This window comes from Numenius arquata, chromosome 21 (assembly GCF_964106895.1).
Source record: "Numenius arquata chromosome 21, bNumArq3.hap1.1, whole genome shotgun sequence".
Taxonomy (NCBI): Eukaryota; Metazoa; Chordata; class Aves; order Charadriiformes; family Scolopacidae; genus Numenius; species Numenius arquata.
Genome location: NC_133596.1, coordinates 6345118 through 6916736, shown reverse-complemented (window position 1 = coordinate 6916736; position 571619 = coordinate 6345118). Strand labels below are relative to the sequence as shown.

Genomic DNA, 571619 nt, shown 5'->3' with positions numbered 1-571619 from the left:
CTTCTCCTTTCCCTTTTCCACTTTCCCTTTTTCCTTTCCCTTTCCCCCTTCACGTTTCTCTTTCCCTTTTCCTTTCCCTTTTCCCTTCCCTTCCCCTTCCCAGCTCTTACCTACCCTGGTGACAAACTTCTCCCTAACAACACTCTTCCCCGCCTGACACAGCTAATGAACCATCGGTGAGCTGCTTTCAGCTAATTCAACTTTTAAGAAAATAATGACTCGGCGCAGAATTATGTACTAAATTAGGTGATCTCTTACTAAGCCCCTCTTTATTTATTTATTTTTTTTGCAGGCTGAGTAAATTTTACTAATACAGCCTAATAAAATAACAGAGCAATTAGTAATAAAATAAAATGTTTGCTTTCCACAATCCTTCTCGCTTACAACGAGTTGGGAAAAAGCAAATAGATTAAAAGCGTGGTGGAAACGACCTGGCGGTATTCCATATTTGTTTTCTTCCGATGACCGTAGATCAAATTTGCTCAGCTCCTAAGTGGGAAGACCACTTTATTTTATTATTTTTTTTTCCCCAGGCTCCAGCTTGTGTGCGGTGCCGGGCGCTCACGCTGCGTGTTTGTTCTCTCCTGCTTTCATCCCCAGCCATAAAGATCCCCAGCAGGACCCGCGCTGGCAAAACCTCGTGCTAATTTGCAAAGCAGAACGGGCCGAGCTCGTGCCTCTGCCGGGCTGGCGGCTGGGAAAAAAAATCCCTTTGCTCACGCCGGAAAGCTGGGGTGGCGGGAGGAGGCTTTGTGGAGCATATGGCCGGATCCAGAGCAAATCAAAGTCAATGGCAAGGTGGCCGCTGGGCCGGCTCCGGCGCCCGCTGGCAGGGAATTGCATAAGAGGATGGGGCCGGGGACGGTTTTGGGGCTAAGCTGGGCAAAACACGTGTCTGCAGCCGTGCGGAGCCGTCCCCATCACTACCGGTGCAGGCAGCGCTGCCTACGGGTTGGCCTCAGGGGAGGAGGGAAGGCTGAGCTGCTAAAAAAATACACAGGGAGTGGGGTCAGGCTGTTTTCGGGGTGGAACACCCTTGCTCTGCCTCCCTGGCCTTCATCCCCCTCATGTCGCTCCCCCAGAGCCTGCTGCCCCCAGGAGACCCAGCGTGGAGGAGCCGCCGCCGGCCGGGGCCATGAGGACAGCATCCCCCTGAGCGCCGGGCGGTAAGTGCCATCCATGGGCTTTGCCAGAACCCCGGCACACACTGCCCGCCGTGGGGGCTGCTTGGGAAGGGTGAGGGGCTGGGACCCCCTGGGTGTAGGGTCATCGACCCCAGCTCTTGGGGTTTGACCTGGAAATCTTGGAAGGCCCAGCTTTGCCCTGTGCCAGGGCAGTTTGCCGGGAAGCAGAACCACCTCTGCCAAGTGCCCCTATGGGAAATTAAGCAAAGGGGGCTGAATTTTTGCATAGGGGGGCTGCGGGCTCCTCTCCTCTCTGTGCTGACCCTCATGGGAGGGAGAGACGTGGCAGGAACAGGCATCAGAGGGAAGGTGGCAGAGGGGGGAATTGCTGGTGGGAGTTTCTCCAGGCTTTGGATGCAATAAAGGCAAGAAGTGAGTTATTTGTAATGGTAATTACGCTCTTCCAGTTTATCCTAGCACATAATTGTGTGGGCGGTAGGTTCCCACTGGTGGTAATTACCCTGGTGTTAAATGGCACAAAATTCAGCTGGGCTGGGTTTTTCCCCCCGTTTTGAGTCTGCGGTTCGGTGTCGCACGTCCCCTCCTTCCCAAGGGCCGCGCAGCATGAGCTGTTGTGAGTTCGAAGCAGCTCCAGCTCTCAGCTGCTCTGTCTGCCCGTGAGCCACTCTCCATCCGGCTCCCCCTGCCCCACACCGAGCCCCCCACCTGCGCTGCCCACCCTGGATGGAGGAGAGGAGTGGGCTTGGCGCCTTCTCCTGCCCTCTACATGTGGCTGATGGGACATGGGGACGCGGACCTTTGACCTATGCTGAGACCCTGTGGGATTGCTCTGATTGCTCTGGAACCCTTCCCCATCCCCAGGATGCCCGTGGGGGCCCAGTGGTCCCTGGACAGGCACCTGCGTGGCTTTGGTGAGCTGGTGCTGGCTGGGATGTAGCATCCTTCACCACGGTGTGTCTCCATCCCTCACCACGGCGTGTCCCCATCCTCTGTCCCATCCCGCACCCCGTGGCTGCGGGAGAGCGGTGGTGGTGCCTCACTGGTGTGGTGGCGGGGCCCAGCTTTGTGTAATTCCTCCACCAGCCGAGCACAAAAGCCCACCGGGCTGGTGGTGACGGGCTGCTCAGCTGTTTTGACTCCTTCTTCCCGCCGCAGCAGCAATATTTGGATCAGCTGAAAGCTTCCCTCCCCGAGCAGGAGATGATAGCTCAGCCTGTGGAGGCAGAGCTGGGGCTGGGAGCCCGTCTGTCTGTCTGTCTGTCTGTCCATCCGGCTCGATGCCGGGGCAGTGGAGGCAGCCCCCTCCCACACTGCGGTGCCCGCTCCTCGTAGCAGCTCTCCCGGGAGGGGAGAGGCATTTCTTTTTGCAAGCGGCTGCAGCATCCTTCGGTTAAGATGCAGCAATTAGGGAGCCTCGTTAGAGCAGGAGCGCGATTGTGAGGGCGGGGGGGAAGAGGCACAGGACCGAGCCATCCAGCCTTGAAGCCGGGAAGGAAGAAGGCAGCAGCGGAGGCTTATTAGGGCAGACGTGTTCCCCGGGCGCTGCCGCGGCCCCCTCTGCCGCTCGCCGCCAACGCTCGCCTCGCCACCCACCCCCGTGCCCCCCGGGACCCCCAGCCCCGCTCTGCTCCTGGCGCTCCTCGGGCACACAGCCCCTCCACCCCCCCACATCCTCAGCCCTCCCGGCATCCCTCCTTTCCAACCCCTGCGTGTCCCATGGACCCCGTGTAGTGCAGGGGACCATCCCACGGTCACCTTCCCCTCCAGCCGGTCTCGGAGACGGGCTGCCCACAGCACCCTGCCCAACTGTGATAACAGGAGCGTTAATGATGCCTGTTAATTAGCTGAGCTACACTGGAGAATAAGTAATTTCCTCATTTACAGTCATACCGAAGGCAGAGCCTTTGAGGGACCGTAAGGAAGACAAACCTCTGCGGGTGTGCACAGCCCCACTGCTCCGGTGTCCTGGCAGCCGGCGTGGGGCTCAGCCCGTCTCGACGCCGTCCATCCTCCCACTTCCATGTGGGGATGCCCCACACGCTGCGCAGCCGCCTCCGCTGCCTGGCTCTCCATCCGTGGGGCCAGCGGGGCTGAGGGGGCCGGTGGGATGGCTGGTGGTGGGTCTCCATCCGCGGCTGGGCACAGCAGCCGGGGCTGCGTGAGGGGGATGGGCTGGATGGAGACATCAGAGCGCGGCCCCCCCGCACCCCGCGGCAGCTCATTAGCGGCTCTGTGAATCGCAACGGCAGAAAAACTCAGCCAGAACCGCTTTCCTAATTCAGAAACACTTCATAATATTTGGTGTCGGAGAAGAAAACAAGTTTCTGATGATGGCAGCGTGTCCTCCCTCGCCGTCTGCAGGCCCCGCGCTGCCTGCATCGCTGCCAGCGGTGCCTTCTCCTTCCTGTTCCACCCTTGTGCTGCCCTTTCCCAGCAGCCGAGCCAGGGGTGACCCTGGGTGCCCGGTCCCAGTGCCATGCCCCCCTTGTCCCATGGGGAACCAGTCTTTTGGCACCCCAGCCTGGCTTCGCAGGGGCTCAGCTGGGGCCAAATCCTGCCCTGGGAACTTCCCAGCACCCTCAGTCGGTTCCCGTGAGGTGGTCCCAATGTTTTGCCAGCGGGGGGACACGGAGGTGTGATGCCATGCCTGTCCCTGTCCCCACAGGTGAGCCCGCAGGGACAACCCTGCAGGATGCCGAGGCTACGGGGAGGGTGCTGACACCATGAAGGGCTACCATGGGGAGCGTAGCCAGGCACAGCCCTCCTCCGGCCACCGCTGCCGCTGCATCCCAGAGGACTGCGAGCATCCCGCCAACTACGTCCAGCACGGCCCCGAGGGCCGGCCGCCGTACCTCCACAGCCCCAGCGAGCCCTGTTCCCTGGAGCATCCCTACTGCCCGGTGCGGAGCCCCGGTGCGGCCAGTGAGTGCCCGGGCGGGCCCCTGAGCGAGCCGCCCTCTGCCAGCGCCAGCAGCACCTTCCCGAGGATGCACCACGCGCAGCAGCCCTACGACTCCTGCGACGAATGCATGGCGACCGCCCACCCCGCCAGCAAGATCAACCGCCTGCCCCCCACGCTGCTGGACCAGTTCGAGAAGCAGCTGCCGCTGCACCACGACGGCTTCCACACGCTGCAGTACCCACGGGCCGGCGGCGCCGAGCCCCGCAGCGAGAGCCCCAGCCGCATCCGCCACCTCGTCCACTCCGTCCAGAAGCTCTTCGCCAAGTCCCACTCCCTGGAGGCGCCAGCCAAGCGGGACTACAACGGCACCAAGATGGACGGCCGCGGGGACGGCTACCACCACCACCACCACCACCACCACCATCACCACCACCAGTCCCGCCATGGCAAGCGCAGCAAGAGCAAGGACCGCAAGGTGGACTCCCGGCACCGGTCCAAGATGATGGGCTGGTGGAGCTCCGACGACAACCTGGACAGCGACAGCAGCTACATGGTGTCCGGCCGGCACGCCGCCGACCAGGCCACCCAGTACTGCGTGGACGCTCCCGAAAGTGCCTTCAGAGACTTGACCTTGAAGAGTCTAAAGGGCGGCGGGGAAGGAAAATGCCTGGCCTGTGCCGGCATGTCCATGTCTCTGGATGGCCAGACGCTCAAGAGGAGCGCCTGGCACACCATGACTGTCAGCCAGGCTCGTGAAGCCTACCCCAGCGCCGGCGGCACCGAGAAGACCTTGATGCTTCAGGAGGCAAAGGCCAAAGACCGAGCGTACCAGTACCTGCAGGTGAGGGACCGGGCAGCGCCGGGGGCTGTCACCTCGGGGACTGCAGCCAATGATGCCGTGGGGCGAGCCAGGGCTGGGACCCTCCATCCTGGCAGCCTGGGGTGGTGCAGGGATGCTCCAGCTCCTCTCCATGTCCCTAGCACCTGTGACCCATCCCCCAGGGTCCCACGGTGGTTCCACTGTCCCCTCACCAGTGCGAAGCCCTGACTGCCACCTCCTGCCCCCGTGGCCGCTGGATTTGGGGTCAGACCGGCTCTGTTGGCTCAGGGCTGCCGGTGGCCCTGTGCCCGCTCCCTCCTCATGGCTTTTATCCCGCTTGTGCCTGGCTGGGTGCCACAGCCTGCCTCGTCACTGGGCTCCCTTCTAGGTCACCCCCCCTTCCAATTAAAAACTAATTAACTCTTCTCTCCCTTTCCCCGGGGAAGGAGACAGGGAGCTGCAATGCCGTGCTGGCTGGGGGCGAAGGGTGGCCGGGGCCCCGCTCTGCCAGCAGTGGGGGCACTGGGACAGGGTGGCAGCCCCGCCACCCTCCCCATGGGGTGTGGGGGACGCCGTCCCACTGCCACAGCCCGGTAAGGACCCCGTGGTGCCGGCGTCAGCGGCGTGTGGTGGGACCGGCGGCTGCCACGTCAGCCGGGTGGCCGCACTGGCATGGGTGGGATTTGGCCTAGCCGCGCCTGCCGGGGGGGCTGCGAGGTGGGAGCGGCTGCGCTGACCTTTGTTTTGGGGCTGGGGAGCCACACTGGCACATGCCCACCAGGCTTGGGACTTGTGTGCACGCTGGGTTTGGGCCATGCACGCACACCAGGCTCGGGCTGGCATGTGCCACATGGCAAGCACAGGGCTTGGCTCTGCGTCCCAGCCGCGGGACCCTGGCCACTGCCTCTTCCCACGCTTGCCTCCTGCCCTAGGTGCCGCAGGACGAGTGGAGCGGGTACCCAGTGGTGGGCAAGGACGGGGAGATCCCTTGCCGGCGGATGCGCAGCGGCAGCTACATCAAGGCCATGGGCGACGAGGACAGCGCCGACTCGGACGCCAGCGCCAAAGTGTTGCCCAGGGCGGCCACGCGGCGAGACAGCTACCGCCGCTCCTCCAGCGCCGACCAGGCCAGGACCAAGTAAGGGCTGTCGCCTCCCAGCCCTGTCTCAGCACCGCGGGTGGCAGTGGGGCCGTGGGCTGGGGGTCCCCGGGAGCCGTAGCTGCCCTTGGTGGGCACCGGGGGGGCATGCGGCTGCGCTGGGCTTCAGGGTGGGACCCGCTGCTGCAGCTGTGAGCAAAGGCTGGGGAGGAGAGGCATGTCCAAATGGAGAAAACTGGGATGTGACCCAGCCCTGGTTTGTGACAGGCTGGCTCCTCATCCCTAGCCCTACTGTGGTGGTCACAGACCCCCTCTGGTGGCCCTGCACCACTGGGGGACAGGTCCGTACCTCCAGGACAGTGTTTTGGGGCAGTTAGGAGCAGTGGTGGCCGGCGGGAGCATCGCTGCGGCTGCGTTTCCGAATGCTCTGCTTGAATGTGTTGCTTTTGGTGCCATCCCTTCTATTCCCACTGTCTCTCATTAGGTTTGCAAGTAGGCACTATTCTGATTCATATATCTGTAACTGTCCCAGCTGCTGCACGCCACCGCGAATGCTCCCGCGGGGACAGGGCTACGGGCGTTCCTTCACCACCGGCCAGGTAGGGTCCCATGCCACGGGTACCGTGGGGCAGGTTGGGGGGGGGGGGAGGGCGGCAGGTGCCCCTCTGAGCATCTCCTGCCCCGCTCCGCCCCATCTCTCGGCCCCCAGCCTCACCTGCCGCTCTCCCCAGATCAACGATGAGCTCAACCACCAGTTTGAGGCCGTCTGCGAGTCGGTTTTCGGCGAGGTGGAGTCGCAGGCGGTGGAGGCGCTGGACCTGCCCGGCTGCTTCCGCATGCGGAGCCACAGCTACCTGCGGGCCATCCAGGCGGGCTGCTCCCAGGACGACGACTGCCTCTCGCTCTTCTCCATGTCGGCCCCCGCCGGGCCACCCATCACCAGCAGCATCCTGAAGCCCAGCACCTGTGAGTCCCCGGGGGTGGTGGGGGCTCAGCCGCGCGAGGGACCCCCATATCTCCCTGCCTGCTTGCCCAGGCACCCACCAAGGTGCTTGGCACAGGACAAGAGCATCCTGCTCATGGCTCAGCCCTGGCCAGAGGTTGCTCTGTGCCCCCAGCAGCCGTCTGCCATTCCCTCCTTCCCTCCACTTCTTTCCCTCTACTTTATTTGCCCACCACTGCATGCAGCGTGGCCAGCATGGATCTGGGGTGGTTCCCAATCCCATTCTGGGCATGAACTGGCCAAATAGCCCCTCTAGGCTCCAGCCCAGATCTCAGTGCAAGCCCTCATCCCCCTGGGGCCCCCATTCGTGGCGGGAAATGAGCAAGTGTCTGTGTTTTCACGTGCCTTTTCATCCTGCGCCTCTCCCACAACAGCCTTCAGTTACAGAAAAGCTCCACCTCCCATCCCTCCAGGAACCAAAGCCAAACCCCTCATCTCCGTCACGGCGCAGAGCAGCACCGAGTCCACCCATGAGGGCTACTTGCCCAGTGAGGTCGCCCGCAGCCCCGCCTGGTCCAAAGACACCGCGGCCCGTTGCAACTCGGCCGAGAGCTTGGAGAGCTCCAAGGTGACGGCCGTGGCCCTCGACCTGCCTCCAGTCCAGCCCCGCGCTGCTCCCAAGCCCTCCACACTCATCATCAAGGCCATCCCCGGCCGGGAGGAGCTGAGGAGCTTGGCTCGGCAGCGCAAGTGGCGTCCCTCCATTGGCGTCCAGGTGGGCTTCGCTCTTCCCCGTGGGCTCTGAGCCAGCTCCAAGCGTGCCCGAGCGACGTGGGCGATGCTGAGCTGCCGTGCCACATCTCAGGGCCGCCCTCCAGCGCTCTCCCTCTGCCCTTCGGCAGGTTGAGGCCATCTCCGACTCGGATACGGAGAGCCGGAGCCAGAGGGAGTTCCATTCCATCGGGGTGCAGGTGGAGGAGGACAAAAGGTACCGCACGGTCAGGCTGGGCTGAGACCTGCCACGCTCACTGCATTGGGGGATTGGGTCCCCCTGGCGCCCCCTGAGCTGCCCTGCAGCATCTTTTCCCTCTCTCTTCTGGGTGAGGCCCCCAGAGCTCAGCACCATCCCCATTCCAGGCTGGATGCCCCCACCTGGGGCAGGACCTGGCCTTCCCTTTGCCCTCTGCAAACAGACTGCCCCGGGGAAGGGGGTCCCCTGCTCCCACCCTGTGCTGGGATCTCCCCCACTGAGCCTCAGCCCTGGGCTTTGAGCCTGTCCCAGGTGCAGATGAAACCTTTTCTGCAGCTAAACATGACATTTTGGCCGGGGTGGGAGCGCCGTGTGCCGGGACCTGCATGGCCTGTGGGAGAGGGCTCCGGCAATGTGCCCACGCAGCCCCGGTGCACGCTCCTCTCCATCCTCGGTCCAGCGCCGGTAGCCATGGAAACGGGCTAAGAGCAGAGGGAATAAGGGACCGGCAGGTTGCGGCTGCTCAGGGCTGTCCCCGCGTCCCCGAATGCTCCGAGATCCAGACTGGCATCCCCAGCCCCATCCTGCTTGCGGGCATCCCTCCCCCTGCCCACCATGGTACCTGGGGGGGACACGGGACAGTGGGGCTGTCCTCGCTGGCTGCGAGGGTCCCCACGCGCTCTCGCTCTCCCCAGGCGAGCACGCTTCAAGCGCTCCAACAGCGTGACAGCGGGCGTGCAGGCGGACCTGGAGCTGGAGGGCTTCACTGGCCTGGCCGTGGCCACCGAGGACAAAGCCCTGCAGTTCGGGCGCCCCTTCCAGCGGCACTCCTCGGAGCCCGAGTCCGGCCGGCAGTACGCCGTGTACAAGACAGTGCACACGCAGGGGCAGTGGGCCTACCGGGAGGACTACCAGCTGCAGTACGACACGGTGGAGGTGCCCCGGCGGGATGCCTGGATGGAACGGGGCTCCCGCAGCCTCCCCGACTCCGGCCGTGCCTCCCCCTGCCACCGTGACGGGGAATGGTTCATCAAACTGCTGCAGGCAGAGGTGGAGAAGATGGAGGGCTGGTGCCAGCAGATGGAGAGAGAGGCTGAGGACTACGATCTGCCAGAGGAGAGTGAGTTTGGGGGTGGGAAGGGGTTGTGGGGTCTGGAGGGACTGGGGCTCCTGTACAACTTGGGGGGCACAGCCATGGTCCTGCAGTGCTCCCACCTTGGAGCATCTCCACTGCCAAGGCTGAAGAGGGTGGGTGGGGGCAAGAAACACTGGGAAATCCCCTGGGACTAGTGGGGTCTGGAGGAGGGAAGAGATGCCGCATGGGTTGGGGGAGTCTGAGATGCCCGAGCTGTCCCGCTGCCCCCGAGGGGGTGCAGGTCCCTGTGGAAGAGGCTCTGTGCCCCACGGGAGCACTGACTGTTTGCTCTCCCCCTGCCAGTCCTGGAGAAGATCCGGAGTGCCGTGGGCAGTGCCCAGCTCCTCATGTCCCAGAAGGTGCAGCAGTTTTACCGCCTCTGCCAGCAGAACATGGTGAGTGCTGGGCAGAGGGGCCATGGGGTTGGCCATGGTGGCCAGGGGTGGGCTCATACCAGTGGAAAAGGGACTTTTTAACACCATGGGGGAGAGCTGGACAGCAGAGCTGATGTCCCACAGGGATGACACTCCGTGCCTCTGTGCCCACAGGATCCCAACGCATTCCCTGTGCCCACCTTCCAAGACCTGGCCGGCTTCTGGGACCTCCTGCAGCTCTCCATTGAGGACGTCAGCATGAAGTTCGCAGAGCTCCAGCAGCTCAAGGCCAACGGGTGGAAGATCGTGGAGCCCAAGGTAAGGGCAGGGCTCTGCTGCTGGCGCTTGTCCCCTGTCACCTCCCTCCTCCTCCCCAAGCACATCTGTGCCCAAATCGTCGCTGCTGGGCTGTTGCTGGTGACTGCTTTTAGCAAACACTTGACAACCAGAGCTGGAAAAAAATGAGGCTAAAGAAGAGGCCGTTCATTCGCCATGGGCTCATGGCTGGCTCGTGGGGCATTTTTGGGCAGCACTGCCTGCAAAGGGCCGGGCAGGGTCTCAGCATGGCACGGGCAGCATGCCATGGGCATCTTCATGCCCATGCAGACAGACAGAGGGATGCACAGCCCTGCCTTGTGACTTGGTGTGGTGCAGGAGGGGCACAGGGGGCTTTGGCACCGATGGAAGCGCCTTGGCTATGCCAAGCCCACTGGGATGCCCGTTCCCCGGAGGTTCCTTCCCTGAATCCCCCATTGTCTGTGCAGGAGGAGAAGAAGGTGCCTCCCCCGATACCAAAGAAGCCGCCGCGCTCCAAGGTGCACCCGGTGAAGGAGCGCTCCCTGGACTCGGTGGACCGGCAGCGGCAGGAGGCCCGCAAGCGGCTCCTGGCAGCCAAGCGAGCTGCCTCCTTCCGCCAGAGCTCGGCCACTGAGAGCGCGGACAGCATCGAGATCTACATCCCCGAGGCGCAGACCCGGCTGTGACCGCAGCCTCCGCTTTTCTACCCGGACTGGACGGCGCGGCCGTAGCTCACTGTGATGGGGGGCCGCGGGGACACCCTGGGGCAGCTCTTGGCCCCACTCACAGCTTCTCTCTTTTCTATCTTAGACCTTTCTCGAATCCGACGGCGGGTGAACGCAAGCCCGGTTCTGCCCCGTCCCTGTGCCCCCCGCCCGCATGCCCCTGCCAGCGTCTCCCGGGGTCCGGGGCTCTCCCTCCCTCTGCCCTCCCTGGGGCCGTGTCCCAGCTCTCTGACCCCTTCCCACCCCCCCAAGCCCTTCTGCACCCCCCACTAGCCTGCATCCCAACTGAAGGAGAGGTGACCCTCGGCCCCCGGCCCTGCTGGGCTGGAGGGGAGGGGGCTGCAGGCAGGCCCCCCTGCCTCTCTGTACTCAGTGCAATCCCCCAGCGCTCAGTGGGGACGGGGCCCCCCAGCCCCTGCCTGGCCAGAGCCCCCCCAGCCCCGCTCCCCAGCCCTGCCGGCACGAGGCTTTGGGACACAGCAGGGACAAGGGGCTCCCGCGCGATGCCCCCACCTGCCTCCGGCTTGGGTGCCATGGGGGACCCGGGGCTCCTTCCCCTATATACATATATAAATATAACCTGAGGAATAAACCAGAAACTACACGTGGCCAGCGCTGTGTTCCAGCTGGTGGGACGGACCAGAGCAGCAGAAAGCCCCGGTCACGGCGAGCCGTCCCCGCTTCCCTCGCACGGAGCATCGCGACGCGCTTCTCCCCTTCCCGCTCAGCCCTCCTTCCCCGTCAGTCTGTCCCTCCATCCCTCCGGCCGTCCCTCCTGCCAGCCTGGAGTCTGGGAGCACCTCCGCAGCGTGGCACTAGCCGGGGAGGGGGGAATACGGTCTGTTTGCACCCCCAGTGCTGGGGACCATGGTGACCCTGCCCCGAGCCAGCGGGTGGGACAGGAGCGTGGACATGGCCAGCATCTGCCCCTTGAGTGTGAGGCTGCTAGAGATCACCCTGGGGGGGGTCACTGTGTCTCCTCGAGCTCCTGGTGCCCCGTGGGGATGGGAGACCCCAGGACAGGGCTGTTGTGCCCAAAGGTCCAACCCAGGAGCAGTGTGGTGGGGCAGGAGGCTGCACCTACCCTGTCCCTGTCCCCATCCCTGGTTCCTCTCCAAGCATCCTGTCCCCCCCAGTGTCCCTTTCAGTGGCAGAAGTGGGGAGGACCCCATCCCTGTCCCCCACCCCACCATGCCAGCAGCCCCATGCAGCATCACCAGCCCTGGCAGTGCCGGCGGGTGCCGGGTGGCTCCCGAAATCCGGGGCCAAACTGCCCAGGGTCCTCGGGCAGGACGGTGGGATCGGAGGCAGCTGGGGAGGTGCCCAGCTCATGCCCCCCATGTAGCAGGGGGGACCGGGGCCGAGCAGGGGGACGCCTTGCCAGGGGTCCCTCGCTCCAGGGGGTCTGTCGGTGCTAAACACCTCCGGGACGGCAGCGCCCGCTGCCCAAAGCCCTTTCCCACCCCGCTCCCCCCCTGCACCCCGGATTTAGGGACGTGTCTGGGAAGGGCCCCCCAGCCCCCGCCCCGGCCAGCACCGTGCAGTGACCGTGACACGTGGCTCCCTTTTTATTGTAACGAACCGCCGCAATTAATAAAGATGACTTTGGTTACTCCGGGCCAGCGGCCGGCGCTGGGCTCGCCTTTCCCCCGTCTGCCGCCCCTTCATGTCCGTGGGGCGGGAGAGGGGTGTCTGGGGCGGGAGAGGGGGTCTCGCTGGGGTGGGAGCAGATCTCCCTGGGGGGCATCTGGGGGGCGTCTGCGGGACCCTGTGGGTCTCCCCATGGGGGGTCTCCCTGTGGCTCTCGCCCCTAGATCTCCCCGGGGGCGTCCCCGGGGGTGTCCCCCCGTGGGTATCTCTCCGGGAGTCTCCCCCTGGCTGTCCCCGTGGGTGCCCCCCTGTGCGTATCTTCCCGGGGGGGGTCTCCTCTTGAGTCGCCCCATGGGTGTCCCCGCCATGGGTGGCTCTCCCCGTGGGTGTCCCCCCCATGGCTGGCTCTCCCCGTGGGTGTCCCCCCCGTGGCTCTCCCCGCGGGGCGGCCCCACCCCCGGGCCGCTCCTCCCGCGCGGCGGCTCCCGCTGCGTCCGCCAGGGGGCAGCACCGCCCCGCCGGCTCGCGGGGACGCCGCTCTCGGCCGCGCTCCCGCCGCTGACCGGAAGGGGCGGGGTCACGGCGGCGGCGGCGGCGGCCGGGCCCAGGTGAGCGGGGCCGCCCGGGGCTCGCTCCGGCTCCGGCTCCGGCTCCGGCTGTAGGGAAGCTCCGCGGGGGCCGGGCGGGAGTCCCGGCGCGGCCCGGGAGGGTCCTGATTCCCTGTGGGTGAGTGGCGAGGCCCCGGTGCGGCCCGCCCGGTGAGGCCTTGCCCGGGTGCTGCCAGGCCCGCAGGCCTCGGGCGCCGCGGGGGCCCAGGCCCGGCTTGTGACCGCCGCGTTTCGTGCCCTCCCGTGGCAGGCGCAGCCCCCGGCGCCATGTGGTCCGTGCTGTGGGCGGCCGTGCGCTCCAAGGCCCCGTACGTCACCTTTCCGGTGGCTTTCGTGGTGGGGCTAGTGGGCTACCACCTGGAGTGGTTCCTCCGCGGCGACCCCTCGCCCACGGCCGAGGAGGAGAAGAGCATCTCGGAGCAGCGGGAGGAGCGCAAGCTGCAGGAGATCGCGGGCAAGGACCTGACCAAGGTGGTGAGCCTGAAGGACAAGCTGGAGTTCGCCCCTCGGGCCGTGCTGAACAGGAACCGCCCGGAAAAGAGTTAATTAAGTTGTTTGGGCAAATTCGGTACCCTGGAGTGACTGTCCCCGGGGCTGGGGCTGGCCGCCGGAGGGCTGTGTCCCAAAGCACCGTGCTGGGGACTCCCCTGTCACCTGCGTATCTGCCACCAGCCCTCTGCACTGGCCTGTACCTGGGCAATACGCTGCACCCACTGCTGCTTGTCACCCTCTCGTGGCCCTCCGGAGGGTCAGGGTTTGCCCACCCCGTTGTTGTGCTCGAGACCCAGCACCCTTGAGACCCAGACCTCCTCCTTTGTGGCAGAGCGGGCAGGGAACCATGCTTTGAAGGTGGAGTGTGTCTCAAACTCAGCAGCTCTCGGCCTGTCCTGGCGCCTGATCCACAAAACCCTTTTGGTCCGGTTCCACCCACGTCTCTTTAGGTTTGGTGTGAAGATAGAAGAAACTTGGACCCGAGTGACATGGGGTTGGGGTCAGGCTAACCGCCTGTGGCAGGACGACCTGCCGTCCTGCTTAAAGCTCTCCAGTGGCTCCTCGTGAACCCCGACCACAGCACCAGGGTACCACATCACCCCCACGGGAGCCTGGGCAGCGGTGGAGATCTCTGGGGAGCCCCTCTCTGCATCATCCCCAGGCTTCGCAGCGAGGAAGGGGGACAGGGAGGAGGTGGAAGTCCTGGCCCTGCTTCCATCGTGGAGCTCTGAGTGTGGTGGTGTAGAGAATGGGGATATCTCTGCCCTGTACGGGAACAGCCAAAATAAACTTGCGTTAGTCCTTGGGCCTCTGTGTCTTCTGCGTCAGCATCTGGCCCTAACCCTGGTTCACAGCCTGCTTCTGCTCCCCGCGTTTTAAAGAAGCAGCCCCTTCTACAGTGGGGAAAATGCCATCGTTGTCCCTGCCTGGCACTCCCCTCGAGGCCTGGCAAGAGGGTGGTGGGCAGGAAGGAGGGGGAGGCACCAAAATCCCAGCCCCTGCTGCGGTTGTGCCTCCCTCCCGGCTCCCCCGGCCACGTCATCTGCTTCCCTTCGACCTCCTTATCTAGACAAGAAGGGCTGTGGCAGCGCCGGGTGGGGGCCCAGGGGACGGGGGGGTCCCGCTGGGCTGCTGAGCAGGGCAGCGCGTGGCAGGAGAGGCTGGCAACGAGCATGGGGGACTGGTGGCCAGTGTCCCCTCCAGCCATAGGAGTCACCGACATGGCAGGACCAAACCCTGGCGAGAGCTGCCCCAGCAGGGCCAGCCGGTAACCGCTGCCGCTGTGCCGGGGCCGAGCGGCTGGAGCCGGGGTTATCGCTGCCTCCCCGCTTGTTTTTTCCCGTGGTGCCGGAGCGAGGCCTCACGGCTGCCCCGGCCCGGCCTTCTCCTCCCGGGGACGATAAATCTGTCTCGTCTGGTGCGAAGCCCTGAGGTCAGCAGCCAGTTCAGCGTTTCGCATCACTCCGTCCCGCTTCCTCCGGGCCGGCTCCTGCCCCGCTGACAGCTTTACTGCCGCCGCTGCCCGGCTGTGTTTACCGCCCGACCTGCTGGCCTCGGGCTGGATCCTGGCCCGGCACCGCCGGGAAATCGCAGGCCTTTGCCGTTGCCATGTGTGGGAGCAGCCGAGGCTGGGTTAGAAGGTGCAGGAGGAGTCTCAGGTGATGCAAAGGCTGTCCCACCCGTGCCCCACCGCCGCCTCCTGCTCTGGGGGCTTATGGCACCTCTCATGCCACCACCTCGGTCCCCCGGCAGGCTGGCACTGTCCCCTGAGCTCACCCCTGACCTTGGCCTCTTGCTTTCCCAGCCTGGCTGTGGGGTGACCCTGGGCGATGGCTGTTCCCTATTGTGTGCCGGGGTGGGAATGGTCCCGTCGCTCCCCCCCCAGCCGGGACCAGCCGGACCCAGCTCGGAAATGTCTTCCGAGATGCCTTTGTTCGCCCCGCGACGGAGCGGCTCCCCCGGCTGTTTATAGCCCATTGATCTGCCTGTTCCCAGGGCCGGCCGGGCACAATCGGGCTTTGTCGGGGCCTCGCTGCCCTGTTTCCTCCCCTGGGCCTGTGCGGTGTCGGTCGGGGGGGCTGGAACAATGGGGGGACTTGGGAACCTTGGGAAGGACTGAGGCCCCACAGCGATGGCACGGGCACCGATGGCACCTTCCTCCCACCACTGCTGCCTTGCTGGTCCTGCCACGTTTCCAGCTGTTTTCCGTGTGTCTGGGGACTCCTGTCCATCCCTATGGCAGACACTGGCGATGCTGCAGATTCCCGGCAGGCGCTGGGGCAGGGGTGAAGCTGCTTCCCAGAGCCCGCTTGCCTGTCTCCTAAGCCCTCGGTGCCGTACACCCACCCTTCCTCCCATTGAATCCCAACAATGTGCTGCCTGGGAAGCACCGGCTGGACAAGAATAGGAGCCCGGCAAGCACTCAAGGCTGGGGCGAGCAGCCACGATGGCTCACCAAGAGTGAGAGGAAGCGGTTTTGAATAAACCATTATGGCAAAAAACTGGCTTCCCAAGCCTGCACACAATTGTAAGCCTGGTCCAGCACGTTTGTAATCCAGCTGTTGCCAGCACGGCACTGCTGGGTGCTGCAGCGGGAGTGTGGCGAGGAGCCGTGCCAGCAGCGTGGCCAGGGCTGTGAGGGGGGGAGCTCGTCCCCAGGCAGGGAGACCCACACCAGGCTCCGAGGGAGAGCATCCGCCTTTTGCAGAGAGCATCCTCCCAGGGGTTGGCCGACTTCGGGGCAGTCCCTGTGTCTGGGGCCGGCTGCACTGTGCCGCAGGGCAGGGACTGAATCCAGCTGCCTCTCCCTTGCCCAGCCCGTGGTGGCCATGCCCCAGGATCAGAGGGATCAAGCCAGCTGCTGTGCTCTTGGCACAGCCCTGCTGCTTCCTCCCCACCAGCTCCGAGGGCGGCTGCAGCTCCCGGGCTGACCCTCTGCCCTGCCTGGGGCCGGGTTTGCTCCCGGGGGGGTCCATCAGGACCAGCTGGTGAGAGGAGCAGGTTGTTGTTCCGGAGGCAGGATGCAGGGAGTGAACTGGAGCCGTGGCGGGGGAATAAGCTGTGCCCCAGCTCGCTGGGGGTCGGCCCGGGGGACTGGGAAAGCTGCTGTGCTTGCTTGAGAGCCCCCCCCCCTCCCCCGGCTGCTTGGCACGGCTCAGCACACCTGAACGGCCGCAGCGGACGTCCGGTGAGATCAGAGCAGGGATGCACCAGCTGCGCAGGGCTGGGGATGCTGTGACCCTGCGCTGGCACAAGGGCTGCTCAGAGCCATCGGTCCCCTTCCCGCACGGCCCAGAGAGACAGCGCTTTGGGGAGGAGAGGAGCGACATGGGGAGCTGGGGCCTTCAGGGACTCATGCCCCTGGGTCCCCTCCTGCAGCAGCGCTGTCACCCCAGGACCTGTGGTGTCCCTGCAGCCCCGGGACATGGAGGGTGCTCACCCCAGTTGTGCTGGAAACCAAATGGTGCATTCTCCTACCCCCGGCAGCACGTCCCCTGCAGCCCCTGGGGACATCCTCTCCCTGCCTGACAGCCGAGGCTGTTTTCCCAGGCTCCAGTTTTGCCCTTTTCCCGAGAGCAGCCAAGTCCTTTCCCAACCTCCTCATCTTGCCTCTTCCTGCCATGGCCCCACGGTGCAGATCTGCTGTGCCATGCCCAACAGCTCCTTTCTGTGGCCGGCAAAAATCCCCGAAGCGCCGTGAGAGTGGAGCAGCTCTGATGTACATGGAGATGCTGCCCCTCAGCCCCAGCTGGGGACAGCCACAGTGGGACTTGTTCCCTTCCTGCTCAGCATCGCCTCTTGTTGCGGCCACAGCCCAGGGCTGAATGCCCATCCCCAGCACGCCAGGGCTACCACGGCTCCTTGCTTTTAAACCAGATCCACCACCCTGCACCACAAAAAAACCCTGAGCATGTGGGCAGCAGCTTCTTCCCTCGTGGTGCTGCACTGGGACGGTGCCCTGAGCCGCTGGTGGGGGCAGGACCCATCCCAGGGTGGGCATGGGATGGTCATGGGGTGCTGGATGCCGCGGTCCTGTTGCCTCCGTGCAAGGAAGCGGCCAGAGGGGAGCGACAATGTCAGGATGCGGGAAGTCGTCGGGGCTATTGAGCGCGTTTCCTCCCGCCCGCGGTTCTCACACGGGGCCGCATTGTCTGCCATGCCCGCGCGTGGAGGGCTAAATATAACCCCACAGCGGGGGCGGGCCCGCGGGGGGAAGGGAGCTGTTTGGAGTTTGCTTTTCCTTCGTTGGGCACTGTTGGCAGCGGTGCTGATAAAGGCAGGATTGTACCTGCTTTGGTGTTGCCTCCGTGGTGGGTACAGGGGCTCGGGGAGTCCCTGCCTGGCCCAGGAGGATGCTCCTGCCTGTACCCACTCCCCCTGAAGGGCAGTGGGAAAAGGGTGCTGGGGGCTGTGGGCAGAGCCCTGGGCATGGATGGGGCTCCTGCGGAACAGGGGAACCATGGTGTGGCCCCGGCTGGCATCCCCCTGCCCAGTCCTCTGCCCTTCTTCCCGTTAGCTGCGATTTTGCTCCCGCTGCAGCTCTTCCTGTGAGCGGGTCGATTTAGACACTTGCTATTTTCTGTACGCTAGAAAGGCTTAAAAATAAACTCCTTGGTGCTCGGCCAGCGCCTTGAGCAGAGTCTTGCAGGTGGGACAAGCTGTGACAGCCCTCAGGGCTCCTCTCCTGCAGCTCAGGACAGGATAGTGCAGGGGAAGCCCAGCATGGACTGGTCCTAACTGGGAGGAGGGCAGGAACCTCTTTACAAATGTGTGGCCATGGGGCATAGTCCCTGGGGCAGGCTCCTGGGGGCTGTGACTGGTGTTAGACCAATATCCCCAGCAGGAGTTGGGGTCCCAGGCCTGGCAGAGATGCCCCAAAGCCTTTCCTGACTCAGGGGGGTGCTCCAAGTGGCCACCCCTCAAGCATCCTCCCAAATGAGCGACAGAGGGGTGCACAGGGTGCTGGCCATGCACCCAAGGGACACCCCACGCCTGTGCCTCAGGCTGTTGGTGGTCAGGTCAGGTGCGCATCCATCTGTCTGTCCACCTCTGTCCCTCTTCCTTTCGCTCCTTTGGCCGCGTCACCTCCCTCTCTGGGCACTCGCTTTCGTCTGGGGGGGGGGGGGCTGAGAATACGGGACCAGCCCCACGGTGCTGCCTGTACCCTGCCGAGGAAGGCAGCCTGGCTCCTGCCCCACGGCACAGCGCAGGCAGGTGGCTCTCGCTCGGCTGCCCATGCCTCTGCAGGGCTCAGCATCATGGTACGGGACCAGGCTTTGGGGCAGCAAGTGCCGTTCCCAGAAAGGGACCGGAGGGGCCTGTTTACTCAGGAGGGAGTGCGGAGGTGTGAGAAAGGCTGTGCCTGTCCGGCCGGCCACTATCTGTCCCCGGGCTCTGCCAAAGGGCTTCACTGGGCCAGCCCGAGCCCTTATCAGCTGCGAACTTTTATTTGCCTAAAGGCCACCCACCCACCTTCTGGGGGGCTGCTGCCAACACCGGCCCCCACTGACACCCCCTCTCTGGCCCCACCAGGCAGGTGAGCCCCTTGCTGTTGTTGTTGGCGTGCAGGTCCCGGTGGCGTGGGGTCACACCGGCCGCCCCGAGCCGCCTTGTCACAACACGGGAACAATAGCGGGAGGTAGAGCTGTGTTTGCGCAGCGCCGGCGGCCGGGCACCGTGTCCAGGCAAGGGGGCTCTGGGCCGTCTTGTTTTCCACCTTGTAGGGCCGTTCGGAAAAGCGTGATGCTCCCCCGGCGCCAACAAAAATATCAGCCCAGGAGAGGGGAGGCGAGCGGGGAGCGCAGCCGGCGGGTAAACACATGCCTTGGCTGCACCGTTACCTTTCACACGGGCATTTCCTCCTGGCTGGGCTGCTGTCCCCAGAAAGCCAGAGCACTGCAGGGCTTTGCAGCTCTGCTGGTACCTGGTGAGGTCTGGGCTGTGGTCCCCCATTGCAGTAGGGTGCCCTGGTGGGGTCCCCACCGGGCAACACTGGGAGCAGGGCAGGGTCCCTCCAGAGATGGTGGGAGTAGGGCAGGGTCTCTCTGGGGAGGATCTGCCCCAGTATCCTCATGGAGGGTGCAAGGGAGGGCTGAGAGCCAGCAGTGTGCTCCCCAGACCCCCACCCCGGGGGATTTTACCCCCCCCAAGCCCAGCAGGGTGGGGAGCTAAGGGCGGGCTCGGCCACCAGCCCAGGCTCTGCACCGAGGGCAGAGCAGCCGGGTGCCTCCCTCTCCGCTTCCTCCAGTGGCCGATGGCAGCGATATCACCCCGTATCACCCATATTTCATTTTCTCCAGGGTATTTTTAGTCCGTCCCACCCTCGCTGAAGAGGCCCTCGGCAGCGAGCAGCCTCTGTCCTGGGCTGGCTTGGCCAGAGGAACTAAACAACAGCCCCAACCACATTGTGTGCCTTTATCTGCCGCTCATTTCCACCTATTATGCAGCTGTGAGCAGCTCCACGGCCTCTGCCGGGTTTATCGGCAGCAGAACCGGGGCACAGAGGCTGGCTATGGGGACAAGCTCTGCTTTGGGCCACCCGGAGTCTGTGCCACGATGGCCCCATGAGAGCCCCTGGGCTGAAGCTGGGCTCAAGGAGACAAAACACTATAGCAGGGAGGGCTGTGCTTTCAGTGAGTAGGTGGCTCCAGCAGCACAACTGGAGCTCAGAGGGTGCCCAACGCTCATCCCACCACCCATGGGACAGCAGGTTCCCTCTCCCTTGGCCCCAAGACCTTGCCCACCCTCCCCGAGGCAGCTGCACAAAGCACAGTCACACCACACTTCACTTTTTTCATTCATACAACTTTATTCAACAAGATGCAACACTGAGTCTGCCGGGGGGAAAGGAAACAGCATTGAGGAGCAACATCTGCGTCCCACGCTCGTGCCTGGGTCACGCAGGACCCACAGCCCCTCAGTCACAACAAGACCTTCCCCTTTCACAGCGTTGGTGGGCTGGGGATGTCGGGGCAACCGCTCTCACGGCGGCAGTTGGTTCTTTGGTGTCCCCCCAGCCCACAGCAGGAGTTGACTAGTGCAAAGTAATAAAACCAATAACCCCCCCAAACAGCAGTTTCAAGGCTAATTCTTTCCCCAAAATCATAGGGCTCAAGGGCACGTGGCCGGGCTGGACACGACTCCCCAGATCCCCCACATAACGGCACCTTTAAGGCAGAAAGCTCTGTGCTCAGGCCAGCAGGTTAAAAATAACTTAAGAGACACACATCACATGGGAAAGGGCCCAGGGCCAGGAGGAGCCCACACTCCCGGGGCACCCAAGCGGTGACCCTGCAGCCATCGGGATCAGCAGGTCACCGCAGAGCCCCGACTGAGAGCTGCCGGTGGCTCAACTGCCCCGTGCTCCGTGGGGAAGGGGCAGCTCCTGCAGCAAACGCCGGGGCAGGAGCCGCTGGCCCTGCTGGCTCGCTGCCGGGGTCACAGGAACAGGACAGGGCTGGTGGCCAGGACCCGTCAGGCAGCGCTGCCCCAGCCCAGCTCCCCCCAGCCCTCCCGGGCTCAGCCCGCTCTGTGCGGAGGCTGGAGGCGAGCGGCTTCCCACGGCCACACGCCCGGCTCTCACGCCGGCGGGGGCTCCGACAAACCCTGGGGTCCGGCCGAGCCACGGCTCCCGAGGGGCAGCAGCCTCCCGCCATGGCCCTGGGGACAGCCTGTTCCCAGCCGCGTGGCTCCAGGGATTTCTCCCTTTCCCACGGCGAGGCACGCGGGACACGCCGTCCCGGGGAACTTTCTGCAGTTTCCTTCCTTGCAGGGTCTGTGGGGAAAACAGGAGAGAGCGGAGGCTCCGCTCCCGGGCGGCGCTTGGCCCCGCTCCCGAGCATCACATCCCGGGGGGCAGGCAGGTCTCCGCGGGGCTTCTCCGTAAGACACAGCACCAGGCGGGAGGAGGCAGCTGCCTGCCCATGACCAGCACCTTTGCAGGCACGAGGGACCGAGGAAGGTCACCCCGGCCGGCCGGGGCCAGCCCGGCACTAGACATACTGCTTTTTGGAGGCTGAGCTCCCAGGCCGGCTGCACAGCTTCTCCTCCAGGGCAGGGGCTTCGGCAGCCCTGGGGGCGTAGGGGTCCGAGAGGGGTCTGCTGCCGCTGCCCAGTGCCAGGTTCTCCTCGTTGTGGAAGTTGGCCCAGTTCTCACTGGAGAGCTTGTTGTAGGTCTGGTAGGGCGGCGTGTGGCTCTCGGCCATGGGCAGGAAGGGGTAGTGCTTGGGTGCGTAGGGACCTGAGACCATGTCATCGGCAAAGGCGTCCCGGCTCGGGCCAGTCGGCACCGGCACCGACACCTTCTTGATGTTGCTAAGCAGGTTCTTGCAGCAGAGGTGGAAGAGCTCCAGGAGGTTCAGGACTAAGGAGATCAGGCCCATCACCAGCATGAAGATGATGAAGATGCTCTTCTCAGTGGGGCGGGAGATGAAGCAGTCCACCTGATGGGGGCAGGGGTCCCTCTTGCACACGTAGCGGGGCACCATGGAGAAGCCGTAGAGGTACCACTGCCCAACGAGGAAGCCAGCCTCAAAGATGCTCTTGCAGATCACACTCATGATGTACGTCCACATCAGCGCCCCACGGATCTTGAGCCGCCCATCCTCTGTCACGTAGATCTTGGACATCTTCTTCTCCACAGCTGCCAGGGCCTGTTCGATCTTCGGGTCCTTGCTGTGGATAGCCCGAAGCTCACTCTCCCGTTGCTTCAGCTTCTCCTCCTTCCGAGAGAGATAGACAACGTGGCCGAGGTAAATCAGAGTTGGGGTGCTGACAAAGAGGAATTGGAGCACCCAGTAGCGGATGTGGGAGATGGGGAAGGCTTTATCGTAGCAAACGTTGGTGCAGCCCGGCTGCTTGGTGTTACACACGAAATCCGACTGCTCGTCCCCCCAGACGGACTCCCCGGCCAAGCCCAGGATGAGGATGCGGAAGATGAAGAGCACGGTGAGCCAGATCTTCCCGATCACAGTCGAGTGCTCCTGGACTTGGTCCAGCAGCTTCTCCAGGAAACCCCAGTCGCCCATCTTCTAGGGAACCTTGAGTCTCTGGCAGCAGAGAGGGGAGAAGAGGGGAGCCAAGTCAATTCTCTGTTTCCACACTAGAGAGCCCAGGGCAGACGGGGCTACCTAAACCCCAGGCTTTCTCGGGACACGGCTGCTCTGCAGAAGTTCCCAGCAAACCCACTGAGGAACATCCCACACCTGTGGGAAGGAGCCAGGCGGCATTTCTGAGCCCAGGAGTGCTCCTCCTACACCCCACTGCTCAGTGTAGAAACCTGGGGCTGGGGGAGAAGAGACAGTACAGGGATTCGCCTCCCACAAGCAACACCCAGCCCACAGCATCCATGGCTTGTGGCTGTCCCGGCCTCCCAGGACACAGCCCACGGCAAAGGGCTCGCTGGCCGGCTGGTTTGGGGCTGTCCTGGGAGGTCAGGGCCACAGGAGGCAGAGGAGGGGCAGAGCGGAGGCTCACAGGAGCAGCCCAGATTTGCCTCTCCTACAGCCCACTGCCCCAGCTTTACCAAAGGGCAGAGAGCAGCAGGGTTGCGGGAGGGGAGTACAGACCCCCGGGGTACAGCGGCCACCCTGACACCCACTCAGGGCTCACCCCAAACTGATGGGACTGTCCCACAGCCAGCTCCCTTGCTGTGGGACAACAGCACCCCAGCCCCAGCGTGCTCTCCCCCTTGCCCAGGGCTTTCCCGAGTCCAGAGACCCCCGAGACCACTCACCACACACAGACCCGATGCTGCTCCGGGGACCCCGGGGTGTCTCAGCCTCACGCCCGGCTGCCGGGGACCCCAGCCCGCATCCCCCCCGCGGGAGCTCAGCCCTGCGGCCCGGCTGGGAAAGAGGAAGCAGCCACAGCCCCGGCTCCTAATTAACCTCTGCCAATTAAGCAGGCAGAGGTGCCAGCTGGGCAGTTAAAGGGACACCCAGCTGCAGCGGGGCGCGGGGGGGTGCCCCGAAGCAGACAGCGAGTGCCAGCGGTAGGGGTGTCCCCAAGCACGGTGTTGCCGAGCGATGCCCGGTGTCCTGGGGGTGCCGGGGGTCCCGGGGACCGGTCACTCACCTCCGCCGCTCCGGGCACGTCCCGCCTGGTTCGGGCCGCGCTGGGTGTGAGCGGCCGGGCCGGGCCGGGCGGCTCTGGCCGTGCGGGGCCCGGGGGAGCCGGGGGAGGAGCGCGGGCAGGAAACCGGGGGCCGGGGCTTAGCGCCGTGCCGCAGGTGTGCGGGGCCGCCCCGGCCCGGCCCGCTCCCCCCAGGCCGAGGGGGCGGCCCCGGCGGGGCGGGGCGGGGGCGGTGGGTCCGCGGAGCACCGCCCGGCCGGGACCCCCGGGGACAGCCGGGACCCCCGGGGCTGAAGCCGGTGGGGAGCCGGCGGGGGCTGCGGGAAGCCGGCGGTGTCCCTGCCCGCTGCTCCCCGGCGGGCTGCGGGGACGGCCCGGTGGCCGGCACCCTCCGTGCCCGGCAGCCCCGCGGTGGCTGCGGCTCCGCCACCGGGACAAACCCGCCGAGAGGCGGAGGGACCCACCAGGGGGACCCTGCCCACGGGTGAGACCCTGAGCAAGTCACCCCAAAGCGGCCGCGCATGGCGGGCGGGGGGGGCACCAGGGGAGATGCCCCGGGGGCGTGCGGTGGGTCGTCCCCGGGATGCTCCGTCCCCTGCCCGCTCCGGCCGGGCCGGTGCCGCGGCGTTCGGCGGGTCCCCCCGCGGGTCGTGAGGCGCGACGGGCGCTGGGTGGTGCTGGAGCCACACCGGAGCCCGGCGCTGCCCCGGCCCCGCGGCCCCCGCCGGCTCCCGGGCCGAGCTGCGCCGGGGATCCCGGGGCTGGGACCCGGCAGCAGGTTCTAAGCGGAGCTTTGCTGTCGGGGGGCTCAGGCGGGGCGTTGCGGGGGGTGCGGAGGCACCGCAACAAGGAGGGGGAGACAGCGGGTGGGCAGAGGTTCGTATTTTATGCACAGGCTTAATTTCTGCTGACTTCGGGGTGCAAAACCCTTGTGCGTGCCCCCCCTCACTGTCCTGCAGTGGCCGCAAAGGGCTGGCACACGTGGCAGGGGCTGCGTGGGGCCACCCGAGGGCTGCGGGCTTGGGCTTGGGCTCTCGAAGCCAGAAATTAGGGCGGTCTGCACACACAACTGGGAGCTGCCGCCTCTCCCACACCGAGACGTGGCATTTCCTCCTCACAGACAGTTCTGGGGCTGAGCGGAGGGCAGAGCCAGAACAACATCGTTATATTTAATACAAAATAATTGCTGTGCTTCAGATAACGCCCATGTGCCACTCCATGCTGTGGCACCAGGGTGCTGCAGAGCCCAGTGTCCATCTCCCAGCTGGCCCACTGTGACTACTGCTTCCCCTTCCCACCACCCCTGGGTTGTGGCTGCCCAAGCGGCATGGTCCCCTCTTGGTGCCTGTCCCCAGCCATGCTCTGTGCCCCCCAGCCCTCAACGGGTGGAAACGATCCCCTCCGGGAACTGCTCCAAAACCACAAAGGAACCAAAGCTGCCCTCACCCACGGATGTCCTGGCTCCCACGTTGCTTTACCCACCAGGAGGACCGTGCCCAGCATGGGCTTTAACCACACCAGCCACAGGCCCCCGGTGAGCCATGCAGGAGTCCCAAAGCAGACCCACACTGGTGCCCAAGCCACCTCCCAGTGGGACACGCTGTGCTGTTAAACCTTCTGGAGCATCTTTCCTGTGGCACAGGTTTCCCCGTGTCCAGGGCTGGCACCACAGGTGACACGGTGCTGGGGTGCCCATGGGAGCAGCCCACGCTGGAAGCGCTTTTTCCATGTCCTGGCACAGAGACACGTCACCCTCCTGGCAGCACGGGCATCACTGTCACTGCCACTCGCAGTGGCACGAGCCCTGGCTGTGTCAGCGCACACCGTGACATGCTCATGGCTGTGGGGGAGCGTGGGTGGGCCCAGCAGAGCTGGAAACGTGGCTAGCTGGAGCGCCAGCAGACCCTCCGCATGGCGCTGCTTAAGGAGAGATTAAATGGAAATCATTTCTATTTATTGTAATATTTATCAAGGTTTAGTAAATAATTGATGCTGATCCCTCCTTGATTTCCTCGGGGGCCAGCGTGCGGTTCTGCTGAATTAAAGTTTAACGACGCGTGACAAGCCGGGAGGTGGCAGAGCGGGCAGACGCTGGGCACTCCGGCCCCGGGGCTCGACCCGTGCTGCCCTGGCTGGGTGAGGAGTGAGGAGCACCCGGCCGTGGGCTCCTGGGGAACCTCTGCAAATCCATTTCTTCTGGTCTCACCAGTTCCCCTCGATTTACAGTGTGCAGAGCAGATCCCAGCGGTCACAAACAGCACAGCGTTTATTTGGCCTTTGGATCCGTAGCTGATGCTGTGTCTGACGCATCCGTCTGGAGTGAGGGGGGACACAAAGGCACCGAAGGGAAGCACCAGAGCCATTTGGGCAGGACGTCGGCATGGTGTTTGCATGAGCAAAGGGGGAAAAGCTGCTCCTACCCCAGTTTGCCAACTGGGGACTGTCACCGCACTGGGTGACACCAGCCTTCACCAGGCACCGACTGATGCATTTGTACTGGGAGCAGCAGAGCTGGAGGACCCAAGAGAAGCTGTTGGACCATGAGAATGCCCATTCTCCCTCCTGCCAGCCCTAGTCCCCGTGTGCCCTTCAAGCTCAACAGCTCCATCCCTGCAGCTTTGGGCTGGGCTGGGTCAGACAGCGATGGCTGCCACGGTGGGGCTGGCCTCTCGGCAGGGTCGTGCATGTTGTCTGTGTGTCGGTGTGATGTCCAAGCCCTGTGGCACCACTGTGGCAGAGCTCTGAGGCTGCCCTCACCTTACCTGCGTCTGCTCGGGCACCCAGGGGCCTCTCAGGGGACTTTAATTTGTTGGCTTTAGTCATTTTTCACATGGGTCGACTCTCAAGGGTTCGGGGGCTTGGCAGGCTTGGAAAGCTGCTGGGCCAAGGGAAGGCCAACCGGCTGGGACGGGCGAGCTCATAGCTCCTCTCCTCTGTGGAAAGAAGAGAAAACCTCAGGTGTGCCCATGGGCAGCCAGCATCCGCCTGCCACCAAGCGTGTCCGTGCTGCTGGGACACCCATGGGTGGGGACATGCCCATGACCTCAAACAGGAGAGTTCCCATGGATGTGTCCCCTTCCCCTTTAGAGCCATCAAGGTTCTGGCTGAAGAGTCTGGTGGTGGCATCCCCAGTGGCCAACTCTGAGGCCAACCATCCCTGGACACATCTCCCTCCCTCTTCCCCTCCCAGCACCCCATCAGACAGCAGTCAGGTTGGGAGCAGAGGCCCACAGGGCTGCCACACACCTAGTCTGGGACTTGTTGTCCTTCTCCTCTGTCTTGAGGTGGCACCGGCAGGTGGAGGCCTTGCTGTAGCTGACAGAGCGCTTGGTGGACTTCTTCCACTTCTGCGCACGCCGCACAACCCGCTTGAAGATGAGGTAGAAGATCTCACAGACGGTGAGGACGATGCAGATGGAGGAGGCTCCAACCATGAAATAGGTGAAGACTCTCTTCTCAGTTGGCCGAGCGATGTAGCAGTCTACTGTGTTGGGGCAGGGGTCCACTTTGGTGCATTTGACCAGCCGTGGCAAATCAAAGCTGTCCCACATCTTGTGGAGGAGATAGAGGAATAGGATCTCTATGATAAGTTTGAAGAAGAGGCTGAGCAGGTAGGTCCACCACAGCCCACCATGCTTCTTGCCTGTGTTGCTGTAGAGCTTGGGGCAATTCTCCCCATTCTTCTCCCGGTTCTTCTTCTCCCGGTCCTCCCGGTAGGCCACGTGCATGATGACCAGGAGGGAAGGGCAAGTGACAAAGATGAGCTGCAGGGCCCAGAGGCGGATGTGGGAGATGGGGAAGAAATGGTCATAGCAGACGTTGGTGCAGCCCGGCTGCCGCGTGTTGCAGTCAAAGTCCTTCTGCTCGTCTCCCCACACACGCTCGGCCGCCACCACGTAGACCAGCACACGGAAGACGAAGACCACGGAGAGCCAGATGCGGCCGAAGGCTGTGGAGTACTTGTTGACCCCGCTGAGCAGCGCCTGCAGCGTTTTCCAATCCATGGCAGCCGGTGGAGGCCAGAGTCACCTGACCTGGAGAAACAGCAGCAGAAGTGGTGGGTGAAGAACGGTGGGAGATTGCAACAGGGCAGCTCATCTCTCACCGCACTTAATTTCATGGACCTGCCAGAATCTCTCCCTCACCACGTTACGCTCATTTGGGGTGGAGGGACCATCCCACTCGTGGACAGTAAAGCCCAGCCCTGTGCTCTCCTGGTGACAGTCAGAGGTGACTCAACCTCTCTCCACTTCCTTCTGATGGAGGCTTTGCCGTAGGGGATGAGCCACCCGGCCAAGTCCCCAGCCTGACTGCGCATGTTGGTGTACATTGGCAGCGCAATCCCCCGGCGCGGGCCAGGATCAACAAGGGGAGGCCGTGCCGGGGGGGTTGGCAGGTGGGGTCGGCTGTGCAGGGCACTTGGCATCTCAGCAAAGGAAAGGCTTGTGGGGACACCAACCCTGTGAGCTGGCAGGTCCCTTGGGATGAGGGCAGGAGGGGGCCCCCACAGCACATTTCCATCTACGACCCTGTCTTCCTTCTCCCCTGCTGCTCGCAGGGGCATGTGCTGATGCCCACCAGGATGGACCCCCCAGTGCCTTACCCCCCCTTTCTGCCAGCCAGGCACAGGCTCACTGGTTGCTTCAAGTGCCCCTGATGCATCAGAGCTGCGGTGGGAAGGATGGGGGGTGGTGAGAGCCCCACCTGTACAGTGGGACCCTGTGGGAAAATGCCCGGGCAGGGGCAGGGCTGAGCTGGCTCCCCGTGGGTGCAGCACTGGACCAGCAGAGCTCCCGGTCTGTGGTCCCCAGTCCTCTTTCCTCCCCAGGGTTTTGTGCGGCTCAGCCACGCTCCCCTGCATGCCCTCCACCAGCGTGTTTTGGGGATGGATGGGGGCCTTTGCCATTAGGGAGATTCCAGGGGATCTCAGCCTTGGTCCCAGCCTTCCCTGAGCCTCAGTTCGGTGGGTAAAATGGGCTAAACTGGCCACCACGCTTTCCTAACGCTGAGAGCCAAAGGGGAAGCGGCAGCTGCAGAGCAGCGATGCCAGGACACACCAGGGACAGGTTCTCTCTCTCGCAGGTGACGCCCGAGGCAGCCCGAGCACGGGCAAGAGCGGGGCTGCTGAAAGTGAGAGTCCGTGAGTGTTACCGGCATGTCGCCCTGGCTGGCATCCCGCTCCCACCCCGCTCCCACCCCGCTCCCGGCAGTGCTGCCGGCAGCCCCGAGGCTCCGTGCCGGCCAAACCGGCTCCACGGCTCAGCCTGGGGCTGCCCCGGTGAGAGGAGGACAGCGTTCCAAGCCTGATCCGGAGCTTTACTTTACTGCTGCCTGGATTTACAAACCCCGGGTGATTTTCACCCAGAGGTGAGTCGGCGGCTGTTGACTCCTTGCTGTAAAGGTGCCTCCCGTGACAGAGCGCCACGGGACAGCGGGCTGGGTCCGTCCCGCACCGCTGGCTTTTAAGGAGCTGCTTTGAGTAACGCACACCCGCTGGTGGGAGCACGGGGGGGTGTGTGGGGGGGTGAAGACCAGAGAGAAGCACCCCACGATCCCAGAGTAAGCTAAGCCCTCAAAGAACACAGCAAACGGGCTGCTCCAATTTCAGTTCGTTCAGCCCCAAATGCCAATTCCTTCAACCCCAGCTCCTCAGGTCAATCAGTGCCACGCAGTCGCCTTCCCACTGCCCGGTGCCCACCCGGCGCCTCCGAGACGTACCTGGAAGAGGCTCAGGCTCCTTCCCCGCTCACCGGGGGCTGCGGGGTGGGAAGTGCCCAGTGTGGGGCATGGCCAGGGGCACGATGGCACACGGGCGATCACGGTCCCCTTGTCCAGGGAGGGCTGTGAGGCGCAGCGAGGTGTCCTGGGGCTGCAGGGAAGGAACAGAGCCTGGAGCCCTGCCTGGAGCCCGTCACTGGCCGGGGCCACCCCTCAGTGAGCCCCAAACCCGCTGCCGCACTCCCACGCTGCTGGACTGGGATGCACCGAGAAGCGCGGCTGGAGCCAGGAGTGGCCACGCTGGGGTCCTGTGCCAGTGTGTGCCGAGTGCCAGCACCTCTGCCCAGCCCTGCACACCTCTACTCACCACCTCATCCGAAACCGGGAGATCCTCCTCCCCAGCAAACCCGCAGCAGTGTGCCGGGGTGGGGAGAAATCCCACAGCTCCCGCCCAGCCCTTTCCCCTCCTCAGCCAGAAGCCGGTGCCCGTGGTGGAGCCCATAGCCCCTGCGTGCACCCAGGGCCAGTGCCCCCTCGCCAGCCTGCCAATTCACCCATGTCCCCATCTCCAGGTCCCCACGGTTGATGCCACCCAGTGCCCACTTGCCCGGCACCCACCTGCCCAGCTAAGCCCAGCGCTGGCTCTGGCCATGGACCCACGGCGGGGTGGGAAGGGGACGTGGGCTCCGTGATCAGCCCCGTGCCGGGATGTGGAGGGTGGTGCCGTGGGAGCCCCGCGGCCCGGCTGGCGCTGGCTGGCAGGCAGGCAGAGCAGGGGCAACGCTCCCGGTGTGCTCGGCTCTGCCTGCAGCGCCGGTTTGCCTGCCGTGAAGCCCGGCAACCCTCACCAGCCCCCAGCATGCCAGCCCGCTGCGTCACCGCCAGGTCCTGCCCCGCGTGGGTGCAGGGCGTTGGGCCCGAAAAGCGCCCAGCTCCTACCTGGGGTGCAAACCCAACAGAGTGGGGCTGTGCACCTTCTCCTCGGGGGGCTCGGCCTTTTTGGGTCACCAGGGAGGGCGGTGGGATGGAGGAGTGGTGCCTGGGGTGGCCATTGCTGCTCCTCAGGGTGCCATGCTGTGCCATCCCCCTGCATTGCCCCCCGGGTGCGCTGCCCCATGGGCCAGCGATGCTGGCACTGCCCCTGGGGTCCCAGCACGGCACTGCGAGCTGTCGGGGTCCCCACCTTTGGCCACCTAACACAGCTGCACCCCGTTAGCACTGCAGGGTCTGTCGTGTCCCCCCCCCATAACCTGCAGGTCCCCAGCAGCCCTGCGAGCACCCCCTGTCCCTACCCCCCTGTCCTGGAGGTACCTGCCCAGCCGGTAAAGGGACACAGGGAGGTGGCAGGATCCAGGTACTTTTTGGAAGCTCTTTCCCGTCCTCAGCCCTCCCGGGTGCCCAGGCTTTGTGTGCGCAGCGCTGAGTGTGAGTGGGGAGGGGAAGGGTAGTTTGTTCTGTTCCCAGTAACTGGGTGAGTCCGGCAAACAGCTCCCGTGGAGGTTCTTGTCTGTGCACATGCACACACACGCTCGGGTTGAACAATCAAGGCAGGTCAAATCCTGCAGCGAGATCAATGGAGCCAGATTCCTCCACAAGCGACGCCAGCGGTTCCTGCCGGGTGATGCTCCGTCCCCCGCAGGGGCGGCTCTGGGCACTGCAAACCCCGGGCAAGACCAGGGTGGCTGGGGACCAGCACTGGGCTCGCACCATCCCCCCAGCCGCCTGTCAGCCAGCAACCATTGCTAAGAATCACAAATTACGCAATTATAACCCACTTTTTAATGATTTTGCCTTAGTAATAGTTTTGCAACAGCTCATTGGTATCTCCAACCTACAGCAACCTGCAGCCACCGCCCTGCCAGCGCCGGGGCGTCCCAGATGGGACCTTTCCCAAAGAGTGGCACAGACCGAGCACGGCAGCAGGGACCCCTGCAGCAGGACCCTGCCCTGCCAGCTGCCTCCAGTCCTGTCCTCGTGGAACCCGGGATGTATCCCTAAAGGGACGGTCCCTGCCCCAGAGCAGTGGTGGCTCCCGGGGGCTGTGTCAGCCGGGTGCCCGACTCAGCCTCTCCCCTGGAGCAGCCCCATTTCGTGCCTCTGCAGACGTGGCCCGGCCAGGAATGTGTTTCCGCTCGCCCGTGGCTGCCCCGAGGCTTTCCTGGCATCACTCTGGCACACCCCAGGGCCGAGCGCTCCAAGGCATTTTTCCCAGGGGCTCCCTGGCCTGTGGAGCCCCTTGGGGCACCTGGCAGGGGCCACCCCTCCCATGGGGACACGTTTGAAGAGCCCTGCCGGGTGCTTGATGCTGTGAGAGGTTTGCTCCCCACACTTGTGGCAGACAAGGAGCCACTCACCCAGCAGCTCTCTGACTCCAGGAGGTGAAATAAAGCATGGGGGGGTTTCGCTGAGGTGGGGACATGGCAGGGAGAGGCCACGGGAGTGGGACCCAAAGCAAACCCTCCTGGGAGCCTGGGGGTGCAGAGGGGGGTGAGCCTGGAGCAGGGGGCAGGCACCAGCACCCTCAAAGGGAGGCCTCCGGAGCAGCCCCTCACCCAGGAGCTGCCTTTGCACAGCGCTATCGGCAGGATCAGGAATTTGAGCTATGTTGTTGTGGAGAGCCTCTCCATGAGGAATCTGGGGGCTGTGGCCTTCAAGATGAAAAACCCAGGAAGATGAGAACCACCGGCAGGTTTGATGTCTTGCGAAGGCAGCCGCTCCCTGCCCCACGGCAAACCCTGTAAGGGCCAGGTGAAGAGCAGGGCAGGACCCCCCCCCAGTAGCCTTTTACCTGCAATTTTGGCATTTCAGGAGAGGCCACATGGCAACGGCGAGAAAGTTCAGGTGCCTTTTGGAACAGGCAGAAGATTTCCCCTACGGCAGTTGGGTGGGGAAGGGAAACACCCCGTGTTTTGGAGTGTTTTGCGGAGCTGAGATGGGTAGTTGGGCATCCCAGCAAAGGGCAAAGTCCCTGCACCCCCTCTGCCATCTCTCTGCTGACTGATCTGGTGTGGGGACGGGGACAAGGTGCCAATACGGGTTGGCAGCTCCCAGCACCGGGGAGCCCTTGGAGAAGCCTTGGGTGCATGCACGGGCATGTCACCCTGCTGTCACCCCGCTCCTGCTCGGTGGGGCGATGGGTGACTGGCTTCAGTGCCAGAAGTGAACACTAAAAACACCCAGTGACTTCCAGCAGCCCCACCTTGGCTTCTCCATGAAGGAAAAAACCAAGCAGCAGAGCAGGCGGCCGCCAAACCAGAGGAAAACCTCAAAGTCTCTTTAAATGGCAGAAGGCAGCACTCGGCCGCCCGCCGGGGGCTGGGAGCCAGCCCTTCCTCTGATCTCCAGCTCCCTGCCTGCCGACAGCATCCTGACAACCCGCCTGTCCCGCTCCGGGCCGTGTCCCTGGGGAGGAGACCTCTCTGGCCGGCGCTGGGGCACGGGGAGTCACGGGAGCCTGGGAGCCGGGGCAGCCGCTCGCTCCAACACGCTGGATGTAAATCAAAGAGTTTCCCTTCAATTCCCAGCAAACAAGCAGTTTTGGGGCAGGGAATAAACAAACCCCCACTGGGAAGGAGAGGCTGTCCCTGAGCTGTGCCACCACGCACTGAGCCCCTCCACATCCCTGGCTGGGCTGGAGTTAGTGATGGGTTTGTTTTAAATCCTACAAGCAAATTTAATCCCTTGTATGATGATGCAAAGTCATACTCAGATTTTATTGTGACAACCCCCAAATAATTTGCTTTATCACCGACACCAGTCCTGCCTCTTAACTTCTGCATCCCAGGAGGTGGCGCAGCCCTGAGCCCCCCGTTTCTGCAGCACCAGCAGGGGCAACCTCAGCTCCCCTTGGTGCGGAGCCCAGAAACACGTCAGAAAGAAGGAGCCAAGTGTCCCCGTTTGTCCCGCCAGCCGCCGCTGATCCCAAGCCTGGATGGCGCAAGGCAGCCGGCGCTTTGCGGAGCGGCTGCAATTCTTGCTCGGAGCGAGATAGAGCAGCACAAAAACACACGGCAACTGGATGGCCCGGTCTCTCGCAACGGGCAGCAGCTCCGGCTGCGCAGAATCGGGGCAGGCGGGCAGGGTGGTTGCTCCGGGTCCCATCTCCGCAGCGATTAAGCGCTTGCAGCTGGGGAACACCTCGGGATTCTTGCTAATCGAGGGCAGCCTTGATCAACAGCAGCCAACCTCGCCGGAAAACAAACAGCTCAGCCCTCGCTCTTTAAATCAGAGGCAACGGCTTGCACACAAAGGACAGCTTGTATCCTCTGACATTAAAGGCCCCAGTAAAGAAAATAATTTTCAGGTGGGTAATCCAACAAGCACAGCAACGGGAGCAGACAGAAGGAAGGTAGAGTTCAGCACAGCCTCACATAAAGAGGGAAGAAATCCACCCGTATTTCACCATCTGCCTCTCTTACCCCAAAGGTCTCCAAACTCACTGGTGTCTTCACAAGGAGCCACCATGTGCCCAGAGGGTCCTGGGCTGGTGGCAGAGATCCCCCCCAGGGCTCCTCCACCATCCCCACCCTTGTGGGGTGGCCGGGCAGTCCCTGCAGCCCTGCCTGCCCTTGGCATCCCTCCTCTGCATCCCCATCAGCACACCCCGGCTGGTCCCGATCCCTAGGGTGGGCTGTGGGACAGAGCTCAGCTGTGCCCAGGGAGGGTCTCAGGTGGGTCGGGATTGCTGCAAAGGGGCAGCAGCTGTAGTGACCGATCTGAAAGGAGGGGCTGACGGCATCTCCCACACCCCAGGTCCGCTTCCTCTGCGGCAGAGCCAGCGAGCACTGGGGCTGCCGGTATTCATGGAAAAAATAATAATCGCACCCTCTAAATAAAGCGAAACCAGTAACAGATCGAGCTGCATGTTCAATGTTAATGTTACTTACGAGTGCATTTGCCATGAAATTATTGTTAATTATTCATCCCGGCTAATGCTCAGTTACTGTTGATGGCCTTAGAAATTGCAGTACCGCCTGAGTCATCGCAGAACGCGACATATTACAGCAATAAACAAGATCATATTCTGCCATTTAATGTTATTGTTTAATCAATGGTTGGGGTGTTTTTCCTCTCCTTTATTCAGCTGTTTTGCTCAGGTGTTTTTCTCTGGCCGGGCAGGAAGAGCCGGCAGCCCACGGCGGGCTCTGCCTGCCCAGCCGGATCCTCACCCCTGCACTTTGCTGCCACAGCAAGGACCCGCTCTTGTCCCCACTCAGCTAATGAGTGTTATTAATGACTATAGCATCAGCCTGAAATGGCCTTGACACCTGCGGTGCTGCTTATGTAGGGTGAGGGGTAGGGAGAGGGGTTCCCTGGGGGGCTCAAGGGTGCCTGTCCTGGCTGGCCCCTGTTCCACAACACCTCCAAGCTGGTTTGAAAACTTGTGACATGTTTAAATCTCCCACGCGTGGGTCCCCAGGGATGTTCACACCTCTGGGTGTGTCTGCCTGTGCCCAGTAGCCCATCTTAAATCAAGAATTTATTTATTTTTTTTTAAAGCCAGGGATTACAGGGAGGTAATTAAGCTGTCCTCCTTGCTCGCCTACATCCAGTGCCTGCTGAATGCAGCAAGAGTTCTCTTGTTGACTTTCTGGGTGTAAGGACAAGCCCTTTCCCAGGCAGCACAGACCTCATAACACCCCGCACATCCCAAAAACCACCCGCCCAGCCTTGGCGCTCCCCCTCTCTGGCCAAAGCCATCGCTCATGCCCAGCTCCAGGGGCTGCTCCAATTTTCAGTGGCTTTTTTCCAGCAGAATTGAACCTGCAGCCAGTGGTTTGCCCAAATTCAGCTGGTCCAAACCCAGCCCAGAGCTGGCCGTGGGAGCGATGCCTTTCCAGGGGCGATGGAGCCCTTACTCCCCTCTTGGCAGTGCTGTGCCCAAGGAGCAGGAGAACAACCGCTCTGGCCATCACTTTGTAGGGACAGACATTTTTATTCATTGCAATAACACCCTCGGGACCAGCTAAAGCCATCACAGCTGGGATGGTCTCAACCTCCCGGCACTGCTGTTGGTTCGCAGCCGCCGCAGAGCTGCTCGTCCCTGCTGGCTCTCGGGGACTGCATGTGTCCTACAGCACTGGGGTTACCCCAAGTTCAGCAGAACAAAGCAATGTGCCTTCCCCAGGATGGGAGAGGCAGAGAGCCCTTGGGCACAGCCCGACTCCAGGGTGCTGCCACCCCCCAGCACCAGGAGATGGAGATGGAAGAGAAGGATGGTGCAGGGTGGGCGAGCGGCTCCTGCCTTCCCCTGGGCAGCTCTAGAGAAGATTCTCCTCCTCGGGCAGTGTGCTGGGGCTGGAGTCCGTGGGGGGGATGGAGGCCGTGGGGGGTTTGTAGTCCACCCCATGGAAAACTTGCCCTCCCGTGCCCACGGGCTCGGGGTGGGAGAGGGCGCAGTCCTGGCTGTGCCGGCGGCTGTCCCCACTGCTGGCCAGGAGGCACTCGCGGCACCGCTTGCCGATCAGGTAGGCGGCCTCGATGAGGCTCAGCATGACACAGACGCAGGTGGTGACGACCATGAAGAGGGTGAAGATGGTCTTCTCGGTGGGCCGGGAGATGAAGCAGTCCACCACGTTGGGGCAGGGGGGCAGCTCGCACTTCACCACCCGGGGCAGGGTGTAGTTCCTGTAGAAGCGGTAGAAGATATAGAGGAAGACCACATCCACGCCAGCCTTGAAGATGAGGCTGAGCAGGTAGGTCCACCAGAGCCCCCCCCGCTTCTTGCCAGGGTTGGGGTAGATGCAGCGGCAGTTGTCCCCGCCGGCAGCACGGTGCCTTTGCTCCTTGGCTTCCCGGTAGGCCACGTGCATGATGACCAGGAGGGATGGACATGTCACCAGGATGAGCTGCAGGGCCCAAAGGCGGATGTGGGAGACGGGGAAGAAGTGGTCAAAGCAGACGTTGGTGCAGCCCGGCTGCCGCGTGTTGCAGTCAAAGTCCTTGTGGTCATCGCTCCAGACCCGCTCGGCTGCCACCACGTAGACCAGCAGGCGGAAGATGAAGACGAGGGAGAGCCAGATGCGGCCGAAGGCTGTGGAGTACTTGTTGACCCCGCTGAGAAGCCCTTCAAACACCCCCCAGTTCATGGTCCCCTGATACTGTTAGCTACCCTGGGAGGAGAGAGAACATACAGTGACACCGAAGAAGCAGCAAGAGGTCCCCATCGCATCACCTGCGTGTCCCAAAGCTCCTGCCCAGGTGGCCTCGGGGAACCATCTGTGGCCTTTGCTTGCACGCGGGAACATGCACCGACATGTGTCTCAGCACAGACCTGGTCCGGGTGATGCGTGTCCGCAGAGCAGTCCCCCCCCTCCGCGGGGTCATGGGGACCTGGCAAAGCTTCCTGATTCTGCCACAGCAAAAGCATCCTTCACCCACTGCCCGCCATGGTCCATGCCCTGCTCAGCCTCAGCCCAATGCCATCCTGCACTGCCCACCCCATCTCTCGCCTCGTTGCCCAGGTATTTGTTATTAATTTCCCTTACGTTGCCAGGCCCGGCCCAGGCAGAGGACAAATAGGAGCAGCCGGGACATGACTCACCCGGCAGCTCTGCGGCTCCACCGCCGCGTCCTCTCCCATCGCTGGAATCTGCCGTCGCCTCCGCTCTCCCGCCCAGGCAGCGCGGGACGAGCCCTGCGCCCACCCGCTCCGTGCCCACGCGCCGGGGTGGCCACGCCGGGCACAGCGAGCCGGCACCACGGAGCAGGGCCAGCGGGTCAGCTGGGGGGGCTGCAGAGCCCCAGGCAACACCGAGGGGCTGAGCCAGGGCTGGGCAGCCACGATAACCAATTTTCATCGGTTCAGACCAATCTCACCCCGTACCAGCGCTAGGAACCCCGGCAGCTGGTTTAACCCTGGATTGCATCGTGCCGGATAAACGCACCCCATGTGGTGTGGGGCTGCGTTTGGCACTGACCCTCCTTAAACATCTTACCTATAAGTAAAATAACAAGATTCCCCCTCGCTGGCAGCACTCTTAGGAGTGAACACATCCCGCTGCTCCGCACAGCCCGGGGTCTGCAATGTGCCTGCTCGCAGGGCTTGGGGGGGCCCACAGAAGCTCCCCAGGCACATACCCCCCCATGGGAGCCGGCAGCTCCTGTCTCACCGGGGCGATCCCCAGGGACTCACACAGCAACCCCAGATTTCTCCTTCCCCGCACACACGTCTGGCAGCAGCCCAGGATGCGCCCATCACCCCGGTGTCGGGTCGGGCTCTGCAGCAGACGCCTCTTCCCCAGCCCCAGCCGCACCTCACCAGGGTGGGGGGCTGCAGCAGGGGGGTGTTTCCATGCTGCTTACCTGCGGGGTGTCCCTCTGCCGAGGCCGGCGCTGCTGCCGGTCGGTGCTTGCCCACCGGGCAGGAGCTCATCGCCCGGTGCGAGAGACACCGGCGCCGCGTGAGTCATCCCTGGGCTCCTGGGAGTGAGGAGGAGATTCCCAGGGGGAAGGGATGGGGTTCAGGGCATGTGCTCCGTAAACTGCCAGATTTCCTGGGGCGAAGCGTGCGGGGGCCCGATCCTGCCCCCGTGCGGGGAAGGGCTGCATCGGTGGCTCCACAGCAGGGCACAGGGTGGGTGCTCGGGGCCAGTTGCCCCCAGATGCCACAGGGTGCCCAGCATGACCTGGGGTCCCTTCACCCCCTCCCTGTGGCCGCCTTTGCTTACTCAGACTTGATGTGGCCAAAGCTCTGGGAGCCCCGAGGCACCGGGACACCTCCCTCTATAATCCCTTTTTACCTAAACTTTGCACCGTGGCAATAACTTAGAGGAGCCTTTATCCCTCCCCACCTTCTGGCGAGTGGGCGGCAGTTGATTATTTCACTGGGAATTAATTAACCGCTTTTCCTGTGCTCCCCTCACCTGCAAGCTGGCACAAGTCTCTTCCCATCACCCTCTCCCTATTCCCAAAGCCCAGGAGCCCTCCCAAGATGAGCCCCCAGCTCAGAGAACCCCCTTTTTGATGCCTGACCCCCAGGCGCAGCGGGGAGCACAGAGCAGGGGTGGGGGTCAGATGGGTTGGGGGGGGTGTCCGAGGACCGGGTGCTGCGGCAAGGGGTGCCAGAGCCCAGGTACAGCTGGAGTCATTTGAGGAGCAAACACACATTTCATTTGCAATTCTGCTGGGTTTTTAAAAAAAAAGTAGAGAAACAAATCTAAACAGCTGTAAAGTAAATTACCACTGTTTGCGGATGGCTCCAGGGAAGAGTTCTGCAGTTTGAAATCAAACAAGCCCGTTTTTTTATTTTTTTTTAACGTGTCTGTGTGGTGGCTGTGCCAGGAAGGGGGTTCCCGGGGGCTGTGTCCCCCCGCGGGCAGGCAAGGAGGGCATCGAGCAACAGCCATCCCAGGGGCGTGAGGGGGATGTTCTGCCCCAGGCTTGCGGGTGTCCGAAGGGGCGCTTGTGGCTTTCTGGGTTAAAATCCCCTCTTTTGGGGATCTGCCAGACGTGATGGGCAGGTTCTGGGCCAAACGCTGGTGTTGGGCTCCAGGCAGAGCCCACCAGTGCCTCTGGTCCCCAGCCAGTGGCTCCTGGTGTGTCCTCTGCCCATGGGCTGGCGGGCACCGAGCTCCCGCAGCCAGAGCTCCTGTCCCACCGCTTCAGTTTTCTGGAGAATTCCATTTCCCACGGGCAGAAGGGGGGGTGCCGAAGGCTGCACCCTCCACCGGCTGAAACCAGCCAGCCCGCGCGAGCCCACGGTGCTGGGGACGCGGAGGTGTATTAATGGCAACACTTTATCTTCCAGGAACAAGCCCCATTAGTACATTTTCACTACAACATGAAATATTAATAACACTTTGCATTTATATAGCGTCATTCATCCAGGAGTCACCAGCCAAGCTCCTGACATGAATCAAACACCACAGCCAGCTCTGGAGGAGGCAGGTAAATAGGATTATACCCTTTTTCCTGCTGCACACACTGAGGCATGAGGTTTCTTCCAAGGCACCGGTGGTGCTTTGTGCCGATGCTTGTCTCAGGTGAGACCACCAGCGCAGTTCTGCCCACCGTCGGAGGATGCCACCCATCTAAAGCTCCTGGGGCCACCTGCTCTGCGTGGGGCATCTCCGTCCAGCCCACCCGCTTCGTGGGGGGATCGTCAGACAGGAGCTGCCGAAAAAACAAAGAAAAGAAAAAAGAAAAGCAAAACGCTTCCTTGGGCCACTGACACGTTGATTTTTCCTTGAAGGTTTTGGAACAGCAGGAAGTTTTTCCACTTTGATTTTACAAACAACAACAAAAACAACAATAATAATATTCAGAGCTTTTCTTGGTCCTTTGACCAAAAAAAAAGTCCAACTGAAGAAGTTTTGGGGGCGAAATAGCCCATGGCACCTCCTCCAGCTGGTGCCACGTTTCTGCCGTCGCGCTGACGGTGCAGGGACGGGAATTGTTCGGTGTCTCAGGAAACCCGTCAGCCCAGATACAGCCGGGCCCTGCCACAACCCGAGGGTTCCTGCGGCATGCGAGAGCAAGCAGACACCCAGTGGGGAAAGGGCTATTTTCATCTTATTAAAGAGCCTTGTATTTAAACCCTCCTTCAGGTCTGTAGCACAAGATGATTGCGGAGGCTTTTACACACTAACTCAGCAGGAATCGCTGCTGCTTTCGGTGCTGGAGCATGCAGATGCTGCTCAGCAGGGCGGAATCCCATTATCGATGCTGGATAAATACAGGAAAATAGGTGCTGGGTGAAGGTGGAGGGCGGGTGGAGAGCGGCAGGGAAGCTCTGTTTGCACAGACCAGCCGCCCGCTGCTCCCTTTCCCCGACCCCCTGTTATTCCAAGGCAGCAGCACCTTGTTTGCAGATAATTAAAGAACCCAAACAGATTAGTGAAAACTAAACACACAGGGCAGGCTGGATGGTGGCTAAAGCCCTGGGAGAGTCGTGTGAGGGTCCGTGGCTGCTGCAGCCAAAGTGACTGCTCTGTGCCTGGGTTATCCCCCCCTTCCCCGTCCCCATCCATCCCCGCTGTGCTGCATCCTGCACTCCCCCATCCTGACCAATATCTTCATCAATGACATGGACAGCCTCTGCTGGAGCCCCCCTGCTGGGAGGACAGGCTGAGAGAGTTGGGGGGGTTCAGCCTGGAGAAGAGAAGGCTCCGGGGAGACCTTCGAGCCCCTTCCAGTCCCTCAAGGGGCTCCAGGAGAGACGGGGGGACACTCTTGATCAGGGAGAAGAGCCATAGGACGAGGGGGAACAGTTTTAAACTGAAAGAGGAGAGATTTAGATTAGATATTAAGAAGAAATAATTTACTCTCAGGGTGGTGAGACACTGGCTCAGGTTGCCCCATCCCTGGAAACATTCAAGGCCAGGCTGGATGGGACCCTGATCTAGTTGAAGATGTCCCTGCTCATTGCAGGGGGTTGGACTAGATGACCTTTAAAGGTCCCTTCCCACCCAAACCATTCTATGATTCTACTGTCCTGAGGCAGCACTGCTAACGAGGCCACAGCAATTAAAGCACCCTGCCGGCACAGCAGGGGCTGAGGGCAGCGTGCTAATGAGGAGGGGGAGAGCAGTGCTGCCTGGCCAAGGTGTCTGGATCCAGCATCACGGAACAGACGCTGCAGCGGCTGGAGCTGCAGGTACCACGAGGCAAGGGGAGCTGTACTCACGTGCTGTACCCCACTGCACCCCCAGCACCGAGACATTGAAAGGACCTTCCACTGCCTCATTTCTGCCCCAAGAGCCGCTGATAATAATGCTTTCCCTGGTGCAGGTTTCCTTCACGTGGCCAGGACGGTGGTTTGCAGAGATGCTGGGTCTGTTCAGGAGCTCTCCTTTTGCAAACCTCTGTTCTGGATGAGAGCAGGCAAACCCTCCACGGCCAGCCTGGTAGCGGCCACCTAACATGGCCAGGACCCATTAATCTGCTAATATTTATAAGCGAGACTGCAGGGAGTAAGCTCATTTCTAGGAAGAGCTTAATTAATCACGGAATCAACCTGACTCGATGAGATGGTTTGCTACCGAGGAGATAAATCCGCATGGTCAGTGGTGGCTGAGGACGGGGACGAAGTTAGCAGGGACCTAAATCATGGCAGGTGATGGTGGTGAGCAGAGAAGGGGATGGAGCGAGCACAGGGACATCTCTCTGCACTGGGAAGAACGTGGTGGGGACACAGAGGGGAGATGCTGCTGTGAGGGGGATCACAGAGGGGAGGTGCTGCTCTGGCACTTTGCCCATAAGAGGACAGAAATAAGAGCATTTCCAGTCTGTGCAGACCATGACCCTGTGATGATGGCAAGGGAAGAACACAGAGGGCAAACCCATAACCTGGAAGGGATCATAGGCAGCCATTGGGTCTTACACCCAGGTGGGAAGGGGTCGGGGTCCCGGGATGCTCTCAAAGGGGAAGCAGGATCCAACCCAGCCCTCAGCCCTTGCTGACTGCTGCAAAGGGGTCCAGTCACGTCCATGTTGCGTCGTTTGGCCAAATAATCATCGTGCAAATGACATCTTTGCCCTTGCCGCTGACCTTGGTGTCATTCAAATGGACGACCCACCGGTCAAAGTCTTTATATCCTATTACCAGCCTCCTGAGTCATGCCTGTCCCCTGGCAAGTCATATTATTTTGAAATGGCAGCTAAATGGGAAAGAGGTCGTGCTCCCAATACGGTGACAATAGGACATGACAGCACTTTTCTGAGTGATTAAGCCTCAGGTGATGTCGGGGCTACAAGACAAGTGGCTGAAGGCTGAAAGACTTTAATCACCCCAGACATGTCGTCGCATCCTCGTGCTCCATCCTGCCGGGGTGGGCTTTCAGTGCGAAACGGGAGTGATAGTAAAAATAATCAAGCTCAACCTGTGCACCCACCAGTTAGTTATCCGTGCCGCAAGTACCGCTGTTAATAACCAGCCCGAGCAGCCTGTTGGCCCTCAAAGATCGTTCTGCAATAAATAAGCTTCGATGCCTTAAAACAACTGTCTGGGGCTGCTGGAGCAGACGCTAGATGGCATTGGGAGAACGCGCCGTGTGGTGCCTTCCCTGGAACAGTCTGGCAAAGCAGAGCAGAAAACTCAGGATGACGGAGCAGAAAATGTCTCTGCCGGCGAGAGGCTCCCAGCTCACCTTCAGCCTCGCACCAACCTTGCGGCGGGGCGGCACAGCAGAGCTCACGGCGCTGAGCCCCTTTGCTGAGCTAATAAAATAGTTCCTCCCTATATATATATATATATTTTAATAAGCAGGAGGGGGCTGGACTCCACTGGGCCGTTCGCTGCTCCCTGGCACCGGCACAGCTGTGGGTGCCTGCTCGGTGGGGGTTGCATGCCCCGGCTACCCCAAACCAGGGATGGCTACAAGGATTGGGGCTTTAGAGTTCAAAGCTGAATGTTGCTGCTGACCCGTCCCTCCCCTGCTGGCACCAGAAACCTGCCAGCTCCTTTCACATTGAAAAGGAAGATTTTTCTCCTGCAGACTGGGCATATGCTTTCCTGACCACCAGCAGAGGGGTCCGTGGGGAAGCAGGGAAACATCTGAGGTGGGGACTTGGGGGCTGCAGCCCCACAGCCAGGGAGAGGTGGATGAGGATTAACCCTGGAGAGGGCAGGGGCTGGGCAGGTTTGCTCAGGCAGGAGAAGGCAGAGCAGCAGTGGGGGCTAAGATGCCCCCCAACTCGGTGCCCTGGGAACCCCAAAAGGCAGACCCTGCCTGCCACCCGCCACCCCTCTGGCCCAAAATGCCGGGCCATGGGATGGTTGGGCTCAAGAGGCTTCTGCCAGGGACAGGCTCTGCGTCCCAGTGCCGGCATTTCACCCCAGGGCAGCGACTGCAGCTGTAGCCTCCAGCCAGCTCGGGGCTGTGACAGCAATAAGACAATGACAGCAAAGGGGCTCTGCACCCAGACGGATGAGCCTTTCAGCCCCCTGAGCCAGGGGAACTCCCCGGGCCAGCTCCCCCCCAGCACTGCAGATCTCACCCGTGGGATCAATCCCCACATGTGTCCTTTGCAGCCTGGCAGGACCCACCAGACCTTCTGCTGTCCCTGGGGCTGGGTGTCCCTCTGCCTCCCCTAGCACAGCCTGCTGGTGGGTGAGGACAAACTGGTGTCACTGGACATATTCTGGGGGAGAAATCGTCCCCCAGCAGTGCCCTCACAAGCTTCTTCATGTCCAGAGAGAGAAGGAGCACTGTCAGCCTTGCAGCAACCCTCGGACCATGCTGTTCAGCAGGGTGCTTCCCCCTATTCCAACAGCTATTTCTCCTGTGTCCTGATCAACCCCTCCCTCCAGATCAGCCTGCCAAGATCTGTTTATCTGTCTGTCCATCCACCCCTCTGCATCTTGCTCACCCCCTCCCCTGGCTGCATCAGTATTTATAGTCTCACCCCAGCCAGAAATGTTTGCAGCAGCCGGGATGAGTCAGGCTCTTTCCCCTTTTACTTGCTCCCCATCACCTCTAGCCTCCACCCCTGGTCTCCTTCCCCCCCCCAAAATCACCTCCTGCATCCCCATTGAGCTGAGCCGACTTTTGCGCTTTGTCTCCCAAGCGCTGCATGGTGCCGGCAGCCCAACAGCCACAATACATCTCCTGATTGCAGCTCACTGCCTTCCAGCCAGCCCCAGCCTCACGGCCCGCGTCTCCCTTCTGCGCTGCCGGTGGCAGAGGGCACGGCACAACATTACCGCAGCCCTCCCGCTCCTCCCGCCCTGGGGACAATCCAAAAGCCCCCAGCCCTCTGGAAAATGGCATGGCCAGGCTTGAGGTTGCTCTGCTCGTGTAGGTGGGAGCTGCTGGGGTGATGCTACGGTGTCGGAGGCATGGGATGCTCTCCTGCCCCAGCCTCCCATCCCGTGGGGCTGGGACTCCCCCTTCCCTCTTCTCTCTGCCTGCGCAAGGTAAGACGTAGCAGAGCCAAAACTCAAACACCCTCACAGGCACCTCTGCTACAGAGCTCAGCTTTTTTTGGAGATCTCTGCCCAGGCAGCCTGACGTTACAGCTTTCTTCCAAAGGCTAAAAACTTGCTCACACCCGAAGAAAAACACTAAATTAAAAACAACCCATCGCCTCCCCTTAATTTGCTTGTGCCGCTCCTGGGGACTCCGGGCAGCAAATGTGTGAAGCGAACTCTGAAAAGGGCCCAGACTTGGCTCAAAGCAAGAGATTTCACATCAGCGTGTCTTAAAATGTCAGCACTTTAATTAGCTGCCATCTGAAGCTGGAGTGGGTCTGTCTGGAAAACAGCTAGCAAACTGTTTTGCCCCTCTCTTTTTTTTCAGTTCAGGTTGAGAAATTTGTTCAAGCTGACCTTTTCCCTCCCAGACCCAAAAAAAGTTCCCAATCCATGTTGGCATTTCCTAAAAATAGGACAAAATAGCCTCCCCCCAAAATACCAACCAGCTGTAGGGATGTTGTCGCACTCAGCTGAACTGCATCGTGCCAATGCAGGGAGGAGCCAGGCATCAGAGGGCTTCAGCGGTGAGATTCCTGCCCCAGGGGAGACAAGGTGATGCTCCCGGGCTCCTGCAGTCACCCATGGCTGTGATGTGCCCCGGCACATCCTCCCGGCATCTCCCCAGGGCTCCCACCATGTCTCATCACCTCTTCATTAACCTGGAGGGCCCTGCGACATTCATTAGGTGCCGGTCTGGGATGTGCAGCAAACACAGTGGGACACTTAATGAGCTGGAGTTCAGCCACTCCATCAGCCTGGCTGAGCGGGGACGGCTGCACGGCGGCCCCCACACACGCTGCCACCATCCCCAGGGAGGCAGGGACAGGCTGGCACAGCAAACCAAGCCAGCAGGGTGAGGTTTGGGGGATGCAGGGTGCTTTTGAGGGGAAAATGGTCCCAGCTGTCACCCCCTGGACCTGTTTTCCTCTGGCATCTCCCCTGAACGGCACCTCGATGACCTGGACCTGAGCACAGGGGTGACACGGAGCTGATCAGCACCATCCCCCAGTCCCCGGCAGCCCCCAACCTTCTGCCGAAGGGGATGGAGCTGCAGGACCCCCTGAAAGCAACCTCCTGAGGCAACGCAGGCTTCCCTGCTGTTCTTCTACCTCCAACCCCATTTGGTGTCACCATCAGTGCTAGGGTTTTCCCTTCTATCTCCTTCCGACATTGCTGCCACATCCCCTTCATCCAAACGGAAAACCCTCAGCTAAAGTTATCTCAGATCGAGGTGTCACCTGCTCAGAGTTTTCTAGTGCATCATTTAAATTTCCAGTCTCACCCACCCTTTTCATTTTATTTTTTGTACCTGTAAGGCTGCCGGAGTCATAACTTACACTCCAGCATAATTTCTTGCTCTAAAGGATATGGTGAATTTCTTCACAATTTGCTGACCAGCTGAGAATGCTTCTCTAGGTGGGTTACGCTGGATAATTATTGGATTTCAGCTGCTGGAGACGGAGGTTTGAGACTCCTTATGCTCTGTGTGCATGTGTTAAATTAATCAAAGCCAAGCCAGAAGATGCACCTGAAAAACATGGGAAAGTAGGAGGCCACGATACCCCACCACGGCTGCTGGTCTTGGAAAATCTTGGTGCCCCACCACCTCAACGGGCCCTGGTGGCCCAGACAAGGCTGTCTCCAGCACAACATCTAAGAGCAGAAGCCACCAAAAGCCAGGGACCGCTGTCAGGAAGGGCCATGCAAGCGTCCACCATGGTGACGGCTGGGCACTGCCAAGGGCTCGGGGATGTTGGCTTTGGCTCTGAACTTGGCCTGGAGCTCAGTGGGCATCTTCTGTGAGATGGGCTGGTGCTGCATAGGCCACCGGAACCGCGGGGCCCTCTGCCCTCTGGAAATGGCAGAGCAGCAGTTGGTCCCTTTTGCAGAGCAAGGGAAAGCTCAAGGCAGAGAAATACCTTCCTCGGAGCCTAATGATTCCTCAGCACGTCAGAGGAAGAAGAGCGGGATCAAAAGCATCCTCCCTGCCTCCCCGCTCATTGACGGAGAGCCTGGAGTCCTGGCCTCGCGGTGCTCCGGCTTTGGTGGAGTGTGACACTCATCTGCGGCGTGGCATGCAATTATGGCTCGGAAAAAAGAAGGGGCAGATCGCCCCGGGCGTGGGAAGAATGAGAGCCAGACGCCTTTCATCCGCACCCCACCGTCCGCCGCCTGCCGCTCGCTATTCTTATCCCTCCTGATCAAGGCGAAGCGTTTCCTCCTCCTGCCATTGAAGCCCGGAGTCCCGGCATTGCGCGGGGAACCGGCCGGCTGCGCCGAGTGAGGGAAGGACCTGCTCCCGGCCCCATGCTGCGGGGCACGACCCTGCGAAGGTGGCTTTCAAGCTCAGAGACCGCCTCGTGGAGACAGAGATGTATGTACAGACGTACACGTACAGCTCTGCCGCCTCTCGCATGCGGAGGAAGGTCAGCCTTGGTTCACGCTTGATGTGGGAAATGCCGTAGCTCAGATGATGGCGGGCAGCGGAGGGACCGTTCATGCACCTGCCTTGGTGCCAAAGAGAGGTTGTTCCCTATGGAAGAGGAGAAAAGGTATTCTGGGAGGAAGCTTTGGCCACTGGATTTAAAAATCTCCTCGTGTTCTCATGAGAAAGACTATGACTCTTGCTTTCTGCTTGGGCAACTTTGCACAAAACTCTAGCCCTCGTGAGAAAAACGAGATCCCATGAGTTACGATGGCAAGCGGTCACTCGGGGCTGCTGGGAGAGCTGCCAGCTTGTGCCTTGCTGCCCTGGAAGATGATGGAAGTTGCTACTAGCACCATCCATGAGTAGAAAACGGAGCTACCTTGGTGGCAAGAGAAAAAAATGAGTCCCCAGGAGTCTGGGTCCATTCAGCCCCCACAGCAAAGGCTGATGCCCAGAGCAGGCAGCATAACGCAAGTTCAGCAAGTGCTTGAAGAAGGTGATCAGGTCCATTGGCGCTGACGTGAAGCCAAGTCAGCAGAGCTATCCCAGGGACCAAAAACATTAGAGGAGCAACCCAGGAGACGTCAAACTCACCTGGTGATGCTCACAGTTCCCATCTGCTACCAGAAGACTTTCCTTGTGCAACTGATGCTTCCAGGCTGCCTTTGCCCCTCGTGTATGACTTGGCTGTCTCTGGTTCTTACAAACTGCTCCAGGAATTAACCAAACACAAGGTTTCTGGAGATGCTGGAAGGGGGCATCAGAGAGCACCGGCCAGGTCTCCAAGAGGAGCTTCTAAACACACCCAGCTCCCCGTGCCCTCAGGAGCAGAGCCAAGCCAGGACTGCAGCCCCCAAACAGGGGCTGGGCTGGAGGGACCCCACTGAAGTTGACCTGCTCCATCACCATGTCAGACCCTCACGTCTCCTCCAGCCCAGCTGGAAACAGTGGTCTGGGCAGCTTGCCCTCCCTCTCCCACAGCTCTCTCTGAACTCCTGGCCCTGCAAGGATCTCATCATTGAAACCACCAGCACCAGGGAGAAGGACAAACCGCCTGTTCTCTGCCAACCTCCCACCACTTCAGGTGGAGCAGGAGCCCACCTCTGGTCTCCTGCACCGCAGGCAGCCCAGCCCACCGCAGCTGCAGCCAGGGTCACAGGCAGCAGGACACGTGTTATTAATTGGCTGGGAGAGGCATCATTATTCCCAGGCTCCTTCCTAGGGCAATCTTCATGCTGGTTCAATAAAGCTGCAGGGAATCACCTTCATTATCCTGAAGGATCCAGGAGCTCTTCCCAGACGTCAAACGCAGCAGCAGCCCTGAGGGCTCTTGCAGAGAAATAAAAGTCCAGTGAAAGTTCAATTCTTCCTTTACTCCTGGGGAACTTCTTGACACCAACCCCAAGCTCACACACTGACGAATGAATCCTTGTGCTTCAGGAACCAGGGCTGGTCCCTCCCAGGCGCTGGGGATCACACGTGGTCGGTCCCTCGCAGTTAAGGGTTTATGGAGCATCACAGTGGGGATGCCCCAGCGTCCTGGGGAGATGCTGAAGCCGAACGGCCCCGTGGAGAGGAGCAGCTCCATCCGCACAGCCCGGGGTGGGGAGCTGCACAGGGCTCCTGGCTGCAGGTTCATGCCTGACTGCAATCAATATAACCTTTCAAAATTAATCTACTTTCTCCTCTCTTTTGCACACAAATACAGTTGCCTAAATTCTTCCCTTTCCATGACATTTGGGAAAAAAATTCTCCCTCAGTGGAATGCTTTTTTTACACTATAGACTTTATTACTTTAGGGGGAAATTAAAATAAAGGCTATTTTTTTTTTTTTTTGTGTGTCTGCGATACTGGGAAATAAAGGTTATTTCTCCCACCTCCTCACCACATCCAAACAACTGCCAAGCAGAAAGAGCAGAGCAGTCAGGACAGCCGGGGTCTGCTCCCAGTGCTCCCAGTCATCCTGCTTTGAAATCGGGGGAAAACCACTGCCAAAAGTTCACGGTCAAAGAGCTGTGCCCCAGGCCGGTCGCCGGGGGCCCGGGGTGGCTGTTCAGCACGGCTGGGGCAGCCCCAGCACGAGCGCAGGGAGCTTCTGCCTTTCGCTCTTGCTCCCGATTTCTAAATATCTGAGCAAAACTGGCAGCGACGGCCGTCGGGCTCTCCATCACCCGCAGCCTGGGCAGGGAGAGCGGCTGAACCCGAGCTGAGGAATTGGGAAGAGGGAAAGGATGACCGGCCCAATTTATACATCACTCTGCTTTTCTACTTAGAATAAAAAAAAAAAGCAAGGTTTTTTCCCTGTTTCCCCAAAGCAAAGCCCTTCCTCGCTCTGTCCCGCGCTGGGCTGTGCCCCGGGGGTGGCAGGAGGGGAACGAGGAGATGTCCCTGCGCCCTGCCTGTCCCAGGGGACGGCTCTGCGCTGTGACACAAAGGGACACCTCATCAACTAGCCTGTTCCCATGTGCGCATCTGTGAAATAAATAACTGAATCGAGCGAGGGAGAAGGGTCTTCACCCATGCTGACGTGGTGGGAGATGCCTCCTCTATAAGTGAGCTTGCAGAGATGAAGATGAACCCCCAGGTACAGTGGACCCGCCGTGCTTCAGATCAGCAGCCAGAGCCGCAGCTCCCTCGGGAAGAGGAGGAAAATGCCTTAAACAGCTAATTCTGGCTTTGCATTTGCCTCAGGCTCCCTGGGTGCAGAAGGGGCGCTTGACACTGCTCATCATCTGTCCAAAATCTCCCACAATTGCTGGTCTGTAACCTGCTGTCCTGGGGGCTTGTGCTCTGCATCCCTGTGTCCCTGCATCCCAAACCACCCCTGTTCCCATGGAGCCACTCCTGCCAGACCTACCAGGCACACCGCGGTCCCAGGTAAGGTGTTTCTGGGCCCAGATATCCTATTTCTGTGCATCTAATGATGCAGGTGTTTGGGCAGAGGACACGGGCAGCTGGACCCCCCTGGACCACACGACTCCCTGGCAGCACCGCTCCCCTGGGAGGCTGATGGCAGAGCTGGAAAGGGCAGGGAGGAGAGCGGTGCCTGGTCGGGCAAGGGGCTGCCAGTGTCACACATGCTCCCTTGGTCCCGCAGGACAGTGCCACTGCCCACAACATCCCTCTGGCCACCCCTGGCTCCTGCCATCCCCGGCTGCGGATGACGGGGCTGGATCGCCTGGAACAAGCCCAGCAGCCTGCTCCTTCGCTTTCCCAAGGCTATTTTTATCCTCCTCCCAATGACAGATTGAGGGCTTCAAAAACAGCCCCGTGAACTCTCTCTTGCTTCCCCGCCATGGAAATTACTGCACAGCGGTTCAAAATGGGAGACCAATTTGCAAAACAAATAAGTCTCCGATTAGTTAACAAGCGGCAGGCTGACCTTACAGGGACCCGTTCATTAGGAGACACTTATTTCCCGATACTTCTCTATAGAGCACCGATTAAGTGCATTGGGATGGAGGGAGCTACTTCATACTGTTTTAATGAATTAAATATATGCTCCTATTTGGCTCTTAATGCTAAAAAAAATATTAAGTACAGTAATTGTCACATTCCCTAAGCCAGTCATCTCCCCACCTAGCAGTTCCCCTTCCCACCACAAAGTTTAATCTGTTAATGTGCTTCTCACGTCACGGTATTTTCCTCCATTAACGCCAGCCCATCAAAGCATCCCCCACCCTCCGGCTGGGCGAGTGAGGACCACGGCCACAGAGCGAGGGAGGAGAATAAACGATCACAAGTGGTACAGGGAGCTCCAGAGCTCTGTCCTCCTGCTCTCTGAGGGTACTCCAGCATATGGAGGAGACCTAGACCTGTCCCAGCCATTAGCTCCTGCTGGGGCTTTGTCTTCTCCTCCTCCTTGCATTTGCAAACACAGAGAGCAGGAGATGTGCCTCCAGCGCTCAGCCAGCTCCTGCCCGGGGTGATGCTGTTGGACCAACATGGCTCCCAAGGGACACAGGGAGGTTTTGGGGACAGGTTAGAGAGGCGCAAGAGGAAGCGTCTTCTCCTAGGATATTCCTCAGCCTGCTCTGCTGAGGTAATACCCACCTTTGACTTTCTAGAAGCGCGTTTCCTATCTCCAAAAGGTTGGGAAAAAGAGAACGGGAAAAAACAACGACAAGGAAATGGTGGAGGAAGCAAGCGACCGAACGTCCCGGCCACGGGGCTGGCCGTCCTGAAGCTCTCTCCGCTGCCCACGGGGCTGCAAACCTCACACGTTACGTTGATGTGCCTCTGACTGGCGTGTAATTTAATTACTGCATGCTTAAAAGATTAAAACCACGATTAAAAGAATTTATATGGATTAGCACAGGATGATTTTAAATCACTGCCAGCTCACGGCGAAGCAAAGCAGCAATCTGCAACCCGCAGCAAAAGCAGCGGCGACGTGAAGGGCCGGGTTGGCAGCTAGTCCCGCTGATCCTCGGGGAGCGGGAGAGCTGGGCACCGGGATCTGCCGAGGGCACCAAGCCCCTTCCAGCACAGCTCAGGCACAGCCACGGAGACGGGAGTGATTTCACCTCCCCAGCATGCTTCTCTCCACATCCATCACTCCATCACACACACCACTGCTTGAGAGCGTTCCTCTCCCCGTACCCAGTCATGAATTTTAGGCTGTTGTTAAGCCCATCTGTTATTTTTCTTAAGTCACTGATTAGACGTACCTTTATTGGGGAAAGAAAGAAGGTGGATGGGAGGAAAAATTAAGCACGCAAACTGGGAAGATTTACAAAATAAACTGGTTTAAATCAAATTCGCAGGTCTCCAGCTAAAGCCGGGATCCAGAAAGCGTTATTGTTTCCCTCTCAGGGGTGAGAAGGAGAACGTGAAATTAGTTTTCCTGTGCTGGGAGGGGAAGGGAGGATCGAGGGCAGCATTTTCACCAAACCGTTTCTTCCAACACAGCCATTTGCAAATCTTCATCCCTTTACCCGAGCAGCATCAGAATACCATGTCCAGCTTTGGAGTCCTCAACACAGGAAGGACATGGACCTGTTGGAACGGGTCCAGCGGAGGGCCACGAAGATGCTCAGAGGGATGGAGCACCTCCCCTATGAAGACAGGCTGAGAGAGCTGGGGTTGTGCAGCCTGGAGAAGAGAAGGCTCCGGGGAGACCTCATAGCAGCCTTCCAATATCCGAAGGGAGCCTCCAGGAGAGCCGGAGAGGGACTCTTTGTCAGGAGATGTAATGACAGGACAAGGGGTAACGGTTATAAATTGGAAGAGGGGAAAATTTAGATTAGATGTTAGGAGGAAATTCTTTCCTGTGAGGGTGGTGAGGCACTGGAACAGGTTGCCCAGGGAAGTTGTGGCTGCCCCATCCCTGGAAGTGTTTAAGGCCAGGCTGGATGGGGCTTTGAGCAACCTGCTCTAGTGGAGGTGTCCCTGCCCATGGCAGGGGGCTTGGAACTCGATGATCTTTAAGGTCCCTTCCAACTCTAACCATTCCATGATCCCTGCCATGGGCAGGTCCCTGGTGCTGGGGTTTGCCCTTGCCCAGCTTGCCCGCTGGCCGGCAAGGGCCATCTCCTGCAAACCCCCCCACGGCTGGATGTGGTTTGAGACACCGGCCAAGGACACTCATCCGGCCATCTGCTAACGGCAGGGGTGGGCGAGGAGGCTGAGAGCAGCCTCCCGACCCCCAGAGCTCTGTGTCGCTGCCGCAGGAGGATGTCCCCGCTATTTCTGTGCGCAGTATTGCAGCGCGACGCCCGGCCCTGTGCAATCTGTTTGATTTGAAATATTAGTGAAGAGATTAGAAACAGTGCTCATGATTTTGTGATGCATATGGTAATTAAAGTGTTACATTGCAATTATGATGTAATTAAACTGTGGGATGCTCTTCAAGATGCAATTGCCACTCATTTGCATAACTGACGGATTTGCTTATTATCACCCTTTTAATACATGTATTAAAAAGAGCATCAAGAGCGGCGGCTACAGAAGCTTGCAGCAGCTTTTCCCCACGCTCAGCCTTCCCCCCACCCCGACTGCTGCTGATTCACCTCCCCTGGCCGGGCTCCCCCAGCCAGGACTCAAAAGGGGCTCTGCTGACCAGCAGCCCCCCCCTCAGCCCCAGCAGCCCCCCCTCACCCCCAGCCCTTGGCGAGGACTCGGTTGGAGCAGACAAACCTCCACGCATGTACATACCCCCTTGGGCAGTCGGCAGGGGCTGGGTGCAGCATCGCACTGGGTTCCCCCCGGCAGCCACCAAGCAACCTCTGGGGTCACCTCCCTCCCTAGAAAACACTGCCAACTCCCCCCTGCTCCATAGCCACCAGGCTTTTATTTCAGAGAAAGAGGTTTTCCCCTATTCCAGCCTCCCCAAGCCAGATCTTGCTTATTCACCCTTTCACGGATGCTGCTTGGGGGTCCCTGGAAAGCCCCAGGAACCCACCAAACCTGACCCTTCTGAGCAATTACTGCAAATCCCTGCCCACCAGTTGTGCACATCTGGCACGGTGTGGCACCAAGGGCGAGCAACAATTATCCTCAGTCATGCCACCCTTCTGGATCTGTAGACTTCTGTAGGTAGCCCTACCACCTTGTAAAATAAGACTGATTTTCTCCTTTTTTAAAAACTCATCAGAACTTCCTCTGAGGAGCTAAAATAAAACCAGCCTCAGAAGGGGGCTGTCCATAACCTTGTCCCCATCAGACGGCTGAGAGGGGGTGTAACACACAGCAGGGACGTGGGAACACGCTGGGGCAGCCGGGGAGTAACGGCTCAGGAAAAGAAATCTTCACTGAAAGCCAAATCCTGTGTCTGGACTTTGCTTTTATCCAGAGAAGGCCATGCCTTAAAACATCCCTGACAGCCGGTAATGCCTCAATCTGACTCACTGAAGAGCGCACAAGAAAAGGAGAAAGGACTTTTCAAATGGTTCCTTTTATCTGCTGTTTTAACCTGCACTGAGAAACACGAGATTCCTGAAAACCGTGCTGTCTGGTACTCTGCAGAAAGAGATCTATCAGGAAAATAACGGTTCTGCTTTGAGAGGACCACGGGTCGGGCTCGGCGAGGTGGGGAGGGTTTCATCCCCTGCCCAACGGGACCCCAGAGAACATGCCCAGGTTTAACACCCAGTGGGGCACTGGGCAGGGTGTTTTGGGGGCACGTGGGCAGGACACGGAGCCACTCGCACCATCAGACCTTAGAGGGACACCGGGCTGTAAACCAGGGATCTGCCAGGCTTGCTGCTCAAAAACATTCTGCATTTTCTTAAAAATACATTTCTCTTTGCATAATTGCCTTCTCAATATCTTCCCTTTAATTACAGATGCTGTTAGCCTGCCCAGGAAAAAAAAAAAAAAGAAAAAAAGAATATTGATTTAGGTGAATAAGAGTATCCCTGTTTAGACTCTGGCACATCCCTGCGGTCCAGGATCAGGCCCCTGGCTGCAGCAGGACCGGGTGCTGCCGAGCTAAGGGGGCTCTTCTGCTGCTCCTGCGGGGGGGCTGGTTGGGTTCTTCCTCACCTGAAAACGCATTTTGTGGAAAAACAGCAAGCATGTTGCTATCTGCATTGCTGAAATCCCAGCTGGGCTGCTGGGAGGCATGTCAGCGCTCAGCCAGTCTTACAACACAGGTACAAAACGAGCACGGCTGCTCCGCTGTCGAGGCGTTTTTTGGCAATCGTGCTGCGGAAGAAATTTCAGCTTTGTTTTTCACTCCCTTCTGAGTGGAGCCGACCTGAAAAATCGCAGCCTGACTCGCAGCCCGGCCGGGCTGGCAGCCACGGCTCTGCGGTGGCCACCCCAGCTGGGAAGCGGGGGGACCCTGGAGTGCTGGTGCTTTGGGGTGCCCGTGGGGGCCCATTCATCCCCAAGGGAATACAATCACTGCAGGCCTAACTCGCTGAAGATTTAATACAGCTGGAGCTTAATTCCAGTTATATAAGGACTTGTCAAAGTTAGGAATGTAAGTCATCGGTGAAAGGATTTAGATGTATGGCTCTCTGCTTCTCTCTTTCATTTTTTTTTTTCTCCCCCCTCCCTTAAAAAGCTGCTGTCACGAGGCAGCAGCACTGCCTGCGGAGTCGGGACGGCCCTTCTCCAGCTCGGCAGCGAGGGACGGTGCTGGGAGGATGCACCTTGGGTGGCTGGTACCCAGGGACCTCCCGTGCAGGATCCAGAGGTGGTCTCTGGACTCTGCCGATGGCCGTAGCCAAACCGCGCTGCCTGGTGCAGCGGGATCGGGAAGTGGCAGATGGAGGTCTCCATCAATCAGGTCAAACACCAGCTCATCAATTGCCAACCCCCCGTGAGCCGTGATCCCCGAGAAAAAAAAAAAACCATTTATAGTCATTTAGAGGCAGGTGGAGGAAAAGCTTTTTGCCTTCCCTCTAAGCTACAACAGATCTATGATAGGGCTGTTCAAACTTCAGCATCCCCATGGTAGCCAGTGTGTTAGGCCTGGAGGTGTAAATAAATGACTCCTCGCCACATTAAAAGATATATATGACAGTGGAGAAGTGCCGTAGCTGAGGCACATCTGAGGGAGTGCTGAGCACGAGCTGGGCCATAGAACTCTGGTGCTGGGAGGGGACTGGGGGGCCGGCTGGCCCCAGCAGAGCTGCCTGGGACCCCCATGCCCGGGTGAGGGGCTGAGGAGCTGGGCTCCCAAAACAAGCCCCAAGCAGCCTGCAGCCATGCCCCTTCCCCGGTGGCACCCTCCTTTCCCCATTTATTTTGGTTTAGTTGGGAAACTGTAGATGCTTGCTAATTAAAATTGATGCCATGTTCACCAGAGTCCAGTTCCGCATCAAACTCCTGTTGCTTCCTTCTCCCCGAGAGCAGGGCTGCCATATTTAGCTAACTTTTAAACTCATTAGCAAAAGCAGATGCTTAGATCCGCAGTCCCTAATGACTGTAAATGAGAGTATTAGGTTATTGATTGATGGCCTAATTGTTGCCACTGTGACCACAAGCGATCGCTTTAAGCCCAAGTGCTCTGTGCGGAAGGATGCCCAGCCCTCTGGGGAAAACACCGTGGTGGCCAGGCGAGAGGGACGGGACATCCAGCAGCACCCGGGATGCGACCTGCATGCAGATTTCCAAATGACTCCAGCATTTGGACAGTCAAGCAAAAGTTAATTAAATTACACTTTACCCAACAGAGGTCGAAGACTTTGAGCTCATGTCAGGGCGTAACCTTTTGTGGGGGGCATCGACTTGCCTGTGCTCTTCGCATAGTAATTAAGAGATTTTGAGCCTGGGACCTGAAAATGGGGTGACAGCCCGGTCCCTGCGCTCCCTGCCACTGCTGGGAGCTATGGGTCACCTTCAGCCCCGTGACGGACAGTCCACAGAGCTCACCGCCGTGATTAACTGTGCCTTGGCTTTAATAAAAGCATTTACAACCTGGTCCTTGACCCAGATGGGCACAAAGCCCTCTGAAAAAAAAAAATAATGAAGAGCTTCTGAACATGTGCCCAAATGGGTTGTGGAGCCACGGGAGGACATCGCTGCCTCGAGATGCTGCCGGGAGACAAGATGCATTGCTCTCGGGAGCTGGCTTTGGCTGGTGTCTTACCAGAACCAAGACCGAGAGCTGCCGCACAGACCTGCCGGGGCTGTGAACGCTGCTGGTGCCCTGCCAGGTTCGGCAGCATCCACGGGAGATGCTGCACCACGTACCCGGACCCCCCAAAGCGCTGACGCGGCATCGCATCTACCCAGCGCACTTTGGGGAAGAGAAACAGCCATGAAGAAAGCAGTCTCTGCCTTAGGAGTTTGGCTGATGTTTCTCTAACACCTAAAAAGCAACAGGAAAAAACCCACCAGATTTGCAAGAGGATTTAAGAGGCATCAAGTTGCCTGGATACCAGATCCTGTAAGTACCCAAAAAGTAATTATAACGCAAGAAATCCGTCTCGGCTAAGCAGGTGGACGGGAAATTGGAAATCCATTTGTGAGAGACTTTCTGCTTTCTAACAAGACAGGTTACAGCTCACCCCTGCGCACACAGCCGCACGCTGCTGCTCCCGAGGAGAGCACCGCAGCTTCTCCCCGGCTCTGCATCCCTCAGTGCCCGCCCGCACCAGCCTCCGCTCACACTCTGGACCACTAAGCCATGGCACCGGCAGCTCGTTCCCATCCCAGCTCGCCCCCCCGCAAGGCGAAGGCTCACACCACCCGACTGACCAACACAATATTTGCTCCCTAGCTTCACGCACTGCTAATGACCCCTCCAGATGGCTGGCACCCGCGCGTCCCCCAAGTCCTCAATTAGCTGTGCCGGCTCTGCTCTGCCCTGGCAGCCACACGGCTCCTGCTCAGGTCAGCACCGTGGCCACAGATACCCAAGGAATCTCTCCTGCACGGTGGAGAGGAGATGGCAGCATAGATGAGGAGCCACGTCCCTCAGCATCCTCCCCTGCCACACTGTCCAGCTGATGGAGCCAGCTGGCCACCTCCACGCCAATTAAAATAAAAACCTGATGGCCCTGCAAAACCCGCTTTGAAACCTGCAGGCTTGGTGTGTTCCTCTTGGGAAAGAAAAATTAATTTAAAAAATACCCCCTTTACAATCCCAAGATCCAAATTCCTTTGCAAAGACTCCAAGCTCAGCAGAGCAGGCTCTCCCCAGCCAGTGACGAGTTCATAGTCCAAGAGAAAGGACTCCTCGGGGATGTTTTTGGACCAGAGTGGTCAACTTTGTGAAGCATCCAACAGAAGTCTCCCATGGCCTCCCCAGTTTTCCTGCTCTACATCCCAGTTTCAAAGCAAATATTGCTGCCAGCATTAATTGAGAATAAGAAAGTAATTTGTTTCTTATCAACAGTGCTTCAGGTGCTTTTGTGGGATAAGCCCCAAACATTTACTTATGAAAGAGTGAATACGTTCCTGCACCCACACACATAAACCCCAGTGCCAGAGATCAGTACCTCATGGACACTGAGGTTTGAGGCAGCCGTGGGTGCCTGGACAGATGAGGTGGCCACAGCAGCTCCCCGGGGCTGAGCCTCGCTGGGGATTTCTCAATGCCACCCAAACCCATCTGCCTTCCCAGAGCACAGCCTGCCGGGGCATTGCAAGGAAGGATAATTATGACTGTAGAAGTCTTTCGCTGCTGTAATTGTTTCTGTGTGGCCTGGGAGGAGATGGGTTGTGCTGGAAGCCAGAGAGATTTTTGCTGAAGCATGAAAAGAAAAGGCATTTAGTTTAGGTAACAGCTCCAGAGCTCTAGGGGTCAACAAACTGAGAACTCCAGGAAAATGCATTTCAGGGTAGGACAGTCTGAAGACAGAAGAGGAAAAAGAAATTGAGACAATGCATTTATTAAGTGGCCAATTTATCCCCTTCCCAGTCTCTGTCTGCTCCTTTGCAGCAACAAAATAGGAACCACGGGAAGAACTAGTGGTGGCACCACCAGCAGTCACCGAGGAGGGAAGGTACAGGGGCAGCGTGGTGGGAGGACAAGTAAAGAGAGGATAATGCAATAGCAACAGTTTGAATGGCAAGAAGTTGCAAAAAGAAGGGATAGGAGCAGAAACTGGGAGGAAAAGCCTGGTGGCAGCGAGGTCCCAGCTTGGGAAGCGTGCTCTGCTCCAAGCCACACACTGACACATACACACGGGCTCCTTCTCATTCACTCAGGAAAATCCCATTCGGGGATCTCTCCTTTTTATGCATTATTTCTTTCTACAGTAAGTCTCATAATCCTGCACTTCTGAAGTCAGTGTTTTTGACAAGATGAAGGGCAGGTTAGGACCCCTCCTCGTGTAAGTCAGCTCATTGATGCTGTGATAGGAAGGGCTTCACTGCCTTCCCCCAGCCGGGGAACGCAGAGAAATGCCTGTGAGATATCCGCCACCGTGGGATGAAAGGCAGCATCGTCCCATGTGATGGACCCAGCTGAGGCACCGAGGAGGACATCAGGGCTGTGGCAGCTGGAGGATCACTCCTTCAGCAAGAGGTGACCTTGACCCAGAAGTTTTTCTTCTTTTTGGTTTTTTTTTTTTTTTTTCTTTTCACCTCCCCGCAGCAGCATGGGCCACACTTCTGTTTTTCAAAGGCAAATTCCAGCTCCAAAGAAATGAATTGCTAAACATTGATCACAACTCGCCCGGAGGTATGTAAAATACAAGAGGAAAGCTCTGCCCCTCGCCTCCCACTGCACCCTACCCTGAACGCGAGAGGAAAAGTCGTTTGAGTGATCTTAGCAGAATCAGAACAAGCATTTAGTGGTCTTTAAGGACCCATAAAACACTTCAGTAGTTTGCTGGTTTATATCTGACTATCTTCTACATTAGCCATTTAAATTAAAACATTTATAATTAATTGAACAAATCATTTCCTCTTGCCCCCTTTGGGGCCTGGAGCGCCTAAGTCTTCAGTAAATTTTAGTCTCTTAAGCAACGGGGGTATCCATTTCTTTTATAGGGCTTATTTTCCTGCAGGGTGGGAATCAAGGGCAGGCAGAAAGCAGTTTTAACTGGAAAATCAATTGATAGGAAAGACAAATTAACACATATTTTTTCAAAAGGGGAAATGAGAAAGAGAGCCCAGCACTCGGAGCCTGCCCTCCCCTTTGCCTGCGGGAAGCGGCTGCGGTGCCAGAGCTGCTCCGGGGCAGCCTCGAGGGCAATGATGGGGAAAAGGGAGAAGAAGGGCCATGGGTGGAGGTTTGTCAGGAGAAAGGGGGTCAGGAGCTGAGTCTGGACGTGGTGGCACGGTCCTGCCCAGCCTCATGCAAGGAGAAGGGCACCTGGATGCAAGACAGTGAAGAAGACGTGATGTGCAGGGTTATCCCAGCTGGGAACTCTGCCTGCAGCGCACAGAAGATGCGGGTCGAGCGCTAACTCTGCCTATCATTTCCAGAGAGACACTTTCAGATAAGGAGCTTAAACAGAAGGATTATCTGGGCAGCATGATCTTCCCCATCCTACAATCACTGCCAAAGACAACATCGGCAAGACCCAGCAATGCTGGGAATGAAAGCATTCCCTGGAACCAAAGCATTCCCTAGAAAAAGATGGTTTAGACAACCCTACCTGAGACAGCCCAGCAAAGCCCCTGCCTCAGAAATTCCATAACAAAGAGGACAAAGAGCAGATGGGCTCTGGCAAGGCAGGTCAGATGCTCTTGTGCTGGCTGGCAGAGTGTGGTGTCCAGGGGATGAGCAGAGGGACAAAACTGACCCAAGATATACCATGCATGAGACTTGTCGGTGTGGGTGACAGATGGGAGAACCCCCAACTGGGCTCAGGAGCCAGGCCCAAGTGTCCCCAAGATGACTGGCCTGGGTGGCTGCTCTCGGCTAGGCTCCCTGCAGAGGTGAAGGAGCTCTGGAAGAGCCCTGGTCTTCACAGAAAATACAGTTTATTTTGATGCCCTGGAAATGCCTCTGTCAGCAGATCTATTCTTTCATTGTGAAAAAGCCTATTAGCTTCTGCTTTCTACTTCCACGGGAATTTATTCCTCCATCAGATCTTCAATATAAAAGTGCTTCCCTTACGGAGATTGATACCGCATATATGAAAAGCTCCGTGTGCCTCCGGGCGAGGCAGAACCTTCCCCGAGGAAGGATGAAGGATGGCTTTGAGAGCAGCTTGAGAAGATGAAATCTCAATTCCAAGGTCTGCTATGACATCCTGGTGACCATGGGCTGTCACCGGGGTCCCCACGCAGCCAGGACGTGGGCATTGCTGAAGCCTCACCGCCCCCCCACCCACCCCACAGAGGGGAACAGCCCCCAGCGAGGGGCGAGTGTGTTGGTAAAGCTTTACAACCCCATCCCCTGCAGCTCGGCCAGCCAAAGAGTGGGGAAAAATCTGGGGGTGATACAGGGTCTGCTGTTGCCCATACGGCATGGGGGGGAACACGACCGGTGGCTCTGCCAGCCCCGGGCTGAGCCCAGCAGCGAAGCTGAGCTCCAAGGGGGCTCTGCACTGAGCTGACGTGACACTGAGACTTCAGCCCCAGCCAAGAAAAATCAAGTTCCTCTCTCTCCGTTCACCAGGAGGTAACACCACTCACGGCATTTGACAGATTTCATCCCATTGCTTGCAACTCAAGTGGCACCAACGTGTGCAACACCCACTGAAGTACCCTCGAGTGCCTCTGCCTGTACCACTGGACACACCAGGCTGCCTGTGACTGCTCCGGTGTCAACAAACGAACAACAACAGGAGGATGAGAAACGTGCTGGACCAGCTGCCTGTATCTCCAGAGCGATCCACAGGCGGGAGACAGCATGCTCGTACCCTGCATGGAGACAAACTTCTTTAATAGCCTGAAACCAGGCGGGGGGAAGTCTCACCTGCCTTCAGACAGCTCCAGCATCCCCCCCCCCCCTCGGGCAGCACCAGCAAAGCACACGGGGTGAGGGTCCTCATCGGGGCTGCGGAACCCCTCGAGCATCCCAAGGACAGCCTGGTCCCATCCCAGACCTCTCCCACCACTGGTCCTCACTGACCACAAGACAGTGCTGGCATGGACATGACCCCCCCTCCCTCCCGAGCAGATCCCCCCCACTCCTCCTGCACCCAGACCCACTCCTCTCCCCACTCCGTGCCCAGCAGCAGCCCCCAGCTCACAGGGACCAGTGGCCTCACAGCACCCCGGTTCCCGCAACGGGGACCAGGGTGAGATTAAAATAATAAATAACAATAATCATCTGCTCGGGCCGTTACTGAACAGCATCGCCATGGCAACCGCCTGCTGGCCGCGATGCTGCCTTGCTGATGGGAAGTATTTTCTTGGGACGGATGCGAATTCCACCAATGTGACCCCAGTGCAGCGTGCGGCTGCTCGGGACATCAGAACAGGGTGACAGGGACAGGAGGGAGCCCTGCCTGCCCATGACTACATACTGCAAGAGGGGGCAACCACGACCAGCCACACCGGAGCACTCCGGCAGCTCTGCACAGCCCTGACACCAACGTGCAACACAGCCAGGCAAGGATGGTTCTGTAAGTCTAAGTGACAGAATAAATTCTCACTAGCAAACAGCCATCATGTTGCTTTTAATTATCAGGAAAGGTCCCGAAGCATCGCAGTCTGTTTAACTTGGGTTGACGGAAACATATTTGTCACAGCTCCGTTATTTTTTTTTTTTTCCTGCTGGATATTTTTTCCCAGAGCAAACCAGCTGCAGAGACAAACCCACGCGGGGTCGGGGGGGGGCAGACAGGGTTTGCTGGCCCTGGAGAACCACCCTGTGCTGGGGCTCTGCCCGCCGTGTCCCACTGCGGAGCTGGGACTCAGGCAGGGGCTGGGGAACATGACAAAAACACCAAGTGAGAACCTCTCCTGGCTCTGCCTGTGCCTGCATGAAACATGGGATTCACATTAAAAAAGAAAAAGAATTATTTAAACTCAAAGATGCCCAGGCTGAGAGTGCTCCTCTGAAACACGGTGCCCCGGAGAAGACAGTCACATCGCTGCTGCCTCCCTTTTTATCTGCCCAGAGTCAAATTTAACATGCTACAGCTTTATACCAGGCACTCTCAATTTAATCATCAAAATACCTCGTAGGGGATTAACTGCCAGTTTCCTCTCTTAATCACTATTGATATAATGAGATGACAGTCAGCTTTGCGAGGAGGGGGGACATATTTGTCAGGAGGGCTTTTGCCACTGCTGTGGCTTGTTCTCCATTTGGCAGAGGCTTAGGAGCTCATCGGAGGCAGAGATGATTCAGATGCCAAGGGGATGGGAGCAGGTTCTCAGGGGCAGGTTTCCAACCATTCCGCAGCTCCGGCCAGCACAGGGAGGACGACTCCAGCCTCAGTTCCTTGGACTACATCAACTACAGGACCCAGGAGCAATGCCAGGGACCGGGTACCAGCGGGCCAGCCTCGGTCACAGGACACACGTGTGACATGTCCATAGGGAAGCCAAGCCCTGTCTGCAGGAAAAGTTTGCACCAAACCCTGCCTGGGAGCTCCTGCTCTTTGTGCCTGAGCCCGAAGGAAAGCAAGGACAGAGCATCCCCCCTGGGCAGGGCACACAGAGAGCACGGCCAGCTCTGTTGTCCCCCCCCAGCTGCCATCCCCCTGCCTGGCACACGGAGAGCCCTGCACTAACGAAAGCACTGGAAGACTCCAAGAGCCTGCCAGGAGGGTGGCTCTCCCCTCCCCTCCCCAACACCTTCAGCTTCCAAAATAAAAAATAGGAAATTAAAAATTTATTTCACCGAGCCTTAAATCCCTCTATAAAAGAAACTCTCAGGAGGCAGGAGAGCACCAGACTTAATCCTCAGATAGTTTCACTCCTTTTGTTCCGGCAGGACTATGGCTTTCCGGGAGGCCGGTTTCCCATGGGAAGGCTCCCGCCCCAGCTCCCTGCTCTGTCCTGACACCTCAGGCCATGGACATCACCCCAAATCCCAACCCCAGGATGGCTTTTGCCATCCATAAGGAGCCAGCAAAGGCTGTAAACTCCAGTCAACATCTACCCCCTTCCTGCTGGCGGAAGCTGGGTGGCTGACACTGCGACGACAGTCCTGCCTATAAATCATATTTTGCCCAGATTTAGAGGAGAAAGGAGCTATTAGGAGAAATAGATCAGAAGTGACACAGCTCATTATTATGAGGTGAGTCCAAGTTGGAGACAAGGGCAAAGTTAATAGAAAACGTATCCAATCCACAATGGTAACTTTAATTGTTACCACTAATGAAGCCTATTTAGGATGGATTATGTATCTGGCACTTCAGATGCAGCCCTCAATTCATCTTCTGCCTCAGATGTCTCATTGCATCAGATCCAGCAGCAGAGGGAAAGTTCTTCCCCTTCCGCTGAACAACTGGGGTTGAAAAACAAATTCTGCATAATCCATCAACTGTGAGGACCAGGCGCCCAGCCCCGGGCAGGGGCTTTGTGGAGACCATCACAGGGGCCATCTCTCCTCCCCAGCATGGCCCAGAGCTGCTGAAGGACCAGCGGCTGCAGCATCAGCACCACAGTCCTCACTCGAGGGCAGCCACCTCCTCACCTTTCTGACACCCACCCTACACTATTTCCAGTGACAACAGCCACCGAGGGGGCTGCTGAGGACCCTGGGAGGTGGCCGAGGCTGTGGCTCTGCCCTGGACCAGCCCCCTCCTCCCCAGCCTCCTCCCAGCCAGTTTTCTAGGCACACTTCTGGAATTAAGGACAAATTGTAATTACTTTCCTCGGTAACAAAACCTTTGGAGGAAAGGGCTGGTGATAGATTTCAGATTTTATCGGAGCTGACAAGGAGCATTACTGGTGCTGCACGAGAACTGGCACCTCGTCAGACACAGAGGTCCATGGTGACCATTCCCTGGGGCACCCGCAGACACCGGGATTTCTTTTTCTTAATATGGGAATTAAGCACGTTGTCTTGTTCAGTTCCCTCAGCCCCGCTGAGCAGCAAGCCCAGCCCTGGCACATCACCCCTGCTGGGCACATGGGGCTGTGGGGCACGGTGACACGAGGAGCCACCTCCTCCTGTCCCAGAGGAAACACCACAGGGTTTGCAGGTGCCATTTTTCCCCCCCCTTACCCCATGGGGAAACACCCGGCTCCACTCCAGCAGGGAGTTAAAGCCACAGAAAGGAGAGACAAGTGACCTTCACAAGGAGCAGACAAAGTTTTCCAAGACTGAGTGTAACGACACCCCAGACTACAGCGCCCAGGGAGGAGACAGAGCCTGTCACCGCTGCCTCATCCCATTTTGGGGCAAGGGCAGTGAATTTCAGGGCCCCTTCTCCCCCTATTTTCTATGGCCACATCAACAAGGCTCCCCCAAAAAGCAGTTGAGGCTGCACCCACCTGCCAATGCCAGTGATGCCCCATCCCCACGTACAAGCCCAGCAGAAGGATGTTGTGCTCCTGGGCACCCCCTGCCCAGACCCAGCGTGTTCCCACCCCAGGGCACGTCCCACACCCTCTGCTCACCACTCTTGTTGATAAAAGTTATAATCAATCAATGAACTAATTGAGATTGTTCCCTTTGATCTTTTAAGCCTAGCTTTAAAGACCATCACCTGCACACATTAACCTCTGCTTCTCCTGGACAGACTATATTTGTGGACCATCCGATTTCTTTCCCCCCCTCATTTAGCTGTTACTTGAAGCCATTCATTGAAACTGTTGATTGCTTACAAGGAGGGGAGCTCTCGGGTGCATTACAGCCCTCTGTAGTGACAGTCTCTCCAAACTATTGCTTGAAAGGTCACTGCAACCCAAAAACTGAGAGAAGAAACCGCAAAGCGAGAAGAGCAAGCCAGGCTTTTAGTGTTAAACCCCCCGTGGAAGTGGGGCACTGCTGGGTACCAAACCAAACCCAGCCGAAGGAGCTGCCTGCTCCCCGGGCCCAGGGTTTGCCTCTCCCTTTGAAGTGGCATGGCATCACGCTGTCACATCCCCAGTGACAACCTGGGAACCGGCAGCGAGATGCTCCGAGACACGGGCAGTGTCACCATAACCTGCTCCGAAAGGCGAGCGCGACCCTTCCAGCACCGAGCTCCTGTTTGCTCCTGGGCTCACATCAGGCCCTGCCTCAAGCGCCAGTAACTCACTCCTATTCAGTCTCCATTTAGCTGGATGTAGTCATTCATTATCATGACTTCGTCATGAATTATAATGCCTGCCGCATCCTCCCCCGGAGCAGGGAGCTGTTACTCACCCGGCCTCAAATGGGATCATTCTCCCTTTTGTCCCCATTTTCCCTTCTCAGCAGCGCTGTACAAATGGGCAGCAAATCTCTTTTCAGTGCACTCAGGATTTTCTGCCCAGCAAATCAGGGCAGAGGAATTAATTGCGGAGATGATGACTCAGCATCCAGGTGGGTGCCGCAACCATGCCCCGAGGAATAACTCCTTCGCCCTTTAGCAGGACACAACGGTGCCAGCTGGCACAGGAAAAGGGGGTCTGGCAGCCCCAGGGACACCCACACACCCCCCCTTCCCAACACAAGCACAAAGAAGGGGTGGCTGAACCTTCCCATGCTCTATGGGAACCTGAGCATCCCACTGTCCTCCAACTTCGCTCATCCTGAAAACAGGAGACTGAAGTCAAGTGAGTAATGGGAGCCATTGAAAGCCTGAGATGGATGGATCCATCTCGTCTTCCATCCGTTGTATCCATCATACAACTGTATTTTATCTCTGTGTCCCTTGAAATAATGCTCCTTGCTTTCCACTGGGGAGGGAATAGAAAAAAATCGATTAAAAAGAAAAGGAGGTGAGGGGGGAAAAGGATAATTATGTTCCACAAAAATTAGGGAAAAGAAAAATGATGTAAAGAAATTACTTCTCATATAAAAGGGTATTTTATAATGGACCTTTAAAGCATTCCATCAAGTAAAACCAACACATTTATTTGAAGTGTTAAAGAGGAACCTTCAATCAATCAGAGAACTTCACTTTTTACACTGTAATGAATTCAATTGACCTTTGTGTTGCAAAGATGCGGGGGTTGAGGCAAGGGGGGAGCCCGCTCCGAGACACAGCGTTACCGCTGTGGGTGTCTGTCTCCCAATTCCAGGCTACAAACCCCCATGGGCCATGGGAGATGCAGCTTTACTTGGGATTTAGTGAGTCTTTAAGGAGACTTCAGATGGAGCACTCGGGGAAAGGGCTGGCCCCCACGGTGAGAATGGACATCACTGGAAACTCACTCGGAGAGGGATGCTTCTGTATGAAATCCTGAGATTAAACCTCTGCTCTCAAAGCAATTATTACCAGTTAATGGGAGCTGGGAAATCGTCTCTCCCTTCCCACTGATTGAAATCTCCTTTTGTCCCCCCACATTGCAAATGGAAGGGCATTCACTTCGTAACCCATGAAAACCAGAGATGAAGTCTGTGGCTCAAGCTTCCCCATCCCTGAGCATTTTGGACGTGCCGTAAACCCACACAGAAGAGGGGCCAGGGGGACTTTGGCTATCGCGTCGCTTAGGGATGATAGAACCCCAGACCTGCAAGCTTTTGGGGAGCACGGGTCCATCTCTCCAGCACTGGAACAGCAGAACACCAGCACGAGAACAGGCAGCTCTGGCAGAGCAGGCCCTGCCCCGGGGGGGGGGGGGTGCCCCATTTTCCACACCGGGTCCCTAAATCACCCGGTGACATTAAAGAGTCCCACAACACCCTCGGCCCCTGCCCGGGCTGGTCCCAGTCTCAGGCTGGATCTCTCGGAGATGCACCAGCCCAGCACCTTCCCCAAAACACCCAAAACTCTGCTGCTTTTGGGGGGCAAACCACAGCCCCCACCAGCCTTCCCTCCCGAGTCACCTCTTGGATAAACAGCGGAGCAAGTACTAATAAAAATGGTGGCTAAAAATATGGAAAAAGCATTTATTATTGAGGGAATAATCCCTTGAATTGCACCCGGGCTAATTAACATTTATACGAAGTGCACTCATCACAAACATACATTAACCTTTGAAGCATATATAAGAGCAATTGGAAAGTATATAACGAGAGCAGAGAGACGCCAGAGCACTAGACTTCCCTGCTGAAAATGCCAACCTTGCCTCCTCTTGGTTGAATTTTGAAGCAGTTTCCCCACAATTACCAGTTTTTCAGTGCTCCCTGAAGGTCCTTGACACCCCCCAGCTCCCTGATTGGAACTGGGGGGGGGGGGGGGGGGAATCGCCCCCCCACTGCTCGGAGGTGATGCTGCCCAGGGCTCCGCATCCCTCCTGCTCCCCTGCGCAACGACCCCAAGAAACAGCCATCGCTTTTCACAGCGAGCCACGCCGGAGAACTCAGGAGAAAAATGAAGGATTTAGTCCAAGATTTAAATTAAAATAGCAATCAATATTGCTCCTGAAAGCAGAGAAAAGAGCAGCCATGATGGTGAGATGTCCTAATGATTCCAGTCAAAGTCATTAGCAAAGTTAGATCCCTGGCTTTTTTTTTTTTCCTTTTAATTAGGAACAGTGTGAGAGACCCCCCAGCATCCTCAAGGAAAACAAGAGAAACATGAAAGACATCGGGGCAGCACCAGCTGGGAAGAGAAGGTGTGGTGCCGATCTCTATGTGCCAGTTGGGCTGGGAGGGGGCGAAAGGGAGGAGGAAGAAAAGAAAACTTCAGAAAGAAAAATGCTGTATTTCTTCATCCCACTTACCCATTTCCTTACCACGCAGGTAAGTGGTTAACATCACATCTCATTTAACAAGAAACTAAATGATCAATACCTGCTCCTTCGCCTCCCCTGCCCCAATTCATTACTGGAACTGGCACATTCCCACAGCAGGTCATTAACACACGAACATGGCAAAGCCAAGCGGATGAATGGCCACTTGTGTTGGAAGATGCAACTTCAGACCATGGAAATAACGCCGTCCTGTGGGGCAAGGCACAGAACCGGGCCCTCCAAACAGCCCGCATTTTTAAATTTTTATCTACAGTATTTTATTTTTATATATAGTACAGTAAATATATATTTATATATATATTTAGACATATAAATATATATATATTTAGACACACACACCCCCCTCCCCTGCCCTTGGGGAGGTTCAGGGCTCTTTGAGAGGATACTGCTCCCCCACGGGCTGGGGCTCCCCACCGCCCCCCCAGCGGCTCAACCCAGCCGGGGGTCAGGGAAGCAGGAGAAGGGGCAGGATTCATTTCAAGCACCATCACGGAACCCAGGGCTTTTGTTTGCTCAGCAATCAAGAGGCACTTCTGATTTGGGTTGTGTGCAACTCCTCGTAAATCCTCCCAGAGTCAACAAAAGCCAAAGCCATTTAACTCCGCGCTCACACAAAAGCGAGCGGGAAGGAGCTCACGCGTGGCAGCGAGCACAAGACTTTCCAGAGGAACAATGAGGAGCAATTATGCTTATCGGGAACCGGGGTGGGATCCGGCACGTCTGCAGGCTGGTGCCAGTAATCACAGTTAATTTTACAAAGTCTGGATGACATATAGGGAAGATTTAGATGTTCTAATTACTCTGCTGAATACCAGGGGTGCTGCTGATGAGGGAGGCAGGCACACACACATCCACACATACGCACTCAAAGCCAATTAAGAAAGAAAAACAGCAACAAGGAGCCTGCAGGCTCACAAGCGCTTCACAAAACAACAGGTCTAAGCTGACCTACCCCTCGCTGGAAAACCCAGCCACCGCAAACAAGCTAGAAGACTTCTGATGGCCAATTCCCAGCACTGCAGATCCGAAAGCTTTGCACAGGGCAGGAGAGAATTCAAACCATCAGCCAAGTGACAAAGCTTAATTTTTAGCTAACAGCATCATGATACCCAACAGTCTCATACACTGGGTTTTTCCACCAGGAAAAGGACCAGGAGCCATGACTTGGGACAGCAGCGAGATGCTGCTGATGAGTAAAATCCTGCTTCTCCAACCCATAGTTTTCTCAGCTCTCATCGTGTGCCTGCAACACGCTCCATCTCTGGTGCAAACAGCCCCCAAAAGACACCATGGCTCATCCCTTATGAGTCTGCATCTCCACACTGAACTCCAGCATTCTGCAACCAGCACCAGATTGCCACAGCAGAGCCCCAACAGAGCCCCCTCCTCTCACCAGCCACCGGCTTTACCTGGGGCTGGTCCCTCGTGGGTTTCCACACGCTTCTTCCTAACTTCATACCACAACAGTTCCATTAAATCCTGTATTTAGAGTCCTGTGTGCTTCTGGGTCAGTCAGACTTTCTCTCCAGGAGCACCTCCAGGCTGCTCCCCAGCAGCTCCTTCATGGCCACCACCCCTGGCAGCAGTCTCATTAAATACCAGGTGGAAGGACTCATTTGCTTGTTATTAGAGCCTTGAACCAGATGGAGTTGCTGATTTAATCACAGCCTTTTCTCCTGACTGGTCTGAAACCCACCATAGGCTTGGCAGAAGACCAGAGATAACAGGACACAGGTGCCTCTCTCCATCCTCTCCTCCAAGGTTTTGGTAGCAAGTCCCCTGCGGAGGAATACGGAATAAAGAACTCAAGCCTATAAAAAAATGAAGTGGATGTTTGGTCCTGGGGGGTTTTCTGGGGAAAATTACCCAGAGAATTTCTGGGGAATTACCCAGAAAATCCAGCAGCAGAAACGGGGAGGTGCCGTAGCCCTGCGAGCGCTGTCACCCTGCACCGAGCGTGCCCTGCCAGGGGAGACTCCACGGGGACAGGGACACGGGCTGGACAAAAAGTGTAAGAAGCAGAAGCTTTAAACAACCCCTGAGAAGCAATGCTATTGCGGAAAGCGGCATTAATATTACTACGCTTATTAATACATAAAGCTGTAGTATTATTACTAAACCAGCTGCAAAACACTGCGTTACTATTAATGCTGACATTAATGCATTAATAATACATTATTACTGGCTTGGTTTGTGCCTTACGCTTCCCTGACACGATTTTTTTCCGCTCAAAGTTTTGTTCATGTTTGTTCAATATTTCGGCAAGTCGTTAGGTCTAATCAGTAATCGGGGCCCAATTTTCTTAGAGAGCAGACAAAGAGCTTTTTGTCTGAAAAAGCTGGAAGTTTTCAACGTGTCCCAGGTTCAGTGCTGGGAGAGGAACTGCCTGATGGGCCAAATCCTGGGGCTCAGGGATGGGTTCTTCAACACAGCCATCAAGAAGGGGCACGTGTAAGAGGGGTACCCCAAAGCAGAGGCTGCGAGCGCTGCCCCGGGGGGGGCTGCCACCATCTCGCCCCCTCTTTTGCAAGCCCCAGCTCGGAGCGGGGTCGGGGTCTGCCCTGGGCACGGGGACCGAGCCACCGAGCCATGGCAGCCTGGCACAGGGGCTCCACGAGAGGAGCACCACAAATCCCGGCAGTGGGTAGGGGACGTTCTGCTGGGCTCTCTCCCAGATCGCCCTCATTCCTCACGCTGAAATCCCACCCCGGTTTGGCAGCAAATCCACAAAAAGGAGTCGGCACGGTTCCGCCTGCTTGTGCAGGAGGAAAGTCAACGGAACAGAGAGTCAATGAGGCAGCACCGGGCTTTTGAGGCATTTTAAGATTTCTTTGCAAGCAAAGTCAGGCGTGATTGAGTTTAAAGTTACCTAAGGAGGAGCTGGACCCTTTGAACAGCACGAGCCATTCCTCTTCCCACCCTGGCCCAGCAGCAGAGCCGCTGAAGCGGCAGAACAGTCACAAAAAAGCCACCCAACCTCCAGCCAGTGAGTGATGTGTGCCGTGCTCCTCACGAGATGGTCCCCAAACCCCACCTCTGCACCAGCTGCAGGCCACGGGGCTGCCAAGTCTTCACCCACGGAGTCGGAAATCAGCCGCACCGTCTCGGTCTCACTGGGTTTAAGAACTCAGAGCGGGATTGGCACAGCCATGCTTGATGCTTCCTCCTTCGGCACCAGCTCCCGGAGTCAGGTGATGGGGCAGAAACTGGTTTTCCAGGGATGCTTATGTGTGTGGATGAGCGCTAGAAAGCACAGTTGGGAAGACCTCACAGCAGAAGGCCAAACAAAACCATCAGTATTTCCTTTTTCAGTCTTGTCAGTTATATCCCTAACTGGTGATTGATTTGGGGGCAGGGAGGGCTTGTAATTAGCAAGGGCTGCTGGTCCTGTAATCCCTCACTGGAGGTTGCAGAGCAGAAAAGGAGATAACAGCGAAGGAAAAGGACTTTGTCGTGCAGGAAATGGCATGTTTGAAATGCTGATTTCGCTCATGTCTCAGAGTAATACAGGTAACCTCTTGTCCCCCACTCCTTGTCTTCTAGTATTTAAAAACCATCTTTTTAAAACAGATAAATATATAATGGAGAAACTTTTCATTTCCTGTGTCGTCAGGGACAAATATTTACGTTCACAGAGATAAGAATTTGATGTTCCAGATAAGTGTAGACTTCTGCTGTCCAGAAAGGAGACATTAATGCAAATTCCTGTCCACTTCCACATTTAATAAAAGTATCACTGCCTTTATCTTGTTTCAGAAAGTCCTCCCCATCAAACACCAATGCAGTGAGCTGGAGCTGCCCCTCCGCCTCCCACGTTGCTGGGATGGATGGCTCACAGCTCCTGAATCACTCCAGAGCCATTTGCAAATGTTTCTTCTTGCAGAATTGGGTGGGTATGAAAAATGCAGGCTTTGGAACTGCTGAGAGGGACAGACAGACTCCACCGAGCCCGAGTGCCAGGGCAGCGGCACCGGCTCCTTGGTGCAACGTGCTTCTCCCCGTGCCTGCTCCCCTTTCCCGTGCAAAGAAAACAGCAGCTATTTAGAAAGCGCTTTAAAGCTCCAAGGCAGCAAACTCAAGCCAGTAAGAAAGATCATCCTCAGATCTTAAATATAAATGATCAAAAACCTCCTAAAAAAAAACACCTCTGAAAAATTAAAGAAAAATCTAAAAGTACAGCGCTGAATTTTAACCTTGACGCTGTGCGGCCTGTGAAGAAATCTCTGTTGCTATTGATTTACGTGGAAGATGCTCCGAGACGCCGCGGACGGACAGCGGGATGAAACACGAAGACGGGGGCAGAGATCACGACCCCACGGCCCTCCCCGTTTCATGAACGCCCAGCGAAAGCAAGCAGAGTGGGAGTCGCTTTGAAATTCATTTCGGTCTCAAACAAGCCAGGACCCAGGGATGCTCCTTCCCACGGGCTCTTTGAGTCCCAGGATTGGGAGGTGGAGGGGGGAGACAGGCGGAGGAGAAGCTGGGGGGCTGTGGGGCGGGCAGAGCTTCCCCCTCCTCGCAGCTGCCCAAGTGTAGATATGGCAAGTTTCACATAAAAACCTTACTTATCTTGCTGGGGAGAGAGCACTGGCTTTTAAATGCTACATGTTCAAACAGAAAATATTCGCCTCAGCCTCCAAAGAGCTTTACACAGAACACAGCCTCATTTTTTCTTAGGATGCTTTTCCTCCCTCGCAATAAAAATCATCCACTATCAATATTCTTTTAGGATTTTCTTTCCCTAATGTGCACACACATTTTCCTCTTTCTCTCCTTCCTGTAGCTGTGCCATGGCCAAGGCTTTGACCTCTCGGAGCCAGCTGGGGCTGGGGAAACCCTGCGGTGGAGATGGCCGGGCAGCGATGAGGCAGGGGCTGTGATCCCCAAGATCACCCAAGATCTGTGATCCCTCAGACCTGGGGAGACAAAAGGAAGCACAGCTTTATTTGTACAACTCACGGCAGTATTGTTGGCCACTCACAACTGCTCCACGTCCCCACCGCTGGTCCCTGGGAGTGCCAAGGATCTGTAGTGTCTGAACTAACTGGGCACTGGTGGGTGGTGTGACCTTGGGCTGGTGGTAGGACAAGACCTAGTTTGCCTTCCTGGATCCTGAGAACAAGGAAAACAATTCTACCCCACCTTTGTCTCCCACCTGGATGTGAAAACCTTCCTTAGCATGAGGGGTAATTAAGGCTGCACAGGTCCAAAAGGCATCTGCTGGAGGAGCGAGCTCACCTGGGCAGGGCTGTGTGCTGGCCAACAGCCTCTACAGAGCATCAAACCCCATGAGATCCATCCTCAGCTCCACTTCTTCGAGCTGCTTTGTCGAGATTTCAAAGCACTTGATGGAGCCAAGCAGCTGGAGCAGCTCGGTATTTCCTCCCAAATCTGCGGTGGGGTGTTTTGCAGACACCACATGTTTAAAGTAACTCAACTCGGGGCTCACACAGGATGTGACCGGCAATTCCAGCGGTCAGTCCCACCCACATTTCTTGAAATAAGTGTATTCATAGGACAGCTTCACTGTTTCTCCGGGAAAGGCACTGAGGGGTACCGTGGATTCCACCCCCAGCCCCGAGCGAGCTCTGCCTTGGGCCAGGGAACTCCCCAGCTGTGAACAGAAGGTGCTTAATTTCCTTTGCATGTCTCTATTTACGGGGATGTTTTATTTATTTCAGTATCCACTTGGTAATTGCCTGGTAGGTAGGAAGAGAAGGTGGTTAAACTAGTTTTATCCCAGATATGTTTTAACGCATTTTTAGTATTCCTACAGGCCCTGGACCAGCAAAGCATGAATTTAACTTTGAAGACATGAAGATGACATTTTCTAAGGCATGGAGAGACTGAGGCCCTTGATTCTCCATGGACCAGTGAGAGTCCAACCAGCAAAGCCCCACCTCTGGTTCCACGAGCATGTCACAAATGTCCCTGCAGATGCCACCAGCGCAGCAGTGGACCCGCACACGGGACTGGGGGCGAACTGCCCATCCCGGAGCGCTGCCGTCCCCGTCCCCGCTGGGAACAGGGCTCAGTCCCCGGGCTGGGACCCCCGGCAGCACAGGCTCCTCCAGGCTGTGCCCTGGGGTGTGGGACACAGCAGGGACACGCACCGCTCTTCTCCCGGGGCAGGAGTCACCCTGCTGTGAGCGATCTGCGCTTTCTCTCCTGAAGAAGAAGAACTGAAAAGCCTCGGCGGTATTTTCACAAAGGGGTCAGGGGAGAAGGAAATTACACTGCTGTAAAACCATCGGGGTTAAGGAACCAATTTCCTCTCCAGCTCTGTCACTGAATACGAGCAGAATCCAGTCATTAATGACTTACAAAAGTCTAGGGTGAGAACGTGGTGGAGCTGCGAGGGGAAGGGAGCCCGGACCTCCTGCGCCCCGGTCCCCACTGCCCCGGGCTCATCTGCAGCCACTCTCCTCCCCGAAGAACCCTTGGTGCTTTCTATTTTTATCACCTTTTCAGTGCACATCCCCACCTGCACCAGAAAGGAAGAAAGAGGAAAAGAAAGCTCCTCTCGCCTTGAGAGTCAAAGGGAAGGTAAGTAAAAGCCCCGTTTGCTCGGAGGCAGCCCCTCAGGATCTCAAAGCTGTTTTTCCTCCGGCAGCTTTGTCAGCCCTCGCCTGGCCCGAAGGCAGCAATACATCCCCACCTTCATGGGCATCAACCGCCTCTTTCAAAGGTCAGGAGACAGGATTTTGTCCAGCATGTATGTTGTGATCCTTGCCTTTTGCTTGCTCCTACTTTCACTCCCTTCCTTTGGCCCCGGGCACTGGGAACCGGCTGCTCTGGGGGTTAGTGCCACGAATCGGCACCAACCCAGGGCCTGGGGAGGAGGAGAAGGAGTGGAGGAAGAGGAAAAGATGTGCACATGAGAACAGTCCTATCCAGGAACAAGTGTGCCTGTTTGGAACGGGGCACTGCTGATTCGAATCCTTATACAGCCAGCACCCTGCCCGCGCTCACACACCCAGGGAGCTGGGGTTAAGCCCTCCTGTGCTGGGCTAAATTAAAGATAATATCTGAAAATGCCAAAACTTGCATCGAAATGAATGGGACTTAGATGCCAAAATGCCTTTGTGTATGTGGCCCTCTAGGTCTTTATCTTGATTCAATATTCTTTGGAAGTCAGGGGAGAGTGAAGGATAGGTTTTCATCTATGATTTTGCTGACTTGGAGTCACGGGCTGTAGGTAAATCTCACCTGGTAATGTGTTACCCGTCAGAGCCCTTTCAAAACTCTGGGTAGCACAGGCATCCATCAGGGCTGACACATTAATTCAAACAGTGTTATTCTCACATCATTTAAGGCCTCCATTCCCACTTTTGTTTTGCAATTGAAAATATTTTTGAGGCATAACACAACCGCCACCCTCACCCTGCTGTCTGGAGCCAGCGCCGCCGTCCGCAGGGACCATCTGCATTCCAGTCAGAATTAAGCGTTTGAAGGGGCTTAGATTTAATCCCATTCAAACGTGCATTTTGCTTAGGATAAAAGTAAAAAATAGCGCTCTCTTGCTGGAGCAAATCAAGCCCAGGTGATGCTGACGGTGGCAGGGGTTGCTTTACACCTCATCGCATACACAGGGAAAAAAAGATAAATCACGGGAGCTGGGAGCAGACTCAGGCTCTGGTCAGAAGTAACGCAGCCTCGGCCGAAGCTGCCATAGCAGGATGAATGCATCCATTCAAAAGAGATCACGGCGTGTGTGTTCAGACAACACCGTGTCATCAGGCAGGCGTGGGGACTGGGAAGAGGCAGGATCTGCTCCTCACTGGGAAGAGATTTCCTCGGGAGGCACGTTAGACCCAGAAGAAAATCGGTGGATAACGTGGACTGGACGAGCATCAAGTGCTCACGCTGGGTCCCAGCGAGGTTTGTGGCCCGTGAAGGGGAGAGGGGACTATCTGCATGTCTTGTCTCTCCAGCGGTGGCATAAACGACGCCGAGAGTCGGGGCACGGGGTGAGCAGAGCTCCCCGCTGCTCCCCTGCCTGGATTTGTGCCCTTCAGCCCCCGGAGAGATGATTCCTGGCTGTGGCTGCAGGGCTGTGCCCGAGGCGGTGCTCCTCACCAAACCGCTGCTGCCAGGACACCAAACTGCTCCCCAAAAAACCGCGATCTCAAAGAAGAGGCGCGCAGAGACCCGGCTGCGGTGCAGGGGGTGGGGGTGACTTTGAAGTGACTCCCTCATCCATCCAAGCACCAGCAGCTCACCCTCTGCAAGAAACTCAACGCCACTGACTTTTCAAAGCAAACCGGCTGCATCCTCGCTGGCTAAAATCCTGCTCCCCCCATGGACACCGACCGGAGGCAGCTGCCTCCCCTCCAAGCCCCGCGCGCTGAGGACCCAGCGGTGGCTGCAGGACGTGCTGGGAACCCATTAACCTTCAAAGGCCACAGGGAGACCTCGGGGCCAGCGCTGTTAAAAATGCAAATTGGCCTCTGCCTCTGCGCCTTCCCCTGTAATTACTTTGGAGAGGGTTCCATGGGATCAGCTGGACTTCAAGGGGGCTGCTGAGCCGTCCCCCTTCTAGTCCTCGGGCTTATTAAAAGGCTTATTCCAAACCTTCCCTCACTTTCTGTGTTCGTTTGATCCATAACCGTCTTCTCCCGTGATTCAGTTTTCCACAGTTTCAGCCAGATTTGGAATAACCTAAAATTCAACATGTCTTTGAGGATCTCAAAGATTGTGGCTGCCCCATCCCTGGAGGGGTTCAAGGCCAGGTTGGAGGGGGCTTGGAGCAACCTGCTCTGGTGGGAGGTGTCCCTGCCCAGGGCAGGGGGTGGGACTGGATGATCTTTAAGGTCCCTTCCAACCCAAACCATTCTATGATTCTGTGTTCTCCTTCCCTTTCCCACCTTCAGACAGAGACACAAAATGTGTCCCAGGTGGAAATTCAGGGGTGGTACATATAAAAAGCTGCTTCCCTTACGGGGAGAAGACACAAGGCTCCAACAGTCGTGGACTGAGGTTTTCTCATTCTCTGTCTCCTGGCAGAGCTTGGCTATACCCTGCTCTGGAGCTGCTACAACCCTCCCAAGCACAGAGAGAGACAGATACCAACACGGGCTTCCCAGCCAGAGAGACAGCCTGATAGAGTTTGTTTATGACAGACAGAAAAGTCAAATTATTGAAAATGTAATCTGGAAGTTAAAAAATGAGGACATGTTAAATGAAAAATTAAGCATTTATTTTTGTAACATTGATTTTTTCATCAGTTTAAAAAATGTTCATTTCGAACATTTTTTTTTTTCCAGCAGATGGAAAAAAAAAAAGCACAGTATATAATAAACATTTCCCTGTTAAAAAAGTTGATTTTGATGCAGCTCCATATTTCATTCGTTCAGCGGTAACTGCTGCACCATATATCTGGATGAACACTTAAGGAAAAAATAGTTCGCTGAGTTTTTTTTCTCCTCCCGTGAAGGACTCGGGTCACATCCACTCAGTATTTGGGGAAGAAGCGGGACCGATCTGCCTCTCTGCAAATTTACCAGTTGGCACGGAGCATTCTCCCTCGAACAGACCCGACCAGCTCGACACGGGCTCTGCTGCATCTGCTCAGCACTCGGGCACCAGCCACCATCTACAGCCGCCCCCATTGGACCCAGCCATGAATGACCACCCAGCCAAAACGCCTCTTTTCTCCGCTAATTATAAAATTAACTTAAACAAGCATAAAAATAAAGGCTATCGAGCGGAACTGTTGGACAAACAGGAGGAGAGATGAAATTAAGGCACAGACAATGCTTTGAGGCGAGCAGCTCTGGCCTGGAATAATGGGTTATGCTGTGCTCACAGGCTTCTGGCGCGGGAAAATTCACAGAATCACAGAATCTTCATGGTTGGAAAGGACCTCTGAGATCACAGAGTCCAAACATACACACACACACACACAAAAACCCAACAATCTCGGGCACTAGAGCATGCCCTGAAGTGCCACGTCTACACGTTTCTTAAATCCCTCCAGGGATGGCGACTCCACCACCTCCCTGGGCAGGCTGTTCCAGGGCCTGACCACTCTCTCAGTAAAGTCATTCTTCCTAATATCTAATCTAAACCTCCCCTGCCCCAACTTTAGATCATTTCCCCTGGTCCTGTCATTATTCCCTTGGGAGAAGAGGCCAACACCCACCTCTCTACACCCTCCTTTCAGGGAGTTGTAGAGGGCAATGAGGTCTCCCCTCAGCCTCCTCTTCTCCAAACTAAACATGCCCAGTTCCCTCAGCCTCTCCTCATACGACTTGTTCTCCAGACCCCTCACAATTGCCCGATCGTGCCTCAGTTTCCCCTTGGCCCGACGACTGCCAAACCCAGCCCTTTCCCAAAGGCTGAAGACAGCGCTGTGGCCCTTTGTGGGAGCGACCCCCAGCAGCATCGGGCTCAGGGGAGAGTAACAAGGGATGAGAGATGCAGAAATGTCCTTCCACGCCGAGGAAGGGGGCTCCTCTCCTGCACCACGGCTGTTGCTTTCACAGTTCCCTGTTCCTGGAAGGGCACAGGCATCGCTGCTCAACAAAAACACGCCTGCAAATAGACACTTTATTAAGGTTTTTTGCTTATACACTGTAATTTAATACAAAGCATTTTTTTGTCCTAAGAACCCCAAAGGAGCTCTCGGATCCACTCGCTTTCTCATCCCTTTGTGTGATAAATCATGGCAGCATTATTCTGTCCTCAAACGCTTCCAATGAGAGGGGATATCAAAGTGGGTTTGGTTTCCTCTGTGAGCTTTTAAACGCCTTGTGGTTTCTCAGCACATTTTCTTCTCTTTGTGTGGCGCATCTACCTCCCTCCCCTTCTTTTCTTCTCTCCAGGAAGGCTGAGATTTCTTTTCGAGCAAAGAGAAAAGATGGCTTTTTTCTTCTTTGTTCTGCTCCTACTTCCTAAATGATTCCTCCTTCCTCTCCTGGGCCCCTGCTGCCCTCTCCCCAAGGCAGCACGAAGGGTGAAAACTCCCGAGGCCTCCGGGGAGCCCTTCCCACGGGCTGCGGGCTGGAGGCAGGGCTGGCACGGATGGAGGTGAGGAACTCCATCCAGCACAGGGGCATCCATGGGCAGAAACCGGGAAAACCAGCTGGGATGCGATGGCAGGACTTCCCTGGCTCCGCGCTCACGGGAAAAGAGCTGAGGATCCCAAGTTACCTCCCCACCAACTCGTCTCTCCTGGCCTGGCTGGGTGCTGGGTGTCTCTGGCTGTGCCGTGCCTCTACCGGCTCCGCCGTGCCGTGTCGCCCAGCACAGCGAGGCTACGATCTCCGCCAGCTACTACAAAGCAATTAAGAAATAATTTCCAAGAGCGGAGTGTCATTAGCATCTTGCACTCGCTAACCCCAGCAGCAAATTGAGGTTCAGTGCATTGTCTCAAGTCAGGCTGATTTAGTCTGACAGTGATCAAATGATCCTAATGATTTGTCAGGCAGCTGTCATATCCAAATCTGTTTATGATGAGGACCAGGAAGCAAAAGCAATTCATTTAGTTTGTTTACCATCAGGATGGGCCCGGACACCCCAGAGTCATTAAAAGCAGAAGAGGCGTCTCAGAAAAGCTAGAGCTATTTGATTACAACAGGCACCGTGAGCGGGCTTTCTCCAGCGTAGCAAAAGACTTTCAAAGTGCATAAATCAAAAACTACAGCAGCGTGAAATTTGACCAAAGCAAGCCAAATTAGGTGTCCAAAGCCCTGGGCACGAGGGTTTTTCTTTAATAGCTTTGGTGACCTTTAGGGGTGGGTAACCTCTCGGCATGAAATGAGAATTTCTCCGATTCGCGTGGCGTATCTGCAGATCAGCTGCGTGTGTAAGAGGGCTGGGAAAAAGTGAATAAGGGGGTGCTAGAAATGGGAATCACACTTGGAATCAAAGCACCCAGGAGAAACGGACACAGCCACGGACACACGCTGAAAAATGTGATGGAGGTGATGGCCTTCAACTCGCCCTTCAGGTCCTGTGGGACCTTGGGAAGTCCAGAGGGAAGGCCGTGGTTAAGGAGGAAGAGGATGGCAGCAGAGTGGGGTCCTTGAAGCCCCGTGCCAAGGTCCAAGGTCCAGCTCTGCTCCTGGTCTGGAGCGCCCTGGAAACTGGTGCAATGCCACTTGCCAGACCCTGGGAGCTGTGTTTTTTTCCAGACTGGTGCTGTCACACAGACACATCCGACACTACATCCAGCCTTGGCAACCATCCCCAAAAGAAGTTCTGGTGCCACGTTCCCGTGAACAACGCCCTTCCTCACAAACTGGCGCGTCCCAAGGAAGCTCAGCTTTGCTGGAGCGCTCCCAGCCAGCTCTCCACGAGAGCTAAAGCAGTTTGCAAATCCGAACCTCATCTTCTATTCCATTTAAATGATCTACCATCTTTAGCAGGGCTGAGCCTCTCCAGAGCCTGTATCCAAGGCAACAAGAGCTACCAGGGAAAAAATGGATCCAAGAAGTTATTAAAATCACAATATCCTTTCTGAGCGAGGCAGAGATAATGAGCACGCGTTACGCTGGTTCCCTGCACCATGGGCTGGCTACAAGCCACCTGCTGGGTGAAGCTCCCTGGCTGGCTACCAAACACCAGCTTTGCGGAGGCATTTAAGGTCCTAAAGATACTGAGCGGCGCCTCCGTGCCGCTAAACCTCAGCCCAAAACCCATAAAACCCCAGAATTTATTCACTACCTGTGGAATCAGCCTGCAGCGCAAGACAGCAGCTTTTTTAAGTGTTAGGAAGGGGCCGGTATTTCAAATTTACAGACGTTTTGGGAATTTCAAGATGTTGAGGCATCAGGAGTTTTGCAAAGAGGAAAACGGGAAACGCTGCCCTGGCTTCCAGGCGGCGCTGGGGACCCGGGTGCCAGGGATGAGGCTGGGACCCCAGGGTTTCTCCTTGGCATCTTCTTCCCTTTTCCATAGTGCAGGAGATGCGACGGAGGCACCGATGGCCCTGGAGCTTCTGCCATCGGGCAATACCCAGAGCAGCCCCCAGAACAACCACGGAAAGAGGTGGTTTTGCCCGAGCGTCAGCGCTGGGGGGTTGGGGGTGAGGGGCTGTGACCGGCCCCTCTCCCCGCTCTGCAGACGAGGCCACACGTAACGTGGTGCTGCAGTAATGAATCACTTCTGTGTGTGTCGCTAAGCGCTTTATAAATCCCAGGATTAGGAGAACATGTCAAAACGCTCACACTCTGCGTGCGCCCGGCACGAGGCGAAACCTCCCGGCGTCGGGCTGAGGAAAAGATCGCGGTGTAATTTGTTTTGATGTCTCTGGACTCTAGATCCTCCGGCTCCGCATCAGGACAAACTCCCACTGATTTTACAACGAAGGACAGCTTTGCCTTGCGAGCTCAGAGGCAAAATCTGGGATTATCTTTCCTTTCCGCCTCTCCACAGCAACGCACGGCGTTAAAGATTTGATTTGCAAAGAGATTGTGCAAACATTTCTCTTTATCCGTCCCTCCGTTTGAGCTGCTCAAAGATTTTAAAGCAAAATGCTGATCTCTCCTGGGATTTAGACTGAAACCAAAGGCTGAGCACGGGTTCCATGAACTGCATCCGTATTTGCTCAAAAAAGGGAGTGGATTCTCTTCAAAAGACGCCCAGGAGCAGCAGGCAGGCAGCGACCTGAGGCGATGGTTGGAAGGGCTGCCAGCGACTTGGGCAAACCCACAGCCACTCCGGGTGAACCAGGTCGGAATTTCCAAGAACCGAGAGATTTTCGTGGGTGTTGAATTTTCTCACAATATTTAGAGAGGAGTCGCGGTGAGCGGGTCCCAAACAGATCCAGGTAATTAATGCCTGGCATTAATGTGCAAACGCTTGCTGGCATCTAAACCACCTCCCCTGGTCAAAACGGCGACAGCTCCACCAAAACCCCATCAGCCGTGGGGGGGGGGGGGTGGCACCCAGGGGCCAGCGCTGGCCCGGCTGGGCAACCAGAGCCATTCGTACCAGCCTGGCGGCGCCCGTGTACCAGAACAACTGCATCTGTACCCTCCCTGTCTTGCATAATTACGACAGCAAAACAACTGAAACATTTTATGATATTCCTCAGCTCGCGAAATTCCATCAGCGTAGCTTTTAAAACGATTAACCAAAATTCACAGCCTCAATCACTGAATCATTAATTCAGTGGTTTTTAGTGTATTTTTCAAATGAAATGTTCAGCAAAGAGTATTTATTCATTCTTCATTGCTTTCTAGCTGTAAAAATAATCAAATTAAATTTCACTCTCAAATTCAAACAAGACTTTAGAGGTGGTGGCAGTCAAAACAAGCACAGGAGGATGGCAAAAATGTTCATGACATTGGCCCACCCTTTCCGGATCAAAACTCAAGGCTTTGATCCCTGGTTTAGTTTGGCAAATCCTGGTTGAATAATGGGGGAACAAACCCTCATTAGAAACGTTTGACCTTTTTTCTTGGTTTTCCCTCTCTCCAAAATCAATTTGGATGGAAATACTTGGCAGAAAATGAATGAAATGGGTTTGGAGTGTGGCTTTTTCGGGTGTGTCTCTGCTATAAATCACCTCTTATTAACAGCTGCCTCGTCACAGCTTCTTCCAGCCCTGCCTGCAGCTGGGGGGGATGCTCAGGCCCCACGTCGCCCCAGGACCCTGGGTTCTGCCTGAATCAGCCACGTCCCCCCACGCTGCAGCTACGTCCCCCCCACGCCGCGGAGCCAAGTACCAGCGACGCGACTGTTTCACTAAAGAGATGATCACAGCGACGCCCCAAAGGCCCAAACCTATATTTGTTTGTTTTCCTTTCATCCTCCCAGAGTTAAAATATGTATGAGGTTTCTCTAAACCGCAGGCCTGGAGCGCTCACATACGCTGGGTTAGACACCCCCACACCCGCTCCCAGGCGCTGGGCTTCGCTTTCGCCTCCAGCCTCACTGTCCGCACTGGACTGTCCCTGTGCTTTCCCATTCCCACGGTCCCTTCCCAGTGACCAGCTCCTCGGACACACGGAGCATCGCCCCAGCACCACCCCGGGGTGTCCCCGGCCGTGTCCCGGGCGGGTCGGTGCAGGGACTGGGGGCAAACCTGGCGAAGAGGGAGGAAAATGCAAACCTGCTGCGTGCTGTCACCCATCTGTGATGCACCTTCCAAGAAGCCCCTTGTGCTGAGCTGTTCTGACACGGCCGGCACAGACATCCAGGCGGCAGACCCACGGGACACCCGCTCCCCTGCCCCACCTCCCCTCCGGACAGACTCAGAGATGATTCAGCCAGAAGAAAGTTGGCCCAGCGCACGTCCCCGGGTCTCTGCTGTGATTTCCCCGGGGTGTCTGTGTTTGCAGCTCTGTCCTTGGAAAAGAAACAACTTCCCTGATTCCCAGGTGAAGCGAAGGAGAACCCACCGGTGCGGTGTCACCGGGCTGTCCCCGCTCCTGCTCTCCGAGCCGGCAGCAGCCTCTGCCTGCAACCTCATCAGGGCCAGGCTGGCGACAGGGTCCCACGGACACAGCCTTTCCAGAGCCTCTGGGTCTCTTGTCTCAAAGCCTGACTCGATGCTAAATTTACTAGAAAGCGAATGAAGAGGAAGGAAGCGAGGTGACGCTGAGCTGCCCACAGTTTGCCACCGCCCGGGGGAGCAACTTTTGTAGCCCCAGCTTTGCAGAGGGCATACGCGGTTTTGGGGTGCTCAGCGATGTGTCTGCGGTTGAAGCGATTTTCTCTGCCCTCAGACACCCACAAGGCTCGCAAGGAATCAGGAGAGATCTCCTCTGCAAGGGGCAGGAGGGAGATTTTCATTTTCCTTTTCCTTTTCTTACAGGGATGTAAATAAGGAAAGCAGCAGCAATCAGGCTGCCGTCCCCAGGACAGCATCTCTGGAGCTTATTCTCTTCACCATGGGGGTTTGATGAAGGCAAACTTTCCCGACTCACTGCAGCACATGCAGAAAGAACCTGTTTCCAAGGAAACCGGGATCTTTTGCATGTCCAGCATGTGGTCAGAGATGGGGAAAGGTTGTGAAGACAGAGCCTGCCTCCCTACATGGCTGCTGCTGCCCTCCCTCCATCCCTCCCTCCCCGGCAGGGAGCATCCCCAGCGCACACCATCGCATCCCAGTCTGTCTGGAGAGGAGGGCTTGGTGCAGCCACAGCTTCTAACTGCCAACAGCAAGCTTCCGAGCAGTATTGGGGTGCTTGTTTTAATTTGGAGAAGTAGTTTTTAATCTCTGCGTCGCCTGCAAATTTAAAGGACCACAGCATCCCCCAAAAGAGCAACACCTATGACCACAAGGAGACTAATAATCCCGGCGGGACTCAGTTACTCCTTCTCTGACTTGCCCAGCCACAGCAAACGGCCCCAAACCAGGAGCTAACCCCCAAAGCTCATCACCTCTACCCAGGAATAGGAAGCAGGTCCAGACCTTTTACTGGTCCAGGACTGAGATGCAGGAAGATACCGTAGAATCATAGCACCTGGTACACGGCAGCAGGACCTTCCACCAGCTTCCTTTTAACCGGGGAGACGTCAATAAAGTGGTGTGAAGAAAGCCTGTACCCCAGCTCCCGGCGGGGCACTCGCCCGAGCTGCGGTCCCGCTGTGCCGGTGGTTCCTTTACAAGACAGACACGGGTTGTCTCTTTAACCACCTTTTGGGGTCACCTCCTTGTAGCGGCCACCACCAGAGGGTACCACCAGCCCGGAGCCCGCAGAGGGGCTGCAGCAGATGTCATTTGTGCTTTCGCATGCTGCGAGAATCCTGGCTAAAAGCTGTGCGTGGCTCTGAAGCCGGGTGCATCTGCCGCTATACATTCGCAGACACTGTCTGTGTCTATAATTAATTAATGTTTGTACAGTGCTTTTAAGATAAAGTGGCATATAAGTACCAACTATCATTATTATTAGGCCCGTCCCGATTTAAACCCATCAAAAGCCAGGAAATTGAGGTTTAAGAGCCTGGCAGCCTGGTCACACAGCGCTGCTAAAACTCCTGTCTTTATGCTCGGCGTTTTACTCCGCAGAGTAAGTTAAGTCACAAACGTCAGCGGTGGATTTGCAGACTTAGCCCAGAATTTACTGGCCTTTGTGTCTCGAAGGGAGAAATCTCTCACGAAGGGACCTTCGTCAGGGAGTCGTGAAAAAAAAATTAAAATCCCCTTAATGAATCAATTCAAGGGACCTTCACGGCCCCTTCCCAGGCGCTGCCGTCAGGGCTGGGTGGCCACAGGGCTTGTCCTGCCACAGCCAGCGCTGCCCACACGCGGGGGGACTGAGGACAACCGGCTTCTCCATCCACCCCATCACTGTGGCTTCTCCATCCCATCGCCCCGGCTGCCCTCCACACCAGGGTTTTTTTCACCTCTGTGTTCCTATTACCAGCACTGAAACCCCTGGTTACAAAAATACTCATTTTAGCTGAGTTCATCTTAAATGTCAGTCTCTAAGAGTCGGGGAGGGCTAATTAGTAAGGGGGGAAGGGGAATGGGGATGTCGGGAACTTTAATTTCACTCAGTGCAGCCAACCCTGAAGAGAATTCAGAGCTCGCCATTAGCTACACGCCTTTAATTTGATTCCAAATGTTAGTCAATAACACTAACGAATGGGAAGAAGTCACAGCACAGGCAGGTCCCGGCGTCTCGGTGCAAGGTGCTAATTGGGGGCTTAACTGGGTGAAGGGGGGGGTGAAGAACCCTCCCTCCAAACCGCCCTGGCAGCCGATTCCCTGGGCTCAGAGGGGCTGGTGGAGCTCAGCACCCACCCGAGTGGGGCACGATTCATGGGACAGAGAAAAGAGGTGTCAGAAATGTCACGTAACTGCTCTTGCAGTCAATTGATTCGAGTTCTGTGCCAAGGAAGAAAGAAGGGAAGAGAGAGAAGGGAGGACAGAGAAAGCAGAGGCCGCTGTGTCCTTCCCCCGAGCCAAGGCTGGCAAAGAGGAGCCGTGAGCCCTGCCAGGTCCCCACCTTGGGGCTCACCGGCTGCTCTCCACCTGGTCAGCAGCAAAAAGGAATTTATTCCTTTTGCTTCCACAATCACTTTTTTCCTTATTCGATTTTTTTTTTAGTTTTTCTCATGTTAACTCTGCAGGACACTGAATCCACGCACACACCAGACCGTCTCCCCTCCCTGCCTACAAACTCCAGATCCAGAGCAACATCTCCTCAAACTGACGCAACAAAGTCCTGCTGATAACCCCTGGAGCCCCCTTCTCCATCTCCCCCATAACATAAGCTGTTTCCAGTCTCTGCTCTGTAAAACCCGTTTTCTCTCTCTAGCACCAGTACTGGTGTGGTTCTGCAAATGCGCCCACGGTCTGGACAAGGAGAGGACCTTCCCGTGCAACCCAGGAGAGGCACCATCTTGTAGGATCCTGGACACCACAGCTGGGAACGCATCGTTCTCATAACCCAGTTCAGCGTCACTCCTGACACTGGGCAGACACCAAGCTGGCGGTGGGACAGAGAAGGCAAAGCAAAGTGGTGGTGGTGGTGAGTCCTGGGGCTCCCTCCCTGCCTCAGCTCTAGGTCTTTTCAGCAAATGCTTTCTAGAAAGAGATCCAAAAAGCTGTTGGATTTCTTGGATTTCTGGATGTTGTGGGGCTCTGTCACACCTAGCTCTTAAGGGAGCACTTTTTGAGCCCTGAAACCTCAAAGGCAGCCAGAGCCCCTCACCCCAACTGTACACCAGCCACCCCAGTGCTGCTGAAGAGCTTTGCTGGGTTCTGCTGGTGGGTTTAACCACACTGGTTGTGGGATGGGCAGAGCCACAAAGGACCCTCTGACACCTCTGGCTGGGCTTGTCCCCCCTTTGAATCGAGGTCCATCCTGCCCCGCGCTCGGCAGCCTGGATGTTCACTACAACACCTTCCCCAAAAGCCCGTGCTCATCTTCAGAACCTCCCCGGGGCGGGAGGGATCAATCGCAGCGCTTTCTGAAGTGTCCAACAGTTAATTGCCTCCTCCGCTTAAAAAGTCGGCGTGATGACTTGGGTTAGATCGTTTGAATTTCCCTATTCATTATTTTAACCCCTCTGTGATACAGACATTTTCGTACCCAGCTGGAGCGTCTCTGCCGGGCCCTGGGAAAGGCTTCAAAGGCGCCTGTGATCTCCGCACGCGCGGAGCCCAGCCGGGATCGGGGCTGCAGCGGGATCCTCTCCCCTCTCCCCTCTCCCACGCTGCGGAGAAGGCCGGATCCCGCTGACACATCTCCCCATCTAACCTTTTATCTGCCGGGGGAGGACGTGGTTTCAGATGCTGCCTGTGAAAACTGTTATGAAATATCAATGATATAATTTTATCTACCTGCAGAACTGACAGGCATATTTCAACAGTGGTATATTATCAATTATAAGCCTAACAGAGCATGTTCTCCCATCTGATTGTTGGAAAAATCACTTGTCAAGGGCTGGTAAAGACCACAGCTGTCTTCTTTGTATAGACAGCCCTGCAAGAGATGTGAAGCTTCTGTGGTAAAATGCCTTTTCTTTTTCTTTTCCTTTTTTTTTTTTTTTTTTAATCTCTGGTATAATAGAAGAGAACTGAATAAGGTGATTTCTATAGTGTCTTTACACCGACAATGTTTTACAAAGCAATGAGTTAGATACCGGCAGTGCCGTGACAATGTTAATCAAACACGGCAGTCGCCGTGGGCGCGGGTACGGCTCAGGCTCATCCCACGGGAATAGCCGAGCCATCCCCACCGGGCAGGACCCTCCTCTGCCCCCCAGCAAGTGCTTTGGGCCTGGGGATAGGAGGCTTTGCTATTTCCACACCGGCCAAGAAAAACCCTGTTTTTTGAGCTACGTAAGAGGCCGTTCCCAGTTCCCTGCATCGCGGGGCTGAGCTGGAGCCCAATCCCCGTTTCACGCTGCGGCCATCACCCTCGGCAGCGCCCCCGGGCTCACCTCTTGGACGTCGTCTCACTCTCCCACTGCCTTCTCCAAACCCCAGGGTGATCCCTCCATGCCATGAACGGGGGTCTCCCTCGGAGATAACGAGTGATAATGCTCCTCATAACGGGCCTGTGCTTGGTAAGATTTCTGCTGTGGTGTGTAACCATCTATGTGGACACAATGCCAATCAGAACTACTTACAGACAGGGCGATGCCAATTAGAACTACTTAGAAACAGGACGGGGGGATTTCTAATTATTAAAAAGCTTTAGCGCTTTAAAAAGCTACAAGAGAGTGAAAAAGAAAAGACTTAATCAGTTTTGCTTTGGAGTTGCCTCAAATTTGTAATTCAGTCAAACCTCCCATAGCAGTAAGGATGTCTTTCTGATATTCACAGGAGCTTTCCAGGGGCTATAATCTCTGAGAGATTTATTCATACTTTCTGCATTAGCTTAAGACTATTTTGGAAGAAACATCTCTCCCTCCCTCCCATCAGCAGAGCTCCAGAGAAGATATTAATATTAAAACAATTCAATTACTATGACTTGGGGAGAACACGGGTCCTGGGGAAAGGGCTGTTCGTTACGCCGTGCCGTGACAGCCCTCTCCTCCTGTTCCCGATATCCCCAAGTTGTTGTTCTGAAGGAGTTTACTGAAAAATTGAAGAGAGCTATTGGAGGCCCCTGGAGGAGGAAGCCCAGCTCACTCTCCTTACAAACCCCAGCTCTGGGTATTGCACGGGTGGTTGTGAGTCCTGAGGTCCCGGTGAGACCCCAGGTAACACCGGGGTGTCCCAGCACCGCGTGCACGGTGTCCTGCTGCCGTCCCCGCTCGCTGTCCCGCACCTTCCCACAGCCCCTGCCCAAACCCTTCCTCCTGCATCAGTCACCCCGAACCCTTAACACTAAATCTGGGCAGCACCCCAATATTTCAGGACTGTCTCAACAGGCTCACGGCTTTGAGGGTGCTCGGAAAAGCCAGTCCTAAAATCCTGTTTCTCAGCCCCACCCCTGTGGGGACGGCTCCAGCACCTCTGCCATCAGCAGCGCTTTGCAGAAAGCAGCTGGACCAAAGCTGGGAGAAGGAGGAGAAGGAGGAGGAGGAGCGAGACCACTTCGGGGAGAAGGATAGGGAGTAGTTTGCACTTCAAAGGACACATCATCTCCTTGCTTCACAAGATCACAAGAAAGAAGGAATAGCAAGGCTAGAGGATAGATTAACCTTCCTTCTCCCTCTTGCTTCCTTGTTCTATCCAATCCATCCTTCCCACGCCAGCTAATTAAACATGAAACAAGACGAGGGGGTGCTGAGCCTCATCAGCTCCAGCTGTATGTGCCGTAATTCTGCTTCTTCAGCCTTGCAGCAGGAAATGCTCTGGAAGCGATGATGGTGCTGCAGGGAGAGCCACAGCACGGTCCAGAGGGGCCAGACCACCCCTGTCGTCAGCCACGGATCCAGCCCGTGGACCCGCTCTGCCGTGCCCGCCCTGCCTCGTGCCACGCTGAGAACCCCTCCTGATGAGTTCGGTGCTGTTATTTCTGATTGCACCAAGCACGAAAATACAGTCACGGCAATCGAATTAAACCCCATCGCTCCTGACTCACACTAGTGCAAGAGCTGGGTGTTGAGCTGCTTTCTGGGTAAGAGGATTGTTCAGGAGCCGGGCTGGATCCCAGTGGGGTCTCTCCCCGCTGCACGACAGGGTGCAATTCCCAGTGCCGTGCGGTGTCAGCAGCGGGGTCCAAATCAGCCTGATAAACCCATCATAGGGCCCCGCATGGCCGAGGAGAAGAGCCTTTGCAGAGAGAAGGGCAGCTCAGTCCCCAAGACACACTGCGTGCTGACATCTTCTGTAATCAAGGGATGCTCAGCAGTGTTGATTTTTGCTAATGAGTTCACTGCTGCGGGCTGAGACCTGACAAGCTCATTGGAAATGGAGCCTCAAATTCCACACAGCTCCCAGCCCCACTGAAAAAGGAGCCAGAAGGGGCATGAAATCACACTGATGGCAGAGAAGAGGGATCAGATTTTGAAATGGAAAAGAGTCAGACGCCCAGCTGTCACACTCAGCTGTACGTCTCTATCCATATATCCAGATCTGTGACATCTATAGCTCTCGATATCAACAACCATATATGAAAGCGCGAGAGGACTTTGAAAGAAAAATAACATCGCTGTGAGGAGAATGTTTTATCTCTCTCTCTGGCTCTCAGGGGCAGCAGGCTGAAAGCTGTGATATGTGCAGAGAAACTGCCAGCAGAGGGAAGGAAGGTACCAACAAGGGAGTATATATTTTCCCCGAGGACACTGTTATTTTTCCAGCTTGCCAGTTCCAGCGAATGCCTGCTGCATGCGTGCGCATACGCCAGCAGCTGCACGGGATAAAGTGTACCTTTACAGCAGTCTCCCAGCAGAGGGGAAAAACCACCTCAAAGGCACAGCCAGGCTCGAGGTGCTGCAGACACAGCTCGGGATGGGCACAGCCTGGCAAAAACCAAGCTGGGAGCCTGCTCCGAGCTGCTGCTCTGCCCTCAGCCTGCCGTGGGAACCGGTGCCTTCCTCCCGCCGCGACACCCATCACGCTCTCCCGGGTGAGACGTGAAGTTTTGCTGGGCCAGCGGAGATGCAAAAAGGGGCTGCTCCTTCCAGCCTCGCAGGCAGCAACAGAAGGTGCTAGGGAAGGGCCAGGACCCAATTTACTCCCAGGTAACACAGACTTTGTGACTGAGAATAGCTATTTTTAACCTAATGACGGGTCCGGTCCGTTCACTTCACTGATGGGACATCATCAGGGGATTTATTACAGCAAATTCAAACACAAACGCACACCACTGGGTAAGGCTGGCCAGGGATGCTCTCCGGATTCTCTGCAGCACGAGTCCGGATGGCCTGACCTCCCCTCTCGCTCTGTGACTCAGAAAAAACAGGAATAAAGAGGCTTTGCAAAGTGGGACAAGATCTTCAGAAGAATAATGGTTTTCTTTTGAACACGTACGAAGCACGACGTATTGTTACTTCTCAGAGAGATTCAAGAACACAAACTGCTGCTCCCCACACTGACACTTCAACGTGTTTATCGTCAGCGAGGCAGCTCTGCAGAGATGAGCCACCTCTGTCACTCCAGATTTTGCTTGCTTATAAAAAAGGCAGGAAGTTTTTTCTATTACTGCCATCCAGCCCCTTTTTCTCCAATTCCAAGCTTTGCTCTCCCTCTCTCTAAGATCAGTGCTTGCACCTCTATGAAACAGCGGCTCCTGAATAAGGAGAGACCTTATATATATATATATATATATGTAAGGGAGACCCTATAGCAGCCTTCCGGTATCTGAAGGGGGCCTACAAGAAAGCAGGAGAGGGACTTTATACAAGCGCATGTCGTGACAGGATGAGGGGTGATGGCTTCAAACTGAAAGAAGGGAGATTGAGATGAGATCTCAGGAAGAAATTCTTTGCCGTGAGGGTGGTGAGAGCCTGGCCCAGGTTGCCCAGAGAAGCTGTGGCTGCCCCATCCCTGGAGGGGTTCAAGGCCAGGTTGGACGGGGGCTTGGAGCAACCTGGTCTGGTGGGAGGTGTCCCTGCCCAGGGCAGGGGGTGGCACTGGATGGGCTTTAAGGTCTTTTCCAACCCAAACCATTCTGTGATTCCATGATGCTATGAATGAGGCAGCCGTTCCTCACCTCTTCCGTTCCTCCCCCTTGCCTAAATAGGCAGGAGAGAGGCAGTGCCCACGCCGGGCCACCCCAGCCCCACAGCTCTCCTCTCTTTGAGAAGGACCGGCCACTGTATTTATCGAATGCAACTCCTGCTGATTTTTCTGCGTAGCTTTGCTCAGAAACATGAAGCAGAGCACAGGAAAGAGCAGCTGGAGCTCACCGCCAGCATTTGGAAACCAGTGCCCCATCTGGGAAGAGCCCAAGATGATGAGCGACTCCTGGGACACAGCTCGGCATCCAGAGCATGCACCCTAACAGCACCGTCACCCAAAAAAAGGGTGACATTTGTGCTGGAACAAACTTAAACAGAAGATGCAAAGTGATTTGTTTGCCTATTTTGCTCCTCTAGCTGCTGGCTCAGTACTATCTGCTTTTTAATTCATCCAAGGAAGCATCCCTTGGAGCTTTTCTTGTTGTTTTTTGTTTGCTTTTAATATAACATTTACATATTAACATTTTAATACAACATTATAATATATTACAATATAGGACCTCAGTCCTAGCTTTTTATTATAGTTCCTACGTTGCTACCACGAAGAAATATTTCCATACCTACATCTATCAGTGCGGCATCGGGGTGGCAGATGGACAATCTGCTCTGCTCATCCAGGTTACAGGAAGCTGCCGACGGGGTACCCAGGTAAGGAAAAGGATGCCAGGAAGAATTCAGGGGGTAGAAGCATCCCTCAGGTCTGGAAGAGAGGGGGCTAAAGCCGAAACTCAACACCAGAAACGCCAGAGAAATTCACCTCTTGGCACTGCCTAAGCCTTATGCTGGGCTGAGGGGAGCCAGGTCACATCCCCCCAGAGCTCTGGCGTGTCTGATGACAGCCTAAGGAACATCACACCACACAATGGCTACAAATGAAAAATTAAGAAAAACATTTCCGACTGATATGGCATTTATACTGACAGAGGCTTTTACAACCAATGTCAATTTTTCTAGGAAATACACACGTAAGAAGTTGTGACACACAAAAATCTCAGAAACATGCTTGCTATTGCTAAGTTTCCAGCTTTTGTCTACTTCACAAGAATAAACAAGTTTCTTTCTTTTTTTTTTTTTTTTTGCGTGCTGCAAACTTATTTATCTTGTTGTAAGCCTGAGTGGGGCTTTCTAAGGATTATCTAGATATGAAGAGTACATAAAGTCAGCCTACACATCTGTATGTGTCTGAAGCCAGGCATGTTTGTGCTGGGAGCAGCAGCACTGGCAGCTCATCAAGGGATGGAAATGCCCCTTCAGGTCCATGCTCACTTGGCCGTGGCAACTTGGCTCGGCAGCTCCTGCGAGAGAGCTCTTTATTCACAAGCTTTGCGAACACAGGGTTAGGGGGTATTTTAAGGCAGCACGACGACCTCGGAGAAGACAACTGGGATGATTTGACTGGAACAGAAACGAGGGGCTGAGCTGCATTAACAATGGGAAATTGCACAGCGACGGAGCTCGCAGTAACGGGCGATGCTCACGTCCCACTGCAACTGGGGATTAAGTGTGCACGTAGATAGGGTATAAATATGCAGACCTGATCTGAAAACCAAGAATTTACCTAAAAACGGTTTTACTGTCTTCAGTCCTCCTGTACCTGCACTGCTTCTCACAGCCACCTTGAAGGTATCCGCTTTTACCTCCAAGGTACTTGTTGGTTCCCACCAAGGATCCATGAAGAATCCCCTAAGGAGGATCACCATCAGCAAGTTAGACCCCTCTCTCTGACACAAAGCTGTGGGGCATTTCCAGAAAACACCCCAAACCATGTGAAAACATACTCCACTGATTGCACCCAACCTTCCCCTGGAGAAGAGAAGCACTTGAGGAGCTGCAGGTCCAGCTGTACCCCTGAAAGATGCCCTGACGTTACGGTGATGAAGGCGCATCCCCTACACCGAACAGACCTTCCTGTTTTGCAGAAAATAGCTCTTGTCAGCCTGGAACATCCGCAAGGCTGATGTTTTGAGTTCACAAAGCCCTCCCAGTGTTTACACTACAAACTTTGCCTCGAAGAGAAAAGTCTGGTGGTGTTCTGTGGTTGGTTTGATCTCGTCCTTCATACGCCTTGAAGGTAAATTCACCCTGCTTGATTCTGTCTTTACAACGCAATTATCAGCCCATTCTAATGAAATTCACCCCAAGCAGAGCGCCAGCGTGAAGCTTCTTGTCCACAGCCAGGTTGCTCAGTTTTGTGCAGGGGCCGTGAATGAATTCAGCCTTTTCTTTACTTCACAGGTCAATTCGAGCTCTTTCAGATATGGATGTGAAATCCTTTTGCGAACATCAGTAAACATTTGTCTGCTCAATTAGACAACTCTGTGGTCATCCCCTTGCTCACAGTGGGGCAAAGATTCCTGCAGTGACTAACAAATAGCTCACCTTGTTTTTTCCATGCCTCCTGGCTGTCAACGGCCCGAAGCCTCCCCAGCCAAGCTACAACCCAGAATTACGGGGAGAGGGCTGGTTTTTCTGAAAGTCCTGGCTCTTCTGCCCACGTCTTACCGTGACCAATTGCTTTAGTCTCTGGCGAGGTTTCCTCTCCTTTTCAGGGGTACCAAGTAAACAAAGCTGTGATCAGCTAATAGTTTGAAAACTTATACCTCAAATAGTTAACTTCTCTTGAGATGGGGACTTTCAGAAAACTGGCTCCGGTCTGTGTTTGGAGATATACCTGAACTTGCCCCTTGCTGTCCTGCGACGCCTGGAAAATGCCAAGCGTTGGTTCTGAGCCGCAGGGAAATTAATTACTAACTAATTTACACTGCGTGGCCTCCCTGCCGCAGCACGGGCTGTTTGGGAGGTGCTCCCAGCAGCAGACTGGGTGTCCCTGCAGTGGACAACCCTTCCCTGCACCCTTGGCCCATCTCTACCTGGGGCCCCGCTGGAAGCAGCGAGGTTGGAAGAGACGACAGCGGCGAGACAAAGCCGGCACCGCTGAGAAACAATAGCTCCAAAATATCCCTGCAGCCCTTGTGTTGAGGAACAATGTAGGCTTCAATCAGCGTGGCAGGCAGCCACAGCTCTATTTTGCTCTGTGCATCTCCATACAGCCCATTTCACTTGGACAGCATGGAGAGATAAGCAATTAGAGCCCTAATCAATAACATCCACAGCCCTCCCTGCTTCAAGCTACTTAATTGGCATCCCAGAGTCAAGGGGAAGGTGAAACTAGGTCTTTGAAAGCAAACGGAGGAAGGATCCCCGGGTGCTGGGTTTAACAAAGTACAAACAAATCCCAGAGCAGGATGTTCTGCTTCAAACCCAAGTTTTGTTCAATACCGGCAGGCGGGGAGCGACAGGAGGGAGCTACAGGCTCAGTGCTTCTGGTGAGGATAAACACTTCCGATCCAAAGCTGGCCAAGTGTGCTACATCTAAAGTACCTCCCTCCATGGATCACCACACAGACAATTTTGTAGCGTTCTCTGGGGATGCTCCAAGTTCCACTGCCTAAACAGCATCTCCTGTCAACGGGCAGCAACCTTGGCCTTGTAAAAGCAGGGAGCATGGCTGTCGGCAGGGATGCAGCTGGCTGCCGCCACCGGACGCATCTGCCAGGCCGGTCTGAGCTCCATCATCAGCCTCCTCCAGGTGCTGCTCATCCTCTGACATCTGAGCACCTACATACCCCGTCCATCATTACAGAAGGACTGTGTCATACCCACTGCAGCGTGAGCCTGGAGCTCCTTCCCTCACCTGCCATCAGCAATAGCTGAAATTGGGAAGGAGTCCAGGCAGGACCGAGCCCACACCCGCTTACTCACCATCCCCAGAGGCTCTTTCCTTTCCCCAGTCGCTGTCACCAGAGGAGACAACCAGGGGATTCCCATTGCAAGACGCCTCTCCCCCACCCAAACGCCCCTCAGGCCCTCCCAGCCCCAGATAGTCATGCAGACTCTTGACCTAAATTTTCTAAAATACTCTGTATATGAAACAGAAAACGAGTGTGGATGGTTTTGTCTTTGAGGTCATTTACTATATCTTAATAGTCCATAAATGACTAATTTAACAGGAGCTATCCTGCCTTGAAAGCACTACCTGTAGAGTTCATGCTCCTTCTAGTAGCAGCAGCGGGATGGAGATGTCGCATTCATCGGTGATCACTCGCTTTGCCATTTCCCTTCACTTTTAGCCGTCCCACCATGGAGTGCCGACATTAAGCAACATTCCATTTTCCCTCCCCTCCTTCCTGAGGATGCTGGAACCTCAGCTCAGACAGCACCGAGCGGGAACGTGTCAGGGTGGCAGCACTGTGAGCGCCTACAGACGCATTGCTCTGCTTAGCTTGTCACTGTAGACTCCACCTGGGAGATAAATAGGCAGAAATTAGAGGCAGATAGGAAAAAATATCTTAATATATCAAGTTGCTAGAGGGAGGCAGCTTCGGAGGGCCTGTGAGACAGAATGTCAGCGGCAGCCCCTGGGTAAACACTCAGCTCTTGCATGGCACAGAGCCCGCGTGGGCTCGGCTCAGCTGGAGGAGGCACCTCGGCAGCTGGGTCTGACGTAGCTCCACAGACTCCTCCAGGATGAGGTGGAGCAGAGCCCATTAAGCTGACCGAGGGTAACGAGGGTCATTCTCACTAGAGCTGCTGGAGCTGACGGCAGCAAGAGGGTGAGAAACCCCTGGGAAGCGAGAAGCACGGCGTGGGAACCGGGAGCCATGCGATGGGTGCTGCTGGAGGAGGAGTTTCCTCCAGCGAGGCTGCAAGCAGTGCCTGACGCAATTAATGGGTTATTTAAACAGAATATGGGAGGCAAGACAAGATAAATCCATGCTCTGTTACAGTCACATGGCGAGGCATTGGCAGACTGGGAAGAGAACAAAGTTTTCCAAACCCTTCCCGCTCTCCTAAGATACAAACCACGATCCCAGCTAAACAGGTACCACACCACCCGCCTGCCTCCATCCCTCCTCCCTCCTGCAACACTAGACATTTCAAGAGAAGAAATTATTTATCGTTGAGCTTATTGGACAAGCTGGCATGATTTATTGAAACATTTGCCAATAAACACCAGAGCGGGAGGCTGTTTTTCCAGCACTCCCACAGTGGAGTACTAGAGGAAACAATAACGGGGCCGCGATAGTTACTGTGGGACTGCTCCTGCCAATTACACCGAGTTACAACTTTCAGTTATGGGATATAAAATAATTAATTTCATAAGGTCCAAGAAGAATTGCTTGCTCTGCATGAAGAACCTTCTTCCTCTGTCTCTTTATGCCAACACGATGTATGATGACTGGAGTTTAAAAAAATGCTATGCAGACTCCACATAACAGTATTTCATCGCTTTCCCTGTTTGCCACGATCTTAATAACAAAGAGAGGTCAGCAGGGTCGTAAAAACCAGGTGGCTGTTCCCTTCCTGCCCACATCCCAGTGGCAGGAATAGGACACTGTTCAGAAGAGCACTGCCTGAAAACAAGGGGCATTTAGCAAAAGCTTTTGGAAACTTGTCATAGAAGCTTTAGCTTAATGAAAATGAAAATCAAATTAAAGATCTGCAAGCTCTTCCTTGGGATTTTTCAACTGATGAGATTTAATTAAAAGCAAGCAAGCAAAAAAAACCACGTAGCATCATATGGACTAGAAGAATAAGCCAGAAACCGAATAGCAGTCAGGTCAGTGTGCAGAGACTGGAAGGAAAAGGGAAAATAAAAGAAAATAATAAAAAAAAAAGAGGTATAGACAGCATCATCTGGGCCTCTTCCAGACTGGTGGAAAAGCATCTTTTGTGTGTTCCACCCAACACAGGTCACTGATATCTGGCACATCTAAGGAAGAAAAGCCCCAAGGCAGACAGGAGAGGTGTGACTCTCCCCCCACCACTGGAAGCATGTTATCTGTGTGTATATATGTATGTGCTGTAAAAGCAACTCCTACAGAAACACATAAAACAACCCCCAGAACCCTATTTGAGTACTTTCAGCCCTCAATAAAGACCTGAAATGCGTAGATGAAGGATCAGATTACATTTTGGATCCAAACTAGGTTGCATTTGCTTCTAAAGCCAAAAATAAGCTCTTATTCCAAACCCACAGGATAAACAGGAGCCTTTCCATCATCATGGAGCATTCTTCAGTTTGATGTTCCTTTCAGAGCACAGACCCTCTCATGCATAAATGCCATGGCAGGATAAGGATTCAGGAGTGGCGGGTTAATGTAATAATGTTTTGCAAAATGAGAAAAATAATCAAATAAACCCTCAAATGGAAATGCTGGCATTCATTCCCAACAGTGCAGTGTCAAAAAAGGAGATTATAATTACCTCTAAGCCTCACAACAGCGAATGCACTTTCCCAGGGGAGTTTTACCTCCATAAATTAAAAATATCCTAATTTACAAGTATTGGCTCTATTAATCCCTGTAGAACTACTGCCACAATCCTGCCAATTGTAAAGCCCTATAATCCCACGCCCAGACCTCGCAGCACTCGTGTGTGGTCTTTCCAGCTGATTAGAAGCAAGAGCTCTGTATTCAAGTGCAATTCTCCCACTTGAAGCCCAGGCAGGGGAATGATAAGCAGGAATGACAGACGACTGTAGATACTACGTGAGCCTCAACTGGAGGATCTCAAAACCTATTTCAGCTATTACGGAAAACAAGATAATAAGCCCCTTGCAGCAGAGACCCAAAAAACCTGCCTGAACATGAAAGGAGGGACCTGATTTCCCATGGAGGGGTCCTAGGTCTCAGCTCAGGCGCTAGTTTTGCTCCTCAGTGAGACACAATGAAAGAGTGATAATATATATCAGTGCTATTTTGGGTTGCTTCGTTTACTCTGCGATGGAAGCAGCCGGACCTGATGGCATCCCTCCTCTTGTTGCTGGGCCAGGGAACGTCGTGGCTGCCTTGGTCCATTGCACGACCAGCGAGCAGGAGAAGAGGAAGGCTGAAAGAGGAGAGCAGGGAAGAACCACAAGTTTTTGGGCTAAAAATTGCTCTGAGGCAGCTACAGGAAGATGCTCCAGGTGGAAGGAGCCACGGAGGAGAAGGGTCTCCCGCAACTGGGAACAAGTGGAAACCAGTGTTAGAGAGACAGCGTAGAGATGAGAGCACAGCACAGCCTTCACTATTGGCACTGATTTTACATGGAAAGTATTTAGCTGTGATTGCAGCAGGTGTCGGAACAAACCCCTTCAATTAGATCAGGGCCTTGAGAGACTCTACAGAGAGGATGATAAAATCAAGAGAGCCGACTCATGCCAGACCCGTTTGAGTCTGGCTCTGCTGGGCCTCAAGCTCTGACACATCTCAGCTCATCCAACTCGTGTTGTGTTTTATTCAAGGACAATGTGCTTGTTTCCATCGTTTTTCTCCTCTGCCGCAGAATTTCTAACATTTAGAAAATCACCAGCTGTAGCAAAACTTCTGTTTCCTCAGCTTTCCTCGTTATTACTGCTTCTTTGTTTTTTAAGTCTTCAGGCATTTGAGAAGTAAAAATACTGCCTTTTCCACACAGCTCTGTGTCCTACACCCACCAACAAGCTAAAATAACCATTTTCTTATATTAAAACAAAACTTTAATCAAATAGTGTTTTTCTAGATGCCTGCTCACGCTCTACAGTATGAAATTAATTCCAGAGAGAGTCTTGCTGAACTCCAAGACCCGACAAACTTCTCATTCTGTAATCATTTTTCAGAGGAAGGGAAAAACAAAATACATAAAATAGACAAATGGAAATATCACTAATCCCATCATGGCCGCAGAGGAAAGGGTAATAAAGAGAAATATGACAGAGTGGAATTTTTCTGCAATGACTCTGCTCCAGTTCTTTATCTCCCGAGCGTTCCAGACCGGTGCCTCACCTGGGGGAAGGCAGTGACAGCTCTGCTCTGGCAGGCACAGCTCTGCCGCTGACTCCCAGAAGCTTTTACCACCCGTTCCGTCTTGCACTTGGGAAGAAGAACAAGGCAAAGTGGGGAGAAATGGTAGGAGCTGCCAACGCCACTCTGAATACACGAAGATTTGCGGATTTCTTTGATTACAGGAAAGTTTTTGTTAATATAGGATGATAATTGTCAACTTTAATGGCAATGAAAAACTTGACTAGCAGTGAAAGCCACCACAGTATTAGTGTTTGCTTGGCAGCACAGATCTGGTGTGGGACACTTTCATGCCATTTAAAGAGCGCACAGTAGAACTGGACTGAAACACATCCTTAACTTAAGCAAAATGCTGAAATGCTTTGATGAATTGAGGTTCTGCAGAAAGAATATAATCTATTCTTTCTTAACACAGACTCATTAAAACATTATCGATTCAGCTACAACCATGAACCACCAATAAATCAGTCCTGCAACTGTGCTGTCTCCATCTCTCCGGCGAGGAGACTGGATTCCCCCGCTGAGGTTGAGGCTGGCAGATGAACTGAGCTGCAAAGAAACGACACACCCCACCACCACCCCAAAAAAAACCCCGCAAGGTAGTTTTATAAGAGTTCCAACCCTGTCAGCAACCTTTCCATATCCACCAGTTATAGTTAGGGGAAAAAAATATGAAAAAGGTTCTTCTCTATGCAGCCCCCTCCTTCCCCTCTGTCACCCAAGCATCGCCTACACGATCAACCAGAGCTTTATCTAAGCGTCTGGTATCTTTCTTTGGGGGAGGATTAAAGGGATCTCACAAAGAAAAGCCATTTTTAGTTTTATTTATTTGCTTTAAGTTTTGCTTATTTAAGAATATTTGTCTCAGTGGTTAAAAAACAAATGTTTCACCTGTTGCAAAGGAGAAAGGAGTAGTAACACTTGCTCCGGAAAGTAGCTAAAAATCTCCCTCGAGTCCAAATGATTTATTCTCTCTGTGGTCCCTCAGACTCCTCTTCTATTAAAAAATGGGTGAAGTTTAGCCCTCTGAAAATTAATTGCTGACAACTTTCTCCTATGATGTATATCTCCAGAGGTTTTGTTGGCAACTGATAGTTCCTGCTCTGCACATCTGTACTAAATACTGTCTGCTGGCCATAAATCCTGCCTGCTCCCTTGAGCCACGCACGCCTCCCGTCCCGTATATATTCCGCTCGGGGCTGGGAGCCAGCTGGAGAGGCAGGGGAGAGGGGAATTAACCAGGCAGGCAGCCATCTCCCTGCCAGCCACGGGAACCCAGCGCCTCGTTGTGCCTTCAGCTAACGAGGAAGGCAAAGCAGAGAGACAGCAAGGGCTTATTGATGATTTGGGATGACCGCCAGCGAGCCCAAACAATAAAATCACTTCAATTACCGCTTCATGCATGCAGGTTAAACCTCCTCCAGCTCTCCCCGTCACTTCAGTTCTTCCCCCCTCCCCTTCATGTCCACAGGTAAAAGGAAAAGCTATTTTTGATGCAAAGGGAGGGGGAGGAAAAAATCAGCAACGCCACCACCAAGCAAAACCTCTTAAATTCCAAGCTCGGAAAGCTCAAAACTCCTTTTGTTCTTTTGAATGGGACAGGAAAAGAAGTAATGCATGAAAAATGGGACAAGGAATCAGTATTTATATCCACAAAGCCAAGGCAAAGGAACAGCCACCTGATAATAGCTTTCCTGCCACCGGCCTAGGAGATCTCAAAGGGAAGGATAAAAGCAGGGCACGATCTAACCCGCTCAGCTCATGCAGAGTAAGAATCTTGCACCTCTCCTCTGAGATGCGGTATTTGGCACGCATAATCCTTGTTGGCTTGATGAGAATCTCATGAGCTTGAAAGAAACCTGGGGTCTAAAGATCTTTGGCATCTGGGAGTGGGAACAGCATCCATCACACATATAGATTTTTTAGCTAGCCCACAACCATCGCTTCAATTTTCTTTCTTGTTAACAGTCGATACTTCAGCAAGTAAGGAGCAACCAGCAAGGTGCACATCAGCACGCCGGGCGCTGCTTCAGCCTGTCATTTTTGACACGGCAAGTCCGAGTTATTAGTTTTCATCTTCTTGTCCCACCTCTGGGAGAGCTGGCAGTTCCAGTCACCCATTTCAGAGGGGAAGCACCGCTCCCACTTAACTGCTGAAAACTCAGCACTGACTTACTCACCCAGTGTTATAATTCCTCCTCAATGGCTTGGAACCCCAAGTGCGATGCAGCTGGGAGCTAAGGCTCAGGGAAGCATCACCCCGTTCTGCAGATGCAAACCAGGACTAAGAAGTTTTCATCGCCGAGTTTATTTTAAGGATAATATTTTTCTCTCAAGTAGAGTCTTTCTTCCAGAAAGCAGACGCAATGAGGACATGAAACAGCAGGGAAGAAGAGTTGTTGAGCGTATAAACAGGAATAATAATATTAAAATGAGTAATGGAAAATTTAAGCAGAATATTAGGGGAAATATCGACCATGGAGCATCGCGGAGCTCTGCCAGTCTCTCATCTGGAAAACACTCCTCGATGGGGCAAAAGCATCAGTCCTGTCCTGCTCTGAAGAGTCAGGATTGACCAAAAGCCAGCATTTTTGGTCAATCCAATAGCCATGAACATGCAGCCACGGCTGACTCACTGCAGCTCCACGCTCGGTTCAGCCCGTAACGTCCCTGTTTGCAGGGCCGAGGGGACAAAGGGGCTCCGAGTCTCATTTTCCTCTTCCCTCTCCATGGAGAATTAGTGTCCCTGTTTCATAAGCTCTTTTGCTTTCTTACCTGCAAACTCTGCAGTGTTTTCCAGCAATAGTTGCCCCAGGAATATAAACCAGACACGTTTGTGCAGAAAGAATGACAAGGATTAAGTTTTGTTTTATGTTTCCTTCCTCTCAGGTAATCTTTATGCCAAGAAAAGATGCAGATACATAAGGAGCGGAATATGACTCCACTATAAAACAACAATAGGTAGAATCGAGCCATTTTAGAAGCAATAGCAATTTTACAAAGAAAAAAAACAACTTAAAATATAAATAGTTATAGCAGGAGCACATACCAAGGAAGCATATGGTACAGTCTATTTTACTAATTAGTTTTCAGAACCAGTTGTGGAAATTAGAGGTGATAAACAGCGTTTCTCTTTTAGGATCTAAAAATGTTTGAAAAACTATAACGGAGTTGAGTAATTGCAGGAGAATATTCATGAAGAGATCCAGAAGACCCACTATTTCAGTACAGTATACTTTTTAGTTCCTTCAGAAGTGAGTAGCAATAGCCTGCTTTCCTTCACGTACGAAGGATTATAATTCATCTCATCCTGATTTGAAACGAGCTGTTTTAGTGGTTTTTTTAAAAAATATTTAGTATCTTCTCCTGTCCCCGCACGTTGCCCAGCGAGGTTCTCTGCTGCACGCTCTCACACCCATGTCGCCCCCAGACAGACATCCCATTCCTAACTGTCTCTCTCTGGCCGCACACAGCACATTCCATCAGCTCTCTGATCAGCCCACAAGCATTAATCAATCTTCAGCTCCCGTTTTGTAAAGCAGATAAAACAAAACGTTGCTATTCCCATTTATATCTAGAATCACAGATGGTACGTGACTCCGCAGCGGAGCTAACAACTGAACCAGGGCTCCCAACCATCCGTTATTTGGAGGGGGTAAGAGGCAGGCGGTGTCGGAGCTCTCGCCCCCAAATTCACCGCTGTGCCCGGGGTATCAACTTTGCGAAGGCAAGAGGAAGCAGAATGGTTCAGAACTATTCCTTTCCAGCCCAAATGCACACAGATCTTTGTGGTTTTAGCGCCCACCAATAGAAATGTCTGCGGCCTTTCAAAAAATTATCAAAACAGCACTTTCAGGGCAAAAATCTGCAGTTTTGCATAGAAAGAATTTATTTCCTTTTGTATTGGAATAGGCAGCATAAAAAGAGCTGTTTTGGCATTAACAAAGGCAGGTGTTTAGAGTAACTCAGAAACAAAGAATGGGTTTCCTTCCTGGTGGATTGTGAAATACTGCAGGGAAAATAGGACTGCCATGAGGAGAAAAGCTGAATCTAAAGACTTTTGTGAAAATGCGCCCCCCGTCCGCCCTGCAGCCCCAGCTTTAAGCCATCTCCAGCCCCTTCTGGCTCCAACCCCCCCCAGCTCCTCAGCTCACAGCCCAGCAGCCTCCCTGCTCCGGGCACCAGAGGGGAATGGCCTTGGATCCCCAGGAAACCAGGTGCTTCAGGCAATTTATTGCATTTCAAAGAGAAGAAACGGTACAGAAAAAAAAAATAAAAAAAATCAATGATTCTAACTTGAAAAATGGTCACAAGTCATAAATCCCATCTTGCAGCACAGGAGCTGGGCTCAGTCTGCACTCCCTCTCCCTTCCTCCGGGTACAGGGGTGTTGAGCTCCCTTGATTTCAAACATATTTTGAAGAGAACAGGAAAAAGCAGGCTGGCGTCAGCGTGCAGCACCCTGCTTTCGCTAGGCCTAAGGCAAAGCAGGGGGGCCAGGACCACCATTACCCCCTCGGGCAGGGGGTCTGCCCTGGGGCCAGCGGGGCGGCAGCACGGGATGCTCTGCCCAGCTGAGCCACAGAACGGGCTTCCCCTCCGCTACCCACAGCGGCTGCGGCTCTCAGCCCCTGTTATTCCACTCTACCCTATTCAGAGACACTCGTTCCCTGCAGCAATATCTTTTGCAGAGGAACATCTGCCAAAATATTTCAACAGCCCTTCCAACAAGCATTCATGAGCCACCCTGGCACAAACGCACACCTGGACCCATTTCTGGGAAACCGTTTCTTTTAAAACCCAGCAGGACAGAACAGCTGCATTTTATAGGATTTAACCTTTATTGGTAGCAGTGGATTTATTTAATTGCAGTGTGGCAATAGCACCGTTATGTTTCTCAACCCACTCTAATAAAAGGCCAGAAAACTGCCTGAGTGTCACTGGGCAAACTCCCCAGTTGTAGCAGAGCTGGTGACTTTATACACGTCCCCTCCTTTATTAACTACCTAGAATAAGTACAAGTTTAAACCCAGCAGCTTCTCTCCCTGCGCACCCCGTGTGATGCTGTGGTGCAGGTTAAGGAGAAAGGCACAGCTCGTTTATGGCCACGCAGCACCGAGGCACCCGAGAGGACCCCAGGAGGATGCCACCTCTCCGGTTAAAAAGAGAAGAAAAAAGTTAAAACATTTCAACTATGGAGCAAGAGTGATAAAATGCCAGATGGAAGCAAGGGATCAAAGGGGCTGCACTGCAGACAGCTGTTTCCAGCAAGCCCAACGGCAGAAGTTACTCAGCACCTTCAGCCTGGGTAAGGAGGGACCTGTAGCTTCACTGAAAGCCCAGTGGCCCTCCTGATGCAGATACCCAGGAAACACCACCGTGGGGTCAGAGCAGCTCGGCTTCATTCTTTCAGATGCCCCTCGGAAACCCCCCCGTCTCTCAGACAACAGCACATCCCCAGCACTGAACTCCACGGCTTTCAGCTGCGAGATCACAGAATCACAGAATAGAATCATAGAATGGTTAGAGTCGGAAGGGACCTTAAAGATCATCGAGTTCCAAGCCCCCTGCCCTGGGCAGGGACACCTCCCACCAGACCAGGTTGCTCCAAGCCCCGTCCAACCTGGCCTTGAACACCTCCAGGGATGGGGCATCCACAACTTCCCTGGGCAACCTGTTCCAGTGCCTCACCACCCTCACAGGAAAGAATCTCCTCCTAACATCTAATCTAAATCTCCCCTCTTCCAATTTAAAACCGTTACCCCTTGTCCTGTCACTACACCTCCTGACAAGAGTCCCTCTCCGGCTCTCCTGGAGGCTCCCTTCAGATATTGGAAGGCTGCTATGAGGTCTCCCCGGAGCCTTCTCTTCTCCAGGCTGCACAACCCCAGCTCTCTCAGCCTGTCTTCATAGGGGAGATGCTCCAGCCCTCTGAGCATCTTCGTGGCCCTCCGCTGGACCCGTTCCAACAGGTCCATGTCCTTCCTGTGTTTGAAAGCAAAGCATCCTGTCCTTGCAGAAGTGTGGCAGCCCTCAGGACAGCCCTAGCCAGGAGACAGGAGACTCCAGGTGGGTGGCAATGGCTGGGGAAGGATTTGAGGTGGTGGCAGGCAATTGTCCCCGTGGACTCCAGCCTGGGCACCTGCCGGTGTTCCCGTTGCTTTCAGACCTACAGCAAACCCTGGTCCACCATGAGGCAGCTCTTCCAGCCTCTCTCACCCCTCCATCACCTGGTGGCAAGAGCCCAAACCAGCCTCTTGCCCCATCCATGGAGAGGACAGCAGGTCTATTTATAGAATAACCGATTGCATCTGTCTTCGTAGCCGCCCTTCCCCATTACATCATGTCTAGGGCTTGATTTCAATCACACACCTATTTTCACATACAGCCCTAGCTATTTTTAGGGCTAAGTAAGTAAATGGCTCATAAATAGCTTCTTGATTCATACCAGTTTATATTGCTATTACATGCCCTACTTCTCTCCTCTGAAACTTTTGTACCTCCCTGGTGTCAACATGTCACATCCCAGTTTGCCCTTAAGTGTTTTATAACAAGGGAAGTCGAGTTCAAGCGAAAGGGATGGAGGAGAACCAGGTTTCTGCAAATTGCCTCAGCAAACAGCCTAACGTGCACTTAGACATGCATATTAGGGGTGCTGTGTGACAACTTAATTTCACACTGGTCATGATTAGACCTGGTAGGAAAATTGATTTCTCTCACTCCGTTGCCCACGTTCCAGTGCAGAAGAGAACACCAAAACTTTTCTCAAAAGTGAATTTTTAGAGAGAGATTATTTTCAATTGACACAGCTTTTTTTTTTTTTTTTTTCCTTTTCTTTCTTTCTCTTTAGCTGATCAAAAGCACCCTCCTAATTAAAACAGTTTGTAAACAGGGGAGTGAAAATATAACTGCTGTCCTCTCTTCACGCTTCCCACCTGGATAGATTTACGACACTGCTCAGCCCAGGAGAGGATGTTCTGCTCAATAAAGGGGTGTGCAATCGTCTCCTGCGGGTTATGAACCGGGAGCAGCACGAAACAGGGGTGGGGGAAGGAAGGAGGTGTGTAATTACCGCTGGGCAGCCCTCGCTAATATTAATCAAAATCACAAACAAATACAAAGCCGGTAGAAGGGCTGGGGGGGAGCCAGCGCGCCGGGGACAGGCTCGCACTGCGCAGCTTCGATTCGTAGTTACCCTGAATTTCAGACACTTAATTTCACCCATTGGGCTCGTTTCCCACCCAGGGAACCAGGACAACCGCCCTTCCCTACCGATGTCCCAGACACACGGCACCCAGGGACGGCTCTGCCGCCCCAGCCTGGACCATGTTTCACCCCCTCGAATCACTCACCGAAGCTGAGCATCTCCCATAACGTCTACCCCAAACACCCACCCGCCACACCAAGTTTCCAACCCCAGCAGCCAGAGTTCAGGATCACATTGCTGATTTAAAGAAATCCAGCCTGACCCCCAAAAGAGGGTGAGATGAGATCAGCCCCCTCCAACCCTGAGGCCTTCAGGGCACTTTAAAAGCTTTAAACACTGAAAAATACAATAAAAAGCAGCCAAGCCAGGCAAAGAAACTTATTAATAATGATGACAGTAATAAACCTGCAGCACGGTTTTGCTGTGCTCTGAGCCACACGTTTGTTTTGAGTTAATCTTATTTGCTTTCTGAGGGTTTTTCAGGTATTCAATAAACAGAACATGAAAGCAGTGACAGGTTCATCAGGTGCCTCTTACCGGCGGGGAAATCCTGGTCTGTCAGCACAATGCTCAAACAGTTCCACTGCAGGAATAAGAATATTCTGCGCAAACTCTCCAGCCCAGGCTGTTTCCACCTCTCGGGGTGCTCTTCACCCCATGGCTACCAGAGGGGGTCCCCTGGGGGCCACCCCAGCTCGGGGGGCTTTGGGACGGCCTGAGCTTTGCCCACCCGCAAGGCTCTGCTGGAGCTGGATCCGAGGGCGGTGCTGGTCCCCAATGCTCTGACAAGCCCCGGGACCCCCCCTCTGCTGCCCCACAGCCTCACCGCACCAGTGTCACCATTGCACAAGTCGTGTTTAACGTGTGACATTGCACAACGGAGGAAAAAAACCAAACAGGGCCACGAAGTCCCCAGCAACATTTTTGGGACTGCACGAAGTACAGAGACAACTGCTATTGTGTCTAATCCGAGCTCCCTGTCCCAGAAAAAGGTTATCAACAACTTCCCAGGTGACAACTTTATTTGTGTATTTATTCATAGAGAGAGCTCTCCTAGAGAGGTGGCAAGTGACATTTTATTTGGCATCCTTCTTAAACTGAGAAGGATTGCTCTATAGTTTGCAACTTACTGTAGATGTTTGCTTGTCAGTGAAGGCTACAAACCTATTTTAATTAAAAGTGGAGCTAGGGACTGACAGCTGAACTGAGCTGCTTTAAAAAGAAGTGCTGAGAAGAGCCTGGAATGGGTTTTAAGTTTCTATAATAGCCCCATGTTTTATATCAAAGGGAAATAGGAACATCCTTCAATTGCATTTTACACAGTTACCAAAGGACAATGGGCTGAAAGGCAGAAGGTTTAGAATAACTCCACTTTGTATTAACTCTCCTTCAGGATGTTTGGTTTATCGGCGAGATGCCTAAGGCTCCTTACACTCATGTCATGTCTTCCAGGAGCACAAATCCCCTTCCTCCCCCCCAGCTTTCAGAACCACAGTGCAGGGAGGGGGAGAAGAAAATTGTTTTGATTTAATATACTTGAACTCAATTTGGCATTTGGAGGAACAGCTGCTCTTTTCAGCAGATGAGGAGCTGAAAATGAAGCCCTGGGCTTCCCTGCACAGCATCCTAAGAGGAGAAGGAGGGATGTCATCCAGTGTCCTCTCTGCTGCAGGACCCACTGACCACCAGCAGGGCCAGCATCCCAGCAGCAGAACCCGGGCTCTGGACCACAGCGCCGGTTTGGCCACAGCTGCTTCTACAAAAGCATCCTGCAACAGCTCCCCAAGTATAATCTAATTGAAACATAAAAACACACTTCAGATTTTTTTTATAGCATATACAAATATTGCCTCTCCTACTGGAACATTTGAATGTTCAGAAGGAGAGTGTGGATCAATAATTCTTCTATTAGATAATTGAAACATGCCTCTTGATTTACACTAATGCACTTGTTAAGCAATAAGCAATCAGGCTGTGGGCAGGTCTGCGTGGCTGGAGCCAGGATGAGATTAATGGTCTGGGAGAACGTGCGGGACAGAGGAGTCCTGTCCCTGCAGGCGGCTTCACCTCCCTGGAGCCGGAGCCTCCATCAGGGCTCCTCAGGGACATGAGCCATCGAGCAAGCACTGGGAGAGCTCTTGGTTTTAAAGGGTTCTCTCCACTTAAATGCATCTCTTTAGACGTGTTCCAGTGACAAAAGCAACCCCATCGGCAGCTGTTGTGCCGATGTCCACTCCTGCTGCCATGCTGAGGGGCAGGTCCCGCGTCCAGCACGGACACCTTGGCTCTACGGTCCCACAACCCCAGCCCAACAGCTCCAGATCCTCTCCCAAAGCCCAGAGCAGGAAGACAAGCCCTGTGTGGCGGGGATACGGGAAGGACAGCCTCGGGAAGACATGTTACTGACACAAACTGCCTCTGCTGCCAAGCCCCAGCGCTAAGCCAAACAATTTGGTCATCAAAGATAAATACTTTGACATTGATTGGAGGTAAATTAGGCCGCGAATGCCAGGTTCACTAAGTCTCTGTGCTACTGCATGTGTCTCAACGTGGGATCGAAGGGGCACTGCAGCACCAACACTGCTCCAGGAGGAGCAGCTTTGCCCCAGCTCAGCTTTTGTTCAAGGGAGAGATCTTGGTGCAGTTCCCATTGACCAATAAACGCATCATTCCCGGCTCCAACTCTATCGAAAAGTTCAGTTCGATTGTACTTTCTTGAAACTTAAACCCTAATCAATTCATGCAAAGTCAGCCAGCCTTCAGCCCGGTCTGTTCCAGCACCATTAATTCCCATCAGATGGGAAGCAGCAGGATCTGTCTTGCTCTCATTAGTGCGTTGCTCAGCTCCTCAAGGAGGAAACACCCCACGTGCCGTTTGGGTTGGAATTGCCTGATAAGTCATACCGAGTTCTTCAAGGGAAGTCACAAACGTAGGACTGTTTTGCTCCCTAGAAGAGGTGGTTGGACTCCTGACTACCGCCCTGACCGCCTGAATTGCCCACAACAGGAAACACAAACCTGCCAGAAAGGTTCACCGCGGCAGAGCTGGCTGGATGAGTCCCTTGCAGCGAGTGAGGGACCTTGAAAGGCTGAGCCCGAGAGGTGCTGGCAAGCGCAGATGCATAAACAAGGTTGCTAAGACCAGCTCCAAAGAGCCACTTGAACTGTGTGGTTTCACCCAGGCCTTCCCTTTCCCTCATTTACGCGGCAGCTCACGTGTAATCAAATTGGATAATGGAGTAAATCCCTTCAATTACACTTGTTAGAGCAGAGGAGCGGTGACCCGCAGAGCAGAGCTCACCCCTCCGCCCGAGAGCACAGCCTCGTCTCCTCGGAGGAACCCATCACACCTAACGAAGCTGCACGAGGAGGTAATGAGCAGCTGGGGGAGAACGGGAGGACAATGACATTATTTTCCTGCCCTCTGACTAATGATGTGCTAACATGCTCGAGCATTGAGGTGAAGCTGCCAAGCAGCCACGGGAAGGGTAATTAATCCCTTGCTTATTAAAGCCTGTGGCATCTTAAAAAGAAATGCTGAGAGCATTCCATGAGCAGCACCGGTATGTGAGCCGTGCCCCCAACCCCTCATGGCAACTTACCCCATGGAGGAGGCATCCAAGGGTCTAACTTACAAGACATGGACTTTCAATAAGAGCACCACGGGCTTGAGACGTGGCAGAGATGTCAAGTAACACCAGCTGAGGGTCCGTCCATTCTACCTGGGAAAAAGAGTTAAAAAAGGAATCCTTCAGGCTATTTGGCCCCAGTTAGTTTAAAGACTTTTCAGTACTTTGTATTCTCCTCCCCTCCTTCTCTTTCTAAAAGAGGAAATGAAGGGGATTCACCTTTCCTCTTTCTGCTCAGCTTTGTCAGATCCTCAGCGCTCCTGTCGCACTCCAGCCGGAGGGACCACCAGCACAGGAGGAATTGCACCAGCTTAGATAGGGTTCAGCTGATGCCAAAGCCCAGCTGGACACATTTATTTCAGTCTAGTTCAACCGATTTAGAATATTCTTAAGCCTAATTGTGCAAAAAAAAAAAAAAAAAAATCCAAAAAAGAGAAATTCTGCTTGTGCTTCAGTGCCCAGCTACTGTGAGCAGACGGGGCCAGGGGACCTCTTCACATTATCTGCTTCACAGCAACTGCAAGTAAATGCATCAACCTTTTCTCAAGAGTAGATCAGAAACCAGAACAAATCAGACCGATCCAGAAGGCACAGGGTGATCAAAGGAAGCCAAGGGGCTGTGCTGTCCTGGGCTTGGAAGCAGCTCATGTGCCACAGGTTCCAGCTGCCCTGAGGCAGGTCCTTGGCTCATTAAAATACCCCTCCAGTGAGTGATTAACACCTTCCTGCCCCACCTTCCCCTCTGGGATGTCAGTGGTTTTCCTCTGGGGCTTTAAACGTAGGGTTCAGCCCTGGTGATGGCTCAGGGGAGCTTCTTCTTGCCCATCTTCCAGACACTCCACGTGGACTCAAAGTCTCTGAATCTCCAGGACAGTCTCTCGTGGAGCTTGAAAAGAGAGAGACTGCACTTCAGCTGCTCAGAGCCCACAGAAGGTTAAAGGAACTCCTGTTACATCTCACCTGAAGGGCTCCCGCAGAGCTTTCCAAGGATGCAGAACAGCTGGAAGTGGAGAACATGCTGCCGCCGCCCTGATTCCACATCTCTCTGCTTCAGAGAGTCCCAGAGAGAACAAGAGAAGCTGCGGGAACGGCTTTGTGCCAGGCACAGGGCTCCAGGGCCTGCTCTGCCCTCCCGTAGCACCAGCCCACCCGGATGAGTTTACAGAAACACCCCCAGGCATCCAACTCGCAGACAGAATTTAGTCTCCATTTTTTTCTGGACATCCCATGTGTGTCCCTTCCCCTCTGCTTTGCTGGATCAGCTTCTGAAGTGATGCTTAACAGGAGTTCTTCATAAAATGAACAAGGGGTTTCAGAGCATAACACGAAATTGCTTTTATCTACTGCACACCATGATAAATCAGGCAGCTGCGCCGCTGCCTCCCTGGGAAAATCCACCTCCAGAAAGTCTCTGCTAAGTTTCCTAATGCATTGGGAAAGGCTGCTGGGAGGGAGGGAGGGAGACGAGCCGGGGGTCAGGAAGAGCTGCCTAATTTCAAACATGATCCAGAGCAACTGTTCTCAGCTTGTTTGCTAATCTCTTGTGACTGATCGTTGAACCAAATCTTGGTTCCTGGACAGAGAAGGAGAAGGAGAAGGAGAAGGAGAAGGAGAAGGAGAAGGAGAAGGAGAAGAGAAGAGAAGAGAAGAGAAGAGAAGAGAAGAGAAGAGAAGAGAAGAGAAGAGGGGGAAAAAAAAAAAAGGCAACACTTCAACAATAAATAGGACATCAATTAAACAAGAGAGCATTCACCTGCACAAACAGCTCAAGGAAGAGCCATCGATTCTTCCGCCTGACAGTCTGGGCTCGGTTTGCCTGGTTTGCAGTGATCCCCAGGGAGATAAAGTGTCTGAAATCCTCAGCAAGAAAAGGACAGGTTTCCCGATGTGGTCACAGTGTGTCTCCTTTTAATTACTTATTTATTTTTTTTTTAAATTTCGATAAAGAGAAAACAACTGTCACCGTGGCTTGAAAATGTATTTGATGAGAAAAATCTAAGGGATGAGTAGAGCAGTGAGCAGCCCAGATCCCAGCCTCCATCCCCGCCTCATCCCGTCTGCCTGAGGGATGAGCACAGACCACCCCGAAATTCAGCAGCTCCCCAGGATTTCAAAGCACTCGGTACTTGAGGGGAGCTCTACTCGGTCACTTTCAGTCAGAGTGACAGAAAGAGAGAGAAATTGGGACTTTCTTAAAAGGAGGTGGCTTGTCGAAGATCACGTGGGGGTCTGTCTCCTCAGCCCAAGCCCCGTCTCAAAGCGAGCTCCGGGGGCTGCGGAGCCGCTGGGGCTGGCTTTGCCGAGGGCAATGCCCAGAGATCGGGGCTGCCTGTGCCGAGCAGGTCCCTGCTCCAGAGCCCCCTCTCCCACCTGCTCCAGCGAAGCACAAATTCATCCATCTTTCAGCGTGGGCTTTCAGAGCTTTTGGAGGAGAGACTGACAGGGTTTAAATGAAGAGTAAGTGCCTGGCTGCAGACAGACCCTTGCTGGAACCGGCTGTAGTGACTGATGCCAGGCTCTGATCCGACCTCTTGTGTGACCTTCATTCGGGACCATAAAGCACTTCAGGGCAAGACTGTCCCTCTCTCCATGTCTACAGCAACAATCCCAGCACGTGTCATCTGATTCCCAGCGTGTGACTACATGAATAGTGGATTGACAGACAGATGCACAGTTAGTAGACATGGATTTAAATTGTATTCCTGGGCTAGTTCCAAAACACAGGTGGTGATTTCTGGACATGGGATACATTATCCGCAGAAAAGCAAAAATTACAGTGATCAAGAAGAACGGAGCATTATCATCCTTCCATCATTCCCCCACTGAAAAAACTCAACAGGTCAGCTGCTTCTAAGCCCGCCCTGATCAATCACTGCAAATGCTAAAAGCATTTAGAAGACGTCCTCCTTTGAGCCATTTGTCAAGTGGAATCTGGCAGTTTTTAGTCCTTTTATTAGTTCTGCTTGTGAGAGAAATTCACTTGAAGCCAATGCTTAATGCAGTGAGAAAGCAGTACATATTTCTGTGGCAGAGAGAGCCATTATTCAGCTGTGAGCAAAGATGTGAAGGGGATTTAACAAAGCCCCGGGCTGGACGAGAGAGGATGCCCCATGCCTGGACCTGCCGTCCTGTACGCACGTTCCTTTAAGTCTGCACTTCAGCCTCAGCCTGGAACGTATTGGAATTGAGGGAAAAAAAAAAAAAAAAAAAGTGTGTTTGTGTGGTGAAAGGAAGCCCGGAGCGAGCCCAGCGCTGCCACCTGCGAGCTGGACCTGCTGATTAATCCAAGAGGCAGCAGCAAACCTGGCCAGAGAGAGATGATACAGGGGCACTGCCTAATGACCGGCCCCGTGCAACGCAGCGCCAGCAGAGAGACGGCGGCTCGTTACGCCGAACGCTGCACGCAAGGATGGAAGAGTCTCGGGCATCTCTCTGGGTTCGTAGCTGGGTACCAGCCCGGGTGGACGCCTGCCGATGGGGCTGTCCTCACACCGCGCCGTGTACAGCCCCTAACGCAGCATCAGCTGTGCCCAAACCACCTCTAATATGCTCTAAGCCTGGAGAACTAAGGCACAAAGGGATTATGAGAACTGCCCAGAGATCACACAGAGGAGCGCCTGTTAAATTTGGGAATTGAACTTTTATCTCCTTAAAACCTTTCTGGATCAGGGCATCAAGCCTTTGCTGGTTGCTCGGCAGCTACTTGGGGGGCTGGTGCTTTCTACTCCCATGCACTTACCCAGTGCCTGGCACAGAGCAGTACCAGCGCTGCAGCAAAACCAGCACCTTCTATAACCCCCCAAATTAATACCAGAAATGGACAGAAAGCGGGAGAGGAGGAATACAACTCGGACACAACCCTCCTGGGACTGTTCCCTGCTCCCTCCCTCCTTGCAGTGTTCTCATTATTTTCCAGCAAGGGCAGACTTCTTTTTCTCTCTCTCTCACTTGTCAGGAGGAGATGACATTTGAGTTGTGCTGATGAGACCTACCAGGGCGAGACACATGTTTGTGGTCGCTTTGGGCAACCAACTGCCAAGGCCTTTAACTGCTCCCTTTTGATTTTCCTACAAAGTCACCCTCTCCGCCTCCCCGGCAATTTGAGCTGTGCCACCCCATGCTCTGCCTCCCAGGGCTGCTCTCACCTCAGCCTGGCTCTCTGCCTTGAAGAAAAGGAACTTTTTTGGGGGGAAAACTGGCAAATGCTGCTCAGAGATGCTGGGTAAGGGATGGCTGTGGGTGGCGGTACTTTGGGGAGGGCTCCTCTGCTGAGGACCCGCTGTCCTGCTGCACAAGGTCTCACCAGAAGACAGCCATCCTCCGCTGGCTCCGACCCATCGCTTCCATTTCCAGCTGTGGAGCTCTCCTGATGAACGCCAGCCAGGGATGTGGCCCACAATATCTCCTTCTGACCTAAGGTACGTGGGAACACCGTCGAGATGAGTTTCATGCACAGAAGCCGCGACGGGCGAAGCGCCGCTCGCCCAAGTAGCACGTTCTGCGGTGATGGAGCGGCCGGGTCCCGTGGGGCTGAGCGAGCTCGGCTAAGGACACCGCACAGCAGAAAGGCTGCAAAAATCAGCTCCCCGGCTCCGGTCCAGCAAAGCACTTGAACGGCGTTTAACATCAAACACCGTCCCTGCTGCCACCCATCACAAAATCCACGGTCCTTACGCGAGGCGCTTCTCGCGCATCCCCAGTCGGTGGATGGGGCTGTCCCAGCAGCGCTTCTGGAACACGGGGATCCACAGCCACCAACGCTTTGGGCCTGGTTTTATTCTGCCCTGCACATTCCCCAACAATTTATATCAGTGCATAAATCAGAAATAAACTCTCCAGAAGAAATTCTCATTTAACTTTCACGGAAGTGTTTCATATTCATTTTGAGGGAGTATAAACGACAACGCAAGATGTAAGACGGAGGAAGTTTTATGAGTGTCCTTAGGGAGAGATCCTAGATCAGGTACTCAAATAGCTCTAGCCATGTTGTCTTTGCTGGAAGCGTGACCAGGTGACATCTGTGTTGAAGAAAGGTCACACACCTTGTGAGCCAAGAGAGAGGCAAACCTCAGCACCGACCACCCTCTGCCACCCCTCTGCCCAGGGCTGGGAGCAGAGCATGGTTAACACCTTGCTGTCACCACAGAACACCTTCCCCATGTCCATCCAGCTCTAACATTCCCAGAAAATGCTAAGAAATATAACGATAAAATAAAATCTGCTCTTGGACACTGCTGTGTTGACACCGACGTGTGTCACAGACTGAAGGCAGCTTGTTTTTCCCCATGTAAAGTACTGCTGCTGCCCTGGGAACGGTTTCCAAACTGTAGTTGTTCTCATTAGTAAGAAACATTTAGGTCAATTACAACAGCGTGCTGGTTACTACAGTTACTATTATTAATGGCATTCGATTACACATTTGTGACTGTGAAAGGCAGTATCTCCAGAGTACCCGTGCAGGCCTTTCACTCGGCAGAAAACAATGAGAAGTGTTTAACACAGAGAAAGGACCGGATAATGCAAGGGTAAAGCCCGCGCTAGCCCCATGCATCATTCATCTCCTCTCTGCGTGTGCCCGGCTGATCCAGCGCACGAAAGGCACAAAGGATTTGTGTTCCTTCATCCTCTCCTCTCTCTGGACCAAAGTCCTCTGTCCCCGGTTGTCCCGTGCTGCTCGATGTCCCCGTTCACCACCAGCACAGGCATGTGCCCAGCAGCTGGGGAGGGCAGGACGGGCGATGGTCTCTGCCAGAGCCATCCAGAGAAAGAAAATGCTGCTTTGTGGAGGCTTCTGTGATGTGGCTTCATCCCAGTTAGGAACAAAAACTCAAACTTTCAAAATTATCTGAGAAAACTCCATTTGGGGAAGGCTCCAGTGCCAGCTTCCCCATGGCTGCAAGGGCTCTTGCATTCACTCCCGTAGAGCAAGGACTTTACACTACTTTTAAAAAAAGAATTCACTTTGAAGAAGTGCTTCTGTGTCCTACAATGTTAAATTGCTAATAGGACAGGAAATGCATTCATGATTCAATGTATAAAAGTAGGCTTGCAGGAATGCAGATTGTATTTTCCCTCTGCAAACATTTGATCATCCCAATAAAACAGCAGCTCCACCTTTTCCACCAGCTCCATAAATCACAGAGAATGGAACCAACAGGTTTATAGTTGTCACGATGATCGTTACTGAAGGATTTTATGGCGTGCTGGAGAGATGGGGGTGCTTGTTTATAGGCACGAGGTGCCTTCTGAAGGACTGCGGGACTCTGTAAAACTCAACTTGCTGCTTAAGTTTCTGGTTTAAAGAGGAAATTATTCTCCTGATTCAGCCGTGATGGCGTTGGCTGATGGCCCAGCCTCCCCAGGCAGAGCTGCTGGGACAGGGGCTGAGCCGGCAGCTCTGCGAAGGAGCCCAAGAGCTTCCATGGGTCACGGCAGCCACCGCTTTGCAGTCCTCGTGCAAAGAATGGCACTAGTGTTGCACGGCCTTGTGCGAGCGAGGCACCCGCGAACCCGAGTCACGTCCCTGCAAGGCTCTCATCTCCGCTTCTGCATTTGTTACTGATAATTACTACTATTGATTATGATTTGAGCTCCCAGCAGGGATCAAGGCCATGTTATGAAAGTCCTGGATCATACTCATAGGAGGAGGCAGCTTTTGTCCAGGGGCATTTTTTATGGACCGTGCACCGTTCCCGGGAGAGCCGGACAGTCACCGACCCCGTGCTGGATGTCCCCAGCACCATCTGAGGCACGAACAACCCCTTGGAAGACAATCACCTCTTCCAGGCAGGTACAGAGGGAGCCAGCAGTGACTGCCCCCCTCGCTTTTGCACGGCCTTATGTCTCCTGCCGCACGATGGACCTGCAGTTTATTTCCAGCTTGAAAACCGCCGAGGAGATGGTGTCTGCTGCCCTGTATCGTAAATAAGGAAGCGTTGGGCCAAATGCATGGCAGTCATTTTGAGTGATGACTTTCAGGTCTAAAGGCTCCTTCGAAAGCCTCTCTTTCCCCACCGGAGTCTGTCCATGGGACAGCACCAGCTGGGCAGCAAGGAAGGGACCTTTCCTGGGTGCACCTCCTGGGCTAACGCTATCCCCTCCACCATTTCTCATCTCCACCCTCCCGGGTGTAGGAGCTCTCTGTTCCTCTACCATAACATCTTTATTCCCTTCTCCGCGGGATTGATGACAAATTAGCATTTCACCCTCTGGAATGACTCCGTACGGTGAAGTATCCGTATCTTAACGCTTGGACGTGACTTTCGTTTTATTGGAAATCTCCTGTGCTGTTTTACGGCCAGCTCTGCAGACTCACTGGCAATAAAGCAGGGGGAGGAGGAGTGTTTCGAGAGGTGCTGAGCAGCTCTGACTTCTGCCAACTCAGCGCTTCACGAGAAAGCACTCAGCATCTGGCAGGATTGAGCTTTTGCATATTTTTTTTTTTTTTAAACTCTCCCCCTGCTTTTTTAGCGTATAAATTAAGTTTAATACCAGAGCAACTCTGCAATGCTGCTCAGGGCAGAGAGAGCTAATGAGCTGAGCGTTGCACTGCAAGAGCAACTTCCCTGCCCACCTTGCCTCGCTTTCCTTTTTTGCATTTTAATACTTGATCTTTTCTAAAAATAACCACAATTCTTCACCCTTTTAATATGCTCTTCATAAAAAAAAAAAAAAAAGTTCTTAAAGAGAAGATCTTTGAAAGCTTTGCTTTGGATTTAATAAGCCAGACAGAATGGCCATCCCAGCAACCCTGAAGAGCTGAAGAGCACCCCGGAATGGGAACACCCAGGACCCATCTGGTAGCACTGGACTGAACACAAACGTGCCCCGACTGCCTACAGGATAATACCGAACGTGGCTGCTTCAGTAAATAATGAAGATAATAAATCAGATGCCTATTTAGCACCTTTTTCACAGTAGCTGTTCTCCATCTTCCAGAAAAAAAGGAAAGAAATAGGGGAGGAAAAAAAAAGACAGACCAAAGTTGAACTGGGACACGGGAAGAGTGAAAAACCATTTCAGAGCAAGGCTTTGAGGAGCGCTCTGGCTGCTTTCCCCCAGACTCATTAATAACAACTCTGCATCAGAAAGGCAGTTTCAAACACTGCAATTGCTTCTTACAGGTTTTCCTCCCAGCAGCCAGGGGCAGGCAGTGGGGCTCTCTGACCAGTTGGGCACTGCTGCCACGTCCCAGGCTTGCTCCTGACCTGCCGGAGCCGGGATGGGGGCTCCGTGTGGGACCCGAACCAGGACCCTGGGCTGTTTCTGAGCCCGGTGTAACAGCACTGACCGACCTGCAGTATCCGTGTGCTGCTGCGAGACGCAAATCCGGGGCCGGGGCGCTGAGAAGGCGCGCGAGTGACTCAGACTCAGGGAAACAAATGCCTCAGAGTGAAGACTGTAAAAAGATTAATCTCTTTTAACTTATCAGGAAGAAATTCAAAAGATAATTTGATTACAGTGCACAAGCACTCTCACAGGAAGAAACCATCAGATACTGAGGGCTCTTTAATCTAGCAGGGATGAGCACAGAGAGAATCTCTTGGTGGAAATTAAAGGCAGCCAAATCTGAATTCAAAATAATGCCTGCATTTTTTTGCAATGTGGTAATGAATCATTGGAACAACCTGGGAGTGGCAGAGTCAAGTCTCCATCAGCTGCTGCCTCCCAGCCCAGAGCTGGGGCTCTTTGAAAGACAATTTTGTAGGAAAAAGCAATCTCCACAGCTTTGCCTGTGACAGAACTCAGGTAGAGGGACCTGCAGTCCACCGCCAACCGCAGGAAGGATTACCTTACCCTGCTGCGGACCCCTCTGGCTGCATCTGGGGCAGAGGAGGAAAGGTTCATACATTTCTCTCTGTCTGCAGAGCTGGGGGAAGCGAATCGCAAAGATAAGCAGTCTCCAGGCTGGGATGAGGGGGCTCCACCTTCTGCTGGTGCTGCTGGCTCCAACGAGGGGAGCTGATGGAAGGCAGGACCTGCAGCAGCCACCCCTCTCAGCACACGAGCCGTTCTTAGTTTGATGCATCGTTCAAGCAGTCTCCTATTAACGATGCTCATTCTTGGTGTGATATCCATCGCTCAGGAAGGGAGGCAGCTTTAGAACAGATTATTGCTCTCCACAGCAAGTTAGCAACTGGAGTTAGGATGTTCACTGACAGGAATATCTTTGCATCCTTTATATATTCCTGAGTGGCTTCCCCCTGAATCCAGATAGCACATCATTTGTTTAACTTACTGAATAAAGTAATTAATAGTAGGGAGTTCTGACTGCTTGGCAGAATATACTGTTACAGCTAACAAATTTTATGCCTTTAGGCTTCACACCAGAATTTGATTTAATTTGTCCCAAGGTTAAGAAAGACAGGGAGGAAATTTGATGGCTCCAGATCACAAATTCACTGCAATTTATCATCTTCACCATGTGGCATGGACAGACACCACTTCCAAGTGAAGATGGCAGAAGTCTACCCGATCATCTTTGCTTTAAACTTGCATTTATCCGTTATCAGATGTTGCATATGTCCAAAGCATGCTCTGTCTCCCTGCCGCTGGCACAGGGAGCATGAAGTCAGCCCCGGAACGGGCACGTCTTCCCTGCCTTTTGGATGAAGGCCCCCAAAATTTTGGGATTATCTAATTAAGATGTCCACAATCCCAAGGAAAGGTAGGGAAGCATCTTAGCCAGGCTTTTCTCCTAAAAGTTCTGTTTAACCTGCATTTTGGAAAGTTAGGAAATTCAACAAAATGCTTTCAATTGTTGGTTTTTTTCCCCTTTTGCTGAAAGAGTAGAGAGGGACTACATAGCACAGTGGCTGTTTCTTAATCCCATCCAGGTTTCCAGATAACACGTTTCTGCGGTCAGATTTCCTTTCTTAAATAACGGAAAGCAAAACAATGGAATAATTTGTCTACTTCGTTATAAGGTGATGTTTGCAACGGAGAAAATAGTTACAGAGAGGAGCCTCCCCCCGATTCCCAGTGTCACAGCCTTGCCGAGAGCTACACGTTCGGTCTCACCACAGAATTACCTTCAGGACTTGAACAGTGCACTCCCTCCACTCAGCAGTGGATTGGGGAGCAATGAGGCTTTTAGAGCCTCAAAAACTGGCATAGCGGTGGCCTGGCCAAGATCTCAGGGAGCAAAGAGAAGGAACGTGGAGTTTTCCACTCCATAAGCCGCGTACCTGACCAATCGGTCACGCTCAATTTCCAAAGCAGGGGCTACAGCATCACAACAGCAGCTTCCAAGAAGACGTGTACGAGGCTATAGCTCGTGAACAGCATTATACAGCAATTATGTACCGAAAGAGCTCCCAGATGTGCAGTGAATGTGGTAACAAAATGTCCCAGTTTATGGCATTTTCTCCCTCTCTCTCTCTCTCCCTTCTGTCACTGTCCTTTAGGAAGTGAACATGAAGAATAAAGCTCTATTTTTAGAAAAAAAAGTCTATGCCCTAAAAAGAGAGCAAATTAAGTGCAGAGATTTCCTAGGCATAAGGAAATTGCAGACCACATCCCAACTCCAGCATCGCTGCTGGAACAGACCCACTCCCCCCCCTCAGAGGAGCTGGGACCGTCCCCATTGGGGCTCCGAGGTGAAATCCAGGAAAGCCAACCAGATGGGAAAACAGATCTTCCGTGGGTGTACCCTTCCCTCTCCCTGCACTCGGATGACTGAGGACTGACTTTGACTCTTCCTTATCTATGTGACAAATGCTTAAATTCACCTAGTTGCATTGTCAATGATTCCCAGAATACCTTGAAGGGTACAAGCCACCTATTTACGAGATCTTCCTAAAGGTCAATTCCATTTTGAGGGCTGATTTCCGCATCGGGTTTCCACTGTGGTTTCCCCAAATGGCTCCGTACATGAATCTCTGGATCAGACAGAGGCATTTGTCATTATTCCAGGGCAGCGAGAAGCTGGGCAAGAAAACAAGTGGGAAGCATTACTGTATGTATGACAGAAAGTCAGGTGAGGTTGTCTAAGCAGTTGGGAGAACTTGGATTATCGAGATCACAGATTCTAATGCAAAATCTAGACTAACGCCACTAGTTTTTAATTCTATAACTTCTAAGACATGGGGCTTGACCCTCTACTCTCCTTTCTGGACAAGTTGTCTGGGACTCAGGTTGATCTTGCCAGGATGCCCTCAGCGAGGCATCAAGCCCCATGACTAAGTCACCGTTAGTGGTCCCCCAACCAGCCCACTCCAGAGTTTCCTACGGAAGAACATGTGTTTCATCGGGAACAGTAGCTCTGTAATTCCTCAGCGGTGCTGGAGCCAGCGAGGACACGTGTCCAGGATTCTGGCTCTAATTATGTATGCTGCCCTGCTCAGGCAGTTCCTAACGTGATTGATTTTAAAGATGACAAAAAAATTATTATTGTCGATCACTTAAAATAAGTGTCTTTGTAAGTACCTGACAGTTTAAATCTAAGAGCATACAAGGGAGAGCCCAGGTCCTCAGCAGAGATACAAGCCCTTTGGTTGAGTGGTTATTTTGGGACACAGTGGGCCGTTTACGGTGGGTTTCTCGTTAACGCCTGTGGGTGAGGGTCTCCTGCAGGAACCTGCCACAAACCCTCGCCCAATGTGTCCCCATCACAGTCCAAGGCCAAGCCTCATGGTGGTTGTGTGTGCTGTCACCCATCACGTATTACACAAACTGGCTCACCGCATCCTTTTATCCTACTTAGTTCTTGTCTCTCACAGTATTTACAGGCTCTTTGGGATACAAGTAGTTCTGATTTGTATGTACAAACACCTACAACAAGGAGGGCTTGGGTCCTCGGTCCAAATAATAAATAATAGTTAATATAGTCCAGGCATGACCAGCCAGTTTCTACCTAAAAATATCAATAAAGCAGGGCCATATCGATGCAAAGAGACATAAAATGTGAACTCCTTCAATACATGCACTTATTTGTCTCAGTTTGTGAGGCTGGGAAGGAAAGAGCTGTTAGCAGTGAATAGTATTTTATTAGCATCATAAACCCCAAGAGCAAAGTTTGTGTCACAGAGAACTGCACATGCATTTGAAGGCTTAATTTATGTTCTTGACTCCTCTTGTGTTTTTCTTTTTTTTCTTTCCTTCTCTTATTTCCAAGCAGGGATATAATATAATTTAAAATAAAGACTAAAGGACTCTGAAGACACCTTTGGGTGAAAGGGGTGTTCATGCAAAAGGTAAACCTACATCCTACTGCAATTCTGGCAGTTAGAATATTAATCTGTAGTGCAGAGGTACATGGAAGCTTCAGAAAAAAATACAGTTTCGCAGGTTCTGAGCAAACAGCATCCTAAAATGCCAGCAACCTTGAAAGGCAAAGCCCAGAAGGAAGAGACAGATGGGGGTGAACTCACTTGTTAAAGAACTCCAACAAATTAACAGTGGAAAATTAGCGAGAACAGAAAAAAAACCACATGGCTTTTGCTGGCTTTCCATGAATTCGAGCTTCAGTGATAAAGCAGCAGATCTTTGGCGGGTGCAAAGCTGCGCTGAGAGGAGACACACACCACGAGAATCGGGTCCTGCCACTGCAAATACCCGTCTCCCCCAAAACCAACCCAACGTCAAAGCTCCTCCAGCAACGGGTGATTCTCCTGCACCTCTGCCAGCCACTTCCTTTCCCTCGGTCCTTCTGGAGACGGGTCAGGTTTCTGGTGGTGCTGGGAAATAGACCTTGCAATACAATTGCAATCAACCATTGTTAATCAGCAAATTACAGCTTTCCGTGTGTTACAAAGCTTTTAACTACCAGCTGCTTATTCTGGTATATTTATGCGGTAACAATTCTGCAGAGCAAGTTCTGTGCCTATTATAGAGCTGTTAAGTCTCTGTAAACGTGGCTTTAATGACCAACGAGCATTTATTTAAGATTCTGTAGCCTGCCTGTTACGGTGAAGTGAAATTAGATGTGTAGGTGAGCGCTGTAGGCACAGCACTAGAAGTTTTATGACAAAAGAAATAGGCTGCCCGAGTAGCTGTGGAAGAGCTGTTCCGCAGGGTACGGGATGAAACGGAGCAGCATGGGGTGAGCTCTTCCGCAGACTGCGACTGGCCACCCATCGAGCAGCAGGAGTATTTGCGGCTCTGAAGGAGGGAGGAGAGGTAAATCTCCCGTGTCACAGAGTAAACACAAAGGCTCTGGGAGTTCAGGAAGGAACGGCCTTTGCCGGGAAAAATATTCCCCTGCTCTTTGCTAGAGCAAGGCTCATGGACCCACAGACACCTCCGGTTCCGTGCGGATGCCGAGCAGGGGAAGGAGGATGGGGAACAAGATTTGGGGAGCAGACCCGACACAGCGTGACTGTCTTTAGGGTTTTCTAAGCACAGCCACATGACGACTGTCTACAGGGGCAAAACTACCCTGAAGAACAGGCTGAAGCCCCTATTAAGGCTTTATGATATTAATTATTTGCTTTGTGCTGGTGCCTAGGGAATCCACTGCCCTTTCCAGCATGCTCTTGAATCCGGTGCCCTGTGCTGGGTGCTGTACGGGCATAAAAGAGAGTTGCTGCCACAGGGATTTTACTTTTTAGGGCATCACAGCAAAGGACAGGTTTAAGATGTGATTTGCGGAACACCAGAGCGGGCTCCACAAAGGTTAATGGTATCTATCTTCAAGGCAGAGTGAGACAAATCATTTGCATGGCCACTAAACCGGGCTGGAACAAATCTACTGGGTTCACCAGTTCCTGTCTCTCCTTCTGAAGGAGAAAATATCAATTTACTTGTCCTGGAAGGGCTACAGGAAAAGGAAATGAAAAAGGATTATTGTACTTCTACCTTGAAACTGCAAATATTGCTCTGTATAAATACCACGCTGGAGAAAAGTATCATCTCTTTCCTTCCCCGCTTCTTTGCAATTTCAACTTCTTTTTTTTTCCCCCTCTCTCTTATTTCACAGCTTTTAGCCTTGCCCAATTGTCCCTCTTAAATAATAATTAACTCTCTTGTTCAGCCAGGGAAGTGTTTTAAAGCTCTAGCGATTTTATTTTCTACATGACGCCGGAAGAGACGATGGGAGGGAAAAATTAAATCAGAAGGTTTCTCAAGAGTTGCCCCTCTAGAAAAACCATTAGTTCCCTCTCCCTGGCGAAAGGCGGATGCTGCTGCCAGATCTGTAGAGGGATCCTACAGCAACCAGCAGCGTTTACACAACAATTAACTGAAAGAGCGGAGGAAGAAGAAAATAAACAAGTCGGGGAGGCTGTTAGGCTGCACTCTCCAGGAACGCTCGCTCCCAACGGACCCACGTCTTGAGTTGGGAAGACAAGTGGTGCTTCAGCGCAATGCAACGGCGACCGCCGCGGGGTGACCCAGAAAGAACGAGGAGTAATGAAGTTGTCTCCCTTGCGCTTCGGGGCTGAACACGAGGCAGCTGCTCGGCAGCCTCAGAAGCAGGACACGGGCGGAAAAACCCAAGAGCAACGTGCAACGATAAGTGAGAGAGTGCTTATTTTAATTATAAACTGGACCAAATAAATTAGAAATTCAATTACAATGCCTTTCACCCACAAGAAATTCAAAACACTCAGGCTATCGGTTGCACAAATTAACTGTAGGAGATAACGGGATTTGTGGGGAGCAATCCTCTACCCTAGTTGTAATGAAAGCGTTGAGGTCTGAAGCGCGGCAGGGCGCACTGGGTACAGTCTGAGATATTCTCACGCTCACTGAGCTTGTGAGAAACAGAGGAGCAGCAAAACTTTCATTCTGAGTATTTTTCTCATTAAAAATTGCTTATTAAAATACCTGGATTTTGGAAAGATCAGAGCCCTGCTCTACCGTAAAAGTATTTCTGTGGTTTACAATTAGAGTCGACAGAAAACAAAATAGTCTGACCTTTAACAGCCAAGGGATTGCGGCTTGTTTTGGGCACTGCTGTCCCCAGGGAAGGTAGATTCTGCCCAGCTACATCGATGCACATCCCTTGGCTATAAAAAGGATGTCTCAGGTTTGGCAGGACTGGAACTAAGAACAAGATCTAAGCTTCCGAGTTCCCCCGGTTCATAGCTCGCTGCCTGGGGAAGATAACCCCATGAGCCACAGATTATTAAATCACATTCCTTCATGCTCCTCCTAAAGGGTTGATATCCTGAGTCTCTCTCATCTTCCTGACCTCACCTAATATGAATAATGTAGAAGCTACCGGTGGGTCAGCTGCTTACTGGACTGTGGCCAGCCAAAGGGCTCTCTCAGCAGATCAAAAGCCAATCAAGTTCATTTCAATATTTATTTTTAATCCTCCATTCTGAAATTATAAATATTTAACGCTACGCCCTTACCAGGAAAGCAAAGCAAAGCAAAATCAGAGAAGACTGGACCAGACAGACTGACTCTTTCACACTAATTTGTGCCCAGGCGTACGCTGCTCCTTATGTCCATTAATATTCTTCAATGAACACAGGTAATTTATCTGAGCCCTCCGAGAGCCTGCAAGGACAGAGGTCAGAGCCGAGGAGCACAAAACAGACACGAAGGCAGGTTTCGTTCCTGAAGTCTTTTCACCGAGGTTAAATTTTTTGCCCCTATACAAGTATTCAGTAGTAACATCACGGCTCTGACAATGCCCAATTACCTCGATGTCTCTCCGTCCCAGACCCGGCCCTCCCCAGCCCCCGGGACCCCGACACGCAGGACCACGTACCCCTTGATGTGCCCACCAAGCGCTGGAGGCTTCCCAGCAGCTCCCTCCCGCCAGAGCCCCACCAAACATTTCGGTGCTTTAATATATCCATCTACCGCAGCGAAGAAAAGCCCCTCGGCCCCTTCTTTGCTGATAATCCCCAAACACTTGTCCGTTTTCCACAGGCCTGAAGATGAGAGATGGGAACAAAGGCAAACGTGGATGGAGCTCGGCAGGGCTGCGGAGCCCCGTCGGTTTTGTTGGCAATCAAACCCTGCCTACCTGGGCAGCGGCGAGGAGGAGAGCAGCCGATTAAAGAGCTGTAAATGAATTGACGATGTAGGAGAGCGGACTGAAAGACAACCTCACAGTTTTCCCCAAACCAGCCTGCTGCCTTCCCTAACTGTGATTTAAAGACATGCACCCAATCCCTAACAAACAGCGCGAGGAACAAAGGCTTTTTGATGGGGATTCTGTTTTCCAGGGAGAACCATTTAATAAGTTTCACTCAGGAAGTCTCTGTTCCCAATAAAGACTTAACAAAGTTAATTAGACTAAACAGTAATTATCGTGTCTCTTCATTGTTCAATTATCTTGCTGAACTGGTGTTTCCTGATTAATTTTCTGATTAAAATGTATTAAATTGAAAAGCACTTGCAAACACGAGATGGCAGGTTCTCTCCCACGCCGCAGGATTTCCGGAGGTCAGGAAGGCAGGGATGGCTGGTACCCGCCTGGCGACCCACGCCAGCTCCGCACACAGCCCGGAGAGGGACCAGCTCAACACAGGCTCCTCCTGTTTGAGGTCCACCAGCACAGTACCGGTGGGTTCCTCCACACATCTCCTGCTTATCTCTTCCAGGCCTTCCTAATCCTTTGCTGTTCTTTCCCCTCTCCCTTTGGTTCCTCGTGCACAAAGGTGGCGCAAGGGTTGAAGGAGTCACCGTGCGTGAGCTGAGGAGTAGTTCCCACAGCTTGGCTTACAACATGGCATCTATCAAGCCAAGTGAACGACTTTGGGTCTGACATCGCATCCCCTGCTCCCACAGGCATCGCTCTGCGCTTCTCCGAAGGAGCCCAGCTCATCTCCTACCCACCACGTTCAGCATCCCAGACTGCCTGAACTGTCCTAACCAAGACACCCCTCAGTCAAATTCTCCTGATGGGACCAAAGCACTTCCATGGACGACCTTAAAGACAGTCCCAACCCACTTTGCTATCTAGCAGCAGAAGGCATCTTCACAGCCGGCATTTATGAGCCACAACAGCACTGCTTTCCAGAGGGACTGCTTTAGAATTCACTCTTAGCCATCCAGTAATCACCAGCATTTTGATCAGCCCCTAATACTATTTGCATATCTTTTATAAGACAAATCAGAAAAGGGGATTAATTTTTCTTTCTTCACTTTCATATCACCTGTGGCTGGGAAGAAACAAACAAATTCATTGCCTCCTTCCCCAAATCCTTGTGATTAGGTTATTAGAGCCCCAGACTTATTATAAATTATTGAAAGGACACAGCTGAGCCCAAATCCCACAGCGGGCTCTTTTTGTCTTCCGTAACGCTCATAATTCTTGATTAACTCCCACCTAGCACGAGGCAGGAAGGGTGAGAGACACCTCAGGAGCTCCACTGTGACCAACACCGGAGCAGCTCGGCTCGGGATGAAACACGCCATTCAACGCGCGGCTGTGCACGGGCATCGCGGGGCTCCCAGCGGACAGTCCAGGAGGCACCACTGGAGGTTTTTCTTCCCTTTCTGCTCCTCCTGTTGGAAATTCAACACAAGGGTCGTAGGTGGTGCCACCCCAGCCGTCGTTGGCAGAGCCCTGACAGGGGGTTCAGGGGGGGGTCAGATCTGGGCTGGGGGTCTCCTCCCCTTCAGTCTCCGCACCGTTCTCCGCCTTTCCCTTCTGGATATTCACTCACATGTGAAGATGGAACAGCAGCACTAGCAATTCAGGTTTTTTCCTGTATGATGTCTTGTTTGGGTCTGTTTTAAGTCAGACTGATAAAGACTAAAGCTGAGATTCTGATAAGGAGTTAACTTTGCTTACAATGTACTGAGCCTCCAAAGAGCGGAAGCTCGGCTAAGAATAAGTCTCCATCTCAGAGCTAACAGCTCCCACCTCCAGATAAAACACGGGCAGAAAAAGCATTTAGAATAGCTTCATCAAACACAGTTACGCTGAAACTGTTTTTACAAACATCTGACATTTGCCACTGGTTTAGATTCATTCCAAAGGCCAAGACAAAAAAAAAAAAAATTTGAAGCCTAATAGCCCAAGGAGTTTTGGTTTTCTTTTTTTTTAATAACCATATAATCATAAGTAATGAATCAAAGTGCTCCCTGGCTCCTAAGCTATGATTTGGCAAACAAATACAATTATAAACCCCAAACCTAATGACTGCATTTTAACATAGCCCTGTGCTTAGTAGCTTACAGTAACATTTATCCTGCGTCAGGCTGAAAGGAGATATCCGCAGGGAGTTAGCTGTGAAATGTTTGATTTCAAAAGCCTGCGGCAAGTTGATTCATGTCTATTTAATTTTTCCAGGCAGTTTCACTGGAATGCTGTATATAAATCAAATACAAGGCTAGCAGCAGAGACATACCAAGGTGCGGAAATACTGTATGATTTTAATTAAACTACACGCACAAATCGGACAGTAGTGAAGGTGGAAGAAGAGAGAGAGAGAGAATTGTTATCACCCTGGATAAGCCAATATTTTTGTGCAGAAAAACAAATAACCGTTTACTGTGAAAAACTCTGACTTCAAAAGCAGCATTCTGTCATTGTCCTGATATTTATCATCAATTTAAATCTGGAAGAACCCATGCTTGAGCACAGAAAGCAACACAGCCCAGAGTGGAAGTTAATTGGACTGTATCAGCTCAGCCTTGCTCGTCCTTCACTCACCATCCAACCCCTGGGCTCTGGCAGCCAGGGTTGACCATGCTCCAAAGACACCACCAGTAACCAAAGTCCTGCTGATGGCTCCGAGGCCACCTCCCACGCCTTCCTGGGAGAGCAGCCCAAGAGCCATCACGAGAGGGGACACAGAAGACCCCTGTTCAGAAAACTCATCCACCCGTGGCCACCTTCTGCGTCCCTGGGGAGTCACGCTGAGCTCGGTGGCACTCCACAGCCCGGCTGGGCACAGATGCAAAGCAGACTGGCTAGCAAAGGGGAAGATAACATGGAAGCCGTATGATGGCCCTTCTGTTAAAGGGCAGGACTTCTCGAAGAAAGCCCCAAAAAACCTATTTTTGTTCTTTGCGGCCACGGGACTTGCACCTGAAGCATCAGTGGCAGGACTGAAGCTTGAGTCATTTCCGTACAGAAGGAGGACGACCCCGTAACTAGAGGGCTCTAGAAAACGCAGGAGCGTTGCTCCACCTTAAGTTCCTCAGTGAAGAAGCCATTAAGCAGCCTACATTTACTTTCCCCTCTCCCCACACCCTGCAAAGTGGAAAACCAGCTATGCCTAATAACCAGTAGGCAGTGCAAGGATAAACACATTAAGATACAGGTACTAAGATAATGGGGTCTATAAATACCTGGGAGAGATAGGCACCAAAAGACCAGGGAAATACAGAAGTCGTCTGCCTTGAAAAAGGAAGTAACATACCAAATGGCATTCAACAATTAAAACGTTGCCTTGAATTGAGAGGTTCTGCTTGTGCTTGCAATAGGTCTGTGCTAAAATAGGTTACAGTAATTCCTGGGTATTTCCACCTAAGTATTGCAGCAACCGCCGACAGCGGAGACGAAACGCGTCAGGCGCCGCGGGAGGCGATGGGCAGGAAGCCTCTGCCCCCCAATCTGTAGCCCGACAGAGCAGACGGAACAAATAAGGGCGATTCTGTGGCCAAGAGAGCAGAAACGGGGCGTCACGGCGCAGGCCATCGCTGCAGGACGGATCCTGACCCACCCCAGGCTCCGGGCAGGGAACCACAGCCGTTCAGCACATCCAAAGCCATCCCCTGTGCAACAGGGACCCATTAGCTCCGATTAAAGCCACAATATCCCAAAGCCCGTGAGGATCTGTGGTGTTGAAGCCCTAATGAATTTTGCAGGGTTTTTCCTCCTTCTTTTCCCCACCTCAATCACTCTCAACTACGGGGCATGAATAATACAATAATGTGTTGCCTGGTGATTGCTGTTGTGTTTTCCTTTACAAACGCAGCCAGGGAAGGCAGCAAACTAGAAACCGCCTGAAGGGATGGGTTGTTTAAAGAAGGCTACCAAGGGGCTGGGGCTCTGCAGAGGCAAGATGCTCCGGAGGCTGCTGGCAGCCTGTCCTAGGAAGGTGTTTGCCAGCGGTCCCTGGAGCCCACTGGCCCCGTCCCACGGCAGAGCACCCTCTACAAGCCCAGGGCTGCGGCAGTGGAAGGGAACCGGGGGCTTGGCTGAACCTGGTGTGTGTAACTAATACCGCTGTGCAAGATGCTTCACCACCTTCCACTGCAAAGACAAATAGGGTTGTAAAAAAGGAAGAGGCTCTCAATAAAAAAAAACCATGTTATTTGGAGCTGAGAAGGTATTTTTTCCTGCTCTAAGGGAAGCAAACCCATCCCCCAGAAAGCTTCTAGTTGGTGACAGGGAGTGGAGCCAAGGTTCTCCTCCAGGATAGGTTTGTTCCCATCAGAAAGAAAAGCTCTTCCAGCTTTTACCTCTCTGCAGCGCTATGGATACAGGGAGGCATTTTTAAAAGAATGTGGAAGAAGGTCCCTCTCCCCCATTGAAAGCCCCTTCTTGCCCTCTCCCGTGGGGGCACGTGGGCCCAGAAAGAGTGCGTGAAAGTATTCAAAGATGCACTTGATCCAGAACCCGAGGCAGCGTGGGTTTCTGGAGAGGCCGATCTCCGCTCTCAGACTCTCTTCTTGGGCCAATTATTTACTGGTCTGAAAGCAGCGGCTGCAGCTGCTACTCCAGACTTACAGCAAAGGCAACAAGCAAGAAATTGGACTGGGGTTCCATTCCTCGTGCTTTCTGAAGTGACTCATGCTGTGAACTGTCTTGAATGAGAGGGTCTCGGTTCCTGACCCGCACGTGGGCTGTACCCTGACACTTGTCTAATTGCCTGCTTCCATCGGGAACCGCGCTTCGGGGGGCTCCCTCTGCCCCGGCACAACGCGAAGAGCCATCTCAGCTGTCGCCTTTAGATAATGCAGCAATACAGAAAAATAGCAGAACTAAATACTCTCAGAAGGTATTTACTCCTCCAGTCTAACGATGACGCTGCTTTGTACAAGCACGATGCACTTTAATATAGATACTGGGACACTGCGCTGCTGTGCTTCGGTGGGGAAGGGAAAAACAGGACAAGTTGCCATGTTCCAGGTCCAACCTGATCCCAACCAGAAGAGCCCTTAAGATCTGGAATACTTCAATAAGAAACTAAACCTCAAGGAAAAAATGTTCTTGGTGTATTTAACGATGCACCAGCCTCCGGTGTATGCAAAGAGCAAGGCAATTAATAAGGTATATTTAGCATGCTAAGCTGAGGTGTGTGCAGCTCCCTCGGCAGCTGAGATACAGCAATTTAAATAACGTTCATCTTAAAGATCAGCCTGGCTGTGACTGCAGCTGGTGAGAGCTGTCTGATGCTTTGCAAATACGCTGCGGTTCTCACCGGGGCACTTGCCCTCTGCTGCCCAGGTCCCCAGAAAGCCCTGGCTCTGGGTGCGATGGTGGGTCCCACTCAGAGAGGGGTCAGGATGGTGTTCAACCAGCCCAGGTCCCTTGGGAGAGATGTGGAGACCTCGCGGGCTGAAAACTTGAGGGAGGAGATGGTGCTGCTCAGTCCCCATCCACATTCAAACCAAGGAAAGGATCTGCCTTTTCAAAAAAAACCAAAAACCAAAACCAAACCAAACCACCAAACAAACAAATAAAAAACCCCAATGACAACACACAAAAAACCACCCCAAACCACACAACCAATCAAACAAACAAAAAAACCCAACACACCACAAAACACAACCAAAAGAAAAGATGTAGAACTGCGGTTCTCACAGCCGTAGGATGCTGTGGATGCAAAAGTTCTCATGGCCATAAAAAACGACCTGTTAAACTTTGTGGAACAGAAAGTCTACCCAGAACACAGACTGGCAAAGCTGCATCATAATTGGGATGTTCAATGCTAGATACCTGAATAAAGAATAAAAAAAACCACCCAAAGCCCTTTAAACAGCTGTGAAATCCTCGTTTCGCCACACAGCTGTGTCACGGCACCCCAGGGAATGCCAGACCCCCCGTAACCCCTGCCTTCCAGTGTAGGGCACAACCTTTCCAACCATAAACAGATTTAAATGGCTTTGAATATTTGTACGGAGAACAAGAATCAGCCAGAGCTATAATTAGTGATGATAAAAGCTTGAGACAGGATGGCAAACTTCATATTTCAGTGTTGAAAAGATGCTCTAATTACAAAGGCTTAAAGCAAGACCTGGAGTGAGTTACTCCAGTATCCCCCATCCCACACCCCCCGCGAGGATGGGAGGTGGGGTCAGGAGGAACGCTTAATTAGATGAGCACACTTCTCTCTGAAAAATCCCCCTTTTTACCACTGAAGCAATGGTACAGACTGGCCCACAGAGACAGAAACCCCCCTGACCAGAGTCAGTACAGAAATACCCCATCCAGAAAGTTTTCCAGCACGCGCTGCTGGGGACGGGGCCCAGAGGCATTCACCTCCTCAGCAACTTGAGCCAAAACCCTTCAAAATGCTGTTTATAAAAATTACTTTTTAACTTTTATTAATTAAATATTATTAGGTTTTATGAGAACCACTAAAAAAACCCCAGCAGTTGAAACTACAGCTGTCTTTGAACAGATGAAATGTTTTTACTGCCTTTGAACTCACTCGCTGACTATTCCCAGCCTGTGGCCACCCAGTTTGCCACAAGGTGCCTGGTGCTCAAGTCTCACGGATAAAAGAAGCTGGTTAAAAATGAAATTAATATCCTGCGTAGAAGGCTATTGCAAACTGAATCAAAGGGAAAAAATAAAGACCTGAGCTAAGCAAAATCTGTATGCAGATGATTAGTTAAACTTCCAAGATTTGACGTTAAGATCTTGGAAGCAAAACATTTGGGAAACACGTAGAGAGCCTGACTCCGAAGCCAGACAAAGGTTTGGAAAACACCCCTTGCATAGGGTTGTTTATTATAATTTTTGAAGTGTCTATTCACTGCAGGACCTTAGGTGTAACGGAGGGGTGACCTGTCCTTGAGTCAGCCCCAAGAGCAAAGGAGGGGGACCTACTCTTGACGGAGAAGGTGAGAATTCCCCAAAGCACTTTTGTTCCTACCCGCACCAGAACACAATCCCCAGCGACCCAAAGGAAGCCACGGTCCCACCGGCCCCGCTCTGCCGAGTGAAAGTGGATTTCTTTCTAAGAAACCTCTGGAAACAAACATTTGTTGCTCTTGGGCTTCATGGGCAGTGGATAATAAGGAGCTACAGACCCAGCCAAGTCCACGCAGGGCTTTCATAGCGAGCCAACACTCACAAATACTTCCCCTGCCCCCGGAAATATTTTTCCCAACTCTCCCCCGCGCTAATAAACAGCCGTTTCTCTCATGATAAAATCAGTGCTGCAGCACTGGCTGTGGCTACTCGCTGCTGACCTTCGCCCTCTGTTCCCCAAGATCTAACAAAACTATTACGGGTTCTTAGAAATTGTAACTAAACATCTGTTTCCTTTAGAGCAGCTGCCACCTGCAGAATACGGCCAAAGCCAAAGCTCTCCTGACCCAAACGCTCCCCGTCTGCGCGAACCCCAGCGTTTCTAACAGCAGCCATAAGGACACCTGGCACTTCCACAGCTTTGAGAACACCACCCCAGCCCCACAGCCCCAGCGTGTAGAGACGTTGCTTTGGAGGAAGGCACGTTGTGGGGTGGGGATGGTTCTCCCACGGTCTGCAGGCAAGAGGGGAGAAGGTCTGGGAAGAGACCGCGAGTGCTCCAGCCCCTGCACAGCAGCTTTTCTCCACCGCTAAGGGGAAGGACAGCCATGGTGCTGTGGACACGCTGACACAGGGGGTCCCACCTCGAGGGCTGCATGATGGTGGGCAGCACTCCTGAGCTCCACCATCCATGTGGCAACTCACAAGACAGCTTCATAGACTCACAGAATGGTCAGAGTTGAAAGGAACCTTAAAGATCATCGCCTCCCACCAGACCAGGTTGCTCCAAGCCCCCTCCAACCTGGCCTTGAACCCCTCCAGGGATGGGGCAGCCACAGCTTCTCTGGGCAACCTGGGCCAGGCTCTCACCACCCTCACAGCAGAGAAGTTCTTCCCCACATCTCAGCTCAACCTCCCCTCTTTCAGTTTAAAACCCTTCCCCCTCGTCCTATGGCTCCTCTCCCTGACCAAGAGTCCCTCCCCAGCTTTCCTGGAGCCCCTTTAGGGACTGGAAGGGGCTCCAAGGTCTCCCCGGAGCCTTCCTTCTCCAGGCTGAACCCCCCAACTCTCTCAGCCTGTCCTCACAGCAGAGGGGCTCCAGCCCTCCCAGCATCTCCGTGGCCTCCTCTGGCCCCGCTCCAGCAGGTCCGTCCAGCTGTGCCCCTGGATTCCGCTCTCCCTTACACCCCGGGAGCCGGGACCGCTCACCCCAGCAGGGAGGCACCGAGACCCGGATGCCCGTTCCTGCCCATGGGCATCCAGCTGCGGAGCTTAGTCACCCTCGGAGTGACAGACAGAGGTGACTCAGGGCTGAATCACACCTGCGAGGTCCGTATTGAGTGACTCAGGCGAGTCCAGCTCACTCCCTGCGCGCAGGGTCCCCGTTAAGTGCTGACGAAGAGCCGGGATGAGCCCAGATCTCAGGCGGCCGCAGTGACAGGCTTTGCCTCCAGCCCACGGCTGCATTTACCGCTGCCCGTCCATCTGAGAGAATGTAATCTCTGGTGGGTAACTGATCAGCAGCAGCGAGAGAAAAGAGACCGCTCGGATTATAGGCATTAAAGCTTTAGAAAGGGGTAAGGATAAGAAAAAGGAAAAAAAAAAAATAGAAAAATCTATCCACCATTCTGAAGCAAACAAAAGCCACTATAGATTAAGCAAACAATGCATCCCAAAACTTTACAGTGCTCTGACAGATAGACAGCAGACTCCAATAATTAATTGTGTCCTGGTATAGCCGAATGAGCCGCCATATGTGAGTGTTGACAAAACAATCTTTTTTTTTTTTTTTTTTTTGTGGCACGTCGCAAACTGTGCAAATCGTCAACTCTGTCTAAAGCTGAAAACTGCCACATTTCACTGCCTTCTCCTGCTCTGGTGATAAAGCCGACAAATCTGCAAGGTACAGGATCATTGTGGGGGAGCAGATCTGACGATAGCCTGGCTCTGGAGCCACTGAAAAAAAAAAATCACCTTGCAGAATTTAGGGTTTGCTGTAGGTGAGAATTCACATCATTTGAGAGGAAGCTGTTGTGGGAAGCCCATGAGATGCAGCCACCTCCCTCTTGCTCTCTGAGCATGAGGCCGTAGCAGCGGCGTTGTCACCCTCACAGCCGAGGAGGAGCTGGTGGAACGGATCACGGCAGAGCGTCCTCGGGACGGGACGATGCCGGCACAAACCTGGCAGAGCAGGAGCCGTCGTCGGGAGAGAGGAACCTCGTGTGTGCTCAGTCCTTCCTCGTGTTGGCTTTCTGATTTTTCACAAGCATCGAACCTATTCATTCTACTTTCCATATCAATATCCATTAACAATCCCACTTGAAATGGCTCAAAAATATGATAGAGCAAAGCCAAGGAAGCCTCTTGGAGACAGACCAGAGTGGCAGAGCCGAGTTAAAATGTAAGTGCAAAGTGACTCTTGTGGCGTTAGGCCAGACATAAATCCACAACAGCTCTATTAAACCTGCTCCCAGTTCACACCACAGATGAGGAGACTCGCTTCGGTTCCGGGGCTGATCCTGAATTTACCCCAAATGAACAGAAAACGGGTCCCTTGAGACTGAAGCCTTTGCACAGCATCTCTCCACAGCACGGGCACCGCTCTTCCCTCCTTCATGGTTTTGTTTCAAAGGCAAGAAACCACCAGTGTCAGTTTGACAACCAGCAACACCGGTCATCCCCCCTGCCCCTCCAGCCCATCAATCAGCCCGGACACCAGCCCGGACCACGCAGCCACCTTTAACTGCAATTAGAGGGGTGGCGGCTGCGGAAAAGCCGTAAAGTTGTAAATATTCATCTTGCCTCCAGCGCCTCCTTTGCTAAAGGTCACTTGAGATTAGACAAACCGGCTGTCGCTGACACCCGGTGAGCCCGTCTGCATTTTGAGGGCGTTGTAAGACACGGGTTTAATGGACCCAGACGATGCAGGTGATTCACCGCCGCAGTCAGTCTCTCCGTAATGAATTCCCACCGAACTCCCAGCCTCTTCCCTCCAGGAATCCCCCAAACACCTTTAATTTAAAAGTGCCATAATCTATTCCCTTTCTGCTGCCTCTTAAAAGTTGATTTCCTCCTCGGCGCTTTGTGGCCGTGACATTTTTGCTGCCGCTTTGGTTTGCCTGGCTGTCGGGTGAGGAGCCGCAGCCCCGGTTCTGCTCCGTTCCTCCCTCCTGTCGAGGTACTTACACGGGTCATTTGGGAGTTTTCTGCCTTTTTCCTAACTCAAAGACACAGAAACTGCTGCCAGAGACTGGCACGTTTCCCCCTATCCGGAGCATCTCTGGAGTTTATGGTCTCACCGTACAACAGGAAATTAGGTAATAATAAAAAATACGCACCAAAAATACTCAGCTATAACAAAAATCGATCCTGTCCTATATTTTAGTGCCTAATTATGGTACCCAGACTTCACAGCATCAGCTTCAATAACCAGCACATAGTCTTTAAATGAACCAGTGGAGACTTACTCTTAGAGGCACCAGGTCCATGAGTCCTGGTCTCACCACCAACTTCCAACCCAGTTTCCACCCCACGCTAAGCAGCCCTTCCTTCTGCAAAGGTGTTTCCCATCCCACAGGAACTTCCAAGATCAGGAAAATAAAATGTTTGCTTTGGTCTTTCTCTTGACAGGGTCAGGGAGAGGATGTCAGAAGACAGAGTTGTGAAGCCAGTGCAACGGGAAACGTTTCAATATGATTTAGGAAGAGAAATGGATGGTTCTTCGGGTCATGGAGGAGGACTCGGGAGCGATGCTGAATGTTAGCCCTTACATTGTTAGTCTTTCCATTCAGGGCAGTCGCTGCCCAGTCAAACTGCAGCTCTTTTTTGGCACAGTCCACTTTTCCTTCCTTGACAATATACGCACAGGACTCTTGTGAAATGTGAACTTTGGCTCTGCAGCCTTCCCCTCCAGCACGCCGGCAGCGCTGCAGCTCTCCATCCACCTCCCAGCAGGGGCCCAGGCTCTTGTTTTGCTCAGATAATCCAAGGTGCCTGCTTCAGCTCTACACCTAATGGGGCACGTGTCTTCGGGAGATTATTTGAAGTGGTTATTTTTATGCCTAGAACCTTCAAAGGCAGAGTTATTAAGTGTATTTAAAAGGAAGAACTGGTCCAGATAAAGCTGGGATGTAATTAGTTACAAGCTACTGTACTTTGATGACAAAGCAGCATTTAGCGTGTGGACTGTTCAGCAGCAGGCTCTGTAGGGTGTGCTAATTACTGATAGCAGTCACAGCGAGGGGAAGCCTGACACTTCTCTGATAAAGCAGAGCCTTCTCCAACTCGACGGCTTGGGTTTAACTCTCGGCGTTTAACTCCGAGCCAAAGCCTGGACTTTGGCACACAGCTCTTCACAATTAACTGTGTATTTGAAAGCACAAAGAAGGGAAAAAAGACAAAACTTTTCAAGTAGGTAGAGGGAGGCCAGCTTACGCCCCGGGATCCTGGCTGGGAGCGGCAGCACGGTGGGGAAAAGAAATTCATTTTGTTTTCCCAAGGAACCTGCTCTCTTTCTTGATGTCGCTTCTTTCTGGCCCGGAGCATTCCCCAGGCAAAGCCCTGCAAGGGCTGGAGATTCATCCCCAACCTGAGAAGGTACATCAGATTTGACTCAGCCTCATCGATGTCAGGGGGTGACCTTCAGAGACTTGAAACAGGTTTGGGTCTGGCCCTCAATAAAACTCTGTCCTCTGCCCAAGAGAAGACAGATGACGAATTGTAGAGAAGTGGGAAAGAAGAAGGGGCCGGTTGGGTGAGGCAGAGAGAGGGGCTCTGGCAGGAGGCACGGGAGGTTTCTGCTGTGGGAGAGGATTCAAGAGCAAGTAATTGGGGTCGGCTGTAGAAGTGCTTGCTAAAGCCTGCAGAACCACTGAGCAGCCGGGGGGACACGGAGGTGGCCAGGGAGGGAGACAGCACGAGCCGAGAGCCACAGAACCAAAGGCGGTAACGATGCTGAAGTGTCTCAGCAGCGCTCCTCGACCTCTCGGAAACACTGCGGAGGAGCACAGCACAGCAAAACAAGTGTAAGTGGCTGTCACCATGTCAACTGCCAGCCTGGCACTGACACACGGGCAGCTCACAGCAAATGAGCCCTCTCCATCCTCTGCAGCCCCTCAACACAGCATCCGTGTCTCAGCCACCACCCCTCCATCCCGAGCTGATCTGCGGGTAAGGGAGCACCAGGCAGAGCCCCCAAAAGATGTGAGGTGACCCGGAGAGGGGAGAGAAGAGCCCAAGCTCCTGAGAGACCCTGTAAAAATCATGTGAAACAGATCCACCACTCACCTTAAAAAAAACCACCCCACAGACTTATATTAAATAGGAGGACAAGTCTGCTAGGTAGATACAGGAGCATTTTAATGAACCAAGAAATGAAAATCCCCCTAAACTCCACTAAAACCAAAAAATTAAGCCACCGCTGTCAGGATTGATGGGATTGCAGCGAGTTCCCAGGCAGGGCAAATGGCATCCCAAGCTCAGATCTCTACTCTCCAGGCTAATGACCGCAGTGCGATAAAAGGAAATTATATTTCTATTCTGATGCTAGGGTGATTTTTTCCATTTATCAAAGTGATGGGCTTTCATTACATTTTTCATAGTTTTGAGTTTGTTTGGTCCCCCTGGGAGGACCTGAGGGTCTGAGGCGTATCTTACTAATCAACTTTATGTCTTCAGAGTGTGTTGCCTTCCTGACTTTCTCTAGAAGTTGGTTTCTCTGAAATCTCTGAATACCAGCAGGTAGCGTCTGGACAGACTGCTTTGCAAACACTGACATGCAAACCTGTCATCCAAGAGACAGTTAAGGCCAAAACCACGGGAGAGATCCACGGACCCCTGTGCTGGTTCAGACTCAGCAAGGAACTCTCTCCAGGAGGGAGATGAACGCTTTAGATGCCCATATGAGACAGGAAAATCCAAAAGCACAACAATTCTTTCTTCATCACATCCAACTTTCTCACTAGGCACCAGAATATGAAATTTCACCTGAGGCTCACCTGTGCTACGCTTACTCGCGTGGACCAAAGCCTGATGTTTGGGTGTTGCTTATTCCATCGTTCACACGTTTCTTGGAAGATAAACTGTCCATAATGTCTTTTTGAGTTCCTTAAATCCAATTACCTTCTTCCAGGCTCTGTTCCTAAAGAATTTCTATTGTTGTTGTCACTGATGAATGCACAATTAACTCACTGACCTAGAGCTGCGACAACAGATCTCGCGACACCGGGAGCCCGTCAGGCGCAGCCGGGGCAGGAGCAGGTAATTTCTCTTGCCACAGCAGTGACATGGTCCTGGAACAGCCAATCTCAGCAGCCCAGGGTGGAAGAGGGAAATGGAAACCATTTCCATATTTATTGACAAATTTAATTTACAATCTGAGTTTCCACTTTGGGGAGAATATATATATTTTTCTCTCTAAATGTATCAGTCTTTAGCAGTCAGCCCAGCAATAATCATTTCTGTGCCTGCAGACACTTTTACACTGGGTACAGCAAATTTATATGTAACACTTTTGAAAGAATATGGTATTAAAATTCACCATTTAGGAGTGAGCTGTAAATTAACTGTTACTGAGCAGACAGGGGGTAAAAGCAAATTTTGTGTGCATGTATATGGCTTTTCTCTCCGTGTTTGGGTAAACACCTGTCCAGCTGAGCCCCGTGTTCTCACTTGGCATCTGACAAGCCCTTGACTCACTCACTCTCCTCGTGTTGAAGTGGGTGAGAAAAAAAAAAACCAACAACATAGAGAAGAATATTCTAGCAGGTTTCATCTGACAATATTAAAGCACTTGACAAAAAAACAATTAATTCCAAGACAAAAGCCTCTTGTGAAATGGGGGAGAATTATTACTTCTATCTCCTGGTTGGAGCCCAGAGGCAATTATCAGTGAGATGGAAGGTCCTGCAGGAACAAAATACTTGGAGAAAGCAGCAGCCTGGGAAACCACAGTCCCACCAGTCATGTTGAACCCCACACAGTTTCTACACGACTCGGCCACACCATCACATTAGACCCTCATGAAGTTCCCTGGGAGAGCAAAGCAGCGGGCTCTGAACCACCCCGCGACCGTCCCCGCGCGCCCAGGGACAACGGCGACCAACTGTCACCGCCAGGGAGTGCTTCTGGAGGACCCACGGACACAGCTTCTCTTAACATCACACGTCAAAATACCCCCGGGCGACCTTGTGAACATACCCCTGCCTGGAGTAAGCACAAAACCACGGGAGTACAAGTTTGTCATCAGGATGTGACAGACCGGGGGGAAAAGGGGGAGAAGTTCTGTTTCTGCCTTATTCCCTGTGAAACCAGGACTCCGACTCTCACAATGCCATGCTTTTTTCAGAAAAAAAACCCTACGTTTGGACTCCTGCAGTAGAATGGCGCTCTCAGCCTTGTGTTTACAAAGAAAAACATGGGAATAGAAGCCCTCGAGGGCAAAAAGGAAAGAGAAAACAAAGAATCCCTTTCGTTCATTTTAACTGTCTTGATGTATGCTGGCTTCATGATCGCAGGACTGGACTGTTATGTTTTCATTTTTTTTAATAGCTGGATTGTGATGCCAACAAGGACACAGAATAAATGAGGTTTGTTTTTTCTTAATATCATAGATGGGTCTTTCAGCTGTATAAACTGGCAGTGCTCCCCTGAAGTCGTCAGAGCCAAATTACGCTTACTCAGGGGCTGGCCCCGTGACAAAAATATCTTCTTAATTTCCATCTTACTTCAGGAAGAGCCTTAAAAATGCCCCTTTCTGCCCATATGCTGCAGTCCCAGCAGAACATTTACAGCTTCGCTTGCAGCCCTGGCTAACAGCCATCCCATTTCTCGAGGATGAGTGCAGTACTTCGGGTTGTAACCAGAACCGGAGAAGCTGGGGCCGTACCGGGCAAAGCCACGTCAGTCTGTCCTCCAGGAGCACAGCCCATCGCACCCGTCGTGACACGCAGGAGGACCACAACTGTGCTACCGTCTCCCAGCTTCGCATTCTGATGGGGCCGGAGGCACCTACCCCCACGCTCCATCGATTATTTCCCTTAGCTGAGAGATGCACCATAGAATAGTTTAGCAAGAAAACAATTATCAGGTAACCCTGGAACCTACTATTTGTTTTGTATCAGCATTCATTTAGTTGTCTCTTTGATGACTGGCCATGCGGCGAATGTAAGAGGGAAAACTTAAACCTACCAGGAGATTAATGACAGACTCCAGTGGAACAGATGTATATGAATAGCAAATTAGGCCACTGAAAGCTTCCTATAAAAGTAATGACAAGAGGCTTTGCAGCAGCAGAATTTACTAGAGGAGAGGGAAAGGCCACCAGTTACGTGGCTGAGGCCACCATCTCTGACGGGCGCTGCTCTGTGACCCAGGCAGCGAGATTTAACAGCGTAATCAGTTCCAAAAGGAGGTGAAATGGTCTAAATAAACCCCTGTTTGGGGAGGGGGAGAGGAGGATGCACAACACGGGGTGCAGGGAGCATCCAGGGACCCATCAGCCCGTCGCTCCTTTCCTCCCGAAGCAGAGCTCGCCTCCCAGGCAGTGGCACATCCCAGCCCAGCGCTGCTCTTCCCCGAGCCCGGGCATCAAAGCTGTTTTTCCACTGACTGGGAGTGCTGTAAACATCTGTTTCAGTGAAAAAAAAGCAAAAAAAAAAAAAAAAAAAAAGTGGTTTTCCCTACAATTGATAAACACTGCTAAAAAATTTATTTTTATGGGGTTTTTTTTTTTTGGGTGAAAAAAAAGTTAAACAAAGCATAGTGATCATACGCCCCTTTTTGAATGAGAAGTTTCTTCTCCTTTCCCACCTCAAAAAAGTAAAGTTATTTGCAATTCTCTATCTCCACAGAGGCTCTATCACTGCAGATGAACCGTGCTCTAGGAGGAAGGAGACCACACCAAGCTCTTGGTCTGGGGAGGGGTGGAGGGAGACATAAATTCCATAAATAAAGAGGAAAGGGAGAAAGCATTTAAGGTGAGCAAAGAGGCGCACGCAGCTGCCAGCCCGTGGAATATACTCAGCCTGCAACAGCTACCAGATAAGCTCTCCGGAGTGTCAGAAGGCAACTCTAAATGTATTTCAGTGCACTCCTGGGAAAGGCAGTGTGGATAATCACGCTGTCTAGAGGAGATGGGATCGGTAGGAGCAGGTATTTCCAAATCTGCGCCTCTTCGGCTCATTGCTAAAGGCATCGACTGCATGAAACCAAGTAGATGAATTTTAACAGCCTCCCTAAATCCACACACGCTCTGTCCGTCGCTGAGCGATGCCTATGGAAAGTACAAGCCTTCCTGGGGGATGAACTAGCCAATATACCGTACCTGGGTCTAGACAAGTTAATATTTCCCCTCGGAGGATGTGGTTTAGAAAGATACGAACCAAAATGGCAGGACTAAACAAAACTGTTGCTGCCTGGTAGACAATCCCAGTTAAATGACTCCATCATCCACCAAGGCAGCAAATCAAAGCGCAAAATACCAGGAATAGCTTCTGGGGGCCCTCCCTCAGGTCTTGTTGTGCCGCAACGTGCCTGAGAAAGGATAAGGCTCTTCCCTTTTCTTGGGGAGCGTTGCCTGTAGGGTAAGTGCTCGCACAGATTCCTACCATCACATTTTCCTCTGCGTGTAAACATTCACAAGCACGTGCAAAGCCTCCAAGTCCTGGTACCCCCACTGAGCACAGCTTGACATTCAAACCCACACACCTGATATGTGTTTTCCTCCTATAGATACGTATGTATACACATATGGATATGGCTCAGAGGCACGAAACCAGACACACACCTTTCGCCCTGCACCTCTCTGGCAGCAGGGAGAATTTATCGCCCGAGTCAGACGTTATCACACCGGGCTGCCACCACCCAGCACCGCCACGGGCGCAGGGCACCCTGCCATACCAGCAGGGGAGTTTTTTCCTTTTCTCCTTCGCTTTATCTAACAGAGCCTTCAGAAACTGTGAACGTTGACAGTCTGGAAAGCGAGTGAGCACGGGAAGAAAAGCCAGCGAGTAGTTGCCTCATCCTTAAATACGACATCGGAGGCTTCATTTGCAGCCAGGGTAACTTCAGCCCCATGTGTCCCCAAACGCAGGCGACAGCATCAATACCCCGTCTCGCAGCCTGAGCGTCTCTGCAGCACAGGCAGAGGAACAGGACAGATGTTTGTATGTCTTTCCTTTCCCTCTGTGCTTAATTCACACATTAAGGGAGCGGATGGAGCAGGCTTACATCTCCCTCCTTGTGCTGGAAATGAGAGGGAAGAAAAAAAAAAAAAAAAGAAAGAAAGACTTCTCAGTCTGGCAACACATCTCTTCGAGATGAGCTGTCAGGATGGGAAAATGTCACCAGGTGCTCGGCTGCCTTCACCATGCCGAGACACGGGGAGAAGGGGAGTCTGCTCTCTGATCTGCCTCGTAAATCTGGAGCGACTCTTGTGAAGCCACAGCAGTTCCGGGCAGGGCCAGCCCCGGCGGCTTCAGCACGAATCCCCAGGGACTTGGAGAGCGGTTTTTGCAGAGACTTGCAAAGAGTTCTTGCCCTTAGCCCTGGGGATTAGGGAGTGAGGCAAGTCTATGGGCGCTTCCACTTCTGCTACAAACAAAATCAACCTTCTCAGCCCCACTGGATGAAAACAAGGGCTAGAGATATATTCCTCAATTACTTCTTTGTTTCTTCAGTCATTTACAACACAGAAAAAAATAATATAAAATCTAAAGCCTTAACTGAAAATCTAAGCAGAAGCGTTAAAGCCAGTCTGGTGTCCCCTCAGTTCAACCTCACTGGTCTTTGCTGACAGCCCAAACCTACCGAGTGTGCAACCACAGGATCATAGAATCGTTTTGGTTGGAAGACACCTTTATGATCATCAAGTCCAACCATTAACACAGCGCTGCCAAGTTACCACTGACCCATGTCCCTCAGCACCACGTCTACCCGTCTTTTAAATACCTCCAGGGATGGAGACTCCACCACCTCCCCGGGCAGCCTGGTCCAAGGCTTGACAACCCTTTTGGGGAAGAAATTTTCCCCAGAAATTTGTCACCAGTGGCTGACAACGCTGCAACAATGCCAGTGCCAGGTCCGTGGGTGCCCAGTTCTTCTCCCGTCCCCCTCCACGTGTCCTCGCCAGGTCCCAGCTCAGCCATGGGGGTCCCCTCGCTCCCACCCCAGTCACACCAGCCGGACCTCCAGAAGCCAGGGTGTATATTCTCGAGCACCATCTGCTGGCTTTTTTGTCTATTAACAAGCAAATAATACAGAGAAGACACCTTTGCACCAGCCAGCCCACTCTAATGACCGCCCATCTGTACCAGAATTGTGCAGGTGTTTTCCTGTGAAAAACAAGGGGTTTTGTTAAATAAGACATTTTGCATGGGCAAATGTCCCTGCTCATCATATTCTTCAGTGTGGGATACTCCCAAGTGAAAACAAAATGTTAATTCCGAATTGTATTTTTACTTTGGTGCTGCTTGGGAAGTACAAAATGAAATATTTTGATTATCTGGAAAAGCAATAAAGGGAGAGATTTTTTTTTTTTGGCAGAAACTGTTTGCTGAATCTGACCCAAATTCACAAACAGCTTTGCCTCCTCCCACTCAGAAACCGCATTTCTCGGTGAGTAAACTCTTTGTTACACAAATTACCCGGGTCTGCTGGTGACACTGCAGAAACCTGGGGTTGCGAGAGAGAGTTCAGCCTGCCGGCTCTCGCCAGGCAAAACAAAGGTTTTCATTGGGGATTAATTCTCCTGGAGCTAAAGAGGGGAGGAAGGAAACATTTTTAGTCATTGCTCGTTAGGCATCAGGAGGTCCGTCTGCAGCTGAGCGTGTAGGTTCGCGCCTGTTCTCCTTCCCCGAGGATTACTGACTGTGGCTCAGCCAACGCGTCGCACAAAAACGTATTCTTTTCCCTCAGCCCTTCTTAGTGGATGAATCAAAACAAGAATCCGGAATACAGATGTTGAAGCCGAAGAGAAAGTTCAGTTCACACTTCAGTGCACCTCCTGAACGCCGCCACGGGGTGAACCTGTGTGCACCATCACCGTCTCCAGTCGGGAGATTTACCCTTAGAATGGAGGTAAAAACTATGCAACTCTCAGGATACTCAAGCACGGAAACGATCACTGAGGGACTGCCCAGAGGTTGAGAATCATTCTGGTAACAAAGGCCAGCCGCTTCTCTCTTGGGCAATAGAGCACAAACCCTTTTCTCTTCACCGTGCCCACGTTTTATTTACCATTTCACCTTTACATAGGGAGGCCCTGCATTTTCCACAACAGGCGATTTTTAAGAATAGGTTAGACAAGGAGCCATCCAAAATGACCTGCTGGAGTTTCACTGGTTCACATTAACTGAAGGTCCAATTCCGAACCTCCCTTCTCCACTACCCTGCACAGTGTTCATTATACCCAGCCAGAGAAACCAGAATAGCGCACGCTTTCACACGCTTAGATGTCAGTGACCACAGGAGATATCGTGGAGTAGGAAATCAGGTCAAGAGCCAGGACTCTGGATAAATAAAGTCACTCCATAGGAGGACACTTGAAAAGAAAACCTAGTGTCTTGTCACCGCAGGGACCAACCGCTCTATTCATGGTACCCATTCCTGCTTCCTTTATACATCAGTAGGAAACTGCCCAAAGAGAAATCTTGCCTTTAATCTGAGGTGAAACTGAGATCTTCACATATCACGGGAGACTTTACCTGCAACAGGGATGAATAAGGTACAAGAAAAAAGTAGAGGGACCTAAACAGATGGATTCTATATTGGCATTACAAGTCACACACCGTTTTTCATCCAGTCCTACCTGTAAAATACTTCGGATGAAACTCGTTAAATATGAGTTGTTCTTGTTTTACCCCGTGTTAGTAAATTTTCCTTTGCAACAAGACTGCAGATAGCAATCTGTAACCTCTCTGCTCAATTTTTCCTTCACAGACCTTCTTTTTAGGATGAATAAAGAAGAGCTAGTAGGAACTGGAGAAAAATGGGTTGATATATTTTGCCATTAAACTGGAGCTAGGCTTCGGGTTATCATAAAAGATGGCACCCAGTGAAAAGCACATCTCCCTGCTCCACATTTACAGCCCTGTTGATGACGTATATCAAACTCACTAAGTTTAAAAGTCAAAACAAGATTACCCTCTCCTAATAAATATTGATCACCTTACAAGTCCTTGTTTTAAAGTCCTTAATTAAACACAATACTCAACTTTGCCTGTTTCCCAGTAGATGAGAATCAATACTTTATATCATTAATGCTGTCCAGCAAAGAGAAAAGAGCCTGGTCCTGGGCTGCCGTAAACTGACCACGCTGGGTTCTCACCCTGTTACCGAGGGTCTCACAAGCCCACATGAGCCACAGAGACCCTGCTGTGGTGGGCACAGGGTGACACAGCTGCTCCTGCTCCAACGAGAAGTCAACAAACAACCAGAGATGGAGGAAAACACCAAGGGCTATTAGAGAAGGCAGTTGCAGAGCCCGACCTTTGAGTACCCAACCACCACTACAGAGATTAGTCCTCGATACCCGCCTTGATCAGCTCCCGGGGACAGGGGGAGAAAGGCCAGGAGGGAGGGAGGTGTTTCCAAACCCCAAGTCCCACCATTCACCTCCCCTCACTGCTGGAAACGGGTCTGTGCACTTGCTTCACCCACATTTGTGCCTCTTTAGCCTTTTGGCTGAGTTGAAGGAATCTCAGCGCTTCGGCACTGTTTGACAGTATATATTACAGGTGTTGTCATGGCAATGATTTATGCAAGAATTAGTCACTGCAGCACTTCTACAACAGACTGAAGAACAATAGGAAAAACTGCACATTTTGGAGTTCCTGTGATACAGAGGTTGAGGGTGGGGGAAAAGAGATTAGATTCCTTTCACCCCTCTGATTCCGGCAGTGACATTTAAACAGCTCAGGGAAAAGTCAGTGCCTAATCAGAAATGTTATTAATGACAATAACCCAAACTTCATATTAAACTCTGCTAGCAGTTGCAATTATATATTCACTACTGGCCCATTTCTGAATTAATCGGGGATTGAGTAACAACTGGAGCAGAGAAGAAATTATTACATTTGCATTGTTATATAATGAGGAAAGAATCCGAGTTTATTGACAAGGAGGTGGTTTATCCCATGGGCCCCATTGCCGTCAAAAGTTCTGCTGACTGTTACGAGCTGCGGATCCGAGCTTGGTTACCAGGCTTCAGCTGAAGAAGGAAAAAAACAACAAAACTCACCCAGAACTGTAAGAAAGTAAAAGGGTTCAAAAAAGAGCACGCAGAAGTTAGGAAACTCCAGGGCTGAAACCGAACCATCGGAATGTTCCCACTTCATTATTACTTATTAGAACGTGACTTTTAATTGAAGGATCATGTATCGGTTCGTATACCTAAGTTTTGGCATAGGCATGAGGAAGTTCAAACAGGGCTGTCACTCAACTTTAATAACAAATAGAGCTTCTGCTTCTCACTGTAATACAGGGAGTCATTCTTCTCTCCTGTGCTGATGTATCTCCATCCCCACCAAGGCTCTCTGAATTACAGGGCAATTATCCTCATTGTTCCCATCTCTTCAGAATCAGCTCTGAGATTTACAACTGTCAGAGGGTCAGACCAGAAGTAAGCTCGACTAAAGAACTGAAAAGGTTATTTAGCGCCGAGTTTGAGAATCTGCATCTCTCAGTCTTTCTGCTCCATTCTCGGGGACTTAAGGTTGTCTTGTCCTCTTAATACCTGCAGCCTCAAACGCAATTTTCCCATTTTCCTTACAGGCTTTGAATGGAGCCTCACGGCCCTGTCAACAGGGTTACTTTCAAGCTCACTTTACTATTAACAACCACTTCAGCCAAAAGGGAGAGGAAGCCCAAGACGTGCAACTGTCATTTTCCAGCCCACAGCCGTCAACATTGCTACCTACCGCCATCACCTCACAAGGCCACGCAAAAGGTGCAATTATTTCCGTGCTCTTCCTTCTTCGTTTCCTGTGCTGCCTGGCAGTAAATCTTTACTAACTTCTTCATAGTTTTTAGCATATGCATTGTCACGTGGATTTACCATCAAACTCCGCAGTTAAGCCCAGCGAAAGCATCAGAGGCACAGAATGTATCTGTCCAAATTACATCAGTTTGCGTGGATGTCTTTAGAGGGTAGCACGTCCATACTGCCCAATAGTGCTTCAGTAAAAGGTATTTTTCCTCAGGTTGCTTTTAACTTGTTTCCCTTGGATCTTTCTGAAATGAGTGCAATTGTTCGCCCGAGGAAGCAGGCAGGGAGTGGCCAGGCTTTGCCAATTTAAAGCTCTGAGCAGGGGAAAGAGAACATTAGAGTCTGTCCTTATTCTCCTTTATTCTTCCAGCTTTCTGTACCATTTCACATTTAGAGGAGTGCTTCATGGCCTCCCAATTTAACTCCTGACAGGAGAAAAAAATAAATAAAAAAAAAAATACAGAGACAGCAGAGCAGCTGCTGGGACTTTAGGGAACTTGGTGTTCCATGATAAACATGACAAGCGTTGAAGATGGGTGGGAATGTCCTTTCTCTGGAAAGTCCCCAGCTCCAGGCATTTCACACTTACAAGTTAAAACAACACAAAAGGATTTGGAAGAAATATTTTGATACATGGCACATGGAGACATAAGCTTGGAAGAATTCAAACCAGCATTGAGCATCCCTGCATTTCTCACAGGCTTCTCAGATCTTAGTTCAACGTTCCCATCCAACGCATCTCTTGAGCACGGAAACACTTCAGCCGCACCAAACACTGCCGTGCTGGAGCCGTACCATAATCAGCAGTAAGAACCCTATACAGCACGAAGGAATCCACGTTAGAGCTGGATGGAGAACGGCTATCGCATTTAGCAGAGAAAATGTTTTTACTTCTGTGTGAAATGGAGCAGGCACCGCCATCCTGAGGAGCACCATATGGGACGGCAGAGCCGGGAGCCAGAACTCCCGCGCTCCCAGGCTTTTAGCAAGTCGAGTTGCTGGGCAGGAGCTCCAGCTCCAAAGCAGAGCTAGGTAGGATTAAAGCTGCCAAGCCGACTGCATCCAATAGTTGCCTTGATTCCTCCAGAATCAAAATCCCACTGTTTCTGCAAACAAATTTGACAAATTGGCAAATTCTGAGGGAAAGCAGAGCAGCATCACTTTGTAGGAAAGTTACTGCTAAGCTCTATGCAGTCTAGAATCCAGCTCCCGTAATGAACCGAACATAACAGCACCACTTACAACTCCGAAGTCAAATTAGCAATCAAAACCAGTGCAAAAATAGCAGGCCAGATTTTATTCAGTGAAAGGTATAATTCTCCTGATGTCAAAAAAATGCTACACCAATTTGTGCCAGCTGAGATCTAACTCCCTATATTTTGCATTTTTATGCATTTTATTTTGCCTTTCTACCCCCAGCCTCCCTGCCAGCCCCTGACCCCGAGCAGCAGGGACTGGGCAGTCGGAACTGCCAGCCTGACCCATGGCAAACCCACCTCAATCACCCTGGCAGCGGGTTTGATGGGCCACACTAATTGCAGCTAATTGTTAGACTGGATGTTCCCAGGTTTTCCCCCTGACTCGCTGTTTGACATCTTGCATTTGCTCTGGGTGGATTTAAATTTGTGAAGCAGTTACTTGTGGAATCCTTTGCTTTCCTGCAGCGGTCAAGCTTGCAGTCCCCAACTCGGAATTTGTTCTCTTCTACCCAGAGGGAACGGCCTTTTTGCAGGAAACTGGTCCCATTTCTGCCAAACGAGCTGAAATTTCAGCTTCTGGGCAACAAATCCCTTTCTCAGCTTTATTCTGTCCCTGTGGTGAGCATGGAAACCTCCAGCCCCATCCACAGCTTCGCAGTGATAATTTCCCCACCTGCGGCACGGGGCACAGCCAGCGAGCCCCGCTCCAGAACCCGGGAAAGGCCGTTTACTCCAAGAGGATAAAAAGCAGCTGCTGCCCAGCAGGCTGGGATGCTGATGCCCTGGCACTGCCCGAGCGCTTGGCTGGGCAAGGAGTGCCCCGAGCTCCCTCCGTGCAAAGCTCTTCTCTTCCACGGCTGCCGTGGCAGAGGCTGGACGTGACTCCAAGCTCTCTAGCACGCTCGCTCAGCCAAAGTTAACCGCGATGGGCCTGATGTATCCGGGGCTGTGGATGCATTGCCAACCACCAGCTAGGCTCGAGAGGCAACGCTTCAGACAGTTCCCTGCGTTCCACCTGCACACAACAGTTTTTTGCTCGGCTGTGTTGGTTGCAAACCCTGGCAGCCCATGGGCTGGCTGATGGTACACACCAGTACAGCCCCAAACACACACCAGTACAGCATTTACTCTGCCCTTCCTGCCCTGCCCGCTCCTCGCTGCAGAGAGAAGGAAGCAGATGTTTGCTCCTAAATTTTCAGACCTAAACCCTGGGATGGCCCTGTCTCGTGTGGCTGTACAGTTCCTCTTGTAATCCGCTCCAAAATATTTCCTGTTATGCTCAATTAATGGCTTTGCTCTTCCTCCTTTCTGCTGCATGGCTACTCATCCGAAGCACTGGTGACGTTTAATTTATTGGAGTGGATGCTTCCAGACCCACAGTTCAAGGACTAGTGTCAAGGTACTCAACTTTTTAACTGCTATGCAGTTTTGCTCGTATCACTATCTTGGCTGGGTGAATGAGGGATGGGCATCCAAGAAGAAAGAGTTCCCCAAATATTTGCCCAGCTCTGAAGAACACAATTACTCCAGAGTTAAAATGCAGGCCTGGGCTATGGATGAATGACTGTTTTTCTAACGACACTGGTCTGAATTATCTCAGCACTCCTTCCCACTTTCCCTTTCCAAGCAAAATAGTCTCCTTTTGCAGTTACACCCCGAGAAACACACCCTCTTCCCCTCCGCACACACTTACTGGCACAAACCAGCAATCAGCTGATTAGCTTCAACCACAGCCCTTCGTGTTTCTCGGGAGGGAATAAAGAAAGGGCTTGATATCCCAGCCCCTGACCTTTGCTGGATCTGCAGTCCCGGGTAATCCAACTGCCGCAGAGCAGGGACACCAACACCATCTGACACACACAGCTGCACAACCGAAGGAACTTCAGCCTCTTCTGTCACCGTCGCCTTCCTCGCAGTGGCCACTGCGACCAGCTGGGCGGACATTTGTTCATCTACGCACACGACAAGCAGCCGAGCAGCGGGGAAGCAGCCCTTGGAAAGCAGAAGAAAGGCTTAGCCGAGGAGCCCGCTGGCTGGCAGGGGTTTATCTTGTGCCTGGAAACCTGGACATGCCTGAGCACACAAACGCAGCCCCCGTCGGCTGGGAAGATTTAACATGCACAAAGAAGGAGCTATAATTTTACACCCCCCCCGCCCCAGGCAGCTCTGAGAGAAGGCTTGTGGCAGCATCTCAATGTGATAATTGTGATGGAGTCAAAAGGAACTTAATATAGAAACAGGATACGCTTGAATCCCCTAATACAGGGACCAGGAAGCTGCTGTCCCCCTCGTTCTCTCTTTTTGACATTGTCATGGCCACATTATGTGACAAAGCAACAGCTTCAGAGAATGGCAGGCAAAAGAGGTCCCCTCACATGCAGTAACTTCCCCATGAAAACACCATGTCTCTGGATCACTGATTAATCACAGCCACGGCCTGAAGAGACAAATGTCAAAGGCCAGAAATGACAAAAGGTTGTCCCCAGAGCTGGCAGGTACCTGCCTTTGGACACCAGCAGCTCTGACCCAGAGGATGCTGGTGAGGTCCTACACCCTGCTGCAGGAGAGACCGTTCCATAGAGAGCTCCTGCACCCTGCCTGCAGGAGAGATTATTGAATAAAGCCTCACCTTGCACAGACACAGCTACACGAGGGCTGGTTTAGAGCCGGTTCACAGCATCCAGCTCCCCGCATAGAGGATTCATGTCAGCGTGACACAAGGGTCACTCTCTTGTCTCCGAGTGAGAAGGACAGCTGTTGGCATGGAAAAAAGCAGAAATACTTGCAGGGGAAAAATGTATTTACCTTTCCTTCTCCAAGAAGGATATCTAATGTAATCTACATAGGGAATCCAAAATTACACAAGCAATACAGAGGTAATTACATTCATACTAATGTCTTCAACTGGTCTGGCGTCACATGTTGGCATAAGACCAGAAAGTTATAGCAGCGAGGTGATTAGGGACAGGTAACAGCTAAAAATATAGAGTGAGATTAATTAATAATTGATGGTGTAGGTAGAACACCGCAGAAAGTATAATTAATGCTGAACAAACTTGATATAACTCTGTCTTGCTAAAGACTAATAAAATGTTTCAGTGCTCTCCAGGATCTGTGTTTTAAAACCCCATGGGATCAGACCATCCACTAGTGTAAATCTGCATCCCTCCGCAGACTTCAGCAGCGAGATGCTGGTTTGTCACCTCAGGAACTCACACTGGAATATCTCCTGACCACGTTTTACCCGTGAGCCTGTACGTGTGTGTTTGCACACACATCTGCACACACACCCACTTGTACGAACATGTAGCCCTTTGTTCTCCGAGTACGGTTTCATCCAGACAGTCTCTCGCAAACCTCAGGAACTGTAACATACTGGGGAAATACATATATTAAAGTTATGAAACTTACTTGTTAACGACTGGAATTGCCAGCAAGTGACTCAAGTTGGCCAAAAATAGCCATCGTAACAAATTACAGAATGGGAGCACTGAATCCCCAGATGAGTAAGTAGCAACTCACTGACTGTAATTGCTGGATACTGAATAGTCAGAACCCATGTTCACAGCTGCCTCTAGCGTCATTTCCAAACCTCACAAGCGCTGACGGGCAGAAAAATACTCCATTTGTCTGTGAACTTTTCAAGTGCTAGGGATCCTCTTATCCCCACGACACTTGCAGGGTTGGTAACGCTGGCTAATATCTCCAGCTGCAACAAATAATACCTGAACAGCAGTAAAATCGAAGTTCCAATAGTCAACATCAGCCCATGGAGATCAGAGAGGCTGAGCTGTTTTCCTCAGATCACAGAATGGAAGAGAAGGACCATCTATGACTAACATCCAATATGAAGCACTTATTCAAGTACTAGACTAGCATAAAAACATCCAAGAGGATGTTTTTATGTCCTACAGAAGTGCCACGTGCAGGGATTGTTTTTGGAGGAGGTGACACTAAGAGAAGAATCATGAGCAGAGACACCCAGGCCACCACCCTCAGCACCAATACAACAGCCCCTCCTCTTGGTGTTAATCCTGAGGCTGATTGCCTGCTCCTGCCTGCGCCATCACTCAGGAACCTGAGCTGCCGTGGTCATTTCCCGACTTCAACTCTTGTTCAACACTATTCCGGTTTTAAGAAACTTCAAAGAGGGAGCCTGAGAGGGCTACGAACGGGCTTTAGAAAATTAAACTAAACAAGTTCAACACAAGTCCAGCTTAGCTCTGAACTCTCGCCCTTGGCTTTCAAGGGAGCCCAGAGACACCAGCTACGAGGGCTGTCTGAAGCCGGGTGCAACGAACACCCCGTTAATTAGCACGGTACCTCAAGACGACTGGCACACAGGACTCCTCAGCCCTCCCAGTGACTTTGCTCTGCCCTTGAAGGTGACCAATACATATCTCACGAGGCCAGCACAAGGATTAATTAGGCAATATTTGCAAAGTGCTTTGAACATGAAAAACTTGAGCTCTCCGTGCCTCTGTTTACACATCTGCTAAGTATCATAATGCCTACCCTAGAGGGTTGACAGTAAGCTTATTTATTTTTTTGTTTGCAAAGCACTCGGAGATCGTAGATGAAAAATGCTGCAGAAACATCGAGTGTTATTGTTATTAGACAGGCACGCACTAGAAACGTCTCAGCCAGCTCTAGATTCCAGGAATAAAGTGGGAAGAACTGAGTGCCAGCTCTCAATCCAGAGTTTCTTTGGAGCCTCTGGGTTTTATCAGTGAAGGAACAACTGATGAACCAGATTTGTTTTAACCATGGTGGGGGAGAAGGATTCCAGCCAGGGCTGATGCGATGGGTTACTCATACTGCTGGAGCACCCAGGCTGATGAAACTCCTGCCCAGACATGCGTTTTGGAGGATTCCTAGCAAAACCCTGGCCTTCCATGGAACAGCAAAGAAAGCATTTTTAAACAACATTCGCAGTTACTTCCTGGGAACAGCACAGCCTATGAACCACAAGGCTTTATTTTAATCACCATAAACTAATGGATGTTCGAAGGTGTTTGCTTTCATCAAGGGGCACTGCCATGTGCCTCCCAGCTCCCAAGGCAATCAGGGATAAAGCTAACGGCAGGAGGGCAACGGCTGCCTCTTGTTCTCTCTGGGAAGCGAAATGCATCTTCTTTCTGGAGACATCTCGCCCCACCAAATTCTCTTCTGCTCGGCATAATGAGGGCATCACTCTTTGCAGGTAGTTTTTGAAGTAGCTAATTATGCTGTGCTGTGGGAAGCTGCTGCACATTCCTCATGTTCTGGGTGATCCAAGAGAGTTTAACTAGGAATAATGGGACAAAACTGTGCACAGAATATATTAAGCTGAGCATCAGGCAGAGCCTCCTAGCAGGGATGCATACGCATTAGGTGGTGCCTGATGAGAAACAGGACAGGGATCATTTTAAACTGGACAGGGCACAGCAGCGGTAAGTGAACAATCCCCCACAGGTGCAGTAGCTCTTATTAATCTCTTACGGGACCTAATATTGGGACACAGCTTTCACTGAAGAGAGAGGAGAGAAAACTGAAAGAAATAAGACCTTCTTGTTTATACAACTGAAAACGTGCATGCAGCGCACCAAGCTGCTGGGAGTGAGAGGCAAACCAATCATGGAATGACAGCCTGGAATGGAAGGGCTTTAACCAGGCTTGGAAATAGAAGACAATAAACACACCGTGTGTTAACTGAGTTAGGGACCAAAAAATAGCCTTTACCTCATCTTACTCTGAAGGCCCCAGAGGCAGAGAAGGAACAGGCACACGGAGGAGCTTGCCTGAACTCTCCAGCTCCTGCTCCAGAGGAAAGAACCTCACCACAAGGTCAAAGGAGGACTCCTTTTCACAATATCGGAAGGTCTCGCAACCTAGGGCTTGGAAAAGGCACTAGGAGCTCTTCAGTTAAGCTAACAGGAAGCGAGACACGCTTTCTTTCAAGTTACAACAAGAGTTTGTGTCCAAGTTTTCTGCTGCCCCCTCTCCCAACACAGAGACACTTGTAGAACAAGTCCAGTCAGAAAGGAACGTCGATCCAAATGCTGCCATCTTTCCGCATTCTCCACAATATGTGTGGAAGGAAGAAATCTTCCCCCCCCCCCCCCCCGAACTTCATGGTTTTTCTTCAGGTTATATAACTTCTTTTCATTCCTGGCTAAATACAAGAAGCGTCAGGAACGCATCAGCGTTTCAGCTGCTAGTAAACAGAAAGCAGAAAATACATCCTAGCATATATGCTCTTCCCTCCACTAATATTTTTGACAGTCTCTTTTTCAACCTCTTCACACCTAACAGAGCATCTCATGCCTCAGACAGCTGCCCTGTGCTTGTTCTTTGCAGGTCATTCTGATCTGTACTTGAATGCAAATGTTTTTGAAGTCAGCCCTTCAACTCTCAAAATAATGCAGTCCTCGGGGGGAGCCCACCAGATGCACTCCGATGGATTTTAGGATGAGATTCCAGCAGGGCTGGGTCTAATCAGCAAATCAGGACTTTGCTTCCTAAGGCTTTTTGTTTGTTTAACATGAAAGACAGAGCAGCCCATTTGAATAACTCGGGATTAGCAAGGATAAACCTGACCAGCAGGTTTTAACAGTCTCAGAGCCAGAAGGAGGAATCTTAGCAAGCTCCAGGCAAGTTCTGCACCATCAAACCCAGGGATTCCTGGTCCCAGGCTGAGGATGCAGCAGGAAGAAGGAGATGACCTGCCTTCCTGCATCCCGGGGAGGCCTAAGAAGAACTGGGGAACCTTGGGTTCAATGCTGTGCACACACAGCTGAACAAAAAGCTGTGCCACAAAGAAATGCCATCATTCAGGGTTTCCCTCCTCTGACGGAGCTGCCCAACAACGCGAGGCTGATATAATCAGCTTTTAATACCTAATCTGTTTATCACACCTGATGGCTCACCAGACACACAAAGAGCAGGATCACATCAGCTTTGCTTCCTTTTGAGGCCAAGCTAAAACCACGAGGGCAGGCACAGTCTGAACCACGCTTTGTGCAGTAGGTCATTATCCCAAATCAGGGCCTACATGATTCCCTAACAAGTAACCACAGCAGGAATAAAAATACAGCCCCACGTTGAACCCCAGTGCCTTGCAACACATGGCCAGCTCTACCTGTTTGATCTGAACTCTACCTGCTTGATCTGAGCTTCACCTATCGCTCCGCACCCCAGGGAGGAAGAAGGGTATGAGTCGGTGAGTGAACAGAACAGGTTATTTTCATGTTGTATGCATTTCAGGCTTCGCCTGAGGCACTCAACGATAGTCTGCAAAGCTGTCTGGAATCCCTTGGTGTTTGTTAGCAGCTGTCGGTCCCAGCAAGTAGCAGTGATAATCAAGAGTCTAAGTGGAAGAGTGAATTTAGGAAAAAAAACCACCACAAACTGGTAAGAAGGTTCCCAGCAATAGAGCTCTACACAACTGCAGGCAGCACTGTGTCTTGAGTCCTCATCCTCCAGGGTTGTGGTCCCAGCAAAGACAAGAGTCCCTTGCCTCTAACAGCCCTCAGCCTTGCAAGAAGGTAGAAGGATCAACTTTTGGCAAAGGAAGGATGAAGCACGAGCACATGCAGGTGCCTGCCCTCAACCCTACAGCCTCTCGCCCCAGCTGGACTCAGCAGGGGGAGTTCCCCTCACGAGCTAGAACTGAAACGTGACTTATCTCCGTAGAGAGCGAGCCATGTTTAGAAGAGGGCAAAAATCATCCAAGACAGTGACATTGTTCTTTCCCTATTGAATCTGACCACTCTGCTATCTGTACAGCATTTCTTCTCTCAACACCCTCAAAGGAAGGAGAAGACAATAGGAAACCGATACTCAGAAAACCTTTTATCACTTGGAGTGATATTCAGGCAGCCTAAATACCACCCACACACTCACGCCACGTTTTCTGTCAGCTGAGTCCAGTTTTCACAAGTACCTTCCCCAAAGGAATCTGAGCCCAGACCTCCAGCTTCGTCCCCAGGCGCTCTGGGCCAGGACATGGCACGATAACCACCGGACCGTCCTTCCCCACGGGCCTCTAAGTGCGTTTTCAAGTTACCACTTCGGATAAACTTCATTGGACAGGATCATAAATTCTGTCTAAACAAGAATTAATGATACTAATAATGAAGAGAACCCACAAATCTTCAGCGAAACCAATAAGTATTTTGGGAGACAAATGACTCTATTACTGAGGCTATCGGAGGAGCCCTGAACCATAGCCACAGCGAGTACAAAGCAATGGTGCTCCCTGAAGCTAAGGGAACGGTGCCAGTTTGCCTCCCCAGAAGACCTAGCCCCTTCTGAGCTTTTAAAAAAAAAGCCTTCAGTGACTGTACATGGTCTTTGCTTGTCCCCGAGTCATTATAAATGACAATAAGTAATCACTGTGCTCTCACAGACAAGGCAAGCAAGGTTATATGATTTGCTTCATGTTGTGCAATCAACAGGAGATTAAAAAAAACCACCCCAAGCCCCAGAATCCAAATCTACGTTGCAAGGCAGTGCTAGGGCCAGCTGCCCTAACCTACACCCTCCAGTCTTCTCTGTGCAGGGACCAGGACCATCAGACAGCAATAACACAACATCTGGCTGCAGCTGCATCTCCATCATGGTATGGACTGCAGCTCCAGAAGCTTCCTCTGCAGTGGGGGGGAAGGCAGAGGAAAGAAGGGAGCAGGAGAAACCACCATCCCTTTCCACTCATTGCCCTTTCTCTGCAAAAACTCACTAGAGTGACACGAGACACAAAAGCAATTTCTACCATTACTAATAAAATCTTCCCAATCTGCAGTATCCCAGTAACCTCATACATCAAAGGCCTCACCCACTTGCTTGAAATTTTCCATGGAAATGGGGCTCTGGATCCAGCCTCCCAAGCTCTGCTCCCTAGTGCACAGAATTATGCAAAATGACCTCTCCAAGATATCTGCATCTGCCACTTTCAGCTCCTCTGTGCAGTGAATCCCCCGGTTGTGCAGTAATTGACGGGCAGGCTGAGAGACAGGTGATTGGCAGAGTAATTGAGCAATGTCCCTTCGGTGATGAAGGGATCGTGTAGCATCTGTGTTATCCCGAAGGTCTCCGCTATCCAACCTCCCCTCTCTTGCTGTCTGGATACAGCTCTTTGGTGCCCAAACGATCCAGATACTAAGGCAGGTGAAGAGCAACACCCTAAAGCTGCATCACACAGCAGGAGTGCAGGTAGCTCTCCCAGCATGACACATATATATATATATATATATATAAAAACATATATATGTTCAGTAGATCGCTCTTAAAAATAATCTATTGAACATATGTCTATACTTCTACCTAAACCAACAGAGGTAAGACGCGTACGTGTTTGTGCATACACACACACAGAGTGTACGTGGTTATGCGGAGCTCAGCATCCCGATGACAGGGAGCTGTGTGTCCCTATCACACGTGAATGGAAAGCTCTGAACCCGGCGCAGGATCCGACTCTCCCGGGGGGAAGCGACAGCTCTTGTTTCTAACGATGGGGTCTCCAGTCTAAGCATCCCCCCAAAGCTCTCTCACCCCAGACCATACAGAGCCCCCAGGCTCACAGTGTATATGGTGGGTTCAGAGGCACTAAGGGGCTTTCAGAAGCCACCACTGGCCACGTCAGCAGCAGAAGACAAGAGGCCACATCCCTTCCCCGGCGGAGGTCTCAAAGCCTTCCTCCATCTACCCCTGCTGGAGGGAGCGCCGCAGGGCCGAGGGCTTCTCTTACGCTATTAAAAATATAAATGAAAACAGCCCCTGAGCACATCCATTTTCAGACTAGCTAATTTGTCCCCAGGGACTGGCTGGAGGGGATGGGGGGAGGGAACCAGCACTCTCTCTTCTGTTATAAAAATAACAAAAAGTGATGAATGACCCTCACTGCTCAGGATGGGAAGAAGCAGCTTTTTTCAGCCTGAGATAAATTACTCCTGTCACAGCAGGTAGCATAGCGATTTACCCACAATATACCCAGGCCAGCTCCTCGGCGACCTGGCTTTACCAGCCTCGCTTATCTCATCTCCAAAGATTTTGTCTTGTTTAAAAATCAAAATGAGACCAATTGGGGAAACAAGAGGCGAGGCTGCGAGCGCTCGCAGCGGCAGGAGGGATGGCCGGGGATGCCAGGGGATGTGTCCACATCACCCTCTGCTTTCCCTTCAGAGCACAAGGAGCCGGTAAAGGAACCTATTTGCAGTGCAGCAAGACAAGCAGCCTCCATGGCTCCCACCGAACCCCTCCGCACATTCCTAAGCGCCATCTATTGGCATTTCTTCCTCTTAACTTTCCGCTAACCCCCACACAGACAAGAAGCATTCCCTTCACAGGCAGTACCTAGGAAATAGTGACTCGGATGGAAAAGCTCAGAGCATACAGGGGACACAAAGCCCAGCACTCGGTTTGATTGAAAAGGGCTGGCTGAGGTTTTTTTCTGATGGAAAAACGTGGAATACCTGTTATCTGCCAGGCACCTAACCCCACATACAAGCTAATAGATTCATTTATTCAGGACAGGGAATTGATAGATTTAGTTTGATTTTCTTTTCATAAGCCTTCCTCCCCGAGCTACATTTCTCTTTTCATTAATGTGCTGATGGAGGAATAAACTTTTAACTCCGAGGATCAGGCCTGTCAAAGTGAATCTCCCCTGCTCCCCAGGAAGGGAAGGGGCTGGGGCGGAGGGGGGCTCCCAGCTACGGGAATGGGCTGGGCAGGGAATTTTAGGAAAACTGCTGCAGCCAGTCCTAAGCAAGCTGAGCGTGATAGTCTTAGTTCTCCAGCCACTTCTTCCGTGGGAGGTTTAGTTGGGCTTTTAACTTGTTCATTTGCAGTGCCTGATACAGAGCATGCGGCAAAATCCCTCCGGGGAACAGAAATGCCCCCAGGAGTAATGAGAGGACAGACACAAATAGAGTGGGGAGAAAGGTATGAAAGACATAGAGATCTGGATATGGAAGAAGGGAAAGACTGGCCTTACGGGAAGAGAAATTGCAAGAACGATTAACTAAAGAACTGAAAGTATTTCTTGTGATAAGTTAATAACACCCCCCAAAATTCATTCTTCTGGACCCCTGAGACAGCCCTCAGTCCCACCTTAGTGATTGTGCTTGCTGGGCTTGGGTGAGCTTTCCTGTGGGACTTACATGTCTGAACAACAAGCAGCACAGTCTGTATTCTTTGGTTTGGCATAGAAGCATAGATATTTTTCCCTCTGCTAGCACAGCCATTCATACAGCCTTTCTTCTGTTCCAGACAAGCTGGTTTTTTGCATGCACGTGTAGCGATGCGTGTGGTGGTGATGGACACACAGAACACATGGACATTACGTCTCCAGATCTTCCTTACCCACAACTACACCTTAGGCACAAATCTAAGGGAGACCTATTCATGCACATGAAGTCATTCTTATTCCCCCTCTATCCATCTTCCCCCATGACTCATCATGGAGGTGAAAGATCCCTAGCAGGAAAAACACACAACTTGCCCTTATGAAACCAGCTTTTTTCCCCCTTGTTCCTCTTTCTCCCAGTTTAACAACTTTAAGGCCAGATGATGAACATGGTGCAAGCAGAGGCCAGCCAAGCCCTCATCAATAGGCTTTGACAATAAAGTAACCATCCCTTTTTCAATTTAACTTTGAGCCTTCCCATCACTGTGCTATAAAGGGAAAGGATGCAAAGCCCTCTCCTGAAGGGTACAGACTGGAGAGCATCTGGCACACTAGTTTTGCAAATGAGAGCAGCACTGGGTTTATCCACACAAATAAGAAAAATCCTTAGAGAGTCTGGAGTTCAATTCTGAATCACAGCCATAAATTTAGGCAACTTAATGCAAGGCTGAACCAAATTACTAAGAAAAGAATAATTTTTGGGCTGGAGACTATTCCTGCACAGGAGCTGAGAGACCCATGGGGAGAGGGCAACAGAACCCCACGGACACATCAAGGAGCTAGCGGAAGGATGACCACGTGATTTTAAATCAATTTTCTAGTCAAGACAAATCCTCCTTTACCAGAGTGAAATGCAGTGTCCCAAGTGTGACAGCGAAGGTGTTAATTCCTCTGTAAATAGGGTGTGAAATGCCACAACATCAGACGGGGTTTCTACCTACTTTGCTAATGATGTTCTCTGCTGGTTTGCTCTTTATGTCGTATTTCACGTTGGTGCAAACTGCATCAGTAGAACGGAGCTCTGCTTCAGAAAGCAATGCAGAATTTTTAGACTTGAGTGGAAAATTTGCCAGAGGCTGGATTGTCAAAAGGGGGAAAAAAAATAACATATTATATACCACCATTACTATAATTAGTTCTTTTTCATAGTCATAAGTCATAAATCCCACTCGGGGCTTACAGAGATGGACAAACAGCAAAAAGCAAATAACACATTTGTTCTATCAAAGCCATTAAGTAACCCTCTACGGATGGTGCATACTGACATTTTACTGATAAAACCTTTACAGTATTTCCCCTACGCTAGTTTTTTTGGTGTAAATTTGAGTTTTTAGCTGGCCATACATTGCGAGCACAGCACTGCAGCTGCTCCAGCTTGGAGTGAGCTCACATGCAAGGGTGGGAGCAGAACAGTCACTGCAGGTTGTGGAGGTGTCTAAGCCGGCTGACCAAACTCTGGTCCTACTGGTGGCCCCAACAGCCCCAGCTAATAACCCAAACGCCCGCTTACTCTCCCTGTGTAGGCTTTGCAGCTCTCACCAAGCGGAGTTGGTTTGACACCAGTTTTAGCAGAACCCGGAAAGGGCAATTTTGGAAGTAGCTCGGATCTGACTGCAAGATGCTGAAGTTACTCACATGAGGTGTTATCTGCAGGCGTAGAAGGCATGAATTCATTCCTTTGTTTGCCACCCTGACTCTCCCCTCTACACAAGACCATGGCTACAGCGATCACAGGAACCAAGAGAGATGGGATCATCTCACCTCAGCCTTTCATGGCTGGTTTACTGTCTCCTTCTCAGCCACCACAACGAGCCTTGTCTCCAACTTCCAAAATAGAGTAGCGCTTCTGACCTTCCCAGTGTCTTCCAGGGTTAACACGCCAAGAGGTGCAAGGAGTAAATATGCTCATTTAGCATGATACTCTGCCTGTCACAGACCAGAGACCTTCCTCCGTGCTAATGCCTGCTTGAGCAAGAGCAGCCTTTTAGAAAATTAGCTGAACTTGATAGAAAAAGTCTACATTCACACAGAATCCATTGCAGTCCTTGGTCAGTTGTTCTAGTAGTTAATTATCCTCAGAAGCAAAAATATGTACCTTCTTGGTTTGAATTTCTCTCAGCTGAGCTCCTTACCTCTGGACTTGCTCTTGTTTTATCCCAGGAAAGTAGAAAGAAAATTAGCTTTATTGACTTACAGCAAGTTACTCTTCATTTATTCCAGGTATACACGAAGAGAATCAGCCCCACTGGAGTTACTGCTGATTTACAATAGGTAAGTAGGTACACAATTACTTCTGGTGATTTACAACCGAGTTACCTGTTATTTATTCTAGGTATTTAAGGGTATATCCACATGGGGGCCCTAAGGAAAATTAAACCAAATTAATTTTAAAGTAGATTAGTTAAACTGTGTTAGACCATGACACAAACCCTCCTCTTTAGAATTAAAGAGGCCTTAATTCATTTTAGTTCATCTTTTCTCCTTCCCCAGCGAGAAGAAACTCAGCCCAAGCGGTGGATCTTGGGAATTGCAATGACCGAGTAGGAGGAAAACTAGTCCTGCTCGTTTGAAGAGCGGTCATTGCTGCTTTGCACGAGGAAGGGAGTAAGTCCCACTGACCTCAGTGGTGCAAACCCTCTGACTTTCACTAGAGAGTCCTTATGCTCAGGGCAGGTTAAAAGAACACACAAAGTGATCACAGTCTTTATTGATTCCTATCAGCTCACTCCCAGCTCCCCTCGCCAGCCCTTCTGCTCCCCCAGCCTGCGCCAAAGTGGCTGTTTTGCAGGGCAGTAGAATGGGGCTATTACACTTTATTTAATGCTTCTGTGTAAAGTTCTCTGGTTTAGCTGCTTGACCTCTCCCCTCCCAGAGCTTCAGTTTTTATCGGAGGGAGCACAAAGCTGAGGAAGTGCCAGGGTCCCACGGAGCCACCCTGCAATAACCATTTCGGTATAGTCCAGGCTGCAGAGACAGAGGATGCTGACTGGGGGTACTGGGAGAGGTGGCTACAAGCCTCCTGTGGCCACACCGGCTTCTAGCCACAGAATAGTCCACAAGTCTAGCGGCCCTGAGAAAGGACACGATGTCTTGGAAAGGCCCCTTGCGGAAGGGACTGGGTGAGCTACAAGGGCTCTCCAGCAACACCAGATTTGAGAATAAAACCTGTGACATACACAGATTTCCTCATGGAGACCCATTCTCCACATGAAAAGCCAACCTCCCATCCCCTTGCAGGAAAAGCAGTGCCATCCTAGAGAAGAAGTGAGAGATGAGACATCAAAGGATGGAGAGCCTTCACTTCCAGCCGAGTCAGAAGCAGCACAGAACTAACCATGGAAAACCTCCATTCTCTTCCATCTTTCGCTCTCTCACACACCCTCTTACTCCCTTAATCTTTCTTGCTCCATGTCTTCCTCCCTCCCTTTCACTCCCATTCAATGCTTTGCTTCTGTCTCAGCTCCCTCCTTTACCACCTCAGCTCACAAGGTTCGTCCTTGTGCAAGAGAGCAAAATCTCTTCCTTTCTCCTTCACTTACTCTGCTTTTCTCTTACATCCCATCTTTTCTCTGTGACCTTTTTCCTCCCGCTGGTGCTCTCCCAAGCATGCCCAGGCAGACAGCAGCGTGAAAAGCCGGAGGAGGGACTCACAAATGGTTTTCAAGCAAAAATAGCTAGGCCAGTTCCCAGGCACAGGACCAGCCTGCCGGGATGAAGGATGAAGGGAGACAAAGTGCACACAAACACACTCCCAGTAAAACCACGGCCACTGCCAAACAGGGAAGTAACCTTTTCCAGAAGAAAAAGAGCAAAGCATTCGCCTGTCATTAGCTATATGCATTTAAAGCATTTATGAACTTCTCTATCAATCACCAGGCTGGGATGTGAATTTTGGAAGAAACTGGCTATTTACAGATGACAGTGAGCTTTCTCGTGGCCTTTTCTTCCCTTTCCTTAATGAATAGCCACCTCGCAGATGAAGGGGCTCCGTTTCCTAAGCCAATTATGTGTGCAAGCACGTAAGCAGGGTGCCCGACTGGGATGCGCTGGGGCTGGCGATGACCCTCGCCTGTGCTACAAGAAAAGACATCAGAGCTCCTCATCAGAGCTGATCAGTTATGGCTTTACAGCAGCCTCATTAATGGCTCGTGGGTTTCACAGACTCACTAGAATTGTTCAATCATTTCAAAGTTATGAATTCCAAATGATCCGATATTAATTAAAATTTCCCTTTTGATTCCAGGGCAAGGATCCATCCAGGAGCTTGGCAGGTCTGATGAGGGAACTGCCACACCAAAGCAAGGGCAGACCACCTGCAGCTACACAGAAGGCCAGCATCCAGGGACGCTTAACACAGCTGTTAGCATCACACCACATTTGGTACATACTCTTACTGTCACCAGTACTCACTTAAAAAATAAAAAAAAAGTTTTAAAGACTGCAAGAAGTTCTTGTTTTTTTGTTTTTTTGTTAGGTTTTTTTTTTCCCCTTTGCCTTTTACACTAACCTGCAAGTGTACATTACTCACACAAGGTCAAGTAAAGCAAAGCTCTCACATGTGTGTGACTCTAAGGACACGGCACTGCAATCACTGCTAGAGAGAAAAATCAAGTAAGATATTTCCCACATCTAAGAGAATATGCCTAGTCTGATGACACACATTAATTTTTTGCTTCCAGTTCCTGGCGTTGTATTGTTTTATGAGAAACTCAGCCTTCAAAAGAACGGCACAGAAATTCAGCTTCCCATCCGTGGGCCTTTGAAGAAAGTCTTGTAAATAGGACTGGTGTAAATGTTGAAAACTCAGCAGTTAAAAGAGAAGTCAACTTGGAGGCAGGATGACCTGCAAGGGTGCTGTCTGGCTGGGACAAACTTTAAATTTAGGGACTAGTCACACTGCATACAAGACTTGAATTTAAATTCACCCAAGCACCTGGGGTTCAAGAAACTTTCCAACTTCGTATCAAGCCTGGGCTGCAGTTCAGGACATTCGGACAGGGAGGGTAACCACGCGGTACAGGCGCACCCTCTGCCTGTGCAGCACCTACACAAGGCGTCCAGCATCCAGCTCTTCCAGATGCTTCCAGCAGAATAAATAAAACACAAAACTCCATTGCCAAGGGGTCTGGCTGAAATGCAACCTCTGAAGTAAAAACCTAGTGTTTCTGAGGTGCTCGCCTTGAGACAACCAGAGGCCAAATGGACTACAGCAGAGTGTTAGTGTTGCAGAGACCAAGGAAAAAATAGGGGAAAAATTTAACAATACCCAGGCCTGCACTGCTGAACAGGGGTGAGTTTCACCTGCGGTGAATTACAGAGCAGCTGAACTGTGCTTTTTTTAAATATACAACCTAATTGCAATCTAAATGCAGTAGAGCCCAGCAGAAAGAGAGCAGCCCGGTAGTATCTCTTTGCATTAGCTGCTGGGTTATGAGCAAGAGAGACATTTATTGCCCCATACATTCCCGGGATAATCACTTAACTGACTCAGCCCATGCACCATACCTCCTAGATAATGGGCTAAAGCATCACTTATTAGCCCAGCTGTACCTTGTGAGCAGCTCTGGAACTGCAGAGGCAAGTTGTACACGGAGTCCTGGGTGCCGCAGCCTGCTCGGCACGGGCCATCCAGGGGAGGAGGAATAAAAACTCCTTAAGAAGTAAAAATTTAAGTTTTGTTTTTTCAGAGACACAAATGAGATAGGCAAGGCCCAATTCCTGCTGGATTTTAATGAGACTTAAGTACTTAAGCCACTCAGGAAATCCCTACTGACAATACACACACCATGGGTTTCACACGTACCCAGGGGCATGGATGGTTGGAAATCAGAAAAAGCAGGAGCCTCCTCTGGCTGAAGGCTCTTTTCTTGCCCACCCCAGTCGGGGTGCATCCAAAGGTCCCTTTGACTTGTTGAGTGCAATAAAGTTTCCACATCCCTACTGAAACCCTTGGATTTACTTTCTGCTCTGCTGCCAGCTCACCAGAGATCTGGGTGAACTATTTTCACACCGCTCTAACCCGGTTTCTCCCCGAGGATAACAGTCCAAGGTCTGGAAGCACGATATTGTCTATTATTGGTGGCTGCAGCTCATTGTCAATCTCTAAGTAGCTGATAACCTAGATACTGTTATGAAGGGAAGAAAACACAGGCCTAATCTTTAGCTGAATTAGTACAGTTTGGATGAAATTATGTCTTAGCCAGGTCCCAGGGAGCACCACAGGCAGTCATCAGCAAGTAGAAATAAGACAGTCAATGGTGGACACAACTAAGGCACAGCCCAACAGGCATCAACACGAGCGTAATGCATCTGGAAACACTCGCCACAGATCTTGTGTTAGGCATTACCTAAGCGTACAGCAAAACCCAGCCATCGCTTGGAGGATCTCAGTCTGCATATAAATGAAAGGCAAAAGGAGAAAAGACAACACACCTACCATCATACAAGAATCAGACGGAAACAAAAGAGACCAGACACCTTCCCTGTTAGTCCAGGCTCCTTTGATCAAAGTGAAAACTACACACTCAAAACATGGCACACACCAACATGAGGTATAGAGGATTATATTCTTCGCTTCATCCTCAGAGCATTTGACATCCTCCCCCAGGACACTCTCCTCCAATCTCCAGAAACCTGGTTCCATATTCAGTAATTCCGGAAGCCAGTCGTCCCACCGTGCCACACTCTGCTCCTCACACCCTGGATGAAGGTCTCCCTCGTCTCAGTTTGGTGTCCTTCCCCAGGGTGAAGAGGATGCTCTTTGTCTGGCATGAGGAGGAATCCATTCAGCCACGCTCAGACATAATTAATCCAGGAAAATATCAAGAGAAAAGGCAGACATAATTATACAGCCGTGCTCAAGAGTTAACCCTGTGTTAATTAGTTACACAAAGCTTCCCTCTGTGAAGAGTATGGCTCCAGAGTTTGCCACCACCTCCACCTCTTAGAGCTGCTGTGGCGACTCCTTTCACCTTGAGAGGGGATTATGACGAGGCTTGTCTTTGGAACCAGCCTTGTTAAGAAACAGGAAATAAAGGGGGGAAATTAATCTCAAAAGTCTAATGAACGTTATCAGGATGATTCCCTCGTGAGACTCAACAGAAGAGCTGGACACACTTTCACCGTTATCACTATCAGAAAGGCAACAGTGCTTGGAGACCCAGGTCCCGCAGTGCTGAGGAGCCGTAACAGAGGAAAACAAGCACATCAGGTTTCTCCCGAGCTAGCTGCAGTAGCAAGATCTCCATGAGAGGCAGCATTTGCTGCTATTTCACCTGGCAGCTCCCGGTCCTGGCTCTTCCCCCCCCCCAGGGCTATCTCCCAGCCCATTACTGTCCTGGCAAATCTGATGGCTCTTCAATGAGCAAAGCTCTCTTCAGCCACCAGAATTGTTTATTTTCTCCAGAAGCTGTGTGATAAATCAAGCTGACACATCCTAGCCGCCATGAAGCCTCCTCAGCTGTAAGAAGCCTTGTGCAAGGTTTTGTCTGCGCTGGTTGGTACATTCTCAACATTTAACTTCTATTTGCAATAGTGACTTGAGCAAGCGGAGATTGATGAGGGTGACAACGCGAACATCCCCCGCCTTCTCCCCATTCACTTAAAGCTGGGAAATCCAGCCTGTCTGTGCTATGACAGTACTTCCAGGATCACACCAGAAGCGTATCCAGTGGGGGATGTGTGTTTTAACTCTGAAATTCTCAGGGCACAGCCATCCCAGTGCCCCCCGGGAACGCTGGGCGATGGTCCCAGCTGATGCAGGACAGCAGGGAAACAGCTCTGACTGGCACCAGAGGGAAATCCAGACCATTAAACCACAGCTTCTCTGTTCCTACTTTGGACAAGAGCTATGAGGTGACCACTCGTGTCCCATGTGAAGATAAATAGCAGAATTTCTAAAGAGGATTGCACTCGAACATAAAGGCTGTCCATGCAAACACCAGGAGTTACAGCTGGAAATGCTTATGTACTTCATTTCTTGTTGGATTCTCTCCCTTTAGAACACAGGAGAGCAAGATAAATGAAATCAGCAACCTGAATTTAAGCCACCCTAAATATGTCCCAAGAACACAAAGAGCCTAATCCATGCTTCAGGGCCCCAGAAAATATTCTGATGCAAATACTCATAAAAACCAAAAAGTTGTTGTATCAGCATCCCTTGCCCAGAGATGCCAAGCTCCCAGCGCTTACTCTAACAGACACTTGTGCAAATTTTAAAATCCAGGACAGGCACAAGATGAGAGTGTGTCCTAGTATAGGTGTTAGTACCTATATGGTTCCACCTTTGATTTTAAAAAAAGTACCTATTTTCTCAGTAAATCAGCAGCTCCGAGTTCACACAATCCCTTAATCCCTGAGTGGAAGATCCCCATTATCTGTCCAGTTCAAGGCACATTATTAACGGATTACGTTTGCAGCAGGTAAAGGTCATTTTTAATGCTTTTAATGATTTAAAAATGGATTTTCCTTTCAGATTTACTATTTTCCAGAAGCTTGGCTGTGAAAACCCTACCCAGTAAGTAATACGCATTAAAAGGTAGAGATTCAACTCCTTCATTTCTCCAAAACAGAGCTCAGAAGGGATAAATTCTAATGTATGGTTGCCCAGTGGAGATTTAGAAGCCAATCTGGGCAGAAAATACAGACCAGATTTTCAAAGAACTTCCAAAATTAAAAACTTACCTTTAAAGAGTAAGTTTATACACATTTGCTGTCCTCTGAGTACATAACAACTGGCTTTGGATGGACAAATACCACCTTTGGCTGCACAAATATCACAGGCCATCGTTTATTTGGTCTCTTCTGCATAAATTTGGCTGGAAAGTACAAACATCTTCCTGCCCAGCCTTACGATTCGATCACACGATGCTTGTTTGTGCTGTGGGCAGGAAAATACTTCTGAAAGCTCCCTACAAGTAGATATCCTCAAAGTCTGACCCACACACAAAGCTTACTGATAGGGTCTTGTTTTGAAGCATGGTTTCATTTTGCCAAGGATTTACACTGCCTGAAGCCATGCAGGAACTCTTCCCCAGCTACTTCTATTTTCACCTTCTCCCTTCTCCTCCGTTTCAGCTCTGCTGCACAGCACGGCCTTCTCCCAGCATCCCAGAAGGGCATCAGGGCAGGAAGAAGTGACAGGAGCCCGTTAGAGTTGAAAAGATCTGCTGCTGTCACTGCTGTTTCTGAGCTCGTCACCTTGAGAGGTGACACCCTGCAGGTCCAGTGCCATCAGTGGAAGAAGCCTGGAAGACAAGGGCTCCACGAGGCAGTGCCGGAGTGCCTTGTGACAGGTCTGGTCAGACAGTTCCTGGGGACCAAACAGGGCTGGCTGGCCACAGGTCCCTTCACCCTCCAAGACACATCACAGCAGCACAGTCTGGAACACCAGACGCTCCAGGTCCGACATGAAGTCCCTGGGAGTCAACAGGTAGCTCTTGAGCTGACCTCGAAGGAATCCAGCCCTTCCTCCCCGGGAGCTGGTGACTGCTCTGGCTTTGAAGATTCCCTCAAGAGCAGAAGTGACAAACAGCGGCTCTTCATCAACAGTCACTGAGATGAAATGACTCATTATTGAGTATGAGTCTTTTCAGGTTCTCACACGAGCCGTTAAATTGGAAGCACTGAAGCACTTTGCTTTGTATGGCATTTGATTTCTGTTTTCTTTCTTTAATATTATTATTTAAACTTTAAGCCAGGCTACAAGGTAGTTCTAAATAAAGGGAGAAGAGAGACAATCGCAGCTCTATTATCAGGCTCCACACAGCTCCCCCAAATTGCATTTGTTCTTTCAAGTGTCCCCAGTCTTTTTTCCTGTATTGTGTAGCATCCCTGCCTCTCCAGCCTGATAACAGGGACCGCATCCTTGATGAGGAACCCTTCTGCTCCTCATTAATGCTGAGAAGTCAGAAAGGCATTAGATGTGCAGCCAGAGTGACCCGGCTCTCTCTGACAAACAACCACCACATACTTGTTTAGACTTATAACATCACACCTCACTGTCTCCTGTCACACCCACACAGCAAAGAGATCTCAGCAGGAACTTTATGCCTTCTAAGATACAGCATTTCCCTCTTCCCAAGGAGGCTGAGCTTGATAGGGCAGAACGTCAGAGCCAGTCCTGGCGTGCACACCTTGAAAATCTTGCAAGAAAAATCACATTCGGTCCTGAGACCTCAGCTGAGGTCAGAGCAAGCTCAGCATCCCGGCGTGCACGGGCTGTAAAAATATTGCTTATTCATATGGTTGCATGCACAGACATTTATGCAAATACAAGTACTCGTCATTTTAGGAAGTCGCACTAATGCAACACACTGCCTGAGAAAAAACCTCAGGGAAGCAACAGGTGTCTCCATTAAACTGAGAATAAAGCGTCAGTTCCTCAATGGGGCAGTGCTCTCACTCTCCCCATAGATTTACCTTCTGGTTAGATGGCAGTAGCCCCATCACCACACCGTCTCCCCACTCGGAGACAGCAGGTTGCAGCAGTCCCTTGCTATTCTGCAAGGTCTCGTCTGTCCTAGAGAATCAACTTGTCTTATCTGGCCAAAGGCAAAACTCTTTGGCCAGAAGCCAGCCTCCAATGCAAAGCCAGAATAATCCATCGGAAGGAGTGGAAATACGCCGGAGGAGCTGACATCAGCATCTGGCCCGGGCCACTCAGCAGTTACTCGGCACACGGTGATTTTATGAATGTGGCATTTTATCTCAGCAATCACATTAGCCTTGTGCTCAGACATTTCAGTGGCAAGCCCGACTTTCCAGCAGCGCAGCATCTTGGGACGTGTTACGGGGTTGACACGAGAGCAGTTGGAGGATTTTCACTCCAAAACAAATGCAAGCTGTTTAGGGCCCCTCAGCAGATGATGCCGGGAGTCGTCTGTGTTGCCTAGCATCCCTCCTCCCAAATCACCTATCGCAAGGCCCCGCGTGTGCAAACACGCACGTACACATCACACACAAACATTTGCCCACAGAGCAGAGAGTGGATGCTCTAAGAGCTTCTCAGGATCTGAGGATGTGCGTAACCACGTAGGTGCAGTGGTGTAAGCAGCAGGCACACGACAGATGTCATCGGGATCAACAGCAAGAGCAGGAGAGAGACCTTCACAGCCAGAGGCAGGAGTTGGTCCTCATCCTGCACAGGCACGTGCGTAAAAGCAGATTGGGAGGAGATCAGGACAGAAAAGCTGTCAAGGCAAACTACGCTGGTGTTTAAATGTGCACTCATTGGCATGAGATTTTCCTACAGCTTCTGCATTGGAGGAGGTGGAATTCAGGGTCTGGCTGAAGCCCACAGGGGACCAAAGTGAAGCATCCCCCAAGAGCACAGAGGTGTTGTGCAGGTCACCCAGCCAGTCCCTTAACAAAACAGGCTCCAGGTTTTCTGACCTCACACCCAGCTCTTTGCAAGACTCTGATGCCGACCTTAACATGAAGTTTACCTCAAGAGAGCAATGCAGTTCCATTGGTTTCTATCCAGTCTCTCGTGGCTTGAGCAGGTGTCCTGAGCATGGCCTGTCTTCTGTGTTTGTCCATCGATGAGTTGGACAAAAGCCTGAAGGTTGGCTCTGCGATGATCAGTTCAAGGAAGAGCTGGTAACGCTGCAGTTAACAAAGGCCTAAAATCCTCATCTGGCATGAGCTTAACGTGCCTTAAACCAGCGACTGATTCTAATTTTCCTTCTTGGGAACCTGGCCCAGCACAGTACTAGAGATCCAAGTTTTGTAGAACTTGAGACAGAGTTCAGTTAAGACTGCGTATTGCCCAAGCTCACACCCAGACACTCAGATCACAGGAGAAATGCGCCATTGCTAAGTTCTAATATTTCCTTATTCCCCAGTAAAGAACCTTCCCGATTTAGTGGTCTCTAAAAGAAAGAGAAAAGTAACCTTGGAGTAGGCAGGGGATGAATTGGAACACCAGCATCCACAGCCTGCGCACAGGATCATTAGTCATTGTTTCTCCCTCTGATTCTCCCCAAGCTATTTTGTTTGTATATATCAAAACATGACTGATTACACTCTGGAAAAGCAAAGATGCTGTTCAACTTTCCCAACATAAATTACAATTAATAGCCAGAGTTTTACTTTAAGGCAGTTGTTTCTAAAGATTCTTTCAAATACTATTTGAATGGCACACAATAAAGGAGTGTCTGACCCCGCAGGGATATTGGCTGCCCTTGGCTCCTGTGGGTGGCAGGCAGGGATCCAAGATATTCAGCACCTTGCAGAATTAGCCCAGAAAAACATCATTTGACTTGGCCAGGCAGCGTGGCAACTTCCCTTCGGCTGCTTGACCTCTTTGCTTTGTCCCAGGCACACACCACCACACTGCTGTGCTCCACAAGTGCCTTCCCAGGGTTTCCCCAGTGCATTTTATCCCGGCGCTGGGGTATTTCCCAACGCACCTGCAATTCAGCTCATCCCTCTCTTTATTTCAACAGAGCCACATGGACAAATCAGCCCAGGATCAGGCCCATAACATCTGAGCACATGCTTAACACAATCACTGCATCACCAATCAGTTTAGTCATTAATTCAAAATACTTCATAAAATAGCTTTGATAAGTGCTTTGGGACGGGGGAACTTCAAAACAGCACGGAGAAGTCACATCTCTCTATTCACTTATTTTCTATTATTCATAACAAAATCATCTGGTATCAGGAATAGTTGATGCCTTTTAAATGGGAAGTATTTTAAAGCCTATTTTAAAAAAGTAAATCCTTCCATTTGTAATTTTTCAAACAGTACATAAAAATATCTTAATGCATCAAGTCTGCACAACTGTTCTATGGACTATTATGCGCTTTAAACTACCCCTGAGATGAGGCGTAATTTAAACAAAAAGAGCTTTTAAAAATAAAATAATTTTGCATCTAGATAGCATCTTCTCGCTCTCCCTGTGCTTCATAGACTCAAACAAGTTCCTATAATATTCCTTTTGATTGCAAAGTAAATTAAGAACAGTCTTTGGTGACCACCAGGCACTGAAGCACTGGGACTGTGTGGCAAGTACAGCACAGCCAGTCCGGAAAAGAATCCTTGACGTTCTCCTGTCCCACTTGGTGACACCCACCGGGCACAGGTCACACACAGAGACCTGGACGAGGCTCTTTACTAAAGCTGGTCCCATAAAGCTCTGTGCCTGCGGTGTCTGTAACCAGAAACTCAGGCACAGGATGCAGAAGGAAGAAGAAAGACCACCAGAACCATTATCTGTTGCTAATGAATGTGTCAGGGTGGTTTCTCAGAAGGGTCCTAAAGGACATTTGTGAATAATGCATGGTGGCTTCTGCCTGTCCTGGCCAGAAAGCTCAGGGCATTACGCATAGCAATTATTAAGCAGTTTACTGTAACAATTTAAGCTATAATGGTAAATAAACATTAGCAATGTTACAGGCCAGATCAGAGAGTCACAGTTATTTACCCCGAACTGCAGATTTTGGCCTTGTAAGTTTATTTACAATGTCAACTGTGTCCTGAAATGAGCGAAAGCCACTCATTTCTGTAGGCACCTTCCTGTCCTGAACCCATTACTTGACTCCGACAGCAGGAGTCAAGAATCATCAGGTTTCCCGGCAATTGAAAAGTTACATAACAAATTTGTTTATCCCCAACTCCTGGTTTTGGCAAACAACCCTTTCTTCGCAGATGCCGGGCAACAAGGCTGGAGGATAAAGAGAGCGGCACCCTCGTGCCACGAGTGACAGGCGTTACCGCAACACCGAGAACGGGACTGAACCCCGGTGACTCCCATCATGAGCCTGGCTCCTGCTTTTTTCGGATATCTCACTGTATGTAATTCATTTCTTTATTTTGCAGCTCTAAGATGGGGCTTCTCTGGATGGACAGGGGTCTGCGCCTCAGCAAGGCTGCCGAGAACACCACGCTGGACACCGCGATCACAGACCCCCAAGTCAGCTCTCCCACGTTTCATTTTCAGAATCCAAGGATTTTCAGCTGGCTGGGCACAGCTGGGGACTCGCCGCCTCTCTTCACCTGACCTGGTTACTCTTTTTTTCCCCAGATTGCTGTTGCTGCAGAGCGTAAGAGGAAGAAATCAAGCCATTCGGGTTCTGCTTTCTCAGCAGCCCCCTCCTGACCCTGGCACAGGAACAGGTATCTCCAATCGGACTTAACAAATATAAGTATCTTATCAGTGAAAAAAGATGTCCCATCTCCAGTTGTGGCCTCTTGAAACATTTTGGTAGCCCTTTTCACCAAGTATCACATCTACCCCTCAAGTCGGAGCCTCAGACCTGGCTATAGAAGACTAGTCCTGGTGAGACTAAGGACATTAAAGGCAGGTAAACATCCTCATGCTTCTCAGAAGAGCACAGAGAGAGGCAGGAGCCAGACAGGTGATAACTGCTGGTCAGCAAAAGACTCTGAGACACACAGAAATAAAGGGGAAAACAAGAGGAATCTCGATGGCATTGCACTTGGAGACACAAAGAAGTCCCAGTAGTCCTTCCCTCATCCCATCCGTGCCACATGAAGAGACATAAAGCAGGATGCATCTCCATTCATCCAAGGCAGACAGAGGCACACTGCAAAGAGAGGTTTCTCAAAATGATCCCTTCTGTTTGGAGAGTAGCCTTAAAGAGATTTTTCTAACCCAGGGGTAGTGAACAAATCTGTATTTGTATGTTGCAGAGCCAAAGAAGCAACCCTAGATGCTATCTATAACAAGTGCTGCCAAACAACATTCAAAGCCCATCAGCTCCTGCAGCCAAGATGTGCTGGCTGGGGCCACCATGTCATAACCAGACCCATCTGAATAACCCTCTTGATAGACAAAAGCAGGAGAAGAAAAAGGAGAAACTGCCCTGTAGCTTGGCCCGAAACAGCAATGGATCTACAGCCTTATTATGCAAAACGCAAGCAGAGAAAAATTAAGTCAAAAGGGGAAGAAAATTGTTTTTGTTTGTGCCAGCATCATTCAATAAAAGCAGCTTTTTTCTTCCCTGCAGCAGTCATTTTGTTGTTGAGCTGTGTTTTGCCTCTTCCCTTGACCTCCCCACTCTGTTTTGCTTTGGATGAACACTTAGCAAAGGAAGTTCAGCCAGCAGCCCTCAGCGCAGTCCATCACCTCCCAGTGCCCATTCACACACCCTACTGCTCGCTGGGGCAGCTCCTGGACCACCTGAGGAGAACCCTCCGGGTTTTCAGGGGAAGACACTCCGTGGGACGGGAGAGTTTGTTGTGCTGTTGATGTTTAAGGGACAATGAACTCAGGAAACTGAAGGGCAATACCCGTTGCTGCCGAGTTACATTTAACCGCTCAACCGACAGTCCATGTTGTCTTTTCAGACCTAAATCTGATCTACTCGGGATGTTCTTTCAGAGGTTCAGAAAGGAGGAAGAAATCCCGTTTTTCTCAGTTTTGCCTTTGCTGCTCACTGCTCTCTTTACGGCCACTTTCATCCCATTTCTCTGCCAGCTGTGATCCTGTCCCCACATGAAAACCGGGAGAATGAACTTGCTGTCCCTAAGACCGTTGTGATTCCCCATTAGATACCTTTGAACGCGACTTCCATCCTCACACACTTAACACTCACAATAAGTAAAGCTTAACGACTTGCTGCCTTTGCATTAATACACTTCCCGGGTTTGTGTATGTCAAGTTCTCAGAATAATGCATGGGATTGGCATAGGAGGTATAATCCTAGCGCAGCATGTGATTAACAACTGTTATCACTGCTATGAAAACAGGAACTTTGGTGAGTAATTATCGAGCTAATAGAGACACTGGGTGGCTCAGCAGGAGAAGATAAAGTGCTACACTGGCACTTTGAAAGCAGAAGCCTATCTAAAAGCTGTGCCCCAGCGGGGAGGATGCCAAGGCAGGGCTGGCACAGGGGTCTGCCCGGACCCCCGCAGAGACCCGCTTCTCTGCAGCAGTTAACCCCCTGACTGATGCCTGTACGTACATTAACATCCAGCTAAACAGTGAAGGGTGGTGGAGCATCCACCAACAGCTCAGTAACATCAGCCAGGGAGTCTAGTTCTCAGCCTAAAGCTCATCCACTGCCTTAATTGTGCTTTGTGTTCCCTGGCTGCTCCTCCACAGCCCCAGCCTTGGCTTTCTCCACCTCCCGTAGAATCACAGAATCATTCAGGTTGGAAAAGACCCTTGGGATCATCGAGTCCAACCATCAACCCTACTCTACAAAGTTCTCCCCTACACCATATCCCCCAACACCACATCTAAACGACGCTTAAAGACTCCCAGAGTCACCCCAGCCTTTCACATCCTGCTTGGAGCCCTTATGCCAAAAAACTCTTCTGTTCCAGCCCATTTCAATGAAGATTTAGCGACTTTAAGTCTAGCCCCACGACTCAGACCACAGATAATCACAGATCTCGTCCTGGGATTATCCATGTCTACACAACCGGGCAGACACTCACCAACGAGCCACGGAGCCCCGTTCCCAGGCGCTGAGGGTCAGGGCTGCGCTTTCGGAAGGGGCATCCCCGGGGCTCTCATTTACAGGGCTGCACCCTGAAACCTTCCACACACCTCTGGTCATCCTAGGATTACGTGATTAAATCGCAAAAATTAGCGATAGGTTGGAGCACAAGGAAAAGGGAAAGCTAGAATAAGATACGCACAAAAACACACAGGAAAAGAAAGCCTCTGGGTTAGGAAAAAAAAAGTAATAAAAAAAAAAAATCAATAATTGCCATGTCAGTATGACCCTTTCTCTAAGAATGAATGTTCAGTGACCTTAATGTCACTTAAAAATGTATGTGTACTGTCTCTGTCACTGATTCAATGTTCAAAAGCTTGAAATCTTGTTTTCCCTTTGTGTTTAAGTCCTAAGAGAGGAAGGACGGATTGAGCTACTCCTTACCCTGACCATGGTACATAATTTATCAAAAATAATGACTCCTTTTTCCTTACAACTGCTTTGAAGGTTCTCTATATCATGTCACAACGAACACAAAAGGAGACGGTTTTTAAAAACAACATTGATGAGATTCACACCGAGATGCAAAAAATCATAAAGCCTAAATCAAACTGAAATTACCTCATTATGTGACTTTTTGTTGGCAGTGGGGGTGGGGATGCAGTTTTGGTTGGGTTTTGTTGGCTTTTTTGGGGAGCAGGGGGTTATTTTGTTTGTGATTTGGATTAGTTCCTGCCTCGGTCAGGTTCATTTATTTTCTCGCTTTTTGTTGTGTGTCAGCCTCCGAGAGCCACTTTGATTATTGTTTGTTTTGGAGGGAGGGGGAAAGCCGGGTGATTGCATTTGCATTTCTTGCACTGCAAGGAGGTGGCTCATTGCAAAGACAAACCCCTCGCTCCTCATCTCCTGGATTCATCCCAGCATAACAAAGATCACATCCTCCCCAGGTTTTTCAAAGCTACTGAAGACTCCTGCCAAACATCTTGAGATCAGACCATGCTACTCCCTGCAACACCCACAGCTAAAAATATTCCAGCAGCAAAATTCTAGTTTTTACTGTAAAGCTGAAAGAAAAAAAAATATTCCATCTCTTCTTGCCGTTTTTTGAAAATAAAGAAGTCAAGAGATCTCCCAGAATCCAGGCACTCGCTCCATTTTTAATTTTGGCATAAAACTTTCCTGGCCCCTACCTCTGCCTCCTGTGACGCGCTGGTGTGGGATACAACGTGCTGTGACAGTTGTCTGTCTTCTCCGGGAGATTATTTTAAGCGTATTCATTACAAATGAAACACTGAATCCTCTTTCATTAAAGAAATCAGACACTAAACAGCTCAAGAAAAAGAGAGCTAAGGAAAATTATATGCTGTAAATATCTTAAACCAACTATCTAAAGCAGATTAAGGTTACATGCTGTTTTTAAAGGTGCAGATCAGGCCAGTAAAAGCAACTTGCTGAGCTATCGACAGCATGCGCTGGGCAAGATAAGCATTGCTGCAATCTGGTTTCTGCCCCCCTGGATGAAAGCTCCGAGGGTCTCCGGTGTTGTAACATCAGCTCATTTTAGGATGTGGACATGGCTGAGGGAAAGACAAGAAACAAACGTTCTCCAAGATGTTACAAGAGCCTGAAGTGAAACTCAAGCACCACAAATTACAAGACCATCCTCCATTGTAGGGAGCCCTATAAAAGGCACGAGTCCCAAGGAATCGCTCATTGAAAGTTGGATATAAAGCCTTGGGGTTTTTGCTCTGTCACATTCACACCTTAAAATGCGTTTCACTTAAAAAGTGAACTTTTTTTTTTCCTCATTTTAAGTTTTCTTATTTTTCCCCCTAAGTAGAAACAGGTATTGCCATTAGGAGTTTTCAAAAGAAATCAAAAGAACACTTTAGTTCAAGATGACAAGTATCTGAGGCTTTTCCCCCAGAATCCTGCCAGGGGACAGGGCATGCCAGCGGATGGACAAACAGCTCAGGAGGGGGGGGGGACAGACTTCTGAACTCCCCTGCACTTACTGAGTGGCTTTGGGCAAGTTCCAGCTCATTCTTTTGCTCTGTGTTCTGCATCCTTGGAAGGGATTCATGCAGTCGCTTTTTTTAGAGCATTTGAAATCTTTAGATGAGAAGAATCATGTAAGAGTATTGCATTATGATGGGTCAATTGTTCATCTCTCAGGCTGCTATTAACAGTGAAAGCAGAGAGCATGGCACCCACTATGTGTTGCTTTTGTTGCTTCCGAAGCTGCTATTGCTTGAGGTGTCTCTTTTCACCATTTCAGCTTTTTTAATACTTGACCTGACCACCCTTCCTTCTACTACTGCAATTATACTAATAAAGAACAAAAAGCCTTATGCAATCAAGGTATCTTTTACCTTGTAGGACAATTAAATGACAGCAAAAACAAACAAGGAGAAGCTGCTCCTCACTCCTGTGATGGTTCCCATTAGATCAGCAACATCCCAGGCTTTTTCCTTCTCTGACACAAGCCCTTTTGCTCTCATCGGGCTCACAAAATGCACAACCTGCTCAATAACCTCAGCTCAGCCCCTAGATGCCCGCTGTGCATTAGCCACACTCAGGCTGCAGCATCTCTGACACCAACCTGGATTTGCTTTCCTTTAACCGGCCGCTTGGTCACCCAGCTTGAGCAGCGCTATTCAAAATGCACCGACTGCCTTGTAACACACAACCGGACAGTTTAAACCTGTTCCCTGTGATGTGTAATGCTGTGGTACCTCCTGAACCTTGGAGGACTCACAGAGAGTATGACACGTTGCTCTCTGATTGTACGATACCATACCAAACATCCTATTTTTCCATTTATTTCAAACAGCTGCTGAATTGTAGAGGCGACAACGTTTACGAAAACAACCTAAGGAGATGAAATAATTTTATCATCTGTCTTTTGGAGAGCAGATTTTTTTGGTAGGTTTCCCCCTCCCCCCCAAAATGTCTAGACAGTTCCTGCCAACTGCAGAATGTTCTGTTGTTTCTGTCAAGTTTTGGACAAACCTCTTGATTACATCCCCCCTCCCTCAAAACAATTCTTCCCCCTTTCTATTTTTTCCCCTCTTTTCTTCTATAGCATTTGCTGAAGGAAAGCCACATTATCAGCAATAGGAATTGGAAACGGATTGATAGGCTGTAATAAATGATATTATAATTCAACCAGTGGCTCTGATAAGGTAATCTGATATATCAGAAGTGCGAGAAAGAAGAGGAAATATCTGCAGAAAATGACTGTAGCTTTTGGCTATATTGCTGTTTTCTTCCACGCATCTAGCACAGAGATTGTGGCAGTGAACTGAGGGACGCAGCTATGTACATTCAACGGATAGACACATCAATCGTGTGTTCTGAAGAAGCTGAAGTGGTATTTTTAATAGGTCCATCACCATTAGAGTGCATCACGAATGGAGGCTGGAGTGCTTCTAAAGCTTGGTAAGGGGCGGTGATGCTCTCCAACACAGCAAACATTGGCTCAGGCTGGGGGTGCCAAGGGGACAGGGCTGTGCCGGGGTCACCCACTTAGAAGAGTGGCCCCAGAAGAAAAGTTCCTTGAACAGCAACCCAACTGTCAAAGGGTCCTCTTCCAGCAGGGCGACAGGAATAATAAACTGCTTTCACCGAAACCTTTCCATGTTTCTCAGAAATATTCAAAACAGGCATGACTTTTCAGCAGTGAAGTAATTTCTTAATGGAAATTGGAGGTAATTAGCCCAGCAAGACCCTCTCTGTCCTTTGGACAGCACAGTGATAACAACAGAACCTCCATTTTGGACTTCAGGGAAAGCAAGGTCAGCTCAGCTCTTCACCAAGTTGTGCCCTATCAGCCTGCAATTCCTCTTCAGGTGAAATAAATACAAAGTTCTTGCTATCATATCCTGCTGGAAGTTATAAAAATACCTTCCCCCACTCCACAGTGACTGAAGGCAGTGGCACGTAACTCTCAATTTTGGAAAAGCAGTGTTAGCTTAGCATATATTAGCAAATATTAAAACAAAAATACATCTAATTTGAGCATGGAAAGAACACACTATTCCCCTTGTCATGAATGGTGGTAATGATGTCTTCTCCCTCCTTCCTACATCTCCAGTACTTCCCTTTGGTTTGTTGTCCCTTCCCTTTAATCACTCAAGACGTTTGGATGGTTCATTCTTCCCTCAGGCATAAATGCTCTTTTACTTCAGATGTCATAAGTACAGTATGTTAACACCTTTGTACCAGGAATATTGAGCAAGGCTCTGCTCCAAAGGCTACAGTCTGAAAAATAGCTGGTGCAGAAGATCTCTTCTCACCCAGCCAAGGCTGGTAGCAGCGTTAGAGACTAACTAACCTCAAAGTCCTGTTCAAGTCCATGCTCACACAAGTTTCATTAGCCAAATCTTTTATTTCACCTCTCTTTGCCTAAGGTTTCCCACCTGAGGTCCAGGCCCTGACCCAGGTGTGAGGAGGAAGGAGAAGCTGGAGGTATGGTATGATGGCACTTTATGGCAGACCTGGGAGAAAGCACCTTCTGCCCAGACCTGACCAGGCTGCAAGTCAATGCTGTGTACAGTTGGTGTAACTTCAAGAGCCTGAATCAAAGTTTCTCACTCTCCCTGCTGCCTCACACTGCAGCTGTAGCCCAAATCTCATGGCTTGCTTCTTTTTTTTTTTTTTTGAGAACAAAATAATGACATTTTACCAAATTACACTGCCCATCAAACTGCCTTGGTAAATATTCCTCACCACCCAGAGGTGTTGGGCGGATCATCCAAGGTTTCCAGAGAAACACAATACACACAGCCGCAGACTCTAGAGTTTTGCCCTTTTTTAGGCAAATGGATTCCTTTAGCATGTAATTTTGCACAGAACAGTTCGTCTGCAAATCCCCCTCCACGCATTGGCATGTATTTTATTTACTACAGCCACATTTTGATCTCTTTGCTTATTATAACTTTTAAAACCATCAGCCCCAGCTGGACATCATAGTGTCGTCTGCCGAGGCAGTAATACGCTGCCTCCCATGTTCCCTAATTGGGAAGGCACAGCTATCCTTATTAACCTCATTATTTTGCTCAGGAGGGATTTCATCCGCATCCTTTTTCTTAAGAGAATATGGTATGGCACATTGCATTCCTTATTCCCAATTCAGTTGCTGAAAACTAACTTAAGCGTTTCTAGTAATAAAGAAGTCTCTTTTCATTTCTCCTCCATTTTAACTACCTGCTTTGATTTATACCAGATTCCTCCAGCAGTTCAGTCTACCGTCCTCGCCTGCAGTCCCCCTCTGTACTGGGCTGCAGGGATTTTTCCATTATACTTTGGAAGCCAAACAGCAGAATCAGTTTAATGGGGAGCCCCATAAATAGGTGCCCTGTGCTTAAAAAAAAAAAAGAATCAGTTCGAGGTGGATGGAAAGAAGGGGGCTGGAAGGGTGGGCTGGAGAAGCTGAGGGTAGGAGAGCGCTGGAGGTCAGAGCGGCACCATGGCCACGGTACCACCAGCAGAGCCGGGGTCACGCCGACAGCGGTGACACACACTGGGTGACCGCACCACCAGAAACCCCTCGCACCAAACCTGCTCACAGTAGAGGGAACGTTAAAAAAAATCCCAACAAACCAAAGTGACTTGTCAACAAACCTACCCCATTAGTGAAATTGGTGCTTTTCCTTCCTTGTGTTTTCCTAAACCATTCATCAAAGTGCCTTTATGCTGCAGCTGATATTGCAAACTGTCCTCAGCTGCCAATCAAACTTAAAGAAACTTCATTATAAATGAAACAGAGCTCGCAAAACAAGACAGCACACAAATACAAAAAAGCAAGGTGGGAGGAAAGCAGATCCTAAAAATCACCAAGTCTTCCCATCTAATACCATCCTGTATTTATTTCCTTTGGAAGACATTTTCTGCCAAAAAGTAATAATGAAAACAAATATACATCCCAAACAGCCCAGATGCATCAGTTCTATTTCTCTGGGAGATTTCCTGGGTGAATCTCAAAAATAAACAACTGCATCTACATTATTCTGCTATAATGACTCTGCAGAACAGAACTTCCCTTCTAATTCATTGGATTTTCTTGTCCTTTGATATTCTGCAGTACGATCAAGCAAAGGCAGAGCCGTGTAATGTCTGCTACTTCAATGCTCTTAAGTTACCTCCTCTCCCTGCAGGGCCAGGACCATTTCAGAAGCAAACCCACACTGATCTGGATACTTTGCAGGACCTGCGAGCTTCATTAGGAGCTGCCAGTTGGGAACAGAACAGTATTATCCTCATTTTACAGATGGAAAATGGGAGCAAAGGGATACTTGCCACAGCCATATTGTAAGTTCCTAAGTATATTAGAATTTAACCCGCTTCTGAGCTAGACCACAACATATCAGCGAGGCACACTTTATGCTGGACATGAGGAGGAAGGCGAGGGCAGACCTCTCTGAAGGCTTCTGCTTCAAGCTAGGTGTCCATCTTTACGAGAGAGATTCCCGGGGATGCTTTTATGTACCGCAGAGTAGGTCAGCAAGTGTGGGAAGGCAATAAATACCAGGAGACACTCAAAGATGGAGCTATTTGAGCATTTGGGGCAGGGGGACAGGCTGTCAGAGCTATCACTAGACTCAGGCTGCCTTTCTACAGTCCCACAGTGTGTGACAGTGACAACACGCACACGAGGCCAGCCAGTCCCACCTGTAACATGATGGTCTTACAAGAATACAGGCGTAGCCCTGTATATAGCATTTATCTCTATGTAAGAGCATCACTCACCTCTGGGTTTCCAAACATTGTGCTGACTTCACATCTAGCCTGTGTTCACAGGGGTTGGGGAAAGAGCAGGAGGTTTCCTCTGCCCTAAACCTGCACACCTCTAGAACAGGAAAAGCAAAAGACTGTGGTCCAGATGCAACATCTTAAAGAGAAAATAGCTGCAGTTTTGGGGAATAGGATGGCAGTTTGAAAGACATCTGTTTTTTGAATATAAAAAGGATCTTTATTTCTGCTTTAAAGTGCCCATAAAACCTTAAGGATCCGTGAGAGGCTAGAATAAATGCAATAGACCTTTCTATACTGTGTGCAGAAGGGTTTTTTAAAGTGCATTTTTAATTATTAAAATAATGAAAGTAGCATATTTATCACTGCAGCAGCATCCTCCTACCACAATGATGTTTTTGAGGATGCAGCAAAGGGCCATTTTAGGCGCAACCTAATTTTCCTCCTTGATGGGGGCGAGTCCTTTCAGTGAAAGGAAAGAAATTCCACCAGTGAATCAGCTCATTATTTGGTGCCATTTAGAAAGGTTTCCAAAAGGGCGAGTCAGGGCAGTAAAGGACCCATGCTGGCAACAACAAAAACCCAAGACTTTTCCAGAAAGCAGCAGCCATCCCTAAGGAGCAAACAGGGATGGAAGTTACCGTCATCACCTCATGTCCCTGAAAATGGCCTGTGCGAGGAAAAAGCACGGCAGAGGACATCTAGTGCTAAGGAAATTACTCAGCAGCACTTTGGGGCTGGCAGGAGGCGTCCACCTGAAGCAAGCTGCTCCCGCAAGCAGAGGGAAAACACAAGCTGGTTTCTTGCAGGTCTGTCTCGTTTCCCCTCACCCTCCCACCGCAGCCATCACAGCTCATCCCAGTGACACCTCATCGGGCAGAAGCCAGTGTCCTGCTCAGGCTGGAGCTGCAGGAAGCCTGGCTGGCCGGTTGGTTGCCATGAAATGGGACGTTTAACAATTGGGCTTTCTCTTCTCAGTGCAGAAAGTAATTTCATTATGTCTCCAACATTCAGTTACCCATTTCCATGAAACTTGGTGGGGGGGGATTCAGTAGGTCCTAGGAAAGAAGTGATGGGACACTACAGCACCCAGCCCTGCAAGCCTCAGTCCTTTAGGCGATCTCCCTGAAAAGCAGCCTTGCAGATCTGAACACCACTGGTCTGTCATCCCACGGTAGCTCAAAATCAGCAGCCGAGAACATGTAGGGAAGACAGAAAAGTCAACACACAATAATTTAAGAATCAGTAGAAAAATCTAACCTGTTATTCCATAAATCTAGACCAAACAGCACCTGGCACAGCCTCATCACCTGTGTCAGCAAGACCGGAGCGAATGCAAGGATCCTCATCTTTGCTCCATGGATTCTTTTATCTCCTTGTGTAGGTGGGCCCTTAAGCCTCTTGGTTCCTCTGACTATAAAATAAAGATAACAATAGTTTTCATCTACAGGCTGTACAGTGACTATAATTTAACTGAACTCTAAAAGATGTTCACATCTGCTGATAATGAAGTCCAGCCGATTTTCAAAAAGCAGCCAGATCTGCCCAAGGAAACCCAGGGAGCCCACAGAAGAGGAGCTGGAAATTCAAAGCCGATTCCCCAATCCAAGCCCTTAAATGGAATATTTATATTGCCTCTCTTTTAAAAGAAAGAAAGAAAAAAAAAAAGATATTTACCAGGCAGAAGAAACACATGGAAAACAAAACCCAAAATGGCACAGACTTCCCAAACAGACAAGAAATAAAAAATTTAAACACCATTCCCTGAAATGCGAATTGTTCCTGGACAGATAAAATTGCAAGGGAGGGGGTGTGTATTCAAACCCCAGAACACTGAAGACAGTAAAGCACTTCTCTGCTCAAAAGTAAAATGCTTTTTGAAAAGGTTTCGTTGAACTCATTTGTGGATAATGTAAGTTACAGCTTCCAAATGAATTAGGCATAAATATTTTACATGACACTACAATAAGCTTTGTGCAGAGAGCCTAGAAAATGTGGGGGTTTATTTGCCATCGTTCTGGAAGAATCAATTTCAATTGATCAGATCCCACAGTGGAAGTGGCTGTGCTGTTTGCGGGCGCCTGTTGTTGATATAGTCACTGCTGTTGTTTTAGTTGAGCTGTTAAACTGTGGAAATGGAAATGGCTTTTTTTTTTTGGGCTGCACAAGTAGCAAACAGCAGTCACTTCCTTCATATCACCTAAGGGAACAGGCACACAATTTTGTAGAATGTTAAGTGCTGGAGAAGCTTTTGAAGTAACTGGGGACTTGATCTGAAACACTGCTGAGAAATCTCAGGACCATATGGAATGAGGCCATGTGCTTCTATTTATTTCATGGGATGTGATTTACCCAAAAGGCCCTTAAAGCCCCAGCCACGATCCCACTCTCCCTTATCTCTGTGCACGAGTGTTCTCCCTCAGATGGCTTGAGACCCTGTCCCATCACCTGCATCACAGCATCGACTACAGGTTGCAACTGAGATTGGTCCCGTTACACTTCCTACAGGCTTCAAGCAACAGTCCCTTGTCCCCACCACATTATAGTCTTAATATGTATGACAATAGGATGAAAAGAACTTCAGTTATGCAGCTTCAGCAGCAAGAGAGCCAAAGCGTTCAGGCCCGCCGCTGCCACTTGTTTCAGCCAAGCACAACTGCATCAGGCCTGTCTCTGCAACTTACATGTAACTTAATAAATCACCTCTTTCAATATTAACAGTTCAGCACTCTTTGATATGTGCTCAGATGTTGCGAGAGTCACTAAGAAGAGATCAAGTGATGTCCAAGGTCTTCTCCGCTGCCTGGATGGGCTCCCACCCCACAGCCCAGTGATGAGCTCCTTGTTCTGCCATAGTCAGGGCCAAGTGACAAACCAGTAAAAGCCAGGACAAAAGCGACAGGAGTCCTTCAGTTCTCACCTTCTTCTATTCCCTAGAGCACACTTCCCTCCGAGCCTTATTAAATGTAATTGCTTAAACAAGGACAGCTATTTTTACATCTCATTTTGTCTTGGCAAGTGTCTAAGCAAAGAAACATGAACAAAAGGAACCTGTCTTCAGCTGATCATAATGCCATCAAATTAAAAATTTGTTCCTTAAACACGGCAATGCCTGTCTTTGATGACTCCAAGCGAAAGCAGAGAGCGTGTTAGCAGGAGTGGAGGTGGAAGCCAGGTGCATCAAAAAGGAGCGAAACAAGCAGAAAGCTAATGAGTACGAAGGCTTCGACTTGGCTGAGTGGGATGTGATTTGTCATACTCAAACGCATTGTTTTCATATGGGAACAACAGAATGTTTCAAGGGTGGGTTTATTTTTTTTTCCTTCAAACAGGACAAAAGATGAGATTCACCGGACTAAACTCATCATGTGTATGGCTATTGCTTCAAATAATAAGAGTTTCCTCTGGACTTCTTGTCATTTTTCCTACCTGTCCGTTACACAGTAAAAAGGACGACATTCATTCCCAACAGATAAGTGCATCCCAAAGGCTTCAGGAAAGAGTGAGGAGCCATTAACTGCTGGAAACAACTCCGCTAGGAACGTGGCTGACTTGTCCTCATGTGGAGTCTCTAAATCACTGCCTGCACTGGTGAAAGATGTGCTGGATGGGGCACCAGCCCCCATCCTCACGCAGTAATTGCCAAATGCTGCATTATGCTACCTGTCAGATGAGATGATCTTGGAGATCATTCTGGCCCTAAAACCTCAGACTCCACAGACTCTGTGGCATTGCTTCACAAGATGCATGTGCTAAAATTAGGAAAAAAAGGTGTTCCGATATGAATTCACCCTCAAGGCAGGCTAATTTCAGAAACTGTAGTTACTTACTATTAAAACATTTTGGTCTGGAAATCTTAAGAGATTCCAAATGCCTTACACATTTTGCTGCTGTATGGGCAAGAAACACAGACTTGTCCTTTCCAGTTTATCAGCTGATGTTACAAATGGCAGAGAATGGGGAGAGCTGTGGCAGGGAGGCAGCTCAAACTCTGCCGCAATTTTAGAAGTATTGGGGTTCTTGCCATGCCCCTGCTAGAGATTTAGGTTACTCATACTCCAGCTAAACCATCTTTCCCAAGCTACACTTGTGCATTCCACAGTTCATTTGAATTGTCCCTCCTAATAGCAACAAAACAAAATAAATAAAACCACGACAGACATAAAATAGAAGCCACCTAAATGATGAGCACCCTTCCCTGGCAACAACCTAATTTCCTTCTCTCATTTATTAAATATTTTTTTTTTTTTATTGCAGCACCAGATTTAGAAGGGAAAATAAAAGGCTTTTTATGTTGCTGCCCATGGAGTTACCGTCTGCATATGCAAAGAATTGAGAAACAGCCTATAGACACTGTAATTAATGGCAGTAAGGACTCCTTCCAGCATACATGTAGCCTCAGCAGTTCTTGCAGCAGCCCTCACAAAACAAAGCACCTAAGGATTATACCCATAAACCATAAGCCTGGCTGGGGCTGTACGCTGCAGCGATGCAAAGCCGCATTGTCCAGCAGCAGCCCCTGGGGAGCACTCGGTACAGGACACGCACCATCTCCCAAAGGCTTCGGATTTCCCAAGGCATCTCCCTTTAGCATTTCCCAGGGAGAGCAGCAATCCCCTGCATCCCAGGGAAGGCATCAGGAACGTCGTGGTACCCACACAGGCTCCCCAACCAATTGCTCGGTCCAGGCACACAACAGAAGGAGCACAGCTTGTCTCTGGGATGCCGGTTTGGAACTGGCTAGCCTCCCAATTAAACCAATTTTGGTTTCTGCCTGCAAAGTGAACAAGTTTGCTAAGATGAAATCAAAGCAGAATTAACGTGGAGCATCCAGAAGAAATTTCCATCCATAACATACCTCTTTCATTCTCTGTGTCAGCCTCATTAAGGAAGCTTCAATGAAATCTTTTCAAAAACACACAGCACAAAAACAATGAAGTGATTGCAGTTTGTAAGGAAGTGGTATGCAATTAGCATATGAACATCAAAATGTTTCTGCAATCTCCATTAGTTGTGTGTTGTCTATATCTCTTTAAGCTTCCTACTTCCCCCCCTCTACCCCTCCAATTCCGTTCCCATTCCTACCCCTCAACCAAAGTCCAAGGTTCGAATAACCAGCAGCAGGGAAGCTGTTCAAGGCAGTAGTCCCAGGCAGCACAAACTCATTCTGGATTATGCGTGAGAGTTCCTGGCCACCGCTTCAGCGTCACCAGAGACGGATGCACTTTGCTGAGTCCAGGTTCAAAACGATCCTCCTCTTGCTGTCTCGGGTCAGGATTCAAACTTTGCAGCCACCATCCACGTGAGGACAAACCACCGATATTGAGCACTTACAACCGGTTAAAGGGACAGAGCGGGAACGTCACAGACGTACGAACGCATCCCTGGCAAAGCAATCTTAGTCGCAGCAATAACGAGGACAAATTTAGCTCTGTGGCATACTCTCTTCATGTATTTAGGATTTTCAAAGCAATATTATTCCCAAGTTCCTGCTGACATATCGCTTAAGCAGGTTACATGGGAGCTGTTCTGAAGATACAAGGAACCAGGGCCCCGTGATTTAGCACCGTTGAAACTGGTGCTCAGAAGCCCCGGAGCACCGAGTACAGTTCAGGTAATAGCTAGAACAGGGAGAGGTGAATAAATATGTCACTCTAGAGCCCTAGAAATACCGTCAACAGGAACAGACCCACGGTTCAACACAGGGTTGAGAAACAGCTATTTCTACTGAAACCTGTTAAAGACAACAACCTGTTCGTGCAGCCCCCGAGCGCAGCCCTGTGCCTGCTTTGAGACAGAGCGGCCAGCTCAGGCCAAAGCAGCTCAAAAGTGCAATTATTCTGTAGCCTGTTATTTATCAGCTCATTATATAATCAATAGTTACCTTGTGAGAAGGCTTCCTGCTTCCTCCATATATCTCATTCTGCATGAACTTTGGTACCCTAAAGCAAGGGAGGACACTTCTTTTAGTCTAATTTGGCACATAAAGCAGTGTGCCCCCGCCTGACCCTGATGTTTTAACTCCAGGCACACCAGATGGAAGGATGCTGACTGCTATGCTGAGAAGTTAATAAACATTTCCCTCCAGACACCTGGGTTAATTTCTCTTTTCTCTACAAATTAAGAACATTGCTTCTGCCCTGTCCACCACTTTCCCTGGTCGATCCAGCAACTCACTTCGATCCTCTCAGGTCAGGTTTAAACAGAGCTCCATAGCGCAGCTGGGGTCCCTCTCCACCTCCAGCACACCCCGGTGCCACCAGTGCCCAGGACACCCTTTGCACAGCTCCTGGACCACCCCCCTTTGACAGTCCACGTGTCCCAACACCAGCAACACCTGCCAACTTTTAATTTTACTGCCAATACCTACCTACTCCAGGCAATGGAAATAATCCCTTGCAGCCATCCAGGAGGTTTAAAATAAGAATTTTAATTTCAGCTACATAGTTTTAACACTGAAAGAAACAACTCCAGTAGTTAGCACCATCAGCTAACTAATACAATTCTTATAAAGGTGAAGTGAATAGAGTTTCTCCCATTCTCTAAAGGCTGCAAAGACAATCTGCCTTAATGAAGAGGCACTGGAAAGCAATTCAAAGCCCACGCAGCCCTGAAGTGGCAGAGCTCTGCAAGAGAGTTCCAGCCTGGGTGTGCTGCCACCCGAGCTCAAACTGTTCCAGCTCTCAGCAGTCCCTCCTCTCCCACGTTTTGACCCCAGCTCTTCCCTCTGGCTCTCTCCTGCTCCACAGTACAATGCTAAAATATCGGGGTGTGTGAATCCTATGTCCTTACAGCTATTCCATGGAAGGGGTTCCCTTCTTCCCCGCTCATAGCCATGAGCAAAGTCATTTCTGCCTTACCTGCGATAGATGTCTGAGAGAAGGTTAATAAATATTTATAGGCCTAAAATGCTCAGAGGTGCAAACAATCGAGTCTTTTGCAAATGTCACAGAACCTGGAAGAGTCTATGCAGATCCCTGAACACCCAACAGTGTGGGCAGATCCTGCTTTTGCTAACACAAAGAAAGAACATTAACTGCGCTGACTTCCATAGGCTCCAGGAAAGCATCTTGCAGAGACCAAGCTCCCACTCTAAACATCAAAGCAACAGTCTCTCATGGGCCTTTTGCCCAATTCAGATGCCACTTATTTATAACAGAGCAACCTCAAAAAGAACACAAACAATTCCAGGACCCCACTGTGCCCTGCATGCACACAGCAGGCACAGCTCTGTCCCAACTAAATAGACAAACAGGGTGCCGTGGCTCCGTTCTGCTGACAAGGCAGGTGAGAGAGCCTGGTACCCGTTTTGGGTCTCAATCACACTATTTCACATATATTCTCACGTATAAACAGATCTGATAACACACCAACTACCACATCTATAGCTGAAGTTCTGGCTACTGAAATATTGCTCTGTATCTCCTGATATGCATTACAACGTGCAATCCACGCATGTTTAAAAGCGCTTTTTTTTACCTCCGCAGAACGTACTGTGGAGCCAAGAGGTATTGCTCCTGCCATCTATCACAGAATTGAAACAGCACAGCCCCAAAATTGCAGAAAAACGCAGGGTGTGGTGTTTACTTCATTTGAACTTGTCATTTGGAGAATGGAGGTCTCAAGCCTAATATGGAAAATCATAGACACTGCAAAGGACAACAGTGATTGTACAAACATAAGAAAAAAAGACAGAGAAATTGCAGTTATTCAGTGAACAAGCAAAAAAGAAAAATCTGTGACCTGGCAAGTGACCTCTTTCATGCTATTGTGTTCTTTTTTGAGAGCTTCAAGTGTTTGTGCTACACTTTAAATAGTTACTAAACTCACAGTCCACTTTGCACTGAAAAAATACAATCATTTCTTATTTTGTGCATTAATGGAAAGGGGAGAAATCAATCCGATCAGCTTTGGGAAGGAATTTTTAATGCAACATACAATAATGTGCTGTCACTGCGTGAAGACAAGCCATAAATAACATGGGAAAAGTAAGCAAAATCCTTTCCCCACTTGTTTGCATCTTAGGCCATGTGCAGAACCATTGCTGACATTAAGAGATTCATTGTTTTCAGTCTGTATGTCCTGGGGCTTTGGAAATGGAGGACTTCTAAATTACTGCCAATTAATTGCACTATTTGTATTCCTGGTAGATCTGAAGCAAGATTTAGTTACTGAGTTTTTAAATGAAGAGAACAAGTGTTGCAGCCTCTTTTGGTCGTGTCCCCCCCCACTGTCTAACTTATGCATGCCATTTATTTTAATTATTTAAACACTTTTGAAGCGCACACTAAACAACATACTTCTCAATAAATGACATAAGTGCTCAGAAACTGCTTACGGTGTTGGCCTCCCCTGCCAAATGGCGCTGCCCTGACTGCAATCCAAGAAGCCCTACTAGTAAAATCTAATTTGAGCAGGTATATTAAGGTCTTTTTCCATGGATTTCCAAGAGCTGTCCCCAACGCCAGAAGGGGTTGGGGGAGATGAAAGATGAGATTGCCATCCACATGAAACCAGGTTGCCCCAATTCTTTCTGCTAAGTGTTAGTCAATATTAACGCCTCATGGTTACAAACGAGCACATGACATTTGGGAGGTACGGAGCCGGCACCGGTCCCCGTCAGCACCCTGTCACACCAGGGTGTTTGGAAGGCAGCATGGGATCTGGCCAGAAAGGTGCCGATGGAGACCTGTCCTACACCCACAGAACGGGACATTCCCACACTGTACCAGGCTCTATTGATCTGGGCACGACTCCACGCAAAGGCTAAGTGACCTCCGTGGGAACCAAGAACTGAAGTGGTACCAGGAGAGGTTTGGCATCTGGGAACCAGATCATCAGCCAGATTTGCCATCCTGCCTCCTGACCATCGCCTAATACTTAGAGGCCAACTTCCCTGATGTAATTCCCGTGTTTCAGAGTGCAGACCCCACGCTGAAGACTAGCACGCCCCGCAGCAGCCTAAGTCTGTGGCACTGGAGACACAAACGTGCCCCATTTCCCTTTTTGGGGACAAAAAGGGTGACAGACACAGGGATGGATCTGACGTTCGGACTATGGTCCAGACCTCAATGAAGTCCAACAAAGAGTTCCTGTTTCACTGAGTAGGAGTTGGGTAAAGCCCAGACAACATAATCCCAAAGGCCATAATCCTCCATAAAAATCAGACAGAAACATTCAGAATTTGGCTGTGGTTATCTCCCTCCCCAAAATCAACTGAAGAATTTGCCAGAGCAGTTTCTTCTGAGAACACACAAGGAGGACCGCATGCCCTACCTTTGGCACTGTATCACGAGCACTGGAAGACCAGGAGACCTCGCTGTTGTATTCCTGGTGTTGCTGGTTTTGTGAGGCTGCTTCTGGTGTTCTTTCTAAGCTCGCTTTTGGACAAAAGCCAGCACTATTTGCTTCTTGGGCAGAGAATATGGAATTACCGTAAATTATATTGAAAAATTAGATTCATTCACCGCTGTGATAATTGATCTCCCAATCTGTCTCAGAGAGTTAGCAGCTGGTATGAAAATAAAATGCAATTTAAGTTTTTATTTATTTAAAAAAAAACCCCACTTTAATCCAAGCGTGGCAACAAATAAGGGGAAGAGGAGAAAGTTTCTTTATTTGCCAGTCCTAATATTAAATACTGATGATAAGAAAACAAAGCAGGAGATGATTGTACAGGTATTTGAGAAATTCACAGTACATCGGCGTTAAGCACTGTATGCGCTGCCAGGTGGGTTTTATACCCTTGTAAATAATTATGTGCAATTGTACCTCAGCTCTACAAAATAGATTACGGACAAGGACTTGCGTGGAGCAGAGGCTCTCTCTTGGGCTGTCATTCTGTCAGAAGAGCTGGTATTGATGTCACCAAATGGAAAGTTCCACAGGTGACTCCAGGAATTCAACTCCTCTGTACGAGTCTCTACAACTGGGCCCATCAAATTCACTGGCAAGTTTTGCCTGTGTTCAATTCGGGCCCCCAAATAGAAAAGAATCAGACCCAAACCCCAGCACTCATGGCTGTTGCCGTCATTAAGCTTCTTCTATGTCAGTCTGTGCTAATACCACATCACACATTACAGATGGAGACAGGATTTGATTTTTACATTGAGATTAGCTGCAAGGAAATGCATTTTTATCTGCTGGGAGCAAAAGGAAAGAAGTCCATAATTCACAATAACCCAATAACTTACAAAGTGATCAGCCAAACAGTGTTTTCAGGTGGTTGAAAAATCTCATGCTGTCATCAGTAATAATATAAGAATGATAATCCTCTTCCCTGGCTAAAGTGGACCATCAGGAGCGATGGAATGGACATGATGTCATTAGAAACCCAAGATAATGGTGTAAGGTTGATGGGAAGATCCTGGCTGGAGCCAGCTCAGTCTGGCAGCCCCATTTGAAAGCAACAGATAAACACAATAAGCTCTTAATAGTTGTCATCCCTTGAACATGCAATATGGAGCATCTCCTGCATTATTTCCCTCTGTCCCTCACAGGGATGAGCAGCAGTGAGGTTTGGAAGAATCTGGCACTCCCAGGAAGGTTTCAGAGGGACAGAGTTCTCCTCTCAGCACATCAGGGGAGAAAACAGAAGGCCTGACCCTGACATTCAGTTCAGTAAGTGAGACTGAAACAATTTCACCAGTAATTCACGGCTATCAGAGGAGTATAATTCATCTCTCTTATACTAGAGGCTTTGATACATTGTGAAACAAATTATTAGCTGGAGTGGCTGTCTCTTCTAATTACAACGGTAAATAATATCATAGAACTAGGGAAGAGCCCAGAGAATCCCAATTTACCAGCAGTGTCATTACAATTAAACCTTCCTGACAGCACAGTTAGGGTTAAATCAGCCTTAAAATGCAAAAATATTTTTTTTTTCCACCTGTTTCAGTGCTGGGGCGTTTACAGAGCGTCAGTGGGGTATAGCAACCGCAGTATTCACACAGCTTATAATTTATCCACCTTATTATATATCCACAGGCACCCTGGCAGGCCAAGCGTATTTTTCTGTTCTCTACTAATCCTCATCTCCAAATGCTAAAACGCCATCTCACTTGCACGATCATCCCTTTCTGGCTACAGCATTGTTTCTGTAGTTCAGTAGGTTAAGATCATTTTTTATTATTATTCCTCCTATTTCTGATTTGCATGCTAATAGTATCTAGGAGCTCAAATCTCAATTAGGAGCCCACACAGCCAAGAGATACACAATTCATTCTGAGGTTGTAAATGCGTTAATGTACTTAGACTCACAATGAAGAGCAACTCATCACATGACGACACGTTTTCTTATTAATTTTGTGTCATTGAAAGGCTTCATAGCAGTTGGTTAACTTAACGCATGTTACTTGATAGGTTGACTGCTTTTTATTGTTAACGGATTTTATATTTCAATCCCACAGAGACCGCCAGGGTCTTATGGTAAGGTTTTTTTCTTTTATAAAAATCAAATAAAATTAAACGATCGTTGGTCCAGCAACACTTCTCCAACAGGCTTTTGTTCACTGTCACTTTGGATGGAATGATCCCTGCAAAACTGCTATGAAAACATCGAATTCATCCACCGAGTCCTGAGCAAGAGCAGCAGTGAGTGGGCTACACCAGGGAATCCGTTACTGCCTAACCAACAAGCTCATACCTCTTGAAATCACATCATCACAATCTCACACCCTAAATTCTTACCCTAAAGTTCCCAGTTCTGCTCTGCAGCTTCAGAAAATTCCCGTTGTGCTTCCAGCGCTCAGTTTTCCCCGTGTCCACAAGGGCTTCCCGGAGCGTAAGGGCTGGGAGTGACAGTGCATGGGGGGCCGTGAACATGGGACCCTCATACCCAAGGACAGAGATAAGCTCTTAACAACAGAAACTATGAATACTAGAAGTAAAGGGGAATTTTCCCTGGGTAAGGACAGAGCAAACCGATCCTCTTGTTCTGCTTATTTATGAGGTTTTATTAATGGTGTCAACAGGTTATTCTGACATGATTTCAGTGCTCACGTACAATGACACCCGCCACCAAAGCAGCATCTGACATGCATGAGGTTTCTTTTCTCCCTTATTTTACTCGAGGTGGCTGCGACAAGGACCTGAAGGTAATTATCCAGCAAGGTCACTGCACCATGGAGTGCGGGAGAAAAGAAGTCATTTCTCACTCCACTATTGCTGTAAGGCCATAAGGTTAAGGAATTGATGAAAAACCTGTGAGTTGTTTTCCACTTTTCCCTTGCAGACCCTCATGCATTTGTGAATTCTGTTTCCTCCCCTGCCCACAAGCTGGAGAGAGTTTGGATAATGCTTATTACATCTTGGGGAGGTAATAAATTGGCAGCATAATACAAGATGCAGCAGCATGACCACAGCTGACTGTCATACAACAGCTACAGAGAAGGAAGAAATGGTGTAAGAAAGCTCCTGAAAATTTACATGTAACAGCCACTAAGCAAAGAATCACAGAATCTTCTTGGTTGGAAGGGACCTTTGAGATCATCAAGTCCAACCACAAAAAAAAACCAAAACCAAAACCAAACAAAAAAACCAAACACCAAAACCAAAACAAAAACCACACAAAACAAACACCCACAACCCCACCCCACACCCACAAACAGACACAACCCAACAATCTCGGGCACTAGAGCATGCCCTGAAGTGCCACATCTACACGTTTCTTAAACACCTCCAGGGATGGCGACTCCACCACCTCCCTGGGCAGGCTGTTCCAGTGCCTGACCACTCTCTCAGTAAAGTAATTCTTCCTAATATCTAATCTAAACCTCTCCTGCCCCAACTTCAGACCATTTCCTCTGGCCCTGTCATTATTCCCTTGGGAGAAGAGGCCAACACCCACCTCTCTGCACCCCTCCTTTCAGGTAGTTGTAGAGGGCAATGAGGTCTCCCCTCAGCCTCCTCTTCTCCAAACTAAACAAGAAACCAGCCTTCAGGTGAAATCATACTCCAATTCATCTCTAACGAGCATTACAGGCTCCAACACTGCAAATCATTTAAGTACCACCTTAAGCATACACAACTGCTGCTTCCAAAGGCATTGGACCGAGGCTCATCCCTGGGACAAGGGGTTCCACGTGTCCCCTCCCACCGAGCATCAGTGAAGCACTTCAAAAATGCTTATAAGCAGCACACCTCATGCAAACAGTAGGTACGGCTGGAGCAGCACAGATGCTTCATAACAACAGCTCCTCCAAGGGTTCTGGCTGGATTTTGGCACCTGACCCGCTGTGAGCAAAGAAAACGATCCAAGCATTGGTGCGCTCACCCAGACCCTTCTGATCATTAGCTCTGCAAGGACTCTGCATTATTAAACAGAATTCAAAGAAGGTTTCTTAATCATTACTTATTACTATGGTAACACCAGCCCATCAAACAGGATTATGCAAGGTCCTACACACGGGCGAGGGAGAGACATCCCCTGTCACTGAGCAGGTAGGTCAGAAAGCCGGGGAAGGGGAACAGAGAGAAAAAGCTAGCCCAGGGTTTCCCCCACTAATTAGCAACTCAACAATTAATATCGCGGAAGAACCTAGAAGCCCAAATCTTTCAGTGAACACCTGGGCTTGGTGCTGTACAAAACACAGGGGAGGAAGGTGGCTTTGATAAAGAATTCCGATTGCAAATAAACCACAGAGGAAAAAAAAAAAAAGTCAAAAATAATCTATTTAAGGTAGGGGTAAGTAGCACAAGCTACCACAACCAGAGCAAGATGTGTGAGCATGCGGAACGTTAGTGCTCCCAGGGTAACCACTCACTCCTAAGGTCTCATCTTGCAATAAATGGGAAGTTTCTCATTCCTGAAATGAAAAGAGAAGGAAGTCACTACCCTAAACCACACATCACACCAGCTGACACCACCGATCTCCCCGCACAGACGTTGCCTTAAAGCCTGCCCTTGGGCCGTTGTGTCAGCACAGAAATCATTCTACTGCTGGTATTTCTGGACCCCGTTTTACACCACAGCCTCCAAACAGCACTTGTTGCATTATGGGGAAGGGAAAGGGGGGACAAAAATCCTTTTATATCATTACAAGAAAATGATTAGGTAATTACTCAGCAGGTAAAGCAGAACATATAGGAAAGGGCTGTTCTCATCATCACTCCTTGAAGCATCTTGTCTATATTATTAGGAAATGATGTATTTGTGGCAGGCTAATTCATATGGATTGTAATTTCAGGACATAAATTACCCCGTCATGTGTACTCAGGACAGAGGAACAGCAGCAGAGGTGCTAAATGTTTAAACTATTTTTTGTTAGCAAGCTTTTTCTTCTCTCCAGCCTCCTGCCCCCTTTTTTTCCATCTTCTGGGAGAAAGGTGGGGAGGAGAAGGGAAGGGGCACTGTTGGAAGCGCAGCCCGGCAGCAGGGGAGACAGCCTGGGCACAGAAAATTCCCAAAGTGGGAAGCTCAGGGCTCAGAGGAGGAACAACCAGGGGGGACTCACTCATTTTCTGGACACCGGGAAAAACATGAAGGCTCTGACAGCGGAGCCCTTCTGCCAAATTTGGCTATGATCATTCACGGGTTTCAAAGCAACCGGGAACACAGCAGAGCTGCTCCTACAAACACACTCTGTCTTCGGACAAACCTCCTCTGTTACAGTCATAACGAGCCCATAAACCTCATTAATTTCCACAAGTCATACTGACCCACAAACCAGGGCCAAAGGGTTGAGCAACACGTGAACCCATCCCACCAGGAAGGCAGGCTCTGACAATGGCAGAGCGTTTGATATAGGCACCCCTTTACTACCACTGGTATTTATGAGTCTACATTTTTTACTGGGCTGCATACTAAGGAGTTGCCAAGTGGAGATATAGATAGATATTTATTACAGAAAGCTATGTCCTAAAACATTCCAGGTTACCTCTTGGAACTTATTCATAGGTTCTCTCATAGGGAGACTAATTTAATGGTGCAAGAAATATGTATATAAAAAGCTGTATACATTCTGCTTTCCTGGTGATAGAGATATTATGGTCCATCAAGTAAGTAAATTAATTTAGTGTATGTGGAGGAGGAGGACAGAAGCAAAGGAGAATTCCCCTTGTGAAACTCGGTATCCAAGCACCAAGCTCCTCTTTTCTTATCTTCAACGCTTGTACAGCTTCCAAGAGTTTTCTAGAGTAGCCAATGTGTTTGGAAGGATGGGACAGCACCTCTTCTCCCTCAAGCTTGAACAATGAAACACGTTTTCCCCCTTGCATACCTGCTACCCACCCCAACATAACTAAATGCAGGGTCTTCACCCCAAAAAGACAGCAAATGTTGCATTTCTCCTTGCCGCTTCACCATTGGAACACATGGTTTCTCCTCATGCTCTAAGCACACAGGGATTACCTCTATCTGCCTTCCATCTTTATTTTGGAGATGGTTCACTTCCTTCAACTATTTCTCACTATCACCTTGCAAAATACGTTTGGATGCTAAGAAGCCTTATCAAACAGCTCCGTCAGAAGTGGTGCTTGAACAGCCCCGAGCTGGAAAAAAACACTTGGGGATTGCAGTCTAAATCATAGATGATGTGAAGACTAAGAGGGTGGGTCTGCACTTCCCCTTGCCCTGGACATCACCTCTGAGGTCCCTCTCAGATGAGCCGTGTGGCCATGCCAGAGTGTTCCTGCGGCCAGCACCACCCACTCTTAAATCAGAGCCATAGCATCAGTGTTAAGTAAAAGAATCCTCTGGAACAACATACCATACCTTTGGCATTAGGGAGGGTGATACCTAACAAAGCCTTTTTCAGAGCAGAATAGCAGCATGAAGAAGGGGTATCACGGCATTTCAGGTGTCCCATTCATCACTGCAAGAGTCATGCCAGCAAAGACCATTTCTCTGGTTGTGTTTGGAACAGGATACAAATCCCAAGAAGCACAAAGAGGGAGAAGAGCAACAACTTTTAGACAAATACCAAGTTGTGATTTCATTGCCTTTGGCATTTCTTAGACCTATTCTCCCTCTGTTCAGGCTCCAGGACTTTGAGCAGGGAGTGTAAAAGTGACATAATCTGTGGCTTTGCGTAACAAAAACCCACCCGTTTATTTGAGCAGTGGGGGAAGGAATCTCTTTAGGAAACCAGATAATCCAGAAACTAGTGCTAATAAGTTATTGACTTTCTTACAGTTCTTCCAGGACTGGCTGATGGCTTCCGGTAATCACTTTGCTTCCATATTCACAGAGTCCAGCTGTGTCTCTTCGAAGAGCTCATTTATGGCAGCTTGTGATAATGTGATATTTTAGCAATGTCAGCTTTTGCGCAAGATATAAAAATCCTCCGATTTATTGCCCCTTGCTTCCAGTGCACACAAAAAAGGGAAAGAAACCCATAAAAGTCTCTCATTCACATTTAGGTGAACACAACTCCTCTTTCCTGTCCTCCCCACGTCTGTATCAAGTTCCCTGCCAAGCACAGAGGCACCACATGCCCTTTCTGCTCTGTTAGAAGCATTTAGCTTCGGTGATGCTCTGCCAGGATGTGCAGATGAAGTACAGATGCAGCAGGCAGGATGCTTGTCTAAGAGCTGTGAAATGTTATTTCTGCTCCAGTCTCTGACACCAACCTGCTCTTTGTCCTGGTCAAGTCACATAATTGTATTTACAATTCTGAGCACAGCTGGTCACATCTACATGGCACTAAGTGACACAACTGCAGCTGGAGCTGATGTACCACAGAGGCTTTAAATTAGCTAGCTTGAGCACAGCCAGCAGATTAGTGTTTGGGAGTGTTGGTTCTAAGATTTACCTGGGTGATATTCAGGGTAATTATCCGAGCCACACTCCGTGTTAGCAGAGCAACTGTTAGCAGATGAGATTCAAGCAGCAGTCACCTCTAATTGTACTGCACTCGGCAAGTTCTTTGGGACCTGCAGTCTCTCTTATGCTCTTTCCAAAGCACCTGGCATAACGACATGTTGATCCAAGGAGGGCTTCCAGGCAAATATCTGATACTAATTAAAAAGATGAGCAAGCCAGACCTTCAGCTCTATAAATCAACATTCCCTGCTCCTACCACGCAGTCAATGAACACCAGCTGAGTGTCTATTCCTCACTAGGGCTAGTGACGTCTCTAACACCAGACAGACCTGCTCACAGGTAAACTGAAAAAACAGGCACTTACCGCACCAGTTAAAACCAGTTTTGTTAACATGGCTGGTGGAGAACAGACTGAGCAGTCTCTGGACTAGTGGCACATCAGTGGCACTTGGAAGCATCGGTGTGATTTGGGAAAGTCAGGAAAGGTTTTAGAAGCACCAAAGGAGTTCAGAGAGGATGTGTCCCTGAAAGGCAGCGTTTGCAGGGCAAATGCTCTGTAGGCACATTCATCTCCACCCAGTACGTCCAGTGTCTTTCTGCCTTTGGTGCAGCTGACTTAGGAGAACAGGAAGACTTGTACATCAGTGCTTTTGGTAAATCCTGCCTAAATAATCAAAACTCAGCCCTTTTGTCCTTAAAAGCTCAATTTTTTCTAGAGGAGTGAAGAAAGTTTCTTGATATGATGGCAGTAGGGAAATGGGGGGCAGGGAAGACTTTCTGAGGTTGGGAAGGGAAGGAGAGAAGAAATAATTTTTTTTTTTCCCCTTAACTGAAGCAGCTTTGAGTGTTAAAGTAAACCACTGCAGGGACTCCAGGGGAGATCAGATCCTGTCAAAGGTTCATATTTCACAGCTGATCTTTCAAAGGTTAGGGCAGCACATTTGCTAGGAGACAGAATGATAACTTTGTCCTTCAGACTAAAATAACAGAGCTGAACATATTTTCATTCAAACAAGAGCAGAATTTATAGGATAAAGGGTAAGTGGATGTGGATGTGTGCGTTGGAGGAGAAGCAGAATACAAAGTCCACAGAACATCACTACAAGGATCACAGAAGATATTCTGTGCCCCAGAGAGCGTGCGCTCGGGAGCTGGGCATTGTTTAACCTATTGAGCTGAAGGGATGCAAAAAAGCTACAGCAGGGAAAGCTGTATCTGGTTGAGACACACACTAACTACCCTCCAGTTTGGGTGTAAGCGAGACAAGCTGGAGGAGGAAGAGCTGATCTACCACAGACCTCAAATCACTCCATCCCAGTGAGAACAGCAGGGGAGAAATCAATAACCCGAGGAAGAAACTGTAATAACAACTGACATTTATACAGCATCAGATACCCAGGTGTCCCCAAACACTTGACAGATATTACAAGCTGAACTGATTTACAAGCAGGGGATCTGGCTCCTTGCAGAACATCAATTCCCACACTGAAGCTAAAGAACTCCTGTAGATTTTGTGGCAACCTTCTCCCATCACTCCGTTTCAGAGGCAAGGGTCCGGATGCTCTGACCTTCCACATTTTGCACAATTTAACACAGAAATTCCCTCCACCCTGGACAAGGCATCTCGCATCCAGGGGAGGCAAATGTTTGTTTTGCGTGGCTGGACAGAAAACACCTGAATATTGTGAGGACAGACTCGTAAGCATCTTCATGGTGCTCTGCTCACCTTGTAATCGCCTCAGCCCTTCGCATCAGGAGTCCAAGTTACACACCACTCTGCTTTATATCAGATGGGGAAGCTATTTCAAGCAGCCCCTCGCCACGGATTTACCTTTGGCACAAATGCTCAGCAGAGCCAACAGTGACATTTTGAACAGGGTGTTTCCTTCTCTTCGCCTCAGCCTTGCCTTTCTTTTACAGAGAGGAAAAACGAAAAGTGGAAGAGGACATAAGAATGAGATTCAAAGGCCCGGACTACACCAAAAAAAAAAAAAAAAAAAATCACTGTCTTGTCACTAACACGGACAGCACAGGTCTGATGGCACGAACAGCTCCAGGATCCCAGATCCCTGTGAAGCTTGAGGCACTCGGACTTATTACAACCTCTGCAACCTCAGGTGACACTGCGCACAGCAGGCGATGACTTCTCTGCGCTGGAGTCCGAACAGGTCCAGCAATAACGAGGAAATGCTGGAAACCTTCGTAATGTTGAAATGGCTGAAGAGCGAGACAATCAGGCTCAACATTGAGAGGAAAGGGCTGCTAAGGGCACACAGCATCCTTTGCATCTCACCTCCTCCAGGGTCAGCTCACCCATGTCAGAGCAGGAGGGTGTTAGAGGAGCTCGCAGAAGGCAGAGCCCCTGCCCTGCACACACGGTGAGAGGCTCTCACACCCCAGGGATGGAGTGTCAGGCTCCAAGACACTGCACCGCTCCCTTCCCTTCCCCTGCCACTACAGGCACTGCTTTGGAGAGGGGCTTCAATTTAATATCTAACATACAAACACTACGTTTCCACCTTTCCTTTGCATCTTTGAGCTGATGCAACTGTTTGGTTCTAATAACAATGTAAACATATTGGGATTTTTTTATTATTATTAATAAAAAATTCCTTGAATTTTTCATGTGTTTTTCATCTTGTGTTTTCCTCCTCAGGGCATCCTACCCGTACCGCACGACGAGCGTAGGAGGAAGCCAATGGAGGCAGCGGGATGAGGTAGCTGGGCTGTGAATACCAGCAGAATCGCCCTCTGCACTCAGCAGCAGCACAACAGCCTCACGCAACACGGAGCCCGAGGGAAAACAGGGAAGTTGGCAGCTTCTCCATACCTTCCCTTTCCCTGAACGGATACTCTTTTTGTTCCCCCAAGTTTATCTTCCTCTCTGACCACGACCGCTGATTTTGGATGATGCCAGCTGTGGAATCGGTCCTTCAACAGCCACCCATCAACTTCTTTCTGCAGAGGCAACCGCTCCTTCTCCAGATTGCTGATTTTCAAATCAAATATGCAAGAAAGGTGGGAAGTTGTGTGGGGAGACCGAAAGAAAAGCAAAACACCAGCAGACATCCAAACTTTTTAAAGGGCTTACTGAATTCCCACTTCGCATTTCTCCCTCAGAACATCAGTGCTGCTGATCATCTCTGCCACTCTGGGATGTGTGACAATTCCTCTGCTATTTCAATAAGCCCTGGGAGAAGAGCGGAGGATGGATTTGCATGCAACCGCTGCAAAGTTTTTCAGCTCACTACAGCTTGAACATTGCAAAAAAAAAAAAAAGCAGCTCAGCGGGAGGTTGTTGAGACTGAGAAGACAGAAAACACTCCTCCTTTCAGGCAAGATACGCTCACAGGCCTTGGGTAGTTTCAAATGAAGAGAAAATTTGTTCTAAAATCTACAGTAATTTTTCTTTCAGAATCAGCGTCAATCCAGTAAAGTAATCAGTTTGGGTTTCCAACTGCAACTAGGAATTTGCAGTAAACCAAGACAGCGGGAACAACTTTGAGGAAATGGGAATAGGACAATCCTGTCACAAAGAATATCCTCTTCCAAGGGGTTTTCATCCAGCCCCTACACACTCCGAAGGCCAGAGTGAGACTTTCGCAGCTAAACTTGCTGCTGGTTTTGCGGTTACTGCCAATGTTCTTCCTATACTTGAGCTCCTTGGGTATAAACAAACCTGGATTAAGTTCTCTAGTATCAGAAACAAATAATTGTGGGAGGAACTTAAAAAAAATAAAATCTCACTGGTGTTTGTTCAGCACTGTAAAAGTGACTTTGTCAGGCCTAACAAGCATAATTAGTTCCACTGAGAAGCTTTTCAGTTCTACATGGGAACGCTAGAGCTTGGTTTAACACCCATTGAGATGTTGTTTCCCAACTCGGATTTTTTGGCTGCACAGACTGGGTGACTCAACAGGCTTCTCCCAGTTTGCCAGTCACACCATAGCAGCCCTGAAGCCTCAAAAGCCCACACAGAACAATTTTTTGCCAGATCTCAGAGGCTAGAACAGGGCTGGGGTGAGGGTACGTGCTGTCCTCATAGTAAAAGCTCTGACCACAAGAGACAGCATGAAGAAAAGGCAGAGTGGAACCTGATGAAGAGCTACATAAAGGAGCTTCAATGGCAAACATTCCGCAGTCACATCCCAAGTGTTAACTGGATACAGCATCAACTGCAGGAGTCAGGGCTGGAGTGGTAGCAATAGCTTTGCACACTCTCCATCTGCTCCAGACAGCCTGAATTTGGGCTTTTTAACTTCGCTCCTCAGTAACATGGTCTCTCAGTAGCTACGTGAGACCAAGGGAGATCTGCCGTCACTCACGCTCCCCAAAGCCGAGGCCGTCAGCACCACCAGTCTGAGAGGATTTACCAGGAACACACCAGTCCCCAAATCCCACTTGTTAAAGTTTATTGTTATGACAAATCTCTTGTGCAAAGGTAAGTTGTTGTAGCAACAGTTTGTCAAGCTTTTAACTTCACAAGTGTTATATTCTCCTACCCCCAGGCCTGTCATCTCCCATAATGGAGCTGCTTAGCGAGATGTCAGAGGCAAGTGGCCTCTGCCAAGGCGATCAGCAGAGCTCCAATAACACACCAACCTCCCTCTCCTGTTCTCCTCGAACACCTAACCTGCCTCCCCTCCAACAGCGTGCACTCACTGCAGACAGTTTGGCATCTTATTTTAAGAAGAACTGAAAACGTGTTACAAACAAACCCACTGCCAAACAAACTCCATCGTCTGTGGCACAGAGAGAGTTTGGCATATCTATCCTTGGCAGAAAGTTAGGATGCAGTCTTCAACACTTTTGATCAAGCTTTCTTTTCCTTACCCGTTGTGAATTTAGTTTCAGAAGAAAACTATTCCTGGACACCTGCCTAAATCCAGGTGTATTTTGACCGTACCACGTTTATGACGACTATTCAGTTTCTGGTACCCAGAGACAGCACCATGGGAGGCAGTGGTCGTGTACTTAACAGCAGTTGGCACGACAAGATTATGAACCAAATAATCCACACAAACATTTCCTGTGAAGCCCAGTTAGTACCAGTTACTCATGCTGAAAGGGCAAAGCTATGCACCTTCCCGTCCACTTTATTCATCTGGCCATGCAAAAGAGACATTAGAAACATCTTACCTTTAGTGCACCCGCTTTGTCCCCACGCAGTGAGCTTACAGTAGGATAGAGACATTGCACCAAGCATTGATGAATCTGAAACGCTCAGATATTTTCAAGGCTCAAAGCATTTTCAAGGCTTCAATAGAGTTGAACAGCCCCGAGTAATGCTTTAAGCCAAGGTTGCTGTGTGGACTGCAGGAATCACAGCAATTCTTAACATTCTCAAGTGCTACTGCCAAGAGTGCTGTTTTAACCGCACAAGTGACCCTGTCACAGCGCGTACCCTCTCGTCTCATGTTGATGGAGCTAGCAGAAGACAAAGCAGGTGCATCAATTGCCAAACATGTGCTCCAACAATCCTTTCTCCAAAGTTTTTCTACTTATCACACAATAAGAAACCCTTTCATACAAACCGAGGTGCTTTTCAGGTAGTAACATTCAAATGACAACCTATTCTGAAAAGGTTCGAGCAAGACCTAAATTTAGATTCAAACCTGGGCTTCTCCAATCACTTCAGGCACTTTAGTGCCAGTTCTATCTCGCCCTCATATTATTTTTACATCTGAGAGGTAGCTCCTCAGCAGTATTTCCTCACTTAAAATCTGAACCTTTCACCGAGTAAAGGCATTAGTTTTATGGCCTCTAGAAACACACTACTACATTGCTGAGTTAAAAACATTCAGCATTAAACCCAAAATCCCAGTCAAAAGTGCACCTACAAGGCAGTATTTCCGGGCACCTTGTAAACCCACTGTCCTATACCTTATATCTCAGTTTCTTTACCTCGATAAAAGGCTGAACATAAGATAGCAGAGCATTAATTAGAATTCCACCATTTCAGTCCATTTTCGCCCACCTTTTCTTATCCAATGTATAGTTCAGCATCAATCCACAAAGGTAAAACAGACACCATTGCCTTATCCTTCAACATACCTGTCTCCTAGAACTTCAACAACTGTCCTCACTTAAAAAGAGCAGCAAATTACTTATGGAGTCTCTCTCCAACCTCCTTCCTAAAGGAATGACTTCATAGTTCTCAATCCCAGATAAGCTGTTTCATTACTTTCACAAGGAACAGGTGCTCTTCACACTGTGACCTGGTCCTGCTTCTTACAGCATCTTATTTCAGCACAAGCACCTTGAGATAATTACAAACATGGAATGACAGTAAAGGCAGACAAATAATCTAAACCCAAGGTCAAAGAGACTTTTTGCTACAGACCTTCTTGATAACAGAGTAATACCGTCCTGCTTTGCTAGTAATTCACACAACTATAGCCGATAGGAGGTTTTCGGCCAAGAAAGAAAGTAATGCCAAGTGTCTTAATACTGCAAACTGTTTAGGAAATGTAATCATGCTAAACCTAGCGTGTGATTCACCTAACACTAGTATTTTGCTGAACACACTCTGCATTTTCAGCCTGGCTTCTGATGTTCCAACTCCTTGCCCTGCCCAGTGCATGACAAACCCCTGCTTACGCCCCCGGCAGAGAGGGTGAGGAGCCCAGTGAAGACTGAACTAGCATAAAACTACCCTGTGGTCCTTCCTGAAGTCTTAGCCTTGCTATCATTTGTCTGTGAAATCGCACTAGGAAAAAAAATAATGAAATCCCCATTCCACAGTTCTTAGCAATTTACTGTGTGTTCAACCAACTTTTAATCAGAATATCGTTCAGCTTGCAGCCAAACACCTTAAAATAGTTTAAGCTTTTTATAGCTCTGCTGTTACCACTGTCAACCAAATTTATAACGTCAAACAACTAAACCAGGTCATTCTGACAAGAACGATTTTCCATGAAACTACATGGGCTGCCATTCACTACATTCACCACATGTGGAAGGTGCAAAGTCTCAGTCCTGTTTTCGAGAGGAGAAAGCCAGGCACAGACAGCAAGCAATGCAGAATAATGTTTCCCAGCAAAGTGTTAGCAGATCTGGAAATTGAATCTCGGTTCTGTTGTGCCCTGCTTAGTGCTTTAGCAGCAATATCTCCGGCCTTCCAACGCAGCCCTATTTCTATTTCAAAGCAATCATGTTTAAGACCACGTATACGGCAAAAGACCAGTGTTTGTTTTCTTGTGTGTTGTGATAATAACGTAATGCACATATACATGGTACAGTCAAATAGCAGCTCTGTTGTAGCTTGGTCTATTGTAACTGTGAGCCAGACAGTATTTACCCATTACTGCCAGACTTTATTCTACACCATCCTGAAAGTCAAAATTCCCCAGCACAAAAGCAGACACAGTGTTCTATACCAAGCACAAAAAAACCTCAGAAATGGTTATGTGCAAAACACCTCCCACAAAGTTTGATACTGCTGGAGTGGTAACGGGAGCAGCCTACTGTGTAAAGCACAGGGAAATTAGAAACAGCGCTGTCTAGTTACAAAAACGTAATTAAACTCCCATCCATCTTAATAGTAAGCTCCTTAAGGTAGGAAATTTTATTTGCTACAGAGCTATGTAACATGTTCAGACAGTACAGATGTTTAGGGCTGCTTAAAGCCATCAAGAGGTGAACAGAGGACTTCAGCAGGTCTCCGAGAGGTTTCTGTTGGGTGGTCAAGGCCTGCAGGAGCTTGAGTCCAGCTGGTAACTACCATCTTAACCAGAACTTCCCCGTGAAGAAAGCACCAGTACCTCCCCTGCAGTTGTTTTAGATCTGCCAAGTTTGCCAACCTTCAAAGGATTTTCAGCACAAGTAGCCATAGGAGCACACAGTTGCTTAACAAGCATATTTACACCTCATTCAGCTGTATCCTCAAAAAGGCATGTTTTCCCTGCACAAGAGACCAGAAGTAGAGCCTTAACACAGACTCTAACTTAATATCTTTCCTTCCTTTTCCTTCTTTCTGTTTTTTAATCTTTTCTAGCTCCACGCTAGATTTCTTTCCTGCAAACACCCAATTTAGATTGCATCAGGAGGAGCTAACAAAAAGTGCTTCACTGTCTTGTCAGCAGATTACAGAAAGCCTTCTCATTCAAGTTTACCCAGTTGGAAACGCAAGTAATTGATGTGAACTTGAAAAATATATGATTTGGAAGCGGGGGGGGTGGGGAAAGCTTCTCGCCAGCATTGCTGTTGCACCCAGCTCGTACCTCACTCAATCACACAGGGCTGGTTAATCGGTAGCTCCATTATCACCTTCCTTCCCTGCATTTACTTGGGGCACAAGAGCCGCCAGGAGGGAAGCTGAAATGAGAACAAGGTGTAAACACGCACGTGCTGCAGTTTCTTGTCCGTCACTGGTATCTGAAAATGAAGCTGCAATGAAGGGAAAACAAAATATTCAATTAGGAGAGCGGAGGGTGACTGCTGGCCTGATCACGGTGCTGTCAGGGGAGGGGAGGACGAGGTCTGTGTTTCCCCCTCCCCAGTTCACAGCCAGAGCTTCATTTCGAAAGGCAGGAGCAGCAGGGAAAATAGGTGTGCGAGGGGCACGTCTGTTCAGGAGCGGTAACTCCTCAGGAGGGCTGAGATGCACTTCTACACCTTCATCCTCAGACTTGGAGCATGAAGAGTGTCTAAGCAAGGGTATCCGCTGGCAGCACAGGGGTCTTGACATTCCCTCCCCATCTCCCAGCTCAAAACCTGACTCTGAGTCATAGCAGTAAATCAGAGCCCATTTGCTCAAAACATACAAGTGCCTGAACACGTGGGTTAACATTCTGACATTTCCTTCATGCAGTCTTCCTCCAGCTTATTAAAAACTGAATTACCCCGCACAATTGCCATTCCCTGTACCAGAAAAACAACCTATTTACAGCCCTGCTCAATTATGCAGTGTTACAGAAGTGTAAAGCAAACCTATCAAAAATACAATTTGAAACTATTATTATTTATATTGTGGCAGAGACCCCAGGTGAGCTCAGAGTCCAAACGTAACAGGTGTTGTACATATTTTATTTCAATTAAATACTGTCATAGGGAGACCAGCCCAAGGCTAGAGGGAGCCAAATCAGGAAACTGCATGAAAAATACAAATGAAATATATCGCAGATTCATTCAAGTGAGGTTCCCAGGAACTTGGCTGGCTGGTCATCTGGGCAGCTCTCTCTATTATTAAGGAATGAGGCGATCTGTCCTCACCAGAGAAAGACCCTCTTCTCAAAGTGACATTTTCTGTTGTCATCATGGCCAGCCACAACTTTTGCTGAAGGGGAGGAACAAATCCTGGAGCTCTACCACCAGCCTCTCAGCTGAACCCTGGCAGTTTGTCTGAGACTGTGTAGAAGAGTTGAGAACTGACTCCAGGCAACTGCTGTTCAATTAGAAGGGCGTACAACTTGTCTGCAACAGCAAGGTGACAGGTCACATGAGGCCACCTGTAGAAAGTCTTTGGCAAGGACATTTTGAGGGTAGACTTTTAATTTTGGAAAGAAAAAGCTAGAAGCTCTCTGCTACCTGGCCAATGAAACATCTAGACATCACTTTCTAAAGGCAGCTCACTTAAAAGTCCAAAAAACCAGTCTCTCAAGACTTGTAAATAATTGCTTTTCCTCCTCAGCTCTGCATTACAGAGCCCTGCATCAAATTAGATAAATAAACCACGGTTCAAACTCCACACCCACACTGCCAATAAAGCCGAGATACTTTGCCTTGGGATCGAACCGCTCAGGATGGGAAGCAGTATCTACAAAAGATGACATTGATTTGGGGAGAAATATATTTGGAACAGTGGAAACATGACACTATAATATCCGCCTCTCCTTTTCTTTTAAATTAAAAAAAGAAAACACAACCTTCTCCTGGGATTGTCCCCCTGCCTCCAAAGATGAGACAAGTTGAAGCTGATTTTATAGTATCCCGCTGAATATTTCAAATATGAGTGTTTCCATAAGCTAATTGGCACCCATTATCATAGAATTAAAAGGCAAATGGACTGAAGGCAATTGAGCCTCATCATTTTCTTTATTATCTTCTCCCTAAAGACATCTCAGATTTTTAATCCTTTGACCCTTAGACAGGTTGCCTGCTGGCCCTGACACATTTTTGTCATAGAAAGAGACCTGAAAAGAAATGTCTAAAGAACTACAAAGGGCAGAAGGGACATCTGGAAAGGCAGAACCTGTGATGAATGGTTCCAGAGGTGTGCTCCTGCCTGTCCCCAGCATTGTCCCAGTTCATGGGCCCCCTTGAGCCCCCAGCCTTGGCCCACCCGCACTGGCTACACACTCACAGCTGCTTTCTGGCTGTTTCCTTGCCAAATCCCACACTTCATTTCCCATCCAACATGCTGGATGCTGAATGGACCAGCATCTCCGCTACTGGGAAACGACGACAGGCTGACCACGGCTGCCTGAGCAGGACAGATACAATCAGCTGAGGCAAACCGCAAGAGCTTCACCTTGCAATAACCTCCAGAAGATAACTGTAGGACTTGTGGCTTTTTTTAAGTTTCAAAACTAAGAAGACTGACACAAGCAGCAGACGAAAGATAAATTCTGCCCTTTCCTTTTGTCACAGCCATTCCACCTATCCAGAGCCACTGGGATTCTCCTCCCCTACGCACACACACCCCGCCAGCTTTGTTTTTGTCTTTTTTTTGGTGACTTCTTATTCCAAGCAAAACCAAAGCCACCCAGGACACCAGCACTGAAGAGCAGCTTGCTTACTTAACAGCCCGAGTGTGGATTGGCCCCTCTTACAAACACTGACAAAGAGAACGATTCGTTACTCATCGGTAAGGTTCCCAAGGAAGCCTCCTTGACTGAAACGTAACTTTTCCACCTTTACCTTCCACAGAGGAATTAAACGAACTGAACCAACTCCTGCAAGACACCTTCCTATTTATTGTCACCTCGCCTAGCAGCGTGCACTGGGGACTGCTGTGAATAATTGTGTGAATCGGGAACAATTTCTTACCTTTGCTACCCAGACTCGGGCATTGGCCACTGCACAAGAGACTAAAAGGGCCTGTTGGTCTGCGCTGGTATTGGCATCTCCTTGGGGAAGGCTGTCAGTGCTAATAAGAGTTCATAATGAGCACCAAGGTCTTTGAAGCAGGCCTGACTAGTGATGGCTAGGAATGCCAGTCATCCGGAGCTCAGATTTAACTCCCTCCCACGCACAGCTTTTGTTAGCTTGCTGTTTACAGCTTGAAATTATTGACATCATAAATGTTGAATCATGAGGCTGAAATTAAAAGAAAGGATTCCTGCTTTGCTTGTGGCTCCCTCCTTTGTTGCACACCTCTCTCTTCCCCCCCCCGGCTTTGGTTGTGTACCTCATTCAGCTTATGTGACACGTTTAAGTCTCCGAGGGATGAAAGCTATGGCAACAGGAGTTGTGCATCTAATCCCTGATGCACAGTGCTAAAAACGTACCACGCAGCAACACATTTCCTACTCACAAGATTGTTCATGTTTTCATTCATGTCAAATTCGGGAGAGAAGTTACAGAAATTCTGTAGAAGGGAAAAAACTCAGGGCAGCAGGTTCCACATGGGGTCAGGGCACTTGGTCAGGGCTGAAGCATGGTCATGGGGGCCAGTGGAAATGGGGCTCATAGCTGGAAGCGGGATATCAGCCTGGAGAAACAGCACAGCCAGTAGAAGTGTCTGGGAATTGCTAGAGACTTGCTTATATTGCGTTTTTGCTCTAGGTCACAACTTCTACTCAGGTACAGAGGTTGATAGTTCAGCATCACACACACCTGGACAACACTCCCTAAATTTTGGTTTGCTTCAGCTGCTCTCGCACACTGGCCACAATCTGACCAGCACCCCCAGGTCACAGCACCTCAAGCTGCTACAGCTAGGACTGAGACCCCCTCACTCCACAGTTAAGATACGACTGCTCCTCCATGGGCCAGACCCCAGAGATGGCCACCAAGCCCCAGCTCTGTGCCTCAGCACTACCACCATCAGGAACAGGACAGGAACTCCACAAAACATTTACAACTTTTGGAGAGCCCCTCTGCCCTCTTTCCACTTGGAAAGAGATAAGTGGTGTGGACCCATCTGTGCTGTCTTTGCCAACCAGGACATCTCCACCTCGCCCAGGTGAGTGCTCACTTTGTGCAGGCAGCCAGCAGAAGGCTGCACATCCCTCCCGGATACAACAAGAAGACCAAGAACACCCAACCAAGAACACCAAAAGCAGCCACCTATGTGTGCAACACCAGGAACCTGCTCTTACTGGGGCCTGGACGGTCCAGCCCAACAAAAGCTATGAATTAGATAAACATTTAGAAATATCTGAATGCTACACACCAAAAAACCCACAAAAAAGCAAAAAAAAGCAGGGAACCAAACCTCGAGCATGCTCTCCATTCAGCTCTGCACTGAGAATTTATACATGATTCACAGCTTCCCATCTGTGGGCTGAAAACCAGCTGCTTATGAATGAATATTTTTGCAACCTAAAAGGACGTGCAACAAGGCCCACTCGAAGACAGCTTCTACAGATGGACCACGACGGGTACCAACAGACAGTACAACCGTCGCCTGAACCCCAAAAGAGGCACAAAGGCTTACCCTACACTTGCCCAAAGGGGCTTCTAGCTTCTTCTCAGGAAAGCCCAGAGACTTCTGGCTTCTTCTCGGGGAGGTCCAGCCGCTCCAGGAGCTGGGACGCTGGTACCTACAGAGGGGCAAAAACACGGAGCCCTAAGACACTCTGCCCTCCCTCCACAGCTGTAAATAAAGGCTTTGGTGCAAACTAGATAACGGCAGACTGGTGTGGGCTAAATTACATCTGGGTGGGATTGAAGCGCAACCCTTCTGTAATTACAGGCAGGTTTGAGTAGAGGGCAGTTAAGGAGAAAATTCTCAAGGTAAATCAGGTAACAAATAAATAAATAAGCCCCAGAATCATAGCTTTTCTTTTTAAGGAAAGAAATAAAGATTGAAGTGCTGTAACGGAGCTGGCGCACAACAGGAGGGCCCCCTCCCGGAGGTGTCCCCCCCCACAACCCCTGTCCCCCCCCCCCCCCCGCCATGGCCCACCTGAAGCACGTGTGTCATTAGTTGCCCTGGCTACTAACACAGCTCAGGTGTGTGGCCGGGGCACTGGGGTGGCCTCAGGTGTGGCCGTTTGACAGAGAGAAGGAGAGGAAAAGAGGGTGGGAGGAAGAGGAGGAGCCCCGGGTGTGCTGGGGCGGGCGCTGCGGGGGGAATTCCAGAATAGTCCCGGGCCTGAGCTGGCGTCAAGCAACGTTGAAAGCTCAGCGGGAGGTGTCTCAGGCAGCTCCTTTGGAACTGAACGGTATGTTTAATGCTCAGTTTTTACTTTGGGAGGGGTTCCCCCCTCCCTGCCCGGAGGGGGTGCTGGTCCCTGTGTAAGCTCTCAGGAGCCATGTTCTGCCCCAGCCTCTCCTGCAGCTAGGCCTCTGGGCTTCTCGTTTGTGGTTCCTGCACCCTGGGGGGCAGGTTAGCAGTAATTTGTGTATGCGGTGTGTTTTCCTTGGAAAAGCAATAACTTGACGGTGAAAACTGTCCCTATTATCTCAAGCTTCGCGGTCAAATCTTTAAGCCTGGCGGGTGCTTGTGGTGCAGGCCTGGGTTCGGAGCCATGGATGATGCTGAGGGACGTGGCTCTCATCCTGAAATGGTCCCTGTTACTGGGCTGACTGGGGCTGTGGAGCCGTCCCTTGCAGGAGCAGTTGGTCCTTGCCTGACCTGTAGTCTTTGGGACGGGAAAACTGTGTTTTACTTATGCTTCTGTTAAGCCCTGTACAGTCATTTTACTTGTGTCAGGATTTGTCCGAGTAGGGAAACAGATCCTTGGGAGTATTGCAAAGCAATGTACTCTGGACTGTGTATTTAAAAACCCCTCTGGGCTCTTTCTCAGAATAGCTGGGAAATGGTTTGGTTATTATACCTGTGTAGTGAGCCCAAAAATGCAGAATGCACTTCCCTCTGATGGCAGAGAAGTGCTGTTTGTAATTCAGACTGTATTACGTTTGACAGTTTGCATACTTTGCGAAGCACCTCTCCTAAATTTTCAGGTGATGAGGCTCTGCTGAGCAAAATGGGCTGGATTCCTTTGCAGGGGCTGTTGGAACCTTTTGTTGGATGAAGTCTGTCCTTGTGACTGAGATATTTGTAGCCTCACAGACCTGGCAGGCCTGCATCTGTAGGAAACAAAAGCGTTAAATACACAAAAGCATCTCTTCTTCCTGCTATGTGTTGGTCCTGGGAGGATCCATCCCCGGAAACCTCATTAATCAAGAGAACCCCCAAACAGTCTGACAATTACTTTAATGGAATAGTTATAGCTAATGAAACAAGACATGTTCAATCCAGAAAATACGAACTAAATCCAGAAATGGGAATTAACTGAGAGTATATGAGGTAACAATTATTTACCTAATTCTGTGCTTTGGATGTACCTGGGGGCTCTCAGTGTTTCCCCATAAGCAAAGAGCAGCTTTGAGTCTGCATAGCATTTACTTTAGATTGAGTGAAACAAGAATAAATATAGCAACAGAAGTAAAATCTTTATTAGAGAGCAGGTGTGCTGATCTCCTCTTTAACATGCCACATTAATTTGGCCTCCAGCAATTGCAGCTGCCCCCACTGAAGAACCTTGAAAACATAAAGGTGTGAGAGCAAGATGACTATCTCTGTGGAGGTATTTCCCGTTGGTATTTCTTAGTGTGGTGATATAGATGCAGTTTTCATTTTAAAGGGGTTGCCAAACAGTTGTACTCGGGCTACTTCAAAGCAATGCTCAGAAAAGAAAGCTTCTTTCTTCTGTCCCGGAGGAGGCAGGGGAGAGGCTGTTCAGGCAGTGAACATGGTCTGCAGCTGAATGTCTCCTTGTGTCTGCTATTGCCAGCTCTGCTGTGGTATGTGATTTTTGTTCTATTTTGGGAGTATCTGAGCAAATTAAGCTCATGAAGCCCCAGTCCATCCACAACCTCTGTTGTGGGGCAGTCCCATTTCTTGACTCTTACCAGGATTGTCCAACACTGTAGTCCCTGGATCTGATTTTCAGAAAGTGTAAATCAGTAAAAAACTTAAGTGCTGCTGTTGAGGGAAGCATGACCAGTTGTGCTTGCAGGAAAAAGAGGATGATGGAGGATAGTCGCTTCTCTTCTGGTAGTAGCCAAAACCTTGTTGAAACCTAATAACACAGGTCGCTTATTTTATTAAGGTATTTTAAGAAACCTTTTCCTGTTCTAAGATGATTTATTTAAGCTAAAATTTCTAACTAGGAAGAGGTGTTGGATTTTTTTGGCTTTGCTCTTCCTGACCATGTCTATTATCTAAACCAGCCAGTGAAAAAGACATGCTCATTTCTGTTTCATGTTATTCCTTGCATTCTAGCTTTTTGGGATAGATTTTATTTCCTAAAGAGCATTGTTCTGGATAAACATGCAAAAGGGCTTTTGGCTCTTTTGTTGTGATGAGTAATTAGAGCAGTAATATGCCGTGGTAAGGAGTTTCTTTGAGAGTACAAAGGGAAGAGGAAGCATTCTTGCTAAAGCAGAGAGAAAGAGGAGTGGTATCAGAAAAGGGATAACCTTTCTTTACAGGCTCCTGAGCAAAGGTGGTAAGAGCAGTGAAAAGTTCAGCAGTGATAGACTTGTTAAAAGTTGCCCTTGACTGCTTACAGGCATAATTTGAATTTAAATGTAATAAAAACCTAAAAGGGAAAATTAAGATGCGGAAAGCAGTTAAAAAGCCTGTCTGAAGACATCTGCAAAATGGTTTTATTCCAAGCAAATATAAGAAAACTGTTTGGTTTTTTTATTGTCAAACAATAATAGTGCCTCCATTTATACAATGCCTTTTACAACCAAATCTTTTTCATAGATTACTTCCAAAACAACACAGAAGTTGATTTATTTTTAAACCGTGTCCTCATAACCCTTTTTCTTTCCCAGTGCCATAGCATCTTTTCATCGCAGCAGTGAGCTATTGAGAGCTGAGCACAGGGTTGTGCAGTAAGTGGGGGCCTCTTTGGCTGATCAGACGAAGCAGGGACCCCACTGCTGCACATCAGCCCATTCCCTGCTCTGCTGAGCCTGGGGACAATGCTATGACATGAAACCATTTACTCTGTAGGACCCAGTGCAACACCAGTTAGATTAAGGGTGAGGGAGGCTTGCCCTGCTTAGGGTACCCTTTATCTCAATTGATTTGTTTTTCTGTTTTTTTCCAAGGCAGCCCCTTTTCCAGCTGTTTGGTAGTATTTTTCCCAGTCCACATTATATCCAGACACCAATAGACGTGCTCTGTGTTCACAGATCTGGAGATCTGTGGATTCCATTTCACTTCTCTAACAGACCTAAAAAAATGATCTGCTTGCTTCTCCTGCAATGGAGACAAAACTAGAGGTGTCTGTTTCCCATAGTATCCCCTCTAAAAACCCCACGGCTCTCTACAGCTGATGAAGAATACTTCCGCTGTGACACAGGTCACGCAGATGCAATCCTGTCAGATCTCAGGATCTGGCAATGCTTTGAAAGGTTAGTCAGCATAATCCATAGATCACTGTGGGGTGGGGGAATTGGGGCATATGAGCTCTCAGCTGTGCAGCAGTAAATCCCTTTGACCTTAGCTGGAGATGTCAGGCCACAGCCCTGCACAATGTAAAGGATTTTGCGTGTAGCTGTGAAATGGCCACTGCTCTAATGATCTGGATTTTTCCGTGTTGTGTGATGGGGAGGTCAGAGCACTGTGAAATAAGGTGGTTGATTTGTCCTGCTTGTTTGGACTACCTTGAATTTCTGCTCAGATTTAGCAATATGAATGAGTAAGAAGGCTCTTGGTATGGGGAGGAGCAAAAGAAGCGTAAGGTACAGGTGGGAGTTGGAGACAAAGTAGGAAACTTCAGTGTAGCTGTGATAGAGGCTTAAGAGAGCCTGATCTTAGTTGGGCCCTCGCTGTTCCAGGTGTTGTACAGGAGGAGTCAAGCCTGATCTCTGGAAACTTATCAAGTGGTGTCAGGGGACTAGACTGGACCAGAGTCACCCAAGAGGCTTTGTTGTATCTGTGTCTTCTAGCCCCGAACATCAGGACAAATAACGTTCCAGTTCCATGATGGCCTCGCAGACAAACCAAGACGAGAAGGACAAGGTGAACTTCCCAGCACAATGAGAAAGAAAGGATTTGCAACATGTCAGACTATCCAAAGGAAAAGTTACTCCTGAGCAATCCAATTCAGACGTGGAAGCTGTAGCAGGTATGCTGCCAATCCTGCTTGGGTACCTGTTCTAATCCCTTGGGTATCTGCTGTATGTGTCTGCTAACAGCATCTGGTTGGATAAGCAGTAATTACATGTCTAATGTCAGGAAAGCAAATCAATGGCATAACCTGAAACTAGAAGCCCCAAGAATCCTGACTTAAAGCTTTGTGCTTGGAAGGCAGGAATTGAATCTTTCCCTGGGTGGGGAACTTGAAACCTACAGCCAATTAATAACTGCTATAAAACAGTGCTTTAGTCTAAAAATGCTGACAGAGAATTTAATGCACCTTATGGAAGGTGGAGGGGGTTACAGCCTAATTAATTAAGTTTTGGAAAGTCTGTAATCCTTGGACAAAGGGCTCTGTGTAAATGTAATATGCAACAGCTACTATTAATGCTAGCTGTTCTAGTTTCATGTAGACTGGGGACATGAGGTGCTTTTAAAAGAGAATCACTGTGGTGAAGCTTTTTTAGAAAGGTGAGATTGGGAGCGTGGCTCACGATGTGGTCACAGTGAAGGCAGAAGGTTTGGAGACCTCTCTCTGCCTCTGGGTGTGTGTGAGACTTGAGTTTCTGAGCATCTTTCTCTGCTGCTTGGGAGTGATCAGACTTCTACAGCTGTCAATGCGTGTGTGTGTCTTAAGCAATTATGTTAATTGCAGGGACCACAGCCCCTCTGTTAACTGCCAGTTGGTTGATGTGTGTCAGTTTATTTCTAACTGATTATTAGCTTAATCTGTGAGAGAGTGGCTTTACTGCTCACTAGTGCAGTAGTGCATGTGTGACATGCCAGCAGCATGTGCACAGTTGAACTTCAGCTGATCCAGCTGTACCTCATCCATGATTGTCTGCATACAGCTCTGTCATCTGCTGCCCTGATGACAATGACAGGGTTTGAATTATAGGAGCCCTTTAAGTGCCTGGCAGGGCAGGACCTTGCAGTCCTTCAGAACAGCAAGGATTTTTGTGGAGGCTTAAAGCTGCATAACCTTGTGTTGAGCAAGTGTGAAGGACACGAGCTGCTGCCCACCTGGCTGGGGAGCAGCCTTTCTCTCAGGGCAGGTACCTGTCTGTGCAGAGGGATGGTCACTTGGGTCACCAGGACACGTCAGTGCTGCCATAATGTGGGGGCTTGGGTCCCCTCTAGAGAGGAGCTCTTCTGTAGTGTCACCAATGTTAGCATCTGTGCTGCTGCGAGGAGCTCTTGTGCTGCACACCGTAAGGGCAGTGTTTTATCCTCTCTGTTCACTGGGGGGGTATTGAGTTCTGTCATTTCACCCCAGGATGGTGGCCTGTCTGTCCCAGCTGAGGTTGGCTGCCCTGCTGCCTGGCTTTGAAGGAAGCTGGCTGTGAGGGCTGTGCGCTGAGCTCTGAGCACGTCCTCCCTGCTGAGCTCCAGCAGAGAAACATCACACAGACCTGAAGCTTTCTGTCGCTGCCTCCTCCTGCAAGTGACACTTGGCAGCTACTTTGAAAGCTAGAGGGACAGAGAGACTTGGGGGTGGCTGTCATCTTCTGGAGATCCCTGTCCTCGGAGGGGTTAGTGCTGTGAGCACGGGGTGCCTCTTGGAGCTGCTTGGAGAAGAGTGGGAAGTGACAGAACTTCCCCCAGCTCCTCGCTGGGGCTGGCAGGAGCATATGGGCCTCGCATGCATGGGTTGTCTCTGTCTGTTGTTGGAGTAATTGCTCATCTGGCTAAAAGCCATTCCAATTCAGATGTTGAAAAGGAGCTGCTGGCGACACTTTCCAGGTTTCAGTCCTCCCCCCTCACCACCTCCTTGCTGTCCTAATTAAATTTAATATTAAAGTAAAACATTAAAGACATTATCATAGAGCTTTAATCTGACACACATAAGCCTCTTTCTAATTTGTTAGGTCATTAGCAAGGCAAAATAAATAGAAATGAGTTTGTGGAGGCTAGAATGTTTGGGGAATCAGCATTTTGAGGATGGGGCTGTTCTTTGTGTTTTAAGTGAGCGTGTGCTCCGCTGAGTGGGCTTGGCAGCGTTCTGTTGTCTAAACCTGGCATTTTAACAGCATTGCACGTAGTGGTGCCAAATGTGGCAGTTGTACTTGTCTGTGCTCTGGGAGTTTGCAGTGCCAATCCAAGAGCTGGGATTCCCTGTTCTCCTTCCAACAGCATGAGACTGTCTTAATGTACATTTGAATTTCACGTGTGGGTTTTTGAGCCCTTTAACTCTTTGTGCCTCTTGCCTGTAATTGAGAGGATTTGGTCTGCCTTGTTTCACTTGGTGGAAGTAGTGATTTGATTACAGGAACTGGAGCTTCCACTCAAGCAGAAGTAGCACAGTCAGCTCTAGAGGTAAAAGGTGTCTTTCTCTTGCATAGACCTATGTAGTCACTGTGTCACAAACTCTCTGAAAAGCCCTTTAAAACGGCACTGGGCCTTGTCAGAAATAAGCAAGGATTGCACAGTCCAGGAGGTCAGAATTGCTCTGGTTTTGTTAGTGATGGAGGAGGAAGCTGCTCCCTTCAAGGTGGAGTCGGGCAAGAGACTTTATCAGGATATTAGGTGAGTCTTCAGGAAAGCGTTTAATGATGTGCTGGCTTTGAGCCTTCCTCACAGTGAATCTCTTAAAATTGTCAAGACTAGCATCATGTTAATTCAAGGTATTGCTGTCTCTGCTTCAAATGCAGGGGGGAAGCTTGGGGGAGTCGAGGAACAAGGGCCCTACCATGACTCCCTGTAGCCCTGAACAAATGGCATGTTCTCTGCGGTTTGGTGTGTTGTGATGGTGCTTTTTCTGGTGCATAGAGGGTTGAAGACTGCAGTCATTAACTGTTTGAGTACCACAACGTGATTTGTATTATTCAAATGGTTCTGCATTTGGAAGGCACATAGTTTATCCCTTGTTTTACACATATAACACAACTATTGTATAAAACCACTCGGAGTGTTGGTTGTAAAGGTGTGAATACTATGAATGACCGGTAGGTACTACTAGATTTAAATCATGCCATTCTACCCAACTTGTATAGTAGGCTGAAAATAACTAAAGAGTGGAAAAGTATTGCTCTGTGTTTTAAGGGAGTGTGAGCATTCCCGCAGTCAGAGCAGTTATTAAGGACTAAAGAACTGCAAACAAATAACTTCCAGCTTAATTTACAAAATAAGGCCTTGCTGTACAGGTGGTGCTGACCCGAAGGCTGTTCTGACAGATTTGAAGTGTGAAGTAGAAGTTCAGTTGCAGGTGTGTCTAGGTTCACTAGATCTTTAAACAGGCTGGGGACCAGAAGGTCTAATTCTCTCTGGTTCAGGAGAGGCTAAAAGGTTTGGCTCTGAATTTTGATAGGTTTGTCTTTCCGTATCAGAATCCAGTAGAGATGAAATATTGAGGTTTTATATTAAATAGAGGTCATTATTTAGCCTTATGTTGCAGTGAGCATGTGGTGGAACTGAGCTAGAGCATTCCCAGGGTACTGCAGTAGCAGGTGTGAATCTAAAATAATTCTGTTTTGTAAAGAAACAATGAACTCTGTGAAAGTGGATGGTTTTTTTTCTTTTGAAAATCTTTAATAAAAATTCTTACTGAAAATAAAGAAAAAAAAAAAAACCCACCATCGCTCCCATCCCACCTATTTTTGGGGTGAATATTTGCTTCACCAGCCCCAATTCCTCTATTGTGAAGCCTTGGCCATGCGTTCCATGCTGCCTCTCGGTTTCAGGCAAGGTAAAGTTCTTTCATTAACATTTTTTTTAGAAGGCAAAAAAACTTGCATGGTAGTTGTGCATTTGCTTGATGAATCTTCTTCCCAGCATATGTTCAATGCTTGGATGAATGAGTTATTTAAGTGTATTTGAAGGTTATGACAGACACCTGTAAACAGACAGATATTGATAAAAATGTCATTTGGAACCAGATATCTGCCTTTCTTGCAATCCAATTACTACTGATGGCGAACAGCCCAGAACTAGCAGCAAAGTGCATTAACCCAAGCTGTGATGGGCAGGCTGTCCTTAGAGGCAACATGATCAGGGCCTTATTTACCTCTTGCCTTTGATGTAACTCCAGGAGTTAATGGAGTTATTTGTAATTTACACCAGAGCAAACCAGGACTGACTCCGGATGTGTATCTATAGGCTTATTGTTGGCTGCTTAAAGCACCGTGTCAGCTGAATGGTGCTGAGGCTGAAGGCTCCAGTCTTACCTTCTCCTGCAGTTATCTTCTGAAGGGCTTACTCCAAAGAGTCACTTCACCGTGGAAGATTCCTTTGTTGTTTGTTTTTTTTTTTTGGAAGTCATGCAGGGGGAAGAAATGTCTATAGTTGTATGTTCTTCACTACATACACATGGAAGGAGCTGTGAAACCATGCTCTTAATTAGGGTGCTGCCCTTTTTTGGTGAAGTCAAACATAAATGGATGTGGTCATTAACAATTGACTTCTTTTGCCTCCTAGCTCTCCAAGATCTCCTCAAAGTTTGTAAATAGCATTGTTTTCTGTTGTGATGTGAATTGCTTGTGATGGCTGTAGTGTTTGGACACACTGGAATTAATAATGGGAAACAGACACTGAAAGGTCTACAAATGACTGTTGTTTCTAGGCTCTTAGTATTCTAAGAGGAAGCTTGTATTGTGGTTGTCTTTCTCCAAGCTGGAGAGTAATATAATATGAATGGAAGTGGTGCTGTTGTACAGTTCTCTGGTTAAGTTGAAGTCCAGAGCTGTCCACAATGAAATGATTATTTGATGGTAGTCTCAGCTTTCAGAGGAGAAGTGAAACCAAAAAGACAAGGTTAATGGAAATTGCATTTCATCTGGATTGCTCTTATTTCCTATTTTATAAGCTTGTGTTCCATGCAGGTGCTTGGCTTATATCTTCATGCTGTCAATAAACCCAACATGCTCGAAGCAGACAGGATTAATGCAGATTTTAAGGGCTATATTTAGAAGTAATTTAGCTATCATCAGTCAGAAGGGTGGGGAGAGATGTGATGGTTATTCATACTGATTGAATATTCTATTGATAGAGATACTTATTAACCCTAAACATGTCTTTCCATCAGGCTTTTGGGTCTTGAAGAAGAAAAAAAAAATCATCCCTTGAAACTCAGGTAGAGGGATGTAGAATGGAAGTGGAGAAATGAGCTGGGAAGGAAGTAGCAAGCTGGCTAATGGCTGACCACTAAAGTTGACTGGATGGCACTGGAACAAGTGCTAGGGACCATGATGTGAGGGAGGCAGGCAGGCAGTGGGGTGATGGGTTTCTGTTGTTGGTGGCACAGACATTCAATGTGTTTAGAATCTGGAGTCTGTGTTTTAACTTCCCTTCCAGAACAAGCAATGAATGTACTTGCTCGGAGTTAACTTTCTCTTTTTTTTGGGTGGTTTTTTTTTTTTTGTCAGATAGACAAGGGGGAGGGAATAGTCTGTCAGTGAGTGATCTCTTGTCTTATGAGCAAGCAAGATCAAACTGCTCTTGCTCTGACTGATGGTAATTAAGCTAAGGAGCCATGGGGCAGAAGGGGTCCAGTGAAGAACCAAGTGCTTGGCACTCAATACAATTTAATCTGGGTTCCTAAAGACTCTGCCCTGCACTCTGCTCCCTCATTGCATTTCCTGAACAGAGATTTCATTTCAGATAGTGCAGGCAGCTCTTCACACTTTTAGGAGCATTTATAAAATGGAATTACCAGAAATAATCATGGTAATTAACATACAGAGTTATAAGGAGGAAGATTAATTACAAAGCTGTAATTCATCTGCAAAATATAAACCATGAGGAGAGCTTGACGAGGTGAGCAGTGATGAGGTATGCTTAGAACTGTGCACCCAAGGAATTCAGCCCATGCTGCTGCCCAGACAGAGCATCTTGATGTGGGGAGAAGGGAAACTGAGGCACTGAGAGACAGTGACTGGTCCCTCGTATCCAGAAAATCAGGCGGGTGGGAGTGGGACCTGAAAGACCTGACTCTGCTCCTTACTGTGAGCAGGGGACACAAGTCCTTTTTCATTATACTGAGTGTTTTCAGCATTAGAATTTCTAAGAGTTGTGGAGGAAATCGGTTGAGATTGCATTGCTGAGAAATGAATCAGTCTCCTGGACTCTGGTGCTGGCTCAGCAGCATACTCCATCCTGGCTTTCAGCGCCGTGTGTGAGTTTACACCAGCAGAGAATCTGGCCGGTTCGATCTAAGGTCTATTGAATAGCTCCAGGTTATTTTATGAAGGGAGGAGGGTCTGGGAGGTGATGGTAGACTATAGAATGTTATTCAGTCCAGGGCAGGGGTTTCTGGTTTATTACAATGATTGTAGGGGAGGGCTGATTCCTACAACTAATTGCCTTTTTTCTGAAGATGCAAGCAGTTGATAATGACAGTAATTAACACTGTAGAAACAAGGTCAAACCCAAGAACATTACCCACTAAAAGTCACTTTCCCGAAAGTCATGTCAAAATCATTGCCTTGGAGTAGCTTTAAAAAAAAATAAATAAAAAAGAGGCAACTGATGATGAGCTGTTTGAATTATGTAAATGCTCAGGTATCCATGGGGTTTGACCTTTTTGCAGATGTAATTTAGCATTCAAGACACTGTCATCTTGCTGCCAAAGTCAAATTAGATGCTTGCTACTGCAATTGATAGCTGATATCCGATCTCTTTCAAGAACAGGCAGTACAGAAAGGCAGGCGATGCTATTTGCTACAGGAATGGGAAGCTGCATTTTTAAATATAAAGTGGTTGAAGAGTTTTGGATCCAATTCAGATGAGCAATATGCTTTTATAAAAACATGCACTTGGTTCTTCAGATCATCGGACCCCATTTTATGCATCTGCAGTCCTGCAGGATGGCTCTGGGCTCAGTAGCTCTCCGGGCTTGTCTCACCTTGGGCTTGCTGTGGACCAGTGGCATAGCCCTGGGACAAACCTGCTCCTAGCCACAGGAACAGGGGACAGTGACAGTATAGCCACGGTGCCCAGAAGTATGGTGCTTCCAGCTAGCAGTCGGAGATGGAAGGAGTCCTAATCTGAGTGAGAGCTTTTTCTGAGGGATGCCAGAGACTCTGCAACTCCCAGCGCAGGTGCTTCTGAGCCTGGAGCACAGGGACTGACACAGATGAAGTGTTCAGCTCTGGGCCATCCAAAATCTACGGAAACTACTGGTGTCCATAGCATGTGGATTATGGACCCGTGTAAGCCTCCTGATCTCCATTTGTCAGCCCGGTCCCATCCATGCTAGCAGTAAAAAAACCCCAAGCCAACCACCTCCTTGCTTTGTGCTGAGAGCTTGGCTGCTTGCCGGAGGTGGCTCCTGTTCCCAGTGTGCCAGGTGGCTGAGCCAATTGCCTTCCTACCCAGGTTTGATCCAAATGGCCTCCCAGTCTCCCTTCACACTGAATCAGTGTCTGCCTTAGGAAACAGCAATGACTGAGGAAACACCTGCTCTTTCTGGCCCTCATTTGACCACGGCACCTGAAAATAGCCTTTATTTCTCTAGAGCTGGTGGCAAGTAACTCACTGAATGGGCTTGGTCCGCAGCTGAGCTAAAGGCATTTCCCTTTTTGCTAATATCAAAAAGGTGTCCTGATAGTTGTGGTTGCACAGTAACGCTTCCTGGCTGGAACAAAGCTGTCCCAAGATTTCGGATCCTTTCCAAGCTTCTGGGCAGCAGCCGGGAGTAGTTGAGGTTGGGATGTATGTCTGTCCTTCGTACTGGTAAAGCTCTGCCTGCACAGAACATGCTGGCAGTAGAGCTGGCTGCTGCTCCCTGGCTTGTGTGGCTGGAAACGGACTTGCTCCTGTTTGTCAGAGGTACACAAAAGATAACCAAAATGCAGATCTTCAACAGAGCTGTTTCGGTGGTTTCCCGTGAGCCAGTGCAAATTAGTAAATGACTATAAAAGAGCAGCAATGAAAAATGAGGCTGCGTGTCTCTCTGTGCCTGGGCTCAGAAGAGTACTGCAGGCTGCTGTTAGCATTTTTCTTCAGCATTAGCCCAGTAATTTCCCTGAAGTTGCTCTGTATTTCCACAGGAACAAATGAGAGCTAAAGCTGGCTCCAGATTCCTGACTGTAATTGCTCCTCTGTTGTTGCCAAAAGTTAACTTCTAATCTGGTGCAAATTGTTACTGTTCAAGTGCTTTCCACCTTGTGCCTTCAGTGCAGCAATTTGTATCCAAAACTGGCAGAGAATTTGGCCCTTGTGTTATATTGTGCTAAATCCAACCCTTCGGAAAGGGAAAAGGTTTTGGGGGTGGGGGGGTGCTTTGGCAGTAGCCTCTAAATTGGGCTCATGTACTCTGAATCTGGATAAGAGCACTTAACTGGATCCAGCTGTGTTGCCTTTACTGTTTAATGGTTCAGTTCAAATGCAGGTTTTGTATTTCATGCTTCATTATTTTTTTTCTTCCCCGTTGCGTGGCCATTTGTGAACTGAAGGTGAATTGCACAATGTGTTCCTCCCAGGCATGCAAAGAGGACAAATACTGAGGATAATTTGAAAACTTCTTTCCCTGGTTTGATACATTCGTGATGTTTGAGTGGCTTTTACAAATCAAATTGTGACCCCTCTTCCGGTTGAGCTCATCTCACTGCATTCAGGAGGAGTTTGGAGCTGCTGCCCCGTGTCCCTGGCCTTGGGCACAGTGTCAGTGGAGGGATGTTCCCAGAGGGGCATCCCCTGGGCAGCGATTCTGCCCATCCCTGCTGCTGTCATCAGGGGAGGGAAAGAGCTTTTTAGCTGTCCTGAAGTCACCACCATTGGAGGTGACTGTCCCAGTTAATTTCATCCCCGATGTTGGGCCTGCAAGTGTTGCGTGTGTGGATTGAGAATATATAGGGAGTACAGAGTCTAAAACTATCACTGTGTGAGCTTCAGTGTAGGAAGGGAGCATCACAAGAGCACAACTGCTGTCATCTGAAGGGCTGTAGGTTGAGTTGTTGGGAAATCTGCTAAGTTTTTTTGGGTAAAGTAAATAGTTGCCTTTTTTTCTTTTTTCTTAGCAGTAATAGCTGCTGAGGCACCATGCAACTCTCCAACTGACTTAATGTAGGGTAATAGAACCATCATCAGTATTTCACTATTAAAAAAGGGGCTTTCATGTTAGGGAAGTGTTTAAAATCAGCCAGATTTTAAAGTGTAAACTGTTTGCACCTCTCACACATTCTGGTGAGTGTTTTCCAGTTATCATGGATTTAGAGACTCAAGTTCAAGTGTCTGTTTTTCCCCTGCCCAAAACATCTATTTGAAAGAAAGTAAGTTGAAAACAGTGAGCTGGATTTCAGTAAATACTTTCTAAAAAAATAAGCTGCAACGGTGCTTCCACTTTTAAAAATGAAGAGTCTGTCTTTGTAGAGGGAAGGAAAGAGCTATTTGTGTGTATCTATAAGTTGTTAGTGTCACTGGTGTGCTCAAGAGAATAGATGGTCCCTGTGTGCATACCATTAAGGACAGCAATGTGCTTTAAAAGGGAGCTGATTGCATCCATAACTCCATGTGTGAATTAGCTTGTCCCTTGGCAAGGAGAAGACTGCCCGGGGTTACTCGGTGCTGCTGAGTGACAGCCTCTATGGGGAGCGTATGGACAGTCAGTACTGTTTGAGGGATCCCAGTTCCAGGGGAGGTTTTCCAGATGGGCCAGTGAGTGGTCAGCGTGGCTGTGCTGCAGGAAGGTACTGGCTGAGTTGGATGGATCCCAGGTTAATTCTGCTTTACCCACCAGCCGCCACCGAGACAGAGCCAAGTACCCTCCCTTGCTCCCGAATCCAGAAGTCTCCATGCCTGTGCTCTCCAGAGATGCTGTGGCTGCGATAACGCAGTGTTCTTGGAATGTATTAACTTGTCCTGACAAAAAGCCATTAACCAGACAGGCAGGACTGTGTCTCTACCCTGTAGCTGTGCCTGCAAAGCAGAGGCAGAATAATTTTTGCTCATTAAAAACAAACATTTGAAAGCAGTGCTGCCTTCCCTCTGCTCAGATGGTCTGTCCAGCACAGACAGAAAGGAAATGCTAACCCGCTGGAAAAAAACAAATGTGCATTTGGTTTTTTTCTCTCCCTGCCAGAGTCAGCAAATTAAGGATGCTCCTAGCTTGGCATCTACGCTACATCTACTCATGTTTCTGGAGGTTTGAAACATTATTTATGGATAAGATAATTTTGTGTATATTAGATTTTGCTGCCATTAGCTGGCCCAGTCAGATGGGTCTTTGAAATAGAGAATCCTCTGAAAGGGACAAAAAGCTTTTTTCCTTGGTGACTGACCACCCCGCACTCGGCTCCGTGGCAGTAAATCTGTGTTTAGGCTTTGCTGCAAAGAACTTGTGTGACATCAGGTAGTCTCTGGGTGAGTCAGCTTCTCCCCACTATAGGAACAGGTAAGGAAACTCTGGTCTCTGGAGGATGAGCTCTTGACAGTCTTAGTCACTGCCCTTTACTTGGTACCAGAACAGTGTCCCATCACCTTTAACCTGCATTGTAACACATGGGTAGATTGGCCAGAAGCTGGAAAGGACCGCTTTTATCTAGGCTTCATTCTTCCCCAGCCTTGTCTTCATCAAGCAGCAAGTATCTCTTGAGTCTGCTTTCTCATGAAAATTCAAGTGATGGCAAATAACCAGGAAAGAGCAGACAAAGCTTAAGTAGCCACAGGAGGCAACTGATGAATTGGATGGTAAGTCCCAGGTTGTGTTGTATTGGTTACCAGTGAGGGTGGAGAGATGAAATTGTGTCCATCAGCCGAACTACAGTGATGCTTGTGGCTTGAGTATGCTGTGAGCTGAGAGCAAAGGTCAAAAGCAAGCGAGGAACAGTTTCATCTATTTACAAAATGTCTGTGAACAGAATCTGAGGGGAAGTATGCCATATGATTTCCAGTGGCTTGTTCACCTTCCAGTAACTAATGGGTGAGATTTTCTCATGTGTAAATATAACAGGGTAAAGACTTAAATTTGCAATTCTCCCTCTTTCTTTTAACCCAGGTAGCTCTTGTTAGTGCAGCTTGTGCTGTGGATCATACTTAACTTTGTGAACTTCTGTAGTTGCAGTACTCCTTCTGTCCAATAAACCTCTGCTTTGGAGATTTATTTAACAGGGACCCGCGTCTGTGTTAGGTCAGACACAGGAGGTGGGTCTTGCCCATCGGAGTCCATGCAGAACAGTCCCGGTTTGATCATGAAACATGACTTTTCCAATGGTTGTTGCCAGTGTGACACCGTTCTCATAGCTCCTGGGGCATTACATGGTGCTGCTCGGGACTTGGTGTATCTCTGCTTAGACAGGGGACTATCCAAGATAGGGGACAGTCTAAGATTAGCTGGGGACACTGTAAGTGCTTGGGGGCTGTGGTTTTCTTCTTGCTGTGGTAGTTACAACTGTACCAGGAATGACAGTTTGCTTCAGTTGGGTTTTATCACCACCAAGGCAGTTCTCTCTGATGCAATCAGTTGCTCGCTACGCTGTAATAACCTGTCTTGTTTCCTGTGGATTTGCAGCTGAGTTATTTGCAAAACAATGACAGAAAAAACATGATTGTCTTCATCCAGTGCTGTTGGTCTTGTCACCTTTTCCCCTAAACATGGCCCTTGGCTTTGTAATTTCAGAATAAGACATCTTTGAAAATAGCCAGTCAGAAGATCTGACTTATACCACAAGCACTTTTTTCCTGTTACCCTCCTAGCTTTGGGTAGGATATCAGGCTCCATGAATAGTATTTTGGATTAAATATCTTTTGAAAGTTACATATTTCTCCCCTTCTTTTTTACAAGACACTTCTCAGTGAATGGTTTGACTTCAGCTTGCAAGATATGGAGGGGAAAATACCAAAGTCAATAAATTCTTCATTTGCAGACAGTTTAGTCCCCAGTTGATAACTGGCGTGTTTCTGAGACGGTTCTGAGACAAAGAATGGCAGTAGTGGAGAAGCAATTTAAAAAAAAAACCTCACAAAAATGAAATGCTATTTACAGGACTCTGCCTGTGGTTAATAGCCATTCATGAAATCACGCAATAAAATCTAACTGCTTTGTCAGCTCTGTCAGAATGACATTGAAATGCACAAGTAATGTACAGCAGGTTCACATTACACCTTGGGACTTAACAATATTTAGATAAAATTAGGGTTTGTTTTCCTTTTTTAAACTGGAGGTAAAAATACAGGCTGGAGCAAAGGGAAGATCGTAGCAGTATTTCTTGAGCAGGCAAAATCAAATGAATTAGGACTCTCTCTAGCTATTCTATCCCTTTTAGTTGGAAGGATCTAGCAGTTATCATGATTTCTTTTCACTACTATCAGCTGTATCTCCATTAGGTGTGTACACTAATAAGTTGTTCCAGCCAGGCTGTAAACTGCGGACCAAAGCTCTAGCTCAAACCTGAAATTCAGAGGTGTCCTAACGCTTTGTGGCAATCGCGCTGCAGGATCCGCTTATGGGTTTGTAGCTCTTGTTTGTCCCTAGTTTTTGGGGAATGGTGTAAATCCTACTCAGTCTCCATGAATTAAAGGAGACTTTAGTGGCTGTGTCTGAAGCCAATGCTCTAAAAAGTTGGCTCTAAATTGGCAGCATTCCCTTAAATGTTCAGCTTAATAAATGAGTGCTGGCACAGGGACCTGGGGAGGTCCCGTATGCAAAAAGCTGGGTAAGTGCTGAGGGTGCTGCTAGCACTGGCTGAGTAGAAAATATTTCTTCAGACTTCCTTACGTTCACATGTACTAGGCTTTGGCCAAATGCCACTTTTAGTAAATTAACACTTTAATTAAAAGCTAAAACTGAACCGAGTGAACTGAATGGTCTTAGTGTGGGAATCTTGATCACAAAGACTTCTCCCTCGATGGGCTGGAGGACTTCTTTTTTTTTTTTTTTTTTTTGGCTTTGGTATTCCTGGTTTTCTCAGCCCACTCCAGAAAACATTTCTACATTTGCACTTTTTAAAAGGATATTACAGTTTGTTCTTGCCATAATGTGTTTATTTTCTCTTCCTTCTAACAGATGTTAAGCAATTAGAGAACATGGCAGAGCAACATATTTATACAAATGAAAGGAAGTAAGGAATAAATGCTCTGAATATTATACTTCCTAATAAGATTAATTCAGTAGCGTACAAATGGTGAAGCACAGCCAGAGCAGCAAGTGGGCATTTATCAGTGACTTGTGTAATATCCAAGATATCTTATTAAGGTAGAGAAGTATCTGTACGCACCTGCCCCATGGATCCCAATTTTAAGTATGTACAAATGAGTGGCAGAGCAAGCCCATTGGAAGAGAGTGACTGGATAACAAATTGCACAGAATGTTTAAAAAAAAAAACAACAACCCAAACCCCCAGAGAGCTGAAGTGGTAAGAGCAGTTGTGTTTTTCTGAGCTCACCATGCTATTGCCTGCCGTGATGTCACGCTGCCTTGTGAAGCTTTTTTACTCTGAGGCTTGTGCTGGTCCAGATGCGCTTTGCTGTAAAATTGGTATTTTATTGTTGCTGCGTACGTTAAGAATTATTAGTAGTCTGAGCTAGTCTTTTTAAAGCACGCGTAGCTACATTTTTCAATTTTTCAGTTCCCAGCCCTGGTGGGAAAGTCTCGCGGCAGACGTGGGTCCTGTGCTGGGAGTTATGGTGGGATGAGCTGGGAGAGGCTGAGATGCTCAGCCATCAGCCTCCTCCTGCCGCGGAGGGTGCAATGGAGGCTGCTGCTGGCGGTTTACAATGTGTTAGAACTCAGGAGTGTCACCCTGAGCTGCCGGAGTAAAGCTGTGGGTGAGCAATTTTAGCAAGGAAAGAGATCGTTCTGTTGAAGAGCTCTGGGGGGAAACCTAAAGAGCAGAGAGGGGTCAGGAGTCTCTGCATCCTGTATATGGGTTTGTGTGTGTTCGTGTTGGGCCAGCTGAAGTCTTGGAAAAGACTTTGTGACAAAGGCACTTTCCTGGCTTGGGCAGAGTAATGTAGCAGGTTCTGCCAGAACAAATTCAGGAAAATTGCAGTGTATCTCCCCATGCCTGAGCTGTGCCAGTATCTGTGAAGATGCTCAGGGAACCGAAAGGCTGAAGTGACCAGGGTTAAAATGATGACTTTCCCTCTTCCCTTCTTCAAATGCATGTCAGATTCCTCATAACCTGTGGCAACAAACTTCTAACAGTTTCTCATTAATGCAAGAAGCTGGCATCAAAACCTTTCTTGGGCCAGGAGTTTGGAAGTGAAGCTGGTAGTAAGCTTTCAACTAAAACTCATCTGCTTCCGTTTGAACAAACGAACTAGAGAAAATAAGAACATTAGAATTGCATTGGTAGCACCAAATTCTGTGTGAAAAGTTGGGCTTGAATTAGAAACCTACTATTTCTCCTAGCGAAGATACTCTAGGAAGTAGGCGGACAAACCACTGAACTATTAGTCCCTAATTGAATTGTCTTTAAGAAAATTATCCAGTCTTGTTTTAATTTAAAAAAAACAAAGGAACAAAAAACCAAACCAAAAAGCAAGACAGTGTTCCCCAGTCAGTTGCAGCCTTTGGTAAAATGCTTGTGGGAGAACGTGTGCCCAGTTTAGTTAATTGTTCCACAAATAGGCAGATTAGAGAGTTTGGGGGGAGGAAATTGCACAGATAAGGTATAAGTTGGTCTTAATAGTCACTGATAGGGACAAGACGTGTTGGCAGTGAATGTTTGGAAAGGGGTGCTTTGGTGAACAGTTCTCCTTTTTAAGTAAACACGAATAACTTCTATGTGCAATAAGCCCTCTAGTCCATCTACTTGCTCGAGGCAGGATCGGCTCTACCTATGTCAACCAAATATATCTCATCTGGGCAGATGTTTCAGGTGATATCGATCCTGCCTTAGGGTAGGAGAGGGATAAAGTGACCTTTGAGTTTCCTCCTAGCCCTATATTCTGTGTGTACATCTGAATGCCGAAGCAGAGTGCTCAACAGATCATGCCAAAAAGAAGAGGAAAGCACAGCGTGAAACATTAAAATGTATATGGACTGGCTCCTGCTGTTCACTTCCTCAGCTGAATACTCCCCTCATCCCAGCAGACAAAATCTGCTCTCGGAGGTGAGAGGAGAGCGTGTTCAATATGACACTTCATTTCTGATGAGCCCTGCTTTTGTAGAAGCATCTGTGAAAGATTAACAGGGGCATGTTTGAGAGGTGAATATGAAAAGGAGATTAAATTCACATACCAGCATGTTGGATGCGTTCCTAAGTATGTTTCCCCTAACCTTGGGCTATCCCTAACCACAGTGTTCTGTCAGATGGATTTACCTGTTAAACAGCACAAACACCCTCCCCCGTGCAATTGCATCTACATTGATAAATATAGACTTCACGTAGTCTGTTCCCTACTAAGAGATTCTAATAGTGCAATATCCTTACCCACGTCTGTCTCTGCAAGACAGTGTTTGGAGGGCAATACATAAAGCACAGCTGAGAGACTGAAAGAATTTAATATCTGGAAGCTGGCTTCTGGTTCATCCACATAAATAAGCCATCTGAAACCCCTAGGACTGAACTGCTTGTAGCGTTTTGAAGCGTCACAATTCTTAAGGTTCAGAATTCCATGTTTTCTTGTTACACTAGACATACCACCTCTTGAATCACAGCACGATGTCCCCTGGTAGTGTTCTTGTGAGTCCTGTTCCCAGAGGAAGGAGATTGAGTTCATCAGCATTATTTGGGCGTTTTCTCTGGAAGCCTTCCATCCTGAGAATGTGACTCAGTCCGCAGCTTCCAAGAGCGGGGATGGACATGATTGTGCTGAATCACAGAAAAGCCTTGGAGACTGGCGGTGGGAGAATAGTAAAAAATGAGGTAGTGTGGGATTTTGGTGGGCGTGGGACTATATACAGGGATGCTTCTTGAACTGTTAAATAAGAGGTAGTAATACTTGAAGCAGCTAAGAGGAGGAAGGCTGTCCCTGCTGAAGACTGGCTGTGAATAGGGGGCAGCGATGCTCTTCATGCAAGCAGTTTTACAAAAGTTGGCCATGGAGACGCCAGTAACATATCTCCTAGTTCTTGGGCTGGATCTTGGTGAAGAGCAAGAAGTTTCTGGCCAAGTCCTCTCCTTTTTTAGACACCTCTGCTGACCTGTGACTTCCTGCTGCAATCCATGGACAGCTGAGTTCTCTGTTGCTCTTGTAGCATCCACTAGGCTTGGGTACCACAGCAGGTGCAGCCTGTGAGGCTGATGATGCCAGACAGAGAGCTCTCTCCCTCAGACGGACCTGCCTGTATGAGACCTCTCTGTGTTTGCTGTTCTTCTTGGCTCATGCACTTGTGCTTTTAAGCTCAGAGGCCATTTCTTATCTTGGAAGGATCCCCCCTCCTCTCTCATAGGTTCTGAACTGCAGTAATCTCACACGTTAGCAAAAGAATTAATTTTCTGGCCTAGAATAATTGTATTTTCTATCAGTGACAGAATCTATTTTGTTTTTTTTTCCTTTTAAATGGCAATTTTATATGGTAGAAAACTTTTTAATTCTCTTCTGCAAGCTACATGTAAAATATAACAGATAGGCAAAAATGTGTTATTAAAGCTATCTATTTTTCTTGGCATTCCTGTAATTTAATAAACCGCTTGAGCTCTATTTCTGCAGTTTATGACATCACAAGAATAAAGCCAACCTTTGATTAATAGCTATTCAATCAGTCCCCCCTCCCCACATTATCCTAAGTGTAATGGACTCGGGAACCATGCAAGCTAATTTTTGTAAAAGTTTGCTTTGGGAAGCTGGACTGAACGACTCTGGAAAAACTGCAGTGGCAGCAAGACAAGCTGTGTGAGACTGAGAGGAGAAGGGAGAGAAACGCTGCTCTGTCCCTGCAGATGGAGGTCGTTCTGTCTCCGATGTGGCATTGCAGCTCTGGGGGTCTGCAGCGCCTGCAGATGTCTGTTCCATCCTCCAGTTTATTCTGAAGGGGAGGATTTTTACCTGGGAGAGGGGAGATCTTCAGCAGGACTTAATACTTGGTGAGGAGTTTTGCAGATCTGATCGGGAGGGCAGTACAAGGGTGTAACTGAAAGGGGGAAACCTGTTGTGTCTAAAGGCAGTGGCTGCAATGGCTCCTGGCCCCTTCTGGCAGGTAAGGAACACAGCGGGTCCGGAGCATCTGATAATGCTGATGTGGTTTTGCGTACAAAAGAGTCAATGTCAGTTATTGTATGTGTAAACAAATACTTTAAGGATAACAGAGGGTTTTTTTGTAAAGTATTGTAAATTGCAGACCCAGATTGCTTCCCCCTTTACAGTGAATGAAGGTGACGTAGGACAAATAGAGGTGAATTTTGTTTTGATATGGTTATGTATAATAACAGTGGGAGATAGACAAGAAGTTTTTACAGCCCCTGGTACAAGGTGTCCATTTTCACTTTTATCCCGTCTGTAAGGAACTGGGATCAATAGAACCTTAACAAGAACAGAATCTTGATTTTTTTTTTTAAAGGAAGTGAGGTAAGCTTAGAGTATTTGAGAACATTTTGTCCTGCTAATAATCCAGGTGGGCGTTTGGCGTGGTGGTGGCATGTCCATCCTCACTGTACTTTCAGATTTTGTGAAGCTCTGACGTTCTGCCTGGATCAGAGGTACGGCTGGGCTGGTTCCACCACCACCATCACCAGGCTGGGCTTGGAGTTTCCATCCTGCAGTGCGATGTGAGACTCTCCAAAACAGAACAGCATAATGGATTATTTTCAGCATTCATAACTAGTTTTGGTTTTAGTTTTGGTTGGGTGGTTGCCTGAGAAGGATCTAGTGTGCAGTCGAGTATAGGCCACAATAGGGCTTCTACATCCATGTCTTCTGAGACTTCATTAAAGCACTGAATAAATCTGCTGTCTTAAACTTTTGTGGATGTGTGGAACAATAGGACCACTAAGAATGTGTCTTGTAACCATAGAATCGGTAATAAATCCCTAAATGGTGAAGAGTCAACAAGATTAAAATGAAAGTGGCCCTTTTTAAGAAGGGTCCCTCTTCTGAGACTGTTGTGTTAAATACATGCAGGAAGGGCACGGAGGTTCACAGCGATGCCGTGTCACAGATGACCTTTATTCCCAACAAGCTGTCTCTGTGGCACTGAGTGGTACCTGTCACACTCTTACCGTAAGTGGCATGTTGTGGGACTTCAAGGATCTCAGAACAAATCCCTGGAGCCAAAGCAGTGCAGACAGTTTGCGTGAATTGCAATTATTCAGTGAGTGAGCTGAATGCGGAAAGGGAGGCGTGTTTTCTGTCAGGAGCCAGTATGGCTTGTTTAGAGCAAAAGGACTAGCACTGATCCTGATGCTTCCTCTTCCCGGATCTGCTCCTGAGAGCACTAACTTTGCGAGCCAGAAGCACCTTTCCATTGGAGTTTCCTAGCTGGGGAGCCGGGAGCGGTGGGGATGTGGCGGTGCGGGTTCAGCCGGGTCCGTGGGGCAGGGAACGTGACCACACTCCCATCGTCATCACGGACCGTTTGACATGCTGGAGTGGGATGGAAATTCAGGTGCCCTGATGATGCTCCAGCTGTTGAGGCATCTCATGGTTTGTCAAGCCCTTAGCCTTGTAATCCTTTTCCTGGTGAAAAGAGCTCTTGCCACCACTCTAATGATGGGGAAATCCATGGGCAAAGCCTTACCTACTGTCGTGCTCTGGCTGCACGGAGACAGGAGCCTTGACACTGTGGCATAGGATGCTAATATCCGAATTGTTCCTTACTTCCCTTTGTCTGTCTCTCTCCTTGCTCATATTGACCGTTTATGAGCTATAGAGTGCTCTAGAAAATAACCAGCTGTTTCGTTAAGTGGATTTGGTCTATCCTTCAAGTTGACAGACGATTTTTATTACGTACTATTACTTAATGAACTCTTTTGTGGCAAATGTAATTCAATCCAGATTCTGATTCCCAGTTTGTCATCAGTCCTTTTATAAAGGAAGAAAAATGGAAAAGGACTTGATGATTCCTTTATCTTATTATGCTAATTGCATTAGGAATATTGGAGAAAAACAGCCAGTGGATTTAATAGCAGAAAGATCCAAGCTTCTATTCTACTTAAAGAAAATGGGGATTTACTGGGGCAGAGCGTATCTGACTTTAGCCAAAGCAAATTCTGATCCAAGTTTAGGTTTTGAAAAACATAACTAAATAATTATTTCGTTCTGTAAAATTCTTTTTGAAAGGAAGCCTGTAACAGGCATAAGAGGAGTGTGTTGCAAGAGGAACCCAGGAAAATTCGGGACTGACTTATGAAAGAAGGATTTGGCCAGGGAGCTGTGTGTGCCATCAGGTACCAAAGGGATGCGCTGGGAGGGAGTTGCAAAAAGGGTCAAGCTAGAGGAAAAGTGTATGTGAATTTTGTGCCCTCCAGATACTGTTTTGTGTTCCTGAGAATTTGTTTAACTTAAACTGGATGGATGAAGTCTCTGAGCTCTCATTTCCCAGAATTCAGCTTTTTATTTGTGAAATGGGGATAATTTCTCTTTCTTACCTATTATAGAGGCTTGGGAGAAGTGTGTTGTGAAGGGCTGGAACTGTGGATTTTCCAGTATGAGCAAAAAAGCTCCTGAGATATTTCCTGATAGCTCCTGGGATATTTCTGTAGGTTTATATGGGTCCCACAGCCACGTGTTGAAGAAAGGAAAAACTATTGACAAGCATCTTCATTAGATATCTTTGATCCTGTGCTAAACGCAATAGCAGTCATTTTGGGTAGAAAACCCACGCAATCCTGCCTTGGTGTGTTAGTGTTACTGACTGAGGGGTACAGCTGGGGTTTGGACGACTTGTGCCTTAATGATCCTTTGGCCTCATTCCTCACAGGACCCTGGTGGTAGCTCATTTCTGCTTCTTGGCTAATCTTCAGTTGCCTGATTTCCAGTCTGAACTGTGGTGAAATAGGGATATATCTGGATCAGCTTACTTGTCACTAACCAATCAAGTGTTGGTGAAATGGCATGGGTGGTCTCAATACTAGTGTCTCCTCTCTTCTACTCTTTTCAGACATGAAATGCAGTGGAACTCTAAGATGGTTGTTGCTGACGCTGGTGGGAGTTTGTAAGGAATATATGGGCTTCGGGTTCAGTTTCTCCTGGCTGCCTTGGTGTACTTGAACAGTCTTTCAGATTGTGTTACGTTATCAACCTGTCACCTTGCCCACAAGGCAAGGAGAGTGAAGAACGTTGATGCTTTGTGCAAACACTAGAGGTTCCTAATCGCTTGTCTAGTTTATCTTAGTTGAAACGTTGGCCTACAGTGGTACGTGGAGAAAAAAGGGCTGGTGGGCACATCTTGCCAAAGCATGAATTTCTTATTATAAATTGTCCTAGATCACCTCAGCCATCTGGGTGACTCAAAATAGATTTTGATGCAATGTGGAAAGAGGAACAGTGAGGAGTAAACTAGTTCTAATGTGCAAAATGTCACCTGAATGATCACTGTAAGATTGTTTATCAACCTTACAAGAGTAAATGTACTCTGTGTGAATTCTGTACTAGCTTCACCTATGTCTACACAACTAAGTTTTACTATTTACATTAAGCAGGATTAAAGGGGGGAAGGAACAGCCAAATTTTTTAGTTGCATGATTAGGTTTTTTTAGTGGGAGGAGAGAAGAAAAAAAACAATCTTTTTTGTGTATCTGGGGCTAAGTCTGAAGCTCAGTGAATGGAAGGATGCTCCATCTTTCGCCTGAATTATGACCCAAATATGGTTAAAAGGGATTCTCCATACAAGCTTTATGGCTTCATTGTCTTTAAAAGTCAGATTATCATCTGGATTAGCATTAAAGTTTAAGGTAATAAGACAGGAACTTGTCATGCATGGAGCTGTACCACCCAGCTATTAAATGTATTTGTGTTGATCTCACTTGGAATATACAACTGAATTTACAATCTCTGAAATTTGTGGTTTTCTGTCAACCATCTTTATTGCACCAACACTCGATACTAAACAGCTCAGGCACTTGTCATAAATAAAATATTTTTATTATTTCTTTCCATCTTCCAAACCAAAAAAGTCTCTTATTGTCGTCCTAAAAAAAAAATCATCTCCAATGAATTGTTAGGCAGCTGTTGCTTCCCCTGTAAGTCATAGGGGATTGTTCTAGATGGAAACATTCACTTCGGGGGAAACATGAAGTCCTTATAGGACCCTAGGACTTAGATAGCAGGGTTTTCTCTGAATACTAGGATAGGAAAAACTGGGTTTGCTTAAAATTTTACGTGGTTCTCGCTGGAAAAGTAGTTGAGGTTAATCGTCACAGCTCCTCCAGGTGTAGAATTAAACCTGAAACAGAAAATGAAATTTAGCGAATATTCAGGAGATTACATCTAACTTCCAAATTATTTTCTTCCTAATAATGGAGCTCTTAAAAGCATTTATCTGCTTTTATTTTAAATGTGTAATATGGTTTCTGGGAAGGTGGTCTAGGGGGGAAGTATGTTCTATTCCTGTCTATCCCATAAGCATTTCACAGAAGATGATACATAGAACTTGAATCTCTGGAGATTATTTTACCAGACCCTTGGAATATGTTTATCTTAACTTCAGTTTTTATAGTAGAGTATCAAAATGAATCCTTTCATTTCATTCTGACAGTGTCAAAATATTTTGGTTTCCATCATGTTGAAGCATTTCCTTTTTGTTAAAGTGTTTATACTTCTTATCCATAATATTGATTGGAAGTTGTAGGTGGCTTCTCCTATAGCACAGTGTTTCAGCTTCGTTTACCCAAAACTAATTACTCTTGTTTTGTATCAAAATTATTTTAGAATTTAGACCTTCTAGTAAACCTTGCCTTTTGTTCAGATTTGGAATTTGGTAAGAATATAACCGGGAAACCCAATTGCCAATTAAATCTTTAGCTCTGTGCAGGTTTGCAGCAACTAAAAAACTCTCCCTAAAGTACTGAAAAAATAGCAAATCTGTGTGGCCATACCCATAGGAAGGAGAGAATGGAGAGAACGGATACTGGATCCCGTCGCCTGCCATCGGGGACAGGTTTGGGATGTTGCTGGATGGTGTCGGCGGGGTCCTCTGCTGGTAGGGATAACCAGGCTGGACCAGAGGGATGTAGTTCAACATCGGAGCATAAGGCGGCTGGAAAATCTGCTGTGGGCTGTATGGGGCTACCTGGGGAGGGAAAAGAAATAGCATATATTAAAAAAAAAAAAAGTGGGATGGGAATTCTGACAGGGCAGTGACTCCATACTTGGAAACTGGAGTTGATGGAAATATTTTTTCAGACACACAGAGTGGTCTCTCCCAATTCTCTACAAAACCAGAGTTTGAGCAGTACGTGTTTTCAGTGGGAGGCTCAAGGCCATCTCCGGAGCTATTTGGAGCACACAGCGCTCCAGCAAACTGTATTAACTCATACCTGTTCAGCATCTTGTCCCTAAATCTGTTTTTGCGACGGCACCAATGTCAATCTGGGCACATGACAAATGGCTCTGGCTAATCTATTATGCTTAGCATCTGTGTTCTGCAAATTAAAGCATATTCATAAGCATTTGAACGCACCTGTCTTAAATAGCATCCAAAGGAAGGGTACGGAGCTTGCTGATATGGCATCCTTGCTCTCTGATGGTACGGGCTCTGTTAAGCATAGGTAAGGCATGATTTTTAAAACAGTCTGAGTTGGTCCATTAATTTGGGTAAGCTTTTTAGGAGAGTGTTATGCTTAAAGAAACCAGGTTGAGATAAGTGTATTTCTTAGCTTTGGGAAAAGTCTTGTCTTTGTCTCCCTAAGTCTGAGACCTCCAGAACAGGAGTCTTTCTGCTCTGTAGCTCTCTTCTGCCTGGGGAAAAATTGGGTTCCCTGTTGACTGCTGAGAGGTGGATGGACCGTGTGCTCATCTTATGCCAAGTAGGTATGCTTTACGCTGACTAATCACTGACTTAATGGAAAAAGGGGAAACTTTTGGACTGTCAACTTCCAAGGGAGCTCAGTCTGGCAAAACACGTGTGCTCTGGGTGATGTCTCCACCCTCTGTCTTTTATAACAGGCTGGTGACAACTTTTGACACCTTGTAGGGTGGACGGAGTCTTGCTTGGAGAACCACAGCTTTGTTTCTGGTGTGGTTTTTGTGGATGGCTGTTTTTCTGTAGTGGAATCAAAGGAACTCAGGTAGTACAGCCCATAGAGATGGGATTCCCACTATTCATTCTTTTATTTCTTTCAACTTGAGATTTGGGCTTCTGTCTATACAGGCCTGGAGTGGGGTGGGGTGGTGTCTCAGAAAATGTGGGTCTGTTACGTTACCTGAAAGTGTGGAAAGTTTGAGTGGTTGGGAAAGACGGAAAAGGGAGGGAAGCTGAGACTCTGCCACACGGGCTGGTTTAATGCTGTGGTCATTGAAGTAGTAGAAAAGCCTGAAGCACATGCATTGTATTTAATAATTTTTTTATCCGGTGTTGCAGTAGGTACTGTAAAACAAAACCAGGTTAAAGATATTAATAACATGCATTCTCTTCATTAATCTGTGGAACATTTGCAATTAAGAGGACACGCTTTGCCTGTAAGCAAAATCTGTTCAAGGTATCTGTTACTTTTGTAGGCTGTAGTTGTGCAACACAGCGACCCAAACTCAGCAATTAGCAGTTCAGATTCACTTGTAGGGCCATTAAACTGTGACCCACGGGACCTGGGATAAAGCTAATTGCCTGAGCCATAAGAACGAATGAAATTGTAAGAATAGAACAAGAACCTTTGCCCAAAGTTCAAAACTCTCCGAGATAAGGATATTATAACAGAATAAGTTGATTGTGTTTTAAGTCTCCAGACTGATAAATCTAGTCCAGAAGCTTAAACCATAGAACTGGACAAGCACCATTGTTTGTGTCTGTTCCAAGATGCTTCAAAGGATGTAGTTATCAATACTCAGTGGAAATCAGGTTCTCTTAGATGTTTTGCAATGGGAACCCCAAAATCATGTTACCAAAAAACCCACAAACGAAAACCACCCAAACCTCCAAAAATTCGTTTGTAGAAAATACTGACCAAATACATAAATCTCCATGGTCATGACCTTCCTATATCTACTCTACTTCAGCACGTGAGAAGGACATTGGATGGGTGCTAGCTAAAGGGGAGAGAGATCCTAGCATCTTAGTAGAAAATGAGAATTCTTGAAGGGAAAAGGTTATTTTAGGAATGTTCAGTCTCTTATACAAGGAAAGGACATCATCATTGAGGAAATGTTGCAGTGATGCCTGACCAGCTCTGGCTGTCTGCGTTTTAGCAGCTTCTGGTTTACAACTTTTTTTCTATGACTCCCAGCTGGTGTTGAAGGACCATGCCTGGCTCCATACCTGGATTCTTTGTGGCCGCATTTGAATCCATTTTGGTATAAATCTCAGCAAATGGTGGGAGCTGCTGCTTCTTTTCCATGGCTTGACTTTCTGCTGCTGTTCTCGGTGGCCCAGCTGTAGTGGTCTTGGCAGAGCTGAACGTGCTGTTCTGTACGAGCTCCTTCCCCACCTTTGTTTCCTCTGCTGTTCCCTGATTGCCTGTGCCTTTGGCAGCGTTGGGGTATTTCAGGAGAAACGGCACCTCTGCCTTGTTCCCCTCCGTGCTGCGAGCGCCTGTCACACTGCCATCCCCCAGCCCCTTGGGATTCCTGTGGGATTTTGCTGAAGACAGAAGGCTGGTGATAACGGATTTGGCAGAGAGCTGAGCGTCACAGAGAGCTCTTAACTTCATCTCCCTTTCCCTGTTCCCAAGCATCGCTCTGTATATACTTTCGAGTCCCGCTGGTTCATCTAGCAAAGGGTTGCTGTAAGAAAGTGGAATATGTCTGCTGTTAAAGGAGGTTTGACTTAAAATTGAGCTACTTTTCTTGACTGCTCCTAAACCTTGAATTTCTCTCTCATTAGTGTTCTATGTAAGACTCAAGTATTCCTTATTAACAAAAAAAAAATTTTGTCTTTGACACTATTCTTTTCCAAAGAACCACATAAAAGAGGAAAAGAAATCTTAGTTAATGTATCTATCCAAGAATAACTGAAGCAAAGTTGGATGGCAGCATTACAGATGTGCAAAGAGTGATTATGGAATATATGCTTAAAAATATTTGTGGATCTCAAAATAGATTGTGATTGTAAAGCAAATCTAAGTTTTGTGTCAAACAAGATGATTCTTTGCTCTCAAAGGGCCTGCATTTCCTTGAACTTACCTGTCACCACGATTCAGTTATCACATGTGAGGCTTTAATGGGGCTGGGTCGTGCAGTATTTGTAGCTCATTAACCGTCTTTCCTACAGGGAGATGAGACTGTCGGATGGTTTAATCATTAGGGTGCATCACAAAGCACCTCTATATCCCCCAAAGCCCTCTGGGACCTTACAGTGGGGTTGCTGTCAAAGCTGAACAATTTTGTGTTCTTTTAAGGCACACCTAAGTGCTGATAATGGTTACCTGCTCAAAATACCAATTAGTGCCTATGTGGTTACCTACTCAAAACACCGATTTAAATTCCAGTTTGCTCTTTCACGTCCAACTATGTTCAATAATTTAATGTATTATCAATTTACTCTTCTTAGCTTGAGGGGAAGACTGATGCTGTGTGCACACGCAATATAGATACATATATGGTTCATAAACAGCTAAAATTACAAAATTCTAAATTGTAAATGTATCTAATTATCTCTAATCATAGAATCACTATAATTAGTAGGATGCCGCTTCCCCCCTATTTTTAAAGAACATAGATAATCTCTTTAACAAAAACCTCAACAGATTTATACTGTGCATATGAAAGTAGAATATTGTTGGGCTGTTTCTGAGTACGGCTTATTTCATACATCTTTTCACCCCGTCTTTCCATGGGATTCCAGTCTTTGATGGCTTCGCAGGCTGCAGCCCTGATTCTGCAACTTTCTACTCAAATCTGGGTCTTCCTACTCAAATTTTGTATTCTTCGGGTCGCCTCTTACTGCTTTGCACAAACTGTTGGCGTTTGTGCCCTGACTGTAGTTGGGAAGACCTAGAGTTGGGGTGGCAACTGAGCTTCTTGCCTCTCTTGGACTTACACATTAGGCTATGGGAGTCCTGTGTTTGAAGATGTGAATGCAGCATGTCTGAGAGTTACTAGCTCTGATGCTTGCCTGTGAAGCTTTGTCCTCCTCTCATGGGAGATTATAAACTCCTTTCTGTTGGTAAATAGTGACATTCTCAACAGAAGAGTTTCCTCCTGTCACCCCCTGCTCTGGGTGTTCTCAGTAACTTGCTCTTCTGTATCCAGATGCTCCAGAACAAAACCAGGAAGGTGAAACTTGTTGTTTGTTCAGAAGATTCCAGGTATGTTTTAAAATGAGCATATTAGCAATTTGCATAAGTCAATATTTTAAAATAATTAAGGATTGCTAAATGGAGCAAGGTCACGCGGTATAATCTTTGGGCACTGGTGCTATTGCAGGTGATGAATTGGGCAACACCTTTATTGACAGTTGGTATATACTGAAAGATTTTTCTTAATCTGTTTTTCTCTAAGTCTTTCAGGAGTAACAGAGGTAGCCAAGGTAGGGTAGGGGAGCTTCTACCTCAGAGGTGGAAACCTGACCTAGGGCTGTCTCACTTGAATCGCTTCCATTGTAAAGCGGCTCATTGAGCTCTGAACAGTAATTTGGTTTTAGCACTTGGGTTTGGCTGTTGTTAGAAGGGTCAATGACTCGGGGGTCTTTGAGCAACTCATGATCAACGTGCTCTGCTGTACGAGTGTGTGTGTGAAGAGGGTTCTTCTGTCCTGAAGAACCTGCTGGCTAATTACAGGAGAACGTTGCTGAGAGAAATGGGCGGATGAGTTGCCCAGTAAAGCAACAAAATGAAGACTCTTTAGATCTGCTCTCTCTGCCCAGTTGCACTGGCTTCAAGGTCACCACGGGCTGCCTGGGCTGGAAATCCTGGTGGTTAGGCTGGCCCTGCTGCAGTGGGCTTGCTGCTAAAGACCAGATCTATATTCCTTTAAGAGTAAAATGTGTTATTAAAGAATACAATTAAGATTGTTAGCAGCTCGTAGTTCTTCGATGATTTGTGTAATGCCTTCTTTCCTAAGACTTCTTAGCAAGTGGCAGGACTGAAATATGTGGCTACTGAGCATGTACTAAACTGTAAAGATATTTCAGCTGTATAATTTAACCTACTGCTATAGGCAACTCTGTGGGCTTCTCTGCTTATTCTTGATTTACCTGGTTTCCCTCTTCCTGCAATTATTCTCGAGACTCCTAAGTTTTTGGCTTATTCAGGATATGGAGGAGAAAAAAGGAGCCATGACTCAAGATGTAATTCCTAGGTCTCTACCTGACATGGAGTTAGGTACTCCCCCTTCTGTGCCTCCATGTCTTCATCGGAAAAATTAATCTATTTCCTCATCTGTGAAGTTATTGTTTTTTAAAGATGAAGTAACTGTTTACGCTCATTTCATGCACCAAGCAAGATAGGCCAGGTTTGCATGATGTTTTGTTTGGACTTTAAGAACTGGACATGTGCTAGTGCTCGCTGATTTCTAGCTGGATTTATAAATTTTACTTTTTCTGTTTTGGGAGCATACAGTAAATATTATCCTATTAATCTCAAGAGCATGCTTCCCTCTCTTACCATTATTTATCCTGTGAAACATGATTTGGCATAAATTTTTCTGTGCTAAATTCAGCTTTTCTTTGTAAAGATCAGCTGTTTACAGTAGCTTCCTTATAACACTTTAATTTTCGATTTTGCTTCTTTGAATGCTGCTTTCACTTCTTCCTGTAAATATTTTGATGCGTGTGGTTGTTTTTCTTTAAATGTTGTGGGGATGCGAATGGAGCAGCTGCTTATGGTGCTTCAGAATTTGAAGTGGTCGGATTTCACGGGACACGCTTTTTCCCCAAAGAAAATTGGCTATAGTGGAAAAAAGTGGGAATAATTTGCCTCCTTAGGAGGGCGTCAGACAGCAGTCGATGTGCCCCGTGCCCCAGGCTTTCGTTTCAACAGGCTACAAAAGTCCAGTTTGGAAAGGCGTAAGAAGGAAAGCAGCCGCCTCTCTCACTAGGGCTTGGGCGATGCTTAGGGATCACTCACGTGCTGTAGGTGACATTGTCCCTCTGCAGGGTCCCCGGTGGCTGTGGGCAGAGCCCGTGCGGCAGCGGTGGCACCAGCGAGGGGGGCTGCAGCTCCCCAGAGAGTCGTTGAACGCGTTTCCAGATCTCGTGGCAGACCTTGTCCAGGCTATCCTGGGGAGTGTTGCTGTGGATCCAGATGTGCCGAGGGAAAGGTCCCAGTGGGAACGAACCTTCAGATGTTACTGTTGGAGCTGAAAACCTGTTCCTCCCAGCCAGCATCTTCCAGCCTCTTCACGTTTGCAAACGGTCTTTTTGAAGAGGTGGTTTGTGTTGGCAATGAGTCGTGGCAACCGTGGAACTCCAGGGCCTGGCAGCTGGTGGGAAGGGCAACAGCTGGAAATGTCCACTGGGCTTCCAGCAGCAGGAGTGGAAATGGCAGCGCTGTGTTCTTTCATGGAGCTGAGAGTCTTCTCCACCATAAATCTCTAAATTATATACTCCAGTCTTCAGTATTCAGCTGTCCCTCCCTCCTTGTACCTGAGCTTCTCGTGTGCCTGCGGGTGGTGAAGCCCCATGGAGTGCACAGAGGACTGTCCCCCTGGTCCTTCTCCCTTCTCTTGCCCTCAGTCCCTCATCTTCCCACTGACACGAGATGGAAGAGCAGAGCCCTTGTGCGAGGGAAGCAGTGCAGACAGAAGGGATGCTCCTGCTTTAGCATTTACTCATTTTGCTACAGCCCAAGGAGGAGGAGCAGCATTATCCCTGTCTGAGACCCATCTAGTAACACACTTCATCCCTGCTCCAGTGGTTTGTGTCCCTGAAACTCTTCACAGCCCACTCTAGGTCCCTCCACAGAAGTCTGATCTATCAGGAGAGGAGAGAAGGGACTGATTTTGGTGTCCAACTCTCAGTAGCTGAACCTTCTACCTGGCCTCCTTCTGTTTGTGCTGTGAACATCTCTGAGCCCATGTGCCACCCAGGTTTCTCGGGCCCACAGGGCTGATGCTACTGCAGGGTTTCTAGGCATGAGCTTCTGTAACTTCTCCAAGTTTCCAGAAGCACAGTGGCACTTCTGCCCTTCTGTGATGGAGAGGGAGAATGTCTTTAGCCACCTTGGGAGCCCTTCCATGGCCATGGAAAAAGAACTTTTTCCAGTTTTGGAGCTTATGTGTTTTTCAGCATCCAAGGCTACAGGATTTTGCTTTGGGTGCTGTCTCTTTTCAAAACCGTCTGTGGCATATTGGGTGCTGGGCTATAAAATTTGTTCTAGATAAGAAAACAGAAGGCAAAGGGTTTTTTTTTTTTTTAAATATGAAAGATCTATGCACACCTTCAGATGCAACCGCTGTGTATTGAATTCTTTGCTACCAAGATCATTACACTCTACACTACGATCTTGGCTCTGTACTTATCTCCTTTCAGATAATCCAGAACTGGGCTCTCCTGTCGTGTGAGTTAAATAGTGACTGCAGTTTCTCGCTAATAGAGATACTATTCATAGTTATCTCTGGTTATGAGCGGATAAATGCTCTTCCCCCCCACCCCCAATAGTGATAATACATGGTTAAGAGAGAATAAATGAAAGACACGTGTGGCGGTTTAGTGAGATGTTTTGGGTTATTTCCCCCCCTACCAAATTACTGATTGTGGTACTTAAAATTTTAGGGAACATGGTCACGCTCCTGGTGCGAATGTCTTCTGTCGTTCCTCCTCGCAGTTGTGTTTCTGCGCCAGGGTGCTCTCTGCATCCTTGGAGCACGATGCACGTGGGAGAGGGGGGGAGAGAGAAAGAGAAGAGCCCTATGGATGTGGCTTTGTGTCAAACTAGAGGGAAGAAGAGGTTTTGGCACTTGCTCTGTTTAATAAGTCCTTGATTTTTATCAGACTGTGTTTCTCTTCCTGCAGGAAGCTGTTGCGAGAGCTCAGTTCACACCTGCGCATTGCTCCCGGCCCCATGGATTAAACTGGAACTCGGGGATGTTGCCAAAACATTTATTTTGAGGAATCACAGAACAGATCAGAGGTACTGTGAACAGGGTGAACTACTGTGTGATAAATGGAATATAGAAGAGTCAGGTAAATATCTGCAGGGAGCGTGGAAGGCAGCAGAGATGGCAGGCTGGGTGGTGGCTGCGGGTGGCAGTGCGGAGCTGGGCTCCCGCTGGGGCTCGCACTGGAGACAGGATTTCTCTCTGAGCAGAGGGAATTTTGCAAGGTGAGAGGCACAGTGAGCGGAAGGGGGTTAGAAATGGGCTGGTCACCACAACCCGCAAACGCCTCCCTCCTACTGATGGGTTGTAATCAAAGAAGTTGGTGATTTCAGGGATGTTGTGTTCTCTATTCGGTCTTGTCCGCCGAGCAAATAAATGCAGTAGTTTTTTTTTGGAGAGAGTTAGAGCCTAAGCCTTAGTGATTTTGAGAAGGAAACTTCCTTGGGAGGAACCCCTTGATTTGCCGTAGATATGATTTTATTAACCCCGGAATAAAGTGGGATTGTGTCTCCTCAATGCCTGTATTATGCCTGTGGATTGTTCCATGCAGGGCTGGCTGACTTTGGCTCAGCCCGTACCCTGTGCAGCAACCAAGTCACATCTTCGGCTGAACGTGATTTTGGGGTGTGGGGGGGGATTCTTTGGGGTGAAGAGCTATGTGAGGGGAACCCAATGTATGGAGCTGTGAAGTGTGGTACCCTGTTCTCTCATCCTTTTCTGTTTGGATCCGTGCCTTTGAACAATAAGGTCTATTTGAATAGGACACTGCAGTTTAAACAGACATAAAGCAACTCTTTCATGTAACAGCCCTGGTTGCCTTGGCTCTTGGCATCGGCTCCCAGTGTAGGCAGTGGAAGGATTGAAATGCAGAGGGGGCACAGGGAAGGGGAGTGAGAAAGGGGATTGATTTGAGGGTGGAGGGACAGATTTGCAAGCCCTCGATATAATTTGTTTTTTAGCTGTCAAATAAGCTCATTCAAGGCAACCGGAACAAGACTGAAGAAGGGGGTTTTGCAGCAAGAAACTGCAGCAAATGCAAAGCGCTGAGGCAGGGGGATGGGTGGCGAGTTGAGCCCCCCCACACCCGGGCTGGGCGAGCCGGAGGTGCCTGGGTGATGGAGGGTCGGTTCTGGTCCCCTCCGGCCCCGGGCGCTGTGGCCCTTGTGCCTGGCTCCGCATCCTGGGGGGGCAGGGCTGGAGAGGGGGGGTCTGGGTCTGGTCCCTCTCCTGGGAGAGGGGCTGCTCCTGGGCTGTCAGAGCAGCAGGGAAACATCGAAGGAGGTTCTTGCCGGGAAGGGGGGAGGATATTTGAGGATGCCTTTTCTTTAAGCTTTGGTGTCACGTTCGAGTTATTTTTCTTGTCCATAGATCTGAGCATCGTTACCAAGATAATTAAGTTGCTGAATACGGTTTTAACGGACTGCATTTTTTCCCCATCTTGCATGCAGCCACAGGAATGAATGTGCTAATAAATGTTAAAAAAATAAAGGGGGGGTGGGGTGATGGGGGTGATGCTGGAGGAGAAATACCCCTCTCACCAGCCCCATGAAGGGGCAGCAGCAGTTACAGCCAGGCATGACTGTAGGCTCGGTGTCGGGTGGGGGGGTGAACAGCCTTTCGCACCCCCAGCATACCTTCTCCTCCTGAACCAGTCCTACCAGTGCCAGGTACTGCTCTATTGCTGGGATCCATGCTGTGAGGACAAGATGCAGACTTGGGGAGGGGAGGTGGGGGGGGGGTCGGTTCTCTTGTGATCTCTCTTGTGTTTGTAACAAAATTTGCTTCATCACAAAATTTGTGTCAATATCATCAAGTTGTTTACCCGGGGGGGGGGGGCTGCATCCCTCTGGCAGATGTCTTTAGCTGCGATGTACCTGTGGGGGTACATATGCATCTGATGCTTTCCTCTGTGCAAAATGGGGGGCTGTGGGACTCGTTCCTATATGAGAAACCTGTAGTGTGCGTTTAAAAACAAATACAGGGCTGAGGCATAATTTGTTGGTGCTGGTGGGGCGGGTGCTGGTGGGAGGACTGTGCTGCGTTTGGGGAAGCAAAGCTGAGGCAGATGGATTCGGTGGCTGCCCAGCAGCCCCCCGCCACGACACCCCTGCCCTCTCCCCTCCCCAGCATTTAGCGAAGAGCAAAGATATGGGAACGATTAATCAACTGGCTAATAAAAAAGTATAAATCCCTGGGGACTGTGTGCTGCTAATGCCGAGGAGCTGGCTCTGAGACAGCCACCGGGAGGGACGAGCCAGCCCTCCTCTCCTTTCCTTGCCTCTCCTCTCCCCGAGCTGCTGCCACACTTGGTTCATTCCAGCTGCAGAAGCTCAGAGCCTTCCATGCGGTGGGATTTTTTTTTTTCCTGGGCTGAAAAAATTAAAAAAAAAAAAAATAAATCACAAGCCTGACCTGCTTTCCCCCCCCCCCCCTCTTTCCTCTCTTCTCTTCATCCAGCCGAGCCGAGGACTATCCCAATCGCAAAGGGGAAGAAAAAGGGGGGAAAACCCAACAACAACAACCAACCCCCAGCACGCCCCATTCCTGCTGCCCTTTGACATGCAACCTTCCTCGGGATGGGACAAGCCGGGATGCAGCTGCGGCTTCGGAAGGAACTGGGGAAAATTGGGGATCTTTGCTGTGATGACGGTGGAAGTGAGCTCCTGGAGCCGGGTGCTGCTGCTCTCCGTGGGGCTGCTGGCTGTCTCGGTGACGGGTGAGTGTAATGGAGAAAGCTGGCAACTTTAGGAGCATTTTTCTTCCTGCTCCTTAGATCAAAGGACCACTGTTAATCCCCTCTTGGGGGGGGCGCGGGGGGAGGATGACACTGTGTGTGCATACACTTGTGTGTCAGCACATGCTTCCCTGTAGCATTCAATAAGGAGTATATTTTCTTTAGCCCTTTGTGGCTTTGTACAAGATAGTTTCCCTCTGGATCCTTTGGGAGCAACAATTTTAAGCGCTGGGGTAATAAAAGGTAGCTTTATTTGATCTCATTCCCCTTCTCTGGTGGGACAAATCATTTGTGCACCATTGCTGTATGATATGCAAGATGACTGTGAAAAATGCCATCACGGTTTCCCCCTCTGTCGTTCCCTTGCATCTTAATTCAGTATTTCACTACCCTGGTGTTTGCCCATAGCTGATAAAATAGATTTCAGATGCCTTGCATGAAGATGGAAGCACTCTTCTCTTATTCCTTCTGCCTTTCAAGTTGATTATTTCTTATATATGAGCTCTTTGGCCTCAGCATCAGGGTGGTTTTTTTTTTTTTGTGAAATGTGTGTTTATTGACTTGAAAGATAGGGAAAAAAAAAAAAAAGGACTTGAATTTGGGGGGAGTTTGCTTATGTCTCCCTAGTTTCCGCAACTGCCCTTGTAGCAAAAGCATATCTAAGGACTGAAGTTTATTTCTGGTGTAAACAGCAAATATTTAGGGACTGTCCTTATGTGTGTGTAGGAGGGGGAAGAGTGGGAGAGCTGAGTGCTTGGCAGCGTCTTCTTTCAACACTGTGCAGTGCCCCGATTTGCAAGAGTATTGGAGCAGCGTTTGTCTTGTCTGCTGTATGTCAGGCTTGAGGAATGTGTGTTTGTGTGTTGATGTGTATGAAACCTCCATAGGTTTTTTTAGAAAACTTTATCTGGACTGCAACACTGATTTTATTATGTAAGGCAGATTCCTCTAAGGAGATCCAGAATAAGTATTAACTGCTCCTCCTGAGCACTCTTGCAGTGGACCTGAAGAGTTTTGCTAACTGGAAGTACCTATTAGGAAAGGGTATAAAACTACCCAAACAATCTGCAAGCCCAAATTAAGGATGAATATTTATTTTGGCCAATGTTTTTCCTTTCTTTAGCAGGAGCATTTAGCCTGCACACAAGAGAGAACCATTCTAGCAGCTTCTGTTGTGCTGTTCTGATACGAGTAGACCAATGTAGAGAAGCCTAAATATATGACTTACTCTATCAGGGGTTTACAGCTTTTTTTTCTTCTAAGCTATCCGTAGCTTATTCATACCAGAGCTTCCAGGCTTCTCTCTGTACCTGCTTGTTTGGTCTATAATCCCTTATTCTCAGGCCCCGTGCTCCCTCCTCTCTGCATTTACAGTGCTGGCTGTTCTGGATCCTTCACCCAGAGGTTGGTGCTCTGTGGTGTTTCTCTTTGTGAGCAGAAGAACTTCAAAGGCTTTTTGGACCTCACTTGCTTTTTTTATTTGCATCGGAGTTAGAGGCATTGGTCAGTAGATCTTTTTTTAACAGATTCTGAAATCCTAGTAATGATCTTTTTGTAAAGCAAGATACCAACTTGGAAATCAGGGCTTAGTGCTGGATATCCAGAGCACAGGGAATGCAGAGTGAATGCACCCACCTTTTGCGGGGTCCATGGTGCTTTCAGGGTCTAATCTCAGAATGTAAATTTAATCTGGGCTGGAACTTCTAGTACCTTCGCTGAGGAAATCATGAACCTCTGTAGGACAAAGTTCCTCAGAGGCTTCAGTTCTAACCTCGCCTTTCCCAGGGCTGGTGTAGGTGGTAATAACCAAGAGTACCCATAGTGTGGCAGCAGAGCTGTATATGTGAAACTATCAGTTAGTAGTTCTGGCTGTCTTAAAAATAAAAAGGCAAAGAAACCCTACTTGCATCACATCAGTTGTGCTGTGTAGTCCTGTTCCCCAATAATGTCCTTCTAAAAAATGGCACAAAGAACGTGCTTTCTTCGGATGCTGCTGTGGCTGAAGGCAGGGTAACGCAGCTCCTGTTAGTGCAAAGGGTGACCGAGCTTAGGGAAGGTGGTGTCTTGAGATATGAAGTTCATTGTGTGTGTGGGGGCTGGTTCGTATGGTGTCCCCTTTTAGTTTTAAGGGTGCAGGAATGATGTGACAGTATTTTGAGAATGGTGGAGGGCACTGAGTTTGTCTTTGGCCGTGAATTGATTGTGGTCCATGCATGGCCTCTCAGAAACACAGTCTGAATCATGAGTCTGAAATTGTATTTCTCGGTTGTCAAAGCAGGTAGACACAGTATTTCTTTCTGTTCCCCTCAGGGTCATTAGCTGCGCGTCGGCACTAGAAGGTGCATTTGGGGTGTGTATGGATAAAGGCAGATGCAGTTTCTTTTGAAGGCCTATTAAAGGGGGTCTTGATACTGTTATTTACGCACTGTGTTCTACTCATTGGTATCCTGTTTGTACTGGGCTGTGGAAAGATGCACTGGCTTGATACATAGTCTAATCAGTTTAAACCCATTGTAATTTTCTTTTGTTCTTGATGGGAAATGGTTTTTGGCAGACTCTTCCTCTGAAGAGTGTTTATGAATTTTGATGTGTGTGTATTTATGTTGTAAGTCATCCTTTCATTTTATTCTGTTGTCTTAAATCTCCCCAGGATGAAGATTGATTCAGGGGCACTTACTCTGCCAGGGAAGGAACTTCAGTGTGAAATACTCAGTGATTTCAGTGTATTTTTTTTTTAAGGGGTAAGGGTGTGAGATATTAACTCTCTGAAGTGGTAGATAGATGGTTTTTTTGTAGGAGGGAGGGAAGTGAATAGTCACCAGCCTGATTACATTTGATTGTGGCATATGATGAAACTACAGTATTTTATGGCAATAGCTGAGCATGTCGTTTTGATGCGAGTCCTACTGTTGCTCAAGCAGAGGGGATTTCAGCGCTGAATGGAATGAATGGTTCCCATGTACTCATTGATGCCTTGCTGTTGACTTTTAGATGAGATCTAGTGAAGAAATTCTTTGCTGTGAGGGTGGTGAGACCCGGCCCAGGTTTCCCAGAGAAGCTGTGGCTGCCCCATCCCAGAAGGGGTTCAAGGCCAGGTTGGACAGGGCTTGGAGCAACCTGCTCTAGTGGAGGTGTCCATGCCCAGGGCAGGGGGGTTGGAACTCGATCTTTAAGGTCCCTTCCAATTCTAACCATTCTATGATTCTTTTGTTACTGGAAAGGAGTAATTTATGGAGAACGTTTAGAGGGTGCAGATGTTTGGAGGGTAGAGCTCTTTTGCTTGGGGTCAAGCTGGCTTCTTGGTCCTTAGAGAGGTTGGGAACACAGAAGGCATCATGGTGCTGTACATGCTCCTTGCCCTTGTGGCTGGGAGACAGGATACGTGATTGAGTCCATAGGATGTTGGGGACACAATTCCTGCTGTGGCACCATAGGGAAGCGATTTCACTTCTGTCTTCTTGTTCTTTGTATTAATTGAGTTCATCATTTGGGGTAGAGGAGGCTTTCCTTTGCTGTGCAATCGTTCGGTGCCTGTCACTCTTCTTTGTTGTTGTTGTCATGGCCTCTCAGTGCTGCTGAGGAACATCTAAGCTCAACCTTTTCTTGATACTGAGCTCAGTCTCCGTCATGGCAGATATTCCTAGGGAAATTCTGTGTCCAGCTGGTTGATGGTTCCCAGCTGAGCCAGTGGTTCAGAGGTGGATGTCTGCTCAGCTGAGCCTCGGTGGCTGCCTTCCAGTTGTCTAGGGGTGTCTGTCAAAAGAAGGCGCGTGTCAAAATGGGTGCAGGGAATGTGACCCAGGCAATCTGCCACAGATCCCAGTGGATATGCTTTTTGCCAAGGTGGGTTAGGGCTCAGTGTAGCTGGGCTGTCGATCAGGTGATTGTTTTTAGTGTCCCTGCTATAGAGAATACATTTTCCTGTGCAGATGTGAGTGTCTTAATCTACTTCCAGGCACAAATAAAGAATAATTCCCCCTGCCCAGTTTGCTGTTAACCACTTCCACCAGTGCTCCAGGGATCAGCAGCAGCTGAATTCCTGTGTGATGCTTGAAGAATGTGGCTCTTGAGAGGCCAGTTAGTTGTGAGAGGCCAGTTAGTTGTGAAATGCCCCCCCAGCTCTTAAATTTGGCATAGATCTTGACCAGAGGAAATTGTTATGATAAAATTGAGGGTTAGACAGTCTTGGGGGGGAGGTCAGGCAGCGCGACCTCTGTAATGCTGATGGTGGAACATCCAGCCATAGCAATATGAGAGTGGGCTGGGGGGTGAGTCTCATCTCCATGCTGCTTCCATCAGTTTTTTTTTTTACTAGTGGGACCTTCTTTAGAGAGAGAGAGGATGCCTTCATGCAAACTTAGGTGGTATAAAGATTTTGGGGAGAAAGCTGCATGAGATGTCTTTGTGCCCGTAGTATTGCAAGAGAAGTCTTACTAACTCCATTTTTATCAAAAGTATCCTGAGACATAGGGCTGGAGTAATTTTTCTAAGGCTTTAATGGGATTATAACAAAGCTATGTTTAACTGAGTGGATTTTAAATGATACTTTTTTACTATGCTCCATGTTTCTAGGCATTGAGAGGTTCAGAAATACTGTGAATAGGCCTAGATTTGAATTAGCCTTTTGCCTGATAGAAAGTAGAGCAAACTCAAATGGAAGGGGAAAGATGAGACTTTAATGGCTACAAAAAAAGAAATGATTAAGCTGAATTACAGAGATTCTGTACGGCTTGAATTGATAAGTCAAGCACCGAGTTGTCTATTTGACATATGCAGCAACCAAAAATGTCAGAGGCAGTGGAATCACACGCGTTGGCTCTAGTATCCCGGTGCAGGCTCTGTGGGTGCTGGTGGGAAGATGCAGATGACTGAGGGGAAGGTTCAGAGCATCAGGCTTTGAAGGGGTGCAAAACCAGGTAAGTTTTTTCCTCCACCCAGAAAGACTGGCCATAGGAACAGAGGTGAGCTCATCGATCCTGTGTGTTAACTGTGGTTTTATAATCTAGCTCAGTATTTTAAAGAAGTTTGTATATTGCTGCTTATTGAAAAGTTTCCATTAAAACCATATTTGTTGAACTCCAGTATGTACAATTGTCACCTGTATATTACAGTGCGTGGGGCCAGTGAGGCTTGTATGATACCATCCAGTAGCCTCTTTCAGAGTAGAGGCAAACACAGAATTTAAGAGCTTCCCTAATAAAGCACTTTTAACCTGTATCCGTGGTAAATCCAGAGTTTTGGGGGCTGTGGAAGTGTCAGGGAAATATGGTTGTTGCCTGCCCAGTATCTTCTACAGGTGCCAGGCCACAAAAGCCACCTACAAGTCCTTTTCGACATGATGCTTTGAAGGAGTGGTATCACCATGTGCTCCCTCTTGGTCCTCCCTGCCCCAGGCGGGGACATGGGGGGAACTTCTGTCCCGGGCAGCGTCTCCCACCCTTGGGGGGCTGCCTGAGGAGCTGCTCTGAGGTGGAAAGCAGCAATGTGCTTTCCCGAGTGACATGCAGAGGGTGGTTTGGGGAATTCGTGGCAGAGCTGCGAACGCGTCAGTCTCAGCCTTAAACACCAGATCTCTTTTCCTGCTTTGTTTCTTAATTCGTTGCGAAGGAGCATGACGCTGCTTGTTGTGAGGTGCTTTCAGTGCAGCTCTAAGGTTATTTCTGAGGCCGCCTGTGGTGTGTGAGTGCCTGCTTTGAGAAGTAGGCACTTGCACTGCTTTCAAAGAAACCAAGATACAGAGATTAAAAAAAAAAGTGATAGTAGCACCCACAGTTTCCGTGTTTACACAATGTTTCTGGAGGAGTGAAGTACAGTGCAATTATGGAAATCAATGTACTTTGCTTGCAATAAACATGATGCATTGCATCAATCTGCAAAATATATGTGCTTCTGCCATGCTATGCAGTGGCAGACTGATCTGATAGTGGTTAATGTGTAATTGGGAAAATCCCATTGATTAAAGAAATCAAATTAACTCTGTTTCAGTCTCTTTGCTGCTGCCATGGACACAGCCAGCCCGAGTGGAGACAGTATGCTGCAGGGAGCTTGTATGTAATTTTTTATTACCTCCCTTGCATGAAAATGGAAAAGAGGGGATTTTTGGGTGGGGTTTTTTTTTTCCTGCCTTTTCTTGTTACTTCACATTGAACAGTAAGTTGCTCGTTCTTTCTTCCCAGTGTCAGGTGCATTCCCTGATTGAGTCCCTTGCGGGGGTGGTTGCAGTAATTTTCTATCCGTAGGAGGTACGGGCATCCCCACCATAGGCATAACCTAACTGCCTGGTTTCTGCGTGCAGGCCACTTGTCTGCTGGATGGAAAGAGAACTGGGGACTGTGTCAGAGTCCTGCAAGTGCTAGTGACTTCTGAGAGGTCAAAATAATCGTGGAGTAGGGAGATGTCACTGGAAGAGAAGAAGGGTCTTGCAGTAGTGAGGCCTGGAGCAGCTGTGGTTGCCTGGGAGATGTGTGATAAGGGAGTAATTAAAAAAAAATACAATAAAAATCCTTCCCCATTATTGACTGCAAAAATCTACCTGAAAATTAACTGATGGCCTAGGTTTGGGGGCCTTGGTAAGGTATTTAGTTGAAGGAAGAAGGACATGATGTGAAGAAACATCTGTGCAATGTGGTATTAGTATATTTATAGTACGGTAGACTCAGCAGCTTCATGAGCAGTGATTCTTACGTGCTTAGTGAGATGTAAACGTACAGTCAGAGGCAGCCCTTGCCTGGAGGAGCATACAGTCTAAACTATCAACAAGTATTGGATATAATTCTTGAGTGCTGGAGGATTGCGAAGGTGGGTGGAGACCACAACAGAGGGGCTCTCTGCTGCTTACACCAGGCTTGTCTACGGACAATACACGATAAGGGCAACCAGTGTCACCAGAAAACGGCTTTATACTTGTACAGACATCAGACTGGTCTTGATAAGAGTGCTGCTGGGCAGACTCATAGGCTGGAGCTGCAGCCAAGGTCTCACAAAAGCCCTGTACCTTAACCCTTATTGGCATTTGGGTGTCCTCCTTAAAAATTCTGGGTGACCTCAGGGGCAGTTCTTTCTGTCCATGACCAGAAGGAAATTAGCAGCATCCTATATCCTGCTAGCAAATTTTGGTTTTGGTTCCCTCTAATGTAAGGAGACATAGATGCTCCTGCTTCGTTATCAGCGCTATAAGAGAAGGGCCGGGCAGGAGCAGTCTGTGCCCGCAGACTATCTGCTGTAAGAGCAGGAGAGGCAGAGGAGGATGCAGAAGGGCTTGCCCAAGGTCAGGCAGCAGGTTGCTGGCAGAGCTGGGAGCAGGCACTAGGTCTCCTGGCTCCTGGCTGTTACTGCCTGCTAAACAGCAGCGCAGAAACACCGGGCTGTTGCTTCCAAGAGAGATGCTTTTGAGATGCTCGCTCTCTGCAGATGAGGTCTGAGCTGTGTCTGTGCTAGCGGATGTGAAGGCATTTTACAGTTGTTACACTGAAACAGAACAATTTCTCAATCCATTTATCAAAATGTCTGCAGTTCCCATTTCAAGGCAGATAAAACAACAATGAATATCAAATAAAGGTGTCTTTATCCAGAACATTTTAAAACAAAAGAAAGAGAAGATTGGTTCTTCTGGCCTCTGGCTTGCATTTGCTCTTTGGAATGTAAAGTCTACTCTGTCCTCTTGAAATGGCTTTATTTGGGTTTCATCTACCTGCCTTAGTGCCACCTACATTTCTTTCAGTGTAAAGAATTTAGCCACTTCTCAGCTGTCAGTTCAGTAGGATGTGGACTAACAGGCTGTTCTGCCAAACCACGGTTACGGTCCGATAGTCCTGGCTCCGTCGGTGCCCACAGCTGGTTTTATTAGAAGGTGCAAGAAGTACAGCAATAGACAGGAAAGATGAGTTAATCACAGCCAGAGAATTAACCACAACTGGGGATTTTCTGGTTCAGTGCTCTCCTGTTATTTGCACACTCTCTTGACTTGCAGAAGTCATTAAAGCCCAGTTCTTGCTGTTTTCCATGGCTGTTGGCACTTACAAATCCTTGAGGGTGTGAGCCTTAGTCATTCTGTTTCACTTCCCCATCTGTAAAATGGGGATAAGTAGAATTTGCAAAATCCTGAAATGATTTACAGATTTATTCTGCAGAGAGATCTTCGGATGTTTGTGAAAAGCTTTCAGCAGATACAAATTGCACTAGGTTGATTAGCTACACAAGTTTTATGCTCTTGGTTCTCTCCCTTGATTGCGTGGAGTGAATTCAACCATTTCATGTACAATTTGGGATTAATTGTGAATGACATTCTGAGGTGAAAGTTGTCTGTCTGCTGCTGAACTTTAAGTAGTAAAGTACTCATGGCAAAAAAAAGTCAGAAATATAATCAAATGCAGTTTCTGTTCCAGCAAGGATTTGCACGGGTCGCTCGGCTCATCCTGTGATTCAAACTGTATCACTTGTAGAGTTTTTATACATTTATATCCACGTTTTTGCCTTTTATTGAAAAACTGCAGCACAGCTTTTCAAAGCGTAGTGTGCTCCCATATAGATGGGAAGGTGGGAGACTTGTAGAGGACAAAGAATTTGCCAGAAGCATCGGGGAATCGGTTACTAGTGTTTAGCAGCAGAAGCAGGGTGTTGGCAGGAAGGGTGGTCTGGACCTTCAGGTTTTAACCTGCCACAGACTCTCCAGCTTTGAAGCAGTTGCTTAAATTGTATGAGCTTCAGTGCTATGTCTATGGAGTGGAAAAATTAGTAGTATCTTACGTATTATGAGGTGAATGTCTCAAGGATGGCAGAGAGCGAATAGAGAACTTGCTTCCTAATTATGGTGTATGTTGTTTATCAGCAGTTTAGCTTTTTTTTTTTAGTTAAACTAGTGAAAGCATAGTTTGAAATTTTTTTATGACATCTATGTCATTGCTTTGCAGCCAGAGGGCCTGAGGTGGAGCTTATTCCCTGAAAGAGCAGGATGAGTGGGTTTCCTCAAGGTTGGAGTTGGTTTTTTATTCGTAGAAAGTTTGCTGAAGAACTTTACAGGGACAAGGATGTGCTGTTGTGCGATTGCTTACACGCTGTTACCCCTCTCCCTGGCTCTGCTTCTGTTACCCGTGTATGTTCCCACACTCCCAAGATCTAATCCCCTGTGAGGAGGACTCTTGTCACTGCTCCTGGCCGACACGAGCATCACTAGCCGGCAATTTCAGCATCTCGCAGAAAAGCTGGTGTTACAGTTTGAAAATATAAGGATGTCCTGGATCTCCTCCTGTTCCCCAGTGCTGCCTCCTCCCCGTTCCATAACTCCGTTGTCAGCAGGGTTCTTCCCTCTCCTCAGGGCTGTGGGGCAAAGCAGGATCGGGTCCTTCATTAGACGGACACTTGATCTGTGGTTGGTGAGCAGTTAAAGCCAAGTTGGAGGTACAGAAAATGGAAGCTCATTTCTTCTGTAACAAAGGCACAATTCAATGTTCCTTCCCCGTTTGATACACTGAATAATAATATCAAGAAAAATATATTTTCTCCCAGAAAGGAAATCTCCTTCAGAAGGATAATGAAGCCTGGTGCTTTTCCAAAGCTGATGCCATTTTTAAAGATGCTACTTGCATCAGGCAGCATATTGTTTATATCTCTGGATTGTTGTTTTGTCTCCATTAGGGAAAGGGTAGGCACTGATCCTGGACACTGGACATCTGTCAGCAGCCATCCTGGGATGCTTTCATTGAAGTCAAGCACCACTTGGAGAAGGAGTCTGTAAATATTAAAATAATCTCCACCTGCTGAAATAATAAGCATTTGAAGGATAGGGAGTTTGTCCCTGATAGTGTTGGGTTTTTGTTTCTAATGTTGGGTCCCAGAATGATCAAAGAGGGATGATGTGTCACTGGGGTGCTGGCCCCTCTGTGGGGTTACTCCCTTTTCTGAGGGTCCGGTTCCCTTTCTGCAGGCAGTGCTGTGGTCTTGTGCAAGTTGTGTAGCTCTTCAAAGGATGGTAAAACAGCTGTATTGGAGTTTCTGTCCTTTGATAGGGTGTTTTAATGAAAATACCTTTTAAAAAAAGCCCTGTCAGGTGCTCCTGTGCTGAGGGAGCAATGTATGGAATGGTCCCCATGCTGCAGATAGCATATAGCTTAGGCCTGGAGCTAAAGCACAGTGAAACCATGGTGGCTTTTTGAGTGAAGTTCTTGGATCTTAATCAGGAAGAAGGATCATGTAGTACCTTGAGGGTTTCTCATAGACCGAGGTATCTTCAGTAGCACATGCAGCGCTGGTTTCTTTACCTTGGCAAGATTTAACATTCGAGAGACAGCCCTGCAAGCCCCATGCTGTTGGTGCCGCTTTGTCAACAGCTGGGTCGGTTCAAGCTGAAAGAAGTGGTCTCAGGAAGAGCAAGTTAATTTCACTGGATTTAAAGTGCTCCAGAAAATAATGTTTTATGGGAGGGTGTGATTTGTTCCTGCTAAGTGCTGCGCCGGTCTTAAGTTAGCGAATAAATTATGACCTTTTTTGCCTAGGAATCTAATACTAAGGGCTATTATGGGGAGTTTTTTCCCTTCTTTTCCATCAGTGCAGTTAGCAAATGAGACTCTTTACCAAAAAAAAAATACCCAATTTGAACCGACAAGTCAATTCAATTCACCCCTTGTTAACTCTTTGATTGAGAGCTATGTAGATTGAAGAAGAAAGGTATTGATCTGCTTTTGGGATTGAAAACTAAGATTAAATAGAATATGTCTCAGGGTGAAAATGAGGTTTTAAATGAACGGAGGAGGTGAAAGAAAAATAAGTAGTGCAATATAATGTTAATGATAATGGAAATAATTCTGAGTTTCTTTGTTGGTTATACACGGGTGGGGGTCACAGGATACAGAAATAGTATGGCAATGACTTGGAATTTGCATATGATTAGATTGATCCACTGCCACTGGTGGGAATATTTGTGTGCGAATCGTGACAGATTGGTAACTGCTACAAGAATTTTTCTGAATTGGATCAGAACAGGATGAAAAGTCTGGTTTTGCCGATTCAGAGCATCCATCAGTTGCCAAAATTATGTTTGGACAGAGGGACATTTATTGTTAGGACAGAGCTGATAGTTTTCAGTGAAGAATTTAGTTTTTGCTGTTGTATACTTGAAATCCATGTGTAAAGGGACTGAAAATTTCAATATAATTGAAATGTTTCAATTTTTTCTACAGATAATCTGTTAGAAACCTCTTGTAGCTATTTATTGTTTAGAGCGCATGGCTGTCGTCTTATTTTTTTCCCACTGGGTGAAGTGAATTGTTAACTTTTTTGTGTACCGTCAACTTCTGTTGACTTTCATTGATTGCTCAAGGTGACAAGTAGGCATTAGGTAATAAATATCAAGTGCAGCAATACTTAAAGGAAGTGAATGTGAAAGTGCTGCTAACGGAATCAAGTAAAAATTGGATTTATATCCCAACAAAAATTCCCCGGAGAAATTGCCTTCTGTTTGCCTCTTTTTGTAATTCAAATATGATAATGCAAGTGCAAGCTGTTATAATACAAATGCCTGGCAGAGTGTTTTGTTGGAAGATCTCAAAGCACTCGTAAACACAGAACACACTTCTCTGTAGAGAGTGTGGGGAAATGAGAATTGTGGTAGAAGTGAAGAGCTTTTAATAAGTGGAGTCTCTGCTTACTCAGGACTTTTTTTTTTTTTAATATATCTGAAAGGATAAGATTCTGGTCACTTTAGTGACAGCTCGGTTGCTGGTTATGGCATTAGCTGCATATTTGAAGTCAGTTCTTCTGTGTTTCCTACAAAACTTCTGTCTCCTTTCTGTTCTGAGCTCCAGGTGCTAAAAATAGATGGTGGCCCCCCAGCCACTACCGAAAATGTATAGTGGATTTGTGTAACTTCTCTGCTTTCCATGTAGTTATAAATGCGTGAAAAGATAACCTGATTACTCTATTGATGTTTAAAGATACAAGCTAGAAACTGAAACATGGTGGGGAGGGGAAAAAACCACTTGCAACTCTGAGCTTAGGGCAGATTTGTTTCTAAAGAAGAATCTATATCTGCTGTATTATTCCCTTTAAACTGTCACTTCTCTGTCAGTGTAATGATGAAATTGTTAATATTGTGAGAATTTCAAGGACTGAGGTCTTCTAAATTATTAGTGAGAGGAGATTTGTAGTTAGGTCAAAGATCTCTCTGGGGACAAGTTCCATTCCCACTGGCCTTGAGGGAGCATTGAACTTTACAGATGGACACACAGCTTCATAACTAATAACGGCAAATGAAATTGCAGCTACTTTTAAGTCTTTTCATGATGACATGGATTTGGTAATGGGGGGGGGGGGGAATAGAGACTACTAATGAAAATTTATCATGAGCAAATCTTTAAATTAGACCTTCCCTGTGATTTGTGAGATGGATTTCACCTTGAACCTTATTTCACCTTTCTTACATTTTTTTTGAGATAAAGGAGTCCTAACACCTGAGATGAAAATGAGTTTGTGTTTGAGCACAATGGATAAGCCATTTAAATGCAAATATTCTTTACTGGAAAATAATTGAAATACAAATTGGAAAAAATTGTTTTGGAGATAATAATTAGCACCTTATAAATGAGACTGAGTAAAAGTGCTGCTTATGAGTGGAGTCTGTTTGCAGGGGTTTGTACAACTGTTTTTCATCAAATCAGTTTCCTTTTCCTGAGTTTTCATTTGAATTGTGTGTTGAGATGAACTGCCAGGTGAAATGCCAAACTTTTGGGAGCCGGATAAAATCTGAGGTTCAGAAGATTTGTGTGCCAGGAATCGCAGACAGAGCAGAAAACCATGTCTGCCCTGGTCGTTTTTATAGATGTCTGGACTGAAGGTGAGGAAAAGTTACATCCTCCCTGTGTTCACTTTACAGATGCAGAGAGAAAATAAGAGTAAAATTTTAAGAAGCTTTTGAATCGTTCTGAACGCTTTCATTGAGTCTTGGACTCCTGGGGCAAGATTTGCAAGGATGTTTAGGTGCCTAAATATGTGTATACTTGCCCAGTGGGGTTTGGTAAGAGGCTCTGTTGGCTGCAAAACTCAGTGCAAAAAGTTTGTAAATCTGGTCCACTTAAGTTGCTTTTGAAAAAAGGACTTGTGGTCCTTTTGGTAAATTTGTTTTGGTATTGTCAAATCTTGCCCAAGGGAGTTGCCTGGTCTCTTTGACACTTTGCTGTGAGTCCAGGGGCAAGGCAAGGGTCTCCCAAGTTCCAGTTTAGTGCCTTAACTGTGTGTTAAACTGTAGTTTCTTAAGGTAGCTCTTGGGTTTAGCTAAGTAGTATGTGACCTTGTGTGGTGTTAAGCAAAGCCCTTCTCCTGTTACCGGAGTAGGAGTCTCTGGCTCACTCTGAAATGGGATGCGTAAACCCTGACCGACGGTGGGGTTCAACTAAAGGATATTGGGGCAACTGAAAAGGCATGAAGAGAAGCCACAGGAAAACCCAGTGAGGCTGTTACGGGCACTAGAGACGGCATGGGAAGAATATGCATTAATTGGTTAATGCTTGTGAAGTGCTTTGAAGATGGAAATAGCCATATAAGTGCTTGGTATTATTATTATGCTGACAGTGGCTGTGTAGAAGAGTCGTGGCGCTAAGGGAGCAGTCAAAATTGATTAAGAGACAATTTTGAAAGAGAAAGTTTTGAAGGGAGGAAATTACATCCCTTGAGAAGAGGCCATTCTGGCTGAATATTGGGATAACTGTGTTACTTCTCCAAGCTGAGGAAATGATTTCAAGTAATGGATGGTCTGCACAAGATTCCCAGTTTCATCAGGAATTATGCAGCTGTGAACTTTTGCAGATAATTGCTGTTCTTTAGGTTGTTAATGAGTGGCTGCTTGTGAGGGGTGGAATTGTTGCAGGCATTAGGGAACCCAGTTGTTTAGGCTTGTTTGGGGGTGTGAGGGTCATGTAGTGCTTAGTTTGAAACTGAACTTGCGAAATCTAGTTCCACAAAAGCAGTCAGAAAACCCTGGAGTTTCTGGATTATGAATCACAAAAGCTTTAGTCTGTGTGTGGGCAACTCCAGTGGGTCTTGCAGCAGAGAGGAGAAAGAGTTGATAGGATTTCTATAAAGCATTGAGGACCCTTCATTAGAACGATGGGAGTGGTCTGATGCCTTTTGAACCCAAGAGACTCAAACTGAAATGGGGTGAGGTTGGGAGAAGAACGGTCAGGGGAATGGAGGGTGCATCTCAGAAGAGGGAAAGCACAGAGTTTATTTAGCCTGGCGAATGGGGTTGCAAAAAACTCGAATTATTCTCTATAAATACATCTAGGCCTGGTCTGGGGTGGAGCAGCCAAGCCTGTGCCCAGTGAGAGGCTCTTGCTTACACTCGTTGTCATGGCAACCAGAGTCAGCTGACTGGGTTGTTTACCTCGGGGAGGCGTGGACAGGTCAGGTGACCCAAACTGACCAATAGGGTGTTCCCTTCCCTCTGCCCCCCCACTCACTATAAAAGCTGCGGGAGCAAAGGGGTCAGGTTGGCTCCTCTTCAAGGGTTCTCCTTCTTTGATGACTGAAGCCCAAGGAAGACCCTGTGAGTTTGTCTATCCACCAGTGTGTTCTGGAGTCCAGTTCCCATCCCTCACTGAGACCAGTCTGGATCTTTCCTAGTGCCTGCCGGTGCCATCTCCCTGGGAGCTTGATATGGTTGTATATATGTTTCTATATATTGTATCTATTTCATTATTTCCTTTTTATTTTATTATTAATATTCCATTAAAGTATTTTAGTTTTTTCTAAACTCATAACTCTCTCTCTTCTTCCTGTCCTTGGAGTGAGAGATGGGGGAGAGCATCTGTCATCTTGTCATTGGCCAACTCAAACCATGACACCAGGTGAAAACAAGACAGGGAGAAGGACTGCTTAAGCTAAAGGAAAGTGTTGGTGTGAAAGCAAATGGGCTTCAGCTGGTGGTGAATTAATTTTAGGTTGGAAATTAGAGTAATGTTTACAATCATCAAAGCAGTAAGGCTCTAATGCAAATCTTCTGGTGGGAAGTAGAGAACAGAAAAGCTGATATCTATAAATGGGATTGTATGGTGTGATTGCCAAACCTGGAAGGAGATGGTATATAATTACCAGGAGAGTGTTTTAGTTCTTTAGCTTTAACTTTTTATCTCTGTCTGTGTACACATACAGATGAACACACATCCACGTACGTGCTTTATAGTCCTGTTTGTAGTCACTTGCTGTATCTCTGCATTTTTCTAACTGAGGCTTAAACTGGCAAAGAACACTCCACATTTTATTTGCTGGAGACTCAGCCCAGGCCCAGCTGTCGATCAGCGTGTTTAAGGCTCAGCAAACCTAAAGGTTGGACTCGTGAACATTTGCCTTCAGTTGCTGTTTTTGCATCTTGTCCAACCTGTCTGATGTCTGAACCTGTCACACTGTGATGCTCCTCTGAAAGTCTCGCGGGTGTTCTCTGTCAGGCTGGAAGCAGAGTGAGACTGTCCTTTCTTACCAAGATTTTTTGCATGTCCTCTATTTCATGAAATTCCATTTGGTGTGAAAAATTTTAAACTTTGAACACTGATGTTACTGATCACAATAGACTTCACTTTAAGTTTCTGCCAGAGAATATCAGTGCTAAAACATGCGCTTGATGCACCCATTAAATCTGTTGGGCACAGAGGAAGCACAGATATTCCTTCTCATTTCAGCAGGTGTTACAAGGATAAAATGTACTTTTAAGTGGATCTGGTTAATGTACTCTGGAATAATCTGGTTAAGATCTGTTGCAGGTAAGTGGCGAGCAGCCTGTCAGACAGAGGGACAGACCCCATTACTGATTATTTCTACAAATGCTTGTTCATTCATCTGCTCTTTGTATTAATGACTCATCATGGCTCTGACCTTTACTCTGAGTCTTCAAATATTGCTTTTTAAGAAGCATCTCATAGTTCTGGTCCTGGAGGTGTCTAATACTGTGTCATCTACATAAAATACTTGATTCTGAGCGGATGGATGGGAGCATCTCTGTTCCTGGGTCTGGTGCTGGAGAGAAGAGGCCCCATCCTGTGTCCTGGAGATATGTGGAAACACCTGCAGCATCTGGCTTTGCTTTAAAACTTTACTGTTGAGCTCATCATCTCAGAGCCCTGTTGCTAAGAGGCCCTGGGCCAAAATTGAGGTCCCAATTGTGTGTGTAAGGCTCATTATGAGGAACGGTCACGCCTACCTGCTTTGGGCTGGGAGTGTTGTTTCTCTTCCCTTGTCTCCTGCTGCATCTTCCAGATCCCTTTCCTTGGTTTCCTGCAATGCCCAGAATTCAGCAGAAACCCCCAAACAGTGGGTCTTGCTGAGTACAGAAGGCACGAATGTCGTGAAGGAGGGGAAGGAAATGAATTGTGACTTAGTGAAGCTGGTTTGGCTGCAGTATTGCCAGACTCCATTAACTGGTTGGTGTTTAGCATTCAGAGAAATTTCTATGTCTATTTAAAATCAAGGGTGGTTGTTTTTTTCCCTCCCCTTTCGTTTCTCGTTAAGGCTGCCCTGTAACGAAGCAGCAGTCGCGCTGTTGCCTGTGTGCCTTTGCCTAGCAACCGAGCCTAGCAACGGCATGGCATCCCAGCCACCGGCCACGGGGACCGCGCCGCTGGCTGCCAGGGAGCTGGTCGGAATGGTAATTTGTGATGAAAGATACTGGAGCCTCTTTTCATGAGGCTCGCAAAGCCTTGTTCTTAATTTCATGACCTTCAGGCTTCCTTGAATACCCACAGACAGCTTTCTGCCTCTGCCCTGCAGAAATCAGAGGAGCCGGGAGTTGTCTGGGAGCCAAACCTTTAGGTGGTGCATGGGGCTCTGAAACCTTTTCCATTAGTGTTTCACCCAAATCCCGTTGCTGTGCACTTGGGGTGGGGTAGACTATGTGTGTGTGAATAGTTCCTGTGGCACAACCAGTGCACCATAACTTCAGGTGGGTCTGAAGCTGCCTCCAGTGACACCCATCTGCGGTAACAGGGGTCAGGACGTAACATATGGAACATCTGCTCTAGGAGCTGGATCTGCTTCTCTTAGAAGCAGCTCTGTGGGAGGACCTGGGGAGTATGCTTAAAGCATAGCCAGCTGGGGCTGCTTAATGTTTTTAAAAAGTGTCTAAAGGTCTTGTTTCTTCCTTAGAGGTTAGAGGGGTTTTGTTTGGGTTTTAAAAATCTTAATGCATGAGTGTATTTCAGCTGAAGTTCCTTTAAGCTGCATTAAGATGAGTTCACAGTAACTTGTGAAGTGCGGTGGAAGAAGGAATTCGTCCATTCTAACGCAAACAAAGGATGTGAAATGAAGTACTGCTTGTCACTCCTGTCATAGGACAGGAGAGGTGCTTGTGTGTGGTTGGGAATAGGGTACAGGAAGGAACCGGAGCAGCACAAGCTGAACTGGCTGGTTTGCCCTGCCTGGTGAAGGCTTACAGCAGCTGGTGTTGGGCTCTGCAGCAAGTCTTGAACTCTCTGCAGTGTGAGTCTTGAACATGTCTGAATATGTGTATATATATATACATATATATACACTGGACAGATGAAAGAGTCTCTCCCTTGATGTCTCAGAGTGCATCGTTAGTGCAGAGCTCTTCCCTGCTACCTCACCAAGGGTAGGTTTTTTCCCTTCTTGTCACCTGTGAAGCAAGTCACCAGGTTTTTCATGCTTGTCTGAGATGGTTCATGCTAAAGAATGCTGATGGGAGGGACAGAAGGGTGAGGACCTTCTGTAACCGGGCTTGTCTCTGGCGTGGATGTGCAGTCAGCGGGCATGTTCACACTGCGTGGTGTGGTAAAGTGTGAGAGATTCTCCTCCCGGCGTTGACAGTGCTATTTCCACGTGGCATGGTGCTCTGGAGGGGCCAGCAGCGGTACTGCTTACATTAAAAAGCATGCCTTAGCAGGGATTTTCTAGATGCTTACTAAAATAATTCCAAAGTAATTTTTAATATCTTCTATTATTAGTCCTTAAGCCCTCCTGCCTCCCCTTCTAACAGTAAAATGGGAGGGAATACATCTCACTCTGTACAAGTCTTCACTCCTAAGTGCTCGTCCTGTTTCCCAGCTCACTTTGATGCTGTTTAGATTGTAAGCCTTTCAGATGGTAAAGTGGTATATAAATCTGCAGGGGTGATTGAGAAAGATACAGTGTGCACCTGGGGGAAGCCAGCACGACGCTGTAATGTCTCTTTGATAACCCAACAGGAGTATGTGTTGTGATAGTTCCTACAGAGCAGCTCAAGTTCTTACCAACCACACAACAAGCAGTGTGATTTTGGGTTCCCCCCTCTGACAGCAATCTGTTGAGTGGTTGTTTGTTTTTTTTTTTTTAAATAAAAAAATCTGATGAGGGTCTTGAAGGCTGAAATCCATCCCGTCTGTTTCCAGGTCACTGTAGGGTAAGGATGCAGCGAGCTGGCAGGGATGGCCCGTGTCAGGTCAGGATGCCATGGTGCCCTCCCCTCTCTGTTGGGAAGAGAGGAGTTTCAGCCTTGAGGGACGATCTGGCAGCTGTTGTTACGAGCCGTGTACTCACTTAGGCAATTTCTAGCTTAACCAAATGAGGCATTACTTTCCAGCAGCTGAAGTCTCTGGCCTCTCAGCATGTCAGGGGACTGCAGTGCAGCTCTAAGACAGGACATATGGGCAGTGTCATGTTCTTGTGATTTCAAGTTTTGTCCTACCATGGCTTTTGATGTTACCTGAAATTGGATATTTCCCTTTTTTTCTCAACAGCATGTCAGAACTCCTTTGACCTTGCTGTTGGAAGTATATGCCCTTTCAAGGTTCAATCATGAAATATAAAAACAAAGTCTAATAAAGCAGAAAAGACTTTCTTCAAAGGAGAAAGGGTAGCTTGGTGTAGATGAGGGAATGTACTGGTGGGGGGGGACAGTTGGCTTTGAAACATATGGGTGTCTGGTTTTTGACTTTACTTTCCAGGATGGATATGGAACAACTGGGGAGAGTCCAGAACCTCACTGGCGCTTCAGAACCGTCTCTGAACTAGGAAGCATTGAACGGGTTGGGTTCATTTAGTCTAAAATAGCGCTTTCCAATATTTTTGGATATGTTGACTTCAACATTTCCAGTGTTAAGTGTTTTTATTTCAACGTAGATTCCTCTTGCATTTCTGGAGAATTTAAAAGAAATGAGGCTATTTTCCTTTCTTGCCTTTCACAGACGCCCAAAGGCATCGAGCTGCAGGTTGAAAATCACCTGCATCGGAAGGAGATAAACTGTTCTTTGAGTCCAGTGTAGGTAGAAGAAAATGCATGGTCTAAAGTAATAGCAGGATGGATCTGGGCCAGACATCAAGGAAATGAAGAGCTACAATGCTTCTGCCCAGGTTTTCCCTAATCTGAAATATGTAAGTGTCATTTCTAAGATATGTTGGAAATGTTACATGATCACGGAGCAGCGTGAGGATAGTGCAGTGACAGCTGAAGTTCCAGATTTACCTTTCCTCTTCTGAGCAAGAATTTGCGGTTTCCAGCTGTAAGTGGTTTGGTTGGAGCTTTTGCTGGGGAACTCCAAGGTCGGCAATGTGACTAAAAATCCCAAGCGTGTATGGGAAATCTGCGTAACCTTCCAAGACAGATTTTTTTGGTAGGGAGAGCAAGGGAGGGCACATGTGGGATAATCTCAATATGTTCTTTCAGCATCTTCACCATCATTTTTTCTGTTCCTCTCTTCTACTTGGAAAATGCTTAAAATTGAATTGTTATGCTGGCGTTGGAACAGTGCCTAACTGTAACAGATCTCTGCAATAACAGTCGAAATGCCTGGGCAGCACTGAAAGGGACGGAAAGTGATGACAGTGGGAGTGAAAGACTGTTGGAATGGAAGGGAAGCAACGTCTCCCTCCAGAGAATGGAGGTGACCAAGTTGGTTTCAGGAACGGTATGTTTGATTTGTGGTATCACAGTATTGTGCCATCCTGCTGAAAACTCACATACTGTTTTTGATTCGAGGTGGATGTTATAATTCTTCCTGGACTTGGCAGTGGTGGCAGGAGCTGGATTCAGAGAAAATGCCTGTTCTTTGTCCTCGTATTCTTCAGTTTATCACTCCATGTGTTCAGAGAGAAAAAGGCACTGGCTGTCTGAGATGTAAATCATCCCCTTGATGATGTGCTTGGATCCACTGGCTTTTGATTAAAAGTTATAGTTAATGGAATGTCCCTGCATTATTTATTACCCAGAAGGCTTTGATATAAGACTGTAGGTTAAGTTAAAACTATGAAAAGGTGAATACTTAGGGAAACAAGGCTTAGATTTATGAAGTGTGAAGGTACTTTCCCTGTTTGTTCACTTAAATTGTGTGAACAGGAGAGTCAGAGCTAGGCTATGGGTAAGCTACTTACTGTTTGTGGCTCTCTGTAATGATTTATAAGACTACTGTGTAAGGAAGCATAATTAGCTGCTGATAAATGATTCAAAACAGTAAACATTAGGAAAAACAAACCTTCTTCCTATTTAGATGGCAGATCAAACGGTGTTTAAAAAAAAGTAACTGGAGTTTTTAAAGGTGAGCTCTTCAATACAGAGGGTGAGTTTTTAGTATGTCCTTTTTGGAGATAAAGTTGTGAAAAGACCCGTGTGAGGGAGCTGGCTGGAACATTTCACGACCTGCTCCTGACATCCCTGTTCTGAGGCCTCTTTGGAAGAGGGTTTGGTGGGGACCGGAGGTGTTGATCCCGTGCTGTGGCGTGTGCCCGGCTGGGTGAGAAGCTGAAGGAGCTGTGTGTGGTTTCACAGGTCTCATCCCACAGAGAAAGCCGGGGCACTTCTGCATCGGGTTGGGCGGCTTTAGCTCTGTCTCCGTCCTTGAGCTCTGCTCTGCCCATCACAGCCTCCAAATGTGCTCCCGGGGGATGCTGAGTCCTGTGTCAGCGTTTGAGTGCTGTCTCTGAGCTGGGTCTGGTGTCTCAGTTTGAAGAACTTTATGCAGTGAAGGTGAATGGCTCTGGGCAGTAATGTAAATGGAAAAAAAATTGAGAAGTTACTGATGTATGAGGAGGATTTGGCCCTGGTATTTCAGGCCAGGACAGAAATGTGTCTGTGTGTCTGCAGGATATGGATTTCAGTTTTCTGGGAGAGAGGTTTTTATGTTCATCTGTTTCATTGAGTAGGCTAGAACAAAGCAAAATAGAAACATTTGTGCCTAAGTAACAATAACTAAAGAAAATGGCAATACCAAAAGCTACTGCATTAAGGAGAAGACAGCCATGTGTCACCAATAGATGATACTGCTGAGAGTAAGTCAGTGGATGTGATTTGATATTTGTTCCTTTTGAATTGTGCGGTGACCATACATCAGTGTTGTCTAAATTAGATTTCTGCTGAGAAACAAAGAGCATCAACTTAGATTTTAGGAAGCACTTCAGAAGGAAAATCTGTTCCCCTCTAAAGTAGTGCTTCCTTAGATATTAATATGGTGTAAATCAACAGAGGTAAAACACTTCCTTGATTTACACCGCTGTGGATGTGGATGGAAGTTTAAGGAATTGGAAGCAGGTGGAAGGGGTGTTTTATACCCATTTCCTTTGCATTTGTAATGTCAGTCAGGGCCTTTGTTTATTATTGAGTTTCTGACAGCTTGGTTTGTAGTGACGGGATTTGAATGTACAAGATTATCTGAGTCTGCAGAGCTGCCGAAATTCTCTGTTGAGTGATGAAACCCGGTGCCAGCCGGGGGCTCGAAGGGAACAGCAGCCGAGGCAGCTCGCGTGGGTACGCGTCAGAAGGAAATAACGAAATTCTGTTGCCATGAGTGTGCTTGAATGGTTGACCCTCCTCTTGTGTAAATGTGAACTGGTCTGTTCAGATCAATGCACAGTGGCATCATGACTGTCAGTCAGGAGACAGCGAGGACATGGGAACAGGCAGTGTTACCCCCATTGCCGTCATCGGGGGGTGAAGTGGGTCAGCTCCAGAAATCCAGTAGCCACGATGCATTGGAGGCCTCTCTGAAGCAGGAGTGACTGACGGGAGAACGGTCCCACGCTGAACACCTTCAGGTACACAGTGTAAATAAACCTCCCACGAGCTTCTGCCTCCGGTTGTGTAGGTTGTGCTGTCAGGAGAAGTCTTGGGGTTTGAGTACAAGGACATTCTTCCACCCCTCCTCACGGCAAGAGGCTGATCCATACCCGGAATGAAGCCTGAGGGGTTGCAGCTTTCCTGCTTAAGCAAGAACCAGCCAGAGCTGGATTCAGTTATTTTTTTTGGTTAAGTGTCCAGTCCTGTTAAGTTTTGTGGCATGTGGGTTAACTGTATGTTATAGAATGCCGCGGGCAGCCCGTGTTTCTGTTAGAAATGCAGTTCTTCTGTGAGCATATTGCAAAGTAAATATTTCATCATTTTCCATGTGCAGATGAGCCTGAAGTGAAGCTGATCAGTCTGTTTACATTGTTCAAGCAGCGTGTATCGCACAAAACAAGTATTGTAGGTGGAGGCTGGTAAAGCTGACTTTTAAGCTCCATCATTGAGAAAATGGTTGTGTCCCTGAACAAAGATGTTTTTCTGCAAAGCCCCGAGCCCTCCCCGAGCGTGGGTTTCCTTGGGTCATGGATTTTTTCCTCCCCCTTAGATTGTGGTCCCTTTGGAGAAAGGCTCTGCCCACCGAACAGTGCCAAGTGCGTTAATGCCTTCGTCCTTGTCTGGAAACTTTAAGTGCTACTGCAATAAAATTACACTGATGCATTCATTAGAAAGATATACTCTCATAATAAACCACTTTCCAGAATTGAAAATAGCAGGTTGCATTGGCAGAGTGCAAGTTTGAATTAGCTCTGTTCTCAGACTGGTCATCTCCGTCACAAACTAGGACATGTGCCCACAAATGCATATCCGCTGATGAGTTTCATGTTGGTGTTACACTGTCAGAAAGTGGGAGTCCATAAATAATGGTGTTAGAAGCTGGGATATCTGCAGCAGTATTTACAGTGTCACTGAGCCTCCTGGCAGGTGACTTCTCATCCCTCAGCTTTGTGTATTTACCTTTCGCATTTGCTGTGGCTTTTGAATAAAGAGTGACAAGTTGAGAAGAGGGAAATGCCACTGATCTGGAAGGGCTGTAACTCCTCTGATGCCGGGGCTGATGGTTCATCTACAGAGGGTGCAAGGAATGTGGTCCCTGGGTGCAGCCTGTCTTGTCACCGTTTGTGGTGGTGCCAGGCACGGCCCCATCAGAGCTGGGATGCAGGGCAGGAGGTGGGGCTGGTCCATGGGGAAGGCACCTCATTCACATCACTCGAGTAAGGTGGTGGAGATGCCTCATGTCAAACTTCTGGGTTGGAGATAACGCTCCAGAAATCTTGGAAGAATGTTGTCCTTTGTCAGATATTCACCTGGAACTTCATAGCACAGGCACTGGCCTTTCATACCTTTCTATTTATTCATGCTTCTGGGGCAGAGGGATAAAGAGAATTGTTTTTGCATTTGCAAGTTTTCAGAGGAGAAACTGTTTCCTTGTCATGTACTTTAGATAAGGTTTTGTCAGTCAAGCCTGAGCTGAACTAACTCGGGAAGCAAATTATATCGTATGCATAAATTCTCCTGGGCTTCCTGGAGCTCTTTCCCGTGCCCGCTGACTTTTTCCAGCAGTGTCCAATATAAGCAAAGTTCCCTGCTATTGCAGCTGAGGAAGAATATATTACTTTCCACATTGTCAGCTTTTGGAAAACTAATTTTTGTTTGCAATAAACAATTTTCTTTCAGCTGTGTCCAAAGCACATCTTGGTCAGAATCATGAACACAGAAATATTTCAGTAGATTGATTTGACATGTCATAAAACTGTGTCCTATTTTTCTATTAGGTATTTGTTTTTCTTCAGCCGGGTTTAAGATTATGTACATATTTCTGGCCTCTGTTTGTTCTTTGTTTTAATCGCTGATTAGGCAAGGATGGCATGAATTTATATTGATCTTAAGGCTTCTTGCCTTTCATATGACCTTGGAAGTGTTTGGAACTATGTCTCTCTGACCTTTGAATTTGCTTTCTGAACTTCATGCAACATCAGTAGCTTTTGTACCATCAGGAAATGGAGAGATACAGCCTCTTTAATTTCCCAATTTCCTTAAATTGTTCTGATGACATTTACTTATGAATAAAATAAAAAATGTGCAGTGGAGAGAGATTCGGTATCCCCACGTTGCCTGTTGAGTGCCAGTCTGGTTGAAGAAAAGAGGATGTGATTGAATTTTAGAGAACTGAAGCTTGCGGATCTCTGGCAGTCTCCAAGTTTTTAAACCAAACCAGGCCTAATTTTACCACTCTGCTAAGGGTAATATTCCCAGGCCTGTGCAGCTTTCTGGCACCAAGTTAATGCATCCTTTCAGTGAACTCTGCAAATAAATGGAGCTGAAGTGGAGGAGGGAGGTAGATTTCGCTCTTGTCTGTATAATATATGGAGAAACCGTGCGGAGAGAGGCAGATGCCAGGTGCTGTAGGGATGCAAAGTACTTTAGTCTGCCCTCGGTGATGAGTTCTGTGCCCAGCTCAGCGTCAGTCCCCGGGGGATTATGGGGCTGTCCTAGCTCTGGTATAATAAACACGATACAAAAAGATGCCCTGGGTAGTAAATATGAATCTAAAATGGTCGATCGTAAAGGCGTGAACTTTGTCTTGCAGAGAGAAGTTCCACTAAGCATTTTTTTTTTTTGCACCAAAGTAGGTCAATCTAATTATAATTGGCTTTAATGAGCAGTACTCTGCAGCGCTTTACCTGTAGCTGGTTGGCACTCAGAAGTGCAAATGCCATTCCTGCCTTTGAAAAAAAGCAATGAGGAATCAAAGAAGTAATTTCTAATCTAATTCATTTCAACTTGAAAGGCTGGGTTATCTGCATAAGCTGGGGTAAACAATCCAGCATCAGTAAGAAAAGCCAGCACAGCCACAGGCGGCAGTGATCGGTGTTGGCCATAGGATAAAGGTGAAATTCTGCTTTTGGTTTCAAAACAGTTGCCTTGCAAACTGCCTGGAATTTAGCTTTGGTGTGGAGGAGTTACTTCATTAAAGCCAGTAGGAGTTATACCAGTTTGAGGTGAATTTTTCTTTGTGCCTCAGAAAGACGCTTGGGTAAAGTAGCAGTGAAGAGAGAGGAAAACACTAGGGAGAATTTGTCATTTAGGCTGTTCCCAGCACATATTTATGTACCTGTTTCCCCAGAGAGGAGAAAATCTCATATATCCAGAAATTGTACATCATGGCAGTTGATCTTTATCTTTGGGATGGAGTGTTCACAGGTACTGCTTTGGGGAAGGAAAAATGGATTTGTGAGAGGTGTTGAGTATTTACCTGGTGGGAACAGGACTGTGCTTTGTTCTCAGCTGTAGCTCTGCAGCAGCTCCTTAGGAACGCTGATCGGAGACATTTGCTGTGTGTGGAGCCTGCACGAGGAGCTGAGACCTTTTGGAGCTGGGTGAGAGAAAAGGGAGCAGCCTGAGGAGGCTGGGTCTGGCCAGCGATTTCTGTCCTACGTTCCCCATCAGGTCTGACGGGGGTACATAGTGTTACTGGTGATGGCAGCTCTGGGCCACAGTCCAGACTGGTTTGCAGTGGTACAGTGTCCAGTTTGGGGTACGCAGACAAGAGACCAAGTGGGAACATGCTTTTCCCTTACAGCAGTCTGCGTGGAGAGCCCCTGGATAAAAACCACCGGCTCTTCTCCCTGCTGGGAGGTGTTTCAGGCTGGTGAGCAATATTTCTGTGAAAGAGCACGGATGGGGGGGAAAAAACCTCCACTATTTTGAGAAGTTGCGAAGGTTTGGGATTGTTTGTTTGTTCCAAATAACTATTCGAGAATGGTTTGTTCATTAGAGCCTCAGGACTGTGTCCTGCTCTTTCTGGAGTCCAGACAACTTTAATTTCTGATCTTTTGCCATTCGGTTTTTATGCAATCTCGTCCAGACGGACTACTCATTTGGTGACTCAGTTCCTCATTATGTATTATGTCCATTAGAGTTTCTGGCCTCTCAAGGTGAGGGGTGGTCTGTCTCTCTTTGTCTGCACAGCTGAGCCCTGATCTTCCGTCCCGTAGTCGAGCGGAACTGGGGGCGAAAGGGACAATCAGCTTTAGCATCGTTATTCTGCTGTTCTGGCCTCTGAACCCCTCACGCTGGAGGCACCAGCACGGCCAGGCGCTCCTGAAACATGATAAATCCCTAAACGCGCAGTGTGTAATGAAGAGCTGGACGTTGTGGTGGGCTGTGAGAGGATGTCTCTAAGCATCGGTTTCCCAGTTCCAGTTGGCAGCTGCTGTAACCCAGCCGTTATTAGCCCATTATGTTTAGAGCTAGAGGAAGCAGTGCCCCAGAGATGGGTATCTGGGGTCCAAGTTCCTGCAGGGATGACGAAGATGAATCTTTAGATTTTACCTTTATCTGTTCCCTGGGACCATGATCTGAGAAGGAATTCAGTGGAAAGAATCTTGTATGATCTGTTTTGATGGTGAAGATAATAAATGTGTATCCTACACCCTTTGACTTGTACTTTTGTCTTTTCTCTTGCCAGCCCAGAACTGCAGTCACATTTTGCAGGGCCCAAACGGGACAATACAGAGCCCAGGCTTTCCATATGGATATCCAAATTATGCAAACTGCACGTGGACAATCACTGCCGAGGAGCAGAACAGGATACAGCTTGTTTTCCAGTCCTTTGCATTAGAGGAAGATTTTGATGTATTATCTATCTACGATGGACTGCCTCAGCAGGGGAACCTGAGAACAAGGTACATTGTTCATAACAGTGATGTTTATAAACATGTTCTCATTTCTACCACTGGGATTAAATCTAGGCTGGAGGTTTATGCTGCAATAAACTGGGAGTGCTTCTTCACGAGCAATTCTCTTATAGTTGTTTTGATTTCTTATCTCTGATAAGGTTTGAAATGTTTCTCTGAACGCCTGACAGTAATGATTTATCAAGAGTCATTCTAGACATCCAGAGAAGTTAATTAGAAAATGGAGCAAGAGGAAAGAAGAGCTAATGTGCAGAGGAGCTTCCCTCAATCCAAGGGAGATTCTCTGAGTGGGAGGATGGATAATGGGTTTCAGATTATAGCTCTGCCAAATGCTTTGTGGGTGCATTTGGGTAATTCCTGAACTTGCAGTCTGTTCACCAGCTGGACAGGGGTGATACTCTCTCACATCCCACTGAACTGTGGGGGCTTTAGAGGTAAGGAGTTACCAAGGAAAATAGTGTGAAGACTCTCCATGGATTCTCATCTCTGAGACTTTCAGATACCATCCTGGTATTAATAAAAAGCCAAGTGAGAAGCTGATTTTGGAAAAAGAATAATGTATTGCTGTGGTAGCGAATGTTACATGACATGTCAGACTTGTGCATTTGCAGGAGTCATGATCTCGGACCTCCAGATCTGAGGCAGAGATGAAATCAGCTTGGTGACTTGTGACATGACTGCTGTTCTCTGAGGTGGTGTCTGACTGCAGCTGAAGTCTGACAGGAATATATTCGAAAAGGAATAGAAACAATAGTGCTAGTATCCCTAGTAAGAATGCTGTAGTCATGGAGAGTCCTGGAAATTAATCTTACTTCAAAACCACTTTAGGACAGATCCTTTGACCTCAGCGTCTTGTCAAACCCAACTGGAAAATCTGAGGTAAAAAATTTCCTGGTGCAAATCAGCTCTTTATGTAGATGATTTCAGTTATGCAAATAAATCATATCTTCACCTTGCAACTGTGCTTGAGAATCATCTTAATTATGGGACCTCATCACTTAATCAGAAGGTAGTACAGTGCTTTGGGTATTATGTAAAGGATGCCTACGTCTGGTATAAAATTCCACTCGGGAAGCTTTGTATGGTGGGTAGTCAATGCTGCTCTTGCCCTGAGATGCCCCCGGCAAATGGCTCTGCTCATCAGCAGTGCCAGATGCTTCCCTGTGCCCTCTGGATGTCAGTGGGAGGTTCTGCTGAAGAAGCAAAATCCAGGAATGAAATGAGTTCAGAAGTAGGGTCCTGGTGGAGTAAATTGGTAAGATGCTGTAGACAAGTTGTATCCATGTATTGCTGTGAGCGACTTGTGAGCACATTGTGAGCACTTCTCACGACTTGTGAGATATGGACTCTCGCATGACGGGTTCTTGCATTCTTCGCCTGGATGTTTCTAGATAGTGACTTCAAAACCTGGAGCTTGCTCCTCTGTGCTGTTTGGTGTCTAACTTCTTTGTTCAGCTCATACTTTTTTTTGGTGTGTGTACATCAATCTCACCTCATTAAACTCTGTAGCTGTTGCTCAACACTGGTCTTTTTCTTTTTTTTTTTCTCTCTCCCTTTTTTCTCTTTTTCCTGTGGCTATCAATTTTGGTTTTTTTTCTCAGCCTGCTTTCCAAATGTACTCAATTCATCATAGAAGTGCAGCAGCCGAAGATGGATGACCATGCGTCATTCATCAAAGCTCATGCTACCAGCAGGCAGGCCAAAATAAGCTGTAAGCAAGCGTGAAAGGCGGCTGGGAGGGGGGGGAAGGATGGTTGTGTAGGGGAGAAGGTAACCGTTCAGTGTGTTCAAGGCTGATCAACAATACGGTTAAACAGGGAACCGTATCTCTGCTTCTCCCACTCTGGAGCTTACAGTGTTGAGCGTTACAGATTTATTTCAGTAGGTCATGCCTGCTTTTCTGGGAGAAGGGGATGATCTTGGTGTACATCGAGTGCCTTAACCTGTTGCTGATGCTTTCTCACGCTGAGGGATGGAGAATGGTTAGTCCCCCCCAAACCCTGCCGTTCCCTTTAGGCCGTATATTCCTCAGAGGTGCCTTGGCCTGACGTGTCACGGCGTCATGTCTGTGTGCATTTCTGAGAAGGGGTTAATAATGGTGTTCACCAGGTGCTGGCAAACGCCCTGTTGTCTTGCAATTTAATGTGGTGTGAAAGTTCCCTAATAGAATAAGAGCAGACTTAATCCGATGAGACATTTCCTAATAAACTGCTTTACCGTATATTAGGGAATTTGCGTTGTGCGTTTGTGATGAGGATGTGAACATTAAATGCGTTTCAGCATCTTAATTTAGACATCCAGGGCTGTTGTCATTTTTCAGTGCCATGACTTTGCTTTGTTTGCTAAAATCAGAGCTTCATTCTGAGTCCTTGCTCCTTTAGCTTCTCTCAAATAACTTGCTTTTCCCCAACACTGCACACTGGCTTTCAGCAGGGACCGCTGTGACAGAATCTTCTTTAAAACCTGAGAATGACGGTGGCTGCAGATTTTTTTTTCTTGACTGGAGTAGAAAAGCTGTGTGGTTTTTAGCAGTTCAGACGAGGTTTGTAACTTCCCCTGGGTGCCTGGATGTGGCTTCCCTTCTCCTGAGCAGTGTTTGTGCTCCTTACACCAGACTGAACCTTCCCAGATGCTCACCCTTCAAGTTCCTGACTGTTCGGAGCTGCCGGTGGATCAGCGGGACGCGTGTGGAGACCTGCTCTGGAAACCGCAGTTACTCAAGAACAGTCTTTTTGCAAATTCCCTTTGTGCTTTGCTGATTGTGTCATTGTTAAGAGGAGGCTCCAATCAGGGTAGTTTCCTGATTGCTTTCCCACCGGGCTGGGCTTCGGAGCTCGGCAGAGACCTGACTAAAATTTGAATATTTGGAGTTATTTAGGGATCTGAGATTGCTGTGGGATTTGGGAGACTCTTTGCACCTTTTCATGTCAGGCTGTTCTTACGTGGCATAACCAGACAGTGGCATGACGAGAAAAAATGTAGCAAAGAAGGGAAACCACATGACATCTTCAAGCTTTTTCATCTGCTGCTGATAACTTGCAGGAGGCTTTTAATGTGAGAATCTTAAATTAGTTGCTAATTTCCTTACTTGAAGTTTCAGGCTTGCAGTCAGATCCAGGGAAAAAATAATTACAGTATATCTGGTAAGTCAGTCGTTTTAGATACCAAACTCTGTTTTCCTGAAGGGAGCCACTGAATTCGCACTCAAACCAGGACTTGTTAATATAGAAAACCAGATTATTTTTTTTTCCCTTCCAAAGATATTTAAAACTACTTTGGGAAACCCAAGGGACAGAATACGCCATCTTTTTAACCAGGAGAGACTGCTCGCTTCCATTCGTGCTGAACAAAGCTGGGGAACCTTCTCTGATCTCGCAGCCCATGGGCGTTCCTTCCCCGTGACATGGGTGGGCGATTGCCTTGTCTGCTGGTCTCCTTCCCTGTCCAAAGGAAACGTTTCAATGGCCCTGAATTTATTTGGCTAAAGAAATATTTGTTTGAGCCAGTGTGTCAAGAAAAAGAAGCCTTTATTAGGGCCAGAACCTCAGTAGTGCAGTTTGCATTTCCACAGAAGTTACTAGGAGGTATATATAAATATATATATATAATATTTACATTTATATTGGTGTATATTTATATTTACACAGCTGTGGGGAACTCTCCCATTCTGATGTCTCTGGAGTGTGCAGGGTTAGAGGAAATGTTTGCCAATCGTTACTGCAAGAGCTTCATGCTTAAAGCCAAAAATCTGCGCTGCCGTTAGCTCCCTGGCGCTGGAATAACTCATCTCCGGGTTCACGTCTCGCCACCACGCACAGTGTCTTCTGCTGAAGTTGCTGCTGCTTGTTAGAGACACTCGTCCTCCTTCCCTGGGAAACGACAGACACATTAACGGAGCGTTGCCATCGATGTGCTGAGTGTGCGGTTAAAAACCATATGATCTCTTTGGCCATATTTAATTGACTGAAAGATTAACTATTTTGTTTGAACCTAAAATTCTGTGATACTAGTGATAAGAGCTGAATTATCTACTGGGGTGACCTATTTACAGATACAGCAGAAATACCTGTGTCTTGCCTGTTTCTCCTTGATAACCTTTTAATTACTCTTTGAAAATTGGACAGAGTGACTGGTACTTAATTACCAATCAGGAGAACAAAGCTTGTGATCTTACAAACAATGGGAGGGAGGAGGAGAGAATTCCCCCCATGTGCCATATGTTCTCCTTGCAGAGATGCAAACCTGGGTTAAAATAACACTCTGGGGTTCTGGGTTTACTGGGGTTCAATGCTGTTAAAGAACTTCCTGGAGAAATAGTGTTTGCCGTCTGGTGATACACAGAACTTGTGTTGGGATTTGGTGTTGGGTCACCTTTGGTCCTGTGACATATTCCTTTATAGCTACCTCATGTCTCCAAGGTGACTACAGTTCTTTTCACTAAGGATAAAGATAAATAAAACTGAGGGGCAGCTAAATCCTTTTGTCATCTTTAGTGAACTTCAGGATCCTACCTCCTTTTTTGCCTTAGCAGTCTTTTGTCGCTTCACATTAACTCCATGGGGGGGAAAAAAACCAACAACAAAAAAACAGTTAAATTTAAGTTCTCTGCTTTTTAGAATAAAATATGCTTTTTTTCCGCTGAGAAGATACCTGTTTGAGCTGCTCCAGCAGCATTAGAACCTTTTGCCAGTGGCCCCATCATACTGTTCGGGGGAAGTGCTAAATATTTAAACTTCATCTGTGAGATAATTGATGGAATGAGATGTGAAAGTCCAGGAAACCTAATGGAGTTAATGCAGCTGCATCTGGGGCTGTTCAGTTCTGAGATGCCGTGTTCACTTTTTCTGTATTAGGAGTGTGTGCATCAGGATGGGTGATAAAAGCTGATGATTAAAGGGGGGTGGGAGCTTTTTCTCCGCCACTGTGCTGAATGTGGCAGGCTTGGGAGGAGCCCTGGCTCGGGTTTGGTCTTTCCACAGTGTGTTATCCCATGGAGAGGTCAGGGATGGAGTGACGTTGGCCCTGAGTAAAGGATCTGCTCTCCAGACATTGCTTGTCTGGTAGCAACACAACTCCTCTGTGGTGTGGCCTCTACCGTGTCTGGTAAAATAGGATCTTGTTGACAGTTGGAACCTTTTATTCATGGCCACTGAATAAAATACTAATTGGGAAGTAGTATCCTGGCTGGTGGTTGTTCTGTGTTGTGTCTGGACCACAGACTTTCTCCCAGGGATGGCTCTCGCTGCCCTGTTTAGCGCAGGCTGGTGGTTGTTGTTGGGCCTGAAGGTGTTGCTGTTACTCAGATGATGCTTTGTTTTCAAATTGTTTTCAAAAATGTTTTTGTTTTCTCTCTAAACTGCTGATTAACCATGTTTGCAGGTAAAATCTACTAACAAACCTTCACAATGACTCTTGCTTCATATTAAGGTATGCTAAGTGTAGAAAGATTTTCTGTAATTGGACAACATCTAACAGATTTTAATTAAGACTCTGCGCTGGAATAGTCTGCTTTTGATAGATCTGTGGGCGCTGAATACCATTAGTAATTGACTCAGGGTGTTTTAATGGGTAAATTTAAGTAGTATGAGGAAATTCTAGGGAGGATCATGGTGTTCTTAGTCTTTCGTGCCCAAGTTGATGCAACTCTTGAAGTCCTCCTGTCCCTCTGATGTTGGGCGATGGAGGGAAGGAGGGGAAGTGCCAGTGAAGTGTCCTGCTGTAGGACATTGCTGATGGCTTTGGCCAGCGAAGCCCAACGTGCAGGGCACTGAGACAGGGGTTTATTGGCCTCTGCCATTAACCTCTTGTTGCAGAATGTGCTACGCTTCCCTCCTCAGCTTTTCCTCTTGCAGTTTATCTGTGTTCTCTGACAGCGCAGGACTTTGCTGTTGATAATGCCAACTAATTCCCGAAGCCCAGGATCTTATGTTCTCCTCTAGGCTCCTCTGGCTGATGTTTGGTTTTACTTAAGGACTTTTAATGCAGTGACTGCGAGGCTTGTCGACAGCAGTGGAGCCTTGTGAAGTCTGAATGTGATCAGATGTGTGATCACTGTAAACCCTGCAGTGCCCACATCTACAGTGTTCGGGGGAATTCCACCTGCCTGACGGGATCTCCGACAGCTTTCAGGGGGTTGCTCCTTTCCCTTACCAGAGGTGGCTAATGATAAAGACAATAACTGTTCTGTACAGAGGAAGTTCAGCATCTTTTTATGCATTGTATGTATGTGGTGTTTAAAATGATAGTCACAGACACTTTTAGTCATCTTGAGTCATTTATTTTAGACAGAGCTGCTTTTATTCTTTTAGCAGGACTGTCAATTTCCGAAACCAGTGGGTGAGCTTTTGGGGTTAGAGCAAGTGAGATTAGATTTTTTATTTTTTTTTTTAGCAGCAGAGGAAGAGAAATTGAATTAACCCATAGCCCTTGCGTGGTGCTTCTCAATTTTTAGATTAGAGAGTGCTTTGAGAAGGAACAGGTCTCCTGTACTGGCACAGAGGAAGGGAGAAGGCAGCACAGGGAAGTTCCGTGCGTTGCCGGAGGCGGTGCGGTGAGTTATTAGCTGTTGGCTGTTATTGGACTCGTGTCGCTCAGTCGCTGTGTTCCCGCAGAGCCGTACGGTGAGGAGGGGACTGGTCCGCTCCTGCTTGCGTAAGAGCCTGTACAGAAAGTCTCTTGACGTTATTAGTACAGAATCGGCTCTTCAAAAATAATTTCGCTTTCAGTCAATAGATATTGACATCGGTTAGCATCGAGATGGCCGCTTTCTTCACTGCTCGTTAGTGTGTGGGTCCCCCTGGGGAGGATGCTGTGAGCAGAGCCGGGGGAGCACCGAGGGGTGCTGGGGTCCCTCAGGAGCAGAAGGCGGGTGTGTGTCTCAGTCCTGCTCTGAGCCCCACGGCTGCTCTGCTCTGTGGCATTAGGCAAATTACTCAGTTTTCCCATCTGTAAAATAACATAACGTTTCATTTTTGCAAGTTAAATCTGTAAAATGCTTAAAAGCCCCCAGCTGGAGGGGGTCTGCATGCGAGGGGGGGGAGAGAGAATAAAAATGCAAAGCGGGTAGAGTTCACAGCCAGGCCTTTTAATCCATTTTCCCCAAAGAAAGTAAAAATGTATGCATTTTTACATTGTCTTTGGAATGCGGTGAATATTTAGGTCAGGAAGTTTTTGTATCTATATGGCGTGACCTTGAGAATGTCTCAAGCACAGCACCTCTTCAGACAGTGTAGATTTCCCTTTTATCAAAATTAATGAAAGTCTCCAGGAAATGATACAATCTTAGGAGATCGTTGAAGATACAATGGAATTGTGAAGGCTATTACTTGCAGTCTCAAATAGAAAATTGACAAATCTTCGGTGCCCATTGACTCTAATTCATTATGCTCCTGTTGGGTGGCAGAGGGTGGCCCAGCTCCTTTTAAACCGTTCAGAATTGGATTTTTGTGTGCTGCGAGAGCAACTGCTGACATCTGGTCCTTTTTCTTAATAAAGAATGTAATTGTCTGTTTGCGGTTCCATAGCTGTTTGGAAAACACAAAAGCTTCTGCTATCCAAAGATGCAGTAATTGTCCTTACATCTTTAGCGATTTTTATAATATTTAGGCTTACAGCTGATTAGACCTGCTACGGTGGAATAAAAGGTTTAGGAAGGAGATAAATATTTTCATTTGAACTGGTCTGTAGCTTATGTTGTCACTGATCCATGTGTAAATTGAAGTGTGAAATGCTCTTGTTCTAGCATTTTTATAGAATATTTTTTTTTACTAAGACTTGGTGAACTTTTCTGTGAATTTGTGGGGGTTCTCAGTTTGTAATAACAAGATGGAAAATACAGATGCCAAAGCGTGTCAGAGATCTGGTTGCATCTCTCTGCTACCTGAGAGAGAGTACAGGAAAAATAAGCATGGAAGGGACCTAAAAATAATAAAATAAATCCAAGTCCACGGTCTTCCTTCTCTATTGCATTGGATGGAAAATTAAATTTATTGAAATTTGATGCTTAGTACCTGTTTCCATATTGAGCCGTGAAGGCCTTATATATTTGAGATGGCTGTGCAGGCTTCAGGCTCTATAAATGACACTTTTCTGCTGGGAATTGACCCAGATGAGCAAAGAAATCCATCCAGGCTGGAACTTGAGCCTCGTGACTGTCCCTAGAGACCACTGTGTTTAGTTAATGAAGCCTTTGTCAGGGTCGGGGGTAAGGGAAGGGCTCCTGGGGCTTGATGAATAGTACTTGGCTTAGAGAAGGAAAGAAAGTGGAGTTGATTCCTAAGTCATCTGGCTCAGGGGCTTGGGTTGTCTGATGTTAGGTTGAGGAACGTTTGCAAAGTGCTAGATTAACTCTTCGGGGGGAAAAAAAAAAGTAGGTGTAGCGTATGTCATAGTGTGAGGTTCAGGGGCAGAGAAAACTATTTTCCCTAATGCTTCTTAGTGCTTTGGTAAGAAAAACATGTAGTAACGTGTGTCAGAGCCAAGGGATTATATTTAAAAGCAACTTAATTATCAACCAAGGGGGCAGAGGAGATGGTTAGAAAGGAGCATGGAATAAAATGAGACCTGGTGTTGATTGGCAGCAAAGTAGCTTGGAGTAGCTTGGTGAAATATGAGCAGAGACTATAGAAGGAGTTAGTGCCGCTTGAAACACGCCTCTGAAGGTATTTGTTCAGGATCTGTTTGTAGCTTGGCTCACATGAAAGCAGCTTGGTTTTGAGCACAAATCATTCCAACAAGCTGAGTAAATCCAAACGTGAACTGATACTGCTGCTCTTCTGTCATTGCAGTGTCCTTTTAAGCTGGCTGAGATGGTTTTTTTGGCCCAGAGCATCATTTCAGCCTTGCAGGGATCAAAATTAAAGGACAACTGTCTAAGTAACACCAGCGAATTCTGCCTCGCAGACAGAACTGACTTTTACGTGTCGGCAGCTGGAAGTGTTCTCAGATTATGCTCTGCTTGTTTTATTGATGATTAATGAGAACATTTTATGGTACCAGTTATTCTCTCAATATGGTTTAAAAAAAAAAATCAAGCTAACATTGCATTGTAAACACCTTTTTCTTTAATGAAGTAATACAGAGAGGAAGGGAGGAAAACTAATGACCACTGGGGGACAAACTGAGCCAGAGAAGCCTGAGGAGATGCTCATGGAGAGACAGCCCTGCTCAATGGGTGTCTTTCATCCACACTCAGTGGAAATGGGCTAAAGATCTGTGTGGTTCTGCGGGCTGAAAATAGAGGGGATGTGGTGTGTGAGAGGTGGGGGTACGGCCGGCAGAGGAGCACCAGGCACTGGGAGGAGGAGGAGGCTGTGGGATCCAGGAGGACACTGGAGGTGGTTACTGGGTGGACAGCAGAGTGGTGGCATGGAAGAGCCCTCCTGGATACAAGACTCACTCTGTATCTCGCAGACAATGATTCGTGAGGAACAAAGACCTGTCGGCTTCAGTTCTGCTGCCAGGTTGAAGTCCTTGTGCCTTGGGCATCTGCCTGTCGCGCTTTTGCCAGCTTTGTAGTGTTTGAAATGCACGGAGGTTCTCTGGGGATTCGGCCCATGATTTGGAGGAGACAATAAATTTCTTCTGGATGAAAGATTATTTCTAAAACTAAGATATTGATAGGAAAGACAAGATGGGTTTTTTTCCCCCCGTAGACTGCTTTACCCTATACCCACCAGCAACTGTGCCTTTAATGAAAAAAATCTGCTACCTGTAAGGAGATCTGAGGTGGGATGGGTTGCTGTGGAGAGCTTCCCTCATATCTTCTTGCATTTATCTTTTTATTCTTGGCTTATGTTCCGTGATGCAGCCCTGAGGAGAACATCTGTGAGTGACCACTGGCTTTGCATGTGGCTGCGTTTCTAGTTTCCCCCTAAGACTTGAATTTTTAAACATAGATACATATGGATTTCTGAAGGGGTTCTCCCTGTAGCAGCTGGAGCACAGTGCTTTCACATCCTTTGCATCAAGACTGAGAGAGTTGCAAATGTTAATTAATATCACTCTTACCCATTTTTCTGAGGAAAGATTGAATGTGTATTTAGCCTCTCATTGATGGCAGTGAGCTTCCTCACTTGTGTGTGCATGAGCCAGCTCTCCAGCTGAATAAGCCATATAACACTTGATTCAAAGTCAACTGGAAGTTACTGGGCTCTTTCTGTTGGCCCCAGTTGATGACGGATTAGTTGAACGCTTCATGAAAGCACCTTTCAGATGCCTGGAGGTTGGCTGCTGCCCCTTTAGCTGGGCACAGAGTGTGAAAGGGGACTTGCTTGCTCCTTCAAGATTGTTTTCCAAAGGGCAGCTCCCTCTCCGAGCTGTTTTCCCACCACAGTCCCTTACACCTGACTTAGCTTGAATATTGTCCTGGGATAGCACAGGGGTGTCAGATTAGCACCTATGGAACCATGTCATTTAAACTGTAGATAGTGAAAGAGAGTGGTTCATTTGGTGGGAAATTTTCCTTAATAGGTGCCTTTAAATTACATGCAGGAAAAAATCACTGAAGTATGGTGTAGTGTAATTTAATGCTGGGTTAAACGATGCAATCCGATGCGTTTTCATTAGATGTTCTGAGACACTTCTCTAGCATTTATGCTTTAAAGGCTGTTGGATTGCCAGCTGCAATAACTATTTTGATTGCAGCCTGAGCTGATGGTGGGCATCCTACCAGAAAAATAATGTGCTCTGTTTTAATTATGGCACCTGCACTCCAAAACGGGCGCCTGCGTCACAGTCTATGATACAGTTGTACTTGATACGGGGGAAAGGGATAATACGCAACAGATGGAGGTGAGAGCTTTTGCGTAGGGGCTGAGATGTGGACTGTCCTGGCTGACTGGCCTTTTTTCCAGGGCAAAAGAAGTGTTTGGTTGTGGGTTGAACCTGCTGAGCAGAGCAGTCAGTGGGTCTTTGCCCGGTGCTCGGCTCCTTTCGTGGATGAAAGGGACAGTGTTCTGCTGGGGAAGGACTTTGTGGTGGTAGGGAGGCTGGTGATCCATCACTGAGGCAGGGCTCCAGGGGATCTGACAGAGCTGGGTGCGTGGAGGGGTTGGTGCGTGTGGAACTACAGAGAGTCTGTACGGACCTGGGGGTTACGACGGCACCTGGTTTTTACTGCCATCGGTTCCAGCAAAGCTCCTCTTCAGACTTTGCTGTTCTGCTGCAAATGGGGACTGGTGCACCAGAAATATTTGCGATGTCGGTGGCAAACCCGAGGGCAAAGAGTGAAGGAGGATGCAAATAGAGTAGAGGATTTCTGTGTTGATTTGTTTTGGTATATTGATTTTTGCTGTACTCTGAAGCAAGGGCAAGCTTATGAAGTGGTATTTCTGGCACTGGTTTAGTTTGGTTCCTCACAGTAGGAGCAGAATTAAGCCAATGAAAAACACATTGAAAATCTCACACAATCAGTGTTGGCTCCAAGCAACTTAAGGGGATAATCACTCAATAATCCATTTGGCCAGAGGTACAGAAGAAATGGAAGATGATTATTCATGCTGTTATTACCGCCCTCACCTTCTTGTTATGGCCCTTAATAAAAACAAGGAACAGAGTTTGCTGCTTTTCTTTCTCATTAGCGTATATATTTTTTTTTATTGCCACACTAAATAACAGTGATGTCAGAATTACCGTTTCATGCATGAGGCCGTTGGGGAATGATTTCATATTCTGTCTGCCATCGTGTTGATCCCCATGCTTTAAATTTGCCTGGGCTGAGGATTTAGGGAGGGAGGCAGGAGGACAGTTTAGCGGCCAGGTCAAGACAAGGCAGGGTGTCCTGCCAAGCCTGGCTGCTCCGGGGTCTTTGGAACAGGAGCGCTGAGGTTTAACAGGAGGGATTTGAGCATGAGCCTTGTTAAATCAGTGTTTCTTCAAGAGGATACTGCCTGTGCTCTTGTTTGGAGAAGATCAGGACATCAGAAGAAGGAAAACTTTTCAATTGTGTGCGTTGGTTGAAAGCTTCAGAGGAGGAATAACTTCTATTTTGGCTGCAGCTCCTTCCCGTGAGGAAACGAGGGGTTTAATCTCATTTCTAGTGCAGGTTTTCACTGAGGGAAGAGATACGGAAATTGGTGGCACAGAGGGTAGGAGGTGCTATGTGGGTATTTTTCTTAATTGAAGCAGTATTTCCTGCTTCCTTCTGAGTAGGTTTAGTTTTAGCACTAATGGGGCACTTTCTATCTTTTGTGGGCAGAAAGGCCGTTTGATCTGAAGGGGAAGGCAGTGTTTGGTCACCTTTTGTGCCGTCGGGCAGCCCGTTTTCTTCTGCTTGCCCCAGGGACAGTAGACAGACACAAACGAAATCAGAAGGTAAGGGCCCGGAGAGATAGTTGGGTTTATTAATTTTTAGAGGTTCAGGAAACCCAGAGGTTCCCATGAAAATTGTCTCTTCAGTCAACGTAGAATCTGTAGAAAGGCTGAGAACAAACTCTTGGTTACAATTTCATGCCCCTCTGCACAGGCCATCCCTTTCTTTTAAGGCCCCGTAACTAGAAAATAACGAATACACGCTTAAGGGCAGTGTTGTTTCAGGCAGCACTTAATTCCCATTGACTCCGAAGGGACCCGAGCTCTTGCTTACAGGGAAGCAGACATGTAAATCCTGCCCTGAGTTAAAAGCAACATCTGCAAAGTGGGGTCCTTCTGGTACATAGGTTGTGAACAGAATCCCTGATGCAAAAAGCTTAGTTCAGAGAGAACTTTGGATGTAAAAAGCACAGACTACCCTCAACTAATTCCTAGATAAAGATAAAAAACAGTGTGGTGATTGGACAAAGGAAAACTGGCAGGTTCTGCTGTCCGTTCTGTTTTTATTAAAACTGATCCGTGCATTTCCTGAATTTTTTGAGGGTATGGAGGTTTCAATAAGCCATTTTAATTAAACTGCAAAATAAATTAATAAAAACTATGATGCTCTTCCTCAGTTCTGTGTATGGTAAAACTGTCCTGGGATTTTTATGGATTCAAGACCTTTTATTTTTTTAATAAACAGGAGCAATTGTTCTTCCAGCTTGTCCAGACAATGGATTTTTTGCTGAGAGCGGGTAAGTGCTGCTTTGCTGACATTCAGGCTTGACTGCCATCACTGGCTGGCGACTGCCTGAACTTTGCCAATAACTGGAAATTTTGCTTTAATAAGGTTCTCGGGCAGAGCATGTCAGCTTTCATTAGCATTGAATCTGTTTGGAATAATGTTTAGGTTTACTAAGTTAGGGTTGAAATACAAACAGTGGGGAGGTTCAGGCTCTGTCTCTGGGAGTTACCGCAGGGGCTGGTGGCAACTTTAGGGAGAAATTGCTTGGGCTGGAAAATGTAGTGTACTGGTATCCGAGCCCATGGCCAGAGAGGCTGGTGGCCCCCAAAATGAAGGAGCTGGTTTTGTTCTATGTGCTTTTTTTTTTTATTCCATATATATATCGGGAGAGGAAATAGTCTGGATCAAATATATGCTTACAGGTATTTCTTAAGGGGTCAAAGTGCTTTGTGTCACGGGTGATCTCTTGCCCTCTCCCTAAGACAGACAAGCTACTCTGTGAAAAGATGTGGGATAAACCTCTGAGTATGTGTGTAAGGAGCTTTAAACTCTCTTTCTTACCATAACCTGTTTATCTCCTGCTACTTGTGAACTTGTGATCCAGCTTGAGTGCTCCTGATCCTGACTGATCCCGTGTGGCAGCGAGTTCCTGCGGTTCTGTAAAACTCTGGTTTTAGGACAGTTGTGGGGCAGTGGGGATTTGCACCTGAATCTCTGTCCTTGACAATGGGGCAGGCAAGAATCTAATCTGAGATTGCTTTAAAACAAATGTTCCTTATGTAAATCTGTTATGTAAATCACCTTAGCCAAGTGTAAGGAGAAAGCTTAGAAGTTATAAAACTGTAATTGTTTGTGAGAAATGTACGATAGCTGTTCCTGTCAATACAGTGTCAGGCATTTAGTGTTTGGGATCTAATAATACCAGTTGAAAATCGTTACCAAACAGACTTTTGCAATACAATTAGCAGTTGTCCTTTAGCTCTGAGCCTGCGAGGAGAGCAGGCAGTTCCTACAACACATCTGCTGCATCACCCGTGCAAACGGTTTCGTGTCCGTGGGCTTTGAGTTCCTCAGCGAGTAGAGAGGTGTTCACCATCACAGTCTTCCCTGGTACACACTAGATACCAGGATTTAGGTTGAAAAGTGCTTTCTTTGGGATTGTTCTTGCAGGGATGGTTGGGTTGGGGAGGATTCCTAGAAACTTCAAACCTTACCTGTTGTGAAACTACAGAACAAATCTGAAGACAGATGAGACAGATGCCTTGATGGGCTTTAATTAATTGGTAACATCAGTTTTTTGCTTGTTCTCTTATACTATTTTGGTTTGTGTTCAATTTAATGTAGCTAGTATAATGTTTCAGACCTTTATCTAATATTTTTACTGCAAAGTTCTCAAAATGTGTTACAAGCGTTATTGAATAATGTCTTGGGCTCATTCAGCAACTTTAAAAATTGCTCCCATTTCATGGGTGGGGAAGGTTGTTCTGAAGGGCTCAGTGGCTGCTCCGGGATCACAGAGCCGGGCTTAACAGAGCACTGTGGCTGTTGTTAGTGAACACGGTGTGAAGCAGATGGAGGTTTAAAACATAATCAATGAAGAAATACACGAATAGTTATTCTGGTAAGCCAGAAGGTGTTAAAAGCCCGGGGGGGGGGTTGCCCATCGCTTGTTGAGCCGCTGTAGAATTCCAGCAGTATCAGCCTGTTTCCTTCAGCCCCAAACTCCCCCCTCCAGGCAGTGGTTCATCGGCCGTTCTCCCGTTTGGTAACAGGTCAAAGGCAGAAATGGTGAGCGTAACCTTCCTCTTGATTTCTTCCAGGTTAACGGGTTTCCAGCTGCCCGCTCCCATTGTGAGCACGGGGGTTGTGCTCTCCCTGTGGCTTGTGAGTGATTACGCGGTCAGTGCTCAAGGCTTCCAGGCAAACTATGAAGGTAAGTCTGCCCCGTGCAGTAATTGTCTTCAATTGTTTCGTCTTTGATGGCAGGATGTGAAACTGAGGTGCAGAGATTATATGGAATACATCCATAGACAAACGCTTAATCCAAGACAGAAGTGCCTGGTTCTTAAGTAATTTTATCCTTTTTTTCAGAATTCAAGTTGCTTACTCCTTCCAAGTGTAATGTATTTTTTCCTCTCAACATCTGTGCTCAAAACATTTTCATGAGCTTATTCTAAGGGCAGAGCTAGAATGACTGAGAAGGAAGGGTGATGTGGGGTTTGACAGAGGAATCTGCGAGGTTCCAGCAAGTGCATCGCCCCGTGCAGCCGCTCCTATTTGCAGCTGAGGCAGCAGGGGCTGCAGAGCAGCGCGTAGGATGCTCCGAGAGCACCGCCTTTTGCCTTCACATTCTCTTCGCTTACATATCACTTTTCTTTTCCCTGCACCTTCCTCCCCAAGCATTTAAATTCCTGTGTATCCTGTCATAAATGATGTCCAGTGGTCGTGGGGATAAAGGATTGTGTGTGAAGGGTTGGAGCTTCAGAAAATCTTGACTCTCTGACACTGGAATTCATCAGAGCTGGGAAAGAGCTCTTTCTATTATTATGTGTTTGTAATAGGAGGTGGTGCTGCTGGGTAAGGTGCAGATTAACTGTTTTAAAATTTGGGTTATGTTTACGTTGATGATTGAGCCTAGAATGTTGTTCCTGTCTCTGTAAATGTTTTTCTTTGGAGTCCTTAGAAGTTCTCAGCCTTAATGATAATTTTTGTTAATGAGTCCTACTGGACAATTAACCCAATACATTAAACCAAGCAAATGCCTTCATTTAGATGATATTGTAGTCTCTCAGCATTTTCTGCACTTGACGATTGTTCAGGTTCAGGGGAAATCTGTTTAAATACCCTCTAATTTCTGATGAGAACCTTTTCTCTGCCTCGAGGTGGCGGTGAGAGTGAGACTTTGTGTTACTCTAGAAGTGCTGAGTGTGTTAGGAGGTGTTCAGTGTGGCAGGTTCACCGTGGTGGGAGACCGTGCTCCGGTTGTTCCCAGGGTAGGTGCCCGCTGGGGATGCTGGAGGTGCGTGGTGGCCCTCGGGACCGGTGGTCACCGCAACCCAGTGGGCACAGGCAGGTCCCGTGGTTGTAGCAGAACCTTGGCTAGAACATGCATCAGTCACTGCCTCTGGTAGACGTGACAGCACATGGCTCCCAAACTGTGTGACAGAGGACACGTAGCTGTCTCTGTGCTTTCTTGACATTTAGAGTTCATTTTTTTGGCATTTAGTTACACGCAGTTACTTGTACACTTCTCAGCTTTATATTCCCTTGATGCAGGAGGTGATCTTGTACTAAGGCTTTTTCCAGGGCTGCCCTTTACTCACATGTATTTTAAATTATCTGAAGTTTATTTGACTGGTGAATTAAGAGGCTTTAAAACAGGTAACTGAGTGCATCTCCACGGGGGAAAAAAAAAAAAAAAGAAGAAATGGACTTAGAATGTACCCTGAGCCACACAGAGTGTTGGTGTAAATGAAAGCTTTGTTTTGAGGGAGAGAGGGGTGGATTTGCCAAACCTGCTGCTCCGGGCCTGCCTCAGAACAAGCCACTTGCTCGATGTTTGGATTGTGTTAACTAAGGCTAAAGGAGGAGATAAGTGTGTTTTTGATCAAAGGGACATGCTGCTGCTGTAATGCCATTGCAGTGCATTGATAATCTACGACTCAGTGAATAGTTTGTAATTCGATAATTTATGTTTAAAGACAGAGCGATACATCAGAGTCCTTGCAGTAAATGGCTCTTTTATGATCTGCTATCAAAGTGTGTTCATTATTCTCCTCCTCCCTCTAAGCAATCATTGGGAAATGCACCAAAAGAAACAGAATTTTAAAATTGGAAGAAAAGATCTCAGGAACTTTTTTTAAAGGAAGATGGAAAGGAAGTACGTAGTTGAAGGCATCAAAGTGCCACAAAAGCATTGTGCTTACCCTGGCGTCCGCTCTACCCCGACCCGCTGGGAAGTAGATAAATTGAGGTTGGCTTTATCTGAGTTAACATCTTCCTTGCTTATCGAGTTAGTATGATGCCTGCGTGATAACATCTCTTACAAGCAATTTCTTGGAAACAACAGACATCTCCAGCTCATACCTGTGTAGATGTTTTTTCATTTCGGGCCGTTTCAGGACACAGCTCAGCTGTACATTTCACCGGCTAAAACAGGGAGCTTGTGTGCAGTGGTGGTGGGATCTGTTAAATAACGTTTCTGCTATGAGAAGTTTAGAGGTGCTTTAAGATCAGACGGGCAGAGTGAGCTTCTGAAAGCCTGCAGAGGGTTTTTCCAAGCCCCAGGTGAGGCAGGAGAGCCGGTGGTGCAATCTGAGGAACAGCCAGCTCTGGGGCTGCTCTGCTGCTCCCTTCTTGAGCTCACAGTTTTCTGACTTCATTATATGTTGTTGTGCTTGCTGTTAGATCTTCCTTAACCCTCTTTTCCTTGTTGTCTGACTTCCTCATCTTTCTTCGTTTAGTTTGGTGTGTGTTGCCAGCTTGTTTCTGTTGGCTTTCATTGTCTGATTCTTCCTGCTCTCCCATCTCTTGCTGTTTGTTGTGATTTTTCTCGAGATGCCAGATATTGTTTCAAAGCTCAGTAAACAGCAGGGATTCTATAGCCATTCTTCTGCTGTGGAAGACAGCGTTGAGGGCAAACAAAGGCTGATGTCCTCCTTCCCCAGCCATCTCTCGAGGAGTGAAAATGGTTGCGACAGGACGATGCTGCTGAGGATGCATCATCTCTGGGTCCGAGATGCCAGCTCATGGCTCCAGAGACCTGGCTGCTCTTCCCACTCGTGGCACAGGTGGTTCTGCACGATCTCGGGAAGGTCGTTAGCCTGGGTTCCCAGCTTCGGAGTTATAAAACAAGGTCTGAATGGCTCCTTGTCGTACGTGCTGTTATGAATTCGTGTTGTGAATGCACACACAGCATCCAGGAGGTGCTGTACGGCGTTGGGAGAACGGGAGAACCCACAGCAAATCACAGCTGGGGAGAGGAGACGTGACGAGATTGGCACAAATAACTGTCATTAAGTGGATGATCTGGAAAAAGAAACGGGGACAACCATTATGGGATGACTGGGAATGGAAAATTGTCAGCTTTTTCTTGTGGAAATGAAAGAACAGAGAAAATTCCATTTCCCTTTAAATATAATACTTTGATCTGAAGGTAATTTTCTTACTTAAGGGTTTCTTTTATTAAATGTAAGCAGTTCTTAGGAAGCTCCATTTCAGAACATATGATTTAGAAAATATTTAAATTAAGTGCTTTCATGCTTTTAGCATCCTTAAATTTGTTTTTTTCCCCTGTTAAACTGTCCCTTGAATTCAACATGATTTCACAATTAGCCTTGTTCACCCTCAGACTCTGGGATTTTTTTTCCTTTTGATGATTCTTCTTAAAAATCCTAACCAGCTGTTGTGGAGTCTTGCATTTAATTTCAACTGCAGGAGAATCTCAAAGTAGAGACAGCTATAAATAGTCTAAGTTAGAATTTTACTAGCATGTGGATCTTGACAGTCACATCTTGTGAAAAATACTCCTGAAGATTTAATGACCAAAAATGACCAATGGTTCTACTTACTGCTTCCCCCGTGAGACGTGTGAAGCTAGTGTTAAAGGCACATGCCTGGACTACAATGTGAAATTAATTACAATCACTGCTGCCACACACCTGATGAATACATAGTAAGTTGACATTTAAAATAAATTGGGCAAGTCTTTTACAATAAGAGGAAAATTGATATAAATTCCACATCATTTCCTCAATAATGCTAATAACAGCTCATGATGAATAGCAGTGCTTTTTTTTTCCAGTTTACTAATGTAGATATAAAGTAAAGTGACATTATTGTTTGTAAACCATTACCTCTTGGCTGCCTTGTTAGTCTTGAGGGTATGAAAAATAGAAAGGGATTTAAGGAGAGATACCGGAACCTGCTCTTTATCACCCCGACTGGAGAGCGATGCTCTGAACCACCGGTGCCCGTGAGCTTCCTGACACTCTATGCTTTGGAGGGTTGCACAGGGGACTTCCTGAGGCTGCACTTTCCCAGACTCTCCCAGCGTTTGTCAAACACTAAGCAACCCATCAGGGCCCCACTATGTTTTATAAAACATCCTTCTGCAGCTGGTGGCTGCTGGGACAGGGCTGGGCTGAGGAGCAGAGTGGAGCAGCACCGACCTTGGAGCCCAAGGTCTGAGTCTTGTGCTCCGATGGATGGGGACAAAAGGAGCAGACGAGGAGGAGAGAGGACAAATAACACTTGAGAAGCTGAGACACGAAGACCAGTGGCTGACTGAGCTCATGGAACACTGCAGGCTGAAAACGGTGTCTCTGTATCCCGAGGTGGGAAACAGCAGATCTTTCCTTGGGCTGCTGACCAGATGTGGGCTTCAAACAGCGCAGAAAGCTGCAGAAGGCACAGGGATCTCACTTGAGACCTGTCCTGCTGCGGGTAGGATTCCCAGTAGGACCAGGAAGGAGTTGGATTCTCACTTTAACCTTGTCCTGCTGTGTGGATGTTCTCAAGTCTCAGTTCTGCACCGTGCCTCAGTTTCTTCCTCTCACATGGGACTGGATTTTCATTCATGGTGTTTGGGTTCTAACAGTGAAAGCGCTATCTAAAAGAAGAGGGATGCAAGGATGTTAAATACTCTTTTTAGGAATCCTCATTTATGTAATTTTTGGCGTTTTAATGTTATTTATTTTTTTCAAAAGCAAAGTTCAGTGAGAAACCCCCGGGGAGAACCGAGGCGTTTTGGGCTCCGTCGCTGTGTGATGCAGCAAGATTTAACAGTAGGTGAAGATTTTCCTTCCCAAGACATCGTGTTTGATTACAGCTGCAACAAATTTGATAGCTGCAAACACTAAGTGCCTGATTGAAAAGAAACAATTATGCCTAGAAGAACACTGCTTATTTTAAGAAATTAGAAGTGTTTAAATACAGAGGGAAACAGCCCCAAGTAAATGGTGCTGTTTTCCTTCATAATAAATACCCTCCTCTTTCTCAAGCGCAAATATCTCATTCTTTAGAGGGTTGTTTGTGGAGTGGTGCACACATATTTAGAAAATACAATTAAAAACTGGTTCCTGTCCCTCTTTGACCATTCCTTCTACTAAACCTGAAGGAAGTTTCCCGTGGAAAACTGTGGATCTGTCTCCACTGTGTACAACCTCAAACTGCTTCATTTCCCTGTTTACTGTCATTTAACTTCACAGTAGCATTTGCCCCATTAATGGAAGACAAATTGATCGGTTTGATTTCTCTGTCTTTGGAAATGGAGTATTCAAGATTTTTCTAAAAGCACATAGCTGTTCAAAACAGCTTCTGGTTATGGTAAAGACCAGTGCTGTGCTTGGTGAGGGGAACCTTGGGGAACGTGCATTTTTTTTGGAAGTCCTTTGACAAATTGGGAAATAGTGATCCCATTTTTCGAAGACCAGAGCGGAGGAATTTGGATGTACAAATCTCTTGTCTTGTGAAAATGAGTCTTTAATATAAAACTCCGGGACAGAGTTTCTGAAAAATTGATTGTAATTTGCTGGTGCTGAGGGTAAAACTTGGGCTGTGATGGTTCGGATCGGACTCACTGGGCTGCACGAGGGTTTTTCAGGAGCAGTTTAGATTTCAGTCCTGTTGGTTGACACTGGGGCTCAGAGCTGCTGTGGGGACGGGGGTGTCTCTGAGGCTTCAAGGAGGGGATGCTAAACCGGCTGGGAGCTCCCACCAGAGATGACGTGTGACCACGCTGTCCCCGTGGGCTGGCTGGTGGTTACACGGTGACTCACGGTTGCCCGGTGGCTGCTCAAAGCATATTCTCCATCTGTGTAAATGAATTTCAGAACTGCCCAGCTGGTACTGAATAGGCTAAAACTTTTTAAGCCATAACCGACTATACTTTTTATGCCAATTTATCTTCTGAGTGAACACCATATTGGGTCCATTTAAACATCCAGCTGGGTCCCAATTCTCTCAGTACCTAAATCATAATTTGAAGCATACTGGTTTCTTGGTGAATTCACTGGCTTGATGCTTTTCTCCTTTTCCAGACCAAGACAAACAAATGTGAATCCCGAGTTGCAGCAAAGTACAGATTAACCCTTGCTCTGGTGGTGGTGGGAAGGACGAAAGCTCTGAGTCTTGCTCTGCTGCTCCTTTTTTTTTTTCCTGGAAGTTTGATGCTGCTTTGTCTGATTGAATCTCGGCAAGGGATGGTTTAGTGTGATCAAAACTGAAATGACCCGCAGCTGAATGTGTGGATCTGGATGCCAGAGCGTCTTGACTCCTTAACAGCTACACATTTACTTTGGTCTCCTTAGTACTGGCCACGTTGAGTGCGTGGCATGAAGCTTTCAAGGACTGTGCAATACCTTTTAGGACCTTTTTGTTTTAATAGATGTAGTCCTTTACCTCCCATTGAACTGCTCCTGCAATTTTTGCCGTTTCATCCTTATCTGTTGTGCTTAATGTACCCTGTCTTAGTGGCTTTTTGTTCTTTTTGTTTACTACGCCTCCTAATTTTAGTATCAGTTGTGACCTGGGAAGGATGTAGCTGTGTCTCCCTCGGGCTCATCCCTCCCTGGTGTCTTGAGCTGAGCTTGGGTCATGCCAGAGCCGGTGCTGGGGAGGGAGAACTCCCTGGGAAAGCCGTGATGCTGGTGGGAGCTGGGTTTGCTGAGTCGGCAGAGAACAGATTCCCTGGGGTAGCAGGGAATCTAATGGCATTGTGTGTTTCCTTTGAAAGGAGGAAAGAAAATTCCTGTTGGGATGATGAATGTGATTGCAGTCATTGCTGGTTTGCTTCTGCAGGTGCTTTAGCTTCAGGCACACAATCCGAGTGGCTTCGTGCCTGCGAATATTAAAGGGCGTGTACCAACTTTATGAGTGTTAATAAGGCAATAAATACAAAATGAGTCTAGCATACTGATGTTGTCTTCCCAATTAGACAACGTTTATTGCTTGAAAATTTCTTCTGAGTTTCAGGTGAAGAGTGCTCTGCTTGTTCTTGGCTGGAGCGGTGTTGGACTGTACTGTTTGATGCTTTTCTTCAGTGGTGGTTGTAACTGGCAAAATGATTCCTAAATATATAAATGGCCAGAGCTCCATGCAGAATCCCCCCTATTAATTTTCATTATTAAAGCGCTGTTCTCAAGAATGAAAGTTTTAATTAAAAAAAAAAAAAGTTTTTAGCCCCCACAGTTTGTAGTGATAAAGCTAGAGAGAGGAACAGCATGGGAAGCCGTAAAATGATGTTTCTGTGAAAGTGCCAATGCTCCGAAACAGTGGGTTCAAAATGCCCCTTTGTCTCTGAGAGGCTTCAGCTCTGTAACTTTGAGATGTTCATTAGTGGTTTAAACTAATTCACAGCAGGTGATTGCAGCAGAGGTGTGGAGTTGGGTTGTTCCTTTTCAGCTGCCTCTGGTTTGTTGGCAAACAGGGAACCCCAGCTTTATTTGATGCTGCTCCCCAGGAGCAGCCCCAGCTCCAGCATCTCCTGTGATGTTGGTACAAAATACTGTTGTCAGTCTGAAAACGTGCTGAAGGAATTAGTTGTATTGAATTGGTGATAAAAATATTAAAGTGAAGATACATACTACTTTTTTATAGTTAATTTGTTCAAAGTTGTAATTAATTTAAATTTTAGAAGACTTCCTATCTGTTGTAGTGTAGATCTGCAGAACCTAAAAACCTTCCTGAAGAAGTTAAATCCTGATTGTTGCAAATTATTATATTAGCTGTAAAGAGAAATTGCCCGTATTTTGTATGTAGGCCCACCATATGGAGAAGCAGTGACATCGCAGAGGACAGTAGCAGATGACCCGGGAGTTCTCATCTAATTCTATGTACCAAAAATCGTTTTATTAGTTTATTTTGCTGCAGTAACTTGCTTAGAGTGTTCAAACAAGCCGAAGAGATCCTAAATTGGCTGTGCTGGCCTGATGCATTTCTTAGTAATGCTTATTGTCACTCAATCTTATCGTTAATGTTTGTATCTTAGCAGGTTTGAGGATGAGTTGACTTGTTTGGGGTCTCGCTGCTGTTTCCAAATGGCTGTAAAAGAACGGATTGTTCTAGAAACGGAGCAAGAACTCCACAGATCACGTTTGAGTGTTGATGTTCCTATGCCTGCAATGTCCCAATCCATTTTAATGCAGGGGGGATTAAAAAAGCATGGTTGGTCATAAAGAACATCGTGCCTGAAAGAAAGGATAGGAAGAAAACCAAGGTGTTATCCCTTTCATTGTCTGTTGCCTGTCGAGTGGGAATAACCCTGGAGGGAAGCAGAAATCTGGAGCCTTGCTGGGGATGGAGGTGACGGTGACACTGAGGATAAATAGCTGAAGGATAACAGAGCTCTGCCACAGCTGGGCCTCCTGCTGCTCTGTGCTGGAACATCTGGCCAGATGTGCAATGGAATGTGGTGGGGAGGAGCAGGAGAAGGCTTTGCACCCCTGACTTCACCCCTCATGTTGTGGGGGTCCCATTGGGTGCGGGAAGTGCTGTCAGAGCCCTGCCAAGCCACCCAGCTCCAGGCAGCACAGCGTGCCTTCATGCGCTTCGTGTTCACAAGGTGTTAGTATTTGGGTCCGTGATAACCCAAGATACCAAATGAGCAGCAAAGCAACGCGGCATCGTCAATAATATTGAGTGACAGGGTTGTTTTACACGGCGTGGCGTCTGGGAGAGAAGTAGGTTCATAATTAGATTTAAAGCATCGCGTTGGATTGATTCTGCCTCCAACTAAGTGTTTTCCACCTAATGTAAAAAAATTTGGTTGGCAGTAGGTTTGCCTACCGTATGGTTTCACATGGTTTTTTATGGCTGCTCTTTGGCGTTTTCCCCTGTGTCTCAGCTCTGTAGCCGTGTCCCCGTTTGCCATCAGCTGTTTGCCATGTGCAACTACTGTCTGGTTGAATGTACCATATGCGGATTGGAAACAGCGATTTTTGCCCAGTCAGCTGTTCCCTTCAGCCATGTGTTTGGGGCAGTGGGTGCAAACTTGGGGAGAGAAGTAGTAAAAGTATCTGGATGGTCAAAGTCAGTCAACTGGGCTTGATACCGCATGTCAGCCTGAGCTCCTGGGTGCTTCTTACTCCCCCTTGCGCTGGCCTGTGCTGGAAGAACTGGTCCTGGCCTGACAGTGAGTGCATACCTTTGATGTCTTAGGTGTGATGTTAAGAAAAAAGAAAGGCTGCTTCAGCATTTTATAGCGGTTTACAGAAGCAGTTGTTTTATGAACATCTCTTAAAGGGCAAAAAGCCACCTGAGAAATGCGAAGTTGGCTTGTAAAGCCTGTTTTGCTGTTTATTTCCAGTTATCTTTATCTGTTTGCTGCTTTTTGTTCCGTAGAGGAAACCGTTCTCATGGTCAGAAGCATATTCCAGTCATCAGTGGCATTTCAGCCTTGAAAGGGAAATGAATGGCAAATTGGCATGACAGTGGTGACTCAATTATTTTTCACAGCCTTGGCAGGGGCCGGTGTAAGTGCTGCTCACTCGGGTGATTGCAGATGATGTCCAATAAATTTGCTGAAGTAGAATCAAGCAAATAAGCCAGGTGTTTGCCCCTTGCAGTGTTTATGAGCTTGGTGCTACACCAGATAGCCTGGCACTCATAAAACAAAAATCTCCATTAGAAGATGAAGAAATAATTGGAAATAGCTGTGCTGGTCTCTGTGTTTCCTGGGAAGTGTGGCACGGGAGACTTGCGCTTGGTGATGGACGGGCGCTTCTTTAGGTAGAGGGAATGTTCAGTGCAAATTCCTCCTGGATCATGAAGCTGGAATGAGCTCTGTCGCCAGCTGAGGTGCAGTTTGGCTGTTGCTGATGGAGCCTCTAGTGGGTGCTGCAAGGTCAAGTGCTGGTGTGATGGTGCTGTCTGTAGCATCGGCTTTAACACGGCAGCCGGTGCTGAGCGCTTCTGACGCGCAGGAGCTGCATCTGAGAGAGGGGAAATACCTTAAAATCAGCTCTGTGTGTGCTCTGTCTGCTGTCAGAGTGGGGGGAGCCTGTGATTGACACCTGGTGTCATAGAACCATGGAATGGCTTGGGTTGGAAGAGACCTTAAAGCCCATCCAGTGCGCCCCCCCTGCCCTGGGCAGGGACACCTCCCACCAGAGCAGGTTGCTCCCAGCCCCCTCCAACCTGGCCTTGAACCCCTCCAGGGATGGGGCAGCCACAGCTTCTCTGGGCAACCTGGGCCAGGCTCTCACCACCCTCACAGCAAAGAAGTTCTTCCTGAGACCTCATCTACATCTCCCCTCTTTCAGTTTAAAACCATGTGTGCCCCCCGAGAGAGCAGAGCTTCTCGCAGCCCGGCAGCAGATGCCCAGGTGGGGTGCAGAGAGCTGGGACACGGAGCCTGGAGATGCCCCCAAAACCTGTCAGTTGGGTTTGCTCTGACTCCAATAGATCTTCTTGGCTCAGTCTTGTAATTCCAGAGCCTTGCTGGTGCCAAGCACCCATTGAGGTGGGGAAGGGAACCTGTAGCATGTGGGTTTGAGGGGGGGTTCAGTGGATGAGGCAAGTTGATGAGGATGGTTTTGAGGATGAGGATGGCTTTGTTGGATCATTTGTTTGCTGGAGCTGAGCAGGCAGCTTCTCGTGGCAGTGCGTGTTCCCAGGAGCCCGTGGAGAGCCTGTGCCCCTCGGCAGGGTGCTGTGACAGCCTGGTGTCACTGCTCTGTGCACCTCAGTGCCGGCGAGGTGCCGTTGCAGCACGGGACTGATGCCATGAACACAAGGGCAGAGGGGTGGTGGCTGGGGATGCGCTGCTCTGAATTCCTCTTGCTGTCTGGTGCGTTAATATTCTTCAAACACGGGCAGGGGAAAAACTTGTACTAAAGACTCTGTTTTCAGCTCTCCTTACTGCTTTCCCTCTCCCACCAGGAAAAACGGCAGAGCAGCTCCCGCTTCTGCCAAGGTTGTGGCAGACGCGTCGCTTTCTGTGATGATTTCCGATTAAGGCAACTCCCTGGGGAACTGGGGAAGGAAGAGTCAACCTTCCTATTCTTTTTCTTTTTAGTTATACAAAAGATTTTTATTACTTAAATGAGCTCCCAGCAAGTCTGCCTTAATATACTACTAATTGATTTTAAGACTTGAAAGCAGCAAAGCTTATTAGCATTTGCTGACTCAGCTAGAGCCCTCCCCACATACCAGGGGATGGAGTGGGATATTGACCCATGTTGCTGCAGCACTAAATGAAGTTGAGGGAATATTAAGTGTCTCACACTGGCATTTGATTTGCATATGCAAATGAGACCAATCAGTGCAGACGCAGGAGAGCAGGAATGCTAATACTTTGCAAATAGGATCCAGTGTTAAGCATTTAAACAAACGTCAAGTGACACTTGCTCAGCTACAATCCGGGGACACTCTGCTGTCGAGGAGGTCCCAGAGCTGCTCCCCCGGCTCTGTCATCAGCCCCTCTTAGGGAAGAGCACATGGAAGTGCAGAGAACACTAAAGAATTTAGGAGACTTTGATGCTGCTTCTGCTTTCGTGGCTTTTGGAAACGGAGGGTTATTTGTGCTCGAGGCGTACTTGCCTGACCTGTGGGATGCTCTACAGGACTGGGCTGGGAAAAGGTGCTGAAAATCGGTGCCGGGGAAGGCTCAGATGGAAGTGTGCGAGGGTACTTCATGAAGGGCTCTCATTCTGGTACTTCTTTCCTAAATCCTTCATTTTCTTCCCTCCTTACTCCTTCCCCACCACCCCCTCCCTGCATATAATAGAGCGCCATTTCTTTTCAATCAAGGAATCTATTTGCAGAACATGTAGTTGTTAGATGCGTTTGGTTTTGTTTCAGCATACATTTCCATAAAAAGTCACCACTAATGAGCTGTGTGAAAATTTCAGCGTTACTGCCAAGCCAATCTGGTTAAAAGGCTTGTCTGTCCTTCATTATCATTTGATCCCTACCCAGGCACAGTGTCCTCAGGCGGGTACAACCATGGTGGGTATGAAAAGGAAGGTGAGATGCTGAAGACAAAATCCCAGAGCTCTGGAACATCCTTGTTGCTACTAACGTGGCTGCTTTTCTTTGTTTTGCTTTATCCCTATCTGTTGGTTTCCCAGTTACATCTCATCAGTGGCTCAAGGTTGTGAGAATTAAGAAAGATCTTCTCAAAAGCTGTGGAGTTTCTTTTCATAGACCTGTCTTCTAATTATAGCCAGTGTTAAGGGGGTTTTGGGTCAGTTTGTCTTCCAAATCGGCTGCTGTTGAAATTCTGTTGACCTTGAAAATCTGAATCCCGGGCTTTCCCTTCCCGGTTTGGATGGTGCTGTGGTGAGTGATCCAGCCTAAGCCCCAGTCTCTGGTCGCAGTCCTTGGCCCACCCTGTGTCCCCTCTGGAGAATGACATTTCCAAGGGTCCACATTCACCGTCTGAGCCAGTTTCTGCATTCCTGGTACCGTGGCTCCTTACTGTACTTCTCTATCTGTTTGCATTCCAAAAAGTTATGTTTAATTGCTTTTGTTAGGTTTTAATTTGCTTTTAGGATGTTGTACAGAACTCTGCACCTGGGCAGGGGAGGGAGTTCTCTATAACTACAGGTTTTATTATCTTGGCTTTCTGATGTGACTAGAGGTTTGAAGACTGGTCCTGGAGCTGCCTGCAGAAATCCACCAGCCTGGAAAATGTTTCTTGCTCCACAGGATTCACAAATGCAATTTTAGAGGTCACTGTCTAACGGTTATAAAATTTATCAGTTTGTTTCTGTGCGTAAAGAAAGGGACATGGGGGCTGGTCCTCAGCCGGAGATATCAGCTTGTGCCTGTTGTGCACCAGCTGGGACTTCTGCAAGGGTCCTCATCATCTTAAATGGCTTTCAGTGGTCCATATTTTTTTATTCTGTGGGATATGGATTTGAGTCTACATCTTGATTTAGGCACATAAATAAATCTTCCATCTGATACACAGATCAGGTGCACTCGAGAGGAAGTTGGGGTGTGTGTATTGCTGAAAATACCGACTAAAGCTGTCTTTATGCAGCAATTTAGATAGGAAGAATTAGCTTCAAGCTCCGGTTTCTCCATTAGTAGAAGGCTAGTGGACTTTTGATTATGTGGGCGAAGCAATTCCTGCAGAAAAAGGGAAGTGGTTTGGGACCAGCACTGGTTGTGGTGCCTTGCTGTGAACTGGCCTTTCCGTTCGTAGCAGCGGTGGCGGGGAAACGGAGCCGTTTGCGGAGGCAGCGAAAGGAATCCTGCTTGACTGAGGAACGGAAAACCTGTCCCACAAAATCCTCTGACGTGCTGATTGGATCTAAGCTCCCGAGACATCTCCTCTCAATCCGTTCAAATCCACCAAGCCTGGATGGTAATTCCTTCTCCTTTTCTTTACCTGGTGGTATTTCTTTCCGGTTTTGAGATTAAAATGTCATCTGTCCAAGCGGAACCTGACTGTAAATAAGTAAATAACTTCCAAGCAGTTTGCCGGGGCTCACCTTACTGGAAGAGCCCTGCTCTAGCTGTAGCTTAAGCTTTGACTTGCTGGTGGGTCCTGGTGGTTTCTTGCAGGAAAAAAGTGGCAGGACCCCCAGCCCCTCCTCAGGGGACCAGGACGCAGGCCAGCAGGAGGGGTTTCATGGTGGAGGGGGACAGAAGTGTTCTCTCTTCTGGGTGTCCGTAGGGCTGGGCTCTGTTGAGCAGGAAGCGTGGTGTTTGGGATGAGGGACTGATCTAACACAAGAAATTCGGGTCTCCATCAGTTCCGCTCTTGCCCTCACGCTGAGCAGGAGCGGGGGTGATTCTTGGCCTTGTAATTCTCTGCTTTGACTTCTTACCTCCTGCTTCGCTACTTCACTTTGCTTTGGTTTTTCATCACTCCTGCGTGCACGGAACTTGTGAACTAGGGGATGTCACACTTGTGCATCGGGAGAGCTCTCCCAGCACTCGTCCCATTCCAGGAGCAACAGGATGGGATCCCCTGCGGCTCAGTCGCCCGTGTTACTCTTTGGAAAGCGGAGAAGTTGTTGGAAGCTAAAGCAGGAGATAGGAAAAATGCCTGTATGTATGTATTAGTCTACACAGTTGTATTTACTAGACTACACAATTAATGTATCCTTGGGAAAGCTTAAAGAACAAAAGGTTACTACTCTGTGCGGTATACCTTTCGGTTTAGGGTTTTGATCAGCTCAAATAGAGTGAATCCATCTTAATTCAAATTAAATGAGTATTTAATTAACTTTATCTCCGCTTCCAGAAGCACATGCACATGCTACGTGGTGATCTGTGTCTCTCTGATTACCATGCGTTCTCACCTTGAATAATATTGTGATGCAGAAGGCAGTATGATTAGCTGTCAGCCATTTAAGATGTGAAAAAGCAAAAAAAAAAAAAAAACCTTTTCCTTCTCTTCTGCCAAAACACATCCCTTCGCAGGCCGTGTTCAAGTGAAATTTGTAATTTTAAAGCCTAAGAGCGAGCGACAGGTTCCAGCTGCACACAGCTGGAGGGATGTGTGCTGCTCTTCACCTGAACACGTTGGTTACTGCAGTCGAGGCACTAATTTTTCTGTTCTTGCCTCAGAAGGAGGTGTTTCGCATCGCACTGTGCAGAAGCTGCTCACGTAGATCTCAGCAATGTCGAGAATGGTTCGGCTTCCTGTATTCAAATAGAAAGGGGCACGTGTAAGAAGATTTTCATCCTGATTTCATATTTTCTTTGTGTCCTAAGTATCAACTGCCTTTATAATTCTTGCTATTCGTAACCATAACTAAAAAAAGGGGGCAGGGGAAAAGGCATTTATTTGAGCTTGCAACTCGTGTGTCTGGAAAATGCCACGTAGGGATGTCTGAGGCTGAGCACAAGCAGCGATGCTTCATTCGGAGCGGGAGCTGCTGCTGTGTGAGCCGAGTATTAACGGCAATTTCAGGGTGGTGTCAGGAACCAGCACCTGTATCGCTGTCAATATCGAGATGAAAATGTACTTTTACGTGGGTCCCTGCTTTGCCACCCGGACCAGAGCTGATTCAGGGCTGGGGGTGGATGGGGCTGCGCTCAGGGAGTCTCGGAGTGTGGAACCGGGGCAGAAAGTGTGAATTGGTTCTTTCCTCAAGAATTAGAAATAGTGAGATGAAATGCTATTTAAAGAAGGGGGAGGAAGGGATTGTCATCAATCTATGTTTGTTGTTATTCTGCTTATTATGGGCTGGTTGTCTGGTGATGAAGGGTTGCTCTGGTTTTTTTATCAGCCGTCACTTCCAGCAGCTTCTTCTCAGGTGGAGAAGGTCACTACGGCTTTATGCTCTTGAGCCTTCCCTGTAAACCCTGCTGTGTTATTGGAGAGGAAAAACAATGATTATTCAAGCACAGGAAGGCTCAGTGGTATTATTATTATTCATAAGAGCAGGGCCTGTCAATCAGTAGTCCCTGAAATGTAGAGCAAAATAAATATAACCTGGCTTCCTTTCACCTTGTAGAAGTACTAATAGATCTGACCCGTCTGTCTTCGTCGTACCGAGCCGTGGGAAGCGCTGCTTTCTCCAGCTGATAGTAAAGCCCGGTATAAAATAACAGGTAATCCAACCATTAAAAATAAAATAACATGGAAAAGCTGCTCTAAACCATACTACGGATTAAAATATTTAGGGAAAATTATTCAGCCTGTTTCGTTTGCTACATAACTCTGGTCAGTGAGAAATGCTTTTGGTGGAAAAGTGAAAAACCCACAGAAAATAGTCATGTTTGATGTAAGCAGTCTGCCCTCCCCAATTTTATATGGAAAACTGCAACAAGTTCCAATTTCTTCCTAAAAATTGGCTTTTCACATTCCCTTTTGTACTGGGGGTATTTAATCCCTAATGATTATCTAGTAATTCTACATTTTGACTGCAAAAACTTTAATTACTTAATGGTGCTTAATTATTAGATATGTTGGTCTGATATGACCAATGCCCACTTGAAAGGAGTGAAACTGAACTTCTCTTAAAAGCGAATTAGATCAGGCTTTCATATAAAACTTCCTGCGTATGTTGTCCAGGCTTTGTGGAGAGACCTTAAATGAAGTCAGCACTGAGTGTCCTCACACAGATAATGTGAAAGCAGAGACAACTTTTTCTGGGAACTGCCACGTCTCTCTGCGTCCTGAACCTTTTAACATCAAATTCCTGGCTCTGCAGTTAGCTCTCAGTAAAGAGGATGCTTTTGGAAAACTTTATTTATTTTCTGGGCAGTCAACATAATTGTGCCAACCGTAGCTGGTCAAAATGGGTGGTTTCAGTTGAAGTTCCTGATTTGCCCCATCGCAGGCCCAGCCCAGTGCTGGAACGTGCTGTATAAACTTCATTATAAGAGAATTCATTTAGTTTGTAAGAATTAACTGAATGACCTTTAATTTATGCAATAGATGGAAAGCAAAATGTGTTACTCCTGGCATTTATTTCCTTAAGTGTAAATTTTTATTCGCTGTGTCTGAGTATCCCGGTCATAAAAGTCATCATGTTGTTCTTAGATTGGTTTCTGTTAGACGTGAGGAATGCAGCTATGCCCTCTGGGTGTGGACTAATAATTTTTTAAGCCACTATTTCAACTAAACTTAATGGGGATCAAGTGGCGTAAAGATAATTCATGTCCTGCGAGTTTTACGTTAGAAACAACAATGCACACAACAAAAAGAACCACAGCCAGGACCAGTTTTGAAAGATGAAGCTTTTCTGACTGAAACACTAGTAAAATAGACCTGCCAGTGTCTGGAAGCTCAGGTTCGTGTGATGCCATCCTGGGGTTCGACGATCAGGAGAGAGAGATAAGAAACCATGTCTGCTTTGGAAGAAAAGAAAAAAAAAAAACCACACCAAACCAAAAAACCCTGACCAAACCCCACTAAAAAGCCCTTGCTGATTATTTAATCTTTTTCTCATTGTTCAACAGCTTCATGGACTTTTCTGGTGCTTTGCCTTGAGGAATAGCAAATGCGTTTTGCCTGTGCTTCTGTGCCGCGAGGATTGAGAGCAAATAAATGAATAGTGGGCACATTATGCTCATGCCCCCTCGAATATTGACCAGTAAATACAATGTGCGCTCGGGGGAGGTTGTTGGGGTGCAGCATCCATGCAGTCTCACCCATGCAGTTATAAACAGTCTGAGAGGTATTTTTATTTAATATTTATCTTCCACCAAAGTAAAGGGAGAGATGACCTCACAGAAGGCGCGTTCGAGATGTTATCTCCCTTGCTTTGATCTGCTCATAGATGGTATTTTCTTCAGGCTAACACAGCTGCGATAGTCACTTGATTATTCTTGTTATTTGCATGAAAATTATAACTAGTTACTTGATAAAGTCCCGGCGTCTGCCTCCTGCCCCCGGGGGAGCGCTGTGCCAGGCTTTATCTCGGGAATTTCACAGTGAGAGATCTCATCTGTAAGGATGTAACTGAGCAGTTGGGCTCATCCCTCTTTGCTTCTCCCACCGGAGCCGTCCCTCCGCCCTGGCCGCGGCTGATTGACAGTTCTTCTGAAATACCTCTCGCTCAAAGGATTAACTCCTGCTGTTTTCATACACTTTGGGTAGAGTTGCTCTGATTTGACTTGTAGTTTTTTTCTCGCCAGGAGCTGCCTGGCAGCCGCAGAGCTGGTTTTGCTGTTGCGGTGGAGAGGAGTCATCCAACCGGTCTGTGCCCCAATTCCATGGGGAGTCACCACCGAGCGGGCACCCAGGAGATGCGCCCAACTCCTTTTGCTTTTCATTTTCCATGCTGGGTCTTAATTTTTCCCAGAGATTCTACCTATTTCTTCCTAATCTCTCAACTAGCTTCAAGGCCTATACAGTTCCATGTGCAACTTGTACTAAGATTAATAAAGGAATTGAGAATTTTAGCTATGAGGAGTGTTTTATAGCATTGGTGTAAATCCAGACGTTTCTCTGATGGGTCATTAGATTTTCCTATCCAGGTACTTTTGCATTGAGAAACACTGAATCCAGCTGACAGATCCCGTGCCATTAGTGTATTTCGGACTGGGAAAAATATGAGCTCATTTATTCAAAATAGATCTTTCTGCCAAAGAGATATAAATACCCATTGCTTCTTCAATATTGTGGCCTCCATTCTTGATAATAAGCAATTGAGAATGGAGGGTGGGGAATTTGGCAGTCCTGTCGCTACTTCCATAAACAGTAGGGGTGGGATGGCTGGATATTTTGAGCTGAGCACAAAAGCTGAAGAGAAGAAAGAGGCTGGGTATAAAAAGCATAAAAACATGGGTTCCAACTAATCCATTAGAGCTCATTGCTGCGAGAAGCGGCTAGTTTCTGAGCAGTTTTTTTTCCTTGTTATTTCTGTCTGATGGTTTTTAAGAAGATTAGTCTTTCAAATGCTTATTTTATATACTATGTAATATCTGAAATACAACTAGTAACTTCTCCCCGACCAGGATTCGTAACTCTCCTCTGTGTCCTGCTTGAGATGCCTGTGTGAAAATGGTATCTCCTTCTTGTTGGATGAAGAACATGAATTTCATGATTGTTTTTTCTTGGTCTAATGGAGAAAGAACATTTGCAGGATTTTTTTTTTTATTTTTTCTTGCTTTCCTTTCCATTTGTACTTAGTCCCCCAGTCTGTAAGCGAAGGGGAAAGGTTTGTAAGTGACTGCGTGTTCAGTTCAGACCGTCTGTAATGGAAGATGCAAACGTCTGTCCATTTATCTTCTGAAGGTGGGAACATCTCATGCTTCAGCCTTCTCCCGACCCCTCTCTCCGTTCCAGACCTCTAGCGCTTTCTGTTCAGCCTGAGCACTCGCTGCTGGAGCTTGATTTTCGGGGCTGTGTCATTAAATTCCGTGAAATTTCCCCTCCTGCAGACTAATCACTTTAGTGCTTGTGCTTTGTACGTCTTGGCTAGAGCTCAGAGGTGTCTGAGCTTGGGCATGTGGAATGATCCTGTATTTTAATAGAATAGATCCTGTAGTTTGGCATTGAGCGAATTCTTATTTTATATTAAAAATTACATAAGGCGCACTCAGTGGTAAGAAAACAGACTGTATTTGAAGCACAAGAGTTTCTGGAAGTGACATAAAGGTGATTGCAAAATTCTCCCGCAGCTCTCTACAAAAGAGAGCGGTTTGTTCTCCGTCCTGTGGCAGAAACTGTTGTACGTACATTTTTCAGTGTGTCCTGAACAGAGATCCAGGTCCCAGATTCTCCTGAAATTAATCTTCCAGACACTGTGTTATGTTGTTTGGTTTTTTTTTAATTCCGTAAACTAACACAGAGGAACCTTTATACTAATTAAAATTTCTTAAAATCATTGATCTCGCTTTTATCCTATTCCTCCCACGCAACCTCTCATCCTATAAAATTGGACTAGCCTTGCAGGAACATACAGTGGGAGGAAAATGAGTTTGTGCTGGCATATTTCATACCGTAATCTCATTAGCAGCTGTGCTCTGTGAATACCCGACCAGGTTGTCCGTGTGTGTTGATCCTGAACCGTCTTCCAGCATCTTCCTCTGTTGTGTCCACGGTGGCACGTGCGGGTTGTGTCCCCCTGAGCCGGTGGCCTCGGGTGGCTGGTAGGTGAGAAAGTTAGAGGAAACAAAAACTTAATGGAAGTCAGGTTTCTCGTTCCAGACGTGTAATGATGTGGGAGCAGAATCTCAGTGGGCAAACCAGCTGTAATTTTTATATTATACAGAAAAATCTATGTTGCTGACAGTGCATTGGACCAAAGTACAACAAAACCCGGTGCAACTTGTGTGCACAGAAATGACAGCCGTTAATTCTCCCTGGGAATTTTTGTTTCAGGCTGTAGTGCTGAAAGTAGATGAGTGTCGTGGATAAAAGGACAGCCACAATCTTTCGCTTAGAAATCAAATTAAAAGGAAAACTTCATTTAGAGCTTGAAAAAGTGGATACTATTCTTTAGAGACTGTAGTTTGCAATAAAAGCACACAGGCTGTGCTACCCCCTAAACAGATCTATTTTTATGGCATTTCTGGCACAAGTGAAGAATCCATTATCGGAAATCCCATGACAACTAATGCTAAATAGAGTTCCAGCCTGGCTGACCAGTCCCTTGAGCTGCAGGTAATGCCTAAGCGATGCTTTGAACATATGAAATATTATATAAATGCCACATGTTGTTAAGCTTCCTGTTGTGTCTCTGTACTGTGAAATATATGCAATTTTACTCAAACCTGGGATAGCTTTCCAGTGCTGGTAAGCTTTGTCACAGCTGGAATTCTCCCAGACAGTAGTCTGTAATCCCACTGGAGCAGACCTGGCTGCGTGTCCATCTGTGTTACTCACCCCTCGAGGGACACTGGGCCAAGCCCAGCCCAGGATCCTCCTTCTCCTTCCAGCTCCACAGTGGGACCAGTGGGATGTGCTGTGTTGGCAGGGGAGCTGGGGGGGGCAAAGGAGCTGAGGAAAAATTGTGAGTTGAGTGAAGTTTGAAGCCTTTGATCAAGACAACAGATTTTTCTGGTTGGAGGCAGAGATCTGGTAGAACATAGTTTATCTGGTGGAAGTGATCCTTTTTGGAAGAGTTTGGGGGCAGTGGTTTGGAAAGGAGGGGGGGTGATTGGGTGAAATAACCCCATTGCTTGGCTGGCCTGGGGAGCAAAAACTCTGAAGAACTAATAGCATTAATTTCCATGCCTTTGAAAGAGGAGAAATTGAGGTGGGATGGGGTTGAATGGAAGATGTAGTCCTGTAACTGGGAAAGTATGCTTATCTTTGCTTATGAAATGTATTTTTTCCTTATATTCTTTAGTTGTTTAACCCATGTATAGGGCTCTGTCAGTAACAAAACATGTGACAGCAAGACCTGTGATGCAGAGGTATGATCACTGCTGTAAACCTTGCTCCAGGGCCTGCCTTTCCCAATTTTCATAAGTAGGGAGACTCATAATTTCTCTCTGCGGGAACTGTAGGAGAACAGCAGTTTCTCTCTGGTCTTCTAACGTGTGATGTTGATTTCCTTCTGACTTGTGGCACAACAGCTTCCCTTGTTCCCGTAAAACCTTTCAGCATTTACAGAAGCAGGTGGGTGGATGTCTTTAAACATCACTAAAGGTTTTTTCCAATGGCTCGGCTGTAGGTGATGGAAGGTGTGCGGTACAGCGTGTCTCGTGTGCTCAGGCCGGCCTGGAGTTTCTCATTTCAAGGCAGTTCACAAGACGCTGGAGCTGTCTGGAAGCATAGAGTGTTATGGATGCTCTAGCGGAGGCTAATGAAGGCGTTTGCAGTGGTGAGGTCAGTTCTGAAAAGATTCTTCTCCAACTTTCTCCCTCCTTTGTCGGCTGCCTGTAACTTTTATACAGTCCATCATATCCTGAATGTCTTTTACCATGTCAGCGGGAGATGGGACTGAAAAATGGCCATAATCCTGAATATGTGGCAGTTGAGTCCAGCAGTTGCTTTATGAGAATGGGAAGGTTTAATCTGCAACCCAAGTAGCCTTTCTCTCCTGCTGCTCAGATCTTTAGCTTGTGTAAGCCACAGCCTGCTGTGCTGCTTTGGAATTTATTTAATAGCTCAGTTGTTTGGACATGATTAAAAATATAATGAATGGAACGAAGCAGTAATAAGATGAACAGCTCTTATAAGGGGTTTTTAGTCTAAAAATATCTGTTTCGGTTCAGCTAGTTTAGTGAAGACTGTGGCAGCAGTCACAGAAAATGCTGTGTGAATCTCTTACGGGCTTTGGTGAGCTATGGCTGAGTATCAGGCTTATGTGTCGCCTTCTCTAGTTTATCTTTTACAATGGGCCCTATTTTTTTCCACTCAAGCGTTGCTTTAGCTTCCTGGCGTTTCCCCTCGGAGTGCCTGATGCATAGCTCCAGAGAAAAGGGGTTTTACTTTTTTAGATTGAATTTCATGTCAAATAGGTGCTGTGTAAATCCTTCTTCCCGATGCGAACATTTGAAGGGGTTGAACTTCCACGCTTCGCCTGGATGGGCCTCGGCGGTGTGAAGGGTTCAAGAGCCGACTGTTTAGATTACAATTTAGTTTTTTCTTAATAGGAAATGTTCAAGACATGAACTGATAGTCACAGGAGCTGGGTATTACTCTCTTCTGGGGTGGATGGGTTCAGGGAACTGTAATAAGCAGATTTTGTTCCTTTGCCATCGTCTTGGCAGCTGTAGTGTCTGCAGTTGAGAACGTGAGGTTGGGTTGGGTGAGTGTTTCTGTTTCCCACGCTCCCCTCCTCAAGTTCAAGTTGGGTTTGTGTCTTTGTCCTTAGAGAGGGTAGGCTTGTGTTGCATATAAGCAGTGTAATTATAAAGTAGCAGGGAAAAATGGAAATGGAAGAAATTATTTTTGAGCCGTTTCATGTTGAACGCTCAGTGAAGTGCACCTCTCTTCCTCTTCTGTGTGGGAACCCAACGTGGTATTCTTGTGGTTACACGTGAGCTCTTTCAATATGATCTTTCTCTGTAGAGCTGTATCAGGGTCAAAACACTCAGCTTTACTACCAGTGATATGAAATTTAAACAACATGTAGGTTTGCCCTGTGTGGTGGAACAAGGTTCAGGCCAGTTCTGAGATCTTGAGGTATCTCCTTTTCTAGGTTCACCCCTTACGACAAAAAAAGACGTTGAGGTGCTGGAGCGTGTCCAGAGAAGGGCAGCGAAGCAGGTTGAGGGGTCTGGAGCACAAGTCTTGTGAGGAGAGGCTGAGGGACCTGGGGGTGTTCAGCCTGGAGAAAAGGAGGCTGAGGTGGGGAGACCTTCTCGCTCTCTACAGCTCCCTGAAAGGAGGGTGTAGCCGGGGTGGTAGATCTCTTCTCCCAAGTCATAGGTGATGGGACAAGAGGAAAGGGCCTCAAGTTGCACCAGGGGAGGTTCAGATTGGATATTAGGAAAAATTTCTTCACTGAAAGGGTTATCAAGCCTTGGAATGGGATGCCCAGGGAAGTGGTTGAGGCACCATCTCTGGAGATATTCAAAAGAGGAGTTGACATGGTGCTTGGGAATACGCTTGGGAAAATGCTTGGGAATTTTGATCTTTTTTTTTGGTTTTTTTTGGTTTGTTTTTTTTTTTTAAGGTTGGACTAGATGATCTTAAAGGTCCCTTCCAACCTAGGTGATTCTGTGATTCAGTCCCAGTCCTTTCTCTTCCCATTCATGGGCTTTGAGTGTCCTTTAAAGCAAATCTGTATCCTGTTTCCATGACAATATTTATACAATATGTCTTGCTTGTAGCATGTATGTATGGATTTTTCATTTGTAACATCTCTTTGCATCAGTTCCTGGTATATTCAAGGTCTCCTTGAAGTATTTGGACCATCACACTCTTCTAGATAGAACTTAAAGACTCGATGATCTCAAAGGCCCCTTCCAACCAAGAAGATTCTGTGATTCTGTAAATGAGCATTTCTGGATACATACAGGCCTAACCTTTGAGTGAAGCTTCACAGTATCGTGTCTGGGGAGAGAAGAGTGAATGAGGTGAGCATGGTCCTTGAAATCAGAATAAGCTCTTGCTCCTGAATATATTCAGGCGTTGGGGAGATCCCAGGTGGGGCTAAAAACTTGTTCTCTGAGATGAGCGTGTGTTATTGCATAGCTTGCAAAATTACGCTTGGGGCAAATTTTGCAAGATAGGCACCTGTGAATTTAGGAAACAGGACTGAGCCCTAGGCATGATTTTATGACATAATTAGATCACTTTAGCTTTGTTTTCGGTGAAGAGGATAAAATTACCTTCTAGATTTTTTTTTTGATCAGTTATGACCGCAAATTAATAATGAATCTCTAGTGCCAGAAGCAGAAGACCACCTAATTGCTATGGCAGCTCAGCGGAGTCTTCTGTGGCACCATCCTTGGAAGGCGTTTGCTTTCGGGTTATTGATGGGAGGTGTCTGCTCGGGGAGCTCAGCGTTCCTCTCCCTTTTACTATTGACCACTCCACTCAGCAGTTTAATATTTCACCTCCCCTGTTCTCAAGGGCGTTTTCCCACAGGCTGTGCGGTGTCACTGATGAGTTGATGTCCCGCTCTGTAAGGCTGATGTCCCAGTTAGTTGATCCTACAGCGTTGGCCATTGTGTGGTGTTGAGGAGCCAACCTTCCCAAAGAAGGTACAGAAAAGATCTAATTTATTCCCTCTGACAGTTATAAGGAATAAATTATGAAGGCAGTTGAAAAATGAAATTTGTTTTTCTGTGCTTATTTGCGGGGGCGAGGCAGAGATTACGTAGTGTGAGTGGAAGCTGTGAATTACGGGAGTTTCTGACCCTACTTAATGGGTTATTTATGGTTGAACCTGAGGATGGCTGTGGGTGAACTTGGTCTGTCCAACTTGGGGGGACCGGTGGGACGGGATCCCCAGCTGCCCTCCAAAGGCTTCTGCAAGCCAGGAATGAGGTGTAGGAAGGATGTGTGGAAGCCACTAGAGGAAAGAAGATGGAGCTGCTGGTGATGCTGGTGTAAAGATGCGGGAGGTCAGTGTGTGTCCCACGGTGGAACCTGAGCAGGGGCTGCCACTGCCCTGTGTTTGGTACCCACTGCTTCCAGAAAAGCAGCTGAAGAAGCTGGGGATGGTGTGTTGTGGTGAATGCCCTTCCTCCGCTGTGAAATATTTATTAAAACAGATGTAGTTGGCTACAATTTCTGTTTCTGGGTAATCGGCCAATAGCCAGAGCAGATCAATAAGCTGAGAAACAATGTGGTCTCTAAAGTTGGAAGTGGCTTTTTTTTTTTTAACAGAACAAAGAGCGTTCCCTGTCCAGGGACACTCTCCAGCAAAACGCAGAGCGGATCAACACTGGCACCCAGTGTCTAGATAGAATCAGTTCAAATCTGGGTTTCCAAATCTGACACCCTTTTCTCAGGCTGGTGCCTTGGCTTTCCGTCGGGATATGCACGACGGAGCGAGGTGCTTAATGTGATGTGGCAGCGGAGCTCTCTGGGGCTGCAGGTTTAATTCTGCTTTCCTTTGGTTCCTGCAGTTGCCGCCTTGTGCTGATAACCACTGCAGCGTTGCCTTTCTTGGCTTGTCTTTTATGTTACAAAAAGATGCAGGTCTTTGTTTCCCTTGGAATGGTTAACCTTAGTTCAGGGAGGGAGAGCGAAAACAAATGTAAACCCACCCTCCTCCCTAGGGGAGTTTTTTTCAGGTTACTCTGCAGCTGTTAAATGCCAGTTCAACGAAGCCTTTAAACATACACTTAAATCCATTCCTGCTAAGCAAAACACTTAACCACATACTTTAAATTAAGCTTGTGTTCAAGTGTCGTTGCACTGAGAAGCAGCAGGACTAGAGCACGTTCAGAAAGATAAGCACGTTGTGGAGTGCCGGGCTGATTAGGCTCCTGATGCCGGAGAGCATCCCGGGCTGGGATGGGGGTGAGGACCACGGCTCTGGGAACTGAGCATCTGCTGACATCCGAGCGCCTGCCAGCGTGACGTGGCTCTTCAGGGCCCAGCAAAAGGCTTCTGTAGCCAAGCTCCAGTGTCTGTGTCTTCATTCCAGCCAGGCTTCCTCTGCTGTGATCAGTGAGTAACGACGTTTGTTTGAAAGTATAAATAATGAGTGGCACGAAGTCCCAAATGTTAAGGATCCCTGCTCACCGTGTCGCTGAAACACGCGGGGTTGGTTCTTCCTGTATCTCCCGCCATCTCACTGCTTTCATGTCTTGAGTCTTTTGCTATTTCTGTAGTGGGAGGACTAAATCAAATCTCGGCCTGTGTGGTGCTCCTGGAAGTGAAGTTGCTGTAGCACGTTCCAGGAAGGTAGATTGAAAACCGAAAATGAATTTCCAAAAAAGCCCTAGAACTACTACCACAAAGAAGATGGATGATGAACCATTCTGGTCTGTTATTATCCAAAAGTAACTATCTGGCTGTTTTTTAGTGAACAAAGAAATATTAGAGGGGAAAAAATAGTTTCCATTTAGCTTTATCTCTGTTGGCTGTACTGGAAATGAATCATGACATAAAAAACGGATAAAATGAAATGAAAAAGAGACCATTTATTTCCTTTTCTGTAGCACACACTGGACACTTATTCTGAAGGTTAAAACTCTTCTGAACTAAACCAAATTGCACTGAAACACTGGTGAAAGGGTATTAGGGATCCATGGAGTATCCCTGTGGTGCTTGGCCCAAAAGTTATGGCCGAGGAGGGAGAGGAAATGGGGCTGTGTGGGTCTCCCCCTCCCCTCCGAGTTCCCATTTGTGCTGGCCAACGTGGTCCAGGGCGTTTTCAGTTAATTTTTGAAGCTGTCATGGAAACCTTAGAGAGATTCTCCTTAGAGAGTCTGTTTCTCTCCTTGGATATCTAGGAGGGTAACAAATACAGCGCAGTCCCTGGGTGAGACACCGCGCTGCTCGGCCCAGCCTGGATCTCCAGCAGAAGGGACCTTTCTGGTGGGTTCCCTTGGGTGGCTTGACTTCCCACCCCCACTAGGTTCAGGAAGTGCAGGAAAAAAGAAACACGGGTGAAAAAAGCATATTGGAGATTAATTTGGAAATGAGCGTGCAGTGATGACTGAGCAGAGTAGTTTAGGTCAATGGTTTTGTTATTTTCCTTGGTCTATGTAGCGTCCTTTCATTGGGATTTATAAATGATTCTTGCTGTAATAGCCGTATTCAGGAGCTGTAAGTGCCTGCTCTGGCATGGCTTGCTTGCTTTTCTTTTTTATTAGGAATGAAAATTAGTTGGGAATGAGGAGATAATGTATGGCCTCATATCATAAAAGTTGCACTCCTTGATAAGATTTCAAGGTTAGAACAATGATAGCATTGAAATATCTGTCGTAAACTACCATAGATAATTCAAGCAATAAAAATGCTTCTTTTAGCTATGTAAATAGGATAATAGACTGGAATGCTCTATCTAGATGTATTAAACGTTGGGGTTATTTTATATTCAAACAATATAAACAGAGAAAATGGAGCTGGAGATAAATTTGAATAGGAAAGAGGGATGATTTCTCTTTGGAGTGGTGAGCAAGCCAGGGCTGGATCTGAATTTGTTTTGTGTGAGGGCACGGGGATTGGTAAGGAAGCTCCAGTGTCTCAGTGTGAAGAGCAAGAAGAGAAGTATCTCTCTGTTTTGGTTTGGTTTTTTGTGGGGTTTTTTTTTTGGCCTTTTTTTCTCCTGACAAAAAGAGCTCTGGGGTTTTAGGAAAGGCTGATGTAATTAGGCTGAATGCGTTTTGATGGTGGGATGCTGTCCAAGGATGCGTTGAGTCACATCTAATGACTTAAAAACTACTAATTAATTTCGAATGAACTGGAACAAGGAGACATGGCTTGACAAGTACTAGGTTTTGAAAGCTACTGATTTTGAAAACTTCCAGGAAAACTTGTCAGGATCCTGGGCAAGGGGATGAGAAAAGCTTGGAATAGCCTGGTGAACCTGTTGAAAAGGGCAGAAAGAAATGGGGGTAAAAAATAGTATGAAGCTTCTGATGCAAATCAGCAATTCTGGTAGTTCCTCAGTTGCAAAGAGCAACTGAAGAAGCAGCTCAAAGGAAATGGGTGGTGGAAACGTCTCAAATGCGTGGTTTCCATTTCCAGTTTGTTCAGTTCGCTTTCAAGCAACACTGTGAAACCTTTGAGACCCCTCTGGTCTTGTATTAATAGATTTGGAGATAAAGTTTACAAGTAATGGCTCTGTGAGGGAAACATTTTCATTGCTCTATAAAAGCTCCATGGCACACAAGGTCTTGAATGATGCTCCCAGGGCAAAATCAGGGGTGAGAGAGAAATTGGTGGAGCATGTGCAGGTTCCAAAGGATAGGACAAAAGGACCCCAAACCGAAAGGCAAGAGGAAACGATGAAAGCAGCGAAAGTTTGGAGCAGAAGGGAGTTAAGTTGGTCTTGTGCCCTACGTATTTCTTTTTGATGAATAAATGGATTTGAAGGATAGATTGAATCCTGCAGAAGGTGGGAGAGTCCTAGGCTTTGTTGGTTTTATTCCTGGCTGATGTTTTCCCTGTCCTGACACTTTGTAGTTTCTTGCTGCAAAGGTGCCATTTCTGCCTTGGTCTCAGATCATCCCGTCTCCTGTTACCTCTCAGGACAGTTGTGGTTCTCACCTGAGCTCCTCTCCAGAGGTTCTGGTCTGGTTCTGTTTGTGTCCGTGCTGGCAATTAATTAACACCGTGATTATGGTTCCTCCGCTGTGTGGCCGTGGGGAGGGGGCTCTCCAGGGCAGTATGATCTGAGCGGCGCTTGGGACGCTGGTGTTGGAGGTAACGTTGAGGAGTTCTCCAGGTGCAACTGCAATAGAATAATCCTATTTCCTTCCCTCTGTCATAAAATAAGATAGCGGTTTGGCAGCTGTTCAAATCAAGACAAATAAAATAAACTGCTCTAAATTCATCATGGAGAGAAACAGACTTAGCTACAAAATGACTAACGGGACCTCCTATTCATCTGTACAAATCTGGTCTGTGGCTGCATTCATTTCCATACAATCACTGGAAAATATTATGTTGATTGCTGGGAACAAAGCTTTTATGGGGAGGAAAAAAATCCATGCTACTAATCTACAGTGGAATTGGTAAATGGGTAAGACAAAGCTTTAATAATATTATTCTGTGCGACATCTGATGTAAATAATACAGTTCTATTAATCTCTCAAGCAATCAGAGGGTCTGGCTGTTAGAGGCAGCCAAGTATGAGCAATAATATTATCTCTTCTCAGGAATGTTTGAGTAGAATCACAAATCCATGGCTGTGAGAGTGGTTTCTCCACCAGCTCGGGGGGTCCCACTCAGTGGTGGAGCAGGCAGGGGGTTTTGGGGGCATCTCCAGGCTCCGTGTCCCAGCTCTCTGCACCCCACCTGGGCATCTGCTGCCGGGCTGCGGGAAGCTCTGCTCTCTCGGGGGGCACACATGGTTTTAAACTGAAAGAGGGGAGATGTAGATGAGATCTCAGGAAGAAATTCTTTGCCGTGAGGGTGGTGAGAGCCTGGCCCAGGTTGCCCAGAGAAGCTGTGGCTGCCCCATCCCTGGAGGGGTTCAAGGCCAGGTTGGACAGGGCTTGGAGCAACCTGGTCTGGTGGGAGGTGTCCCTGCCCAGGGCAGGGGGGTTGGAACTCGGTGATCTTTAAGGTCCCTTCCAACCCAAACCATTCTGTGATTCTAAGTTCTGTCCTTTGACTCTTCTCCCTCCTTCTCTCGAGGAGGGTGCACTTCATCAGGCCCAGCAGCACCAGCCTCTTTGGAAGCGGTTCTTTTGGTCCATGAAGCAGCAATCTGAAGAAGTGTTTGTCTTCTGCAGATGTGCACTGGCAGTTTTTTTTTAAAAAAAAAAAAAAAAAAATCAAGGCTCACCGATTCCTGCAGCAACCCCACTGAATCCGAAGCAGTCAAGGAGTTAATGTTGCCTCCCCCCAAAAGCATGTGTGCATTGTCTGTCCTGTAAAAAGATATTAGTTAAGGCAGCCAAATGAAGCAGAATTTTTAAATGAGATCCTGTTTTTCAAGTATGATTTTTAAGATACGATGCGGGTCAGGGTTGTCTGATTCTTCACAGTTCATTAAGTAGAGAGCAGCTAGTGTTAGAGATTGACTTTTAAAAATGATAGATTTTTATTTATAGCAAAGTTCTAGTCATTAATTTTAAAGGAAGGAAGCATAAAAGCAGGAATGGGTTCATTTTTAAAAAAAAGTGACATTGGTAATTTAATTAAATTGGGGGTTTGAGTATCATTACAGAAAATGAAACATTAGTTCTACACTGCTTTTCAACCCATCTGACGTATTTGATAGCGTCCCCCCGCTTAAAAATCCTGCAGGGTCATTAATATTTCTATGTGAAAGTTGCTGCTGAACTTCCCGGCTCCAGGCGTTTTGGGGAAGGATGTGAATAGTATTTTTGGGGAAGGAGCAAAGGGAAGAGATCCTCTCTGTGCGGGGTTGTACACGGCTGAGGGGAGCCCAGGGCCGTGTCCCCGGGTGCTGGTGGGCTCTTCGGGGGCTCCTCCACAGGCAGGTGGGGAAAAACCAGACACCAAAGCGATGCGGGAGTCGAGATGTACGTGCCATTAAAATTAATGAAGTTTAGGGTGCGAAGGTTGCGTTTAATCTGGAAGTGGATTAACTAGAAAACAAGGTGGTCTGTCTGGATGCAGGATGCCTAATCCCATATTCATTACAGATTAGTCTCTCGTTTCCCTGCCTGCGAGGGACCCTCCCTCCTTACCTGCCGTCGGGAGCCCTCGTGGGGTGCCCAGGCTCTGCTCCGGGGGTGGCTTTGGGGGGACAACCTGCGGGAGTTTTCAAATCCTGACCCTAAATTGCTGTCCCGCGGCAGGAGAGAACAGCAGTGTCTCTGCATCAGTTAGTGTTTGGGATTTCTGTTTCGTTTCCTGCGCTTATGCACAGTTTTGGTTGTATTTTATTCTGTTCTGTGCCGCGTGCGCTACCATATCATTTTCCTTTTAATCTTCCTCTTTTCCTTGGCAGAGCTGCAGACTAGACCTCCCTTTGCTACTAGAAATTCATCTGGTTTTGTTCATGCTCCTGACAAAATTGTTTCCAATGATAAACCATCACTCAGCTTTGAATGACCGTGTTTTCCTTCCTCTGATGTTTCAGCTTTAATGAAAAAGAACTATAATACAAGATGCTGCACAAGGGCCTGATTCAAATTTGATTGTCATTCTTAGTCTTGGTTGTCTTCATTGGGTTTTATATTGGGCTCTAAAACCATGATTTGAATGGATCTTTTTGGAGTGGCTTATGGGAACCCATGGAGTTTTACTTAAATTCTCAAAAACTGCTGTGCAGAGGCATTGATTAAGGATTGACTATTATTTCAGCTGCAAATTCTCCATCTTACATTCAAGTATCCTGTATTCTTTCTAATGAAAACTTTTGTTGGATTATACGTTGCCTTCAGTGACGCTGGGTCCAGCTGCGTTGTTCAGAGTCCATGTGCTGCACGCGTGTGAAATCTGCATTAAACACAGAGTGCAGTGAAGTAGAAACCCTGGTGGGCTGAAACGTCGCTCGCTTTGTCTAGGTCCTAGTTAAGGGGTTTTCTGTCTCCTCTGGGGTTCTAAGGTGTAACCCAGCTCTGCTGACCTTGCAGGGGCCTCTGAGGTGCCTGGCAAAGGGCTGTGGAAAAATGTTATTTCCAACAGGAATGTTATTTCCAACAGGAATGTTATTTCCAACAGGAATGTTATTTCCAACAGGAATGTTATTTCCAACAGGAATGTTATTTCCAACAGGAATGTTATTTCCAACAGGAATGTTATTTCCAACAGGAATGTTATCTCTGGGTTCTGATCAACTGCAGTCCTGTTAGACGGAACTACAGGGAGCATCAGAAAGAGGGATGCTTTCTTTGGTTTAGAAACTGGTAAAACTGGTCAGGAAAGAGTGGATCTTGTTTCTGACTCAGTTGCTCGGGGAATGGTTTTGCTTCTTTGTGTGTATAGATCTGTCCCGGTGGAAATGGCACCTGAACGTTAAGGGTAACTGGCTCTGGTGCAGTCCAGTCGGGTACGTGGGGCGGTGGTTTGCTCTCTACGTTTTATGTGATGGATTTGGGTCGAGCCATCCCTCTGGATTCCTCACCCCACAGCTCTCTACAATGCACTGGCCCTAACCAGAAGCAACTTTCTTTGGCAGTTCTACCAAGTCACACGTGCGGAAACCCGGGAAGGCTGCAGAATGGGATTCAGCAGGGGACGACATTCAGTATCGGGGACAAAGTGAGGTACAGCTGCAATCCAGGCTTCTTCCTGGAGGGACACGCGTTGCTCACCTGCCACGCCAATTCGGAGAACGGTGCCTCCTGGGATTTTCCTCTCCCCTTCTGCAGAGGTAAAGTGCCCTCGCCTCATCCAGAACAAGCCATGATGAAACGGGATTTAATGGGCTGTCTGGGGTTGGGAAAAACTTCATGGACTGTAGGGTTGATTTTTTTTAAAAGACTTGAAAACTAAACGTGATGTAGCTAATATTGAGGTTCCTTTTTATTGGTTTCCTTAAAGCTGCCAGGGTTTGGGTGAATAATAGGAAGGTTATGAAGTGCTCAAAGTATTCAAAATGCTGCACAGCTACTTTTAGCTTCAATTTCTTTGTCTAAAGTGCATGGGGAGGAAAAGCAGGAGTATTATCCATAAGATAAGGTGCCTACCCAAGACCATGCAGGTCTTCTAGATCAAACACTAGAAAATGAGACTGGATTTTCTGCTTTCTGCAATGTCAGGCCGATGTTCCTCGTGGCACGTTCCACGGTGATTGTGGTGCTTTGCCCGTGAGGAAATGTGAGTCCAGGCAGGGCGCTGATGGGCCGGGGGCTGCTGGCAGTGGGGCCACAAACTTGCTATTTGAGAGGAAAAATTTGGCCTTTGGTTGAAAAAAAAACCCCAACAATAAAGCTTCCCTGCAGGAGTAGGGAAACTCAGATTCCTCTATCAGTAGAGACCTGTTTGCTAATTCTCCAGGGCCACAAGGGACTAGAGAGTCTGTAAATATACGCCTGTCTGTGTTGTTACACCAAAACAGTTGCTGCCGCTTTGAAGTCTTTTCCCCTCAATTCCTTGTGTACTTCAGCAGAGCATCTCATATTGATTCTTTTTATTGACTCTGCTTGTGCAATCAATCAGCAGTTCTAAGCTGTGGCATAAATCTTGAATTTAAAGTGAGCAAATATTGTTCGCTTGGTGTGTTTTTAATGCTTCCTTGAATGAGTTACAGAGCAGTAATAGGTGTATTTCTTGTACACTTACCTACTGCTTTGGGGCCCAGGGCGTTGCAGCACCGAGCGAGCGGCTCGCGCAGCCACAGTGGCACTGGAGAGGGACACCTATCCTCGCCATTTTAGTACAATCAGTTATGATTCTTTGCTTTTCCTTCAAATTAGGACTGTCGTTGTCTGCTGGGTCAGATCCCGACACAGAGATGAAAGATGCCCTCTGAGCGGGTGTTGAAATCTCGGGAGCTGCTCTCTCGGGATTAGACTTGTCCAATGTCACTGCAAAGGACAGTGTTTTGGGGACTCTGCCCGAAAGGCAGAGGCGTGAGACAAGTGTTGACACCAGTGTACGTTTCTACCATGTTGATCGATACCCTTTTTTGGGTTCTTTATGCTCTTTTCTTTGTGCTCGTCTTTGTAGCATCCTTTTCTATACCTTGGTAACCTTGTCTCTATTCCAGCCTTCATGTATTGAAATAATCAAAGATGCAAAGAAATGCGTGGCTGAAAAGAGTAAGAAACAAAGGTGTTTGAGAGGATGTGCCAGGACAGCAGCACTTTGAGGGAGTTCTGTGGCTCAGCTCCTTTTTCTCCAGAGCAGTTCTCCGCACTCCCTTTACCCAGCTCTCAGTTTAGAAGTACGTTGTGGGTTTTTAAAGGACAAGTGTAATCTCAATGAGAAAGGGAAATAAGAAGGAATTCCGGCTGGAGGAAGAATGGCCTGGTGGAATGTGTCTCTGCAGAGGCAGTGAGGAGCTGGTGCTGCAGCTCGGCAGTGGTTTTGAAAGCACAGTTATATCAAAATTGATTCCTGGACTCTGAGCTAAAAGAGACTATAAATTCAGTCTGCCCAGACTCCGCTCTGGTGAGTTATGTTTCTTGCTTACGTGGCAGGAAGGATTAAAACTGCGGTGATCTCATTCAGGGAGCACCAGAGCAGCAGCAAATGACATCCCCGTGCTGGGCTGTGGAGTGGGAGAGCTGGGGGGGAACTGGGGCTGCCCAGGAGGGGCTGGGCTGTGCTGGCAGACCGTGGGGAACGTGGAAATTGGCCTTGAGGACGGAAAGTCCTCGGTGGGTCTGGGTCAGACTGTAAAGTCTGGACTAAGCTGACACCCCATCTATATAGTGTGTGTCAGAAATGTCTGGAACGGTTCCTTCACTGCATCTTGTGTATTTTTACACAGAATCACAGAATGCTATGGGGTTGGAAGGGACCTCTGGAGATCATCTCCTCCAACCCCCTGCCAGAGCAGGTCCACCCAGAGCAGGTTGCACAGGAACGTGTCCAGGCGGGGTTTGAATGTCTCCAGAGAAGGAGACTCCACCACCTTCTCTGCGTGCCTTCTGCACAATTGTTCTGCGTTCACAGAATAAAATGAGCCCTAGTTCTTAATCGAAATGGGGCCTTAAGCTGCATTTTCACCCTGAGGGTCAGTTAGCTGGAGGCAAATCCCCAGCAGACGTGGAATGGTGTCCTCTGTTCTGCTGTAGCCATGGAAGGAACAACCCTTACCTGGGTCAGTGAATCTCAAATAAAGCAGAATGGCACATTTGAAGCACCAAAAGAATATCTGGAAACGCCTGAGTCTGTTGTAAAGCGCTTTCATGCACGCGGAGAGAAGTCTTGCCCAGATTGTTTGCTGAATTTAAGTAGAACTGATAGGTTTATGATTCCGGTAGGCGGTTGAGTACAAATTCAGTAAGCCAGCTGAAAAGTTGAGAACATTTGCGAAGCTACATTTTAAGCCTATCAAATATGCATAATCTCATTAGAAGTGGTCTGTTTTACTGTAACTCCAGCAGCTGCTCAGGCTGCGCCGTGCCCAAAATAATTGAAGGGCTGTTCAAGAAGATTTTAGAAGATTGTAGAGTATGTTTAAACAGTAACAGCCTCTACAAAGGTAGGAAGTGTGTATTTAGAGGTAGATGGGAAGGGAAATATGTTTTCCATTAAATACCTTTTGTAAAGCTCTGCTTTGCTGGTAGCAAAAGACACTTAATTCCTGAAAAGGTCTAAATAGGAGGACCTTCCTGATCAGCCCTGTGGGATTGTCCTGCCCTCCTTAGGTGCCGATGACCCACTGCGCTTTGCAAATGTTCTCACCTGGGTTAAATATCAGTTTGGAAGGGTTTTTTTTTAGAAACAGTTTGTAATGAAAGTAAGTGTTTATACTGTAAAGCCCCAAGCTCCTTGACTAAAGCATCTGGAATGCTGCTCAGTGATACGTGTTGTAGCGTTAACGGGCTTTTCTTAGCAGCGTTCCCAATCAATGCTGAGCTGACGCTGTGCGTATGGGAGCACATTCATTCCCAGTTTCCTTTATCTTCCTGCCTGTGTTTTCTTTAGATTCTCCTCCTTTAATTGCTCTAATCGCTCCTGCTGACAAAATTCAGGTTGTAAAAATGAAAGAGCCTGCAGCCAAGAGGAGGCCAGTGTATGAGCAGGAAATGTCACCGCCAGATTTCTGAACAAGCGGTTAAGTTTTTACCACTATGACTTTGGTAACAACATACCTTAAGAAATCAGAGCAAAGATGTGTAAGGCAGGTGTGGGGGATACTCCACTTCTTTTCTCTTAAATTTCTTAGAGAATTTTTTCTTAGATTTAAATACAGCGCTTGTGCTCCAAGTGCTGTTGTCCCAACCCTTGGGGGTGTTCCTGTTGCTGATGAAGGTGCTGAGATCTATGAGAGCTGGGAACCAACCTCTCCCCCCGCTGAGAGGGGAGAGTTTTCACGTGTCTGTGAAACCCTTCCTGGTCACCGAGTCCCGGCGGTTCCCTCCTGCTCGACTGGCCACACAGACGGGAGGAAAGTTGCAGAAAGAAAGCACCTCGGAGGATCCCAGTGAGGAATAAGGGATGGAACAGAACACTCGGGCAATGCCATGTGAGGAAATAGTGTCCTGACAGCGAGACACGCTGTGCTGAGACCCACCTCCCCAGGGACGCGGTAGAAGCTCCGTTGCTCGGGCTGTTCCAAATTAGCCTAAACAAATCCCGAGTAAGTGTGTGGTGGGGAATAAGCTGGCACTGACTGACCTGATAGGATTTTGCATCCCTCAACTTCTTTGTCTGTTAATAACGTGTAATAAAACACACTCTGACAAAAGCACTGGGGCTTTTAAAGCTTTGCTTTTAATTTGGGCTGATTCTTATTTGCTGTGTTGCTTTGTGCACTGCAGCAATGCCTGATAACTTGTGTTCTGTTTGCAGCCGATGATGCTTGCGGAGGGACTTTGCGGGGACAGAGCGGGATTATCTCCAGCCCTCACTTCCCGTTGGAGTACGGCAATAATGCAGACTGCACCTGGACTATTCTCGCCGAACCTGGAGACACTATTGCTCTGGTTTTCATGGATTTTCAGCTGGAAGATGGATATGATGTTCTGGAAGTTGCTGGAACAGAGGGATCTTCGCTCTGGTAGGTTACTACTGGCCATCCTTGGTTGTGTCTGTGCAGTCGTGTGGTACCTGCTGATTTTCTGGGTGCGCAGAGAGGAGGAGTTTGTGCCTGAATGAGGGTAGTTCCCGTTTTTCCCAGTCACAGGTTGTAGCTGCTGCTTTCTAATGAAACTCCCTGGGATGCTGTTTATGGGCTCAGTAAGCTTTGCAGTGACTATCGTCTGCTTTAAATCATGTTCTCTGCAGTAAGATCGCATAGTGTAGCTGCTTAGAAGAAATAAATAATTTAAAAAAAACAAATAACCTAACACTTCAAAACCCAAGAAACCCTGCTCAAACCTTGGTTTTGCTAAATTGTTTTCTGATTATTGCTAAATATGCTGCTGACAAGTTGGCTTTACTGTTAATGAACTTTTGGCAAGTTTTTTTAGGAATCCGTTTGTCCTTTAGACAGGAGGCTGTGCATGGAATTTCAATACCCCTCTCACCCCATTGTTCGTTTGAGCGATGCTTTCAGAAATATTGCTTTTATGTATAATAAAATGCCATTTCAATATGCAAGAGCCACCCAAACGATCAGTGCTATGGAGTCTGAAGGGAGGGCTTGCAGGAGGAATTTGATGTATTGCTTATGTGGCTTTAATAGCAGAGGAGAGCTCTGCCTCTGGTGCGCTCTGCGCTGTGATCGCGCTCTGCGAGCAGTTAAAAGTCCAAACCAGCAGCAAATGGAAGGGAATATAGTCTTGAACTTGACATCCCTCTGGAAGGGAAGAATTAAGCGTTTGAAATAATTAGATGTTGCTTGGGATTATCAGCAGGAAGTTAAATTACGATTATTTATGAGGATTCTGTAGCGACCACAAATAACATTAATTTAAGTAATTTATACTTGCCGGGCAATTATGGGGGAATAGGATTTGGATGTTTCGGATGTATTGATGTGAGAGGACTTGCCATTTACCATGTACCAATTGTTTACTGTTCCCAGGACCCCATCGAAAATTAGATGTTGCTGTTTCGTGGAAAAAAAAAAAAGCCTCTAGTTTTATTAGCATGCATTAATATTTTAGGGTAGCGTTAGTTTTTAGCCGTTATGTGCTGCAGCGAGGATCTGTCATCTGTGGTATGTGGTAAAGACGGATGTCGCTAGTTAAGAAACATTATTCAGCCTGGAGGTGTTGCCGGTGCAGCACTGTGTCTTGTCATATCAAAAATAAAACAATGCCTGTCAGACTGAACCTGCTGGGGAAAAAAAGTTAATAAACTACCCATAAATACAGCATGATGGAACTTTAAAAATGGCAAATGCATCTTAGAAAATTAAGCCCTTTGACTTTCAGTAGTACATGTACGTGCACACGCGCTCTTTTACAAATGAGATTTAGCAGCTGTTTTAAAGGTAGTGTGTTTTGCAGACATCAGTTCTGGGGCCTTGTCAGAGGGAATAATGATGTATTTACTTTCCTTCTTCCCCTTCCCCCCCCCCAGTGCCCATGTGCTCCATCTTTAACGATGCCTTTCCTCCAGGTGGGGTTTCCCTGGGAGCTGGGTGGACTCTGGGCTGAACCCGCTGGTGGCGCTGCCTTAATGAGCCCAACAGGTCACCCCAGCAGGAGTTTTCATCCAGGGCTCGTAGAAAAAGCTATTCCTGCTTTTTGAGGCTTCTCCTGCGTTTTTATAGTGCCATGAAATACACACGGGCAAGATAAACACAGCAGTCAATTCAAAGGGATCTCATTTAGTATTCTCGAGAAGCAAACTTTTCAGTCCCATAAGCAGAATTACAAAGAGTCTTATTTTGAATTTCATTTTTTCAAAGCTGGTCTTCACAACTCAGAGCTCGATAATTAAATTCAGATGACTCACTTTTCCTATTTCTTAATAATTTTTGCCTGTAGGGGAAAAAAGAAATGGAGCCCATATCTCCTCTTTAAACATGTTGATATGATTCAGCTTGAAAATATAGCTAAAAACCTTTTTTCCTCTCTGTCTATGAAAACCTAGTTTTAATTATTGGTAATATGGCAGATAGACTTGCGGCCAAATAAACCATTCTATTGAAGTATCTGCGAACTAAATATTTCATTTCCTAAGCCTTATATATAGCTTTAATCTGGCCCAGAGATGTACACAAATAAACAAAATGAAATTTCATCTGGAGTGTAACTCATACGTATTTTTGAGCTATAGGGTAGTCTGTAATGGCAGTATTTACAGGGGCACTAACTCAGCGCATGAAGGAAGCTTGACTTGACCTGCAAGTATTAAAAATTTCCTACACTGTCGTTCTCCTCCCCTCTTTAAAAACAGGTGCTTTGCTGGTTTTTTCCGAGCTGGGTCTGTACCCCTCTTGCCGTCGGGGGCTGGCACAGCTCTCTGCGCCTCACGTTGATCCCGGCACACACAACCGCTCCCCGGAGAATCCTGCGACGGGTTTCATTCTGTCGGATGCGAATCCCGCAATAAGTCTTGGAAGGGAAAAGGGCATTGCAGGTCTGAGCATCCATACGTCAAGCAGAGCAATAGAGGTTGAGTAGCTGTTTGAGACATATTAATAAAATAACGCATTTACAGCTCTTTTAACTGCTATCGCGGTTTCTGTCATGGGACCTTGGGTCTAGATTTCCTTGACAGGTGAGAAATAAAATTCTACCGAGCAGAGAACAGGAGAGGAAAAAAAGTAGCAGTGTGAAAAAGAGCCTGTCAGACTAGAAAGGACAATGTGGGGGTCTCCAGGCTATAAAGAAAAATCGGAAGGATGGCAGAAGAGCTGCCCTGCTCTCCTGTGAGGTTAACTGGAGTGGCCATCCCAGTCCCAGCCCTCCCGGAGAGGGACACGGAGAGGGATATGTAGTATTTATGTTCTTTTGTGTCATTATTCCCTGACTTCCTCTTGTCTTTGAGACCTGGGGTTCTCTTCCCCCTTATTTTGTACTAGCGGAGAGACCTGAAAGGATTAATGAAATTCTTCCCCACAAATACATGTAAAAGGAGAAAATCCCTCAAAGCAGCTTGGGCTCCAGCCCCGAAGGGGCCTGAGCTCCGTTGATCGCGTGCTTTGTGTCAGTGTCTGCTCCGAGCTCAATAAATCCCTCGGCTCACGCTTCTCAGGAATATCTGCTGATTACGGCTCTTTCATGGTGCCTGCCTTAAAGCTCTCTTCAGCGGAGAGCATCCCTGTGGGGGCTCAGCTACCCTGAAAGTACCAAACTGTCTCAAGCTGAGCACCTAAAGCGTCCTGAGACCATGCCTGATGATGAGGAAGTCCCCAGGCTGGTCCTGGATGGCCCTGACCCTGCTCAGTGGCAGAACTGTCCCAGCCTCTTCTCCCCCTCGATAGCTCAGCGGTTGCTCTGAGATTTTGGGGAGCTTTGACTTTGCAGAAAATACTGTCTTTGACCTCCTGCACGTTTTCTGTGAGTCCTTGGGTAAGCTGCATGGGGACATCTGACGTGACAGGATGGGGACTCCTGCGGGGATGCTGGGAGCCTGGGGGCTGCAGCTCAGAACTGGTGGCCACAGAATGATATGGGGTTGGAAGGGACCTCTGGAGATCATCCAGTCCAACCTCCTGCCAGAGCAGGTCCTCCTAGAGCAGGTCACACAGGAACGTGTCCAGGCGGGTTTGAATGTCTCCAGAGAAGGAGACTCCACCACCTCTCTGGGCAGCCTCTTCCAGGGCTCTGCCACCCTCAAAGTGAAGAAGTTCCTCCTCATGTTTAGGTGGAACTTCTTATGTCCCAGTTTGTGCCCGTTCCCTCTTGTCCTGTCCCTGGGCACCAGTGAGAAAAAGACTGGCCCCATCCTCCTGACACCCACCCTTTCAGTATTTATAGATGCTGATCAGATCCTCCCTCAGCCTTCTCTTCTCCAGACTAAAAAGACCCAAGTCCCTCAGCCTTTCCTCATCAGAGAGATGCTCCAGGCCCCTCATCATCTTTGTAGCACTTTGCTGGACCCTCTCCAGCAGTTCCTTGTCCTTCTTGAACTGGGGAGCCCAGAACTGGTCCCAGTGCTCCAGATGGGGCTTCCCCAGGGCAGAGCAGAGGAGGAGGATGACCTCCCTCCACCTGCTGGTCGCACTCTTCCTGATGCACCCCAGGATGCCATTTTTCTTCTTGGCCACAAGGACACATTGCTGGCTCAACGGTGGCCATACCCTTTTGTCACACCTCCAGCATCCAGGTGTCCCCTGGAGGCTTAGGGAAAGCGGGAAGGTGCTGTGCAGTGGTTGTTTGGCTGTGCTCCGAACATGATTTAATAGAGGGTAAGTTTTTGCTCTGCCTGAGATGGAAAAGGTCTGGATTTCCTCTGTTTGTGCACACTTGCTGCAGTTTAAGCATGTGCAAACAATGAAAACGTGGTTGTCTGTCTCTTGCACTTCTTGGTGTCATCTGTTCAGATCTCATCGTGCTGGTCTGGGACCTGTAGCTAATATCAGGCATAATGACTTGTGTTATGATTATTAAAGCATTGTGCTGCTATTGCCAGAGAAGGTGGTGGTGCAGGAAATGACTAATAATCCAATTTGTGGATGTGTGTTTACAGGAATTGACTAAGATGAAGTGTACGTTTCTCTGGGTATAATGCAAATATTTAGCAAAGAAGGCTTTTGCAGTTTCTCTGGTTGCTGTGTTTCTGCAGGGTTGAGTCAAGGGAAGGAATGGGCTGGAGAAATCACCTGTTCCAGCAGCTCCTCTTGGCTGTTGCTGATGTTACTTCTTTCCTTGTCATTATCTGCAGTTGACCCTTCCCTCCCCACCACCCTTGTCTATCTGCTAAGTGGTTTCTAATACTCATTAACGTTCTCCTATGCGAGTGAGATCCGCTTCGTGCTTCCCTCTTGAGGCCAGTTACTGGGTACCACTGGCCAGGCTAATCTAGTAGCACATCTTGTGCTCTGCCCGTGAGAGATGAGAGTGCCCGTGTTCTTGAAGGTCGCTGTTTCAGATAATGACAATGTTGGTTGGTGAAAAACCCTTCTCCGTATGTGCCTCTAATGAACCAACCTATTCTCTTTACATCAAAGCAGCTTCTGAGCCTTTGAAAGCCGTCTCGGAGCTTTCAGCCAGTATTTTCATCTCAGACCTCAGTTGGTGTCTACTGAAGTCAATGGGAAGACTTTGGCTCCCAAGGGCTCGTGAATCAGGCTTTAGCGTATCGTCACTTATTAAAGTGTGTTCCTCGTGCCACCACGCTGCCGCTGGGGAGCCCGGGCTCTGCTTTGGCTGCTGGTTCCACTGGTGCTGCCGCCAGTGCAGGTTGGTGGGAGGGTGCTGCCGGGAATCCTGCAGACTCCCCATTCCCATGAAGAGCTGCCCAAGGCGTGTGGGAGCCCAGGACGGGCCCCCCCTGCTCCCAGCTGCTGCCGCTCTTCGCAGGGATTCCATAAAACAGGTTGCCTGATGGCTGCTGTGAAACCATTTTCATTTCACATTTGCCACTTCCTTTTTTCATCCTTTTTTCTTTTTTTTTTTTTTTTCCCCAGTCAGTAATTGCTTTTATTTGGAAGTTGACAAGCGTTGTCCTGCCCTGGTGTGTGCACGAGGCTGAGGACGCAAAGATTATTGTGTGTCTTGAAATAAGTTATTTCATCACTAATTGAGACCTTGATAACGCAAGTGTGAAAGTTTCCTTTTCCTGTGCAATGAATTAAACTTCCTTACTGTAAGCACTAGTTAACTAATGGATACTTTATCTGTAATACGTGTTTTTCTTCCATAGTAATGTTTTCCATGGGACTGGGAGTGAATAAAAAAACATTTGTGAAGTGGCTTTTAAAATCTCTATTTAAATGTCAGTTACATCTTCATTGGGATCTGGAAAATAGACTTCCTTATTTGACTGGTACAGTTTCATTATTTTTTTTCCTTCTAAAGTATTTATAGTGCTTTTAGTTGGAAGCAAATTCTACAAAGGCTTTAAAGCTTGTAAAATATTGCTGTAGTGGGAAGTAGATGGCTTGCAAAACCCCCTTTTTTCTTAGGAGGTGTATTCCCCCAGTTCTTCTGCCGGGAGCGTGGCAGGGAAAGGGACTTTTGTGACAAATTACAATGAAGGGGCCTCATGACCTCTCCCACTCGTGTTTCATTCAATAAAACATGATGAGATTCCGGATACCACTTTCTGGCTAATCTTTTTGCTAGATAGTAGAGAACATTTCATGAATATTCAGGCTAGCTTTCTAAGCCAAGGAAGAAGATGCTTTTAGGCTGAAAATTACCCTGGTCGTGTTTTAATTGTCCTTTTTTTTTTAATCCCAATTTGTCCTTCTTTGGTGTTTGGTCACCTCCGAGGAAGACAGAGAACCTTGTGTGAAGGCTGCTGTTGTGTGGAATGTGCCCCTGGGGATGAGATGCGGGAAGGTCTGTAGCGTGTGGGGAAAACTCCCTGCAGGTTACTAAACATGAAAAAATTAATATTTAGCTATTTCTGTCCTGGCTGCAAACACATTGGAAGAAAAAGACAGGCTTGTTTGCAAGAACGCTCAATACTTGCAAGGTACAGAGGTTTTTTTGAAAGACAGACCTTGTGCAAATTAGTGTAACACACCTGGCTGAAAGCTGAGAGGAATACTGGTTGCCTCAAGAGTACCTTCTGTATGGGACCATTCAGATTGTAAAACGGTGAATAATACCTTTGTTTGGCAGGGAAAGGAGACTTTATGTAAGTGGAAATGATGTCACAGGTTGTAAAAAGTTGGAGATCTGGGGTTCTTTTTCCAACACTGTGTCTCTTCCTCCGCTGTTACAGCGGGACACTGACCGGTCCCGGTTTAAGCAGGGATTTGGACAGATGTTGGTGGAAAAATTCACTGACTTCACCTACAGGTGCTTCCAGGGGCTGGCTCTGCCTTCCCATGTCCTTTTTTTCTTGTTCTGAACCAGTTCCTGTCCCTCCCTGTGCGAGGCTCCGCTGCTGCTGAGGCTGTGCATACGCAGAGGGGTCTCCCTTTGTGGAGGAATTCTCTATGTTGAAGGAATTGGATTTGCGCATCAAAATCTGTCTGCCAGGGCTGATAATAGTCATGTTTTACACTGCTCACCCTTATCTACAGCTTCAAAGCGAACGAGCGCAGACACCTCTGCAGCTGCTTCAGGACTTTCAAAGGGCTCTTTCTTCTAGGGTTTCTCTGTGGACCCTTTCATGGATGCTTCCTTATATTTACAAGTTGTGTTAAGGAATGTAAGTACTTTGTTTTCCGATGTCACCTGCTTCACAAAATATATTTTACATGCTCTTTGCCTGCTGGGTTTTCCTCCCTGGATTCTCTCTAGCTGCTCCTCAGCTGGAAGCCTGGGCTGCTTCGGTTCCTGCACCCTCCCTCCCGCGCTGTAGGTGGAAGTCACAACCAAGAGGTCCGGTTTGGGGCTGAATTCATCTCTCTTGTTCAAATTGCTTTTTTGGATGTGTGACGCTAATGTATCTCATGTGCTGAGATTAAACTGCAGCTCCCTTCTAATTTGCATTACGTGCTAATTCATCAGTTGGAAGAATTGCATTTAGCGTGGTTTGCATAAGCTCGAGCTGCAGAGAAGTATCATTTATTTTTTGTATCATTTATTTTTTGACAATTCTCAGGTCGTACGCATCTCTCCAACCTGATCTTTCCACTTGTCTCCAGAAATATTTAAGTGCATGAAATAAAGGGAAGAAACACCTCTAGAGAGCCTACTTCAGGAGCGGTTTGTTGGCTGCCGAGGGTGATGTGGTGAAGGATGTGTGTGTTATTTTCTGCTCTGTGAACAAAGTGTTGCCCTGTAGCAAGTCAGAGGTGTCACATCAGCACCTTCCAGCCACGAAATGTGGCAGAAATGATGTGTACAATGGATGCTCCTGGTGACAGCTCTCTGAACTCGCTCTCTCCCACAGAAACAAGAGCAGGATCGATGTCTTGCTAAGGAGCGAGCTGGCAGCGACCCGGGTTTAGATGGGGACAAGGGATGTTCTGGGGCATTGGATTTATTTCCATTTGCTGTCACGGTGGGCAAGCGGCTGATCACCACCCCTTTGTCTCTTCGTGGGCTTTCAAGCCCTTTAGTCCAACCTCTTTCTATGGAGATGGAAGCTGGGATTTGGGGTTGTGAACTGGCCGTACCAACAGACTAACAGGTTTAAGAGATAATACCCCAGATCGCGACTCAGGAGGACTGAACTTGGCAATAAATAAAGAGTCAGCACAGCCATCGCTGCAGCCGTAGAAATGGAAGAACTATTCAGGTTAATGATTAGAAAGTGTGTTTTCGGAGCTAGTCCGTTGTGTTTGTTAAGATATATCTTGACATATCTACATAACTGTGATGTGTGTCTTGACAAATAAGATGGAGTACAAAAAACATATAACTATATATATTTACATGGCCAAATTTCTACAATTTGATAGCTGTAGTGCAGTCCACGAGGCCTTTTGTCCTTGAGTCCTTTAGCCTTTCAGCTAAAGTGAAAAAATTGACTTCTGTTCCTGTTGCTTGCTCACTCCAAGCTGCTGCTGCTTTCAAAAAAATAGATGAAGATGCCCTGGCAAGGATCAATAATGGACAGGATAAGCAGGAGAGCGAAGAGACTGTTTTCCATTCCAGATCTGTGAGATGCTTTTGGAAGTGAGATATTCACAGGGCGGCTCCTGAATTCATAAATGGAGAGGGAGTTGCAAACGAAGGGTTAAAGTGAGAGGCCAAATTGCTGTTGAGAATTGGTTAATGCAGTGTCACCTGGTGACCCTCTGGCATTGCAGGCGGTGGAAACCTGGGCTGTGCCCCCTCGGGGTGGGATGTTCTATTCAAAGGCTTGATGTTTCTTCAAGCAGTTAGTCCAAAACCTGGTTCTGAGCCCAGGGAAACAGGAATGGGCTGACAGACAAAGAAATACGAATGATTTCTGTTGTGAGACATGGGGGGGGAATAATGAATTCAACGAGTTTTCTTGCACCTTAGTAGCTGTGTTTCTCCATGCTTCAGAATCCAGTGTTTTCCTCTCTGCCCCGAGAGCTGCTGCTGCTGCTGGGTCTTGGCACAGTCACATCTTCTGTCTCACGTGCTGCTTGACTCGAGCCTGGGCTACAAATCTAGTAATGCCAGTTATTAAATGCAGACACTTATCTAAATATCTCGCCTCTTAATGTCTCCGATTCCTCGTACACACAGGTTTGATCAACCTTCCCAAAGCCTGGACGGGGGAAGGAAATCACGGTTGTGGATTCATGTGGCCTCTATATTTTGCTGGTGCTTCTTGGCTGCACGTCGTGTTGTCCTGGTGGGTCATGCTCTCTTTAGCTCACGCCGGTTGGGACAGTCCTGGCTGTTTTACAAGAGGGACGTTCTGATTATTCCTCACGGGGACTCGTCTTGTGGCTGGGTTTATAGTGGAGATGAGGAGGATGCCAGGGCATCAGTAAATAGCAGAGCGTTAGCGATAGACGAAGCCTTCTCAACAGCTAATACTTAATGACTGTATTCCTGGCTGCAATAAGCTGGGATTTTGCAAGATTCTGGAAAACTGGAGGCGTTTGGGTGCTCCAGTGACGTGGTTCTGTGTAAAGGGCGATTCCTGCCGTGTAAAGTCCAGAAAGGCAAAATGTGAGCAGCTGCTTCCCTGCCGCGTTAGTGACCCACCGGTTCCTCCCTGTCAGAGAGCTCTTCAGAGGGTTTTCTTGCCAGTGGCCGAAAAACGTGACCAGCCTTCTCACTCCTAAAAAATAGGCATTTTGGTCTGATACTTCCCACTTGGAGCACAGGGGAAATATCCATCTCTGCGTGCTTCCCTTTGTCTTCATTCTGAACTTTCTAAATTAATTTTTATAATCGTCTTTTAAATGATGGAGCGGTTCAAATTAGCTCTTTTAGTCAGAATTACCTGCATTAAAGGTCTCCCTTAAAAAGAGAGGCATAAAAGTAATTAATAGCTTCAATTATAATAATGTGGCTTAGCTTGTGGTTTTCTGTTAGAAAAACCTGTTTTTGATAAGTCAGCTGTTCTTAAAAGGGAAAAAATAAAAGTGCTTCGGGCTGGAAGCTGGCATGAAGGAGTTTTTGAAATAGGGTTGTTCTCTCTGTAATGTTACAGAATAAATTACCACCGTTGATCCTGGAGCGGTGCCCTGTGCTGGGAGCAGCCGGCTGGGGCAGGGGAGTGCTCCAAGAGGGTGTTTGTGGTTCTTTTTTTTTTTTTTCTTTTTACCCAGTCACAGATGCTTTTTATGACTTTGAACACATATCCTTTGGGTTTTAAAGCCACACTGGAATTTTTGGAGCCTGGAAGAAAGTCAAAGAGAAGGGAAAACTAAAGGAAAGAAGTTTCAAAGCCAGCCTGTGCCGTGGTTAGGTGGCTGGGTGCCTGGGTTCTGAGAACCTGCCTCGTGGGGCGGCTGAGGACCAAGAAATTGCGGTGGGGTGGGGGGACGCGGGGTGACAGAGCGCTTCAAGCCTGGTTGCCTCTGTCTGATGGATGTCGGGTCTCTGCATCAGGGAGGATTCCCAGCCTGGGACGGCTGTGTGGGGCCATGCTCAGCATCCCAGCGCTCTGCTCTTCTCTCCCTCTTGCTTTCCTGCTCCCTGGGGACCCTCACGCCTCCCGCTGCCTTCGCCCCCCATTCTTCATGCTGCGCCCGGGTGATAAATGATGCTGCTGGTTACCTGGTGTCCTGCAAACCCAGACGTTGGGGGCCAACGTTCCCGATGAGGCATCCATGGGTTTTCCATCTCAGCTGCTTTTACCTGGTGCCAGCAGCGCACGGGCCTCCTATTCCAACCCAAACACGGGGATTGGAAAAGGCTGTAGTCAATGGGCTGTGTTAGGTGTAGGTTGGGAAGCGGTTCCTGATGGGAAGACCATCCCATGGGAAGACCATCCTGCGTGAAGAGCTGGGGCAGCTCTAGCCGCTCTGCTTTGCACAATCACTGCGGGCAGAGCAAAGCTCCCGGTGAAAATCTTTCAGTCTTTTTAAACTCGGACACCGCAGGCTCTGATTGGAGCCTCATCTCCAGTTGAAACGAGAAAAAGCTCATAAGCATCTATATTGTCACATTCTCTCTAAACATAAAACCAGTTTAGTTTCAGAACAGAAAATGTTTGCGCGGGAGGGTCTCTATATTGCTGTTCAGTATCTCTCTGCCTTGTCCCCAATGCCCCCAAACAAGAAACCCTCAAAAATAAGGCCACCCCAGGTGACTATTGTTCAGAGCATGTTGATGTAAGAGACCAAAAGAAAAACAGGATGTCTCGTTGATTATTGTTTTCTTATACCTCTTAAGGAACTATAGATTATTTTTTTTTACCATGAAATTAATATATTGGAATTTTTGTGGGAAGAATAAAACACTCATTAAATTTTGTGACCTGGAATATGTATAAAGCAGAGCTTGCAATTAAAATTAATTTTGAAGCAAGTTAACAGAAGTTTTGTTAATGTTTAACATCTTTATGGGTGCCATTCTTTGTAAATTTGAACTAATTAAGCCCAAAGGGACAAAATAATAGATTCTGCATTTGCTGTGGATGCCAGTGCTCGCTTTGCTTTTGGCACTTTTCCTCTTTTCTTTGTGCAAGTTCTGATTTTAGTAAGTTGCCAAGAAAGTAACTATTTTGCTTTTTATGCCAAATTATCAAGAATCCATCTTCATAAATCTCTAAACGACTGCAATGAATGTTTGGTAAAGACCTGGTGCTTGCTCACCTCTACTGACTACAAATTTCAAGTGGGAGTATTTTTTATTTCCCTTCTAACCATTCTGTTGAGACAACGTGCAGCTGCTCTGGGGGTGTAGGAGCCTCGGATGGACCTCAGGCTCATTAACCCTGAAGCTCTGAGGTTTCCTTAACTGAAATATAGACCAGTCTGAAACGTTTGGAAATGTGAATTTCGTGTTTCTTCCTCTCCTTAAATACTTTTCCTGGGATTTTTTTTTTCTTAAGCAGTTTATAGGTAGCAATACAAGTAATAGAAAATATTTGCAAGTATGTGGCTGCCATAATAAATCCGAGAGCAGAACCTGACCCTGGCAGAGCTCGAAGCTCCCTTTGGCTCGTGGGTTGGGGATGTCAGGGTTTGCAGGGTGAGTGGTTTCTAAGACTCTTCCCAGCAAAGCCGTATTGAACGAAATTTTAATACAATCGAGCGAGAATATCTTGAAGAGGCTGCAGGCTCTGCAGCCCCAAACCTCTGACGCTCTAAACAATGTAGAGCTTTGGAATAGGTTGTTAATGGCACTTTATTGATTGAAAGGGTAGAAAGTTCATTTAAACTGTGGATAATTCTGGTCATTTCCTCGCAATGACCAGACTGCTGTGTAGCTGTAATTGCTGCACCAAGCTTTGACTTACAGGCAGCAATGCTAATAAACCCCTTCGCTGCTGAAAGCGGCAACGTGTGTCGAGCTGGGAGGTTTCTTCGTGAGGCCACTTGAGGTGTCAGACCTTCGGATGCCTCGGCTCAGGTGTGACATGGAACTCTGCAAGGGAAGATGCTCATGTCCTCGTAAAACAGGTGGGATTACACCCAATTCTGGCCTGGCTGCAGCCCAAGATGTTGTTCCCTGTTTGGTGCAAGGTGACATTGCTGGCCTGTGCTTGACTTGTCCCCTGGGACCCCCAAAGTCTGTCCCTGACAAGCTGCTCCCCAGCCTGGGCTGTGCCTGGGGTTTCTCCTGCCCAGGGGCAGGACTTGGCCTCTCCCTTTGGGCTTCACGGTGCTTCTGTCCATTTCTCCAGCCTCCTGAGGTCCCATCGCACCCATCTGGTTCCTCAGCCGCTCCCTGAGTTTTGTGTTGTCTGTCCCACCATCCAGATCATTAACGAAGGTATAAAACCATATGGGCCCCACGTCAACTATCGTGTGAAGGTGGATTATTATTTTTTTTTCAACAGAAAGCAGACTCCTGATGTCTGCTGCCTTTCTGGGAGTGCTGTCATAGTCTGTTTAAATTCAGACTGAATCACGTGTTTCAGGATTTCTTATCTGACCAAACGCCCTGCAATACAGAGTGATGGGCGAGTGCGGAGCCATCGGCCGCGGTGACACAGCTCCCGTCGCTGGAGGAGACTGAGCGGAAGAGATGCACGTCGGTCTCCTTTGAGAATCTGGGAGAGGAGCTGCTATAGCAGCACAGAGCACACAGAAGGCAGGTTTTAAAACATAAAAAATAATAAAGCACACCCGACTTCGGACGTGCTGGCAGCGCTTTCAAGTAGTCAACGGTTTTTGTAGTTGGGAAACTTGAGGTTGCGTTAAGGTCATCCACACGGGCTGCTTGACCGGGGGGATTGCCCTTGTGCAGTTCTTCCTCTGCTGTCTTGGCAGCTCCATGCGGGTGTTTCAGGCCTCTCCGTCCTCCCAGTAATCTCACTGAGTGATGCTCCTGCCCCGGCCACTGGAAGGAGGAGACTGGCCCAGGGTCCTGGGGCTCACCCCAGGGTTCTGCTGCTCAGCCTGTGGCAGGACCCCCCCCCCCCCCCCGCCAAAGAGCTGCTGCCACCTAATAAAGCTGCTCTTGAGCGCAGGGAGGAAGGATTAATATGTTTGTTTTGTCTCAGCCGTGTTGGGTGCTGGGCTGTGTTTCATTCAGCAGCAGGATGAGCTCCAGTGGTGAACTCCTCATTGATTTCTGGAGGATTGAGGTCACCCTGTGACCCCCCCCGGTTCCCCCCCTCCTTAAAGCAGGAGCCTTGCAGAAATAAAGTGGCTTGTGTCTTCTCTTTGTGCACATGGAACAGCATCCTCTGATGCTCGTGGTCTTCGTGTCCATGTGCCCAGAAGAGGAACCGATGTCTCCACCCTCGTGATCCAGCCAACATGGTGGATCATCCAAAGGAGTGAATCTCCAGTAACAGGCAGTTGGGAGGAGATGGCTTCACCCTCCCTGTCCCAGTCGAGTCCCGCTTCACCAGCGGCCGATGGGGCTTTGCGGTGATGCTTAACTTTTGGTTCCTGTTGAAAAATGTCTCTTGTACATTCACAAGTACATATTTATATATTTAATTTATTTAACCTTCAGTGAATACTTTTTTGTCATTTGATGTTCTTGGAAACATCCCTGGTAAAGCAGGTAATTTATTAAGCGTGTTTAATATTATATTAACTGGTGGTTGTGGTCTCCTAAATGGTAGCCTGATGAAATTTTTATTTTTCACTTAGAAAAGAAATTAATATTTTTAACCATATTGTTCCTGTTCCTATTCTGTGGTATTTTGTGCATATCATTGCCTGCAGGTCTCATCTGTCTGTCTGCCCGATGGAACCGACCTGTGGTGGGTTTATGTGAGGTCAGGAAGAGCACAAGAAAATATTTATTTTATCGTATCTAAGTGATGAATTCTGGGAAAGACAAAATTGGGTCTGTCAAACTGCTGCCATAATTGCACTTCTAATAACTTAGCACCTGCTCTTTTTGGTAACGATTATCAAATAAAGGCAGCAGATGGGTGGGAGGGGCACACTGGGAGACCTGTTTCATTATCTTCCCTGGAATATGGGGTGAAGATGCCATCTCCCCAAGAGCTTGCAAGGTCAGGAGGCATCACCTGCGCTCCGCGTGTGACCCTGGTGGATGGAGGGGACCGCGGCGGCCCTAAAGCGGTGGCCGGGAGCAGGCGCCGAGCGGGGCTCTGAGTTCGTTACTGCAGTGATTTGTGATCTAAATGGACGTTAACAGGGGTGGCGGGATGCGCTGCCTCTCCCCGGCTGTGCAGATGGGTACGGGCTCCCTAATGCTCAATCTGTGTTTTGTTGCAAGATGGATTTAATAGCAGCAAGCTGCTCCTCGCTTCTCCACAGCCCGGGGAGCGCTGTAGCTGCTGAGTAACTCTGAGCCTTTTTGGTCACGTTAACATCAAGCTGAGAACAAAAGCAGGTTATTGATTCTTTGAAACAAAAAGATTCTTTGCCAGCCAGTTAATGAGCAAAGAACACCTCCAGTTTCTGATTTTGTAAGTGTTCAAGTTGTAACGTCTCAATTAGCTCATGACAGGGCCCTTCCCACAAAATCTCCAAGTCATAAAGAATTAATCTGTTCCTGACTGAGCAGAGTTCTGGGGGAGGTCTCTGCCGGGCTGGTCTGACTCAGGCTGCCCAAAGTTGTTCTCCGAAGAACTTCTGGGTGTCTGTGAGCTGCTGGGAGCTGGGAGAGGAGGAGGAGAAGGAAAGGAAGAAGGAGAGGAGGAGAGAGAGGAGAAGGAAAGAGCCTCCCCCTGATGGAGATGCTCAGACTGGGGCTATCCCTTGCTGTTGGGCTGTGGGGATCTCCTGGGGTGACTCCCTTATCACCCTCTGGGGATGTAAATGCAGCCAATGACTTACTGAACTGCATGGTAGTTGGCGTGGGGTTTTGCTATAATCAGTCAATCTTACGTTCTTTTAACGTTTTCTTTAACCCCTGAAATGTGACTGAGGCTAATAACTTACTATGTAAGGGGTGCCTAATGCTTTTGGTGGTGCATCTGCTATTCTAAAAAATCAACCCGCAGCCCCCAGACAAGTGCTTCCAAAGGCTCCACTCCTCACTGCAGCATCTAGAAGGAATTGCGGTGTTTTGTGTCCGGGTTTTGTTTTGCTGTTAGTCCCCAGGTGTGGGATACCCCCAGGCCATCGGTGAACTTCTGTGAGTGTGACTTCTCCCGGCTGTGGCACACGGGAGATCAGGCAAGGGTGTAGAAGCATTTCTGCAGAGAACATCTATTACAGGAATCTGCTATCCCGAAATACTCAAGTGCTTCCATGACTGTTGCTGCAATATGAGAGCTTTTGGACCGTATCTTCTAAACAGAGAGAAGAAAATTGCCAGCGTAAGGAGAGCGGAGGCTAAATGAGGGAGGTAGGATAAGTGCCGTTGTTCCCGTTGAACAAGAGGCATTATCTACAGAAATACGCTTCCCTTGATGTCGATAGGAGTATGAGTGTAGCATCTATGTATCCTTACTGATATTTTTATGCTTTTGTGCTCAGATTAATTTTTTTATTATTATTTTTTGGTTTTTTGGGATGGCAAGGGAGTACATGGAACTCTGGCTTTGGGGTTTGCTTGTTTATCCAGACCCTGAGGTCTGACCCGAGCGTGCAATGATCTGTGATCCCAGGTGTGCAAGTGACCGTAGCTTCCTTGCTGCTACTGGAGGGCACCTCCAAAAGTGTTATTTTTCATTGTTGATGCTTAGCTCTAACAATTATTTTCATCTATAGTCTATATGCCATTAGTGTGAAAAGAGATAAGGGTGAAAAACTCTACCAATGTCAAGTGTGCTGTTTCCCAGGCCCTGCTGGTGCCTCCCAGTGGACTTCCCACCCCAGATAACCGGTGTTTTATTGTACGTTCTGAGCTGACAGTTAGAGTTGTCCTTCACCCTCTCAGATTGTGTTTCAGCTGGAGAGGCTGGTAGAAATAGCCGTACTGGGAGTTTACTGGAGCATGTGTTTGCAAAGAAGTGTATGTTTTGAGGCAGTGCTGCAGGTATTTGAAGACATTACTCACGAACAGACTGTGATGTGCTAAATTGAGTGGAACCTGTGTGCCAACTCCACAGAGCGTGGTTCTGTCGGAATGCCAGTTGTTTATCAAGTATGCAAGCTGAGGAATGGAAGACACAAAGATTCCCTTAAAAGTATAATTGGATGGGTAATATCTTGGGCCTTTTTGATGCATCTTTTTTTAACCACTTCATATTTGTAATGTGCCAAAAATAGCTGTACAGTCTGCTGTGGCCATCACTAGTGCAGCCGGGAATAGACTTTAATTGATGGATACTGTCGAGCTGTTAGCGGCCATGCAGTCGAGAGAACCCTTAAAGTGATATTTCTTGTCCCTGCTCGCTTAAACACTCTGCTACCAAGTCATAGCAGGGTATTAATTTTTACTTTATATTGTCAGGATTGGTACCAACAGCTTATTAGGGCCGTGCCCTGGATTTTTAAGTTTCTCGGCAGTGAGAGCTGCTGCCCACTGACTCCCTCTCCAGGTGGTACAGTCCATGGTCCTAAGACCTTGAGAAAAGTGTGTGGAAAAGTGTGTGGAATAAGGGACAAGCACATCTTTGGAGCCGTTTGTGTGTGACTGAGCTGCAGTGTTGCCCTTGGTGCGTGTAGAAGGAAGGAAGATGGCATTTGGCTGCAGTACGCTGATGTGTTCTGCTGAGGCCATGCTCCATCACATGGAAAATTGTGGAGTATTCCACTTCCATTGGGTCTTTCACTGTTTAATTTGGGGTGTGTGCAGTATGTTAGGCAGAGGAACTGGTTTGGAAGCCTCGTCTTGCGTTGAGAGCAGACTGGTGGAAACTCAGCACTTCATTCTGGAGTGAAATGTTCACTTAAGGTAAAGCTGGGGCAGAGGCGTGTGGGAAAAGTCATCAGCAGCTTCGTACACGAGGCAGCATTTAAGAATGGACACTTTCCCTGCTCTCTCCTGCTAATCTTTTCCTTTAAAAAGAAAAAGAGAAATGTAAAAGGTGGATGAGCAGCGTGACAGAGGCTGCGTTTGTGGACCGGAGAAGCTGGAGGAGCTTTGGGCTTGTATGAGCTGCAGGGAGCAAGGACATCAGAGAGCCTGGAAAAAGCCATTGACCCGCTCTCCTAAGTGCAGGCTCTGCAGAGATGTCGTCACGAGCCAGGTAACCTCTTGCTGGTTATTTCACTTCGGCTGCTGAACAGGCCATCAGCCTTTCTGTAACACACCTACTCTGCCAGGACAAATTTAGGATTCCCTTTGGTTGAGCCAAAGGAAAGAACTTGGGACAGAGTTGTTTAAAGAAAAGAAATAGACACTGACCCTCGTGTGGAAATGGGCTGTGACCCTTCCCTGAGGAACCTGGGCTCAGGAGAAGCCTCCAATGTAAGTCTCTGTCTCCAGTCCTTCGGCAGGTTCAGGTACCTGTGCTGGTTTTGGGTCTGGGTTGACACCTTCCCATGGTTTTCCTCTCCTCTCTGACCTGCAGAGAGTTCTCTTAATTATTCCTGTCCTCCAACGGAGACTGCCATCCCTTCCAAATGCTGCTGCTGTTCAAAAGGTTGAAAGTTGAAAAACCAAACCAAACAAGCTTATTTCCATTTAATTGGTTGTTGTGTAGGAAGACCCCTGCATTTTAAAGTTACATATTGCTATATATATTAATGAACTATATTAGTATACTAAGGTATATTAATTTAGTTGGTCAACTGCCCAGACAGGGCCCAAGACCACGCTCGTAGCCATCCAGCCTGTCCTCTGTGCCGTTGTCCTTCGGCACGTTAGTTACACCAGAAACTGCTGGGGTATCTCACCAGGAGGCAAATATGTTCACTAGAGACAATCGGTGGCTGCTCCTCTTCATTTCCAAACCTCATGGGGCTGGGGACCAAATGCTGGTGGTGGAGGTGGCCCATCCTAACCAGAGACTGCATAGACACAGTGCCATCAGCAGGTCTTTGTGTGCGCTGTGTAACACGGGCTGGGAGCAGGAGGCTCCGGATCCCGCTCCTTGCTCTTGGCTGAGAGGGATCAAAGGTCTCAAAGCCTGAGCTGCTGGCTGGTGTGGGGTGGTAAGAGGATGTAGGTTGTCAGCACGCTCTGTCCTACCTGCCCTGTTGCCTCCGAGGCACGTATGGAGTTTGGAGAGGACCCACGGGCCAAGCAGGTCACCAGCTAAAGAGCCCTGGCAGTGATGGAGCACCTTGTGTTTGCCCCGAGGCAAGTCTGCAGTAGCTGTTGTGTCTCCAGTTCCAGGACCTGCTGAGTTAGAGGACCAGAATTCCACCTTTGCAGAAGGAGCATGTTTTAGCCTCATGGTTTGGAGGAGAGAGGAGGCAGAGAAGACTCATTGCTATTTTCTTTGTGGATAAGCAGGAAACATCCATCTCTGGGCTGCAGGAGCCTTCCTGTTGCCATCAATATGGAGCCAACTATATTAATTCTGAATTATTGCCCTGCCTAAAAAATCGTGGTTATCTGGTGTCTGCAGTTATTTTACGAAGGCTTATGAACCATACTGAAACTTCACAAGGAGCTGCAGTGGCACAAGTGAGGAGATGAAATTGCAGAGGGTCACAGTCTTATCAGCAAAGCAGACCATCAAAGTCTTCATTTCCTCCTTTCTGCTGCTTGGGGTTTTTTTTTCCTACTGTGAGCTCCTCTCCTGGCTGGTCCTGGCTCATGCCCTGCTCTATGCTCTTCTCTTTCGTTTTTTCCTCCTCAGCCGTGCAGCCTCCTCTTTGTACGTTTCTTTATCTCTTTCGGGCTGTTCGTGCCACATGTGCCCTAATTCTTTGACGGTTTCTATCACTGTCCAGTGCGGATTTGATCTCTGAAGCTGTGGGCGATGGTTGGCCATGAAGAGGAAGAAAGCAGGTAGCGCCCGCTTCCCCGTAGCGAAGTGAACTCTTTTCCTCTGCCGCATTCTCTGACTTCTCACCCCTCTTAGAGGACCCGATCTTCTCGCCTTGCGGCGTCTTGCCCTGTGGCGCTTGGCCGGCGCTTCATGTGTCTGTCTCCTCTTCCTGCACATGACTTTCCGTACTCTTGAGCGCTTCTTTACACTCGCTCTTCTGCTTGCGGGCTTTTGGTTGGTCTTGACCTTCTTGATGGAGATGTGGACCAGCAGCTGAGCCTTGCGCTTTCCTCCGAGGAGCTCGTGAAGGACCTGAGCCATGGGCTGGGGGGCGGCCGCCCCTCCTTGGGATGTTCTTGCTCCTCCTTGGGATGTTCTTGCTCCTCCTTGGGATGTTCTTGCTCCTCCTTGGGATGTTCTTGCTCCTCCTTGGGATGTTCTTGCTCCTCCTTGGGATGGAGCTACTTTCCCGGCATGATGGTGAGGAGGAGGAGGAGGCGGCTCTGCCAGCTGGCAGCGTGGCTGCCGCAGGGTGCTGGGCTGTGCGGTGGACGATGACTTGGTTGGGGCAATTATGACACAAAGCTCCCTCAGCCAATCGGTTCAGGCCAGATCCGCTTCCTCTAACTCTATTGGCTAAAGGGTTAGATGAAGTCATAGCCGTGGTGATGTCACAGCTCTTGGCTGGCCCGGGACTGCGTTCCTCCCCCGGCGCTGGGGTTTAGCTCCATTTAACGCTCAGTATATTACAAATGTGTGTAATGCCCAAGGAGATAACTGGATGCCTCTAATTTTTTGTCATGATAAAATGTGGAGCTGCTGCTGGCTGCTGAGAGGTGGCAGCTCATAATGCGAAAATGGTTTAGTAGCAGCCCTAAAAATAATTGTATGTGACAGCTGTTTCTTGGTTCCTGTCAGGATAACTACTGTAATTTAAATCTGCAGCTCGTGGACTACATGTCTAATTTATTTGGGTGGACTTTTCATTAATTTGAAAGGTTCTGAGGGTTTAAAAGCCTTCATTAATTACATTTGAGTAAATGAAAACGTAATGAGGTTCTGCAGGTTTGTGTGGGAATAAAAGAAAGAAATTTCCCATGTATTGTTTGCTTGTTTTTAAAAGGTTACATCAGTTGTTCCCAGGAAATAGCTAGCTTTTCTGCCCCCCTCAGAATTCTTGTGCCTAAGAACAGGAGTATGAATAAAACAAATTGAAATTTTGACCGTTCATCGTAAGTACAAGATGGCTTATTGAAGTTCCCAGTAGTGTTAAATATTCATATGTAGTGGATTGCATAAGTATTAAATTATGAAACAGACCCTGCTTCTGCTGAACTTGTCTTTCTGAGAGGTGAAGATGGGGGGCAGAACACTGGAGGTAGGGATCCCGTGTCATCCCTGGATTCCACACAGATAACGCTTTTCATTGCATGATTCCCTTGCAACTCGTGTAATTGCTGGGCTGGTTAATTAAGTCGGAGACAGAGGGAGGTGACTTGTCGGGCTGCGTAGAAGCTTGTGACCAAATCAAGGCTGGACAGAAGGCTTCGATGCCATGGTGCTTTTCTGCTTGTCTGTTCCCCTTCTGTGTTTACGCTCAGTCGTTTTCAAGTGACCCCACAATAGTAAATAAAATTGGAACAAACTCAGCCTGTTTGTAGTACCAGAAGGCTGGCTCCTTTCATGTCACGGCTCTTTTTTGCTCTCTCTGTGAGCAGAGAGGGTGATTTGCATTCCATTTATCTATCCCACTTTCCCTTCCGTTGTTTCTTTTGCTCTCAAAAGAGAACCTGCATTTGTGATTATTCTGGGGCAATGAAATAATTTCATTACAGCATTCAGAGGTCTCTTCAGCAGGTGCTTTATTATCTCAATAATTCAGCCTAAGAGACTTTTCAGATTCCCCAATTCCCAGAGTTCAGGAGCCACAAATAAAACTCTTTTGCTCTTTCCCTGATTTGGTTTGTTTAGCCTCATTTATCTGTGTTCTTTCCAGATCTTCCACAGGAATTTCATTTAAATGTGGAATTGATGATATTCAGTAGAATCGCCTTAAGGAGTGCATTGTGTTAAAATGCACATGAGACAGTGTGTGTCCCTCTTGGTTTGGGTCATTTATAAAATTCACTTTGAATTGAGGCCATTAATCTGAACTCAGTAGAATGTTTGCTCATGTCCCTGAATTACCTACATAATTCATCAGAATAGACCAGCTCTGCTCAGACAAACCCTGGGACTGAAGCGTTGGAATTAACCACGGGTCAGGGCTGCTGTGGGGACCCCACCATCTCTCCTGTCCCTCTCCTCGGGGTGGGGGGGGGCCCCATGTTCTGCTGCTTCTGTGGGGACTCTGCGGGAAAATATACTATAATAAAGCCGCTTTTCTACTGTAACTTCCTCTTATCCTAGAGGTGTTTCAGGTAGAACAGTAGTTGTTGGGAACAAATCATTTGCAGACAGCAGAGCCCAGCGAAGTCCAACTTCAGCTGCGCTTTGTGCAAAGCTTTTCCCGTGGCTGCTGATCTTCTCTCCAGGGTCTAACAGGGGAAACCTTTTCCTCGGTGACATATCGAGGATCTGCCCTCTGCTGCACAGCGTGGTTTGTAGAAATTTACAGGAGCTTAATGGCTTGGAGCCCCCAGCTGCTGGGAAAAGTGACTGGGGTTCTTCATCCATGCAGCCAGGAGCTGTTTGGTCCTCACCTCATCCTGGCTTCTATTAGAAATAGCGTGACCGGCAGAAGCAGGGAGGTGATTGTCCCCCTGTCCTCAGCACTGGTGAGGCCACACCTAGAGTATTGTGTCCAGTTTTGGGCACCTCAATCCAAGAGAGATATGGAGGTGCTGGAGTGGGTGCAGAGGAGGGCAATGAAGCTGGTGAAGGGCCTGGAGAATAAATCGTACGGAGAACGATTGAAGGAGCTGGGACTGTTTAGTTTGAGGAAGAGGAGACTGAGGGGTGACCTCATCACTCTCTATAACTACTTGAAAGGACATCGTAGAGAGGTTGGTGCTGGTCTCTTCTCACAAGCAAATAGTGATAGAACAAGAGGGAATGGCTCAAGCTGTGACAGGGTAGGTTTAGACTGGACATTAGGAAGAAATTCTTCACAGTGAGAGTGATCAGACACTGGAACGGGCTGCCCAGGGAGGTGGTTGGGTCACCATCCTTGGATGAGTTTAAGAGCCATTTAGATGTGGTGTTGGTGGATATCGTGTAGGGAAGAACTTTGTAGAGTAGGGTGGATGATTGGACTCGATGATCCCAAGGGTCTTTTCCAACCTAGACGATTCTACGATTCACATAGGCCTGGTTTCTTCAGAAAGCCAATATTGAAGGTTGTGCTCCATCCTGCCTTGAGCTGAGAACTTTGCGTTATTGGCCAAGTCTAATTAAAGACCAAATTTGTTGGTGTTGGCTAAATACGGTTAGTGTCACCCTTCAGAGCAAACCCTTGGACTCAAGGCTGTGTGCTTGCCAAGCCTGGAGGAGACAGTGACTCTCCATCATCTGCTCTCCTCCCACTTCTGTGATGCAGCCAAGGCATTCACAGCTGTCTGCAGCTGATCCCTCCCAGCTGGAGGAACCGTTCCCCTGGGAAAGCAAAGAATGTCTTCCCTGTGCTCCCCTTCATGTTGGTTCAATGAGATTGTTGAGCACCAAGAAACTTGGCCATCAGAAGGTTTCCAACCCTGTGGGATCCTGCTGCCTCTGGGTGTTGACACAAGCAGGCTTTTGGCTGTGCAGTTGTGTGGACAATGAATTCTAAGCCTGAAGATCATACTAATTTAATAAAATTTGTTTAAAATATTATTTTCGTACAAATGTCAGTAGTTGGAATTATCCAGGCAAGTAATGGAAGCAGTACCTGAGGAGTGAGAGCCTATGGAAGTGCCTGAAACGGACCCACAGCCTGTGTAGGGAGTTGATGTGTGTAAAACATGTTAATTGAAAACTGTTAATGTGTTAAATATATCACATTTGAAATACAGATTAAAAAAAAAAAATCTGTGGGGAAGACAAATGTGGTATGAGCTGCTAGTAATGAGCACTTTCAGCATCTTCCAGTTCCTGGTTGGGTCTCCTGCCTGCGGTTTATCTGCTGGAGGTGACAGCTTGGTGTCCCTGCCGCGTGGTGGCTGCTCTGCCACGTGCCGTGTCTCTCTGTCCACGGCTCGGCTCTTCCCTTCCGCAAAGGAAAACACTTTATGCTTGTCTTTGGTGCTTCTGGATTTGGCTACAGCCAGGAATGGCTGCCAGGCTGTTGCTACCCCCCTTCCACCACTGTCATATATGATAAGTCAGGAACATCACAATGAAGTAGAAAAAGAGTTATCTGATAGGAGTTTATAGGGAGCTATAACTTAAAATTGACTGTTCCTTCCTGATAACGCAGAGGTACATGGAGTTTGTTGTGTGTTTTGCTGAGGGAAACTCAAGTGCAGAACAGGAAAGATACTCTGTGCCTCAGTCACCTTCCAGTCTTGATTTCACTTGACAGCCTTTGCCTAAAAGCTCTGCCCTATTTCTGTTAGAAACCTGACTTTTTATTTCAGGATAAACTTCTTTCTGGGCCCTGGGACATGGGAGCTTCCTTGCTGTTCCCTTCCCGATGGACAGTTCTTGTCTTCCTCCTTGTTTTAGCATCCACAGGCTGTCCACGGATGGACACGAAGGGGCGCTGACAGTGGGTGGTATAGCTTGAAGAAAGCAGAAGACTTAATTAGAGCACTTTCAAACAAAAGGTAGTTTTATCCTAGGTAAGGTGTCGGCGTTGTCTTTGTTCTCATTCACCACCCCTAGGTGAGACGCCGATGGAATGGTTTTGGTGTTTCTTAGTGGTGCTTGGCTGGAACAGTTGGGATGCCGGGCAGGGCTGTCCCTGCAGGAAGGACTCCTCTGGAGTTGTGATCTGAAGGTGTAAATGCCGTTATTGATGGTTTAAAGCATGTTCTGGCAAAGCAGGTGGGACTTTTAAGCCTTTAAAATAGCATTGTACTCTTTCCCTTCAAAGTCCCATTGTCATGCTTGTGACATTTAGGTGCTCTGTTGGCTCACTCTGCTCATCAGCCGGGAATAATTCAGTCGTAATTTCCTCAGTCTGGTTTTTAGCCTGTGCTTTCCACGCTCGAGCGTCGCTGACACGTGAAAGGAGATGCTTGTGCTTAAAGCCCCTTTCCGTGTCCCTGCCCCGAGCTGCCCTCCCTTGGCGGGGCTGTGAGACCCTCTCTGCTGGAAGCTGCTTTGCCTCCTTCTCACCGGCATCTCCAAGGTGTCCTTAGGGGCCTGGGCAAGGGTTTCTCTGAGAATTCATGGAAGATGTCGGGAATGAACCCATTCACACCGGTGCCGAGTGTTTGATATGTCTCCTTGTGTAAACAGTGATTTTTGGGGCAGTCAGGAGGCTGCAAAATGTTTGTTTGGGGTGGTGGCACTTGCTGTATCGTATGAATATACATAAAGGCATCCTGAAATTGTTCATTAAAGTGGATTTTTGTCCCTTTTCCTAACTGAACCTGAACAAGGTCCCTGGCTGGTCCGAGGTACCTGGTTGGTGCAGTAATTAGAAATGCATCCTGAGACCCCAGACACCTTGTTATGAAGAAAAGATTTTACCGTCAGTCCTGGCAGAGTAAAGTCTTTGTTGCGAACCTGTTCAGATTTCCAGTGAAAAGCAGAATCTATAAAGCTCGTGTGTAACATAATAATGTTTCTCTAGTATTTGACATCACATTAAAAATAAAACAAAGAAAAAAAAAAAACCAACCTCACAGGCTTTGGCCACGGAAACGGCGCACTCATCGAAGACCTTACCTCTCTGCCTATTAGTTAATGAGTGGTGATTAAGGTATGAAATTGGTTCCAATTTGCCATGGTAGGTGAAAATTTCGTGCCGGAAGGAGTAACATAAAAGGCAACACAGGAAAATTAACAAAAGTAGAAGAGTCTACGTGAATTGCTGTTAATGTGAGGGTGAAGCTATTGGCAGAGCGCTTCCAGCAGCGCCCGGAGTTCCCGCCCCATCGGGAGCAATCTCTGCAATATACATTAGCTGTTCATTTGAAATAACATTTTTTATTTCTTTTACTATTTCTTTAAAAAAAGGGAAAGTGAATACAGCCCCTTGACAGAAACTATCAAGACACAGGGAATAAAAAAAAGCAGGAAGATGAGAAAAATGTCACCGCTCATAATGATGTTAATTATAAGGTAAATGAATGTTGACATTTGAGAGCTGAGCTGAAAAGATCAGACACGCGCTGAGGTGCAGGGGATCCGTGGAAAGTGCGGAGAGAGAAGAAAAGTTGTGTAATGCCTGAAAGCTTCGCGTTTATGTAAGAGCAGAAGAAAGCAGAAGGTTCAGCACTGCCTTTTCTTTGTTGGTTCTCATAATTATACAGCGTGAATCGAGAGAGACTTTTAAAAGCTTCATCTCTCAGAGTTCTTTCTCAGACAGTCTGGGTTGTGACTGCAGAGGAAGGTCTCGGCATGGTAGTATTATCTTAAAAGTCAGAAGGTAAATAGAAGTAATATATTACCTTTCAAAATCTGATGATATTTTGGTGAATGTTTTGCATTTATTAGAGATACGGGTATTCTCCGTTGTATAAAGCTAAGGTCAAAGACTTAATTTTAATCAGAATAGCTCCCCTTTTAGCTGCGATGCGCGCACAAGTCCTTTTAGCAAAATATTGGTGCAGAAGCTATTTCTGTGGGGGCAAATATCCCTGCTCTTCCTGCTGTGTAGACGTTAGCAAAGCAAACGTGAGACACGTTTGTGCCACTTCTGCCGTTTTCTTCTCTTGTGAAGGTAAAACGCCTTCACTCCGCTCGTTAAGTGTCGGTCAGCCGTCGTCGTGCTCTAATTCCAGAGTCTTGGGAAACCTGATTTTTGGTTTTTGCCTGCTGGAGCAAGGAATATTTACTGGCGTGTCTGCCTTCAGCGTGCTGGGGGTCAGCACTGATGTTTCTCCAAAGGATAGCCTTTATTTAATTTTTTTTTTTAATGTCAGTTTCCTTTTTACTGGGAAGTGGCATCTCGAGGTGCCTTGTCCTTGACCTGCTGGCTCTGCGTGAGCCCTCTTCATGCCCTTTGCCTGCCCCGTGCCGTGGATGCTCTCGGCTCCCCCCTTGTCTCCCCCCTTTCTTGGCCTGAGTGGGGCAAGCAGAGGTGACTGGGGGGAGAATGGTCTCTCGTGTGCTGAATTGGCTCTCTGGATGCTGCTAAAAGATGCCAGATCTTCAGCTGCATGTCATAAACTATTTATTTTTTCTATAATTCACACTGTGTTGCCTTTTTATTTCTGATCCTTTTTAATATGAGTAGTTACTCATGTTTTCCACTTTAATGCAATTATACTATACTTTGCCTTTTCTCTATTCCAGGTAGCTGACAAGCCTGTTCAGCCATTACATGGTATTAAATGAAGTAATTGCAATATTAAGTTCTTTCTTCCCTGCCATAAAAAAATGCTATTAAAGAGTAACTGCATGATACCGCCTAGAGAATTGGGTTTTAGGCTCAAAGCTCTGTAGACGCATTTTATTGTTATTGGCCACCCCAGGGTGTGGGGGAGAAGGTAGCAAAGGTCTCTCCTGATTTATTTTTTGACCCCTGCATCTGTGCTGTGACCGGGGCTCCAGTGCAGGACTGGCTTTGTGTGATGGACTGGGCTGCCCATTGCTGACTTCAGTGAGAATTAAACATCTCCTGCAACACTCCAGTTCATCTCCCCCAAATAAATACATTTGGCTGGTACCCAGGTGAAGGTATTATGAAGCTCTTTCTCCTTTTTCCCCTGGGGTTAATTCGTGGGAAGAGACTCATTTTATAAGCGTTCTCTTGATGGCATCACCAAGGACATCATCTTGCCAGGTTGTCTGTCCCCTGTTCTCTCTCGGGGTTGCTAACATAAAACCATTTTGAGAGGCGATGTGCTTAGATGTGAGGCCGATGGATTACTTTATCATTTGGATTCTGTGGCTGCTCTGGGCTCCCACTCCCTCTGCTTTCTCACGAGTGCGTCACTTGGTTAACCTGGACCAGCTTCTCTGCGGGTGAGGAGCAGCTCTGGAGTGTTACACGTGGGGGAAGTAACGTGCAAAGCCACCTTGTGAGGGGAAGGGACGTCATGGAACCGATAAGCAGTTGATTTTAGAGGAATTACTTTAAATGCTGCATGTAAATGCTGCAGAGCTGAAGTGCTGTGAATCCCCAGATAAGATGCTGGTGGGTAAGATAGAGGTTCAAGGAGTACTGACCGCAGGAGGGTTCCTTGAGAGCGGTTGTGTTTGGATTGAACACGCGGCCTGTTTTGCCTTGATAGTGAGATCACCCCCCTCTCCTGCCTGCTGTGGTTTGGATTTTATGTTTTGGTAATAATTGTCAGCAGAACAGACAAAATGCCGCTGCCACCCCTGCCTTGGTTTTTGTTTAATGCACCTGGTATTTGTTGTTAGCAGAGACTTCCCTTTCATGAGAGAGTTCTCTCCAGGAATGAAGTCAGGGTGTGTAATTTAATCTTGTGGCTGTAAAAATCCATTCCCGGTTGTACTTGTTGATAATTTAACTATGACACAGTAGATATTAAATGACTCGGCTGCACTTTAATAGAGTCATCATAATGAAGGTGGAAATAGGCCAACAGGTAGAGGAAGTTCCTCAAACTTTGTACATCTTACGGACAATTGTGACAATAGGGTTTTTTCCCAGTTGCTCTCTTCTATTGATCCCACACACAACATGAACGGGATTTACTTTGTTTATAACAACCACCTTCTCTGTAGTGCTTGAACCTACGGTTGTCCAGAGCTCCGTAAAAAAGTGCCATTTTTGTTTTAACAAAAGAAAACCTGACTGGAGGAAAAAGAGCTGGAACAGACCTTGGAACAGGCATAAGGTTTAGAGAAGAGAAGGAAAAAAAATCTCAGTGGTGAAGGGTGGATTTCTTCCAGGGGGTTTGTAAGGCAGAGCTGGCCTTTCTGTAAAGGGAACATCCTTCTGTGGTTGGGGCGCTGGTCCTGTCATCAGCTGGTTTCAGGAGTTCGGGTGAAACCTTTGGGTGCTGGAAGGAGATCTAGGATTCTTGCTTTTAGAAAAAGAACAAAAATTATCACTTGAAACAAAACCAAACCTGTCAATCTTTGATGTTTTCATCCGTCGCAGTGATGTCGAGGTACCTACTGAAATTATCGTATATCGTGTTGTGTTAACCCTAAATCCTGACGCAGGCTGTAGGGTAAGAAATGTGCCACATAGTTATTTGAGGCTTTTACGTCCTGATACTGTAGGACTCTGGGAAAAAGAATGGCTTTTCTCCCAGACAGATAGCAGCTGCTCCTGGCAGAGGCTGCCGCGGGATTCATGCCAATTAAATCTCTGTTACTCTCTCTGTCCAACTCTAGAACAGACATAAGCAAAATCCATTGATATTAAGCAGACAGTGTGAAACAGCCTAAATTAACAAATCCTTCTCCCTCCTCCAAACTTTTGACTGAGCAAAGTATTTGCTAAACATCAGATGCTTTGCCCAGGACTGTTGCGTAGATGTTCTGTATGTTCTATATGTTACGTGGCTTTGAAAATTTATTGGTTTACTCCTTGTACACAGTTTGCCATAATCCATTTGTGTGATCTCGGCTAATTCCCTTCCTGCTTTTCTTGTTTTGCCTGTGGACGATGCAAGTTCTTTGGGGCCGTGGCAGGTTGTGTTGCTGCGATTGCTGCTGCCTGTAGCCCTGGGGTCCGTCCTCGTGGACTGTCTGCATTCTAACAGGAATTGTTCACATCGTGGAGATTTTCATGGTAATTTTGCAATGTTTTCTGAAGTGCAGCTGATTCAACAAGTAAAATGACTTCTGCAAACATTAAATTTTCAAGGGCTGAGATTGGTTTGCATGATAAAATGATACCAACAACAGTCTAGTCGTGGGTGTTTTCCCAAGTCCATCAAGACCTTTTTTCTTCAAAACCTGCTCGTGGTTTTGAGTTCTTGGGGGTGGTTCACGCTGCAACAATAACATCCGGGCCTTGCTTCCTCTTGATGAAGTCAATACCATTATGTCTTTGGCAGGAATGATGCAGTAGAAAAACTTTGATCTTCCTTAAGCTGAAAGCGCTGCGTGTGAAGAGTGTGGGTTGGCGAGGCCTGAGAACAGAAGCCCCCGTTGATCAGCAGAGGTGGTGATAAAGTAGTGGAGATGAAGTGAACCAGCAGGAGCCCGGTGGAGACCGAGACCCTCGTGTGGGGATTTCTGAAGGACAAATTGGTTCCAGTGAGGAGTGGGCTTCTGCCTGAGGGGGCAGTGAGCATCACTGATAACTTGATTAACGGAGCTGTAAATACCTCACTGACTGAAGAGGGGAGTGCGGTGGCAGGTGGAGTTTAAAATGAGTTTGTTTTCCTTTTTTGAAAGGTTTCACCAAGGGAGTCCCTGCAGTAGTTACTGCTGAGTTACTGGATGTGCTGGCATGTTGAGACAGACACAGGAGCCCTCACTTTGCTGATGAGAATGTGCCACTTGATCCTCAGAAATGATAATTTATTTACTTGAATCGAATGCTAGGAATTCTCTCAACAACAAACTATTTTGTTACACCAGCTCCTTGAAAATGGATTTTTTTTAAATAATTCACCAAAAAGGATAGGGACAGGCTTGTTTTATGCTCTTCTGCTCCAGTTATTCAGTTGCTTGCCAAGTAAATATACGTGGTACTGCAAGCACCTTTTCAGAATGTCTCTCTTGACAGGAGGAGCCGGAGCTGTTAATGGTGGCTGGGGAAAGCAAGCGCTAGTGAGCAAAGGGGGGAAACAAGTCTCACTTCTTCCATAGCTTCATTGACTGAGTGTTGCTGAAGGGGCTTTCTCGCCTCTGCTGCTGGATTACAATAAAGCTCAAGCGTTAGTTCATCAGTGAACGCAATCTCAACCCTTCCGGTGAGGTTTAAGCAGGTAACTCCTTTTCCCTCTAAAGAGGCAATGAGGACGATGTGGAATTCCGTGCAAAAATGAGACTCTGGCTTAACAATGTGATGCTCTAGCTGGTGGCTGGCACCTCTCACAGGGCTTTGATATCCTGGCAAAATAAGTATTTATTACTTTGCAGATCTCGCATTAAATAGTGTGGTGTAAAATGACAATGTCAGACCAAGTTAAGGATCTGCTTCATTATGAGAGATTTCCCTGCAATAACCCTATATATTACACTGCTGTAGACACTGTCGGAATTACCAGGGGGACCACTCTGCGCAAACGACTGCTTCTTCAACATCATCATTACTGAGTCTTTACTCCCTCATAACAATTCCTCTCAGTGATCCCACACGTAATCTTTCTTGTTGCCTGTCTTTTATTTATTAGCATAACCGAGCACCAACAGCGCTGCCTTTCTTGGAGGGAAGGAAGGAGATCTGGGAAGGACTCGCTTTTTGTGGGGTTGGGATTGATGCACGTGTTGGAGAAGGGAGCTGGGCCGAGGGACACCTTGGTGCCTGATGCTGTCGGGAGCTGAGCCGGGTCACAGATGGAAAGGGCTGGTGCAGTTGATGGCATCAGTAAATTGTGAGGAGCTCCTGAAACACGCAGGATTAATATGCTGAGTTGGTCTGTTCCCCAACCCATGGTCTCTGGGTAAATATAGTTCTGGATCTAGAAGAAATATGGGACAGAAATCTTTTCTATGCTATATCAAAGACAGGAAACACGAGAACAAATACATGACTTTTCCAGAACAAGGTCTTACCCCAGGCACGTCTAGACTTCTGAGCAGATTGCGCATGGGAAAAGAGCAGCAGATCAGGGCTTGGGGACCTGGGCTCTGGGCCATCGGCCTCTTGTGTCACCTTGGCCGCTTCCCCTCTCGGTACCTTAGATAATTATGTGCTGACCTCTTCTGTGTAAAATAGAGAGATTTACTGATGGGCTGTCTGTGGAAGATATAGTGCTCCCAGGCCGTTTTTCTGGGAACTGTGCCTAGCTTTTGTTTAATTTTTGCCCGGTCCCAAGCACCTTGATCAGGGGATAGGAGTATCAGAAATTAATAAGGTAAACATGTTCACGGTTGGAAACAATCCTTATCTGTATCTCTTTCTCCTCCATTCTGCTCCTTTTGAATTTGATCCAGTGTTTGACTTAACACTGGATTTCCTGTCTTTTATAGCTCTCACTCGGAGCTTTAATAATATTTGATCTCTCTCTCTCTCTTTCTGAAGTTTTAATATACAGGACGTGGATATTTCAGTTTTATGAATCTTCAGGGAGGCCTCATTTACCGAGTCTGCTTCAATGACCTTGGAGAGTAATTCAGTTTTTTTCTCCCGCTGCCCCTGCAGCCTCCTTGTAGGTATAAAATATTAATGGTTTATACTGGAGACGGAGGCGTGTTCACTGTTAATAGGCAGGTGCAAAAGGGGTTCCCATAAGACAAAGAGGGACTTGGTGGAAGGTGCTGCCTTCGGAGTGGGGACGACGCTGATGCTGTGCCTGTTGGTTACGTGTGGATGGAGCTGTGCTCACGCATCGCTGCTGCTCCTGACCACGGCTCTTGCCATCACTGTGACGTGCTCCTCTTGGCAGTTGTGTAGATAAAGCATTGCATGTACTTCTCCCGACAATGATATGCTGCTGCTCAAGTATTTTTCCATTAAATTTTCAAATTAAGTGACTTGCCATATTTTTGCAGGGCTGAAAAGCTGAGTCCTGACCTTGTAAGCCAGAGCCTTATCTGGCTGTGAGAGCATCTTCCCTCCGGTCCCAGGGACTGTAGGGAGTGGGGCACGAGATGCAGAGCGGATCCGACCTGGAGGGGGTGACTTGTTCTTGTACTGAGTGATGGCTTATGGTGCTTGGTGAAGATCAGGTTTTATTTCTGTTAAATACTAAACAAATAAGCCCTTGATTTGAAGACAATTAAATGGTTGGTTTGGGGGACTCGGGACAGTCCAGGTGTGTCCTCTCTCAGCTCTGTCCATCTCCCAGTACTGGAGTTTCCCCACGATGGGAGTGGGATGGGGGGATCGCAGAGTCCAGTGCTGGTACCCAGAGGATGATGGAAGATACTTCTTTTCCAGCTCCGATGGTTTAAAGCTGGCTGCAGTGTGGAACATCTTTATCCCTTTCAGACTTAAGACAGAAAATAACACAGAATCAGCATGCCACACAGTCCCTCTGGATGTTCCCTTCCCTTCCCTTCCTGCCTTGAGTATGCAGCAAAACAAGCACATCTTTATTCCATCCTTTAAGCGAAGTTGCTGGTGTGCATCTGAGAGCTGGGATGCCAGAACAGCACCATCCTGTAACGTGCCCGCCGTGTGCTTTGTGGTGAAGATGGTGACATTGAGCTCTGAAATATTGGCTACTGCTCATGGACCTGCTGTCGTTTGACCTCCTTGTACTGCCTGATTTCAAGGAGGTTGTTATTATCATTATTTTTTCTTTGCTAGTATTCAGAGGAAGGTGTTTTTACAGTTTCCTATCTGAGCACGGGCGCTTGCAAGTGTCAGTTACAGAGTTAATTATTTCTAAAGCTTAAGTTTTGGCAGCTTAAGCTTAGCCCAGAAGTCATTTTTGTGATTGAGTAAGCTATTCCAGGAGCTCACGCCTAAGGACAAACCTTCAGTGCTGCTGTTAGAGAGGAGGTGGCAGATCTCTCTGGGTTGTGAGATCTGCTGTGTCCTTGTGGGAAGGGAGCTCGGGTCCTGACCCACCCGAGTGTCTCTCGGATGGTTCCGGAGAGGATTCCTGGGGGGGTTTCTTCCTCTCCTGCCCCCAATACTTCTGGCACAAGAGCATGTTTAAGAAAGGGAGTGGAAGCAGCTTTTTTCCTTGATGGAAAGGTTTCTGCTGCCTTCTTTCTGAATGAAAGGCTGCTGAGCAAACATTGCCAGGGTTTGGGAGGAGGGATGCAGCAACATGACAAAATGGAGCAGCTTCTTTGCAGATGTCCTGGAGTCCACCTCATCCCTCTCCCAAAGTACCTTTCACAAAGAAAAGTTTTCAGAACCACCTTTTTCCTTTATGTGAAGAATCTTAATCTTATCTTAATTTAAAAAAATATTCCCAATTTCCAGCAAACCTCTTCAAGCTTTACAGACAGACTTCTCGGAGATTGTTGTATTGTTTGCTAATGGGATATATGTAATTTTCCAGCAGCTGTCGCACACGGAGGGGGAATGCCAGTTTTGAATAAATATAAGAATGGGTATAAATTCCCAGAAAGGCAGCTAACAAGGTCTGGAAAAGAAAATTGCCATGGAGATGAATGTAAAAGATGATGAAGGCAGACACAGTCACTACATAAACATGCAGGGCTTATACCGAGGAGGGAGGGAAACTACTTTCTCTTGGTAGTAGCTGAAGGTCAGAACATGAAACTATTCCATACCTGTCGTGGTAATTTCTAAGCAATGGTGGAGGCTGCTACACGACCATGTTGAATCATTGTCAGAGAGATGTTCAAGAGAGGAGAGGGTTGTGCGCTACTTTGAAGGAGGCTGAGGACACTGTCCCTAATTTCCAGCCTGGGAGTGGGATCTTCTGGTGGGAACGAGGTTTTAATCTGCTCTTCAGAACCAGGAGATGCAGCTGATTTACACCATGGAGCAGACTCCTGCTTGTTCTTGGGCAGCTCTGCATGAGCAGTGATAAAACCTCATTTTTGTCTCTTGTAAAACACGTTTGCAACATAAATATGCGGTCTGGTCAAAATCCCCCCGAAGCTGGTGGAAATTCTGCCTTAAAATGTATTATTTGTTCAAATTATTTCTCAGCACTGGGTGTTACCGCAAAAGAGATGGTGAGGGTAGACTTTGAGTACGAATCCATGGTTTGGCATTAGCTCCCGAGTTGTGGGCACTTGGTGGGCGGATGGTGACGCTGGAAATGGCTGAGCTGGCCCGTGTCTCAGGAGCTTGGGGCTCTCTGTAGAGAGGACACAAGGAGGCCCTTTGCTTCAAGAATTTAGAGCAGGTTTGAGGCTGGAGTTTAGGGACAAAGTGGCTTCTGTGGGTTTGGCTTAAAGCCATTATGCAGCTTTTCTTCAATTTTGGACTTCATGCTAAATTAATATCTAGAGTAAATAAGCATATGGCTCCACTAAGCCCTTTCCAACAGAAATTCTACTCTTAATTGTCACCCTGCTGCAGTTGGAAGTTACAAAGTAAAACAGTCTTGACCATGATACTTCAAAATTGTTCCCTCTGCTAAAAAGATGGGAAACGTAGTTGTTTTATGTAAGAAGTGGTGGATCCAGTTCCATCTTTATGCTTTCTATAACAGGGCAGCACTTCTTCATGGTCCAAGCAAGGGCCAAGAATGCACAATGCAGCAGGAGGAGGGACGTTGCCATCATTCCAGGTTCATGTACGCTTTTAATGATCAAAATAAAAATAAGTAAAACCTTCAGCCTCTTCTGAGCTGATGAGGAGGGGGACGGGGACATAGAGTTCCCTAAGCCGATGGTGCTGCTGTCACCAACCCGTGTCCCCTTCTGGAGGAGCTGGTGGCAGCCACCAGGGACTGAGCTGCTGCGGATGCACGGGCTCCCGGGGACCCTCCATCACTTGATTAGTTCAGACTTTGCCTGGAGGCAGCAGCCATTAGACCTGGCTTACACCTTTCTTGGGGAGCTCTTCCACCTCACCTTCTTACACAGCCCATCGGTTCCCCTCAGCTTTAAAAGGGAGGCCGAAGTGCTGTGCCTGTAAAGATGTATTTCAACATTCGGTGCTTTTGTGGGCCATTATTTATTACCAGCGTTAAGTTGTGATCTTATGTAGAAGCTCTGGTCACATTCCCCTGTCGCTATGCTAAACGTGAAGGTGGAAAATCAGTCTTTGCATAAGAGAATTTGCAGTTTCCAGTCACTTTCTTCCTCCTGAGGCTGCTTTGCATTTTGTTGTAATTTCTACAGCCGTGACTGCTGTAATTTCAGCATGTCTTCATGGAGCTGTCACTAATCCAAGCTTCACTTTCCAAATCTTGTTTTCTCTTAGTCTCTGATTTTTTTGCTGTTCTGTAGAAGAGTCTTTGCAGAAACTACAAAAACAAATGGGAAAAAAAAAAAAAGGACAGGAAAGTAATCTTTAGAGATGGCACACGGGCTGCTTTGGTGACAGGCGATGACACCCGACTCACTATAGTGTCTTATAGTGTCTTGTGGCTAAAATCCTGAATGTGGTGATAAACCTTGTGAGCATCCTTCGGGACATCCTTTGGTAGAGGTCACTGCCCTTTGCATGTGACTGCCTCCTTTCCACCTCTTTTCTAAAGATACTGTTTCTTCAAGAGATTGGAAGGTTATCGGAGCAGGCTTGGGTATGTCCCTCTTTCCTCCTGGAATGCCAAACTCCTGCTTAAGGAAAGCGTTCCTGCCAGGAGAAGGTGCTGTGAACGTGAAGGCAGAGCCCGTGGGGGAAAATGGGGCAGTCACGAGCTCCTGTGTCTGGTCCAAGCGGGGTTGAGCTTCGGTCTAAAACTCGTAAACTCTAAAACGCTTAAGCGCAGCATCTTCCATTATTAATGTGACATTGTACAGTTGGGTGGTAGAAGTGTCAGTTCAGTGAGTTTTGTGTAGCTACGGGCAGAGGTGAGGTGACCTGCTCGTGCACCAGTTCCCCAAGGAGGCAGCTCCAGCGCCCGCTGTGCTGGGGAAGCGGGAGGCTGAAATTCAAATTTCATCTTCTCGGTCTGGGTCTGCAGGGTTCTGTGGGCTGGATGCCGTGGAGACGTGCGCCGTGGCTTTCCAGCCTGATCTGTCAATAAAGAGTCCAAGTTTAATGGAACTTAAGTGCATTGTTGGACTGACAAAGACGCGAGTGTATCTGTGCATGCAGCGGTGGAAATGGTTGTTATTTATCTAGCAATAAATATATTCTCTTGCTATCAACACATCTAACTCTGCCTGCACTGAGGAGAAACAATCTCTGTAGCACTGATAGTGAAGCAGAAAGGGTTTAGAGGAAATTGTAATAAAGCTGTAGCAGATTTCTTTGGGGGATTTGCAATGCAGCATTAGTAAGCTTCAATTGCATTAGCTATTCTTCTGTTGTGTTGAATTAGTGTTTGTTTTCTCCTGAATAGAATAAATATAATCATGTTTGTTACCTTTTTTTTTTTTCGGTACGACTGGAGGCAAATGCTATTTCCATAGTAAAGGTATTATGGTAAGTACTTTTCATGAAATAAACCAGACCCGTTTCGGCAGCGTGGTCTCCGTCAGTACCCACCGTCACAGCCCATGGGGCTCTGCTCTCCCAGTCTTGTTTTTCTGAGCCGTAAAGGAACGCTCGTCGTATCACTTGGCTGCCTTCAACCCATCCGTTTGCAGTGAGGGTGGGTTGTATTAAGGGCCCTTTTACTTTGGGGGGTCCTTTCTCTCCCCATTTGCCAGAAGCCCACCAGATCAGCCCGTAGGCAGAACCCTTCCCGTCTGACACGTGTGCTCTGCGGGAGAAGGAGCCTTTCTTCCTTAAGAGCTTTCCGTGGTGACCCTCCCTAAAGGAGAGTTTTGCCTCTCTTGCAGAAAACCACTTGTGTAAATCAGTCCCTGGGGTGAAGATGGACCGTGAGCCCCACTGTGGGTCTGAAAAACGTGCTGGAAAGGACATTTGAAAAAACAGGATTTTGAAGCTTTGAAGGTGATACGTACTTCATTTGATGACAAGGCACAAGTCTGACTGGTCCAAGAAGTGAATTTTCCTTGTTTACAGACTGGTTTGGGTTTTTCACAGGGTACTCCATACTCGGGAGTCCCTCAGGAGTCCCATGCCAGCAGCTCAGCACCTGCCAAGGGTTGAGGTGCTGGGGAAGCTGATCTCTCACAGCATTTTCTGAGCATCTTCCGGGCTTGTCTAACTGCTTGTGAATGAGACTCTGTGTTCTTTCCATCCCCCCAGCGCCGAGCGAGGAACAATAACTTGATCTAATTATTCATTTTCCTTGTAAAAGTCCATTGTGATGGGATGTCTCTTGTGACCAGAAAATGAGGTCTAGAGGTGCTTAAGTATACTTTGTTTAAGAGAGTAGACATGCTGAAATAAGATGTTCGGAATTAATGGTACAGCTCTCATGATAATTTTGAGTAGAGGTTTGGATGAAAAGTTAAAAATACAGGTGAAGGGAATAATAATACACAGAGATATGAGGAGCTTCTGCAGTACGTCCCCTAGTTGTACTGAAAGGAAAACTAATCTCTGCGTAGCCAGAATGTTTCAGTGTAATAGAGACTGTGGGAAATGGAAGTCTCTGTCGAGGCTGATGTGGTGGGGCTGAAAAGCAGCACCGGGGGTTTGGGCTGGGGCCGGGTCTGTACCTGGGACGGTTTTGGTTAAACTGAGCTTCTACAGCCCCGGGTTTAAGTACTTTGTGTATGTTTTTGTCTTGTGCTGCCAAGGCTCCAGGAAAGCACACTCTTCTTTTTAACTCTCCTATTGACTGCCACTGTCAGGTAGCGTTAAGTTTTCTGTGACTGCTTTATCCTGCTGTGGAGATGCTGCTGAGACCTCGCCGCTGCCTCCTTACAGGCGGCCACATCGCTAAAGTGCTTCCTCTGCTCATTTTGGGTTGGTCTTAAAATACAGTCACTACAGGGAAAGGTGAAGCTGTGCTCTGGGAAGGTGAATATCTCACCCTAAATTAGCGTTAGAGACCCAAGGAGGACCCGGTGTCTGTCACAGAGAATTTATTGATTATTGGCAGGTTTGTAGTTAGACGTGCCTGTGCCGAGGGGGCGTAAAAAGAGATGAAATGAAGAGTTGCCTTGTACCCTGCAGCTGAGAATTCCTCACTGGGAGCTGCCAAGCCCAGGGCAGGGCGTTGTAGGAGCTGATCCTGCGGCGCTTTTGGGTAAAGGCGAGCAGCGCAGCGATGCTGCAGCTTCCCTGCAGGCTCCTGTGCCTGGACGTACCCACACAAATCGGGGGTTCGTGGTCCCCGACAGACCCAACCAGGACAGGTTGCTGTGAAAGGAAGTCCGTTCAAGTCTTCACTCTAAATTTATGATGCAGTTGGAAAATGCAACACGTTGGAGTTCAGGATGGTCCTTGCGGAAGGGGGAGCGCCGCAGAGTTGCCGTTGGATTTGCAGTTGGCCAAGTGAAGGGTGAGCGTCTGTGCTGCGTCTGTACGTACATCTGGAGGGTGCACGGCGTCTGCCACACACAGGCTGGCGGCTCCCGAGGTCTCTTCTCTGATCGCTGCCCTTCCACAGGGGCGTCCCAGCCCTGCGTGGACAGGATCCTGGCAGTCGGAGGCGTTAATTCCAGGTATCGGTGAAATGCAGAGGTTTGGGATTGTCCGCACTCCTGAAAGGGAGACACGGAGACCGTCAGGCTGAATCCAGCCCTCCACAAGCCGCATATCGCTGGTGTCTGCCACGAGCTGTTGTCACGTCAGAGTCCCAAGAAGGTCTCAGAGGTGCCACTTATTAAATGTCATCTCGGAAAAGTTGGGGGTTTTTTTTCTGAATCTTAAAAGCTCAGAGTGCAGCTCTGTCCTGAGCTGGTGTTGGTGTGACCTTGGAAGTGCCACCTCCTCTCAGCAGCTCCGCTTGCCCTGTTAAAAGATAAACCAAAATAAGAATAGTTTGTTTTGGTTTTTTTTTTTATTTATTAAAAAAAAGCAACCCCAATGACGTTCCTTTGTCTCTTATCTGCCTGGGCTCACTGAAGCTGGTCTCTGACTGCATCCTGATTCTGGGCAGCACCAGGGCACACGTGTACCTTCAAGTTCATGCTTAAATCCATTATCTCAAAGTAACGCACTCGACGTAATGCGATTTCAGGAGGAGTTTCTTACCTTCAGTTGTGACCTTCGACTCACGCTCTCCTGCAGTCGGTTTGTGTAACATCCACACAATGAATTGCTCATTGCGTTTGGGTTCTTAAAGAAGTGCTGCGGTCAAATTCATGGTAATCAAATTTTAGGGTGGTTAAAATTGGATCTTCTATCTGCAAATATCTCCTTCCACTATTCTAGTGCTTCTAGCCCACTTTCTGACATTTTATTGATTTCTTTTTTTTTTTCCCCCTCTCTTTCTCTTCACATGGAACCAAATTAAAGCAGGAATTGGGATTGTAAATAGATAATGGGGTGTGAATACAGATTAATCAGGGCCATCCATGTACAGTAATACTAATTGTGCCAAGGGAGGAATGGCTGAGTGAATGGTATAAATATTTAATGCCTGAATCCAATGTGAAATACAAGAGCAAGAAGGGAAATAAAGAAAATAGTTTAGTTGAGAAGACCATACTTCACTGCTTTTGCTCAAAAGAGGAGTTTTGATACCATTAACCTTTCTGTATAATGCAATAAAGGAATTGGAGGAGCTGCCTTTAACGCAGAGCCTTCAATGTCACTTAAGAAAAAAATGCCTTAACGCTCTGGTTAAAAACAATATTGCAAAGCATTTGGGGTAAAATCAGTTGCTTAAGAGATGTGTTTTTCACAGGCTGTCTAAGCTTCTGCATTCAGGGTGGGGGCCTGGGACAGGGTGAGGATTCAGACTGAAATTTTGGAATTCTGCAGCTATTTCTGATTGCGCAGGATCATGGACTCACAACCGCCTGCTCGCGGGGGAAACAGCGGATTAAGGAGTGTGTTGGGAGTTACAGCTGGGTATCTGGGGGGGGCTTGGTTTCTGGGGTGGGTTTGTTTGTCTTCTTAGAAGTTAAGATAGTCAGAAAGGTAAACAAAATCTATAAATAAATCTAAATCTAGATGATACAGCAGAAGGAAACCTTCGCGTGGTGCCCAGGTCTCCCTCCACAGCAGATTGACCTGCTTGGAAATGGTGAAAAGCGCCTGGCGTGCTCCTGTTTCTCTCTAGGTCTTTTAAAACTTGCAATCGCGTGAATTCTTGTCTTCTCTGGATGCTGGGCCCCTCCTAAGGTAGTCCTCTCTGCCGTGCTGATACAACAGCTGGGACTTGCATCCTCATCACAAATATACGTCAAGAAACTGTTCCAGTGACCTCATTCAACCCCTAGAGTCGTTTGGGGTTTTTTTCCCCCTCTGCGTTCAGAGAAGAGCTGAGATTAAGCAGGTGGTTCACATCCAGGGCCGTCTGTCTGTGTAGGAGCAGGACAGACGCTGGCTCTTCCCGTTGTTCTGTAGTATTGACCCCTGGAGGTGGCCATGGGGAGCCAGGAACCTGCTGTCCTCAAAGCTGCTGGAGACGGAGATTTGGTGTCTCTGTCACAAAGGACCGCGATGTAAAAAGCTCAAATCTGTTCTCTGTCCCCTGGGCATGACCTTAAATTGCAGAAGATGAGTCAGACTTAGACATCAAGAAAAAAAATATTTTTAAATCCTCACTATCATCGAGTTTTTCTGAGGCTGTTAAATGCTCTTCAAGCAATTACAAGAGTTCCGGTATGTTCTGACACTGGTTGCGTGACGTTGGTCTTGAAGACACTTGAAACTTGCTCAGATTTATTCAGTATCTTACAGGGCCTGAACTGTGAGGCATCATCTCACAGGTTCCTTCTCACGCAGAGTGGTCAGTGGGATTGACAATGGTAACTTCTGCTTTCAAGGGTGTCTCATGGGTAGAGCACCAGCCAAAGTGTCCAAAAACATGGTCCCTGTGGGACTCGGCTTGAAGCCATGTGTGAAATGACACCCAGAGAAAGGCTGTTCTTGCAACTCTGGGTCACCAGCCCAGGGAGACCGGGGGAAGAGCCTGTGTCTCGCCCAACCTTCCTGGCCACAGCATCCTCTCTGGTCCCCTCCAGGCTCTAAAAGGCAGAGCTGTGGAAATAAAATTTTTGGGTGGAAGCTCCCTTCATCTCTTTCTCCAAGCAGCTCCAGGATTAAAAAGATGCTTAACATAAAATGGGTACCAAATTCCCATCAGTGAGTAATGATTATTGATTTTACTTTAAAAACAGTTCTTACATTGCTACTTAGTCATTCCAAAGCCTTAGATTTCAGTTAACAAGTTGCCATATTCAGGAAGCTGAATATTTAATCAAGTGATTCATATCTCCTGGTGATGGTGGTAAGAAAGGGGAGGATGAGGGAAATGGACACACAGAGGCTTAAAAAGTTTTGCAGATTGCTAATAGGCTTATTGAAAAAAAAAGAAAAGCAAGAAAACTCTGGAATATTGAAAAATACAGTGGCAGAGGTCCAAAATAGAAGGGCTTTTATTTACATGACTCACTGGACTATTAGAAATGCAGTCATTTATTGGGCTAATGGTAGGTGTTGAAAATTCAGAGCACATAATGTAGTACAAAAGTATGCTGGGAATGTGGAGCGGGGTTTCAGCTGCTTTTAATTAGCTCTGTGCATTCCCGAGTCTCTCTAACGCAGCTCCTCCTTTTTCTCGAGGACAGCAAGGCGGCGTTGGGTTTATAAAGAAAAATAACGTGACCTTGGGAAGTTGGCGGCTCAGACACTGTGTACGGGGTGTCACCGCGCCATCGGCATCCTCTCCTGGAGCTTGTCGCAGCCTTTATCGCCCGCCGCTGTGTCTCGGGCTGCTGTGGCTCTGCCGGCGGGTCCAGCGGGGCTAACTGGGGCTGCCTGGCATTAGCCCCTGCGCAGACGGCTCGGTGGCAGCTCCTTGGGGTGTTTCTCTGGTTTTTGTGATTGCTGTTGACTCTCACCTGCTGAGCATCCTTCCCGTTTCATTTGAGATTCAGCAGCAGCCAGGGCATTTGCATTCAAAGACCACGCAGCTGCTTCAGTTCAACTGTGTTTATCTGTAATTAAATATTCCATTATCAATTAACCATTAATGCTTCCTAATGATTATTTGAAACCTGCGGGAGCCTCATGGTGAAAAGCTAGTAGTTAACTGCAGGTGGGCACGATGTTTTCCATTAAATGCGTAGCTCTGGCCGTGTTTTTTCTTTTCCATCAGCACGTTTCTGCCCCGACCCATCCGTCCTGGTGCTGGGCAATATGTGTTTCAGTGGGAATGAACCCTTCATCCCACGGTTTTCCACCTGTTGCCGGGGTGGTGGCAGCTGGGGAAGAGGAATTGGAAGACGGGGATGCTCTTTTCCTGGTTGTGCGAGGTGCTTTATTTTCATGAACTAACTCCCATTTAACTGGAATCAAACCCAAAAACCCCCAAACCACGCCTCCACGTGTTACGTGGTGGGTTTCCATGTGCTGGTCCCGGTGATTTTGCTGGGATTGCTGAGGCTCGGCAGAGATGCTCTGCTGCTGGGGGGCTGTTTGGTTTAGCCCGGGGGGGGGGTGAAGAAGGAAAATCAGCGTCTTCCTCTCTGCTGTCGTCATTGGTGCGTCTCAGCTGTTGCTTCGATGCCAAACCTGAGTCGGATGGGGGTGACCGACAGGACCTGGGGTCTAAAATAGCTCCAGATACCGCAACCTGACATTAACAATCAGCTGCTTAACTTCAGGAATAAAAGGGATGGGAAGATAAAAGGGAAAAAAAGGGAGTCTGTTAGACTAGAGCCCTAGAGAATACGGTCTCTTTGCATGCTGAGAGTTTGAGCAGTGGTGTATAAGGAAATGAGGACCTGATAGTGATTTCTTGGCTGATTTAGTCCTTTCAAAAAGCTGTCAATGTCTTAAGCAAATGACATACGGTGCTGTTGAAAATTTCCATGCAGGAAATTCAGGGAACCATTTTCCTACACCCTAAATCTTCTGTATTTCTTTATAGCAGTGCAAAGTGGGTGCAAAGCACTGAGGTTATGATTGATTGGTTTTCTCTGCTCCTGCTTTTTCCTCCAGGAATTGTTTATGCTATTGCAAAGGTAGCAAGAAGTGCAATCTATTAATTTTTCTAATTGATTTGCAAAGTGTTAATTCACTCAGCTGGTAGAATTCTAGCACATCGTGTATGCAGGATCCTTGGAAGTTAATAGTGGACTATTCACCTGCCCAAAGTGTATGTGTAAGTAGATGACTAGTTTGCAGGCTACTGAATCCACTTCTCAAAAGGATATGCGTGTTGGGGAAAAAAATTAAAATATAGGGGGACAGGAGGGTGAAATTCTGTCTCATTCAGGCAGGTTAATTTTGTTGTTCTCTAGTTCTTATATCAGGCAATTGAATTACTTGGCTCTCCACAGTTATGAAAGTAAAATTTGGCTCTGCATACCTAAAGATTATTTATGAGAAGCTTGACTATTGATTCAGAATGAATAATAAAATAGCCTTTGGGGGTAAGAATATTAAGTTTAAACATGTTGTCATAACAACCAGCTATAGTAACTCTCTCAGAATTGGTTTTAGGCATCCCATGTTTGATCTCAGCACGAAATATCTTTGTTTGAACTTAGTTATTTGAAAAAGTTTCAAATTAAATTGGTTCAACTGTCTTTGAGTTATCCAAGGATGGCAGAATGCCATATATAATACTTTTTTTTTAACACCTTGTATTTCAAAAGGATCTGCAAAATTGACATGAAAATAATCAATAGAGAAATGATCAAGAACAGTCTTAAACAATTTTATAGCGTAAAGAGTGTTTTCAGTCATGCTTCATAATTATGCAGAATTCAGCCACAAGATAATACGAGGCTTAAGGTCTGTACTGTAGGTGGCAGAGATGCATTAGTTATGCAGCATAATCATCCCTGCTATTCCATTAACGAGTGGAGCAGGATTACATTCCAGTTCATCTACCATTAATAAATACGCTGCCAAGTATCATCCTGGCTCCCCGCTGTTTGCCTTAGAAAAAGGTAAGTTCACCTTTGGAGGTGTTCGTTGAGTGAAGGACTTTTGAAATACTTTCTAGGCTATTGGTTCTGCTGTTGAAAATGTGTAGTAATAAAATCTGAAGTATCCTTTTGAATGGAATAGATTTCCAGGATTCTTTTACCTTCCTCTAAAAAAGCATAGGTATTGGAATGCCAATATTATTTAAATAAGTGACAGTGTATGATTAAAAAATTAAACGGGCTTTCATTAACAATAATAGGCTTCCATAATAGCTTTTGTCATGGTAGTGTTGTTCTCCTTACCATGGCTAATGCTGCCATTAGATGCCTCTGCTCAAGGATGCCGTGACTTAGGTAAACACCGTTCCAGACTAAGACTTGGCATGTGACATCTCAGCCAAGAATGATGATCCTGGAGTTTAATAAAGCAAACAGCGTAATGCTTTAAAAAAGAAAAAAAGAAAAAGGTATAAAGAGGTATGAAGAGAACAGTTGCTGAAGGACTACTAATGGGCTGTGGAGCTTTCCACCTCGTGTTTGATGGCTGTAATCTTCTCCAGGCTGGGATGGATCATAAATCATTGCTTCTTGCTGGCTATTTCCAGTAAAAGAAAATAATTCTTGCAATCCTTTCTCTTTCTCAGTTAAAATAAACATACTTTTTTCCTTTTTTCAGCAGGGTTAACCAAATCTGAAGACAAGAACTGAGTAGGCTTGAGAGTCAAGCTCATCTTGCATCCCATAGGTAGACAAGCCAAGGAATAGATAGGTGGGAACACCCGTGGGGTGTCCAGGGTGCTTTCTTTGAGCACACAGTACTCATTCAGGACTTGCTCTATTCATGTAGGAGGAGGATTGCCTGGAGGAACAGGTATTTGGGGTATAGTTCACAGTCATAATAACGTTTGGCTGTTATTGGTTGGTTTCTTGCAGGTTCACTGGTATGAATTTGCCTGCCCCGGTCATCAGCAGTAAAAACTGGCTGCGGCTTCACTTCACGTCTGACGGCAACCACAGGCAGAAGGGGTTCAGTGCCCAGTACCAAGGTAAACGCTTACTGCCTGTTAGCGCTATTCACAGTATGTGTTTAGCCAAACTTCTTATTTCTAGGAATATACAGTTAACTTCCTGCATGATCCTTCTGTATCCTGTTAACATTGATTTTTCCAGCTGGGTATCCAGGCACTGTCACGTGGAGAGCTACTGTTGGCCGTTGTTGGGAGCGCAAGCACTTGTGAGCTGTGGGGAGATCCAGCGGAACACGCTGTGTGGGATGTGGGGAGACGGACAGGGAGCCCCCAGGCCAAGGGTGGACCCACAGAGGCTGTGTCTGTCTTTACACTGAGCCTGGTTCTAACGAGGTGTAAACCGTTCTGTGTTTACTGGCCATCCCTAGAAGGATGGATTCAGGATTGGGATCTTAAGACGCCGTTGAGGGAGATGCTTTGGCCCAGGAGTCAGGCAGAGAAGAGACTGTTGTGTTCTGAGGTTTGTAGGCAACTGTAGCCAACCGCAGTTCAGGGCATCCTGCTTGGGACCAAATGGTCGCCAAATCGGGTGGGTTTGAGTGGATTCTGTTTGCACCGTCCTCTCTGGGAACTTGGAAAGGCTTTGGGTGCCATGGTGTGGCGTTGCCGGCTCGGGAGGCAGGCTCAGGGAGAGGGAGAAGGAAGCAGGGAAGGAGCAGGAGTGAAAGGCAGTTCCTCGCCCACCCTCCAGGTTTGTGTCAGAGCAGCCCAGCAGCTTTCCTCAAAAGGAAGAAACGGGGCTGTGAGAACCAGTCCCGCAGCCCTGGACTAACGGGACCAGAGGAGTTTCCTTTCATAAATCTGCAAACTTGCCCTGTTTGTTTGTTCTCTGTTTATGGAACCTGAGCAATGTTGTCGTGGCCTCGACATGGGCTCTGCTTTATAAGTCACCATTGTTATTTAACTCCCATTGCTTTCCTTTAACATATAAATTACTTAAAATTATAAGAAAAAACCCTTTGTTTTTTCTGTAGAAGACAAACGACTGCATGCGGCTGATGGCTTCTGGTATGACATTTTCCTTTGCAGTCATGATTGCTGCTTTCTATTAAAACACCTGTCTGAATCATCCTTTTTTCTTAAATAGAAAAGTAAAGATTAATGTTATAATTTCCTCTGATTAGATAAATGTCAGGGGGCTCTAATCTAGCGCACGCCTTAGAAACTGTTTTGTTAGATAAAACGAACTGTGCTTTTGTGTGTTGAGTGTTTAAAAGATGAACTTAAAACTCTGCTCTTGAAGTGGCGTTGGGCAGAACCTCCGTCTGGCTGGCAAAGGGAATCTTGACACTCATTCCTCACACACTGGCTGGTTTTTGTGGAGTTTGTCAGGTTCTTTCCATCTGTTAGGAAAGATTTCAATACTTAAAGAAAAAAAAAACACACAAAAAACCAAGAAACAAAGCAAAAAAAACCCTGGGATAGAGGCAAGACGTTTGCAGTCAATGGCATCTGTGTCCGTAGAACAGTATAGATGCCAATCCAGTGTCAAAAAACTCAGCAGAACCCTTTTCAGAGGAATGTAACCGTGTTTGAACATAAATATTGTAATATATGAAATGGGATATGTAATGCCCTATAAAACAGAGCAACTAAAACGTGTGTTTCAGCAGCAGGGATGTAAGCAGACCCCAGGGCTGTCCAAGAGAGGGTTAGGCTGAATTTAACTTGTTTTCTGAAGACATGTACGTACATCATTCCTTAACGTTCTGTGTTCTCCGAGTCAGTATCTGGCTTTGCTGATAATCTATATGAAAGTAATTTCACTTCCAGCTTGTTTAACATTGATACCCAGCTTTAGCAGAGCGCTGCCTTTGTGTGTTCCCTTTCAGCTCTTTCTAATCCATGCCCTAGTTTGAAAATCTCTCCATGAATGCAAAAGCAAGGTTAGATGTAATCAGCCCGAATACAGGTTTTCTTTATGTTGAATACAGTAAACTTGTTCCCTTCCAGGGAGAGTTTAAATATTTTTCCCTTTCCTTTTCCCTTTTATGTAAGGTGAATCTTGCATCCTTGCAAATACTTTTCCCCCCACACCCTGTAAAAGCCAGTCGAAGGAACTGTGGAGAAACCAGTCCATCAATCTCTTTATCTTCCTCCCACTCCTGCCTTATTTCCCAAAAAGGGGTACCTGCAGGTGGTAAGAAAATAAGGTAGAAGTGTCTTAGGACAGGTGACAGTGCGGGGGCCAGAAGCTGGTTGTCCCCCCTCATCCCCTCGTGAGGAGATGATGGAAAAGCTGCTGAACTTAGCACCATGCTGAACAGATTCAATAGTGCTCGGGCTGGTGGAGTCCATCTCTCTATGTACTTTGTTGCATAAATTGGATCCCAAATTGCTTTTTAGCTGACGGTTACCACACACAATTGCATCTTTTCTTGATATCCCCACCCTGTTCCCTGCCCCTTCTGTCCCCCACCCTCAGGTAGAAGGAGAAACGTGGGCAAGTTCCAGCCCATGGCACGGGGCAGGACACCAGCAGCCTGTAATTGCTTTTAATAACGGGCTGGTGAACTATCTCCTGCCCCACATGAATGGCTTTTGAGGATATGTATGTATTTACAAGTACATGGGCTTAATTTTTGATGTATCTGCCCGTCTCCAGCTGGCATCACAGCTCTGGGCTGCAGAGGGGCTGCAGCCCGGCCGGTCTCTGCTTTGGTTGATTACAGGGGGCATGAACCAGGCAAGGGCCTCCTTTTGCTGGGTGCTGGGCACCCGTACGGGAGTTTCAGAATGGTTGTGTTGGAGGGAAGCTGTTTCTTTTCACCTCCAACCGGAGGAAGAATCCCTGTGACCAACCTGCCGGAGTGTCTCGATGAGGCTGGAGCACCCCAGCAGGAGGAGCAGCGGTTGAGGCAGGTCTGCACCGAAGAGCGTTCCCCCAGCGAGGGGAGCGGAGCTTCAAGGAATAGATATTTGCTGAAATGCTGTTTTAGGGAATTAAAAATAAATAAATGTCTCCTTAAATTCTCGTTTAGAGCAACATGAAACGGTTTAAAAGAAGCACCCCAGACTGCCTGCTTGCTGGAAAAGCTTTGTAATGTCATCTTTCAAATTTGACAGGACACCGAGTATTCCATTAGATCTATCAGATACGTGTGAGCAGCAAAACCCTCCAGAAAACAGAGGAATTTTCTGTTCATCCAATTATCCTGACACAGTCCTTTGTAGTACTGTTCCGCATTCAAATTTATAAACAAAATAGATTTTTATGTACCGGATTTCTGAGGGCATAGAGTAGGAGAGTTGTTCTTATTTATTTTTTTTTTAAAAAAGTGAGTGATATTGTATTCTGACTTGTTCTAATCTAAATGGCGCGATTTGTAGAGCTTGACTTTCATCATTATGTCTCCATGTCGCAAACAAAATGACGGATTAAGAGGAGAGTATAGAGTGATCTCTCTTTATCAATTACTGTTGAAAGAGGCGCGATGCAATTAGGGGAGTGTATCCTTCATGGGTAATGCAGTTTAGTCTCTGGATTTTAGGATTGGTGCTTCATAATGAATGTCTGGTTTCTGCCGCTTGTTTTCATTACTCTGGGTGTTTCGGAGCAGCCTTTCCATTAGTCACAAATTTGGAGTGGGGCTGTGTCTGTTGGCCGGCTTCTGGAAGGCAGGAATGGACACGGGGGGAACCTTTGTTATTTAGCGTGTCCTTTTAAAAATGTGAATTGTGTGTGATGTCCAGGTGTGCTGAAGCTGAGAACTCTCCATGCCCCGATGGCTAATGCAGGATAGAGAAGAGAGATAAGAGAAGAGAAGGCTCCAGGGAGACCTTACAAGGGTCTTCCAGTACCTGAAGGGGGCGCTACAGGGGAGATGGGGAGGGACTCTATCAGGGAGTGGAGCCATAGGACAAAGAGTAATGGTTTTAAATTGAAAGAAGGGAGATTGAGATGAGATCTGGGGAAGAAATTCTTTGCTGTGAGGGTGGTGAGAGCCTGGCCCAGGTTGCCCAGAGAAGCTGTGGCTGCCCCATCCCTGGAGGGGTTCAAGGCCAGGCTGGATGGGGCTTGGAGCAACCTGGTCTGGTGGGAGGTGTCCCTGCCCAGGGCAGGGGGTTGGAACTCGATGATCTTTAAGGTCCCTTCCAGCCTGAACCATTCTACGATTCTATGGTTCGGGGTGTTCAGCAGCCCTGGGAAATCGATGGGGGTTGCTGTAGTTGTGCCCTGAGGAGCGGTGCTGACCCTGCCAGGGACGCGGGGTCCCCTCCATGGTGCCAGTGCATGGCACCCACCGGCCATCAGAAAGCTTTGCTTGTGCTTTGTGGCCGCAGGGTTACTTCATCCTGCAGAGATGAACAGAGCTCTGCTTTTCGGTGTGCAGAGAGAGAAATGTTCACTGGTAATTGTGTAAAGTAACTTGCAAGGGAAGTTACGGAGAATATAAAAATGGAAATTATTTTTATAAAGCTGCTCTCCTACTGCTGGTGCCCCAAAGCACTTTACAGAGCGATGGATTAGATGCTGCAAAGTCATGAGCCCTTGTACACCCTGCAATAGCTCAAATTTAGCTGTAGAGAGCTGGGCTTGACTGTGTTTTATTGACTGGGAGGGAACATTGGCTGCGACTATGGGGTTATCCCTGTGCTTGCTTGGAAAGTGCCAGAGACTCATTAATGGCAGCGTTAGGGAGGGTAAGCAGGATGGGACACCCCGGGGATGGTGTGAGCCCCAGAGTTGGCCAGAGCCCGGCCAGCCCCGCCGGGGTGCCATCCCTGGGGATGGAGTGTGATGGGCAGGACGGGATGGAGCGGGGCAGCCTCCCCAGGCAGCAGGAATTCCGCTTTCCCCACTGGAAGAGCCCTTCGGGGGCCACGGAGCTGATGCTGCTCCCACAGCACTGGGCAAAAAAGGGCCAGTGGCTTTGTGGAGAACATCATCGTGGCCACGACCCCTCTGTTATACTGCAAAAAGGCCTGAAAGAGGGACTCTTTCCACTCCCCATGGAGTGTTTTGGCTGCACAGGGAAGGGAGCACGTGAGGCACCCCGTTATCCCATCACCTTCAGTTCTCGTCTGCGCTAAAGCCATCTCTGTTCTAGTTGAGGCCAAAGTAGGTTCCAGACTTGCCCAGAATTTTTAGCTTCTGTAGCCCCATGACCTTTCTTTGGACCCTTGATACAGTGCATTTGTTAAAATCCTTGAGGTCAAACAACAGATATCCCAGAATTACCATACCGGGACCTGAAGGAATATGTGGCTCTTCGGGGCGTTCTGAGACCTGCTGCTTTTCTCCTTCTGCATTTGCAGGTGGATTACAGTAAAAAAAGACATAGGTGTGTATTAGATTTGCTTTGAAAGTGGTGTACTGTTAATTATTTTTCCGCTCTTAAAAATATAAGGCAAAAACCTCCCAACAGATTAAAGATACTAATACTAGTAAGAAAGAGAGGAACAACGTAAGCTTTTCTTCATGAATATTTTTTAAGCTAATGTGGACCTCAGTTTGAAGTTACAACTGCTTTATTTAAAGAGAAATGAAAAAGCTGTAACCAAACGATGCAGGAAAAGCTCCAAGCCAGCATCCAGCTCCGAAAGCGCTAATGTAGGTAAGCAGCAAGGAGTAATGCTTGACATCTCCCCGTCTGAAGCTCCTGCAAACAGATGTTATAAACAGATTTTATTTTTTTTTTAGGCCAGAAAAGCATGATTAAATAAAGCCCTGACTTGTTAGTTAAATCAGGAAATTTTTTTGACAACTTTGTCTTAGAAATGTGCTAATTTAGGGATGAAAGTACGACAAGATAAAGAACAAGGAAAGAACAGTTTGAGGTGGAAGATAGACTGGTTTTCTCCATGGATAAGGACTCGCTCACCAGAAAAAGGATCCTATAAAGTGATTTGAACATCACACTTCCTGATGCAAAGTTACTCTTTAACTACTTTAACCTAAAATATGCCAGTAAAAATCCTACTGTGTGTTAGTTAAAAATACCTGTGTGTGTGCTGCAGGGAGCCGATGTCTCTCTCTGCCAGAATCCAGGTGGGTTTGACAGGGCAGGTTCTGTGCAAAACCCTCTTGGGCAGAGGGAGCCTCGGTAACAGCCCAGTCCAGATAATAGAAACAAATCACTGGACACAGAACTGTGAGCCAGTTCTGGGCTCCCCAGTTCAAGAAGGACAGGGAACTGCTGGAGAGGGTACAGCAGAGGGCTACAAAGATGATGAGGGGCCTGGAGCATTTCTCTGATGAGGAAAGGCTGAGGGACTTGGGTCTTTTTAGTCTGGAGAAGAGAAGACTGAGGGGGGATCTGATCAACGCCTATAAATACTGAAAGGGAGGGTGTCAGGAGGATGGGGCCAGTCTTTTCTCAGTGGTGCCCAGTGACAGGACAAGAGGGAACGGGCACAAACTTGTACATGAGAAGTTTCATCTAAACACAAGGAACTTCTTTCCTGTGAGGGTGGCAGAGCCCTGGAAGAGGCTGCCCAGAGAGGTGGTGGAGTCTCCATCTCTGGAGACATTCAAACCCCACCTGGACACGTTCCTGTGGGACCTGCTCTGGGTGGACCTGCTTTGGCAGGAGGTTGGACTGGATGATCTCCAGAGGTCCCTTCCAACCCCATATCATTCTGTGATTCTGTGAGTTATATGGGGAGTTTTCATATTGCCAAGAACAACGGGGCTCTCTTGGCGATGGATGGGTGGATGGAAATCTTGTTGCCACCCTCATGTGTTTTCTCATCTCCTGGGTGAGGCTCAGAGCGGGGAGGTGAATGATCCACAGGAGCTCTGGTAGTCACCACGTGCATTTTAGCATTGATGTGCCTGTGAGTCTATAAATTTATAATTGTCTTTGCTAATAAGGTTTTAATGGTTTTAATAAAGTTTTTAATATGGTTTTAATATGGCCCTGTTTTTCTGCTGTTTTACTGCCTTTTTGAGTCTACTATTTACGCAGATCGTGTGCAATTTGCAGGTTGTGGGGTGTCTGAGCGCTGTGTTCCCGTAGGAGCCGAGAATGGCTTTGGTGTATAATGTATTCACAGAATAACTGCATCAGTAAAACCGGGCGACACTAACTCAGCATTTCACTGGCAGGATCCCTGAAGTTTCTTAGAGCTTCCCTTTTGTCTGTTTCCCGTTTTCAGCTCGTTAAGGAAAATGGCCTGGTTACGGGGGGATGGGAGCTGTGTGACTGATTTTTATGGGTGAGCTTGGCTCAGGTCCCCAAGGAGACCGGTCCAGACCTAACGCGGTGAATGAAAAGGGGGGGCCCTGATGGTTTTGAGGGGTCGGGATGAGCTGTCGGAGCCGTGGGGGGAAGATGCAGGGTCTCCTGCCAGGTGGGTTGTGTACAACCTGTTGCTTCATTTTGTTTTTAAATAAGCCCTAACGCTTAGCTAAATCTTTTCCTTGTCTTTGCTGTTTTAAATCTCTCCCTGTAGTCAAAAAGCAAATCGAACTGAAGTCCAGAGGGGTGAAGCTCATGCCCAGCAAGGACAACAACCAGAAGACGTCAGTGTGTAAGTTTTTTGGCTGCTCCTTACATTCTCCTTGTATAATGATCTCCTTGAACATTTCATTTGACTTTCCAGTAATCTCTAAAACCTCCTCCCTCTTAAAAGTTTTAATGCTTTTCCCTCTCTTCCCTCTGCATTACCGCATCACTTCAGTGCTCTATTCACAAGCATATACTAACTCGGTGAGGCGGGAGCGGAGGGGATGGGTGTGTGTGCGTTTCATATATACTGTATGCTTCCTGCCCGGAGACACGCTGGGCTTCTTGACGTTCTGTCGTGGAAAGCGTCAAACTGCAAACAATTTTGAAAACGGAATTAATGTTACTATTGTAAAATTAGGAGCGGGGATAAGGAACCACACAAAAAAAGAGACCTCTTAGAAAATCTGTGGGGGCAATAGCAGTCTCTCTCTCTTTTTCTCTTTGCTTTTTGTTTAGTTGTCCCTGCAGAAAAATCGTATCACTGCTGTGCAAGAGTTTATAATACTGATTTTTATGGTCTCCCTGTTAGTTACTCGCCTCCAGCGTTTCCAGCGGTGGATATCTTAGAGACGTGCTCAGAATGTCACTCTGCCACTGGCGTGTTTCCCCGTGCAATGAGAGAGTCGATGAGGTCCATTCACCTCTGCATTAGGTTCTTTTCAAATCAGAAGCAAGACTCTTAGTTTCTCTATGCTCTGGACAGACGACTGGGCTCTTAGGGGGACTCTAAGATTAAACAGGAAGGATCCGAATTAACTTGAGTTTATATTTTATATAAATTCAAGTAGGAGCAAAATGCGGCATTTCTTAGAATAGTTTTTAGAAGAGAGGCTGTAACTGCTCGTTTTGTTGCACAGTCCCTTACACCCATCAAAGAGGTCCCGTTTGGATATTGCCTGAATTTTGGATGCAAAATTCACTTAAAAATGGATGAACTGAATTTAAAACGTCACTCGCTGTCTGTCTGAAATGAAAAGGGCTCACTTCTAGGCACATAGGCGAGTGCTTATAGTCTCAGGTTTTTCAGGAGCAAGGCCCAACAGGGTAACTAAATAGCAGGGAGTAAATTGCCCAAAATCTCCAGACCAGAAAATGGTGGGGTGTGTTTAGAGAAAATTAATTCAATTTTAAGAAAAATCACTGTATGCGAGGTGTTCCTGGTCCTATGGTATATTCTTGCCAAGAAGAATTTAATTGTAATAAACATTTCAGTTCACTTGCCTGAGAATGAAATTCTGTGGGGAAAATTACCACTGGCTTTGACTGTGTGGGTCCTAGAGGCGAAAGGCTGTGTTTGGGGTGGGATATCTGATATCTGGGATATTGGGGAATGCGGGAAGGGAGTCTTCACAGTGTTAAAAACCTTAGCCTGGCTTGGAGTCATTAGTTTACTGTATATAAACATTCTGGCATTGCGAATATATAGGATTCCCATTTCTCCTTCCTGGGAAGACGAGGCTGCTTCCCCGTAGCGGTTGTACCTGTCGCTAACGAATGTCGTTAATGACCGTTGTCAGCTTTATCCCTGCTGGGGGCTCCGGGGAAAGGCACCCAAGGCTGAGTAGGAGGCAGCAACGGAATTTTCCTTCCAGCACATCCTGCTCTGTCCCAGGCGTGCTCCACTTCTGAGGATAAAAGCGTAGGAAGTTCTTGTTGCCTCTGCCCAGTTTGTCCTCACCCAACGGAGAGCAGGCTCCAGTCGTCAAAGCTGTCGATTCAGCATCTTGTGTAGTGCTAATCTTGTCATATTTGATAAGGCAAAACAGAGCGTAGGAGGGCAGCTTAGCCTGAAAGCTATTAAGCTATAATAATATAGATGATGATAGCACTGTGGCCCAAATTCCTTTCCGTTACCCGTGTGGTGCTCGCCACAACCCTTGTGCCTTCAGCTCCCTCCGTGTGCGCTGCTCTCGGCGAGGTCTGGATTGTAAACCCCGATTAACCTCTATCTCGCACAGCCTCCTGCTGTCACGCTTCCCTCACAGGGAATTGGCAACTTCAAAAATGCTGATGCCGGAGAAGATGTCTCCAGAAAACGGTTCATTTTCAGGAAAAGGAGCCCAAAACGTTATCTTCTTTTTTTTTCCCTTGCTTTTTTGATGTGCATGGCTAGCCATGCCCCTTCCTCTCTCAAACTTTCATGGGCTTATGAGTCTGCATATGCATCAGAGATAATTACACAGGTGGGACAGGCTGATTAAAGATCTGAGAAGTTCGCTAGTGTTGGTCTTACTTCATCTGGCTCAAATATCAGAAATTTAGGCATTTCTGTGTCTCTCGGTAATAGCTAGAGCTACGCCATGCTTTATTTTTAAAGACTTTCTTACCAGCCGTGTTTTCTAGTTCTCTTTGTACCTCTCCTAAAATTCTCCCTTGAAGTCTGTGGCCACGGAAGGCAGGTTGTAGTCACGTGCTGGAACCCTGCAGGTCTTCCAGAGCATCTCTGCTTTGCTGGGTGGACGCTGCTTGGCTGCCAGATTAAAGCCTGTGTGTTCCGTGTGTCTCAATGGAGGCAAAGTGTAGCCACAGAACAGCTGTTGATACCGATTCAGAAATAATATATAAAAATATGGAATTTTGGGGGGTGTGTGTATTAATTGTGTTTGGCTGCAAACGTGTTTGTTTGAAATTGAAATCAAGAGCCTCATACTGTTCATCATCCCTAAAATTATTTGGACAACTTGCTTTAATCAGTTTTTAGAGGAAATATAATACAGCTCTGGAGAATAAGACAGAAGAAATAATTTTAAATTTCAGATTGCGTTTAGGAGATTATTTCTTCTAGTGCATGCAGTAGGTAAGTGTGTATATTCTGGGTCACGCAGTGGGAAAAACATGGTACTTTGCTTTTACAGAACAGCATCAGAGTTGCTTTTCTGACCTTTGAATGAGGCAAACCTGAAAATGCAGTGCTGGACGTTGTTGGAAGGGACTGTATGAAGTAGTACAAGTTCTGTGAATATTCAGATTTGTCAAAATCTATTTTAAATGTACAAACGCAGAGTCATCTTGGGGGTGTTGACCAGTTTTAGGTCTCGGCCAAGTGTGTGGAGGCTTCCAGATGCTCGGCATCGCAGCCAGCCTGCCCTCGCCATCCGCTGGGGTAGGACCCTGCGTTTGTGGGTCCCCGCGGTCCCCAGCGGCACGGAGCGAGGAGGGGGCGGCCGAGGAGCTGCCCGGGGGTGGGGGGGCTCTGGCAGGAGCCAGCGTGGCTTTGGAGGAGGCTGTGCTCGGTTTAAATAGGGCACGGTGCAAACACGGTCTCCATGTGGTCTTTAACATCGGAAATTCTGTACCTGTTTTTGAACTTGCATATTTCTGAGCTGTTCTGAGATAGCAACAGGATATGGGTTCAGGTGCGGGTATGAGATAGGGGTTCAGAATCCCCCGAGTAAAAGAATTTCCAGCTGGCAATAGTCTTTTCCAGCGGCAGCCCCACTCTGTACCTTTCCCCACTTGCCTGTTGCTGGAGACGTGAGTGTTTAACCTCTGCGTCGGTGTCTCTGGGATGCTGGAAATGCTTCGCTGCTGGATGCCGAGCGCTTCGTTGGGGTGAGCACACCATGGGTAGGTCAGAGCTCCTGCTTTTAGGACTGAATTCTGTAACCCGTTAACTTCACCAGACGGTTGCGTGGAGAGTAACTGCAAGCCTTAGCGTGATCGTAAAGATCAGCCTTTTTAAAACAACTAATTACTGCTACAGTCCTCCCTCCCTCCCCCCCCGCCCCCGCCAGCAGAAGAGCTCTCTTGTGCTCTATTTCTCAGGCTGAGAAACGTTGAGTCTTTGTAAAACCTTTTTAGATGCTGCTTTATTTTGTAGTTCATTTTTTACATTCCTGAATTCAATAAAAAATTGTCCCCTGGGAATCTATCAGTGAACTTGCTTTATTAACATGGGGAGATACAGAGAATTAAAGAAGGTTCTCATTTCTTTTACCAGATGGAGTAAATTACTGTGGCAAACCCAGCGATCCTACTGCTGTCATTGAATACACGATAAGGAGGAAGTTGTTGAAAAAATCAGGAAGAGAATGACGGGGTGGAAAACTAGTTCTGTGGTTTGGGGGAGAGAATCCTTGAGCCTGTAATGTAGAAATGGAACAATTCATCACAGTGTTTAAGAGCTATTGTTTTCCTAGTAACCTTGACGAATTCATTTTGGAGTGCTGCAGCCCAGGCATAGACCAGTCAAACCTTCAGGGAGATGAACACGGTACCGACAGCAAGTTCTCAGCATAACAAAAATGGTTTATAACCCTTGGTTTAGTTATGTTCATGTGTGTGTTTAAAACAAAAGCTAGAGGATCCAAAGTTTCTGTAAGTGACCATCTAATCCATCCTCTCCTTTTCTTTTGCTCTCCTTTACAAGTAAAATGTCCCAGCCACCATGATATGGAGATATCTTTCCTTTCCTCCTTGTTCTATCTTACCTATTCTCTGGTTTATCTACACGTGTTATATAGAGACTAATAAAATGCTAACGAGGAGAATGGGTTTTAGTCTTCAGAGGTGCGATGGGTGACTGACAACCTGCCCGCTGGTGCCCGTGGGTTTTGCTGGTCCTCAGCAGCCTGGCTTCCTCTCCAAGCTTTGAACTTCCAGGTTCGCTGCCATCTGATACGGGACATGACAAACAGATGCGATCCCAGTGCAGGGTGACTAACGTGGACGTAAAGATGTGGTCTGGATAGTCTTTCAACCATGGGAGAAGGAATTTGATATGCAAAGGCAATGCTGTAATCTGCTCTGTGAGGAAGAACCTACAGGTGTTTGAATGCAGGAGTCTGTAGGAGCTGTGTTTGTGTGTCTCTGTTACAGGTTTATCTCCTTTAGTGGGGTTTTACTCTGGAGAAGGTATAGAAGACAGATGAGAAATCTTAGCACGTTTCCTTAAACACCATATGGACTTGTGACATACAACCCGAGTTTGTACGCTCTATCCAAAGCGTTAATTTTACCTTGTTTGGAGATGTCTGTGCCCGGTCAGCGTGGTTGCGGAGGCAGGTAGTGGTTTAAGAAACCCTAAGGGAGATGGTGTCACCTCTGTACTTTGCTCAGCTGACCTCCTGTGTCTCAGAAGCCACATATAATTTCCAGCGCTAGCAGAAGGACTCTTGGAAGCTGGTGACTTCATTTGCAGAAGGATCACCAAGTTCTCTGGTATCTCTGAGACCTGCTGGTGATACCCGCTCCTGGAGCAGGGTTTGTCACGGGCGCTGAAAATACCAGGGCTGAATCCCTGGTGGGGCAGGGGCTTCCTTCCTTCTCACTCCGGTGTACCATCGGAATCTGTGAAAGGTGGGAGCAAAGCTTTGTAGGTACAAATTACAGCCATCAAAAGAGACCATGTGCCGCTTTCCTCCTGCTGTCTCTTGCTGGTGTCTCTGCTTGTCCACGTGCCTGATCTTAACGTGAGGTTATGAATATGCAAAAGAAGGAGAGCAATCTCTCGGGAGGCTGGTTCCCTGTAAAGCCGTATCTCGCTGCTTCTTTTGCCCTCAAACACATGGAGGAAACTGTGGAGCACCAAAACATCATGCTGAAACGCTGAGCCCATTGTGGTGACCATGCCGGAGGGGGACGGCAGGGACAGCCCCTGCCCAGTCCCTCAGGGTCTGGTGGCAGGGGTGGTTTCTACGGTGGGGTGGAAGGGGAAGCCAGCAGAGACAAAGGACCTTTTCAAACTCAAGGGGATGGGATGTGAGATGTTGGTGCCTAGAGCTGAGGAGGAGGTCGGAAGCGGTGATGTTTCCAGCACAGGTAGTCATGGGTTGGGTGTAGACACTGGGGTGAAGGCCCTGCACCAGTGGGACCAGAGTCATCCTTCTGTCCTTCTAGGAACAGCGTTACATCTTCCAGCTGTAGGGCCTGACCACGCAAGGTGTGATTATCCAATGAGTTATTACCACACTTGATGGTCTTGCCTTTCTGTGCGTTCCTGCTGTGCAGTCCGTGTTTGTGCAGACGCTCCATGTGCTCATCTCCTCGTGTCAGCGTTCACACACGCACACCTCCATCTCTCTCGCCGTGTCTGGTGCCGTGTGGGTCTCAAATTGTTGAGCCAACTTGTCTGGTGTGAGGAACATCCGTTTTCGCTGCACCATCATCCATTTGGCAGTGGTCTTTGGGGCACTGTGCTAACACAGTGTCTTCTGAACTATAATTGAGATTTTTTTCCCTTTAATCTAGCGATGGGCAGAGGTAGGAGGAACCACGCTCGCTTAAGATTCATGCTTTGCTGCTTCAGCATCATTGCCAAGAAATACTGCATTTTCTTTGTGTCCTTCCCTTAGTGATACAAGAAAACTGAGTCACGTAAACTTCTACGGCTCTGTGACAAAACCACCCCATATTATCGTGCGTTTTGGTAGTTGCTGGAATTCAGAGTTGAAATTGGTATATTGCTGGATCTCATCTCATCCCTCTCGGGAGCCCCCCGGGTTCTCTCCACCCCAAGTCAACGCTCGACTGCTCGTTTGCGCCATTGGAGAGGCTGGAGGGGAGGGTGGAAACGGGGGGACAGAGAAATGGGGGGGGGTTGGAAGGTGTTTATTCAGTGCTGATCACCACTTCATAGGCTTCACGTTTGTTGGCAGTTGCATTAAGGTTGCTCCATAAAAATTTTTCATACTCAAACTAAATTACTTGCTTTATAATGCTAGACTTGCATCTCCCTCTCCTTCCTCCCTGTTGTCCTGTGCTTGGTTTTCCCCCTGGTACCACACACCTTGTCATCGAGTTGTTTTCTCTCCCTGGCACGGCTGGGATGGGTCTGGAGGGGCGGCTGGCTGTCACCTTGGTGTGTCACAGGTGGCCGTTTGTAATCACGGGCTTCGGAAATGGGCTGTTTAATTGGTGTAATTTTGCAGAATGAAAAAAAAAAAAAACAACTCTTTTCAGAGGCACTTCTGTAGTGGAGCGGAGGGAAAACTGCGTCCCTAGCTGGCATTTCCTAGAAAACACTTTGATGTATCAACTGAGCTGAAATGATTCCAGTTACATTTGTTTCCAAAGCTGTTTTTCCTCTAAACAAAATGGAACATGTTCAGGTTTTCAAGCTACCAGTTACCATTTTTCTCTCCACATCCACCAAGACAGTTGATGAAAGAATGTGCCTTTTGCTATTCTGTCTCTGTATGTGCTGTTTTTGCTTTGTAGTAACTCAGGTTGGTGTGTCCCAGGGACATAATATGTGTCCAGACCCTGGGATTCCAGAGAGAGGCAAAAGAATAGGCAACGATTTTAGGTAAGAACCTTTTACTTTTTTGGGTGGGTGTTTTTTTTTTTTTTTTGCATGCTGCAAAGCTTCTGTCTGTGACCATTGTGTGTGCTCCTCGGCATCACATAGTCTGTTTTAGAGACCATCTGCACACCTCTGAACGCATTTTGTCTGAAAAGCTGCCTGAGATGGGGTGACGTAGAGGAACGATGTGTATAAATGTGTGTTTGGGAGACCGTGTCCCAGACGAGGATCTGCAGCGATCTCTCCCGCTATTTCTCTTCTCACGATGTGAGCCTGCGGCCAGGCCTGTATAATCAGTGTTTGCTGCCATTCCCCACCTCCAGCTAAATGCAGAAAGAACTGTCTTAAACAGCAAAAAGAAGCATCACTTCTGAAATTACCCTAAATCGCAGCATGGCCCTGCCCCTCCTGAATTTGAGGTGACTTCCCAAAGTGCTGGTAGAGTTCTTTGTCAATAAGCATACGTGGTGCTAGATAATTGTTTTCTTATACAGTTTAAAACAATGCTGTTATTCCCTTGTAGTTGGTAGCGTTCATTTAAAGTGTGCAGGAATGAATCGCCCTGCTGTTAGCAATAGTGAATCAATATTTAATCTTATTTTGCTGTCGATGGCTGTTTTGTTCACTAGAAGTGTCTTTCCGTTTAACCTGAGTCTATCAAATTCTCCTGAAATCCAGAAAATGGATCGGAGGGGTGAGGGTGGAGGAAAGGGAATTCCCAATAGTCCCTAAATGCCATAGGATAAATTCTCAGCTGCTGTAAACCTGGCGTTGTGTCGGTTCGGTGAATAAGGCAGCATTGGCTTAAGCCAGCAAAGGCTCTGAATCCAGAGTGATAGAATAGAGAACAAATCTTTCAGTGGTAGATAAAGATAGGGGGTTTTTTGGGTTTTTTGTGGTTTTTTTTTTTTTTTTTCTTTATAAGAATGCTGAGCACGTCACCTCCTGGGGCTGAGTCTGTGCTCCCGCACTGAATATAATTCCCACTGAAGTTGCATTGAAAGACTCAAACCTGTTCTCGGAGCGTCACCTCCTCGGGCAAACAGCGCCCGGCACAAGCCGCGGCGTGAGGCAGCAGATCCCCCCCTTCCTTCCTGCTGCTGCCTGCGGGGCCAGGGAATTCTCTGTTCACAGTCTGGAGAATCGCTGGGGCAGTAAAAAGCAAGTAACGGAGCTGTTGCTGCAGAAGCGTCCCGCTTGCTAACGTCCCCCTTCGTTCTGTTCGCTAGGTTAGGCTCCAGCATCCAGTTCACCTGCAACGAGGGCTATGACCTACAAGGGTCCAAAAGCATCACCTGCAAGAGAGTGAGCGACATAATTGTTGCCTGGAGCGACCACAGGCCAGTGTGCAGAGGTGAGAAGACAAATTTAACAAAGCTTTTAGGACTAATGAGACAACTCACCTCCTTCATGTCCTTTTCACGCGTCACCCATTCTGTCCTCGTCACCTGGTTGGGATCCCTCAGTGGGTTCTGAACGCCTGTGGCCCAGGGTACAGACCCGTTCCCAAAGCCCTGCCTGGGGCATGGAGCACGGCAAGGGGACCCCCTTGATGCTCGCAGCCCCCGGGGAGCACTCAGCTCTACTGCTGCGTGGCCAGCGCTGCCCCTCGCTCTCCCTCTGGAGACGGGAGTTTGGTCTCTCCAGCTCCACGGTCAGAAGTCAATAGGATCTTTATTCTTTTCTAATGGGGACCCTTGTTTTCTGGCTGGGTGAGGGTGAGTAATACGGGTTCAGATTTTTCAATCTTTCCAGCACAAGGCTGAGAGAAAACTTCGCTTGGTTCTCATGCAATTTTTTTTATTCCAGAAATTCAGATTTAAAGAAAAACACCTGTTCCTGTTGCATGATGGAACTAATAAAGCTATTTCCATTACCTGTGGAGCTTCATAAGTTATTAGCTCTGCACCATATGGATTATGTTTGTGTCCTTCCTACCCGTGCGCTACATCCTCATCTCTTCGCAGCGGCTTTCTCTCCCCTTCTGTTCTCTCTATTCCAGGCATTTCTTTTTATGGGGTAAGGAGGAGAGGGGGGAGAAAAGGTGAAAGCCTGAAACAAAATCTGGAAAAGCTGAGGTGGGGGGAGAGTCTGTTCAATGGGACTTGCTGCTGGTAGGGAGCAGCGTGGGGCTGCTTAGACCGTGGCTCCCTACCAGCACGATCCCCGTGATCCCGTGGCCCTGCCATGAGCCCCCAGCGAACGGAGTTTCCTTTGAGCCGGGAAAAAACCTGATGCCCGTTTTGCCCTTGGCCATTTTGTTTTCATTCCCTCTCAGTCTCTAAAAAGTGGCACACATAATTGTGATATTTGTAATGGTAATAATGAACAACTTGTAATATTTTTAATTAAATCCCTCTAAAGCTCTTAAAGTCATAAATTGGTATTTTTTCAGCTCTTTTTTCTTTAATTTCATCTGCAGATTTTTTCAAGGCTTTGGAATCCCATCTAATTCTTGAAACAAGCCTAGAATAAATTGAATCAGTGTAAGAGGATATTTGGCATAAATATGTGACACTATAAAGGAAATTTATGGTGTCCTCCTGCAAGAGATAAGAAAGGATTTGCCTGCATTATTATGATTCTATGAATCAACTTAATTTTTTTTTAGCTGCTAACTTCTGGTGTGGTTTTTTTTTTCTTTTCAAAAAGTTTTCCAGTTCTTTTTATTTCAGCTTTATGTCACTTTTTTTTTTTCTATTTGTTCCATTTTGTTGTTGGGTATTGAGTTTCTCTCAAATTGGAGAAATGGGGGTGCCTGGTGACCCAGCTTTTAACCCCCTGGACTGTACCAGTTTGTAACACCCAGTGATCAAACCCCCTGCCACTGTTGGGGACTGTTTTTCAGCTTCCCCACCTGCAGCAGATTCCCTCTGGGTCCTGGGGAGACTCATCACTTAATCCCTTTATTCTCCTCTTGCCCACTTTCAAAATGACAATAGTGGGATTTACCTTTTTTCTGTGAGGTAGGATGGGGCACGTAACGGACTCCAGCACGGGGTCAAATCAGAGGGGGCGGGAGGAATGTGGTTTAAGCATCATGGATAGATGCCCTCAGCTCCTTCCTGAGCTGCTTCTCAGCATTCCTCGTGTTCCCTTGTGACCACAGCTTCCTGGGGACATTAAAAAGGAGCTGCGTCTTACCTGGCATCTTCCATGTAGCTGCTTGCTTTGTGAAAATATGTATGTGAGGGCTTTGATATAGTAAAGAAATACAATCAGTCTGAGTGCTGGGGAATGGGCTGTTGGTGTGGTCCATCTGTTTGGTAGGCCCTGGAAACACCCCACTCATCTATTCATCACAGAGAAGTCCTTCATCTCTGATGTTATATAGAAAAAATTGAATCTTTTGGCTAATAAAAACAACACAGAGCAGCGATTTTTAATTCTCCCCCACTTCCACACTCCGTACATCTCTGCTTCTCTCTCCTGTGAACAAAGAACACCGACTGCATCCCAAAGCTACGAGACCTCACTCCCCCATCTGTCTTGTTCTCCTCTTCACAGCCAGGATGTGTGACATGTACCTCCGTGGTCCCAGTGGTGTGATAACTTCTCCCAACTACCCTGTGCAGTACGATAACAACGCCTACTGCGTGTGGGTCATCACCGCGCTCAATCCAGCCAAGGTAGGTCTCAGAGATGTGTCTCCACGTCCTTACTTCAGTGCCTTAGTCAAAATGGTGTAGCTCTGCTTCTTCAGAGGGGACAGCTCTGATATTTCCCCATTCAGGTTTCTGTTTCTGATGTTGTGCCCTCCTCTCCCCCTGCAGACTTTCTTCCACATGCTTCTCAGCCATCTTTAAAGACCGCAACGCATCGCTGCTGAAAATTCATTTTGTTAAAGGATGTAATTAAAAGTGAATGTAATTATTTTTAATCGAAACCTCTTTGATATCTTGGCGTGGATGGTGGTGAAATGCCAAACGGCTTAGCAAAGCATCTCCTTCAGCCAGCTCTCAGCTGGGGCAGGAAGGCCGTGCCAGGAATGCTGATTTTTCACTTCTTCTGGCTGGTGGCTGGCCCCCAACCAAGGGGGGTTTCAGCCCCCGAAGGATGGGGCGAGTGAGGAGGGAGGTATGGTTCTACCTACTGCTACTTATGCAGCGTTGGAAATCTGTAAACAAATCCTTTCTGTGCTCGCTGAGGTTTGGAAGAGGGGAGGTTGGTGGGGATTTTTTTGTCCCCACTGGTCTGCGTGTGCGATTCCAGCCTGCTGTCGCTGGTCACGTAGAGAACAAGGCTTGAGCACCTGGGCCTTTGTAAGATCGAGTCCTTTCCCTTTTCCACTGGCTCAGTGGATGTTCAGTGCCTCGCAGCTTCTTCCACCCCTGTAAACTCTCCTCCAGATCTGCGTAAGAACATAAGAACAAAAATTACTTCGCTGCATAGCTCAAAATACGCTTTCTTGAGGTGTTATTCACCATCTTCTGCTCTCAGAAGACAACGTTTCATTCTTTTTAGTATCTGGGTTCCTACTAATATCATCTCCATTAGCTCATGACCAAATCTCGGGTGCCAAGTCACTGAGCTCAGATGCTTATTCTGTCGATTCTGCCTTGGTCCTTGCCTCTAGTCCTGCGCTTGGCACCCTGCCTTCTGCCGCTGATCCGAGGCAGGCGTTTCACAAACGTGTTAGTATCCCAGGATCTCATCTTTTGCTAGAAATTGTTGCAGTCTACAGAAATGCTGGCAGCCATCGGCAATGGTGGCCCGTTCGCTGACGAGGTGGCACCTTGTGCCCACACCTCCAGGGCTGCTTCTCCCTCGGGAGCCCTGGCCAGCGGGAGCTGGGGCTGGCTAAAGAGCTGCTCTCCCCACCGACCTCAGTTCAAGCCTTTAATAAGTGCAGATCACTGGTGGATTATGATTTTAACGAGGAGTGTTCCTGTGTTCCAATTTCAGAATGAGTTTGTATTTAAAGGGCTGTCATTAGCTGGTCATTTCATCCAGCGGATGTCTTGGTTTGGCTGCAGAGGAACGTGGTAATGACCCAAATTCTGGGAAACTGGAGTGTGGAATCAGGATATTTTTCAGTGCTGACTTATTAGGAGTGATTTACTGGTTAATCAGACCCAGGAGGTTCTCCTTCATCAGGATAATGTGCAAGTGGAGAACAGGCCACGTGTAACAGCAGCTATTACTGCTGGAGTGTCAGCTGTGTTCCTCAGCCCGTGGCCTGCAGACCCTTGGGTGCGCATCGCCTCTGCACGGGCAGCTTATTGAATACATCAGCGTCTTCGGCTGTGGTACGTGTGTTATACATGCATTTATTTTTGTACATCTTGTGTCTTTCAAAGATCAGCAAAATCAGCCAAAATGACTTTTTATGTATATAAAATAGTCCTCTGTGTGTGGAAAGAAGTTGTCATGAGCTAGCCCTAGCCATGCCCTGGGTGTTACGTAGGCAAACAATTCCCTTTGGGTTTTCTGATACAAATTACGAAGGAGGAGATGGCGATCAATTGTCAAGAGATGCTTATGGGCCATGTCCACTGTTCTATTCACCCTTTGTGACATTGCTTTCACGTTGAACGTTCAGTCTAACCTTCAGCTCTGCCCATTTGCTTTTCTCCCAGCCTCGTGCACAAACTGTCTCTGCTTTTCCTTCAGCGGTGGGATAGGAGGAGCTTCTCCTCTTGTAAGCTTCCTGCACAGACTGTCTCGTTTCTCAAAAACTTACTGTCTTTGAGAACTTCTTTCTCCTCTTCCGCTGGTTAGTTTCTTCCTCAGCTTTTAAACCTGTGTAATAATAAACTGTTGATTAGAAAACAAAATCTGCAAGTCCTGAGCCTCAGCTTTCCTAAACAGTAAAGGGAACTGAAATTGGTAAAATCCATTAATTTCAACACTTACCAGCTTGGAGCCCAGGCCAGGCACGGGCTTCCTTCTGACACTGCTCGGGACGATGGAAACAAATCAATTGCCCTTAGTGTTTTCTGCTGTTTAGAGAATTCATTAAGGCTCCAAAAACCGCAGTTGTGCAGACAGGACCATCTCTGATTGCTGAAAATACAAAAAGGCAGGTAAAGTCACTGGCGGGGACGGTTTCTGTTGTCCAGCAAAGGGCTGCCCAGGCTGATGCAGCCGCTCGTGTGCGCACAGCCCAGTTTGGCGCTGGGAGCTGCCGGTGCATGAGTTTTAATGCCAGCTCAGTCAATGATGTTCCCACCTAACAAGTCAAATTCATTTTTTTGTCTCTGAAAAGTACTCATAAAACTCTTGGTTATTTAAAGCAGGGCCCATGTCAGAACCATGTTGCCGAATTGGCCAATTCCCCTCCCTGGCTGCGTGCGGGGAGGGGAGGGTCTGGTCTCTGCTCACTCCCCAGCTTGGGTGAGGCAAGAACGGAAGATGAATTAATTAAAATGCCTATAAAATACTTTGAAGATAAAAAGCACTATGGGCCCGAGCTGAAGCCTGCTGGAGTCGGTGGTAATCTTTTTATTGACTTGAGTGGTCTTTGGATCAGGTCCTGTTATATGAAGCTTTTAATATGAGCGATGGGAAAACCACCGAGCTGAATTTAGAACTCATTTGCAAGTCATCTGTTCTATATTTGGAAAAGAACTGTGAGCCAGATTCACTGAGCTCCATAATCCCCTCGAAGTTTGCTCAGAAACCTACACAAACAGTATTAAGGGCATAGTGCTCTGCAGTTGACAACTTGGAATTATTTCCTATACAGAGGGTGACATCAAACCTATCTGGGGGATGTTCAGGGTATATAGGTTTTTTGCTGGTCGCCAGTGCCATGGGAATTAATTTCAACTGCAGTGGAAAAATAAATCACTTGGGAACTGAGAAATGCATATGGTAATTGGTGAATTTGCATCAAAACTATTTCTGAATCTTCGCGACATAATGAATGTTACTGGTTGCTGTTCCTCCAGGGGTTATCCTCACCTGGGGTCTAGATGGCCAAATAAAGCTCTCTCCAAACTTCTGGTGTCACCGGTGGAGAGAGATGGGCCCTTCCAGGGGCTGATTCACACCAAATGAAGATAGATGCTTGAGGCTGGGGAGGAGGGAGGGGGGGAAATGAGTAATACGTGTGTGTAAAGCATTTGGATATAACTGCGAGAGGTGCTGTTCCCCACGGAGAAAATTACTGTGGGTTTGTCCTAGGAATGTGACTGCACTTCAAATCCCTCTGCAGTACCAAGCATGAGAATCAGGTGTCATCTTCCAGCCTATTTTCTTGACTTTGCTAATTGCTTCATGTCACTTCGGTAGCTTAAAATTGAGGTTTTATGTCATCCGTGTGTTTGTGTGTGCTGGTAGGTCTCTTGTTGTCTAATGAATCATTAAATAATTTTCAGCTTTCAGACCAAAAAGAAAATAGGAAAATGGATAAATAAATATTGCATTCAGCATCCTGTTCCTGTGCCACGAGGTTACAGTCTTCAGTATACTAGAATGTAATTAGTTATTTAATTAGGGTCAGGCTCCTTAGAATGCAGTTTACTTGAATGACTGATTTAACTAATGATGTGTGCCGTTTTACAGCGCTGTGTTCTTTGTATTAATTACATTATTCTATCATTACATGGTTTAATAATAATCTGCACAGGTTAATATTTTGGTACCACTACTGAAATTAATGGTTCCAAACTTCTATGAAATCTCACACAGGCTCCTGTTTCCCGATCCTGGGGTTTTGGGGTAATACCCTATTTTCAGAATGTCATGGCTAAAATTTCTAATTTGCTTTTCTATGCATTTGAAAAAGTATGAATTGCATGTATCTGGAGAACTTGGTAGCACATGACAGTTCAGTCTGAACTTTATATACACCCATTATTTTTTAAAGAACACCCAAGCTGTTCACCATCTGACTAAACAGTGTTTTCTTAAGAGGTTGAAGTTGAGCTTCCTTGGAGGGTCCATGCAAGCCTTGAAGAGACTGTAGATCCTCGTGTTTAACATAACACAGTTAATTATTGCTTCTGCTTTTAACTTTGGGACTTCTCTCCCCCTGCAATTGCAGACATGCTCAGGTGTTTGCAGGAGATGCTGCTTCTGGAATAGGCAAAAATGACCAACCAGAGATTGCAGTTTTCCTGTGTCCTGTTCCCTTGGGCCAAGCCAGGAGGTGGGGTGGCATCGTGTGGCCGGTCCTTGGCACACGTGTGGGTCTTTCCTGTTAATGGCTTTTGGTAACTGCTGTGTTGTGTGAAACAGCAAAAAGTAGTGTGAGCCTAAATTTAGTAATTTAGTCTGCTAAAAGTTAGGAAACTTAATATGTACAAAGATCTGGATGCATCCAAGGGTTTATGTGATTCCCTCAATCCGGTCAGTTAAAAAGCTCCAAGAAACCAAGTTCCCATTGATTTCTCCCGGTGCTGGGGACGTAAAGCACTTCTGTAAATTAAGCTCCCTTCCTTTTCTGTTTGTTTGTGCTGTCTGAGGCTGGATTAAGACCTTTGTCCCCTAAGGGGGACACATCGTAATCACATCGTAATTTTCAGTTATTTGAGAATAACAGATTTTTAAAACTTCCAAGAGCCTCAGAACACAAACCTCTCGACTTGGTGGGACCTCTGCTCCTGAAGGATAGGCAGAGGCTCCATAAATCAGGTGGGGATGGAGGGTTAGGGTCGAGCAGGAGAGAAAACATGGGAAACAAACAGTCGTGGACAGATATTATGGTGATTGTGTTTGCAGAGAGCTTGAGACAGTTTCCTCGAGCTACCCCAGTGGTGATTCACATCAGATGTAAAGACCAAGTCTTGGTTGGACAGAAGCTTCTGAAAAGCAGGGGAACCTTTGGAGGACCGCAGAGCAAACGAAAGACTCTCCACTTGCACTGTGTGTGACAAACACGCTGCCTCTACACACATTCAGATCCGTCACCATATTCCCAGGTTTATGAAAGAAATAGTAGCAGTACCTGGTGAAAAAAAGCGTGCTGAAATCCCAACACACATATCTTTATCAATAAAGTCATCTAGAAAATCAATAGATAAAGCAGAAAAATCTGAGAGGTAATTTCAGTAAGAGCTCAATCTGTCTGGAAAGAAGTGTTACGGTGCTATGAAAAGCGAGGACGGTCACCTTTGGTTGATGTCCTGAAGATATTAATGCTCTTATAAATTGCTCCTCGATAGACGAAGAGATAAATAAGCAGGACAGGGGGATCTGCTGGCTGCCTTGGCAGTTGATTGGTATTAACATGCTGCATCTTTGCCAGGTTATCAAACTCACCTTTGAAGAATTTGAACTAGAAAGAGGATATGACACTCTGACAGTGGGTGATGGAGGACAAGTTGGAGACCAGAAAACTGTGCTTTACGTGTAAGTAGCATGTCCTTTGTCCCCGGGAGAAATCCTCAGTTTTGCCTGAGGAGATGTCGCCGATGTGTGTGGGTGCAGGAGTCCCGGGCTGGTTGCTGTGTCCCACGGGATGGTTCATGTGCTGCCGGTCGGTTTTGGTGGATCTGACTGTTCTTGGTGTGTTCTTCCCTCATCACGTTCTCTTAGTCTTCAGCGACGGAAAGGCTCTTGCTTTTGCTTCACTTCTCTTAGAAGCGAACCCCTTAGAGAGAGGCTGGGGCTGCCCGGAGAGCAGAGTGAACGCAATTAAAGTTCGGATCCACCAGTGAATGCCCATCAGGCAGAAACTGAGAACTCTTTGGCTCCCTCTCTCCTGTGCCGTCATTTTTAACAGGGCAAAGTGGCTGTGAATCCATTACCTTTGAATGACATCCTGAGCGTCTTACACCCCGTGTGCCTTTGTGTGAACGGTGACACGTGGTGCTTCAAGGCTGAGAATCGGTCCCCCTCAACTTATGCCCTTTAGTTTGCAGGTACGATGTTCTACGGAAGTTCTTTCAGTAGAGGAAACACTGTAGGTAGTCCTGCTTTCCTTCCAGGCCTTCCTACGTCAGTGTTTCCCATCTAAATATGTTTTTGGGGGGAGTTTGGTTATTTGCGGTGGTTTTTTGGATTTGGTTGTTTTTGTGGGTTGTTTTTTTTTTTAATTACAAAGGGAGGACATTGACCCAGTCCAGGGCCAGGCCAGCCGTGCTGAAGGAGATGAGATCTCTGATGCTGCCAGCTTTTAGATTAAAGAATTGCTGTGTTGTTGGTCTATTGTTTTTGGAACATTTGAAGACCAAGTGCTTCATATTATAGTGCAGCTAATACAGGGAATAAAAGGGAAATGGGCTCTATTGGTTTTTGCCATCTCCTACTCCGTGCTTAATAACTGGAGACGGTTTTGGTTTCATTTGGAAGGAGTGTGTCAGTCAGAATGAGACAAAGGAACGTGAGAGTTAGTAGATCAAAGGCAAGGGTTTTCCCTGACTCATGTATTTTACAGCACTTAAGCATCAATTTCTCGTTAACCCGCTGATGTTGATGGTTGGTGTTTGCCCTTCCTCCAGAAAAGTCTCTGTTCCTGTTCTAAAGGGTCAGTGAGAAATCAATTTTTGTATCATGCAAATGTAATTGTGATAATTGTGCATCATTCAAATCCACTTCACTGAAGAAACGGTGATTCTGCTGTAGCTTCTCTGAATCACTGAAGTTAAAATCATTAAAGTAAAATACTGTGTAGCTTTATGGAAATCCAAAAATTTAAAGCCTGTTGGAGACCTCGGGGGGCTGTGTATTTGAGTACTTCAGGAAATGTCTGTTCTGAGCAATGCAATTCCACACTGTGAGTACAGTCACCCGGTACAGCCGTGCCACGGTGCCCAAACAGCGGGAGGGTCCAGAAGCGGAGCAAATCCCGCGTCGTGCACAGCGCTGTGCTCCATGCTGGCCTGAAATTCCTGACTTCAGCTCACCTTTGAGCACCTGCAGGTATTTTGTCCTCATTCTAGGGCTCAGACGTGCCCCACGACTGCGGTCGGGTCCCGACCGCTTCCCAAAGCCTGGCTCCTTGCCGCGTTGGGGCATCATTTGCCTCTTGCGAGTGCAGATGGAATACAGTGGTTCATTGAAGTCTCAAATGTCTTAAGGGCACTTGGAGGGCCAGGTCCTGGAGCAGGGAAAAGTCACCCTGGCTTTCAGAAGGAATATTTGAAGTGATGAAGGGGGTGTTGGAACCGTGGCCACCAGCGTCCAGCTTTAGTGTCTTAACTTGGAAGACTCCCGTCTTTTCTATCTAATCAAAAATGTGTAAGAGCAAACAGCTCTCCAAAAGCTACTCCAGCAAAGCTGTTGTACTCCTTCCAACTGGTAGAGAGTATTTCGTATTGTGTTTTTTAATTCCTCCTAGTCACTTGTTTTTCCGCATGAATCGGCCTCCCACTCCCTTTTCACTTATCTTCATGTTTGCTTGTCTTTCCCAAATCTCTGTTTCTCTGAGGTTCGTTTTACTCTACGTTTTATTTCAGCACGTGAACACCAGTGATACTTGGGTCAGGAACTCTAACCTTCAACGTATGGGAATGTAAATCTGATTATTGCAAAAGTGTTTGTAATTAAAGTGTCACAGAGCATTTCACAGCTGATTGGTCAAAATGTGCAAATTGCTGCCAGGGGAGTAGTTTGTAATAACTTGCTGAAATGATTTCATTCCATCCCTTTTTGTTTGCCTAAAGCCCATGAAGATTTTTCTAGATTTGATTTTAATCATTCCACCTCTTCTCACTCTGTATTAGCTGCCCGACACCTTGCTAATACAAATTTGGGATATCTGAGACCGTCCGCACAAGGTGTAGCGTCTGGTATCTTCTCCCAGTGCAGGAGAACTTTCCATTAAATTGCTGATGCTAATCCTAACAGGGAAAAATTATTTATTTATTTTTTAATCTGGGAAGATAAGTTGAAAACTAATGAAATGTCAAAGAGGTGTGAAGCCCACAGAAATGCTCCGTTTGTAATGAATGTGGTTGAAAGCCCATGGACAACCTCTCTCAGCAGTTGGTGCCCTCTTTACCTCCCGTCAGCTGAATTCCTGTCCCGGGCTGCGTGTCCTGGGTACAAGCTGGAGTGCTTTTGGAGGAATCATCATGCGGAAACCGAACCCTGTCAAACATAGGAGTTCCAGTTTTCTTCCTCTTCATTTATTCTTGCCTATTTAAGAGGAACTCGGTCCCGCAGCCTTTCAAATCAAGAAATAGGTCTGAGTCAACTTGGGTAGCAGCAGACGCTATCCCAGGCTGGGGTTTGAAGCACCATTTGTTTCCAGTCTCACTCTCATCCCTGTGAAATGCGTCTCAGAACATAACAGATTGTTAGGCTGAGCTTTCTCACTTGCAGAGAGGATTTTATTCCCTAAAGTAACAAGCACCCAAATCAATCATTCAGCTTGTTAAAGTGGAATGGGAAAGCATGCAAAAACCTTTGAAGCGCCTTGTTCTGGAGATTTTTCTCTTGGTATAGTCCTCATTCTTCCCGGCTGCTGCTTAAATAACTTGAGAAGAATCAACAACAGCACTTCTTCTGTGCTCCCCGGATGCAAAACAGTCATTAAAACAAGATTACTTCTTAATTTACCGGCACCCCGGGATCAATAAAATTTCTGACGCGGGTCAAAGCAATAACAGAGCAAAGGTGAGGGCGGAACTGGGAGAGCTTTAATGGGCTTGGGAGACGTGAGTGTGATTGCAGGGAAAAACACGCTCCAGCTTCCACGGCCAACGCTTGAGGGGTGAGTGGTGTTGGGTCTCAGAGCGGTCCCTGGTGTGTACGGGGCTGGTGACCCTCTCTGGGATGGGAGGAGAGTTGTCTACGGCAGGGATGGTCCCATTTACATCAGGTACCTCTAAGGCTGTTGGAAAGGGTCTGGCATTCAGCGGGCGGCCAGCGTTGAGAATGCCAAGCGAGTAGAATGACCCTTTGAGCAGTCATTTGGCTTCTCTCTAGACAGGCGGTAATTGGCAGATCAGCCATACTCTCTCCGATTACCCAGGAAACCGGGAATTGCGACAATTACGCCTGGAGGCTGGAAGTTCCATTTATTCAGAGGATGCTATCAGCACGCAGCTGCTGGGCTCGCTCCCTCGCAGGACTGGTTTGCCGTAATTCTGCCGTGAGAGCTCGGGGATCAGTTTTATCAAGAAGTCTTTCAGGTGCTGCTATTGTACTTGAGAACGGTGCCAGGCAGAAGCCATGCCTATACATATGTATGTATTTAGATTTAAGCAAACACTACAGAAAAAAAAAAAAAAGACAACCACTTGCAGTAGTTGCACTTAAGGTAATTTATAAATTTATCGCAGATGAAACCTTAGCAGAAATAGCGTAATAACAACATTAAACACTGCCGCGAAGAGAGGCAACACAACGCCCGCACTCCTGTAGTAACGATCCCTTCCCACGCGCTGTTCCTCCGCGTCGGGCGGCGATGGGAAGGGAAGGAGCTGGGCTCCAAGCGGGTGTTTCTGCCAGTGTCGGTGCTGCGCTGGTGCTGGTGTGGGCTGGGGACAAAGCTCTAAAGCTGTGTCGAACCACAACGGGGTGATGAATCCCAAAGGCTGAATGAGCACACGTGGCTCATTAGTACAGGTGTATTGGGGAAATTTTTCTAAATCTCTTCGGCTCTCCTGGGAGTATCCTCGAAGGGTCAGCGATGTCCTGGTTGTCCCGTACTGCCTGGGTTGGGAGCACCTCTATAGGGCTCACAGGGCATTCAGCAGATTTGAGGCTCGTGCCTTGTCTTCCAGAGGTGTTTGAGATCCTTGTGGAAGCGTCTGTGTCAGCACAGAAATATAGCAGAGAATGTGTTGAAAGGAAATTTTTGTAATTCTAGAAAATACCCCTAAAGGCAGTTAAGAGGGTTCAGTTACCAGTCTGAGTTCTGGGGATCTCGTTTGTCAGCTTATGTTTTGCTTCAGTGAGAAAGGAAATGATTACTATTGATGCTGGATAATATACTGTAATAATGGTACTAAATTGTAATTATTACAGTGGTGATAATAGTAACTTGCAGGCCCTCAGCTACGGTAGAAGACTCCCTGGTTAGGTGGTACGCGGGAACGTACTGAGGGGTTCATCACTCTCGAACATCTGTCAGGCTTTTGGAAAGGGTTTTGGTTTGGGGCTATTCTTAATTGTGTCGGTATTGCTCTCATCATTTTCCGCTCCTGTAGAGGTGTGTGTGGCCTTTACTTCAGCGGGAAAATAAGTTTGGGGAGACGTACAGGCTATTTACTCGTTCTTATTTATTTTTACAGCTTGACTGGCACCACAGTCCCAGATCTCATCGTTAGCACACACCACCAGATGTGGCTCCTCTTCCAGACAGACAGTGTCAGCAACTTGCTGGGATTCAAAGCAACGTATGAAGGTAATCCAGGCCTCTCTCGCAGAATTTACCTGGATCAGAGTAAAGGATCTGGGCTGAGATGGGTACAGTTGTTTGGGAGAAAAGAAAGAAGCTTCTCTAAACATATTGAAGCTCTGCAGATTTTTCCTAAAACTGAAGCTTTGCTCCAGTAAGAGCAGCTTTCATGATTTCTTTTCCAGGAAAGCAGGCTGGGTGGGTGAGGTTTCACTGCCGTGGTGTCTGCTTTGTTGGAAAAGGGTTGGTGCGTTTCAGCTGATGGCAACAGACTGCGTCTGCAGGAGAAAATGAGATCAAGCAATCGGTGGTTCCAGCAGATTAGTGGTATCAATTACTTTAAACTTCGGCTGGTTTGGAGTATTACAAATGAAATAAAAGTTAACGCTGGGATTTTTCGAAAGAAACTCATGAAGTGCATTGAGGTGTGAATGCTGAACTCTGCCGTGAGCTTCAGCTTCTACTGTAGTCGTAGGTATTGGCAAAGTTAGAGAAAGTGTGATGGAAAAGTGTTCCTTCTAACTCATGTAAGTGACTTGTGATTCCAGCTGAAGCTTTTCTTAGATACCTAGCTTGAGTTGGGTTTAGATTTTTCCAGCAACCTCCATCTCGTGTCTCCTGGTTTGGTGTGAGCAGCCATGGTCCTTGCCTTCCTCTGCCAGCGCTGCTCTGAAGAACACGTGCTCCTTCCTCCACCCCACAGCCTCCTTGGAGGGGGAGCTTGTTCCTGGGACAAGGAACGCTTCCACTTAGATGTCAGCTGCTTTTTGGGGGGTGTTGTCATCTTGAATCTCTTTTCAGGGCACTTGAATGCCTTTCGGTTTTCTCTATAACCTGCTGATACCAGGGATGGCTTACTCTTTTGGCTCTGATGTCTAAAAGCAGGCACATAAATATTCATCTAGACGTGGGGGCTGCTCCTGAGGCATCCGAGTCCCAGCAGCTTCCACTGGCATCAGCAGTAACATTTAAGTCCGTTTCTTTCACGGGCCAAAAATACACATTAGAGTTCATTCATTTTTAAAAGTGTTTCCCTGGGGCTTGCCGTGTTTCGGGGAAGTGTCATATTGTGTTGAGGCCGGGACCTGCCCGTGGCGGTGCCGCTGGTTGATGCTGAATGAACAGCAGTGAGGAGCCCCGAGGGACCCGACCTACCAGAAAACCTGGTTGGACTAAACGCCAGCGTGTCCAGGTCGCTGAGCGGGACCTTGTGGGGGGGCCACTGGGTGGTGGTGCTGGAGTATTTCCAGGGTTGCAGGACCCGGTCAGCAGAAAAGTCAGAGGGAGGCAGAGATGAGAGAGAATGGAATTTAAAGAAGGAAAAGGCAAATCCAGCCTGACAGTCCAGGGAGCATCTTGATGGTACTGTTGCAGTCTTACTGGGGGTGACTGCCCCAGCCTGGCTCTGTGGTTGTCCATCCCCTGCCCCATGTGTCTGCAGTTGGTTCCTGGCAGGCTGGCAGAGCCACTGCACCCCCTCCTGCCAGGTGGGGACGGGCAAAAGCACCCCCCAGCTCTGCTTTGAGATCTCTCGGCTTTGTTCAGCTCATCCGAAGGGCAATGTGGACATTTTCTTCCAGTCTCTTGATAAATCTTACCTTTACCCTATAGCATAGCACATAAAGCTGCAAAGCACATGATGTAGGGACTTCCTTACGCTGTTGTTCATCTTCTGTGAACTTTGGATCTATAAGGAGCTTGACTTTTTCCTCCTCTGACTCGCTTCGATGTTACTGGTGGCTTGATCTATAGCAAGGCTGAGCTGCTCTTGCTCCCTGTGACCTCCCCGGCGGGTTTGGGCATCACCGTTATCATTCATGCTTTGGAGTCCTGTTCTGTGGAGCTTCCGGTGTCAAATGTGATTCTTCTGTCCCTACTCATCAGCTTGACCTGCACAGCGGCTGCCTGTTTTGCTGTTCTTTGCTCTTCTATGTCCGTAACGCCCTGGAGAAGAAAAGAAAGGGGAAGTTCTGGTTCTGCTGTCCCCTGATGAGCCCTAAAGGAGGGACCCTTCCCCGGGGAATGTCTGTCCTCTGCCTTTATTAGAGGTAGATGCTACTCTCTGCCTCATCCTTCAAATCTTTTCTCTTTTTCTGGGCATCTTGGCAGGTTTTGTACAGCTGCTTCTTGACCTTGGAAAATGGGTTTGTGCATGAACAAAGAAATGCACCCCCTGCCTGAGGTCCGTGCTGGCCTGTCCTGAGGTTAAGGTGACCTCCAGTTGGCCAGGTCCATAAAACTCTCCTAGTTGTTGCAAATGCTTTGAGTTCCAAAGCAAGAGACATTTAAGTAAGAGGCAATTAGCACTTGCCAAATACATTATGAAATTATATGCAACTTACTAACAAGTTTAAGTATCAGTTTTATGGCCACGCTTCTTCCTAATTGCCAGAGGAAAATTACAGCTAATGGAGCTATATAAAGTCAAGACTAAAAAAATCTGCCTAATAGAAGGACAGAATATTGCTTATAGAGTATGTTTAAATAGCCATCTATCCTAAAATTTGTAAGTTTTAGTGTACATTTTAAGTGCAGTGCAGTCATAAAGCCTGTTGCTCGTGCTGAAACAGTTACGCCTCCGAGATTTATTGATGCCCAGATTGAGGGACCCGTTGGAAGGAACGTGCTGGGGAGGGCGATGCGCCATCAAACTTTTAATATGGGGTTCCTGAGAAGGGGGAGCCAACCGCGTCCTTCTGCTTCACTTGTGAGTGAAGGGAAAGCAAATCTGCACCAGGAAAGAGGGTACAAACCACAAGGAACCTGGATCCGGGTTTTTCCAAATCCACACTGCGAGATTGGATGCGTTTGGAAGAAATGCTCCGGGGGTGTAAATCAATGTGACAGCATTGATTTTCAATTAAGCCGTGTCAGTCTTTACCAGCTGAGGATCTGGCTCATTAATGTTCATGAAGATTACTTCTAAATCTCCAATGTCTCACCGGCAGCCACTCTTATCCTTTTAAACAGACATTCTCTCATAACAGTGAAGAATGGTTTTGGACTTCCAGTGCTTGTCAGAAGAAATTTGTATTAAGCTCCACTTTGCTGGAAAAGTCTTTTCTTTCTCACGACTACAGCGAGCCGGTGGATACTGCAATTTAGTGCTTGACTTGTGCAAGGGCTTGCACCCTCCTGGGCTCCTGGGTCTTACTTTCTGCCTCCTTCCCTCTAATCTCAGACACCTTCTGAGAATACCTTCCCCTCAGAGCAGCCTGCTGCCTTTCCAGCCATCGGAACGGTTGTTTCAAAGTTCCCAAGTCAACTCCTCCTAGTGGCTGGGAATAAAAAATTCCTTGAGGTAACATTTTCAAAAGTCCTTGACAAATGTAGGGTTCGTTGAAGAGGATTTGGACTCCCCTAATCTCATCCACAATCCTTCTGCAGTTGTGTTCCACAGCGGTGGGCTGAAGATGCTTGATGCTCCTCACAGGGGGAGGTGTGGGGAAAAACAAGTTTCTGTGACTGATGAGCGTGAGGTTATTACAAGCAACGGTATGAAAGTGAATCAATAGTACAAAATGCTGTGGTAAGAGACAGAAATATTAAAATACGAAGAAACAGAAAAGTCAGATTTTAATTTAGTCTTACATTTATATTTATATCTTTTAAATAGAAAGTAATAATTTCAAATTAAAACTAGATTTATAGACACGCTAATCTAGTTTGGATTTCTGTTGGAATTGGGTTAGTTTGGGTAGAGCTGACTAAGGTCTATGTTCCCATCTACCCGCGTGCTGCAGGCAGGGCATGATTAAACAGTATTTATTGTTGTTGAAATGCTGAGTAAGGGTTTGGCTCCAGAGCTGAGCTTCAGAGCTGCAGTGGAGCCCCGTGGTGCTAAGAGGCTTAGGAGCTCCGCGGAGCTGGAGCTTGAAGATTTCCTCTACTGACCTTCCTGGTTTGAATCAAATCGGTGCTGCCCAGGGTGTTCGGTCGGAATGCTTGCGGGGTTCCTGCATCTGGTTTTACATGTTTTTATATAAATACAGAACCCTGTATAGGTGCCTGCATGTAAAGGTGTTCATACACATGTATATCTTGGAAAAACCCACCTCTCAAACCAGATTTGATGTCGCTGCTGTTCAGAGCCAGCTCCGGGATCTGAGGTTCTGCTCCCTGGCCTTGGAGCACTGTCTTTGAGTTTTGCCTGGTGAAATACTCTCAGGTTTCCCTGAGAATCCCAGGTAACGTGCAGGTAGTTTTCATTGTTTTACATGTATTTTTATTTATTTATTTAGATTCTACGTTACCTAACGCCGCAATATCAGCCTTCCAGTGTCTGAAGGGAGTCTACAGGAGAGCTGGAGAGGGACTCTTTTTCAGGAAGTGTAGAAATAGGACGAGGGGTAATGGTTTTAAATTGAAAGAAGGGAGATTGAGATGAGATCTGGGGAAGAAATTCTTTGCTGTGAGGGTGGTGAGAGCCTGGCCCAGGTTGCCCAGAGAAGCTGGGGCTGCCCCATCCCTGGAGGGGTTCAAGGCCAGGTTGGAGGGGGCTTGGAGCAACCTGCTCTGGTGGAGGTGTCCCTGCCCATGGCAGGGGGCTGGGACTCGATGATCTTTAAGGTCCCTTCCAACTCTAACCATTTTATGATTCTATGATAATATTGTTGATGGTGGAAGTCTGTCAGAAAACTTAGTGTTTATATCTTTCCTGCTCTGCTTTTCCATTAAACGTATTGACTCATGTCATAAAACACTGGCGCTGAAATCCTGCTGAACCGACAGACGTGGAGGCTTTTAGCTTATGATGTGTTGACCTGAGCTGCTCTCAGGGTCGTGTTACTTGTATTTAAGTCACGTCTAAACGTTAGCAGGAGCGGTTTGATGTTATGCCACAGGGTTTTAATGAGCCTGCCGGATTCAGGTTCTGCATTTGCCCTGCCACGGTGGTTTAGGTGGGAGGGAGGTGGCAAAGACATGCAGAAAGAAAGGGCTTTCTCGTTTCCTCTTTAGATCCTTCTTTCCTTGTTGTTGGAATCAACAAAAGAACTAGGCGATAGAAACTCCCTGGTCCTGGTTCCTTCAGATACCTACCTAACACAGGCAATCCTGCTTCAGCAGGGGAGTTGGACTAGATGATCTCTCTGGTCCCTTCCAACTCTAAAAATTCAGTGAAATTCAGTGAAACACTGTCAGCTTTCATTAGTTAAGCAAAGTTAATATATATATATATATACACATATATATATGAAATAACGTGTGTGAGGCTGAGTCTTCTCTTCTTGAGGGGCTTTCCCGACCAAGGGATAACATTTGTGTGATTCCATCAGGTATGGCCTCGAAGTGCTCACAAATCCCACCTCCTGTGGATATTTTTCCCAGAACCTGGAGTTTTGCTGATGCAGCGCTTGCTTTGCAGCTCCGAAATCCTCATTTGTTTTTATTTTTTTTTTTTTTTTCCTCCAGAGCTGAGTCAGGCAGGAGCAGAAATTCCCACGGAACCCCAGGAGAAGAGTGGCCTGAATTGTGGGTGCCCACGGCGTTCCTGAGCGGTGGGGCAGGGGAGCAGGTGGGGGGGGATGTTGGTGCTGCCCAAACCCCCCCAGCGCCCACGCGGGCTGCGCTTCTGGCGCTCGTTACTCGGGGAGCGTAGGCGGCCTCCTCCGCTCTCAGCGAAGGGACCCGGCTCCCCCACCCACCACCAGGAGACAAATAGCACAAATAGCTGACGAAAAAAGAATTCTGGTGAAACATTTTCCGTTAGAAAATGCTGTTTTGTCAAAATCTTATCTGCGTGATATAATATTTGATGGAGAAGTTTTGAAAGATTCATTTCAACTTGTTTCATTTAAATAATGTCAAAACACTTGATTTAGATGTTCTTGTTTAGTTTTGACTTTTATTATTCTAATGTGGAAGTGATTTTACTTAAACATTCGTCAGGAGAAATGTTTCAATCTTATTGAAGTAACATGTTTTGATATTTCTGAATCACTCATTTTTGGAATTTCTGCCCTGCTAAATATTTCATGAATTTTCCTATGTATGAAAAGAAATGTAGGAACCAGGGGATTTTCTCAGGACAGAAATTCCATTTTCTGACCTCTCTAATGTAATAAAACGTGCTGGTTTTGTTTGCCTCCTGCTAACCCGGAGGTGGTGTGCATGGTAGAAAATGTGAGCTCCAATTCTTCATTTCTCTCCCATTCTTGACCCCCTGGTTGGACTCTGTCCGTGGAGATGTTCCGGGGTTTGCGCGGTGTGACAGGAAAGGACTCCTTGAGCTCAGAGCGAGGGGGGAGCCGGCGGGGAGGAGACCATTCGATCAGTGCATCCAGAGCATCTCTGTTACCTTTATTCTTTCTCGGCAGAGGCTGGAAGGGAGTTATTTCTCTTTGCTTGACTGTATTTTTTCTGAGTATCTGGTAGCCTGAGCGTGTCCTCGTTTTACAAAAGCGATGAATGTGCTGAACGCTTGTAGCTCCCGTCGGCTTCTGCGGAAGCTGGAGCTGCTGAGCGTCTGTCTGCAGCCCCTGGGTGGAGTTCTGTGGCCACTGTCCCTCCAGAGCCACGGGTACATGCGGAAGGAAGCCCTTCAGGTCGGTGAGGAACCTCATGGCAAAACTCCCATGGGCTTTAGGGGGACGGGGCTCCTCGCTGGAGTCAGGCGTGGGCAGGAATGTGTTGTGTGTCCATGAGTTTTTTGGCTTCTCAAGAGCCTCTGAACGTGGAGGAGCAGCCTGGGAAGTGCTGGTACTTCTGCTCCACGTGGTGCCGGGTACAGAGTAAACTGGGAGGTGATGGCATCACGTGCCCTGGCCCTTCCCACGGTGGCTGGAGTGACCCGTGTCAGTGTCCATCTCCTCCTGAGGTACCAGGAGAGCGCTACCAGCACGTTCCCACGGAAAGGTTTTCCATCCCCAGGGCACGTCACAGGCTTTGGTGGCAGCAGGAACTGGGTGAAGGTGCCGTGGGCACAGCTCGCCGTCAGTGGCGTTTGCCAATGCTGTATTCCAAGACTTCAAGATGTGAGAAGGAAAGGAATAAGAAAAATTAATTGTTAAAGGCTGTTGCGTTGGAGCAGAAAGCGATACCTGTTTCCCGTGTCTCTGTCAGGACACAAAGATACGTGTTTAAAATAGGTGTGTTTCCCTGTGATCTTGTTACTATTTCTTGAGCTTTGAAGCTGAATTTTCTTTTCATGACTTGCACTCTTTGTTTCCTTTTTTTTTTTTTTTGAGTGATGTACAGTTCAGTGCTACTTCAGTATCCAAACTGTGTTATTTTTTCTCCCTTATATGCAAGTACAAATCTTAAACATTCGGATTTTCAAAGTCTGTGGGAAGATACGTAAATTCTGGCAAACTTTTTTCACTGACAGGCAAAAAAAAAAAAAACATTTCATTAAAAACTTCAATATTAATATTAATTTATGCTAAATAATTTTTGGAACGCTTCATTACCTGGCAGTGACTTTCTAGTTGAAGATGCAGAGAGCAATAGCAGGAGCTTTAGGTGCCTTTTTGTGACTTCTATTCAAAATACACCTGTATCTAAGTTGCCTGAAGTCAGAATAATAACGAGGTGCTTGTTGTTATTCAAAGCAAATTGGAATATTAGATGGAGTAATGCAAATCTCGGATTATGCGCTTTTTCCTCTGTAAAGAAAATGTCATAAAAGAAGTTTCCAATTTGGTGTAAGAAATTGAAAACCGGGAGAAAAGACAGCAAGGCTGATCACAGATGATGGGGATAAAAACTAGAGAACGTGGAAGACGAGATGAATGTGAAGCAGATAAATCGTGTGGGAGCACTAAGGAGGCTGTAAAGGAATGAAGTTTTGTAGCTAATAGTGAGCCAGAGCAGGGGCCCCTGTGAAATGAAATTGTACGGAGCAGAAGATAACAGAAAATTGTGTCCCTGATTTACCTGAAGTCAAAATACATGTGCAACAAGAGATTACCTGGGTGTTTGCATGCAATAAGGCGTCAGCCATCTGCGGTGGGACCACACGGAGGAATGGAAGGGGGGTGGGAAGGGAGGGAGAGGCGGCAGACGTGGCAATCCAGCAAACACACCCCACAGTGTCCTCCTTGCCAAAGGAGACAACGCTCTGGTCCCATTGAGTGATGTGTGTCTCTCTGCTTCTAAAGGAGTCCTCGAAGCCGGTGCAGAGTGGGATCTCCTTGGGTATAGCTGGATTTTTCATGTAGTTCATAGAATCACGGAACGGTTTGGGTTGGAAGGGACCTTAAAGCCCCCCCAGTGCCACCCCCTGCCCTGGGCAGGGACACCTCCCGCCAGACCAGGTTGCTCCAAGCCCCATTTAGTTGTGATTAAGGATGGGGAGGCAGTTCGGAGAGGTTTTTAGGGCCTTTCAGAGACAGTGTTAAAATTTGTGTGTTAAAGACAGATCTTGGCTGTGTTCGGCATCGCTGCTGACCCCGCTCCCATGAGGAGGGGACTGGTGCTCCCTCGGGAATGCCGTGCCTACAAGCACCACGCGTACGGTGGGCACTGCACCAGCTCGGCCTCGGAGCCTTCCCCCCGTGAAACCCTTGTTCTCTTTCTTTCAGAGATCGACCAAGGGAGCTGCGGCGACCCCGGGATCCCAGCCTACGGCAGGAGAGAAGGATCCACCTTCCGCCACGGGGACAGTTTGAAGTTTGAGTGCCAGCCTGCCTTTGAGCTGAAGGGACAGAAAACCATTACCTGCCAAAAGAGTAGCCAGTGGTCTGCTCAGAAACCAGTTTGTGTTTGTAAGTCAGCGAGGAGATGGCTCTAAAATATCTTCCTGGTGTGGTGAGGTGGTCACCTTGAGTGTGTTTGTGCCCTGTGCTTGGCACCCGGCATGGGGCCGCGGTGGCGGAGATGTGGAGCGGGGTCAGTGTCCGGGTGGAGACCTGGGCTTGGTGTGCTCTGCTCTCCCCCCTGCCCTCCCGGGGTTCTGCAGAGAAGGCAGGACTCCCGTGTCCGGGACAGGAGGTATGGGCACAAGAAAAAAAGAATTTAAAACTCGATTCTATTTTGGCCACTTAATTTTCCTTCATCATCTGACAATATTCACGCTCCCTGCTGCTGGACCTCAGTTTTTAATTTGTTGCATGAGTTCTCAGCAGAAGTAAGGTATTATGCTCTCAGTAGTGACTTAGAATAAAATTTTCAGATATAAATGGGAGTTACATGCACAGTACCCATCGGGTTTTAATGGTCTCACTCTTCTTTGAAGTTACATTGGTTAATCTGCTTTATTACATTGACGGAACCTTCAGTCAGAAGAAAGGTTGTATTTGGACATTACCAAAACTCACAAAAGTATCTATATTTTCCCCAATTGATGACAAGCAAACTCTTCTTTTTGTCTCATCTCTACTCAGTCAGGTATGTTAAGGTCTGTGCCTTTGGGCAGACACTCTGGTCTAGGGGAGTGAGACTGAACCGAACAAAAAAATCAGAAGGAAAATTCAGTTGAGCAACAGGCAGAGGACAGAAGTGTGGGGAAAACGGATGGAGAGAAAATAGAAATGTTAATTTTTAGAAGTGTGTATTCACTGTGCAGATAAATAGCTGTGCTGGTGTTAGATACTGCAATACAAAATGCTCATTTGTTGTGTGGCAGGACTCAGTCTGTACCAAAGAGATCTCACAGCCTGGGGGGGGCAAACCCTCGTCCTGCAGAGCTGAGCCTGGGTTCTGTGGGAGAAGCGGGGGGGTGATAGTGTCCCTGCACTGGCAATTTATGGGAGAATGTGGGAAACCGGTTTGCAAGTAAGTGCCTTTCTTTTCAACCACTAATTTGAGCTCTGAGGGTTTGAGAGTGTCTATTTGGGGAAAGGAAGCAATTACTTTGGGAGTTTTGCCGTTCCCAGATGCCACGACTCCCTTCCTACTTGGTTTTCTCTAGAAGCAAATCAGGTAAAGATACTGGTGAGGAAAATGGAGTTTCCCTGGTTATCTTTGAAGTGGGAAGTGTTAGACTGTTTCTGTGCTTCGCGTCACAAGTTTGGGGTTTTTTTCATTTCCCAGAAGTTCAGGTGAATTTGAAGAGCTGATGGCTTGGTTGAGGTTCTTGCCGAGAGTTTGTGCCCAGTCTGAGGGGACTGGGTCATAGTAGTGTAAAAAGGAGACTTCCAATAAAGCAGGATCGTTTTTTTGTAGATAGATATTGAGGAGGGGCATCAAATCGAGCCCCAGTCAGCATTCCATGCAAAGCGTAGCACAGGCGTGAATCTTTTAGTTGAAATAATTCCGTTGTAATCTGTTCTCTATGGTCCACCAGCTTTGGATATTTGTGAATCAACAAGGCAACATGTAGATTGTGGGAAAAGTATTTCATAGCCCTCTGGACACCTTTACTCCCCTGCCTTTATTCCAGACAGCATCGTATTAGTGTGCGTGAATCAGAAGAGGCGAGATGACAAAAGGAGTAACCTGGCATGAAATCTGTAGTGGGATTAGTGACAATTCTCTGTAAACGTTGGGAGACCATTAAATGTACTGGGGATGAGGTGGGAAAATAAGGTAACCTGATTTATGTGCAGCTAGTCGGAATATGCAAACAATTCAGTGCTGCTGATTCCGGCTGCAAATGCGTGACAAATGCGGAGGGAGATGAAACAGCACACTGTGGTGCATCCTGCTGTCCCGAGCAAGTGATTTACGAGCAGATAGAATTTATTGTGGAGAACTCATTTCCTGGGGCTTCGATGACAAAGCAACACAAACCATTTAAGTAACGCATCTGCTTATTGCAACGGGTTCTTAATTCGTGACTGTCTGTGCCCTCGTGATAACAGACCTTCCGTCTTCATCCTCTTTGTTGCCATTCCATCCCTCCGCCGTCCCGGGGGAGCACGTGGGGCACTTGAGAAACTTCGCAAGACTTCGCAGTGCGTTTCTTCTGCAAACCCCTTACCGAGCCGAGGCGTCCCTGGCCTTGCTGTGTAGGTTGAGATTATCTCTGGTGGTCTTGAGATATTTGAAGCAGCTCCACAGGAGGCTGGGAACCCGTAGTGCTGGCTGGGCAGTGCAATCGTCCGTCTGTCTGCTCTGAGCTCGGTCTGTGTTTCTGTGCGATGTGGGGGTCTGGGTGTCAGCGATGGCTGGGTACCGAACTCCTCTCTCTCCCTTTTCTGCAGCACCTCGTAGTGCTCAGAACAGCTTTGTCGTTACTGTTGTTCCCTCTGACACCTGTATTTTCCAAGTTACGGAACTGTGGTACCTGTCAAAGGCCAGGGCAGCCCTCACATCCTGGGATAACCCGAGCCGTGGCTTTGGTACAGAGCTTGGTTTTCCTGAAGGACGGCAAACCGGGCGTAGGAGATGTCACGTGGGGAAACGTTACCGGAGGAAAACCATCGTGCTGCTTAGATGATGAGGTTTGTGCTCTGATGGTAGGAACTCATAAGGGATGTGATATTCAAGCTGAAGTCTGTGGTTACCTGTGGCTGAGGCGATTATTAAGCTTATGAATGGGGAACCAGCCTGTAATTACAGCTCTGAGAGGAAGCCGGTGAGTTGTTGGGTTTCTGCAGTGAGAATGGTGGTGGAAGCCTGGGCAGCCGTAGCCGGGGAGGGGACCTTTCAGCAGGGCCATAACTTTCAAATACATGGTTGGAATTACTGTTTAAACATACTCGTTTATAGCGGGGAAAACCTCATTACCTGAATTTTATGTGAACTATTGCAGTGGCAGGCCCTGCTGCAAAACATTTTGTGACCAAAATTTGTTTCACAAGGTTTATGTTTCCTTGCTAAGGAAAGGAAGAGCAAACATCCCCTTTGCAGGGGGTAGTGCTCTCGGAGGGCTTCTGCAGCAGCTCAGTAAGTCTTACAGGGGTCTTTGCTCTTCCTCTGCAGCAACTCCCCTTCCCTTTTCTCCTCTTCCTCCCTGCAGCCCTGCCCCTGAGACCTACAACTCCCTGGTTTTCAGTCCCACTCCTTTAGCTCAGTGGTTGACTTTGCGCCGAGCAGTGCCGTCGTCTTCCGTGATAGATTACGGCATAAACCCTCATGACAATTTATGTCCTTCGTAACCATCTCACTGAATAAAGGCCGAGTTTTTTCCTTGTTTTAACTATCCTGGGCCAGTTGCTTTGGGAGGGTCATTTCTGAAAACAACTTATTTCCTGACACAGATTTGGTTCATTGATCTCGGTCTTGCAAACTTCCAAGTTTTCTGGACCCGTCCCATGTTCTAAAGGCAAATAAAACATAGTAAAATAAACCAGTATGTACGTTCTGATGGCAATGCATCGAGCAAACCTGAGGGTGGAGGTTCCTGCACTGAACTGGGGGATTTTGTTTGGCGTCACTTGATTTCAACCCCACAAAGGCTGGGGATAAACGTGTGTCTGGATGAATGTGTGTATGTTTAACTGGAGGGGCCATCATTTGAGTTGTGCTGTTCCAGTACTTCTGGATTCCTCCTGGCACTTCACGTCCGTTGACCTGATAGTCATTGCAGGGGTCTTGGCGTTGCTCTGGTCTTGCTTTAGGATCTTCATTAGTTTCGAGTGACTTTTTTTGTTGTGTTTTTGTGAGCTCTCTTTATATTATAGACCTGCTCACAGTCATGCGTAATACTCCTATAAACAGAGCAGAAGGCATTTCCCAAAGCATTTCCAATTGAAATTATGTTAAATTGTGTGTTTTCTTCTCTGGCTTTGGAACAGATGTTACGCTTCCTTCCCTTCTTGTTCACTTGAAGACCTCAACCGCAGCCCATTGCTCCTCACCGATTGCACCGAGCGGTGCGTTAACTCTCCTGGACTGAGCTGAGCCCAACGAAATCCTTCACGTTGTTGAGAGTTGCCTCTGAGTTGGCTCCAGCAGGGGGTCAGCACAGCCCAGAGCCCCCCATCCTTCCACGCGGCACTGACACAGTCATCCTCTTCGGAGACATTATGATTTTGTGCATTTTTCCAGTCTTTTAATCATCTGATTTTCCTTAATAGCGGTATAAAACCTCTCTTCTCCTTAGCGGTAATTACTCCTTTTTTTTTTTTTCTTTTTTTTTTTTCTGTTAATCCCAGATTGGCCTATTATACCTGCTGAATAATCTTTGCTCCTCTTTGCAAAGAGTGCACATTTTCGTTTGGAGCTGAGTGGCTAACCTTTTGTGAGCACTGTCTGGTACAAACATTCAGGATTAGTAGCTGGAAATGCAAAGTGCAATAGATGTTTTCCCAGCAATCCACCGAACAGAACCATGTAATTTCATATCACTTGACAAGTTTTTCATTTAGCTCTAAATTAAATTGTCAGTTGGTCATTATTTTTTTCTCTTTCTTCTCTTTTCTTCTTTTCCTCCCCACTATTCACTGCAACCCATGGAGCCTTCCCTATGAAGAATAATTAGGAGAAAAGCGTGTCTCTTAAGTTAGCAGTGATAAAAGCATAGTTTGCCTTTCTAAAAAGAATAGAGTAGTTAACCCTTGGAGTTACTGAAGGCAGTGATGGGTTCTCCAAACCTGAACATTTATAAATTGACTTTGGATACTCCTTTCCGGAGCTCTGGGAAGCAGGAATTGTTTCATGGTTTGTATTAAGGAGGTGGACAGATGAGGTGATCAAACTGATCCTTTATTGTCCAATAATTCTTTAGCCAGAAATTCCAGAAAATTTTCTTTTAAAGGAATTGAGATTTATTTTTTTCATTAAAAGGGAGTTTTTTAGATTTCTGACTGTAGCATAGGCTCTCGTTCTTCCAGTGAATCCTGATTCATTGTGTGCTCTTCATATTCTTTCTTTTTTCCTTAATTCCTCTTACTTTTTGCAGAGCTGGTGAACAGTTTATGTTAAACTCTCAAGGTGTTTCTCCCTCCTGCTGTAAACAGGTTTTCTTTCTATCTAACATTGGACTTGTTTATCTGCCTGTAGATGCAGTTGCTTTTAGAGGATTTTGGAAGTGTAGGGATTCTATTAATTTTTATTTTCAGGCTGGTTTGTCATGTGGGTTTTTTTTTAATTTTTTTGTTTGGTGTTTTTGTGAAGCACCCTGATAGGATCTTCCCGATGAAATGGCAGAGAGAACACACTAATTAAAACAAGCTGGGAAAGGGAACTGGTAGCAAACCTTAAACCTACCAAAACACGTCAGCTCCCACCTCTGCAAAGCGGCCGGTCCCATCCTGGATTTGTGTGGCTCAAACCCTGCCAAGAAACGGGCTCCTTCCCTGCCGGGGCCCCTGCCTGGGCTTAGATGGGCCTCTGTGTTGGTGTAACGGAGGGGTGTCCTCCAGGACCCCTTAACACCTTCTGCTTGCCCTTCATCTGACCTGGGTTCAGAGCCACAAATCCGTGGCGAAACGTTCCTTATCTTCAGCCCGTTCCCCTGAGCCGCCGAGATCCAGCCTTTCTCTGCAGCGAGGGAAGCAAATTAAATGAAGGCAGGATTACCATGATCTCTATATACATGTGGGATTTGTAGCTTTTGTTAACAACCTTGTTTCACGGCTGCAGCCATGTAAGACCATTCTCTTCTTAATTTTAAGCAGGGCACTTTCCCTCAAAGCCCTCGTTCTGCACTGCAGCCCTAGTTTATCAAAGCACTGACATTTGAGTGTTTGCTTAAGTAGACGTACCTGCTGAAGCGCTGTGCTGGGCAGGAATGCATTAAGCACCTTCTTAATGACAATGAATCAGGTTGTAATTGTCCCCCACGATCTACCCAGGTGTGTTTTTTGTGTAACCCATAGGAAAATTTTTCATTTCCTTTTTTGTGACTTTATAAAAGGGCTCCTTAGCCAGTCCCCTCCGCTCTTCCTTGAGAGTTGTCTCAGATAAGCTGTGCATCTTCAGGCATCCCGCTTGTTGTGACGTTTCCCTTGGTGTCTATGTCTTAAGGAACTCTGACGTCCACCTGGGTCACACCAGAGCCTGTTCTCTCCTCGGTGTGACTTGGTGAGTTCTGTCTGGCGGTTGCAGAGTCAGAAGAAACCATCCCCTGCTGTGAGCTGCTGCTCCGAGTGTTCTATTGGCTTCTACCAAATTCTTCGGGGCTCGGAGTGCTGGTGGAGTCAGCCTGGTTCAGCAGGAAGGTTGCGGTGATGAGGTGCCAGACGAGGTTGTGGTGGTGATCCAGCAGATGCGGACAGCTCTCGCGTCATCAACAGGTGTGGAGAGCTGGGATGGAGGACTTCACCGTGGTGTCAGGCCACGTCGCTGTGCCCACAGCTCACCAGAGATGCTCCCAGCTGGGCTCTCAGCGTTCATCAGGAGGATGCAGTTTATTGGGATGTCTCCACGGTTGTTATTTTGCTGATTGAATCAGCTGAACTGTTACCCTGATGGGGTTTCACGCTGCTACAAATGAGATGTCCTGTGCCAAGGCATCTGTCCGTGTTCCTGACGGCAATTGCTCAGCGTGATGGGTTGCTTCTCTTTGCACAAGTCTGAATCTGAAATGACACTGGTTTTGTCAGGTGAGGAGGTCGTTCCTGTCCCCTTCCCCTATCTCTGTATCCAGAAAGCGGGAATGTGGTGTGTGTGATGTTGCCATCTTCAGTCGGCTCTGCAGAGATGTTTCCTTACGCCCGCCTTATTTTATTTAATGTTTACACGTGGGGTTGGTGGTTGAGAAAGCTGCAGTGGGACATTCCCAGTTTGCAGGTGGAGTCGATGTGTGCAAGTTTGTCTTTAAGGCTCTTTCTGCTGCTCCCCACGGGCAGAGCTTTGCGTGTGGCCGAACCTGCCCGAGCTCCCTCTGGCTGCACTTAATCCCCGCTGAGCAGCTGCCGTCGCCCCAATTGCGGTTACACCGCGGGGGTGCCTTGTCCTTTTGGTGTTGGAGGAGCCATCCTTCGTCGCACCTGCTGTGCTGGGACGGTGTGGGGACCCAGGTCACGTCCCTGCCTGTTGCAGCTCCCATCCTGCAGGAGATGGATGCGTTGCAGTAGTTGACGGCAGCTGCGAGTGCTGCGGCAGGGGAAGGATGCTCTGCTCAACCACGAAGGACCAAAACAAGGGGAAGGTACCTGACAAGACCACTAGACCTGTTTGGGGCTTTTGCCAAAAAAGTGACAATTCAGCTTCTGCCGTCTTGTGGACACCACCAATAATCCCAAGAGAGATTGCAGGGAGGGGGAGAGTTCCCTTAAAATAAAGAGGGGCACACGGGGAAGGATCTCGTCTTTGTGCAGAAGCCTTGGAGCACCTCCCGAGTAGCAGATGGCTGCAGAAACCCCGGCAGATGAGCAGCCCAACGCTGTCCTAGTGGGGATCAGCATCTTCCAGTAAGTTTAAGAAGCTTGTCTTATTCCCAGCAACCCAATCGCAGTTCCTGTTTTGAGTGGGTAGAAACGAAACCTGCTTTGGTACTGTAGCTCTCTTCTGGGTGCACAGAGGCTCCTGTACAGTCTATTTTAAGTTCACTGATGATGTTTTCCTCAAGATCTGGTACCCAAAACCTGCCTATTTTTCATTCTTCTTAACACACCTCTTCTCCCACCCCCGGTCAGCCTCCCGCTGGCGGTGACAGCTACTCCATCAGAGTCAGCTCAAGAGTTTGTTGCTCTGAAATACAAAAAAAAGTTCTCCCAGTTAATATTTGCTCTAGACGCCTTTCCCTCGCCTCCCACCTGCCCTGTTGGTGCCTCAGGGTTTTAAGAAGGAAAACGCATTGTGATGCAGATGTGTTTATTGAAACAGCGGATACCGAAAGGGGAAAATACAAAATGTAAAGCACTTTGCTTCGCAGCGTGAGCAGTGCCCTGAGCTTCCAGCGCTGTTAGCTATTTGGGACGGCTGCTTCCCCCAGTCGGGCATATGCCGGTTATTAACCAGGCTCCTGCTGAGGTCCTATTTTTCCAGTCCATCAGCAAGCTATGCCTAGAGGAGGGATCTTCTCAAAAAGGAAAGATAAGGCAGAAAATCCGCTACTGTCTTCAAGCCCTCTCCCAAGTGGTCAGAGTCTGTGGGAACGATACCTAAAAGCTGAGAAAGAAGTCAGGATTTTTTGTTGTTTCCATGGAGACTGACATTATTACAGCGCATCCCTGCTTGGTTTTCAGTCCCTGAATCCCGTGCACTGCAGGTGTCCCCTCTCCCTGGGATCAGCCCTGGGTTCTCCCATGTAGGATGAGCAGAGATGGAGCATCGGGGACCACCAGGAACCCCTCGCAGGAGAAACGAGCCGTCTGTGAGGAGGCAGGATCTTTTGGAGGCAGAAGAAAAGAGAAACAAGTTGTGCTTCGACAGACCAGACAAACACAGACGTTGCTCCGGGCTGAGAGCGCAGCGACACGAAGCTGTAGATGTGCCGGTGAAGAGCCCTTGACAGCCTCTGTGTCCACCTCAGCCACGAGCATCGCTCACGGGGACCATGGGGCACTGCCCTCGTGCCACAGCCCTGTCTCCCGCTCGGCTTTCGAAGACAAGAAGCAATGAGCTGTGTCTTCACTGCGTCACTGCGCTAAATGAAGGCGGAATCTTGATAATGTTTGCGATGGCTGGGATAAATACCTTGTGCTCATTCGTTAATGACCTGGGTCTCTCAGAGCTTAATGGGTGCTCTGTTTCTGCTGAGTTTCGCTCTGATTTATTCTGCTGTATTTAATAAAGGGATTTTTCTTATTGCTTTTGGCAGTACTTGATCAGTAATAATAATTATTGACAAAGGTCAGCATGGGCTTATAAATTCCAACCGATGCTATGCACATAATGAAATGTCTTCTCTTAACATTTAAGATAAATGATAATAAATATTAATTTCCGTCTCTTAGCTTGAGGCCTCAGTGTCCCGGGTATTCCTAGCTCGGTGATGCTGACGGACGGGCTGCAGGGCTGAGCTCTGTCCGTCTGTCCCGTTCCGATGGCTGCTCACTCACAAAACAGCAGGGACAGGCAGCGCTCAGCTCTCTTCCACCTTTCTGGATACTATCATCTTCATCCCGATAGCACGTTCCTCCCTCTGACATGTCATTAAACAGCCGCTGCTTTTATCCTTGTGTCCAGCAAAGCAGTTCCGAGAAAGCAGAGGCTCTCGTGGGTCCCGGTGCCAGCTCTGCCCATGTGCAGCCCCAGAGCAAAAACCCCTTCCACGCTGAAGAAAAACCCCTCCTGCTTCAAAAGATAAAGAAAATCTTCATATCACAGACACTGGGATCTCGGTAATGGTCCTTCTGGGTCCGTTGTCGCCTCCTGAGCTGGAGGGGTCCCTCTGGGAGGGCTCCCCCTGCACCGAGGGAGCTCGTACTTTGGTGCCCATCCCTGGGACGTGGGTGCCTGGGACAGTGGCCTTTCTCCAACCGCCTGCAACTTGCCCGTCTCCTGCGCTTGTTATTTTATGGAAAATCAAAATTGTCCTTTACTTCCCTGCAATGAAGACTTCTGGGTTTTTTTATCTGTTACTTTTTAACCTGTCACTTTGTTTTATCCGGCAAAGGTTAATTTTATATTCTTCCCTCGCTCTGCTTTTCCCTCCTTTGTCAGCAAGTTCTTTGTTGTTGTTACTTCCTGAAATGAGGCACCAGCGCTGCGCCGGCACCTGTACCTCTCCGTTGCTGGCTGTGTGATACTGTAGGTCCCGTGTGAATGCTAATTTACCACTTTGGATTTAAAAATTTATAGGAGATACCTAGCTCCTGGGAGGGGCTCCTGCTGCCGAGATGTTTCTCCGCGTCTGGATGCATTCATTTTCAATAACTGTTCCTAGGCAGATTATACCCAGCTTTCGCTGACAGAATTATTTGACACCATCCCTTGATATTTCAGCATCTAGTAAAGAGCCAAAATCCTGAGGATATTTTGCAGTTTGTTTTCTCTTTAATCTGTTCTCTTTGTTGCTGAGAGCAGGAAATAGATTGTGTGGCTCTTAGCCTTGATAACGTCATGGTAACGTCCGTCTTATTTGATCTGAAACCATTAAGCGCTGAAGGAAGACAGAGGGAAAATAACAGAGGGAGGGCGAGCATTGAACCAAATAATTGTATAAATGCCAGACTCAAACCAGTCTCAGCCCCTGTGCGATGTCCTTTTGCCGGGAATTAGTGAGATGTATGTTCCAAGTAATGGATTTTACGGAGGGTGGTGGTGGGGAGGGAGGTGAGTAAAGCAGACGTACATCAAATCTCACCGTCGGGTAGGTACCGCTTAAAGAGTAGCCTTGCTTTTTCAAATGAATGGACCTTGTCACCTGAAATACAGTATATATTGAAAACCCTTGAGAGCTAAAGATGTTGTTCATATGCACTCTTCCCCTCAACTTCATTTTAAGACTTAATTATTTCCATGGGAATGGCAGTCTGGTTTGCCTCTTTTTGTTCCCGTGCTGGCCCAGCAGAAGTCAGTGATTTATTTGTCATGGGAAGGGGACCTGCCTTCCACCCGGGCTGCAGCTGCCCCGCGCTGACTCCGAGTTGTCCCGAGCCCCTGGAGGTTGGGGACACCTCGGGAGGGTTCCCGAGCTGTTCCTTGCCCAGGGCAGCAAAGTCACCACCAAAACCAAAGAGCAGCCTTTGTTTTTCAGTGCTCGTTCGGCACAGGTACGAAGAGCTGCCCAAGGAGAGGGACAAAGGCAAATTGGCTCGCGGCTCCTCAAAGGAATTGTGAATTTATTGCTGTATCAATCAAATATTTAATACAGGATGGGGATGGCCTCAATGCCAGGGGTTTGTCTCAACGCGAGACAGCCCGGGAGCAGTTACGTCTGCTGAGGAGAGAAGGTGAAAATTGCGTTTAGCAAACAGAAAGGTAAACTAAAGATGCGGATTTTTAAGCAACTCCTGGAAAGTTCACCCAGCACTTTAGACTGAAAAGCTTGGGTATGGATGGCAGCCCAGGAGCCTGGAGCTCTGCCGAGGGGATGCCTTACCCTCGGGTTTTGGAGCTTGTGCTGAGTTGGGGCCACCCCAGAAGACATTATTGCTATTAAGGCTGACTTGTTTAATGCTGTTTTATTTTGCACTGGCTGCAGCCATGCTTTTGATTCTTGTGTGGGCTTCCTCTCGGGGACGTGTGGGAGAACTCACCTGCAAAATACCAAGTCCCCTCCTGGCTGAGTGGCATTTTCTTGGTGCAGTGAAAGAACCCCGTGCTGCCCTGTGCGTGGCACAGAGCACACACAGGAGCCCTGGTGAAAACGGGGGCAGAAACTGGAAACAAAACTCAAGCAGGACTTGGAGACTACTTTGAAGTCGCTTCTTCCCCATGCAAATAAATCACTGACACGTAGCAGTGAATGGAGCACTGAGCCCTTCCTTTCTTTACTCGTCTCTGAGAAGCAAAGCAAGTGGGAATGTGCAGGAATCGCCCGGCTCGAGGGATAAGGGAGGGGGGAAACATGACAGCAGCTTGTAGGAGCCCCGTGCTGCATGATTGATGGTGGTTTCTCATTGCAGTTTCCTGCTTTTTCAACTTCACCACCCCATCTGGGATTGTGCTGTCACCAAATTACCCTGAAGAATACGGGAGCAGCTTGCACTGTGTTTGGTTAATTATAGCTAAGCCCGAGAGCCGGATTCACTTGGCTTTCAATGATTTTGATGTGGAGCCCCAGTTTGATTTCCTAGCCGTGAAGGACGGGGGGACGGCCGAATCGCCGGTGCTGGGGACCTTCTCAGGAAACCAGATCCCCTCCTCTCTGACCAGCAGCGGTCACGTAGCCAGGCTGGAGTTCCAGACCGACCACTCCATGGAGAAGAGAGGCTTCAACATCACCTTCACCAGTAAGTGCCCAATCCCCCCTTCTAGTTTTCATTTCAAGCTCTTAAGTTCTTTTTGGAGACTAACGGTAGGAGTTTGATCTCACTAAAACCATCACAAATCCAGAGTAAGTCTGAAAATTGGGGATTACTTGAGATTTGCAGTTGGATAATTGAGGATTGGTTTCAAGCTTAGAGCCGATGGCACAAGCTCTTCCTGACTGTGAAGTTTAAGTGTTGTCCAGTGGTGAAAGAAAGAGTTTGTCCCTGGATTATCTGTCCCTGGAGCAGTCAGGTTCCTGTTCTCCCACCAGCCCGCAGCTTGCCCTCTGATACGGGCTTTCTGCTTTCCCTCGTTCTGCTCAGTGAGGTGTGAGATGGGGCTTCGTGGGCGGCTCGATGCAGACCAGGAAGAGCTATTAGATCTGGGGTGGTTGTGTTCATCACTCAGTGCTATCGTCGCTTGCTGACACCTAAAAGCGTGCGAGACTTTGAAGATAAAGGGAAACATGTAGCAATGTCTTATATTATAAAGCGTTGAAACTTCCACAGATGTATTTGGCTTCACGTGAGTCCAGTCTTCAAATCTCAAATGAATGCTATGGTAATTTTATCCTCATATTGTCCTATAATTTTCTAAAGAGCGTTATTAAACCTATTCAGCAGAACTGATAAATGACTTTGTTATAATAGCCTTTAGTGGCACAGCTAAATTAATAGCCTTTCTAGCTATGATTGCAAATCCTCTATTTAAAAAAAAAAATAATAAAAATCGGAGGCCTTAAGAAATCATTTGCCGTGGTAGAGCAGGCTGAAGGCTCATCAGATGAAGGAGCTGGTGTGTGGTAGTGTCACATACCCAGGACTGAGCCCCACATCCTGCAAACAGGGAGACATCTCATCCAGAAGCTCTGGTGGTGCCTCCAGGTGCATCTCCGGTACGTTACGTACCCGTGTTGGGAGTCGTGGCTGTCCCCTGCATGGAGAGGTTTTTAAGCCAAATTTTTTATTGTTGTAACTGACTCTCAGCTACGCCTGAATTAATCTGTTCTGACGGCTTGAACCAGCAAAAGGGAGCTCCTGAGCCTGTCTCCGACACCTCGGCATCCTCTCCTTCAGCTTAGGTGCGAGAGAGGAGACAACATATTGCTGCAAGGGACAGGTACCAGAGCACAAGGAACAGATGCAGCCCGTGCTTTCCCCTTTAGCAGTGTGCGTAACAAGACACTGTAAGAGTAACGATGCTCTGCAGGAAATCCAGAACTCATCCGAATTTGGTCAAGTGCATTAAAGATACTAAAAGCATGTGTGTGTAATTAATCTGGAGGCTTTAATCTTTCATACGCTGCTCATCTCTGAAGACCACCTCCCAGCATATGAAGATATAGTACATAATTATGCACTTAATGGGGAATTAAGGCTATAGACTTGTTTTCTGATTGGTTGGCCGGCCTAGTTTTTAACTGCTGGAAAAGGGCAGGCCTTTAAACAGCGCTGTGTGTCTGTGCAGTTCCACACGCGACTTTGCAACACCTGGAAAGGTAATTGCTCTGTGTCCTTTGTTTTATCCTGATAATGATGACAAGCAAGGTTGGGGACTATGTGGCAGTCAATCTCAGAACGTGCTGGGAGGACCCTTACTTTTAACCACAGGGCCTTAAAGCTTTCAGTTTTTCTCATTAATGGTTAATTTATGTCCCCTCTGTGCAGATGCAGGCACTGCAGTAGAGGTTTTTAAAATCTTTCTCTATTTTGAGTATTTGTCCATTTTCATATGCGAAAGGTTGCTAAGATAATTAGGTTCTACAGGCTCTTTCCTGGCTCCTGTGTCTCAGCACCGCTTGGACGCCAATGGCTTTAATCTCATCCTTCCTCTCGGAGTCTGCAAACGAACAGGCAGGGAACAGAAGAATTTGAGTGATTTCAACTAAGTGTAAAGTTGGATGATGGGAACAGGTACTTGGGTGTCTCAGCAGCTTAGAGGGGAGGTGGTGACATGATTTCTGCCATTTCTCATCTGTGCAGAACACAGTAGCCCTGCTGGGATCATAGTGACCCAAATTCAAGTCCGTGGGGTTTGGTCTTCCCTGTGAGGAAGGTCCCCTGTCCAGGGGCAAGGTGGAGTGCTGTTGTCTCCGTAGGAAAGACGTGAAACCATCGTTTAATTCCTAAGTTTGTGGCCTAACGTACTTATTTTTGAATCGGGCAAAGGTGGGGGAAACAAGTCACTCACTGTTCTCTTTTCTTTCCCTCTCAGCGTTCAGGCATAACGAGTGTCCCGACCCCGGCGTGCCCGTGAACGGGAAGCGCTTCGGTGACAGCCTCCAGCTGGGCAGCTCCGTCTCCTTCCTCTGCGAGGAGGGCTTCATCAGGACCCATGGCTCAGAAACCATCACCTGCATCTTGAAGGAAGGAAACGTGGTCTGGAACAACGCCGTGCTCAGATGCGAAGGTAAATGTTATCGTCTTTCCTGTTAGACTCTACGTGCTCCCTGGAGGGAATGTAGTCTCTCGTGTTTTGGGGGAAAAGGGTCATAAATTGGTCTATCAAGGTCCTGGTCAGATAACCCATAGTGAAGGGACACAGTGCTGGCCTTCTGGGAGGCCTTTTGCTGTCATGCGGGCAGAGGAATTTGCTGTTGAGAGCTGAAGGGCTGGTGGACCCTCAGTTCTCTGGGTTCTGGCCAGGACATCACACAGCTCTGGAGGGTGGTGTCTGCGCAGGGGAGTTTGCTCAGGGGGAGGTGCTGGTCCGATAATCGCTGAGCACCAAACTCTGTTTTCTGATTTTTTGGTGAAGTGAATGATGGGGATTATTTTTATCAGCTCGGTTCTTGTTACAACAGGTATTTTTCTAATAACAATAATAAAAGGCTTTGATTTACTGATGACTAAAAGCTTCCCTGCTACTCTTGTCACGAAGGGAATTAAAGAACAGAGAATGGCAATATTCTTTTCTGTCCCGATTTTTGACAACTGTAAAACGTATAATATTTATATAATGAAAGAAGCAAAAAGTACAGATCTTTACTGTGAAAAGAGAACTCCTTGCTGCAAACGTTTGCACGCACACACCTTTGCCGTGTCTCTGTCAGTGCGGTGCATCCCTCCCATCGCGTGGACTCTCGCGGTTGAGAGAGAGAAATTTTGCATTTACATCTCTCTGCCACAACAGCTACGGTAGCCCACCTAGAAATGAGGGAGATGGGTTGAATTAAAGGCTTTAATGCAGATTTCAAAGCTGTTTTCCGGTTTCCTAAAGCTTCTGCTATGGAAAAGAGAAGTGAAGAAATAGCTCAATAGAAGTGAAAAGTCTTTCCGTGCCCTTTGCTCTCAGGGAAGTGGTGCCCTGCGCTGGTGTTTACAGCGACGTGAATAACAAGTGCTTTGCTATTGAGAAATGGTGCTGTAATATTGAGAAATAATTTCAGTAATTGCTCGTGCATTGTTCAAGTGGATGAGCAGTAGAAATCGCACAATCTAGTCCATTGTCTTTCTGATTGAAAGAAGAATGTATCAATTGTGTTCGCTAACTTTTATGTAATAAGAAGCTGGACTTCTTTATATTCTTGTGTAATTTTTCTTTTCAAGCAGCTGACAATAAAACGTCTATAGGTTTGATTCAGGGTTTCCATTACTTTCACAAGCATGAACCATTAAGTTTATTTATCTGTGAGCGTAGAAGAGAAATAGACATTAAATAGTACACTTTTAATCAGCTTGCGTGAAGAAACATCTGGGTGGTGGATCCTGCAAAGCGCTGAGCGGGGGGAGCACAAACTCACAGGAACAGACACGCTTTTCCATCCCATTTGATTTTTTTAGAGGCCAATACTTTGCAGTTATTTAGGGCTATAGGATTTTCTACCTCTGCTCCATCGGATCCAGTGTCCTTTTTTCAGAAAAGACAGTAATATGCCTTCAGCTCTGCTGATGTCACAAGGGACCACGATGTGGAATAAATGCCATAGTCTTATGATGTCCCATGTGGAAGAAAAGACATGACTCAATTACCAGAGATATGAAAGATTTTCTGGCACCTGCAGCCACTGAAATGCAAACTGACCTTGCAGTTTTCTCTGGTTTTATAGCTAATAATTATTATTATACCCTGTCCCCTTAGAGCCACTGCGCAAGGTCAGGCTGCTGGCTCCCGCAGGTACAGTAGCAGACTGCTGCATCCTCAGTTTAAGCTAAAAAGGCGGTTTCTTACCAGCCAGTGTTATTATTTAATTTGGTTCTGATTATTTTTAACACACGAGAAACAATAATGCATGAAAAATTGCACGGCAGGACAGGAGTGCCTGGCAGGGAGGGGTATGTGGGATGGTACCACGGCTTCTGTGATGCTCTTCACCTGAACCGTGTGGTTTTCTTGTCCCCAGCGCCCTGCGGGGGCCACCTGACGTCGCCCAGCGGAACCATCCTGTCCCCCGGCTGGCCCGGCTTCTACAAGGACTCCCTGAGCTGCGCGTGGGTCATCGAGGCCCAGCCGGGCTACCCCATCAAGATCACCTTTGACAGGTGCTCGCCTTCTCCAAAGTTTTTTATTTGCATTTATTATTTTTTGGGTGGTTCCAGCAGTGTGGAGCTGCAGCCACCCCCAGAGGAAAAGGGAACCAACAGCTCAGTGTCGTGTTTGGCAGCAAGTCTCTCCCTTTCTCTGTTTTTTTGTGTGGTTTTGTTTTTTTTTTTATTAACTCCTGGCAAGACATTAAAATTCACCAAACGTTCAAGGAAGAAAAGGTGGAAAATGGTGATTTTTTTTCCCTTTTTCTTTTGACTGACTCCTGCTAATTTGCAGTGCTATTTTAGACACAGGTAGGACACGTTTTTGGTGGCTGAGCTCCCCCGTGCTCAGCTCGCCAGGGAGGAGTCTCCTGACTTTCCCTGGATTTCTCTGTCTGAGGAGGGCTGCGATTTCTTGAACCTGGGTCTCTGTGTCTGAGAGGTGGTTGTTCATGTAGCGTGAGACGCTTCTTGCTGCTGAGAGTGCTCGGTGGCCGCAGGTGAAGGATCAGAAAGAAGCCAAAACACGTAGGGTAGGAGGGGAATGAAGTGTTACAGAATCACAGAATGATATGGGGTTGGAAGGGACCTCTGGAGATCATCCAGTCCAACCTCCTGCCAAAGCAGGTCCACCCAGAGCAGGTCCCACAGGAACGTGTCCAGGCAGGTTTGAATGTCTCCAGAGAAGGAGACTCCACCACCTCTCTGGGCAGCCTCTTCCAGGGCTCTGCCACCCTCACAGGAAAGAAGTTCCTTCTTGTGTTTAGATGAAACTTCTCATGTACAAGTTTGTGCCCGTTCCCTCTTGTCCTGTCACTGGCACCACTGAGAAAAGACTGGCCCCATCCTCCTGACACCCACCCTTTCAGTATTTATAGGCGTTGATCAGATCCCCCTCAGCCTTCTCTTCTCCAGACTAAAAAGACCCAAGTCCCTCAGCCTTTCCTCATCAGAGAGATGTTCTAGTCCCCTCATCATCTTTGTAGCACTTTGCTGGACCCTCTCCAGCAGTTCCCTGTCCTTCTTGAACTGGGGAGCCCAGAGCTGAACAAGGGAGATGTTCTCAGGGAGATGCTCATCCTGCCGAAGGTTGGGCAGTAGAGATGGACCCGTGTATTGCCCCGTGGCCTGTGCTGCCTCCTGGTCATTAGAGCACATTCAGCACTGCAATAAAGAGAAATTAGCCGTGCTGTTTTTCCACAGATGTATTCTCGTGTCCCTTTCAGATTCAAGACAGAGGTGAATTATGACACCCTGGAAGTGCGAGATGGCCGCTCCTATTCCTCCCCGTTGATAGGTGTCTATGACGGGACCCAGGTGCCCCAGTTCCTCATTAGCACCAGCAACTACCTCTACCTCCTCTTCACCACTGACAAAAGCCACTCTGACATAGGCTTTCAGATCCGATACGAAAGTAAGTGCAAGTTATTCATGTAATTATGCTCTCTCCAGCAGCACAATGGACTCAATCAGGGGCCATTGGCCTCGCCTCTCCCCTCGCCAGGCAGTTAGTGCTATTACAGTGATTGGGGAATGCAAGTGAAGTAGCAGTTCCTGCTTTTCAACCATCTTGGGTGTTTAGAGCTTTGGGTTTTTTATTTTAGCATCTACAGAATACTATCGATTTTTAGGAAGCAGAGCTGAGTTCTCTGCCCGTTTCGTCCTCTTACTTTGGGGATAATCAGTAGGACTTTGCATAAGCTCGGAGGAGGAGATGGACTTTCCCTCGGACTAATTGCTCCCTTTCACCAGGGTCTCGGTGGCCACCGAGGGCTCTGACACCAGTGGGTTTGTTTGCCACAGCTGTGAAGCTCCAGTCGGACCACTGCTTGGATCCGGGGATCCCGGTGAACGGCCAGCGCCACGGGAACGATTTCTACGTGGGAGCACTGGTGACCTTCAGCTGCGATTCGGGCTACACCCTGAGCGACAGCGAAGCCCTGGAGTGTGAGCCCAACTTCCAGTGGAGCCGGCCCCTGCCCAGCTGCGAGGGTAAGGGGGGCAGGAGGTGACACCCGCGGGAGATGGCAAGCGCTTCATTTGCTGATCTTCTGCAAAAGCAAAGCAGCAGTCATGAGGTTCACAGTGACATTTGATTTGTGTATGTTGTTTAATTTTGATGGGTTGGGGTTTGTTTTGACATTCCAAGATGATATTCTTCCAGCTGATGATGGGTTTTGAATTCTTTAATTTTCTTTTCTTTTGGGTTTTGTTTTTTTTTTTGCAGCTCTATGTGGAGGTTACATTCGTGGTTCCAGTGGTACCATCTTATCCCCAGGCTTCCCTGATTTTTATCCCAATAACTTGAACTGCACGTGGACCATAGAAACATCACATGGAAAAGGTGAGAAGCTTAGAGTGGTTTTAGAGGTGGACTTGGAGGATGGTGGTCAGTGGGAGACAAGTGCTCTTGGTGGTGATGGGTACCCATGGCCAGTTGCTGTTCTTGCCACCACACAGATGTTGTCTCTGGACGAGATGCAGAGGTTTTTGGTGTTGCATCTCTTAATCCCTTTAAAGTGGAGAGGATTAAGAGGGAAGGATGGTCCCGTATCAAAGCCACAGATCTGAGAGCCTGTGCCAGGCGTTATCTTTGGTTTCAGAGCTTTGTGGCGGTATCCTCTGGCCAATTAGCTGGTATTTGGACATTGTTATATTTAGATATCCAGTATTTGGCTACCTGCTACTGGTAGTAAAGTCCCATGGAGGAAGGGCGAGCTGCCACTGACACCACTGCAGTAACATTTGGCCCTCAATAGTACTTTCAGCCTTTTTTTTCGTTGCAGTGCTGGATCAGTATCTATATAACATTTTACAGATGGAGAAATGGAAGTGTGTAGTAAAGCATTCCCAGACATGGGACAGAGCTCAGGCTCTCGGTTCCCAGCTCTGTCCTAGTTCTGCAGCTCTCATTTCCCCACGAGCGAGGAGTGTTGCCAGCAAAGTGCAGATCTATTTAGTCCAATCTTCTCTGCAGCACAGACCCATCTTTTGTCTTGGAGGAAAATTTCAAGAAAACGTATTATTGACGATTAGAGAGCAAGTTTTACGTACAAGGGCAGGAGGTAATTTCTCCTGATCCAGTCAGTATCTGCCTGGGGTAAGCACAAAGGGTATAAACCCTTTATGTAACTTTATGCTCTCCTATATTACTGTCTCATCGTACCGGATACCAGCACGACGGGAGCTATCATCAGCCAATTTTGCAAATACCATTTGTATTACAGCAAATAAACTTGTCAATGAACAGCACAGTGCATTAAGGGAACCATCACACGCTGTGAAAAGTATTCTGTTGAGTAGCAGCAATCCACTCTTCATTAATCCACTCTGCCTGGGATTCGGCTCGCCAATGAGACACGGCATTATCCTGTAGCTAAGCTAAGCACAATGCAGCAAACTGACACTCTTTTATGTGAGAAAGTGCAACTCTGATGGCCTGGGTGCTTTTATGCCGACATCAGAAGAAAGTCTTCTGGCCGAGCTAAGCAGAGCTTGAAAAAAACACAGTGCGTTTTCAGCTAGCAGAGGTACGCTGTGCCTGCGCAAGTCTGAGGGCTTTTTGTCCCCTGTCCTGTAAAAGATCCTGCTGTGGCCATTTCGTTAGTACAGGAAACAGCACAGCCCTGAGAGCGGTTCAGTGCGAGGCAGTTCTGGATCATCCGAAGAAAACAGCCCTGGATGTGACCGTCTGGAACCGGACCGTGTTTGTCACACTAAGAGAAGCTACCCGAAGACAGGTTGACATAGCGCTTAGAGACATGGTTTAGTGATGGGTTTTTATCAGAGTCAGGTTGATGGTGGGACTAGATGATCTTAAAGGTCCCTTCCAACCCAGACAATTCTGTGATTCTGTGTTGGACTCTCTGAAAAGCTGGTCCAAGCTTTAGCACTCTGAAGCCCGTCAGCTTTTTCAGAAATCCTGGCTTTAGCTGCAGGTAACGAATATTAGAAAATCAAAGCGTGAGCTGTAAATGGAGGTAGCTGCAGTGGAAATTCACAGGCCTCTTTGACAAGAACTTCAGCTCTTCTTACCTATCAGGTTGTGCTGGAAAGGTGAGGATAAGGTTCCGAGAAAAGGTTGAGTGTTTGGTGTAGAAGAATCTCATACTTCATTGAAAAGGAGCATGTTGTGTTTTGTTTGGTATTTTCATCTCTTTCCTTACCCACTGCTGGTGTCCGTCCTTCAAGGTTGGTCTCCAGGAGCTCCTTTGAAATGAACTGCAGCAGAGGGTGGGATCTGGTGTCCTTCTGCAGGGCAGTGGCTGTGGTGGCAGTGCTTCATCCCCGGGCAGAATCGCCTTTTCTGCCTTTGTGGAGCTTTCTGGGCTGGGAGAACTTCATCCAGGGAGCTGCTTGGGTGCAGATCTCCAAACGCAGTTAGAGGCTGGGGCGAGAGGAGAAGGTCAATAGAGGACGTTGTCCAGTTGTAATAAACTGGTGTGTAGCCACATTATCACGGAATCACGAAATTCTCAGAGCTGGAAGGGACCTCTAGAGCTCACCTGGTCCAACTCCCCTGCTGAAGCAGGATTTCCTATAGCACATCACTCAGGACGGCATCCAGGCGGGTCTTGAAGATCTCCAGAGAAGGGGATTCCACACCCTCCCTGGGCAGCCTGTTCCAGGGCTCTGGCACCCTCACCCTAAAGAAGTTTCTCCTCGTATCTAAATGGAACTTCCTATGTTCCAGCTTGTGCCCGTTGCCCCTCATCCTATCACTGAAAAGAGTCCGGCTCCATCATCCCTCAACCCACCCTTTAGGTACTTGTAAACGTAGATAAGGTCTCCCCTCAGCCTTCTCTTCTCCAGGCTAAAGAGCCCCAGCTCTTTGAGCCTTTCCTCATCAGGGAGATGCTCCAATCCCTCCATCATCTTAGTTGCCCTACGCTGGACTCTCTCCAGTAGTTCTCTGTCCCTCTTGAACTGGGGAGCCCAGAACTGGACGCAGTATTCCAGTTGTGGCCTCACCAGTGCAGAGCAGAGGGGGAGAATGACCTTCCTCAACCTACTGGCCACACTCTTCCCTACGCAGCCCAGGATCCCATTAGCCCTCTTGGTGACAAGGGCACGTTGCTGGCTCATGGAAAGTTTACTATCCACCAGGACTCCCAGATCTTTCTCCTCAGTAGTGCTTTCCAGAAGATCCATCCCTAACCTATATTGGTGCCTGGGGTTCTTTCTCCCCAGGTGCAGGACCCTACAGGAAGAACCTCAGTAGGTTCTTCCCTGCCCAGCTCTCCAGTTATGTGTCAGGGAAACCTCTCCTGCCTCGTCCCTGTGGGTCAGGCTGGTTGTTCATTTACCAGCGCGATGGGAGAGGAGACGAAGAAGGAAAAGTCTCCTCTTTAATGTTTCGTGGAAGATGCTGAGATTTATTCAGATGCTGGGCTGTGTTGGTGGGAGTGTGCGTATACACCCACCCCCCCACACACACATATGTACACACACACACACACACTACACATCCCTCCTCTTGCAACAGTATTCTGTCTTTCTTAGTGATCCTCTTTCCCGGCTGTCGCTGTGTTAAGCTGCTGTGTAATGCATTGCAACGAGCTTCTCCCCGCTCATCCCAGCATTCCTGCAGCGTTTCTCCTCGTTCTTCAGTAGAGAGCAGTGGAACAGAGCGATCCCGAGTCAGAGCAGTAGCTGCTGAAACGGGATGAATTCCGTCCTCGGGGAACAGAAGAGTCTTTAAAAAAGGTGTAAGGGAGCCCGGTTCCCGGCTCGCCCCACGGGCAGCACGCTCGCAGTGCGGAATCTCCTCGCTGGGCTTTGTCCTTGTCTTTCAGCTCCCTGTTCTCGGGGACCAGTGGGTGAACCAGCCATCACTGGCTAAATCTGGGGCTTCTTAAACCCAGAAGCTTTAACAGATCTGCTGTGAGCAGGATTATCGCAAGCGGGGGATATATTTATATGACTTAAACATTTGCTATTGCACCTGATTTTTCTTTTTCTACTTTTAAGTTTCCCACATCCACTTCTACTAATACTTTCCTGCTTGGGCTTGCAGCACTGCTGCTGTCCCAGCCCTGGGAAGTCTTTCATCTCCCATAAAATAGAGTTCAGGGCTTGTCCCTCTGCGTCCACCGAGCTGTTCCCTGCCAAGGCAGCGACCGAGCGGGGACGATCTGCATCATAAAAGCCGGTCTCAAGGTATTCGCTCCCAGATCTTTATGAACATCTCGCACGTGGCCAGCACACGAGTCCCCTAATTGAAACAAGTTGGTTGTTATAGTAGTTATTTTTATGTGACTGCAGACACTGATTTACTTTATGGACTCGTGAGCTGTACAATTTGAGTTTAAAAGCAGCTTAATTTTAAAGGTATTTAAACGTTTAAAGAGAGACTAATAATTTTTAATCTGAGAACTTCAAAGTGATTTCTTTTCCCTATAATTTGTTTTGTTGTTTCTTTTACAGAGAATGGAAGAAAAAAAACTTGCCTTTGCAGAGGCGTTTTGTGCCACAGTAAATTTCAGACCAGAGCAAAGGTTTAATCAGAGTCACAAATCCTTTAAAATGAGTTTGTAATTAGCCCTTGTGGCTACAGTTGCCCAGCCCTTAACTGGCTCTGCTGCTGGAGAGGCTTGTGCCCCGTGATTGGGGTTGTTATGTTAAAAGCCGTGGAGTTGGGGGCTGCCCTCCTCGTTCTGGGGACTGAATTGTGCTTGTGTTTCTCTGCTGGTGTGTTGCTTTCGGTGGAGTGATGTTGTTTCTGTTTCTTAGATTGGGTTTTGTAAAGGCGAGGGTATAAATTTACTGTGAGTTGATAAACAGGGAAAACTTAAGGCATTTTGTATTCACTGCATCTCACCAAGCTTTCAGGCCAAAGCAGGTCATACCTATTTTCAATTGACTATGCTGCTGGTAAGAATAATAAACATTTGGAAACTTAGATGTTTCTTACTTTCGTGGAGTTCTTCAGGGGAACAAAAAATTTTCTGCCAGGCTCCGTGTAACATTTACCTGGATATAAGAAAGGAATTGTCAGAGTCGAGACCCCTTTGGGTCATCACGACGCAGTGGGTCACACAAATCCTTCTGCCTGGGACACTGAGGGTCGGCGAGGTGCAGGGTTGAAGACGGGGAGGGAAGGGGGCAGTTGAGATGCCCTGTGAGCCCTGCTCCTTCCCGATCCAACCGTTTCCATGGGAAAGGACTTGTATTGGTTACCAACCTCTCCAGCCTTCATTTCTTGGAAGGAAACTGCTTGCATGTGACCAGCAGACCTTCAAAAAGAAATCGGATAGACATAGAAATAAATGGAATATTCAGAGTTATAATTTGATGCTGACAAAAAACTGTTGGGATGGATATTAAATCTCATGCTCCAGAGCTCTAATCAGTCTCTAGGTGGTCTCATCCTGATCTCCAGGAATGAATGGGGAGCAAGGAGGAGATTATTCCTCTGATCCTTATTTACAGATTTCCTGTGCTTGCTTTTGAAGCCGCTGACGCTGCGCTTTGGCAAAGCCGGGATGCAGAGACGGCCCTTGGGTCTCCCCAGGCTGGTGCTCTCCGTGTTGTTAATCATCGGCTTAAATGAAACAGCTTGGTCAGGCCACTGGGCGCTCCTGGAGCGTGCGAGGAGGCAGGGATCTGCCTGGGATTGATGGAAGACCAAATTACAGCCCTTCGCTTTGCATGGGGGGGGTCTGTGTCTCTCGTCCTGCTGAGTTCCACGGAGCTATGAGGGGTGTGAAGCCACCCAGCCTGAGCGGGGGCTCGGGAGCCTCCCCCTCGGTGTGCGAAGATCTTTGGATGAAAGAAGACGTATAAATGCAAAGAGGCTTTATTTTATTGCCGGGCACGGCTTTAGCGTGCTAACCTCGTGTGAGGGAAATGTGACCGGGGTCCTGACAGCAGGTCCTGCCTTGCTTTGCTCTCTGAAAGCCGGCGCTGCCAGTTTTTGTTTTTCAAAGATGGGGACTATTTTCCAGAGAATAAGTGTTTCTGATTGCGTTTGAATTCCAGCATGAAAAATCACCTCGCTTTTTTTGCAGAAGCCTGAAGTACTTACTCTTTTGCGTCTGTGGGTGTGAAGGATACTTTAAGTAACCCATTACTCCTTCCATGTTCATTTACAAATGCAGCAAGGTCACAGCCTTCTTACCGAAATCTTTCAAATTGTTGAAATTGAATTTGGAAGAGGAGACAAAACAGTTTTCCCGTGTTTGTGCTTCCTGCAGATGCATCTGTTGTGGGGTTTGTCACTGTAATGGGGATAAAAGTGTAGGATTCTCTTTGCTTTTGAGCTCTGTTATGGGTGGTAAGACCTGGGCTGACCCCCCCGGGAAGGGGACAGCAGGTCCTGGGGTGGGTGACAAGCAGGGAAGGGCCAGCAGCAGGACAGGGCTGTGCCGGGCCCTGGAGCAAGGTGTTGGGGGGCTGCTGGGGGGCTGCGGGACGTGAGATGCCCGTGGACGGGCGATGAGCTGCACGTGGCTGAGGAAACACGGGTCTGTCCACGCGTGATCGCTCCCGTTGTCCTCAGCCCCTGGGGCCCAGCACTCGGCCCCATCACAGGAAGGTGTAGGAAGTCCCTGCAGTCACGCTGCTGGCAGACTTTATGTTCTGGAAAAGCCTCTCTGACCTTGATACTTGGATTACGTCCTATTTTTCTAGGTATGAATTCCTTCCAGAACATAACTTGTTTTTGTTGTTTTCAAGTCCTTACAACTACAGCTTTTGCTGCTCTTGCTACCCATCTAAAGGTCAACACTTTTAAAATAAAACACTCCTCCAAGCCACCGGGCTCAATTCTTTCTGCGGCTGATGCGTCCCTCGAGCGAGCCTGTGTTGTCTCTGTTCCTCTGTTACAAAGGCACAGGAATCGAAGATCTCGACTGCCTATCTCTGTTCTGGGCCGCGTACCGTTCCCTTGTTTCACTTTTTTCATCTGTTTCATTTCCGAGGAATGTGCCCATGGTTTTCAGTGTGCTCTCCCTTCTCAGTTGGGCTGCTGTTACTGGGAAACAGGGAATCGATACTGGTGTCGTCCCAGGGAGAGGGGCTTTGGCTCTGGGACCGAGGGGTGCCATACCAGCACTGCTGGCTGAAGCCAGTTCTGTTTTTCCTTCCCTGCAGGTGTGTTCTTCACCTTTCATACCTTTCACTTGGAGAATGGCCACGACTACCTCCTCATCACCGAAAACACCAGCTTTGCTCAGCCGCTGAAGCAGCTGACGGGCTCTCGGCTCCCTGCCCCGCTCAGCGCCGGGCTCTTTGGAAACTTCTCTGCTCAAATTCGCTTCATCTCAGACTTCTCCATGTCCTACGAGGGCTTCAACATCACCTTCTCAGGTAAGAACAAGGGGTGGACAAAGACTTCATTCTTTCCCTTTCCTTCCCACTTTTCTGCAGGTCTTGGGAATAATTTCCTGTAATGCAGTGCTGTGATTTGGGTCACTGGCGGTCACTTACCCCGGTGAATTGTTCTAGCATTAAACCACAGTACGTCCCAAGAAACGCCCTCCTTGCAGTCCCCTTTCTGTTCCATTTATGGACAGAGTTTCAGCTCGTGTTTTTTGGGGGTACGCCATCCCTCTTTCCTGCAGATGTCCTCCTTCTCGCTTTATCAGAGGAAAATCACTGCGGTAGTTACAACATTTCCATCTCCAACATGGGAAGCTGGGACAGATGGGATCTTTTGCAAGGCAGCGTTGAGCAATCTGGTCTTCTTGGATAAGGAGCGAGGCAGAGCTGGTCACTCCCATTGTCCGTCTGGTCCCGTTTTTTCCCTTTGGTTCATCGCTCCCCTCGGATGCTCATCCCATGACCCAGGCTCTGCCGTGGCTTCAGCCTGTACTGGACATAACACACGCCACGTGCAGCCCAGGCCAGGTTTCCATGAGCCCACTGGCGTTGCTGGGGAACTAGAGACAGTGTTGTCTCTTGCTGGGCTTCCTCTGACCTGCTGTAAGAGCAGATGAGAGCAGAGCTCCTGGGGTACGTGGCAGAGCATCGAGGGATGCAGGGTTTTGCTGACTGCGGGAACCCTTCTGGCTCCTGCCGTGTTGAGATGGGTTCTGGTTCCCAGTAAACCAGTTGAACCACTTCTGTTGCACCAGCTTCCGTTTGCCATTATAGAAAATGCTGGTTTCTCCAAATGAGATTCTGGATTTCCAGAAGCTGTCAATGAAGAGCAGCGTGTGCACGGTGCTTGCGGGGAGAGGCTCAAATAAAAGCCCGTTTGCCTGTGCAGAGCAGCTCCGCACACTCGCGATTACTCGCTTTGGGTGGGTAATCCCTGCTTGAAGTGCTCAAGGTGTTAAACTGTGTCCTTTAACCCAAAGTCCTACAAATGACTGCCCAAGTGTTTGCCTGTGCACGCATTTCAGAAAATTTAATATTTACTGCCCGAGTGCCCCGACAAGCCGTTCTGTAAAACAGTCCATTAACAGACAAAAGCTTATCACATTCCTGCTGTTCCTTTCTGTATCTCGGCGTACCTTGTAGTCCTGAGGCCACGGCCACAGACCCAGCCTGGAAGAGAAGTGCCCCTTTCCGTTGCGGAGCTCGGTGCTGGTGCTCTCTCTGACGGACAGAGCCGTTGCCATAGATGCAGATAAAACCCACTGCACCCAGAGAACTGCTTTCCGATACCTTTGTTCTGGCCTCTGAAGTCAGGGATTTGCATATGATACTCCATGGAAACTAGTCGGAAAGTTTCCAATTAACTTTCATTTGGATGGGGGGAAAATGGCTTTTTGCGTTAAAAAAAGAAAAAGGTTGTCTCAAATTATCTAATTATAGCTCCTATTTTTAATGTGTTTGGGGACTTCTTTCTTTTCTTGGAAAAGGAAAATGGGAGTCAGTTAACGTTTTTAGCTTCCTTTAGATATATATGTACACGCTTTACTTTGCAGGTCTATTATTTTTCAAAAAATAACCTTCAGAACAGGCTTCCTTCAAACTGTTTTGTGGTCAAAGATATACATTTGGCTCTTAGCCATAATGCTGCATGACCTTTCATTGAGCAGCAGCTTAAATGTTCTCTTGCATTCCCCGAGCAAGATGCTGTGTTCATTCATTTTTGGGATTAGTAATGTAGAGGCAGCAGAAATCCCATCCGGATCAATTCATCTTCATTTGGCTAAACCAGAGGGAGAGTGACAAATTTCCATCGTGCTTTGTCACCACTGATGTCACTTTCTTGTTTGGCTGACAACAGTGACAGAAAATGAGACCTGTTGTATTTTGAGTTGGTTTAAATCAAGATCCCAGCGACACCCTGGGGGCTCAATATTGAGTGTGAAACCCAGACTGGTCTGCACGGCTCAAAGAAGGATGCTTCCCTGGAACCGGCACCGGCTGGGGATGGAGGGATGGAGAGCAGCCCTGCCCAGAAGGACTCGGGGGTGTCGGGGGGTGAAAAGCTGGCCACGAGCCGGCAACATGTGCTGGCAGCCCAGAAACCCCCCACACCCTGGGCTGCATCCCCAGCAGCGTGGCCAGCAGGGTGAGGGGGACATTCTGCCCCTCTGCTCTGCTCTGGGGAGACACCACCCCCCCAGTGCTGCCTCCAGCTCTGGGGCCACCAACATCAGAAGGACATGGAGCTGTTGGAGCGGGGCCAGAGGAGGCCCCGGAGATGCTGGGAGGGCTGGAGCCCCTCTGCTGTGAGGACAGGCTGAGAGAGTTGGGGGGGTTCAGCCTGGAGAAGAGAAGGCTCCGGGGAGACCTTGGAGCCCCTTCCAGTCCCTAAAGGGGCTCCAGGAAAGACGGGGAGGGACTTTTTTAGCAGGGCCTGTTGTGATAGGACAGGGAATAATGGTTTTAAACTAAAAGAGGGCAGATTTAGACTAGATTAAGGAAAAATTTTTTTTTACTCTGAGGGTGGTGAGACACTGGTCCAGGTTGCCCAAAGAGGTGGGAGATGCCCTATCCCTGGAAACATTCCAGGCCAGGCTGGATGAGGCTCTAAGGAACCTGATCTAGTTGAAGATGGCCCTGCCCGTGGCGGGGGGTTGGACTAGGTGACCTTCAAAGCTCCCTTCCAACCCCAACTATTCTGTGATTCCTTTGCAGAGCTTCACTGAAGCTGGATCAAAACTCAGAGCTCCCTCCTCATCCTCGTGTTCAGGGACTGGGGCACCCTCGCTGGGGAGAATGGAGTACGAAGTGTTATCCTGCCATTCTGTAAATGTCCTCTTTGTCCCCTGTAGAGTATGATCTGGAGCCCTGTGACGAGCCGGAGGTCCCAGCCTACAGCATCCGGAAGGGTCTGCAGTTCGGAGTGGGGGACGTCCTCACCTTCTCCTGCTTCCCCGGGTACCGGCTGGAGGGCGCATCCCGCATCACCTGCCTCGGGGGGAGACGGCGTGTGTGGAGTTCGCCTCTGCCAAGGTGTGTTGGTAGGTGGTCATGTGCTTTCATTTTGCTTGGTTGGTTACGCTGTGCTGGATTGTTTCGGTGGGCAGGGATGGGTGGCATCCCCCGGCACGGCATCGTGCAGCTCGTGGGGTGGTTTGTGCAGGGCTGGGAGAGAGGGAGCTGGAAAGAGCTTTTTCAGCCCTGTGTGTGGGGATGGGGGGGACAGGCAGAGGGGCTGCAGCCCTCTCCCGGGTGGGAGCACACCAAGTGCAGGGCAGAACGGGTCACACACGTCAGCAGAAGCCCCGAGTCCCCGCAGCCCGTCCTCAGTCCTGCGGTCAAGCCCCAGTGATTGCACAAGTGAATTAATGGTGAGCCGTGGGAGAGCTATCATCCCTTTTGGGATAGTTTCCGTAAAACAGCGTGGGTTTAAGGCCATCCTCCCTTTGAATCAGAGTGCTGTAAAGCTTAATAGTGCAGACGTGAAAGTTGCTTCTGGGTGGGTGATTTTCAACAATGCAAGTTCCACATTAGCATGGATGTCTCGGGGAAACCCCCTCTGGCTTTTACCTTGCCCTTATCCTCCAGAGGTTCCTTGGGCCTTTCCCTTCCTCTCCTCCTAACCATTGCAAGTCCTTTTTGCAGCCCCTCCAGCCATGATTTATACTAATAAGTAAACGTAAGGCATGGAGCAGGAGAATTCATCTGCAGCACTGATGCAGCCGGGCCACAGCGGCTCTTGCCTGGCAGGGTCTGCAGAGCATCCCCCTCCCGGGTAACGGGTAGCACAGAAGAACAAAAGCAGTGATGTGCTGTTACAGCAAGAGAGGAGAGGAGAATGCTCCAGGCCTTTACAAAAAGATTTTAACGTATACTTTTGTTGTACAATTTAATAAGTAGGGAACTCTGAGAGCTCTGCTGCTGCCTGGCTCACCCAGAACCATGGAGCATTCATTCAGACCACATCTCTTACCTGTTCTCGCTCTGGCAGAGCCTGTGAGGTAGATTTTCCTGCTCCGTGTCAGTGACTTTCAGGGCTGCTGCAAAGAGAGCATCCCAGCAAGAGCCCGTCTGCTTTCCCAGTCTGTCGAGCCGTGTCACGCCGAACGCCTTTCCCAGCTCCGCTTAACGCTGAGGTCACGGGGCTGCGTCATCCCGCTGTGACAAGCAGCCTCTTCAGGGCATGAATAATAATCAGGTTGCAGAGAAAGCTAATCAGGGGAGTGGAAATCAAAGAGAATCATAACAAAGCTTTAAACTTGATGCTCAGACATCGGCTCTGAGTGGACACACTGGCTCCCGTTGGCCAATTCCCTGCTGCAGCTGGCTTTGAATTAGCATCTTGGTTTTATAATGATGGGTCAAATTCACTGTCTGGTGACGGGCACAGGGCTCTGCTGGCAGGGTGACAGCTTTGTGCCCAACGTCCCCGCTGCGCACTCAGATCTGTGTGCTCGGCCTGGCTATGGATGGGTATTGGAGACTTACCTGTTAAGATCACAGGAGATTTAATTGTGTCTGCTGGACGACCCAGACGCTTTGTATTCCGTTCCTGTCCTAGAGGTGGGTCTGGAGAGCGATGAGACGCGTTTGTTCCTTTGCCCATCCCCTCTCTCCAGGGTGGGAACGGTCCTCACCGACTCCTCCTTCAGAGCAGACCCCGAGGGGGTGATGTCTCCAGCATCATCCCTGAGTTGTGTGCGCTAAAGTGAACCTCCTGCTTTACATAGGTGGCAGGAGGGGAGGAGGAAGTCACCTCCAAAGTGCCTCCTCTCGGTGTGTGTGCTGCTGGTGCCTTACTTAACCCTCCTGCTGTTTTGGAGGACCAGGAGAGGTGGCGGAGCGGGTGCAGAAAGCTGCTCGTGCACCGGGATGGTTTCCCTCAGCTCCGGCAGCTCTGCGTGCGGTGAAGGGCTCGTGGAGCGGAGGCAGAGCTCACGAATCACAAAAGCTGTTTTCGGGACAGGCTGGAGGGACTCTCCCCAGCCGTGCGCCCCGGGCTCAAAGGAAGAGGGAGCCGGTGTGCTACAGCCGGAAATCTTTCAGGGTAAATAGGCCGAGAAAACGACGACTCGTGGTTCGTTCATGTGGGAGCTAACCAGGGAGTAACGAAAAATCCTAAGCACGTGATGGTTGCACGGCAGATTTACGTGTGTTGGGGGATTGTCTGTGCCTGTAGCAAAGAGGCTGCCGTAGTCGCAGCTGAAATCAGGCGCTCAGACAGACAGAGGCTGCTGGCAGCAAGCGTCCGAGGAGGAGGACATCCTTCGGATGCCATTCTGCAAGCGAGCCCTCAAGCTGTACGTGGGTGCTGCAGCCTTGTGCTCCCTGGCTGTGATGGCAGCAGGTCAGAGCTCATTTTCACGCCATCCCGGGAGCTCTGGGTGCTATCACAGCACTGCCTCCCGCACTCCGATGCGCTTGGGTGTCTGTTCACCGCTTCATGGAGTGAAGACATGCCCGTAGCACTCGGTGTTTGTCTGAGAGAGAGAGTCTGTCCTTAAAAGCTTGCAGTTAAAATACATAAAATACAGAGGTGAAGATTGGTTGTTGCTATTTTCTGGAAGCATTAAATCCGGATCTCCTGACATCCAAGATAGGTCAAACCTCCAGAGCTGCCATCCTCTTCCTTCTCTGAAGAGCATCGTTCTGCCAAGATTTGAGTCACACGAATCTTCTAACTTCTGGCTCAAAATCTATCAGTGTTCACACGACGCAGAGTAGAAAGGGGAGCAGATCTGGTGAAGGAGCAGAGAAGCTGGACTAGAAGAATGTGATGGAACAGGGCTGGGCTGCAGGGCGTAGTGAGGAGCAGAGAAAGGACTCTCCTTCCCTCCCTCCCTCCTTATTTCCTTCTTTCTTAAATTGTGGCAGTTTATAACCCCTCATAGGAGGTAAACACGTGTCAGGGAAGGGAGAAACATTTGCAGTGACATTCGCCACCCCTTTTCTTCCAGTTCCCTGAGCAAGAGGTGTGTGGGGATGCCACCTCAGCATCTCCTCTGTCCCCAGCCCCTTCTCTTTCAAGCAAGAAGGGTCAGTTTTGTCTGTGCCACAGCAAAACCCGAGCCCACTGTGCTTCTTTGAGTGACATTTTGGGTGGAAACAAAGACATGTACATTTGAGCTGGTTTCCAAAACCAGGAGGCAAAAGGATCTCTGGATTTTGCTCTTTTTGCAATGGGAATGGATGTCATTGTTAGCTGCAAAGCTGGGAAGGAAAAAATGCAGGGAGCAAGGGACAAAGAGGTCCTTTAAAACACTGCCAGATGCTGAACGGGAGAGCTGAGGGCAGCATTAACAACAAATAGGGTCAAATTTTGCCCTCTTAGCTTTCAGAAAATTATTTTAGGAAGATTTTGAAATTCAGACTTAGCTTTATCGTTTGTCGTTATTTGGAAGTGTCACTAAGCCTGTCTCTCTGCACAAAGAGCTCTGGACCTGCAGCGCATCGGTACCAGCCATCGGTGGTGCCGTGTTGACTGTTGAATAAATACCATGATTTTTATATCATAGAATCATAGAATCATAGAATGGCTAGAGTTGGAAAGGACCTTAAAGATCATCTAGTTCCAACCCCCCTGCCATGGGCAGGGACACCTCTCACTAGAGCAGGTTGCTTAAAGCCCCATCCAGCCTGGCCTTGAACACTTCCAGGGATGGGGCATCCACAACTTCCCTGGGCAACCTGTTCCAGTGCCTCACCACCCTCACAGTAAAGAATTTCTTCCTGATATCTAATCTAAATCTCTTCTCTTCCAATTTAAAACCATTGCCCCTTGTCCTGTCACCACTCTTCCTGACAAAGAGTCCCTCTTCAGCTCTTCTGTAGGCTCCCTTCAGGTATTGATAGGCTGTTATAAGGTCTCCCCGGAGCCTTCTCTTCTCCAGGCTGAACAACCCCAGCTCTCTCAGTCTGTCTTCATAGGAGAGGTGCTCCATCCCTCTGATCATCCTCGTGGCCCTCCGCTGGACCCGTTCCAACAGGTCCATGTCCTTTCTGTGTTGAGGACTCCAAAGCTGGACACAGTACTCCAGGAGGGGTCTCACGAGCGCAGAGTAGAGGGGCAGAATCACCTCGCGAGACCTGCTGGCCACACTTCTCCTGATGCAGCCCAGGACACGGTTGGCTCTCTGGGCTGCCAGTGCACACTGCCTGCTCATGTTGAGCTTCTCATCCATAAGCACTCCCAAGTCCTTCTCCTCGGGGCTGCTCTCCAGCCATTCTCCACCCAACTTGTATTTGTGCCTGGGGTTGCCACGTCCCAGGTGCAGGACCCTGCACTTGGCTTGGTTGAACTTCATGCAATTTGCACGAGCCCACCTCTCCAGCCTGTCTAGGTCCCTCTGGATGGCATCCCTTCCCTCCAGCGTGTCAACTGCGCCACCGAGCTTGGTGTCATCAGCAAACTTGCTGAGGGTGCACTCTATCCCACTGTCCATGTCACCGACAAAGATGTTAAACAGTACTGGTCCCAGTACCGACCCCTGCGGAACACCACTCGTTACTGGCCGCCACCTGGACATTGAGCCATTGATTGTAACCCTTTGGATGCGGCCATCCAGCCAGTTCCCTATCCACCGAGTGGTCCATCCATCGAATCCATGAGTTTCCAATTTTGAGACCAGGATGTCGTGCGGGACAGTGTCAAATGCTTTGCATAAGTCCAGGTAAATGACGTCAGTCGCTCTGCCCTTGTCTACCAAGTCTGTGGCAGTATTGTAAAAGGCCACCAAATTTGTCAGGCACGATTTGCCCTTGGTGAAGCCATGTTGGCTGTCTCCAATCACCTCTTTATTCTCCATGTGCCTTAGCAAGGATTTCAGGAGGATCTGCTCCATGATCTTGCCAGGCACAGAGGTGAGACTGACCGGCCTGTAGTTTCCCGGGTCTTCTTTGTTTCCTTTTTTGAATATTGGAGTTATGTTCCCTATATACTATATAGAGGTATCAGATGAGCTTTGTATAAATATGGAAAAGACTTTAAACATTTCAATCTAATAATATTTTTTTTATGTTCCTTCTGGTTCATGAATCAGGAAACACAGACAGTTTTGAGCAGGTGGTGGCTTTCCAGGGATTTTGGAATGGTTTTCTGAATTTTTTCCCAAGATAGCAGTTGAGCACACCAGCTTTCTGTGACTCAGTTTCCCTACCCATATGAGGAGAGGGTATTAATCTCCCTCATAAGGCACCTGAGGTTTAATGACGATAGAAGTGCTATTAAGTAGTGTTTTGTTTGGTGACTGCATTGGAAGTAGAGCCCATGGATGCGTATAGGATGGGTATAGGAAGGATTGAGCATCTGTGGCCATTTGGAGGAATCACCTGCATGTGTTGTGTGGCTGGAATATACATGTGGTTATTGAAATGTGGTTTTGTGTCTTTATATAGCTGAATGTGGTTCATCTGTAACGGGAACCCAAGGTGTCCTGCTGTCCCCCAACTACCCAATAAACTATAACAACAACCACGAGTGCATCTACTCCATCCAGACCCAGCCGGGAAAGGGGATCCAGCTGAAAGCCAGGACTTTTGAACTGGAGGCAGGAGATGTCCTCAAGGTAATTCTTCTGTCTTGAGCAATGAAGCACGACCGTGCTGCTAACGAGAGCAAGGTCTGCAAGGGATGTCCTAAAATTTTAATGGAGTTGGCTGAGAGTAGCCTCTGGAAAATGCCACCCAGGCCCAGACAGAGCTGACAGTGCAGTGTAATCTCTGGAAGGGACTCGTCCGAGGACTCCCAGTGACCCGTGGTCACTGCTGGGTTGTTAAGTGGCCGGCACAGCCGTTTTGAAGACGGCAGCAGAATTCCCATGGACCGGACTGAACTCCAGGCAGGGCAGCGGGGCTGGAATATTGTCTGCCTGTGTCCCCTTTGAGGGCAGAGCAAGGCACAGGACGCAATACATCTGTGAAACAGTATCTTCCAGCCCAGGGACACTGTCTGACCAGCGCGTGTCCCTGCTGTGCTTAAAAATATATCGTGTAGTTTTAGGGAATCGTCACCTCTGAACTTCCCCAGCTCGTAGCAGTCTCTGGCAGCAGCACTAAGGCAGCAGGGAATGAATGTCCTTTGCACTTCAGCCAGGCTGGTTTTTGGAGACTTCAGTCTGCAGGTGGATGCGGACGCAAATTCTGTACCCATTAAAAATGTAGGTATCTGTACCGTATCACTGCACCTTCTGCTGTGAAGCCTTCCCCGAGATTGAGAGGTTTGTTGGGATGCCAGGGGTTCTGCCTTTGTAGCTAAACTTCAGTTCTTACCTGCATAGTTGTAGAGGGGGAAACCGTTAACACATGAGGAAGTGTGAGGTTCTTAGCATTATTTTTGTGTTTGTAAGGATCAAGGCTGATTTGTTGCAAAAAGGGGTTTATTTAAATGCAGAACTCCAGATTCAAGCTCTTTCAGCGTTCCCATACTCAAGTCTTAGATTAATCTGCATTTACAAGTTTCAGGACTCTATACAGGAGGAGACAAATCCAGGCTGAGTTTCTATTAACCACAAAGAAATGGTTTCGTAGGAGGCATTAATATTACAAGATGTGTGCTGCTGTGCTAAGCCATCTTCCCAGAGAACGCCTCTGTCCTTATTGAAGTGCCATACTTCTGCACTGCGAGATAGGTGTAATCCACATATTTTCAGCTCACAAATGACTGGAAAGAGAGATTTCCAGCTAATGCGAAGAATATACTCGGCATGAAAGAAATGATGTTCTCTCAACAGGTTTGTCATCAGCTTCTCATCTCTTCCTGAGGAAAGTTGCTATCAATCTCCACTAGTGAGAAGTTGCTCTTTATTCTCATAGAGAATCATGCGATCTAAAAGACAGAAAAAAAAATAAATTGCGTTTTTCTTAAATAATTGTGGGGTCAAGGCACGTCTATGAGTCACTGTAGGGAGAAAATGGTTTTTTCCCAGTAGCTGTGCTGGGAAAAGAGAGTTAGTTCAGAAAACCCAGCCCTGAGTGCAGGGTAAGCGTAAGGAGGAGGATGCGGATCCTCCAGGGTGGGAATCCTGCTCCTCAAAGCAGCAGCATCATGAAGTCTCATCAAGTCAGACTCTGGGTTGGGATAATTTCACTGGCTGGAAAGGAACTGTCCCTGTTCCCGCAAATGCATGATTATTTGGTCCTTGAAGTAGCAAATAAAATACGTTTTCCAGTCTGTGTTTCTTGTTCCTCCCAGGTCTACGACGGCAGCAATAGCTCCGCTCGCCTGCTCGGCTCCTTCAGCCGCTCCGAAATGCTGGGCACCAGCATCAACAGCACTTCCAGCAGCATGTGGCTGGAGTTCATCACCAACAGCGAGAACACCAGCAAGGGCTTTGAGCTGCAGTTTTCTAGTAAGTCTTAGGCCCATATGCTTGGGAGGTGGGAATCTGAGGTGTAATGGTGTATTTTTTGTGTTACAACTGCACGGCCATTAAGACCTTGTAGTCTCAAGCGGAGTTGGGGTGGGGGAGATGATTATGCCGGCAAACCTTGTGTGCTGTGAATGAGGCCGTGGTGATACAGAAACTTGGGATCAAAGCTGAGATACCAGATTTCTGGCATCTTGGTTACATATTAATGAAGAAAAAAAAAAAAATTTTCAATATGTTGTCTCTTCTCTCCAGCAAAAGGTGCTAAGAAGAAAATATTAATACGATCTTGTGTTAATATCTTCTGGCTGTTAAATATCTGATAAAAACGGGTGCTGTTTCTCCCGCTCCAGGTTTTGAACTCATTAAATGCGAGGACCCTGGCATCCCGCAGTTTGGCTACAAGGTGCACGACGAGGGACACTTTGCTGGCAGCTCGGTGTCCTTCAGCTGTGACCCTGGCTACACCCTGCGCGGCAGCAGGGTGCTGGTCTGCCTGACCGGGGAGCGCAGAGCTTGGGACCAGCCCCTGCCGACCTGTGTAGGTGAGACAGCTCGCGCTTCTGTAACATCCTCTGATAAGTGCTCTGCTTGTGGGCATCGCACCGAACGCCCTCTCTTTGAGAGTGGTGATTAACGGGGTGAAATCCAGTTGGCGGCCGGTCACCAGTGGTGTCCCTCAGGGCTCAGTTTTGGGGACAGTCTTGTTTAATATCTTTATTGATGATCTAGATAAGGGGATTGAGTGCACCCTCAGTAAGTTTGCAGGTGACACCAAACTAGGTGGGAGTGTTGATCTGCTTGATGGTCGGCAGGCTCTACAGAGGGACCTGGACAGGTTGGATCAACGGGCCAAGGTCAATGGGATGAGGTTCAACAAGGCCAAGTGCCGGGTCCTGCATTTTGGTCACAACAACCCCAGGCAACGCTGCAGGCTTGGGGAAGAGTGGCTGGAAAGCTGCCCAGCAGAAAAGGACCTGGGGGTGTTGGTGGACAGCCGGCTGAACATGAGCCAGCAGTGTGCCCAGGTGGCCAAGAAGGCCAACGGCATCCTGGCCTGTTTCAGGAACAGCGTGGCCAGCAGGAGCAGGGCAGTGATGGTGCCTCTGTACTGGGCACCGGTGAGGCCTCACCTCGAGGGCTGTGTTCAGTTCTGGGCCCCTCACTACAGGAAGGACATTGAGCTGCTGGAGCGTGTCCAGAGGAGAGCCACCAAGCTGGTGAGGGGTCTGGAGAACAAGTCATATGAGGAGAGGCTGAGGGAACTGGGCATGTTTAGTTTGGAGAAGAGGAGGCTGAGGGGGGACCTCGTTGCCCTCTACAACTACCTGAAAGGAGGGTGTAGGGAGGTGGGTGTTGGCCTCTTCTCCCAAGGGAATAACGACAGGACCAGAGGAAATGGTCTGAAGTTGGGGCAGGGGAGGTTTAGATTAGATATTAGGAAGAATTACTTTACTGAGAAAGTGGTCAGGCCCTGGAACAGCCTGCCCAGGGAGGTGGTGGAGTCGCCATCCCTGGAGGTGTTTAAGAAACGTGTAGACGTGGCACTTCAGGGCATGCTCTAGTGCCCGAGATTGTTGGGTTGTGTCTGTTTGTGGGTGGGTGTGGGGTGGGGTTGTGGGTATGTGGGGGTTTTGTTGGGTTTTTTGGGGGATTTTTGTTTTGTTTTGTTTTTTTGTTGTGGTTGGACTCGATGATCTCAAAGGTCCCTTCCAACCATGAAGATTCTGTGATTCTTCCTCCCTTGCTGATACATCTGACATTAGCTCCGAGATCGATTACCCCCATCTGCACTAGGGGAGCCCCCGATGAGGGTGCTGTCTGAGGCATCTTCAGACCGAGAGCACTGATCTCTGCGGTTTTAACACGAAACGCCCTGCTCTGAGCACCGAGCTGACAAGGTTTCTTGCTTCGCTGCAAGGAGACTGCTGCTTTTCCAGTCCTTGTCCTTTCACTTGAGTGTGTTAAACAGAGTGGCACTTTCTGATAATGGCAGACATCGACGTGTGTCCAGGTGTTTGACAGCTCAAAGTCATGTTTATTTGAGAGCTACATGACATCTAATCCCAGATTCTCAGACATTTTAATTCCCTCGGTTAATCTTCTCTTTGCCAAGTCCTGAGTTCCCTTTCACCTGTAGCCCTCCAGAAGGACATCTTCGTCCTTGCAAAACTCTGGTGTTCAGTTTTGTGTATCTAAATGAAGTGCTGTTGGTCTGTTACTCGACAGCCTCATAATCAGTCGATGTTTCCAGGACATGGTGACGTTCTTACAGACTAATTCCTCTCAGACCCCGACAACCGACAGGCTGCTTTCATGGTTCCAAGTGATGTGCTCAGACGTTGACGTTCTGTATTCTCCCATGAGTTAGGACCTTTCTTTGTGCAGTAAATCTCTGCTGAATTTTAGCCTTGATCATTGCGGTAAAAAGACAAATTTCTGCGATTTATCCGTTTTCTTAACCTTTACCCTGTTTGCTCTATGTTTATTACATGTGAATGGTTGTGTCTGTGTGAACACGTAGAAACTTAAAGAATTTTAATGGATGCCTTATGAAAATGTATTCAAAATCCTCACGATCTTTTGAGGTTCATTTAGCAGATACATATGTATATTGGCTTCTTCGTTTATCACGCTGATGAATGGTGAAGATGTTTTGCAGACAGAAGCAGAAGAACTGAGCTCTTTCACCCCACACGTGTGGATGGGGAAGGCAGGACGCTGGCAGGCTATGCCTTTACTCACTCAAAGTCAGAAAGGTGAAGGGAAGCTTTGACAGCGTGTCAGATGTTACGAATGTGCACAGAAATGCAGAGTTACTCAGATAACTCAGCCTTTTAGCAGGCATTAAATGACTTACTTTATCTTTGTTTTGTAGGCTTTAAGAATCTCTCTTTAAATGGCAAGAAATACTCCCTGTTGTATTCACGGGATGAGATTTGCATTGTTGCCAAGCGAGAACCATGATTTGTCATGAATCTTCTCACTAACCCATATGTTTCTTTCAGCGGAGTGTGGGGGCACTATCAAAGGAGAGTCGTCAGGACGGATCCTGTCTCCCGGTTACCCAACGCCCTACGATCATAATCTGAACTGCATTTGGACGATAGAGGCAGAAGCTGGTTGCACCATAGGGTGAGTCGGGCTGGGTTGCTGTAGCTTGGTTTTCTTTCCATGTACAGCTTCTTTTTCCAGAAGTAGGTCAATAATTGTAGAAGGCAAGTAAGAGTGAATGCCCTGTCACTTTGAGAGTCCCCAGTGAAGGCACAGGCGCTGGTTTATCTCCTTGCCAGGTTGGACAGGAGCAGCATCACGTCTCCTTTCTCTTGGGCTCTTTAGCCCCCTACGGCCTGGGCCAGTAACAGCTTTTGTGGTGACGCTGGGTTATTTGCTGCCTGTGGTATTTCTGTATCAAAATAACATCCGAGACTTTTATGTGCAGCGTAAGCGCTTTTCACCCCTTTCCTTAACGGGATGCGCTCAGAAACAAACCTTTTCCACCAGATCAGTGTTGAATTTCCCAACAATATTTAACCCTGGGTCCAAGTGACATAATACTAAAATGAGGATTGAAATATATAACATTCCTTGGAAGATCACGTCCCAGGGAAGGATAAATGGAAGGCAGTTGTGGGTTTGGTTTATCTCCCATTTGTGCTGCCCGAGTAAATTACCGCTGAAAGGGATGAGCTCTGTTGCACATTTGTGAGAATGAACGGTCAGGTGTGACGGTCCCCAGATGTGAGTGGGCAGCTGGAAAACAGGCCACAGCACTTAGCCTTCATCTTCTAATTGTGTTGCTTTATTGTTTTAATAATAAATAGAACACATACAATGTAATTATCCTCCCGAATGAAAGACTCAAGGTGGTTTATAACAAAGGTGGTCTTTACAAAGACCCAGACTGTTTTCTCCTCCTGCTCCTCTGACTTCTCTTACCGTTCTGTTGCCACTTTTCTGTTGGAAAACAGCAGTTTGAAATGTCATTTGTTTATAAGCTATGGGATTTTGGCAGTCAGGTAAGCATGGTATTGAGAACATTTGGCTCATAGAGTCAGTGCAGTCACCAGCAGAATCCAGGCCGTTCCCTGCTCCGCGATGCTTCATCCGAGGTCCGTGCTGCTTCCCCACTGCTCCCACGCTGAGGTTTGCCCAAGCCCTGCCCGGCCGTGTCGGTGTGTACCTACAGCTCAGTCCAGCTAAAGCCACCTTCCACAGAAAACCAAAGTTAGCAAGTAGAGTTTTTGCTAAGTGGTAGAACTTGAAGGGGAGAAACACAGATTACAAGGTCTGTTCAGCAATAATCCTCTTCTCCCCTGATCTCCCATGATAATTTCTGAAGCTCGTTAGCGGTGTGTCCGCCCCATTTCTGGGCTGGCCCGAGACCTGTTGCCGTTCCACTCCTGCCCTCCCTCGTTGTTGGTGCCCCTTTATCTTCACCGCAGCTTCCTTGCTGCATCAGCACTCATCATCTCTTCAGCGGAGACTGTTAATCACATCGAGCTCTTTGGTGCTTTTAGTGGATGGATTTATGCTGGAGATAGATTTGGTCCAGCGTTTTCATATTTACTTAATGCAGAAATTCCCTCCATTAGCTCTGCTCTTCAGTATGGCTCAGTAATGGATGGTTTCTGATACGAACACAGGAAAAAGAGCAGAGCAAATGCAGCTTAATTCCTGCACGGGCAACTTCCAGTTGAAGTCTCCTCTTATTTTTTTTTTTTTCATTCCCCTGTAAAAGACACTGAAGAATCTGAAGATGTTTATAGGGCAAAGTAAACGTGAGACCCCCCTCTTCTCTTCCCACCCCCCCAAAGTGTGGGAGACCATCTCATCCAGAGGCTGCTTCAGCGAGTGAACTGGACTCCCAGACGTCACCCCTCTCTGCTGGGAGAGCGCTCAGAGGAGCGGAGCCATGGGCTGGTGTTTGCAGGATGAGCCAGAGGCTCAGGAGGGGCTGAGACTGAAATGAAGTGACGGCAGGCAGTGGTACGGTAATACACCCTGTGACCCTGCCTTTCATCAGAGATGAAAGCTCCCTTCTTCTGTGCCTTTATTTGGCAGCTCAAACAGAGCAGATGATCTCTGGGTAGTCGAGAGAGCACATCTTCAGCAACTTCATTTTTATGGTAATCCATTGGAAAAATAATCCTCTTCACGCATGATACAATTGTATAAAGCTCTCATTTATAACTTACATTAAAATTAATCACCAAAGCTTTTTGAATAAAGCTGTATCTGCACAGAATGAGGGGAAGGAGAGGAAGATAGAAAAATTAGTCTGTACATCATTGCCATGGAAGTTGAAGGGTGGCACTTTGAGAGAGGATTGATTTTGTGCATGTGCAAACACACTCACGCACATAAAATTACAACTAAAATGACTTGGTTTACCTGTGAGACTGTGGAGAGAGAGAGAAAAGAAGGAGAAGTGGGAGGGTGTGCTGGAAAATGAATGAAATTTGCCTTTGAGTGCTGCTTGCACAGCTGAGAGCAGGGAATATGGAGTTAGAAGTGGCAGCAGCGTTTTATTGTATGGCAGTGTCATAGGAGAGCATTGATGCTGCTAATCCTGGTTTAATGGGTGGCACCAGGTTGGGAGAGCCAGGGCTTGGGTGGGAAACACCAGCAGAAGGAGCCCCAGGTTGGGCAGCCACGATGTGGAGGTGCTTTCTGAAGAGCTGGGTCTAAGTGACTTGCCAAAGACCATGCAGATTGTCAGTGAGAGCTGGGCTCCCTGCTAAGCTGGGGGAACGTTCCCTCTGTCACATATATATATATATATATTTATAGCCACAATTCCTAATTTGCTTCTTGCTGCATTTTCATGTATGTAATCGGGATTGTCAGAGTGCGAGAATAAAACTCTGCCTCTCCATTGTCTGCTTAACCCGGTGTCTCAGTCATGTCTTAAACGAAGCCCTGCTGGGAACAGAATCAGGCTGATAAAAAAAAAAATCATGCTGTTTGGTTCCAGATGTGCCTATTGAATAGACTGATTTGCTCCAGAGCACACTAGATTTGTTAATAAAATCAGGTATCCCGATAGACTCCTTCCTGAACCAGCAGGACACACTGGGCAACCTGTGCCTCGCCGCTGTGTCAACTGGTTCCCACACTAAGGCTTCTCCTCGGGGTGAAACCTGCCCACGAGGGGCTGCCTAAAAATAAATGAGGGGTGGGATTTGCTGCAGGCAGCCCCGGTCCCACGGGGAGCCGGAGGTGAGCTCTCCCAAGCGGTGACACTTCCAGGGTGTCCCCCTGCCCCAGGTTGTCTCTGCCGACGTCTCCCTGTTCCCGAGGTCCCCAGCATTGGGTTGTCTCCGGCAGTTCTGGCTAACGAGGACCAGTTACTCTGAGAGCAAACGCAATCAGGCCAGCGTACCTGTGGAGAACAGCTCTGCCACGATCCGTTCTCATTTTCCTCGAGTCTAGCGGTTTTTTTCCTCTTTGCTCAAGGTCTCTGTGAGGCAGATTTATGATACAGCTCTTTTGGTTTCTGTCGGATTCTGTGGACATCATTTTGTTGCTGAGTACATTGCAGTAGGTTGGGGTTGGTTTTTTTTTTCCCCCCTTTTATGGTTCTGCCTGATTTATTTATGTTTGCCCTGGATAAATGGGAAAGCAGCGAAGCGAATGCTTCCTTGTTTCCCTCCGTGGGCTGTCAGGGTTTTAAGCACGGTACCTGATTGTTTTATTTTTTTGCAGATCTTTCCTCAGTGCAGTTTATGGGTTTCCGTCCCCGTTTCAAACTGGTGAGCCTGGAGTTGCCCCGTGTTAGCCCGATTTCACCGTGTCAGATGGTGTTTCCCCCGGTGATAATGTGGCGATGAAAAACAGAGGCAATTAAATGCCTTCTCTTCAGTTGGCATTTTAAGTGCCGGAGTGAAGGGACGGAGCCCTGATGGATGGCAGCCCGTAGCTGATAACTCCCGGGGGTGTAACAATAATGATGGCAGCGTCTTATGCTTAGATGGTACTTCTGATCCTGGACCATCCCAAAGCTCTGCAAAGCCTGGATTCCTCTGCTTCGCCTCCTGCCGCAGCAGAGGTTGGTGTGGTGGGAGAACCCGGTGGTGGTACCCACCATCCCGGGGGGAAAGAGAGGAGCATCCCACCAGGGGCTGATGTCGGGACCGAGTTTGTGCTGTCCCAAAGTGCCAGCAGGCCCTGTGGAGGGAACTCCTGGCCTTCTCCCATCACCTTCGGTCCATGGCTGGTACAGGCTCCGGGGTGAATTTCCTCATCGTGGCTCCTGCCAGCAGCTGGAGCGTTCCCTGGGGAGTTTTCTGTGGAAGTGCCACAGGCAAAGCCCTGGTGGAGTTCAAAAGCCGAAGACGAGCTCCGAGGAGCAGAGCTGCCGGCGGCTCGAGGCTGGGTTTGCTACACGTGCTGAAGACCTTGCAGCCCTCTCCCCAGGGCAGACAAAACTGTAAAATACACAGAGTAAGGAAATGAAATTTGCATTCAGAGCATCGCAACAAATACCTCATTGAGAGCACGGTGTAATCTGTGCAACACAAATGCGTTTGTGTAAATAGTGCTGGCTACTCGTTCCCTAATTTCTGTTTTCTCTCCCTTCCCTTCCGATTGTGGATTTTGGAGAGCTGCCTCATGCTGCCTCACTCTTTATTTATTTCTTGCTGAGGTTATTCCATTAGCTGGTCTAGATGGAGTTTTGCAATGTCCAGAATTTTGTAAAACGTGTCAAAATCCTCGGAGGTGCAGCAATCCAGCACTCAGAATTTGCACCCCCCTGTTTGCCACCCTCCCGCACACCCTCTTCTGCCCCTTTTTATTAACCTCCAGGGCAGCTGACTCCCTGGTAAGGGTTTCTTTTCCAGCATGATGCTGTTTTAATTAAGAGCTGTATTGGTTGCTTGCTTTCTTTTTCCGCCCTCTCCCCGCCCCCCCCCCCCGCTAGACAAGATTAGCTTGGTGCCAGGAGCAAATTCTTTGATCTGAGTGCAGGTAACAAAAATCAATGCATTTTATCAGTAGATGCCGGCTCTTGACAATAAACTGTTCCTTGCAGGGCACCAAAAAAAGCAAAAGGACAGCCAAGGTTGTTGCTGTGTGCAGCATAGGGACAGTGTGGGAATTGGATGAATATATGTAAGTTGTCTGAAGGGACCCCAGCACATTTTCTGCTAATTCTCTTTTTAGAATAAGCTTCTCAATGTGTTTATCTGCTATAGAGCTCAGCGGAACTCCGGGCAAAGCCCCGTCCTCTCCCTGACAGCCCCTGTACCTCCCTGCTGAGGGTTTCCTGGATGTCCTTGACTGAGCCTTTTGTCTCAGCTGCTTATTGCAATGTCTGAGCACCTTCGGTGTAAAACCAGCTGTGATATTCTGGCTAGAGATATTTCCACTGCCCACAATGGGCTTTCAGACCTTTGCCTTGTTCCTCAAGCTTTTTAGGAGATTACTAATTTTTTTCGCTCGGGAGAGAACGCCAGAAAAGACCCAACTTTTCAGAAAACATTAGTATCCCTGACTCAGTTGTTTTTTCTTTATGGATGTGTTTTAGCAGGGAGGCGGGCAACTAAGAGAGATTGGGTTTTTATAGACAGATGAAGTTTGGTAGAGGGCTGAAGTACTTTGTCCACGCTGAGTTGCAGGTAACAGGAGAGAACACATTCCTGGTGGGCCAAGCTGCTGTAGGTTGGTACCACCAACATAATCCTGTCAGGAGAAAAGGCAGAGCTCGGTTTGTGGTCTGACTTCCACTTCATTTTCCCACACAGGCTCCATTTCATGGTTTTCCACACCGAGGAGTTCCACGACGTGCTGAGGATCTGGGATGGCCCGGTGGAGAACGGCATCCTCCTCAAGGAGATGAGCGGCTCCGTCTTACCCAGCGATGTCCACAGCACTTTCAACTCGGTCATCCTTCAGTTCAACACCGACTTCTTCACAAGCAAGCAGGGCTTTGCTGTTCAGTTTTCAGGTAGGCTTCACGTTGTTTCCTCAGCGTTGTCCAAACCTGGCTTTGCTGATAAGCGATTCCAGGTCTATCCACAAACGACTGAGGGGGAGCAAAGGACGTTGCATTGAGCCATTTGTGCTCTGTCGCGTTTGGGGGCAGACTCTGCAAAGAGAGAAGACTTCTGTATTTTGTCCTTGTGACGCAGGTGAATTCTGTGCTCCCTTCTGCTACAGTCGCCTTCACAGCGGTGAACTTGGCAGCAGGATGTAGAGAATCCATTGTGGAATACACAAGAAGAAATTAGAGAGATTTTCCACCATGTTCCCAACAGGTCCCTTAGAGACACCAGTTTGCAGGCAACTTCCCCCAGGCGTTCCGAGAGCAGTTGGTCAGTGTTCTCTGAAAACCAGGTCTATTTAAAATCCCTCAAATTTGATCCCCTGAGATGCAGATCACAAAAAGCTCTACGGGCTGTAGGGATGCCATTGCTGGCAGCAGGGCTACGTGCAGCACAACTGCAATCTGTTATTGCCTATGCCCTGGCAGCCGTTACCTAAGACACAGCCTTGCAAACACATTAACTTCAATTATATTGGGGTAATATATTTCAGCATTCACACGGAGGTTTCCAGTATGCTGACCTTCACTGACATGTCCAGTGACCAACCAGCAGATGCCTCTTTTGGAGATGGTAGCAAAGAGGGAGGCTGTGGGTGAATGATGATATGACCTTTGTCATATCTAAGCATATATCTAAGCATCAGAGCTCATTCTGTCTTTCCCAAACTTTTGCCCGTAGCTTTCTGTTCATGGCTAGGAGGGCAGGCCAGCTCTTTGGGGAGAGTTTGTGCTGGGTACGAGACCTTCTGGGATGACCAAGACAGAGGGAGAGCTTTGTGTCCCCCAGCACAGCTTCCCCATCCTCTTCCTTGCCAGGCTTGCATCTCTCTGCCGGGAAGGGCCAGACCAGGTTGCTGACTTGCTTATCTTCAGTCACACAGAAAGAGAGAGAGGGATTTCCTCTGGCTCTTTTAAGAAGAGCTTTCTCTAAACTGGCTTGGTGTAATAGACTCTCATCAACTTCGCAGGAAATAAGCTCTGCTCTGCTGCCTGATACCGAGCTGGTCTTTACTGAATGCTTCTGCTCAAAGCCTTTGTTCACAAGGTGTGACTAAGTAGCCAGACCTAAGCTCAGAAACGTACAGTTTTGGATCTCATGAACTTTAATGATCTATATAAGCTTGCAAAACTTCTATTACTCCAGGACTTTCTATCCTGTTAAGCAGTTGTGGTGTTGCCAGAGCGTGAGCTCAGCCAGGGGTGGAGGTGGGTCGCCTGCCCCCAGCTGAAGGGGGGTCACCACATCCCTCAAAGGGGCTGGGAGGGAAACGCAGGTGTTTCTAAAAGGTCAGGCTTGATGCTTCACAGGGCTAAAGGCTAAATTGCTCTGCCACTCAGGGGAGGGGAAAAGTGCTAGCGGATTATTTGATTTTGCAGCATGTGTCTGACACAGAATTCTATAAAAATGCCATGTAAGATCAGTGGATGTCTGGACTTATTAAGTAAACACGTGTGTGCACAATTATACATCAAAAGTGCACTCTGTGTAGTGCACTTGAACTTGCCGTTCCCCAGAGCCTTTACCAGCTGGAGTGGCAGATGCTCAACGCAAAGGAAAAGCCAGTTTTCGTGTGTGTGGCAACTTTAAGGGATACTGAAGGAGGAGAGATGGAGAATTAAGTCATTGCTTGGATATCTGTTTAAAGACAGTGTCTAAGTACAGCTGTAAGCCTGTATTAAATATATATATATAAAAAAATTTATTTTTCTAAAATACTTTTCAGTTTCCACTGCCACTTCCTGCAACGACCCAGGAATTCCCCAGAACGGGAGCCGGAGTGGTGACAGCAAAGAGGCAGGTGACTCCATCGTCTTCCAGTGTAACCCAGGATACGTTCTGCAAGGGGAGGCCAAAATCACTTGTGTGCAGATTGAGAACAGGTTTTTCTGGCAGCCAGACCCTCCCTCCTGCACCGGTAAGAACACGCATCCGTTCTCCCCTTGCTCTGGCTTCCCTGCCCCCTTTCCTTGAGGACTTGTGTCTCTGAAGGGGGTGAGTCCCACCCAGGTTGAGGAGGGGTGTGACAAGGTATATATATCTGGGGTAGCTGGCTCACAGAATGACTTTTTAGGTTTATCCCCAGAGTGGGACAATGGGACGCTGAGAATCTCTTTTCTGCTGGAAGCTCGTAGGGTGTACTGCAATGTAAGTGATGATATTTAGTCTGACAAGTCAAAATGGAAGGCCTCTTTAAAACTCAGGTTGGTAAAGGTTCTTTAAAACTCAGGATTGGGGTCGCGGGTGAGTAATTTCTGCATGAGGACACAGCAAATTCTGTCACAAGAAAGAACTGTCTGACATTTTCTTTCAGCTCATAAAGTAATAAAAGAAGCTCATAAAAGTGATTCTTTGTAATACGTCCAGAACACATAAAAATAGGCATGCTATTTTTAGAGCAATAAACATCAAATTTGCTGGCCAATTAAATGGTAGCCACAAATTACTTACCTGTAACCTTCATTCCTGTTTATGCACTGTTATCACAAGCAAGAAAAATCATTTAATTCCGTTTCTAACATCGGATTTAATGCCGGGTAGGAAAATTCTACAGCACGCACAGGATTTATGCTCCCTGCAGGGTGACTTGGTTTCTGAATGACTATCCTGATGATCTAGTGTGGCACCCTTTCAGCCCGGTAGAGACAGTCCTTTTAGTCTTCCCGGAGCTATAACTAAATCATACTGGTGCGTGTCGTGCCTGTCTCATCATCCTGTTGAGTTTTCTTTCACACCAGAAGCTGAGCTCTCAGCCCTTTGCAGAGAAATGGAGCCGCTACCTTAATCTCGATGTGAGATGAATTCCCATGGGTCATCTCCAGTTTGACTTCAAGATACCGTGTTGGGTTCTTTTTGAACAGAAATCCGGCAATCTTGTTTTAGGAATCATAAGCTCCATGAAAAAGCTGAAAGCAATGTCTTGGTCCTTCCCTCCATTCGGTGACAAAAGGGTTTGGAGGAATAATTATTGGCCAAATAATACCAGTTTATAGTAACTGTGTAACAGGCTGCCTCGTTAGAGCTGAACTGGATAACGGGGTTTAATTTAGGGCTTGGATTTTATGTTTGTATTTAGCATTTCAAATATATTTTCACATCTTTAGTGTACAACTCCTGCAGTCCCTAAACAATGTGGGCTGAACCGGAACCTCAGCTGGAACAGCCCCCAGAGGGTTGGGGTATTTGAAGTCTGCATCCTGACCCAGCTCCAAACAGCTCTGGCTTGGACCACTTTCTAGTTTAAATCCTTCGGAGACTATGGGTGGGATTTTCAAAGAAATCAGAGGGTGTTGAACAGCCGTCTCCCTGAGGCTTTGCTAAAACAAGTCCATATACTTTAGTTTCTTCTGAATTTTGCCCTGACTTTACAGTCTAGAAGAGGAACGCACCCTAAAGGTTAACGTAAATGGACACAGAACAGATGCTTATGGTTCTTCCAGGTTATTTGTGCGTGACCTTCAGCCAAACTGCGCTGTCTGGGCTGTGATTTCCTGGTGTATTCGAGAGGGATAACAGCTCTCAGAGCCTGCAGGAGCCTGCAACTGGACTTGGCTGAAGAAGTTGCTTCTGGGCCCTGGAGAAGGGTCTCTAGTTAAATCTCTGCTGCCATCTTCATAGAACAGCCCCAATGCATTTTACCTTCTATCTAAAGATTCTTGTGTATTTGCAGGGCTTTATAAAAGCCCCCAAGATAAATGCTCATGCTCTCTCCTTCATGGAACATCCTTCCAAGATTTGGTCTCTTATTTCTGTCCCATGCTGGCTCATGTCCTGCTGGTTTTGTGTTGCTGGAGGCTGGTTGGTGTCACACACCCCAGCTGAACCCAGACTGTGATCCCCTCTCTCTTGCCCCATCCCAAACCTGGGAGGGTCAGTCTGAGCAACGAGGGGAATCTCGGAGCATCCGCCCTCATGAGGAGGCTGCAGAAAGGCTGACAGTAATAAATTAATCATGAGTATTTCCCACAGTGGAAACATACGCAGGCATTTTTAGCCTTAAAAAAGTAATAATTGATTTTTCAATCAGTTTGGCATTTAATGTGTTGGTGACTGTAACAAACACAAACAAGCCATTAGTCCCAGACAAGATGTTTTCACTTATTTAGCAGCCATCCAGACTTTGACCAGGAGTTGCCTAAATAAATGCAACAGAAAAGCATAAAAGTGTCTCTCTCCTTCTGGCTACTCACATATATCTCTTAGGAAGATATTTATGTTACATATAACAGCATCCACAGCTCTGTTTGTGTGTACCCTGTCTGGAGGTACAAGAGGAAATGGGCACAAACTTGTACATAAGAAGTTCCACCTAAACATGAGGAGGAACTTCTTTCCCGTGAGGGTGGCAGAGCCCTTCAAGAGGCTGCCCAGAGAGGTGGTGGAGTCTCCTTCTCTGGAGACATTCAAACCCCACCTGGACACGTTCCTGTGGGACCTGCTCTGGGTGGACCTGCTTTGGCAGGGGGTTGGACTAGGTGATCTCCAGAGGTCCCTTCCGACCCCATGTGATTCTGGAGTAACAGAGCCCTCACCTCTGTTGGGCCACTACAAGCTCTGTTGGGCCATATCTGAATATCAGACAACCTTGCAAACTGCCTCTCTGCCCCCTTATCCATCCACCTCTCCCTCTTTCTCCCTTCCTGTATCTCATCTACTATTTTTTAAGTCTCTCTAAGACAAAGCCCCATCCCTTTGCTTGGTTGCCCTCAGCTCCCTGTGGAGGTATCTTGACGGGACCGGCTGGAGTGATCTTGTCCCCGCAGTACCCGGAACCCTACCCGCCGGGGAAGGAGTGTGACTGGCAGCTCACCGTCTCTCCCGATTATGTCATTGCCCTGGTGTTTAACACGTACGTACCCGAGGGCTCTTTGCTTCCACCCCTGTGGGGACGGGGAGGGGATACCAGTGGTGGGGCACTGCCTTGGGGGAACTGGGTGTCTGCAGGGGGGCTTGAAGGAGCCAAACCAAACCTGGTAGGACTGTCCCATAGGCCCGAGTCATCTGCTCTCGGGCATTATCTTAATTTGGGAGAAGATACACATATTTGGATATTAGGAAAAATTTTGACACGGAAAGGATTATTAAGCATTGGAATGGGCTGCCCAGGGAAGGGGTTGAGGCACCGTCCCTGGAGGGATTTAAAAGACAGGTTGACATAGTGCTTAGTGACATGGTTTAGTGATGGTTTTTTATCAGAGTTAGGTTGATGGTTGGACTAGATGATCTTAAAGGTCCCTTCCAACCCAGACAATCTATGATTTCAGCTGCAGCTTCTCTTTGATATTCCCATGGTTTCACAGAACATGACCATGTAACTGGGGCAGCAGAGGAAGCCCATGTAGAGCACTGGTTTATGCTTTTCTGCTCTTGACTGTATCACCAGTCCTCAATTCCTTACGTGTGGAACGGAGAGAGAAACATCCTCTGCTTAACCTGAGGAGCTGTTTTGGGGCAGAAGCAGTCTCTCAGCCGTGTAGTTGTACCATCGAGACCACAATCTGTTGTTCTCCAGGGGCTGCTGTGGTGTCCTCACACTTCAAACGCTCTTCCTTTGGCTTTGCAGCTTCAGCCTGGAGCCTGGCTATGATTTCCTTCATATCTACGATGGACCTGATTCCCTCAGCCCCCTGATTGGAAGCTTTTACGGCTCCCAGCTCCCCGAGAGGATAGAGAGCAGCAGTAACAGCCTCTTCCTCGCCTTCCGAAGCGATGCATCCGTCAGCAACACTGGATTTGTCATTGACTACACCGGTAAGACATTAACAAAGAAGAAAATTTTTACATCTTCTTGGTTTTTTCTTTAAAGAAAATGGGAGTGCGATTCCCAGAAGGCATATATTTATGTACAGGCTTTATTGTGTATAATCCTTCTTGCTCCACACTGAATTTAAATAGTTCTGTCGTCTCCTTAGTGAGCAGAACATGCTGCTTCGTTGCAGATTTGAGCTTTCAGAGTACTGGAGTGTTGAACTGCTCACTTTTTATTAGGAATGCTCCACGTTGCCATGGATTTAAGATTTATTCTTAGTGGCAGGAGCAGCTTTGTGCAACAAAAGGTGTTGCAGACATACACATCCAGTATGGGATCTTGGTCCGGATTCTTGGTACTGTCATTCCGGAGTGAATCAATTGATTGGGGGGATGTATCTGGAGGCGAGGATCACGGAGGTGGATGCTCGGCTCTGGAGTCAGTGGAGCTCTCCTGAAAAAGGATTCTAAAGCATCCACTTACAAATTCACTAATAATTAGTAAAATGGAGAGAATAGTCAGGTCTCTGTGTTATTAGAGCAGTGGCTTTTTTTTCTTGTTTGCTTGAGGAGGAAGTAAAACATTTTGGTGGCTTCAGCTCTAATGGTGAGAGCCAGGGCAGTGGTTAGAGTTTTCCCCGGGTGCTTTTAGCGCTCTGTCGATGGAGGAAGCTGAGAAGTGACAGACCTGGGGCTGCTCTTCTGGGAGATGGGGGGGGAAAAAAAGAAGGCTTTGGCAGAGTATGTTCTTTGTTTGTGCATAGGGTAGGTGGAAGAACGGAGTTGTTACAAACTGTAGTAAAAAAATACACTCTGAAAAGCTGGATCTGATGAGCCAGGATTATGCAGAAAGGGATTTAAAACTGGGGAAAAAAAAACAGGGCTAGAAAGAAACAATTCTTCAAGCCTGCCCTGGCCTATATGGACTGGTGTGCAGTCTGGGAAAGAAGCATTGATGGCCTCAGACGCGCTGGATGCTGGATGGGTGCCACCGTCTATAGTTCCTGCTTTTGGATTTACCTGCCCGGAGGCTAAATGATGGCGAAGTGGCAATTCCTGTTGGGTATGCTGAGCAGATGAATATCCCTCTAGTAAAGTTATGAAAGAATAAGATAGAGGCAATTAGCACTGCTTAAGTTTCAGGAGATTAAAAGTTTTCTGCTCTCATTAGAATTAATTTTACTGAAAAATAAGTCTTAGGTTTTCTTCTTTTCCACTTTCTTTTTTGGGCAGCCAGAAAGTAGCTAACAAATGCAATCTCATTAAGTTAGGGTGGTTGTGTGATGCATTTTTTTCTCCTAACCATTCCTCCCGTGCTAATCGCACCTACATTCTTCCCGCAAGGCCAAACCGCTGGGAGAAAAGAACGAGGCTTTAAGGTTGCTCATTAATTTCCCCACACTTTAAAAGGAGCCTGGGATTCAAGTCTGAGAAGCAGCAGAAAATGGAACTTTGGGGAATCGAAAGGAGAAGAAAAGAAATGCAGGAGAGAGCAAGTGTGAAAGAAAATCAAACCCCGAGCTCGGCTCCTTGCCAGCGCGGAATCCCAAGTACAGTTCAAAGGCACCGTCTTCTCTGAGGCGTCTCGTTGTGCTCGGCCACGTCGGCTTCTGCCACACGTCACCCGTGTCACCTCTGTGCGAAATGCTGTTAATTACCAGGGGCTTTGGAGTCGTCTTTTGGTTATGTTTGGAAGGGGAAAAAGCCAAGCATCCGTCTGTCAGTCCCTGCTTGAGATCCTGCATCGTCCCTGGGACTGGGGCTGTGCCGCCAGCCCGCGGCTACGCTGCGCCGGGTGAATGTCAAACAGTCTCGGCGCTTCATTGGAAATTGTTTCAGGGGCAATGGCTCTTCAAGAGAAAGCTGTCCTCTGGGGCCGGGAGGAACAGAGAAAACAGAGAGAGAAGAATGAATTTGGCTTTTTATTACACCGGTTTTGGCATAGAGCAGGAGGGCGAGAGCGGAGTGGGAATGCAGCAGTGCCATGGAAAGGTGTTTAAGGGCAGATCTTCAGCCAGGCAATTTCCCGGTTTAGCTACACTGACAGAGAACACCAGCAGGATTTCTGATAGATGAACGAATATCTTTTGCTTTGCCCCCATGATGCACCGTCAGCTGGTGCGGCAGAATGAAAAATCAAACTAAGGTTACCAGCAAAGAAACGGTAACTGTGCTTTTCCCCACACACGCTTACCTTTGCAGAGGCTTGATTTACTGTCTGCATAAAGTCTTGGCTTGGCTCGGAGGGTCGGGCGAGACTTAAATGCAATAGTTTGGGATTTCAGCTGGGGAGGGATTTATTCTTTGGGATGACTTGGCGGGAGTGAGTAGATTTTGGGTTCAGGCTGGTTCATGAAAAGGGAGACCTGCTCTGCTCAGGCATCCCTGGTTGCTGCTAAAACGGTCAGAAATGGGAGATGACGCCTGACCCTAAAACAACTTGCATTCGAAAAACGGGTCTGTCCTTGGGGAAAGGTGGTGCATTCAACTGGGCTGAGTCGGAGGGTGCTGGGCTCCTGGGGAGCTGATGTGGCAGCAGCCAAGCGGCTCGTGGTGCCCAGGCTGTTTCTGGTCTTTAAAATCCCAATATAATTTGTCCTGTCTTCAATGTAGGATGACTGTTGTGGGAAAAAAAGCCCTGTCTTCTAGACAATTTGTCCTGGGGTTGCTTTAAGGCTGAGCTCTTATTAAAGGCCTGCACGTGTTCCTGGATGCACTGGGTGGACTCCACTCCCTGGAGAAGCTGTTCTTGAACACACAGATGAAACCCTGACCTCCCGGTCTAGGAGCTCATGTGGGCTTTGAGTTTTCCTTGGGAAAGGAGAAGGGAAGCACAGAAAACCTCTGCTTTCTGTGGACTAATGAGCCAGTTCTCATGGCATTTTTGTCTTGACTCTTTTCTAAACGTTTGGCAGCCTGAATCCATATTAATTGGGGCATCAGGGTAAAGTCTTGGGTTTCTGAAGTGTCTGAGTGAAACTAAAATGTTAATTCTAAATGGGCAAGCCGTGCTGTGCTCACTTCATAGCCTAATAAATCAAAGGCTGGGAAAGCTGTGACTTTCCCACATCTCTCTACGAGTCTTTTGCTGTCACCACGCAACCAAATACTCCTTAAAGTTGAGCTCCTGCCTCCCTTTGTAGCCGACTGCTGAGGATCATCGGGGCAGTTCGTCTGCAGAGGAGTGTTCAGCTGGAAATTTGGTAGGACCAGTGTTGTCAGGAGGCATCGTCCTCCGAGGTGAGGAAGATGGTCCCTGAAGGCCCAGACCCTCGAGGGAACAGAGAAACAGTCAAGAATGAGGAAAACACAACAGAAGCAGCGGGGCTCCTGCTCAGCGATCAGCTGCCACCCTTTTTTTCCAGCAGCCGACGGGGCGACTCGAGCGCTGAATGTCGTGGTTTTTCAAAGCGAGAGCAGAGGCTGAGATCAAGCACATGGCTAAGGCATCTGACAGCCGGGTGGGAGGCTGACGGACGGGTTGAAGCCACATCAACTTGTGAGATGAAAGGCAGCGAGACTGCTCAAAATAACAGGAGAGGCTTGAAGTGGTCAGGAGGGAGCCCTTGGGTGCAGCTTTTGTAGGAAAAGGGGCTAAAAGTGAATATCGGCAATGGAGAGAAATGGAGGCTTGAGGGGTGAAAAAATAATTTGGGAAAGTAGATGAAGAATTCACACTTGCAGATGGCTCGTGTGCTGCAGCGGACGCTGGGCCGTGCGCTCCTCATCCTCAGAGCCCCGGTTGATTGATGCCCAGGAGCAATTCGTCACCTCCCTGGGCTGTGACCAGCCTGCACAGGAATATTCCCTGACTCGCAGGAATATTCCCTGACTCGCAGGAATGGTAAAGGCTGCCTGCTCGCTTCCCCAGCTACAGCTGATTTCTCACAAGCATAAGGATAAACGAGGAGGGAACGCCTTCGTCTGAGCTGCCCAGGGCCCTCAGGGCTTTGCTTTCCAGTGCTGTGACTGGAACGAGCCTTTTAGTCCTGATGTCTTACTCATCATAATGAAGATTCCTCTGTTGTGTCTGGCTGGTCTCTCGGCAGGACCCTCAGATCACACACGGGAAATAATGGGATAAATATATTTGTTGACTTCCTTTTGTCTTAGAACCCCATCATGTTCTGAGCATCAGAGCTTGCTTTGGAACGCTGCAGTAATGATGCTTCCAGGCTCTCGTGTGTCTCTTCCCAGGATCAGATAAACTGGAACATCTTGTTATTTGGTGGGGAAACAGGGAAAAGGGGCTCGTCCAAAGTTAGTGCAGAAAGACACCACTGACACGGAGGAGAACCCAGGACATCATGATTTAACGTTTGATGATCCGAGTGTGTGATGGTCTGTGAGGAGCACTGAGGGTTGACGAGTCTGTGACCCCCAGAACAGGGCACTGGGGTTCTAGGAAAAACCCGGTGACCTCACGTCTGCGGTGCAGGGAAGCTGTTCATGTTGAAAACATTTCACGTCCTCTTGTGCCCTGTTTACCTGGATCACTAGCTCGTGGCACAGCTGTTGTGTAAAGGAAACCACAGAGCTAATCCTCTTTTTCACTGCAAACAAAGAAACAAAAGCAAGATCTGGGGGCTTTACTGTTTTCTGCTTCTCCCCCCACCCCTTCCCCAAATACTAAAAGCCCATGATTTAATGCTTAAACACATTATAATTGTTCACAGACCCACTGCTCTCAGAAAAGCCCTCATCTTTAATGAGCAATTTCCAGATGACAAAAGAGCAGGATTAATCAAAGCCTCTAATTATATTTCATCCAGGAAAAAAAAAAAAGAAGGGAGAAAGAAAAAAAAAAAAAAAAAAGAAAAAGAAAAAAAAGCCCTCAGACGAAGAAGGAGGAAATATCCAAGTCCTGACAGCTCTGTAGTCTTTACTGGAATTTTCATATGTAAATGGGGTTTTTAACTCTGCAGGGCATAGTGAACGGGGAGAAAAATGTCTTCATTTTGTCTAACTGCTTGTAATCATTTTGCCATAATTGCAGCCGTGCCGCACATCTGGAGAGTCAACCAGCTCGCACATGGCACTGTGTGTTTCCACGCCGAGAGCTGACAGCGCTCGGATGCGGGAGCGATAGGTGCCAGGGAGATGGTGTGACAGATGGAGCGCATCTGAAACGTGTTGTATGTTCGGTCTGGGTTTATACGCCCTGGTTTGCAAAGGTCCTTGCAGCCTGTCCCTTGAACGGAGAGAGTTAAATCAAAGCTTTGCCTCGATGGTTGGATTGGGTACCAGTAAATGTGTGTGTGAACTGAAGCTGCCTTCTTCCAGTGCACTGGGGCTGAGCAGCAGAGAATGGTCCGGACCAGAATCTGACCCCTATTAATTCCCCAGATTCAGCAGCATGAGAGAACGCTTGAAATGGAAACTCTGATTTTATATGTTATGTCTTTACGATATGCTTAAGTGAGATTCACGGGTGAGAAAAGCCAAAAACCATGCCATTGACCGAAATTAAAGAGTATCTGTGTCAGACCAATAAAAAACTTGACAATTCCCTCTTGCAGAGAATCCCCGGGAGTCATGCTTCGATCCGGGGTCAATTAAGAACGGCACACGAGTGGGGACGGATCTGAAGCTGGGATCCACGATCACCTACTACTGTGACGGAGGGTATGACATTGAAGGGGTCTCCACGCTCACCTGCGTAATGGGAGGGGATGGAAAACCTACGTGGAACAAACCTCGACCCACCTGTACAGGTGAGGCCCAGGGGGAAGAGGTGAGCGGAGAACGGTCTGCCTGTTGCCAAATACTTCAGCGCTTTGTCCTAATGAAAAGCTGATGTTACTTTTGCATGGAGCTGCTTGCCAGGGGACAGAGAGGGGGTTTTGTCTCAGTGTTTCATAACTTTTCAATTTTTTCTCAAACACCTGGAGGTTGGGAAGAGCTGACCTGGATGAGGTTTCTTGGACCTTCTTTTGAGAGGGACAGAAAACTGGACACAGCAGATGATCTGTCTGAGAAATCCCGCGTCCCTAGAGCAGGGCAGGATCCAGCAGCCACTTAAACATTGGCTTATCCTGATCCCCGCTAATCAAAGCCCTCAAGGATGTGCTTTCCTGAGCAGGGTCAGAGTTTATAGAGAAAACGGAAGGCAATTTTGTCTGAGGGGTTCTGTGTGTTTTTCTTTTGTTTTCTGGCTTAATGAGGAAATGGTGTAAATGATGGGTTTGGAGTCGGACCTCCTTAATCTGAGAAGTGAGTCGCGAGAGAGCTCAGTCTGTGGTGACTGGGGGGGTGAAAGCTGTGGCTCAGAAAGGCGCTGGTGGGGGGGACACCATCCCTGCTGGACCAGGCTCCTGCGTGCGAATGGGAGGAAGAGTCAGAGCTTGTTCTGACAGGTCCTGGGATTTAGGGTTGGGTGGAGAATGGTGCAAATCATGCCTTGGGCTACACCACCGTACATGGCATCCTGTGGCCTTGGCATGGTCTTGCTAATTAAATGTGAAGCAGGCGTGAACTCGAGTTAGGATCAGCCTTAATTTTTCTTAATGAGAGCTGCACTGGCTGGAGCGGGGCATCGACGGTGGCTGAGGGCAGTGGGAATTGCAGCATCCCAGCGTGGGGCTGGGGATCCCGGAGCAGCGGGAAAAGGGCTGGTGGTTCATGGCTTTGGTAAGGATGCCCTCAGCGAGTTCTTCTTGACCTTCTCTTCCAGCGCCCTGTGGGGGTCAGTACACGGGCTCGGACGGCGTCGTCCTCTCTCCCAACTATCCCCAGAACTACACCAGCGGACAAGTCTGCCTCTACTCCATCGTTGTGCCGAAGGACTATGGTACCGTTTGGGACAGTTTTTGGAAATCTCTCCTACTGTCTGTGCAGTTTGGATTTTTTTTCATTTGAACAAAGCAGAATAAATCATATATGGTGATAAGGGAGATTGGAAAATAGCAAGCGGCACTGTTGGCTGCTGTATTTGTAGTTTGGTGTAGTCCGAAAGGATGATGGCAGTTTTCTGAATTTCAAAATCTATCAAAAATGGGTGGAAAAAATCCAACAACTAATAAAGCCCACCATCTTGTGATTCCCCTTCCAGTTACTGGACTGCATCCAGTCATACAGAGTTGAAAAATCAGCAAAAAATAATTCCTGGTGATTAATGCTGGCAGCAGACTGGGAGGACCTCTGAGAGTACAAAATGTATTCACCATAAACATGCTAAGCGCGATGCTAAATAATCTGTCTGCGCAGAGAAGCCTATAGCTGTGTAGTTTTGTGGATGTGCAGCAATGGTACTTATGACTAATTTTTATTTTTAAATAATAAGTAAGTTAAATTTTAAAACTAGATCCAACCAAAGGCCAGATCCATCTAAATGGACCGACGTTCTTTTCATAGACTCCAAAGCTGCTTAATTTTGGTCAGACCTTGAGTACGAGAATGATGGACATTGCAGAGCCCTTTGAGGCAGCTGGCTGGGTATTAGTATTGGTTAACATATTTTCTTGTTTGAAGGGAATTTAAAGTTCTTGAGGAGCGCTTGCACTGACAGCTCTGGCAGGTGAAGGTCTCTAAATTCTGTTATTTGCTCCTGCTTCTCAGTGCGTTGTATTGATCTGCTCAGTCCCCGTGGTCTTCTCAGTTGTTTGTGATTTCCTTCGCAAGATGGGAAGGTGTGAAATAAGGATGCCGTGTTCGGACGTCAGTTATAAGCTCCTTTCACTCGAATTCCCTTCTCCCTGAGCGTGTGTGGGGTACAGCCGAGTTCCTGGATCTAATGGATGAAACACTGCACTGCTCTCTTACACCTCTTCACCTGTTTTACTGTAGCTGATCTTGATATTGTCTTAGGAAACACAATAAGTAGAGGGCTAGACAGTCTTGATCTGCAAGTCTGACTTTTGCCTGCGGTAGGATGACAGCTAAATTAGTTTCCCTTCCCCACCTGCTACCTTTCAATAGCTTCATTACAAGCAGGAAAGCTATTAGTAGTGAACGTTCTGCGTTTCCCATCTCCTTCCCTTCTGGGGCTCGTGTGTACCGCAGGCGTCAGGGTGTGCCATCGTCACCTTTTCAGTGTTCCCAGCGTCAAAGCTGGGCTGGAAACCTGAATGCGCAGGAGACAGATGTCATAGCTTGGTGGATGACGAATTTCACAGCAAGAGACCTCTCAGCTTGTGAATCTGCAACTGGGCACTTACAGCTTGAAAATGCAAAGCGAGGAGAGGAGACAAAGGAGAGAAAAAAATCCAAGTACAAATTTGGGATTAAAAAGCCTGTTGTTATAATTGGAAAAGTAAAGATAAATAACTAAAGTCTCTTTGCTCTAGCTAAAAAAAAGTGCTCTGATCATCCTCTCATTATTATTTTCTCCCTTTTGTAAGCTCTACAATGTATGCAGTGGGACCCAGAGCGCTGCTCGGCTCCCTCGTTAGCAGTCTCTGTAGACAGGCTTAGGACCAACTGTTAATAAAATAGTGAGTGTCCTCTCTCCCTGGCAGTCGTCCTCCCTGACCAGGGAGGTTCAATCTAGAAATTAAGTTCTTTGGGACAGGGATTGTTATTTTGTTCAGGTTTTGTACAATGCCTAGCCCAACGGGAGCCCACTTCATGACAGAGGTTCAATACAAATAATAAATAATAATTATCAGTTGGTGAAATTATATACCTTGGGTTCTGTAGGCAGAGAAATGGGATGATTCATAAAAGAATCCCTTCTGGCCTATGAATCAGTGTTAAAGCGTACTGGCAAGTGAGCACGGGGGAGGCTGGTTGCTGCCTCTGTTATGCCTACTTTGTGGATAAATAAAGGGCTCCCATCTTCCAGGGCTGTCAGTCAGGCCCGTTTTATCCCTGCCAAGCTCCTGAAATAAAAGACGCCGGAATGCCGGGGCGGCTGGTCCCGGTGCCAACCCCGCGGCTGGTCCCGGTGCCGGCCCCCACCGGGCTCCCTCTCTCCGCAGTGGTCTTTGGGCAGTTCGCCTTCTTCCAGACCGCCCTCAACGACGTCATTGAAGTCCACGATGGCCCCAACCAGCACTCCCGGCTCCTTAGCTCCCTCTCGGGCTCTCATACAGGTAGGGAACGTGTGCCCATTGCTGCAGGGAAATGAAGCAAAAAAAACCCCAGCCTGCCATTTAACATCTTGTTGGGTGCAACCCATTTGTGTAGGTAATGCTCTAATCTCTCTCTCTCCTGTGTTCTGTCTTTCTCCTCACTCAGGTGAATCGTTACCATTAGCTACCACCAACCAGATCCTCCTCAAATTCAGTTCCAAGGGTCAATCTACAGCCAAAGGTTTTCATTTTGTCTACCAAGGTGAGTACAGTTGTGTTCTGAAGGTGTCCTCAGGTTGGTCCTGAGATAATGGTCGAAAATATAGCGATGTCTTGAAGTGTCCTGAGCTCCTTTTGGCGTGTGTGTGTCATTGCATGCTTTCTGTCTGAAGGGGAACTATCCCAGGAGATGAAGTTTATTTGGGTATCAGGGGGCTTGCAGGGCTGCCTGGCTCCTGTGGGTACTTCATATTCAGACCTCCCATCTCCACTCAGCCTCAGCCCTCGCGTGTCCCAGGATTAGTATCAGGAGTATCTCGTTGCATCATGCCCTGAGAACGCAGCAAGTTCTTGAGATTTATACCCAAGCAGTTTTCTCCCGCTGGCGTTTTAGCACGTTTCTGGGTGTAAGCAGCTGAAGGCTTGTCTAGCAGCTCCACAAAATCCTTCCTCCCCGCCTGGCAGAGGCTTAGGTCTCCTGCTGTCAAACTTTTGCCCCCTGATCCTTTCAGTAACAGCTTGCCTGGCGTTGGGTAAGTCCCACTTAGAGATTTTAAGGCAGTAAATAGAAAGCGATGCACGGAATGGCGGGGAAACAGAAGGGCTTTCTCGCCCACCCGCTTTGGGTTGTTACCTGTGGATCAGCCAGGCTCTCGCACGCTTGTTGCTGTGAAGTGGGGACAGACAGCAGGGGCAGCCCCAGCCTCCTCCGGGGGCGAAGTGAAACATGGTTTGGATTTTATAGTAGCCAGAGATCCCTTCCTTCTCTGGAATTTCTGCCTAATTATTGTAAAACAGCTGTAGCTCTGATAGTCTTTCAAGATTTCAGCAAAGCAAAGGTTTTGATGGAATCCGTAAAGATTACCTCCCCCCTCCTGCATGCTAATTATGAGCTGCACACTCTTCGGTGATTACTGCATAGAAAGCAAGAGCAAAAGAAAGAGCCAGCCCTGCTTTTGATCTGCCTGGCCAGGATCTAATGGCATTTACTCTCATTTTTTACCCAAATGAAGAGTTCTCTCTCCCAAAGCCTCCCCCGTGCAGTGACACCCCTGCCTCTCCGTTCCCCTCCCCACACCACGGACACGCTTCAGCTTCTTGCTGATCCTCTTGTGCGATGCCTTTGACAGTGGGTTTGACGTTCATCTCTCTGAGTCAAGTTAAAATCAAACAATATAGCTAATGCGCTCATCAGCTCCACATTTTTCTCTTCCCAGCAACTCAGGCATTAAACACTAATAAATTGTAAAGCAGCTCAGAGAAAAATATAAATTGATTTCTTCCTCAGCAATGGATGTTTCTTTGCCTCGTTTTTTCCCTGGCTTATCTGTCAGACTCTGTTTCTTTCTTTGCCTGTTGTCTGCGGCATCGAACGGGAATGCAGGCAATTTCAACAGTTGGCGACACAGCACCACAACTTAAATTCCCCTTTTCTTTCCCTTACCCTGCCCATCTTGAAGAAGATTGTTTAAAATTGCTGTCCTTTATAGTAATGGGGCCGCGGGAGCTGAGAAACACCCATGGGTTTTCTGCTGAGGCTCTAGCATTATGTGGCAAACCAACTTTTTGGAAAGCCGTTGCTGAGTGCCTTGGTTTCCCTATTTAGAAATGACCTTTCTGATATGACGGTAAGTTTTCTGAAGGCAAACAGTCTCGTCTTCGAAAGCGCGCACGGTTCTGCAACGTCCTCGCTGCTTTTATTTCAAGTATCACTTGAATTGACAGAAGCTTGAATGAAATGTTTTTTCTTTTTTTTTTTTTTTTTTCTTTTTCCTCAGTGGCCGTGTTTGGATTCAGCCGTTCTTTGGGGTTTAGCTATAATCAGATTCTTGTGTTGTTTTTAGTGCACCTTTAATTTGGCACGTATTACGGCACTCGTATTTCCAAAACGTTTCCTCTAACCATTTTTTTTTTTTTTTTTTTCCCCCCTCTTTTCTTTGCAATCTGCTGGTTTCTCCTGTCCCCGACGCAAGCGGTCCCTCGTACCAGTGCCACCCAGTGCAGCTCGGTGCCGGAGCCGCGCTACGGCCGGCGGCTGGGCAGCGACTTCGCGGTGGGAGCGGTGGTGCGGTTCGAGTGCGGGGCTGGCTACGCGCTGCAGGGCTCCCGCAGCATCGAGTGCCTCACCATGCCCGGAGCCCTGGCACAGTGGAACGTCTCGGTGCCCACCTGCGTGGGTAGGTATCTCTGGGGTAGGGGGGGAGAAAAGCTGAAGCAGTTCAGCAGGTTGCGCTGGAAAAAATAAATTACATCATTTGGGGTGGTTAAAAAAAATAACAACCAACCAACAATAAAAAAAAAAAAAAACAAACAAACGAAAAAAAAAAAAACAAAAAAACAAAAAACCCCACCTGTTTCATACCTCTTGCTACAAAAGCCAGGCCTGTGAGCAAGGAATTCAACTCCAAACATCAGGGCAGGGACCTTTTGATCCAGTACTCAGTTTTGTGGGGTCTGGGACAGCATCTGGTATAAATTAGATCTGACTGAAGCTGCTTTCACCTTCTTTGGAGGAGAGCTGTTCCTAAAGAACCAGTCTGGGGGGGCCGATGCACCCCGTGGTCCCCACACCTGAGGGCTGCTTGTCTTCGAAGTTACGTGAGAGATTTACTGAAAAGGGGATTATTCATACAAATCTCATCCTTGAATCATGAGCCAGTTCTGCTTGCTTTGTTGTCCGTGGACGGATGGTTTAAAGAGAATGTTTTAGTATTAAAGCCAAATCGTTGCTTTGCTTGTTTCAGTGCCGTGCGGTGGGAATTTGACTGAGCGCAAAGGAACCATCCTCTCCCCCGGCTTCCCGGAGCCGTACCTGAACAGCCTCAACTGCATCTGGAAGATAACGGTCCCCGAAGGAGCAGGGATACAGGTACCGTGTCAGCCCAGAGAGGGGAATGCACAGGATCTGGTGGGCACAGAGGGGCCACGTGTTATGAAGTTGCTTCTCCTCGCAGGGAAGAGATCTGTTGAAATGTGTAATTCTCTGGAATCAAGACACTCGTTTACAGTGGGACTGCCAAAAGTGGGTAATATTTCAATGGATTGGTTTTTTTGCCTCCTGGAGGCACTCTCCATGGGAATTCAACTGGAGCCGTGTGGCTGTTCTGGTGTAACAAAATAATCGTGGTATTTTGGGCATATATCTTTATACTGCTTAATTATGCAACGTTGAAAGCCATGTAAGCTACACTGAGGCAGAGCTGCGTGCTCGCAGTGCCCGCCTGGATTTGTTGTGCCAGCAGAGTTGCAGCAGTGTGATTACACAATTACAGCTTTCCTCTTCATTGTCTCCAGGTAAATGAGCTCTCTCTTCAGGTCTTTTTGTGGTCGTTATCGTTCCTCTGCAGAAATAGCCCTGCAGGATAGACAATGTGGAGAATTAAGTCCCGCATCCGAGACCAAACCTTAGATAAAGTTCCCGTTGAGCACGTGTGTGCCCCGTCCTCACGGAAGGCGTTTCACCGTGTGTTACGCTGACACTGACACACAGGAGATGGATTCTTTAACATGTTTTTGGGGGTGACCTGCTGGAAAGCAGCTCTGAGGAAAAAGACCTGGGAGTCCTGGTGGACAACAGGATGCCCATCAGCCAGCAATGGGCCCTTGTGGCCAAGAAGGAAAATGGCATCCTGGGGTGCATCAGGAAGAGTGCGACCAGCAGGTGGAGGGGGGCCATCCTCCCCTCTGCTCTGCCCTGGGGAGGCCCCATCTGGAGCACTGGGACCAGTTCTGGGCTCCCCAGTTCCAGAAGGACAGGGAACTGCTGGAGAGGGTCCAGCAAAGTGCTACAAAGATGATGAGGGGCCTGGAGCATCTCTCTGATGAGAAAAGGCTGAAGGGACTTGGGTCTTTTTAGTCTGGAGAAGAGAAGACTGAGGGGGGATCTGATCAGCACCTATAAATACTGAAAGGGTGGGTGTCAGGAGGATGGGGCCAGTCTTTTCTCAGTGGTGCCCAGGGACAGGACAAGAGGGAATGGGCACAAACTTGAACATAAGAAGTTCCATCTAAACACAAGGAGGAACTTCTTTCCCATGAGGGTGGCAGAGCCCTGGAAGAGGCTGCCCAGAGAGGTGGTGGAGTCTCCTTCTCTGGAGACATTCAAACCCCACCTGGACACGTTCCTGTGGGACCTGCTCTGGGTGGACCTGCTTTGGCAGGGGGTTGGACTGGATGATCTCCAGAGGTCCCTTCCAACCCCGTATCATTCTGTGATTCATTCATTCCACAGGCCTCGCTATCAGAGAGTTTCTTTCTTCTTTACACCACTTCATCTGTGAGGGTTTTTGTTCATTAAGTGCTTTTATTTCCCTATCGTGTATTTGCTAATAGACTTGTAGGTGGGTTCCTCCCTCTCTGCAGTGCTCCCGGCTGTTGGCGCCCGGCAGTTGTCTTCCTCTCAATGGTTTTATTGAAACATGGGCTCTGCCGTGCTGGGTGACAGCTCTGCTCTCCCAGGTGGGCATCCCTACCCGATGCCACCATCGTAACTCAAACCCAAACCTGGGGTTGGGATGGCAGAGCCGGTGGGGGCAGCACTGGGGGCTTCACAGCGAAGCGCAAACCTGGAGCAATATTTTGTGCCCTCTGCCAGCTTTTCAGTGGCTAGTCCAGCAAATTCCGCTCCCCTTTTTTTGTTTTTGGAGCTAATTAATAGCGTTTTCAGAAGCCTCGGAGCTCACTGCCAGTACTTTCCTGCACATCTGGAATTTTAGCCATTCTCAGACCCTCCCAACAAGGACAGGAGCATCCCTTCAGCTTGGCCAAACGCCTGCACGGCGGAGGCGGTTTGCAGGTTGCTGGGGACTCCTGGGATGGGGAGGGTGATAATTCCCTTAATTTTTAAAGCGATGAAAACAGACGTCTGTGTTCTGCGGGGCCACGTTCTGGCTGCAAACCCCGGCGGCCGCTTCCCAGCCCTCGGAGCTGGTTTCGCACATCTCTGCCAGGCTCCGAGGAGAGCGGGTGTTAGAGCGCGCCGTTAAAAGCATGTCTGTATTCATAAGTACGCGTTTCTCACCTCTTTGGTTGTGCAAATGCAGCTCTCATGTTAAACTGGAAAACAGAATGCCAAAGTGTTTTAAACGTGGTGTTTTTCTTGTTTGGTTGGGGTTTTTTTTTGACCCCTTTCCTGCTGCATGTGATCTCTTGCAAGGGAAATAGATATTTTCGGGTCTAACATAAATGCGTGCAAACAAAAAGCGTATCCTGTGGCTGAGCTTTTCCTCTGCCCGAGCCCTAAGTTCAATTTTGGGTCTAGAGCGGGAAGTTTTGGGTGAAGGGCAGGACCATGGTCCTTCAGAAGGCAGGACCTTCAGAAGGTCCTTGCTCTGGTGCTTGGGGAGAGCTCCGTGTGGAGCCACAGCGGTGTGGGGGTCTCCGCTTCTAGCCGTGCCGGGCTGTGTGGGGGATGTGGGGGTGCCAAGGGACCCCCCACCTTGGCTCTGCCCCCAGCTGGTCGTGAGGTGGCATCTTCCCTCATCATCAAACCACACCTCATCAGCCTGTGACACTGGGACTTCCACTAGAACTCTTCTAGGGAGGGAAAAGGCCTGGTGAAAGGTGTTGCCCCCCCAGGGAGTAAAACACCCCCCATGGGAGCGACCGGCAGCGGGGCAGCCCAGAGGCAGGATGATGGCCACGGAGCGGGACCCGCTGCACACCCTGCCCCGCTTCCCCGGCCACCCGCCCTTGGGCACGAGAAGTTCTTGGTTATTAGATACTAATTTAAGCATCAGAGCATCAGTTTACCCTCATTTTGTACAACAATTAAAGGTTAAACAACTGTAGATCAGAGGAGGAGGTGAAATTAAAGCTTTCTTGGTAGCGGCGAGTCACTGGCAGGATTTTTATGTAATCAGTGTACGAGCTGGCACTTCTGCCATGAATTATTCATTCCCGTAGCAAACCTTCCTGAGTGAATTAATTTATATACATGGCAGTAAATAGATGCAGATCCCTTGTGAATCCACATGTCAGACTAGAATTAGGACCTTAAAAATGTTTATTCCGTTAAGTTGGGGGGGAGGAAGGAGAATAAATAATTTAGAAAATGTAAGAGCAAACAAAATGCACGCTCTCAATCCACGTTCTCTTTCAATAATGTAAATCACAATAGGGGTGTAATTACGCAGCCTGAAAGGTATTGACTTGGTCAGTGTGATCAGCAGTGGCTCTGCAGGGGTCACTGCAATTGCTGCTGGAGGAACTCTACTTATTTTTTGGAAAAAAAAAAAAAAAAACAACTTTGCAGGAACTTTATAGCTTGCTTTATTATTCAGAATAATTCAAGGAGGAAAAAGGTTAAAATGGCAGAAATAATGGGATTTGATTTTTTTATTATTTTTTTAAGAGTGTGTGTGTTTTAGTTTATGTTTCGCAGAGCAAAGGCAAGCGAGGTATGGGAGTGGATGAGTAAATACAGGATAAGAACAGGAAAAGTGTGTGTGTGTGTATGTGCAGTCCACATCTGCAGGGCTTTGACGTCTCCTCACAGTGTTCAGTCCGGGTAACATAAGCAGATGTGGGAAGCTGGAAGTAAAGGCAATTACCAAAATTCCCGCGTTCTCCCCAAACAGTGGTGCCCAACAACTGCGGCTTCTGCCCCGTGCCGAGAAATGAAACCTGTTGTTTGGGGCCAAGTTGTACAAGTCATTTACGCTCCTGATTTGTCTTTAAGGATCCTTTTTTATGTTATTGGCCTAGAAGTTTAATTTTGAGGTACCCGGCGTTTGAAAGTTTCATCTAGAGTTTATGAATTAAAGCTGTTTTTTCCCAAATCCTGCTGGCTTTCTCCCAGGTTTGCTGTCCGACTCGCCCGAGCAGTTCACCAAGCCCCATCTCCAGCACAGCTTATTTTTGTTAACGGGACACTGAAGACTTTGAACTCCCAGTATTTAGGAGTAAAGGCAGGATCCATTTTAACAGCCATCAAGGAAAACAAATCTGTGTGATTACACGTAGATCTTTTCTGAAGTGTAAGAGCTGCCTTTAAGCCTAAATGCAGATTTATCAGATCTCACGATGTTACTCATTTGAGGGTTGCGATGGAGAGACTCATTAAGCCTCCAAACCTTATGTGCCGTGGCAGAGAAAGGTGGGAAATTTGAAAATGCAACTCGAGTGATTTGACTAAAAGCTGAGAAACGAGGCAGTTGCAGAAACTTCATTGGATCGAAAGTGATTTAATGCAGGTTTCTTGCGTTTTTACTTTAGCTCTGAGCTTGCTAGTGGTTGCTTTGGTATGAAAGTGCTGCGAAGGTCTTCAGGGATTTCTCAAAACAGGAAAAAAAAAAAAGGCTCAGATTTTCAACTGCTGTAAATTAGCTGTGAAATCACAGGAGCTCTCCCTTCGTAGCAGCAGAAGACGGGCTCCCTGATAGGGAAGTGTGGAGTTTGCTGGAAAATAGCTGTGTAACCCCGATGGTGGTAGTCAAAGGCAATAGGTCTCCAATTTTTGCCAGCGCATTAGCCCAGATAAACAGCAGCGCTGACTCGGAGCCCGGGGGCCTGTTCCCGACTTCATTAACAGCCCTTTCATTGATATTATTTTGGTTTATTAGCAGCATTGCCGGAGTTGTACTGCTACTTTTTTTTTTTTTTTTTTTCCTTCAGATCCAGGTGATCAGTTTTGTCACCGAGCAGAACTGGGATTCCCTGGAAGTGTTTGACGGAGGAGATAACACAGCCACCATGCTGGGAAGCTTCTCTGGTACGTGTTCAGCGTCACGTTGGGTGAAGCCCATCAGCCCGTGCTTAATTCCCCCTCCCGTCAGCTGGACTTCAGCACGCACAGAAAATTAAGCATATGCTTAAGTGCTTCAGGAACTCGGAATAGATTTAAGCATGTGCTTAAAGGGAATCACACGCTTTGTTGAACTGGGAGCTTGACTACAGTCATCCTGCAGAAAACGGGTTAGGGTTGGGGTTTTTTTGCAAAACTTCCACAGCCTGGCAGTGGGAGCTCCCGCTGGGTCACGGGGGGTTATTTCAGACCATTACACTCGGCAGGTTAACCTAACCTGACTGATTTCCACCAAAACGGATGAAGGGCTACAAAACCACCTTTCTGTTGCTCGGCATTGGGGACGGTGGCTTTTCTCAGAGCAGGGAGTAGCAAGAGCCCGGGAGCATTGTAAAGCTTTCAAGTATCAGAGCCATTTGCAAACCGATGGCCCCGATTCTTGCTTATTTAATGAACAGACGTGTTCCAAGTCTTTTGAGGTTGGTAAGGAGAAGGGTAAAGACCAGCAGACTCTGCTCCCAGCGCTGCGTTTGGGACGGAGCTGCCTTGATCTGCTGCTGCAGCAGTTTCCAGGGAATGAGGCAGGAGCAGGAATGTGGACCCCGGGGCGGGGGGGGGAACCCGCGCTCCACCCACACCGTTTCTCATCACCGCTTCCCTTCGCCAGGTTTTTAGTCTGTCTGGTCTGTAAGTGGTAAAACTCCACATGATGAAATCCATCAGTAGACTGGAAAGGCCACTGCGGGGAGGCCTTGGGTATTTCTCAATTGGCCTCATTAGAACCTGATCAAAACCAACACAGCTTGTTAAGTTAAAGGACTTTCTGTTCTCAGCCTCTTCTGCAGCAAGTCTCCGAGGACACGGAGGAGGAAAAAAGGATCCTCTTCAGTATCTTTGTGCACCTCTTGTTTTCCCAGGAACTACAGTGCCTGCGCTGCTGAACAGCACTTCAAACCAGCTCTATCTGCATTTCTATTCGGATATCAGCGTCTCTGCTGCCGGCTTTCACCTGGAATACAAAAGTAAGAGCAATTCAGCCTTGATCTTGCAGCTCTTCTGAGTGCTGGGGAAACGGTTATGGAGCCTCTGCCTTCTAGAAGTGGAAGCTGCTGGGTGGGGAAGGGGCAGCGAGCTTTAAGGGCCGTGCATCCGTGGTTCCCTGCTCTCGGGCTGCAGCGGGGGAACGAGCATTAAATGGAGAATGGATGCAGCAGAGGAGATGTGGGGGTCACGGGGTGACTCTCTTCTTGCTGCTGATGCACTTTGGTTTCTGTGCCGTAGTGCAGGAGGAGTTGTGGAGGCCAAAGTATTAAAAATTCATGGGGACTTGGCCTGTTCGACACGGTGCTGTAATCTTGGCTCGGGAAGTGCCTAAAATGATGCTTGCCAGGGGCTGGGAGGGACTTGCCTGCTCTGTGCAGTCCTACCTGGGCTTGTACTGGTCATTGCTGGAAACAGCACTCAGGGCCAGACAGATCTTCATAGGATAATTCGGGTTGGAAGGGACCTCGGGGGTCATCTCATCGAACCTCCTGCTGAAAGCAGGGTCAGATAGGAGGTAAAACTAGATTACTCGCTTTACACATATTTATGCAGTCTGGGCTTTAAAAACTCCAAGGATGGAGCCTGCACAGATGCTCCGGGCAGCCCTTCGTCGCAGGGTGGGTGCTGCAGCCCCTGGCCCTCCTGCTGCTCCTCTGCTCATCCCCGTCTACTTTATCAATGTTTTTCTTGTGCCGTGGGGTGCAAAATCGCATACAGTATTTTAGGTGCTGTAATGGGTGTTGAGTAAAGGAGGGTAATCACCTCTCCATCTGCTGTTTGTGCTTCTGTACGGCCTAGGACACTGTCACCTGCCTTTGGTGTCAGGGGACACGGCTGGCTCCTGTTAGCCCTCCCTGCTGGCGTGGTGTCCCTCTGCTTGGTGTTTAGAGGTGCCGTGTCCAGACACTGGACAGTGTAATTTCCCCTGTGGTTGATAGAAATGCATGGCCACCCTCCTTTTGCAGTCTCTGGCTCAGGGAGGCACCTTGGTGTGAGCTAAATGGGAAGCTTTGAGATGATGTCCCAAAGGAAGCAGTGCCTGAAGTGTGGGCACCAGCTTCTTCCCCCCCGCTGTGGTGTTGGACACCTTAGTGGGTCCATCCCTTAGGGATTATTCCAGCATCCTACTGGAACGGCAGCACTTTGCTTCCAGCAGGTCTCCAGGTCTCTCTGCATGCAGCAGGTCCAGTAAGTTTGCATTCAGTTTTTTGGGTGTACAGCCCTGGGAACATCATCAGAATCATCGAATTTCCCAGGTTGGAAGGGACCTTTCAGATCATGGAGTCGAACCATCAACCTAACGCTGACAAAAACCATCACTAACCCATGTCTCTAAGCTCTGTGCCTACCCGTCTTCTAAATACCTCCAGGGTATATATGATGATATGGCCCCTTCTCCCAAGGGAGTAATGACAGGAAGAGAGAAAATGGTCTGAAGTTGGGGCAGGGGAGGTTTAGATTAGATATTAGGAAGAATTACTTTACTGAGAAGGTGATCAGGCACTGGAACAGCCTGCCCAGGGAGGTGGTGGAGTCACCATCCCTGGAGGTATTTAAGAAATGTGTAGATGTGGCACTTCAGGGCATGCTCTAGTGCCCGAGATTGTTGGGTTGGGTTGTTTTTTTTTTGTGTGTGTATGGTTGGACTCGATGATCTCAAAGGTCCCTTCCAACCATGAAGATTCTGTGATTCTATGATATACAGAGACTGTAGTTTAAAAAAAGAAGTCCTTGGTGATAGGAGAACAAACCTGCCTGAAAGTGGAAGACATGGCAGGGAAGAGCATCCCTTGGGAAAGGGCTGTCAGTTTGGGTAAGGATGCCACAAATTGCTTCTGTCCCGTGTCTGTGGTTTTGTTCCTGCTACAGCCGGGCTGCAGGGGGTCACGGGGATGGGGGCTGTTGTTATCTCGCCGATGGTAGTGTAGCAAGGGCTTGAATTCTTCCCATCCGGCCCGGCAGCAGCGCAGGCAGTGCCCAGGCAGGTGCAGAACGGCAGCTCTCAGCCCTCTTCGCTGCACGTGTAGCTGGCAGGGAGGGAAGCAAGCGGGCTTGTAGGAAAATACGGGTGCGACAGGGCCGGGAGCCAGCCTGGTCTTTGTGTGGCTCTCGGGGGACCGGTTAATGCCTGGTGACGGTCTGGCTCCACTCCTGCGCCGGTGGCGGTGATGCTGAGCTGATGAGAGATGTGCCGGGACTGCTGTCTCTGCTCACGCAATCTTCCTTGGGGCCACGCAAACATAATTGCTTCTTGCTGGACACCGTGTCTGACAATTGGTTCCGATGGCAAATCTTGTCTTTGTCTCTGAAGCCAAGCGATGTTCTGTTTATTTCTTTTCCAAAGCAGCAAATGGATTTGAAAGTGCATTTCATTTTGTAAAACCTCCACAGAAACGGCGTAGCTGTTTGACTGCAGAGAGTGTGTGCTTTCAGAGGGCCAACTAGCACTAAGCTTTCCGGGTTTTACGGGGTTTGCAGGGTGAAACCTTGCACATTAATGGATCCAGCAAGATTACAGCAACCAACGAGACTGGGGAGAGACAGTGTGCCCCAGATTGCTCTCCGGGAGCTGCAGAAATGGATGTTGTTTTAGAAATTCTCTTGCTGCGACTCTGTTTCTTCCCCATTTCTGTTTCAATCGATAAGTTCTTTGAGGATCGTATTGCCCCGTTGCAATAATCATGTTCAGGTTTTTCATGAGGCTTGGGATTATCAGGCTTGTTTGGTTTCTTTGCTGAGAAAATTAATAGGTGTTGATTTTCAGGGCAGCTGGAAATAATATATTTTTTTGCTCTGCTCGTACAATTGGAATTTCACGGCTGTAAGCCCCAGGTTTTGTCTTTGTTTGGTTAGAGGGGCTGCAAGGAAGTTTGGAGAGATGAGCTAAAACACCAGAGTTTGTTGCCTCCCTTTCCCCCCTCACTGGGTTCCTCAAGCAAAGCTCTTATCTCTCCATGCTCAAAAGCCAAAGCAGAGCAAGAACAATTTAGGACTGAGTGAAACTGTGCCCGCTGATCTGAATGGGAAGTTATTTAAAGATATTTTCTCTCTTGTCTCTCTGAAGGTCAAGCGCTACAGCCGTGTGTGGGGAGGGACTATGTATGTTCTCGCTGGGCGGCGTGAGTTGGGTTTCTGGAGGAGACTCAGCATCTCCTCTCCCCTTTTCTTTTCCATCAGCTTTCGGCTCAGCCTGCAGACCGGGGGGTTCGAGCCGAGTGTTAGCCCTTGGGGTGATGCAGAAGGTTATCTTTTAGTGGCAGCTGCCAGCCCCCGGAGCCAGGGAGGTGCTGAGCCGCGGTGGGGGCGAGGGGGCTGCAGACGCTGGCCCTCTCCTCCTCTCCGGCTCTATCTCCTCCAGTGCTGCAGGAGGAAGAGGAGGGGACTAAAGGAGAGAGCACATCACCCCACACACGACTCCAGGGCTCGTTAATTGAGTTTGCAGCAGGATATCCCCAGCCATAAATGTAGCTCAGATGGAAGGGGGATTGAGAGAAATTTTTGTGGGCACCATCAAGGACCAGTTGTGCTCACTGCTGCTTGTGTCGCATGGGGGAGTCAGTCTTTAATGGAAAGCAGGAAGAATAGGGTCGGAGAATGAAACCCTGCTGCTCCTGCCCAGGAAGGGACAAATGGCATACAGCTCCCTCTGTACGTCCATGATATATCCAGTGGTGAGGCACTGGAAGAGGTTGCCCAGAGAAGCTGTGGCTGCCCCATCCCTGGAGGGGCTCAAGATCAGGTTGGAGGGGGCTTGGAGCAACCTGGTCTGGTGGGAGGTGTCCCTGCCCAGGGCAGGGGGTGGCACTGGATGGGCTTCAAGGTCCCTTCCAACCCAAACCGTTCTAGGTTCTGTTGCCAGCGAGGGACGGCAGATGGTTCCTTCTTGCATCCTCTCTGGTCTCTGTAAGTGCTGTCCGAGTGGTAAAGGAGCAGACACGTAACAGGAGCATGGATGCGTGTGGGTTGGGGTCGGGGCGGGTGGGTTGGTTTGTGAACCCTTGAGAATGAGCCAGTTTTTGCTTTGCAGTGGACACGCCGTGGCAGCTGCAGCTCTTCCATCAAGTCATTAGGGTGCAGTCAAAAAACATTTTTGGCCACGAATCACAAAGTGATTTGTGATGCCCTTGTACGTTAAAAAAAGTGTGTTCCGGGTGAAGTGAAGGCAGTAAATGTGAATACTTCTGGATGATGGACATTCCCCGTAACACAGGGGAATACAGTGTGATCAGGAGTGTCTTTGTGGAGAATCCAAAGTCTGTGGGACTTTCTCATCGGTTCCTGTGATGGGAGGTTGTTGCTGAACAGGGGTTGGGGTAAAATGGAGTGCGTTTCCATTCCTTTTGCCTTCGGCACAGACCCTATCCCCGCTCCCTCAGCACTCACCTCCCTCTTGCCTTCGCAGCCGTCGGTCTGTCCAGCTGCCCCGAGCCCCCCGTTCCTGGCAACGGCCTCAAGATCGGCGAGCGCTATTTAGTGAACGATGTCGTCTCCTTCCAGTGCGAGCCAGGCTACGCGCTCCAGGTAACGAACGTTTGCCAGCAAAAAAAGGACGAGAACAAACGCCCGGGGTACAGGGAGACCCTCCAAAAACTCTCGGTCTTGTTTTCCTCTCCTCCAGGGCCACTCTCACATCTCCTGCATGCCAGGGACCGTCCGCCGCTGGAATTACCCGCCGCCGCTTTGCATAGGTAGGACTCTTGTTCTTTCATACCTAGCAGATGTTTATAAGGCTTTTCTAAAATAAAAAAAAAAAAAAAAAAGGAAAAGGTATGAGTTAGAGAAATTTCAGGTTTGTTCTGGAAGTGACACAGAGTGTGGAAAAAATCTTCATTTGTTGCAGGGGAAATTTCAACAAAAAAGGCCCAGGATGCTTTATTTTGAATGTTTAAAAGGCAGCGGTTTGCCCGTGGCACCCTCAGGGGAGCAGGGCTGAGCCTCCCGAGCGATTCAGCCCTTCGGAGACAGGGACTGGGCAGTCGCTTTCCCCCGAGAAAGAAGTGAGCCCTCGGAGAAGAGGCACAGAGGTGAAGGGAATTTGCTGGAGTTCGTGAATTATTTTCAATACTTTGCTTTTAGCAAATCTAGATGTTTAATATTCATATTGCACATTTTACAGCTTTGAGAGAGACATTTATGCATTTAATAGCTTTATTTAACAGTTATTTCAGGCTCCTGCTGTTCTAGCTTACATCATTTTGCTTTAAAGTAATTATAAGAGCTAACAGTTCTTTTATCCGATGATCTGCAGGCCAGGAATAAATACAGAGACATTTGCAGCAGAATGACTGAGCTAAAGGACTCGTACCCATGGGAGTTGCTCTGAGAGAAATCAGAAGCCCTTCAGCTCAGCATTAGAGTTGGGGGATCCCAGCCCAGAGGAGGATCCCAGTGTTACCATCTGGCTGATGAGTAGCTGAGAAACTATGAATTTCCAGTTTCCTCCTTTTCATCAGCATCTATCACCCAGTTGGGCAGGTTTCTGCCTGGTTGGGCTGTGCCCGCTGTGCACTGTCCCGGTGTAAAAACCAGTGTGATTTAATTCAAATTGTCTGGTTTTGGACAGTTACGACCACGCAGAGTGGTACGAACCCCCCTCGCCTGTCTGTCCGTGTTCCTCAGCTCACATCACACTTGACTGAGGAAGGTCATCCAGCTCCAGAGGGGCATAAACACGTTCCCGCAGCCAAGTGCGGATCGTCACGAGTGACCTTTGTCTTTTATGGGGATGCCACAGTACCCCGTGGTGACAGCCCTCTGGCTCCTTGTCCTGTGCTAATCACACACTGGTGTGTCCTGTCCACAGCATCCCTGGCCACACGGAGCCCAGGCTTGGGTTGTTCCCCTGCTCAGAGAACAGCTTGCTTCCCCAGCGAAGCGTGCTGATTTTCTTTTGGTCTACCTCATCCAGATGCTTGGCTTCTAAATAATTTAGAAGTAGTTCTATTAAAGAGCCATTAAAAGGAAAAAGAAAGAGAAATCTTCTGGGAGAGACCTTGTTAGTAGCAAGTACAGACGTAATGAGCTCTTGGACAAAAGGACTCTGTGCCTTCCCTGTCAGAAGGCGTTAGGAGCACACCTGGGTGGATGCGGCTGGATGGTGAGCATGAGAAGATGCTATGTCTATCTTTAAATTTCATGTGCTCTCTTTTGTAAACATATTTTGTGCTGTCATCTGTGGATCGCTTCTTGATTTACTTCAGTCAGTGTGCAAACACTCTGTTCTATATTTATCAGTAATTGCCCAGAGATTGACGAGTATAGAGGCACGGTAGATCAGTTAACCAGGAAAAGAAGTAGTGGTAACTGGAGTCAAAACAGGATCAGTCTGTTTCTTCACAGTGATTTTTTTTTTTTTTTTTTTAGGTGGTTAAAAATTCAAACAAGTTCTGTGTGCGTGATGGGCACTGTTAGGACAGAACAGAGCGTTTGTCCCTCCTCCCTCGGCTCAGATCTGTCTCTCCCACTGTGATTGCCAAAACTGGATCCCTGGGCCCAGGCTTTTGTCTCCAGAGGGCAGGAGAAAGGCACATGCATTAGTAATGCGGCTGTGCAGTGCCTGGCAAACTTTGTGCTGGTTCCATAGCAGGCTTTCCTTTTTCTCTTCTTGGTTTTTAATTTCTTTATTTCCCACACAGCTGGTCGGCCGTCGCCGTCATCCAGAGAGACCGGTAAGTGATGCTGACCAGTGACGCTGTCCATTTTACAGCCCAGTGTGGAGGAGCAGCAGAGGAGATGGAAGGAGTGCTCCTGAGCCCAGGGTTCCCAGGAAATTATCCAAGCAACCTGGACTGCACGTGGAGGATATTGCTGCCAGTGGGGTTCGGTGAGTCGGCTGGGGTTGGTTTGATGCTGTCACAAAGAGGCGACGGGAAGATCCCGTCCCTGTTCAGGCAGTGCATGGTCAGGGCTGGATGTGTTGCTTGCCAGGCTGAGTTACAGAAACTCTGTTGTTTGACCTCCTGGTCACGCTTTCTGGTAAAGATGCATTTATATGGTGCTATGAAATGATAAATACTTTTTCAAAAGGTGGTTACGGGTCACCATGGAGTGTAGCATGGATATGGATTTGTGGGCACACCTCTGAATGAGCTGTAACACCCTCCCTTGGTGTGCTTGTCTACTCCCCCACCTTAACCACTCACATTTGTAATAGCCATAAAACATCACCAGTTGCATCACCCTTTATAAATGTAACGAGTGACCGAAGCCTGTGCTGGATTATGTCCTACCTCAGCTGGAGTTCATACAGGCATCAGCACTTTCAAAATTAGCATCTCCCCAGCCCTTAGGAAGAGAGAAATTTGCCCGGCTCCAGCTCAGCTCCTCCCCAGGCCAGCCCCAGCAGGGTGCCTGGTTGCCCACAGGTGGAAGATGTGCTACGGCTTGGGTGTAGCTTTAGAGGCAAACTGTTCCTTCCTCCTCTCCAGGTGCTCACATCCAATTCCTAAACTTCTCCACTGAGCCCAATCATGACTTTGTGGAAATCCGCAACGGGCCGTACGACACCAGTAACGTCATCGGGCGGTTCAGCGGCACCGAAATCCCGGGCTCCCTCCTCTCGACGTCCCATGAAACCACCATCTACTTTCATAGCGACCACTCACAGAACAAGCCGGGCTTCAAGCTGGAATACCAAGGTAGGGAGGCCACCGAGCGAGCAGCAGTGGGACAATCCTGTCCCTGGGTGCTAATGGTGAGGGCGGAGGAGAGAGGGCAGACAGCACGGCTGTTGCTCTTCTGTTGAATTAATTTCATGAGGACTTAATCCAAATGAGTGGAAAGGTGTTACATGAAGGCCATGCTTAATCCTAATAACTGGGATCTGTTCACCCGGACTTATGCCTACGGCAAATAACAAGTGTTCCTAGAGTGCTCTGTGACAGTGAAATGCCTTTGAATTAATTCCAGCCAGATTCACTTAGATCTTGGCTCTGTCGGCTGTTGTGTGCGAAGAGAAGAGTCCTCAGCAGCCATGAGGACATGCTCTGGAATTTTGCAGCTGCTTTTCAGTGTCAGCTGAAGTTTCAAACCCATCGTGAGCTGCAGCCTGGCCTTGCACTGGGGCACAGAGGTGACGGGGCAACGGAGGTGCCAACCTTCTTGGCCAGCCTGAGTCCTCCAGCAGCTCCACCGTTGGGGACATGATGTCCTCTGAGCAGCAGCTGCCCCAGTCTCTGGAAATGCTCCTTTTACTGGACATGCTGCTCTCTGAGGGTGCTGGAGTGGGGCTCCCCACATGAATCTTTGCCCGGTTGAAAGAGAACATGAACTTTTAGCTCTGCTTGATCCACAGCTCCAGCTTGATGAGGGTTTTTGCAAAACCTTTGGGTCTTCTCTGTCCACTTGCCTTTGGCATATGGCACCAGGAAGGGGCAAAGGATGCCCAGGGCAGGTCGTGTACTTCAGGCTGAACACAATTAGGATGGGGTTTGCTACGTGGCAGCTGGGAGCCGAGCGGTCCAGCCACTGCCTGGGAGAGAGATGTGAGGAGTGGGGAAGATGGAGCGTGTGTCTCCAGCCGTGTGGTGCAGCCAAGGACTGACAAAGGGCTGACTCCCAGAAATAGCAATAAAAGCCGCTACTCATACTTAATTGAAAACATTAATTTTGTCTTGGCTGTCCTGTTCATGCACCATATAATTCATGCGCTGCTGCACAATTTAGGAAGGAATGTGCTCTCTGAGGCACTCTGGGTAATCTCATGGAAATTGCTATGCAAATTAGCTCTAGCAAGGCTGACCAATAATTTATAATGCCAGGTGGAACATGTTAACCAATTGACTTGCATTCGTCATCAGGGTTGTCCACGTTTTGTTGAAAAACAAGGCAGATTTCCCAATTGGAAGTGAAGTGCGGGGTGATCTGTGAGTCCCGGCTCCGACCCCGGGGCTCGTGGCTGCAGCAAAGCAGCAGCAGGGCTTTCCCTCCGCCTCTATGCAGATGTGTGCGGGGTTCGTTAACGTTTATCTCCTTCAATTAAGTCATTGTATGAGGAGGAAGTAGCCAAGCAGCACAGGGAGTGGACTGTTCCTGCTTTTGTGAGAAAATATGAAGTATGAAACGTTCCTCTTTGGTTTTTTTGTATTTTTTTTCAGCCTACGAGCTGCAGGAATGCCCTGACCCCGAACCTTTTGCGAATGGTGTTGTCAGAGGAGCCGGTTACAACGTTGGCCAGTCCATCTCTTTTGAGTGCCTGCCTGGCTACCAGCTGATCGGCCACCCCGTCCTGACCTGCCAGCACGGCACCAACAGGAACTGGGACCACCCATTGCCCAGGTGTGAAGGTATGGCTTTGGGGTCACCCCGAGAGCCCCCGGACGGGCCTTTCTGGGGAGAGAAAAGGCTTCAGCTCTCTGTTCTTGGTCTCCTTTTGAATCGTCTTCTTGTCGTTGGGCTGAAAATTTCTCTGGAAACAAAAGCATCGCTGGAGGCAGGCAGGGAACGTGTGTTTTGAATAAAGCTTCAGCCCCTGAGGTGTTGAAGCATGTTCTCCGTGAGCTGATGTTCGACATGTTTCAGCCTGGTCAAAGCCAACATTTTGAACAGCTTAAAACCAAGGTGCGCCTTTTGAGATGATGTGTCTGAACCTCGTGCTACGGGTGAGGACTGGCTCTAGCTGGCAGTCTCACTGCTGATGTGCTTCCAGAAGGAAGCAGTCCAGGGTGATTGTAATGCTCGTTCTTCTCTGCTTTATTTCCTCAGCAATGTTCAGCTTCTCTTGATTTAACATCAGTAAATAAAACCAGTCCCTGGTACAAGACCCTTGTGGCTCTGGAGGCTCTTAGTGTGGGAAGATTGTGTCCAAGTCCAGTTCTCCTTAGTAGGGCAATGATGGCATCTCAAAAATGATCTGGATAGGACTTCTTCAGTAACCTTGAACGTGGTCTCCCTTCTGAAGACCATATGTGCTGGGAGGACCCTGCAGGCTGAAGGAGTAGGTCTGTGTTCTAGGCATCGAAGCTCAAATGTCCAAATTCTCTTTTCAGCCCCCCACAGGGCTGTTTCAGCCTTTCATCCTTTGGGCCAGAGGACTGAGTTTTGTGTGGTTTGCTTTAGAAGGTTTTCGTGTGAACCCTTGAGAAGTTCAGAGCTGTTTATTGAAGCTTTCCCCCCGCGTTTCCCAGGAGCGCTGACCTTTATCCCAGCCTCTTTACAGCACTTGGTCTGCAGGAGCTGTGCACTGGTATTTTTCCTCTTTTAAGTCCTAAGTCCTTGAACTCCAGAGAACACAAAGCATAAAGAACCAAGTCCTCAGCTGCTCCCTCGCTGACCCCAGCCATGCCCCAGGGATGTGTGTCCCTGGGAAGCGTCCCGTGCTCGGCTGGGTGCTGCTCGCAGGGCGAGGGGCTGGTGGTAGCAGGATTATGCTCTTACCTGCCTCAGGCATGAGCCCTGCCAGCTACAACCATCCGATTGTTCCTTCTTTATTGTGGTTTTTAAGTAGCTTTCTTGCTCTTCAGCACTTCTGATAGCAGAGAGGGATGAGGGGTTAGGTACGTTTGGGACCATTTGCTTTTTGTCTCTGTGTGCACATCTGGTGGGCTGTTAGTGCTGGTAAAGTCAATGCAGAAACTTTCCTGTTCTAGCTGTTTCCTTAAACAGTCCATTTTTGCATAGCAGCAAGCAGTGAGGGCTCTCTGCCTTAGGCTACCCACCTCACCTTTCCCATACAGGTCACAGCTGAAAGCCCTTTTAATTAAAACAGAAGATGTAATTCTAAAATAAATGCACAGGAACCGAGGTTTCCAGCAGCGCTCCGGGGAGCTTTTCCAGTGATCAGCAGGCTGGCTGCCGCTTTGCAGGGTGGAAAGGAACTGGGCCCCCCAGCTTCCTTGGGTGCTCGTTTCAGAAAATGAGTGTATGGAGTTACAGAAATACACATGCTTTTCTCGGCTTGACGGGCCACGTGAGTGAGCAGAGCAGAACCAGGCAGGGAATATACGGAGCCCGGCTCTAATCCCACATCTGGAACATCGAGTCAGGGCCGGGGTGGTAGAAGTTTCAAAAAAGAGTGAGTGTTGAACACTCGAGCCGGAATCAGTAAGTCGTGTGGGGAGGGAGGGTGTGTTATCCTAAGGCAAGGACTGGTTAATCACAGAATGATACGGGGTTGGAAGGGACCCTCTGGAGATCATCCAGTCCAACCCCCTGCCAGAGCAGGTCCACCCAGAGCAGGTCCCACAGGAACGTGTCCAGGCAGGTTTGGAATGTCTCCAGGGAAGGAGACTCCACCACCTCCCTGGGCAGCCTCTTCCAGGGCTCTGCCACCCTCACAGCAAAGAAGTTCCTCCTCATGTTGAGATGGAACTTCTTATGTCCCAGTTTGTGCCCGTTCCCTCTTGTCCTGTCACTGGGCACCACTGAAAAGAGACTGGCCCCATCCTCCTGACACCCACGAGAACCAAAGCCTGCGATTGCACGGCTACTTTGAGCTGATTGTAAAAGGCTTCATCACCTTCCCCATCCTGATCAGGTGGCCTGTAATAAACACCCACTACAGTGTCCCTCATATTGGCCCGTCCCTTAATTCTCACCCACAAGCTCTCAGCTATCTCTTCATCTGACCCCAAGGAGGGCTTTGGGGACATCTCCTCACACTCTATCCGTTCCTTAACATAGAGCTACGTGGCCTCTAGAGCAGAGCTGGCTCGGGCAGGTGACACTGTCTGCACTTACCCCGTGCCTTTGGTTGTTGCAGGTTGCCAGGAACACGCTGCAGATGTTGTTATTGTTTCTGTTGAACTTCCCTGCCAGGGAGGTGCAGAAGCTGGTGCTTGTACACGGACTGTCAGACGTAGGGACCTGCTGAGGCCCTCCCGTTGCCTGCAGCAGGATGTCATCTTTCTCTCCCCCACCTTTTTTTGCTGTTTCTAATTGCCTCTCTTCAGTTTGCAAGTTCATTTGGCGCTGGGAGATACCTAGTGCAGGAGAACTGTCGTCTTGATTAATGAATTGGACGGTGCTGTCACACAAATCATCATTTCCCCCCTGCTCGGATGTGCTCAGTGGAAAGGCAGCTGCTCGGTGGTTCTGGTCCAGGCTGGGCTGTACGAACAAGAGGAGAGATTTGCCCACTGGTGTGATCTCGTCAGGAGCTGTATTTTCCATGCTTGGGTGCAGACAGCTGGTGGAGCCCAAAGACTCTTACCAGGGCATCAGATGGAGTTTATTTGTGCACCTGGCTATCACATCTGTACAAAACACCCTGACAGCCTCCTTTCAGCTCTGAAGCACTTGCACTGATTGTGCTGGAATTCAGTTGGAAATGTTAGATGTAGTTGTGACAGGTAGGAATTATTCGAGGCAAGCTAGGCTGAGTTTTGGGGCTGGATCCTCCAGAATTTTTATCTTTTTATACCGAAGAAAAATGGGAAATGGAGGATCTTCAAGCGTCACTGTTTTGGGGGATATTTCTGCATTAGGTTTGTGTTTCTGTCTGATTGCCTGCAGTGCCTTGTGGGGGGAACGTCACCACCCAAAATGGTACAGTTTACTCTCCTGGCTTCCCCAACCAGTACCCCAACTCCCAGGACTGCACTTGGCTTCTCACGGTGCCGGTGGGATACGGAATCCATCTCAACTTCACTCTGCTGCAGACGGAGCCCTACAATGACTTCATCACCGTTTGGTGGGTACGGCAGAGGTGTCAGGACTGAACGAGTCGCTCGTAAAGATGCTCTTGCCGATTATAAATAGAGCACCCAATGCCACCGTGCGTGGGTGGTGCTGTGTCTGAGAGCGCAAGGAAGCATCCTCTGGGGACACTGGGATGAGGATTTGGGATTTTTTTAACTCTGGGCTCTTGATAATAGGCTAGGGCCTTTAGATTAATGGCCATGTGCTGCAAGGGGCTGGCAACGTGGACAAGGTGACTGTCTCCAAACACAGTTAATGTTCTGTTCCTGAAAAACGGAGACATAGACTGCGAGGTCAGTGAAGGGAATGCCCAGTGGGTGATGGGGCTGCTCGTTCCAGGTGAGGGAAATGTCATCCTTTGTGTCCAGAGGGGAGTCTGTAGGGGAGTCCTTGGCTTTCCTGGTGCTTCTGCCTCGCTGTTGTGCAGCTCCCAAGGAGCAGTCCCAACTTTGGCCGTACGGCAGCACCTGTAAGACCTTACAGGTCTCTTTTTGCCATTAATTTCTGGGATCATCAGCAGTTTAAAGTGAAACACAACGCCCTGCAGTGCCCGGGATGAGCAGCCATGGTCCCACTGAGTTGCCACTGCCCCGCTGGGCTGTCGGGCGATGCCGAGCGGGTCCCCGGCGGTGGGAGGGTGTTCGGCCGCAGAGCCCCCCTCGTCCTGCTGGGTGCTTTCATCAGCCTGGCCCTTCCTTCTGAAATGCTCTGCTGGATGGAATAAGGAACCATCTCTTGGGAAGCCTAAGGGGCTTTACAGAGGAGACTTTATGAATGGTAAACAGGGTCTTTATCTCAAGCTAAATTTAGTTGAAATGAATCTTGTCCGGACTCGCATAATAGGAATTGCCTTTCGCTTCTGATTTCTCTGATAGACATTTTCTGGGGCTCATTTTTATTCCTTTTGCACTTTATCTCTGGCTACCTGTCTACAGATAGAGGCTCAATGAAGAAAAAGCCGCTGGTAAATTGTTGACCAATGTCCTCTTTTGGTTTTTCTTTCCCAACACGAGCTGCGCAGCCCTCTGCTCCCCGCTCGTCTCCCAGATTGCCCAGGCAGTGCCCGGGGGGGCGTTGGGAACCGGCTGTGACCCCCAGCTGCCTTTTAAACAGCAGCAACTGGGAACTGTGACCTTTGATGTAAAACGGGCACAACTCTGCTGCGGCTAATGAGGTGGCACTGATTTCTTCACCCCCGAAGCCTCACAGGCTGGGATCTTCCTTTCCTATTTGGAGAAGGGAAGAGAAATGGCATATTATCAGCGTCAGCCAGCGCAGGGAGCACACCCAGCTGCTCTGACCAAAGAGCTTCTGGCCAAATTCTTGAGCCTGTAGCACTCGATCGGTCCCTGACTTTCAAAATATCTCAGTGTCTGCTGTGCAAACGGGGTGAAACTCCATCGGAAAACTGGCCCTAATTCTTCAAGTTTGGAGGTTAAAAAAGAAATCTGTGTTTGTAATTGTCTACTGGGTGAGCACTGCACTGCCAGAGGAGATTATCCTGGTTACAACGGAGTGGGGAGGGGGACTGGGGATCCAGATCAGCTGCCCAGGGAGCTGCTGAGACTGCAATATAGGTGTAGAAAAGGGAGGAGAAGGAAGGAAGAGCATGGAGGAGTGCCTGTGCATGCGGTGTAGGAGGATGGTTGTTGCCTAGGATTAAAGACATGTAATAATGCTCTTTTCTTTTGTTTCTGACATACGATTTTAGGGATGGTCCACAGCAAACAGCCCCCCAGCTGGGTGTGTTCACTGGCAACTCTCCTAAGAAATCAGCCCAAAGCTCTTCTAACCAGGTCCTGATGAAATTCCACAGCGATGCAGCCAACGGAGGGATTTTTGCCATTTATTTCTACGGTCTGTATTGTTTACTGAGCAGCACGAGCTTTATACCTGCCTACGGGATGTGTCGGGGCATGGGTCGGTTGTGGCTTGTTGTGGGGAGGGTCTAGTTCTGGGGAAGAGAAGATGTAAAAAAAACCCCACTTTTACCTGAAATCTTCCACAAAGGGGCCCAGTTTTCAGAGGTTTGAGATTGAAGGTTTCTTACGCACTCGAGCGCTGGCAAGTGGTCGCAGAGTCTGTGTGGGATGTGGAAATCCATCTGTAACATCCTGATAATTCAAGCACAGATCGAGCGGCTGCAAACTCACAGCCGTGCCAGCCCCGCGCCTCTCTCAAGGTGATGCCTGTAAATATCGGCCTCTCCGTGGCAGGTCCCATTCTGGGTAGCTCAGCTTTCTTTACCTAAAACTCTCCTTCCCTGCAGCGCTGGCTGGATGTGGAATTCTCTTTCCAACGCTCTGCTAAACCAGTTGGGTCATCTCAGTGGCCTGTTTTAACTGGCAGCTGTGTTCCAGCTGAGAGGTGACTTCATTCCTCAGGGGAGGAAAAAAGTTCCTGTAAATCCCCAAATTATTTGGGGATTCTTTGGTGCGAGTGCAGCTCGAGCTAGAGAGATGCTGGGTATTACATGGAAATGAGAGCATTTGCTTTCCACCACTAAACAAGAGCCCAACTTTTAAATTGGATTAGCTAACAAGTTCCTACGGCAGTGCTGGGATTTTGGAGAGTGGGAATGGAGACCTCCCCTCGCTTCGGTAATTTGCTGGCGACAAAGTCAACAAAGTCCTACACGAATTACACGATGAATCTGTGCAGAGTGTCTTGGCTTATGTTCAGTTCCGAAAGGCAAGTGTTATACAGATAGGCTGAATGGAAAGAATGTTTGCTGGGCTTCGGAGGGAATTGGTTTACTGCTGCAAAGCACTGTAAGATTTATATTCCTAGACAATGGCGCGGATATAACAGTTATGCAAAAAATTATGGTTTAGGCAGTTTGGCTCAGAAATGAGCAATATGTAAACACTGCTGCAGTTCAGCAAATGCTTCCTTTTGCAATATGAATTAGACGCTATCATTGCTTTGGTTGAGCCCATCAGCATATGCTGCTGTTCTCTCATCTTGATGGCGCCTTATACTGAGGTTTCTTTAGCTTATGGTTTATGTGGGGCATAAAGCCAGTCGCGGGCACGGTGAGAGGTCTGGGGTCGGTGCTGGTGTGAGTCGGTGGAGGCCAGCGGTCGTTTATAACCCGTTAACCAGCTGGGCACTCTCACAACTGCTTGGCCTTTTATTAAGGTGTTGGCTTATTGTTCCCTTTATACGTGGGACTTTCGTATAAAGCCTAACCCCAAAGATTGAAGTGATGGAGGTGGTTTCCTCCAGGGTGAGATCCGTCTTCCCCAGGCTCGCCTTGCACACCAAGGAAGGTGTGGGAGAAAGGGGGGGAATTTTCACACCAGACCCAGGCAGTGCAGTCAGTTAAATCTTTGGCATCGCCCTTTGGGGTGTGACTGCAGGAAATGCAGTTTCCTTGGGATCTACAGCAATGTATATTTTCATTTCTGTGTCTGCATGTTGGCAGATCTAGGACAGAGGAGACGTCCTCCTTCAGCTTTAAATTGTCTTTTTCCCGTGCAGTGATCAGCACCATGTCAGAGAACCATGGCCCCTTTAAATGCCTGCAAAGAGAGGTTTCCTTAGGGTGGAGGAAGGGAAACAAAAGAATGATTCGCAGAGCTTAAAGATTCCATAGTGTCCCTTGAAAAATGATGATGTTGCACCTATTATTAAACGGGTTAGTTCAGGTGCCAGCACAAACTGATGTGTGAGCGCAATGGGAAAGGGTTTTATGGCACAGTAACTCAAGGGGGTCCCAGTGTGGTTTCAAGGACGGGACTGTTTTGTCCTGGTGAGAACAAATGGATGTGCTGTTGAAAGGAGCTTTACCGGTGCTGTATCACCCATATGCTGAAGCCATCTTAATCACACCTCTCTATTGAAATATGGCCCATTAAGGAGTGGAGATTAATGCTGTAAATGCTGGGTTATCTTTCCACTTCAATAGATGCTGTCAAGCACTTTTAAAATAGCATTTAATTTAAATTTTTGTTGAGGTTTCCTTTCCTTCTTCCCCCCACTGGCAAACTTCTGCTTAAAAGATTGCACTTAAGTGTGTTCCCTCCTGGGACGGCTCTTTGCTGGGTAGCAGAAGGGTTCTCTCCCGCTGCCTCCCCTCTCCCATCCCGTGTTTGGGCTCCCCCAGCTCATCCCTCCTCTGTTCTCCCGCAGGCGGTTGCAAAGAAGGGGCTGAATGTCCGAATTACAGAGCTGGCACTTTCCTTTGACCCCCCTGGTTGAGTTTAGCTCACTGTGGTAGCACGTGTTTGTTTGTTCCTCTTATTACACATGGGGTACATCAGCCCATCCCTCAGGTTAACCAGAAGCGGCCGCGTTCCCTCCAGCCCGTTTCCTGGACCGCCAAACATCACATTTTTCCACATACCTTTTGGGAAAGTGTTATCCTACTGCAGGTTAGGGGAAGTTGGGGCGAGACGATGGGGCATCTACTTCTGTACACGTGTATTTAAGCATCATCATAAGCCTCATTAAGGTGGGGCTTTATACGGCCAGCCTGGCCGTGGTGTGAAGAGTTCGACAGCGTGGAGTTAGTAAGAATTAATATTCAGTGGCAGCTTGAGCTCCGGTATCTTAAATTAAAGGGCTGATATAAATTTCAGGGGAAGTTATGCTTGTCCAGGGTCAGGTGCGGGGAGAGCAAAGATGCAGAGAAGTGCTGAGCAAATAGCAGAAAATGTCTTTCATTAATATTCATTTGGTTCCCGGTACCATCTTTTCAATTTAGCCGTGCTCACAGCTCTTGTGTGTTTATTTTCATAAGCAGCACGGTGCTGGAGCCTTGTGAACCCCCATGCTTGTAAGCAGGGCATTTGTTTTGCTCAGTGTTAGCTGATCTTTAATTTTTGGTGGAAAATTTGCTATTTGCAGTAGTTTTGGTCAGGTGCGTGAGCCATAAGGAATTGTTTCTGCTCCTCGACTGGATGCCCTCTTCCCCTTAAGCCACATGGCACCCCTGAAAAAACGCTTAATTGGGCAAAAAGTACAAGGTCTGCCCTGTTTTGCCTCCCGTGAGGCACTGACATCACCCTCGCATAGGGGACTTCGTGAACTGCAAGCTACATAAAGGGTTTGCAGCTGGAAAACATTAGCACTCCTGGAATTATTTGCAGAAGAAATTAATGCATAATTCCAAGTTAAAAATAAACCAGTGAGTTTTGCGATCTCTGTTCAAGGACAGGCGGTAGGGATGAAATTCTCTGAATAATTATTGTCATTTACTCCGTGCTGGAGCAGCCCGAGACTCTCTCTCTGCTGTGATCGACCTCGTTTCACTGAGGTCACCCCGATCTTCTCTCTAAGTATCCCAGAAGGTGCTGGTCAAGTTGCCTCACGTCGGCACCCATCGGTCATCGTTCGGGAGCTGCTTTGGGGCACAAGTAACTGGAGCCATCTCTGTAGGGTTTGGAGGGGGGAAAAAGGGCTGGTTGTGCTTTCGAAATTCCTTCTACTTGTGGGGAGGGAGGATTTGCTCCGGTGCCTGCTGTGCTTCGCTCTGATGTGCCGTGGCTGCCTTCACCCCCAGCTTAACATCTACCGCTCTCCCTTTGCTCTCTTCCAGCCTACCAGCTCTTCAGGTGTCAGCCACCAACCGTCGTTCCCAACGCAGAAATCATCACTGAGAACGAGGAATTCAACATAGGTACCCCCTCCCGGTCCCTTCAGCCCTCCGTCCCCCTCGCCAGCTGCTGGCAGCGCCCACAGGAGGACAAACACATGCTGTCACCCCCTGTCGGGGATTTGAGGGCACTTCTTCACACGTGTGATTGCGTGTGGCGTGGGCAGGTTGTGTGTGACCTCTCTCAACACCTGACATTCACACGGAGTCACATCGGTCCGATTGTCCCCAGGCTTTTCCTCTCTGTTAATACGGAAGAAGTGGTTGGGCTTTTGTGAAAGCCCTGAGCTTGTTCGGAAGCGTTCAGAAATGTTTGCCACAATAATAGTTTTCAGGTGTTTCAAACAAAGTGTTATGTGAAAGCCTAGAGACCATTATTCTTTTTTTTTTTTTGAGAACCTTTCGCCCATATCGACTGTGCTTTTTGTATTTTTAGCTGTTCCTCAGGGTTACATCCACCTTTTAAGTGTGTCTGCAACCAGTGAAGTAGCCGTGATTTTTTTTTTTTTTTTTTAAGGCATCTTTTTCTCGCCGTCTGCTCTCTTTGAGGGAAGTCTCCCCCTGAAATAGCTTGCACAAATCATAATAGTCTCAGCGGCACGACAGCAGCTTATCCCAACTGAGGCTCCAGCGGGCCTTTCTACACCTTTTATTCCTGCACGGCCGTGCCAGAGGCACAGTCGAGGGGGGCGAGAGGTACCCCCCGTGGTACCCTCTTCCCAGGGCACGGCTCAGCCTTAAGGAATCGATCCTTCTCATGAGTCAGGATTTTTTCTGTGTCTCTCCGTAGGTGACATAGTGAGGTACAGATGCCTTCCCGGCTTTACCCTCATTGGAAATGAAATCCTGACCTGCAAACTAGGCACTCATCTCCAGTTTGAAGGACCTCCACCCACATGTGAAGGTAAAGCTGGGGGTGCCCAGGGTGGCAGCCGAAGCTTCCTACCCAGAGACTGCTGCAAAGTGTGAGGCTTGGGAAGGGAGGGAGCCAGCTGGATGGCAGCTGGAGGAGCTTTCCTTGCACACACTGTATCTTTGGGGTTAATTCTCATATCTCCAGGGTCCCAGTACTGCAAAACCACCTGGCAGGACCTTGTGAGGAGGGCGGTGAGACCCCTCTGTGCAGGGAAGGGCTGTTCTCCTGACCCACCTCGGGTCCCACACCTTGGCTGGGCTCCAGCAGCAACCACCAAATAACGGGGAGAGATCTGCTGGGTGACATTGCAGCCACGCTCTGATAAATGACAGGGAGAGTTCCTCCACCCCTTGCTGGCTCCGGGGATTTTACGGGGTCTCCGTGTTGCCTGGGGACACGTCGGGTACCCCTGGGTTATACCCCAAGCCCCCAGTTAAGGACGGCACTTTAAGCTCGTACTTCCCTGCAGAGGGACTGAGCAGAGGCGTGACACGCCGTGTGTCTGACTGCATTCCCCAAGTCATTAAAACAGTCACCCGAATGTCCTTCTTACGCTGGGAGGGGAGGAGGAATTCTGCGCTGACAGTTTGCCAGTGATACACGAGGAGCCAGAGGAGGAGCAGGCTGCGGCGCAGAGAGCCCCTCCGGCGCGGCGATCCTGCGAGGAACGGCTTCGCTATCAGTGCCACAGGATGTAGTACGTGGGAGAAAAAATGAAAGCCCCGAGCAGGCTGCGCTGTACACCTCGCTGCCGCTCAGGAGGGATCCCAGAGATGTTTCCATGCTGCCATGTTACCTTATTTATCCTCTGGATTCCTGCTGGTACTTTTGTTCACTCCAGCCGTGATTATTTCATCTCCTTCATTCCCTCCTATCTGAACATTTTTACCATATAATGGGATATTTTTCTGTAGCTTTATTCTCTCTGAAATAGCACGAACTGAAGGAGAGAAAGGGAGGTCATTCAATTATTTACTGATGGTTGTTAGCCTGGGGGTAAAGGGACTGCTTAAATTACATCTGGCCACCAATTTATAGAGGTCAAAAAATCACTGATGGGATTAAGGATTTGGAAAGAATACACTGTTCTTTCTGGATAGTTCTGGCTGTTTTCTATTAATACAAGTGCAGCATTTGCACTGGGCCTTAGTGACAATTATGGATAAATAAAGATCCCTTTCTCTTTATGTTTTTTGCTCACTTTGTGTGTTTGCCTCCTCTTCTGGGGTGTTTTTGCTGGCCGCTTTATTTAGTGTATTCAGTTGGATTTAATGTTTTCAGAAGCTGAATGGGGTGTAGTGATTAGAGAAAGGAATTGGAGTTTTTATGTGCTGGTTAACAGCTCCGTGGGTGAGCTGGGACAAGCCTGTGGTTCCACACCTTGTTCTAAGCCGGGTAATGAAGTTTCCAGGGATTCCCAGGGAGTGTTTTGTAAGTGGAGAATAGTTGCTTGGTTGCGGTGCCGTTTGTTTTGAAAGAGGTGTGAGATGATGCAAAGACAGTTGAAATTGTTCGGTTTTATTGTTGCTTTTTGCCCCTATCTTTAAACATGGCAATTTTGTGGGATTTGTGGAAACACAGCGAGCTTCATTCAGAGCCTACGCCAGGGTCTGGGGATCCCCCGTGAGCCCCAAGGGTCGAGGGTGCAGTGATGTACATGGGTGGGAGTTGTGCTTTGCCTTGACCTAGCTCCTCAAGACCGATGACCTTGGCCACAGTACTTTGTGTTTTCTTCCTTCCTCTGCAAAATAGGAAAATTCATTTGCTATTGTCTCTCCCTTCCGTTCCCGGCAGTGCACTGTCCCATGAATGAGGTGATGACGGACTCCACCGGTGTCATCCTCAGCCAGAGCTTCCTGGGAACTTATCCCCACTTTCAGACCTGTTCTTGGGTGGTGAAGGTGGAGCCTGGGTATAACATCTCTCTCACCATCGAGTACTTCCTGAGCGAGAAGCAGTATGATGAGTTTGAAATCTTTGACGGTAAGAGATTTGCCGCTGTGACTTGCAGAGCAGCTGAGGGGAAAGGAAAGAAATGGCAGAGTTCCGTTAGTTGTTAATCTCTGTTGCAGAGCTCTCTGGGGAAGACTTTCCACCACTGCGCCTGTAACCTTCTGCTGGACTTAAAGAAAGCTCCTCCTAATGCTCATTGATTGTCTGGATAAGAAAATATCAATGATTTGATTTTTGGATGACTCTAAAGTATTTTCCCAAGGGGCAGGACTTAGCAAGTTCCTGGGAGAAATAGTAGCAGAGCTTGCTGGGAAGGGATGAGGTGAGAAGGTGCGACTCCTCATCCCTGAAGCCCACGCAGACCAGATTTTCTAGGCCTGTGAGTTCTCATGACCTGAGAGGGGATCTGTCAATATTCACAATGATGCAGCTTTGCAACCAGACACAGAACACAAATTCTGCTGACGCTGCTGGGGTTCCCCATGGGGACCTGAGCCGAAGGCACGCTGCCTGGAGCAAAGTCCTGGTCTTACTGCAATCAGCTGGGCTTTGTTCACAGTCAGTGTCCCAGGACCCAGGTGTCTGCGCTGGGACTCGTGTTCACAAAAAACCCTGAGCATGAGCTGCCGTTGCTGGACTCGTGGTGATATTCCACAATACGCTCGTTCCTTCTGCAGAAACGCACCCATAAAGCCCAGGAGTGACTGTCTGTGTGTGCCAGCCCTGACTTCTCCTCCTTCCCGTTGTCCTTCCAGGTCCCTCTGGCCACAGCCCACTGCTCCTGTCGCTGAGTGGGAACTACTCTGCCCCGCTGACCGTCACCAGCAGCGGGAACAAAGTCTATCTCCGCTGGTCCTCTGATCATGCCTACAACAGAAAAGGCTTCAAAATCCGCTACTCTGGTAAGCCCACGGCAGAGGCGGGATGTCTCTGCCAGGAACGCGGCCATCCCCTCAGCTAAGGATCTCCACGACATCGCTGCGGAGGGGCAGGGGCCATCTGTGTCGGCAAACGCTGCCAAGGCCTGGGAAATGGGCACAAAGCTGGGCTGGTTCTGAGCCGGTGGGGCTGGGGAAGGCAGGATTGTTTCCAGCAGAAACCTGGAAGCTTTGGCTGCTTTCTCAACCACTCTTAATTTACCAGAATATATAACCAGAGACATGGTGGCTCTGGATGAATGAAACCCCTCCCGTGCAATTCACAGTAAATATTGCTGCGCTACTAAATTATTGTGTCCTTGCAATGAGGCCGTTTGGAGATGTTTGAAGATTAACATCACAAAACATAAGGGCTGGTGTTAGGAGCTGCTTGGAGCATGAGACACAACCTGGGTGTGACTGACGGTGTTACAGCATTTGCTGTGAAGTGTTGAAAACACCTTGTGCTCCTGCTCAGACGTTGTGCCGCTGCCCTCGCAGGGGCAGGACCAGGGAGTCTGGGTTGCTCGTTCAGAACGAAAATGCTGCCGGATGCTGGATGTTTGCTGAGAATTCCTTAAAACAAATTACCGTGTTTTGGAACTTAGCAAATCTTAATTAATGGAAGTTATAAAACTGGGCTGAGAACTTGCCAGCGTGACATAAATAAATAATGACTTTACTCAGTAAATGAATTAAATAATATTTAATTATCAGAAATTAGTCTTTATTTCTAGAGCCGAGTGAAACTTGGATAGTAGCCCTGCGCTTTTTCCCTTTGACTTTGTATTTATCCATCATAAGTTCTCTGTTTCTTGCACAGCCTTAGGTTATGGTAAATGCGCTGTAATTCCTGAGAAAGGGAAGGGAATTTGTCTGGATGCTGCCCGTCCAGTGACTGATTTATTGTCTTCTGCCCTTCTCTCCAGCTCCTTACTGCAGCCTCCCGCAGCCGCCAGCCCACGGGCTGATCCTCAGCCAGACGGGTCTGCACCCCGGCAGCACGGTCCGCTTCGGCTGCGACACGGGCTACCGCCTCGTTGGCCACAGCACCACCACCTGCGCCCAGCACCCCCAGGGCTACTTCCACTGGAACGAAGCGATCCCCCTGTGCCAAGGTGAGAGCGGGCAAACGTAGCCTTGAGAGGATCCGGGCGTCCTAGGAAAGACTGAGAAAAACGTAAAAATAAAAACCCGTTGTAATTCCCCCAATTCCCTGTTGAGAACAGGCTTTGGGCTGCGGGTAGGCAGCGAGCGTGTTACTCTTACATCCAGGTCCTTGGGAATCAATGAGCAAGGAGGGAATGGAATAACTGTTAGGGAGCATTTGGATGGGGGAGAAAAAAGCATCTGTGCAAAGGCTGCTGCTGGAGGTGTTTGAACTCTCAGCAAAGGCACAGCCAAGCCTTGGTTAAGGCTGGGAGAAACTACAGCCTGGAAAAATCTGGAAAGGCTGGCAGGAGCACGGGTCCCGCTGGGTTTTAGTGACTAGAATTTCCTTTGGTGTTTCTGGAAGTGCTGTCTTAGGTCTGCGCGAGTCAGTGGGGGATGAGGAATTTTTTAGGATTCAGATGGTTCCCGGTTTCTGTTGGCTTCATATAAGATTTAGGCATGTTAGTTGTTCTTTCCACGTGTCCTCCTAATTAACCGTAATCTTTATGACATACCATACTTAGCACATGGCTCCTTCCAGGCGTGGGAGGGGAGGACAGGGCACTGTGCCCCGGGGGGCTTCGCTTCTGCGCTGTTTCATCTTCCTCACCCTGTTCGCTTTCTGATTGCACCTTTCTCTCAATCCGCCAATCAGCCCTGTTCCTTTGTGCTGATAAAATGCCCATCTTTATTCTGATGAAGCCTTTCAGTGTCTTTGAACATTCATCCGTGTTCCAAGGGGACCGAGCACTGGGGATTAATATTGCATTGACTTCCCTGGAAACTAGCCAGGGAACAGAGACAGCATAGGCAAAATCTCAGTGCCGTGTCTGCATTGTTGTCCAGTCCAAGCCGTAAGGAAAAGCAGGATTATTTAGCGTGGGAAGTGCCAAAGAGCCTTGGAAAAAAAAAAATGTCTTCTGTGCTCCTGAATCACTTCGTCTCTTTGGAAATGGCACAGGGGTGCGAACAGCCCTGCCCCGAAAGGGTGGGTTTGTGCCGTGGGTGCTTGTGTCCATTTGGAGCCCTCTCAAGGCTGTATTTATTTAAAGGGGAGTGGAAAGCAGTAAAGCAAACCCCTGCCACCCAGCGCCGTTGGCAAGGGGGAGCTGGGATCCTGAGCCCAAGCTCCGACAGTGATTTAACCTCCACGATAACAGGGATGGGGGCAAACGCCGAGTGCTGGAACGAGCAGCTGAAGCGCGCAGCAAGACCGGCAGGCGAGGGGCTGTCATGGCAACTGTGCCTCCCGAATCCTTAGCCCGGCGTAAGGAATTTCTCTGATGCACTGCATCTTTTTGAAGGAGAATCGTGTAATCAAGAATAGGTACAAAAGCTGCTAAGTCTTTCCTGCCCTGTTCGGCTCCAAAAATCTGTATTTACTTCCAAGAGGTGTAATGGTGTGTGGGGAGTGGATTTTAAAGATGGAGGTAGGGAGGAGTTGGAGGATGTGTGGGGAGGCTGGGAGAGGATCTGCTTGGGTGAGGTGTCCCCTGACAGCAGTGATTCAAAATCTAGTCCCTGAGGGCTGGTGCCCAGGCCACCAGGGAAGGAGTCAGAGCCAGACCATCCATGACTTGTCACTACCTGACCTGGAAACGGGGGCTCCTGCGGTGTTACTGAGCACCCCAAGACCCTGGGAGCAGGAATTCCTGTGGGAGCCATGTGGGAAGCACTAACCCCATCTCCTGGGGGTCTCAGCAAGCTCCCACCCCGTGCGTGACACATCAGGAGCTTGAAAGTCACAACCCATGGTGCCACTCCATGGCAGTCGCCAACAGAGAAAGAACTGGGGGGACAATTCATAGCATTTCAGGTAGGTTCCTGCTCCAGTTTCCCCTTTGGAGAGGTGTGTCTGTCCCCACTGACCACACAGAGAACAGCTTGATCAGGATCGTGGTGCTGGATGTCCCTCTGGAAGAGCCTGTCTCTGTCCCATGGGGAGGAGAGCTCGCTGGCGATGTTAGATCCTGAGGCTGAAATAACCCCTTTGGGAAAGTCACCCTTTCTCTCTGTTTGCCCGTATTGACATCGGGAATCTTAATACTGGCCCGTGGCAATCAAGTGCCTTGAGATGGATGTGGGAGGTGAGTGAGCAGCAGCGATTCATGGGGGAGCAGCTCCCCCCCCTGGCCTCCAGCAGCCGATAGCCGGGGCTGGCTCTGCTCTTCTTGCCCGCTTCAGCTACAGAAAATCCAACATCCTTTTTTTTTTTTCCCCACTTTTACATGGCTCTCCAAGCCAACTGGCAACCTTTTGTTTTGGGCTGTACTCAATTTCTCATCCTTTCTGGTGGCCAGGACCGCATGGCAGAGGTTTGGGAGCTCGATCCGTAACACTGCATCAACGGCTCACACAATCAGCTGTGCTAGGAGGAGGGGAATTGGGGGGGGCCCGTAAACACATGGTCTAGTTAACAAATGACATTTCCCATAGCTCCTTCTTGCCAGCACATAATCCTCTTCCCCTTCCCGACCCCCTCTGAATAATCTTTACTACGTGCTCTGTCCTAGGTGACATTTATGGAAACAGCAGAGAATATTCTGCGGGGAACAGTCTTGCGTTGGCACAATGGGGGAGAACACACGATGATCTAATGCGCCTTTTCTGTCTCCGCTGCCTATTTTTAAGCTGCTTTGTTTTTGGAATCCCAGCTGCAGATTTGCTTTCATAGCCTCTGTCCCTTTCCCTAGCACATCATCTTCCCGCAGACGGAGTTTTTGTACCTCTGAACCCCCATAACTGGCTCCTCCTCCCCTTTCCCTGGACCGCGCTCTCCCCAGGGCTCTCTTTGCCAGACGCTGGTTTGCTTTCCCCTGGAACATCTACTGTCTTTCGTCTCCTCTGCTTCTGGTGGGCTGCAGTGCCCACAGTTGGAGCCTCAGAAATGCTCTTCGGAGCAGATGGCAAGTTTATTGCCACCCCAAAAAATCAACCTTCTCTGCTTCATGCAGACAATAAAACCTTACTAATACCACATTGTGCTCAAGGACACCGGATTTGCAGGGAAGAAGGGATCCTGCCGCGGGTGCAGGGCAGCAGAGATGGCAGCCCCAGGTGGCTCTCCCTGTCTGATTCTTCTTCATGTCACAGCCTGACCATCTGCAGGTGAAGAGGATTACTTTTTTTTTTATTATTATTTTTGGTGCCTTAATGAGATCTTTAGTTTCCTGCATCTGGCCCAGAAGTGTTATGCTAACTTTTTTTATATCAGGGCAAGGCTTATGCGATGGAAAGACTCTAAATGATCGAACAGAGCACGTGAGAGGCAGGAGAAGGGAGCTTTGCTGGGCGGCAGGACTTGGGCAGCGGGAATTCATCCTTCCCTTGTGCAGGGACACGATGGCAAGTGGCAGCTCGGCCTCGGTGACCTGGAGCAGGGCTGGCCCCGGTCTCTCCTCGCTCCCGGTGTCCCTCCCTGTCGGTCCCTGTGCCCCCGTTTCCTGGTGGCAAATAGAGGTGATGAGTTTTGGCAAAGCATCAGGCTGCAGAAGAGGATTGAACAGAGAAAGGAGGAGGGGGGCAGTGGGAAGGGAAGGGGGTCGGCTTTCTCACCAGCCCCTTTGGTTGGATGCAACATCAGAAAGTAAATAATTAATGAACTGCCAGGTGGAAGGGAAAGGGTAGGACTTTCTGGGTCCTGTCTTCTTTTGCCTCAGAAGGAAATTGGTATTCAGCGTGGCTGCTTGTCTAGACACCCAGCCTTGTAGAGAGATTCGCCAAGCTCCTTAGCTCGATGAAGTGACATACGTGTGATTATCATTTCAACCAGGGATATGCCTGATCGTGCTAATACGAGCCTGCTGAATTACTCACACCTATTAGCAACACCAGCATCTGCAGGGTGCTGTGTGATTGTGCGCCAGGCTGGGGCTCTGGCCGACTCATGTGGCAGGAGTGGGATAAAAGCGTCTTGGACCTTGAGTGGTAGAAGGTTCCAGTGGTTGTGCTGATGCTGTACACAGTAAGTTTAGTCTTTCCTCTTTAGTTCTCAGTGGGGTTCACGTCACCAGAAGGTAACTTTTCTAAGGTTGCTGATTTTCTAGCCCTTGTTTGCGTGCAGAGGGAATAACAGGAAGGTGAACATGTGTTGAAGGATCAGCATGTGGCTCAGGAGACACCGGCTGAGCCTCCAGTTTGTGCATTAGCTGACTGGGAGCAGCTTGGGCTACTCCAGGAAGGAATGGATTTCCTTTAGAGCATTTTTAAAATGCGGACAATTGTTTGGGCTAGGTGTTGGCCTCCAAATCAGCGCTTGCTAGCAGGCTCTGCTCGTCTCTGCGTGCTCTGAAGAGGCTGGTGGCCTCGCAGTGGCAGCTTTGCAGGTCCCAGGCTGCTCACCCCATGCCTGCACAGATCATGCATCTCCAGCCCGAGCGAGGTGGTTTCCCCCACAGCCAAGACTCGGAGAGGGATGGGAACCCATGGGGTGTGTTTGGAGGCAAGTCTGGATTTGGTTTCCCAGCTCTTCCCAAAGCTGATGGAGAAAAACACAGCTCCGGGTGACAGACCCCAGCGCTGGTTTTCCCAACAGCAGGAAAGAGGGTGACAGGGCTCAAACAGGGTCTGGGCAAACTCCTGCAGCACAAATGAACGTGATGCCGGTCTGTCTGTGTTTGGCTCTTGCTCGTATTTCTGTGACCTGCCTGTCCCCTTCCTGCCCTGTTTGGCTGCAGAACGGAGGATGCTTTCGCAGAGCATCTTCTCCAAAGTGCTGCCATCTTGAGCAGCCGTTTGGCATTGTGCCTGTTTACCAATTTTTCCCCTGAATTCCACACACACCCCCCCTTACCTTCTCAGCTGTAATGCTAAATTTAGCCTTCCTTCTGCCACAACGTAATTACACAATTTGCTGCCTTATGTAATCCAGAAGTGCTGCTGGAAAGGGGGTTTGGCTTGTTGCTGCTGTGGGTTGTAAATACAAACCGTTATTGCTATCTGATCCTTTATCTCTGTGTGAAAACTTCTGAATAGTGTGTTGATGCGTTTTGTGTTACAGATATTGTAGGAAGTGCGAGCCAGAGTCTCTTCCAGTAGAAATTGGTATTCAGCATTGGCTTTGCTGTTGCCACTGATAGGCAGGAGTTGAAAATCCCATTCTCTGTGAAAGTGGGCATTTATTGGAGCTTCTGGGGTTCAACAGGGTGCTGGAGCGTTTTGTAAATAAGGGAGCTGGGGATCTGGGCTTTCAGCTCACTTACCACAAATCCCTGATGAAATTGGAAGCTGACTTATTTCTCGGCTGTGTTTTTTCCCAGCTCTCTCCTGTGGAGTTCCCAGAGCCCCAAAGAACGGCGTTGTCTTCGGCAAGGAGTACACGGTGGGAACCAAAGCCATGTACCATTGCAACCAGGGCTTCCAGCTGCAGCCCGGGGGGGAGCCCAGCACTGAGTGCCTGCAGGCTGGGCAGTGGAGCAACGGCAACCAGCCCCCCCAGTGCGTGGGTGAGTGTTTGCAGCCCACGGGGGACTTTGGAAGTCCCTTCAGTAATGTCTGCCAGCCCCAGCATGCCCAACTTTGCCTCCCAGGTGCAGTATTTAGGACATCAGGTTTTCTAATCCTGCGTAACTTGGGTCCGGTGCCCCCTCTCATGGTGTCTCACTTCCCACCTATAAAATAGAGACGCTAATACTGGTCCCTCATAAAAAACCAGCATGTTTTCTGAAATGCCCTGAAGTTAATAGGAGTTAAACACCTATTAACGTCTTTCTGTCTCATTTCTTTCCCCTGACTCACCACACCTGGTTTTTAGCTGTCGCCTGTCCCGATATCAACAGCATCGCGGTTGAGCACGGCCGCTGGCGGCTGACCTACGAGATCCAGTACCACTACAACGCCCAGCTGATGCTCATCTGTGACCCCGGCTACTACTACACGGGCCAGCGGGTCATCAGGTGCCAAGCAAATGGGACGTGGAGCATCGGCGAACCCATGCCCACCTGTAGAAGTAAGAGCAGCGAAGGTCAGGAGCGGTACCGGGGCAAACGGGTCTGATCCAAGAGAGTTTGGATGCAGGGAGAGGTCACCTGCTGCTCCCATTCTGGGTTTAATCTAAACCATTCTGCAAGAACTCCAGCACATGAGCTCATCTGTTTCTGTCCGGCCCCAGCAGCTTGGCTGTCACTGGTGCCAGATGCTCTGAAGTTTGCTTTTAAGAAAGAAAAGAAAAAATTCTGATTTAAAACCTAACCTCTTCCAATTTTATGCAAACGCCAAGTTTACGAGGGTGACAGTGTCACCTGTAAATCAAAAAACACTCTTGGCAAACAAGCGGCTCGCTCCGTCATCCTGACATGATTGCTGTGCTTTGGATCTTTCCTTTTGTCAAAGGTGGAGGGGTTTTTTTTTCTCTCTAAGTGCAGACAGAGGCAAAAAAAAAAATTCTCCTACAGAATGGCAGCTTTCACTTCCCTCCTGCCTCCCTTTGTTTCTCGAGATGCAACTGCTGACTTTGGTGACAGATGTAGTTTTACCCCCGCTAGTTCTTCAGCCAGATCCGGGAGCGCGAGCCTGACCTCGTTTTATTTCTTCAGCGTTATTGCCACCTAAATTCAAGTGACAGGATCTTGGCAATGCACTAAGGTCAGAAGCACCCAGCGTGAGGCTCTTGATTTCTTGCTGAGTGCGAAAGCTCCGGAGGCTCTGTGGATCTTTAAGGTAGAGAAAATAAAAGAGCTGAGGTTTGTGGCTGGGGGCTGCCTTCCCGGGGGCTCCTGGCCGGGCTCCAGCGCTGCCCTGCTGCAAACCAGCTCTCGGCCGGGTGTCCTCTGTGGGGCTGGCCCCACATCAGCTCTGTCCTGGAAGTCCCGGTGTCAGGAGAAGCTGCGTGTCACTTTCTAATTGGAAATCTGGTGCCGTTTTATGGCTTTCCTGGAAGTCGGGCTTCCCGGCTGTGTCTAGCAAAGGGTTAATAATGGAAATAGTCTTGTGTTAAAAGCAGGAAAACACAGCAAGTGTGAAAAACTTCTATAGATCCTTCCTAGTCAGTCTTGTCTTTAGTATGTCCCCCGCGTCCTGAAGCATAAATATTAATAGCACTTATATTTGTCACCTCATGTAACACAACTCTGAATCGTCGTTATTAGCCAGTTAATAATCTTTCCTCCTCATTTCTGACTTCAATAATAGCTTTGTGGTGGTAAACGTCACTGAGCACATTGCTTTAAAAAAAACCGCATCTCCCTGCCTGTTCTCGCTCACTGTCCTTTGGGGTCTCTTTTAGTTATCTCCTGCGGGGACCTGCCGACTCCCCCCAACGGGAACAAGATCGGGACGTTGACCAGCTACGGGGCCACTGCCATCTTCTCCTGCAACACCGGCTACACCCTGGTGGGGTCCCGCGTGCGGGAGTGCATGGCCAACGGGCTCTGGAGCGGAGCAGAAGTGAGGTGTCTGGGTAGGTGTGGAGAGTCCGTCATGTCCTATGATGAAGACAGGCTGAGAGAGTTGGGTTGTTCAGCCTGGAGGAGAGAAGGCTCCGGGGAGACCTTGTAATGGTCTTCCAGTCCATAAAGGGGCTCCAGGAGAGATGGGGAGGGACTCTTGATCAGGGAGTGGAGTGATAGGATGAGGGGTAACAGTTTTAAACTGAAAGAGGGGAGATTGAGATGAGATCTCAGGAAGAACTTCTTTGCTGTGAGGGTGGTGAGAGCCTGGCCCAGGTTGCCCAGAGAAGCTGGGGCTGCCCCATTCCTGGAGGACTTCAAGGCCAGGTTGGAGGGGGCTTGGAGCAACCTGGTCTGGTGGGAGGTGTCCCTGCCCAGGGCAGGGGGTGGATGATCTTTAAGGTCCCTTCCAACTCTAACCATTCTATGATTCTATGATTCTATGATGTCCTGATGGCGTTTCAGGAGGGAAAAGGAATTTTAGATGCTGATTCAAGAAGGAACCCGAGCGAGGACTCGGTGCGACTGAAGCGGTAGGGGTTTAAGTAGATATAAAAAGGAAGCGGGCTTTGATTCCTGACTGTTCAGTAGATGTGAGGTGTTTTGAGATTGGAGAGCTTTAAAAATGATCTGTTGTTTTTACTGCTGCCCTGATTTTATTTATGGCTGCTGAGTCCCGAATTCAGATCCACGGGGGAGCCGGGGGGGTGTGCGGTGACTTCAGGAGGAGCAGGCACGGGCTCTGGGTGATTCTCCTTCTCTCCCCCCACTGCAGCGGGGCACTGCGGCGTTCCCAGCCCCATCGTCAATGGGCAGATCAACGGGGAGAACTACAACTACCGCGGCAGCGTGGTCTATCAGTGCAACCCCGGGTTCCGCCTCATCGGGATGTCGGTGCGGATCTGCCAGCAGGACCACCGCTGGTCTGGGAAGACGCCTGTCTGTGTGCGTAAGTATGTGGTGGGATTCCTTTAGCCCTGGTGACAGCCAGAGGACAAGGGCACGTGTAAAGACCGTTGTTCAGTTCGCACACCCGGGCTGCGTGCAGTGGTGTTGCACCCACACAGTGCGTGTGCTGCACGAGCATCCCCGGGGTTCACGCAGGAGAGAGCTGAGGAGTGGCAGGAGCGGCAACGCTGTGATTTTGGCTGTTTTTCTGCTTCCCTCTGCCTTGTAAATCCCACTTTTCTGCAGTGTTTTTCATGTGCTGAATTTTGAGCAACCTGGTCTGGTGGGAGGTGTCCCTGCCCATGGCAGGGGGTTGGAACAAGATGATCTTTAAGGCCCTTTCCAACCCAAACCATTTTGTGATTCTATGAATTTCAGTCCTTCTCCTCTGATCCACATTCACAAGTCACCTTGTACAACCTGCTCATTTATCTTTCCAGTAAATAAGCTAATTAAGTAAGTCTCTAGAGCTCTAAGATGTTAATAAGTTTAAGCATCTTCTTATCAATGGACAATGTATTTCATATTGTGATTCTCCAGTTGTTTGCTTCCAATCTCTCCTGTCCAGTTCAGAGCTTTCTGTGCGGAGGCACAATAACAGCAGCAAGATAGGATGTAAGGAATGACCTATAAATCAATGAATATGCGGATTCCAGCCTGAAAATAAGAAACAGGCTTAAGTGGTCAAGGTTAGTGGAGACTCCAAAACTTGGAGGATGTCTGGGATTCTGCATGAGTTTTTTAGGAAAAGAATTATTGGAACGGCTGTCTGTGGGTCCGTAGGTAGGTTTGAATTACCCTCCTCTCCATCTGAGGAGAAAGTTTTAATTCACTTTTACCTGCCAAGCGTATACGTACTAACCTTGGATGGGGAAATCGTATTGGTAGATGTCCTCCTGCTCTCAGGCAGATTTATGGAAATGCAGGATTTTCTAAACATCCATTTTTGTGACTCGTGTCGTTTCTTTCGGGAGGGACCAAACCCGTTAGAACAAAGCAGCTGAACGTTGCTCGTCCGTATCTGCCTTCTGACCAGTGCAGCACTGGTTCCTGTGCAGCGCCCTTGTTTGGCTCTGCTTCATGCTGGCATCCTGGAAGCCCACCAGGCTTTTGTGCAGAGATGTGTGGAGGTGTCTCGCGTGCAGAAGTCGGCCTTGGAAGTTATTACACTACGTTAGGTCTTATGGTTATCATAAATTTAATGTCGTTAAAGCAGAGCACTGGTGGGCTCTGAAATTAGATGCCTTGAGGCTTTATTGCTTCTGAAGCAGCTCAGGACACTGTGTGTGTTAGCACATTATAATTTTCTATTGTCCTGGTATTTTTCTCTTTAAACCTGCACCAGTTGCTTCCTCTGTGTGAACGGGTCTTTTTGATCCATGCCAACTGCGGGGAGCCTTTTTTTTTTTTTTCTGGGACAGAATCCATCACCTGTTTCAAAAACATGTATAATCGTATTCAGAAGTACCTCAGAGAACCTGACATCTGCTTCCTGCAGCACTGAAAGGCTATCTTGCTTCGCATTTTTTAGACCTGTACCTGTCACCAGCTTGCATAAGGAATAAATTCCCATCCCTGCGGTATAGTCCAGCCCTGGCAGTCAAACGTGTTATGGATCTTTTGTGGGAATTTCATCTTCCCCTCCAGCTTCTGGCTTTGGCAGCCGTACAGCTAAACTGCTGGACTTTTGCTGATGGACCATTACCCTGTTTCAGCGTGACAATAATCAATATTGCTTTGTCCTCGGCTGTCGGATGATGCCGCGTTCCTTAAGCAGCCCAAAATCGCTGTATGGCGTGTTCTGACGCTTCTTTTGCGCAGGGGAACTCGCCGCTGTGCTCAAAGCGAAGGTCTCCAGGCGTCCCTGGCAGCAGGGGCTGTGTCCTCCCTGTGTCACCCGCCTCTGCTGAGGGGCCACCAGCGTGACCCGGGCAAAAGCACTTTGAGTTTCAGGATTGTGTGCGCCCATTGCTCCTCCTGCCGTTGCCTCAGACCGGGACCCTTTGGCCCAACCTAAAATCAGCCACAGGAACAAGAACTACACAAAAATCCTTATTTCAGGGATTTAGAAATAAAGGTTTTCCCCTGAAGTTTTTTCCAAACTTAAAGCAGGAAGATTTAAGCTTTCTAGGCCATATGCTAGAAACCTGATTTTTCTCATGTTTTTCCCTCTCTTTTAACTATCCCTCCAGGTGTAACTTCATACTGTAGTGAGCATACACCTGACTTGGGAGAGGGAGGAAAACATCAGGTTTCACGACTGTGTGCATGATGCCCAGGGTGATGTAAGGCAATAGATTAATAGCAGTAGCTGGGATTTTTGAAGAGGAGCTCTAGGGATTTATGGTATAAGTCAGTAGGATGCTGGCACTCGGCTGCTTAGAGAACGGTTCAGAGAATTTCTTATGCCGGTAAAATGAGCAAAGGTACCACGCTTTCAATTCGATTCAGTATTTCAACAGAGCTGGCCACAAATCTTTGATGTCAGTGTTGGTTTCAGGGTTGATTTGGGGCTTTTTTTTATAGTCTCCTTCATTGGGAACTTTTTCCAATGGATAATCCCCTGTTTTTCCAAGCAAAAAAGTAACATCTCCAATTTCTAATTGTAGCCATCACTTGCGGCCACCCTGGCAACCCTGCCAATGGCTTGACCCAAGGGAGCCAGTTCAATCTGAACGACGTGGCCAAGTTTGTCTGCAACACCGGGTACCGCCTGGAAGGAGCATCCCAGTCCCAGTGCTTGGCCAACGGCCAGTGGAGCAGCACCCTGCCCTCCTGCCGCGGTGAGTCCCCTGCCTTACCCAGCTCCAGGCACAGCAGATCTGTCTGTGCCTCCCTCCTTGGTTACTCTGCATTCCTAAAATCCAGCTTGGCACTCTCATAAAGTCACGTGAACCCAAATCTCGCGGTCCCTCAGGGAGGTACAAGTGACGGTTGAACACCAAGGGCTGGGTAAAGCTCACGCAACAAACCTGGTTTTCCCTTGGGCTTCAAGGTTAACTCAAACTGTTAGCGGTCCCTGCTGAGCCCTGCATCCTCCAGGACATTGAAATATGTGTTGTGAGTGGAGAGGACACAAGAAAATATCAGGCCAGACCCTTAGCAGAGGTCATGCTGGTACCCCTGGACCAGTTTACTCCCAGCAAACGCTACAGCCTTTGCGCAGAGCCCTTTCTCCTTCCAGGCTGCCCTGTTTCATGGGCATTAGCGCTCAAGTTCACTTATCAAATTCCCTCCCCTCCCTGCACCCCCTTCCTCTGTACTCCCTTGGTCCGGCATCTCTGTCGATACCGTTGCTGTGTTGGTCAAGAAATGGGTTATTCTCCACTGGCCAACGTAAGGGCTGGTTTGGGGCCAGCGAGAGAGGTTCTGCGGCCGAGCCTCGCGTGGCAGCACATGAGCCTGCAGGATTGCCTCTACTCTCTCTTTTTTTCCTTTTAATAAGGATTTTTTTCCATTTCTGCCCCAAAGAACCTTTAAAAAAAATAAAAAAAACTTAAATCGTGGAATGTGTGATTTGCAATTTCCCCCCCCTTTTTCTGCTCGTTTTTGGAGAATCCTTTGTTCTTTGTTACACCCTTTGTTTTGTTTGTTTTTTTGTTGTTGTTTGTTTGCAGTTGTAAACTGTACTGACCCCGGGCACCTGGAAAACAGCATCCGTCAAGTGCAGCCGAGTGGTCCTCACAGATTCAGCTTTGGAACAACTGTCTCATATCAGTGCAGCCATGGATATTATTTACTGGGTACCCATGTCCTTACCTGTCAGGGGGATGGCACTTGGGACCGTGCCCTCCCACAGTGTCTTTGTAAGTTCTTCAGAATAATAACCCATCCACCACAGGTCTTCATCCCACGTAGCTCTCTGTTGCTCAGCTGAATGGTCACTGAATGTAAAAAGACTGGATCCAAAGCCCTTTGTATCCATGGGAATCGTTCCATCGGCTTCACTGGCCTCTGGATCCTGCCCACAGAAGGGAAATACCTGGTCTGAGGAAAGAAATCCTCTTAGACAGAGATGGTTTCCCTCTGCAGGGGAAGGCAGCTCCCGCTGGGTTTTACTGGTTCCATGCAGCTCCAGAAAAATGTATTGCAGGTGGAGAAGGGCAGCAGAACTTCTGCAACCCAGATCGGGAGAGGAAGGAGTGTGCAATTAGCCTGAGGGAGGACAGAGCGGATTTACCCCCGCTCAGACGTGGCTGAGATTTCCTACCCCCACCCATCCCCGCGGCTTCGGGGGAGGGAAATGACAGCGCGATGGGGAAATAAACGCAGCTTTTATTCTGCTGCGATGCAGGTGCTAAAGAGGATTTGCTTCCTGGCCCTTAGTCTACGTTTTTCCCCCTTTCTTACAGTACCCTGGCCCTTTCTGCCATTGTGGTTTGCAGGGAGAATTGGGAGGTTCTGGGTGATGCTTTGGCTTCAGGAGTGTTTCCAGGAGCAGAGACAGACCCAAGATGCTCCTGGTGGTCTTGTGCTGGCGTAGCGATACCCAGTCCAGGAGATCTCCATGCATTGTATGAAAGATGTCAGCGGTGCTGTCCCTGTCTTACAGTGGGGGAAAGCAAGGTCCAGCGTGGGTTTGGAGCTGATGTAGGGCTGCCCAGCGGGCTGGTGGCAGAGGCAGGAGCAGACCAACCCCCAGCACAGGTAGTGTGTGTGCTTTTGGAGACTAAAGCCGCTGCCGTCTCCTGGTACCTGCCCTAACGAATCGCTAAAGCAGTCAGAAACAGAGCTCCTTAAGTTCAAATCGGCTGAGCTGTTCCAAAGCCATGATTGTTTCTTCTTTTTCTTGTATTTATCCTTTGACACCTACTCAAGAAAAGTAGTTTTTGGCACATTTTCCGTTCCTTTTCTTAGCAGCATGCCACTTTCTCACGTTTGCAGCCCCCTGCCCGGGCCATGGGGAATTGACAAGTGATAACGGCGTGTTACTGCAGCCGCAGGGGCTCCGGGGGAGCGGGCACCTTTTAAAATCTGGGAGCTTAATAGCTCGGGCTCCCTCAGCCCACAGCTTTCCCGCGAAGTGAAAGGGATCTCCTTCCTTAAAGTGTTGAGCGTCCATTGGCTTGGAGGATTTGTGGGCATTCTCAAAACTTTGGAAACTTGGGTCAGTTTTACAGCTGGTTCTCTGGATTCATGGGCTTAATAGTTCAAAGGAAAAAAAAAAGTAAGAGATTTTTGCATGTGTTTTCTGTGTGTTGAACTTAAGATGTGCTCGGTGCTGAAACCCATACCCCTTTAAAGTGTTATAGCTGGGTACCTAGAATCACTAGGTGCTTCCTAAACCATCAGTTAAGAGGGCTGATGCCAGACAAGCTTGGGTTGCGAATGTTGTCTCCTGCCTGTTTCTGAGGAGAGGGTGAAACAGAGCTGATCCCCCTCCAGGGCTGGGAGAGCGAGTCCAATAAGTAAAGTACACAGGAGCAGAGCCGAACGCATCAGAAGAAACAGTCTTCACACGGTGTACATAAATCCTTTAAAAACCTCAATAGCGCCACAGGTTTTAAGCTTAGCTGAGTCTGCCGGAGTATCTGTTATTAAATTGTTAGTTACAGTGTGAGTTTAAGTATTAGCTATCAAACCCATTTCCTTGCAAAGCGTCCTTGGTTTTAGTCACAGCTCTGCACCAGTATATTTCAACGCCCACGTGCCCAAACATATGCGTGCTCTCCTTTTTATTGAAACATACATCATGTTTTCTACCTAATGCCAGTATTGGTATTTTTAGACTCGAGCAGAGGGAGAGAAGATATCAGTTACGGATGCTTTCCTTCAGAAAGCGAGTGGTGCGTGGTCTTTACGCTGAGCATCCTCATCCAGACCTGTCTAATAGCCCCTGGATCTGTCAGTGTATTTGTCAGCAGCCTCCCCGTCCCCGCTCTGATCGCTGAGCTAAAGTAAACCTACTAATTATTGTTAGAGGTGGTTTTTTACCGGCGATGGTCGAGCGAGCGCTGCTCAGAATCTGCCGGGGTGATTTGCTCAGGTGTGACACGGCGTCGATTGCAGCTCGGTGTCGCCGGACCACGGGTCGGGGCGGGGGGGTGAGGGTGTGCCTGGAAATAATTCATGTTTAAGAAGGGATGAGTTTTCCGAGGAACCTGCAAAATACCTGTCTGTGTCAGGACTAGGTATTTACGCACAAACCCTTAGCAGTTCTTACAGCACCAGCTCACCTTCCTTGGTAGGAGAGGGATGGAAGGTCTGCTGTGCCACACCTGCACCGTGGCATGAACCACCGGGCATTTGGTGGCCCCTGGGGCAGAGGAGTGGGTTTAAGCTGCCGAGGTCCCGTGCAGTGACCTCAAAGACACAAAATTGCCGTGTACCTGCTGCATCTGCCTTCGAATGAGCATCGCGGGCAGTTCCCTCGTGGCTGAAGCTGTCGCTTCTCTCTTTTACAGTGGTCTCTTGTGGCCACCCCGGGTCCCCGCCCCACGCGCAGATCTCAGGTGACAAGTACACGGTGGGCTCCGTGGTCCGGTACAGCTGCCTCGGCAAGCGGACTCTGATGGGCAACTCCACTCGCATGTGCCAGCTGGACGGGCGCTGGAGCGGGTCCCTGCCCCACTGCTCAGGTGAGGGGGGCTTCGGGGAGAAGGGATGGGGCACTCCCGTCCTCCACTGCCCCTTCCCACCCTGCGAGGGGGCAGCCGATGTGCGTCGCTGAGCTGGAGAAATACACGTGCCGCAGAGGGAGATTGTGGGAGACTCTGAAAACCACTGCCTCTCAGCTCCCTGGTCTCCTGCAACTCGGATGATAAGCGCTGGCAGAGAGTAAAGCTCTCGGCTCGTAAGACGAGAAATAAATCACTGCAGCAAATGTTTGTGGTAGGAGGTGTGCTGCAGCCTGCTGCTTTACAGTGTTCTCCATGCAGAGTCTGTACAGGATGAACGTGTCTTAGGCAAAATCAGGTCCTCGCATCCTATCTGACCCTCTTTCTCATGCATTCCAGTAAAAGAAGCCCAGGTGGCCCTTTTCCAGGGTCTAACATCTGCTGTTATGGCATCACAGCAGTCCCAGGTCTGCACAAGGCAAGTGGAAGCTGGTACAATGAGTTTCCACATCATCTGCATCGCCACTGAGAGCAGTTTGGCAGCAGAAGTCCATCCCCGCTCCCGTGCCAGAGTGGGAAAGGTCTTGCACGGAAAACATCCTGATAAGCAAAAAAAGTCCCCGATGGGGACTTGGGTCAAAATCAAGGGGGATGCGCTGAGATGTGCTTGCCAAGCCTTTCTGAAATCGGGGTGCTGGGATCTCAGCTGATGGCCTCCAGTGGAAGGAAGGGCGATGGATAACTGGTGGGATGCTGGGCAAAGCCCTCCCCACGCCATCCCCTCACTTGTCCCTTGGAGAGCACGGAGACAGACAAAATAAGAACTTAGTTGGAGCAAAGCATTTGGAACAAGTGTTAATTTTTAATTATGCCACTTAGATTTAGCAGGTCCACTTGACCAAGTTTAACCTCTGCTTTGGAAGGGAAACTGAAATCAGACAGAGTCATCCTGGTATTCAGAAGCCGTATCTGCAGAGTTCTTGATCTGTAGCTGCTCGGAAGGGTTTTCTGCTCTAATTCGTGCCTTTTCCCCATGTGGTTTTCACTGTCTCTCCTGTCATCTTTGCGGGTGGATTTCTGGAAGCGTTCAGCGTCGCTCTGACTGGTTCCTGCTGACATCTGGTGTCTGTGGTTTTTCGGAATGATTTCACGGAGGCAGCTGCAGACCGAGGCTGATGGGGTTTGACAGACCCTCCTTGGTTTGGGGCCAGCAGAACGCCCAGTACCTCCGAACAGTGATTTCCACCCGAGGGCTTGGGGAAAAACTCCTTTTTTACACCAAAATCAGGTGGTATAGTTACAAAAGCATTGAGGAATGAAGCCTTTAATCACATTCCTCTGCTTTAAGAGTAGCAAGAGCACAAAAATCTAGCCCAGAGCCTTGTTCTCCCGGTGCCTCCCCTGTACATGTCCTCGCTGGAGCCTGGGGCAGGAACCAGCAGAGGTCCATGTCTTCTCTGGCTCTTGCCCAGGGGAGGTTCTCCAAGGCCCCTTCCCCAGGGACAGAACACAGCTCAGATCATCTCCTGCCAAAGGGTCTCCACAGTGTGCAGAGGATCCCTACGGTGCGACAGCACTTCTGGCAAGATGAAACAAAAGACTTTGATATAAGTCATTACACGGAAGAAAACGCTGAACCTGGAGCGTTCTCCCCCTTCTCTTTACAAGCAAGTACGTTCCCCAGATGATGAATATGCTCATTATGTTTTATATTACACGTAAGAGTGCAAAGGCTGTACCTGCAGCAAAGCGCAGAAGGCCCGGGAACTTCGTTTCTACCTGCAGGAGTGGGATGGTCTTTCCTGGCCTGGGGGGGATGTGTTTATGCAGATCGTTAGCGGAGAAAGCCAAGAAGGCGGCTCGCATGGTGTGAGGAAGGAGGTGGGCATTTCTCCAGCCTGCTCCAGAGAAGCCCTGCGAGGCGTCAGCTCCAGCTGCTCCCCTTCCTCCCGTCCCCCCGCAACTTACAGCCGGCGGCTCCGAGTGTTTGCAACTTGTACGAGCGGCTGTTTCTCAGCTGGATCCCTCCCGCCGCTTTGCTCCGAACCCAACAGCTTCTTGTTCCGCAAATACAGTCGGGCGTGCTGAGGTGGCTCGGAGCATGTCATCATTTCTACTTGGAGGGGAACCGTGGCCGTGACTGATGCTGGCAGTGAGCTGTCTGCTGGAGCAGCTGCTGCGGGAAAGCAGCTGCAGCTGGTGAGGGCTCCGTCTCGAGATTCAGGAATTACGGCCATATTTTGCAACCGGCTTCAAACCAGTGGGTTCCCGGAGTCAGGGGCGACGTTTCATCTGGAATTTTCCCTCTCTGCTGAGAGCCAGTCGGCGTTAAATCGAGTCAGCCACACGCTGCCAATCTGCGTCCTGGCCCTCTGAAGGAATGCGGTTGAGAAGGAAGAAGGGCCAAACCCTGTGACTTTGGGAGCCCACAGGAGAGACGGGGAGGCACTCTTTATCAAGGAGTGTAGCGATAGGATGAGGTGTGACAGTTTTAAACTGAAAGAGGGGACATTTAAAATAGATATTCAGAAGAACTTCTTTGCCGTGAGGGTGGTGAGAGCCTGGCCCAGGTTGCCCAGAGAAGCTGTGGCTGCCCCATCCCTGGAGGGGTTCAAGGCCAGGTTGGAGGGGGCTTCGAGCAACCTGGTCTGGTGGGAGGTGTCCCTGCCCAGGGCAGGGGGTGGCACTGGATGATCTCTAACGTCCCTTCCGCCCTGAACCATTCTCTGACTTGCTCACTCTGCTGATACTGTGCTCTCTTCTTGACAGGAGGCAGCCAGGGGGTGTGTGGTGACCCGGGGATCCCCTCTCACGGCATCGGGCTGGGAGATGACTTCGACGTGGGCAGCGTGGTGCGGTTCAGCTGCGAGCCCGGTTACCTGCTCCGGGGTTCCTCCGAGAGGACCTGCCAAGCCAACGGCTCCTGGAGCGGCACCCAGCCGGAGTGTGAAGGTACTTCTCCAGCCCTGCATCCTCTCCTGCATCACACCGAGCCCGCTGAGGGTGTCCCCAGAGTTACTGCAGCAGGGACGGCCACCAGCCAGCCCGTCCCTTCCACCTTAGTTGCCAGGGCCCATCTGGTGCAGTGAAAAGTACTGCTGCTGTTCAGCGTCTCCTCCAAACGCTGTGTGTGTGTGTCAAGGAGCCTCAGTTCTCCCCTTTCCAAACATCTGCAGGTCGCATCTCCCAGGAGGGTTTTTCGGGGCTAGAGGATGAGTATGGCTTTGTTGCGTGCCCAACTCTGCTCCGCTGTGCAGGGTGCAGCGGGGTGGGAGTATAAAGGGGTTCAGGTTCTTCAGGTTGGTGCCAACATCAAGACAGAGGTTTAGAGCTTTGGGGAATGGGTCTCCACATCCAGCCATCCCCCGGGACTGTCACTCACAGGCTCACTGGAAGAATCCCACGCGTCTTTTCCAACCTAGATGATTCTATGATAATCACGGGGGTGAGTCTCCCTTGGGCTGCATCACACGGCCAAGCAGATGATCAGAAATGCCCCAGTTGGTGTGAGATCCGTGGGTCCGGTACCAGCGACAAAATTCGTTGTTGCTTTGTTGAGGAAATTCAGCAGAATGAGAAATGTCAATAGCTTCAAACCTCCGTTAAAGCTGGAACTGGCACATGCAGGAGTCATTTACATTAAGCAGAAACACAAAATGCTAATTATAATCCAGTAAGCATATTTTCATATTTGAAAACCCCAAACCCCTTATTTTTCCATTTGAAGGAATCAAGTAAGACCCTATAATCCAATCTAATAAACCCCCGGCCGGATTCTCTGAGCTGTGCTGCTCACTGCTGCTGTTTTATAAAAGTGGTTAAAAATCAATTGGGGAAGGAACAAAAGCCAAAGCGAGGCAGGATACCAAACACAAGGAGACCTGGGCAAGTGCTTCTCTCCAGCTGATTTCAAAGCCAAAAGCTCAGAGTTTGTAAATGAATTGGAAATTTATTCCAAATTGATGGAGCTCTTGATTGAAAAGACACTGAATCATGTTATTAATACACTCAGGTCTCAGGGCGTTTTTTCATTCTCTATTTTTTCCTTTCGGTAGAAAGGCTCTGTTCATTAATCTCAGGATAAATAACCCATCAGGTTCCAGAGGCACCAAAATATGGATCCCTGGCAGATTTTTTTTTCATACTTTATGAATAATAATAACATTATCCCTATAATGTAGTCATTTAATGTTAAGTGCTGACTGGCCAATACAGGAAAGTAATTTACAGTGATGAGCAATGTGTCTCCGTCATTTGTATTCACGGCACGTTGCGAGCGCTACAAGGTGTTCTTCGGACTGCTCTTCTTTCTGGAACAGGTATTTACAGGCGAAGGGAGGGGAGAGATTAATTTGGGGATTGAATGAATTCAAGGCAAGCGAGGATGAGGGCTGAGTGCCCAGGCGGTGCCTGGGAGGAAGGGGCGTCTCTGCTGGCGTGGAAGAGCTCCGGCTCGGCCCCTCCGCGGTGCGTTAACTCTGACTCACCCGCTTGTTCGCTGCTCTCAGCCACCAAAAATCGAGCAAAATCAAGCCTGATGGGGCTTGGCAGGTCACCGGCGCTCACCTGCCCCGGGAATTCAATGCAGATTGCTCTCTAGATGAGCGCAGAGGGTCTGGGTCCCTTCGGCAGGAGATGAGGGACACGCTGCAGAGGAACACGGACGTGTGTGGAGGTAGAGGACACCATGCACAGCCAACAGCAGAAATAGAAGGGGAGAGGAGCTGTTATCTCCGTTGCAATAACTGCCGTAACAGGTTCAATTGCAAAGCATCTGCTTGACTTTGAAGACCAGGGGCTGATGTTTGACCATCAGTGCCTTCTGCACTGGGACCAGAGCGGCTCTGACCCACGGAGCTGGGGTCTGCAGCACTTGGGAGCACCGGGCTTCACAGAGGGTCACCTTGAAACTCACTGGCTCTTAATCCTGATACCTTTTACCCACTAGAACATTATTTTTTTTTTTTTTAAGAAAGCCACAGGACTAGGGAGGCAGGAAGAGGTCACAACTGATTTTATAAAATGTACGAATGGTTTGGAATTAAATTAATTGCAGGGACTCCTTCTGAGACTCCTGCTTCAGTGTGGTTTATGTAGCTCTGGGTTTGTTGTCCCTAGTTAAGAGCAGCTTCCCTGGCTTTCTAGAAATTGCAGATTAAAGGCCTCATTTAGCTTTAATTTCCAGCAAGTTTTTAAAGTGTAAATGAAATTGTAGATTCTTTTTACCTTCTTCCTCCTCCTTCCTGATGCCCCGTCTGTGTTCACTGGGGAGTGATGCAGGAGGGGGCTCTGCTGTACCCTCCCTCCTCCTCCTCCACTTAAGAAATATTCTGCTCAACTTCTTTCATAATGTTTTTTGTTTCTCCAAGTGAATTAAAACCATATCCAAAATGCAGTGGGGCTCTGGCTGCTCTCTGGCAGTTTCAGTAGACAGAAATGCGTTTATTTTAAGTGATAACACTGGGAAAAGAAACCGAGTTGTGCCTCGTGCCCATTTGTCTGCTGAGGACATGGGAGGTGGCAGGGCTGGGATTTGGGTCTCGGCTGCTTTTTTCTTTCTCTCTCCACATGATTAGGTGGGTTATGGGTTGCCGGTTAAACTGAACAGCACGGAAGTTACCAGCCCTGAAGCAAAAGCTTTGAGACTGGAAGGCTCTCGGCTGTGGCTTGCTCCAGCAGGAGGTTTTCCCTGATGTGTCGGGCGGTCGGAGGGCAGCAGAGCCCAAAAGAAGGACGATGGCTGTAAAGATTAGGTCAGAGGAGGGGGAAGATGCGGAGGATGCTGTATTCGCACACCTCCTGAGTGTGGTCAGACACGGACCATCATCAGCCCTCGGGTTTTCCTTGCTGCACTTTCTGAAGAGCAGGGCTTGCGGCTCCTTGCAGAAATGTGCCTTTTCTTGGCGCTGGCTGAAGGAAAGGCCCCAAAACGAGCCCCTCTCACGGGGTTCAGGGGGGTATTTGCTGTGCAGGCCTGCAGGAGCCTAAAGTGTATGCTAACTGACAGCACTTGCCCCTGGCCCTGCTCCGGACGATGCTGCTTTGGCCAGTGGTGCTCCCCGGGGGGAATCTTGCTCAGTTTAAAGGTGGTTGGGTTTGAGATTCTTAGGGAGACATGAGTGGGTATGACTAGGGGACTTCCAGGGTCTTTAGGATTTATACCCTCTTCAAAATCCAGAGCCAAATCCAGTTTTCTTTTGGGGCCTGATCTATTTTGCATCTCCCGCTGCAGCCAGAGGGAATTATTTACCCGCTTACTGCTCACTTGCATGATTAGCTCCAATTTATATTTAAATTATGGGTTTAAAAGTTCAAACCTTTCATCCTTAAGTTTATGGCTTCTTTTATATCTAGCATACACAGGTCACAGCTGATGCACGCTGTGATTAAACCATTTCCCTGAGTCTCCTTGTAGTCACAGAAGTCGTATTTTTGGATCATCTGCGTGCATTTGGCCACACGCATGGGTGGAGGAGGCTGGGCAGGAGAGAACAGCTGATGTATGGGCAGGCGGTGAAATAGTAATTTAGAGCTTTTTTTTCTGAGTTGATAGCATCTGACTTTTATCCCAGCATCTCTTGGAAGTGACACCGTGTGTCACAGAGACGGTGGCCGCATGAGAAATGCGTAACGAGAGCGCACCTCGGATGGTTTTGGTGCCACGCAGAGTTCCTGCGCACGCAGTCCGGAATGGTGATTAGTCTCCTCCTGTCAAACAGCTATGCCTCCAACAAGCTCGTGTGTTAACAGGCTGTCAGCAAACGAAGCAACAAGGCGGAGGAAGACTCCTCTAATCGCGTCGGTGGCCTCTGCTCGTCGTTCTCCTGCTGGGGCCTGAAGTTGCGTTTCGCCGTGGAGAACGGCTGGCGGCGTGTGCTGGGGACAGTCCCGGGGCAGGGACGGGCCACCTCGTGTAGGCACAGACCGATGCTCCTGCCGAGATTGTGGCACGTTCCTGGTGGGGGGTGGGAGCAGGAGTTTTCTTGTCAAAGAGCTGGGAACATGCGGTTTAAGCTTTTCCTTGATTCATGTGATTTTCTTTTATGTCCTGTAATTTCAGAGTAAATGAGGGCTGGATGCAATTATTGCAGGTGCTTATTTTGTCGTGACAGGGTTTCGTGCACCACCATTCACTCCGATGCCCTGTTATTGCTGTGGTGCTGAGGTACTTTAGACATAAAACTTGGGCACTGACAAACCTATAATTGTATTCCCACACTATTCTGCCTCCTGTGAAAGCAGAATTGGATCTAACTGGGCAGTGAGCAGTGGGAGAGCCACGGGCTCCCGAGCTGCTTTCATTCCTTTGAAGGCTGTGAAGTTGTCAGCTTCCCGGAGGCGAAGCGGGATGCTCGGGTCCAGGCTCCCAAAATCCTGGAAGATGGAAGGACTCCAGGCTTGGCACCACCTGCTTTATTAAGCTGTAGGACCAGATGTGAGATTGAGAGCTGGGATAACGCCTCCGGACACGAGTTCTTCCATCAGCCCCGAGGAGGCAGGAGGAGGTGGCTCCCAGCCCTGGCTGTGCTGGTGAACTCTGGGATCCCCCTGGGAGTGGGGCTGGTGATTTGGGGACCGACTGGCTGCAGGGATGGAGATTTTTCAATCCCCAGCCAGGGATGCTGTGCGTAGCCTTGGGACGTGCTGCCTGGCAAGGAGCAGCCCTTGCTCCGAGCTGGGGAGTGGGTTCTTTGGACCCTGTTGGGTTGATGCAGCTGATTTTCCAGGGAAGAGCCTGTTCTGTCTGAGCTGATCCAGGGGCTTTGCAGCTAATCTTACTTTTATTGAGAACAGTCAATTGCAGGATGAAAGCTTTGGTTTTAGGGTTGGGCGGGGGTTTGTTTCTGTTTTGTTTTGTTTTGTTTTTTAACTTTGCCATTTTGCTTTCCAGTTATATCCTGTGGAAACCCAGGAACCCCCAGCAACGCGAGGGTTATATTTAACGACGGCTTGATTTTCTCCAGTTCCATTATCTATCAGTGCCGGGAGGGCTATTACTCCACAGGAGTGCTGAGCAGGCACTGCACGGTGAACGGGACGTGGACTGGGACCAGTCCAGAGTGTACAGGTGAGCACCGGGATGAATTCCTGGAAGAAGAGATGAACGATGCTGCCAGGCTCCGGGGACAGGTTGTCAGGGCGTGTTGGACGCTCGCTGTGGACGTGCACACACGTGTGTCACGCTGAGAAACGCAGCTAAACTGTCTGATGGCAGCAGTAGCCGCTCAGCCTGCAGTCCCTGCAAGCACCTAATGGAAAACTCTTGCTTTGGGGTTGTTTTTTTTCCAGTTGGATGAAGGGAGCTCTGTAATAACTTTCACGAGTAGATGTGAAAGGGGTTCTCCAGCCGACCTGGAGAGGTTCTTCAGGACTGTGAGCGTTCCTGCCTGCCGGTGTGCAGGCAGAGCCCCTGCTGCGAAGCCCTCGGTGAACACATTGGGTTTCTCCACGGCTCCCACCCGTGGTGCCCACGGCAGGAGCGAGGATGATGGTGGCCTTACATAAAGAGTCAGTAACTAGGGTAAAGAGAGGAGGGGCTGCCATGGCCAAACTGTCTTCCGCCTAGTCCGGAACTGACCCAGGCTTTCTTTAATGTTTAATGTGTGTTAATACTTCCTCTTGCAAGGTCTTAATGTGCTGTTAAGATCTCTGCTCGCTCCACTGAGGAGAAGCAAAGTTTTCTCCACGTACTGTAGCCCAGCCTGCCCCACAGCTAGCGCCGCCCTCCGCATCCTCTGTGCTCCAAATGCTCCCTTCTCCACGGTTAGAGGGTTACCTCCTGCATTGAAAAATGCTCTGGACCATCAGGTCTGTAGTTACTGCAGCTCCAGAAGTGTGAGACAAAGGATGGTCAGCCAGAAATGCTTCTTTTTTTTTTTTCCCTTTGGCAGTGATCAACTGTGGTGACCCGGGTGTGCCAGCCAACGGCATTAGGCTGGGCAGTGATTTTACCTACAATAAAACGGTGGTGTTCCAGTGCACACCTGGGTACATGATGGAGTCAGACAGGGCATCTGCTCTAACCTGCACGAAGGACCGAACCTGGAATGGCACCAAACCTGTCTGCAAGGGTAAGAGCGGTTGCTGTAAGGATTGGAGGATGCAAGTTTCACAGGCCACAAACTTTTTGTAACTTGTGACGTGGTGATGGGCAGCAACTACTGCCTCGTGCCTGGAGCCCACCTGGGACTTTCTCGGCCCTATCAGCCAATCTAACCCCCCTAAGTTTATAGCACTTAACGCAATTTTATCAACACAGCACGAACACCTTGCTATCTTTAGGTCTATCAGTCATCACAATATGCCCGGGAGGGAGGCAATTGCTATTATCCTTGAAGTAGAGAAGGAAAAGTGAAGCACAGAGAAGGAAGTGACTTACTCTTCACAAAGAACTCAGATCAAACTCGAATGAAATAGTGTGTTTTGCAAGCACACCCTTTTTGGCATCATCTTTCATTATTTCTCAGTTCTGAGATTGCCTCTGTAGTTCAGAGATAGGAAAGGGAAATAATAGAGCAGTTGCAGGACAGGCTGGATCTCTTCTGCAAGTGTTTTACTCGCCCACCAAGTGTAGATAAGGCTGGAGGCAGCATCTGTGTACCTCTTTAGCAACCTGGAAAATTCACCTGTCATGAGTCTGATATAAATGCAGACCACACAGAGACTTCCAAATATACTCCAGTTCCTTTAGAGGCTGTAAAGAGCAATTCTTACCCTCCTCTTTCATTCTCTCCACTGAGCTAATGTTGCAGGAATAATACAGAATGTGGCCAGAGTCTCATTTGGAGGTCGGGCCGATTTGCATGAGCTTAGCATCTTTCCCAGCGCTCCCCTGAGCTGAAAAGCAAAGCGCTGCAAAAATGTCATATTAAAATACCCTAGAGCAGATGAAATACAGACTAGTTGTTGATTCAACTGCTAATCTGAAACTCAGCCAGGTTGTCCAAAATGTATGAATCTTTCCAGGGAATCTTTGATGAGTTTTCTAAGTCAGGCTGGATTCTCACCTTCGGTTGGAAATGAGCACCGACTCAGAAATCTGACTTGGAGATTTGGGATTTCGTTAACTCTGAACTTCAAAGTAAAATCCTGAGGTTTACAACTACACACACAGCTGGAAAAGTTAGTACAGCCCCCTGCTAGGCCAGTCCCAGGAGATGCTCTGCGAGAGGAGAATCTAACTTTGATCCTACATGAATTTGCTTGTTAATGGAAATAACTACACTGAGAAGTCAAGAGAACCGAGTGTGCTTTTGTTCTTCGTTTCAGCTATCATCTGTAAATCCCCCCAAGCCATCCCCAACGGGAAGGTGGTGGGCTCGGACTTCAGCTGGGGCTCCAGCGTGAGCTACGCCTGCCTGGAGGGCTACCAGCTCTCCCTGCCCGCCGTGCTGACCTGCGAGGGCAACGGCACCTGGAGCGGCGAAATCCCCCAGTGCTTCCGTGAGTAGGCAGCAATCCACGTGTTCGCACGGGAGCTGGGTGGAGGACTAGGATGGAAACCCAGTTTTTGATGCTCTCTCTCCAACATGGTCTCCATGTGGCTCATTTGTAGTGTCAGCTCTGCCTTATCATAGAAGCTATGGGTGGACTGTTCTCAGCATGTGGAAAGTTAAATATCTGGTTGCTACGTTTTCCACCCCAAGGGAAGTCTTGCATTAACTGGAGCTGGTGGGAGATTTTCAGGCCAGGAGAAAAGGCTGATGATGCTTAGAGTGCCTGTAGCCAAAAGTCTGAATGTCCTCCCCGCTTCCGACAGCAGCCAAATTGCAGGGGGTCTTGATTTGCCACCTCTAACGAGGAGGCAGCAGTGGCCACGGGGACGCAGTTGATCACTCCGCCTCGTAACGGAGATGTGAGGTCGCATTTGCAACAAGTCTGAAGATCTTGCATGTTCCTCCCTACCAGGCAGCTCTAAAACTGGCTGTGTGTCCGTGTGTCTCCTCAGTGACGGAGTCTTCTGCCATCAGGGCTCTGAAACTGCCAAAGACCCCGGGGAAATAAACCTTTTGGCAAAGGGCACTGTGTTGTCGCAGCAGAAGTTAGGAATGTTTTGTGAAGGCAGAGCTTTGGCTGAGTGGAAACCCGTGTGCTTGATACAATAGCTAATGCAAAAAAAATTAGTTAAATGTCTCATAATGATAAAGGCAGATTTGAGTTTCTTTTCTTGGCTGAGTGGCTGGCAGCTGCACAACGGCCATTTTCATATTAAATCATACAAAGCCCTCGCTGTGTTCCTTGCACCTTTCCCTGGATCTTGTGTAATTAGTGGGCTTTCTGTGTGACATGGAACCATATAGCAATTTGACATCGTGCAATTAGAGATACATTTTAAAGCTAAGCATGCTGTTAGGGGAAAAAATGGAGAAAAGAAAAGATGGGAGAGAAGGTGGAAGTTAATTAATGGCAATTGACAAAAAGAGGGAATTACAAGGAAAAGTAGCCAGCGATGCCTTCCACCACTGCTAATTCCCTCGTCAATCACAGAGTTTGATGGCAGGGAGTGGTAAGGGTTGGGCCGTTAATAGACCCATCTTTAGCTGATTAACATTGTTTGCTCTGGAGGAAGCTCATCGCAACCCGGCTGTCTCTCTGCCCCCTGCAGCTGTGTTCTGCGGAGACCCGGGGATACCCGCGCAAGGCAGGAGGGAGGACAGAGGCTTCACCTACCGCTCTTCCGTCTCCTTCTCCTGCCTCGCCCCGCTCGTGCTGGTGGGATCGGCCCGGAGGTTCTGCCAGTCGGACGGGACGTGGAGCGGGACCCAGCCCAGCTGCATAGGTGAGGAGGGGCTCCTCTGTCCTGCGTCCGCAAGCCCGGAGCTTTGAGTTGCCACCTTGCTTTTCTGTTCGTAGCAAAGTTGGTTTTCTTTTCTGGGTTTGCAGAAATTAGCGCTTGGTTTCCCCGAAAATCAGAATGTATAGGGATGATGCTTTTGGTTTTATGTGTACTAGCTGGTGGAAAACAGCCCGTCTCCTTCTCTTGGGGTTTGCTGCTTAGGTTCAGCGCCTGTCCCCGTCGTTTGTGCCCCTGATGGTACGTAGAGCGTCCCAGGAAGACAGTGTCCTCCCTGTTCCTGCTCCTCAGCACTGTGCTGGGCTGCCAGAGGGGGACTTTCCTCTGCACAACTTCCAGGTTAACATTTGAAACCTGGAAATGCAAGAGCTGCAGAGGGTAGCACCATGAGAGGTACCAAAGGCTGGTGATTCCCAAGTTCCCTCTGGGGCTGGGGGCAGTGACAGTGCCACCGGTGCCATTCCGTGCCCGCACTCATGCCCTGTACCGTGCTAACGCTGCTGCAGCCCAGGCAACATCAGTCCTGCTGTCTTTGTACAGTGGTGGGCTCTGTGCTGCTCCTGGGCTTGCTTGGGGACCCTCCAGCCCAGCGTGCTGCCCCGTGGAGATGCACGGAGCATCGCTGTTGGCGATGGGGCTGGAAATGTGGTTTGACCCCAGAGAGCAACCATGGGCTGCTCTGGAGGGAGCTCTGCCACCCACAGAAACTGCAGCAAACCCCAGTTCTGCCTAAAGGGTGCCCGTGAGAACTCTCATGTTCTCTGCTGCCTTCGAGTTATATCCAGAATGGCAGAACAGCGGCTTCTCGAAGGATGAAGGTGCTGTGTACAGAGACCAAAATCCTACACATCGCTTTGCCTAGCTGTGGTGCTGGGATTCAGGCTGAAATTTCCACACGTTCTTCAGATGCCCATTTTCTGGGGCTTCCAGAAACCTCGGGGCGGGGGGGGGGGGGGCGTGTAATCATAATTAGTCACAGCATTCTTCGCCTGTTTAAAACTCTGGCTACATTCTTGAACCCCAGGGCTCCTGGGGTGATAAACTGCAGGGGCTGCATGGCGTTGCCTTAACTCTCTGCCTGAACACCACCATCATCCCCTCATGTGGGCATCTGGGGCAGAAACACATCTCGGGCTGTTCTCCACGGTTTTTGGCTGTTCTAGCTCCATCATAAATGCATCACCGGTTAAAGTCATGTAAAAATACTTGTGGCCTGAACCTCCAGGTTTCCCATTGATTTCTCCAGGAGCTTTCTCGGCTACAAAGGGTTGGGAGCACCTACCTCATGGTGTAAATATTGGCTTGAAGTGCTCTATCGCTTTCTTGTCTGGGATCCTCCAGAGCCGTCCGTGATTGAACCCAGCAAACACAGCTCTTTGTGCTGCTCAGGAAACGGGCTTAGAATTTGTCTCCCCGAAACAAACCATGGGAAGGGAGAAGACATGTGTGTGTCTACAAAGCCCTGATCCACAACGTCAGTGTCTGACACGGGCAGCTGAACCCAAAGTGGTGCATTTATTCAGATCTCACCCATTTTTGCGAGGCATTGGATTGTCAGCTCCACAGATGGCCCCCCCACCCCCAGATGCAACCAGGCGACGGGGGCTCTGCCCTCCACCCTCTGCCATCCATCACCTGCCGCCTCATCCAGCCACGGGGCTCTCTAGTTATTTATTTCAGAGACGCTGATTTTTCTGGGGGCTTCCATGGAAACTGTGTCGGTGATAAATGACAAAAGCTCAGCAGAGCCGAATGACGGCGAATGGATTAGTTTGTGTGCCACAGCCCCAAACCAGCCACAGTTTGTGTCCCTTGTTTAGTTACTCACCGCAGCTCCAAGGACCTGAGGAGGACACCAACGAGCAAAGAATGTTTCAGTGTGAAGAGGGAAATAAGTCAGATCATAAGGAATAAAGGCAGAGGAATAAACCACCGTGCCGTTAGGTACAGAAGGTGTGCTCCGTTGTCCTGTAGCTGCAGACCGTAGTGAAGGCCACTGCCGTCCCACTGGGCTGCATGGTGGAGACTTCTCTTAGTTTATTTCTTGTCCTCCACAGTCCTGTAAATTGGGAGTGTTTTGAGTGAGCGTAGAGAGGGATTTGCTGTGGGGTGGATGGTCCTTCTCGTAGCAATGTTGAGCATGCTGAAGAAGGCTGGGAACCCAGAGCAGACTCATCTGGTTGCACTGAGATCCTGTGATGCTCCAGCTGCCCTGGCTGGGTACCGGAGCATCCCTGTGCCCAGCCTGGCAGCTTAGCTCAGCCATGTGGCCCTAAGGAGCAGGGAACCTGCTGCCTCTGAGCTGCCTTTCCAACAGAAACTTCAGTTTCCTTCGCTCGGTTTGGGATGCTGATATTAACGTGCTGCATCTCTGCCTTAATGCCATTGACGTCCTGCTACTGTTGACATGCTGGGGGAAAAAAAAAAGGAAGTGATAGATGCTAGAAGAGTAGCAGCAGGTATTCCTGCTGAATTGTGTGTATTCATCTTCTGATAGATTGAGAACAAGCGAGGCGTAAAGAGAGATTATGTATCCGAGATGCATTAAAATTTCCAGCCCCCATCTATCTCTAGGAAACAGCGAGGGATGAGCTGAGCCCAAAGGACGAAGGTGCTGGCCCAGGGCACGGGGGAGGACAGGGTCACCCCGGTGCCAGGGGTGGCCAGTGGCAGCGGAGGCCACAGCCCCGGTGAGCCGGGTGCTTCGTTCATCGTCTGTAGAATAGGGGAAGGAAAGAGAATTGTCCCTGACACAGAATTTATGTTGTTACGTTCCCTCCTGGGTGACGGAGTGCCTCTGGTTAGTTTGCGTTGCAGCAGTCAGGGATTTAGGAAACAAAAAGATCCGTGTATTTTCCCTTGTTGCCGTGTATTCCTTCTGTAGAGAAATGTTCCTGTCCCGTTGCGAAGGCGCAGCAGGGTCTCTGCGTGGAGCAGGGGAAGGCAGAGCCCTGTCCCTTCCACAGCCGCTCCCCTAAAGCCCTGCCTCTGCTCTTCTCCCCCCAGACCCCAGCCTCACCACCTGCGCCGACCCCGGCGTCCCTCTCTTTGGCATGCAGAACAACTCCCAGGGCTACCAGGTAGGGCCACGGCGCTGGGGTCCCCTCGCCTGCTCCCCGAGACCGCTGGGGTCAGCCCCTGTCTGAATCCTTATGGATTAACGTGTCCTCCCGTGGGCAGGACATCCCGGCGTGCTCCATCAGACCTCAGAGCGCATTTGTGCGGGATTAACTAGCAGTGCCTTATTTATGATATTAATTACAGTGCTAATTGATAGTTATTAGTGTAATTAGTATTCACACCGGGGACGTAATTTCCATTCATTTTCACACCAAATTCTGTGGGTGGCTTTCTTAATCCCAGCTCCCGTAGGGTGTGAGATCGGTGGAGAGAGGAACCCAGAGCAATTCCCCGGGATGCTCCATCCGCAGCCCCCACTGCCCCTTCCCGGCTGCGACGGGGCCAGGAGAGCCCATTCCACACGGCTGCTCCTGTAACAGAGGGGATGGTTCAGTTTTGCTGCTGATTAGTTACCTTAATCCTGGGGTTTAATGAATTTTTAATTAATACTGAGAACCCACAAACCTGACTTTGGTAAGAGCTGCACGGGGCGGTGTGGGCAGAAAGCAGGCAACTGCCCTGTCCAGGGTGTAGAAGACGGGGAATTACGGAAGTGCTTTTGTGTTATAAGCACTGGGTGAATCACCTTGTTTTATTTCCCGTGGAAACAGGTGGGAAGCATCATCTTTTTCAAGTGCCAGAAGGGGTACCTGCTGCAGGGCTCCACCACCAGGACCTGCCTCCCCAACCTGACGTGGAGCGGCGTGCAGCCGGACTGCGTCCGTAAGTCCTGGGAGAGGCTTTGCCAAGGGAAATCGGGACGTTTGACCATGCTGTTGCCTTGCTTTGGTGCTGTGCTTCACCGTGAAAACTGCTGGCTCTGAAGAGCTGGTAATTTGGGCAGGAGCTCTGAGAAAAACATATTTTTGAAGAAAAGGGAGGTCACACAATCACTTCTCTCCTGACGTGACTGCACCAGCAGCCACTTCTGATTTCAGATGACATTTTTTTTTTCACTTGTCCCTTCCTCAGAGACATAGTTTCAGGTGAGACTTTGTTTTGTGCTTCTGAAACTGCGTTTGATGGCCGAGACGTGAGCTCACTCTCCAGGGACCAGGGCTAACATTTAGCCAGAAGGGCTCTCCGGCAAAGCAGTGTTTCTCCTCATCTTTAATAACTTGTTGCTCTTTCTTTTAAGCTGTCCATCATCTTTTCCCTGCTGCACCAGAAGGAGTTTAATTTAATGTATTTAAGTGGTGATATCCATCATGGCCTCTGCATCCTAAGTATTAAAACCTTTTTCCTCTCCCTTGTGGAGGTGGTGGTTTATTGACAAGATATTTTTCCACCAACAAACCCAACCAAAGAGTTTAAAAACTACATGTAGCATCAGGGGACAGGGCAGCAGATGCTCTGGAAGGAGCTCCCCTGGGTGGTGGGAGCATGTCCCCACATTCACGGGCTCCTCTGTGCTGAACCAAAGGCTGCGGGGATGTGGCTGCAGGTGGGATTTTGCTCCTGGTACGAGATGTATTGAGGTAGAAGATGGTTTTGGCTTACCTGTGCCGGTCAGGACTGCTGAGCTGTTGCTTTTAGGTTTTGTGTGAAGCCTTCCCATCCGCCACCGCAAGTTGGATGCGGTTGCTGCTGATGAGCGCTGAAGTGCTGCCTCCGAGCTTGGCCAGGGGCTCGGGGCTCCCAGCCCGTGCCAGTTCGGGTTAGTCTTCCAGCTTTCCGGGTCTTGTATTTCATCTTCTGTAAAACAAGGATGAAGATAATACCCTCATGAAGGCTGCCGAGGATTTGTTTTCATTCAGGAGCAGTTTGAGAGCTACAGAGAGGGCAAATTTACAGTGTGGGTGAGAGGGAGCTTCCCGGCTCTGTGATTTATTCATTTTGTGTCGTCACTTCTCAAGGAAAGTGGTGACACGTTTACAGCGGGCCCTGATAGAGCCGTGTGGGCACACGCTCGCTCTGGTGGCAGCTGGACAAGCTCAGCTTCCAGCTCTGTGGCCAAATCCTGAAAGTTATTGAGCAATTATAGGAATTTATGACTATTGCACACTTCTGAGGACTTACTGTCTGAGCCTATGGACAGGTAGGTGCAAATTATTACTGGGATACTGGTCCCATGAAGAGACATTACACAAAACCAGATCTGTAATGCACTCACTGGAATTACTGGCTAAACTCACTGTGTCTTGATGCTCTGTAAAGGCAGTTTTTGGTCGGCAAGTAGACCTGGAACACAGTGCTGGGGCCAGAGTTAAAGGAAGGAGAAGGGTGTCTTTAGCATCATTTGGTTTGGGCTTTTTTTCTCCTTAAAAGGTGAGGAATAGCAGAGCCTGAGTTTCAGTTCACGGAAGCTGGAGAGGAGCGAAGGGAGCTTTAGCCAGAGAGAGCAGCCCAGCCAGCCAAGCACGGGAAGCACGGTCTCATTAGTTCATCTGGCTGGGAAAAATCCAGGCGTGGCATTGTTCCCCTCCGTCAGCAGAGAAAAATTTTGCTGAAAAAAGCTCTTCTAAGAGATTTCTGTCCCTGCTGACATCATGGTGTCCCTCTTCTGCCTTTCTGTGTACGAATGGACATCTCTCATCTCTGTTTTCCTTTGCTTTTCAGCTCACCACTGCAAGCAGCCGGAGACCCCCTCCCACGCCAACGTCGGTGCTCTGGATTTGCCCTCTCTGGGCTACACCTTGATCTACTCCTGCCAGAGCGGGTACTATCTCACTGGAGGATCCGAGCATCGAACCTGCAAAGCAGATGGCAGCTGGACGGGAAAACCACCCATTTGCCTGGGTAAAAGCCCTGAGCAGCAGCACCACCCTGGTTCCGCGTTTGCCCGCAGAGGGGAGCGTTGCAGCCTGAGAGAAAACACCTATTTTCTTAGAGTTTCACAAGTGTGTGTGCGTGGTTGAGCTGTAGAGACCGCAGCTCTCCCAGGGTCCTGCTCGGGTGCCGGGGGAGAGGCAAGGAAGGGATTTTCTACCTGATGGGTTGAGATCTAGAAGCGTCTGCACAAGACAAAGGTTGCTCTTGGCTTTGCCCACCTTTTACCTGCCTCAAAGTCTTAGCTCAGGAGCATGCAGCGGTCTGATCTTCAAATAGAGCTGTGTGGCTGTTGTGGTAGCTCTGTCTGGACGCTGGTTTGGGGCAGACGGTGGGGGAGGACGGTAAATGAAAGCTTCGTGCTGTTTCAGTGGGTCGGGCAGGGTCCTGTTCAAAGCCCTTGTACACGGGGACGTGCAGCCGCGTTACGTGTGCGAGCAGTGCCAGCCGGAGTCCTGGTCCTTTATGGCCACCAGCAGAGAAGAAGTGTCTCAGCAGTGTCAGATGCCACAATATTCACCGGTTTGCCCCTCTCTTCCAGCTGATGTCCGCCCCAGCGGAAGGCCAGTTGGCACCGCGCGGGACCCACCGCTCGCCAAGGTCTCAGGTACGTGGGACATATTAGTAGGGACCTGGACCTTTCCTGGTCCATCCCGTCCCCAGGACAGCCAGAAACCCGGCTGTTCCATGCAGGTCTCGGAAGTGCTGGGCTGGTGAGAGCAGCCCGTGTGCTCTGTCCTCTCCATGCTTCACTGGAGAACGGACAGGAGCCTGAAGGGAGTCGGGCACCAGCATCCACTGCCTTTCCCAGGGCTCTCCAGGGATTCGAGCCCTCGAGGATGTTTTACATTAGAGCTTTTTTTCAGAAAAATGGAGGGTTTTTTAGCTTTTCCTAAGAAATTAATTTGGGGGTGGGTTGGTTTTTAAAATTTCAGTGGCATTTTTTGTCAAAACAACAAAATTAAAGTCATCAGCTTGTTTGTTCTCCTCTCTCTGGCTTTGTACTCAGTGATGATAACACAGAGAGCGGGTGGGATTTTGAGATATTTAAATACGTATTTGTGAATTCAAAGAAAGAAAGAAATTTGCTCTATTTTGATTTCTGAAAAAAAAAAAAAAGGAAATAAATGGCGACGCGCTTGTTTTTCTACTTTCCCAATCGCTGTGGTTTCTAGTGCCTGCTGATGTGTTTGCGAGGAATTCCCTTTGGAAAGGCTCCTACGAATACATGGGGAAAAAGCAGCCTGCGATGCTGTCTGTCACTAGCTTTGACCCCGCCACCAGTAAAGTCAACGCCACGTTGATAGACCACAGCGGCGTGGAGCTCCAGGTGTCGGGTAAGGGAGCACTGTGGCCGCTGGGGGGGGATTTACACTTGTCAGGAGTGGCCTCGCAGAGCGAGGGGCCGCGTGTTTTGTGATGAGGATGCTCCGATCAAGCTCTACAGAACCACCCAGGTTTGATGTCTCCAATCTTTGATTGGACCAGGGCAAACAAAACCAGACACCCGAGTTTGCTTTGACTCAAGCCTGAAAGGGCTGCCCAGTCCGTCGTCCATTCCCTTTGTGCCGGAGTTGGGGACTCGTAGCCCGAGACAAACCAGATTAAATGACATGAGTGTTCCTTGTCCCTGCTCTTCATGGAGCCCTGGGTTGTTACTGATCCAGCAACACAACCTGCACGTTCACGGTGGAGCCTCTTCCCATGTGCAAAATGTCTTCAGTATCCTGGGGGGTGGACGTGGGATCGTGTTTGTGGTGTGTTTCCCACTGTGAGTTGTCCGCTCCAAGATGATGAGGTGATTTCTCTACTCTCTCAAGTAGAAAGTTAATTACCTGAAACTCGAATAGAGTCATTGTGATGTAGTGATTAAAAGTAATTTATTTTCAGGTGTTTACAAGAAAGAAGATGTGCACCTGCTTCTCCAGGTTTACCAGATAACGGGGCCGCTGGAGATCTTTGTCAACAAGTTCAAAAACGATAAATGGGCTCTAGATGGACATGTAAGTGCACAGGGACCTCGTACACAGCGTCTGCCCACACAGCTCCTCCCATGGCTGTCACAGCCCCAGCTTTTCTCTCGCTGAAGCTGAGGGGACGACTCCTTTAGCTGGTGGTAGGACAGGGCTGCTGTCCTCTGGTGACCTGCTCGCCTGAAGGGGACAGAGGGCTTTCTTCAGGCGTATGAGATAACGTTACATGACAGTCGGCTCTCCCTTGCTCCCTTGCAGCTGTGTGGTTTTTTATTGCCCTGTGTTTTAAATCTGTAAGGCTTCCACATAACACTGAAGGAGAAACCAACATGATTAATTCCATTTTAACGTTTTATATCTGTTAAACATCAAGCTAGAACAGCTAATCTTCCCTTATGGAGTCAACTCCTCACCCCAATTTCCGTGTCTGGTAATTTCCCATGCCCTTAAGAGATCTGCTGGAGCTTCAAAGAAACACGCATCTGATTGACCCATGGCCAGTTGTAGCCCAGAGCTTTCGCTATCCCTGTTGAATTAGCAACGTGTTCTGTAGTTTATTGCAAACAAGATACAGGTTTTTCTTCCTTCCTTTGAGACATGAGAGTCTTAACAAGTTGTTGGGCAGTCAGACTGCTTAAAAAAATTCCACGGCTTTCTGGGGAGTTGAATCAGATTAATGCTACGTGTGAAGCTGCAAGAGGCTGTGACAAGGTGGGTGCTGAAGGGTTGAAGAGATGTGTTGGTCTCTGCTCTCCTGTCACTGCAGGTCTCGTCGGAGTCCTCAAGCGGCACGTTTGTGTACCAGGGCTTTGTGCGTGGCAAAGGCTTCGGGCAGTTTGGCCTTCAGAGACTTGGTAAAGTCCCTCCTATTTGTACTTTTTCTCTTGGTTGCTAAAAAGCTAGATTTTGGTGGTAGTGGGGTTTTTCAAACAGGGGACATTTCTCCCGTCCCTGCCTTTAATTTTCAACCCTGCTGGACCAGATCTTTATAGATGCTTTTGAACCATCAGGTTTAACCTAACCCTTTCCATCACCTCTTAGAAGAGAGCTCACAAACCCCAAACCAGCCACTGGGGTAGAGAAGTTGGGTGCCCTCAGATCTCTCTACCCCAGGGGGGTGGGAGATGGTGGCATCTGAAACAGCTTCTGTTCCTTCACATCTGAGGCAGAGAGCATGGGGAGGAGGGGGTCCCCATGGCCTGGCAAAGCTTCCACCCTGCACTTTGCTCCTTTCTCGCCTCCCGTTCCTCCCTGCACGACGGAGGCAGCAGCTCTGCCCCTGTGTTTAAATACTAAATAGGTTGGACACTGGATGTTCTGTCAAGGGCTAAACCCATCCTCAGTGTAAGATTTATGGGAGACGAGCAACACTAGATCCAAATTTTTAATTTGGGAGCAAAGTGAGGCATTTAAATAAACAGGTTTCTGCTCAAAGACGGAGTTTGGAGCCACAAATAGCACCTAAACACATTTTTTCTCCGTGTTGCCAGATGTCTGACCTAAAAGCCCAAGTCCCGTTGCTACCACAAAACGTGTCTCCATCTCAGTTTCAGAAATCACAGAGGCACTTGAGAGCTTACACAAACCAAGCTCTAAGCTCCTAAATACCTCCTAAAATGTGGCTAGAGCTCTTCAGTCTCTTAGGATTTTTGGAATCTGACCCTGGAGTCTTGTCACCTTTATGGAGAATTAGATACTCATTATCACAGCCTTTGAAAGTCTCCCTTAAAGCCTAACTTTAAGCATCCAAGTTTGAGCATTTTGGTAAGATAAATCTATTTACATCTCTCTTTAATTGCAGTTCTAAATAAATGATGATGTCTAAGCTAGGATAGATCTCCAAACCATTCTTCGTGCAGCTCAGAAGCTTTTGATGACCTTTTAGAGCCACACTTCTGACCATCTTATTCGTTTGTTGATGATGTAACCTGTAACTCAAGCAAACCCCGTTTCCCACAGCGGTGTTCTGAAATGCGTTTCCTTCTGCTGTGTTTCAGACATCAGCATGCTGGAAAATGATCCGGAATCAATAGGACACCATTTTGCATCCAACAGCAGTTCTGTGGCAGCTGCCATTCTTGTGCCTTTCATAGCCCTGATTATTGCAGGGTTTGTGCTTTATCTCTACAAACACAGGTGGGTTTTGGGGATGTTGCCAGTAGGGGAAACAAAACCAGGGCGATGATGGAAATATCTGTGAGCTTGACTTAAAAGCACTGCCCCTACACCTGGTTTCTCATTTAATTCAGAAGCTGAAAAAATGATGAAGCAAGCATGCGTGGAGGGGAGAGTGTGGAGGGCTTTTATGACCATTAATAAGATTTGTGGCAACATTAGGTAGGATAAGGCAAAGTAGATTTCATACCTGGGCGTTCAAGCCGGCTTTGCATGTGGTGCAAATTAGTTACTTCTCCTGATCAGTGGAAATGTTGCTGCAAAGCCCCGTGCAGGCTGGTCGCTCTGCAGAGGGAGCACCCTTTGGGCCAGAGCGAAGCCCGGGGAGCTGCCTGTGCTACACGTCCACAAAGATTTTTCTATAGATCCCTTCTGCCGTGTCCCCAGGTGCCTGCCCTCTCCAAAAGCAGATTTTTCCTTTCCACTGATGTGTTGTCAGGGCTGTTCTGGCTCCTCATAGTCAGTAGCCATGATCTCTCTGGATTTTCTGTCTGACATCCTGCAGGAGAAGACCAAAAGTCCCATTTAATGGCTACGCAGGCCATGAAAACACCAATGTCCGAGCAACATTTGAAAATCCAATGTATGACCGGAACCTGCAGCCCACAGACATCATGGCCAACGAGACGGAGTTCACAGTCAGCACGGTGTGCACGGCTGTATAGCACCGTCCCCTCCGCGGTGAGTGGGAGAAAACGAGTGTGGGAGCGGGACGGAGTGGGACAGTGCCACCGTTCTCCTCGTGTTTGGCACTTGTGGAAAATGCTAGGTGGAAGCAGTGGTTCAAAGGAGCCCCCGGAGTGGCTCAGATTGCCCAGGAGATCTCCACAAGAGCCAAAGCAGCATCCCCATCGCTGGGTCTCCAGTTGGGGCAGCACCTCTTGGGGACCCAGTGGCAAAGCAAACCCAGATAGCCCCGTGGTGAGAGCAGTCACTGGGTGAAGGAACAAATGAGTCTCTAAGAGAGATCGTTCATTCACTGTGTGACTCCAGACAGGGTATTTTGCACAGTGATCAGAGAAGGATATAGCAAGGGCTTTGAAAGTTTTACTGCACAGGAACCAAGGAGTAACTTCATGGTGTAAAGAGAATTACCCTGTGGATCGAAAGAGCTCTTCTAGACTGAAACGTCCTCAGTTTGAGACAATGAAGCTACTGCAGGCTTTCCCAGCATTTCTGTGTGTAATAACAAACTGTTACCTTCTCTCTGTCCCTTCCTTTCCTGTTGTCCCAGATTCCTCCAGGGTCAGTGTCTAGTGGATGATTGTGTTTCACCTCACTAGTCTCCATCCATTCCCTCCCCATCTCCCTCCTCCCAACCTCACTGAGGCTGTGGAGAAGCTGCTACACCTCGTTGGACTTTGTGTTAACTCCTGAGAGACTGATGGGTCATCCTCCCTCGTCCTCACCCGCCCTCTCCATCCTGCCGTGGATAACAAAGCCAACCAAAGGTCTGCTCCGGCACAGCTCCTCTCTCCCACCTTCCTTTGGTGGGTCTCAGCCCAACGTCAAGACTTGGGGACGTGGAGGACCTGGGAGGCAAGGTGATGGGAGGGCTTTTACAGCCTGCTCTTGGTTCCGTGTTGCTGGAGGGAGCAGTGGGGTATGTGGGGTCCCACCAGCTGCCCCCTACTTCGGGAAGAGCTTGGACAACAAAGTGGCAAAAGCAGGTTGCGCTGCAGAAGGTGCTGGTTGGGGTTAATGGAAACTACTGGTATGGGACAGGAGGAGTACTTGCTTTGTCTTTATTTGGTTTTGTGGGTTATTTCTTCGTTGTTTTTTTTTCTAACCCAATGGGACCTTTTCAATGAGAAAAGCAAAACTTTGCAAGCTTTTCTCCTCTTCCCCGTAGGTGATTTTCCTTTGGGCCATCCTTGGGTTTCTTCTGCCCCGTGCTCCTTTCAGGCAGCTCTTGGGGCTGGTAAGGAGACGTCCCCCCATCTCTGGCCCTCTCCCAGCAGCTGCTGATTTTAGCTGCGTCCAAACACCCTAATCAGAAAATTGCTGACAGACATGAAAGGACAAAAACCTCTTTAAAAAGAACTAACAAATACTGATTTTCCCCCAATAGCATTCAAAAGCCTTTGCCCTTTCCATATTGATCCTCCAAATGGCAATGCAATAAGAGTTTTAATTTCTATCCAAAGCTCTTCCCTTTTATTTCCCACGGGCAGAAAGGTTGCCCTGGCTTTCCTGAGAAGCGGATAAGGCGGCTTGACATTTTTCCTGCCTTATAAGAGAATGATGCTTTTGTGATGACACTGTCCTCCTCTAATAAAGAGGAGAGCCGCTTTTGTTGGTTCGGGGCTTTAGTCTGTTTGGTTTGAGTCGCCGTTTCTCAGGCCGGGCTGGAGCCAAGGAACGCAACAGTCCCTTTGTACCCGCTGTAAGTCGAGTGCAACGCAGGTGACGTAGAGCAGGACGTGTCAATGAAGCAGCTTCTTCTTGCAGAAGACTTGAAGGGAAAACAGAACTAAAACGAATGGGGTGGTGTTTGCATCCGCGCTTGCATTGAAACGCTGGCTTTCCCCTGCCTAATGTCAGCTGAGGTTTTGTCTGATGAAAACCACAGGGTAGGTTGGGGTTTTTTTTTTCGGTTTTGTTTATTCTTTTACTCTGTGTGTGCGCGCGTGTGTGTATATACAAATATATATTATTTTTTTTTACTTCCGTCTCTTGTTCAGCGCTCTTAGAGTCAGCAACGTTCTCCAGCCTAACTGCTGAACAGCCAGCCTGCCAAAAAATGCCACCTCTGCCTCCCCTCAGCTTGCAAAGGGGCTCTCATTTATTGCCGAGAGGTGGGTGCAAGGTTTCTTCAGGGCCAGTGCCGGACCGTTATGGACTGTGTCCGGCAGCAAGGCGCGCTCCCAGCTCAAGCCAAATACGCAGGTGGAGATGGTTTAATCTTCCAGCTGGTTGTGGGACCACGTTCCCTGGGGTGGCCAGGCCGGGCTGGCAGCGGTGCTGACCCCTCTCCGGGCACCTCCAGCTTTCGGGACACGGTCCCCAGAGCAAGCTGAGGGGTGAGGGAGAAGAGGGGACCCCGGTGGCCCTCGGGTCTGAGACCCAGGCGTGTCTCCGCTCTGGTTCCTCAGTGGCTGCGGTGAAGGCAGGAGCTGGTTTGAGGAGACCAGGATATTCCCCTGGTCCTTTGCTTGCCTCTGCATAGCCCATAGCTGGTTCCTGACTCCTGGGCTGCTCTCCTGGCCCATATTTGACCCCAAAGACTCTTCCAACCTAAATTATTCTGTGATTCGTGCCCCCGGCCCATTCTCCTGCCCTTTCTCCAGGCCCGTAGCACCACCAAGGGACCAGGCTCCTTGTGAGCACATCCCCAAGGCAGCGCCGTGTCAGTGCCAATGTTTAACACCTCCTGGCTCCTCTTCCAGTACCCAAAACTCAAAACACCTCGCGGTGTCCCCACAACAGCAGAGCTCCAATCTTACCAGGCTCAAGAAAAACCCTCTCCCAGGTGCGAGGGGAGCGGAGCCACCGAGGAGGCTGCTCCGAGCGGGGCGCAGGGATGCGCACACACACACATACATCCACGGTGGCTCTCAGACCACTCTGAATCCCACTCACCCCTGGGATAGCCAGGAAAAGCCCGTGTCAAGGTGTGTAAAAGCAACCCGAGATGTTGTACCGCCAGGGCAGGGAGAAAGGGAGGTTCTGCTTAACCAAGACTTGCTGCTTTCAACCCGTTAAGTACCATTTTCTACTGTTGCCCAAGCAACAGAGGAAGTGGAGGGGGTGTTGTTCCATTTTTTTGCAAGCTGGCTGGGACCCGATAACTCGACATTCTCCATTCTTGTGCCCAGAGGACTTGCATTATGTTTAAAAAAAAAAAAAAGGAAAAAAAAAAAAGGGGAAAAAAAACTATTGGGAAAAAAAAAAAAGAAAAAAAAAAAGAAAAAATTAAAAAAAAAAATCCCTCTTTTGTACAGAGATATATTTTTATGACTCAAAAGTTTGTACAGTTAAAAAACACAATGTAAATGTTTTTTCATTATTGTAGTAAACAGTAGTGGAAGATCAGCTTTTTTTTGTAAATGTAATAAAATGTATAAATACGGTTTACATAAAAGTGTAAATATGTAATCTATACATACACTTGGCGTGTCTGCAGTATATACAATTTAATTTATCTGTCTCTGTATATGAGGCTTTCCATTGTGTCCAGGCATACTTTACGGAATTTGAAAGCTATTTTAAATTTTTGAATTAAAATAAAATATAAATTTTTGCATTGCTTTTCTTACATTTTTCTGGTGCCTTTTTCATGACCTGCCCAAGGTTTTTCCTAGGACCCTCTGGAGGGTGCTTGAGGATGGCAGGGACCGGCCCGTCTCCCCGGGCTGGAGGCTGGAGCCCTGGATGCTCGGAAGCGGCTCCCGGCTCCTATGAAGGGACAACGGTGGAGGACGCAGGCAAGCCCCAGCCCCTCTCCCCATCCCCAGGCTGTCCCCTCCGCCCCGGGGACCCCACGGATGCGGTGCCCAGGGAGAACAGCCCCCCAATGCGGATCCGTCTGCGCTGCGTGGCCGGCTTTGGGCTCATCCTCAGGGAGCCAAACCCAGCCAGCATCTGTCCGCCGTCCCCCTCGGTGCCCTCACTTGCTCCCTGCTAATGGGATGTGACATTATTCCAGCTGTGGTCCAGCCCCTCCAGCAAGGAATCGGTGCTTGCTCTGCCGGGGAGCTCGCAGACCCTCTGTCATGGCAGGTCGGGAAAAAAACCCCTTCGAAAACAGGTACTAAAACAAGATCCTCAAAGAAACAAGCAAACCCTGTGAAATTGTGATTGATTTCTCAATGTCGCTCCTTAAAAATAGAGCACAACCTGCCAAAGTGGGACCAACTGCTGGTAACGTCTCTCCTGATCCGGGTCTGGGGCTGAATTGATGTTGCTTTTTAAGCTGGAAATCCACCTGGCAGAGAATTTTCTAATTGGAAAGGGACATTGAGTACGTTGTTACGTGTCTCCTGTCACGTTAATTCTTGAGAGTATCTGAGATCGCTGGATTTTTCAGTGATAAGCAGGTGCGTTTTCATTCCTGCTCTCCTCAGTGGAGTCTGTTGGCACGGTTCTGCTCTGACCTGCGTTAAGCCTTATCGTAGGGGTTCCCGCACCAGTGGTTTCCCCCCAGCCCTGGGCAGGGCCAGTAGCTCCCTCCTCGCCCAAGCCCAACTCCGCGTGGTCTGGGAAATAATTACACATCTCTGCCCCCTCCCAGAGCACTGAGCCCGTTCCCCTCTCTATGCAGGATTGAGCATTTTGCTTTTCCAGCAGGTTTTAATCAGGCCCGGTCAGCTCTGTTGAGGGAGGCAGGAGATGCCCCTAGCGTGGAGCTCGGTGGGATAATGGGGTCCCCCATCTTCTCACGCTCCCTCCCGGCCCTGCGCCCAAGCGTTTCTGCTCCAGGATGCCCTAATTTGCTTTAATTAGGTTTTCTTTCTCTGCTGAACACCCCCCCTCTCACCCTTGTCAATGACTGTCTGTAATTAGCTTGTGTCTCGGCACTGATTGACAAAGTTTGTTTTAACAAAAAAGGGCGTTATGTGATCTTTGATGTCCTGAAGCTGCTGCTGCTCAGCCCACGCCAGCTTCACCGGTGCGAGTTTGATGCGCTCTCTGTGGCTTTCACGTTGCCTTTTATTTGCCTCTTCCAGATCACAGGCACTTTATCTTTTTGGTTTCGTTCCCTTCTTCTCTGGCCTCGCCTGCTTTACTTGAAATAAGGTGGTGGGACGGAGGCGAGGTTTTTTTGGGGAGGTTTCAGCAGACTGTGCCACGTGTCGGGCTGTGCTGGAGTTCGGGACAACCAGTTCGGGGCACGATGAGCCTGAGATGTGTTTTACATCGCATTTTGTGGCACCAATAGTGTTCTTACTCGATTTAAGAGGACATGGAGGGAGGAGAGATGGTCACCACCTCTTGGAGCTCCACAGAGCTTTCCCAGTAGGTTATTGTTGGTCCTTTCTGCTTCTAGTTCACAAGGCACTCTTGTTGTTTGGGTCCTTTGGGGACAGGCCAAATGGCCTGGCTGCAGGTTCGGCTCAGCTGATAATTCTTCAGTTTCCAGGCATTGTATTGCCCCTGGGCTTTGGCACTGGAGTCTTCTGCAAAGGGGTTTAGTGTCCTTCTGAAGGTACGTCCTCTTGGGTTCTTGCTGGCGGTCGCTGCCTTGGTGCCCAGCGGTGTCACCCCATGGGCCTCTCCACCATTCCTCCTAAATCAGCCGGTCGGGAAGGAAAGGACAGAAAATGAAGGTGAGTGGAAAAGCAAATGTCCCAGCGGGAGGGGGCTGTGAAGCCCTCCCACCCCTCAGGGCTCCCAAACCCTCTGCAGCCGGTCCCCTGAGAAATAAACAACGTTTAAACCACACGGTGCATCTAACCCCCTCCAGCAGGTACTAATTTAGCCAGCACAATAAGCATTGACGGAGCTAATTAACAGCAATTTATATCAACGTTTTGTAAATGAGTGATTAACTCTTCGGGGTGTCCCATACATACAGTCCACCCGCGGCTCCCGCTCCCTTTGCTTTTTGGCAGAACTTCGCCTGAAGAAAGAAAATATTATACTAATTGTTTCGATTAGCTAAAAGCAGCCACCCTGTCCCCTCTCTCCTTCTGCCTCCAGCCTTGCTCCGCACGAGGGGGTTGTGGTGGTATTTATTTATGTTATTGGTGGACGTTGCTGGCTCCGGGGGTCCATCGATGTGCCGTTGAATGCCTGCATCCCTCTCAGCATCCCCCTGCCTGGGTACCAGGGCAGGATGCTGGGCAGGACAGGCTCTTGCTGGGAGGAGGCAGGGAACCGCTGCTGTCGGGGTGAATTATGGCGCTGGCTGTGCTGGTTTCACTCCACAGCACTCGACAGAGCACCTGGAAATGCATTTGTGACGAGAGCTGGGAAGATACCAAGTGAGGTGAGTAATGAAATGCTGGAATAATTAACTGCGGAGGTAAATCAGCCGGCAATGAGGAGCGGGCGCTGCAGGGCTGGGGATGGGCTCTGGGTGCCAGATGTCAGGGCTCTGCCTCTTGCTCCATGGGCTTTTTCCTCGCCCCCATCCTGGTTACCATCCACGAGACCAGACTCTCACGATCTGGTGCGTCCCATCTCCTCTGACTTGTGGTTTCACAACACGTGTAGGTTTGGGGTCAAACAATTTGGTCCTAAAGCTGTTGATGGATTTGCCCCAAACCAGCTTGTCCGGGGAGACCTGCAGCTTCTTGGACAGAGGGAGAAAAATGGTGTGTGAGGAAGGGGAACCCCTGCTGAGTCTCAGAGCTCAGCCTTCCCCATTGCATTATCACAGCTGCACGTCCTACAGAAACCTGCTCAGCCGCCCCCTTTGGCTTCTCTCCTAAAGGTTGGAAACAATCGGCTCTTCTGGTATGGTGACAGCGATAAAATAGTAATAATACTACTAAAATTAAAGGGTTTTCTGAGATGGGGAATAATCCTCGGTCTGCTGGGGCTGTGACAATAGAGCTGGAGATCACACAGTAGCTGCGGGAGGGGTTTTTTTTCAGCTTTTCTCACCCTCCCGTGTTCCCTTGCAGGGCCGTGAGGTGACCTCGGCTGTCAAAGGGACATAAAAACCAGGTAAATACTGCTCCACCATGAGATCCAGAGCTCAGCCCAGCATTTCAACTCTTCTGAGGGTAGTGGGAGCTATGGGATTCAGCTCCCCCAGACATCGAGTCTGCTGTTTAAAACTCGAGTAGGGAAACAGAGTGGGGTTTTAAGGTGTTCGAGAGCTTTCTAAAGTTCTGCAGCTGCCCAGGGTTTCATACCTGGGCTTTCAGGTGCTCTTGGCCAGGGGATTTGAAAGACTTAGATGATGGTGGTGTGGAAAAACTTGACCGTAAAGAGCCTTCAGAGCCATGGTCTGGGAGGCTGGGGGCAGGTAAAGCCCCTGAGAAAAGTCACTGGGGTTATTTGGGAGGCTGGGAAAGTGCAGAGCGGGAGGGACTTGGCAAAGGGCTGCAGAGAGCTGGTGGCAAAGTCAGGAGCAGTTCCTGGGACTTCAGTTGGGCAGGTTATGCTGCGCCTCCTCGAGCTACACCGGGGCCTTGGGATGAACACGCTTGGTTTTATATCTCAGGAAGATGCTGAGATTGTACAAATTCCTCCCATCCTCATCTGAACAGATGAGTGATATAAAATCCATCACAGGGGGCTGTTAGATGAGCAGCAACCACAGTAAATCAGCACCTAATCGAAAAACCAGAGTATGACATGTTTTTGTGTTATTTAACTGAGATTTTGTGTCTGGGAGGGAGGAGGGGCGCAGCAGCCCGGGTACCTCTGTTCTTCAGAAGTGTTCTAAGCACTAAAAGGAGAATTTATAGTTCAGCGCTAGGGGGGGAAATGCATAATTCATCTTCCAGACTTTGGAAGACCAAAAAACGGGGAGAAAAAAAAAAAAGGAAAAAAAAAGTGGCATTTCATTTGTACTGACAGTGTGAGTTATAGCCGAGCCCCCTCCTGCCCCCCAGCTGGGGTGAGGGTGCAGAAGCATTTCCCTGCCGGGGATTCAGGCAGAGCTGGAATTCAGCATCACCTGCAGGTGTGGGAGCCGAGAGGAGGCTGGGGCTTATTTGTGGCTTTGAATATTTGGCGCGTGAAAATCATAGGGGGTGGCAGGTGGGGGGGGGGGGGGGGGGGGAGCGGAGTGAAAATAAGGGCTCGGACACGACTGGCTTCACCTGCTGCCTGGGGACAGGCTGCGGTTCGGCAGAGGACAGAGCCATCCCGGGGGGATCCTTCAGCCAGATCCTGGCAGCGCCGTGTCCTCCTTAGCCAAATCGGTGTGAAGTCCTTGGATTTAAGATGCTGTATGACAGTAAAGCACTATTAGTGTGTAAAAGAAGCTGGTTTAGTTATTCCAGTAAAGAGAAAATTATTCCCCTTGTAGACAGGTGAGATAATTAATCATTATCATGTTACCATTACATCTAATATTCCAGGGCTGTGCGCGTACCCTGGGTAGGGACCGTAGCCTTTATCAGCCAGCCTTTGGCAGCAGCAGATTTTCTCGGGCTGATGAAGCTGCCTCCTCTGCCAGCCCCTTTGTTCCCCTCTGGGGAATAAGTTAATTGCAGGAGGTCGTTGCTGGCTCCTGGTGCACCCGTGGGTCCCCTCACCGATGGGTCTGGGTGTCCCAGGGATGCTGCAAACAGGTCTAGGGAGAAACACAGCCACGAGCAAATCCTTTCCCCTCCATGCTGGGAGCGGCTGTCCCCAAAGAAAACACAGACAATAACATCCGGGTTGTTCCCAAAGCTTTTCCCAACCTTCAGAGAAAAATAACGATAAGGTTAGAGAAAAGGGAGCTGGGGCAGTGGAACCCCCCCAGGCAGGAGGAACCGCAGCCCGGGGTGTGCTCAGCCAGGACGGGGCATCAGCGGCGGGTATTGGCCGTCCTCGTCCCACGCAGAAAACCGCAGCTCCAATGCCTGGCTCTTTCAGATGCTTTTTTTCCTCTGTAGGTTTTTTTACTGCTTATTTTTCCACTGCTGCCATGCCAGGTTGATGTACCTCTGCTCAGTGCCGGGCTGGGAACAGAGCCAAGGAGAAGAGCTATCCTTTGCAGCTGGCATCAGTGTTGGTCCTTGGAGAATTGCTGGCAAAGGCACTCGCCTCAACTGACCAGAGGATTATTTTTTTTTTTCTTCCTTTCTAGAAGTTGAAAATACCAGCTTGCGATGAGACAATTCAGCTTCTGCTGGTCCCGGAGCCTCAGTTCTGCTCTTTAAATTCAGCATTAATAGCAAGATCTCTGCAAAACTTTGTAGAAAGTCAGCCTTTCTTTTTTGGGATTCCTCAGGGTTTGCCCAGACCCATCGGGCTTCTTGCCCCCCCGGTACTGGGTAGAGGAGAGGGTGGGCATCCCCCTCTGCTTGCCCAGGCTGTGGGGGGAATTTCAGCCTACAAAGGACCCTTCTTCATTCCCTGGGACCCCTCAAGCTCCCTTGAGGGGCAGGGAAAATCCTCCTGGAAATGCCCTGGGATATAGGACTATTAAAGAAGATAGATTTGCTGAGCCGAAGACATTCTTTACTTTTCTCTCTTTTATCAAGCTACTTTATATTCTTATTACTGTATTGACACATCCTTCTCTCCCACTCCAATCTAGCCTTAATTTTCAACTGTTAATCAGGCAAAGCACTGTGGCACGCTCTTCTGTAATTAAAGAATTAAAGCCATACCTGAAGAATGCAGATGTGATGGCAAAATTAAATTATTTAAATAAAGCCAGGCCATTAATTATGCATGTCCTTCAATCTTTCATCTCTTGATAAGCTCCAGCAGCTTTTGAAAGTGGGGGGGGGAGGTGGGAAGAAGTTAAAAAGTCTGTTTGAATTAATGAAGCATGAGGAGCCTGGTCTGGGGTTTTGGGAAGTGCAGGTGTTTATATGCAGTTTGCAATGGGGGCAGATTTCTTCACGTTCAGAACCACGTTAGGCTCTGGATGGCCCCTGGCAGAAAGGATGAGGGTGGTTGTAGACTAGTGAAGTGTTTTTTGGGGGCTACCAGGTACAGCTTCCAGCCTCCACCCTCTCTGCAGGCAGCAGAGCCCTTCTCCAAGCATCCCTCTGGGCTCGGCTCCTGGAAGCTGCAGTGGAAAACAGGGACAAACCAGGCCTCCTGGAGATGCGGCTGAGATAAGTGAGGTGCCAGCGATAGATCTGATCAAAGACAGCGGGAAAACAAGCGAGCGGCAGTGAGGGACGTGGCCAGATATTCCTCTCTTTGCCAGGCGCCGATGCGGGTCCCACCTGGCAGAGCTGGGCAGATGTTTGCTCCCAGCACGGGCCTCCAGGCAACGGCCCCGGAGAAGCGAGTGGTGGCTTTGATCCACGGATGGACCTTCGGGCACTCACAGGTCTTTGATCCGCAGCCCAGCCTCCAGACGGGGCCGGCGGCTGCAGGAGCAGAGTGCCAGGTCCTGGCTCCTGGCCTGGGTCTGGGGCCACTTCTCAAGAGCCTGGATCCAGGAACGGGTAGTCGGACACGGATGGTGGCTTTCGTCCCAAAGCGAGCCCACAGATTTGTATAAACAGTGAGAAATGGCCTTCACACGTGGTAAAATCCATTTCAAGCCACATGTTCCTCTGAACCCGTGTGATGCTCTGTGGCTGCAACCAGATGGCTGAGAGCGGTTCCCCTCCATCCGCCAACGCGGCTGCGACCACTGCCAGCTCCTCAGGTGAGGCAGGGGGCGAGAAATGAAATGTGTGGCTTCTGTTCTTGAGAAAATGGAGGGGGATCTCTTTTTTTTACTGTTTACAACAAGTTGGAGGAGAGTTTAGTGCTTCCCTCTTTTTGCTGCCTCTCTAGAGAAGCAGGAAACATTGTGCTTTAGAGAATCCCGTCCCCTCTAGACCCATCCGATCTGGAAGACATTCCTTCCTGTCCCAGAGTTACAGCCTGTAACTGACTCCTGCAGGGATTTTATGTTTTCACTTGCACCCGAAGTGGCTCGTCCCGGCTGTGGCTGGAGCTGGGGCTCGGGACTCCAGAGCAGCCATGGCTCTGGTGTCGGCTCCTGTCCTCTGCCAGACAGGGGCCCTATTTTACTTGATTATTTCATTAATCCCTTTAATTATTTCGTAACCCTTTGGTTATCTGATTAGAAGGAGCAAGTTCTCACCTGCACCCATGTGGGTACCAGCCCAGCTCCCTTGGCGGTTTGGTACATCAGCACCAGTAGCCAGGAAAGCCCCAGATGAAGCGCTGGTGGTTATGGACCAGCCTGAAGCTTTGAGAAGGAATTTGTGCTCAGTCACAATCTCTTTGGAACCACAGGTGAGTGTGTCTGTGGAGCAGGTGGCAGTTGCCAGCAGCCTGCAGTGAAAACACGTTGCTGTTCCCAGGAGGGACCTGGCTCTTCTGGTTGTCACCTGGCTGGGGACAAGGTCAGCAAGGAGCTCCTTTGCCACAACGGAGTCAGCAATCCACAGCTTCCACACCAGTGCTGCCATAGCCGTGGGGATGAATCCAGTCCTGCTTGGAGGGGTAAATGTTTTAAGGTGAGTTGTTTCCCACCCCAAGGCACGAAGGCTGATACCAGCTCTGCTCCACCCACCTTTCGGGACACATCACGCTGGGACCAGTGACCATCTTCACCCCAGCAACCAGGTACCTCTCCAGCTCTCTCTGGGGTGTGTGGAGACCATTTCCCTTGCGGTTCTTGCATGTCCACCCCTGGGACATCCAGCACCGTCCAGCCAAGCCAACAAGCAGAAGTGGGTTCTGTCTCCGTGGCCTTGGTCAGTGGAGGTTGAGCAGCCACAGCCAGCAGTGAATCCTAGCGGAGGAGGTAGAGCAGCAGGGAGACCACTGGGATTTTTGCTTATTGCGTTTCATATTAATTAGCACCAATTATTCCCTGTTATTAAGAATAAAAAAAATCTAGCAAGGGGAATATTGCAGCTGAGATTCCAGATATCAATAGTGGAAACTTCGGTACTTGAGAGTCAAAATTAAGCATCGCAAAATAATTACATCATTTTGGCTGGCCTTGAGAGGGGCTGAGCCCCTCGGACAGAGGAATCCCACCCAGGCCCATCCCCAGCACATAACGGGGTTATCCTGCATCGGGAGGGATGGCAACCCTCAGTTACACCCCAGATCTGACTCAATCTCTCCTTAAAAACACCCAGTGACTCTCTCAGGCTGGTCCAAGAGGTTCTGGGACATGAATTGCTGACGGGGACAGGAGGGGGGAAGAGGATGCTGTTCCATAGGACAGGATTCTTTCATATGGGCATCGTTAGTCCCCCCAGAGGAGCGTATCGCTGATTACAAGCGCTGGACTAACAGAGCACAGCACCCTTTTTCCCTGGGCTGCTGTGCTTGGCTTCCCTCCCTGCCTTTGCTCACTAACTGCATCCTTATTCGTGCAGCAGCTCCCCCCTGCCAACAGCGTGGCCTCCAATAAATCTGTCAATAACCATCTGAAACCGTCAGGTCGTGATGCCCTTGGACTGGCTTTATTGAGCGAGATGATTTGAAATATTTATATGCGATAGCTGTTCCGGTAGAAAAAAAAAAAAAAAGAGTAATAGAATGGAAGGAGGCTATTAATGTTTGACAAACAGATTTACTCGGATGTAATCAAATTGCAGCATATGCCTGGGGGGGCGGGGAGGGGGGATCAACAATGGTAACGAATTGCAGCGCGGGCATGGTTGGCTGTAGCCAGCCCATAACTGCATCCTGTAGCCGTTTCTGCTGAAAGACAGCATTTATAGCTATCACATTATCGCTTGCGAAATTAAATGATGCTTTTTTTGGTAATAGGCCTAATAATTCCCTCCACGTTGGTGACGAGGATGGTGTGCCTTTTGGACAAAGGGGCTGGTGTTCAGTGTTGGTTAGAGCTCAGGGCTGGGCTTTGGGACCAGTGGGTGACGAGCCACCCTCTGCCTCAGTTTGCCCCGTTAACCTAACGACGTTTTAGGATGCTGGCCAAGATCAGCCCTGGGCTGTGAGGTGCAAACCCCCCCCCTTAACTGCGCTGCTGACCCGTGTCCTTGTCTAAGGCAGGGATGTGGGTTTTCACAGCACGTGTGACCACAGGGACGTCACTGCTCTTGGCTAGGTGGTGTTACACGCTCATCACACAGGGCGTTTCAATCCCCTGTAGCTGCTGCTTTCTGCATATATTGATACATAAATGTGTGGGTAACTCCTCCCCATGCTTCCCCGGATTCCACAGGGCAGCCAGGACCCACAGATGGAGCAGCCTGTTGTGCAGGAGGAGGCTGGGGAGAGGCATTCCCCAAGGATGCTGGGCTCCCGACGCCTTGTCTGCCCACTGACTCTTTCACGGGCTTTCAAAAAAAATTTTCAGGAGGACCTGGCAGGTTTTTTCCATGCTAAAATGCTTCCTCCTTCCCCGTTTCCTAACAAAACCCTGCTCTGAGCTGTGCCATGGCTCTGCTGAGCAGCACAGGGACAGCACTGAAGTGCAGCAGGGTGACAAATATAGCACACGGTGACAGAAAAAGGCGCCTTACCTTTCTGGATCCAGCACAGCTGGTGGCTTCAGCCCAGGGAGAGAAAAAACACGGTGTCATACTCCCACTCAGAAGGGGAGAATTAGGGCAGGGAAGAACAAGCTGGAGGGGATATTTTTCTATGTCATCCTAAAAAACATGTCTGTGGTCGTTTCAGGGCTGCCGGGAGGTGCCAGCCCGGCTCCGCGGCGGGGACAGGAGTACAAGGAGGATGCTCCTGCTTTGAGCTGCACTTGCTGTCAGGGAGTAAACAAGGCCCCGGGACAAACAGCTCCTTCTTCTGCTTTCCTCAGGGCAGGAGGAGTGGCAAACACCCCCACTGCTCGTTTCACACCGGGTTTACATCGTTCCCGTGCCAGCATCCCTTTAAATATTGCATATAGAGAAATCTGACGTAAGTGGCTGTTCTCAGGGGGGCTTTATTCAACAGCTGGCTTTGGGGAATCGGCTCCTGGTGGGCTGGTTATTTCTTTGGCCTTAGCAATGAAGGGATGCCAGAGTTGTTTTTGGAGGCTGTGGCTGAAAAATGAGAAAGAAAGAGTGTTCTGGACAGAGAATGGAGAGGTTGGGCTCTGTGCAGCTCCCAGATGTGCTCCAAGTCCCAGCATGAGGTGGGAGAATCCCATGCAAGAGGGTGCTTGGAATGGTTGGAGGTGCTGGAAGGGTTGGAGATATGGGAGATGCTGAACCTTTCCTTTTCTGCCAGCACTGCAGAGCAGACCTCCTGCCTCCAGAAGCAGATTAGTTTTTACCTAAGACTAAACCCAAAGATTAATTCAAATCAGCCGAGGCAAGTTGCTGGAGAGATCCCAGGTGGTTTTGAGGCTGCAAATCACTACCAGTGAGCAAGGCATCCCCTGGGCTGTGCCCCAGCTTCACCTTGGCCTGCCTGCTCTTCTCAATAATTTATGACAGATGGCAATACAGCAGAATTATTTAAATGGTGGCTCTCTCTTCCCTTCTACCTTGTATTATCTATCTTATTTTCTGTTTCCATGTGTTATTCATAAAGCTTTTCATGTCAGCTTGTTTGCCAGCCAGCTGACAGGGAAGCCTGTGGAGGCAGGCAGGTTTGTTCTGCATAAAAGGCCATAAATAATCTGAAAACTGCCAAGCGGTAGCACATTTCAGGGACTTGTGCTTAATACTGGGAGACTTCCTGCAGCATCATCTTATATTTGCAGCCACTGGCAGCTAACTTTGGGGTCTTTTCCACTGCACCAGCTGATTTTCCCCTCTGCTAGCGCTCTCTGCAAATTAAAGGACAGGGAAGGTGATGTTCTAATAGCATCTTGGTATCTCTTCAATAGCCCCCCTGGGAGAAGTTCATTTCTGATCAGAGGCATCAGCATAAAAACCCCTTGGAGGGTGAATAGGCACTATGCAGGGAGCGATGAATTCCTTCTGTTGTCATCCAGCTGTACAGAGCACTTCAAAATAGGGAATAACACAAGCCCTTTGATCTACTGGTGAAAAAGTCCTGCAATTTAGCTCTTGACAAGAAAATCTAATTTGTTTTTAGCAGAGGAAAGCCATTATCCCGCTGCAGGAGAGAGGTAGAAAAGCAGCTGCGAGGGGGTTGCTGAGAACGGTCCTCTTGGTGGGACCTGGACCAGAACCAGGAGGGGTAAGCTTTTAGGAGAAAATCCTTTTTCAGAGCATTTAGGGCTGAAATGGAGAGGCCGGGCTGGGTGTGGGGGATGCTGGAGCAGGGGGGAGGACTGGGAACAAATAACCTCCAGCTCCTCATCAGGCACCACATGCCCGGGCAATGCAGAGGGATGGGTTTCCCCCAGCCTTTTCCTTGGCATCCAGTTTGTGACCGACCCCATCCACCCTCCGTCCCTGGGCTCCTCCAGTCCTGCTTGTGCCGTAGGAAAGGGCTTCTGCAATCTGTTTTCTTCTTTGTTTCTTTTTTTTCTGTTAACTTACTCTCGATGCTTAAGAATAATAATAAAAAAAAAAAAAAATCCAGCCCCACACTTCCAAAAGGGAAAAACTTCATGCAAAACACATCCACCCCCTCCCGAGCTCCCTGAGTAGAAATGCATACATCTGAGACCCCGCTTCTTTGTCAGGAAAACATTACCCGGAGGGAAGATACGCATCAGCAAGAGACTAAGTATCGTGCTTCCACATCCAGCCCCCTCCCGCGCCGCTGCTCCCTTGGGAGCTGCCCTGTTTGGGCCCGGGGGGAGCAAAGGGTCAGGCCCCTTAGTGCAGGGGGGCAGGGGGGCATTTACTGTGCTGGGGACGGGGTGGGCACCACCTGAATGCTGATGTTTTGCAGCTCTGCTCCTCCTGAGGGTTGTGGAGTGGTTTAGAGGGAGCTGCTGGGGGGGGGGGGGGGGGGGGATGCTGAAGGATGGGGATATCCAGGATGTTGTGCAAAGCCGTGGGGAGAATCTGAGCATCTTTGGGAGCGTTTCTGCCTTGGATACGTCGTTCTTGTCAAAGAGGAGGTGATGGGGGAAGTGGTCTGTGTTGGGGTGAAGGGCAGTGTGGAATGGGCAGCCCTGGGTGATGTGGATGGGGGTGAGGAGAGCAGGATCTGGCCCTGACACAGCTGGGTTTCTGGAGGTGGAGTTCAGCCAGACACTGAGCACGAAGGAGCTCGCAACAAAGCTCATTCTCTTGAAACCCATTAACTACCCCGGGCTGTGTCTATGAGTGAAGCTGGAAGTTCATGATCGCCTGAAACCCGAATAGTTTTGGGTTTCTTTTAAATCAAATTGGAAATGAGTGACTGCTCTAAGTAGGAATACATAGAGACTTAATTAGGAGGAGAGCAGACTTTATTTTATCCGGACAGCTACGTGATCAGGACTTTTGGAGGAGCCAGCTATCGCACCGTGCAGCAAACAGGGCTTTCTGCTAAATCCCTTATTCTTTTCTCCTTTTGGCAACAACAAACAGAACTTCATTTTCTGGCAATTACCCTGAGCTGAGCGCAATAAATAACTCCTGCAGCAACGCTGGGAAGGAGGGATGGAGGGAATAACACCACCCCGTGTACACTAACTCCTGAAAGCTCGCAAGAAAAGCAGGAGCAGAAGCTTGACACGCCAAATAACCCCAATTGCTGGCAGATTTATGGATCGCACCATGATATACAGAGGAGCTGAAGCTGGGCAGGGCAGAACATAATAAATCAGGCAAAGCCAACAACCCACGTGTTGCCGGGTTCCTCCTAGCAGGTGGCTGTGGGCTTCTATTAAAAATTAACAAAAAGAATTGAGGAATGGCTGCGCTCACTTGCAGGGTAAAGATAAAGCAATAGGTGTGTTAATGTGCAGGATGAAATAAAGAAAAAGAAGTTTCTTGCAAATGAGAACACCTACTTCTACTCCGGTAATTTAATGAGAATTTTATCCTTGACTTCATCCAAATTAGATGGGAATCGGCACTGTATTAAGTGATCACAACTTAATGTGCACGTTAAGTTATACAACTTTATATTTTAGGCCAAATCCTGTTTCTGGCCCCCCTTAGAAGATGCTGAGCGAAGGCTGCGGGGGCAGAGCCCAGGGGGCTGAGGAGCTCTGGGGCGTTCGCCGCCTGAAGGGGTGAGAACCTGCAGTTTGCAGAAACTTGTAGATTTAAAGAGATTTTTAGGTGACAAGGACACAGAGCTGCTGTCCTCCCATCTTGCCAGAGCCAGACTGAGCCCTTGCTCCAAAGCAGTGGCTGTTGCTGGAGCATCCAACAAATTTCTCCTCCCCTGGTCCCCGTTCCCGGGTGAGGGATGCTGAGGTGGGGCGAGGGGCCGGCCCCCAGCTGCCGGCTGGTGGGATGGAGCGGGGCTGGGAGAGCGGGGAGATCTCGGACTGGTTAATTGGCACCGAGGTGCTGCAGCTGAGTCCATCTGAGAAGTGTCTTGGGGAAGAAAATGAACATCCAGAGCTGTTTTTTTCTAAGGAGCTGGTAGATAAAGCTATTAAAAGGCATAAATTCCCAGGGAACTCACGAGTGGAGTGTAATAGAAAAACCTGGCTGCCCCTAAGATGAGGAACATTGAATTTAGCTATATTTTCTGTATATGAAAGCGAACCCTGATGAAGAACAGAGCTGTGTTCTCCAAACTGGAGAGCTGTTGCGGTCCCTCCCCGGTTCCCGCACTCCCTGCCATATGCTACAGCTGATGCTGATTGATCCCTTTTTCCCTTTATTTCTCTTTTTTCCTTGCAAATGGTGACCTGAGCTGGCTTTGCAGCAGCAGTGTGAGTGGCTGCATCGTGTCACTGTCCCCCCGGTTGTGCAGTTTGCCAGCAACAATCTTTCATTAATGACTGCTGTGAGGGGTACCAGAGCCCAGTGGGGGTCAGGAGAGCTGAAAATTAATCCTTCTGCCCTCTCCCTTCTCTCCTCTTTCCCAGAGCATCCTCAGAGAAGTAACATCGGGTCCCCAAGGGCCACCAGCAGCCTTGCGGGGTCTCTGCTGGCCAACAGGTTTGTAACATCAGCCCAGCCGAGGTGGGTTTGATGGTGGTTTTGGTGACCCCCATCCATATTCCGGTCAGGAGGTGTCGGTGGTTATTGATAGCAGCGATGGCCCTTTGGCACCAGTAATTTCTCACCACTGGACTGGCCGCCCCACGTGCCCTGTGACAATGGGGCACGGGAGGCAGCTCGGAGCCAAGCAAAGGTTCTTTTTGGCCATGTCTGTTCCTGCCACGGGGAGAGGACAGGAACGAGAGGATCCAGGGGGAGAGAGCGGGGGAATGGCAGCCCTGGGGCTGCTCCCACCCAGGCAGGAGAAGCTCCCTCGGGACACCCATCCTCTCCCCAGCCACACACCTCCCCGCCAGGTCTCTGAGCCCCTCGGCGACGTGGTGACGGAGGTGGGACTGTCACCGCCGCGCTCCCTGACCCAGCGATAAGGCGGGTGCTGTCACAACGAATGGCAGCGCCGCCGCTTGTTAGCTGGGTTAAAGAGGCAGCTGAATGCATTAGTGCTCCGTCTGCCTTCATCGCTCGGCAATTTCCTCTCCCGCCTCCCGCCGCTGCGCGCGTTAATGCTTGTTGCGTTCCCCGAGCATCCCAGAAATGCCTGAACCCATCTCTTTCACAGCAACGTAATTAGGACAAACGCGTGCTGCTTTTATATCTGCCAAAGGACTTGGTGGCGATTATGATTCCTTATCAGGTTTGTCCCAGCCGGGAGAGACAAACGGGAGAGGAGACGGAGAGAAAAACAGCAGGGGAGGAAAGAGGTGTGAGATCATCCACCCCAAGCCGTGGGGCAAGGGATGCCCCACACACTGTTCCGGCTCACGCTGGAGCAGGGACAGGGTCTCCATGGCCACCGGTCATCGAATCCCCACCGTGGCCATCACCCTGGCCTCGGGTCGCACAGCTTTCCTTTCTTTGGGTTCACCTCTGTGGTGATGGGAAGGATGGAGCCCCAGGGAATTCCACAGGGCGAAAGGTGGAGAGGTCCCTTCCCTGCTCCATGCACACCGTGACACCCACCGAACGCTGCCGAGTTCTGGGCTTAACAGTGAAATTACAAAAATAAATCCAGATTTCATATTGGGAGAGTTAATCACTTGAGCTCATCCTCTTATCTCCAGTTCATAGGTGTGTGTGTGGGCACGCATCCGTACACGCTTTCAAAGGAAAAATAATTATCGCGGAGATAAAGCTTTCATTATTTTTAATAGCATCGGGTCCACTCGTTGAGTTATTACAGTAATAAAAACTAATTAGATCCCTGGTGATACGTTCCCCCCGCGCACGCTGCCTGCCTACCTTATCGATTGGTATTATAAAAACACATAACTGTATATCAGATCATCGGTGAGAATGGCTGAGCCTTTTCCACGGGCATCTAGAACAAGGCACGTATTTCATATAAATAACTGTTTACTCTTGTTTAAAAACCTGAAGGGAAAAGCCCTGATTTACTTGGCAGCCGCAGCTGTTTGGGGCGGTTTGGCTGCGGGGGTAGAAGCGGGGAAGGGGCTCTCTCCTCTCCTCCCCGCCGGTGCCGGCAGCGCCCGGTTACACCAGAGCTTGCTGCGGACGCCTCTCGTCTTGCTGAAATGTCCGTGTCCAAAGAAAACAAATCAAAACACAGATTTTGACCGTGTCAAAACACTTTCGTTCGCGGTTTTTTTTTTTTGAAGTTTGACTGTAGTTTTCAGTTTGATTTGTGGGTTTTTTTCACTTACAAATGTTCTCTGGTATGCCATGGTTCTTTTAGAAAAACGCTTTCATCCAAAGCAAAACAATTAATTTGAGGGCGAAAAAAATGTTTCATTTATTCTCACCGGCTCTCTAAGATGTCTCTTAATTTTTTAAGCGTCTTTTTTTTTTTTTTTTTTTTCTGCTTCCTAAAAAAATATTTCCAGATCTGAAAGCACCAAAAAAAATCAATTATTTACCTAGCCCGGTTTGTAACACACGTTCCCCGCTGATAAACGCAGGCACCGGTGCCTGCCAAGTAACGGCTGCTGAAAACCCACTAATTACCAGTGCCGGCATGGTAATCTCCAGCAATACGGGACTGTGTCATCTGATTACAGCCGGGAAGCTTGGCTGCCCGCTTCCCAGCGTTATCAGATGGATGCAGGGCCTGGGCCAGGGGAGAGGACGTGCGATTACACACACACACACACACACACACCCGCCCCGAATGCAAAAGCCAAAGCAAATTTACGGTTGTAATTCGGCACAGGCCCCTTCCAGCGCCGAGGGAAAGGCGGTTAGTGATGCATTGCTTGCTTGAATATGTAACAAGGAGGTTTAAACACTTCTGTAGAGCTAACGCTAACGTAATTATTGTTTTTACCGTTATCTGTACATATGCAGGCTATATAGATATATATCTCTCCCCGTGAATGTGTAAACTCGCAGCAGAATATAATTACCCCAATTAGACTTTGGCCACGACCCAAGAGAACCTTCCAGCACCGGCAAGAGCAGCGGCACCCTCGGTCCCAGCTTAAAAACCCATTTTCAGGGCGGCTTTGCAAGCGAGTCCGGGTGAGGCTCAGCGCGAATGCCCGGGGCTGAAGCAGGTCTGGCTTGGCTCAACCCGGTGGATTTTATTTTAGAGATATATATTTATATATGTGCCATGGTTTTGCCCGGATTGACCCATCAGAATGACAGATGGCCCCTCCCTCCCCCCTCTAGGGAAAAGAGAGGAGGGGAAGGGATAACAGAGATTTATGAGTTTAGGGAAAAACTAAACTACTTTAATGAAAATAGTAATAAATAATGAAATAATAAATAATAAGAAGAAAAGAAAAAAAAGTATACAGTATATACAAAACCATATCAAGCTCCCGGGATGACTATCACGTCACCAGCAGGCACAGGGAAAAGTCCCAGTCAGTGATGGACAGGAGCTGGATTCCAGATCTGGAGTCAGGAATGCTCGGATCGGGATCAAAGGCAGAGGAACAGACAGGGTCCTCCTCGGACGTCGGCCATTGAAGGAAGAGAGTTGACCCTTTGATCCCTCAGCTTTTATACTGAGCACGATGCAGATGGGATGGAATACCCTGTTGGTCAGGTTTGGGTCACCTCTCCTGTCCGCCCCTCCCCACAGGTGGGACCCCTCTACGCTTTTCCGCTTCCGACCCTCCAACGGGGCAAATAACAAATTGACCCGACCTTGGCTGTTGCAGCAGTGAGTATAAGCAAGGGCCTCTCTGCTCACCGTTCCTTGCTATAATCAGGTCTTTTCACTGGGAGAGTGAGCAGTTTCTGAACAATATGCTGTTCATTCATAATATGTAAAAAATTTCAGAGTTTAGTTAGTTAGAAGAGGCCCAGCTAAAAAAGTAAAATTACTGAACAGAAAATTAGTTCTGTTTTACCTCACACCAGGACAATATGTTTATATATATATATAAAATGTATATATATATTTAAATATATGTGTATATATGTATATTTACGTATAGATCTATGTGTATATGTGTGTATATATATACACACGTATATTTATTTATATGTATATTTACATATATATCTATGTGTATATGTGTGTGTATATGCACACATATATATGTATATATATACACATATATACACATATTTTTATCTATGTATATATAAAAATAAGTGTATATATGTATGATATAATTTTATATTTTGCTGTGCATACATCAAAGTTGCCAGCAGGTGCCTGGGACTTGCTCCAGCAGCTCCGTGCCCTCCCGGGATGCTGGTGCCGCCGGCACCTTATCAGCGCCCGGCAGAGGCGGCCGTCGCCTTCGGATGCCGCACGGACATCAGCTATTAAGTGTCTGCCGCCACGTTCTGAGGATGAAAAACGTGCCCGGGTGCAGCGGGAGGCTGGCTGCCTGCGGTGGGAGGGTTATTTCTCAGCAGAGATTCCCGTGCCGTGGGATTTTGCTGGTGGTGGTTGCTGGTGACGGCGCGTGTCGTGCTGTTGGTCTCCCGTTTCCAGGACTGAGCGGGGTCGGACCCTCCCTGCCGGGTAAATGCCGTGAGAAAGGATAAAGACAAAAAGTGAGCAGCTTTGCTGGGTGCTCCCTTCGGTTCCTCTCGACACGAGGGGCGGTGGGTGGCGCGGGGGGGGGGGGGGTCTCTGTCCTGCAAAACCTCCCGTTCGCAAACAGCGATTTCCTTCTTGGTGGTATTCATTTTGGGGTTTAACTTGGGTTTAGCACCCAGGCCAGCCCCACCAGCAGCAACAACCCGGCAGGTTTTTCCCTCCCGTGTCTGGAGGGGACATCAAAAAGATCTGAAAATCCCGTTTTAATGAGAAGCTGCTTCTTTCTGCTAGAGAAAGCCGGGACTTTAATTATCCCGTAGCATTATGCTGACAAGCCACCCGGCCTCAGCAGATCTGGGTGATAATTAGACCTGTTGGCTCTCCAGTGGAGGAGAACAGTAATTTTCAAGTGCAATGCTTCTGTGCATCCTCTAAGGAAAGCACAATCATTCAGAAATTGAAAGTTTGACAGGATGCCAGTTTTAATACACCCATTGAAATGTTTTCGTGTCAACAGTGGTACAGCCACATGTCCATCATGCGAATTTTCCTTTGGAAACTTTTTTTGGCAGAGAAGAAAGAGCGAGGCATTACCTCTTTTCATTGGATGTCTTTGGGGGGTTTCTGCTTTTGGTTTTGGATTATTTTAATTTTTTTTAAATGTGGGCAAAGGCATCCCGTCAGCATCGCTATGGGGCAGCCCTGGAGGGCCAGGACTCGGGTACCAAGGAGGTTACACGAGGAATTTGGGGGAGCACAGCACACGCTGAATTTCTTCTCAAAATGAAAGACCACAAGCCAGGGGGAGTTCGGGGGGAGTTTTCCCTTTTCAAAAGGCACTTATGTGAAAAAAAAAAAAAACAAATCTCAGCAGCGTTCTGTGCTGAGCGCCCGCACGGCAGGTGGATATCTGGGAGCACCGAGCCTGGTGCTAATTGATGTCATGGGGCATTGGGCACCGCGGGAAAGTGCACGGGGAAAGCTCCTGGGAGTTTAGGTGCTTAAAGATCTTTACAAGATAAACGTTATGATTTATTGAAACACCGAAACACAGAGGAAGGGACTTAAAGAGCTTGTCGAGGCTACTCTAAGGTAGGAATCTTCCCTCGTATCTGCTCTAAGTCTCCCTGGCTGCAGTTTAACCTGATGACTACTTGTCTTACCCAAAACGGGCACCAAGAACAGTGAATTAATTCCCTTTCTCTTCCCAGCTCCCAGCTGTGACAGTCCCAGGGTCTCCCTTCAGCCAGCTCTCCTCCAGGCAAGCAGTGCTCAGTGCTCCCTCAGTCCCCTGGAAAGCAAAACTCTTGGGATTCCTGGAAGGACATAAATCTACGGTCCCACTTGCTGCAGGAAATGGCCAATAAAGGGCCACGTGGGTATTTAAAAATCACTCCGGTGCTTTGCAGCTCCTTTGGCTTTGCCGTGGGACCGTGGAGCTTTGGCTTCAACTGGAAGCCCAGGTCATCATAGAATCACAGAATGGTTTGGGTTGGAAGGGACCTTAAAGCCCATCCAGTGCCACCCCCTGCCCTGGGCAGGGACACCTCCCACCAGACCAGGTTGCTCCAAGCCCCCTCCAACCTGGCCTTGAACCCCTCCAGGGATGGGGCAGCCACAGCTTCTCTGGGCAACCTGGGCCAGGCTCTCACCACCCTCACGGCAAACAATTTCTTCCAGTTATCTCACCTCAATCTCCCCTCTTTCAGTTTGAAGCCATCACCCCTCATCCTGTCACGACATGCCCTTGTATAAAGTCCTTCTCCAGCTTTCTGGAGATGTGGTCAACCTCTAACCTTTGGGATTTCATTCCCTGGGAAAGGGCTGCCCTGGCAGGGTAGGGATCCATCTCTTGCCCCTCCGTTTCTGTGTCAGCCACGCAACCACGTCCACATTGCTCGGCTGAACACACCAACCGCTCTGAAGTGCCTTTAACACGTTGGGCATCGGCGCTGGAGAGCGGGCACCGAGCTGGAAGTAACGGAGCCGCTTTGCTCTGACTCGTGGGTCTAACCCCTGCCCTCACTGCTCCCCGGGCTCCCGCTGGTGGCACTGGTGATAAACTGGTCTGGGAAAACCCTCTCGGAGGGGACAGGGGGAATTGATTTCACACTGATAGGCTTGATTTTCTCCGCAGGGTTATCCTGATAGCATCTATCTTCTCTGGCTGGATTCCGTTTCTTCCACTGCTGCCACGTTTTATCCAGCACCGGCTCCATGCGTGTTATTCTCCTCCTTTCTGTGGCCGTAAATGAGTGTTAGTGCTGGGACTGGGGGGGACACACCGAGAGGCGGCTGCCCGTCCCTGCCTGTCTCATTGTACAGGGGGAAATCAAAGCCATGGGCTTTGATGCATTGCTTTCTTCTTCTGCCAGGAACGGTGGCAAAGCAGCGTTATTGCAAGGTCGGTTCCTGGGTGAGGAAGAGATTTAATCCCTTAGGTGTGAAAAATATCCCCCACACCCACCAGGATGGCCGTTCTGCAGAGCATCCCTGCTGTCACGGGGGGAGGAGGCTGGATCTGCGGGGGGCACGAGACACCCATTGTCCCTGCAGCGCGAGGCCACCGGTCTCCATGTCCTTCCTCTCAGCGTCACACCAGCTGCCTCGCAAGAGCATCGTCAGGATTAATTTATATTTACACAAAGCCCGACCATCCCAGGTGACAAAGCAGCAGGTGACTGCAAAGGAATGGTTCAAAGACAAAATCACCGCTCGGTTTTGATGAGCGACGTTTCCCTGGGTTGCCCGGGGACTCGGAGCCCGGTGAGCAGCAGGTGGTGTCTATAGTTGCCTTTCCCCCTCAAACCAATTTTCCTCCTAAATCTTCACAAAAGCCAACTCCCGCTGATGTTCTCAGCCACGGCAGACGGCTCCGGGGAAGGGATGAGCCATGTCCAGGCTCAGGAGAACCCTCGCAGGACACGCTGCGGGAGCACGAGATGCCGCCTGGCATCTGGGGCAATTCTTTGCGACCCAAAGCAATTCCTACAGAACGGGCATTATGCAAATGCATTCGCTGCCGGGACAAAGACCTGCCTGAGTAATTAAGAACGGGAGAAGGGAAAAGTCATTTGAAAAGAGGCTGTTTAATTGCCTGCATCTTTTTTTTTCTTCTTCTTTAATTTAAGAAAAGGGAAGAAGGGAGCCTGGAGGAGCTGGATGGCTGACGAGGGTGCTGGGGCGATGCTCAGTGTTTCAGCCCTGCCCAGAGAGCTCCAGCAGTGCAGACACAGCCCAGGGATGTTTCGGGAATGCCGGGCTGTGCTCCCGTGCCCTACTTGCTTGCTATTCATCGGAGATCCCGTATCCTGAGAGCAAGCCATAGTTCATCCAGTTCTTCAGCCTTGCGGCAGATTTGCTTGTTATTTGTTATCTATCTGGTTTAAAAGTTTCGGGAAATTAGAAAAAAAAATTCCTTAAGATTCATGTACTTCATAGTTAGACAATATAGTGTCTATATCGCCACGGGCTTCCACAAGGGTGATATTCAGCCTTTACTCATTTTAATGGGGATGCAGGCTCTTGGGCAGTAAATGTGGAGCTCACCAGCAATAATATTTCTTTTCTTAGCTATAGTTCATGCACTTTTATAAAAGTAATTCATATATGGTAAGGGGTATGAGGTCTACGGGGCAGAAATCAGCAATTTGACAGCTTCTGCCATCCTATTACCAAGGCCTGGGCTCCTCTGTAAAACTCTTTGTCATCTATAAATGACAAGTGCTAGATAAAAGTGGGCACTGCTGTTAGATAGCTGCAGGCTGTTTGTGCAAGCTATCTGTTGAATACTTATAAATAGCAAAGACATTTGCATAAATAATTCATGTGCACGCAGGAAAGCCTACTGGGAGGAGGGAGACGAAGATGGCTGTTTCTGCAGAGAGCGCGGCACCCGCTGGGCCAGCCCTGCCCGTCTGGGGAGCCCCTTGCACCCAACTGGCACCCAAAGGGCATCCTGAGCACCCCGGGAAGCACCTCCTGAGACATGGCCAGGCAGCGCTGGGCTCTGATGGCTGCTCCATGTCATACCCGTGAGTGGTTCCTGATCCCCGATTCCCCTTTTTCCCTTGGGAACATCCCTCGCAGCCTGGGTGCAGAGGCTCAGCTTCGGTTCCTCGGTTAATCCCAGGAGACTGGGGTTTTATACACCTTTTACTGGTAGGGACATAGGTGAGTTAATTGAATCAGGCTTTGCATAAGTTTAATACCTTGATAATAATACTTAATTTCCTTTTTCTTGCTTGGGAGCCTGTAACATTGCCCTGGGGGGGTGTGATGCCAGGGAAAGCCCACCTCGGGGCCAGCAGCTCCGTGGCTGCGGCCACCGTGGCAGCACGGGGTTTCCTCCTGGTGTAGAGGGACCCAGGAAACCCCCACTTTGCCCCCACAGCTCCTCCCAGGTCCTGTCGCATCCATCTGCCTCCATTTATAATCACGATCAAAGGCGTTTTCTCTCATCACCCCGCTCCTGACAGGACCGACGTATGAGAACACCAGAGCCCTCATAAATCCTGGTTACTGTCCTCGGCAGCCACTGCAGCAAAGGAACATTTTGGGAGTGCCGGGCGAATGGCATTCTCCAGAGAAGCCTCATTGGGTTGTTTTCGACCCTAACACCCATCCTGTTTTCTGTTCCCTAATTCTTTCATTTACATTTCCATCACCTGCTGTGTTCACAGCTCTGGCTGTACTTCTGCTGCTGCTGCCCCGGCCGGGGAGTCCCTCTGCGCAATGACCATGGGGCTGGGAAGAGGAGGAGGAGGAGATGGCAGCAGAGAGAACATCGGGGGAGGCCGTCTCGGATGCTCGAGCAGGAGCATCCCGAGTGCCCCGTGCGGGGACCCCGGCCGGCCGTGCCCACGGCCGTGCCCTCATCCCACCTGCCCTCCTCCAGCAGCGACGAGGGAGGATTTCAGAGCGTGTTTTATGGCGGCTACTAAAAGTAAATGTGCCGTTTCCCTCCCTGGGAAACAAAACATAAAAAATGAGCTGAATAACAGTGTTTTCCGTTTGCCTCTTCTGTGGGGGCAGTGGGAATGAATTATTCAACAGGCTCATGGCGACGAGGAGCCAGGCACTGCGGGGACCACGCTGACGTGAGGCATGAAGACGATGGTGGAAGAGGACAGGACACCCGGTGTCCCCCGGTGTGGTGGGTTGTACCCTGTCCCTTTGGGTCGTGCTTTCGCACAGCACAGCCGTGCCTGTGACCCCGGGTTCAGCTGTCAACCCTCTCCCCTCTCGGCTACTCCATCTCTGCCCAAAGCCATTTGATAAAACCACAGCAGCACAGAAACAGCAGGCAGAAAGCATCCCTCTGTGCTGCCCCTGCCCATCACCAAGAAGCAAGCAAACGCATCCCCAGGTGCTGGTTTTCCCTCCGTGGGTCACCCCCGGGACAGAGGTTCCCACCGTCTCGCTCCTGAAGCTGGAGCCGACACGTCTCAGCCCAAAGCCCTTTGACCCGGCCGGGAGCAGAGCACCGTGCAGAGCCCAGCCATGGCTCTGTGCGTGGAGCTGGAGCTTCAATCCAGCATCTTCTGGAGAAAAAAAAAAAAGTAATAACAAAAAAATAAGGCGAGGAGAGAAGCAGCTCGGCAGCCGGGAGAAGAAGCTGGCAGGGGCGGAAGCAAAGGTCTCTAGAAAAACTTTGCATATCTAATTGGTCTCAGTTCAGAGTCCGGCCAGCCAGTCATCAAAAGCCTCTGCAGTTTGGCTTTTTAATGAGAGATTTTCATATATTAACACTTCATTAAGTCTGTAGCCAAGTCATTTTTAGGGTAATTTAAAATGCAGATGCCACGTGGCCCTGACTCTCGCCTGGCTCCTTACAATAATGGTTAGTGCAGCCCAGCATCACCCGCTCTGCCTCCCCCCGCAGCCCCCGGGGCAGAGCCAGGGCCACGGGGAGGGCAGATGTGAGCATGAGACGAAGCAGATGAGGCTGTAGACAAGAGCTCGGCGGGTTTATCTCCTGCTTGGTGGCTCCAGGTGCCACCGCTCCACGTCCCCATCGATGCTGGGGGCTGCTCGGGCACAGCGGGAGCTCTGGGAAAATCCCTGCCTCCGTGCAAAGGCTCCGTCAGAGACTCTTGAGCCAGAGGTGTGAATTAGAGGGCCCCGGGAACCAGGTGAAGGACAGATGAGGACTTCACCATGACCATCGCAGGGACCCCCAGCTCATCCCAGCAGTGACTCCAGGGCTGCCCCAGCTGCTTTTGCCGCCTGCAGTAACGGGTGCTGCAGAGATCCAGGCCCTGCTGTCAATAGCTGGCTTGTTCCAAAAATTCATGAGATGTTTCTTAATTAGAGTTTTCGTATTTTAAAATAAATCCCCAAAAGCTAAAACTTATTCAGAAAACAACCATCTGCCATCCTAAAATAATACAAGCTACAGTAAAAAACAAGCCGTGGAAAACTCCCTGAGTAATGACTGTGTGTACAGTAAAGTACAAGCAGGGAAGAAAAAGACCTGTTTCTCCCAGCTGTGATTTACTTATAAATGTAAATGTTCTTCTTATAAATGTAATATAACCGTATGTTAGCCCTTCAGCCTAAAGATGGAGAGATAAGGGTGTGTACAGGCAGGGCCATGCTGCATCCAAGAATTACTCTCAGGAAATATTGCTCCATTTGCCCTTTTAAACAGTCATTTCAGTTTATTACTGAACACATGGCTGTGGCTTCTTAGAAATCCTTCACCTATGCGGCAATCCTTGGCCTCTCTCTCCCATTAAAGGATTTCAGTGCACATCAGCAGGGTGATTAGATTAAGCCTCAAAAATTGGAGGGGCGTGTTGGCGCCTTTCAGAGAGAAATAAGGTTAGTAGAAGGTTAAGTGGCAGAGGCAGCGAGAGGGCACCGGAGGGGAGCCCCGTGCTCCAGGCAAACCCCAAGGCAGCAGTCCCTTCCACAGGACAGCTCAAGGAGCATCATCTACCACCTCTTAGGTCCCCAAAAATCTCTTGTGTCCCCTCTGTCCCCGGGGCTGGGGAGCCCTGCCGTCTCATCTGAGTACATCCAGGGAACCTGATGTTTTCCCCATGGCTGCCTCGTCGCTCCAGCTTTTTCTTGAAAAAGGAATGGTGACAAAGCCCTGCCTGTAATATTTCCATCCTCTGCCCTCTCCTGCTGCCTCAGCTCCCAACATGCATGGCACCGTCATAGTAAGAAATGTAATTTAGGTGATGGATGGGCTCTGCTCGGTTCCTGTAATATCCTCATGAAAATTTTAAACAGCACAGATCGCCTTACTGTACAGAGCTGCCTGGTGTGGGCACCCCATGCACGGCGAGGAACCACGGAGGGGGTGTCCGTGCAGGGGTGAAACCAGTCTGTCCTGTAAGAAAGCAGAAGGCACGGGGCTGGGCTGTGCTGGGGGGTTTTGGGGAGAGGACACCGTCTCGGACACTTGTATTGCCCTGGCACGGCCGCCCGTGGTGCTGGCGTTTGAGGCGAGCTGGGTTTTCCTGATGCTGCAAGTCTGCTCCAGGAGGGAAATCTGCCATTAAGCAGCTTTGCAGTATTAGTCAGGCTAATTCTTCCACGGGCTGGAAGCGTTTTATTTCAATACCTCAAAGAAGGTGTAATACCTTTTCACAACATTAGGAAGGTAATTCCAGTGATCCCAACCCCGATGCAGATCAGATAACTTCCTAACATACACCGAATATGATGATACCCTTCCTGACCCCTTGCAGCTGCCCTGAAACCTGAGGTCAGACAGGGTTTATGATACCAGTATCCAACCCTTCTCTTACCCTGGCTGGTGTTGCCATCCCAGGAGAGCCTGACCCGCGGGAAGGGGTGGGAACTGCCAGTATTTCTTTGGTTCCTGCCACACAGGGAAACAGAGACACCCATCCGCTTCCTGGGGCTCACACTGTGACTGTGCACAAATGCACACGTGAACTGTATTTTGGCCTCTGCTTCCCCTGACCAGCAATTTCTACCCACCGCTGTGAAGCTGATGGCACTGAGCGCCTCTAAATAGGTTTCTCCCCAGGACGCCTGTTTGGCTCGTCAAGGTCTCCGTCTGAAAGGCGAGCCAGCCTTCCCAGGTCATTCTCAGCCATTTTCCAGCTGCAGAGAAGAAACAGGCAGGAAATTAGTCAGCAGTGTATTGGGAATAGGTTCTGTGGGAAGGGAAAGGGGGAGCGATGCAATCCATTCCCCACGCAGCTGAGGCCGTTGCAGGCGGCGTTCGCCGGGCTGAGCCTTCCCAGCACAGAGCGTTTGACAGACACTAAAAGAAAAGTCAAATCCCTTTGATTTTTAAATGTCTGGGTCTTGATCCCATAACGCTGCCTGCACTGCCTGGGAGAAGCCACCTGCGCTGCGTGATCTTCATTTACATCTCGTGACAGTGATTTATTCTCTATAAAAGCCGTCTCTGTCTCCTCTCCCTGCTGTCTAAGCCATACCCCGGTTCCTCTGCCGAAGCCCTGCCATGAGCTCACTGTCACCTTCCCATGCCTCCTTTGCAGGGGGGAAGGGAGCAGTGCCGGCCCATCTTTACAAAAATCCTTGGGATTTATAGCCACCAGCATCACCAGGTCCATCATTCCTCCACCAGTGATGTGCGCTGCATAGGTAGCCTGGAAGATGGGAAGACCAGAGCAGTGGTTTCACCCCAGAAGAGCCAAGATGTAATTCAGACTCTTCCCCATCCCCAGGAGCTGAAGACCATGAGCTCCTGGGCTGGTCCTGCCTCCATGCTCCCAACCTTCGGTCTCTGCTGAGCCCACACATAGAATTGGGTGCCGAGGTTGGAAGGGACCTTTCAGATCATCTAGTCCGACCACCAACCTAACACTGACAAAACCCACCACTAAACGATATCTCCAAGCGCTACACGGAGGGACACACAGCTGTCCAGACAGCAGCTCCATCGCCTCATCTCGGCCACCCACCAGCCCAAGCCCTGGTGATGCCAAGGACGCAGCCAGCACATGGGAAAGATGCTGGCTCAGCGAGGAAGAGAAGGGGAGGGAGGCAGGAGGAGGGAGGCTGCAGGCCAGGAACAGCTAGTTGAAAGTAGCCTGAAAATTTTCTTGAAGCCCATAAGGAGCAGCCAAGCCCAGGATCCCGGTGAGCACGTGCTTTGGGGGGTGAATGGGGTCCCCTGATGGGTGAGCGACTGGAGCCTCTGGATAAGCTGAAGGTGGGATTACTGGTGCTTTATTGATGAGCCTCTTTGGAAGAGCTGGGACCGCTTCCTTGGCTCGGTGTCAGGGCACTGCAGCGTAGAAATAATTGAGTGCCTCAAAGCCCAACCGGCGAGAGAATAACTCTCCAGTTCAGACCCTAAAGAGACTTAATAAACTCTGCAGAGGAGGTACCCTGCCTGCCTTCCCCTCTCCGTTATCAAACCCACCCCTCCCGTTCCGCTGTGTCTCAGTGGAGATAGTGAACCCATAGTTTCCTGAATACATGGTTATTACTAGAGAATGGTTTTACTTGTGCTTGGATGCTGTGACGGAGACATGGCTCATACACACAGCTGGGGATCACCCTTCTCCAGAGAATTCACATTTTAAACAGACAAGACCGAACAAGAAGGGAAACTGAGGCACGGGGCTATGAAAAGGCTCACCTCAACCAGGGCTAATTTAGGATCCAAAGCCAATGCCCGTCACAGGAGGGACCTTCAGGGAGTCTTCCTGCCTGGCTCCTTGCCTTTGCAGAGTATCACTGGGCAGGACGGGATGACAGGCAGAAGGAAAACCCCTTCCCTGTGACGAGCAACGCCTCGCCGCCCGCAGCAGCTCTGCTGGGGATTTACACCCCAAACTTCCCTCTTGAGTTGGCAAATCTCCTGCTCTCGCTGCCCATAATCTCCCTGCCGATTCCTCCGGCCGGGCGCTGGATTAGGCTTTAGCAGCCGGCGGCTGCAGCCCGACACGTTTAATCAGATTGGTTTGACCGGATTTGCTTTTTAAGCCTCAGAAGTTCGGTGGGGCTTTTTGACGTTGAACCTCTCCCCGCGCACCCGCCGAATTGTTTCTGGCCAACTGAAAACCTTCTGCTACATAAAGTAATTTTCTGTTAGAGAAGCTTTTGCGGCGGAAAGCATGGCTCATCGGTAAAATCAAGCCAATGGGATTGTAGCTATTGATTTTTTCCTACTTCTACCACTATTCGGCTGCC

General features: G+C 48.9%; 6 protein-coding genes across 6 annotated transcripts; 3 read left to right on the top strand and 3 right to left on the bottom strand.

The window, feature by feature from the left end:
• Positions 1 to 3868: 3868 nt before the first annotated feature.
• Positions 3869 to 10371, top strand: DLGAP3 (DLG associated protein 3). The gene is made up of 10 exons (XM_074161916.1): positions 3869 to 4888; positions 5800 to 6005; positions 6451 to 6565; positions 6698 to 6932; positions 7344 to 7684; positions 7812 to 7897; positions 8575 to 8999; positions 9318 to 9409; positions 9563 to 9706; positions 10153 to 10371. The coding sequence occupies exons 1-10, from the start codon at positions 3869 to 3871 to the stop codon at positions 10369 to 10371; spliced, it is 2883 nt and encodes a 960-aa protein (XP_074018017.1).
• A 2504-nt stretch (positions 10372 to 12875) lies between these two features.
• Positions 12876 to 13901, top strand: SMIM12 (small integral membrane protein 12). The gene has a single exon (XM_074162118.1). It carries the CDS (start codon positions 12876 to 12878, stop codon positions 13152 to 13154), a length of 279 nt encoding a protein of 92 aa, XP_074018219.1. The 3' UTR covers positions 13155 to 13901.
• Positions 13902 to 21091: 7190 nt separating this feature from the next.
• GJA4 (gap junction protein alpha 4) lies at positions 21092 to 22126 on the bottom strand. Its single transcript, XM_074161914.1, has one exon. The coding sequence runs from the start codon at positions 22124 to 22126 to the stop codon at positions 21092 to 21094; it is 1035 nt and encodes a 344-aa protein (XP_074018015.1).
• A 4242-nt stretch (positions 22127 to 26368) lies between these two features.
• GJB3 (gap junction protein beta 3) lies at positions 26369 to 27175 on the bottom strand. The gene has a single exon (XM_074162001.1). The coding sequence runs from the start codon at positions 27173 to 27175 to the stop codon at positions 26369 to 26371; it is 807 nt and encodes a 268-aa protein (XP_074018102.1).
• Positions 27176 to 35149: 7974 nt separating this feature from the next.
• LOC141474126 (gap junction beta-5 protein-like) lies at positions 35150 to 35977 on the bottom strand. The gene has a single exon (XM_074161846.1). It carries the CDS (start codon positions 35975 to 35977, stop codon positions 35150 to 35152), a length of 828 nt encoding a protein of 275 aa, XP_074017947.1.
• Positions 35978 to 249282: 213305 nt separating this feature from the next.
• CSMD2 (CUB and Sushi multiple domains 2) lies at positions 249283 to 539620 on the top strand. Its single transcript, XM_074162076.1, is given in 72 exon segments — positions 249283 to 249342; positions 249345 to 249470; positions 249472 to 249787; positions 276298 to 276514; positions 291383 to 291495; positions 323096 to 323290; positions 327385 to 327592; positions 372439 to 372551; positions 379932 to 380009; positions 387146 to 387233; positions 388460 to 388584; positions 390738 to 390859; positions 396424 to 396527; positions 401360 to 401472; positions 409989 to 410171; positions 421752 to 422078; positions 424312 to 424506; positions 426440 to 426578; positions 427790 to 427977; positions 428367 to 428555; positions 428791 to 428907; positions 435657 to 435872; positions 438737 to 438925; positions 444279 to 444448; positions 446074 to 446230; positions 446602 to 446793; positions 449257 to 449383; positions 454996 to 455198; positions 457022 to 457213; positions 460006 to 460144; positions 460859 to 461046; positions 466563 to 466757; positions 467717 to 467833; positions 469962 to 470075; positions 470221 to 470316; positions 472247 to 472450; positions 473018 to 473142; positions 477888 to 477984; positions 478935 to 479039; positions 483464 to 483582; positions 483680 to 483749; positions 485768 to 485884; positions 486489 to 486698; positions 488157 to 488345; positions 491512 to 491689; positions 493409 to 493554; positions 497240 to 497320; positions 498087 to 498200; positions 500007 to 500195; positions 500921 to 501067; positions 502012 to 502200; positions 507493 to 507678; positions 507987 to 508181; positions 509457 to 509630; positions 510395 to 510568; positions 513177 to 513350; positions 514185 to 514373; positions 516972 to 517145; positions 519894 to 520076; positions 525016 to 525192; positions 526016 to 526195; positions 527394 to 527567; positions 528730 to 528903; positions 531925 to 531998; positions 532650 to 532761; positions 534598 to 534777; positions 535349 to 535414; positions 535983 to 536144; positions 536698 to 536810; positions 537547 to 537634; positions 538778 to 538916; positions 539461 to 539620. Coding segments are annotated over 72 exon segments (11139 nt in total).
• The last annotated feature ends 31999 nt before the right edge of the window (positions 539621 to 571619 follow it).

Bases quoted from the DNA above. Each gene is read 5' to 3' on its own strand.
- DLGAP3 (XM_074161916.1), top strand. From the start codon at position 3,869: ATGAAGGGCTACCATGGGGAGCGTAGCCAGGCACAGCCCTCCTCCGGC. The intron at 4,889-5,799 runs GTGAGGGACCGG...CTCCTGCCCTAG, and splicing joins GAGCGTACCAGTACCTGCAG to GTGCCGCAGGACGAGTGGAG. The intron at 9,410-9,562 runs GTGAGTGCTGGG...CTGTGCCCACAG, and splicing joins GCCTCTGCCAGCAGAACATG to GATCCCAACGCATTCCCTGT.
- SMIM12 (XM_074162118.1), top strand. From the start codon at position 12,876: ATGTGGTCCGTGCTGTGGGCGGCCGTGCGCTCCAAGGCCCCGTACGTC.
- GJA4 (XM_074161914.1), bottom strand. From the start codon at position 22,126: ATGGGCGACTGGGGTTTCCTGGAGAAGCTGCTGGACCAAGTCCAGGAG.
- GJB3 (XM_074162001.1), bottom strand. From the start codon at position 27,175: ATGGATTGGAAAACGCTGCAGGCGCTGCTCAGCGGGGTCAACAAGTAC.
- LOC141474126 (XM_074161846.1), bottom strand. From the start codon at position 35,977: ATGAACTGGGGGGTGTTTGAAGGGCTTCTCAGCGGGGTCAACAAGTAC.